This window comes from Chlorocebus sabaeus, chromosome 16 (genome assembly GCF_047675955.1).
Source record: "Chlorocebus sabaeus isolate Y175 chromosome 16, mChlSab1.0.hap1, whole genome shotgun sequence".
Taxonomy (NCBI): domain Eukaryota; kingdom Metazoa; phylum Chordata; class Mammalia; order Primates; family Cercopithecidae; genus Chlorocebus; species Chlorocebus sabaeus.
In genome coordinates, this window is record NC_132919.1 from 2,715,362 (window position 1) to 3,292,077 (window position 576,716).

At 46.2% G+C, this 576,716-nt stretch overlaps 14 protein-coding genes, 1 long non-coding RNA gene and 1 pseudogene across 24 annotated transcripts; 8 read left to right on the forward strand and 8 right to left on the reverse strand.

Moving 5' to 3' along the window:
* Nucleotides 1–576: 576 nt before the first annotated feature.
* On the forward strand, nt 577–278,044 carry RAP1GAP2 (RAP1 GTPase activating protein 2). Of its 9 annotated transcripts, none has more exons than XR_012088722.1 (25): nt 577–818; nt 33,332–33,367; nt 144,340–144,424; nt 199,010–199,045; nt 203,428–203,472; nt 204,200–204,232; nt 204,631–204,843; nt 206,645–206,748; nt 222,097–222,175; nt 222,984–223,037; nt 226,781–226,864; nt 233,389–233,489; nt 237,349–237,478; nt 240,441–240,596; nt 246,405–246,476; nt 246,989–247,075; nt 248,687–248,821; nt 258,898–259,035; nt 261,387–261,505; nt 266,939–267,052; nt 267,301–267,415; nt 267,886–268,007; nt 272,231–272,307; nt 272,754–272,792; nt 273,715–278,044. XR_012088722.1 is itself a non-coding variant. In XM_073004583.1 (25 exons), the coding sequence occupies exons 1-24, from the start codon at nt 592–594 to the stop codon at nt 272,760–272,762; spliced, it is 2,376 nt and encodes a 791-aa protein (XP_072860684.1). In that variant the 5' UTR covers nt 577–591; the 3' UTR covers nt 272,763–272,792; nt 273,715–278,044. The 9 variants fall into 9 exon arrangements, 8 of the variants coding, with proteins under 8 accessions (XP_072860684.1, XP_072860686.1, XP_072860688.1 ...); XM_073004583.1 differs by having other exon boundaries at nt 267,881–268,007; XM_073004587.1 differs by lacking the exon at nt 577–818 and adding an exon at nt 8,032–8,090 and having other exon boundaries at nt 267,881–268,007.
* Nucleotides 160,165–176,496, reverse strand: LOC140708590 (uncharacterized). Of its 2 annotated transcripts, none has more exons than XR_012088720.1 (3): nt 165,816–176,496; nt 163,966–164,047; nt 160,165–162,675 (listed from the first exon to the last, which is right to left on the reverse strand). It is a non-coding gene; the product is annotated as an uncharacterized lncRNA (long non-coding RNA). The 2 variants fall into 2 exon arrangements; XR_012088721.1 differs by having other exon boundaries at nt 160,165–164,047; nt 165,816–167,193; nt 168,572–176,490.
* Nucleotides 278,045–297,425: 19,381 nt separating the features above from the next.
* Nucleotides 297,426–298,416, reverse strand: LOC103242144 (olfactory receptor 1D5-like). The gene is given in 2 exon segments (XM_073005526.1): nt 297,426–297,747; nt 297,749–298,416. Coding segments are annotated over 2 exon segments (990 nt in total).
* Nucleotides 298,417–304,420: 6,004 nt separating this feature from the next.
* LOC103242143 (olfactory receptor 1A1) lies at nt 304,421–305,359 on the reverse strand. The gene has a single exon (XM_008009846.3). The coding sequence runs from the start codon at nt 305,357–305,359 to the stop codon at nt 304,421–304,423; it is 939 nt and encodes a 312-aa protein (XP_008008037.3).
* Nucleotides 305,360–323,586: 18,227 nt separating this feature from the next.
* Nucleotides 323,587–324,556, reverse strand: LOC103242142 (olfactory receptor 1A2). Its single transcript, XM_008009845.3, has one exon. The coding sequence runs from the start codon at nt 324,530–324,532 to the stop codon at nt 323,603–323,605; it is 930 nt and encodes a 309-aa protein (XP_008008036.1). The 5' UTR covers nt 324,533–324,556; the 3' UTR covers nt 323,587–323,602.
* Nucleotides 324,557–356,663: 32,107 nt separating this feature from the next.
* LOC119620254 (olfactory receptor 1P1) lies at nt 356,664–357,836 on the forward strand. Its single transcript, XM_037987478.2, has one exon. The coding sequence runs from the start codon at nt 356,838–356,840 to the stop codon at nt 357,834–357,836; it is 999 nt and encodes a 332-aa protein (XP_037843406.2). The 5' UTR covers nt 356,664–356,837.
* Nucleotides 357,837–379,653: 21,817 nt separating this feature from the next.
* LOC103242145 (olfactory receptor 1E3) lies at nt 379,654–380,678 on the reverse strand. The gene is given in 4 exon segments (XM_037987883.2): nt 379,654–379,841; nt 379,844–380,469; nt 380,471–380,567; nt 380,570–380,678. Coding segments are annotated over 4 exon segments (1,020 nt in total).
* A 20,978-nt stretch (nt 380,679–401,656) lies between these two features.
* On the forward strand, nt 401,657–402,611 carry LOC103242147 (olfactory receptor 1D2). The gene has a single exon (XM_008009849.3). The coding sequence runs from the start codon at nt 401,673–401,675 to the stop codon at nt 402,609–402,611; it is 939 nt and encodes a 312-aa protein (XP_008008040.3). The 5' UTR covers nt 401,657–401,672.
* A 29,968-nt stretch (nt 402,612–432,579) lies between these two features.
* Nucleotides 432,580–433,533, forward strand: LOC103242146 (olfactory receptor 1D5). Its single transcript, XM_008009848.3, has one exon. It carries the CDS (start codon nt 432,595–432,597, stop codon nt 433,531–433,533), a length of 939 nt encoding a protein of 312 aa, XP_008008039.3. The 5' UTR covers nt 432,580–432,594.
* A 14,855-nt stretch (nt 433,534–448,388) lies between these two features.
* Nucleotides 448,389–449,354, forward strand: LOC103242148 (olfactory receptor 1D2). Its single transcript, XM_008009850.3, has one exon. The coding sequence runs from the start codon at nt 448,392–448,394 to the stop codon at nt 449,352–449,354; it is 963 nt and encodes a 320-aa protein (XP_008008041.3). The 5' UTR covers nt 448,389–448,391.
* Nucleotides 449,355–457,030: 7,676 nt separating this feature from the next.
* LOC119620334 (olfactory receptor 3A2) lies at nt 457,031–458,291 on the reverse strand. The gene has a single exon (XM_037987882.2). The coding sequence runs from the start codon at nt 458,110–458,112 to the stop codon at nt 457,165–457,167; it is 948 nt and encodes a 315-aa protein (XP_037843810.1). The 5' UTR covers nt 458,113–458,291; the 3' UTR covers nt 457,031–457,164.
* Nucleotides 458,292–470,436: 12,145 nt separating this feature from the next.
* LOC103242547 (olfactory receptor 3A1) lies at nt 470,437–472,474 on the reverse strand. Its single transcript, XM_037987477.2, has one exon. The coding sequence runs from the start codon at nt 471,991–471,993 to the stop codon at nt 471,046–471,048; it is 948 nt and encodes a 315-aa protein (XP_037843405.2). The 5' UTR covers nt 471,994–472,474; the 3' UTR covers nt 470,437–471,045.
* Nucleotides 472,475–515,527: 43,053 nt separating this feature from the next.
* On the forward strand, nt 515,528–516,539 carry OR1R1 (olfactory receptor family 1 subfamily R member 1). Its single transcript, XM_008009851.3, has one exon. The coding sequence runs from the start codon at nt 515,528–515,530 to the stop codon at nt 516,470–516,472; it is 945 nt and encodes a 314-aa protein (XP_008008042.2). The 3' UTR covers nt 516,473–516,539.
* A 7,044-nt stretch (nt 516,540–523,583) lies between these two features.
* On the forward strand, nt 523,584–525,947 carry LOC103242150 (UV excision repair protein RAD23 homolog B pseudogene; annotated as a pseudogene).
* Nucleotides 525,948–540,423: 14,476 nt separating this feature from the next.
* On the reverse strand, nt 540,424–541,738 carry LOC103242151 (olfactory receptor 1E1). Its single transcript, XM_008009852.3, has one exon. It carries the CDS (start codon nt 541,736–541,738, stop codon nt 540,791–540,793), a length of 948 nt encoding a protein of 315 aa, XP_008008043.3. The 3' UTR covers nt 540,424–540,790.
* A 24,187-nt stretch (nt 541,739–565,925) lies between these two features.
* Nucleotides 565,926–566,931, forward strand: OR3A3 (olfactory receptor family 3 subfamily A member 3). The gene has a single exon (XM_008009853.3). The coding sequence runs from the start codon at nt 565,944–565,946 to the stop codon at nt 566,889–566,891; it is 948 nt and encodes a 315-aa protein (XP_008008044.3). The 5' UTR covers nt 565,926–565,943; the 3' UTR covers nt 566,892–566,931.
* Nucleotides 566,932–576,716: the final 9,785 nt, after the last annotated feature.

A 576,716-nucleotide genomic window follows, 5' to 3' on the forward strand; every position in this document is an offset into this window, starting at 1 on the left:
GGCTTAAAGGGCGGACCCTTGTCGAATGCCTGAATTCCCTGCGTGCCCTCTGCTTGCATACCTCCAGTGACGGGGAACTTACCCCTTCCCAGTGACTTCTTTCAGCTTCAGACAATTAACTTTTAGAAAGCTTTTCCATCTACTGCCAGGCGCAGTGATTCATACCTGTAATCCCAGCACTTTGGGAGGCCAAGGCTGGCGGATCACTTGAGGTCAGGAATTTGAGACCAGCCTGCCAACACGGTGAAACCCTGTTTCTACTAAAAATACAAAAATTAGCTGGGCGTGGTGGCGGGCGCCTGTAATCCCAGCTGCTCTGGAGGCTGAGGCAGGATAATTGCCTGAACCCGGGAGGCGGAGCTCGCAGTGAGCCGAGATCGCGTCACTGCACTCCAGCCTGGGCGACAGAACGACACTCCACCTCAAAACAACAACAACAACAACAACAAAAAAAAAACGAAAGAAAGAAAAAAGAAAAGAAAACTTTTCCATTTATTGAGTTGAAATCTGATCTTTCTAGCTGCCTCCTCTTCAGGGAATCTTAATGGTGGCCCTCTGGAAACAAGGCTTTCTGACAGATGAGCAGGAGGGATGTTTGGAAACGGGTATCCCTCAGCAGTTCTCCGGCTAGCAGGGCTGACTCTCCCAAGGAGCTCTGCAGAGCTGGGTCACCTCCTCACTCTCTCCTGTCCCGCCCACAGGTACGTGCAGGAAGGGCGGTTCCGAATCGAGGAGAGGACGCTGACAGCCTTCCAGTGGCTCTACAGCCCGCAGCAGCATCGCATCCTCAGCCGGGCCGACCTCGAGTCTCCCTCCAGGTAAACGGTCTTCTGCCTTCACCCTCACATTCTTTGGCCTCGGTCCGGGCCCCTCAGCAGGTACTCACGAAGCGAGTTCCACGCCGGTCCACAAATCCACCATGCGGAACTTTGCCCTCAGTGATGGGGAGGCTTTCTAGGAAAGAGTTTATCAGCCTGGATGCTTGTCACACCTCGAATGCACTGAGCAACTCGCTGCCTCTGCTTTCTCCTCTGTCAAATGGATAGGATCATACTTTCCCTGCCTTCTCTTGGGAGATGATAAGTCTCCAGTGACATATGACTGCAGAGATTTACAAAGCCTGGAGATCGGTCGGGCTCAGTGGCTCATGCCTGTAATCCCAGCACTTTGGGAGGCGAAGGCAGGTGGATCCCTTGAGGTCAGGAGTTCAAGACCAGCCTGTCCAACATGGTGAAAACTCATCTCTACTAAAAATACAAAAATTAGCTGAGCGTGGTGGCACATGCCTGTAATCCCATCTACTTGGGAGGCTGAGACAGGAGAATCTCTTGAACCCTGGAGGCAGAGGTTGCAGTGAGGCAAGATTGCGCCACTGCACTCCAGCCTGGGCAACAGTGGGAGACTCTGTCTCAAAAAACAAACAAACAAACAAAACAAAGCAAAAGACCAAAGACTGCAGATCCCTGGTTCCTCCCTCGCTGGAGGGAGAGTGGCAGGTAAATTTGCTGGGCACCCCCTGCTTTGACCTGGAGTCAGCCTTGCCTTCTTTGTCCGCCTCCTTAGACATGCCAGAGATTCCAGCTGGGATCCTGAGTCTGGGTGGGGGGCTGGGAAGTGAGGGCTTTTCCTGACCCAGATCCTTGCTCTAAGGCCCCTGCCCACTCTTCCCCTAGCACTGGACACGTGTGGCCACCATCGGCACTCACAACAGAGGCGTCCTGGTAACCCTTCTGCAGCCACAGCCCTTCCAAAGGCCTCTGTCACACCTGACCCTGGGCGTTTCTTTCCACTTTCCCCATCAAAGCCGTTTTTTTGTTGGTTTTGTTTTGTTTTTTAGATGGAGTTTCACTCTTGTCGCTCAGGCTGGAGTACAATGGTGCGATCTTGGCTCACTGCAACCTCTACCTCCTGGAGGCGATTCTCCTGCCTCAGCCTCCCGAGGAGCTGGGATGACAGATGCCGCCACCATGCCTGACTAATTTTTGTATTTTGGCCGGGCGCAGTGGCTCAAGCCTGTAATCCCAGCACTTTGGGAGGCCGAGACGGGCGGATCACGAGGTCAGGAGATCAAGACCATCCTGGCTAACACAGTGAAACCCCGTCTCTACTGAAAAATACAAAAAACTAGCCGGGCGAGGTGGCAGGCGTCTGTAGTTCCAGCTACTCGGGAGGCTGAGGCAGGAGAATGGCGTGAACCCGGGAGGCGGAGCTTGCAGTGAGCTGAGATCCGGCCACTGCACTCCAGCCTGGGTGACAGAGCGAGACTCCGTCTCAAAAAAATAAAAAAATAAAAAAATAAAAATAATTTTTGTATTTTTAGTAGAGTCAGGGTTTCACCATCTTGGCCAGGCTGGCCTCGAACTCCTGATCTCAGGTGATCCACCCACCTTGGCCTCCCAAAGTGCTGGGATTATAGGCGTGAGCCACTGCACCCAGCCATATAAGTTAGATTTCATATATGGGAAGGCTACATGCCAGAGAACTTGAAGAAGAGTCTGCCAGATAGTCACTGAGATAAGTGACTGAATTCATTTTTGTGATAGAATATTAATTTTTTTTTAAGAGATAGATTCTCACTGTGTTGCCCATGCTGGCCTTGAACCCCTGGGCTCAAGTGATCCTCCTGACTCAGCCACAATAGTTTTCTTTTTTTTGAGGTGGAGTTTCACTCTTGTTGCCCAAGCTGGAGTGCAGTGGCACGATTTCGGCTCACTGCAGCCTCCACCTCCAGGGTTCAAGCGATTCTCCTCCCTCAGCCTCCTGAGTAGCTGGGATTACAGGCATGAGGCACCACGCCCAGCTAATTTTTTGTATTTTTAGTAGAGATGGGGTTTTGCCATGTTGGTCAGGCTGGTCTCGAACTCCTGACCTCAGATGGTCCACCCACCTCTGCCTACCAAAGTGCTGGGATTACAGGCATGAACACAATAGTTTTTAATTATTTTATTTAATTTATTTTGAGACAGGGTCTCACTCTGTCACACAGAGCTGGACTGCAATGGGGTGATCACGGCTCACTACAGCCTCAAACTCTGGGGCTCAAGTAATCCTCGTGTTCAGCCTTCTGAGTAGCTGGGACTACAGGCATGCACCACCTTGTATGGCTAATTTATTTCATTTTTTTCTTATTTTTGTAGAGATGGGGTCTTCCTATGTTGCCCAGGCTGGTCAACTCCTAGGTTCAAGCCATTCTCCTGCCTCTGCCTCCCAAAGTGCTGGGATTACAGACGTGAGCCACTGTGCCCAGCCAATAGTTATTTTTTTAGTTCCCGTTATGTGTCATGCAAATACTTGGCAGGAATAAATTGATTTAATCTTCATAGCAATGCTATGATCTAGGTACTATTGTTGTCCTCGTTTTTCACATGAGGAAACTGAGGCACAGAGCTTAAGTCGCAGCTAGTGAGTGGCAGTTCCCCCAACTACTATGCACACTGCCTCTCAGAGAATGAGGTTTGTACTTGAAGTGGGGGGAAAGGAGTGGTAATTTCTTTTTCTTTTCCTTTTCTTTTTTTTTTTTTTTTTGAGATGGAGTTTTGCTCTTGTTGCCCAGGCTGGAGTGCAATGGCATGATCTCAGCTCACCACAACCTCCATTTCCCAGGTTCAAGAGATTCTCCTGCCTCAGCCTCCCGAGTAGCTGGGATTACAGGCATGTGCCACCACACCCAGCTAATTTTGTATTTTTAGTAGAGACAGGGTTTCCCCATGTTGGCTGGGCAGGTCTCGAACTCCTGACCTCATGATCTGCCCACTTCAGCCTCTCAAAGTGCTCAGATTACAGGCGTGAGCCACTGTGCCCAGCCTCTTTACAAAGAGCAAGAAGGTGGTGTCCGGAAACTACAGATGGGTGGACTCAGCTTCGGTCCTAGTCAAGTTCCAGAGTCAGTTATTAAAGAGGAGGTTTGGGGGCACTTAGAAAAGGAAGACGTGGATGATCAACATCGGTGAGTGGGTTCCTTAAGAACTCACCCTACTAGGGGAAGCTTTTTGCTTTTCTTTTTTTTCAAGATGGAGTCTTGCTCTGTCGCTCAGGCTGGAGTGCGTGGCACGATCTTGGCTCACTGCAAGCTCTGCCTCCCGGGTTCATGCCATTCTCCTGTCTCAGCCTCCCAAGTAGCTGGGACTACAGGTGCCCACCGCCACACCTGGCTATTTTTTGTGTTTTTAGTAGAGACGGGATTTCACCGTGTTAGCCAGGATGGTCTCGATCTCCTGACCTGGTGATCCGCCCGCCTCGGCCTCCCAAAGTGTTGGGATTACAGGCGTGAGCCACCGCGCCCGGCCAGCTTTTTGCTTTTCTGATTAGTTTTCTAGACTCAAAATTAGACCTAGGGGTGGAGCAGGAGATTGTGGCAAGCAATTGTTCTTTCTTCCTGTGGTCAGGGCCTTGCAGATGACACGGAGCCACGTGGGCAGGGGGATGGGACAGCTAAGGAGGTTGGTGATTGGGCTGCCATCAGCTGAGTTCTACTCAGTGTATGTATTCATTTATTTATTTGTTTATTTATTTATTTTGAGACCGAGTCTCACTCTGTCACCCAGGCTGGAGTGCAGTGGCGCGATCTTGGCTCACTACAAGTTCCGCTCCCCCCCACCCCCCCCGCCGGGTTCACGCCATTCTCCTGCCTCAGCCTCCTGAGTAGCTGGGACTACAGGTGCCCGCTGCCACGCCCGGCTAATTTTTTGTAGTTTTAGTAGAGACGGGGTTTCAACGTGTTAGCCAGGACGGTCTGGATCTCCTGACCTCGTGATCTGCCTGCCTCAGCCTCCCAAAGTGCTGGGATTACAGGCGTGAGCCACCGCGCCTGGCTACTCAGTGTGTTTAAAGGTGATTTGGTGAGGAAGGGCGTGGCCAGTGTGCTGGCGACATTGCTGATGGCAGGAACCTGGGTACCATTCCAGCAGGCAAGATGGCAGAATTGGGACCCAAAGTGCCGTGGAAGCTGAATTCTAGATCCAAGTCCAGTAGATACTATTCATTCATTCATTCATTTTAGCAAGGAACCTCACAGTAGATAGTATTTATTTATTTATTTATTTATTTATTTATTTATTTATTTATTCTTTTTTGAGACAGTTTCACTCCTGCTGCTCAGGCTGGAGTGCAATAGTGCCATTTCGGCTCACTGCAACCTCCACCTCCTGGGTTCAAGCAATTCTCCTGCCTCAGCCTCCTCTGTAGCTGGCATTACAGGTGCCCGCAATGATGCCCAGCTAATTTTTGTAGTTTTAGTAGAGACGGGGGTTTCACCATGTTGGCTAGGCTGGTCTCAAACTCCTGCCCTCAGGTGATCTGCCTGCCTCGACCTGCCAAAGTGCTGGGATTACAGGCATGAACCACCGCGCCTGGCCCGGTAGTAGACATAATTTAATAGGGGTAAAGGATAAATGTATTTTGGTTTCTAATCCTGTCTGCACCTGGGCAGCAGAGTGAAGGAATCAGAATTGTCTGAAGGGTTGCCATGGAGTAGAAGCTTGCGTAAGGCCCCATGTGTTAGGTGTGTACCAAAGGAAATGCTTATATTTTGAGGCTGCAAGAGCTCAGGGCAGCATCCAGAGCGAGGGAAGGGAAGGTCCTGCTGTTCTGAGGCCAAGGCTCTATGAGGAATGCTCCTTTGGTTGTTCATTTATTTGGTGGGCATGGATTGAACACCGTTCCTCTGCCAGACATTGTGCCAGGTGTTTCCCTTGAACAACTGAGCAGTAGTATTTCTGGGTGATGGAATGGGCTGCTGATAGGACTAAGGGCTGGTCACCCCTGCTATCCTTTCTTTTTTCTTTTCTTTTCTTTTTTTTTTTTTTTGACATGTAGTCTTGCTCCATTACCCAGGCTGGAGTGCAGTGGTATGATCTGGGCTCTCTGCAACCTCCGTCTCCTAGTTCAAGTGATTCTCCTGCCTCAGCCTCCCGAGTAGCTGGGACTACAGGTGCCTGCCACCGTGCCCAGCTAATTTTTGTATTTTTAGTAGAGACGGGGTTTCACCATGTTGGCCAGGCTGGTCTTGAATTCCTGACCTCAGGTGATCCACCTGCCTTAGCCTCCCAAAGTACTGAGATTACAGGCGTGAGCCACCGCACCTGGCCAGCCACCATGCCTGGCCTCCCTGCTATTTACTTTTTTTTCCCCCAAGACGGAGTCTTGCTCTGTCGCCCAGGCTGGAGTGCAGTGACACGATCTCAGCTCACTGAAACCTCTGCCTCCCGGATTCGAGCAATTCTCCTGCCTCAGCCTCCTGAGTAGCTGGGATTACAGGTATGCGCCAATACGCCCTGCTAATGTTTTTTTTGTATTTTTAGTAGAGACGGGGCCTTGCCTGGCCTCCCTGCTATCCTTTCTTTCTCCCACAACTATCCATTGTGATCCTCCTCTGGGTCAGGCCCTCAAGGAAGACCAGGGTACTGCCTTCATGGGCCACACATCCTAGTGGGAGAGACAGACAATAAACATGTAAATGCAGAGACAAGAGAATTTCCCAACATGACTGGCGTGCTGAAAAACTCACGCAGGGCATCGAGATAATGAGCGGCCAGTGGGTGTGTGGAGACTCTGGAAGAGGTGGAAGACCTCTCCAAGAAAGTGACATTTGAACTGAGTTCTGAAGGGCACAGGGGCGACCATACAAAGAAGCTGCTGGTGAGAGGTGCTGAGTGGGTGGTGGGGAGGGGGCACAGGGCGTGGGGTGGAAGAGTCCTTCTGCAGGGGGAGCAGCAAGTGAAAGGCTGTTCTAGAAGCAGAAGGCCATTGTAGCCAGAGCAGAGTCATGACCAACAGGGTCACGAGGCCACGACCCACAGACAGAAGCGAAGATTTCCATGCAATTAAAGGAATGGCTTTCTAGCACTTAGAGCTGCCTGAGGATGGCGTGGGCTCCCCGGAGGAAGAGAACTTCCCATCACTGGGAGTGTGCAAGCCATAGTCAAAGGCCGCTCTCCGTGGAGGTTATGGAGGATGAGACTCAAGCATCCCAAAGGTTGGCTAGAGGACCCTTCGGTCCTTCATCCCCTTCACCTTCAGGAGCATCCTTGGTTTGGCGGAAGCTGGGGGGATGTCTGTGGAGTGCATGGATGAAAGTTCCAGGCCGAGCGCGGTGGCTCACGCCTGTCATCCCACCACTTTGGGAGGCCGAGGCGGGCGGATCACCTGAGGCCAGGAGTTCGAGACCAGCCTGGCCAACATGGCGAAACCCCGTCTCTACTAAAAATACAAAAAGTAGCCGGGTATGGTGGCGGGTGCCTGTAGTCCCGGCTACTGGGCAGGCTGAGGCACGAGAATCGCTTGAACCCGGGAGGTGGAGGTTGCAGTGAGCCGAGATCGCGCCACTGCACTCCAGCATGGGGGACAGAGAAAGACTCTGTCTCAAAAAAATCCAGTCTCCAGATCCCAGGCAGCGGGGAGTTTCAGGGGTCTGAGCAGCCCTGGAGACTCGCAGCATAGCACTCTGTACCCCGTCCCGGGTCCCGCGCAACGCAGAGCTAGAGGGAGCCCCAGAGTATCTTCCTCAGTAGATCAGGAGTCCCCAGGCCTCACCGCACCTCCGTTCCCCATTGCCCCCATTGCATCTTCCAGGAACCCCTGGAGGGCAGGCTGCTCCGGGTCCTCTGGGCGCACCTGCCCCGCCCCGCGCCTTTGTTCCGGAGGAGCCGCCTTGGGCAGCCCCCAGGGCACTCAGGACCCGCTGTACCCTCCGCCACCGCCTCCCGGTGCCCGCCCCTCCGCCCCCTCTCCGCGGCTGCGCCAGACGATCCGCAGCGGCACAGGGACCAGGGCGCGCCCCGGGTGGCGGAGGCGCGGCGACGGCGGGAGCTGGAGGACCCCTGACCCTGGATCGGCGCGGGCTCCGGCTGCGCGTGCGCGGCGGTGGCGGCGGGGGGCGCCAGGTGTGCAGGCGGCGGCGGCTGCGGAGGGCGCGGCTTTGTGCGCTGGGGCCGGGCCGGGGTGCGCGCGTGCGCGGCGGGGCTGCTGTGAGGGACCCCGCCGCCCCGGAGGAAGAGGAGGAGGGGGCTGGGCCGAGGGTGGGGGCGACCGCGGGGACCGAGGTGCCCTTCGCTCCGGGTCCGGAGGCAGCCGCGCGCCAGGCGGCGCAGAAGGTCAGTGGTCCCCGGGGCTGGGATTCCGCAGCCAGCCTGGATCGGGACGTGCGTCCTGGTGTGACTGACGGGGACTCGGAGCGTGTGTGGAGTGTGAACGCGTGTGTTTGCAGACAGACACCGGCACGTATGGACAGCGCGAGCTGGTGCTGCGATCCCACGGAGCCATCCCGCATCACGGGCTGTGCTGGGGAGGTGGGGTGACCGTCCTCAGAAACCCCCGCGGGTGGGGCGCTGCATACACGTCCACCTATAGGGTATGTGTGCGTGCGTGAGGACTGCAGCCCCTGTCAGAGTCTGGCGAGAGAAGCTGACCGGCAAGGAGGTCAGAGATGGGCTGTTTACAGGTGGCGGTAGAAGGAAAACAGCCAGGAACCCCAGGAGGACCCTGGAGCTAGGCTGGGCTTGCTGAAACCCCCCCATCCCATCCTCGCTCCAGCCTGTGCCTGTTGCAGGGAGAGCAGCTAGGGTGGTGGGGTGCCGGCTGAGAGGCCTTGAGGGATCTTTGGGAGTGGGGCCTGATTCCAGCCTGATCCTCATTTCCAGAGGCCTGGATGGGTGTGGGGGTGCCGGCCCTGGCTGGGGAGTCTAGGGCAGGCGTGTGTTCAGGAGACCTCAGGGGTCCCTGTAGACTGTCCTCTGGCTTTGCCGGCACCAGGTGTTGTGTGTCTGGACCTGGGAGCTGGCTGAGGAATCCCCTTCCTTCCTCTCATTTGTTTTCTATAGCTGCCCCTACATCCTTGTTAACAACCCTGAAGGGCACTTATATGCCAGTGGGGTTTGCTGGGATGTGCCCTGTTGAGCGGCTCTTATCAGAGAAGCCTCCATGGGGAATGAGAGAGTTGTCCTGAGCCAGGTACCAGGGCTCTCGGGTTCTTTCCCTGTTTTGTGACCCTGGGGCCATCCCTCAAGCCCTATAGGCCTCAGTTTCCCATGGCGCTCTGCCCTCCCCCTTCTTCCTGTTGCAGGGTGGGGAGTAAACAGCTCGCACAGCTGCCTGGGGCCGGCAGGCTGGGAGGCAGGGAGTGACTCAGGGCCTGTGAGGTCTTGGGCAGTAATATTTCAGGGGAAAGTCCTGGCACATCCTTTTGACTTGGGCAGGAGTTGGGCGAGGCTCTGCCCTCACCTCCAAACTGTGGTGCTGGGTTTTCTGAGTCCTGCGGTGGGGTGGGGTGGGTGTCTGTTGGATCTGGCTGCTGAGGCTTCAGGAAGCTGCCTCTGGTCCCTCCTTCCTTCCCAGATGTCAAGGAGTTGGAGAGGGATGGGGCTGGGGGGCCTGGCCGCCGGGTGGGATGTCCGGGCTGGAGCTGAAGAACTACAGCAGCCACTCTTGGTCCCTGTGTTTGATGTTACTGGGCAGAGACAGATTCTAAGCTCAGGTAGGACCGGGGCAGGTCTAAGTGGGACTGCTCAGCTCAGCATGTTGAGGGGATTTGGTGGGAGGTGGCCTCAGCTCCAGAGAAGAGGACCCTGCTGTGGAGGCGGGCTCGCAGCCCTCCTCACCCTCTTTCCCATGACCCTGTCTGATCAACTTTGGCTGAGCCACCATGGCTCAGAATGACTTGAGCCTTGAGGGAAAGGGACCCTGGCATGGATGGGGGTGGTGGCAGGGTCACATAGTGGTTAAGCATGAAGGCCCTGGTGTCACTCAGACCTGGGTGTGAGTCCCAGCTCCACCACCTACTGCTGTGGCTGCACCTGCATTTCCCTCCATGGGAGCCTGAGAGAAAGGCTTGCAGGCTGTGGCTTATTTGGGAAGTGATCTCAGGAAACGAGGGCGAGGACAGCGGGTTTGAAGGAGAGGAAGGGGAAGCAACTATTTGATTATTCCCACCACTCTCCTGGGCGGTGTCCCGAGGAGCCTTACAGACAGAACTGCTCTGCTGGGGAGAGAAACAGGGAAGCATTTACCCATTAGCTCCGTCCCCTGCCGGACAAAGGTGGCTCCGTGGACTTTCACTCCCGTGTGGACTTCCAGATTGCACATGTGTGGGGCCCAAGTGGTTTCCTGTGGGTATTCCACATGGCAGCTTCCAAGAAGGTCCAGCATGGCCTGACGTGAAGCACTGTCACATTGCACCTGTAAGATGCTGCTTGGAGCCTGCAGGGACCTGGTCATGGCAGAAGTGTTTGGAGTGAGAGGTGGGGCCAAAAGGGCTGGAAGCAGCAAACTGAGGCCGAGACGGGCGGATCACGAGGTCAGGAGATCGAGACCATCCTGGCTAACACGGTGAAACCCCATCTCTACTAAAAAATACAAAAAACTAGCTGGGCAAGGTGGCAGGCGCCTGTAGTCCCAGCTACTTGGGAGGCTGAGGCAGGAGAACGGCGTGAACCCAGGAGGCAGAGCTTGCAGTGAGCTGAGATCCGGCCACTGCACTCCAGCCTGGGCGACAGAGCGAGACTCCGTCTCAAAAAAAAAAAAAACTGAGGTATCTAACACCGTGTGACCTTGGGCAAATTACCTGACTTCTCTGAGCCTTGGTTTCCTTAGCTGGGTGTTTTAAGTGTTAATGAGGCATGTATTGAATTTGTGAACATGTGATGGGCCCATAGCAGGGGCTTCACCGGGGGTATTTCTCTATGGCCAGGAAGACCACACACCCAGGGTGGCTCAGATAGTCATTCATTCAAGTGGAGGTGGGCCCGCATAAGATAACCTCTAAAGACTCCTCCCGGTCATGGGACCTGGGGCTCCGGGGCTAGGCTGCTGACCTGGTCAGTTCCTCTAGGACTGTGACCCAGTTTCCCAGACCTCCTGAATGCTTCCATTTCACAGCCTGTGAATTGGAGTCAGCGATGTCCTGCTCATGGGCTGGCCACTCAGAGGTACCTCTTCCTGGGCTCTGCCCCAGGAGGACAAAGAAACCAGCACTGGGCAGAGGAGAGCCAGGGGCGTGGGGGGCTCAGAAGCAGGTGCTTGAAGGAGGAGTGGAGGGAGGGTGGATGCTGGCATTTCTGGCATTGGGAGCTGGCATATGGTCAGGGGCATGGGTCTGGGCCATAGTCAGTGGGGGAGGACAAGGCAAGGGGCTGGGGGAGTGCAGGAAAGGAAGGTGAGCGGGTTGACAGAAGGTGGCCAAGAAGGATGGAAGAGACGGACAGAGAGTAGGTTGGGCAGCCTTGGGGTGTGGGGATTCACAGCGTCTGGGGTGGTGATGACCAAATGGGAGGGTGATGGGGTGGCATGAACGAAGGGAGGGCAGTAGGTGAGGTCTAGTTGGGGCTTCCTAGGGTGTAAGCTGGGGCAGGCTGCATAGTTCGTGGTACAGCATCCACAAGCCTCCTCATTCTTTTTTTTTTTTTTTTTTTTTGGAGATGGAGTTTCGCTCTTGTTGTCCAGAATGGAGTGTAGCGGTGCAATCTCAGCTCACCGCAACCTCCACCTCCTGGGTTCAAGTGATTCTCCTGTCTCAGCCGCCCTAGCTGGAATTACAGGCATGTGCCACCACGTCCTGCTAGTTTTTTTTTTTTTTTTTTTTTTTTTTTTTTGAGACGGAGTCTCGCTCTGTCGCCCAGGCTGGAGTGCAGTGGCCGGATCTCAGCTCACTGCAAGCTCTGCCTCCTGGGTTCACACCGTTCTCCTGCCTCAGCCTCCCAAGTAGCTGGGACTACAGGCGCCTGCCACCTTGCCCAGCTAGTTTTTTGTATTTTTTAGTAGAGATGGGGTTTCACCGTGTTAGCCAGGATGGTCTCGATCTCCTGACCTCGTGATCCGCCCGTCTCGGCCTCCCAAAGCGCTGGGATTACAGGCTTGAGCCACCGCGCCCGGCCTGTCCTGCTAATTTTTGTATTTTTAGTAGAGACGGGGTTTCTCCATGTTGGTCAGGCTGGTCTCGAATTCCTAACTTCAGGTGATTCACCTACCCCGGCCTCCCAAAGTGCTGGGATTACAGGCATGAACCACCACCCCTGGCCAAAGCCTCCTCATTCTTTTTTCCATGATGTCCACCTGCCCCTCCCAGGCCACCACCCCCTTTGACAGGGGAGGAGCTGTCTGCAAACGCTTAGTTCCTGTTATGAGCGGCGATTGGAGAAGGTCCGGAGGTGCCTTTGCCAAGGCCTGTTGCCATGGTGCCATGGTGGGCCTTGTCTCCCTACCGTCTCCCATCTCTGAGCAATGTGGCACCCCCTCCGGGAGAGGTCACAGAGTGGGGAAGGTGTCCAGCTGTCTCTTTGCTCATGCATGGCCAGCTCAGGCTGGCCTTACAAAGGTCACTGCGTTCATCCCTCTGCCTGCAGGCAAGGTCACACCCAGCCTACGCTGGGAGATGCAGCAGCCGCTGTCTTCATTACAGTCATTTAAAGTCTACTCCGATCTCTGCAATTTGTTTTTAATAAGTTTAATGAAAAATAAAGCAATGATACCAGCCTATTCTTCTGCTCCCCTTTTAAAGAGGGCATCTCATGGATGATCCTCTTCTTGTCCATACCTCTTTCAGTGCTTTCGTGCCTGTCCAGTAGGAAGTTCTTTCTCATGTCTGATGTCAGCCTGACATGCTGTACTGTTTTTGGGTGTTTTGCGTTTTTGATTTTCTATTTGTTGCAACCGTTCAGGGCTTCCAGATGGTTCTAAGAGGATTCCTGTCTACCTGCTCATGATGTGGAGCAGGTACAGGGGCACCCAAGGCAGGTGTGATGCCAAGGCACGAATCGTGCTTTGGGGGAACTGGCCTGAGACAAGGCTGTGCCGAGCCCCTGGCCCCGCCCATGCTCTGGTTCTGGACTCTTGCGGCTTGTTGTCAGCGCTAGCTCATTCGTTCATAGTCCTTTCCCTAGTTCAGATCCAGGATTACTGGCCTTCTTGGACCGTGCTGGGCCTGCTGGTTTGGCTCTGCCAGGTCTGGGTCAGCAGATGGCAGCAGGCATGGGCACCTGGGGGACCCTGGCACAGTCAGGGCCCTGCCGATTAGATGGCTGGTGGTGAGCAAGAGCCGGAGGGGAGGGACAGGGAGTGACAGGCAGTCGGGAACACTGAGGTGTGCCTGTGCACGTGGACACACCTGTGCTTGGCGTGCACGTGTGGGCCTGGAGGGCTTGTTGCTGGACTGCTGTGTCTGGACATCTCTGGGTGGCTGTATGTGGTTCTTCTGAGCACGTCTCTGTGTGTGCACGTCTCTGTGTGAGCACGTCTCTGTGTGAGCACGTCTGTGTGTGGCACGTCTCTGTGTGTGCACGTCTCTGTGTGGCACGTCTGTGTGTGAGCACGTCTGTGTGTGTGCACGTCTGTGTGTGTGCACGTCTCTGTGTGAGCACGTCTCTGTGTGTGGCACATCTCTGTGTGGCGTGTCTCTGTGTGGCGTGTCTCTGTGTGTGTGCACGTCTCTGTGTGGCGCGTCTCTGTGTGTGCACGTCTCTGTGTGGCGCGTCTCTGTGTGTGCACGTCTCTGTGTGTGCACGTCTCTGTGTGTGCACGTCTCTGTGTGTGAGCACGTCTCTGTGTGCACGTCTCTGTGTGGCGCGTCTGTGTGTGAGCACGTCTGTGTGTGTGCACGTCTGTGTGTGTGCACGTCTCTGTGTGAGCACGTCTCTGTGTGTGGCACATCTCTGTGTGGCATGTCTCTGTGCACGTCTCTGTGTGGCGCGTCTCTGTGTGTGGCACGTCTCTGTGTGGTGTGTCTCTGTGTGTGCACGTCTCTGTGTGGCGCGTCTCTGTGTGGCGCGTCTCTGTGTGTGCGCGTCTCTGTGTGGCACGTCTCTGTGTGGCGCGTCTCTGTGTGGCGCGTCTCTGTGTGTGCACGTCTCTGTGTGGCGCGTCTCTGTGTGTGCACGTCTCTGTGCACGTCTCTGTGTGTGCACGTCTCTGTGTGTGCACGTCTCTGTGTGGCGCGTCTCTGTGTGTGCACGTCTCTGTGTGTGAGCACGTCTCTGTGTGTGTGCACGTCTCTGTGTGTGAGCACGTCTCTGTGTGTGTGCACGTCTGTGTGTGTGCACGTCTCTGTGTGAGCACGTCTCTGTGTGTGGCATGTCTCTGTGTGGCGTGTCTCTGTGCACGTCTCTGTGTGGCGCGTCTCTGTGTGTGTGCACGTCTCTGTGTGGCGCGTCTCTGTATGTGCACGTCTCTGTGTGTGCACGTCTCTGTGTGTGAGCACGTCTCTGTGTGTGCACGTCTCTGTGTGGCACGTCTGTGTGTGAGCACGTCTGTGTGTGTGCACGTCTCTGTGTGTGCACGTCTCTGTGTGGCGCGTCTCTGTGTGTGCACGTCTCTGTGTGTGTGCACGTCTCTGTGTGTGCACGTCTCTGTGTGTGTGCACGTCTCTGTGTGTGCACGTCTCTGTGTGGCGCGTCTCTGTGTGGCACGTCTCTGTGTGTGCACGTCTCTGTGTGTGTGCACGTCTCTGTGTGTGCACGTCTCTGTGTGGCGCGTCTCTGTGTGGCGCGTCTCTGTGTGTGCACGTCTCTGTGTGTGTGCACGTCTCTGTGTGTGCACGTCTCTGTGTGGCGCGTCTCTGTGTGTGCGCGTCTCTGTGTGGCGCGTCTCTGTGTGTGCACGTCTCTGTGTGGCGCGTCTCTGTGTGTGCACGTCTCTGTGTGTGCACGTCTCTGTGTGTGTGCACGTTTCTGTGTGTGCACGTCTCTGTGTGGCGCGTCTCTGTGTGTGAGCACGTCTCTGTGTGTGTGCACGTCTCTGTGTGTGAGCACGTCTCTGTGTGTGTGCACGTCTCTGTGTGGCATGTCTCTGTGCACATCTCTGTGTGTGTGCACGTCTCTGTGAGCACGTCTCTGTGTGTGTGCACGTCTCTGTGTGGCGCGTCTCTGTGTGCACGTCTCTGTGTGTGTGCAGGTCTCTGTGTGTGCACGTCTCTGTGTGGCGCGTCTCTGTGCACGTCTCTATGTGGCACGTCTCTGTGTGGGCATTGTTGCGTGCTCTGGGTTGTTCATGGGTACTTTTCTCCGGATACGTGTGCCGGCCACCTACTGGGTGTCTCCAGGGTTCTCGAGAGTGTGCCCATCTGGATGGCAGGTTTCCCTGAGGGTTTCCTGCCCCCACGGAAGATCCCTTGAGTCTTCTGCCATGCCCCGTCCCACCCTCTCTCCAGGCTTCCTTATCCCGTTCCTCCCTCTGTCTGAGGAAGTTGCTTCTCCCCCTCCGGCTGTGTGGGCGTCCACTGCCTTCTGGGCAGGCCCCGAAGAGGGACGGCAAGTCCAGCCTCCAGCCCCATCCTCCCGAGCTCTGAGCTGAGGAGATGAGTCAGAGAGGGCTGCAGGGGGTGGGCAGACATGACCTGTGTGTCAGCACGCTGCAGGGAAGTGGGTGCTCCTGCCGGCCTCCACCTGATCCACCCTCAGTGGCATGTGCACCAGTGCACCTGTGATGAGGCTCCCTTACCGGGCTATTCATACTCTCTTCCCCGGTAGCCTTGGTTGGCACAGTTTCTGATGGGGAGCAGAGTGGTCACTGGGGCTCCGGGCATCCAATGGGGGCCTTGGCCTTACCGTAATTCATCTCACCATAATCACTGGTGCTAATGGAGCTCTTCCTGCACCAGCCCTGGACTACACACTGCACCTGTAATCAGCTCTTTGCTCCTCAGAACAACCCCATCCCAGGGAATACTAGGTCCTGTTAGGTGGGTTTGAAAACATCCCTGGCCAGGCGTGGTGGCTCACGCCTGTAATCCCAGCACTCTGGGAGGCTGAGGTGGGTGGATCATCTGAGGTCAGGAGTTCAAGACCAGACTGGCCAAAGTGGTGAAACCCCGTCTCTACTAAAAATACAAAAAATTAGCCAGGCAGCGTGGCGGGCACCTGTAATCCCAGCTACTTTCGAAGCTGAGGCAGGAGAATTGCTTGAACCTGGGAGGCGGAGGATGCAGTGAGCCAAGATCACGCCACTGCACTCCAGCCTGGGCGACAGAGTAAGACTCCATCTCAAAACAAATAAACAAACCACCCCCATTTTATGAGGAAGTTTTCCCATTTTATGAGGAAGTTTCCCTGTTTTATGAGGAAGTTTCCCTATTTTATGAAGCCGTTTTCCCATTTTATGAGGAAGTTTCCCCATTTTATGAGGAAGTTTTCCCATTTTATGGGAAATTTCCCCATTTTATGAGGAAGTAGAGGTTCAGAGAGCCTGGGTTACTTCCACAAGATCACACAGCTAATAAGTGATGGAGCCGGGTTCTGAACCCAGACCCGTTCTTCTGCTGTTCCCTCCGCTCTTCACAAAGCTGTGAAGTTGTGTCCATCTCGTTTGGCAGTCTCCCTCTCCGAGAGGCCATCCCAGATCACCCCCTCTACACAGGGCTCTCGAGCCATCTGGTCCCACCCTAGTGTAAATACCTGCATAAAGGTAGCCCTCATTTATCCTCTACTTCCTAACCCCCTCTTCCCACCTAGAGCGGGGATCTGTCTGTCTTGCTCATTAAAATATTGTTTTTTTTTTTGAGACAGAGTCTTGCTCTGTCACCCAGGCTGGAGTGCAGTGGCCGGATCTCAGCTCACTGCAAACTCCGCCTCCCGGGTTTACACCATTCTCCTGCCTCAGCCTCCTGAGTAGCTGGGACTACACGCGCCCGCCACCGCGCCCGGCTAGTTTTTTTTTTTTTTTGTATTTTTTAGTAGAGACGGGGTTTCACCGGGTTAGCCAGGATGGTCTCGATCTCCTGACCTCGTGATCCGCCCGTCTCGGCCTCCCAAAGTGCTGGGATGACAGGCTTGAGCCACCGCACCCGACCTAAAATATTCTTAGAACTGGCAGACAGCTTGGAACATAGTAGGGATGCAATAAACATTTGATGAATGAATGAATGAATGAATGAAGAGAGGGCTGACTCCAGACCTAAGCTTGAAATCCCTCCTCTGTTGTGTCTCTTACACAGCAGGGACTGTTGCAGAGTGGCAGGAGCATAGGCTCTGGAGCCAGCTTGCTTGGTTCAAATTCTGGCCCTGGCAGTGTTCCGGTTATCTAATGCTGCTTAATAAACCACCCAAAGCTTATGGCTTAAAACACTGGTGACACTGATTTTGCCCATCGATCTGCAACATGGGCAGGGTTCAGTGGGGATCATGCTTCTCCACTCAGCATTGTCTGGAGTGGTTCAAGGTCTAGGGGCTGAAGCCATCTGAAAGCTCAGTTGTTCATGCGTCTGGCGTTTCTTGCTGGCTGTTGGCTTTGGGTCAGTTCTTCTGCACACAGGCCTCTCTGTGTGCTGTCTCCACATGCTAGATTGGGCTTCCTCCCAGCATGGTGGCTGAGCTAAGGGACAAGCATGTCCAGAAAGAGAACCAGGTGGAAGCTATTTCACTTTTAATTTAATTTAATTAATTTATTTATTGAGATGGAGTCTTGCTGTGTTGCCCAGGGTGGAGTATAGTGGCGCGATTTTGGCTCACTGTAACCTCCGCCTCCTGGGTTCAAGCGATTCTCTTGCCTCAGCCTCCCAAGTGGCTGAGACTACAGGTCCATGCCACCACGCCTGGCTAATTTTTTGTATTTTTAGTAGAGACGAGGGTTTCACTGTGTTAGCCAGGATGGTCTTGAACTGCTGACCTTATGATCTGTCCTCGGCCTCCCAAAGTGCTGGAATTACAGGCGTGAGCCACTGCGCCTGGCCTACTTTTATTTATTTAGAGACGGAGTCTCGCTCTGTCACCCAGGCTGGAGTACAATGGCTCGATCTCAGCTCACTGTGACCTCCACCTCCCAGACTCAAGCGATTCTCCTGCCTCAGCCTCCCAAGTAGTGTCATGCCTGCCATGACACTTGGCTAATTTTTGTATTTTTAGTAGAGACAGGGTCTCGCCATGTTAGCCAGGCTGGTCTTGAACTCCTGACCTCAAGTGATCCGCCTGACTCGGCGTCCCAAAGTGCTGGGATTACAGGCGAGAGCCACTGCGCCCGGCCAGCAGTTTGTTCTTTTAGCAGCAGCTACGCTTTTGCCCACTGATCCCCTGGCCACAGGTGAGGCTGGGTCTGTCCAAACGACAGGGTCTGTCCCCAAATTCCTGCCCACTCTCATGTAATCCAGAAGGCATCTTACTGTGCAGAGCCCTGCTGAGGGTGGGGCCTGTAATGAGGAGAGAAGGGGGAACTTGAATGGAAAAGACCTTTTCTGTCCCAGTTTATTATCTCATTCCAGGTCAGCCCTGCTCCCTTCAAGGGGCCTGGGACACGTGTTGCTGATGGAGATACTATGAGGCTGGGGCTTGGGCAGAATTGCTCTGGGCCTGGGGCTGGGGTGAACCCCAGCAGACCCCCATCTTTATCCAGGGAAAAATCAGGATGCTGAGGCCTGAACACGCTGTGTTTGAGCTGAGGGAGCTCTCCGCTTCTCCCTGTCCCTGCTGCCTGCTTCCACCTGAGTCACTGTTCGTCTCCTGAGGCGTCATCCCCCTGCCTCACTTGCTAGCCTCGGGGAGGAATCTCAGGGTTTGCTTCTTGTGGCCCGGGTTAGGACTGCTTCTGAGCCGAGCGTTGGCAGGGGGCCCAGGAAGAATCTGGGGTTTGCTCGAGCCCAGCCTGGCAGCATCTCCCATCTAACACAGCCCTCGTTTAGGGCCTGCTCTGCTGTGAGCCTTCCCTGAAGGAATGGCAGAAGGGCTCAAAGGGGGGCTCTGGGTTTGACTTCTGCTATCACTTTCCAGCCCTGTGACCTTGAACAAGTCTCTTAACCTCTCTGAGGCTCCAGTTACTTACCAGGAGGGAGACTGTGGTATGGTAAAGATGAAAGGAAGTGGCCGGGCGCAGTGGCTCAAGCCTGTAATCCCAGCACTTTGGGAGGCCGAGACGGGCGGATCACGAGGTCAGGAGATCGAGACCATCCTGGCTAACCCGGTGAAACCCCGTCTCTACTAAAAAGTACAAAAAATCTAGCTGGGTGAGGTGGCGGGCGCCTGTAGTCCCAGCTACTCGGGAGGCTGAGGCAGGAGAATGGCGTAAACCCGGGGGGCGGAGCTTGCAGTGAGCCGAGATCCGGCCACTGCACTCCAGCCTGGGCGACAGAGCGAGACTCTGTCTCAAAAAAAAAAAAAAAAAAAAAAAGGTGAAAGGAAGTAAAAAGTATGACATCTTCTTTTTTTTTTTTTTTGAGACAGAGTGTTGCTCTTGTCACCCAGGCTGGAGTGCAATGGTGAGATCTCGGCTCACCGCAACCTCTGCCTCCTGGGTTCAAGCGATTCTCCTGCCTCAGCCTCCTGAGTAGCTGGGACTACAGGCACACACCACCACGCCGGGCGAATTTTGTATTTTTAGGAGAGACGGGGTTTCTCCATGTTGGTCAGGCTGGTCTCGAACTCCCGACCTCAGGTGATCCGCCGGCCTCGGCCTCCCAAAGTGCTGGGATTACAGGCGTGAGCCACCGCGCCCGGCCTGAAGTTATTCTTCACAGATGAAAAACCTGAGGCAGAGGGAGTTTCAGTGGTTTCCCCACAGCGACATTTAACGTCAGAACTGGGGCAGGAATCCGTGTGTTCTGACACCAGGTGGTGGTTGGTTGTCTTTGGCAACAAGGAGGATTTCCCCCTCCCTTCAACCCCTTCTGCCAGAGGGCAACATGACTGACATCCCAGAAGTAAGCCCAGGAAGACGCTCCCTTTCCTCCGCGCACCACCCAAGCCTGCCTGCAGAGGGCGCGAACGCACCTTCTGGCCGGTCCTGTGTGGTGCCAGCTGCCCTGCCTTAGTAGGGAAGGGCGGGAGTGACCCAGCTGCGTGGGTGTGGGCAAAGGGTTGCTTGTGTGATCTCCTTTAGTGAGAAGCTCCTTCAGACAGCCCCCACGGTCCACGCCTTTCTTTTCTTTTTCTTTTTTTAAAATTTTTATTTTTTTTTAATGTTTCGAGACGGAGTCTCCCTCTGTCGCCCAGGCTGGAGTGCGGTGGCGTGATCTTGGCTCACTGCAACCTCTGCTTCCTGGATTCAAGCGATTCTCCTGCTCCAGCCTCCCAAGTAGCTGGGATTACAGGCGTGCTCCACCACGCCCGGCTAATTTTTGTATTTTTAGTAGAGATGGGGTGTCACCATGTTGGTCAGGCTGGTCTCAAACTCCTGACCTCAGGTGATCTGCCCACCTCGGCCTCCCAAGGTGCTGGGATTACAGGCCCGAGCCACTGCGCCCAGACTTTTTTTTTTTTTTTTTGAGATAGAGTCTCGCTCTGTCCCCAGGCTGGCGTGCAGGGGCGCAATCTGTGCTCACTGCAACCTCCGCTTCCCGGGTTCAAGCGATTCTCCTGCCCCCGCCTCCCAAATAGATGGGATTATAGGTGCATGCCACCATACCTGGCTAGTTTTTGTAGCTTTTAGTAGAGACAGGATTTCACCATATTGGTCAGGTTCGTCTCGAACTCCTGATCTCAAGTGATCCACCCGCCACGGCCTCCAAAGTGCTGGGATTACAGGTGTGAGCCACCATGCCCAGCTTTGTTTTTTTGTTTTGTTTTTGAGACAGAGTCTTGCTTTTTGGCCACACTGGAGTGCAGTGGTGCTTACTGCAGCCCCAGTCTTCAGGGCTCAAGCGATCCTTCCACATCAGCTTCCCACGTAGCTGGGACTGCAGGCGCACGGCACCATGCCTGGCTAATTAAATTTTTTTTTTTGTACAGATGGGGTCTTACTATGTTGCCGGGACTGGTCTCAAACTCCTGGGCTCAAGCAATCCTCCTGCCTCAGCCTCCCAGAGTGCTAGGATGACAGGTGTGTGCCACTGCACGCTGTGCCTGTTTTTTTTTAACTTGAATTTTTAGGATATCTTCATATTTTTACATATATTAATGGCTACCTCATTATTTTCAGTGGCTAGATAGTATTCCAGTATATGCTCATTCTGCAATGTAGTTAATCTTCAGCTGATGATCGTTTAGATTATTTTTTGAATTTGCTATTATAGTGATATGATTAACATCTGTATGCATAGATTATGTCAACTGGTATGAGTTTCTTTTTTTTTCTGAGACTGAGTCTCGCTCTGTCACCCAGGCTGGAGTGCAGTGGCATGATCTCGGCTCACTGCAAGCTCCGCCTCCCAGGTTCACGCCATTCTCCTGCCTCAGCCTCCCAAGTAGCTGGGACTACAGGTGCCCGCCACCACGCCCGGCTGTTTTTTTTGTGTTTTTAGTAGAGAAAGGGTTTCACTGTGTTCGCCAGGATGGTCTCGATCTCCTAACCTCGTGATCCGCCTGCCTCGGGCTCCCAGAGTGCTGGGATGACAGGCGTGAGCCACCACGCCCGACCTTTCTATCATCCTTTATCGTCATGTGGTTTACGAAGGAAGCAGAGGCCCGTCTAAGTTTCCCCTTGAATGAATAGTAGGCTGAAGTCTCAAAAGAGTAGGTGACCTGCCCCCAGTGACTTAGAGGTGGAGCTGGGATGACAGCTGAGCTCCAGGGGGTCAGTACTGGGGCTGGATGGGTACTACTGTCTGGATGGGGGAGGATCTGGGTCTGACCACCTAGTACCTGCTTCACTCGGTACATCTGTTTCCTGAGCTTCCTGTAACTGCCTCATCCCCGTGCCTGGGAAGCAGCTTGTCTCATCTTTCTTTTTCTTTTTTTGAGATATATATATATTTTTTTATTATACTTTAAGTTCTAGGGTATATGTGCATAACGTGCAGGTTTGTTACATATGTATACTTGTGCCATGTTGCTGTGCTGCACCCATCAACTCGTCAGCACCCATCAACTCGTCATTTACATCAGGTATAACTCCCAATGCCATCCCTCCCCCCTCCCCCCTCCCCATGATAGGCCCCGGTGTGTGATGTTCCCCTTCCCGAGTCCAGGTGATCTCATTGTTCAGTTCCCACCTATGAGTGAGAACATGCGGTGTTTGGTTTTCTGTTCTTGCGATAGTTTGCTGAGAATGATGGTTTCCAGCTGCATCCATATCCCTACAAAGGACACGAACTCATCCTTTTTTATGGCTGCATAGTATTCCATGGTGTATATGTGCCACATTTTCTTAATCCAGTCTGTCACTGATGGACATTTGGGTTGATTCCAAGTCTTTGCTATTGTGAACAGTGCCGCAATAAACATACGTGTGCATGTGTCTTTATAGCAGCATGATTTATAATCCTTTGGGTATATACCCAGTAATGGGATGGCTGGGTCATATGGTACTTCTAGTTCTAGATCCTTGAGGAATCGCCATACTGTTTTCCATAATGGTTGAACTAGTCAGCTCCCGTCGGTGGCTCTGAGGTCTGAGCTGCCCAAGCAGAGGAAGCCACATTGTCCCTTCCTCCTGTCCTGCCCCGAGGACCAGGGGACACAGTGGAGGGGCTGCTGCTGACAGGAGCCTGGTCTTTCGCCTCCTCCAAGCCCAACCAGCTTTCTTGGCTCTACCTGCCTCAAAAGCCCATAGAGGCCGGACGTGGCGGCTCACGCCTGTAATCCCAGCACTTTGGGAGGCTGAGGTGGGCGGATCTTTTGAGGTCATGAGTTCGAGACCACCCAGGCCAACATGGCAAAACCCTGTCTCCCCTAAAAATACAAAAATTAGCCAGGTATGGTGGCGGGTGCCTATAATCCCAGCTACTCTGGAGGCTGAAGCAGGAGAATCACTTGAACCTGGGAGGTGGAGGTTGCAGTGAGTTGAGCTGGTACCACTGCACTCCGGCCTAGGGGACAGAGCGAGACTCTGTCTAAAAAAGAAGAAGAAGAAGAAAAAAAGCCCATTGAACTGGGTGGGTTCCCTGGAGCTCTGCCCGGGGGTTGGGACTCTGGCTGGGACTTAGCCCCAGGCTGGTCCCCGAGGAACATCCACAGCCCTTGTGAACTGTGACCCACAGCAGGCTCTGGGAAGCGCTGTGAGCCTGAGAGAGAAGGAGCCCGTCCAGCCAGACACTGGGGGTTCCTGGGTACTTGCTCTTTCCGTCTTCATTATTCTCTCCCCAGTGATGAGCTGAGTTTTGCTTTAGGACCTTAGTTTTCCCGTCTGTAACATGAGCACTGACGCACTGTGCACTTCTGTGGATCCAGAATTAATGGGGCTGATAATCAGCAAGCTGGGTTAATTGGGTTGGATCCCTTCACTTCCCTGCGCCCCAGTGTCCCTATCTGTAAAATGGGATAACAAGGCACCCTCTCAGAGGGCGTCGTGAGGCTGGAAAGTTCAGCGCTTTGGTCCACGCTGGCCCACAGGAGGCTCGCAGACGCCGGTGCTGCCTTGACTCTCTTGTACCCACAGCTCATCCTCCTCTCCCCGCTGGCTGCCGAGTCCGCTGAGCTCTGGGAGGAAGCTGGGCTGCGCTTGACGGGGCCAGGAGGGCTGGGCCTGCCTCACAGAGTGCTTCCCTTTTCGCTTTCTTTTTTTTTTTTTTGAGACGGAGTCTCACTGTCACTCAGACTGGAGTGCAATATCACGGTCTTAGCTCCCTGAAATCTCCACCTCATAGGTTCAAAAGATTCTCTTGCCTCAGCCTCCCGAGGAGCTGGAATTACAGGTGCCCACCACCATGACCAGCTAATTTTTGTAGTTTTAGTAGAGACGGGGTTTCACCATGTTGGCCAGGCTGGTCTTGAACTCCTCAACCTCAGGTGATCCGCTCGCCTCGGCTTCCCGAAGTGCTGGGATTACAGGCGTGAGACACTGCGCCTGGCCGCTTCCCTTGTCTCTTGACTCACAGTCCCTCCCAGGGAGCCCACGGTCCACTCGCTGTGCACCACACATGGAAGAGGAACCACGGGGTCAGAGCAGGGGGGTCAGGAAGCTGCGCCGGACTGAAGCAGGGGCAGAATCGCCCTCGACAGTAGTGGTAGCAGCTCCCGTGACGGCACTGGAGCCCCGTGCTGAGTGTTTCTGTTTGCTGATAGCCTTGTGAAGGTGGTGGCAGCCTCCCCAAATTATAGAAGAGAAAACCGAGGCCGAGAGAGGTTAGGTAACTTGCCCGAGGTCACTGAGCCCCAAGAAAGAAGAGGAAGGCCCTAGGAAGAGGCTCTCACACCCTGCAGGCCTCATGACGTGCCATGAGCCATCTGGAGAAGTCCCTTCCCCATTTCCCGCCCTCAGTCTGGGGGCGCATGGGCCCCTGGATCCGCCTAGTTTCTCTAAGGTTCCTGGATCCCAGTGGCATCGAGGAAGTCCAGGCTGCTGTGAGTTCTGCACCCTGGTCTGCTGAGGCAGCCAGGCCAGTCCTGATCCTTGGCCGGGTGTCTGAATCGTGAGTGTTGTTTGTGGCTGTTGGGGACACACCCCTGGGTGGGGAAAACCAGCCTCAGGGTGGCAGCAGCGGAGGCCTCGACACGTGCCCCTTTCCTCGTCTCCAGGCTGCTGTTCAGATGTCGGGGCCTGGGCTGGAGTCTGTCCCAGCTCCGGGAACACTTGGTCCAGGTGTTCATACCTGGCTGTCTCCATAGACTGGGAGGCCCCAGATAAGAGCATCTGTCAGCGTTGTCTTCCCCTAGAATGCGTGCGGCAGGCAGCTTTCACATGTGGTTAGTGTGGGTGGTGGGGTGTGCCCAAGTGTGATGTTACTATCACCCCGCTTCTCTCTCATGCATGAAAGCACATCAACGTACACTCCAAAGATGGCCCTGTCGTAACTCCCTCTAATTGATTTTTTTAAAAAGTAAGTAATTTGCAACAGGATTTTTTTTTTTTAGACGGAGTCTCGTTCTTGTTGCCCAGGCTGGAGTGCAGTGGCGTGATCTTGGCTCACTGCAACCTCCGCCTCCCGGGTTCACGCCATTCTCCTGCCTCAGCCTCCCGAGTAGCTGGGATTATAGGCATGTACCACGATGCCTGGCTAATTTTTGTACTTTTAGTAAAGACAGGGTTTCACCGTGTTGGCCAGGCTGGTCTCGAACTCCTGACCTCAGGTGATCCACCTGCCTCGGCTTCCCAAAGTGTTGGGGTTACAGGCATGAGCCACCGCGCCCGGCCGAAAGATCGAGTCTCAAGGGTATCATCTGAGCTCCAGGATCCAGGAGCTCGAGGAGTTCGAGACCAGCCTGGCCAACATGGTGAAATCCTGTCTCTACTAAAAATACAAAAATTAGCTGGGCGTGGTAGTGGGCTCCTGTAAACCCAGATATGTGGGAGGCTGAGGCAGGGGAATCACCTGAACCAGGGAGGTGGAAGTTGCAGTGAGCCAAGATTGTGTCACTGCACTCCAGCCTGGGTGACAGAGCAAGACTCTTCTCAAAAAAAACAAAAAAACAAAAAAACAAAAAAGACATTATCTTTCTCCTCTTTCCCTTTCTCTGTCAGTTCTCTTCTCCGCCTTCCTGTAAGTCGGTTTCATTTTCCCTGCAATCTCCACAGTCCCAGGCTTTCATCTCGTGCTTTAGCAGGGGAAGCCTCTTGGGATGGTGTCTTGTTGGGTTAACTTAGGTCTCCTGAACCAGTCCCCGTAGCCAGGAGCGAATACCTTGGCTGGCCAGGCCTGGTCAGGTGCCCACTCCTGACCCCGGAGGTGGATTGAGTGCAGAGGGTTCTTCTCAGAGGGAGGCCGGATGGAGGCAGGGCAGGCAGGACCCAAGGTCTCCATGGTACCTGCTGAGCGCTTCCTGGGTGCGGGTGGGTGCCACTGGGGTGAGAGGCACTTGTGGCGCTCTGCAGTGGCCATCCAGTGGGAAGCCACCCCAGAGCATGAACCGCACAGCCCTAACTTTCCTGGGGCAGAGGTGAGGGTTGGGGGAAGCCTCCGGGCTCCTGCTGGGGACTAGCTGCCTCGGAAGTAGAGAGTCAGTCCCCAGACCTGCACTGGCCCAGGACCCTGGAGCTGCTCCCCCAGTTCACCCAGGGCTTGAGGCCCCTGGTGTCCCCTGCTATGAAGGAGTCAAGAAAATAGAAATCCTCGTGCCATTGGCCCACAAGCTGGGGTTGGCCCCTGGCACCTCAGCATGGAATCTAGGACCTTCAGAGTGGCAGCAGGTGCCAGAGAGGGAACTTCAGGGAGGGTTGGCCAGAGACAGAGGCCAATGGCCCAGCTAGGGCCGTTTTTTCCCCTTTCTCTCTCTTTCTTTCTTTCTTTCTTTCTTTCTTTCTTTCTTTCTTTCTTTCTTTCTTTCTTTCTTTCTTTCCTTTCTTTCTTTCTTTCTTTCTTTCTTTCTTTCTTTCTTTCTTTCTTTCTTTCTTTCTTTCTTTCTTTCTTTCTTTCTTTCTTTCTTTCTTTCTTTCTTTCTTTTTTTGAGATGATGTTTCACTCTTTGTTGCCCAGGTTGGAGTGCAGTGGCATGATCTTGGCTCACTGCAACCGCCGCCTCCCAGGTTCAAACGATTCTCCTGTCTCAGCCTCCCGAGTAGCTGGGATTACAGACGCCCACCATCATGCCTGGCTAGTTTTTGTATTTTTAGTAGAGATGGGGTTTCACCACATTAGCCAGGCTGGTCTCGAACTCCCAACCTGAGGTGATCCACCCACCTCGGCCTCCCAGAGTGCTGGGATTACAGGCGTGAGCCACCACACCTGGCCTTTCTTTTTCTTTTTTTTTTTTTTTTGAGACTTTTTTCTGCCTTCCTCCACTGCTTCGGGAGTAGGGTGGGACCTGGGGCCCTATCTGTGTCCACTCACCCCAGTGTCCGTTGTAGTGTACATACCACATCCCTTTGAGGGGCTGCCATTAGTAAGTGGCTGCTGGCCACTGACTCTGTGTGTGTGTGTGGGAGAGGCCCCTGAGGGAGGTGGCCAGGCGTGGTCAGCACCAGTGCATGCAGAGAGGAGCACTAGCCCTGTGGTGTGCAGACTGGCTGGCATGCAGGACACGCTAGCCCTGTGGCATGAGGACCAGCACCTGAGCATGCAGAGATGAGGACGAGCTCTACGGTTCAGCTGGGAAGACAAGTCAACCCACACGCGGTTCCTGCCCACCCACCCCACACTACTAGCACGAAGCCACCCCACACTGCCAGCGCGAACCCACCCCACACTGCCAGCGCGAACCCACCCCACACTGCCAGCGCGAACCCACCCCACACTGCCAGCGCGAAGCCACCCCGCACTGCCAGCGCGAACCCACCCCGCACTGCCAGCGCGAACCCACCCCGCACTGCCAGCGCGAACCCACCCCGCACTGCCAGCGCGAACCCACCCCGCACTGCCAGCGCGAAGCATGCCATTGCTCTGACCTCTGTCTAGACACTCGGGGTGTGCGGTTCCCGCCCATCCACCCCACACTGCCAGCGCGAAGCATGCCACTGCTCTGACCTCTGCCTAGACACTCGGGGTGGGGGGCGGCTGACAGGTACAGCTCTGTGCCCGTGTGTGTGTGCATGCGAATGCCCCTTGCAGTGTGATGTGGTCAAGTATGTGGGTGTGTCCCTGCGAGCACATGTGTATGCATTCGTGTCTGTGCACGTGTCCAGTGGGGCTTTTTCAGTATATGAGAAGTGTGCGCAGGTGTCTCTGTTGATGCCTGTGTGAAGTGGCGTGTGAGTGTGCATTTGTGCACAGAAGCGTGTGTGCAGCACTGTGTTCAGGTGTGTGCAGGTGTCTGATGATATGTATGTCTGCGTGCGTGTATATGTGTGTACCTGGGTATCCTGAGTATGTGTGTGCAGGTATCTAATGATATGTATGTCTGCGTGCGTGTATATGTGTGTACCTGGGTATCCTGAGTGTGTGTGCAGGTGTCTAATGATATGTATGTCTGCGTGCGTGTATATGTGTGTACCTGGGTATCCTGAGTGTGTGTGCAGGTGTCTGATGATAGGTATGTCTGCGTGCGTGTATGTGTGTGTACCTGGGGATCCTGAGTGTGTGTGCAGGTGTCTAATGATATGTATGTCTGCGTGCGTGTATATGTGTGTGCCTGGGTATCCTGAGTGTGTGTGCAGGTGTCTGATGATAGGTATGTCTGCGTGCGTGTATATCAGGTGTCTAATGATATGTATGTCTGTGTGCGTGTATATGTGTGTACCTGGGGATCCTGAGTATGTGTGTGCAGGTGTCTAATGATAGGTATGTCTGCGTGCATGTATATGTGTGTACCTGGGTATCCTGAGTGTGTGTGCAGGTGTCTGATGATAGGTATGTCTGCGTGCGTGTATATGTGTGTACCTGGGGATCCTGAGTGTGTGTGCAGGTGTCTGATGATAGGTATGTCTGCGTGCGTGTATATGTGTGTACCAGGGTATCCTGAGTGTGTGTGCAGGTGTCTGATGATAGGTATGTCTGCGTGCGTGTATATCAGGTGTCTAATGATATGTATGTCTGCGTGCGTGTATATGTGTGTACCTGGGTATCCTGAGTGTGTGTGCAGGTGTCTGATGATAGGTATGTCTGCGTGCGTGTATATGTGTGTACCTGGGTATCCTGAGTGTGTGTGCAGGTGTCTGATGATAGGTATGTCTGCGTGCGTGTATATGTGTGTACCTGGGTATCCTGAGTGTGTGTGCAGGTGTCTGATGATAGGTATGTCTGCGTGCGTGTATATGTGTGTACCTGGGTATCCTGAGTGTGTGTGTGTCCATGTGTGCATCCCACGTGCCCCTGTGCCCACGCATGTGCATGTATACTTACATTCACGTGTGCTAGTGGAATGACATGCGTGTGGCTGGTTCCTCTGGCATGTGCCAAGCCATGGTGGGGCAGGCAGGTGAAGGTCCCTGTCTCAGGCAGCCCTTGGGAGTGGGTGTGAAGGGTCTCAGTGCTCAGGCGCCCCTGAGGCTTCCAGCTGAATCTTTCTGTCCCTCCCAGGCATGGCTGTGGGAATCCCTGGGGCGCCTTTGGGTTCCAGGAAGCTGGGGCTGTGTGGGCCGGGCTGCTAACTGGGGCTGTGGAGCAATCTGCCAGCCGAGCCCCTTCCGGAGCTGTGGGTTCCTCTGGGTGTGGGGAAGCTGCCCTCCACAACCTCCTCGGCCTATCTTGGTGCCTCCTGGAGTGCAGGACACACCTCCCAGCTCTGCAGCCTCACCCACAGGAAGCTCGGGTTGGGGGCAGGCGAAGAGGGAGGTGCCACGCTGGGCTCCCCGCCCTGCGCCGGCACTGACCCCGCTGTACCACGGCCCTCTTGCGGACAGCCCTGGGGACATCGCTGGGACATTGTTGGGAACCCGGGGTCTGCAGCCACAGCCATGTTTGGCCGGAAGCGCAGTGTCTCCTTTGGGGGCTTCGGATGGTGGGTGACAGGTGGGAGGGTGGTTGAACGATGGGAGAGAACTTAGAAGTGAAGTCTTGTTAAGTGCAGTGGCGGCCGTGGGCTGTGCCTGAGAGCTGGGTCTGCTGACGCCCTGGCAGGTCGAGATGCAAGATCCTGGTGGGGACATCAGAGACCGTAAGCCTTCCCCACTGTCCCTGGGCACAGTCTGCTGGCGAATCCTGGAGGTCTGCGCCAGCTGCCCATGGGGAGGTGGATGGCATGAGTGTGTGTGACTGCAGTTGAATGTGTGTGTGTGTGTGTGTGTGTCCGCAGGTTCCCGTGTGTGTGTGTGCATGTTTGGGATTATGTGTAAGTGTGTGTGTGTGCGTTTGAGCCTGTGTGTGCAGGCGTGTGTGTGTGGCTGTGACTGCCAGTCCGTGTGACGGTGTGTGAGGTGTGTGCCTGTCTGCACCTCTGGCCTTCTGTATCTGTGTGTCTGTGTGTGTGACGCTCCTGTCTGTGCTGTCGGTGTGGCCTTGTGGCGGGGGGATCTGTGACCTGCTGGACCTCTGGGCTGCCTGCTCTCTTGGGGGTGGGTTGTGAGAGGAGATCTCTCACCTGCACCCCGGGCAGCCCACTCTGTCTGTGTCCTAGCCTGAGCAGCTGTGTCTGTCCCCAGCCTTCTGCCTGGCCCTCTGGCCACTCTTGCCTCTAAGCTTCCGTCTGGGATGAGGGATGTGCTCTCTCCTCCCCCGGGGGCAGAAGGTAGGCACACGAAGGCCAAAGGCTTGTCTCTGGTTCCGAGTGTTGGCAGCTTCTCTGCAGCTGGGGAACAGAGTCTGGTGGTTTTCACGATCGGTTTCCTTTCAGTGCCTGGGCTGGGGGCGTTGTCAGACTGGGAGAGGCCCCTGAGGGAGGTAGCCAGGGGGTGTCCCCGTGTGGAAAATGGTGGACTAATGGGGGTGGCACGAAGGGCAAGGGGGAGAGGGGCTGTGTTCCTCGGTAATTTTTCGCTTCCGTGTGTGGCTTATTTCCCTCTTCCTCCTCTTCAAAAGCACTTTGCCATCCATCCTCTGGCAGGGAGGGACCGTGGGCGCTCCACGTTTGGCAGATGCGATGGTGCGGACGAGCAGATGGCATGGCACTGCCTGTGTCTGCTCTCGGGCCCTCCCTGACGCCTGGGTCAGGAGCTGCCGCCCTGAGGGTAGGTGCCAGCGTCTGGGAGGCAGCAGAGGACTTGGCTTATGGTTGGGAGGGGTGTGTGTGTCTTGGCTGTGAGCCTTGCAGGGCAGGGCCCAGCAATGAGATTGTGCCCTCCAAGGCCCGCCTTTCTCTGGGAGGTGTGGAGCAGATGGGAGGCTGGCCATCAGAAAGCTCCCTGTGCACAGGTCCCGGTCTCAGCCTAGCTTCATTCCATAGGAAGCCCTCTGTGTTGAGACCCACAGCTTCAGAGCACAAGGCAAAGCCAGGCCTGAGGCTTGAATCTGGGCAGGTGAGGGGGAAGACAGGAGCATGGCTGCCCAGGGCTGCCTTCGAGGCAGAGCCAAAGGTGGAGAAAGGGCCCTAGGATGTCCCAGAGGCCCCCGTGTGCTGACTCAGTGTCTGCTGGGCTGTGGGCTCCAGGAGGGCAGGCCCTGCCCCATTGCATTCACGCGGAAGCCTGGCACGTCACGCAGGCTCAGTGGATGCTTGTGGGCTCATGGAGGTCTTTCGCACACAGCAGGTGTCTGCTTGGGGCCCCTTGAGGTTGAGGGGATGGTGGGGCCTTCCGGGCTTGGAAGGTTAGGGCAGCAAGAAAGGGGGCGAGACTGGGGTTTGGGCCTCCTCATCTGGGATGGCTGTCAGCTGGGAGGGGATGTCACAGATTCCTGGAGCCCTGGTCCCTCCAGACAGTGAACAGAATCTCTGGGGCTGGTGTTTTCCAAGCTCCACTGGATGCAGAGTGGATAACCTCCGGCAGCAGGGGCAGACAAGGTGATGAGGGTGGGTGGGATGGGAGAGGGAGGAGCGCCCAGGAGCTTTGGCTTCCTGAAAGGGACACAGCCTCACAGTCGCTCTTCATCTCCAGTCTCAGCCTCTCCAAAACCACAGCCCCGCCCTGCTGAGAGCACACCCTGGTGTGGGAACCCCGGTGGGCTGGCCGCTGTGTGGGCGTGGTTCGGACCGGGGCTCCTGTGACCACGGTGCCTGTAGGCGTGCGGTGGGCAGGGCTGACCCCACAGCGGTCAGAGGTGCACGCACCAGGAGCCCCGGTTCCAGCACTGACTCCGCCTTGACCACTGAAGAACTTGAATGGGACACTTCCTCTCTCTGGGTCTCAGTTTCCCCATGTGTCAGTGGGGGATTTCTGCCTTACCCACAGCACAGGGCTGTTGTAAGAATTAAGAGATTCCAGCCCGGTGCGGTGGCTCAAGCCTGTAATCCCAGCACTCTGGGAGGCTGAGACGGGTGGATCACGAGGTTAGGAGATCGAGACCATCCTGGCTAATCCAGTGAAACCCTGTCTCTACTAAAAAAAAAGAAAAAAAAGGGCCGGGCGCGGTGGCTCAAGCCTGTAATCCCAGCACTTTGGGAGGCCGAGACGGGCGGATCACGAGGTCAGGAGATCGAGACCATCCTGGCGAACACGGTGAAACCCCGTCTCTACTAAAAATACAAAAAATTAGCCGGGCGAGGTGGCGGGTGCCTGTAGTCCCAGCTACTCGGGAGGCTGAGGCAGGAGAATGGCGTAAACCCGGGAGGCGGAGCTTGCAGTGAGCTGAGATCCGGCCACTGCACTCCAGCCTGGGAGACAGAGCGAGACTCCGTCTCAAAAAAATAAATAAATAAATAAAAAAAAAAAAAAAAAAAAAAAAAAGACTTAAGAGATTCCTTGAGAAAATGTACAGCCTGAGTCCCTCCTGTGAGGGGCCATCGGGAGACTCTGGGTTGCACGCGTTACAGCAGAGTGCGGGGCTCTGAGTCCCCCTCAGATCCGGGGGCCTGTGCGTCGAATGGGGGAAGAGGAGGGTCTGCATCCCCGAGCGGGTGAGGATTCCAGGGTGAGACCCTCAGGGACCAGTAGTGGAAGCCGTAAGGAAGGGACTCAGGAGGACGTGTGGGGAAGAAACGGGGAGAGACGTGGCCCAGGCCCCTCAGGGTGCTGCTTGCTTTGCCGTTGGAGCTGAGGTCCGAAGGCGCTGGGAGTTTACTCAGAGTGAAAGGAACCCGCCCCCGGCTCCAGGCCTCAGGGTGACTTGTGAGCTGGCCCAGCTCCGTGTCCTCTCCTCTTCCCTGGTGCTGTGCGTGTGGGAAGCCTGAGGCAGAGCTGAGCGGGCCACACAAGGATGCTGGGAAGAGCCTCCAGGGTTTCCAGCATCCTGGAGCCAGTGGCAATGTTAGTGAAGCTGATAGTGATGGCAACACTGATGATAGCGTTGGTGACATGTGGCGACATGGACAGTGATGGCGACACGAATCGTGATGTGACAGGCAGCATTGGTGCTGGTGGCGGTGCTGGTGGCAGCGGAGGTCATGACCCTCCCACAGGAGGAGATGCTGACAGTGGGAACACTGCCCACCTTTCTGCCTCTGGAGAGGGAGGAGGGGCCTCTCCTTGCCAGCCATAAGGGCTGGCATATGCAGGGGGTAAAAATAGAAACTCAGTGGCGCTGCCTCCCCTTCCAGCGAGGGCGGGCGCAGGCTGGGGGCGGAGGAGCTGGCTGTGAGGGCGGTCTGTAGCAAACGTGATCTTCCCCGCTCTGAACCCCTGTGCCCGATGCAACCCACCAGGGTCTGCCCCAGGCGCGAGTTCTGCCTCCCTGGATGGACTGGTAGCTCCTGGGGCAGGAGGATCCCTGGTGCTGGGCGTGCTTGCATCTTCCCAAAGCAGACGCCTGGGAAATATGGATGTCCACCCGACGTCCCTGTTGACATCCGTGCTGACCCACGAAGCGGGGTTGCCAGGTCCTCTTGTGAGGGAGGGGCTGCACACAAAGTGCTTGCGATCCCTGGGCCTGATGTGAGATACCTGAATTCAGACTGGGCCAGTGATTTTACCTTTCTGAGCCTCGGTTTCCTCATCTCTGAACTGGGGAGGATAATAATCTGTTATAGGGTGGTGTATGGCCCCAGCCCTCCCAGCACTCCTCTGCTAGCGGAGAACTGGCCCCTTTAGCCAGTGCCCGACAGAGCCCTGCTGTCTGGTGGTTGGGGCTGCCCCGGGGACTCCTCCCGAGCAGATGCTGTGTGGGAGTCATCAGCCTCAGCACTGACTGGAGCCCTTGCTTTTCTCTTGGCAGGATCGACAAGACCATGCTGGCAAGTCTGAAGGTCAAGTAAGTAGCAATTTCCTGTTCTGTAAAGGTCAGAGATGACGCGGATCGGAGCGCCGCTGGGCCCTCGTTCCCCCAGGTTGTGGGAGACACAAGAGGGGCTGTCGTGTTTGTCCGAGTCCAGTCCGAGTCCGTGGTGCCTCCGGATCGGAGGAGGCTGGACAAACTCTTATTCTGGGGGTGTTCAGGGAGAGGTCGAGGTGGGAATGGAATCACCAGGGGCCAGAATGGTGGGAGTGTGTGTAGCAGGTGTAGCATTCGGGCCCATTATCTTTCTTTTTCTCTTTTCCTTTTTTTTTTTTTGTTTTTTGACGTCGTCTCAGCTCTGTCCAGGCTGGAGTGCAGTGGCACAATCTCTGCTCACTGCAACCTCCGCCTCCCGGGTTCAAGTGATTCTCCTGCCTCAGTCTCCCAAGTAGCTGGGATTACAGGCGTGCGCCACCACACCCGGCTATTTTTTGTATTTTTAGTAGAGACGGAGTTTCACCATGTTGGCCAGGCTGGTCTCGATCTCTTGACCTCATGGTCCGCCCACCTAGGCCTCCCAAAGTGCTGGGATTATAGGCGTGAGCCACCGTGCCCACCCAGGCCTATTATCTTCCTATCACTTTAATTTTTAGAAAGATAATTTTATTGGGCTGGGCGTGTAATCCCAGCACTTTGGGAGGCTGAGGTGGGTGGATCACCAGAGGTCAGGAGTTCCAGACCAGCCTGGCCAACATGGTGAAACCCCATCTCTACTAAAAATACAAAAATTAGCAGGGCATGGTGGCACACGCCTGTAATCCCAGCTACTTGGGAGGCTGAGGCAGGAGAATCACTTGAACCCAGGAGGCGGAGGTTGCAGTGAGCTGAGATCGCGCCACTGCACTTCAACCTGGGTGACAGAGTAAGACTCTGTCTCAAAAAAAAAAAAAGAAAGAAAGATAATTATATTTTTTATCACTTTAATTTTTATGTGAAGTCCCAATCCTGTCAGTGACTTTCTGACATTCCCCACTTACTAGGACCTGACTAAACACCCCAGGGTGTGTGTGTGTGTGTGTGTGTGTGTGTGTGTGTGTGTGTGTGGTGTCAGCTGCTCATCAAGTCATTTGTTGCCAGGTATGTCAGCCTGGGCAGCCTGGCCCAGGGGCTTTCTGAGGCTTCCAGGCCAGATTTAGAGTCTGGGAATTGCCTGCCTCGATTTGCTGTGTGTCTCTTGGTTCGTCTGCTGAGATCCTAAGCAGGCACAGCCCTCTCCCAGAACCTCTGACCTCTCCTCCCTCACCACCTTCATTCCTTTTTCCTCTGTGTTTCTGGCCAGACCATTTTGTCTGCATCCTGATCCCCTTTTTCCTTTGAGACTTAACCGAAGCGTAGCCTGCTTCCAGCGGCACCCCTCCCGTGGGGCAGTGAGTCCTGACTCACCAACTGCTCCAGCGGAGTGAATTGAAAAGGAGGGAAATTCTAGGAGGGAAAAAGCATTGGCCTCTAGCTCAAAATATTCTCCCGGCACATGGGAATTCACTGTTGCATGGAAAATTCCTCCAATGAGTCGCCCTCCTTCCGGGGCAGCTCCTCTGGGTTGTCACTCCCCCGTCTCGGCAGAAGGTTTTTCCTGCCTGGTCTCCCTCTGTCATGCCATTCAGTTGCCGGCACTGGTTGTCCATCCCCTGGATGCAGGTCCCTGGGCAAAGTATGGGCAGTCTTGAGGGTTGGCATAGAAGAGGGTCAAAATAAGAGGCTTCCCACTGTTTGGTTTTGCTCAGAAAGATGAGGCTGGGCAGTGAGCAGGGCCGGGATGGAGGACAGACTGTTCCTGCCCTTCAAGGGCTTTCGCTTTCTCTGTTGAGCTGATGCCAGGAAGGTCAGACACGGTGGTTCACGCCTGTAATCTCAGCACTTTGAGAGGCTGAAGCGGGTGGATCGCCTGGGGTCAGGAGTTCGGGACCAGCCTGGCCAACATGGTGAAACCCTCTCTCTACTAAAAATAGAAAAAATTAGCTGGGTGTGGTGGCGGGCGCCTGTAATCCCAGCTACTTGGGAGACTGAGGCAGGAGAATCGCTTGAACGCAGGAGGTGGAGGTTGTAGTGAGCCGAGATCATGCCACAGCCTGGGAGACAAGCGTGGAACGCCATCTCAAAAAAAAAAAAAAAAGGTCTAGAGCAGATGCCAGGAGTGTCATGGAGTAGTCCCGAAAGACTGCCTGGAGGAGGTGGCCTCTAAAGTAGCTCTTAGAGATGAGGCAGTATAGTGGGATCCCCATGCCTGTGCTGGCTTGGCATGGTGTGTGCATCAGTGCAGACACCATTCAATCTGGAGCTGTCAGGGTGAGTCACCCAGGGCAAGATGCTTCCCTTCTCTGGACTTTAGTTTCCATATCTTTTGTCCAGTGGGCACAGTAATGTCTGGTTTTCCTAGAGCTTTCTAGAGCACATTTGTATACTAAGTGAGATGCAGAGCTACTAAGGGGTGTAGAATGGTAAGAGTGTTCTTTTGGTGCTGTTTTGGGACATGTAGTTCAATTTCACAATCATTTATCGAGGGAGGGCCTGTTTGTAAATATAATATTTGTAACCTGGAAGTGCACCAGTCACAGGGTAGAGTGAAAAGCTGGGGGCGTGGGTCAGGGTTGAGATTGGGACTCCAGTGGGGTCTTTGAGTGATTATCTGGGAAGGTGATATTGGGATGATGGCTTGGGACAGTGTGTAACACTGTGTTCCGAGTTTTATTGGTTAAGATTCCTTTGATTGCAAGAAACAAAAACCCAGTGTCATCTGGTTAAGCAAAAGATGGAATTTATGGGAAAGAAACCAGGGTGCCCCAGGGAACTGAAGGGGAGGAAGCAAAGCCAGAGCTCCGGAGTGGTTGAACCAGGAACTGGAAACCCATTGCCATGAAAATGCCAGCGAGCTTCTTTGCAGACACTGATAAGCTGATCCTGAGATTCACATAGAAGTTCAACGATAATCTTGAAAAAGAAGAAGAAAGTTGGTGGACTCATTCTTCCTGATTTCAAAACATATTGCGGCCGGGCGCGGTGCTCCACACCTGTAGTCCCAGCACTTTTGGAGGCCAAGGCGGGCGGATCATTTGAGGTCAGGAGTTTCCAACCAGCCTGACCAACCTGGTGAAATCCCGTCTTACTGAAAACGCAAAAATTAGCCAGGCATGGTGGTGTGCGCCTGTAGTCCCAGCTACTTGGGAGGCTGAGGCAGGAGAATCACCTGAACCCAGGAGGTGGAGGTTGCTGTGAGCTGAGATCACACTATTACACTGCAGCCTGGGTGACAGAGCGAGACTCTGTCTCAAAATAAAACAAAACAAAACAAAAAACAAAAGTATTGCAAAGCTATGGTTATGCTGGGTGCGGTGGCTCACGCCTGTAATCCCAGCACTTTGGGAGGCCGAGGCAGGCAGATCACAAGGTCAGGAGATTGAGACCACGGTGAAACCCCGTCTCTACTAAAAATACAAAAAAAAAAAAAAACTAGCTGGGTGAGGTGGCGGGTGCCTGTAGTCCCAGCTACTCGGGAGGCTGAGGCAGGAGAATGGCGTGAACCGGGAGGCGGAGCTTGCAGTGAGCCAAGATCGTGCCACTGCACTCCAGCCTGGGCGACAGAGCGAGACTCCGTCTCAAAATAAATAAATAAATAAAAAGCTACGGTTATTAAGGCAGTGTGGTACGGACATAAAGATGCACAGACAGATGGATCCAGTAGAATTCAGAGTTCAGAAATAAGCCCTTGCATTTATGGCCAATTGATGAGGCAGCCAAATGCCCACCGTTGGGGCTCCTGAGTCACCAAGATGCCTCCTCTGTCTGCCTCTGCTGGGTGAGGCATCTCTCCTTCTACAGCAGCTCACTGCATTCCCCGCCACGTAGCAGATACTTCCTGGGCTGCAGCCCATGCTTCCTGGTTGCCTTGGCTCCCTCCCCAAGGACCTCGTGTCCTTGATGCCTCCCCAGGTGTCCCTGAGGCATGCAGCTCTGACGACGGGGGTCTGGCCTCACCATTATGAAGCATTGACTGTGTGCGAAGGCTTCATTGCACTGTTTTCCTGAGGTTTTGCACCCACCTCATGAAGCAGGTACCATTCCTATCTGCATTTTACAGAGGAGAAAGTGGAGACCCAGAGAGTTTAGGAAACTCGTTCCAGGTCTTCAGGGAGGAAGTCACGGAGTTGGGGTTTGAATCTGGGTCTGTGCTTTGTGGGCGGAGCTGAGTGGTTCTCACACCTGCCTCCCGCCCTACTTTCCCATTTTCTTTCCCTGATGTTCTCGAGAGCTGTGTATATAGAATCCGCGGCCGCACAATGCACCTCCGCCTCCACAACACCGTGGGTGAGAAGGCCCCTGATTTGCTGGGGCCCATCCCCTTGCTGGAGGCCTGGATTGAATGGGGTCTGTGGTGCCTGGGTGAGTTGGACACTCAGAAGCAAGGATTTACTTAACTGCAGTGCAGGGGTACAGGGGCTATGGAGCCACGCCGGAACACTGGAGGGGAGGTGGCAACAGTACCGTGCAGGAGAAGGAGGCTTGCGTGTGGGATATCGCCCCCGGCTAACACATGGGCAAATTGTTAGCCTCTCTGGGTCAGTGTCCCTGTCTGTAAAGTGGGAGGGGTGGATTAGCGTCCAGCCTGCTCTCTTCCAGCCTTGACATTCTAGGAGTTTGCATTCATGCCTTGGGTCCTTTTGCATTTTTCTCAGGACCTTGGTGATGGTGGGGGCTCGCTGCTGAGTGAGTGAACGCATGGCTGTGTGAATGGAAGTCTGAGAGCAGGGGCTCTGCGCATTTCATCTCTGACTCCTTAGGGCCTACACGGTGCCTGGCACAAAGCAGGTTTTCAGTCTGTATTTGCTGAATGAATCCACGATGGGTCATCGTGGTTGGCCCATCACATGCAGATGGAAGGATGGAGAGAAAGACACAGGCTGAGCGTGGGGGGATCCCTCTTCTCCAGTCTGCTCTGGGGGCCCGCGGGGCGTGAGGTCCCTGTTGGCCAGGTGCCTGGGGTTTTCTTGTGGAGCTCCTTGAAGGAGCAGCCAGAGGGGGAGGATCTGAGCCGGGAGCCTCCGAGACACTCCTCTTGTCCTTTATTTCTTTTTTGAGATGGCGTCTTGGTCTGTTGCCCAGGCTGGAGGGCAGTGGCGCAATGTCGGCTCACTGCAACCTCCGTCTCCCGGGTTCAAGCGATTCACCCATCTCAGCTTCCTGAGTAGCTAGGATTACAGGCGTGCACCACCATGCCCAGCTTTTTTTTTTTTTTTTTTTTTTTTTTTGTATTTTTAGTAGAGATGGGGTTTCACCATGTTGGCCAGGCTGGTCTTGAAATCCCGACCTCAGGTGATCCACCCACCTCAGCCTCCCAAAGTGTTGGGATTACAGGCGTGAGCCACTGCACTTGGCCAAAACCTCTGCTCTTTTTTGCGGTCCCCTGCACTCCCTCCAGAGAGACCCCTGCATCTTTGCTAAAGAAAGAGATGCGTGGAAGAGTGTGTGTGTGTGTCTGTCTGTCTGTCTGCTGCATGGGCTCCAGCTACCTGAGGTGACCATCACACACAGGGGCTGGCTGTGGTGGTCTGGAGTGAGCATGTGGATGGTTCAGGGTAACCCGTCTCCACTGCTGGGGCACACTCTCATGCATGCTCCTGAGGGGTGGGGAAGTCTAAAATCCATTGCCTTGTAGGAAAAAAGTCCAGCTTTTAAGTGGGTGGCTCCAGCCCTTGCTCCCTAGACGTGGCACCTCTGGAAAGCGACAAAGCCCGTGATGGGACCTGGGTGCGGCTGTGCTCTCTGATTTCTTCCTTAGGAAAAGGATGCGGAGGGCCTGGAGGAGCTCCTGCCTGGCTGGTAGCATGTCAGTTCTACCGTGGTTTGACCAGAAGGTACCACACAGCCACCACTATTCTAAGTTTCAGATTTAACCAGCTAAGAATGGAAAATCCTGCTAGAAAGGAAGGGGCCGTGAAGGGCAGGAGCTCAGTGTGTCTCTGGGCAGCTGTCCTCGGTCCCTGGAGACTCCAGTGTCAGCTGCTGGAGATGCTGTCCATGAGAGCAGGGGCTTGCCACAGCCAGGAAGCTTGATTTCTTCTCTGCTGCAACCCGTTTATTATTATTATTATTAAGAGGGAGTCTCGCTGTGTCGCCCAGGCTGCAACCTCCATCTCCTGGGTTCAAGCGATTCTCCTGCCTCAGCCTCCCAAGTAGCTGGGATTACAGGCGCGTGCCACCATGCCCGGCTAATTTTTGTATTTTTCTTAGTAGAGACAGGGTTTTGCCATGTTGCCCAGGCTGGTCTCAAACTCGTGACCTCAGATGATCCACTTGCCTCGGCCTCCCAAAGTGCTGGGATTACAGGTGTGAACCACCGTGTCTGGTCTATTATTATTATTATTATTATTTTTGAGACAGTCTCACTTTCTCTCAGGCTGGAGTGCAGTGGCATGATCTTGGCTCACCGTGGCACCTCTTCCTCCTGGGTTCAAGTGATCCTCCTGCTTCAGTCTTCTGAGTAGCTGGGACTACAGGTGTGCACCACCACACCTAGCTAATTTTTTCGTATTTTTAGTAGAGATGGGGTTTTGCCATGTTGGTCAGGCTGGTCTCAAACTCCTAGCCTCAAGTGATCCACCTGCCTCAGCCTCCCAAAGTGCTGGGATTACAGGCGTGAGCCACCGCGCCTGGTCTGCCACAACCCTTTTAAACTCAGGCTTCCCTCCCCATTCTGTGAGAATTACGCACGAGGCGGGGCACAGTGGCTCATGCCTGTAATCCTAGCACTTTCAGAGGCCAAGGCAGGAGGATTGCTTGAGCCCAGGAGTTGGAGACCAGCCTGGGCAACATGGCGAAACCCCGTTTCTACTAAAAAATACATGCACCACCACGCCTGGCTAATTTTTGTCTTTTTAGTAGAGATGGGGTTTCACCATGTTGGCCAGGCTGGTCTCAAACTCCTGACCTCAGGTGATCCACCTGCCTCGGCCCCTCAAAGCACTGGGATTACAGGCTTGAGCCACCGCTTCTGGCCGTTGATTCTGATTTAATGACTCTTTTCATTCACCAGTTGAGGCCGCAACTACTAATTCATTTCTCCACCTTTGGCCACCGAGTCAAGAATCCTTGAGGCACCACGACGATGTTCTAGAACCTTCTGGGGCCCACTCATCTTAGTCTGCTCTTCTCCTACGCACCTAGGGCATCTGCTGAGAGTTTGCTGGGGTTGTCAAGGACAGGGGGAGCTTGAGGTTTTTGGGGGTAGACAGCTGAGTCAGTTCAGCCTACATTTACCGGGCACCTACCCTCTGCAGGGAGACAGACAGTTGCCATGGCACGGGACAAGGCTGCAATGCCCACAGAAAGGATGGAGGGGGGCCTCCTGGAGATGTGATGATGCCTGAGCTGTCTCCAGGGGTGTGTAAGGTCAGCAGCGAGCAGAGAATGCACTCCAGGCAGCCCGACGCTCACGAAGGCAGTGGGGTGTGAAGCAGCTCCAGCAGGCGGGACCTGGGAGCAGTTACTATTACCAGACAGGAGCGAGGGTGGGAGTGCAGGGGCCTGGGGAAAGGCGGGCCACGTCTAGGAGGGTGGGTGAGCTGTGCTGGAAGCTGGGCTGGATCAAAGGGCTTTGGGCCAGGGGAATGCTGTGGTGAGCTCAAGTCTGAGGGCCCCTTTGGCTGACTGGAGGGTTAGAGAGGAGGCAGGGAGGCTAGGAGGGGATGAGACAGCCACATAAAGAGGTCCCCGGAGGTTCTCCGCTGACCTGCGCCCTGGGGTGGAGCCTCGGGAAGTTCGTGCCGTTTGTGGCGGGGAGGATCCTGGCCATTCCCGTTCGGAGGTGGTAACCTGGGGATCCAGTCTGTGAGATGGAGGCCTGTTAACAGGAACCTCTCTCGCTTTGCTGAGTTTTTTTCCTTTCGCCCAAAAAATCCCATTGTTCTCACCCTTCTGTTGTGTCCAAGAGCCTGATCTTTCCTGGTGGTGTGACAAGGACCCTGTTTTGAGCTGAACTCAGGAGACAGTCCTATAATAGTATGGGGCTGGAGGGAGTGGCCTTCCCTGCCTGGAGCTGGTTTGGAAGGTGTGGGTGAAGGTGAGAGAAGGGTCAGGTGAGGACGCTCAGAAGGCTTCCTGTGAACGCTGGGCGGATGCTGGTCCCATTCGTGAAGACAGAGAACTAGGGAGTTTGGGCAGTTTGGGCCCAAACTGGGAGGAGGGAGTAAGGCTCTGAATGTAAAATCTTCCCTCCACTTTCCACTCTCCTGTTCAGTCTGTCTGAGACCCACCTTATACCTCCTGCCCCGCGGAAGGGGGCAGAGGAGAGAGTAGCATCCCGAGGGCCGTGGGGCTGGTCTGCGGCCCGGGAAGCAGCTGCACGGCGTCCCCTCGCTGGCCCGGCTTGGCTCCTGGGTGCCTTTGGCAGGTGAGTTCTGGGTGACCACTGGCTGGTGTGGCCGCCCTTGTGACTGACAGCTGGTCACACCACAGAACCCACTGTTAGATGCGCTCCAGGTGGATCGAGGAGAACGTGCCCATTTCTGTCTTGAGTGGCAGACTGTGGTTCGTTGATTTCTTCAGGATGGGCCCTGTGCCTGAGGACAGTGTGGGTGTGTGGGTGTGTGGGTGTGTGTGTGGGTGTGTGTGGGCGTGTGTGGGTGTGTGTGGGTGTGTGTGCACGCTCGCCCGTGCAGGTGGGCATGAGCGTTGAGGGCCCATGTGGGTGCCTCTGTGGTGCCTTTTTTGGCTGTAGCGAGTTCCTATGGTAACCATGAACATGCCTGTTTTGGGATCTGGAGTCTCGGGGCGTGAGTGGCTGCAGAGAGAAGCAAGGAAGGCGAGCACTTCGCCGGCGGTTGGCTGTGGCTTGATTTCATTGCCAAGCACTGGGGCTGCTCCTGGAGGTACCATTTGCCAGGCAGCAAGGTCTGCAGACTCCAGGACCCATGTGCTCCTGGCCCTCCTCCTGGCCAGTCCCTGCCATGCCCAGGAAGCCCTGGTGAGTCCCTGTTCTGGTTTCTCATTGGACAAACAGCTCTCTGGACTTGGCCAGGTCTTGTGGGGATCTGCTGCTGGGCAGGCAGGCAGGGAGCCGCCCGGCAGCCCTGGCCAGTAGGTACTAGGAATCTTCTGAGATGGGTGTGGGGCAGTGGGCAGGAGGGGCTTTGCTTGTTCATGGAGCCCATGAGCGTGTTTTCCATGTGGCTGGTGGAGCGGCAGGGTTCTTGTGGATCCCACGGACAGGGCTAACCGTGTTAGTGCGAGGGTAAGGGCAAGGATGCCAGAGAGGAAAATGTGGATGGGTGGCCTGTGGCCTGCCAGCCGAGACCCAACCATCCTCAGAGGGCCCCCCTCACCCCATTCAGCTCCCTGGGTCCTCATGAACCCCCAGAGGCCTCTGGCCATACACTTGGCTTCCTACTGGTCTCCCCAGGCCCAGAGGCCTGCTGGCCTGGCCTGGATGGGGAGGCTCACGGTCCTGTGGAGGAGGCCACAGGGCTCTGCCTGGCTCGCTGGGAGCTGGATTTGGCCAAGGCCGGGGAAGAATTGCTCCCACTGGGAAAGACTCGTGCCTTCCCAGATTGTGCAGCCCTGGTGCTTCTTGTCTACACACTGCAGACCCCTGGGTGTGTCAGGACACCCCTCTCCAGCCACCATGGGAGAGGCTCCTGATGGACAGGGGCCCAAGCAGCACTCAGGGGCCATAGAGAGACAACGCTGGTGTTGTGGCACCTGCTATCTCCTCCCGCTGACTTCTCTGAGGCAGGTAGCAGGGAGTTGGGGATGCGAGTGTCAATAGGGGCTGTCAGTGGCCCCTCTGGCTTGTGCTGGGACCCCCCTTTCTGCCCTAAGGGTTCCTTCCTCTGCCTCTGAGAAGGTTCTGGGTAAGACTGTGTTGGGAGCGGGCGCCGTGTGTGCAGCAGGAGTTGCTGGAGCTGGACAGGGGGCTGAGGCCCTGGTGAAGGGCGAGGGGAGCACATGTGGACCTTGTGAGCTTTGTCTGGACCACCCCGGCCTTCCCTCTCTGGGAGGCAAAGTCCAGAACCTAATCCCTGATGACCTTCCCTGGGGGCGTTGGGAGAGGGAGAGGAGAGCCTTCAGGAGAGACCCCCAGATCTCTGGTCCTTGAATCTTAGGGCTTAAGATTAAAAAAGTCAAATTAGGGCCAGGCGCGGGGGCTCACGCCTGTCATTCCAGCACTTTGGGAGGCTGAGGCGGGCGGATCACGAGGTCAGGAGATTGAGACCATTGTGGCTAACACGGTGAAACCCCATCTCTACTAAAAATACAAAAAATTAGCTGGGCGTGGTGGCAGGCACCTGTAGTCCCAGCTACTCTGGAGGCTGAGGCAGGAGAATGGCGTGAACCCGGGAGGCGGAGCTTGCAGTGAGCCGAGATTGCGCCACTGCACTCCAGCCTGGGTGACAGAGCAAGACGCCATCTCAAAAAAAAAAAAAAAAAAGAAGAGTCAAATTAGTCTTTATGCAAATCTCTTGTGTCCCTAAAACTAGTCACCCAGGCTGAGCTTGGTTACCTCTGGGGACAGTGAGCTCATGACTTTGTATGGATGCCTATTTTATTGCAGTACAACTTTGCTTGCTCAAAGCTGACCGCTGTTTTCATCTGGAATCTCTGTAACTGCATTGCTTGGTCCAGTCTTGACCCTTGGCCCGCACGTCCCCACCTACCCCCATTCAACAAGGTTCACCCCTCTTTCCCCTAAGAGCCCTGCAGACACTGGAAGGCTGCCTTTTCACCCTGAGTCTACTCTTCCCTCCCCTTGGCTGGTCACCCCGGCCTCTTCGCCTATATTTGGGATTCCTCACCTGCCTGGGCTGATCTTTGTCGGAAGGGTTCAGGTTTTGCAGGCAGCCCGCAGGAGCCCCATGGACACGAGGATGGACAGCTGGAGGCGATGAGCCTCACCCTTCTGATTTGCAGACCAGTAAGCTGAGACCCTGGGCAGGGGTGCTGCCCGCTGGCGATAGGACAACACAGAGGTGGTCAGGGAAGGGCTGGGACGTGAGGGGCAGCTCTCGGTGCCTGAGATGTGCTGGCCCCTGGTTCTTTTCCTGCTTCTCCAGCAGCTCCATCTTTGCTGCTTTCTGACTTGGGCCCTCAGCTTTTGGGCACTGCAAGAATGCTGGCCCGTCTTAGCGGAACTTCCATTTTATAACAGTAGCTGGAAATCTTTTTTGTTTGTTTGTTTGTTTTTGTTTTTTTGAGACGGAGTCTCGCTCTGTCACCCAGGCTGGAGTGTAATGGCACGATCTCAGCTCATTTTCAACCTCCGCCTCCCAGGTTCAAGCGATTCTCCTGCCTCAGACTCCGAGTAGCTGGGATTATAGGCACGCACCACCACGCCAGGCTAACTTTTTGTTTTTTGTTTTGTTTTTTTTTTTTTGAGACGGAGTCTCGCTCTGTCGCCCAGGCTGGAGTGCAGTGTCTGGATCTCAGCTCACTGCAAGCTCCGCCTCCCAGGTTTACGCCATTCTCCTGCCTCAGCCTCCTGAGTAGCTGGGACAACAGGCACCTGCCACCTCGCCCGGCTAGTTTTTTGTATTTTTTAGTAGAGACGGGGTTTCACCGGGTTAGCCAGGATGGTCTCGATCTCCTGACCTCATGATCCGCCCATCTCGGCCTCCCAAAGTGCTGGGATTACAGGCTTGAGCTACCGCGTCCGGCCAACTTTTTGTATTTTTAGTAGAGACGGGGTTTCACCATGTTGAGCAGGCTGGTCCCGAACTCCTGACCTCAGGTGATCCGTCCACCTCGGCCTCCTAAAGTGCTGGAATTACAGGCGTGAGCCACCACACCTGGCCTAATTTTTGTATTTTTACTAGAGACGAGGTTTCGCCATGTTGGCCAGGCTGGTCTCGAACTCCCAACCTCAGGTGATCTACCCGGCTCAGCCTCCCAAAGTGCTGGGATTACAGGCGTCTGGCCAAAAATCTGGAGTTTTAGACAAAATCTTGACAACTAACTGCAGACTTTAAAGAACAGAGCTGGCTGTGGCCTACCCTGCAGACCAGAGTCAGCTGAACCCTCCACTCTGGTCATCTCGTTAGGTCTCAGCTCTTGTTTCTTTGTGGCTGACTCCCAAATCCCTCTCCCCAGGTCACCCCCAAGAACGGTGCTCTTGCCCGGACCTCAGTGGCTGGCCAGTCATTTCGGCTGTGTTCCCAGACTGGACTGACTCTCAATTAACCTTTTCTGTCTTTCAGATCCAGTTCTTTCTGTCACTGGGTTGAGAAGCCTCTGAGTCATGGGGGGTGGTTCCTCCCGTCTCCCGGTTCAGGCCCATTATCTGCTGCCCAGACAGTGACAAAGGCTTTCGAATTAACGTCCTCCTCCGGTCTCTGCCAGCCGTGACTAACTCATCATCCCTCAAGCTGGCTTGAGCTCTGCCTTCCCTGTTCCTAGGCCCTGGCCCGAAGGCAGACCTTGGTAGTGCTGACTCTGAGGGGCTTCTTCTGCCAGGATGCTGGTGTAGAGACCCCCAGCCCTCAGCTGGTGGGGGACTATCTTTGGGTCACAGCAAATAGTTTGTTCCTTCCTTCCCTCCCCCAGGACAGTGGTTCTCAAACTTTTCTGCACTTTGGTCTCACCTGGAGGTGCTTTTAAACATTCTGATGCTGGCTGGGCACGGTGGCTCACACCTGTAATCCCAGCATTTTGGGAGCCCAAAATGGGAGGATCACCTGCGGTCAGGAGTTCGAGACCAGCCTGGCCAATATAATGAAACCACGCCTCTACTAAAAATACAATAACTAGCCAGGCGTGATGGTGGCTCCCTGTAATCCCAGCTACTCAGGAGGCTGAGGCAGGAGAATCGCTTGAACCCAGGAGGTGGAGGTTGCAGTGAGCCGAGATCGCGCCATCGCACTCCAGCCTGGGCAACAAGAGTGAAACTCCATCCAAAAAAAAAAAAAATTCTGATGCCCAGGTTGTACCCAGTTCCAATTAAATCTGAATGTGGCGGGGTGGGAGCCAGCATCAGTTCTTTTTTTTTTTTTTTTGAGACGGAGTCTCGCTCAGTCACCCAGGCTGGAATGCAGTGGCATGATCTCGGCTCACTGCAACCTCAGCCTCCTTGGTTCAAGCGATTCTCCTGCCTCAGCCTCCCGAGTAGCTGGGATTACAGGTGCCTGCCGCCATGCTCAGCAAAATTTTTGTATCTTTAGTAGAGACGGGGTTTCACCATGTTGGCCAGGCTGGTCTCGAACTCCTGACCTTGTGCGCCCAGCTGTACTTTTAAAAGATCCCCCGTTCATTCCAGTAGGCAGCCAAACCTGGGAAGCACTTCCCCAAGGGATACACAAGTGTGGTGACCATCAGTGGTTGGGCAATGACTCAGGTCAGGCTGCATGTTCAAAGGGCTTCTGGCGGGCGTGAGCCCCTCTGGGCCAAGGCTTCTGGTAACACTTGAGGCTGGATGGCTCTTTGTTTTGCGGTGCCATCCTGTGTGTGGTAGGGTGTTGAGCAGCCTCTCTAGCCTCTATCCATAAGATGCCCGTGACCCACCCCTTGCTGTGATAATGAAAATGTCTGCAGGCCAGGTACAGTGGCTCACACCTATAATCCTGGCACTTTGGGAGGCCCAGGCAGGTGGATCACCTGAGGTCAGGAGTTCGTCGAGACCAGCCTGGCCAGCGTGGTGAAACTCTGTCTCTACTGAAAAAGTACAAAAAATTAGCTGGGCATGGTGGCACGTGCTTGTAATCCTAATTACTCGAGATGCTGAGGCAGGAGAATCACTTAAACCCGGGAGGTGAAGGTTGCAGTGAGCCGAGATCACACCATTGCACTTTAGCCTGGGCAACAGAGTGACACTCCATCTCAAAAAAAAAAAAAAAAAAAAGTCTCCAGACGTTGCTTTATTTCTGGGGCAGTGGTATAAAATCTCCCCGACTCCGGAGAAAACCGCTGCTCGAGGCCTAGTAGGTTCACCTTGACAGCATTCTCAAATATTCACAGAAGATAAGGAGAGAAGGACACCAAATGCGGACCCCACCATACTGGTTCATTTGTGGGCTTTGCAGTCAGGCAGCCTCATTTAAATCCTGACTCCACCAACTGGGTGGTCTTGGGCAAGTTACTTAACTTCTCTGTGCCTCCGTCAGTTCCGGTTTTGTTTTCTCACAATGGTGCCTCCTCTTGACCTTCAGCTCCAGCCCGAGGGTGGAACTTGCCGTGTGTAGCCGGGCACTTTCACCTGTGCCTGTGCTGCTCTGCCCACAGGGAACATGCCTTTACTGCCCCTTTCCTGTCAGCATCAGGGTCCACATCCTGCCCGTCCTTCCAGGACCAGCTTCAATGCAGCTTCCTCCATGCACAGCCCCTTCCTCATCGGCATGGAAGGCTCTCTTCCTTGTGCCCCTGGAGCAGCCAGAACCTCAGGTCACATGTAGCTCCTCTTGTGCCGCAGGGGTCTGGTGGTTTTTGTCCGAGTCCCTCTCCACTTGGGGTCTGAGACCATGGGAACCTCTGGGGTGCCCAGCTGGGGCTCTGTCACTGTTTGTTACCCAGGTGAGGTGGCTGTCCCCTCCCTACCTTGGGTTGAGCTGTGAACCAGCAGGTTACTGCAGTGTGGTACCGCCCCCCCCCCCAACCCCAACACCCAGCTCATTCTGAGAGGGTGGAGTGGGCGGAAATCCGTGCCTGGCAGACCACAAAGCCACATAACTGACTTTTGGAGCCCTGCCCTGGGGCGTCTGGGGGAGGGTTGACGGCAGCCATTGCCCCTTTCTTCGGTGCTTTGCCGCCAGCGGATGCCCTGTGGAATTGAGGAACTTTGTTCTACGAGCTCGAGCTCGGGAACAGGACTCAGGAGGGACAGCCCCTGTCCCACCCTGCCCTGCCCTGTTCAACCCTGTCAGGCAGCTGAACGTAGGCTGGACCCATGGCTGCCCCCCCGGGCCGCAGTGCAGACTCACCTAGGGGACCGCGTTAAAATGCAGCTTCCGGGGCCGCACCCTGGGGCCTGGGGATTCTGCCTCATCGGGCCTGGGTGGGGCCCAGGAAGCCTGTGTGTTGCCAGCACTGAGGTGGTGGTGATGAGGCAGCTGACTTTGCAGCTGCGTGGGAACCAGTGCCATTTAAAGCACTTTCCCCGCCACAGTGCAGCTCCAGCGGTTAGGTTCATGTACTCCGGGTGACCTGGGGCAAGCCGCGCAACCTCTCTGTGCCCCAGTTTCTGTGTCTGAGGACAATCATCGTACCTGCACATGGATGCGCTTGTTGTGAGGCTTAAATGAGATGATCCAGGTGAAACGGGAACAGAGTGCCTGGTACACAGTGCTCAACACATGTTACCTGCCTTCACATCTCTGATATTATTATTATTATTATTACTTTTTTTTTTGAGACAGTCTTGCTCTGTCACCTAGACTGGATTGCAGTGGCATAATCTCAGTTCACTGCAACCTCCACCTACCGGGTTCAAGAGATTTTCCTGTCTTAGCCTCTTGAGTAGCTGGGATTACAGGCGCGTGCCACCACGCCCGGCTAATTTTTGTATTTTCAGTAGAGACGCGGTTTCAACACGTTGGCCAGGCTGGTCTCGAACTCCTGACCTCAGGGGATCTCTGCCCGCCTTGGCCTGCCAAAATGCTGGGATTACAGGCGTGAGCCACCGCGCCCAGCCCCATTTCTGGTATTAACAACCGTCCTGGGCTGTGTGGTCACACACATGTAACCGTGTGATATGCCCCCATGCCTGCAGGCGTACCGACGCAGGCAAACTGAGCGCTGTGCACCAGGACCCAGGCCTGCCTGCTGAGGACAGATACGTGCATCCCTGTGGGTACATGCGTTGACACAGTCACTGGCTGGACACGGTCAGAAGGGCAGACGTGTGTGTACACAAGGCCCAGATGAACGGGCTTTTATTTGATTCACACTCTGACCTTATTCCTCCAGTTAGCAGCACCTGGGCTGAGCTCTGGGAACCCATGGTGCCCCTTGTTTCCATAGCAACCATAATGTAAAACTAGGCAGGGGAGGGAAGAGACAGAAGAGGCCTGAGCCGGCTCCAGGGGCGTCCTGCCTGCTGGGGACCTTGTCTCTATATCCCTGACCATATGGAGGTCTGGGTGGTGTTTTTTTTTTCCCCCTTAGGATAATGACATGGCAAACCTCTGAGTACTCATGACCCAGAATTGACACTTGTTAACATTTTGTCTCATTTTCATCCAACCCTTTTATTTATTTATTTAATTTCGAGCCAGAGTCTCACTCTGTCGCCCAGGCTGAAGTGCAGTGGCGTGATCTCGGCTCACTGCAACCTCCGCCTCCCGGGTTCGAGTGATTCTCCTGCCTCAGCCTCCTGAATAGCTGGGGTTACAGGCACCTGCCACCACACCTAATTTTTATATTTTTAGTAGAGACAGGATTCACCATGTTGATGTTGACCAGGCTGCTCTTGAACTCCCAACCTCAAGTAATCCACCCACCTCGGCCTCCCAAAATGCTGGGATTACATCAAAGCCTTTTTAAAAAATCGTGTATGACCGGGTGCGGTGGCTCATGCCTGTAATCTCAGCACTTTGGGAGGCCGAGGCGGGTGGATCACTTGAGGTTGGGAGTTCAAGACCAGCCTGACCAACGTGGAGACACCCCTTCTCACTAAAAATACAAAATTAGCCAGGCGTGGTGGCGCATGCCTGTAATCACAGCCTCTAGGGAGGCTGAGGCGGGAGAATCGCTTGAATCTAGGAAGTGGAGGTTGCGGTGAGCCGAGATCGCGCCATTGCACTCCAGCCTGGGCAACAAGAGTGAAACTCCATCTCAAAAAAAAAAATTATATTAAAATATACATATTGTAAAACTTACCATTTAAACCGTTTTAAGTGGACCATTGTGTGACATTAAGTACATTTACAATGCTGTGCGACGATCACCATTATCTAGAAGTTTTTCATCATCCCAAACTGAAACTTTGTATACATTAAATAATAACTCCCTATTCCCTTATCTCCCCGGCCCCGGCAGCCACCATTCTGCTTTCTGTTTCTATGAATTTGACGGCTCTGTGAACTGTGTACAGGTGACCTCACGCAATATTTATCCTTCTGTGTCTGGCTTATTTCACTTCCCATAATGTCTTCAAGGTCCATCCATGTTGTAGTGTGTATCAGAATTTCCTTTTTTTTTTTTTTTTTTTTTTTTTTGAGATGGGATCTTGCTCTCTTACCCAGGCTGGAGTGCAGTGGTGTGATCTTGGCTCACTGCAGCCTCCATTTCCCAGGCTCAAGCGATTCTCGTGCCTCAGTCTCCTACGTAGCTGGAATTACAGGTGTGCACCACCACACATGGCTAATTTCTGTATTTTTAGTAGAGATAGAGATGGGGTTAAGCCATGTTGGCCAGGCTGGTCTCAAACTCCTGGCCTCAAGTGATCCACCTGCCTTGGCCTCCCAAAGTTTTGGGATTACAGGTGTGAACCACTATATCCGACCTCAGCCCACATTTTTTTTTTTTCTTTTTTTTTGAGACAGAGTCTTGCTCTGTCACCCAGGCTGGAGTGCAGTGGCCAGATCTCGGCTCACTGCAAGCTCTGCCTCCCAGGTTCACGCCATTCTCCTGCCTCAGCCTCCGGAGTAGCTGGGACTACAGGCGCCCGCCACCTCGCCCGGCTAGTTTTTTGTATTTTTAGTAGAGACGGGGTTCCACCGTGTTAGCCAGGATGGTCTCGATCTCTTGACCTCGTGATCCACCCGCCTCGGCCTCCCAAAGTGCTGGGATTCTCAGCCCACATTTTTAATGCTTTCACATTCATATGCAGGTATCTAGAAACACTTAACAGTTTTTTTGCGTGCATTAAAAATGGACATACCTGACGTCCTTTTGAATTTGCGTGAGGTGGTGTTCTGGGCCTAGATTACCTGGGTTCAGATCTTGGCTCTGACACGTAGCAGATGTGAGACCTCGGGCAGTTCCCTTCATCTCTCCATGCCTCCCTTTTCTAATGTTTAAAATTGGACTAATATCAAAGCCTGAAACCTACTGCAAGGGTTATTTTGGAGATTAAGTAAGTTTATATATGTCTAGTGCTTAGAACAGAGAGGGGATGCAGTGGGCATAGGATGTATTACCATTATCATTCCATATGTGTGTCCGTCCACATGGTTGTGGAATCTATTTTTTTTTTTTTTTTTTTTTTGAGACTGAGTCTCACTCTGCCGGAGTGCAGTGTCAGGATCTTGGCTCACTGCAACCTCTGCCTCCTGGGTACAAACGATTCTCTTGCATCAGCCTTCCAAGTAGCTGGGATCACAGGAGCATGCCACCACTGCTTTTTTTTTTTTTTTTCTTTTTTTTTGAGACGGAGTGTTGCTCTGTCACCCAGGCTGGAGTGCAGTGGTACAATCTCGGCTCATTGCAGCCTCTGCCTCCAGGGTTCCAGCTACTCTCCTGCCTCAGCATCCTGGGTAGCTGGGATTACAGGCATGTACCACCATGCCTGGCTAATTTTTGTTTTTAGTAGAGACAGGGTTTCACCATGTTGACCAGGCTGGTCTTGAACTCATGACCTCAGATGATCCACTCCTGCCTTGGCCTCCCAAAGTGCTGGGATTACAGGCATGAGCCTCAGCGCCTGGCAATAGACCTAGATTCTTCTCTCTTTCTCCCCTGCCCTTTTTTTTTTTTGAGACAGGATCTCACTCTGTTGCCCAAGGTATCGTGATCCTGGCTGACTGTAGCCTCAACACCCCCAGGGCTCAAGTGATGCTCCAACCTCAGCCTTCCAAGTGGTTGGGACTACAGGCACGCACCACCATGCCTGGTTAAGTTTTTAAGAAATTTTTGTAGAGATGAGGTTTCACCATCTTGCTGGTCTCAAACTTCTGGGCTCAAGTGATTCTCCCACCTTTGCCTCCCAAAGTGTGCTGGGATTACAGGTGGGAGCCACCACTTCTGACCTAGTTTCTTCTTTTTGTTGCCTTGCATATTAATTGGTACACGTAGATCACATTTTTTGTATGCCCTATTGATCCCCTCTTGCTGGACACCGAGGTCGTATCCATTTTCTGATATTGCAAGCAATGCTGTGGGCAGCGGCTTTCGCCTTGCCTGGCCCTCTGTGCGTTCGTGTGAGGTCGTGAGGGGTATGTAGAGGTGGGGCTGCCGGGTTGCAGCTCTACTGGATGCTGCCAGATTGCCCTCAAGAGAGGACTTAGGCCGGGCGCGGTGGCTCACGCCTGTAATCCCAGCACTTTGGGAGGCCGAGGCGGGCAGATCACTTGAGGTCAGGAGTTCGAGACCAGCCTGGCCAACATGGAGAAACCCTGTCTCTACTAAAAATACAAAAATTAGCTGAGCATGGTGGCGGGCGCCTGTAATCCAGCTACTAGGGAGGCTGAGAATCGCTTGAAGATGGGAGGCAGAAGCTGCGGTGAGCTGAGATTGCATCACTGCACTCCAGCCTGGGCAGCAATGAGAGACACCATCTTAAAAAAAAAAAAAAAAAAAGAGGACTTAGTATTTTCACTCCTGCCAATTCTATGAGAGTCCCACTCCCCATGTCCTCACTGATATTTAATTTTCATGTTGATTTGAGTGACAGGAACATGTTTTATTTTATTTTATTTTATTTTATTTTATTTTATTTTATTTTATTTTGAGACGGAGTCTTACTGTCACCCAGGGTGGAGTGCAGTGGCACGATCTCGGCTCACTAAAATCTCCGCCTCCCGGGTTCAAGCAATTCTGCTGCCTCAGCCTCTCAAGTAGCTGGGACTACAGGTGCCCGCCACCATGCCCGGCTAATCTTTTTTTTTCTTTTTTTTTTTGAGACGGAGTCTCGCTCTGCCGCCCAGGCTGGAGTGCAGTGGCCGGATCTCAGCTCACTGCAAGCTCCGCCTCCCGGGTTCACGCCATTCTCCTGCCTCAGCCTCCCGAGTAGCTGGGACTACAGGCGCCCGCCACCTCGCCTGGCTAGTTTTTTGTATTTTTTTTTTAGTAAAGACAGGGTTTCACCGTGTCAGCCAGGCTGGTCTTGAACTCCTGACCTCGTGATCTGCCTGCCTTGGCCTCCCGAAGTGCTGGGATTACAGGCGTGAGCCACCGCGTCCGGCCTATTATTTTATTCTTTATTATACACACATGAACGGATCTCTGAATAAGTGCATGGAAACCCTCATGGCCCCACCATGAGATCGTTGTGTCTGAGCCTCCCTTGAGTCTCTCTCCGCAGGCCCAGGGATGTGCTTCTCCTCACCCTTTTTCTGCATTGTATCACAAGCATTTCCACATATTGCTACATTCTTTTTTCCCCTCTTTAAAAATAGCACTTTTCCTGATTATAAAAATAGTACATGTTCACTGTAGAACAGTTAGAGAGTATGTCCAAATATTGAGATTAAAAAATAAAAATATGATCGATCACCCAAAATGTTATCATTCTGATGTATTTCTTTACACCTTTATTTATTTATTTATTTTTTGAAATGGAGAGTCTCGCTCTGTCACTCAGGCTGGAGTGCAGTGGCGCGCTCACAGTTCACTGCAACCTCCACCTCCTAGGCTCGAGCGATCCTCCCACCTCAGCCTCCGGAGTAGCTGGGACTACACGCATTTGCCACCATGCCTGGCTAATTTTTTTTTTTTTTTTTTTTGTAGAGATGGGGTTTTACCATGTTGCCCAGGCTGGTTTTGAACTCCTGGTCTCAAGTGATCCATCCGCCTTGGCCTCCCAAAGTGCTGGGATTACAGGTGTGAGCCCTGCCCCGCCAAGTGTGGCATTTTGAATTTAAATGAATTAAGTAGAATTAAAAATGCACCTCTTCGGTTGCAGTAGCTACATTTCAAGGGCTCCGAAGCCACACATGCCTGGTGGCTACCATAGGGAACAACGCGGATACAGAACATTACGGAACATTTTCATCATCCCAGGAAGTTCTACTGAACAGCGCTGGTTGAGAATGAGGTCCAGACTTCCCTGGAAGACTTCCAAGGGCTGGACAAGCCGAGAGATTCTATGTTGTCTATGATGGATTACGTGTTTCAGAAACGTCCCTGGACCCCGAGGCCAGAAGGCATCTGAACCGCGTAAAGCCAGTGCCACCAGGTGGCGCTGAGGAGGAGGCAGCGGCAAGCTGGTGTCTCGGGCGGTGAGGATCTCAGATGCAGCTCCTGCCTCCTTGGGCAGACAGAGCCGAGAGAACTGTCACCTCCGGGGTTGCCCAGTCCCATGGTCAGCACCCAGTTCAAGCCCTGGTGTCTCTTGCATTCACGCACACACACACAGAGGTACACGCATTGAGATGTGACCACGCAGGATCACCCAGCTTCACACCCACAGCCTCATTCACGCTCAGAAACAGTCCCCCAAAAGGCACAAACACAGTCTTTGCCAATCGCCATTATAACAGCAACAAAAATAGCTGTTAGGCCGGGCGTGGTGGTTCACGCCTGTAATCGTAGCACTTTGCGAGGCTGAGGCTAGAGGATCACTTGAGCCCAGGAGTTTAACACCAGCCTGGGCAACATGGTGAAACCTTGTTTCCAAAGAAAATTAAAAAAAAATTAACCAGGTGTTGCGGTATGTGCCTGTAGTCCCAGCTACTTGAGAGTCAGGCGGAGGATTGCTTGAGCCCGGGAGTGGGAAGCTGCAGTGAGCTATGATCACACCAACATACTCCAGCCTGGAGGACAGTAAGACCCTGTCTTTAAAAAAAAAAAGGCCAGGCATGGTGGTTCATGCCTGTAAGCCCAAGTGCTTTGAGAGGCCGAGGCAGCTGGATCACTTCAGGTCAGGAGTTCTAGACCAGCCTGGCCAACATGGTGAAATCTTGTCTTTACTAAAAATACAAAAAGTAGCCGGCTGTGGTGGTGCACATCTGTAATTTCAGCTACTCAGGGAGTGCTGCTTCCTTGGGGTGAGGCACAGCCCTGCGGTGAGTCTCTTGGTAAAGTGAAAAATGCTGTAAATGGGTGGCTGAGATGGGTGCAGAGGATTGGGGTATCATGGGGATGGACGGTGGCGTGGGGCTGGCTTCCGGATACCTGAACCCTGACATTTTCTCTGTTGACATTGGCACCCAGGATGTCCAGATGCTGTTTTTGAAGCCCTATCGGCCAGGGAGTCGATGGGCGCCCCCTTTGACTGGGAGGGCTGTGTCCTGGTGTCCCGTGGAGTTTTGGTCTCCCACCCCGGGGCCCGAGGGCCTCAGAATGAACTGGAACCCAACCTTTGTCAGGGGAGCCCCAGCAACGTCTGCACGACATACACCCCCAAACAGCGTGGGTTCAGAGATTTGTAAGTGTTTGAGAAAGAAAAACTGTTAGGATTGTCATTTGGTTGAAAAGCCGTTTTGCCTTTATCTTTCTCTGGGCGCCTGACCACCCGTTCTTAGCCCACCCCGAGTATTGAGCATCCACTGTCGTCTCTGCAGTGGAGGTGGTCCTGGATGCGTGGCGTAACGTGGGCCCTCTGGGCCCTCTCGAGAAGCATGCCACTCACTACTCTCCGGGTGGGCCATCAGGACCCACAGCTCACACATGCATCCAGTCACGGTCAGAAGAGGTGGCTGCATTCCTGAGTCAAGGTCAAAAGAGGCAACCACGTAACCAGTGAGTGGCCCTGAGTGGCCAATAACCAATGAGGCAGCTGGAAACGGTGCAGAGCAGTTGTGGAGCAATTACTAAGCAAGCAGAATGGGAAGCAACAGGACTAAATAATCAATAGCACATGGGGCCAGGCGTGGGGGCTCATGCCTGTAGTCCCAGCACTTTGGAAGGCTGAAGCAGATGGATCACTTGAGGTCAGGCGTTCGAGACCAGCCTGGCCAACATGGTGAAACCCCTTCTCTACTGAAAATACAAAAATTAGCTGGGTGTGGTGGCGGGTGTCTGTAATCCCAGCTACTCGGGAGGTTGAGGCGGGAGAATCACTTGAACCTGGGAGGCAGAGGTTGCAGTGAGCCGAGATTGCACCATTGCATTCCAGCCTGGGTGACAGAGCTAGACTCCATCTCAAAAAAAAAAAAAAAAAAAAAAAAAATAGCATATGGGTCACAAATTCTGTTGACTGAGTAGAAGCAGAGGCTCGGCCAGAGAGGGGAAGGAGGTGGTGGCTGCAGATGCCTGTGGTGGTTCCAAAGGAAACACCTGGTGTCTTTGAGGGATGCCTCTGTACAATGTCCAATTTTACCCCAAAACTTATGCTGCCTCCCCCCACCACTTCCTCTTTTAGGAGACAAGGTGTTGCTCTGTCCCCCAGGCTGGAGTGCAGTGGTATTGGGGCTCACTGCAGCCTTAAACTCATGGCACAAGCAATCTTTCTGCCGTAGCTGGGATGGCAGGCGTGTGCCACCACACCTGGCTAATTTTTAAAACGTTTCTTATAGAGATGGGGTCTTGCTATGTTGCCCAGGCTGGTCTTGAACTCCTGGCCTCAAGTGATCCTCCCACCTTGGCCTTCTAAATTGCTGGCATTACGGGTGTGAGCCGCCACACCCAGTCCCATCTTCTCTTTCAAACACAGGCTTAGCAGCAGCAGGGTTGTTTTTGGCTCATGATTTGGGCAAGAGGAGGGAGAAGGGAAGAGGAGAAGCTTTGCTGTGGGAACTGGGTCAGAACTGGAATAGAGGAAGCAAGAACACGAGTGTTCACGCCTTTACTGAGCTGTTGACAGCACCGAGGCCAGAGGCAGGAGAAATGAAGCCGTTTGTTTATCTCATGAATCTTCATCGAGCTCCTATTTGAAGCCAGCCGCCTCTGTTTTGGGAGCCGGGGATCCCTTTGTTGAATCCTGGCTCTGCCACTCACTGCTGGGGTTACCTTGGGCAAGCGTCTGAACCTCTCTGAGCTTGTTTTCCCATCCAGAAAGTGAAGATGACGAGCGTCCCTGCCTCACAGGGATGTTTGAGGATTAAATGAGCGAACACAGGAAAAGCACTCAGCGTGGTGCTTGGCGCAGAGTTAGTGCTCCTGACTGAAGCTGTTACCGAAGACAGAGCGTTTAGGTGTGAAGAGGGTCTGGTGCCCGCATCCAGGGAACTCACAGTCTCCGGAGGAGACAGACATTTAACAGTCATCTGCAAAGCATGAGGCAGTGCCAGTAGAGATATGGGAATAAGTGTGAACTCTTCTGGTGGAATGAGGGAGGGCTTCTCGAAGGAGTCAGAGCTGGAAGGTTGAAAAGGAATCCCTAGGAAGAAAGGGTTGCAGGGGGGATTTTTTTTTTTTTTTTTTTTGAGATGGAGTCTCGCTCTGTCGCCCAGGATGGAGTGCAGTGGTGCCATCTCGGCTGTCTGCAACCTCCCCCTCCCAGGTTCAAACCATTCTGCTGCCTCAGCCTCCTGAGTAGCTGGGACTATAGGTGCCCACCACCACACCTGGCATTTTTTTTTTTTTTTTTTGTATTTTTAGTAGAGACAGGGTTTCACCATGTTAGCCAGGATGGTCTCGATCTCCTGACCTTGTGATCCGCCCACCTTGGCCTCCCCAAGTGCTGGAATTGCAGGCATGAGCCACTGCATCCGACCTGCAGCGGCATTTCACACTGAGGAAACAGTAAGGGCAAAGGCAGGGGGTGGGTGGGGAAGTGTGTAGAGCTGTTTGAGAAGCAGTGAGCCAGGCTCTCGAAATGGATGGAGGGACATGGCAGGAAACAGCCAGAGGCGAGGGTGGGGTCCACTCAGGGAGGCTCTGAGTGTGGTGCCAGCGAGATGAGGGGAGCCCGGGAAGAGCGGGATGGGGAACCGCCTATCTCCTTGGTGACTTGGGAAGGCAGCCTTGGGAGTCTTGGGGAGGGATTGGGGAGGGGAGGAAGCACTTGCTTTACTACTGAGGAGGGTGGGGCCTGAACGTGCTCGTGGCTGGGGTTGGAGGGGAGGACCAGGCTAGGGTCCTGAGAAGGTGAATCCGGAGCCCAGAGCCCAGGCGTCTAGCCCACGTGCAGCGTGAAAGGAGGATTCCCCACCGGGCGTGGTGGCTCACGCCTGGAATCCCAACACTTTGGGAGGCTGAGGCAGGCGGATCACGAGGTCAAGAGATCGAGACCATCCTGGCCAACATGGCAAAACCCTGTCTCTACTAAAAATATAAAAATTAGCCGGGTGAGGTGGCGGGTGCCTGTAGTCCCAGCTACTCTTGAGGCTGAGGCGGGAGAATCGCTTGAATCTGGGAGGGGGAGCTTGCAGTGAGCCGAGATGACACCACTGCACTCCAGCGTGGGTGACAGAGCGAGACTCCGTTTCAGAAAGAAAGGAAGGAAGGAAGGAAGAAAAAAGGAGGAGTCCCGTGGAAATGGGGGTTTCACATCTGGGGGATTTGCAAAGTAGTCATGTGAGTGAGGCAGGAGGGAAGCCCAGTGGCAGAGAAGATGCTGCCTTCGGCCTGGAGCGTGGTGGGTTTGAGGAGCTTGTGGATCGTCCCAGGGCTGTTTGTGGCTGGGCTTTTGAGCTCAGGAGAGCTCAGGTGAGTGGACACCGACTTGCACATCCAACAGCTCTCATTCCCAAAGCCTGTTCTGTGTGTGAGTCCTATAAAAGCGGACAGTTCAGACCCTGTTGGGTTTTGTGGCACTTTCTAGTCAGGGAGGCAGACGAGAACAGAATGAAGAACCCAGATGGTTTCAGACAGTGCCTCATCCTGCGAAGGAAATAGAACGTGAGGCGATGAGGGTGGGGCTCGGGGCTGGGGGACGGGGGCTACCCTGGGTATGTGGTCAGGAAGAGCCTCCCCATAGAAGGGACATTTGAGGCCGGGCGCGGTGCCTCATGCCCGTAATCCCAGCACTTTGGGAGGCCGAGGCGGGCGGATCACGAGGTCAAGAGATTGAGACCATCCTGGCCAACAAGGTGAAACCCCATCTCTACTAAATATACAAAAATTAGCCGGGTGTGGTGGCGCGTGCACCTGTAATCCCAGCTACTTGGGAGGTTGAGGCAGGAGAATCGCTTGAACCTGGGAGGCAGAGGTTTCAGTGAGCCGCGATTGTGCCATTGCACTCCAGCCTGGGCAACAGAGTGAGACTTCGTCTCAAAACAAATGGAATACTGCGATTTCCTAGCAATGCCCAGTGACTTACCCTACATTCAGTGAAACTTGAAAAAAAAAAAAAAAAAAAAAAAAGAAGTGACATTTGAAAGGAGACCTGAAGGAAGAAAAGGAACCAGTGTGAAGCTGTCTGGGGAAGAACATTCCAGGCGGTGGGAACAGGCTTGGTAGATGAGGAAGGAGGTCCCTGAAGAGCAGGCGGGAAGAGCGGGTGGATGGAAACAGACAGTTTCCCCGTCCGCCAGCAGGTGGCACTGTTGGCCCAGGACTGCCCGGGCACGGCTGGGAGAGCAGGTGGAGCCGCAGGTGCCTTGACCTCGGATTTGTGATTCTGGCTGTGGGCTCATCACAGGCTCTGCCTCCACTCTCTGGGGAGATAAGTCCTGGTCAGGCACAGAAGAGCAGTTGTAATGGTTTCCTGGCTGTTCTGCTTCCCCGCTGGGTCTTGCTTTCAGTGTTTCTTTGCTTGCTCCCTCTCAAGAGGTGACTTTCCTCCCTGTTTCTGGATATCTGTGTCTTTGCTCTCTCCTTTTGCTTTTCTTTCTGCTCCCTCAGTCTCTGCTCCTCCCTCTCTCATTGCTCGCTGGCGGGGCTGATTCTTGTCTCAAAGATTAATTACTTGCTTTTTTTTTTTTTTGGAGGTGGGGAACCTTGCTCTGTCACCCAGGCTGGAGTACAGTGGCACGATCTGGGCTCACTGCAATCTCCGCCTCCCGGGTTCAAGCGGATTCTCCTGCCTCAGCTTTCTGAGTAGCTGGGACTACAGGCACCTGCCACCATGTCCGGCTAATTTTTGTATTTTTAGTAGAGACGGGGTTTCACCACGTTGGCCAGGCTGGTCTCAAACTCCTGACCTCACGTGATCCAACCTGCCTTAGCCTTCCAAAGTGCTGGGATTACAGGCCTGAGCTACTATGCCCAGCCAATTACTTGCTTTCCTGCTGTAGCTCAGATGGAGCGGGTGGTGAGTTAGGATCAGGAAGGTGCTGTTTCTCATCCCAGTGCCTACCCTTCCTTCCCGTGGCTTCACATCTCCATAAAAGGCTGGGTCTGGGGTCATGACCCCATCGGCAGAAAATGTTCCCAGTGACCCTTCTCTCCGGGAGCCCTTGGACCCGCCTCCCAGTGCCACGCCCTGCTCACCTCCAGCACCTCTGGCAAAGCAGCCCTGTCTTCATGTCATCTCTGACATTTGCAATCAGGAATCTAACTGAGAAAGGAGAACCGGATGGCAAAGCAGATGGCATAGAACAGCCGCACAAGTGCTCCGTGCAGGACTTGTTATGAAAGAGTCATTTTTGTCAACAGAAGTAAGCTTCTGCCCTGTACTCCGTGCTCTGTGAGTTACTCCTCAGGGGAGACTAAACTGGCCAGAGCCTGGTGTTGGCCTCCCGGCTGTCAGATGTCAGAGTCAGGGCTGCAGGTTGAGGAGTTCTTGGCTTTGGTCTGTGAGTACCACAGTGGTTAAGAGCTTGGTCTCTCTCTCTCTCAATTTTTTTTTTTTTTTTTTAAGAGATGAAATCTTGCTATGTTGCCCAGGCTAGTCTCTAGTCTCGAATTCCTGGCCTCAAGAGATCTTTCTTCCTCAGCCTCCCGAGAGGCTGAGATTACAGTTGTGAGCCACTGTGCCTGGCAATCTCTTTATTTTACTTTACGTTTTTCCTGTAAACTTAAACTTTACGGTATTTTATTTTATTGTGGTGAGAACACATAACATGAACTCTACCCACTTAACAGATTTTTAAGTGTGCAATACATTATTGTTGAGTGTAATTAAGAGTTTACTCTCTTAGAGCCTCCCGCTGGGTGGGAAGTCTAGCACCTTACAATGGGACCCTGTAATCCCAGCACTTTGGGAGGCCGAGGCAGGCGGATCACTTGAGGTCAGGAGTTCAAGACCAGCCTGGCCAACATGGAGAAACCCCGTCTCTACTAAAAGTACAAAAAAATTAGCTGGGTGTGGTGGCACACGCCTGTAATTCCAGCTACTCGGGAGGCTAAGGAAGGAGAATCGCTTGAACCCAGGAGGTGGAGGTTGCGATGAGCCGAGATCATGCCACTGCACTCCAGCCTGGGCGACAGAGCAAAACTCTGTCTCAAAAAATTAAAAAAGATGGTCGGGCACGGTGGCTCACGCCTGTAATCCCAGCACTTTGGGAGGTCGAGGTGGGCAGATCACGAGGTCAAGAGATCGAGACCATCCTGGACAACATGGTGAAACCCCATCTCTACTAAAAATACAAAAATTAGCTGGGTATGGTGCTGCATGCCTGTAGTCCCAGCTACTCAGGAGGCTGAGGCAGGAGAATCGTTTGAATTCAGGAGGTGGAGGTTGCAGTGAGCTGTGATCATGCTGCTGCACTCCAGCCTTGGCGACAGAGCAAGACTCCATCTCAAAAAAAAAAAAAAAATTAAAATAAATAAATAAATAAATAAATAAATAAAGATTTTGAACAGTAAATGTATTTACGTGGTTGGTTCTAAAACCAAAATGATATAAAAATATATATGGTAGAAAGATTTGCTTTTACTCCAGTCCACCCTGTCCCTACATTCTGAAATTCACTTTGAGGCTTTTTCCAGTGCTTCTTTATTCACATGTAAGATGAACATATACTTTTCTTATCTCTCTTCTCTTTTCTTTTGTGTTTTCTTTTCTTTTTTCTCTTCCCCCTTCCTCTCCCTTCCTTCCTTCCTTCCCTCCCTCCCTCCCCTCCCCTCCCCTTCCCTCCCTCCCTCCCTCCCTCCCTCCCTCCTTCTTTTCTTTTCTTTTCTTTTCTTTTCTTTTCTTTTCTTTTCTTTTCTTTCTTTTCTTTTCTTTTCTTTTCTTTTCTTTTCTTTTCTTTTCTTTTCTTTTCTTTTCTTTTCTTTTCTTTTCTTTTCTTTTCTTTTCTTTTCTTTTCTTTTCTTTTCTTTTCTTTTCTTTTCTTTTCTTTTCTTTTCTTTTCTTTTCTTTTCTTTTCTTTTCTTTCTTTCCTCGACAGACTCTTGCTCTGTTGCTCAGGCTGGAGTGCAGTGGCACGGTCCTGCTCACTGTAACCTCCGCCTCCTGGGTTCCAGCGATTCTCCTACCTCAGCCTCCCGAGTAGCTGGGATTAAAGGCACCCGCCACCACGCCTGGCTGATTTTTGTATTTTTAGTAGAAATGGGGTTTCACCACATTGGCCAGGCTGGTCTTGAACTCCGGACCTCAGGTGATCTGCCTGCCTTGGCCTCCCAAAATGCTGAGATTATAGGCTGAGCCACCACGCCCGGCCTCTTATTTCTTTTTCTTAAATAAAAGGTAACATCCTACAAAACACTGTTTTTACATGTTGCCTTTTCCTCTAGAGAATTCCTATCTGACCGCTGAGAGCTGCTGCTGCTACCTCTGCTGCACTTCTTTTAAAAATAACTGTGTAGTATTTAACTGTGTGGATTTAATTTTAGAGACTGATGATTCCTTTAAGAAATTTAATTTTGTATAACATAAGTAATATAAGAATATATTTTCAGTTGTGCATGGTGGCTCATGCCTATAATCCCAGGACCATAGGAGGCCCACGTGTGTGGATTGCTTGAGCCTAGGAGTTTGAGACCAGCCTGGGCAACATGACAAAACCTCATCTCTGCTAAAAATAAAAAAAAATTAGGTGTGGTGGTGCACACCTGTAATCCCAGCTACTGGGGAGGCTGAGGTGGGAGGATCCCTTGAGCCCAGGAGGTTGAGGCTGTTGTGAACTGTGATCACGCCACTGCACTCCAGACCCTGTCTCAAAAAACAACAACAACAAAAACAAGCCAGGCGTGGTGGCTCACGCTTGTAATCCCAGCACTTTGGGAGGCCGAGGTGGGCAGATCACGGGGTCAGGAGTTCGAGACCAGCCTGCCCAACATGGCGAAACCCCGTCTCTTCTAAAAATAGAAAAATTAGATGGGCTTGGTGGTGGATGCCTGTAATCCCAGATACTCGGGAGGCTGAGGCAGGAGAATCGCTTGAACCCGGGAGGCGGAGGTTGCAATGAGCTGAGATCTCGCCATTGTACTCCAGCCTGGGTGACAGAGTGAGACTCTGTCTCCAAAAAAAGAAAACTCCAAAAAACCCAAATCATTTTCCTTAAAACAATCAGAACATTAAAGATAAAGTCTCCTATGGCCAGCAGTGACATTCCCTTTCTCTTCTTCCCTGAGTAGCCACTGTTCAGAGTTCGTTACATATTTTTCTAGATATTTAAACAGGGCTGGGTGCAGTGGCTGGCCAGGTGCATTGACTCACTCCTGTAATCCCAGCACTTTGGGAGCCCGAGGCGGGTGGACTTGAGGTCAGGAATTCGAGTCCAGCCTGGCCAACATGGTGAAACCCTGTCTCTACTAAAAACACAAAAAGTAGCCAGGCATGGTGGCACGTACCTGTAATCCCAGCTACTCTGGAGGCTGAGGTAGGAGAATTGCTGGAACCCGGGAGGGGGAGGTTGCAATGAGCCGAGATCGCACCACTGCACTCTAGCCTGGGTCACAGAGCAAGACTGTGTCTCAAAAAGAAAAAAAAAAACGAAAACAAAAACAAACCAGTATTTTTACATGCACCTTAAGTAACCATCGATGTCGATACATACAGAGTTAGCTCATCCCTTCTAATCACAATTTAGGGTCCAGCTTACAAATATACCACACCCTGCTTATCTGTTTCTCCTGTAAATGGTTGTTCTTGATTTTTTTTTTTTTTTTGAGATGGAGTCTTGCTCTGTCTCCCAGGCTGGAGTGCAGTGGTGCAATCTCAGTTCACTGCAACCTCTGCCTCCTGGGTTCAAGTGATTCTCCTGCCTCAGCCTCCCGAGTAGCTGGGATTACAGGCACACACCACCATGCCTGGCTAATTTTTGTATTTTTTGTAGAGACAGGGTTTCACCATGTTGGCCAGGCTGGTCTTGAACTCCTGACCTCAGGTTATCCACCCACCTTGGCCTCCCAAAGTGTTGGGGTTACAGGCCTGAGCCACCGCGCCTGGTCTGTTCTTGACGTTTTCACTCTTATGAAAAGTGCCACAGTGGACATCATCATACTTGACTGTCTACACATGAAAGCATTTCTCTAGACTTGAGTAGATCCTAGAGGTGAGGTTGCTGGGTGATAGGGTAGGTGACTTTTTATTTCATCATACTGCAAATTGCCTGCCAGTTTCTAGGCCCACCGCTAGTAGGAGTGTACATGTTGCTTGTCTGTTGGGGGAAGATCCTGTCTCCTTGCTGTGGTTGCATTCCCTGATTTCCAGCCCTCTGAGCTGCTCCGGCCGTGTCCTGCGTGCTGCGCTCTCCGCCCAGAGAAGCACTGTCCTCTGTAAGTCAGGTGGACTCTCCGCCTCTGAAGTTCCTGCACCCGCCTGGGGTCTTTGCAGGATGGTCTTTTGCTGAGAATAACCTCCATCTTCTCCTTTTCAAAAGCCCCAGGGATCCACAGGACTTTACTGACCAGAGAAGTGGCTGGAGAGTTGGCTGTGGGATTGGCCACCCTGACCCCCCAAGGCGCATCTTAAGAGCCCGGCTTTAGATTTTCGTCCTATCCCAGTTCTTAAGATGCAGGTTCTGGCCGGGTGCGGTGGCTTACGCCTGTAATCCCAGCACTTTGGGAGGCTGAGGCCGGCCGATCACGAGGTCAGGAGATTGAGACCATCCTGGCTAACACTGTGAAACCCTGTCTCTACTAAAAAACACAAAAAATTAGCTGAGCGTGGTGGCGGGCGCCTGTAATCCCAGCTGCTCGGGAGGCTGAGGCAGGAGAATGGCGTGAACCCGGGAGGCGGAGCTTGCAGTGAGCCGAGATCGCAACGCTGCACTCCAGCCTGGGAGACAGAGCGAGACTCTGTCTCAAAAAAATAAAAAAATGCAGGTTCTGCCCTGAGGGCTCTGGGGGAAGCCACAGCTTAAAGCCCAAATGCATTTCCCTTGCTGATGGAGCTGAGCCAGCCAATTCTTCTTGGGCTAGTTCAAGGGTTTTGTCTGCCAATCTCAAACCCAGGATCAAGTTCTAAGAACTGGGTCTCTTGAGAGGCCTAGAATCTGGCAGTTGGGTGGGAAGAGGATTGACCTTGGAGACAGTTTCTGTCACCTACACCCACCTCCTGAGAAGTGACTTTAAGAGAGAAAGGACCATCGTGGTCGAGGTGGTGGCTCACACCCGTAATCCCAGCACTTTGGGAAGCTGGGGTGGGCAGATGGCTTGAGCCCAGCAGTTTAAGACCAACTTGGGCAACCTGGCAAAACCCCATCTCTACAAAAAATACAAAAATTAGCTGGGCATGGTGGCAGGTGCTTGTAGTCTCAGCTACTCAGGAGGCTGAAGTGGGAGGGTTGCTTGAGCCCAGGAGGTTGAGGCTGTAGGGAGCTGTGTGATCTCGTCACTGTACTCCAGCCTGGGTGACAGAGCGAGACCCTGTCTCAAAAAAGAGAAAGAACCATCTCATCTGGGCCTCTGCCTCAGTTCCTACCCCATTCACTATACCACCGAATCCTTCACCATCCATCTGACCTTTATTTAAATTAAAATAAATAAATAAATTATTTTTTTATTTTTATTTTTTTTGAGACAGAGTCTCGCTCTGTCGCCCAGGCTAGTGTGCGGTGGCGCGATCTCAGCTCACTGCAAGCTCCGCCTCCCGGGTTCACGCCATTCTCCTGCCTCAGCCTCCCAAGTGGCTGGGACCACAGGTACCCGCCACCATGCCCAGCTAATTTTTTTGTATTTTTAGTAAAGGTTTCACCGTGTTAGCCAGAATAGTCTCGATCTCCTGACTTTGTGATCTGCCTGCCTCAGCCTCCCAAAGTGCTGGAATTACAGGTGTGAGCCACCGCGCTCGGCCATTAATTAATTTTTTTGAGATGGAGTCTCGCTCTGTCACCCAGGCTGGAGTGCATTGACGCAATCTCGCCTCACTGCAAACTCCACCTCACGGGTTTGAGTGATTCTCCTGCTTCAGCCTCCCGAGTAGCTGGGACTACAGGCACGCGCCACCACACCCTGCTAATTATTTATATTTTTAGTAGAGATGGGGTTTTACCATGTTGGCCAGGATGGTCTTGAACTCCTGACTCAGGTGATCCACCCGACTTGGCCTCCAAATGTGCTGGGATTACAGGCATAGGCCACTGTGCCCGGCCCCTGCTGACGTTTAAACTGATAGTCATGTTTGAGCTCCCACCATACGGCTGAGGAGACAGACTAGGAAAGGGACGTACCAATGGTGAAAAGACAGATCTGGGCTGGAAGCTGCTTTTGCTGCCTTCTGTCCCGGTGCCCTGTGCACACCTGTCTGCTGTGCCCCGCAGTGCATGTGTGCCTGTGTGTACCTACATCATCATTGCATGTGTGTACATATATGTACAGATTTGAGGGTACGCAATGACAAGAGTGTGGTGCTTTTTTTTCTTTTCCAAGTTTTTATTTTGAAAATAACCAACCTGGGCCAGGTGCGGTGGCTCACTCCTGTAATCCCGGCACTTTGGGAGGCCGAGGTGGGCGGATCACCTGAGGTCAGGAGTTTGACACCAGCCTGGGCAACATGGTGAAACCCCGTCTCTACGAAAAATACAAAAAATCTAACTGGACGTGGTGGCAGGTGCCTATAAGCGCAGATACTCTGGAGGCTGAGGCAGGAGAATCGCTTGAACCCGGGAGGTGGAGGTTGCAGTGAGCCGAGGTCGCGTCACTACACTCCAGACTGGGCGACAAGAGCGAAACTCTATCTCAAAAAAAAAAAAAAAAAAAAAAAAAAAGAAAGAAAAAAAGAGGAAATGATCAACCTGCACAAAAATAGAAGACATTGAACACCTGTAGTCATCGAGAGTCACCGCTTTTCACATTTGCCCCAAGTATTCTCTCTCTCCCTCCCTCTCTCTCCCTCTCTCTTTCCTCTATAACAACAGTAAGGTGGAGAAGGTAAACTGTAGACGCCGTGACGCTTCACACCTAAATCCTTCAGCAGTGTTGACCCCAAATAATGTCATTCTCTGACATAACTGCAAGATTATTTCATATAAGAACATTTAAATTAATTTAATAATATAATCTATTATACAGTCCATATCTAAATGTCTCCAGTTGTCCCTTAATTGGAGTATGGACTGTATGTTAGGTCACATTATTAACTTATTATTTTTTCTTTTTTGAGAAGGGAGTTTTGCTCTGTGGCCGAGGCTGGAGTGCAATGGCGTCATCTTGGCTCACTGCAACCTCCGCCTGCCGGGTTCCAGCGATTCTCCTGCCTCAACCTCCCAAGTAGCAGGGATTACAGGCGCCTGTCACCACGCCTGGCTAATTTTTTTGTATTTTTAGTAGAGACGGGATTTCACCATCTTGGCCAGGCTGGTCTTGAACTCCTGACCTCAGGTGATCTGCCTGCCTCAGCCTCCCACAGTGCTGGGATTACAGGCGTGAGCCACCATGAAATTACTGGTGATGGTCACTCATTATACGTGGTGGTCACATCTCTTGTCTGTTTAAATACAGAACAGAGCTGGGTGTGGTGACCTGTACCTCCAGCTATTCAGGAGGCTGAGCCCAGGAGTTTGTGGCTGCAGTGAGCTATGATCGCACCACAGCACTCCAGCCTGGGTGACAGAGTGTGACCCTGTCTCTGAATAAATATAGAATAGGAGACTTGGCAAAGTTGTTTGGTAGAATGTCCCACATTTTGGATTCGTCTGAAAGCTTCCTTTTTTTTTTTTCCCAACATTTTCCTGGAATAGTCCTTGATTTTACGGAAGAAAGATGAAATGAGTAGCTGTGTGCTGACAGTGAAGAGGAAGGGAAACATTCCTGTTTTATCCGGGGGTGGGGGGCGGATTTGTGCCAGCCCTGCCTTCTCCTTGCGTGTGGTTGAGAGGGCTGTGCGCAGACCGCCCCCAGCCGGCCACTGGTGGGGTGTGTTGGTGCATCTGGGCGTGTTTGGTGTTAGGAGATAGGTCCAGGGGCTTCTCCCGGGAAGGTGTCCCCATGTCCCCTTTGGGGGGTGCTCCCTGTGGGAGAATGAGTGGTGTCTCCCTTGCCTGAAGCTGTTATTTTGTTCCCTCCTGTGTTTCCTTGCCTGTTGGGTAGAGGTCTACTATGTTCACTAACTGGGTTACTAGGGACAGAAACCTCACTCAAACTGGCTTAAGAAAAAAGAAAAAAAGGGTAACCAAAAGGAAAAACAAAGTCCATTAAAACTTTTGTAACTGGTAAGTTTAAGAATGCTGTCTTTGGCTGGGCACAGTGGCTCACACCTGTAATCCCAGGACTCGGGGAGGCCGAGGCAGGCAGATCACCTGAGGTCAGGAGTTCGAGAACATCCTGGGCAACATGGTGAAACCCTCTCTCTCCTAAAAACACAAAAATTAGCTGGGCATGATGGCAGGTACCTGCAATCCCAGTTCCTCAAGAGGCTGAGGTATGAGAATTGCTTGAACCTGGGGGACAGAGATTTCAGTGACAAGATCATGTCACTGCACTCCAGCCTGGGTGACAGAGTGAGACTCAGTCTCAAAAAAACAAAAACAAAACACTGGCTTCAGGACCAGCTAGATCCAGGCAGGTGAGACAGCATCATCAGACCATCTATTTGTCCCTATATCTTGGGTCTACTTTCTGCATTCATTTCATTCACAGGCACCTCTCCCCACATGTTATAAGGCAGTCACGGCAGCTCTAGTCTGAGCTTTGGAAACCTCAGTGGTATGATTCAGCTGCTTCCTTCTGTAGTACCTGTAAAAATTTGGTGTTCACTCTCTTTGGACCGACCAGGTGTATGCCCGTTCCTGAAGCAATCGTAGTAGATTGGCGAATAGAATACATGAATTGAGGCCAGTAACAGTGGCTCACACCTGTCATCCCAGCACTTTGGGAGGCCGAGGTGGGCAGATCATGAGGTCAGGAGATCGAGACCATCCTGGCTAACATGGTGAAACCCCGTCTCTACTAAAAATACAAAAAATTAGCCGGGCGTGGTGGCGGGCGCCTGTAGTCCCAGATACTTGGGAGGCCGAGGGAGGAGAATGGCGTGAACCCGGGAGGCGGCGCTTGCAGTGAGCTGAGATCGCGCCACTGTACTATATGGATTGAGGCCAGTAACGGTGGTTCACACCTGTCATCCCAGCACTTTGGAAGGCCAAGACAGGAGGATTGCTTGAGACCAAGACCAGTGTGGGCAACAAAGTGAGACCTTGTCACTACAAAAAAATTAAAAACTGAGCGTGGTGGTGCACATCTGTAGTCCTAGCCACCCAGGAGGCTGGGGCTGGAGGATCCCTTATGCCCAGGAGGTTGAGGCTGCGGTAAGCTATGATTGCACCACTGCACTCCAGCCTGGGTGACAGAGCAAGACTCTGTCTCTGAAAAAAAAAAAAAAAAAAGCATGAAGTTGAATTTGGATTGGCCAAGCCTGCATCATGTATGTCCCTAACCCACAGCTCAGACTGGGTAGGCTGAGAAAGGGACAGCCCCATATAAACCACAAAAGCCAACAGTGGTGTCAGAGTGCTCTCCAGGGGAGAACATCAAGGTACTATCAGCCAGAGGAAGGCGCCTGGGCACGGAGCAGGCAGAAAGGCAGATTTCGCTTCGTCTGGTGACGGGCGTCGGGAGTCTCTGGCCGAGTCAGCTCCTCGTTTCCTGGGGCTCCATTCCTCTTCATTTTGGATTTTGCGGAAGTCGGTGTCCACAGGACCATCTGTGTCTGGGTCTCAGCCCTGTTTCTTTTTTTTTTTTTTTGAGACGGAGTCTCGCTCTGTCGCCCAGGCTGGAGTACAGTAGTGCCATCTCAGCTCAGTGCAAGCTCCACCTCCCGGGTTCACACCATTCTCCTGCCTCAGCCTCCTGAGTAGCTGGGACTACAGGCGCCCACTAACATGCCTGGCTATTTTTTTGTATTTTTAGCAGAGATGGGGTTTCACCGTGTTAACCAGGATGGTCTCGATTTCCTGACCTTGTGATCTGCCCGCCTCGGCCTCCCAAAGTGCTGGGATTACAGGGGTGAGCCGCCGTGGCTGGTCTTAGTCCTGCTTCTTAGTAGCTATGTGATCCTGGACAGAAGAATTAGCCTTTCTAGGTCTCAGTTTACTCACCTGGAAAGGAAGATGATGTTCGCGTTTTTTCTTTTTTCTTTTTTTGAGACAGAATCTCACCTTGTCACCCAGGTTGGAGTGCAGTGGCACGATCTTGGCTCACTGCAACCTCCGTCTCCCGGGTTCAAGCGATTCTCCTGCCTCAGCCTCCTGAGTAACTGGGATTACAGGCGCCCACCACCACGTCTGGCTAATTTTTTGTATTTTTAGTAGAGGTGGGGTTTCACCACGTTGACCAGGCTGGTCTTGAACTCCTGACCTTGTGATCCGCCTGCCTTGGCCTCCCAAGGTGCTGGGATTATAGGCGTGAGCCACGGTGCCAGCCTCGTGTTCCTTCTTGATGGGGCTGAGAGGATCCAGTGGAGTAGTAAGTGTGGAAGTGTATGCAGCTGTGACACGCCGAACCCAGGCGGTGGTGCGTGCTGCCCTGCAAGGTGATTCTTCTGCTCCAGGGTGAGCAGGGCCTGTCCTTGGACTTGCGCTTTGGACAGTTGGGATGGTGACCTGCACTGGGTTGTTGACCCCTCGGGATGTGTGGGGTCATTCTTCCACAGATGCACATAGCATGGGGCAGAACACTGTCCCACAGAGGGACTGCGGGAGCCCTCTGCGCACTCTCCGAGCTCCAGATGAGGAAGGGAGGAGGGCAGAAGTGGATGAACTGGCACAGTGATTCCCAAAGTGTAAGCGGGGGAGATGCCATTAGGTGGTAAGAGGATGGGACACGGCCTTCCCTCACACTGATCCCCAGAGAGAAAGCTGTTTATTCCCTTTGCAGCTCTCTCTCCGTGCCGCTCACCCCCTCATGGAGAATGTCTCAGTTAGGGGCTAATATGTCTTTAATACCTTTCTGACATTTGCTAACCTTTCTTATTAACACAGAGAGTGGGTCTCAAGCCTCAGGCCTTGGACAGGCAACAGTGTTTAGCCAGACTGTGATAACATTATTCAATTTTCATTATATTTACTTTTTTTCTGGTAGACTTTATTTTTTAAGGTTTAAAAATTATAGAAAAGGTCAGGTGTGATGGCTCAGGCCTGTAATCCCAGCACTTTGGGAGGCCAAGGCAGGTGGATCACTTGAGGTCAGGAGTTTGAGACCACCCTGGCCGACATGGCGAAATCCCATCTCTACTAAAAATACAAAAATTAGCGGGGCGTGGTGGCACATGCCTGTAATCCCAGCTGCTTGGGAGGCTGAGGCAAGATAATCACTTGAACCTAGGAGGCAGAGGTTGAGTGAACCAGTGAGCCAAGATCATGCCACTGCACTCCAGCCTGGGCAACAGAGTGAGACTCCATCTTAATAATAATAATTAAAAAAAATAAAAAATAAATAAAATTACAGAAAAATTAAGAGTGCAGAGAGTCCCCATATGTTCTATAATCCAGTTCCCTATAACGTACATTAGTATGATCCATTTGCTATAATTAACATTAGTATGGTTCATTTGCTAAAATTAATGAACCTAGACTGATGTATTATCATTAATAACTGAAATGCATGGTTTATTCAGATTTTAGAGTTTTTCCCTAATGTCCTTTTCTGTTCCAGGAACCACATTACATTTAGTTTTCACAGCTCCTTAGACTCCTCTCGGCTGTGACTGTTTCTCAGACTTCACTTGTTTTTGGCAGCCTTGACAGCTTTGTGGCATGCTTGTCACTCAATTTAGATTTGTCTGATATTTTTCTCATTAGACTGCGTATAGGTTTTTGAAAGGACGATTACCCAGGTATAGAACCATTTTTCTTCCTTTCTTTTTTTTTTGAGATGGAGTTTTGCTCTTGTTGCCCAAGCTGGAATGCAATAGCGTGATCTTGGCTCAGTGCAACCTCTGCCTCCCGGGTTCAAGCGATTCTCCTGCCTCAGCCTCTGGAATAGCTGGGATTACAGGCATGCGCCACTACACCCAGCTATTTTTGTATTTTTAGTAGAAACAGGGTTTCACCATGTTGGTCAAGCTGGTCTCGAACTCCCAACCTCAGGTGATGCGCCCACCTCGGCCTCCCAAAGTGCTGGGATGACAGGCGTGAGCCACTGCGCCCGGCAGAACCATTTTCATCACATCCTAACAATGTGACTGACCACTGTTGATGTTGGTCTTGGTCACCTGGCTGAGATGGTGTTTTTCGTCAGATTTCTCCATTGTAAAGTTATTCTTCATTTTTAAATTTTGATTGATTGATTGACTGAGATGGAGTCTCACTCTGTCGCCCAGGCTGGAGTGCAGTGGCACGATCTCGGTTCACTGCAAGCCCCACCTCCTGGGTTCAAGTGATTCTCCTGCCTTAGCCTCCCAAGTAGCTGGGATTACAGGTGCCCACCATAACACCCAGCTAATTTTTGTAGTTTTAGTACAGATGGGGTTTCATCACATTGGCCAGGTTGGTCTCGAACTCCTGACCTCAAGTGATTTGCCTGCCTCGGCCTCCCAAAGCGTTTGGGATTACAGGTGTGAGCCATAGCGCCCGGCTGTAATTCTTTATTTTCTTCCATCCATACTATTCTGTTCACATCTAAGGAGTAGGGTATTATATTTTCTTTCTTTGTTTTTTCTTTTCTTTTTTTTTTTAAGAGAGAGTGTCTTGCTGTGTTTCCCAGGCTGGGCTCAAACTCCTGGGCTCGAGTGATCCTCCTGCCTTAGCCTCCTGAGTAGTTGGGACTACAGGCATGAGCCATCATGTCTGGCTTATATTTACTTTACCTTCTATTTATGAGAAATGATTATATCCATTTATGATGTGAACATAAACTCTTGGCTGGGCACCGTGGCTCACGCCTGTAATCCCAGCACTTTGGGAGGTGGAAGTGAGTGGATTGCTTGAGGCCAGGAGTTAGAAACCAGCCTGGCCAATATGGTGAAACCCTGGCTCTACAAAAAATACAAAAATTAGCTGGGTATGGTGGCCAGGGCCTGTAGTCCCAGCTACTCAGGAGGCTGAGGTAGGAGGATTGCTTGAGCCTGGGAGGTGGAGGCTGCAGCGAGCCGTGATCATGCTGCTGCACTCCAGCCTGGGTGACAGGGTGAGACCCTGTTGAAAAAATGAAAAAGACTGGGTGTGGTGGCTCACACTTGTAATCCCAGCTGCTTGGGAAACTGATCCAGGAGAATCGCTTGAACCTGGGAGTTGGAGGTTGCAGTGGGCTGAGATCGCACCTTTGCACACTAGCCCCAGCAAGAAGAGCTAAACTCTGTCTCAAAAAAGCAAACAAACAAACACAATAAAAAACATGAAGTCTTTATAATATTTAATTAAAAAAATGAAGTCTTTGCAATATTTAATTTAAAAATTAAGTCCATTTAAAGAAAAATATGAAATAGAAAAATTACAGGAGATATGAGGACTTTTTTTTTTTTTTTTGAGACAGAGTCTGGCTCTGTTGCCCAGGCTGGAGTGTGGTGGTGCGATCTAGGCCCACTGCAAGCTCCGCCTCCCAGGTTCTGTCTCAGCCTCCCGAGTAGCTGGGACTACAGTTGTCCGCCACCTCTCCTAGCTAATTTTTTTTGTATTTTTGGTAGAGACGGAGTTTCATGGTGTTAGCTAGGATGGTCTTGATCGTCTGACCTCTTGATCCGCCCACCTCGGCCTGGCAAAGTGTTGGGATTACAGGCATGAGCCACTGCGCCCTTCAGATATGGGGACATTTTAAAAAGCAGGAAAGTCACCCTGGAATGGTAGATGTCAGAGAAATGCTAAAGGCAGGAAGATGTTGAGAGTATGGGCTGGGAAAATGGCTGGGGCTCAGTGTCACTTCCTGGCCTGTTCCCCAAATCTCCTTAAGACAAGGAACAGGAAGTGACTGATGTGGCCTCTGAGAAGTCTCAGGTACAGCCAGGCTACCCCAGGGATGGGTGTGATGACTCCCTGGGGCCACGGCTTTTCCTCTTTCCCTTCTCTCCGGCTCCTCCTGACCCCGCAGCATTGCCGGCAGTTTCTGGCGGGCAGGTGAGGAGGCCTGGGTCAGGGAGGCTGTGGCAGCTGCCTGTGCAGCCAGCCCTGTGTAGTGCAAGCCTCAACTCTCTCTAGAGCTCAGGGTCTGGAAGGCGGTGCTGGGTGTCGGGTCCTTCTGCCCACGTTATCTAGTTTCCTCCACAACCTGGGGGAGTATTGGGATCCTTCTCGTTCTCATCACTCAGGGGAAGAGACCTGTCCAGGTCACCAGCTGCTCAGGGCCCAGGCTTGGGTAATAGGTGAAGAGTTGACCTCCCACCCTTGGATGTGAAACAAGTTACATTCCTTTATTTTTCTAAAAAGTCTTTTAAAAATATAGGCTAGCCGGGTGTGTGGTGGCTCATGCCTATTATCTCAGCACTGTAAGAGGTCGAGGCAGGCAGATCACCTGAGGTCAGGAGTTCGAGACCAGCCTGGCCAACATGGTGAAGCCCCATCTCTACTAAAAGTACAAAAATTAGCTGGGCGTGGTGGCAGGTGCCTATAATCCCAGCTACTTGGGAGGCTGAGGCAGGAGAATCCCTTGAACCTGGCAGGCGGAGGTTTCAGTGAGCCACGATTGCACCATTGCACTCCAGCCTGGGCAACAAGAGTGAAACTCCATCTCAAAAATAAATAAATAAATAAATAAATAAATAAATAAATAAATAAATAAATAAATTAAACGTAGTGGCTCACACCTATAACTCTAGTGCTTCGGGAGGCTGAGAAGGATCGCTTGAGGCCAGGAGTTCAAGACCAACCTGGGTAATAAAGTGAGACCCTCTCTCTCCAAAGAAAAAAAAAAAAATTAGCTGGGCATGATGGTACGTGCCTCTGGTCCCAGCTATTCCAGAGGCTTAAAGCAGCAGGATTGCTTGAGCCCAGGAGGTCGAGGCTGCAGTGAGCTGTGATCGTGCCACTGCACTCCAACCCGGGTGACAGAGTGAGACTATGTCTCAATATAAATAAATAAAAATACGACTTTGTCCACTGTCTAGGGTTGGCATGAAATGCAGTATTTTTAGAGACCTCCCTTCCCCAGAGTTATCTAAAAGCCAGGGGTGCTCTAAGAGAGACCTTCAAGTTGAGCCGCTGCTTTGACATCTTTCCTTGGCTGGTGGTGTGAGGCTCTGGACGTGAGCACCCTTTAGATGCCCATCTGAGTTTATCCCTCCAATGTCAGGGCCGAGGATGGGTCTCCATCCCTGGGACCTCGCTGCCCTCCCCTCCCCTCCCCTCCAGCCAATCCAATTCTATCAAGTCAAAAGCCTGGAAAAGTTTTTCTAGGGCAGAAGAAGCTTAGACTCCAGAACATAGAATGCTCCTTCTTTTCTCTCTCTTCCTCCCTTCCTTCGTTCCTCTTCTTTTCTTCCCATGGTATTTATTGCGGGCTAGTGTAGAGCAGACGCCATCCTGAGTGTGGGGTGGGGCGATGACTAAGGTGTGCGCAGTGTCTGCCTCCATGGAGTATACATTCCACCGGGGGCCGGGGGGGCAGACAGAGAAAAAACAAGCACACAGACAAACCAGCAACAACAGAAAACCCAAAACCTCAACCTGAAATAATAATCCTGAAGGAAACAAGCCAGCGGCTAGGTGCAGAATCACCGAGGGCGTGCCCCGCACGTGAGAGGTCAAGGAAGGCCTCTCTGGAAGGCAACATTCTTTTGGGACAGGTCTACGGTGGAGATACCACTCAGTTAATTCCCCCCCCCACCCACTATTTTTTTTTTTAATCGGAGTCTTGCTCTGTCACCAGGCTGGAGTGCAGTGGCGTGATCTCGGCTCACTGCAACCTCCACCTCCCGGGTTCAAGCGATTCTCCTGCCTCAGCCTCTTGAGTAGCTGGGATTACAGGTGCGCGCCACCATGACTGGCTACTTTTTTGTATTTTTAGTAGAGACAGGGTTTCACCATGTTATCCAGGCTGGTCTCGAACTCCTGACCTCAAGCAATCCGCCCACCTTGGCCTCCCAAAGTGCTGGGATTACAGGCGTGAGCCACCGTGCCCGGCCCAATTTTCCCATTTGATGGTTCAGTTACGGTGCATCATTAATAAAGTCTCCTTCCTCCTGCTATCTTGCAGGGTGGGGCGGGGTGCGGCTGAGATGGTTTCCGTCCCAGTTCTCCAAGAAAGGCAAGAGCTTCGCCTTCCCAGAGTCATGCTGAGTATACTTCTTATTGCTGACATGGGGCCACATGAAGGTCACTACTGGCCTTGCCTGGGGACGGTGTTGGAACATCTTTCCCCCTGTGTCCCTTGCAATATAAGGTGAGATGGACGGTGTTCATAGCACAGATGCTCTCAGCCCAACTCACTAGAACCTTGAAACTGATCCAGTGTATTCAAAAGGAGGACATGATTGGCACACTTCAATCCTTTCGTTATCAGCTGTGATCCATCGTTTGTGATTCATCATTTGTGACCCGCATAGCCCCTGATTCTGCCTTGTGGGTACAGTGAGCAAGGGATTGGGGTTGGGGGTGGAGGAAATGGACAGAAGCAAAGAGTTTGGAGCCTTGGGTAAAAGGAAGATGGCCAGCGCAGTTTCTGAAGCTGCTTTGGGACTTACAGGGTTCAGATAGCGGGAACTGAATTTTTTCCCCTAAGAGTAGACAGGAAATTGCTTAATGAAAGAGCTTTGATTACAACAGGAGTGGTGGAGGGTAGACAGCTGGAAGGATTTCCTTATGGACGTGGGGTGGAAAAGCCCCAGAAAGCAGGCCTGGTGGAAAGCTTGCATGTTGCAGACCTGCAGTTCCTCAGCAGGTTTGCAGCTCAGCTCCCGGCTGGGTGAAGCTCAGGTAGTCTGTGAGTTTGTGTCAACACTGAAGGAAGATGAGCTTTGTGTTTACCTTTTAGGCTAAAAGGACTTAATGTTGGGGTGGGAAGGATCATTAACACATCAGTGAGTCAGAGTCCAGAAGGAAACTATTGTCCTTCCTTCTGTCACGAAGGAAGCCGTTGTCCACTAAGCCAAGCCGGAAAGGCTTTGATTACACCCACAAAGAGGGGCATTTTCCCCTGGAAAGGAACAGCCAACCCAGAGTTCTCTTCAGGGACTGACAGAGGAGAAAGAGATGAATTCAAACAACAGGGAAATAAATTAGAATTTATTAGGAATCGGGTAAAAGGGTTCCCAACCTGTTAATTTTCTTTTTTTTTTTTATTTTTATTTTTTTGAGACGGAGTCTCGCTCTGGCTGGAGTGCAGTGGCCAGATCTCAGCTCACTGCAAGCTCCGCCTCCCGGGTTCACGCCATTCTCCTGCCTCAGCCTCCCGAGTAGCTGGGACTACAGGCGCCCGCCACCTCGCCCGGCTAATTTTTTGTATTTTTTAGTAGAGACGGGGTTTCACCAGGTTAGCCAGGATGGTCTTGCTCTCCTGACCTCATGATCCGCCCGTCTCGGCCTCCCAAAGTGCTGGGATTACAGGTGTGAGCCACTGCGCCCGGCCCCAACCTGTGAATTTTCTAGTTAGCTAGGCATGTGAGCTGGTAACCAACCCCTGGCAGTTTCCGCAGTCCACAGGGTGGTCCACAGGAGGTTGAATGAAGGAGAAGTCAGTGTCCCTGCCTTGTCTGGTCCTGGCCTGCACACTGTGCCTGGTACCCCCAATCTCTGCACATGTACGGCACTGGCTATGTAAGTCCTAGCCCAGAGGCACCCAGCAATGCCTCAGTCTTTTTTTTTTTTTTGAGACGGAGTCTCACTTTGTCACCCAGGCTGGAGTGCAGCGGCATGATCTCGAAGCTGACTGCAACCTCTGCCTCCCGGGTTCAAGCAATTCTCCTGCCTCAGTCTCCCGAGTAGCTGGGATTACAGGTGCCCGCCACCATGCTCAGCTAATTTTTGTATTTTTAGTAGAGATGGGATTTCACCATGTTGGCCAGTCTGGTCTTGAACTCCTGACCTCAAGTGATCTGCCCGCCTTGACCTCCCAAAGTGCTGGGATTCCAGGCATGAGCCACTACACCCGGCCTAGTCTTTCTAAAAAGTCTTGCAAACAGCAAATAGACACAAGTCAGGAGGAAACATGGAGAGCCAGAGAGAGGTTCTACAGATGGGATCGAAAAGCCTCAGGTGCTCGTTCTCATTTTTGTCAGGCTGGGTTATCTGGTTTCCCAGTGAGCTGCAGGACACTGACTCCCATAGCACAGTGAACAAGGCCACTTACAGATGACTTTCACGGTGCTTTCACATTTATCTCTTTTCATTTTATTTACAAAATTAATTAATACATAGTTCTTTATTTACAAACTTAATACATAGTCCTTTTTTTTTTTTTTTTTTTTTGAGATGGAATCTCGCCCAGGCTGGAGTGCAGTGGCACAATCTTAGCTGACTGCAACCTCCGCCTCCGGGTTCAAGCGATTCTCCTGCTTCGGCCTCCCAAGTAGCTGGGATTATAGGCATGAGCCCCCGCTTCTAACCGAAATGCACAAATCTTCATTATACATTTTGGACAAATGGATCCTTCTTCCATCCTGATATAGAACATTTCAGAAAAATCTCCCACATCCAGAGGCAGCCATTGTTCTAATGCTTTTGTATCTTAGATTGTTATAAAACTTCTTATCAGCCGGGTGCCGTGGCTTACGCCTATAATCCCAGCACTTTGGGAGGCTGAGGCAGGCAGATCATGAGGTCAGGAGTTCAAGACCAGCCTGACCAACATGGTGAAACCCCATCTCTACTCAAAATACAAAAATTAGCTGGGTGTGGTGGTGGGTGCCTGTAATCCCAGCTACTCTGGAGGCTGAGGCGGGAGAATCACTTGAACCCCAGAAGTGGAGGTTTTGGTGAGCCAAGATCGCACCACTGCACTCTAGCCTGGGTGACAGAGTGAGGCTCCATCTCAAAAAAAAAAAAATAAATAAAATAAAATTAAAAAATAAATAAAATTCCTTAGCCGGTGTGGTGACTCACGCCTGTAATTCCAGCACTTTGGGAGGCTGAGGTGGGTGAATTCCGAGGTCAGGAATTCGAGACCAGCTGGACCAACGTGGTGAAAGTGAGTCTGTACTAAAAATACAAAAAATTGGCTGAGTGCAGTGGCTCACGCCCATAATCCCAGCACTTTGGGGGGCCGAGACGGGCAGATCACGAGGTCAGGAGATCGAGACCATCCTGGTTAACATGGTGAAACCCCGTCTCTACTGAAAATACAAAAAAAAAAAAAAAAAAAAAAAAATTAGCCGGGCGAGGTGGCAGGCACCTGTAGTCCCAGCTACTCAGGAGGCTGAGGCAGGAGAATGGTGTGAACCCAGGAGGCAGAGCTTGCAGTGAGCCGAGATGGCACCACTGCATTCCAGCCTGGGTGACTGAGTGAGACTCCATCTCAAAAAAAATAAATAAATAAATAAATAAATAAAAATAAAATAAAAACACAAAAAATTAGCCAGGCGTGGTAGGGGGAGCCTGTAATCCCAGCTACTCGGGAGGCTGAGACTGGAGAATTACTTGAACCCGGGAGGCAGAGGTTGTAGTGAGCCGAGATTGTGCCACTGCACTCCAGCCTGGGCAACAGTGCGAGATTCTATCTCAATTAAAAAAAAAAAAAAAAAGAAGTTATCCTCAATGGAATCACGTTGTAAGCGTCTTAAGCATGTTTTGGTATCTGGCTTCTTTCACTTAGATCTTGTTTTTGAGGTGCTTCCATGTTGTCACATGTGTCCATATTTTGTTCGTCTTTATTGTTGAGTGGTATTCCACCGTGTGGATGTACCACAGCTTGTTGATGGACACACGGGCTGCTTTCAGACTTTGGTTATTTGTTTTGTTTTGTGTTTTTGAGATGGAGTCTCACTCTGTCATTGAGGCTGGAGTGCAGTGTTTCAGTCTCGACTCACTGAAACCTCCGCCTCCCAGGTTCAAGTGATTCTCCTGCCTCAGCCTCCCGAGTAGCTGGGACTACAGGCGTGAGCCACCACGTCCGGCCAACTTTGGCTATTTTGAATAAAATGGTGATGAACATTTTCATGCAAGTCTTTGTACAGAGCGCGCATGCTCACTGAATCCTTGCAGTAGCTGATAGGATGGCACTATTGTTATTCCCATTTTACAGATGAAGACACTGAGGCACAGAGGGGGTGCATTCCTAGTCCAAGGCTGCATACATAGTAAAAACTGGGGGTAGCTTTGTCTGACTGCAATGTGGTTTCTTTTTTTTTTTTTTTTTTTTAATTTTGAGACAGAGTCCGGCTCTGTCGCCCAGGCTGGAGTGCAGTGGCGCGATCTCGGCTCACTGCAAGCTCCGCCTCCTGGGTTCACACCATTCTCCTGCCTCAGCCTCCCGAGTAGCTGGGACTACAGGCACCGCCACCATGCCCGGCTAATTTTTTGTATTTTTAGTAGAGACGGGGTTTCACCGTGTTAGCCAGGATGGTCTCGATCTCCTGACCTCGTGATCTGCCCGCCTCGGCCTCCCAAAGTGCTGGGATTATAGGCGTGAGCCACTGCGCCCGGCCCCCATGTGTGTTTTTATTCCCTCACTGTAGTGTCTTTGCACCACAGCTGTTTGGGGCCATTAAGCGTAGGGACAAATGGACATCTCCCCTCAATGGCCTGTCAGTTCCTAACTGCATTTGAGCTCATGATAGTAGTTGGTATTGATAATAACGGATTTGAGTCACCACAAAGAGGTTCCATCAAATCTGCCTTTATTTTTATCTATTTATTTTTGAGATGGAGTCTCGCTCTGTTGCTTACACTGGAGTGCAGTGGTGCGATCTTGGCTCACAGCAACTTCCGCCATCCCGGTTCAAGCAATTCTCCTGCCTCAGCCTCCCGAGTAGCTGGGATTACAGGCGCCCGCCACTTTGCCCGGCTAATTTTTGTATTTTGAGTAGAGATGGGGTTTCACCATGTTGGCCAGATTGGTCTTGAACTCCTGACCTCGTGATCCACCCGCCTCAGCCTCCCAACGTGCTGGGATTACAGGCGTGGGCCACCACGCCCGGTGTCAAACCTGTCTTTAAAGGACAACAGCATGTTGAGGCGTTTGAGGGAAATCTCTAGCTAGGGTCATTACAGTCATAGCAAGCTAGCCAGCAAGGAAGCAAACAAAAAGTTTTGCTACCCAAAGCCCTAGTCGCCTGGAAATCTCACATAGTTGTAATTCGTCATCTCCCGGAGAAGCCAGGCACAGAAGGCGTTACTGGATATATAAAATAGTATATAAATAATACATGTATAAGCAACCACTCTGTTCTCTGGAGAGCCAAACAGAATAGGGTTTTGGAGAGTCTGCTGGTTCTCTCTTTGAAAGACGTTGCTAAGCAATGTTGCTAATATTATGGAAAGACAGCTTCGCTCCCGGCTTTTCCACTCAGCCCCAGAAACCCTAGAGTTGGAAGTGGCTTCGGGAGTAGCAGCAGCTGAGGAGGTTTGGTAATCAGTGAGGCTGGGGGACCTTGGGTTGGAGAGGGACTGTGCTGTAGGCCTCCCAGCCCTCAGCCTCATCAGCTCCTGATTCTCTGGACTGACTCCTGGGCAGCCTCTATTGCAAAATAACACCTCTTCCTGTTCATCAGAAATTTCACACACAGAAGGATCCTTTTGAATGTTTTCACTGTGGGAAAAATTGTTACAGTCATGCAGCTTAGCAAAAAATTCAAAAATCCATAAATGAACTTCAAAAAAGGAAGTATTTTAAATAACTTCAGTAACCCAAGCGATATATGAAGAACTTCTTTCTTCCTCCCTCTACCCACTCTCCGTAATCCCTGAACAGGAAGTTGGCGGGGTTCTGATCGACATCAGGCACTGCAGGCTCCACCTTTGTGGCTCTGGGTACCCAAGCGCAGGGTGCCTGCCACTGAGTGGGATCTGTGGGTTTCCTCAGCGTGGTTTCCTTTCCTTGGAGCTTGGAAATGCCACACAAGTCACGGAGATCCGTTTCCAAAACCTGAGCCAGTTTAGATCCTCTGCTTCATATGACGTCTGTGGCCGCAGGAAAGCTGGGCTGAGCTGAGGTTTCCCAGGCTTGTCTTTGAGGCCTAGGACCCTATTGTGGTGGGATGGACTTCTTGGGGGCTGGTCGTGGGCTCTGGGACGGGATTTTAGAAGCTGGGAGGAGAGTCAGTATGTTGGCAAACAGTTTTCCTGCATCTCTCTTTTCCTTCCTTTTCTTCTTCTTTTTAATTGGTTATTTATTTATTTACGAGACAGAGTCTTGCTGTGTCGCCCAGGCTGGAGTGCAGTGGCTGGATCTCAGCTCACTGCAACCTCCGCCTCCTGGGCTCAAACAATTCTCCTGCCTCAGCCTCCCGAGTAACTGGTATTCCAAGTGCCCGCCGCCATGCCTGGCTGATTTTTGTATTTTTAGTAGAGACAGGGTTTCACCATGTTGGCCAGGCTGGTCTCGAACTTCTGACCTCAAGTGATTCGCCTGCCACGGCCTCCCAGAGTGCTGGGATTACAGGCGTGAGCCACCGCACCCGGCGCATCTCTCTCTTTTCAAAAATAGACACTGCTTCCTGACCTCAGATGACTGCAATCCTTCCCTTCCCCACGCCTTCCTGCCTCCCTCTTCCCCCTCCTCTGTCTTCCTCCAAAGGGGGCATCCCAGAGACGCAATTTGTGCTGTGGCCCAGCAGGGGGCGCTGATGTACCTGCCAAGAATGGAGGGTTCTTAGCAGCACAGGTGTGAGCGTTCAGCTGTGTGCGAGGGAGCCTCTGAGTGATATCCCAGAGCAGGTGTGTGATGTGTATACCCTGAAAGGCAGAAGAGAGCGGGGGTGCTGCCCCGTCCTGTCCAAGGCTCTGTTTATAACCCTTGCATTGTTGCAAAGGTTGTGTGGTCCATGGAATGGCTGGGACCCTGCCCGTGGAGGGGAGGGGCAAGGCGTTTGAAGACACCTGGTTTTCATCAAAGGCCCCACCCTCCTTGCTCCATTGACCCCATTGCCCCCACCCACCCCCAATCCCAGCCCAGAACGGCAGCAGTCATTCTGCCCAGCAGTGGGGCTCTGGGAGTTGGAGGCTGGGCAGGGCGAGGAGGTGGCATCTGCTGCAGGCTAACTCTGACCAGGGGCACGGGGATCGGCACTGATTCCCGCTTTCTCATGGATATGTCTCCTGGAGCCCGTCCCCAGGCACAGAAGGCCCTTTTCTTCAGGGCCAGGCATGCGTGTCTGTCTGCCTCAACCCACTGACCCCTTAGGAACGGGCTGTGCAGCTGTCTGCGCTCTGTTCATGATTAACTTCGCTGTCTTCCGCCCCAGGCCTGATTCCCACCCAGGCCTCAGCCTTTGGAGTTGCCCTGGACTGGAAGAGGGACCTGGGCTGGCAGCTGCCTGGCACTTTGTTCTCTGGGACTGTGAGCTTTGGAGGCTGGAACAGGCCGTGGAGGTCCTGTGAGCTGGGATGCCTTGGGGCATAATTTGGGTGAGGTAGGACCTAGAGGAAGACCCCTTCTGCCGTCAGAGACTTCTGCCGTCCTCATTTCCTGTGGTCTGCATGTATCCAGCTTTCTCAGCCCATCCCAAAGTGCCTCATGAATGTGGCCTTAGAACATAGTAATGTCAAAATTCTTCCCTGTTCGTTCTCTTTCGAACTCTGATTTCTTCAAGGATGGTGCCTGGGTTTGGCGCAGGTGTGTCACTAACACCTACACCACCTGCTTTTTTTTTTTTTTTTTTTTTGGAGACCGAGTCTCGCTCTGGAGCCCAGGCTAGAGTGCAGTGGTGCCATCTCGGCTCACTGCAAGCTCCGCCTCCCGGGTTCACATCTTTCTCCTGCCTCGGCCTCCCAAGTAGCTGGAACTACAGGCTCCTGCCACCATGCCCGGCTAAGTTTTTGTATTTTTTGGTAGAGACGGGGTCTCACCGTGTTCGCCAGGATGGTCTCGATCTCCTGACCTTGTGATCCGCCCGCCTCGGCCTCCCAAAGTGCTGGGATTCCAGGCGTGAGCCGCCGCGCCCGGCCGCCTGCTTTTTTAAGGAAGGTGCTTCAAGCTTAGAGTCTTTGTCAGGCAACAGTATTGAGGTAGAACTTAATACATTTATATTTGTTTTCATGGTAGGAAGGGCAAGTGATAATGGATTTTCATTTAGGGTTGCAAGAACGTTTTCTTTTAAAATTAAGTAAAGGCCGGGCACGGTGGCTCACACCTGTAATCCCAACCCTTGGGAGGCCAAGGCGGATGGATCACCTGAGGTCAGGAGTTCGAGATCAGGCTGGCCAACATGGTGAAACCCAGTCTCTCCTAAAAATACAAAATGAGCCCAGCATGGTGGCGCATGCCTGTAATCCCAGCTACTCCGGAGGCTGAGGCAGGAGAATCGCTTGAACCCAGGAGGTGGAGGTTGCAGTGAGCCGAGACTGTGCTATTGCACTCCAGCCTGGGTGACAAGAGCAATACAACGTCTCAAAAAAAAAAAAAAAAAAAAAAAATTAAGTAAAAAAGTAAGTTGATGTAATGAAAGCAAAATAATAAACAGCAGAGCAGCATGACATTAAGACAAAGAATTGTGAAGGAGGTGGCGTGTGGCCCAATTGTGGGAAGCTTTGGCTGGGCTAACTGCACACACTCACTGGAAATGGTCTTGTTTTGTGGTTTGGTGTGTGTTAACCCTGTTTGTTTCGGGCAGGGATGGTCTTCCATTTTTCTTTCTTGCCCTAGTCTCTTGCATAAAGCTGGACATACTGCACATGTTTAATAAATGCTGGTGGAACGGGTAAGCCTAGCATTGATAGTTGTTCCAGTCTCTGCTATTGATGGGTTTTCTTGTGCTTTGGGGTTCCCTCTGTGGGGTGTGGGTGTGATGGGCTGTGGGGGCTGGAGTCGGAGTTAAGGAGGGGAATTGCTGTCTGTGCACCAAAGGTGGCAAGCTTGTAGGGCAGGGACAGAAGAATGGAACCTCTTACTGCCTGGAAATTCTACCTCTTAGAGACTCAAGAGTCAGGGTCTGAGAGGCTATGGTTTTTTGGGGGACAGCCTTGTGTTTGCAGCCACACTGGGGTTGTGGAAGAGCTGGGAACCCCAGAATGAGAGAATGAATAATAGAACCTGCTTGGTGGATTTTGTGCCTTCATCATCCCAATTCCCTGTTGTTGTTGTTTGGAGAGATGGGGTCTCACTATGTTGCCCAGGCTGGTCTAGAACTCCTGGTCTCAACTCAAGGGATCCACCTGCCTCGGCCTTCCAAAGTGCTGGGATTACAGGTGTGAGCCTCCCTGTTACCCACGGTGCACTTGACCTGAACTAGCTCCCACACTCTCACCTGCTGGGAAGGAGGGCCAGGCCTTCTGTTGAGGTGCAGCCTTCTGTGTATGGATAAAATACACCCTACGCTAAGATAGACCTAAGCCAGCACCCTCATCCCCTTCCCTGCCATCTAGCTGAAGCAGTCCATCAGCTAACCTGTGGGTGCTCCGGTGCTGTGTGCTACAGCGTGGCGGGAGAGGGGGGAAGAGAAAGCTCTGGGCTGCATGCCGCTGGGAGCTCTTCCCTCTTCTCTACCAAGGACATTCATGTTATTCTTTTTCCAGACCAATTCTTAAGTCACTACTGGCATAGTACTTGCAGCCCGCCTAACCGCCAATCCCAGGAGTGGGGCCCGGGTCATTCAAATCTCTAGCTATAAAAAGAAGTCCATGGTTATCTATATCTCTGATCCCCCACAACCCCGGCAGTGAGGGGGTGGGGGGGGGCAAGGCCAGTGGTAACGGCCGCTTCATAAATAGACCATTTTACAACCACCCTGCAGCTCCCTCCTCTCCACCCCAACTCCAGTGCCAGCAGGAAGCTGTGGGCATTCAAGAGGCCCTGGCTGAAGCCTCAGGTCTTCAAATTCGTTTGCAGTCCCTCTCCCCTCTCCACCCAGCAGGGTCCCCTCCCTGCCTGGATTTTCTGTGTCTGCTTGAACACCAGAGTGTAAAACAAACAAACAAACAAGGCAAATTGCCTCGGGGTGGGGGGGACCTCTTTGGCTCCAAAGATGGACTAATTGGCTTGCTTTAATTCCCTCCAGCCCCCTGCCCGCTTCCTTTTCCCTAGGAGGGCAAAGCGGTGAGTGACGCTGCGGGGCGGGAGGGGGCTGGGACGCTGGACAGCACGTGGAAGTGGATGAGGGGGCTTGTGCGCGAGACCGTGCGCGGATAGTAGGGACCAGGCCACAGCCCTTTCCCCAGGAGCCGGCGCGACCTTCCGCCCTTCCTTTCCGAAGGAGAGGAGGCTGGCGCGCGGCTGGCAGGGGCGGGAGGGACCACGTGGGGAGTGCGCAGCGCCCAGGCCCGGGTGGGCGCGGGGAGCGCGGAGTGGGATGCGCCCGGCCCGCCAGGAGGAAGCGGGGTCGCCGTGAAGTCGGTTATTGACCCGGTGTGGAGTCAAACTCCCAGGGCCGGGAGAGCCAGTGTTCGCGGGGAGCCACCCTGCACCCCCGCTCGGCGATCCTTGCGCCGGCTCTGGGGGGAGGCGGGGGCAGAATTCCGCCTCATTCCGCCCCATCCATACGCTCCCACCCGGGGACCCGGGCCCGGGAGCTGCGATCCGGGGCGGGCGCCGGGCTCAGGTGCCCCCCGTAAGCGCGGGGCGGCCGGGAGGGGACGGGGACTGCGCGCGGGCAGTTTCGTTTGGACCGACGAGGACGCGCGTTTCCTCTCGGTGCCTGTTTTCTCGCCCTCTGTTTTAAAGGCAGTGACAGCATCGGGGAAGTATCCGGGGCCGGGCCGGGGAGGGCGGCAGCCGCCTCTGCCTGGGGAGGGAGCTTCGGGCCGCCGGCGGGAGTGCGGGCGGGGACCAGAAGGAGCGGGCGAGGGGAGGCAGGGCCGGGGCCGGGGAGGGCGCCTGGGAGCCGGGCAGGGGGGTCCCGGGAGCGCTGTCCGCCTCCTCCTGTGCTTCGCCCGCTCCCTGTGCCCCGCGTCCTCCACCATCCGGGCGGCCGAGGCCGGGGCGCGGGAGGCGGGGCCGGGGCGGGTCCCGGCGCGGGCGGCGCGTCTGAGCGGGAGCCGGGAGCCGCCGGCCCGGGCCGCGCCCGGAGCGAGCCTCGGAAATGCCCGCGCCGGGGGAGCGGACGGCGGCTGCCCCGCGGGCCCCGAGGAGACGCTGAAGGTCGCCGGGAGGGAGGGGGGAGCGCGTGGTCACCTGACCCCCGGGGCGCACCTAGGCGGGGCGGGGCCCATGCGAGGCGGAGGCCGGGGGCCGGGGCGCGGGCGCTGGGGCCGGGTGCGGAGCGCGCGGAGCCGGGGCTGCGGGGACGCGGGCGGGCGAGGTCGGGCACCGCGGGAGGCCTCGCCATGTCCCAGCCCGCGGGGAGGAGGCATTGCCGGAAGGCGGGGATCCGCGCCGCCGTGGTGCTCATCGGACTCCTGCACAAATCCCGGAGGCAGAATAAAGAGAAAAGGTAAACCCCGGCGGGGCCGCCGGCCCCTTCCCTCCGCTCTCCTGCTACAGTCCGGTTTTCTTTGGGGTGGACTTTTCGGATGGGTGTTTGGCTCGGTGTTGGTTTGCAAAAAGCTTCCTCTCCAGGTACCACCGCGGGGAGCGAGTTCGGAGCTTCGCCCCAGATCCTGGCTGGTGCGAGGAGCCTGGGCAGGACCTTGCCGGAATCGGAGGACGGCTGGGAGGGCGCATCGGGGTGGATCCCTGACGGAGGGACCCCAAGTCCGTCGCCCCCAGACCCTGCCTTTGCAGACCGCGGCCCCCTTCCCCAAGCCTGCAGCCGCGGATGCCATTGATCCAGCCCGGGCGGCTCCATGCGCCGGTGTTGCCATTTGCTTCTCTGCAACTTGGCTGAGCCCGCGAGGTGCCTGCCTGGCCGAGATCCGCTTGCTCTGCGCTCGGTGCCGGCAGGCGAGGAGCAAGTTTGGAGGTGGCTCACTCCTCACCCACCCCCTCGCCCCACCGCCGTGGGGTGGCTTTGCCTCTTCGCTCTCTGGTGTTTGTTCTTTCGTTTACTCCTGGATGTCGAAAGTAGTTTTCTTTAGCTATTTCAGAGACATTCTGGACCACCTGTGTGGTGAAAGGTGTGGGGCTTGGGGTGGGCAAAGGAGGTTCAGGGGAAGCGTTCTGGGCTGCAACCCCAGCTGCAGGTCTGACATCCACCAGACCCCACGGAGCTACCAGGCAGGTCGTTGGCACAAAGCCTCCCTGTTCTGCTAGGGTGCATGGCAGAGCCTCCAGCAATGGGGGGAGGGGAGTGTGAAAGCTGACTGCCCACAGAAGTGTTGCCGGGATTTTGTGTAGCTTCCAGTGACCCTGCTGGATCCTAGTTACCAAATGAGTTTTGGAGTGGTTAATACCGCACCCTATAAGACACGGGCAGTGGAGCCAGGGACACCTGGGGGTGACCAGCAGCCCCTGGACATGCCCACAGGCTGAACGTACTTGGGTGGTGGGGAATAGGGGGGGACTTGGAGAAGCTGGCATGGATTGCCCTTGTGGTGGGTTGTGTCCCATTCCTCTCGTCCCCCCTTCCTATAATGTAGTGTAACAAGATGTTGCCCATTGCACAGAATGAATTTCCCGTGAAATGACATAAGGTGGTTCAGCATGAAATAACATTGAGTCAGCTAGTGAGAAAGTTCTTCCCTTTTCAGTTCTCTGCGAATCCTGTGATTTCTCTGAGGGGAAGTTTCAGGTGGGTGCTAGTCTGCCTGTAACACCTTTTAAACACTTGCTAATCTTCCTTTTGTAGCTAAGAGAGAGCAGACCTCCGGCTCAGGTCCTCTGAGTGGGGAGCAGTTGCCTGGCTAGAACTGAGGTTGTTTTTCTTTTTGTTTCATTTATTTTTAGGATTATCTCCTGGTTAATGGCCAGTAGTACCGATTTTTTTCCATTTGTGGTAGTGATATAAAGCATCATTTTAAATTAAACATATGAAGTCACAGGAATGAATCTAATTAATTAATTAATTAATTTTTGAGGAGGCATCTCACTCTGTTAGCCCAAGCTAGATTGCAGTGGCACCACCTTGGCTCACTGTAACCTCCACCTCTGGGGCTCAAGCAATTCTCGGGCCTCAGCCTCCCGAGTAGCTGGGACTACAGGCGCCTACCACCATGCCCAGCTAATTTTTTGTATTTTAGTAGAGATGTGGGTTTCACCATGTTGCCCAGGGTGGTCTCAAACTCCTGAGCTCAGGTGATCCACCTGCCTCAGCCTCCCGAAGTGCTGGGATTACAGGTGTGAGCCACCATGCCCAGCTGAAATGAATCTATTTAATAGAAATAATAGTAATAATAGTACAAGTGTTATCAAATAGAGTGGAAATCCTGCAAGTGGTCTAGGAATGGCTGATTCCAGGGACGTGTGTGTCTACCAGAGGAAGCTGCCTTGGGAACTCAGGAGTGCAATGTTCCAGGGCCTGAGTCCCTCTTCCTCTGGACTTGAATTCCCTTCTGTGCTCTGCCCTTCAGCATTTTATCTGTACAGTGGTGGTGAGCAGGTCAACTCTCTAAAGCCAGACGGATGTATGGGACGGCTGGTCTGAGACAGCCTGGGCCTGCTTCGAGGGCTGGAATGGAAAATGGGCTCGATAGAAAGGCAGACGCATGGGACCAGTTCCTGATTTTGAGTAGAGAATGGGTGGTGGTCCGGAGGGTGGAGAGGAAAAGGCCCCTGCACAGACAGCAAGAAGTTCTCTTCCTGGCTCATCTGTTGACTATGGTGTGATGGTAGATTTCATCTCTGTGAGCCTCAGTTTCTGCCTCCCTACAAAGGACTGTGAGACTCAAGTCAGATCATGTGTGTGGAAATAGGACAGAAAGGTACGAAGTGCTACGTGAGGGTAAATGGGGTTTGATCAGAACTGTTCCTCCTCTTCTCTCCTTGAGCCTGTGCTTCTGCTGACCAAGGTCAGAGGTCTGGTGGTGACAGCCACACCAGCAGCAGTCAAGACCAGCCATGCGTGGGCCAAGGGGGCAGCCTGGTGGGTATGAGCATGGGCAGAACGAGTCTGTGAGTGGTGGGGGGGTGCAGTGAGGCCCAGGGAAGGACCTTGATAGGGACAGGGAGGGATTGGCTGGGGCCCGTGGAGTCCTTTCTTTTTTCCTGAGTGCACCGTGCTCTTGCCTGCAATGCAGGCAGACATCGGTGGCCTTCCCAGCCCTGGGCTTCATCTCATTCTTCTGTCGCTCCAACCATCCTGATGGCTTTGGCCGTGGACTTAACCTACCCAAGGAGGAAGAGTGATTGGTTTCATCATGACACTAAGTGACCTCTGTTTCCCTTGCTGTATCTGGAGTTTCTTTGTCTTTAAGCATCTGAAATCAGTGCAGCGAACACTATTGACCCTTGCTCTGCAGGCGCTGGTGGCCATGGGAGGCCTGGAGCAGGCTGCAGCTGCCGGCCTCTCTTAAGCACTCCCCAAACTCCATGCTGGGCATTAAATTTGATGAGTTCTTTCTTCCACCCCCTCTCATCACAGGATGGGGTCAGGCTCAGGCCCCTTCTTCTCCCAGAAGCCTTGATCCATCCATCGATCTTCCCAGCACCTTTAATTGACAGGCTTGTGCAGATAACACTCTTGGCTCTTAGCTTTAAGGGTCGAAATGGTTGTGTGTGGCTTGCAGGGACCACCCAGTGGTCTTTGTCATCCTCCTGCTCTCTCCAGGCCAGTTGGAAATATTGCGTATTAGGGGACAGGGCAGGGAGGTGTACCAGGCAGGGTGGTAATGAGACAGGTGTCCCATACAGTCCCAGAACTAGGAGACTCCCAGGCAGTCTTGGTAGTTCCCAAGAGCTGTGCTCCAAGTTCCAACTTCAATTTCCCTTTTCGAGAAATGGGCGTGGTGCTCATCATCTTGGACCTGACCGTGCTGTACGGGAGCTCTAGGGCAGCCTGGAGGTGATGGCTCTTTCTGCTCATCTTTCAGGGTTTCTAGCACATGGGATCCTGTTAAAACAGCAGCGTTTCTGAGAGGGGATTGCATTTGAGCATGGCTCCTAGGAGACACCTGGATGAAGCCTTCCTCGAGACTGCGGTTTGGAAACCGCTTTGATTTTCAGAACCTGCTTCTTATGGATGTGGGTAGTGGGGCAGCCTGGCTCCCTGAGGGGGACAACAGGCACGTTTGCTGGGAAGGACAGAGGCAGAGAAACACAATCAAAATATATACGTTCTTGGCTGGGCGCGCTGGCTCATGCCTGTAATCCCAGCACTTTGGGAGGCTGGGGCGGGTGGATCACCTGAGGTCAGGAGTTTGAAACTACCCTGGCCAACATGGCAAAAACCCGTCTCTACTAAAAATGCAAAAAGTAGCTGGACATGGTGGCAGGTGCCTGTAATCTCAGCTATTCAGGAGGCTGAGGCAGGAGAACTGCTTGAACCCGGGAGGCTGAGGTTGCAGTGAGCTGAGACTGTGCCACTGCACTCCAGCCTGGGCAACAGAGCGAGACTCTGTCTCAAAAAAAAAAAGTACGTTCTGAAAGATGTGGATAAAGTCAGTGTGGCCTTGGGTGTGACTTTCTGAACCGGAGACAGGTCATTTAGCATAAATGAAAACAAATCCACTTTTTATAGTGGGTAGTTATTTTAGGACAGCTCCCATCATGGAGTTTATGAAGAGGAAGATACGGATTCTCTCATCATTCAGCAAATTCTGGCAGGTTCTCAGGGGACAGCCTCGAATCTAATGAATGTGATCCCTTTGCTGTGGAGTATCATACCTGGTGGGTTATTCCTGGGTAGAAAAAGCCTATCACAATTCTTTTTTAAAAAAATTTTGTTGTGAAAATTCTCAAGCATACACAAAAATAAAGAGAATAGGGTAACATAATGCCTAGTTCCAGCCATTATCAACTGATGGCCCCAATCTCGTTTCATTTATTTACCAATGCACTCCTCCACAAGATTATTTTGAAGTACATCTCAGACATTAGATTTCATTCTTAAATATTTCAATTTATATCTTAAAGATAAGAATTCTTGGCCAGACACGGTGGCTCACACCTGTAATCTCAGCACTTTGGGAGGTCAAAGTGGGAGGATCACCAATGGAGCCCAGGAATTTGAGATCAGCCTGGGCAATATAGTGAGACTCATCCCAACAAAAAAAAAAAAAAAAAAAAAGCCAAGCCAATAGGTGCCATGTGCCTTTGGTCCTAGCTACTCAGGAGGCTGAGGCATGGGAGTTGCTTGAACCCGGGAGGCAGGGGTTGCAGTGAGCCAAGATAGAGCCACTGCACTCCAGCCTGGGCAACAGAGAAATAAAAAAAAGTTAAGAATTCTTTAAAAAACCCGTAACACTACCATTGTTATACCCCTCTAAATTAACAGTGATGTCTTAATACCATATTTAGTCAGTATTTGAATTTCCCCAGTTGTCTCGTAAAAGTTTTCAAAAGTTTTTTTGAAGAAGAATTCAAACAGTACTATGTGATAGGTGATGTGTCTCTTAATCCGTATTTTCCTCCAACTCTTTTTTTTTTTTTTTTTTTTTTGAGACAGGGTCTTGCTTTGTTGCCGAGGCTGGAGTGCAGTGGAATGATCTCAGCTCACTGCAACCTCTGCCTCCTGGTTTTAAGTCATTCTCGGGCCTCAATCTCTCAGGTAGCTGGGATTACAGGTGCCTGTCACTACACCTGGCTAATTTTTGTATTTTTAGTAGAGATGGGGTTTCACCACGTTGGCCAGGGTGGTCTCAAATTCCTGGCCTCAAGTGTTCCACCCACCTTGGCCTCCCAAAGTGCTGGAATTAGGGAGACACGAGCCACCCGGCTCGGCCCCTCCAACTCTTTTAAAAAATGTTTAATTTATTTTAATTGTTTTGGAGATGTGGTCTCACTCTGCTACCCAGGCTGGAGTGCAGTGGTATGATCTCGACTCACTGCAACTTCCTCCTCCTGGGTTCGAGTGATTCTCCCATGTCAGCCTCCCAAGTAGCTGGGACTACAGGTGCCCGTCACCACGCCCAGCTAATTTTTGTACGTTTTGTAGAGATGGGGTTTTGTCATATTGACCAGGCTGGTCTTGAACTCCTGGACTCAAGCGATCTGCCCACCTTAGCCTTCCAATGTGCTGGGATTATAGGTGTGAGCCGCTGTGCCTGGCCCACCCAACGCTTTTTTTTCTTTTTTGGGATAGAGTCTTGCTGTGTCGCCCAGGCTGGAGCACAGTGGCCCAATCTCGGCTCACTGCAAGCTCTGCCTCCGGGTTTGTGCCATTCTCCTGCCTCAACCTCCCAAGTAGCTGGGACTACAGGTTCCTGCCACCATACCTGGCTAATTTTTTGTATTTTTAGTAGAGATGAGGTTTTACTGTGTTAGCCAGGATGATCTCGATCTTCTGACCTCGTGATCCACCCGCCTTGGCCTCCCAAAGTGCTGGGATTACAGGTGTGAGCTACTGCGCCTGGCCCCAACTCTTTTTTCTTACAATTTATTTATTGAAGAAACTGAACTGTGTCTTGTAGAGTTTCCCACAGTCCGGATTTTGTGGATGGCATCTGCTGGTGTTATTTAACATGTTCTGCTGTCCCCTGTGATACCTGTATGTTGGTATTTAGTTCTAGAGGCACTATCAGATTTGTTTTTTGTTGTTTTTTGGTAAGATCGTGCCATTACTAGTGGTGTAGTTGTCTGTTTTTGGGATGTTAGCCATTGTTGATTGATTTGTTTCTAGGGTGTGAACCTGGTGTCGAGAGGATACTTGTGTCCTGCCATTGCAGGCAGCCCCATGAGCTGACTGGACAGGAGGACTGTGCCTGTGGGTTGTCCAGAGTTCTGGCCTTGCAGTCCCAGAGTCCCAGAGCTGGAAGGGGCACGAGACAGGAGCCGATCCACTCCCTGGTCCCAGAACAGATGGCTGCTTGTTCTCTCCTTAAGAGGCAGCTGGGTCCTGCCCTTTCTGGAAGGGCCTGTCTCCTCTTCTGTCTGATGTTTGAATGACACCCAGTGAGCTGCTGTTGCTTTAAAGAACAAACATCTCCCTTTAGCCGGCTTCCCGCTATTCACTTCACCAAAGGTCTGAAGCCTTAGACCGTTCGAGTTGAAGGGACAGAATGTGAGGCGCAAATGAGTTTAATTCCTCCTGAGCCGCTATTTTAATCTCCTGCTTGGTCTCCTGGCTTCTAGTCTCCCTTATCCACTCTCCTTATGGTGGCTTGAGTGGAGTTTAAAACATTCAAATAGAACCAGGTCTCTCTCCTGTGGAAAGCTCTCCGTAGACTTTCCGTTATATTTATTTATTTATTTGAGACAGCATCTTGCTCTGTCACCCAGTCTGGAGTGCAGTGGCGCGATCTTGGCTCACTGCAGCCTCCGCCTCCTGGGTTCAAGCTATTCTCCTGCCTCAGTCTCCCGAGTAGCTGGAATTACAGGCGCCCGCCACCACGCCCAGCTAATTTTTGTATTTTTAGGTAGAGACGGGGTTTCACCATGTTGACCAGGCTGGAGTGCAGTGGCATGATCTCAGCTCACTGCAAGCTCCGCCTCCCGGGTTCACGCCATTCTCCTGCCTCAGCCTCCCGAGTAGCTGGGACTATAGGCGCCTGCCACCTCGCCAGGCTAGTTTTTTGTATTTTTTAGTAGAGACGGGGTTTCACTGTGTTAGCCAGGATGGTCTCGATCTCCTGACCTCATGATCCACCCGTCTCGGCCTCCCAAAGTGCTGGGATTACAGGCTTGAGCCTCCGCGCCCGGCCCGCTAATTTTTTTGTATTTTCATTAGAGATGGGATTTCATCATGTTGGCCAGGCTGGTCTCGAACTCCTGGCCTCAAGTGATCCTCCCGTCTCAGTCTCCTGAAGTGTTGGAATTACAGGCATGAGCCACCGTGCCTGGCTGACTTTCCATTATACTTTAAATGACATCCCAATTCCATAGTCTGGCCCACACCCCCTGCCTGCTTCTCTGACCTCGCCTCCCGCCTTGTCATCCTTTCCTCCCCGTGATCACCCACCGTGCTTCTGCTGCGGAGCCCTCCTTTCCACACCTGGAACATGGCAGGCCTGCTCCTGCCTCAGGCCCTTTGCACCTGCTGTTCACAGTGAGCTCATTGGCTGGTGCTGCCTCATCACCAGACTCTTCACTCATATGACATCTCTTCCAAGAGGCCTCCCCTGACGATCCAATCTAAGCGGCTCCCTCCAGTCATGACTGATTTACCCTGCTTTGTTTCCTCCATGGTACTTCTCGTTTACTGATCGTATCTAGTGTGTGCAATAAATAGTTGATTGGCTGTTCCCTCCCCTAGAATGGGAACTATCTCAGAGCGGTAACTTTGCCTTCTTTACCTCTGGGTCTCCATTGCCTAGAATAGGAGATGCTCAGTAAATATTTGCTGAGTGAATGGATGGAAGCCCAAGAGGCCTCCTGGCTCCCCCAGGTAGAACGTGCCCGTTGCCTATTTCTCTGGGCTCTTTTTCTTTCTTTTTTTTTTTTCGAGACAGAGTCTCGCCCAGGCTGGAGTGCAATAGCATGATCTGGGCTCACTGCAACCTCTGCCTCCCAGGTTCAAGCGATTCTCCTACCTCAGCCTCCCAAGTAGCTGGGATTACTGGTGCCCACCACCATGCCCAGCTAATTTTTGTCTTTTTTTTTTTTTTTTCGAGACGAGTCTCGCTCTGTCGCCCAGGCTGGAGTGCAGTGGTGCGATCTCGGCTCACTGCAAGCTCCGCCTCCCGGGTTCATGCCATTCTTCTGCCTCAGCCTCCGAGTAGCTGGGACTACAGGCGCCCGCCACCACGCCTGGCTAATTTTTTGTATTTTTAGTACAGACGGGGTTTCACCGTGTTAGCCAGGATGGTCTCGATCTCCTGACCTCATGATCCACCCGCCTCGGCCTCCCAAAGTGCTGGGATTACAGGCGTGAGCCACCGTGCCCGGCCAATTTTTTGTATTTTTAGTAGAGACAAGGTTTCACCATGTTGGTCAGGCTGCTCTCGAACTCCTGACCTCAGGTAATCCGCCCGCCTTGGCTTCCTAAATTGCTGGGATTACAGGCGTGAGCCATCGCGCCCAGCTCCCTGGGGCCCTTTTAATACTCAGTGCCCTCTAATGGGCACCCTTTTTTTTTTTGTTTGAGATTGGGGATTGTCTCCATTCCCTCTCCTTTCTTTCCTTCCGGAAGAGATTTTTGTAGAGAATTGCGAATGATCACTTGCCCACGTGTAGCTCTGTTGTCATGCCTCGCCTCTGCATCGCTTTGGGGCCCGTAGACGTGAGGGACCAGGCTCAGCCATGACCATCCTGAAGCTGGGACCAGGAGCCAGGGCTGTTCTTGACTCTGCGTTCCTAGGTCTTGGGTCCTGGAACTGCCGCCTGATTGGCAGAGGCAACCTCCCTTCCTTTATGCCAAAGAGGGGCCAGTGGGCGTCTGAATTAGTGGACAGTCGCCATTAGCCAATATATATATTTTTCTAAATGCATTTTTATCTCTTTGGAGCCTGTGTGGTGCACAGATGGCTGCTTACCAGGATGTTGCCAAATAGAGGGCTTGTCAGGCCTGTTCGGTGAAATCAACGAAAAGCACTTCTGTTCAGACGGGGGCTGCTGAAGGGCCCAGGAAGTCTCTCAGTCATTTTAAGCAGATGAAGCACCCCCATACCCCCCAACTCCCTGCCCCCCAACAAACTCAGCTTCTTTGCCTACTGAATCCATAAAAAGTAAGTGAGGTAGGCAAGATGACTTCAGGTGGACAAGTGCTTTTTATTTTAATAGCTACTTTAAGAAATGAATCCTGGCAAGTGATACTGGTTTTCCATGTATGATAGTTACATAACATTAGAAAACCGGAATTTGGGCTGTGCACAGTGGCTCATGCCTATAATTCCAGCACTTTGGGAGGCCAAGGCAGACAGACACTCAAGGCCAGGAGTTCGAGACCAGCCTGGCCAACATGGTGAAACCCCATCTCTACTAAAAATACAAAAATCAGCCAGGTGTGGTGGCATGCACCTGTAATCCCAGCTACTTGGGAGGCTGAGGCAGGAGAATCTCTTGAACCTGGGAGGTGGAGGTTGCAGTGAGCCGAGATCGCGCCACTGAACTCCAGCCTGGGTGATAAAGCCAGACTCTGTTTCAAAAAAAAAACAAACAACAGAAAGACCTCAAATTTGTTTAAGTAAAGAAGTGTGAGTCCGTTTAAAGAAAAGTGTTAAGAGAAGACACAGTCAGGTGGAACAGGGGTTTGGGAAACATTGGAAAGCTGATGTGAAAATGCCTGAGGGCTGGGGAGTACCACTGGAAGGAGGGGCCGTTTCGCACATGTTAAAATGGGCCAAGCAGCACCAACGACCTGGGGTTGGAGAAGCTTCAGTGGTTGTCACAGCCAACACATTTCGTGGCTTACAGTTTGCCGGGCCCCGTGCTAAGGGCATACGTGCTTATTTGTCTTAATTCTACCAGTTATTGTCTCTGTTTTCCAGGCAAGGAACAGACAGACGCTCAGAGGTTAAAGAGTATGCAAGGGGCAGAATGAAAGGTGGGGGAGCGGAGATTTTAACCTGGGTCTGTTAAGGTCTAGAGACTGCCCTTTTTTTTCTTTTTTTTTGAGACAGTCTTGTTCTGTCACCCAGGCTGGAGTGCAGTGGCACGATCTCGGCTCACTGCAACCTTCACCTCCCGGGTTCAAATGATTCTCTTGCCTCAGCCTCCCGAGTAGCTGGGATTACAGGTGCGTGCCACCACGCCTGGCTAATTTTTGTATTTTTAGTAGAGATGGGGTTTCATCATGTTGGTCAGGCTGGTCTCGAACTCCTGAACTCATGATCCACCCGCCTCGGCCTCCCAAAGTGCTGGGATTACAGGTGTGAGCCACCGCGCCCCACCGAGAGACTGCCCTTAACTGTCATACTATTCATGACCCCAAGATAAGCACTTGTGAAGTGCCTGGCTTGTCATAAGTGCTTAGTACATGCTGCTGTTGCTGCTGCTGCTGTTACTAATGCATTGAAGTGTAACGTATGTCCTGTGAGTGTACAGGTCTTATAAGCCTTGTGTGTTTTCAAATAGGTATCTACCTATATAGCCACTACTCAGATTAAGATATAGAACTTTCCAGAACCCCAGCAGGCTCTCTTAAGCCTCTCCATAGTCCAGTGGCTCACGCCTGTCATTCCAGCACTTTGGGAGGCTGAGGCGGATGGATCACTTGAGGTCAGGAGTTCAAGACCAGCCTGGCCAATGTGGCGAAACCCTGTCTCTGCTAAAAATACAAAAATTAGCCGGGCGTGGTGGCAGGTGCTTGTAATCCCAGCTACTCAGGAGGCTGAGGCAGGAGAATCGCTTGAACTGGGGAGGCGGAGGTTGCAGTGAGCCTGGATCGCGCCGCTGCACTCTCCAGCCTGGGCGACACAGGGAGACTCTGTCTCAAAAAAGAAAACAAAAACAAAAACAAAAAGAAAGTAAAGTCAGGCCCATCACTTTAGGGATTCCACTAAGAGTGTCTGGTGGGTGCCCTTTATACTCATGGCAGAAGGAAGAGCGTGGCTGGTATTTCATAAGCTGAGATTTCTGAGTGTGGGGGTCCTGGTTGAACCCTGAAGAGGGTCTCAAAGAATCCAAGCTCATTTCTAGGGGTGAGTACACTTGGTTTAACCTTCCTTTCTCCTTCCAGGCAGACTGGTGGGAACCTGGAACCGACACGGTGTTTATTCAGTGCCCTTGGAGTCAGGGTGGATTGAAAAATTGTCACTTGCTTTTAAGCTTATCAGTTATGAACACTGTGTTTCATGAAGGCTGAGCTCCAGCCAAGTCCTTCCCGGAGTCCTCCAGGGGTGGGCAGCCTGGCTTGGAGCTGGGGACGCCTCTGGAGACATGTCGGCCCCATGTGTGTCCTGAGACGGCTGACCTTGCCTCATGGTTAGTCCATTTCTCCAAAGGCAGGAGTTGCAGGCACGGTAGGGGGGAGGGGCTGTGGGTGAGAGCCGCTCCCTCCCTTCTCTCCCCCTCCTCTGCTTTTTTCTCTTTCTTTACTGTAAAGATCTTTATCAGCCACACTGAATGCTGTGTGGCAGGATCAGGGCCGTATGATGATACCTGTTGTCAGAAAGGCTTACTCTGGGGGGTAAAGCAACTTGTAACAACCCTACAAGGGAGGCATCTCTCTTGTCTTTGGTTGATGAATGGGGCTTAGTTAAGAGTCTAGTAAGAGTGGAGGCAGGGCTGGGCGCGGTGGCTCACACCTGTAATCCCAGCAACTTGGGAGGCCGAGGCAGGCGGATCACCTGAGGTCGGGAGTTCGAGACCAGCCTGGCCAACACGGTGAAACCCTGTCTGTATTAAAAATACAAAAATTAGCCAGGCGTGGTGGTGGGTGCCTGTCATCCCAGCTACTCAGGAGGCTGAGGCAGGAGAATCGCTTGAACCTGGGAGGCGGAGGTTGCAGTGAGCCAAGTTTGTGCCAATGCACTCCAGCCTGGACAACAAGAGTGAAACTCTGTCTCAAAAAAAAAAAAAAAAAAATGTGGAGGCGCGAGCCCCCTGGTTCCTCACCATCATGTCCTGTATGCGGCACCGCGCCGTCCTGACTGCGAAGAGTGCAGACCGCAGCAGCCTTCCCACCTGGGAGCTTGCAGTCTGAGGCAGAGGTGGGCAGCAGGCCCCTGCAGACTCCTCATATGGTTAGGAAGCCTGTCCCCTGGACCAGACAGAGTCCTAGGTGCTGAGGACGCAGCCGTGGGCAGCACAGAAGCAAAGCCCTGTCTGGCTGGAGCATCCATGCTTGATGGGTGTTGTTGCGCCCACATACTTTGTTTTTTCCTTTGGAGCTGATATTTTAAAATTGGAAGGTTCCACATTGTGAATCTGTTTTTCAGTCTTGAGAAATCAGAAGCTCTGGGAACACTGGCTGGACTGGCCTTCCCTTATTACACTTCAACTTCTAGCTACCTGTTCAGTACAGGGCTGGTAGCCTGCTGCTCACTGCAGCCCATCTACACCTGGCCGCACCTGTGCTACCCGCCCCTCCCCTGAAGGACGGGTCGTCAGGAGGTCTGGGTGTAACCCTGTGAACACAGAGGCTGGGGGTTGCATCCCAGCCCTGCGCGTCCTTTGGGCCTTCTTGGTCTTGGGCAGATCCATTGCGATGAGAAAGAAGGGGTCCCGGCAGCCTAGCGGGGTGCCCTGTGGGAGCTGGGCTGCAGAATGGCCACTGTAGATTTGCCTTCAGGTATTCTTCCTTCCTTCCCCTCCTGAATTACCTCCAAACAAAATGACAGACGTTATGGGAGGCTGCGCATCGCAGTACAGAAACTCAGGAATAACGTGAGAAGGGACAGAGACAGGAACACTCGTGGTTCCCCGTTCTGGGCCTGCACCTGGCTGGTACTTACGCTTCACTTACCTCATTTCATTCTCTGCATGACACTGATGATCATTATCTTCATTCTTCATAGAGGAGAAAGCTGAGGTTCAAAAGGGATGGTGTCTCCAATGTCATCCAACTTGTATAACAGAGCTGGGATTCCAATCTGCCCAGTGCCAAATTCTATGCTTTTTCTACCACCACCAATTACGTGGTGACCCCGGCCGAGGTTCTGAACTGCCCCCGTGCTACAATCCAATGAAGTGGATTGAAATGCAGCTCGGAGAGACCAGGTGTCCTGGTCAAGACTCCAAAACGTTAAGAACTCTGGCACCCTAGAACATTCTGGTTGTTTTTAAAGGAAGGGACCAGATGGGTCTCTGGAACAGCTGGGCTTCTTTTACATGCTTAGCCTGAGCTAAGGGGAGGGTGGAGCCGCGAGCAGGGAAAGGTCTGTCCTGTCAGGCGTCAGATAAGCTGAAAGGTCTCCTGGCTACCGGCCTCGCTAATGAGAACAAAATTCTCACTTCTCAACGTGAACAGGAAGGTCCCGGCTGCAGCCTGGGTTACCTGTGCCATCTGTATTTTAATAGAACGTTTATTTTAATAAGATCTTTAATCTGAGATGCACGGGCAGAAACAATGTGTAAATCCAGAGGTCACTGAAACAGGCCATCTGCAAATGAGGTCTGCAAATGTGCCAGGAAGGGCTTTTGAGAGTGACAGCCATAAAGGCCGCTTATGGATGGCCAGAAGGTCCCCCAAGGCACGGCCACATGAAGGCAGGACGCAGCCGTGGTGCAAGTGATGGGAACCGAGATGCCTGGCTTCCACATCGCAGCTCCTCTGACCTCCAGCCCACTTCTGGAAAGGGCTGCCAGCCCTCTTGGCGGCACCTGCCCCCTCTTTCCCCTCCACGAATGCAAATGCAGGCCACAGTCCCTCCTTAAGTGGGTTGTGTCCCAAATTCATTCACTCGTTCAGTTCACCTCCATCAATATGCGGTGCTCTCCCTGCCTCCAGCAGGGAGAGATCAACCATGGAATGTGAATCCAAGACAGAAGGGGGAGGTGTGGAGAAGGGGTGCAGGGAGCCCTGGAGGTCAGAAGAAAGGGGGAGCCGCCCAAGGAAGGCTGCCTGGAGTTGTTGGCATTTGAGGTGGGCCTTGGAGACTGGACAGGATGTCTGAAGGGAGAGATGGAGTGTGAAGCACATCCCAGGTAAAGGAGACAGTGGAAGCAAAGGGGCCGAGATAGAAAAAAAGGGGCCGCTCAGATCCCACCTTGGCTGTGGTGTGGATTTCCTGCTGGGCTGTTAGGGTGGCCTGGGGCCGTTGCGTGTTTGGTGTTGAATGCTGGGGAAAGAAGGGCCGTGGGAGGCTTCCCTGCTCCCTGCCTCCCCTAGACTCAGGGCAGTTGGTACCCCAGTTAGTATACAAAAGCAGAGTCAGTCAGTATTACATGTGAAACAATTCTGTAACATTTGTGTTATTGTGATTTTTATTAAGAAGTTTGGGGCCAGAGGGTCTTTGTGTTGGTGGGCCAGTAGGTAATACCCCCAAATATTGATTTATTTTTTGAGGTGGACTCTCCCTCTGTCGCCCAGGCTGGAGCACAGTGGTGGGATCTCGGCTCACCGCAATCTCCGTCTCCTGGGCTCAAGTGATTCTCCTGCCTCAGCCTCCCGAGTAGCTGGGATTATAGGTGTCCGCCACCATGCCTGGCTAATTTTTGTAATTTTAGTAGAGACAGGGTTTCACCATGTTGGCCAGGCTGGTGTCGAACTCCTGACCTCAAGCAATCTGCCCGCCTCAGCCTCCCAAAGTGCTGGGATTACAGGCATGAGCCACTGCGCCCGGCCTATTTTATTTTCGAGACAGAGTCTCCCTCTGTGGCCCAGGCTGGAGTGCAGTGGTGCAATCTCAACTCACTGCAACTTCCACCTCTCAGGTTCAAGTGATTCTCCTGCCTCAGCCTCCCAATTAGCTGGGATTACAGGTGCCCACTGTCATGCCCAGCTAATTTTTGTATTTGTAGTAGAGACAGGATTTTACCATGTTGGCCAAGCTGGTCTCGAACTCCTGACCTCAAGCGATCTGCCCGCCTCGGCCTCCCAGAGTGTTGGGATTACAGGCGTGAGCCACCACGCCTGGCCTCTGATCGGTCATTTGGCTGACTTAGTCAAGAAACTTTTGGTTGGAAGTGACAGGCTCCAGTTCAAATTAATGTAAAGAAAAAAAGAAGTTTTGGGGTTTGGTAACTGGAAGGTTCAAGAGGGATGGATTCAGACCTGGCTGGATCCAGGGCTCCAGTGGTGTCCATGGACACTGGTTCTTTTACCCCGTCTCTAGACTGTGCTTTCCTTTGGGTTGCCTTCGTCCTCAGGTAGCTTATCCACAAAGATGGATGATGGCTGCCGCGGGCTGACCTTCTACCCGCTTAGCAATACCAACAGGAAGAGCAAATCTGTTTCCCAATCATTTCAGCAGATGTCCCAGGGATGGCTCACCCTGGACAGAGAGTGAGTCACATATGCATCCCTGAACTTTGGCCAGAGGGGTGGGATACACTGATTCGTGAAGTCTAGGTCTTACGCCTACCCCCGGTTCCGGGGATACAGGGACTTGGCTGGGAGTATAGGAGGGATGGGTCACCTAAGGAAACCTGGCGTGTGGCTCTCAGAGGCTCAGGGGATGGAAGCTGGGCAGTAAAAATGACAACAGCTGTCCACTCTGCTGGCCTTAGTGGCTTCGTGGATGCTGATCTTGGCACAGTCTTGTCAACTTGGCTGGTGGCTGCAGCTGCTGGTACCCTCCCAGGCGCAGGGAGGCTTCCTTCTGCCTTGGCTGGATGACGTGTGCTTTCTTCTGCTTCTTCACGGATACAGCTCGTGGGATCCCCCAGCCTTTGGTAATAAACACACTTCCTGGGCCGTCTTTTCTCTGAGTCCGTTCTGAACATCAAAGCAGTCAGCCTGCGACCGTGCTGGACCTGGTCTGAGAGGACAGCCTGGCTTTGCTCGGGGTTGACCCTCAGCTCTGGGATTGGATAATGCATCCCCGTCCTGTTTTGCTGATGCTTTGTGGCGCCCAACTGCCCTCTCACCCCAGCAGGTCGGGATTCCTTGAATACAGATTGCCCTTCCTTCCAGACATCTGGCCAGTGGAAGCTTTTGGTTACAAGGCCCTGGCTGAGAGAAGGGCTGGCTCTCTGCTATCCATCCCCCTGGTGGAGGGCCAGGCCCAGAGGAAGTCTCAGAGGTCTTAGAGATAAGGACCTCTAGATAGCAAAGATATGGCTACAGAAGGTCAGAGGAGCGGCCTCAGGAAAAACCCAGGGGGATATATGATCGTGAATGTACATGGTGTCAAAAACGCAGGGCCCTCGGTTTTCCCATGTGTGAAATGCAACTAAGACTAATGAAAGTCTTGTTTGTGTGTAGGCAAAAATTTTACCTAGTAATTCCTCTACTAGGTGCAATTTTTTTTTTTTTTTTTTTTTTTGAAATGGCGTCTTGCTCTATCATCCAGGCTGGAGTGCAGTGGCAAGATCTTAGCTCACTGCAACCTCCACCTCCCAGGTTCAAGTGATTCTCCTGCCTCAGCCTCCCGAGTAGCTGGGATTACAAGCGTATGCCATCACACCTGACTAATTTTTGCATTTTTAGTAGAGATGGGGTTTCACCATGTTGGCCAAGCTGGTCTCGAACTCCTGACCTCAGGTGATCCGCCCACCTTGGCCTCCCAAAATTCTGGGATTACAGGTGTGAGCCACTGTGCCCGGCCAGAACAGATAGTGTTTGATTCTACTTTGTCTCTGTCCGTTTGAGCTGCTATCACAAAATACCACAGACTGGGTGGCTTAAACCAACATTTACTTCTCACAGTTCTGAAGGCTGGAAAGTCCAAGTTCAAGATACTGGCAGATGGGATGTCTCATGAGGGCTCAAATCCTGCATCACAGACAACCGTCTTCTCGCCGTGTTCTCACATAGCGAAGGGGCAAGGGAGCTCTCGGAGGCCTCTTTTCCAAGGCACTGATTCCATTCATGAGGGCTCTGCCCTTCCTGACCCAATCACCTCCCTAAGGCCTCTTTTCCTAATACCACGACAGTATGAGTGAGGATTTCAACACAGAAATTTTAAGGGGTCCACAAATAGAGTCTATAGTCTATCTACTCACATAGCGTACGTACAGTATGCTTATCTGAGGCACCTAGAACAGGCAGATTCACAGGGCAGAAAGTAGAACAGAGGTTGCCGGGTGTTGGAGGAAAAGGGAATTTTTGTTGAATGGGTACGAAGTTCCTGTTCGGGATGATGATGAAGTTCTGGAAATGGACAGTGGTGTTTGTTGTACCACGATGTAAATGCCACTGAATTGCAAACTTAAAAATGGTTAAAATGATGAAACCTAACCAAACTTTATTCAAAACCTCGATAGGTACAATAGAAAAAGCGTTTCTCTGGTTGACGATGGTGTGGGCTGGCGGGTGGCTCTCGCCTGGTCTCCGTAAATTCTCAGCTGAGTTGGGAACCAGAGTGCCCTGGGGACTCCAGGGAAGCAGCAGCCCTGTCTTCCCCAACAGTCCACATTCGGAAGTTGAAGTTCCCTCAGGGCTCTGTCCTGCCCAAGCTCACACCCCCACTGAGGGTCACGTGTTGTTGGGGAAGGTCAGGCCCCTGGAGCAGGTGCGGGCAGTGCTGGGCAGTGCCGGGCCACCTCCTGCAAGCTCCCCTCTCACCCTGACATTTCCCTTTCCTGCAATCTCAGGCTCACGGCCAGCCGTCGGCCAGCACCCTATGGCGCTCTTCCAGGAGGCTGATCTGGTGAGCAGGGACATAAAGGGGCTCAGCAAGTGACCCAGCGGGAAGATGGCTCTGGGCCATGTGAGTGGAGGGCTTGAGTTTAGTGACCACGATGTGGATGCCCTCTGTGACCTGCTGGCCTGCTTTGAGATGGGCAGCAGCTACCCCAGGGTGTGTTGACCTGCAGAGTAGGCCTCAGGAGTGTGAGTCTGTGCGGTCCCTGACCCCGGCACAGCCTCAGAACCTTCCTCTGAGTGCACTTTGCGCCACTTCTTGACAATCTGTTTGTTTTTTTTTTTTTTTTTGGAGACGGAGCCTCGCACTATCACCTGGGCTGGAGCGCAGTGGCGCAATCTTGGCTCACTGCAAACTCCCTTCCAAGTTGAAGTGATTCTCTTGCCTCAGCCTCCCAAGTAGCTGGGATTACAGGCGCCCGCCACCACAGCCGGCTAATTTGTTTGTATTTTTAGTAGAGGCGGGGTTTCACTGTGTTGGCCAGGCTGGTCTCAAACTCCTGACCTCATGATCTGCCTGCCTCGTCCTCCTAAAGTGCTGGGATTACAGGCATGAGCCACTCCGCCCGGCCTGACAATCTGGTTTTTAAAAGAAATGTTTATTATGTTATAAAAATCCTTGTTCCCTGCAGAAAATTTGGAAAACACAGAAAAGCACAAGGATTAAAATAATCACCTGCAACCCCCAGAAGGGAGACTGTAGAGATATTAACGTTTAATATGTTTCCTTGTGGTCTTTTTTTTTCTATGCCAAAGCACGCCCTCTCACGTCATATACTTACATCTGCATCTACATCTGTTTCTCTGTATTGTAACAAAATCAGGATTATATTTTAGGTACAGGGTATTCGTCAAGACCCTTGGTGGCAAGTGACAGAAGCCCATCTTGAGTTAGCCAAACAAAATAAGGGGATTTATTGGCTGGGGTAAGCCATCTGTGGAAAGGGTTGGGCCTCAGGAACAGCTGGATCCAGGGCCATTGGCAGAACTCCTGTCTCTTGTCTCTGTGTCTCTTTGTGTTGGCTTCATTCTGTTGGGCCATCTGTCCTCATGATGTTGGATCCATGGTTATAGACCTTTGTGGGCTAAACATTTCATTTTTTTATTATTATTATTATTATTTTTGAGATGGGGTCTCACTCTGTCGCCCAGGCTGGAGTGGAGTGGCTTTATCTCGGCTCACTGTAAGCTCTGCCTCCCAGGTTCACACCATTCTCCCACCTCAGCCTCCTGAGTAGCTGGGACTACAGGCGCTCACCACCACGCCCGGCTAATTTTTTGTATTTTTAGTAGAGATGGGGTTTCATCATGTTAGCCAGGATGGTCTCGATCTCCTGACCTTGTGATCCACCCCCCTCAGTCTCCCAAAGTGCTGGGATTACAGGCGTGAGCCACCACGCCCAGCCTATTATTATTATTTTTTTGAGACAGAGTTTCACTCTTGTCGCCCAGGCTGGAGTGAAGTGGCACGATCTTGGCTTACTGCAACCTCCGCCTCCTGGGTTCAAGTGATTCCCCTGCCTGTGCCTCCCGTGTAGCTGGAATTCCAGGCATGCGCCACCACACCTGGCTAATTTTTGTATTTTTAGTAGAGATGGGGTTTCACCACGTTGGCCAGGCTGGTCTCAAACTCCTGACCTCAGGTGATCCCCCCAGCTCAGCCTCCTGAAGTACTGGGATTACAGGCGTGAGCCACCCTGCCCAGCCAAGGTCTAAATTTTTTTTTTTTTTTTTTTTTGAGATGGAGTCTCGCTCTGCCACCCAGGCTGGAGTGCAGTGGCCGGATCTTGGCTCACTGCAAGCTCCACCTCTCGGGTTTACGCCATTCTCCTGCCTCAGCCTCCTGAGTAGCTGGGACTACAGGCGCCCGCCATATCGCCCGGCTAGTTTTTTTTTGCATTTTTTAGTAGAGATGGGGTTTCACTGTGTTAGCCAGGATGGTCTCGATCTCCTGACCTTGTGATCTGCCCGTCTCCTGAATTTCCCCCAGAGAAGAAGGAAGGAAAGCTCCGGGGAGGAGTTCTGATTGGCCTGGATTGTGTGTCCGTCTCAGTCTCTTTATGCAGGGGTGGGAGCGGGGAGCCATGATTGGTCCAAGGAGAGTCAGGGGCGCACTCTGATCAGAGTGGTGGTGTGTTACAAGAGTCCTTTCCAGTGGGAGAGGGGCAGTTCCCTAAAGTAGAGGTGGAAGTGGGGAGTTTGATTACAGAGGAGGGAGAGGCAGCAGCGGGTAGGGCCGGCAAACACCATAGACAAGAACTGCTTTGGGGTTGGTGCCAGCCACAGGGGTGCGAGCGCGGTGTGTTGGGTGAGCACGTGGGCCCTCACCTTCATGCTGATTTAATTGGGGTTCAATTGGTACCATCCCATGGGCAGCACAGTTTGGTAATAGCTGTCTCCATTATACATGCCTATCCTCTTTGACCCAGTGAGCCACCTCTGGGGATCTATCAAATGTGCATCTTGGCCGGGCGCAGTGGCTCACGCCTGTAATCCCAGCACTTTGGGAGGCCGAGGCGGGCGGATCACGAGGTCAGGAGATCGAGACCATCCTGGCTAACACGGTGAAACCCCGTCTCTACTAAAAATACAAAAAATTAGCCGGGCGAGGTGGCGGGTGCCTGTAGTCCCAGCTACTCGGGAGGCTGAGGCAGGAGAATGGCGTAAACCTGGGAGGCGGAGCTTGCAGTGAGCCAAGATCGGGCCACTGCACTCCAACCTGGGTGATAGAGCGAGACTCCGTCTCAAAAAAAAAAAAAAAAAAAAAAAAAAGTGTATCTTTCCACATAGGTGGGATGATGTAGAATGAGGTCATTCACTGCAATAGTATTTGAAATAGCAAAACACTGAAAACAACCAAATCCCTATTCATTGTGAACTGGCTGCCTAAATTATTTCACATTCATGCCATGGACTAACTACTTAAAATAGGATGACGAGGCCGGGCGCGGTGGCTCACGCCTGTAATCCCAGCACTTTCAGAGGCTGAGGTGGGTTAATCACCTGAGGCCAGCAGTTCAGGACCAGCGTAGCCAACATGGCAAAACCCTGTCTCTACTAAAAACATACAAAAATGAGCCGGGTGTGGTGATGCACGCCTGTAGTCCCAGCTACTTGGGAGGCTGAGGCAGGAGAATCGCTTGAACCCAGAAGGTGGAGGTTGCAGTAAGCTGAGATTGCACCATTGCACTCCAGCTTCGGTGACAGAATGAGACTCTGTCTCAAAAAAAAAAAAAAAAAGAACGGTGAAGCTGTCTGTGTAACTGCATCAACCTAAAATGAGTGACAGAAAGACCAGTTCTCCAAAACAAAGAGTTTCTTTGGGAATAGCAAGGGATTGCAATCTGAGGGGTCCATGCTGTGGCGGACCATAGGCATGTCCGAGGGGATTGGGACAAGGAGAAGCTTTTAGAGGAAAAAGAAGGTCATATCAGCTGTTTTGAAACAAAGACCATTGGTTACGGAGGCTTATCTCAGGAGGGGGCTTTTGTTCTTGGTGGTATTGGCTGCTGCTAGGAGAGGGTCTTCACACAAGTGGCTTAACTGGAAAGTTCCAGCAGGGACAGCCCTTCCCGGCAGTTTCTGTTACCCGCAGGCATATGTGAAGGCCTTTTCTTCATGGCTTCCTTTTGTTAGGGTTTGACATAAGCCACTCCATTTTTGATACAACTTTCACAATTGATGGAAAGTTCTCCCTAGTTTTTTTTTTTTTTTTAAAGACAGTGTCTTGTTCTGTTACCCAGGCTGGAGTGCAATGGTGTAAACACTGCAGCTTTGACCTCCTGGGCTCAAGGGATCCTCCTGCCTCAGCCTCGTGTATAGCTGGGACCACAGGGGCACGCTACAATGCCTGGCAAAGTTTTTGTAGAGACTGGATCCCACTTTTTTGCCCAGGCTGGTCTTGAACTCCTGGGCTCAAGCGATCCTCCCACCTCAGCCTCCCAAAAGTGGGACTCTAATAAAGATACAAAAATTAGCTGGGTGTGGTGGTGGGTGCCTGTAATTTCAACTGCTCAGGAGGCTGAGGCATGAGAATCGCTTGAACCTGAGGGGCAGAGGTTGTAGTGAGCCAAGATTGCGCCATTGCACTCCAGCCTAGGGGACAGAGTGAGACTCTGTCTCAAAAAAAAAAAAAAAGGAAAATAGTACTTCATCTTTGTGTTGTGTTGGCTTGTATGTGCACAAAGATGCTGCAGAAGGCCGGGTGCCGTGGCTTATGTCTGTAATCCCAGCACTTTGGGAGGCTCAGGCAGCCGGATTGCTTGAGCTCAGGAGTTTGAGACCAGCCTGGGCAACATGGTAAGATCCCACCTCTACCAAAAATACAAAAAAAAAAAAAAAAAAAAAAAAAATTAATTGGGTGTGGTGGAGCGTGCCTGTGGTTCCAGCTACTTAGGAGGCTGAGGTGGGAGGATCACCTGAGCCCGGGAGGTGGAGTTTGCAGTGAGCTAAGATTTCACCACCACTCCACTCCAGCCAGGGTAATGGAATGAGACCTCGTCTCAAAAATAAATAAAATAAAACAAAATAAAATAAAGTAGCAGAAAGATGTGTAAATATCATTTCACAGGCTGAATAAGTGGACAGATGGGGACGAGGATAAGACAAAGTAGGTCTTCTAATAATTTTGGCTTTTGAGCCGTGCTAATGTATTCCTCATTCAAAACCCACCAGTTTCCTTTTGGGGTGATGAAAAAGTTATGGAATTAGTGGTGGTGGTTACATAACATTGTGAATGTATTTAATGCTACTGAATCGTACACTTTAAAGTGAAGTGGTTAAGATGGTAGATTTTATGTTATGTGTGTTTACCATAAATTTCATTATTTATTAAAAATTTTTAATTATTTTTAAAAATTAAATATTTAAATTTAAATTTAAATTAAATATTTAAAAATTAAATATTAAAAATTATTTTTTAAAAATTTAAATTATTTTTTATTAGCTGGGTGTGGTGGGCGCCTATAGTCCCAGCTACTCAGGAGGCTGAGGCAGGAGAATGGCGTGAACCCGGGAGGCGGAGCTTGCAGTGAGCCCAGATCACACCACTGCACTCCAGCCTGGGCGACAGAGTGAGACTCCATCTCAAAGGAAAAAAAAAAAAAAAGAAAAGGAAAAAATTTTTTTTGGAGATAGGGTCTTCCTTTGTTGCCCAGGGTGAACTCCTGGGCTCAAGCCTCCTGAGTATCTGGGACTACAAGCATTCACCACTGTGCCTGGCTACCATGACTTTTAAAAAGCAAAACATCAGGAGTTTGAGACCAGCCTGGCCAGCATGGAGAAACCCTGTTTCTACTAAAAATACGAAAATTAGCGAGGCCTGGCGGCACACGCCTGTAATCTCAGCTGCTCGGGAGGCTGAGACAGGAGAATTGCTTGAACTCAGGAGGCAGAGGTTGCAGTGAGCGAAGGTCACGCCACTGCACTACAGCATGGAAGACAGAGCAAGACTCTGTCTCAAAAAAAAAAAAAATTTTTTTTAAAGCGAAAGAGATTAACAGACCAAAAAAAAAAAAAAAAAAAAAAAAAATGAAGAAACTGAAAAAACAAGGTGTGAGCACTGGAGTAATTACTGCCTGGGTGCAAATCCTGGCTTCCTCATTTTCTTTTCTTTTTTTTTTTTTTTGAGACAGGGTCTCACTGTGTTGCCCAGGCTGGAGTGCAGTGGCACATTCTTGGCTCACTGTAAGCTCCGCCTCCCAGGTTCAAGCGATCCTCCTGCCTCAGCCTCCCGAGTAGCTGGGACTACAGGCGTGAGCCACCACGCCTGGCTAATTTTGTATATTTAGTAGAGATGGGATTTCACCATGTTGGCCAGACTGGTCTCGAACTCCTGACCTCAGGTGATCTGCCGGCCTCGGCCTCCCAAAGTGCTGGGATTACAGGCATGGGCTACCGCACCCGGCTCAGCGTTCTCATTTTCTTGCCCTGTGACTGTGGACAAGTTACCTGATTTCACAAAGAATCAGTTTACTCATTTGTAAAGTGTGGATCATAAAAGAGTCTGCATCGTGCAGATTAAATAAGAGACAGAAGATTGAGCTCCGTGCCTGGGGAACAATGGGTACACCCTCCCTCTGCCAACTGGACATTTGCATTTAAATGGAGACTCTTGAAGACTAAAAACACTCTAGACTCCAAGAGAGGAATGGTTGGAATTTCAGAAAAATTCATAGCTCTTTTCTGGGGTAAGGTCTGGGTCTTTTCCTGCGGAGAATTAAGCTCTTAGGTCCTCCTCACCTGAAGCTCCGCGCTGACCGATGCATTGGAACCTTGTAAAAGTCAAGGCTGAGATGTCCTATCTACAAAGAGTCTTTCTAGCACCCTTATTTTGAGCAGGTATTCAGTGTATGTGCATAAGAATGACGTGGAGGGGAAAGGGGAAAGAGGTGGAAAAGGGGGAGGGAGAAAGGACCCATCAAGGTCAACAGCCTGAACCAGCTAGAGGCCTCAGCCTGGGGCTGGATCCTGGAGGAAATGAGATGGTAGGTGCTACCTCACCCATGAAAACAAAGGAGCAGCCACCCAGCCAAGAAAACCCCCAAACCCTTGCAACCCCCACGTTTGCTCTCTGCTCTCCTGTATAGCAGAAGTTCTTGAAGTTCTGACTGTGTTTCTCACCAATGCCCAGCAGCCGCTCTGGTTCTCGACCCATTGGTCACCCTGTGCCCTCAGTTCAGCATCCCTCACACAGCCTCATATTCACTTCTCGAAAGGCTGTCTCCTTTTTCTCAGGACTGTCAACCTAGAGAAAGAAATAGAGGGAAAATTAATATAGAGAGTTTGCTTGGGCCAAGGTTGAGGACAGCTGCCAGGGACACTTGAAAGTTACCTTGGGGACGGTGCCCTTCAACCTTCATTACAAGCAGGTTTTTTTTTGTTTTGTTTTTTGAGATGGAGTCTGGCTCTTGTCGCTCAGGCTGGAGTGCAATGGCACGATCTCAGTTCACTGCAACCTCCGCCTCTCAGGTTCAAGCGATTCTCCTGCCTAAGTCTCCGGAGTAGCTGGGATTACAGGCGTGCTGCACCACGCCTGGTGAATTTTTGTGTTTTTAATAGAGACGGAATTTTGCCATGTTGGCCAGGCTGGTCTCGAACTCCTGACCTCAGGTGATCCGCCTGCCTCGGCCTCCCAAGAGCGGGGATTATAGGCGTGACTCAACACGTCCGGCCACCAGCAGGTTTTTAAAGGCAAAGGGGACAAGGAGTGGGGTGATACAAAGTTGTTGGATGGGCCATTCTCACTGGTTACAGAGGAAACATTGGCGAGTGACTGGCTGTGCATTGTTGAGCTCTAGGGTCTGAGTGATGGCGTCCGTTGTATGACTACGTGGTATCAGTTAGTTTAGAGCTCATGTAGCAAGTGACTTCAAGAAGTGATTACTTAGCTCATGGGGGTAACAGGAGGGACTGCTGTTGCTCTTCAGTGCCTTTCTGGGCCTGACCATGAATGGAGGATTGCATTTCTCAGATTCAACGTTGCCTTTTTTTCTCATGGCAGTGACGGCTTACCCTCCTGGTTTCCCTCCATCTTGCCATCTGTCTGTCTCATCCTCCTCCTCTGCTGGCCTTCCGTGTGCTGTCGTGCCTGGGCCCCTTCCTCTTCTCTGTCTCCTTTGGTGATCTCCACTTGGATGTCTGATAGGTTTTCCAAGCTGAATGTGTCCCAAGTGGAACTTAAGGTCTTCATACTGGTCCCACCAAAGTCATCCTTCCCCAGCTTGACTTCTCTACATTGTTTTTTGTTTGTTTGTTTTTGTTTTTGTTATTTTTTTTTGAGACGCAGTCTCGCTCTGTCGCCCAGCCTGGAGTGCAGTGGTGTGATCTTGGCTCACTGCAAGCTCCGCCTGAACTGCAAGGTTCACGCCATTCTCCTGCCTCAGCCTCCTGAGTAGCTGGGACTACAGGCACCCGCCACCACGCCCGGCTAATTTTTTTTGTATTTTTAGTAGATACTGGGTTTCACCGTGTTAGCCAGGATGGTCTCAATCTCCTGACCTTGTGATCCGCCCGCCTCGGCCTCCCAAAGTGCAGGGATTACCGGCGTGAGCCACCGCGCCTGGCTACGTTGTTTTTATAGATGAAAAGAGTCGAACTCTGTAAAATATTCGAAGAGATTTATTCTGAGCCAAATAAGAGTGACCAATGGCCTGTAGTGTAGGCCCAGGAGATCCCAAGAACAAGTACCCAAGGTGGTTGGTCTCCAGGTTGTTTTATACATTTTAGGAGACGTGAGACCTCAGTCCATCTATGTAAGAGGTACATTGATTTGGTCTAGAAAGGCAGGATGACTGGAATCGAGGGTTTCGGAGGGTCCTAGGTGGATTCAAAGATTTCCGATTGGCAGTTCATTGAGTAGGTTGATCTAAAGACCTGGAATCCACAGAAAGGAATGTCAGGGTTAAGATAAGCGGCTGTGGAGACCAAGGTTTCATCATGCGGGTGACGCCTCCAGGTAGCAGGTTTCCGAGAGAGGAGATTGCAGATGTTTCTTACAGACGTGGAGTCTGTTCTGTGAGTCTTTAGGTCCCTGTGCTCATGTTGTTGCTGGTCAGCTGGAGCTGAATTCCAAAGGCGAGGAGAGCATCACCAGACATGTCTGACCACCCCTTCCCATCATGGCCTGAACCAGTTTTTCAGGCTCACTTTGGAATGCTCTTGGCTGAGGGGAGGGTTCATCAGTTGGCTGGGGGCCTTAGAATGTTATTTTTGGTTTACTACTTCTTTTTTTTTTGAGACGGAGTTTCGCTCTGTCGCCAGGCTGGGGTGCAATGGCGCCATCTTGGCTCACCACAACCTCCGCCTTCTGGGTTCAAGCGATTCTCCTGCCTCAGCCTCTCGAGTAGGTGGGATTATAGGTGTGCGCCACCACGCCCGGCTAATTTTTGTATTTTTGGTAGAGATGGGGTTTCTCCATGTTGGTCAGGCTGGTCTCGAACTCCTGACCTCAGGTGATCCACTCACCGTGGCCTCCCAAAGTGTTGGGATTACAGGCGTGAGCCACCGCGCCTGGCCAATTTTTGTATTTTTAGTAGAGATGGGGTTTCTCTGTGTTGGTCAGGCTGGTCTCGAACTCCTGACTTCAGGTGGTCTGCCCACATTGGCCTCCCAAAGTGTTGGGATTACAGGCGTGAGCCACTGTGTCCAGGCTTGGTTTATATTCTTATTCTCCATGTCCATTTGTCAGCATACTCTGTTGCTGCCTCCATGATGCATCCAGATTCGGACCACGTCTCCTATCTCCACCACAATCATTTGAGGCCAGTCCGTCATCAGCTCTCACCTGGGTTATTGAGCAGCTTTTCAGCCGGCCTCCCTGCGGCCATGTTTTCCCCCTTACAGTCTGTCCTCAGTAAGGCAGCCAGAGTGATCCTGTGAAACTATGGGACGTATCACATCTCTGCTCTGCTCACAAATCTCCCTGCCTGGCCGGGTGCGGTGGCTCACACCTGTAATCCCAGCACTTTGGGAGGCCAAGGCGGGTGGATCACCTGAGGTCAGGAGTTGAAGACCAGCCTGACTAACATGGTGAAACCCCATCTCAACAACAACAACAACAAAATACAAAACATTAGCTGGGTGTGGTGGTGCATGCCTGTAATCCCAGCTACTCAGGAGGCTGAGGCAGGAGGATCGTTTGAACCCGGGAGGTGGAGGTTGCAGTGAACTGAGATTGTGCCGCTGTACTTCAGCCTGGGCGACAGAATTAAATGAATGCTTGAAATTTGGTTTTAGTGAATGAATGCTTGAAATTTGGTTTTAGTGAATGAATGCTTGAAATTTGGTTCTCATGGTGAGGGTGACAGGAAGCCATTTCAAGGCCTTAGATAGGGGGCTTGTAGGATCAGGCTGACATTCTGGAGGGTCCCTCTAGCTCCTGGGGGAGACAGTTTGGGAGTGGGACCAGAGTGGGATCGTGAAGATTGGCTGGGAAGATGTCAGTGGCTTGGAGATGATGGTGGAGGGGGATTGAGGGGTTGATGGAGCTGAGAGATGCGTAGGAGGCAGAGTGAAAAGCTTTTTGTTAGAGCCGTGCTCAATACACTTTCATGGGGACACGCGGCACCTGGCATCCTGTGGAAATGCAGATATATAGAGGTGGGTCTGGGTTGGGTCCTGGAGTCTGCTTTCGGGTGACATTACACTGCCGACCGGGGACACGCTTTGAGTAGCAAGGGGTTGGGTGTCAGGGATAAGGGAAGGGGAGTCGGGAACACTTTGTGCCTTTAATTGTGAGAGAACCCAGGAGGAGGAGCAGGTTGGGGGAAAGATGGGTTCGAGGTGCCTGCGAGACCCCACGGGGGGATGTGACATCTGGAGCTCAGCCTGGGCTGGCAGTGGAAAATGAGGAGTTGTCCTTGGGTTGGTGGGTGCAGCCTTGGTGTGGGTGAGGCTGAGTGGGAGAGGGTGCAGGGAGGGTGGTCAGGCTGCGGAAGCCCCTCTCTGTAAGCCATGTCGCTGACTTGAAAGGTGCATCGCCCAGGCAAGGGCGTTGGTTAGGTAGTCTAACCACCACCCCTTCCGACCATGGCTTGGGTGGTCTAACCAATACCCTTGATTTGGGGCAGGGGTTTCCCTCGCTGGCTTCTGCTGGTTCATCAGATTAACTAAGGAAGGGAGCAGGAGCCTCTCCCCCAAGGAGGCGGCAGCCTGTGGGCCCATGAGGGAAGCCAGCCAGCCCTGGCTGTCAAGGAGGAGGCGGAGCAGCATCTCTGCTTCTGGTGCAGCTGTCCAGCGGGCCTGTCTTGAAGCATTTGGGTGTCCCTGCTGCTCAGGAGCCCCAGAGTGGACTCAGGCAAACCTGGGCCCCAGAGCCCACTTAGCCACTTGGTAGCTGCGTGAGCACGGGCAAGGTGCTGCAGCTCTCTGGGTCCCGGTTTTCTCATCCGTGGGATGGGGTAATAATAGTGCCCTCCACGTGGCAGTTGTGACGATTAGTGAGATGGGGTGTGTAACATGCTGAGCCCAGAGGCCGGCACTGACCAGTGCCCAGCGAGGTTCTAACAGTTGTCTCTGGAGGGTGTGGCACGGTCAGGATGGACACTGGCTTTGCCTCCTCCTTTCTGCCCTACCCACTGCATACACCTGGCTTGGCCCCACCTCCAAGCCCTTCTGTTTTTTTTTTTTTTTTTGAGACGGAGTCTTGCTCTTGTCCTCCAGGGTGGAGTGCAATGGTGCAATCTCAGCTCACTGCAACCTCTGCCTCCCAGGTTCAAGCGATTCTACTACCTCAGCTTCTTGACTAGCTGTGATTATGGGCGCCCACCACCACAACTGGCTAATTTTTGTGAATTTAGTAGAGATGGGGTTTCACCATGTTGGCCAGTCTGGTTTCGAACTACTGACATCAAGTGATCCACCCTCCTTGGCCTCCCCAAGTGTTGGAATTACAGGTGTGAGCCACCGTGCCCAGCCACACAGCCCTTCTTACATTGAAAGTCCCTTGGCTGGGCGTGGCGGCTCACGCCTATAATCGCAGCACTTCGAGAGGCCAAGGCGGGCAGATCACGAGGTCAGGAGTTCAAGACCAGCCTGGCTAACATGGTGAAACCCCGTCTCTACTAAAAATACAAAAAATAAGCTGGGCATGGTGGCGGACATATGTAATCCCAGCTACTCAGGTGGCTGAGGCAGGAGAATCATTTGAACCCGGGAGGCAGAGATTGCAGTCAGCTGAGATCGCACCATGGCACTCCAGCCTGGGCGACAGGGCGAGACTCCATCTCAGGGAAAAAAAAAAAAAAAAAAATCCCTGCTTCCTGTTGGGTCCCCCTCCTTGCCTTGAGCCCTCTCCCTCCATTCAGATCTGTCCCTGCTGATGTCTCCTGCTCATCTCTTGTCCATTCCTTTTTTCCTCCTGAGCCCTACTGTAATGCTTGGAGAGTTCGGGGGGCTGGGGGGTGGGATCTTCTGCTGTCTGTTCGTGTCTCCCGAGAGACCACAGGGTCCTTCAGGCTGGGTGGGTGCTGAATATCCAAGGGGGACCGGGTAGGCCTGATTTCCTGCCCTCCTGGAGCTCACTGTCCAGCGGGAAGGACAGGCGCCGGACTGGTTGTGATGACTGAGGGGCTGGGAGCAGGGTGCCTTAGCAGCAGAGAGCATGGGGCCTGATGGATGACATCGGAAGGAAGGGACATTCAGGCAGAGACCTGGAGGATGATCAGGATACAGGAAGATGAAGGCTTGGGTGGGATGGGAGTGTGGGTGAGAGGAGAAGAGTCTAGACAGAGGGAGTAGAGTGAGTGGGAGGGCTCATCACAGGAACCCACAGGCTGTGTAGACTGGTTGGGGCAGGTGCGGAGAGGAAGTGAGAGGGGCGGGAGATGAGGCTGGGTGGGGCCGTTGGGACAAGGGAGTGCGGAAAGTTGGATTTGAGCTACGTGGTCAGGGGAGCCATGGAAGGAGGATTGAATAATCTACCTCACATTTATTTTTTACCTTTTTTTTTTTTTTTTAATATTGTGGTAAAATACACATCACACACAATGTATCACTTGAGTCATTTTAAAGTATACAGTTCAGTGGCATCAAGTACTGTTCAAAGTGTTTTGTGATCCTCACTACCATTCTCTAGACGGTGTTCATCATCCAAATGGAAACTGTATCCATTAGCCGTCACTCCCTCCCCCGCCTCCCCATCCCTAAGCAACCACCATCTACTTTCTGTCTCTATGGATTTGCCTATTCTGAGCATTTCATAATGCAGGGTGGGTATGTCTTATCTGACATGCTTGGGACCAGGTGTTTCGGATTTTATATATATTTTTTGGATTTTGCTGTATTTCCATTGTACTTACTGGTTCAGCATCTCTACTCTGAAAATTCAAAGTCTGAAATGTGCCGAGGTCAGGCGTAGTGGCTCACGACTGGAATCCCAGCACTTTGGGAGGCTGAGGTGGGTGGATCATTTGTGGTCAGGAGTTAGAGACCAGCCTGGCCAACATGGTGAAGCCTCATCTCTACTAAAAATACAAAAATTAGCTGGGCGTGGTGGCGCACACCTGTAATCCCAGCTTCTCGGGAGGCTGAGGCAGGAGGATTGCTTGAATTCGGGAGGTGGAGGTTGCAGTGAGCAGAGATGGTGCCATGGAACTCCAGCCTGGGGGACAGAGTGAGACTCTGCCTCAAAAAAAAAGAAAGAAAGAAATGTGCCAATGAGCATTTCCTTTGAACACCATGTTGGCACTGAAAAAGTTTAGGATTTGGAGCATTTTGGAGTTGGGATGCTCAACGTGTAAACGGAATCACACAATAGGTGGTGTTCTGTGTCCGGCTTCTTCCACTTAGCCTGCTTTCATCCATGTTGTAGCACGTATCAGTAAGAGCACTTCATTCCTTTTCAGGGCTGAATAATGTTCCTTTGTATTGGCGTGCCACGTTTTGTTTACCCACTCATTCATTCATGGACCTTTGTGTTTCTTTCACCTTCGATCATTGTGAATAGTGTTGCTATGAACACTTGTGTACATGTTTTTGTTTGGAAATGTGTTTTGGAGTGGAATTGCTGGGTCGTATGGTAATTCTATGTGTAACTTTTTTTTTTTTTTTTTTTTTTGAGACAGAGTCTTGCTCTGTACCCCAGGCTGGAGTGCAGTGGCACGATCTTGGCTTACTGTGACCTCTGCATCCCAATTCAAGTGATTCTTCTACTTCAGCCTCCCGAGTAGCTGGGACTACAGGGCGCCCGTCACCACGCCTGGCTAAGTTTTTGTATTTTTAGTAGAGATGGGGTTTCACCGTGTTAGCCAGGATGGTCTCAATCTCCTGACCTCGTGATCCACTTGCCTCGGCCTCCCAAAGTGCTGGGATTACAGGCGTGAGCCACTGTGTCTGGGCCCTTTTTTTTTTTTCCTTCAATTTTGAGATGGAGTCTCACTGCGTTGCCCAGGCTAGAGTGCAGTGGTGCATTCTTAGCTCACTGCAGCCTCCTCCTCCCGGGTTCAAGCGATTCTCCTGCCTCAGCCTCCTGAGTAGCTGGGATTACAGGTGCCCGCCACCACGCCCAGCTAATTTTGTTTTGTTTTGTTTTTTGTTTTGGGATAGAGTCTCACTCTTGTCCCCCAGGCTGGAGTGCCGTGGCGCCATCTCAACTCACTGCAACCTTCACCTCCCAGGTTCAAGTGATTCTCCTGCCTCAGCTTCCCAAGTAGCTGGGATTAGAGGCGCGTGCCACCATGCCCGGCTAACTGTTGCATTTTTGGTAGAGATGAGATTTCACCACGTTGGCCAGGATGGTTGATCTGCTTCTCATTTCAGCGTGGTCCCTGTGTCTCCTTCCTGGAGAATGGCTTGATGGAGTCCAGTGGATGGAGGTGGGCTGGGATGCGGGTGCCATTGTCTAGGTGAGAGATGATGCTTTGGGGTGGAGCGATGGAACAGTTAGGGAGGTGGTGAGGACTTTGTGATACCCTGGAGGCCATGGGTGGGGGAAGTAGGGACTCAAACGTGACTGATTCGTGTCGTATCCCCGGCGGCTAGTGCTATGCTGGCACACCGTGGGTGCTTTACAGATACTCGCGGAATGAATGACAGATCCCTAAGAAGAAATGGGAACCTGGAAGTTCTTGGTGCTCTTCCTGGAGGCCCCTCCTCTGAGGGCCCCTGGATGGTTTTGGACTCGGGCAGCCCCTCTTCTGAGGGGGGCTGCGGGGTCACCTTGGTCGGGGTTATGTGAAGGTGGGGTGGGCAGCAGAGCAGCTTCCAGGGACCACCTCTTTCTTCTCTGTGTTCAAGCTCCACAGCCCCCCGGGGAGACCACGTGGGCGGTGCTGGGGCGCTGGAGAGGATGGTCTTTTGGCAGGGGGGCATTCGGGGGCTGCACTGTCAGCGCTGAGGGGGCAACGAAGCCTTTCCTGAGCTCCCCAAGGCTGCTGGGAAAGCAATTCCTGTCTGCAGGTTGGTGTCCGAGCCCAGGGACACTCCTCCATTCTTGGCATTTCTCTCAGGGTTCTGGGAGGGCCCAGAAAGGCCTCGCCCAGCCTTTGTGGTTCCCATTCCTCTGGCTTCCACTCCACGTGCTGCCCTGCCCTCGGTGCCTTCCCTAGCCGGGCAGCCTTTTCACAGATGGATTTTGGCCTTGGTGGAGAGGGAAGCACCTTCGATCTAAAAGCTGCAAAAGCTTCTCTCTCCACCCTTCTGTCTTTCCTCTCTCCCTCATTTTCTCTTCTCCTGTTTCTTTTTTTTTTTTTTTTCTCGCCTGTTTTCTGTAAATCTGTAAAACAAACACACTTTTAAAAATGTCACTTGTCTCTTCTATCTGCAGCCTAGAGTGGGATAAAGCTGTTACCTCCCTTGGGAGTTGGCTTTTGAGCTCTGGGCATGAGTCAGCCCTGTTCCTGATGGCCACAGGACGATTGGCAGAGAATCCCAGGGCAGCTACCTTGTGGCCTGGGGCCTCGCCAGCCGGGGCTCCAAGGCTGTGACCCAGATAGGGAGGTGGGTGGCCCTTTCTCCTACTCCCTGCTCACCTTCTGGTCCAGGGAGGGACCCAGAAAGGACAGGCAGGGGCCTAGGAGACTTTAGCCAACCTTTGAGCAACAGCAAAAACTCTAGACAGGCCCCTGTGGTGACCCACATCAGTGTGAACTGCGGGCTCCTGTCAGCCTCCACGTCTGCCTCGTCTCTCTCCAGGGAGAGCAGGTGTGTCCTTTGTGGGCCAGTCGGGAATCTCTTGTTCAGCCCTGTTGGAGGTGTGGGGGATGCACGGGGCACAGGGTGTGGTCTCCGGAAACTTCTAGTGTGCACTGCAAGCGAGAAGCCCCCTCCTATGCCAGGACCCTGACTGGGCAGGGAACACTAAGTGTACTGAATTTTAGGCTTTGCTATGGGGCTGAGAGGACGCTCGCTGTGGGGTGTGGAGGGGCTGCAGTGGTCTCTTCATTCATCCTTCTTCATTCACTCCTTCACTGTGTGTGTGAATGGGCAAGACAGGTCGGACACAGCTCTTGGAGTCAGAGTTCTTGAGTGGCTTTTTTTTTTTGAGACGGAGTCTCACTCTGTTGCCCAGGCTGGAGTACAGTGGTGCAATCTCGGCTCACTGCAATCTTCGCCTCCTGGGTTCAAGCGATTCTCCTGCCTCAGCCTCCCAAGTAGCTGGGACTACAGGCGTGCACCACTATGCCTGGCTAATATTTGTATTTTTAGTGGAAACGGGGTTTCACCACGTTGCCCAGGCTGGTCTCAAACTCCTGACCTCAGGTGATCCGCCCGCCTCCGCCTCCCAAAGTGCTGGGATTACAGGCGTGAGCCGCCACGCCCAGCCTAGCGTTCTTGAGTTTGAATTCTGTTTCTTCCACTGACTAGCTGTGTTCCCGTTAGCAAGTCATTCAGCCTTTCCCAAACCTCAGCCGACTCATCTATATATAAGATGAAAACATCACTCCTTGTCCTGATCATCCTCACAGAATTGTGCTTGGCAGAGGAGGAAATCATAAGCGTCATGGCAAATTGTGACACAAATGTAAAGTCTTTGTGTGAACAGATATTTTTGGAGGGCCTACAGGGTGGGAATGCTGCCCTTGACCCTGTGGACCACAGGGAGATGGTCAAGATAATCGCTGGTCCCGGAGCTGTTACGGCCTGGCGGGCAAAATAGACACATTTCTTTACCTTTTTTTTTTTTTTGAGACAGAGTCTCACTCTGTTGCCCAGGCTGGAGTGCGGTGGCGCAACCTCGGCTCACTGCAACCTCCGCCTCCCAGGTTCAAGTCATTCTTCTGCCTCAGCCTCCCCAATAACTGGGATTACAGGCGCCCGTCACCACACCCGGCGAATTTTTTGTTTTTTTAGTAGAGACGGGGTTTCACCATCTTGGCCAGGCTGGTCTCGAGCTCCTGACCTCATGATCCGCCCGCCTCTGCCTTCCAAAGTGCTGGGATTACAGGCGTGAGCCACCGCCCCCGGCAGATAGACATTTCTTGGTGGATCTGGCTGGAAGGTTCTCAACATGCTTTCTCATTGGGCACTGACTCAACAGAGCCCCTAAGCACCTCAGTGCATTCAACACATAGTCCCTGCATGTCCACAGGAGCCAGGCAGTGTTCTGAGGCTAGACCGGCGGGCTTGGAGTATGTTGGAGGTGAGCAATGGTGAGGCCCGGCAGCGCCACCAAGACTCGTAGCTGCGACCGGCTCCTCCAGCAGGAAGAGCCTCTGTGTTCTCTCTCCTTAGCAGCTCCTCGCATCCCACCATGTACACTAAATTCCGAGTCTAGGGGCTGAAGCAGTGCCTTTTTACTTGGGTGATTTTCTAGCTGGCCTGGGAGTGGCCTCTTCCTGTCACCATTTGGTTACGCAAACTGGGGCAGGGAAAGGATCCGGGAAGGGCAGACAGAGATCCTGACGAGGGCCCCGGAATTCTCAGTGGTTCCAGCTGCCCGGCGAGGCCAATCTCATGCCTCCTGGGGAGAATATGGCCGTGTCTGTGGATAGACCCTTCCAGCATTATTGACAATGATGCATCATCTTGTCACTTAGGTGACCAGGGCAGCTGGAAATGATTCGGCAGGAAGGCCGAAATGACGGCCTTTTCTTGGCCCTGATTCCCTGTGGCAGGTGCCGGGTCTGCCCCCTGGGGCCTCTGCTCTGGGTTGAGATGTCGCATGAGAAGAGCAGAAGGCAGATGTGGCAGGGCCTTCCCCACACCCCACCCACTTTACTAGATGCCTCTGGACTCTGTATTTTTTTCCCAATGAATATGTATTTATATATATGTGTGTCTATCTCTATCTATCTATCTATTTTTTTTTTTTTTTTTGAGCTGGAGTCTCGCTCTGTCCCCCAGGCTGGAGTGCAGTGGTGTGATCTCAGCTCACTGCAACCTCCGCCTCCCAGATTTAAGCGATTCTCCTGCCTCAGCCTCTCGAGTGGCTGGGACTACAGGTGCATGCCACCACGCCCAGCTACTTTTTTTATTTTTAGTAGAGATGAGGTTTCACCATGTTGGTCTCGAACTTCTGACCTCAGGTGATCCCCCTTCCCTGGCCTCCCAAAGTGCTGGGATTACAGGTGTGAGCCACCGTGCCCGGCCATATGGATTAATATTTACAATAAAAATTTAAAAATCAGAAAACAGAATGATAGTGGTGCCCTTTGTAACAATCCAAGAATGGGTTATTGGTATTTAACGGGGTACTTTTGTAGGCATTTAGCGAAGAAAAAATAACTTTCTCTTAGAAAAACGTAATGCCTGTCTCAGGCGCTTTCCCACGCAGCATTGCTTGTGGACTTCAGGTTTGTCTAGGTGGGTGTTTGCACGGCCCTTGAACTACCCATTCGAGGTATACAAAAACTACTGGCTAATTTTTGTATTTTTAGTAGACAAAGGGTTTCACCACGTTGGCCAGGCTGGTCTCAAACTCCTGACCTCAGGTGATCCTCCTGCCTCGGCCTCCCAAAGTGCTGGGATTACAGGTGTGAACCACTGCGCCCGGCCTAACTATTATCTCTGCTATCTATGTCCAGACATGGAGCCCAAGGCCGAGAGCAGAATCAATCTCCAGGAAATAACAGGAGCTCGGTCATAGACCAAATCTGCTGGGGAGCAGACGGCGTGATGAATGAGCCCAGTGGCTCAGTACGCCGGAGCTGCGGGGAGGGGTGAGTGGGACCGAGGCCGAGGCCTGCAAAGCAGCAGCACCACACGCATGTCATCCAGAGATCGCCCCTCGGGGTCCCTTAGAATCCCAGCTCTGCCACTTACTTGCTGTAGGACCTTCCAGAAATCACTTGCCCTCTCTGAGGCTCAGTTTCTTCATCTGTAAAATGGGAGAAAAATTCTGTATCTACCACATAGGGGTGTTGAAAAGATTGCATGAAATAATGTATGTAAAGAGTTTAGCATAGTGCTAATATCAGCTGATATGATGATGATGATGAATTTTTTTTTTTTTTGAGACAGAGTCTTGCTCTGTTGCTCAGGCTGGAGTGCGGTGGCTTATTGCACTCCATCTCCTGGGTCCAAGCGATTCTAGTGCCTCAGCCTCCTGAGTAGCTGGGACTCCAGGCATGCACCAACACGCTCAGCTAATGTTTGTATTTGTAGTATAGAGATAGGGTTTCCCCATATTGCCCAGGCTGATCTTGAATTCCTGGCCTCAAGGGATCTGCCTGCCTTGGCTTCCCAAAGTGCTACTGTTACAGGCGTGAGCCACCGCACCTGGCTGATGATGAAGAATACTTTTCACTTTTTTTTTTTTTTTGAGATAGAGTTTTACTCTTGTTGCCCAAGCTGGAGTGCAATGGCGTGATCTTGGCTCACTACAACCTCCACCTCCTGGGTTCAAGCGATTTTCCTGCCTCAGCCCTCCGAGTAGCTGGGATTACAGGTGCCTGCCTCCACGCCCGGCTAATTTTTTATATTTTTAGTAGAAACGGGTTTCACCATGTGAGCCAGGCTGGTCTTGAACTCCTGACCTAAGGTGATCTACCTGCCTCGGCCTCCCAAAGTGTTGGGATTACAGACGGAAGCCATTGCACTTGGCTTTGTTTTTTGAAATGGAGTCTCGCTCTGTTACCCAGGTTGGAGTGCATTGGTGCGATCTTGGCTCACTGCAACCTATGCCTCCTGGATTCAAGCAGTTCTCCTGCCTCAGCCTCCCGAGTACCTGGGACTGCAGGTGCATACCACCACGCTGGGTAATTTTTGTATTTTTAGTAGAGAAAGGGTTTCACCATGTTGGCCAGGCTGGTCTCAAACTCCTGACCTCAGGTGATCCTCCTGCCTCGGCCTCCCAAAGTGCTGGGATTACAGGTGTGAACCACTGCGCCTGGCCTATTATCTCTGCTATCTATGTCCAGACATGGAGCCCAAGGCCAGGAGCAGAATCAATCCCCAGGAAATAACAGGAGCTTAGTAACAGACCAAATTGGTGGGGAAGTGGTTAACTCTGTCTCAGACTTTTTAAAAATTTTGCTTTTTATCATGATCATGATTTCTTTTCTTTCTTTTTTTTTTTTGAGACAGTCTTGCTCTGTTGCCCAGGCTGGAATGCAGTGGCCCGATCTCAGCTCACTGCAAGTTCCGCCTCCTGGGTTCACGCCATTCCCCTGCCTCAGCCTCCCGAGTAGCTGGGACTACAGGTGCCCGCCACCACACCCGGCTAATTTTTTGTATTTTTAGTAGAGACAGGGTTTCACCGTGTTAGCCAGGATGGTCTCGATCCCTGGACCTGGTGATTCACCCGCCTCGGCCTCCCAAAGTGCTGGGATTACAGGCGTGAGCCACTGCGCCCAGCCCATGATCATGATTTCTAATTGACACATAATTATACCTATTTTGGGGGTACAGTGTGATATTTTGATATATGTATACAATGTGTAATGATCAAATCAAGGTAATTAGCATGTCTGTTACCTCAAACGTTGATCATTTCTTTGTATTGGAAACGTTCAAAATCTGCTTTTCTGGCTATTTGAAAATATACAATAAATTGTTAATTATGGTCACTCTACAATGCTACAGAATACTAGAAATGATTCTTCCTATCTGTAGTTTTGTATCTTTGCCAACCTCTCTCTAACCCCTCTCCTGCCCTTGTCAGTCTCTGCCGGCCACTATTCTGCTTTCTACTTCTATGAGATCAACGTTTTTAGCTTCTGTGTTTGAATGAGAACCTGCAGTATGAGTCTTTCTGTGCCTGGCTTATTTCACTTCACATGATGTCCTCCAGTTTTATCCACATCACCACGAATGACGGGATTTCGTTCTTTATTTATGGCTGGCTAGTACCGTGCATATATACCACCTTTTCTCTTTTTTTCGGAGACAGAGGCTTGCTCTGTCACCAGGCTGGAGTGTAGTGGTGCGATCTCAGCTTGCTGCAACCTCTGCCTTCCGGGTTCAAGTGATTCTCCTGCCTCCACCTCCCAAGTAGTTGGGACTACAGGTGCACACTGCCATACCCAGCGATTTTTTTTTTTTTTTTTTTTTTTTTTTTGTATTTTAGTAGAGATGGGGTTTCACCATGTTGCCCAGGCTGGTCTTGAACTCCTGAGCTCAGACAATCCACCTGCCTCGACTTCCCAGAGTGCTAGGATTACAGGCGTGAGCCACCGCGCCTGGCCCATACCACCTTTTCTTTATACATTCATCCGTTGGTGGACTTAGGTTCATCCCACACCTGGGCTGTCGTAAGCAGTAAACACGGGAGCGTAGAGGCTCTTCAACGGACTGATTGCCTTTCCCTTGGATGTGTGCCCTGCAGTAGGATCGCCAGGTCACGTGGTGGTTCTGTTTCTACTGTTTTGAGGACCCTCCGTGCTGTTTTCCACAGTGGCTGTGCTCACTTACGTTCCCACCAGTCGTGTCTCAGGCTCTTGAGCAGGGACATGAGGTCAGCCAAACCACTGATGGACCAAATTGCAGTGGCAATGAGCCGGGTGCCAGCTCAGCCGAGTCCTCCACCTCTTGGGGTCTAGGAGCTCCCCATGTGTGACACGTTTTTCAGTTTATTCGGTGCCAGGCCCTGTGCTGGGGCAGGCCAGTGGTCAGGGTGCGTGTTAGAGCCCAGCCAGAGGCCTCTGTTCTCTCTGGGTCAGAGGTAGGCTTGGCCGGGGGAGTGAGTTTTGCTCATCACGTGGATGATCTTGATCAGCCAGTGGAGCTCCCAGCGGCTGAGCCCTCTTTCTGAACTTCAGAGCCATGACATCCTGCAAGGGCCACGGCCAGATTCCGGTACGCCCCTGGAGGCTCTCGCAGGCATCTTGTCCTTTCTTTTCTGATGTCCCAGAGAAAGAGGCCAGCACTAGGAGGAGGCAGGAGGTTTGATCGATCTGCACTGCGTTTTTTGTTTTTTGTTTTTTGTTTTGTGTTTTTTTGTTTTTTTTTTGAGACGGAGTCTCACTCTGTCTCCCAGACTGGAGTGCAGTGGCACGATCTCAGCTCACTGCAACCTCTGCATCCCGGGTTCAAGCGATTCTCCTGTCTCAGCCTCCGGAGTAGCTGGGACTACAGGCACGCACCACCAATGTGTGGCTAATTTGTGTGTGTGTGTGTGTGTGTATATATGTGTATATATATATACACACACTTTTTTTTTTTTTTTTTTTTTTTTTGTGTGTGGAGACGGAGTTTCCCCATGTTGGCCAGGCTGGTCTTGAACTCCTGACCTCAAGTGATCTACCTGCCTCGGCCTCCCAAAGTGCTGGGATTACAGGTGTGAGCCACTGCGCCCGGCCTGTGCTGGGTTCTGTAGGCTGGGTTAGAGCGTGTTGTTGAAATGAGATCCCAGTCCTGGTCCCTGGGAGTCACGTCACCGATGCTTGATTGCATGGTCATGGGTAGAACCCCTTGTTCTGGACACTCATCTTCCAGTAATGTACCATGGTCACAAGCAAGAAAGGGGAGGAACGAGGATGGGTCGGGGGCCCTGTCTCAGTGCTGGAAAACAGCTCCATGCATTTGTCTTTCTAATGAGTGAGACTTTCATAGGGAGAGAATAACATTATTATAGTAATTGAATAGACCAGGCAGATTTACCCTGAAATGCTGTAGTCTGTCCCCACTGAAACCGTTATTTAGTTTGAACCAATGATGGAAGCTCCTAATCCATTATGTCACCAAGTAATCTTATTCAGAAGAGTTAAGACTTAAGACGCGGAGTCTTAGAGCAGAGTGTAGCAGTGGCTTAGCTGGGAGGCCGGTTGGCTCTGTGAGAGGGAAACTCGCAGCGCTTGCAGTCTGCTGGGGGATTTCTTAGCATGGATGGTTTAACATGCCCGTGTGCTGGGCACTGCGAGACGGGCTCCTTCTCTTCTTGGGCTTACCGGGAGTTCAGCCAACCCATGGGACCCCTTATTACACAGTGTATCCTCCCAGTAGCACCAGTTTTTGGTCCAATTCAACAGTCAATGTTTACTTTTTATGACTGTGTAAACGTTATTTATTGTTATGTGAAAGGGCACCATCATTATGTTTTCTTTCTTACATAACTTTTCATGTTTCTTGGAGTTAATGATTAACTTCTGTTTCTGCTGTTAGTATTGTTTTGTAGGGACCTAGCATTCTTTTTCTTTTTCTTTTTTTTTAAATTTTTGACATAGGGTCTCACTCTGTCACCCAGGCTGGAGTGCAGTGGCACAATCACGGCTCACTACAGTCTTGACCTCCTGGGTTCAAGCGATCCTTCTACCTCAGCTTCCCAAATAGCTGGCATCACGGGTGCTTTCCACCGTGCCTGGCTAATTTTTGTGGAGAGACGTGGTCTCACTATATCGCCCAAGCTGGTCTCAAACTCCTGAGCTCAACCAATCCTCTCTCCTTGGCCTCCCAAAGTACTGTAATTACAGGTGAGAGCCACTGTACCTGGCTTGTTTTTCTACTTTTATTTTTTCTACCACAATTACTTTAATAGATAGCCCCTCCCTCCCCTCCCTCATCTCCACCAAGCTTGCATCCATCAGATATCCTGTCAATTCCATTCTTTCCCCCAGGAGATCTTACTTCCAGAGCCCCCTATCGTCTAGTGATAGTAGCCTCCCAAGAAAGGATGCAAGGGAGTGAATTTTTTTGAGCTCTTTCGTATTTCAAAATGTCTTTATTGGTTGATAGTTTGCCTGGGTATAAAATTTTAGGTTGAAAATAATTTTCTTTAAGAATTTTGAAAGTTATTACATCATTGCCTACTAGATTCTAGAGTTACTGTTGAAAAGTCTGATGATATGCAGATTCATATTTCTTTTCTTTTTTTTTTTTTGAGACAGAGTTTCGCTCTTGTCTCCCAGGCTGGAGTGTAATGGTGTGATCTCAGCTCACTGCAACTTCTGCCTCCTGGGTTCAAGTGATTCTCCTACCTCAGCCTCCCAAGTAGCTGGGATTACAGGCATGTGTTACCATGCCTGGCTAATTTTTGTATTTTTAGTAGAGATGGGGTTTCTTCATGTTGGCCAGGCTGGTCTCGAACTCCTGACCTCAGGTGATCTGCCCACCTCGACCTCCCAAAGTGTTGGGATGACAGGCGTGAGCCACCACGTGTGGCCCAGATTCTTATTTCTCTGTATATGGTATGTATTTGTATTTTCTCTCTGGAGTCACTGAGAATTTTTCATTTGCCCAGGTGTTCTGAAATTTCCTGACAGTGTTTGGGATGGATCTTGTGTCTTCACTGTGCCGTGTACTTGGTGGACCCAGAGACTCAGGACCTTCAGTTCTGGAAGATGTTCTTTTACTATTTCCCTGCTAATCTTTCTGTTATGGTGAAACAGCAGCCATTTTATGGTGCTCGAGTTCTGCGGGTGAGGAATTCAGCTAGGGCGTGTTGGAGATGATGGCTTGTCTCTGCTTTCGCAATGTCTGGGACCTCATCTTGGGTGGCTCAGATGGCTGGAGATGACTGCGACAGTCAGCTGGGGCCATATGTCAGGAGCTGCGCTGTGTTCTCATAGCATCTGCTGGAGCTGAGATGCCCAAGGTGGTTTCTTCATGTGCATGGACGGGGATGTTTGGAACGTCTGGGCTTCTCTCTCCATGCAGCCTCTCCCTGTTCCCAGCCACAGCACTGACGGTCTCAGTCAGGCCTTTCACGTGCGGGCTTGCTTTCTCTGGAGCAAATGTTCCTAGAGGTTGAGTTGGAAGCTGCAAGAGCTCCTGTGACTCATTCCTGAAAGTGAGGTAATGTTATGTCTGTCTCATTCTGTTGGTCAAGACTGAGTCACAGGGCCAGCCCAGGTTCAAGAGGGGAGCGCACAAAGCCATCAGTACCAAGAGATGCCAGCTTTGGGTACCAACTGCCAGCTCCCCTCCCCTTTCTCTTTCTGGGAACTTTCTTGGTCAGCTATTTGATCTTTTTTCTCTTCCCTCTTTTGTTTTCTGTATCTTTATGTTTTTGTTCTACTTTTTGGGAGATTTCCTCAACTTAGTCTTTTCATCATATTTCTTTCTTCCTTTTTCTTTCTTTCTTTTTTTCTTTTTTCTTTTTTTTGATGAGACGGAGTCTCGCTCTGTCGCCCAGGCTGGAGTGCAGTGGCCGGATCTCAGCTCGCTGCAAGCTCCGCCTCCCGGGTTCCCGCCATTCTTCTGCCTCAGCCTCCTGAGTAGCTGGGGCTACAGGTGCCCACCACCTCGCCTGGCTAGGTTTTTGTATTTTTTAGTAGAGACGGGGTTTCACTGTGTTAGCCGGGATGGTCTCGATCTCCTGACCTCGTGATCCGCCCGTCTCGACCTCCCAAAGTGCTGGGATTACAGGCTTGAGCCACCGTGCCCGGCCTCTTTTTTTTTTTTTTTTTTTTTTTTTGAGATGGAGTTTTGCTCTTGTTCCCCAGGCTAGAGTGCAATGGTGTAATCTCTGCTCACTGCAACCTCTGACTCCCAGGTTTAAGTGATTCTCCTGCCTCAGCCTCCCAAGTAGCTGGGATTACAGGCACCCATCACCAGGCTCGGCTAGTATTTTATTTTTTATTTTTAGTAAACACAGGGTTTCTGCATGTTGGCCAGGCTGGTCTCAAACTCCTGACCTCAGGTGATCTGCCTGCCTCAGTCTCCCAAAGTGCTAGGATTACAGGCATGAGCCACCACACCCGGCCTCCTTACTGTTATTTTAATGGGCCTCAGAAGAAGTGGGATAATAAATGTGTGTGGTCAGTCTGACAGGTTCATCCTGGAAGTCTCAACAGACTTCAGAATATCTCTATTTATATCTCCTAGAGGAAGTGAGGGTACATACGGATCACTGCTTAAACATGATTTTTTATTGTGATAAATGTTATACATCCACACTGAATGTAATCGTAAGATGAAGATGCCTGTCCTCGCCGTCCAGGTGAAGGGCGCTTTCGGGTTGGGAAAATGCTGATACCCCACACCTTGTGACTCCTGGGTTTTGCGAATGGGTTCTGAAGCTGCCTGAGGCTATGACCTTGTGCGCTGGCTGCCTCTGCTCTGACCGTGGCGTAGGCCAGGCAGTGCCAGGCAGAGCTGCTGACCGAGGGAGGGAAACTGCTCTGTCGGCAGTTTCTGAGTGACGGCGTGCGTTTGAAGGGCTGGGTGTGCAGGCACCTGGCTTGGTGATTTCTTCAGCGCAGGGGAAGCGGAGCCTGTGGTGTAAGAGGGGACTTGCCTGCCACCCCCTGCTTGGCATGTGTTCTTTCCTGGGCGTCCCCCTCCCAGCCCATCCCAGCAGGCTGCAGTCTTACGTCTCCTTCCCTGCCCCTTGGAGGGCTCCTGTTTATTTTTACTTCATGAAAGCCGGTGGGGCACAGTGGCTCATGCTTGTAATCCCAGCACTTTGGGAGGCTGAGGTGGGCAGATCACCTGAGGTCAAGGGTTTGAGACCAGCCTGGCCAACATGGCGAAACCCTGTCTCAACTAAAAATACAAAAAATGAAAATAAAAAATAAAAATTAGGCAGGGCGTGGTGGCCCATGCCTGCAATCCCAGCACTTTGGGAGGCCGAGGCAGGCGGATCACCTGAGGTCAAGGGTTTGAGACCAGCCTGGCCAACATGGCAAAACCCTATCTCTACTAAAAATACAAAAATTAGGCCGGGCGCGGTAGCTCACGCCTGTAATCCCAGCACATTTGGAGGCTGAGGTGGTGGATCACGAGATCAGGAGATCAAGACCATCCTGGCTAACATGGCGAAACTCCGTCTCTACTAAAAATACCAAAAATTAGCTGGACGTGGTGGCGTGCACCTGTAATCCCAGCTACTTGGGAGGCTGAGGCAGGAGAATGGTGTGAACCCAGGAGGCGGAGCTTGCAGTGAGCGGAGATTGCACCACTGCACTCCAGCCTGGGGGACAGAGTGAGACTCCGTCTCAAGGAAAAAAAAAAAAAAAAAAATTAGCCAGGCATGGTGGTAGGCACCTGTAATCCCAGCAACTAGGGAGGCTGAGACAGGAGAATCACTTGAACCCAGGAGGTGGAGCTTGCAGTGAGCTGAGATCACGCCACTGCACTCCAGCCTGAGCAACAGAGCAAGACTCCGTCTCAACACCACCACCACTAACAACAACAAAAGCCCAGGCCGGGCGCGGTGGCTCACGCCTGTAATCCCAGCACTTTGGGAGCTAAGGCGGGCGTATCACGAGGTCAGGAGATTGAGACCATCCTGGCTAACATGGTGAAACCCCGTTTCTACTAAAAAAATACAAAAAAAATTAGCCGGGTGTGGTGGCGGGTACCTGTAGTCCCAGCTACTCAGGAGGCTGAGGCAGGAGAATGGTGTGAACCCCGGAGGCGGAGGTTGCAGTGAGCCGAGATCGGACCACTGCCCTCCAGCCTGGGTGACAGTGTGAGACTCCGTCTCGAAAACCAACCAACCAACCAACCAACCAACCCCAAAAGCCCTACCTGCTGTCCCTGAGGGCCTCCACCCCTCCCATGGCCTCAGCTTCCACCTCTGTTCTTGTTGCACCTGTCTTTCTGCTTAGGTTTCAGTGCTGTTCTGATCCCATTTGGGTGTCCCAGGGGCGCCCGACTTGCCGCGTGTCCAGAAGAGAGCCTTATCATCTGCGTCTCACAAAGCCAACTCTCTTCCTCTGTGTCATGGCTGAAGCGTCCGTCATTCCATTTTCTGAAACCCAGGTCACTTGGTGTGTTTAGCTCTCAGCCCCTCCTTTACTTTCTGTCACCAAATTCTCTTAATTTTGCTCCCGAAATGCCTTATGACTGACCGTTTCGTGTCATTTCTGTGGCTGTGAGCGCAGTGGAGGGCAGCGCCCCTCGGCCCCTTTTCAGTTTCCCCCCGACCCCTCCCTTCCAGCCACTCCGTTCTCTCTCTGCTGCTTGCAGAGTCCTCCAGCAAAGCCTCGGGCCCCTTGGCTTCCTCCCTTTGCCCCCGAGAGACAGTTTGGCGTGTGGCGCCTTTTCCCAGCGTCACTGTCCGCACAGCGCCGGCACTGTGTGTCCTGTGTGTGTGTCACCTGTCTCAGGCCCATAACGTTTTCCTTCAACTGGCTCAGCTGTTAAAAATTCAATGGACTTGTTTCAGAAGGCACCTTTATGTCACTACCATAAAAGGAAAATCAGGGTGGCCTGCCACAAAGAGCATCTCTGTCAAAGCTCCGTAAGTGACTGTCATAGTGAAGACCATGCCAGGTGCCCTCGGAGGCCATCAGGGATGCACGCGTCTGCTCTGGGAAGCCGTGGGCCATGGGAGCTCCTCTCCAGCGGGCCCCTTCTCCTCCTCAGAGGGAGTGTAGCACGTGATTAAGGCCACAGACCCTGGAGCCAGGCGTGTGTCCAAGCCTCGCTCCGCTCCTTTCCAGCAACATGACCTTGGCCCGGTTAACCTCTGAGCCTCATTTTCCCTGTCTGTAAAAGGGGTTAATACTATTTCCTTCAGTGGACTGTGGTATTCAATGAGATAGTGTACGTGGATCACTTCATGCAGTGCCCTAACCCTTGAGGCCTGTTTGCTGGCATTAGGCCTCCCCTGCCACTTTTTTTTTTTTTTTTTAGATGTAGTCTCGCTCTGTTGTCAGACTGGAGTGCAGTGGCACGATCTTGGCTCACCGCAACCTCTGCCTCCCGGGTTCAAGCGATTCTCCTGCCTCAGCCTCCTGAGTAGCTGGGATTATACGGGCCCCCGCCACCATGTCTGGCTAATTTTTTGTATTTTTAGTAGATACGGGGTTTCGCCATGTTGGCCAGGCTGGTCTCAAACTGCTGACCTCTAGTGATCCACCTGCCTTGGCCTCCCAAAGTGCTGGGATTACACCTGTGAGCCACTGTGCTGGCCTGCCCTCCCCTTTTGCCAGCCTGCTGTGCCCTCAAATGGTGTGACGTGTCTCCTGGCATCAGCGACACTGGTGATCTCTCTGTTGTGCTGGTCACCTTCCTGTGTGTTCTGCCTGTGTGCCCTTCCCTTCCCCGTTTCTCCCGTAGGTCACTGCTGGACTCTTCCCTGGGCCTAGCCATTGCCTCCTGTGCGATCCCGTAGCTGGTCTCCCAAGGACAGCCAGCCCTCTCCTCCCTGTGACCTCATGGCACTTGATTCTGCATCTCTCGTTTTACCCCCATGACCCCACAATTCATGTTTGGCACCTGGGTCTCTCACGTGGCTGTGCCGTGCCTGCAGGATGGTTTTTTGCATTTTGCCCGGATCATTTTCTCAGATGCTTGTGAATCTCACAGATGTCGCCTCCCATGCTGAGACACCACCCTTAGTCCCCGAGAACTCAGACTTAAAACACACAAGAAGAAGACGTTGGCCAGTGTCCCCTCCTCGCTCCCCGCTGTGGTACTTGGGCTGGGTGGAGCTGGCTTTCCCGTTGCAGTGGGGAGGAGCACTGGAGTGGGAGTCAGAGATCTCAGGGTCGAGGTCCAGCTCTCGTGTTTTCTGACTCTGACCCCAGGCTCACATGGAACTCGGAATCTCTGCTGGCTTGGGAGTGAACCATAAAGCATGCGTCAGTTCTAAAAGCTGCTTGTCTGGTGAAGGCTTATTTTCCCAGTGTGAGGATTTGCCTATGTGGGTACATGGGTCCATCACTCTGAGACTTGTGCACAAGGAGGCCCAGACGCCCCCAAACAGAGGGCTGTGGAGGGGCTGTAGAGGTTCTGCGGGTGGTCTGCCCATAGGGTCCTGTTCCTCCTGGCTCCTACCCTTTCTCCTAGTCCTGGTTCAGTTTAGGACTTCAGGTCCTCTAGGGCAGGACAGCGCTGTCCTCATCCATTGCACCTGGAGAGCAGCAGGCGTGTGTTCTGAAGCTGCAGCCAGAGTCTGACCCAGGTCTCCCTTTGTGCCCACATGCAGCCACGTGGTCCTGTGCAGGGTGTAGCCTGCAGCAGAGGCTCCAGCTGGCACATCGCCCACACAGCCTGGGCTTCCTGCTCTCTGTCTGCTCCGTGCAGGGGACCAGTAGCCCCCTTTGACCCTCTCCCCTTTCTGTCCCCTCACTTGAGGGCCCTGACACTTTATAAACGGGTGTCCAGTTCAGGTGCGCTGGCTCATGCCTATAATCCCAGCGCTTTGGGAGGCTGAGGCGGGTAGATCGCCTGAGGTCAGGAGTTCAAGACCAGCCTGGCCAACATAGTGAAACCCTGTCTCTACTAAAAATACAAAAAATTAGCTGGGCATGGTGGCAGGCGCCTGTAATCCCAGCTACTTGTGAGACTGAGGCAGGAGAATTGCTGGAACCCAGGAGGCGGAGGCTACAGTGAGCCAAGATTGTGCCATGGCACTCCAACCTGGGCTACAAGAGCAAACCCTGTCTCAAAAACAAAAATAAACAGAAAAACGGGTGTCCAGAAGCTAGTTGTGCTTCCTGACATGTTCCTCCTAGAGACTTTTTTTTTTTTTTTGAGATGGAGTCTCGCACTGTTGCCCAGGCTGGAATGGGCAGCGATCTTGGCTCACGGCAGCCTCTGCTTCCCGGGATCAAGTGATTTCTGACTAAATTTTGTATTTTTAGTAGAGTCGGGGTTTCACCATGTTGGCCAGGCTGGTCTCGAACTACTAACCTCAGGTGATCCGCCCGCCTCGGCCTCCCAAAGTGCTGGGATTATAGGCGTGAGCTACCGTGCCCGGCCCCTCCTGGAGACTTGCTGCTCACTTCTCTCAAATGTGGCCTGAGGTGAGTTGGAAATGGGGCCTCTTCCTTGGAGAAGAGAAGAGAGGCTTGCTGTGAGGTTTGGGCGGCTCCCTCGGCTCTCCAGGCTCCACGTGCTTGTTTGCACGATGAGGCTGTCGGTGGTATCTGGTGCTTTCTCCCACGGCTACTGCTCTCTGCTTCCGTGAACCCTGGGATTGAATTAGGGGTGGGGATTGCCATTTTTGCATTTTCTGCAGAGTCCTTTGTTGTTTTTTTTTTTTTTTTGAGACGGAGTCTTGCTCTGTCGCCCGGGCTGGAGTGCAGTGGCCGGATCTCAGCTCACTGCAAGCTCCGCCTCCCGGGTTTACGCCATTCTCCTGCCTCAGCCTCCCAAGTAGCTGGGACTACAGGCGCCCGCCACTTCGTCTGGCTAGTTTTTTGTGTTTTTAGTAGAGACGGGGTTTCACCGTGTTAGCCAGGATGGTCTCGATCTCCTGACCTCATGATCCGCCCATCTCGGCCTCCCAAAGTGCTGGGATTACAGGCTTGAGCCACCGCGCCCGGCCCTTTGTTTTTTTTTTTTGAGACAGGGTCCCGCTCTGTCACCCGGGCTGGAGTGCAGTGACGTGATCATGACTCACTATAGCCTTGCCCTCCTAGGCTCAAGTGATCCTCCCACCTCAGCCTCCTGAATAGCTGGGACTACAGGCACGCACACACCGGGCTAATTTTTAAATTTTTTATAAAAATGGGGGTTCACCATGTTGCCCAGGCTGGTCTCGAACTCATGGGCTCAAGCAATCCTCCTACCTCGGCCTCCCAAAGTGCTGGGATTACAGGCGTGAGCCACCTTGCCCAGCCATCTGGGGAGCTTTGAATCACCAAAGGTCTAGAGTTGGTGCCCTGAATCTCTGGAAACCTGTCAGAGTGTGTGCTGGGATGGGCTGTGACCCCAAGGTCAGCCATGCCAGGTGCAAACAGGTGCGCAACACCTGCTCCTTCTCAAGCTACCCATTCACTCCGCCTGTGGGAGCCTTTTGTTCCTGAATCCAATGTCCTCTTCCCTCCCCCACACTCTGCCAGGTCTGCTGGGCTCATGCCCTTTCTCCCTTCCACATTGGCCCCAGCACAGGCATGAGGGTCATCAGTACTGTCATCGCCATGTCTGTCGCCTTGGGGCTTGGAATTGAGCCATGTGCATACACCCGGGGCCTGGCGGTTCCCACACAGCTGCTGGGCTCCCATGTCCCTGCCTCCCAGCTTAGCATCCACAGTATGTGGGGCAGCGAGTGCCCAGATCTGAAGACGTCCCTGCCGCTGTCCACCTCTGCCTTCTGATCAGCTTTCTGCCTTGGCTCCTCCTCTTCCGTACCCATTCTTCCAGTTGATTTGAGCCCTGGCCACAAGGCGACCAGCTATTGTGTTTTTGCTGCGTACCAGGCACTGTGCTAAGTGCTTTCTGGGCCTTATTGATAACACCCCATGAGGTAGATAGTAGTCACACCGTTTTACAGATGAGGAAGCTGAGGCACAGAGAGGTGAGATAACCTGACCATGTAGTGAACCGGAGTGGTGCTGGAGTATTGATTAGCAGGAGTATTGATTAGCAATTGCATCCATTCCCCTCTCCCTGCAGCCCCTGGCAACCACTCATCACCGTTCTGTGGATTTGCCTGTTCTGTGGATTTCATGGAACTGGAGTCACACAGCATGTGGCCTTTTGTGCCTGGCTTCTGTCACTCAGTACCGTGCTTCCTAGGCACATCCGTGTTGTAGCATGTATCAGTTCTTCATTCCTTTTCTTTCTATTGTCTTTATAGTCATAAGCTATCATTGTTTGTTTTTATTTTTATTTTTAAATTTAATTAATTAATTTATTTTTTTGAGATGGAGTCTCACTCTGTCGCCCAGGCTGGAGTGCAGTGGCGCCATCTCGGCTCACTGCAAGCTCCGCCTCCCGGGTTCATGCCATTCTCCTGCCTCAGCCTCCCGAGTAGCTGGGACTACAGGCGCCCGCCACCACATATGGCTAATTTTTTTTGTATTTTTTTAGTAGAGACGGGGTTTCACCGTGTTAGCCAGGATGGTCTCGATCTCCTGACCTCGTGATCCGCCCGCCTTGGCCTCCCAAAGTGCTGGGATTACAGGCGTGAGCCACCGCACCCGGCCTACTTCATTTCTTTTTATGGGTGAGCAATATTCCACAGTATGGAACAACCGAATTTTATTTATCTGTTCGTTGGCGGACGGACACTCGGATTGCTTCCCCATCTTGGCCATTATGAATCACGTTTCTTGTTCCTTTTGGTTTGGTTTTCCCGAGAAGCTCTTTGCAGCCCAGCTGTCTGTATTCCTCTAGCTTGGCTATTTGGAAAGCAAGAGAAAGCGTAGCTGAGCGTGGGTGGATGGCTGGGAGCGCGCGTGGGGAGGGATGCAGGAAAGGGGAGTTTCAGGCTTTGGGAGAACCCTGTGTGGAGGGGACCTTACTCCTGTCCCCAGAGCCATCTGCTGCTAGCTGAGTGTTTTTCCTGTGGTTGATTATTAACCAATGGTTACGATCCTGAGAGTTGATCCCCAGGCTAGAACTGGTACTCATCTGAGATGCCAGGAATGTTTTCCAAGGCGTTTAAACAGCTCTGGACCCTTGCTTCTGTCTCCTCTTGGAGACCACATCAACATTTTATGAGTTATAATAATAAGAATCATCATCATCATAGTCTACATTTATATAGGACTTCATGTTTTATTTCACAGCTGTTATTTTTTTTAATCAACTAATTTTTTTGAAACGGAGTTTCGCTCTTGTCGCCCAGGCTGGAGTGCAGTGGCGCGATCTCAGCTTACTGCAACCTCCGCCTCCCGGGTTCAAGCGATTCTCCTGCCTCAGCCTCTCAAGTAGCTGGGATTACAGGTGTGTGCCACCACGCCTGGCTAATTTTTGTATTTTTAGTAGAGACGGGGTTTCACCATGTTGGACAGGCTGGTCTCGAACTCCTGACCTCAGGTGATCCACCCGCCTCAGCCTCCCAAAGTGCTGGGATTACGGGCGTGAGCCACCTCACCCGGCCACAGCTGCTATTTTAAACTCCTTGGTACATTATTACCCCTATCTTTGCAGATGAAGGAAGCAAGACACAACGAGGTAACTTAACCAAGGCCTCACAGCTGGGTAGCAGGCAGAGCCAAACTTGAACCCAGGAGTCCCTTGATTCCGAGTGTAGGATGCTCTCCACAGTGATGTGTGAGACATGACGATTGCAGTGACCTCAAGATGGTGTGAGGCAGAACCCTCTGAGGGTGGAGGCGAGGAGCCTGCAGGCCTGGGTGCTGTCACAGGGGCTCCCCTAGGGGTCTGTCCAGCTCCGTCTGGGTGAATCATGGCTTTGACTTCTCAGTTTCCACTACAGGCCCCTTTGACCATTTCCTCCAGAGATTTGCATTTGGCCAAAGCTGTCTAGGATGCGTCCTGGTCTCCCTGAGCCGCCCCGTGTGCCCCTGTGTCTCAGAGCAGGGAACCTCAGTGCCATATGAGAATGGGCAGCACCTCCAGGACCCCCGCAGGTGGCAGAGGCTCTCTGACCCGCCTCTCCAGCCTGCCCTTGCCACCCTTCTCTTTGAACTGAGTACATAATTTTCCTCTTCTCTTCCTCTGGCTTCTCTCCATCCTCTTTTTCCCTTCTCTGCTTTCCAAGCTGTCCCCATCTCCAACCCCTCCTCTCATGGGTCCTTGTGAGTGCCTGGGTGGGTCTGGGACCCCGCGTCGTTAGAGTTGCATGCAACTGTGGGGCCGGGTTGCTTGAGGGGTGCAGCTTTCAATCTCAGTGCCTTGACACGTGGCGAGATGGGTCCCTGTGGGTCACAGGGAAGTTGTCACCTTGGCTAAGGATTTACCTTGTGCATCTAATGAGAACACATTCAAGGTTATCCCTTGATAAAATCACATCCCTTTCACCTCCTCATGTGTGATATGTTTGCCTGAGTGGGAGAAAAAGGGATAGAATTGCATCAAGCACTGTGTCACTTAACACTCTCTCATCTCAGTGCCAGCTGGTGGCTGGGCTGGGCTGTGCCTGGCCAGCCTTGGGAGGGTGGCTCACGTGGAAATGTTGTTGTCCTGGGAAAGGACAAGGCTGAGAAGAGTTGATCAGAGCAGGGCTGGTGAGGCAGGAGCAGGATTTCATCTTCATTGTTTTTGGCTCTCTAGGTCAAGGCTAGAACCTGGGGCCTGGGTGCTGCATTCATTTCCTAGGGCTGCCATTACCAAGGACCTCAGATGGCTTAAAGCCACATTTTTTATTTCAGTTCTGGAAGCCAGAAGTCCAAAATCAAGGTGTCAGCAGGGCCACGCTCCCTCTGCGGGCCTTAGGGAAGAATCCTTCCTCGCTTCTTCTAGCCTCTGGCAGGGTTGGCAAGCCTCGGCATGCGTTGGTTTGCAGCCGCATTGCTCCTGTGTCTGCCTTCGTTGTCATGAGGTGTTCTCACTGCGCGTTTCTTCACATTAGTGCCTTCCCTTCTTTTTTTTTTTTTTTTTTGAGACAGAGTCTTGCTCTGTCACCCGAGCTGGAGTGTAGTGGTGCGATCTCGGCTCACTGCAGCCTCCACCACCTGGGTTCAAGCGATTCTCTAGCCTTAGCCTCCTGAGTAGCTGGGACTACAGGCACCCGCCACCACACCCGACTAATTTTTGTATTTTTAGTAGAGACGGGGTTTCACCATGTTGGCCAGGCTGGTCTCGAACTCCTGACCTCAAGTGATCCACCCGCCTCGGCCTCCCAAAGTGCTGGGATTACAGGTGTGAGCCACAGCGCCTGGCCAGCCTTCCCTGCTTATAAGGACACTGGTCCTATTGAATTAAGGACCATCCTATTGACCTCATCTTGACGTGATTATATGTGTAAAGACCCGATTTTCAATAAGGTTCTATTCATAGATACTGGGGGTTAGAACTTCAGTATATCTTTTTTGGGGGACACACGGTGACCCATAACAGGCAGTTAGCTCTTAAACAAGAGGGAGGGCTGGAGCCAGGAGTGAGGATGGTACAATGTGGCCCTTGTCCCCCATAGATACCACTCGAAGCCATCTGTATACCAAGGCAGGGTGGGTCCTACCTTTGACCTAGAGCGCGTGTGTAGTTCTGATTTTTAAAATTTTAATTTTAATTTAATTAATTTAATTTTATTTTATTGAGACAGAGGGTTGCTCTGTTGCCCAGGCTGGAGTGTAGTGGTGCAATCTTGGCTCATTGCAACCTCCGCCTCCTGGGATCAAGCGATTCTCCTGCCTCAGCCTCCCGAGTAGCTTGGATGACAGGCACGTGCCACCATGCCCGGCTAATTTTTGTATTTTTAGTAGAGACGGGGTTTTGCCACGTTGAACAGGCTGGTCTCGAACTCCTGACCTCAAGTGATCTGCCCCCCCCCCCTCAGCCTCCCAAAATGGTGGGATTACAGGCATGAGCCACTGCTCTGGGCCCAGTTCAGATGTTTTTGAGGGTGACAGTCGTGCCTTCTGCCCACCCTGGTACCCCCTCTGGAGTCGTGGACACAGCACTGGAGCTTGCATGAGGCTGGTCACCCATCTCCGGTGCTCATGTCTGCTCTAGCGCCGTCCAAGTTCCCAGGCATCATTCGGGAAATCCTTCTGGTCAGAAGCTGCCTTGTATTCCTACTTGAGAGTCCGCCTCGCTTCCTAGAGAGTGGCCCCAGGAGCTTAGCCAGCATCCAGGGGGAAAGGGCTGGTGCAGGGGAGAGGGGCTCAGCTCAGGGAATGTTGGTTGCTGTACCCCTTTGACCGGGACTCAGGGCCTTGGACAATAATCTGGTGCCATGGGTGTGGACATCTTGTGCCTGATGGGGAGAAATAGACAGCATGACTGTGTGTATCAGCGTCCCATGACCGGTGATGTTAAAACCAGGTCTGTCCTCCTCTGGACTGTGTATGCCTGGAGAGCCAGGGCTGCTGTCCATCAAGGTGCGTGTGAGCCATCTCCAGAGGTCCTCTGCTAAGCCCAGAGTAGCCCTATAGCATCTGGTGGGGGCTTGCTTTACTTCCCCTACCTGCGTGCTTTTCCTTGCCAGGCTCCCAGCCTCACAGGGGAGCAGCCTTCATCCTCACCATGGACCTTGAGAGGACCCAAGGGTGATGCCTTCTTGCTTGATCATTCTTCCTTTCCCCCATCATGGCTCTCAAAGACCAGGCCCATTGAGGAGGAGCTGTGGCTGTTTGGGAGCGGGCTAGGTGGAGGAGGGGGTGAGCTTGTGCTGGACCCAGCTCTGTTGTGTGCACGGGCAGGTGAGTGTCCGGCAGAGCAGCCAGGCTGGAGCCTACGGTGGTAACGTCCAAGGCCGTACATGGAGGGAGGCTGGCAGCTCTAGCTGAGAGGTAACGGGAGCTGGTTCCTGCCTCTGTGTGCGTGTGAGTGTGTGCACACACCTAGGTGCTGTCTTGGCCCTGATGGTTTCTTGAGCCAGTGACAGCCCTGGATCAGGCGGGAGGGTCTCTCCTCTCCAGCTGTCAAAGCTTATATCAACAAGGTCCAGGAAGAAAGAAAGAGGAAGGGAGATGGGGAGCAGAAGACAGGGATTGCCAGGTTCAGGTTAATGGGGTGGAAGGGATCCTCCGCCAAGCCAGGTAGTCCCCAGGCCCTTCATCTGGCTCCCTCGTTGACCACAGGGAGGGGTCGTCAACCGCAGGGGCAGGCAGGGGTACACACGGCCCTGTGGACCTAGCGTGGAAGTGTTCTCAGCCTGGTCCTGCCCCGTGGGCCACGGGGAGCCAGGCAGGATGGGGTCTGGGCCTGGAAAGCCGGAGGGCTGGGCTCGTAGAGGGGGTGGGTTTCCGTCATGAAGGTGCGGGGTTGGAACTGTCGCTTCGCGGGCAGGACTTGGGCTGAGAAGAGGCGCAGAAGGATTCTCCGGAGGTGGCAGTGGGGGTGCTTTGGTCATTTACGCAGGACCTGGGGGTTGGGCTGACTCTCGGCTGCTTCAGAGCGGGGCTCTCTAGAGGAGGAAACACTTGTAAAGTTGGGGGCTTTGACGGCTCAGCCCGGCCCTCTTCGGCTTTTAATAGGGTTCTCCCAGCCCCTTCGTCCCCTCCTGGGTACAACCAGGGCTTGTTCAGGACACTGGAGTCCCTCACCCGGGGATTCCCCAGGCTCTGCCCAGCTGGCCCTGTTGTGCAGCCGTGGTCCGAAGGCTGATCCCATGCCAAACAGCGTGCCTGCTGATGGGGCCGCAGACAGCACTCCCCGGTCACCAGCGAGGGCCAGATGGAAAGTGGGGAGTGTGTGAGCGCGGCAAACTCGTCGCAGTCATGTTGCCATGGTGACACAACTCTGTTTAGCTGCCTGTCCACCGTCCTAGCCCACACGGACTAAATTAAGTTTTACCTGCAGTTGCACGGCAGGCAGCCCTGTCTCCCGAGGACAGCTTTTTGACCAGGGCCTGTGTGTGCGTGTGTGTGTGTGTGTGTGTGTGTGTGTGTGTAGAGGGGCTCAAGAGAGAATGAATCACTGTTTCTCCCGCCCTCTTCTCCCACCCAGCCCCACGCCTGGGTCTCTTTAGCCCCGTGGTTCTCAGACTTCACCATGCAGCAGAATCACCTGGAGAACTCGTTGGAGCGTAGGTTCCCGGGCTCATCACTGGAGAGTCTGGTGTGCACCAGAGAATGTGCATATCTTTTAAGTTCCCAGGTGCCGCTGGTGGTCTAGGGACCATACTTAGAGTAGCACTACTTTAGATTTTGGTGCCTGGGAGTAAAGAAAATGCTCCTGGCTGGGCGCGGTGGCTCACGCCTGTTATCCCAGCACTTTGGGAGGCCGAGGCGGGCGGATCACGAGGTCACGAGATCGAGACCATCGTGGCTAACACGGTGAAACCCCATCTCTACTAAAAATACGAAAAATTAGCCTGGCGTGGTGACGGGCACTTGTAGTCCCAGCTACTCGGGAGGCTGAGGCAGGAGAATGGCGTAAACCCGGGAGGCGGAGCTTGCAGTGAGCTGAGATCCGGCCACTGCACTCCAGCCTGGGCGACACAGCGAGACTCCATCTAAAAAAATAGAAAAGAAAATGCTCCCAACTCTGGTTTCTGCTTTTTTTTTTGGAAACGGAGTTTCATTCTTGTTGTCCAGACTGGAGTGCAGTGGCGCAATCTCGACTCACTGCACCCTCCGCCTCCTAGGTTCAAGTGATTCACCTGCCTCAGCCTCCCAAGTAGCTGGGACTACAGGCGTGCACCACCACGCCCAGGTAATTTTTGTATTTTTAGTAGACACGGGGTTTCTCCATGTTGGTCAGGCTGGTCTCAAACTCCTGACCTCAGGTGATCTACCTGCCTCGGCCTCCCCAAGTGCTGGGATTACAGGCATGAGCCACCCAGCCCAGCCTGCATTGTATGTTAAACTGTGTCCCAGAGCCTAGTCAGTCTTGGAGGAGGGAAGGGAAGGCACAGGCAGGTCCTCACTCACCTCTTTTGGCCTCTTCACAGGAAGCAGGAGCTGGCCAACAGCTCGGATGTGACCCTTCCAGACCGGCCGCTCTCCCCTCCTCTCACGGCTCCTCCCACCATGAAGGTAAGAGGCTTTGATTCAGGGAGGCAGGGAGGGGAGCGTGTGGGGAAGTCGTGAGGCCTTGCTGTGGCTTCGGCTCCAGGCCCAGCAGCGTCCGTCGCAGTGGGGCTGTGGAGTGTCCCGACCCCTCGGAGGAGGCGACGTCCAGTTAAGCTCCAGTGAAGCACCAGTGAGGGGGAAGTGTGACAGGAGACTCAGGGTGTCTGTGTCAGGGGGCGGTGAGGACATTGACTGGGGTTGAAATGGGGTTGGCGGGACTTTTGGTAGTTGGTAGTGGAGTTTGGGAACAAGGGGCCCAGCCAGGAGGAAGTCGGGGGACAGAAGGCAGCTGCCCCGAAGGACTGCCCGGGGCTGGGCTGTGGTCGGCACCCTCCTGGGACTTGAAGGGTGCCTGCATGCTGGTCTGCCGGCCTCTGGCTGGCCCTTCTGAGCTGGGCCTGTTCACGCCAGAACCCGTGGAAGGGTTGGCTGGAGGTTCGGGTTGGGGCGGCAGTTATTTTCCTATCAGCACTTCCTTCGTGAGCCGTTTTCCTGGGGAGACCACAGTCCAGGCCGCCAGGCCCAGGACCTTCTCACTCCTGGATGGGAGCCGAGGGTGCAGTGCCCTCCAGCCACCATGACCTTCCCCCATCTCTTTTCAGTTTGACGCCTTGGTGGGATGGCCACACAGGCCTGAGCTGGTCCTCAGAGAAGACTTTTGGCTCAGCCAGTGTTTCTGTATAGGCTGTCAGGCATGCTCTCCCTCCCTGCCTCCCTCCCTCCCTCGCACTCTGTGGGGTGAGTGAGGACTAGCGCTGAAGAAGTCACCTGCCCCTTGAGTCATCTGAGGGGACATCTAGGCCAGCTCCTCTCTCTATCCGGGGGCTGTGCTCTGAGTGGCTCACAGGGGATCATCAGGCATCCCCTCCTCACTGCTCTGCATCACCCCTCCTCTTCCCTAAACCTAATCTCTTGCAAGATGACAACCCATAGGAAGCAGATAAAACCCATCCATCTTCCTGTTGTTGTTCTGCATCTGATGCCCATCACACACAGAGCCACGCGGTATGCCTCGAGCAGCCTACGTGTTGAGGGGCAGCCAGAGCCTGCCCTGGGGGGGTTAAGTGGTCAGCGGTGGGTGGGGGGCAGGACAGGATACAGTACCCAGGGGGCAGTGGAAGCTAGACCACCTTCACCAGCCTAGTGCCTGCCCCAGCACCCAGCTCAGTGTTGGTATCTGAGCCAGGTGCCAGCCTGGCCCTTTGCACAGGGTAATGCTAAGAAGCCTGTTACCATACCAAGTGTCCCCTTGGTCTACAAAGGTGGCTGTGGGATGCTTGTCTCTGTCCTCAAGGATGGCAAGAGTTTGCAGGGAGAACTCTGACAGTCTCGTAGGGGGAGTCCCTGAATTCTCTTGGCCGACTTCACTTACTCATGCACTAATTTAATTCATTTAATACCCAGTATTTATTTGAATTTTGTATTAGTTAGGACTCTTGGTTGTAAGTGACAGAAACATAACTCACTCTGGCTTAGGCATAAAAGGGAATTTTTTGCCTTTGCAATTGCAAGCATAGATGGCAGGCATGACTGCATCCACGAGATCATTCTCATTCCTTCTCTCTTCTGTGTTGGTTTCATTCTCTGTCAGGCTGCCTTTGTGGCGGCCAGATGGTGACAGCAGCGCCTACCTGCGAAGTAAGTCCAGTGCAATGAAAAGTACTTTTTTTTCCCCCAGTAGTTCTAACAAAGTCCCAGGGAAGAAGCTCATTGGCTGGCTTAGGTCACGTGTTTGTCCCTGAACCAATCACTGTGACCAGAGAGATGAAAGGCTCTGATTGGCCAGACCTGGGTCTCATGACCACCCGCCTAAACCATAAGAACTGAGAATGGCAGGGGTGGGTCCTAGAGGAAAATGGCAGTGTTGTCAAAAGAAGAAGGGGAAAGGGATGTGGGGCAGGCAAGACCCACAGCTTTCTGCCACAGGTGCTCATGCTCAGCCAGGCCCAGTGCTGGGTTCTGGGGACCTTGTAGTAAACCAGACGTTGTGGTCCCTGCTCTCCTAGACCTTGTAGTCTAGCTAGGGAGCCAAAAATGGAAAAATAATGTCAGGAATGAGGGCTGGACAGTTAAACATGGTGAATATTCTGAAGGAGAAGCACAGCATAGCTCAGGGGGAACGTAAGGTTAGGAGGTGGGGGGACTGTAACCTAGTCTCGGAGAGGCTCAGGTAGGGCTTTTTGTGAGGAAATGATGTTTAGGCTGAGCCCTGAAAATTGGATACGTGCTAGTTAGGCTAAGGTGGAGTCCGAGTGGAGGAGAGTGTCCTAGATTCTTGCTATTCAAAGTGAGGCCAAGGGACCAGCAACACCTGCATTATTTACGAGCCCCTTGGAAATGCAGAATCTCAGGTTCCACCCCAGACCACCGAATCAGAGTCAGCTTTTTATTTTTTTATTTTTATTTTTTGAGATGGAGACTTGCTCTGTCACTGGGCCAGAGTGCAGTGGCGTGATCTCGGCTCACTGCAACCTCTGGCTCCTGGGTTCAAGCGATTCTCCTGCCTCAGCCTCCCGAGTAGCTGGGACTACAGGCACACACCACCACACCTGGCTAATTTTTGTATTTTTAGTAGAGACGGGGTTTCACCCTGTTGGCCAGGATGGTCTCGATCTCTTGACCTTGTGATCCGCCTCCCTCGGCCTTCCAAAGTGCTGGGATTACAGGCGTGAGCCACCACGCCTGGCCCAGAGTCAGCGTTTTACCGTCATTTCACAGTGATTTGTATACACACAGCAGCTTGAGAAGCACTGCTGTGGACCTCTGCACATGCCCTCAGGCATTCGAGAGAGAGAGAAGGCGGCACCAAGAGAGAGAAGGCGGCACCAAGAGGAACTGGAAGCAGATCAGACTGGCTGGTGAAGCCAGAGTTAGCGTTGGAGAGGCTGGGCATGTAGGCAGGGACCAGATCAAGCAGATGCTTGGACATTTTGCTGAAGATTTTAGAGTTTATTCCTAGTTAAGAGCACTGGAGTCATTGATGATATTACCCAGAGGATTGAGATGAGACTTTTGGAAAATCACCCAGCATCATATGGCGAATGCGTGGCAGGGAACAGAGTGGAGAGGGGATGAGCCGAGGCCGTTGCAGGATCTAGGGGAGAGGACGGAAGGCTGGCTTGGAGGGGCTGGGGGGTGGTTGGGAAGTGGTTGGAGCTCAGATTTTGCAGGTGGTAAATTGATGAGATAGGAGATTTGGGGAGAAGGAGGCGGCGAGAATGGCTCCCAGGTTTGTAAACACTAGAGACGTGGGACAACCATTCTCTGAGATAAACGTTGTTGCAGGAGGGAGGGTTAGGATTCAATTCTTCTTCTTTTAGATTAAAAACAATTTTTTTAGGGACAGGGTCGTGCTCTGTCACTCAGCCTGGAGGATAGTGGTTCATTCCTAGGTCACTGCAACCTCCCGCTCCTGGGCTCAAGGGATCCTCCCATCTTAGCCTCCTGAATAGCTGGGAATATAGGCACGTGCCACCGAGCCCAGCTAATTTAAACATTTTCTGTAGAGATGAGGTCTTGCTGTGTTGCCCAGGCTGGTCTCAGATTCCTGGGTTCAAGCCATCCTCCCACCGTGACCTCCCGAAGTGCTGGGATTACAGGTGCGAGCCACCGCCCCTTGTCGAGGGGTCACCTCTCAGTTGGATATGCCTGAAGCTCAGAAGAACATTCTGGGCTGGAGGTAAAATTCTGGGAGCCCTTCTCCTAGAGAAGGGAGTGGAAGCTTTGGGATGAGGGAGCTCTCCAGGGAGAGGATGGCGCGAGAAGAGAGGTTCCTGGGGCAGCACCTCGAGGGAACCCCCCAGGTAGAGGCTGGTGCTGGGGTCTCTGCAGAGGAGGCTGGGCCAAGACGTGGAGGGAGGAGCATTTCATGGCGGGGGGACTGGCAGCGGTGTCAGCTGCTGCTGAGAGGCCAAGTGTGGTGCAGAGTGCGCCGTGGCCACTGGGCCCCGTGGCCTGGCAGTTGCTGGGGATGTAACTCAGACCAGCGCTGGGAGGGGTTGGGTGAACAGCAGACGGCCGTGTGTTGAGGAATGGATGGAGATGGTGAGAGTCAGAGGGTGTAGACGGTACTTGTGAGGTGGGGAGCCTGGAGTGCGAGGAAATGTGGAACGGAGGGAGCGAGGCAGGGGTGCTCAGGAATCTGGACCACAGCAGGGATTATTTTTAACACATTCTTTCTAAAAATGATTTACGGGCATCCACCGGGTGCCTGCTCCTGCTGGGCTCTCCCATGACAGGCTGTCGGGAGGGGCCTCAGGCAGGCCCGGAGCAGAGCAGCCTCAGGGAAAACTCAGCAGCTGCAGTCAGGAGATGTCCCTCCCTCCTCCTCCCCTGTGTTCTGTCCTTCTCCTCTCTGAGCTCAGCTCAGGAATTTCCCAGCCTGTGACTTTACTGCCCAGACCCCAAGCAAGGTCAGAGCTGGGAACAGAGGAAGAGGCAAGGGATTGTCCTGGGAACTCACACTGGGTGGGGTTCCTTCTGTGGTTGGGATTGGGGGTCAGTGTGTGTCGTGTGCCTGGCCTGAGGGGTCTCTTTGTGACTGTCATTTGGGTTCGTTCTGTGGCTCAGACAGCCTGTGGCCGCAGTTAGGAGTCTGTCTATGGTGAGGATGCTTTTTCCCTTTGTGCGAAAGCTAACCGCCCGTAAGGGATTTAAAACCACAATCCTCACCTTCCACCAACCAGCTCACCACAGGAGTGTCCCATCACAAAAGTGATGGCATTGATGAAATAATATTGCGACTTCTGCTTGCAGGCTGTCCGATTCTTTCCCTAACTTGAGTTCCCTGAGCACAGCGACTGTGTCCTATGCTTCGGGGCCCCCAGGCCCTGGCTTAGGGTGGGGACCTGGGACTTGTTTATGGTTGCTGACTGTAAGGGACATCTCGGTCAGGGGAGCTTGTTCTGCTCCTGACCCTCCACTCCTCTGGTTCTGGCTGGATCTTATCTCCCAGCAGACCTGGGCTCCACCTGCCACATCCGTGTTCTAGGGGCAGGGTGAGGTGAGGCCAGGCCTCTGCTTGATTGACACCTCCCAGGTTATTGTAGCACACTGAGGCCAGAGACGCCCTGGGTGGAGGGTGGCCTCTCTCTGAGGGTCCCTGGCCCTGAGGGTTCGTGAATCAGTTCTCTGTTCTTTGAACCTCGGGCAGTGGGAGAAGGCTTCACCTGGTTCTCTTGGCGGTGCAGGCTCAGGGAGGGTGTGGCAGGGGTACCCCTTTGGTTGATTAGCTCGGGAGTCACAGAAGTTTGGGAATGGACAGTCCGATTCCTTCATAGGTAAACGGGAAGCCCCGAGGTAGGAAATGACTCTCCCAAGGCAGCACCAAAGACAGCTGTGTTCCTCCTCTAGTCAATAGAATAAGTTACATTCTTTATTTTTAGTTTTATTTTTATTATTATTATTTCTGAGTCAGAGTCCCGCTCTATTGCCCAGGCTAGAGTGTAGTGGCCGGATCTCAGCTCACTGCAAGCTCCGCCTCCCGGGTTCACGCCATTCTCCTGCCTCAGCCTCCCGAGTAGCTGGGACCACAGGTGCCGCCACCTCGCCCAGCTAATTTTTTGTGTTTTTAGTAGAGACGGGGTTTCACCGGGTTAGCCAGGATGGTCTCGATCTCCTGACCTCGTGATCCGCCTGCCTCGGCCTCCCAAAGTGCTGGAATTACAGGTGTGAGCCACCGCGCTGGCCTATTTTTTTTTTTGAGATGAAGTCTCTGTCGCCCAGGCTGAATGGAGTGCAGTGACGCGATTTCGACTCACTGCAACCTCCGCCTCCCGGGCTCAAGCAGTTCTCCTGCCTCAGCCTCCCGAGTAGCTGGGATTACAGGCGTGCACCACCACGCCCCGCTAATTTTTGCACTTTTAGTAGAGACAGGGTTTTGCCATGTTGGCCAGGCTGGTCTTGAACTCCTGACCTCAAGTGATCCGCCAACCTCGGCCTCCCAAAGTGCTGAGATGACAGGCGTGAGCCACCGCACTTGGCCCAGGATAAGTTAAATTCTAAGTTCCAAACTAGTTTTGGTCAAGTGCCCGGCTCATCTCACGCTTGTGGGCCCAGGGACGGCCTCTCGTGGCTCTCCCACTGGGAAGGGCTGGCTGGAGCAGTAGCTGGCTTCCAGCCTGAGCGTCTCCCCCGCACTCACCCTAGACCCCCACCCTCACTGGCGTGCCTGCTGCTACCCATCCTGCACGCACCCTCCCCCACCTCTTTGCTGTTTGTTTTTCAACGGGATTTTTTTTTTTTTTTTTTTTTTTGCTAATGTGAAGCTGATAAAAAGCAACCAAAGAGATGCTGACCAGATGGGCTGAATGAGATCCCAGTTCCCAGCCAGAGCTCAAACTGGCTGGTGCCGGATGGGCTGGGAGAGGGGCTTGGGGCAGAGTCTGTGGGAATGCCGTGGGTGGTTTCCAGGCCCACATTTTTTTCTTAGGAAGCTGGTTTTCGTGCTCAGTGGGTCAGCAGGCATTTAGGGAGGGCCATTTGTGTGCCCAGAAGTGTGCTGAGTCCTTTGGGGTCACATCAGAGCTGCAGTCCTCTATCCTCAGAGGCCTGCCGTCTACAGGGGCCCTAACTGAGTGGGAGAAACCAGGTGGCTCTGCAGGTGACAAGGCTCAGATGTGAAATGTGGCTTCTCAGTGGGGAGGAGAGGAGGGGAAACGCTATGTGGGGAGGTGGGATAGGGTGGGGTGGGGTGGGGTGGGGCAGCCAGAAGGGGACCTAATGGCAAGCATGGGGGTCGGGGTGACCCCCTGGGATCATAGACAGTAAAACTGTCCCAGGCCCTGTGAAGTAAAAGGGTTGATTCTCCTGATTCTCTCGGCGCTCACGGGAAGGACACAGGGCATTTCATTGAAGTCCACTCTGCTGGGACTTGACCTGACCTTGTCCCTGGAGCCGCACCAGGCCCTGAGCTGGCTCGGTCAGCTGGGAGGTGGCCCTTGCTCAGCCTTCCACACCCTTCTTTGTGCAAGTCTGAGGCCAGCCGCTCTCAGACCTTCTGCTTTCCGGAAGAGGATCGTGGAGGCTTGAAGTTCCCACTGCAGGGGCCAGCAGAAAGTCTCGTTCCTCCCTTGGTCCTTGGCGTGTGACTCTCCACGGCCAGCGAATGCCCCCATCGCCTCCATGCTAGGTAAGGCGGGTGTGCAAGCTTCCTATGCCAGGGAAGAGAATGGAGATCAGAGGAGCCTCCTCCTTGCCCCTCGCTGTCCCTCTGGGCAGAGCTGGGCTGGGCCTCCCTTTCCAGCTCATGGATTGCCCACCAGCCACCCTCTCTTCCTGGGGTTGGGGGGTGGCGTGGGGGGCTTCTGTTCCAGCTTGTAGCACGGCCCCCAGCCTGATTTCATCTCTCTTGTTTGTTCCCGGTTCCTGTCTCCTGTCTTCTGTTAGGCTGTGCGAGGAGACTATCCCCCAGTCAGGGTTGAGTGACAGTGTCAGCCCTCCCTACATCCACCAACTTTGGATGGATGAAGGAGGAGGCATTTGTGGGAGGGTTGACGGGAGCCTTTTTGGGCCGGGGCAGGAAGGGCTGAAGGACATCAGCAAGGAGGTTTGGTTTTTTGTTTGTGTGTTTTTTGAGACAAAGTCTCGCTCTTGTCCCCCAGGCTGGAGTGCGATGCTCCCGAGTAGCTGGGATTATAGGCGTGAGTCCCCACGCCCGGCTAATTTTTGTATTTTTAGTAGAGACGAGGTTTTGCCATGTTGGCCAGGCTGGTCTCGAACTCCTGACCTCAGGTGATCCACCCGCCTCAACCTCTCAAAGTGCTGGGATTACAGGCGTGAGCCACCGCGCCTGGCCAGAAGGTTTGGTTTTTCCCTCTTGAAGAAACTTGGAGGCCAGGTGCTGTGGCTCACGCCTGTAATCCCAGCACTTTGGGAGGCCAAGGCAGGTGGGTCACCTGAGGTCAGGAATTTGAGACCAACCTGACCAACATGGCAAAACCCCATCTCTACTAAAAACACAAAAGATTAGTCAGACGTGGTGGCGAGTGCCTGTAATCCTAGCTACTCGGGAGGCTGGGGCAGGAGAATGGCATGAATCTGGGAGGAGGAGCTTGCAAGTGAGCCAAGATCACGCCACTGCACCTCACCCTGGGTAAGAGAGCAACACTCCATCTCAAAAAAAAAAAAAAAAAAAAAAAAAAAAAGAAAGCCCTGTACAGGGACAGGAGAAGACAGATACTTATTTCCACATTCCTCCTGCTGGAGGGAGGCCCTTGCTGAAACTCTGTGGGTCCTGGGAGAGTCACCTCTGGTCTCTACATCGACTGCGTTTCTGTTGCCGCTCCGGACATGGTTGGGACACAAGGCCATCTCCTCAGGAGCCACTGCCCATTGTTCCCTTGAGTCCATCCAGAGCCAAGGGAAGTTCATGTCTGATTTAAGGCAGGCATGAGGACGGGCTTATTTGGCTACTGAGGGTGAGGATGCTAACTAGGAGGCTTTAAGAACATGGAGATGTTGGCTGGGCGTGGTGGCACATGCCTGAAATCCCAGCATTTTGGAAGGCTGAGGCAGGAGGATCACTTGAGGCCAGGAGTTTGAGACCAGCCTGGGCAACACCTGGGTGAGACTCCATTTCTACAAAAAATTAAAAAATTAGCTGGGCCTGGTGGTTCATGCCTGTAGCCCCAGTTACTCTGGAGGCCAAGGTGGGAAGATGGATCGAGCCCAGGAGATGGAGCTTGCAGTGAGTTAGGATTGCGCCATTGCACTCTAGCCTGGGTGACAGAGCAAAACCCTGTTTCAAAAAAAAGAAAAAGAGGCCGGGCACAGTGGCTCATGCCTGTAATCCCAGCACTTTGGGAAGCCGAGGCAGGTGGATCACGAGGTCAGGAGATCGAGACCATCCTGGCTAACACGGTGAAAACCCGTCTCTACTAAAAATACAAAAAAACTAGCCAGGCGTGGTGGCGGCGCCTGCAGTCCCAGCTACTTTGGAGGCTGAGGCAGGAGAATGGCGTGAACCCGGGAGGCGGAGCTTGCAGTGAGCAGAGATCCGGCCACTGCACTCCAGCCTGGGCGACAGAGCGAGACTGTCTCAAAAAAAAAAAAAAAAGAGAAAAAGAAAAAAGAACATGAAGATGTCTGTCTGTGCACCTATGTACCTGCACGCGTCTCCCTCCTCACCTGTGCACACCTGAACATGTGCCTGTTTTCCCTGATTCTGTTCATGTTTTAAGGCCAACTCACTTACGCTTCTGGAAGATTACTGTAGGTGTCTCTGGAATTTTAAAAATTTGCAGACGTGGAAATGCGTAAGTCTTAACTGTATTGTATACTTTGGCTAATGATACACCCACGGGGCCCATACCTTGATCAAGAAACAGGACATTTCTGCCACCTCTGAAAGCTCCCATGTCCTGACCCAGTCAGTCATAACTGACCCCTTGAGGACCAAACAGTGTTCTGATTTTTTTCAAAAATGAGTTTTGTCTGTTCTAGAACTTAATTTTTTTTTTTTTTGAAATGAGGTCTTGCTCTGTTGCCCAGGCCAGAGCGCAGTGATGTGATCTCTGCTCACTGCAACCTCTGTCTCCTGGGTTCAAGCGGTTCTCCTGCCTCGGCCTCCCCAGTAGCTGGGATTATAGGTGCCCGCCACCACTCCCGGCTAAGTTTTTTGTATTTTTAATAGAGACGGGGTTTTACCGTGTTGGCCAGGATGGTCTTGAACTCCCAACCTCAAGTGATCCGCCTTCCTCAGCCTCCCAAAGTGCTGGGATTACAGGTGAGAGCCACCGTGCCTGGCTGGTGGCTGTTTATATGAAACAGCTATACTATTTGCCAGATGGTCAGGCCATGTTGTATCCTCACCAGCAATGTCATTGGCGGTCTGGCTGCTCCACATCCTCACCAACATTTGCCATTGTTGGTTTTCACAGTTTTAGCCACTTGAACGGTGTCTCATTGTGGTTTTAATCCACATTTTCTCGTGAATAATGATGTTGAATATTTTTCATATTGACTATTTATTGACTATTCTTATAGTTCTTTTTGCCCTTCCTCCCCCCTTTAAAATTCAGTAGTCTTCTTGTAGGTGTTCTTTACATATTCTAGTTGAGTTCATTTCTTTTCTTCTTCTTCTTTTTTTTTTTTTTTGAGATGGAGCCTAGCTCTGTTGCCCAGGCTAGAGTGCAGTGGTGCGATCTCGGCTCCCTACAACCTTCACCTCCCGGGTTCAAATGATTCTCCTGCCTCAGCCCCCCAAGTAGCTGGGATTACAGGTGCCCGCCACCACACCTGGCTAATTTTTAAATTTTTAGTAAAGATGGGGTTTCACCTTGTTGGCCAGGCTGGTCTTGAACTCCTGACCTCGTGATCCGCCCACCTCAGCCTCCCAAAGTGCTGGGATTATAGGTGTGAGCCACTGCACCCAGCTTTCTTCTTTTTAAAAATAGAGATGGGGTCTCACTCTGTCGCCCAGGCTGGTCTCAAGCTCGTGACCTCAAGTGATCCTCCTGCCTGGACTCCCAATTTGTTGGGATTACAGGCTTAAGCCACCATTCCTGACCCATTTCTTTTTTTTCTTGTTTTTAGTTTTTGGATATAGGGTCTCACTTCGTTACCCAGGCTAGAGTGCAGTGGTACGAACATGGCTCATTGCAGCCCCAACCTCCTGGGCTCAAGCCATCCTCCCACCTCAGCCCCCCAAGTAGCTGGGACTACAGGCTTGTGCTGCCATGTCCGACTAAGTTTTGAATTTTTTTGTGGAGAGAGAGAGGGTTTCACCCTGTTACCCAGGCTGGTCTTGAACTCCTGAGCTCCAGCGATCCGCCCACCTCGGCTTTCCAAAGTACTGGGATTACGGACGTGAGCCAACGCGCCTGGCCCATTTCTTTTCTTAACAGTGTCTTTAATGAGCAGAAGTTTTAATTTTGATGATGTCTAATTATGGACTCTTTTCCTTTTATGTCTGTAGCTTTGCGTGTCCTAAGAAATCTTTGCTTACCCCAGCTCACAAAGATTTCCTTCCATGTATTCGAGCTTTATTTTTATTTATTTATTTTTTTGGGACGGAGTCTTGCTCTGTCACGAGGCTGGAGTGCAGTGGCGCCATCTCGGCTCACTGCAACCTGTGCTTCCTGGGTTCAAGTGATTCTCCTGCCTCAACTTCCCGAGTAGCTGGGACTACAGGTGCCCGCCACCACACCTGGCTAATTTTTTTTGTATTTTTAGTAGAGACGGGGTTTCACCATGTTGGCCAGGCTGGTCTCGATCTCCTGACCTCGTGATCCGCCCGCCTCGGCCTCCTGCAGTCCTGGGATTATAGGCATGAGCCACAGCGCCCGGCTAGAAGCTTTATTATTTTAGCTCTAGGTCTAAGATAAACTTGTTTTAATTTAATTATGTATGACAGTATGTTGGGGTCTAGGTTCATTTATTGCCGTGTGGATATTCTGTTGTTCCGGTACTGTGTGTTGAAAAGACTTTCCTTTCCTTGTTTGATTGCTTTGGTGCCTTAGTCAAATCTCTGCCAGGAAGTGCACACGTGTGTTTGTTTAGTGTCTCTCCCACCATGGTGTTTCTCTGCACCAGGGGTGGAAAATACGTGACGTCCGCGCCATCAGTCCATCGTTCGGCTCCATGGCAGATATTGGTAATTGATCACGGTCATCTTTCCCAAGAGCTTAGACGTCGTCTCAGAATCCTGTTCAACAAAGCACTGTAGGCAGCCACTGGCAGTCATTTGAAGTTATCATTTGAGATAAATTACTTCTGGCGTCTCTGATTGAAATCGTCACAAGAGGTTGAGTTATTTGCTGAAGGTCCCACAGCTGGTGAGTGGCAGAGCCAGCATGTGGGCTCAGGTTTGTCTATGTGGCTCTGAAGCCTGTGCTGTCGTCCCCACCTCTACACACTGCTTTGCACGAATCATTTGAACAGGTCACTTCATCTCCCTGACCTCCAGTCTCTTCACTTGTATAATAGGGATGGTGGCCACCAGGAGGAGTGGGTGTGAGCAGTAATGAGGTCATCACAAAGTCGCTAGTGGAGCGTCAGACAAGTAGGTGCTCAGTGATGGATTGTGACTATGGCGATGATGACAATGATGGTCTGTGACGATAGCGATGATGACGATGGTCTGTGACGATGGCGATGATGACAATGATGGTCTGTGACGATAGCGATGATGACAACGGTCTGTGACGATGGCGATGATGACAGTGATGGTCTGTGACGATGGCGATGATGACAGTGATGGTCTGTGACGATGGCGATGATGACAATGATAGCAATGATGATCTAGGTTCAGTTGTTGCCCTTGAGAAACACACAGTCAGGGCTACTCTCTAGGGAACCCAGAGTAGCTGGCTCATCAGAGTCCCTTGCCTCTTCCTATGTATCCTCGGGTCCCTGGCCTTCCAAGCTGGAGGCCCCAAAGTAGAGCCACACTTCCTCAAGTTTGCTAATAGAGCACAAGCCACTGGCTTTGGCCTAGGCGTCTAGGCCAGCTGAGCTGTGCTCCTTCTCTCTTTGTGGGAGGAACAGCTGGCTGGGTTCCCAGAATTCTCTTTCTGGGAACCTTCTTGCCCTCTCCATTGATTTTCCAGCCCATCTTTCTTTCCTTTGGATTGGCCAAGTGATCCCCCCTGCCACAGGAGCGATTAAAACAGCTCCTTTGACCTGGTCCTGGGTCCCGCTGAGGTTCTTCTTAAGAACTTGAAGCAATAGAGAGTTGTAGCTAAGAATACAGTTTCTGCAGCCAGTCTGCCTGGGGTTAAAGCTTCCCCAGTTCTTTTTTTTTGAGACAGAGATCCCTCTTCTTGCCCAGGCTGGAGGGCAGTGGCACAATCTCGGCTCACTGCAACCTCTGCCTCCCGGGTTCAAGCGATTCTCCTGCCTCAGCCTCCCGAGCAGCTGGGATTACAGGCATGCGCCACTATGCCTGGCTAATTTTATATTTTTAGTAGAGGTGGGGTTTCTCCATGTTGGTCAGGCTGGTCTCGAACTCCTGACCTCAGGTGATCCACCCACCTTGGGCTCCCAAAGTGCTGGAATTATAAGTGTGAGCCACCGTGCCCAGCCATTTTTGGTATTTTTAGTAGAGACGGGGTTTCACCATGTTGGCCAGGCTGGTCTCGAACTCCAGACCTCAGGTGATCCTCCCGCCTCAGCCTCCCAAAGTGCTGGGATTACAGGCGTGAGCCACTGTGCCTGGCCCCCACCCCTGCCTTTTTTTTTTTTTTTTTTTTTTGAGACGGAGCCTTGCTCTGTCGCCCAGGCTGGAGTGCAGTGGCAGGATCTCAGCTCACTGCAAGCTCCGCCTCCTGGGTTCACGCCATTCTCCTGCCTCAGCCTCCTGAGTAGCTGGGACTACAGGCGCCCGCCACCTCGCCCGGCTGGTTTTTTTCTATTTTTTTAGTAGAGACGGGGTTTCACCATGTTAGCCAGGATGGTCTCGATCTCCTGACCTCGTGATCCACCCGTCTCGGCCTCCCAAAGTGCTGGGATTACAGGCTTGAGCCACCACGCCCGGCCCAACACCCCTGCTTTTTTAAATTCATTTTTATTTTGAGATGGAGTCTTGCTCTGTTGCCCAGGCTGGAGTACAATGGCATGATCTCGGCTCACTGCAACCTCCGCTTCCTGGATTCAAGCAATTCTCCTGCCTCAGCCTGCCAAGTAGCTGAGATTACAAGCACGCGCCACCACGCCCAGCTAATTTTTGTATTTTCAGTACAGATGGCGTTTAACCATGTTGACCAGGCTGGTCTCGAACTCCGACCTCAGGTGATCTACTTGCCTTGGCCTCCCGGAAGTGCTGGGATTACAGGCATAAGCCAGTGCACCTGGCCAAAGTTTACCCACTTTTTAGCTATATAACCTCGGTGCATCTCAGTTTCCTCTTTTGTAGAATAGGGATGTATTAGTCCTGTCTCGCATTGCTCTAAAGTAATACCTGAGACTGGATAATTTATAAAGAAAGGAGGTTTGGCCAGGTGTGGTGGCTCACACCTGTAATTCCAGCAATTTGGAAGGCTGAGGTGGGCGGATCATGAGGTCAAGAGTTCGAGACCAGCCTGGCCAATATGGTGAAACCCTGTTTCTACTAAAAATATAAAAATTAGTCAGGCATGGTGGCGGGCGCTTGTAATCCCAGCTACTCGGGAGGCTGAGGCAGGAGAATCACTTGAACCCGGGAGGTGGAGGTTGCAGTGAGTTGAGATCGTGCCATTGTACTCCAGCCTGGGCAATAGAGGGAGACTCGATCTAAAAAAAAAAAAAAAAAAAAAAAAAAAAAGGCAGTTTAACGGGCTCACAGTTCTGTAGGCTGTACCGGAAGTGTGATGCTGGCATCTGCTTGGCTGCTGGGGTGCCTCAGGAAACTTTTATTCATGACTGAAGGCGAAGCGGGAGGAGGCATGTCACGGGACCAGAACGGGAGCAAGGGAGCGAGGGAGGGTGCCGCACACTTTTAAACCAGATCTCATGAGAATTCACTCACAATGTCGAGGACAGCACCAGGAAGGGGATGGTGCTAAACCGTTCATGAGAAATCCACTCTGTGGGTCCAGTCAGCTCCCAGCAGGCCCCAGCTCCCGCACTGAGGGTTACAGTCTCACGTGAGATTTGGGCGGGGACACAAACGCAGACTATATCAAGGATAGTAAGAGTACCTGCCCTGTGTGGCTCTAGTGAAGATTAATTGAGGTGATATGCCTTTATCGCTTAGAACAGCGGTATGCAGTAAGTGCTACGTAAATATCAGTCATTATGATTCCTCCAAAAAACTGTGTTTCTGAAATGTGTGGAGAATAGCAATGCTTAGAGAGACCATCTGGGGGGAAGTACACCAGGTTTTCTGTGAATATCGTTTGTCAGGGTGCCCTGATTTCTGCCCTGCCAGGTGCCCGCAGCTGAGGGGCCTGTCTGTGGAATGAACAAGGATTGACATTTTGTGTGGGTGGCCCTACAGGAGCCTTGTGTATCAGACTCAAAACCCTGCCTGATAAATGTGGATGCCCTTGAGGGTCTTGGAAAAAGGCTAAAAACCAGGATCCAGCCCAGCATCTGAGCCAGACCTGGAGGAAGGAACATGTTTCTGAGTTGTGCTTCCAACTCTTGCCTTCTGAATCTCACCTAAACAGGGGTCCCCGGGGAGGGGAAGGGAGCAGAAAGAACCTGCAGGGTCGCCATCTTCATAAAGGTTTTTGGGACTGAGTCGAGACATGGGTAATTCGGGGTTGTGGAGAGGCCCGAAGCTGGCCTTGGAATATGTTTCATGAGCAGTTGTTTCTTTCCTTTCTCATTAGAAGTTTCTTTTTTTTTTTTTTTGAGACGGAGTCTTGCTTTGTATCCCGGGCTGGACTGCAGTGGCCGGGGCTCAGCTCACTGCAAGCTCTGCCTCCCGGGTTTACGCCATTCTCCTGCCTCAGCCTCCGGAGTAGCTGGGACTACAGGCGCCCGCCACCATGCCCGGCTAGTTTTTTGTATTTTTAGTAGAGACGGGGTTTCACCGTGTTAGCCAGGATGGTCTTGATCTCCTGACCTCGTGATCCGCCCGTCTCGGCCTCCCAAAGTGCTGGGATTACAGGCTTGAGCCACCGCGCCCGGCCAGAAGTTTCTTTCCTAAATCCTTTTGCCTGCAGCTGATATTAAAATGAATCTGTATCTCGGGGATAGATGCCGACCTTGTGGGGAGCACGAGAAAGTGGGGGGCAGGGCCTAAAAGCCATGGGGGGCCAGGCGGGGTACAGCTGCCCTTTCAGCCTGAGTGGCCCATGGTCTGGGAGTCTGGGCTGATGGTAAACGTGACCGGCTGCCAGGCCCTCCTTCCTTCCCTCTCTCTGTTTTCCTTTTCTCTTTTTTAATTTTTTTTTTATTTTTTGCGATGGAGTCTTGCTGTGTTGCCCAGGCTAGAGTGCAGTGGCACGATCTCGGCTCACTGCTACCTCCGCCTCCTGGGTTCAAGCCATTCTCCTACCTCAGCTTCCCAAGTAGCTGGGATTATAGGCACCCGCCACCACACCCGGCTAATTTTTATATTTTTAGTAGAGATGGGATTTTGCCATGTTGGCCAGGCTGGTCTCGAACTCTTGACCTCAGGTGATCCACTCGCCTCGGCCTCCCAAAGTGCTGGGATTACAGGCGTGAGCCACCACGTCTGGCCTCCTTTTTTCTTTTTGTTTGAGACAGGTTCTCTGTCACCCAGACTGGAGTGCAGTGGTTCGATCAGGGCTCACTGCAGCCTTGACCTTCTGGGCCCAAGCAGTCCTCCTACCTCAGCCTCCCAGGGAGCTGGGACCACAGGTGTGCACCACCACGCCCTGCTAGGCTTAAACAGATATGTATTTTTTAATTTGTAGAGGCGGGGTCTCCCTGTGTTCCCAGGCTGTCCTGTCCCTTTTCCTTGTGCTCTTCGCCTCTTTCTGCCTGTTGGTGAGGGCTCGGCTCTGGCTCACTTCGCTGGCGTTCAGAAGACTTATAGAGCACTTGGCATTCAGGGTGTCGCCCAGGGGATGCTCCCAGCGCCCCCCGCCCCGCCGCAGGCATCCCACCTGCCGTTGGAGGCCTGACCAGCCACCCCACCCCAGAACTTAGTCCCTGGGTCTGTGACGTCCCTGCCTGTTTTCAGGTCCTGCCTCCCCCACGGGATGGTGCTGGGTCTGGGTCTTGCCTCTTCCTGGGATTTAGAAACCAGCCGTGTGACATCGTGCAGTTCAGTCATCTTCTGTGAACCTCGGTTTCTTCATTTATAGAGCGGAGCTCACCCTGTAGGGTGACTGCAAGGATTACAGGAGGAAGCAGGCGGACAAGGGCTCCGTAAGGTGCCAGGCTTCCTGCAGGTGTCGAATATCAGCACATAATGGACACTAGTGGTTGTTATCATGGTCAATATGCCAAACACGCGTAGGGTGGTTCCGTTGATAATCCCGCTCTTCTTCTCTGCCAGCCACCATAGACTCTTCTCCACTGAGACTGGCTCAGCAGCGGGATGCCGCCAGATTCTGTGTTCTGACATCCACCCCCACCTGCTACCCCCATCCCTGAGTGTCATTTACCTGACACTCAAGCCTGCTGTGTCTGGGGCTTCAGACGCAAGTGGATGGTGGGTTCTGTGTTGCTTCCTGAAGGGATGTACCCTGCGTGGGTTCCTCCTGTGCGTGCCCCTCCTGCTGGCTTTTTGTCCCAGGGGCCCCCAGCAGATCTGTGCTCTTGGCTGAGTGTGGAGATGGAGTTTCAGGCCTTGGGGGTAGATTTGATTCCTAGGGTTGCTAGAGCAAATTGCTATGAACTTGATGGGTTGAAATAAAAGGATAAAAGGAATTTCTTTTCTTTTCTTTCTTTCTTTCTTTTTTTTTTTTTGGGACAGAGTCTCACTCTGTCACCCAGGCTGGAGTGCAGTGGCGTGATCTTGGCTCACGGCACCTTCTGCCTCCTGGGTTCAAGTAATTCTCCTGCCTCAGCCTCCCAAGCAGCTGGGATTACAGACACCAGCCACCACACTCGGCTAATTTTTTGCATTTTTAGTAGAGATGGTGTTTCGCCACGTTGGCCAGGCTGGTCTTGAACTCCTGATCTCAGGTGATCCACCCGCCTCAGCCCCCCAAAGTCCTGGGATTACAGGCATGAGCCACCGTACCCGGCCAGGAATTTATTTTCTCACAGCTCTAGAGGCCAGAAGTCTGGAATTAAGGTGTTAGCAGGGCCGTGCTCCCACCAGAGGCTCCAGGGGAAGCTCTTGCCTGTCTCTTCCAGCGCCTGGTGGCTCCAGGCCCGTCTCTGGCTGGGGGCTCTGCCCTCTGTCTCTGTCTTCTTCATGTGGCTCCCTCCTCTCCTCCCTGGGGGTCTCTCCTCTGTGTGTCTCTTTTAAGACATTTGTCTTTGGATTTAGAGCCCACCCCGGTAATCCAGAATGATCTCGTCTCAAACTCCTTCGTATCTTAAAATTATATCTGTTATCTCAGTCTCTTCTGACTGTCACAACAAAATACTTTAGACTTGGTCATTTACCAACAATAGCCATTTATTTCTCACCATGCTGGAGGCCGGGAAATCCCAGATGGAGGCTCCCGGAGACTCACTGATGAAGGCCCACATTCTGCGTCTAAGATGACACCTTCTTGCAGCGTGCTCGCAGGGAGGAAGGCGGAAGTCGGACGGCAGGGACTCCCTCGTCCCCCAGGCCTTCTATGAGGATGTTAATCCCATTGCCGAGGGTGGAACCTTTATTACCTGGTCTCACTTCCCCAGACCTCGCCTTCTCATACCGTCACCTTGGGAGGGACACGTGCATTCAGACTGCAGCATGGGCGAAGACCCTTTTTCCGCATAAGGTTACACGCTCAGGTTCCTGGATACATACGTATCTTTTTGGAGGCTACCATTACGGGGTCAGGGCTGCCCTCTCCTGGGAGCTCCTGGGGGGAGCTTGGAGAGGCTCTGAGCTCTGCCAGCACCTGCTCCTCTTTGTGTAGTTGAATGTCATTCAGGTGAGACTGCAAGGGTGTGTGTGTGAGGTACAGGGTGTGGGGCTGGGAGGACCCGGTGCAGCTCCAGCTCACACAAATGGGGCAGAGCATGACCTTCCCACCCCTGCTGCTCCAGGACCTGGTACATATGGGGCCCATGGCAGGTGCTTCATAAACACTTAGTAGTTGGTACTTAATAAATACTCACAATAGGGTATCAATGAATCCTCATTGATTGATCCAGCCTTAAGGATGTGGCAATGAACAAAAAAGCGCCCAATATCTTCCTTTCCTTCCCTTTCCCTTTCCCTTTCCCTGACGGAAATTTGCTGATGTTGCCAGGCTGGAGTGCAGTGGCGCAATCTCGGCTCACTGCAACCTCCTCGTCCCGGATTCAAGCGATCCTCCTGCCTCAGCCTCCCGAGCCACTGGGACTACAGGCACGTGCCACCACGCCCAGTTAATTTTTGTATTTTTAGTAGAGACGGGGTTTCACCATGTTGGCTAGGCTGGTCTCGAACTCCTGACTTTGTGATCTGCCCTCCTCGGCATCCCAAAATGCTGGAGTTACAGGCGTGAGCCACCGTACCTGGCCTTTTTTTTTTTTTTTTTTCTGAGGCAGAGTCTCACTCTGTTGCCCAGGTTGGCGTGCAGTGGTGCAATCTTGACTCACTGCAACCTCTGCCTCCCGGGCTCCAGAGATTCTCCTGCCTCAGCTGGAGTGGCTGGGATTACAGACGCACACCACCACGCCTGGCTAATTTTTTTTTTGTATTTTTCATAGAGACTGGGTTTCACCATGTTGCCAGGCTGGTCTCAAACTCCTGACCTCAGGTGATCTACCCACCTCAGCCTCCCAAAGTGCTGGGATGACAGGCATGAGCCAACGTGCCCAGCTGTTTTCTTCGATAATTTTTATAAGACTTTTTTTTGTGTGTGTTCAAATAACCAGCAAATATGAAACACCCCAGACAATTTTAAATAAAATGATATATGCTTATTATAAAGTTAAAGCAATCGTAAAGTACAGAGAAAATTAAAAAAATGAATAATGTCCTCATAATAATCCTACCATCCAGAAGTATCCATTCTTACCATTTGCTAATCGTCCAGACATCTTGGCATTGTACACATAGATAGAGGCACACATAAATGAGATCACACTGTTTGTGCTCCTCTGTAATAAAGAGAGTTAAATTCAATTTTCCTTGCATTAACCAGTGAAAAAGAAATAAACAAGTGGCTCAGAAGGAGTTGCTGAAGTTTAGAGAAATGTTTCCTCTCTGTAAGAGATATTAATTTCTCTAAGAGGGCCGGGCGCGGTGGCTCAAGCCTGTAATCCCAGCACTTTGGGAGGCTGAGACGGGCAGATCACGAGGTCAGGAGATCGAGACCATCCTGGCTAACACGGTGAAACCCCGTCTCTACTAAAAAATACAAAAAACTAGCCGGGCGAAGTGGTGGGCGCCTGTAGTCCCAGCTACTTGGGAGGCTGAGGCAGGAGAATGGCGTGAACCTGGGAGGCGGAGCTTGCAGTGAGCTGAGATCCGGTCACTGCACTCCAGCCTGGGCGACAGAGCGAGACTCCGTCTCAAAAAAAAAAAAAAAAATTTCTCTAGGAGTTCTCTGACAGTGAGGAAAAAGATTATGATAAAAAGAACCAAGCCTTTGGGGTAGAGATACTAATTTTAAAAGATAATTTCAACTTTAAACACAGAGTTTGGCTCCCCGCTTTCAATATGAGAGTCAGATGATTTTAGAGGAAAGAGGGTGCAGCCTGGGAACTTTGAGAATGCTCCATTTTTATTTTTATTTTTATTTTTATTTTTATTTTTATTTGAGATGGAGCCTCCCTCTGTCTCCCAGGCTGGAGTGCAGTGGCGCCATCTCGGCTCACTGCAAGCTCTGCCTCCCGGGTTCACGCCATTCTCCTGCCTCAACTTCCCAAGTAGCTGGGACTACAGGCACCCGCCACCACGTCTGGCTAATTTTTTTGTATTTTCAGTAAAGACGGGGTTTCGCCGTGTTAGCCAGGATGGTCTCGATCTCCTGACCTCATGATCCGCCCGTCTCAGCCTCCCAAAGTGCTGGGATTCCAGGCGTGAGCCACCGCGCCCGGCCGAGAGTGCTTTTGAGGGGAGCTGCTGTTCTTAGAAGAGCAGGCTGAGTAACAAGGTCTGCACCTCCAGACGCCTGGAGGGAGTGTTCCGAGCTGTGGCTCAGTTACACATGGGAATGAAGCAGAGCACATCTCCGGAGTGAATGCGGCTCAGTTACATGAGCGAATAGGGTTTGTTAGCAAGTGACACGGCTGAGCTGATTGGATCTGGCCGCAGGACTGAGAAATTTCTGAAGTGTCAGATGTTAATAGGATGGCTGGGGCTGGTTGTCTCTACACGGGAAGCCAGAAGTGGGGGTGGATGGCTGGGTGCCGTCATCTGCTGTAGAGGAGGAATTTGGGAGAAAGGAAATTGGAGGTGGGGAGGGGAAAAGAGGGAAGGAGGGAAGGAGGGTAGAAGATGGAGAAGAGAGGCCAGTGGCATTGGAGGTGGAGGGGGAAAGAGGAATGAGATGGGGCTGGTGGAGGAGTTGGGTTTGCTTCATCGAGGATCACACATTGGTGGGGTGGGCTGAGTTTGTTTTCAAATATGTTTTGTTTGGCCAATGTGATGTTAAAAAAATATTTCAATACTCTTTAGGGGGAATGTCCCCTCCCCAGTCCTGTTTAGTCTTGGAGCCTATATCCTCTCTGGCCCCTGAAGGCGTCTGGGTTTGAGACCTTCGCCAGATGACCTGTGGCTCTTTCTAGAGCTCTTTCCTCCCAGGGGGTAGTCCTGGTGGGTGGCCCAGGCTCAGAGGAGACCAGAATTGCATCTCATGTCAGAGATGCCATGGGGATCAGGAGAACTCTGAGAATGAGGTTAGATCCCCAGTGGCGCCCTAACCTCATCCTGCTGTGGATTCCAGATGTGGTTCGGGACTGTATGTGAGTGCCCCTTGGCGGTGGTCAGTTCTGTGGTCCGGAGAGCTGGGCTGTGGGAGACAGGAGGCAGGAGCTGTGGTTCTTGTCTGCTTGGCCTCATGCTTGGTGACTCTTGGTTGAACCGGGAAGATGTGATCTCTGTTCTTTGAAGGCGTAACGGCTGTGAGGAGGCAAGAACCACAGAAACCCTCCTCCGAAAGTGATGCAAGATAAGCCATTTGCACACTGCTATAAAGAAATACTTCATAGCAATATAGATATAAGAAATACCAGAGACTGGGTAATTTATAAAGAAAGAGGTTTAATTGACTCACGGTTCTGTATGGCTGGGGGAGGCCTCAGGAAACTTACAATCATGAAGGAGAAGCAAGTGCCTTCTTCACAAGGCGGCAGGAAAGAGAAGAGGGAAGGAGGAGCTTCCAGACACCTAAACCCATCAGTTCTCATGAGAACTCACTCACTGTCATGAGAACAGCCTGGGGAAGACCGCCCCCATGATCCAATCCTCCGCACGTGGGGATTACAGTTGGAGATGAGGTTTGGGTGGGGACACAGAGCCACACCAGTGCCAGGGTAAGCTGAAAAGGTCAGGAATTCCTTGGATGGTGCTCTCCCTGCCGTTTCTCTAAGAGGAGGTTGATTCTGGGGTTCGGAAGGTATTTCCAGGCCACAGAGCTCAGAGTGAGTTCTTCAAACACCAGCATGGAAAAGCAGAAAGCAGAGGCCAGCAGCCCTGGTCAGATCTGGGGAGCAGGAAGGTGGGTCCGCAAAGCCTGGGGAGGGTCCAGTCAGCGTGGGGCCGGCCCAGGTTAGGAACCTGGTCAGGCCGGGCGTGGTGGCTCATGCCTGTAATCCCAGCACTTTGGGAGACTGAGGCAGGTGGATCACCTGAGGTCAGGAGTTTGAAACCAACCTGGCCAACAGGGTGAAAGCCCCGTTGCTACTAAAAATACAAAAATTAGCCAGGCATGGTGACGGTTGTCAGTAATCCCAGCTACGCGGCAGAGTGAGGCAGGAGAATTGCTTGAACCTGGGAGGCAGAGGTTGCAGTGAGCCGAGATCGTGCCTGGGCAACAGAGCAAACCTCTGTCTCAAAAAAAAAAAAAAAAAAAAAAAAAGGATCCTGGTCAGAGCAGAGCAAGGCTGAGCCCCAGGGATAACTGAGCTTAGTGTTATTCATAGAGGCAGGAGCCAGGAAGCCCAGGCCTCCTGGCCCATTGGTCCAGCCTGACTTGGCGTGGACAGCCCTACCTGCACGGGCAGTGCCCTCATCCTCTTCACACGGCATGGTCTCTACAACCCATTTGGCAGCCTTTCTCCTTGCTGCGTGAGTCCTGGACCTGGTGGAAGTCAGGAGTGTACACTTGGTTTCTTGAGGAGCAGCTCAGAGCTTCAAGGCAGTTACAACGATAAAACTCAGCACACACTGTGAATCTGCACCCCAGAGCATTGCGGTTTTGAGGATGGGAGTCAGGCGAGCAGTTCAGAGGCGCAGTGCCAGAGTGTCACAGTTCCTCCTTCCCCCACAGCCAGCTTGTCCTTGCGTCTGTCAGGAGGTTTCTGTTAGTTTCTTATGGCTGCTGTCACAAATGGCCACACACTTAGTGGCTTAAGACAACACATATCTATCACCTTACAGTTCTGAGGTGAGAAGTATGGAATGGGTGTCACTGGCATCAAATCAAGATATTGCCAGGGGTGGGCGCTGTGGCTCACGCCTGCAATCCCAGCACTTTGGGAGGCCAAGGCAGGCGGATCACCTGAGGTCAAGAGTTTGAGACCAGCCTGGCCAACACGGTGAAACCCTGTCTCTGCTAAAAATACAAAAATTAACTGGGCGTGGTGGTGCCTGCCTGTAGTCCCAGCTACTTGGGAGGTTGAGTTAGGAGAATCTCTTGAACCCAGGAGGTGGAGGTTGCAGTGAGCTGAGATCGTACCATTACACTCCAGCCTGGGTGACAGAGCGAGACTCTGTCTCTTAAAAACAACAACAAAAAGACATTGCCAGGGCTGCATTCCCTCTGTAGGCTCCAGGGGACAATCTATCCTCTTGTCTTGTCAGCTCCTAGAAGGCCACCTGTATTCTGGCCCCATACCTCTGTTTTCAAGGCTGGCCACGCTGGAGCACGTCTTTCTCACACCGCCGTCTCTCTGATACCCTCTCTTCTGCCTCCTCATTACAAAGACTCTTTCGATTACACTGGGCGGACCTGGATCATCCAGGCCCCTCTTCCCATCCCAGGGGCAGCTGACTGGCAGCCTTAATTCTAGCCGCAACCTGAACTCCCCCTTGCCACGTAACCTCACACATTCCCAGGTTTCGGGGATTGGGACAAGGGCACCTCCGGGTGAGTGTTGGGGGGCATTATTTGGCCTAACACAAGGACCCACCTTCATGGACTTTGTTTAGACCTGGGTACTCGTCTGTGAAACGGGCATCTCTGCCTGCTTCCTAGAGGAAATGCTAGCCGGCCCACCGCATAGCTGGCCTTCCCTCTGTGGGATTCCGTGGTTCGGGACTAATTCTTCACCTGCCTGATCTCGTTGTTCTGCGAGCCCGTGACTGATGATATGGTATCAGATATCCTTGCCCTGATCCCACGACCATAGGACTTGAAGGGCGGGGATGGCATATGTGTCTTAGCATTTCCACAGAGAGAAGAGGGACACAGCACACATGTTGCCAGCCTAGAGGACCTACGACCTTGGTTTCGTTACCTTGAGTCCTCTGCTCGCTGATCCCCCAGCCACGGGTGCAAAAGCCACCACTCACTCCCTGAGAGGGGAAGAAGAAAAGACACACGTTAAACTTTGCCCAGCTGTGATTTGGACCTGCCCGATTTTACTTGAAAGAAGGTGCCATTGTCTGCTTCCCATTCACACGTTGCCACCTTCCTCCCATCTAACCCGAATCTTTCCTGTTGCAATTTCAGCCCGCTGGCTCTCTGTGCGGCCGGCGGGGAAATAGCAAAGCCGGCTCCCACATTGATAATGACACCTAATCCTGCAATCTGCTTCCATCCGGTTCTAATCACGCCCCTGCTTTCATTCCCAGGAGCAGGGGCACCCTCTGTTTCGTCCTGACAAAGTGGACTGTCCATGGTTGACAGCCTGCGGGTCTGGGGTCGCCTGGAGGTGAGGGTGGGAAGGTGTGGGAGGGGAGGGAGGCACTGCCTTCTGCTCAGACGAGCAGCGTGTAGATAACCCTCGCCAGGTGACCTGCCTGGCACGGAAAGTCCCCCCTCCTGGTCCCCCAGGTCAGATAGCGTTGCCTGGCTACGGGGCAGTCAGTGAGGCTCCGGCAGGACGAGTAAACAGGCACACATGTTTAAAATTCAATATCACTGGCGGGCAAACACTCCAGCAGCGCCTTCCAGCCCACCGATAATCTCTAATTCTCCTCGCTCGATGCGTGCGGGGGCCTTGCACCAAGACCCAGATGGTCTCTTCTGGGAATTGGTCATCAGCTGTTGTGAGGGATGGGGAGTGGGGGGGCCCATTATAGCCTCAGCCTTATGCAGACTATCATCCCGATCGCTCTGGGCAGGCTCCCGAGAGACTCTGGGGCTGGTCTGGATTCACTGGCTGGATGGAGCTTCCAGGGTGGGGAGCTGCCTGGGTTCAGTGGCTCACACCTGTAATCCCAGCACTTTGGGAAGCTGAGGCAGGAGAATTGTTTGAAGCCAGGAGTTTGAGACCAGCCTGGGCAACAGAGCAAGACCCCGTCTCTAAAAAACAAAAACTAACTGGGCATGGAGGTGCACACCTGTAGTCCCAACTACTTGGGAGGCTGAGGTGGCAGGATCCTTGGAACCCAGGCATTTGAGACTGCAGTGAACCATGATGGCGCCACTGTACTCCAGCCTGGGCGACAGAGTGAGACTCCATCTCAAGCAGGAAAAAAAAAGGGCAGGGGAAGCTCATGCAGATTTCTGTCTGCCTTGGGCTGCAAAGAGGCTGTGGAAGGGGCAGGGCCTGCGGAGGGTGTGCCTGGGCACCTGGCACAGGCGATGAATGAGGGCTGGAATCTGGCAATCCACTGGCCCCGCCAGGTATCTGTGATGGGCGGCATTTATTAAGAGGAAGGGGCGCCCCATCTGGAGGGTGGGAGAAGGTAGGCCAGCCTCCTCTTTGCTGGAGGTGCCACATGGCTTCCTGGGGCATCTCCCGGGGCACTTGGTGAGCTGGTTCCTAGTAAAGTCATTCCTGATAGGGATCGTTTGGCATCAACACGGGGAGCAGGTGAGGGTGACTGTTTTCCGTACATGTGCCTCATGCTTGCCCTCTTCCATTGCTTAGGCTTCCTCCCCTTCCCTGGCTTTTATGTTCAAGGCCAGGTTATGCCCCTGGTAGCAAAGACCCCAGGACTGCCCTGCCCCACGAAGGCAGTGGGCTCCTTCCTGGGTACACTGTTTTCCAGAGGCAGCCCCGATCCAGGCTGCCTGATAGTTCCAGGAGACGACGGTCCTGAGGGTGTGTGCCCAGCCTGAGCCTTGTAGGTTCAACCCAGATCACCAGTGCACCCCCCTTCTCCAGTAGACATGGCCTGTCCTTCAGGCCTGAGGGGACAGGGCCAGATGAGCAGACTCGTCACTCCCAGGGCCCCCTGCTCACCCTTCCCTCTGAGTAGCTGTGTGGCCAAAGGACCTCCTAGTTTAGTACCTTGGGGTCACAGTGTGTCACCTGCCATGTGTAGCACAGAAAGGCTCCTGGAAGGGTGTCTGGGACTGTAAGAGGCCAGGACTCTCTTCGCGATGGATCTACCTTGCAGTCAAATGCTTCAGCCTCATCCGTCGCTGGCTGGGAGATGACCGGGAGCCGGATTGCCCCAGCTGTGGGTCTAGACCTTCCCACAATGGCTCACCAGGCCCTCTTGTGGCCAATACCATCAGTACCAGATGGGAGCCTGTGGCTGGGGCTGGGGGTCTGGGGAGGGGTGACAAGTCCACCAGCTGCTCACTGTGCTAGCTGGGTAGACCCAGAGGGTCAGGCGGCCAGGAACTCGGACCCTGCCCCGTATCCACTGCCAGCCTCAGTGCTCAGGTGCCCTGGAGACCTCATTAGACCAGGCCTGAGTGGGGCTGTGGCAGCTTCCTCACCCGGAGTGGGAGCTTCTGCTACTTGCCCTGCATTTCCTGCGTCGCAGGCTCATCCAGTGTTTCGGTCTTGCCTGGCCTGCAGCTTCAGCCCGAGGTCTGCAAGGCAGCACCAGCTCTCGGAGCCAGGTGGGAATGCCACTTCAAACACACGCACAGAGGCATCGATCTCTTTTGGTAGAAAAGCAGTTGGATTGTAAGAAAAAGACTGAGGTCTCTAACATATCCTCCTTTACTCTGTGTGCCTCTTGTGCTGCCTGTGTGCTTGAGTGGGGGACCACGGGACAGGCAAATTAGAAACTGCACAAAACCAAAACAAAAGGAAAAGAAAACCAAATCGAAACAAAGAAATAAAATATAAAACAAAACAGAAGAGCTGGGCGCGGTGGCTCACGCCTGTAATGCCAGCACTTTGGGAGGCTGACGCGGGCAGATCACTTGAGGTCAGGAGTTTGAGACCAGCCTGGCCCACGTGGTGAAACTTCATCTTTACCAAACGTACCAAAAAACTAGCCAGGCCTGGCACGCCCTGTAATCTCAGCTACTTGGGAGGCTGAGGCAGGAGAATTGCTTGAACCTGGGAGGCAGAGGCTGCAGTGAGCTGAGATCACGCCCTTGCACTCTGGCCTGGGTGACAGAGTGAGACTCCGTCTCCAAAAAAAAAAAAAAAAAAAAAGGAAGAGAAACCACAACAGATGATAACTCTTCGTGGCAGGAGGGTGTGTACAGCTGAGCCATGGTCCCCGCCTTTTGGACTGATAAACCTGGCTGAGGACTAGGTGTGTATGTTTGCCAGGAGTGAGTGTTTCTTGAGTGTGTGTGTGTGTCCGGTGAACGTGACTGTGAATGTTTTGGGTAGTTCTGTGTCGTATCAGGTGTTTCGGACATCTGTTTGGGGGTGAGTATTGTGGGACACCACGTTGGTGTGAATGTATCTGCAGTTGAGTGATTCCCCCAGCCAGGACAGCGGGGCTGGGAAGGACAGCCCAGTGCCCTACCCCAACCTCGTTAGGGCCTCCGTTTGCCCCAGCACCCCCGTCATCAGCCCCAGCTGGCAAAAGGGGGTGGGGCAATCGTGTTATTTAACATATGGCTCATAGGGAAGAGAGCTGTTTCGTATTAAAGCCCCCACGTAGTTGTTCATGTATAATTAGGCTGTAGGAGCCTGGGGACTGACTGACTGTTGGAATCACTCGGGACCGAAGCACTTATTTAAGTAATCATGAAGTGGAAGATGGGAAAGGAACAGCACATGCAATTTGCAGACGTCCCCTCTTCCTGCAGGTCAGCCTGCAATGAAACTCCCAGCAAGTGAGGAGGCTGGGGCCTTGCTCAGCCTTCCTCTTCCCTCTGGTGAGGGGAAGGGTGGGTTGGGGTCTTTGAAGGGATGCTGGGGCTGAGTTGGGGTTATGGAGATGGTATCTCTCAGGCACATCAGAAGCACAAGCCCCCCAAATTTCCAGCTTCTCATGACTCCTTTTCTGACACCGCCCTTTACTCAGTGCAATCCAGCAGCACAAAGATATATAATGATATATTCAGTTCTCAGTCCAGCACGTTTGATGAACACCTGCTCTGCACTAGGCCAGGGACGGCTCCGGCGAAGTCCCAGTAATCCATTGTCCCAGGTGGAGGAGGATGTTAACGGGAAGAGCCCAGATAATTGAAATTCTGGTTTAGCTCATCTGTAAATCTGCTTTAGCTGCTGCTGATGTGGGTATGGGGGATGGGACACTGTTTTCCTCCTTTGCGCTGAAGTGGAGGCTGCCTGGCTGGGGGTCTCCAGGAAGGAGGTGCTGGAGCGGCCAAGTTCTGGAGCAGTGAAGGCTGCTAGTGGTGACGGGGCACCCCATGGTCTCTCTGGGGGACAACTGCAGTCCCAGTGGAGGAGGAAGGAGAGTGGCCAACTGCACACCCCATAACAAGTGTGGGACCTGGAGCACAGGGAGAGGAGAGGGAGGAAGGGTAGTCGGTGTGTGGTGTGTGTCTTGGCATATGATGCCTCTCACTTCGGAAATTCTGTGAGGTTGCATCCTTTTTATTATTTATTATTTATTTATATATTTTTTTGAAACAGAGTCTTACTCTGTCACCCAGGCTGGAGTACAGTGGTGCGATCTCGGCTCGCTGCAAGCCCCACCTCCTGGGTTCACGCCATTCTCCTACCTCAGCCTCCCGAGTAGCTGGGACTACAGGTGCCCGCCACCACGCCCAGCTAGTTTTTTTTTTTTTTTTGCATTTTTAGTAGAGACGGGGTTTCACCGTGTTAGCCAGGATGGTCTTGATCTCCTGACCTCGTGATCCGCCTGCCTCAGCCTCCCAAAGTGCTGGGATTACAGGCGTGAGCCACCGCGCCCGGTGTATTTTTTATTTTTTTTTGTAAATACAACGAGAGCAGCAGGGTTGCAACTTTTGATTCAGTCTGATTTGCACAGCCCTGGGAGTGAGTTGGACAGTGAGAATAGATAGAGAATCTTTGTTCTGGAGATGCGTGAAGTGAGCTGTGGGTCCTAGCCAAGTTACTGGCAGGACTAGGCCACCCTCCTCCGTGCCTGCTGAGTTCATGGTCCCCTGAGATGTTGCTGGACTCTGTCCAGAGGGGTGGGGGAGATGGAAGGGGAGCTCAGGCAGGAGACAGCGTTTGAGATAAAGAGTCAGGCGTTCGAGACCAGCCTGACCAACACGGTGAAACTCCGTCTCTACTAAAAATACAGCAAAATTAGCCGGGTGCAGTGGTGGGCACCTGTAGTCCCAGCTACTGGGGAGGCTGAGGCAGGAGAATGGCGAAAACCCGGGAGGCGGAGCTTGCAGTGAGCTGAGATCACGCCACTGCACTCCAGCCTGGGCGACAGAGCAAGACTCCGTCTCAAAAAAAAAAAAAAAAAAAAAAAAAGGAGAACAGGGACCGCCGGCAGGGTGCGGGTTCCACATCTGCTCTGTGATGTGTTCCCTCTGGATGGGCAAACCCAGAAGCTTCTTCAGCCCCTTTCCTCCTCCAGGCACAGGTTGAGGCTGGAATTGAGGGATCTAGAGTGCCGGGTTCTCAACACTTGCTTGACGGAGGGGAGGAGGCCCAGTGTCCCCACGTGCAGGGCAGCATGGCTGTGGCTTCCCTCCTCCACCAGCCAGTCAGACAGTGGGCAGGAGAGGGCGGGAAGAGAGAAGGGCGAGTGGAAGGAAATGGACTTGTGTAGGCGGGTGAGCAAGTTGGAAAGTGCCTGGTGTAGAGAGGAACCTTGCGTGGGGGGCAGAGACCACTGTGGAGTGAGGGAGGGGGCCAGCCGTGCCTCTGACACAGCCAGACAGCTGCCTGCCAGGGCCAGTTAGGAGAGGGTACAAGCTGCAGAGCCCACGGCACTTTGCATTTTCCAGGGACAAGGAAGCTTGGAGGGAAGCAGAGATTTTCCATGAGGCCAACACCTCCCTTTTCTCCCACCCTCTCAGCCTGGGGGCTCTTTATTCCCATTCTTCAGAGAGAGACACGGCTGCGGGGGAGACTGATGCCAAACCAGACCCCTGCTCGCTTTCCTGCCTCTAGGCCTTTGCCTGGGCTGTTGCCCCTCCTAGAATGCCTAACCCTCTGGTTGACCCTGTTACAGAGCTGGCAAGGTCAGTCTTGAATAACCTGATGAGATTTCCAGAGCTGCTTTTTTCCAGTTCCCCCACCAAGAGGCTTAGACCTGAAGCTGAGCCTCACTTTGGGGGAAAGACTGGGAAGTTTCAGGTTGAGGACCGGAACAGGACCAGGAGCTTGGCCAGCTGACGCTGCAAAGCCTGCCTCGGAGAGTCTCTGTGACGTAGGAACCTTGCGCCTTAACCAGCGCTGGCAGCTTGGAAGCAGGAGCTCCAGTTGTTTCCTGGAAAATGGGGCCGATTACCCCAAGGCAGCCACATTCTTACAGATCCTCTTGCAAATACCCACAGGGTCACCTGACTTTGCTCGTAGCCATGGATGGCATCCGTCATCCATGCCTCGTCTTTATGCTGTTTATACTTTAGGTTGGTTCAGTACTTGACTGTTTACAAAGCACTTTTTTTTTTTTTTTTTTGAGACAGAGTCTCGCTCTGTCACCCAGGCTGGAGTGCGATGGTGCGATCTCGGCTCACTGCAACCTCCGCCTCCTGGGTTTGAGCGATTCTCCTGCCTCAGGCTTCTGAGTAGCGGGGACTACAGGCATGCGCCACCACGCTTGGCTAATTTTTGTATTTTTGGTAGAGATAGGGTTTCACCATGTTGACCAGGCTGGTCCTGAACTCCTGACCTTAGATGATCCGCCCACCTCGGCCTCCCAAAGTGCTGGGGCGTGAGCCACCGCACCTGGCCTTATAAAGCACTTTCTTGAACTCTTCTGGTTCTTGCAGAAGAGAAGAATGATTTCCCCATTGTGCAGAAGAGAAAATGAAATACTCCTTTTAGCCAGCGGGTAAGACACAAACCTGAGTCTTGAGATTTCAAATCCAGTGTTCTTTCCATTACCCCAAGACATAATTACTGAGTACAAATAATTACTGAGTGTCTACTACTGTATTTCATTGCTTCTGAGACACTTTCTTCCTTCTCATTTAACAACTCTGAAATCAGGAGGCATGTCATAAGCAAAAGCACACCATAATGTGTAATTGGAAACATTTTTGCTTTCTTAGTGGAGCACAAAATAATGTGTACCTGACCGTGGATGTCCTTTAAGAGTTGATTAAATCTGGTGTGTGCACAACTGTGGTGTGTGTAAATATGGCTTCTGCCTGCAAGGTGTGCAGTGTAGAGGAAAGATCAGTCTTAGCTATTCGTGTGAAACAGAATATGACGCCTACCAAAACCAGCTCAAGTGCCACGGGAATTCCGGCTGAGGGGCTTCAGAAAAGCTTTAGGGAAGACGGGTGGGATTTGGTGTCTCAGCATCCTGTTCCATCTGTATCAACCAGCTGATTTAGACAACAGACCCGAGCCCTGCCAGTGTGGAGGCTCCAAACTTGGACCCTGGAGGCTGACTACGGGTTTGCATTGCCTGTTGTTCTAGATGTTTAACTCTCAGCCGCGGTTTTCTCAATGACAGAGTGGCTGTAATGATAGTGCTTGCCTCACAGGTGGTTGTGAGGATCAGATAAGAGAACATAGTCAGGCCGGGCGCAGTGGCTCACACCTGTAATCCCAGCACTTTGGGAGGCCATGGCAGGTGAATCACCTGAGATCAGGAGTTCAAGACCAGCCTGACCAACATGGTGAAACCCTGTCTCTACTAAATACAAAAAATTAGCTGGGTGTGGTGGCAGGTGCCTGTAATCGCACCTACTTGGGAGGCTGAGGCAGGAGAATTGCTTGAACCTGGTAGGTGGAGGTTGCAGTGAGCTGAGATTGTGCCATTGCACTCCAACCTGGGCAACAAGAGTGAAACTCTGTCTCTCTCTCTCACACACACACACACACACACAAAAGAACGTGCTGGCCGGGCGTGGTGGCTCAAGCCTGTAATCCCAGCACTTTGGGAGGCCAAGACAGGTGGATCACGAGGTCAGGAGATCGAGACCATCCTGGCTAACACGGTGAAACCCTGTCTCTACTAAAAAATACAAAAAACTAGCCGGGCGAGGTGGCGGGCGCCTGTAGTCCCAGCTACTCGGGAGGCTGAGGCAGGAGAATGGCATGGACCCGGGAGGCGGAGCTTGTAAGTGAGCTGAGATCCGGCCATTGCACTCCAGTCTGGGCGACAAAGCGAGACTCTGTCTCAACAACAACAACAACAACAACAAAAAGAACATCCCACATCTTTAGTCAAGGGTCTGACAGATAGAGTGAGAGCTCAATAAATGTCACCCCCCTGCCCCCATCCTGAAATTGATTCTGTAAATCCAGTACATGCAGAGCCGACAGACATTTGTTGGTCGGTCGCTGGTGCAATGTCAAGCACGTTCACATTTGTGGTCTCATTTGATCTCTGGAAGTGCCGGAGGGTGGGGATCATCACTCCAGTGTCACAAAGGAGGCAAGTGAGGCACGAGGCCTCACAGCTGGCCGGTGGCCGGGCTGGGATTCGGAGGCTGGTCTGTCTGATTCTCGGTGCCGTGCTCTCTTCACCGGACTGCAGCTGCTGACGAAAAACCACAAGCAAGGAAGGAAAGGCGGCCGATCTGGCGGGCTTGGTCCAGCCGGGGTATTTTATAAATGAATGATCACGGCTGGGCATCCTTAATTGTGGGGTTTCTGGTTTCGAGAGAAGAGAGGTCTCATTCAGAGGTTCAGGAGGAACATGACAGCGGGGAAATGTGTGCAGACCGCCATCTCCTCTCCCTGTCTCCACCTCCCGTGGCTGGTGGCCAGTTTTGCCTCCTAGGTACTATTTGTCTCGCTGGCCTTCATGCCTTGTTCTTTGCTTGGTTGCCTCTGGGACTCCCTCTCTTGGCTCGGGCCCTCCCCTGGCCATGGAGAGGATGTCAGCGTGTGGCCACACTGCTCTCTGCTCATGACCCTGCCAGGGGCTGTGGGCCTCCTCCGCCAGCCAGATTCTCCTTTGTGCCCTCTGAGGTTAACACAGACAAACGCACTCACCTTCTTCCTCCCTCTTCCTCTCCTTCCTCCCTGCCTCGAACGTCTTTTCACTCAGAACACTTGGCTCTGCTGTGAACAGGCTGTGCCACCTTCAGCAGGCCAGGTAACCTCTCTGAGCTTTAGTTACCCTCCCCCGGTGCGCAGAAATGGATGATGGCGAGGGTCAAATGGGAGGTGGTAGGAATGGGTCCTGGGCTGTGATATTGTGTCTCGCTCTATTACTGTGTACCCTTAGAGGCAGACCTGACTTCCTTTTTACCTCCACGGCTTTATCTCCAAAACGGAGGGAATAACTCTGGGAAGTCCTCCTGGACGCCCTTCCTTGCAGGACCCCCTTCCTTGCAGGACCCCCTTCCTTGCAGGACCCCTTCCTTGCAGGACCCCTTCCTTGCAGGACCCCCTTCCTTGCAGGACCCCCTTCCTTGCAGGACCCCTTCCTTGCAGGACCCCCTTCCTTGCAGGACCCCTTCCTTGCAGGACCCCCTTCCTTGCAGGACCCCCTTCCTTGCAGGACCCCTTCCTTGCAGGACCCCCTTCCTTGCAGGACCCCTTCCTTGCAGGACCCCCTTCCTTGCAGGACCCCCTTCCTTGCAGGACCCCTTCCTTGCAGGACCCCCTTCCTTGCAGGACCCCTTTGTTTGCAGGACCCCCTTCCTTGCAGGAGAGCCGTTGCCCACTCCTCTGTGCGCCCAGGCAGGCGTGGGCTTTACCCGTGCTCCTTGCTCCTTGTTTTCTGGATTGTAATTATTTGCTTCTATGATGGTCATAGTCACCAGACTGAAGTCAGTTCCTTTATTCGGTTATTCATTCAGCAAGCGTTTACTGAGCACCTGTGTGCCAGGTGCTGGGATTACAGATGAAACGGGGGAAACAGACAATTAAACAAGAAGTTTTAAGGCTGAGAGAGAAGTGATTGGATAGGGCATGTGTAGGGCGGGAGTACCACCTTGGGACAGGGAGGAGGGTGGAGACCAAGAGGGCTTCCTGGAGGAGGTGACTTCCACGTTAAGACCTAAAGGACAAGTAGGAGTCTAGCAAATAAAGTGGAGTGGGAAGGAGGAGAGGGACCGAGGGTGATCGTCCTTGGGTCTCCAGCTCTAGCCAGTGCCTGGCCCGGAGGAGATCAGTAAGTTAGTTCTCCATCTCTCTTCTTCCTTGCTCCTTCTGTATGCATTCCTGCAAAGAGGCAGGAGCTTGGAGCCTTGGTTTTCTGGGCCCTGGGATGCTGTGGCCAAGGGGGTTGCAGAAGTGTTCTGGATATGGCTTGTCCTTCCAGCTTGGGGCATGCCACGTGGGTTCCTGAGGCTGGGGCTGCAGGAATGGGCATGGCAGGGTGTGCTGGGGGACACTGCGGAATGACTCACTGGCTCTGAGTAGGAGTGGAGATGAGCCAGGCCAGCAGCACGTGCAGGAGGGAGCTGGAAGGATGTAGAGGATGCACCAGCCTTATCCTGGGTCCCTTTTTCCAGGAAAGGAGAGAAGGGCTCAGTAGGGACAGCGAGGCTCATGAACTCGACAATATCGCTTCTCCAAGATGGTCTTTTATGTGAGAATTTTGAGTTGGCAGGAACATTGCCAGGCCTGTCTGCAGCTAGGGGTCCTTCTAGCACATGGAGCTTCCAAAGGAGGGAGGTGGCCCAGTTCGCACCCTAGAGCTATGCTCCCCTCCTCCCTTATCCCGTGACCTCCAGCATCATTTCAAGCCCCCGGGGATGGACCCGTGCCAAGGTCTTCTCTGCCTGGCCTCGATTAAGCCGTGTCTTCCCCCAGCCCCTGGAGACATTTCCTGGCCTCTGTTCTCCCTTGGAAGGCTGTGAGGTTCTGGAGCTGGAGCGAGCACAGGATAAGGCTGTGCTGGAGACAGGAGACAGGCTTTGTGTCTGGCGGCAGGCTGGGCAGGAGCAGGGAGCGAGCACGGAGCCAGGCCTGGGAGGAAGGAACGATGATCGTCACAAGTGCCATCGACAGAGGACATTTTGTGTCTCATCTTGCTCTGGACACAGCACGTACGTCGTGTCCTATTCTGTGGCCACTTTGCAGAGTGGGTTATATTTCTCCCATTTTATAGACATAGAAACTGAGGCTCCGAGGCTGAGTGACCAGCCCACACAGTTTGTTGGCAGCAGAGCCACGAGTCAGTAGCTTGTCTGTCCCACACTAGGTCTGGGGCTGTTTCTCCCACACCACACTGCCTTGTTTTGAGGGTTTAAAACATTCATTCCTTTCCTTCCAAAGCTGGAACAGAACTGAGGGCCCTGGATGGGTATGGAGTGTGACATGTTATTAGCGTTGGAAAGAGACTGTGAGACCCAGGGGAGCCCTGGGCTGAGCTGGGGCTGGCTCCTCCTTCCCCACAGCACCAGGTGCCTCTGGGCCCTGAGCTCATGGTGTATCTCCCCCAGCCATTTGCTATATTTATTTTTAATTTTTTTTTTGGTAAGATAATTACAGGGCATGAGCACTGCTATCTTTATTTAAACCATGTTATTATTATTTTTAAAACAGAGTAACACACACACAAAACCTACACAAAACATCTTGGATAAAAAAAAATAAATATCTGGCTGGGTGCAGTGGCTCATGCCTGTCATCCCAGCACTTTGGGAGGCCGAGGCGGGTGGATCACCTGAGGTCAGGAGTTCGAGGTCAGCCTGGCCAACATGGTGAAACCCCATGTCTACTAAAAATACAAAAACTAGCCGGGTATAGTGATGGGCACCTGTAATCCCAGCCACTCGGGAGGCTGAGGCAGGAGAATCTCTTGAACCTGGGCGGCAGAGGTTGCAGTGAGATCATGCCATTGTATTCCAGCCTGGGCAACAAGAGTGAAACTGCATCTCAAAAAAAAAAAAAAAAAAAAAGCAGGCTGTTCCTCAAAGAAAACAGTTCCCTATGCCTCTGCACACCCCTTTCCAGTCCTCCAAGCCACCACTTATTCTTATTCTTTTTTTTTTTTTTTTGAGACAGAATCCTGCTCTGTCGCCCAGGCTGGAGTGCAGCGGCACAATCTCGGCTCACTGCAACCTCTCCCTCCGGGGATCCAGTGATCCTCTGCCTCAGTCTCCTGAGTAGCTGGGATGACAGGCGCCCGCCACCACACCCAGCTAATTTTTGTATTTTTAGTAGAGACGGGGTTTCACCATGTTGGCCAGGATGCTCTCGAACTCCTGACCTGAGGTGATCTGCCTACCTCATCCTCCCAAAGTGCTGGGATGACAGGCGTGAGCCACCTTGCCTTTTAGCTCTTTCTTCACACCTGTTAGGTTCTGTGAGGTGCGTGGGAATGCCTCTAAAGATGCAGGCGCTGGTCTCTCTTTTACTTGTTTTTATTTTTCTTGCACAGAGAGGGCTTCCCAGTTCAAAGAAGGGAAGATTGAGGCCCCCATCAAGTGGAGCCTGCTGGAGTCTCCTTTTTTTTTTTTTTTTGAGGCGGAGTCTCGCTCTGTCGCCCAGGCTGGAGTGCAGTGGCAGGATCTTGGCTCACTGCAACCTCCGCCTCCTGGGTTCACACCATTCTCTTGCCTCAGCCTCCCGAGTAGCTGGGACTACAGGCGCCCGCCACCACGCCTGGCTAATTTTTTTTTGTATTTTTAGTAGAGACAGGGATTCACCGTGTTATCCAGGATGGTCTCAGTCTCCTGACCTCGTGATCCACCCGCCTCGGCCTCCCAAAGTGCTAGGATTACAGGCATGTGCCACCGCGCCCGGCTGACCTGCTGGAGTCTCCTAACACACTAGACCCGGGGTCTTCTTCAGGCCTGACACTGTTGCTGGTTTCCTGTGTCCCAGTCCTGCCTTCCGTCTGACCTCGCAGACCAGCGGTGTTGAGAACTCAGGGCAGACCAGCGGTGTTGAGATCTCAGGGCAGGGATGGAGGGAGGAGGCCTCTCACCCCTTTACCTTCCTAGGCCCCAGTGGGCATCCACTCATCACCTGCTGGCATGGGGCCTTGCCCTTGGAAGGGACCCCTTTGCCCTTATGACATAAGACGTGTGGCAGCTCCAGCAGCCCTGGGTTCCCCAGAAGAACACCCGCGGCAGAGGACAGGTCAAAGGTCAGCGCTAGTCAGTGTGGACTAACAGCTTCGGGCGGACACCCAAGTCCTGTAGTTCCTTGTTTGATCTGAAGGAAGTTGTCCGGCGTCAGCAGCAGCTGCTGCCGTGGTGGTAGTAGCAGCTGCAGTGGTGCTAAGGCAGCAGGACCCCGACTCTCAGGACACAGGCCCTGGCGGAAGATGGATTTCTTAAAGTACATTTTCGTGAGTGTCCCTGGGCTGTGGAGGGATGTCCGTCCAGGCCCTGCTGCCTGGAGGGGGTGGGAAACAGAGCCTCTCCTGTTGTCACCTGGCAGGGAGCCCCGAGTAGCTGTTTGCCTGCCATGGGTCATGGAAGCACCCTTCGCTCAGGGGAAGGAGGAACGGAGACCAGGGACAGGGGGGCCTCTGGGTGGGGGATGTGAGGGCAGGGGACAGACTCAGCACCCGGGCCTTTCCTCCCTGGCTTGGAGATTCGAGGTGGGTCCTGGCAGGGGGCTGGAGAGAACTCACTTCTGTGCTCCTCTGGGAAGCCTTCTCGGCTCCCTGCCAGGCCCCGAGGGGACCACGGCCAGCCAAAGGCTGTGCCCCGGTGGGAGTTCCCAGGGCGAGAGAGGGAGGGACGCCTCAGCTGGCCTTCCGCCTGGCCTGGACGCTTGGAGCTGGCCAGGCTGCGGGTCCCGCCCTCTCTTCTTTGGGCTGTGGTTCTGGGGATCCTGTGTCCTGTCACAGAGCCTCAGAGTGTGGTTAGTGTGAGGCCCAGCGAGGAGAGTGTGGGTCGTGGTCCTCTGCCGCCAGGCCACACTGTCCCTGCAGGCTCTGCAGGCCCCTGTTCCAGCGTTGGCAGGCCCTGTGTGCCTCCTCCTGGTGAACATGGGGGACCCAGGCGGACTTGGCCGGGTGGGGACTGTGAGGCTCTTCCTCATTCCCCTGCCTGCTGCCAGCCCGGGTCTGGCTGTTTTCTTGCCTTTCTTCTCCCTCCTTGGCCATGTCATGTTTTTCTCTAGGGGAAAAAGATCTTTTTCTCGAGGGTGAAAATTCAGGGATGAGTGTGAGGAGTGACAGGACACTTGTTTGTAAGGTTGGACCAAGGAGTTCCCCAGTCTCAGGCTGCACCACCATGGGCTCCAGGATGCCGTGAGGGGACCAGGGACCTTGTGACCAGACAGAAATGGCCCAACCTCTCTGGACCCTGGCAGGGTATAGGTAGTGGCATAGTAGAGAGTTTTAAGCTGGGAACTGATCTCATCTGATTGATCTTTCAAAAGACCACGTGGGCCGGGAACGGTGACTGAGGCCTGTAATCCCAGCACTTTGGGAGGCCGAAGCGGGTGGATCACTTGAGGTCAGGAGTCTGAGACCAGCCTGGCCAACATGGCGAAACCCCGTCTCCACTAAAAATACAAAAATTAGCTGGATGGGGTGACGCGCACCTGTAATCCCAGCTACTCGGGAAGCTGAGGCAGGAGAATCGCTTGAACCCAGGAGGTGGAAGCAGAGGCTGTGGTGAGCTGAAGGCGTGCCGTTGCACTCCAGCCTGGGCAACAGAGTGAGACTCCATCTAAGAAATAAATTAAAAAATAAAGGAAAATAAAAAACAACAACAGAAACAAATTTTTAAAAGGCCATGTGGCTGTTCTGTGGGGAACCGATTTGAGAGGGGGGTTGGAAGGAGGCAGGAGCCCGAGGCGCTGTCCGGTTGAGGCGCCGTGAGATGAGGGAGGCAGTGGAGGTGACGACAGCTGGTGAGATTTGGGATGCCTTGTGACGGTGGACTTGCCAGGAGGATTGGACGTGGGGGATGAGGGATCAAGAAATCAGTGATGATTCTTGGGTTTTTTTTTTTTTTTTTTGAGACAGAGTTTTTGCTCTTGTCGCGCAGCCTGGAGTGCAGTGGCGCGATCTCGGCTCACTGCAACCTCCTCACTGCAACCTCTGCCTCCCAGGTTCAAGTGATTCTCCTGCCTCAGCCCCCAGAGTAGCTGGGATTACAGGCACCCGCCACCACGCCCAGCTAATTTTTGTATTATTAGTAGAGACGGAATTTTACCATGTTGGTCAGGCTGGTTTTGAACTCCTGACCTCAGGTGATCTGCCCGCCTCGGCCTCCCAAAGGGCTGGGATTACAGGTGTGAGCCACCGTGCCCGGCCGACTCTTTGGGCTTTGTCCTGAGTGTCACCGAGATGGCTTTAGAGGGTAAGAATGAATGAGAGTTCCTGCTTTGGACTCTAAGTTGGGAAGTTTGAGGTGCCTGTCAGACGTGCATGTGAGACGCTGAGTTGGCAAACCTTGCTGGATCTGAATTTGAATCAGGATTCATTTTGGGCAAGTTACTTAACCACTCTAAGTCTCCAACCCTCCCGCCCTCCCTCCCCGAGTACGTGTAAGGCGTATGGAGTGGCGTCTGTAAACTGCCTGATCCAGTGCCTCGTGCCGGCCTGGCACATCACCAGTGCCCACCAGAGGATGCCTTGGGACTTCCTAAAGCACGGCGTCGTATCCTCTCATCTTCCAGCTCAGCAACATTCAGTGGCTTCCGTCGCTTGAAACTTGTGTTTGGGGCTGAAACTTGGGGGCTGATTTGGCTCATAGAATGATTGCGTTTGGTCCACGGAGAGATTTTTAAAATTTTGTGTCATCCAGGTACAAAAATTGGGAGACTTACACAAAAATCTGGCTTATCTTGGATTTCTGGCTTATCTTGAACACTTCAGCAACACTGAGCTTGCATTTCTGCTTGACAGCTTAGTGAGAGATAAGTAAATAGTGGCTGCCTCCCAGGTTCAAGCGGTTCTCCTGCCTCATCCTCCCGAGTAGCCGGGATCACAGGCGCCCGCCACCCATGCCTGGCTAATTTTTATGTTTTTAGTAGAGATGGGGTTTCACCATGTCGGTCAGGGTGGTCTCGAACTCCTGACCTCAAGTGATCTGCCCACCTTGGCCACCCAAAGTGCTGGGATTACAGGCATGAACCACTACACCTGGCCTAGTTCCAAAATATTTTTATCATCCCCAAATAAGTACCCTTTTAAGCAGTTACTCCCCACTTTCTCTTCCCCCTAAGCCCCTGGCAATCACGAATCTGTTTTCTGTCTTTATAGATTTACTCATCCTAGCTATTTTATAGAGATAGAATTACTATACTTCTTCACAGCAAAGGAAACAATCAACAGGGTGAAAAGGCAGCCTACAGAACGGGAGGAAATACTTGCAAACCGTATATCAGATAAGGGGTCAATTTTTAAAATGTATAAGGAACTCCTACAGCTCCATAATAAAAAAGCCTCACCTGATTTAAGAAGGACACTAAAGGGGCAGGTGCAGTGGCTCAAGCCTGTAATCCCAGCACTTTGGGAGGTTGAAGCAGGCAGATCATCTGAGGTCGGGAGTTCAAGACCAGCCTGGCCAACATGGTGAAGCCCCGTCTCTATTAAAAATACAAAAATTAACTGGGCGTAGTTGTGGGCACCTGTAATCTCAGCTGCTTGGGAGGCTGAGGCAGGAGAATTGCTTGAACCCGGGAGGCAGATGAGGCAGTGAGCCGAGATGGTACCACTGCACTCCAGCCTGGGTGACAGAGCAAGACTCTGTCTCCAAAAAACAAAAACAAAACAAAACAAAAAACGTGTACTAAAGACTTGAATAGACACTTCTCCAAAGAAGACATACGAGTAGTCAACAGGTATATGAGAGGGTCATTAATCATCAGGGAAATGCAAATCAAAACCACAGTGATATATCACCTCACACCTGTTAGGATGGCTAATATCAAAGCCACAGAAGAGGCCGGTTGCGGTAGCTCACGCCTGTAATCCCACCACTTTGGGAGGCCGAGGCGGGCGGATCATGAGGTCAGGAGATCGAGACCAGTCTGGCCAACATGGTGAAACCTGTCTCTATTAAAACACAAAAAATTAGCCAGGTGTGGTGGTGCATGCACCTGTAATCCCAGCTACTCAGGAGGCTGAGGCAGGAGAATTGCTTGAACCCAGGAGATGGAGGTTGCAATGAGCCCAGATTGCACCACTGCACTCTAGCCTGGCGACAGAGCCAGACTCCGTCTGAAAACAAAACAAAACCAAAAAAAAAAAAAAAAAAAAAAAAAACCAAACCACAAAAGATAACAACCATTGGTGAGGATGTGGAGAAATTGGAACTCTTGTAACACTGTTAGTAGAAATGTAAATTGGTGCAGTCGCTATGTGAAACAGCACAGAGATTGCTCAAAAAATTAAAAACATTAAAAGAAGAACTACCAACTTCATTCTTTGCATGTGGATATCCAGTTGTGGTGCAGCTCCATTTGTTGAAAAGACCATTCTTTCCCTAGGATTGGTCTTGGCAATCCTGTCAAAAACAGTTGGCCATAGATGTGTGGGTTTATCCCTGTTCTCTTAATTCTACTGTGTTGGTTCAAATGCCTGTTTTTAGGCCAGGACCACACGGTTTTGATCACTGTAACTTTATAGTAAGTATTGAAATTGGGAAATAGGAGTTCTCCACCTTTGACCTTCCTCTTTAAGAAGATTTTGAGTATTCTGGATGGAATTTCCTTCCATCAAATGTAGGATCATCTTTTCAATTTCTTCAAAAAATCCAGCTAGGATTCTGATAGAGATTGCGTTAGATAGGTAGATCACTTTGAATGGTACTACCTTCTTAGCAGTATTAGATCTTCCAGTTGCTGAACATGGGATGTCATTCCATTTATTTATGTCTTCTTTAATTTCTTTCAGCCGTGTTTTCTAGTGTTTAGTGTGCCAGCATTTGGTTAAATTTGTTCTTAGGTATTTTATTATTTTTAATGCTATTTTATTTGATTGTATTATTATTTTTTGAGACAGAGTCTCGCTCTGTCGCCCAGGTTGGAGTGCAGTGGCACGATCTCCGCTCACTGCAAGCTCCGCCTCCCGGGTTCACACCGTTCTCCTGCCTCAGCCTCCAGAGTAGCTGGGACTACAGGCGCCCGCCACCACGCCCGGCTAATTTTTTGTATTTTTAGTAGAGATGGGGTTTCACCGTGTTAGCCAGGATGGTCTCGGTCTCCTGACCTCGTGATCCGCCCGCCTCGGCCTCCCAAAGTGCTGGAATTACAGGCGTGAGCCACCACGCCTGGCCTAATGCTATTTTAAAATGGAATAGTCTTCTTAATTTTCTTTCAGATTGTTTATTTTTATTTATTATTTTTGTTATTTTTATTGTTTATCTTTTCTGATTGTTTCTTTCTGATTGTTCATTGCTGGTATATAGAAACACAACTGATTTTTGTACTTTGTAATTTTGCAGACTTCCTTTATCAGCTCTAGTAGGTTTTGTGTGTGTGTGTGTGTGTGTGCAATCTGTGAGGTTTTTTTATGTAGGAACATCTTATCTGAAAATAGAGATAGTTTTACTGTTTCCTTTCCATGGTAGATACCTTTTATTTCTTTGTTCTGGCGAGTACTTTTAGTACGCCGAATGGTAGTGGTGACAGTGAGTTTCCTTGTTTTGTTGGTACTTCATCTTGAGGGGAAAGCTTTTCGTTTTTCATCATGGAGTATGATGTTAGCTATTTCTTTTTAATGCCTTTTATGTCAAAGAAGTTCCCTTTTCTTCCTAGTTTTCTGAGTGTTTAGCTCATGAAAGGATATTAGCCTTTGTCAAGTGCTTTTTCTGTATCAGTTGAGATAATCATGTTTTTTTTCTTCTTCATCCTGTTAATGTGATATATTACATTGATTTTCATCTTTTTTGAGATGGAGTCTTGCTCTGTTGCCCAGGCTGGAGTGCAGTGGCGCAATCTTGGCTCACTGAAACCTCCGCCTCCTGGGTTCAAGTGATTCTCCTGCCTCAGCCTCCCGAGTAGCTGGGATTACAGGCATGCGCCACCACGCCCAGCTAACTTTTGAATTTTAGTAGAGATGGGGTTTCACCATGTTGGCCAGGCTGGTCTTGAACTCCTGACCTCAGGTGATCCTCCTGCCTCTGCCTCCCAAAGTGCTGGGATGACAGGTGTGAGCCACCGTGCCCAGCCCTGTTACATTGGTTTTCTTGTGTTGAACCAAGCTTGCATTCCTAGGATAAATCCCACTGTCATGGAATATAACAGTATGTCGTCAGATTTGGTTTGCTGGTATTTTGTTGAGGATTTCTGACTCTATCCATAACGATATTGGCCTGTCGTTTTCTGTGGTTCCTTTGTGTCACTTCGATAACGCTGGCCTCTTAGGATGAGTTAGGAAGTGTTTCCTCGTCTTCTATTTTTGGAAGAGTGTGAGAAGGACTGGTGTTCATTCTTCTTTAAGTGTTTGGTCGGCTTCACTATGAAGCCATCTGGCCCTGGACCGTTCTTTGTTGGGAGGTTTTTAATTACTACGGATTCCATCTCTTCCCTTCTCCCGTCGCTGTTTAGGTTTTGCTTGCCTCGTGCCTGAAGTCATTTGCATCTTCTAGTCCTTTCTTAGAATTCAAATATGAGTCTTCCTAATTTAAGATGTCCTATAAAAACCCAACCATCTTCCCACCCTTCCCCACCTTGCCACGTCTCTGCTCTGGCATCTCTGCTCAGAGACGGTCCCTCCCACCCAGTACCAGCGTTCCACATGGTTAACCCCATAGGTCAGTGGTTCTCAAAGGCTGTTCACTGGGGAACTTGTTAGACACGCACGTTCTCTGGCCAAGGATCAGAAGCTCTAGGGGTGGGACCTAGGAAACTTTTTTTTTTGAGACAGAGTTTCACTCCTTCGCCCAGGCTGGAGTGCAGTGGCGTGATCTTAGCTCACTGCAACCTCTACCCGCTCTGGGTTCAAGCGAATGTCCTGCCTCAGCCCCCCAAGTAGCTGGGATTATAGGCGCCTGCCACCACACCCGGCTAATTTTTGTGTTTTTAGTAGAGACAGAGTTTCTCCATGTTGGTCAGGCTGGTCTCGAACTCCCGACCCCAGGTGATCCGCCCAGCTTGGCCTCCCAAAGTGCTGGGATTACAGGCGTGAACCACCGTGCCCGGACAGCAACTGTGTTTTAACTAGTCCCCGGGTGATTCTGTGGTATTACCACGGCCATGCATAAGAGAGAGCCATCGCAGGCTCCTGGCCCCAGTGACACAGTGAAATGGCACCTCTGAAACGCTCTGGCAGCAGAGGAGCCATGAGTGGCAGGAGTTGGTGGAAAAGGGAGACCAGAGAAGGGAAAGAGGAGCAAGCAGGTGGCTTGGCGGGGGTAGTGGGGGAAGACTTGGTTGGAACAGGACCTGATTCTGGAGGACAGTTCATTATTGGGGGTACCCACTGGGCATAGGGTTGGCCATCCAGGGTGAGGGATGCTGTCTGTGGCTGGAGCACAGACAGCTCTTAATAGCAGTAACACCGGCCCATCCAGCCCTGACTCTAGCCATCCCGAGAAGCCCGCCCTGGCCACTCCCAGGCCAAGCCTCGGCCTCCACTGCCTGCTTCGTTGCATCTTGCTTAGCAGAATACTTAGTCATTCATCTAGCAAATGTTTATTGGGCATCTACTGTGTGCTAGGCAGTTCTATTAATAGCACAGGGAGAGGGCGAGGATCACAGCAAACAAAGAGCTCTGCCTCGAGGACCTTCTGTTCTGCAGCCAGCCTGGTGGCCGGTTGGTTCTCATCCTGCTTGCCCTGCGGATGGGGACTGCTGGGCCAGCGGTGGAGCTGGGTAGTGTGGCGTGCTCGGTGCTCAGACAACGTGGGACACATCCCATCCCTCGCCCAGGGCGTGCCTAGTTCCCCTAGCTTTCCAGAAATGGTGTAGAGAACTCTCCAGACATCCTTTTCCTTGGTCATGTCTTCCCTCTCCGTCGGGGTGAGAAATTCACTCGGACCTGTTTTCTTCTGCCCCCAGCACTTTCTGGCCCGCATCTCCCCCTGATTTTCCTGGGACCCACGGAGATGCAAAACCCCTTCTCCTCCATCCTTGTCTTCCGGTAATGTTTTTCGTTTGCCGGTGACGTGGCCTTGCCCCCTCTGTGTGTCCTGGATTGGGGTGGGCGGGGGCGATGAGGCAATTGTGAGGGCTCATTGAGCGACCTGTGTGCCAGGCTCTGCACACGCTGGCCTGTGTGGTCCTGCCACAGCCCCGTGAGTTAGCAGTCTTGTTTTCAGCACCACGCAAAGGCGCAAGCGCTCAGACAGCGTCGTTCTATGAGCATGGGTGTGCGGTGCCTCCCAGGAGCAGGGTTTTTAGCAAGGCTGCTGACGTATAAACACACTCCCACCTCCAGAAGCAGGGAGAGGAGCCCAGGGCCAGGGCAGGTAGCCCAGCAGGGACCCAGCATGCTGCAGGTGGGGCCTGTGAGTGTCACTTCTCCAGCTAGGGTCACAGAAGAGACAGAGGCAAGAGTGTTGCAGGGGCGGGGGTCTCACGAGCTCGGGTGCAGCAAGAGGGAAGGAACAGGTGGCTGCCTGTCTGCAGGAGAAGCCGTGCCCGTGTGTAGAGCTGCTGTGGACCAGGGGGAGGCAGGGAGGGCACAGGGTGGTGAGATGGAGAGAGGGGGTCCTGGACTCACATGAGCATCATCTTTTCCCGTCACTTCTGCCGCTTTGCTGCCTGGGCAGTGGGCTGGCACCAGAACTGGCAAGTAGGGGCATTGGGAAAGATTCCTCAACATTTCCCAAGCCTAAATTGCTTCTTGTGGTTCTTGTTCACGTCTGCCCCTGCTACCCGGGACCTCCTCCAGCATCCTCCTCCCCAAGGACTCTCTCTGTCTTTCTGAAGGAAGACCAGGCTGTTTCTGTATCGGGAGGCTGCGGGGACAGGGGTGGAACCCGGGGCCCAGGCAGAGTTCCTCGGCTGAGTGCTGGCTCTGCGTGGTTATCTATTGACTGGCTGTGAACGCAGAGTCCATGCGGAAATGCTGGCCGCTGCTCTGATTTGGGTGGCAAGAGCTGCTGCTGCTAATACATTAGACAGCTGCATGGACGCTGCTATGGATGAGGAGACCCAATGACATGCCTCTGTGAAAATCCAGTGGCTGGCTTCCTGGTGAGGTAGATCCCTTCCGAAGGCTGCCCCGGGCAGGACTTTAGTCTCTGGGGCAATGCCAGTGAGTCAGTGAGCATTAACTGAGTGCCTGCTGTGTGCCCTGAGCATTAGCTGAGTGCCTGCTGTGTGCCCTGAGCATTAGCTGAGTGCCTGCTGTGTGCCCTGAGCATTAACTGAGTGCCTGCTGTGTGCCCTGAGCATTAGCTGAGTGCCTGCTGTGTGCCCTGAGCATTAGCTGAGTGCCTGCTGTGTGCCCTGAGCATTAGCTGAGTGCCTGCTGTGTGCCCTGAGCATTAACTGAGTGTCTGCTGTGTGCCCTTGGCTGTACGCAGCCATCTCAGGGTGTGTGGACAAGGGTGTGTCCGAAAGCCTGAGCTGCTGTTCCCGGCTGGCCTGAGTCATGCTACTTCTAGGTGGAAAAGGAGACTCACTCCCTGCCAACTGTCCCATTGGAAGGTGCAGCAAGTCACTGAGAAGTGGGGCCAGCCCAGCCAAGGCCATGCTGCCACTGGCTGATTTCAGCTGCTGGGTACTGTCCATGCAGGGATCATCCACCCAGCACATTGCTCATGGCTGAGGCTGAATCATAGCCCTTCTCACCACCTGTGCCAGCCCCAGGCCGTGGGGCATCTTCATTCAGACCCATTTCTTTTCTTTTCTTCTTCTTCTTCTTTTTTTTTTTTTTTGAGATGGAGTCTTGCTCTGTCACCCAGGCTGGAGTGCAGTGGCGCGATCTTGCCTCACTGCAACCTCCGCCTCCTGAGTTCCAGCGATTCTGCTGCCTCAGCCTCCCGAGTAGCTGAGATCACAGGCCCGTGCCACCACGCCTGGCTAATTTTTGTATATTTTTGTTTTTCTTTTTGAGATGGAGTCTTGCTTGCTCTGTCACCCAGACTGGAGTGCTGTGGTGCGATCTCAGCTTGCTGCAACCTCTGCCTCCCGAGTTCAAGCAGTTCTGTCTCAGCTTCCCGAGTAGCTAGGACTACAGGTGCGTGCCATCATGCCCAGCTAATTTTTGTATTTTTAGTAGAGACAGGGTTTCGCCATACTGGTCAGGCTGCTCCTGAACTCCTGACCTCAGGTAATCCACCTGCCTTGACCTCCCTTAGTGCTGGGATTATAGGCATGAACCACCATGCCCAGCCGTAATTTTTGTATTTTTGATAGAGGCACAGTTTCACCATTTGGCCAGGCTGGTCTCAACCTCCCGGCCTCAGGTGATCCTCCTGCCTTGGCCTCCCAAGGTGTTGGGATTACAGGTGTGAGCCAACGTGCCCAGCCAGGCTCATTTCTAACAGTCATCTGAACACACTGTCTCTGGGAAGACCGATGAAATCGAGAAACACCATCTTGAAGCTGCTAGACCACCTCCAACAGGACAAAGCATCCTTCCAGAGGGAGCTTTCCAATAGCTCCTTCTCAGAGCTGCTATTTACTGGGCATTCACGCAGACCAGGCCCTGGCTGGGCACTTCTTACACCTGTTCTCACCTCATCTGCCTAAGAGCGCTAAAGTCAGGGACTATTTGATTCAATTTTTTTTTTTTTTTTTTGAGAAAGGATCTTGCTCTGTCACTCAAGCTGAAGTGCAATGGCGCGATCTCAGCTCACTGCAACCTCCGCCTCTGATGCTCAAGCAATTCTCCTGCTTCAGCCTCCCGAATAGCTGGGATGACAGGCGCCCACCACCACGCCCAGCTAAGTTTTCTGTGTTTAGTAGAGACAGGGTTTCACCATGTTGGCCAGGCTGGTCTTGAACTTCTGACCTCAAATGATCTGCCTGCCTCGGCCACCCCAAGTGTCGGGATTACAGGCGTGAGCCACCACGCCCGGCCTGCTTCAATTTTCAGGTGAGGAACTTAAGAGAGGAATGAAGAGAAGTTAACATGCCTCATGCACCACAGCTGGGCAGTAGCAGCTTGCCTGCTCCACAGACCTGGGCTTCGACCACCAGGCTCTGCTGCCTCCTGTGTGTTTCTGCTGCACCTAAACCTAAATTGCTCTGCACCGCCTCGCAGCCGAAGCCTGAGTTCTGGTGTTCAGCGTCTCTCAGGCCCAGGCCTCAGCTTTGCTTTCCCGCCTGATCTTCAGGATGTCTGACCCAGAGGCCTCCAGCCAGCTGGGCTGATCCACCAACTCTTCACTGACTGTGTGCCAAACAGATTCTCTTTTCTGCCTTTGCCAATACAGTTCCTGCTGCCACACCCTCCTTACCCGCTTCTCTTGATCCTCTAAGGTCTGTCTGGGATCTCATGTCTTGCAAAAAGCCTTCATTGACATTTTGGTTTTAAGATGTGTCCACACCCCGTCTCTACTAAAAAATACAAAAAACTAGCCGGGCGTGGTGGCGGGCGCCTGTAGTCTCAGCTACTCGGGAGGCTGAGGCAGGAGAATGGCGTGAACCTGGGAGGTGGAGCTTGTAGTGAGCAGAGATCCGGCCATTGCACTCCAGCCTGGGCGACAGAGCGAGACTCCATCTCAAAAAAAAAAAAAGATATGTCCACAGATTCTTTGATGCTTCTCTCTTCAAGAGGTGGAACTTGTTGGGTTCGGTGGTTCACGCCTGTAATCCCAGCACTTTGGGAGGCTGAGGCAGGAGGATCGCTTGAGCTCAGGAGTTCAAAACCAGCCTGGGCAACATGATGAAACCCTGTTTCTACTAAAAATACAAAAATCGGCTGGGTGTGGTGGCGGGTGCTTGTAGTCCCCGCTACTTGGGAGGCTGGGGTGTGAGGATCGCTTGAGCCCAGGAGGTCGAGGCTGCAGTGAGCTGTGATTATGCCACCGCACTCCAGCCTGGGTGACAGAGTGAGACCCTGTCTCAAAAACAAACCAAAATAAAAAGACGTGGAACCTAGGCCGGGCGCAGTGGCTCACGCCTGTAATCCCAGCACTTGGGGAGGCCGAGGCAGGCGGATCATCTGAGGTCAGGAGTTCAAGACCAGCCTGGCCAACATGGTAAGACCCTGTCTCTACTAAACATACAAAAATTAACGGGGCATGGTGGTAGGCGCCTGTAGTCCCAGGTACTTGGGAGGCTGAGGCAGGAGCATCGCTTGAACCCAGGAGGCGGAGGTTGCAATGAGCTGAGATCGTGCCATCGCACGCCAGCCTGGGTGACAGAGTGAGACTCCGTCTCAGAAAAAAAATAATAAATAAATAAAATAAATACTGAAAAGCAAAAAAGGAAAAATCATCTGTACCTTCAGCCTCATTTTGTTGTGTATCCTTCAGGATATTTTTCACCGTGGGGGTGATACACGCCCTCAGATGCAGTCCTGTACCTCTATACACAAACACATTATGTTTAATGGAAACAGTGGGATCATCTTGTTCGAAACCCTGTTTTTCTCACTTAGCAATGCATTGTGAATCTTTGCAGTAGCATCATGAACACAACTCCTCTTGTGGTAGTTTCTCATATAAGTGTACTCCTGCGCCTTATTTACTTCTCCTCTCACAGCTGGGTACTTTCCCCATCGCTCACACTTTTTGGCCCATAAACAGTGCTGGGACAAACATCCTTGCATGTGTGTTCTTGTGGCATGGCCCGGATATTGTTCTAGGGTAAATTCCTTAGAGTGGGTTTATCGGACCAAAGGACGTGGATATTTTAAAAGTTTTGGACACGTGATGCCTTTAGGAAAGCTGTATCCGGTACGCACTCACCCACGGCTTCTGCAGCCTGGGCCCGCAGACTGGACGCTGTGGCTGTACCGTTTCTCTTTCCGGCCAGCAATATGTTCCTACCACATACCCTTGCCAACACTGGTCGATCTGATAGTGAAAGATGTTATCTTACTGTGATCTTCATTTCTTTCATAACTAGAGCGGTTGGGCTTGTTTCCACATGTTCATTGGTCATTTTGTGTGTGTTCTTTAATCATTTGTTCATGTCCTTTGCACATTTTTCTGTTTTTGTTTTTGTTTCTCTTTTTCTTTTTTTCTTTTGAGACAGTCTCGCTCTGTCACTCAAGCTGGAGTGCAGTGGAGGGATCTCGGCTCACTGCAGCCTCCGCCTCTTGGGTTCAAGCGATTCTCATGCCTCAGCCTCACGAGTAGCTGGGATTACAGGTGTGCGCCCCCACGCCCAGCTAATTTTTGTATTTTTAGTAGAGATGGGGTTTCACTAGGCTCAAGTAATCCACCCGCCTCAGCCTCCCAAAGTGCTGAGATTACAGGTGTGCGTCACCACGCCCAGCTAAATTTTGTATTTTTAGTAGAGACAGGGTTTCACTATGTTGGCCAGGCTGGTCTCAAACTCCTGGGCTCAAGTAATCCGCCTGCCTCAGCCTCCCAAAGTGCTGGGATTACAGGCGTGAGCCACCGCACCAGACCCCTCATTTACTGATGTAATGGCTTTTGGATAATTTGAGGTATAGTCTTCCAGATCATTTTCTATGAATTTATATGCATACGTAATAGGTAGCATTACGGTGTCTTTTTTTTTTTTTATGAGATGTGTCACCCAGGGTACAGTGTCATGATCATAGCTCACTGCAGCCTTGAACTTCTGGGCTCTAGTGACCCTCCTGCCTCAGCCTCCTATGTTAGGAGTTAGAATTACAGGTATGAACCACCGTGCCTGGCCATTTTTATAAAATTGGGATTGTATTCAATGTATTGTCTCTGATTTCCTCCACCCCTCAACTTAATATATCTTGGAGAGTGTCATATGTAAGCAACATAAATCTGTTACTGTCTTTTTGAATGATTGCATAGGTTTTTTGAACAGCTTTATGGAGATATAATTTGCATATCATAAAATCACCCATTTAAAGTGTACAATTTGGCTGGGTGTGGTGGCTCACGCCTGTCATCTCAGCACTTTGGGAGGCCAAGGCGGGCAGATCACTTAAGATCAGGAGTTCGAGATCAGCCTGGCCAACGTGGTGAAACCCAGTCTCTACCAAAAATACAAAAATTAGCCAGGCATGGGGGCGCACGCCTGTAATCCCATCTAGTTGGGAGGCTGAGGCAGGAGAATCGCTTGAACCCGGGAGGTGTAGGTTGCAATGAGCCGAGATCACGCCATTACACTCCAGCCTGGGCGAAAAGAGCAAAACTCCATCTCAAAAAATAAAAAATAAAATAAAGTGTACAATTCAGTGGTTTTTGGTGGTATTCATGGAGCTGTGCAACCACCATCATACTCAGTTTTAGAATCTTTTTATTGCTTTGAAATGAAATCCGTACCTTTTAGCTATCACCTTCCAATCCCCCATCCTCCTCAGCCTAAGCAATCCCTAATCTACTTTCTGTCTCTATGAGGTTGCATACTCTGGACATTTGATAAAAATGGAATCATGGTCTTTTATCTCAACCTTTTGTCTTTTTTTTTTTTAAGACGGAGTCTCGCTCTGTCACCCAGGCTGGAGTTCAGTGGCGTGATCTCGGCTTACTCCAAGCTCCGCCTCCTGGGTTCATGCCATTCTCCTGCCTCAGCCTCCAGAGTAGCTGGAACTACAGGCGCCCACCACCACGCCCGGCTAATTTTTTTGTATTTTTAGTAGAGACGGGGTTTTACCGTGTTAGCCAGGATGGTCTCGATCTCCTGACCTTGTGATCCGCCCACCTCGGCCTCCCAAAGTGCTGGGATTACAGGCGTGAGCCACCGCACCTGGCCCTATCTCTACCTTTTTTCATTTGGTGTAATGCATTCAAAGGTCAGCACTGTTGCGGCATATATCAGTATGTTATTTTTCATGGCTGAATATTATTCCATCGTGGGGATATAGCATATTTTGTTTATTCGTCAGTTGATGGACATTTGGGTTGTACCCACCGTTTGGCAAGAGTGGATACTGCAGTTATGAATGTTTGTGTTCAAGTATTTGCTTAAGTACCTGCTTCCGATTCTTTTGTGTATGTTCCTAGGGATCGAATTGCTGGGTCATGTGGTCATAATTCCATGCTGAACTTTTTAAGGAATTGTGAAATTATCTTCCACAATGGCTGTACTGTTTGACATTCCTACCAGCAACAGATGAGGGATCTGATTTCTCCACGTCCTTGCTCATACCTGTAATATTCTGGTTTTTGATCATAGCTGCGTTAGTGGTATGAGTGGTATCTTGTGGTTTTGATTTGTATTTCCTGATGACTAATGGCTTGAGTGTCTTTTCATGTACGTATTTTTCCTTTGTATGTCTTCTCTGGGGATATGTGTATTTAGATCCTTTGCCCATTTTTAAATAGAATTGTCTTTTTCTTACAACAATTTTCTTCAATTGTCTTGAGTTGTAAGAGTTGGTTTTTGTAGAGACCCGTCCTTGATCAGATATATTATTTGCAAATATTTTCCGCCATTCTGTGGGCTTTCTTTTGACTTTCTTGAGAGTAAGAATGAGGAATTCATATTCACTTTTCTGTAAACGTTTGGTAGAATTTACAAACGAAGCCACCTGGGTCTGGGCTTTTCTTTGTGCGTCGTTTTTTTTAATCGTTCATTTGATCTTTTTATTTGTTACATGTCTTTAGATTTTCTGTTTCTTACTGAGTCAGTTGTGATAGGTTGTGTTTTTCTAGGAATTTGTTCATTTCATTGACGTTACCTAATTTACTGACCTATAGTTTATACTGCTTGTATTTTATTCTGTGAATGTTGCTTCTTTTAACCAATTTTCTGCAGATGTTTACGTTGTTTTTATTTTTTACTGTTAGAAACAATGCTGCAGTGAACATTTGAGCCTGTCTTTGTGTACATTGCAAGTGTGTTAGAGGATGGATTGTTAGACGTGGAATCGCGGGTCAGGGGTCTGTGTATTTAACATGTTGATTGTTTCTGTTCCATTATCCTCCTCCTGTTCATCTTTCTATCCTTATTGATTGGTATAAGCTCTTTACATCTGGTAATCCTGGTCTCCTAAGCCTGGAGATGGTAAGAATGCCCCGCGTGGGTGGTGCACGTGCACCTGAGCAGGTTGGAAGAGGAGGTTTGCATCCGGCTGTTTGGCAGCTCCCTTCTGGTCGAGGGAGTTGGATGTGGGTGCCCTAAGCCCACCTCTGTGCATTCATACACGGGGTTTCTAGATGCCAGATCCTGAGCTGCTGGTAGGTCAGATGCTTTTTGCCTCTGACACGCTGGCTTTGACCTGACAGAGGTTGTTTAGAGTCCACAGCAGGCCTGGCTCTCTCCAGGGACTTCACTAGGCTCCTTCCCAGGGCGGTTCTGGGAATTCTGGGAGCAATGGGAGCTCCAGGCAGTTCTGGCCCACGGGTGCCTGCAGAGGTAGGGAGAGTGCTTGGAGGCCCCACCCCTGCCCGAAGAAGAACCAAGGACACACACACACCGTGTTCCTCATCCCTGCTTTCTTTTCTCTCGTTTTCACTGGGGACTGCCTGTTCTGGGCACTCATTAGCTTCCCGGTGCAGACGTGGGCAGTGACGTTAGTCTGAGGAAGGGTAGCTGTTTTCAGGGGATGGGAAGTGGGGTGGCTTCTGCGTGTTTTGTTGGGGTAGAGCTGCCAGCCCCTCACGCTTCCATTCCACTTCCCTTTTCTCCTTTTTGTTTTTCCCGGATACCCAAGGGTGGCACCAAAGTAGGTTAAAGGTTTGGACAAGTGCAATTGGGATTTTAAAAATAACCCATCTAGGCTGGGCGTGGTAGCTCACGCCTGTAATCCCAGCACTTTGGGAGGCTTAGGTGGCTGGATCACCCGAGGTCAGGAGTTCGAGACCAGCCTGGCCAACATGGTGAAACCACGTCTGTACTAAAAATACAAAAATTAGCTGGGTGTGGTGGCGGGCGCCTGTAATCCCAGCTACTCTGGAGGCTGAGGCAGGATAATCGCTTGAACCCGGGAGGCGGAGGTTGCAGTGAGCTGAGATTGCGCCATTGCGCTCCAGCCTGGGTGACAGAGCGAGACTGTCTCAAAAAAAAAAAAAAAAAAAAAAAAAAAGGAAAAAAATAGCCCCTCTAGGCCCCTGGAGGCCTCGGTTCAGGCTTTGCTTTATCAGTTTTAGGGTCCTAAAGTGGTGTGTTGCGGGCAGGGGACCGGGCAGGCAGAGGCAGAGGTGGCACGGCAGGCCCTCCCTCCACCTTCCCCGGCTGCTCTGGCCACAGCGGCTCTGCTTTGACTGGTTGGTTTTCTGTATCAGGAACGCTGCTTGTGTTGGACCCCTCGGCCCCATTTTTGGGTTGAAAACATCCTAAACATGGCTCCTGCCAGAGGCTGAATCCCGAGGATGACAGGCGTTTGCGGAATTTGGCTTTTCCCAGGGCCCCGCAGTCCTCTTTCCTTGAGAGGCCGAGTGTCTGCTCCCCCGGCACCATTCATTTGCCAGCCCAGGCATGCCTTCGCCTCTCTCTCGTTGTATGGGGTGTTCGGCCCTCTAGCCCTGCAAAGGCAAAATCAAATTATCTTCTTTGTTGATCCAAGTGAATTTGGTTCCTGGAGAAGCCCCAGGCACAGCTTCCTGATAGTTGGTGAGGAAGAGGCTTTTGCGGTGGACCTCCTGGCTGATCCCTGCCTTTCTGTCCCCTGCTTTTGTCTTTCAGTCGTCGGAGTTCTTTGAGATGCTGGAGAAAATGCAGGTGAGTACGTACCCCCATCGCGGTGGGGAAGAAGCCCGGACCCAGACGTGGGTGGCGTAGGGACCAGGCAGAACCCACGGGCAGAAACCCAGTGCCCTGGAGGGGGGGCAGAGAAGAGACAATCACATCCCCTTAGCCCTGGCAACCCGAGGCCATTTTACTCTTGAGCACTTTGGGAAGACTCCTGTGGAGGGACAGGGAGGATAAAAAGCAGAACTTCCTCATCAGGGCAGCTGGGGAGGCCATAAGCCCTGTAGATATGGAGGAGGGTTTGAAGGGTCCATTGTTCCTGGAATGAGCCAGAAAGAAGGCCTGAAAGAACGAGCTGCTTCTTGGGGGAGTCACCTCGCATGGGGAGGCAGAGGGGTGGGGTGGGAGGCCGGCCTGAGTTCAAATCCTGCACCGGACACTTACTAGCACCAGTTCCTTGCCCGTCCTAAGCCTCCATAAATAAATAAGAAGGAAAGCACCCACTTACATGGTGGTTGGGGTGAAACAAGATAATCGGTGTAAGTACTTGGTAGACACTATATAAAAGTCGGTGTGTGGTGTGGGTTTGGGGGTTCTTTGCTATTCCTCACCAGGGTCAGGGCTCCCAGGTAAGAGCCACTGCCCTGCAGAGTACGTGCAGAGGCCCAGAAGGGTTCATGGACATGGGCGGGAAGAGTGGGACGACGACGCTGATAATCCATCTGTAGCTCAAGCACTTCGCTGGGCTCAGAGTTTGACAGGCATCATTTCTTCCTGCTGAGGCCTTCAGAAGTAGGTGGGTTGTTATTATCCCCACAGGACAAGTGGGAAAATTGAGGCACAGCACGATTAAAGGCAGCACTCAAAAGGTGCGTGGTTCGTAAGTGGCTTCAGAGCCAGGGAGTCCAGCCATCATGTCATGGTACTTTTGACCCTAGGCAGGTGCTCCAGGCTCAAGGGAGGAAGATTCTGTAATAATGGTCTGGAAGTCCTAGGAGGAGGGGCAAATATAGCCCCCACGGCAGTCCTGAGATGCTGGGAAGCAGCCAGGTCTCCCTGAGGCTGGGATGGGAGGGGAGGGAGGGGAAGTATTGTTAGTGGCCGTGTCACCCAGAGGAAGTTATTAAAATCGTCCTCCTCGCCCAGCCGTGTGTAGACGACAGACTCATCTATGCATTTAGGGAACTTATGAGCTTGCGGACGCAAGGCTGGCACGCGCCTGAGTGATGAGGGGTGGGGGATGGTAGATAATTAAGTGCCCAATTGCTTGGAGCAAAGCTGGGATTTTCACCTCTAGTCAGTGGGATCCTGGCCCTCTGGGAAGCTGGCAGGGGGTTCGCAGCGCACGCAGCCTTGTCTCCGGTGTCTCCTCAGATCCTCTCTTCCTTCTCCCCCAGCCGGAGTCCCCTTCCCACAACTTTCCCCCACACAGGGTCTCTCTGAGCACAGCATCCAGCCCCACTTAACCAGCCTCAGAGCGTCCTGTTGTGTAGAGGCTGCCGGGCTTGTCTTTTTATCTAGACTGGGCGCTTTCTAGGGTAGGGCTCTTGTTTTATTCTCCCTCTGTCTGCAATGGCTGATCCCCCTGGGCGGGGTGTCTGTGCCATTTCAGTTGAGACTGTTGAAGCCAAATTTCTGGGTGTTTCAGTCTGTACCCTGTGCCCCCTGGGCCCAGCCTCAGAGGATTCACTGTTAGTAAGAAGCTCACGTATGGGGCGCTGATGGCCATGGAGTGCCCGCGTGGGCCTTGAGCCTGGGCTCCATCTCTCTTCATCTTGCATGTGTGGAAACTGAACCTCAGAGCAGTGAAGTGCCCGGGTCACTTTGCTAGTTGTGAAGAGCTGAAACTGGAACCCAGGATACCCGATTCCTAGCCCAAGAGTCTAGGAATTGTGAGAAGGCAGAAGCTTTGGACTTCTTCAGTCCTGGGTTCAGGTTCTAACCCTGACTCTTTCTAGCTGAGTATCCTTGGTCAAGTTGGTTTCCCTCTCTGAGCCTTCATTTCTTCATTGAGGGGAGAAGGGGACATAAAGATAATACCTATTGTGGCCGGGCATGGTGGCACACGCCTGTAGTCCCAGCTATTCGGGAGGCTGAGGCAGGAGAATCTCTTGAACCCGGGAGGCGGAGGTTGCAGTGAGCGGAGATTGCGCCTCTGCGTTCAGCCTGGATGACAGAGCGAGACTCTGTCTCAGAAAAAAAAAAAAAAAAAAGAAGACAGTACCTCCAGCAAAGGCAGCACATGGAGGAGAGAGGGCCCAGTGTTGGACAGTGGCTCTGCGGTAGGTTATTAGGGGAGGGAGTGGTGTGGCAGAGGGGACGGGAGGAGGTTTGCTCTCCTGCCCTCGGGGCTGTTCCCAGACAGGGATGACTAATGCAGGCCAAACAGAACAGACGTCTGCCCTCACTGCCCCCGCCCGCCATCCACCCAGTGTGCCAACTGGGACAGGGTCTGGAGGGCCACCCAGGTGGCTTTCTCTGTGTGTGTGAGAGGAGCGCCTGTCCAGTGGGAAGGGCCCTCGCACGCCCTCCTGAACAATGCTGCGTGGCGACTCAGCCCAGGGAAGTCCGGAGAGGCAGCCTCTCAAGCCACCCAGTTAACAGGAGCCCTGCTGTCCGCAGAGTGTGGGGCACCTCATGCACTTGGTGAACCGGTGACCCGGCTTCAAATCTAGGCCCTGCCCCTCACTGGCTGTGCGACCTTAGGCAAGCAGCCTCGTTCTGGGGCCCCGGCGTCCTTGCTGGCGGAAAGGTGCTGTGAGTTTCAAAGGAGACCACAGAGAGAGCTCGCTTGGGAAGGCTGAAATCCCCGTGCGTTAGTGTTGTGATCAGGCAGAAGCTGCTTCTGGACTCCTGCTTCAGAGGGGAACTGTTTCTTCTAGTTTGTGCTCCGTCTCGTGCTGTCACCCGATTTTCTCAGACAGTCTTGGAATCACCACGTGTTCCCCTCCTGCACAACACAGTTAAGTCAGAACTCAATGATAGAACCGGGACTGGGGCCAGGTGCAGTGACTCACGCCTGTAACCCCAGCACTTTGGGAGGCCAAGGCGGGTGGATCACCTGAGGTTGGGAGTTCAAGACCAGCCTGGCCAAAATGGAGAAACCCCGTCTGTACTAAAAATGCAAACAATTAGCCGGGCATGGTGGCGCCTGCCTGTAATCCCAGCTACTTGGAAGGCTGAGGCAGGAGAATTGCTTGAACCTGGGAGTTGGAGGTTTTCTTTGAGCTGAAATCGTACCACTGCCCTCCAGCCTGGGTGACAGAGAGAGACTCTGTCTCAAAAACAAACAAACAAAAAGAACTGTTGGATAGGGCACTGCTCCCCAGAAGTGAATTCTTCAGATACCTGTAGATAAATTCCCTTAGTCGAGTCCCAGGCATCATATCTGATCCTTGCAGTCATCCTTGCATTAGTGGGATGAAAGGTGAGTGTCTAATCCTCATTTTACAGATGACACTGGGGGCTCCAAGAGGCTATGCTTTGTCGAGGGTCACAAATAGTAAGCTTGCAGCAGAGTGAGGGCCAGCACCAGGCCTCCTGCCTGTCCCCTGAAGGCCTGTTGGCATGGGGTCTAGAACGCTGGCTCTGACACCAGCAGGTATGATTTCCCGTGTTTCCCTTCCCTTACTGGCTCTGTGATCCTAAGACATATTTTTTTTTTTTAATTTGAGATGGAGTTTTGCTCTTGTTGCCCAGGCTGAAGTGCAATGGCGCAATCTTGTCTCACTGCAACCTCTGCCTCCCGGGTTCAAGCAATTCTCCTGCCTCAGCTTCCTGAGTAGCTGAGATTACAGGCATGCACCACCATGCCTGGCTAATTTTGTATTTTTAGTAGAGATGGGGTTTCTCCACGTTGGTCAGGCTGGTCTTGAACTCCTGATCTCAGGTGATCTGCCCGCCTTGGCCTCCCAAAGTGCTGGGATTACAGGCGTGAGCCACCGCGCCCGACAAGACAGATATTTAAGCTTTGAATGATAATATGGCCTCCTTCATAATGACCCACAGCACTTATTATGTACCAGTCAGTGTTCCAAGTGCTCAACCCATTGTTCACCTTTAACCTTCACCACCATAGTCGATACCACCATCGTTCCCATTTTACAGATGAGAACACTGAGTCACAGAGAGGTTTCTGTGACTTGCCAAGGTCATCAGGCTGATAGGTGGCAGTGCTGGGATTTGAACCGCAGTGATCTGTCTCAAGTCTGTGCTGTTAGCTCAGCGGTGCTGCTGCCTCACTCAGGTGCTGGGAGGCCCGCCCGTGGCCAGGTGTGATGTGTGCAGGCCCAGCCCGGGCCAGCTGTTGTGCTGCTCTTGTTACTAACCCCCTGTGAAGCCAGGTGCTCTTGATCTGGCCCTTTCTTCTGACCTTTGCTTTTCTGTGGATCCTGTTTTCCTTGTTTCTATAGGGGATCAAGCTTGAAGAACAGAAGCCAGGACCCCAGAAGAACAAGGTGGGCTGGGTGGGGGAGGGGTGGCCCGATGGCCCTGGTGAGGGGCCAGGGTGAGAGGAAGGCAGGAGGAGCTGCCAGGGTGCTGGGGTCTCGTGTCTCACACCTGTCTAACTCTGACTCGCACCACGGGCCGCTTCATGACTGCCTTGTTAGACCAGTGCACGGTGGGCAGCCGAGGGGTCCTGGCCTGATGCCTCAGGGCAGCTTCAGAGCAGGCTGGGGGTGGAGGCCTCGGTGGGACCTCAGGCTTGGCTGTTTGGCCCGGCTCTTCCCGACCCCGTGCAGTGTGTAAGGGTGTCAGGCTCTGCCCCGGGTTCCAGTGGGCAGTCAGCTCTCAGCTTCAGGTTCCATTTCCCAGCCCAGGGGTGCCGCTTCTCACTTGGAGGCCAGTCCCCCTGCCTGGAAAGGGGTCCTGGGGGAGACTAGAGGTCGTTTTCTGGAATGAGCATTCTAGGATGAGAAGCTGGTATGATGCGGGGTGAGAAGTTCAGCGCCTTCGGATACTGCGTCGTCAGCTGGCAGGGTTTATGTTCCGGTTCTGTCAGTTTGGAGAAGAACGGGGTGGGGGGGATGTCAGATCCCAGAGCTGATTCTGAGCTGTTCTTCCATCGAATGTTCCTCCCTCAAAGCCCCCACAATGTACCCCCCTTGTGAGACCTGGAAACAGTGGTCAGACTTTATGGGCGCTGTCGGGACTAACGGTGGCACTATCTGGTTTGTCTTATAGGATGACTATATCCCGTACCCCAGCATCGACGAGGTAGGCGCCCTCCCCCGCTCCCACCCGCTCTGCAGCCTGCTCTGGGTCCCTTCCCTGGGGAAATGATGGTGATGGGTTGTGCCCAACCCCCCATGGGAGAGCACCTTGGGTCTGGGACCTCTCTTCCTGTCTTTGCCTTTGTATCCTCAGCTTCTCCATATGTTAAGTTGGGGGTGCTCATCTAGGCCTTGCAGCCCTGGGGCTACAGGGTTGGCGAATGAAGCTGGAGATGTTGTGGGGCTTGGAGGAGGGGTTCAGGTCACTGCCTTTGGCCTCAAGTACCAGTGGGTACCAGGCCCTACTCCTGGGAGCAGTGCAGAGGGGTCACCGCCACCAGCCCCTCCCTCCCCTGCGGTCCCAGGGCCAGCTGCAGCGCAGGACCCTCCCTCTGCCTTCAGGTTGTGGAGAAGGGAGGCCCATACCCTCAGGTCATCCTGCCGCAGTTTGGGGGCTACTGGATCGAGGACCCGGAGAATGTGGGCACCCCAACATCGCTGGGGAGCAGCATCTGTGAGGAGGAGGAAGAGGACAACCTCAGCCCCAACACATTTGGCTACAAGCTCGAGTGCAAGGGTGAAGCCAGGGCCTACCGGAGGCACTTCCTAGGGAAGGTGAGGCTGGGGGAGAGGAGCTGGTGGGGGATGGGGGCAGAGGCTGGGGACCCTGGGAGAGAGGAGGTACCAGGGGTCGGGGGAGAGGCTGGGGGAGGCTGTGGGAGGGTGGGGAGAGGGGCTGGGGACCCTGGGAGAGAGGAGGTACCAGGGGTCGGGGGAGAGGGGGAGAGGCTGGGGGAGGGTGGGGGAGGGGCTGGGGGAGGCTGTGGGAGGGTCGGGGGAGGGGCTGGGGACCCTGGGAGAGAGGAGGTACCAGGGGTCGGGGGAGAGGCTGGGGGAGGCTGGGGGAGAGGAGCTGCTGGGGGTTGGGGGCAGAGGCTGGGGACCCTGGGAGAGAGGAGGTACCAGGGGTCGGGGGAGAGGGGGAGAGGCTGGGGGAGGCTGGCAGAGAGGAGCTGCTGGGGGTTGGAGGGGAGGCTGGAGGAGAAAGGAGCTGGCGGGGATTGGGGGAGAGGCTAGGGACCCTGGGAGAGAGGAGCTGCTGGGGGTGAAGGGGAGAGGCTAGGGGAGGCTGGGAGAGAAAGGAACTGGCAGGGATGGAAAGGGTTGGGGCCCTGGGGGAGCGGAGCTGTGGGGGGGCGGGCTGGGGAGGGACTGGCGGCCCTGGGAGAGAGGAGCTGCCTGGGGTGGGTGGAGGGCACAGTGGCCCACAGTACTCTATCCAGTGCCCCCCTTTTCCTTTGCCTCTTACCTCCTTCCCAGTCTGTCCTTTCGTTGCTGCCTGCTGCTGTCTTAGTTGGAGAGGTCTGACTGGCTCTGTCCTGGGATAGGGGACACGGGGCAGGGGAGCCATGCAACAGTCAGGGAGGCCCAGTGCCGTGAGTCCTTGTGGGGACCACTCCCTGCAAATGTTTCAGGAGGCGATGGAATGGGTAGTGTTTGGGGTGAAGGATGGATGGTGGAGTTTGACTGTTCAAGGAAAAATACGTTCTCACACCTCAGAAGTCTCTGTTTCCATCTAAATCACGCAAATCTCTCCCGTCCTCGTTTCGTCAGGTCCTCTGAGTACTTGTACTGCATAGTGTCTGCGAGCCTCTGATAGCTTAAAAGTGACAAAATTACTTTTAAAAAAATATATTCTGCCCTTCGGACTTACCAGATTCTTGATGTACTGAGGGCAGATTCCGGAAATCTGTAGCCTGAGGCCGCTTTGCAGAGTCTCACATGACGGGAGGCTGCATCAGAGCCCGGGGGTCTTGTTAGCGTGCAGATTCCAGGGCCCCACTCTGATCCAGCAGGTCTGGGGAGCTGTGTTTTTCGCCCGTGTTCCCCTAGCCAGGGAGTGACCCACTGGCCCAGGACACCTCCCAGCTTCCCTGGCTGGAGGTACCAGGGTTCCTTCTTGCTGTCTTGCCCCAAATAGTCTGAACTGGTGAGGGCCGCCCCCTGGGAATGAGAACTCAGTGTCTTGTGGTCAAGAACTTGCCCTTCAGAGTCAAGACCGATGTGCGTTTGAGCCCCGGATCTGACCCTTACTCGTCGTGTGACCCTGGGCAGTGATTTAACCTCCCGGACCATTGGTTTTCCGATCTGTGAAACGGAGACGATGTTCTCTCCCGAATAAAGTTGTGGTCAGGAGTGAAGGAGACAGGGGGTATCCAGCCCCTAGCACCATGCCTGGCGCCTCCTGAGGATTCGGCCGGCGGTACCTGTTAATGTCGTCATTGTCGTCAGTAGCATCCTTCTCTTTTTTGTTGCTGCGGGGCTTCGCGCTCCTGGTGAAGGAGGTGGTTTGCGGGGAGCATATCTGGAAGGTTTCTTCTTCCTTCCTGCTCACACTCACAGTTTCTCTTTTCAGGATCATCTCAACTTCTACTGTACTGGCAGCAGCCTGGGGAACTTGATCCTGTCCGTCAAGTGCGAGGAAGCAGAGGGGATCGAGTACCTCCGGATCATCCTCAGGTAGCGCTGCTGTGCTGCGTGAGGCCACTCCTCTTCCAGGCAGGGTGGTGTGGGGGCTGGGATGGGACTCAGAAATACCAGACTGACCAGTCTGGTCTGGGTGCGCTGGCGGACACAGGCCTGCTGGAATCCTGGGGCTATGTCTGAAGTTGCCTAGCAGGGAGACCCACATGCTCCACCAGCTGACAGAGGGGCATCCAGGTCTCCAGGTCACCCGGACTGTACCCCTCCCGGCCCCCCTTTCTTACACGTCCATGGCTTAGAGGAAGACGGGAAGAAAAGTAGGGATGGTTCAGTGTGACTCATCCTGCTGAGACGCAGCTCCGAGTCCTGGGAGAGGGTTCACCACAGTGCTGCCTGGGGTATAGTCTCGCCAGGAAAGATAGTGTTTGTTGTGTGGGCTGGGTTCCCTGAGATGCAGTGATGTTCACAACAGGAACACTGATTGACGGCGGAAGCCAGGGCACCTCTCTCTGGATTGTGACCTTCTCAAGGGCAGGAACTGGAACTGGTTTCTGTTTGGCTTAGCTAACATGTTTTGTAAAACCTCCTCTGTGCCAGGAACTGTGATAGGTGTTAGAGATACCATGATGGCTGAGACTTGGTCCCTGTTCTCTGAAAGGCGTATGGTTTCACGAATGTAATGTGTGTCACGGGTATGATTTTAGCAATATGCACAGGTTGCTATGGGGGCACAGAGGAGTCTGTGTCTTATTTATCTCTGTCCCTGGTGGGGTGGTGCTCAGCAGAATACTGTGAACCTGTCAAGCTCTCAATCCTTATTTGTGGAGTCTAATTGAAAATTCATAAAGGTATTTGGAAAAGAGCAATCAGATTTTTTTTCCTGCCCAAATTTTGAGATAAATATGGGAGGGAATAAGGACATACAACCCCACTTTGGGAAAGGCGGGGGTCCATGGTTTGAGGATGTTGTCGGCACCCATCCATCGAATCTTAGTTTGTTTCTTATCAAGAAAGGAAGCAATTTTCTCTACGGAGGTTCATTTGGCTGGAAATCATATTTGTAAGGCATGGAAGAGTCAATTAAATAGCAAGAGCCAATTTTCTGAGAGGTTAATACCTGGATCTCCATCTCCAAATAGGATTTTCAGCTAGGTGAACCTCTGTGAAGAAAATTGCTACCTTAATAAAATTCAGACCAAGATTGGGTAGGATTTTTGAATAAGATGACAGCGGAATACAAAGATCTAACCCCCTCTTTCTAATAGTGTATCCTACATTAGGACTGGAAATGCTGCTTTGGGGCTGGAAGCTAGAGAAAGATGCCAGGCACACAACACATACTTTGACGGGTTTTCTTTTTTGTTTTGTAATCTATGGGAAAGTTAGGACTAAAAGTAGGTGAATATTGAGAGTTGAACCCCAGTTTCCCTTCCTTAGAAAGCAGTATCATGGCCAGGCACGGTGGCTTACGCCTGTAATCCCAGCACTTGGGGAGGCCGAGGTGGGCGGATCACGAGGTCACGAGATCGAGACCATCCTGGCTAAGATGGTGAAACCCCCTCTGTACTAAAAATACAAAAACAAACAAACAAAAAAAACAAAACAAAACTAGCCAGAGGTGGTAGCACGTACCTGTAGTCTCAGCTACTCAGGAGGCTGAGGCAGGAGAATCACCTGAACCTGGGAGGCAGAGGTTGCAGTGGGCCAGGATCATGCCAGTCGAGCCTGGGCAACAGAGTGAGACCCTGTCTCAACAACAACAACAACAACAAAAAAAAAAAAAAAAAAAAGAGAAGAGGAAAGCAGTGTTGTATGGGAATATATGCAGTTGGAGATTCTAGAAGAATCCTGTCCTCTTTAGGAGTGAGAGTGAGCCCTAGAACAGCCAGGGATCTTTCCACATAGAATTATGTTGTGGGTCAACAGCATTTGAAATCAATGCCCCAGGAAGCCCAAGGGCAAGCTCAAATGTGGCTCTCCCAGATAGAAAGCTAGTGGGTAGGGTGGTGATGAGAAGCCGTATACCAGCTAAGAAGATGGGCAGTCACATCATGTACTTGGAGTGATTGCCAGGCCAAATTGGAAACCAGACATAAAAAATTGGCTCCACGGTTTAGCAGCTTTGCCAGACACAAAGAAGAAATTATCCAGAAATGAAATTCCCCTGCTGGCAGTGACTACTGTCCAAACTTCTTCCTCATTCCCCATAGACTTCTGGATTTTTTAATTGATGTACCAAATTTATAATAAGCAGCACTCCAGTCTATGATCTAAGTATTCTAACAGCATGTGTGTGCCATGAGAGTAGCTAAGAAGAATCTACCCACAGTTTGGAGACAACAAGCCTGTGTGGATTTCTTCTATTTCACGTTTGGATATAAAGAAGAAGAAATTTTATGGGTTTGTAAAAGAAGAGATTCTACATCTAAAAAAGCATAAACTAGTTAGAGAATAACAGAGTTTTGAAAAGTATTTACTTTTACAGAAAGCCAGGTAAATTTGAGATATTTATTAACTTTGAATTTTCCACAAACCTCTAGAAAAAAAACACACTAAGAAAGGAAAGATAGAGTGAGCATCAGAATGGGAGAAAACAATTGCTGGTTAAGTTAGGGAGATAATAAAAGAAAACTAAAAATGATCAAAAAGAATTTTAAATAGTATATGAAGCAGTAAAAAGGAGAATCTACTTTGTAGAAAATCCAGTTATTAATATGGGGAACAAGTTTAAGAAACTCTCACATAATTCAAAGGAAACACAACAACTTTAAAATAATGAGTGAGATTATGATGAATATGGAGGGTAGTGAGTAGGAATTACACATGGATAATTGATGTTGTTAAGCTGATTGAAGACTTAAATCTGAAAATCAAAATGACTCACCCATTAACAGACAAAGTCAATGAAAGGAAATTAATTGCTGGATGTACTTTGATGAAAATTTAGTATTTCATAGATATAAAGTTACTAGTAGAATGGAAGCATTCCAAATAGTAAAAGAAGGCAAAGAAAATACACATGTAGAAAAAGAAAATAAAGGAATAATAAATATGATAGAAGTGTGAGTACATATGTAATGATAATAAATATAAATGAGTTAAATTCCACTGTTAAACAACAAAGATTCTCAATTTGGGCCATCTCTCCAAAAAACCTACACATACTGATCCATATTTTATTAAAGAAAGTCAGAATATTTGAAAATTGTTAAGAAAAAAATTAGAAAAGCCAAATACAAAAAGAAAGCAGGAGTGGCAATATTAATATAGAAAAGTAGAATTCAAGGCAAAAAAAGCAATCAGTGTGATAAAGAGGGCTATTATGCATCTTTTCATAAAAGGTAAAATCAATAATGAAGATATTTTATATTGTCAATAGTATATATTATAACATAGTGTATGTATATGTACTTATGTAATGATGGAAAAATTCACAGAATACAATTGTAATGGTAGATTTTTAAAACAGATCACTTGACATATCAATACTAGAGTTAGAAATGATATTTATTCATCTTACTAATGTCAATTATATACATATTTTTCTATATATATATATATATATCTGTTTCTGTATCTATCAGACTTTGATCCTTTTGATCCTCTAACAGATGTTGCTTCTTTTCAATTGCCTTTGGAACGCTTACACAAATTGACTGCATAGTAGATCAGTAGTTTTCTGTGGACCTGCTACATCAGAATCATTTTGGATCTTTAAAACAAAGTAAAACAAAGCAAAAACAAACAAACAAACTCAAGAAACAAAAACCAAAACCTAGACTTCCAGGCTCCAACTCAACCATTTGAAACACACACACTAAATAAATAAATAAATAAGATACGTAAATATGTGTGTGTGTGTGTGTGTGTGTTTTTTTTTTTTTTTTGAGATGGAGTCTCTCTGTGTTGCCCAGGATGGAGTGCAGTGGCGCAATCTTGGCTTTTTGCAACCTCTGCCTCCCCGTTCAAGCGATTGTCCTGCCTCTGCCTCCCAAGTAACTGGGACTACAGGTGCATGGCACCACGGCTGGCTAATTTTTTTGTGTTTTCAGTAGAGACGGAATTTCACCATGTTTGCCAGGCTTGTCCCGAACTCCTGACCTCAGGTGATCCGCCCGCCTCTGCCTCCCAAAGTGCTGGGATTACAGGCGTGAGTCACTGCATGTGGCCTAAATATATATATTCTTATTTCTTTCCTTATTTCCATAGGATTCTATAGAATTCTGTAACTTGCTTCTCTTAACAATATATCTTAGAGATTTTTCCATATTAGCATATAGAGAATGTCTTAATGTATTTTACTGCTGCATACTATTCCATTGCATGGATGTGAAATAATTTATTTAATACATCCCCTGGGCCAGGCATGGTGGCTCACACCTGTAAGTAATCTCAGCACTTTGGGAGGCCGAGGCAGATGGATCATCTGAGGTCAGGAGTTCAAGACCAGCCTGGCTAACATGGCAAAACCCTATCTGTACTAAAAATTGAAAAATTAGCTGGGCGTGGTTATGTGTACCTATAACCCTAGCTACTTGGGAGGCTGAGGCAGGAGAATCACTTGAACCCAGGAGATGGAGATTGTAGTGAGCTGAGATGGCACCACTACACTCCAGCCTGGGCGACAGAGCAAGACTCTGTCTCAAAAAAATAAAAAAATAAAAATACCTCCCTTGTTAATGACCATTGCCAATATTTTGGTAAAACGGTAATGATTAAATGCATAACCTTGTGCAGACGTCAGTTTTTATGGATTATCATGGTTTCTCAGATGAGATAGCTAGGTTAAAACATAACTGCATTTGTATTTTGATAGATAATGTTAAATTACCCTTTGTAGGGGCTATATAAATTCGAACTTTCACCAGCAAGGTATCAAAGTGCTTTTTATTCCAAAGCCTCTTCAGTAGAATGTTATTGTCAAACACTTGGATTTTTGCCAATCTGATAGATGAGAATAGTATTTAGTGTTGCTTAAATTGATAATCTTGATATGAATCATGCTGGACATTGCTTCATATATTTAAGAACCGCTTCTATTTATTTGCTGTGAACTGACTGTTTATAAGCTTTGCTTCTTTTTAAATTGGGCTGTTATTTAAGATTCTATTTTTTAAAATCTTGGCTAGGCACACTGGCTCACGCCTATAATCCTAGCACTTTGGGAGGCTGAGGTGGGAGGATCACTTCAACCCAGGAGTTCAAGACCAACTTGGGCAACATAGGGAGATCCCATCTCTTAAAAAAAAAAAAAAATTAGCTGGGTGAAGTGGCACACACCTGCAGTCCCAGCTACTCAGGAGGCTGAGGCAGGAGGATTGCTTGAGCCTGGGAGGTAGAGGCTACAATGAGCCGTGATTGTGCCACTGCACTACAGCCTGGCACATTCAGGACAATCAAAACAAGACCCTATTTTTAAATAAATAAATAAATTAAATCAATCAATCAATCAACCTATGTAACTAACTTACTTGTAGGTAATTATTGATAGCAGCTATATTTAGGAACGTTTGAACCATGGAGTAAACCTAAATACATTTCAAAGAACAAATTCTCTGCTGGATGTATTCACCTTCAATTTGATGACAAAACTAGCAATGAATAACAAAATAATGATTTTAACAACCCACTAAACCACTCAGAAGTAAATAGTCCCAATACTTTCCTAAGGAGCCTTTTTTTTTTTTTTGAGACGGAGTCTGGCTCTATCGCCCGGGCTGGAGTGCAGTGGCCGGATCTCAGCTCACTGCAAGCTCCGCCTCCCGGGTTCACACCATTCTCCTGCCTCAGCCTCCCGAGTAGCTGGGACTACAGGCGCCCGCCACCACGCCCGGCTAATATTTTTGTCTTTTTTAGTAGAGACGGGGTTTCACTGTGTTAGTCAGGATAGTTTCGATGTCTTGACCTCGTGGTCCACCCGCCCCAGCCTCCCAAAATGCTGGGATTACAGGCGTGAGCCACCGCGCCCGGCCTCTTAAGTAGCTTTTAGGCCAAACGGAATAGAAGCTGCAGTTACAGAATATTTATAAAGTAATGACATTTATAAGATTATACTTAAAACCTTTGGGTTGTATTCAAAGCAATCCTTAGAAGAAAATTCATTACCTTAAATGGTTTCCTATTAAATAAGAAAAAAACTACCGGGCTTGTTGGCTCAGGCTTGTAATCCAAGCATTTTGGGAGGGTCACTTGAGTCCAAGAGTTCGAGACCAGCCTGGACAATAGAATGGACCTCATCTTTACAAAAATAAAAATAATAATAACACAGTAAAATAAAAATAAGAGTGGTACTCACGAGTTGCTATTATTGTTAGCATCTTCTCCATGTCTCATTTTCCTCCTCTGTGAAACGATGATAGGAGCATGTGCCTTGAAATTATTGAGTGCTTACGTGTCCTGGTGAGTGAGGACCTGACATGTTGCAGCTGCTCAGTAATGGTGGCTATTATTATTATTATTACCAATATTGTTACCTAAAGAAAGCCAGAGGAAGGAATTCACAAAGATTAAAGCAGAAATAAATAAACTAGAAATAAAAAGAATTTGAGACTTGATACACTTAGGTTTCTTTTGGAAGAAGCAATAAGATAGGTAACTAGCTAGTCAAATATAGATGAGAAGAGAAAATAAGAATATACAAAATTAGTCATAAAAAGATGCATGACCACAGATGTGGAGATTAAATGATTACTAATGGATGCTGTGTTCAACTCATGCTATTAAATTGCTTCTGTTTCTAATTTTATTTGAAATTTTATTTGAAACAGATGCCTTTCTAGGAAAGGTTGCCAGAGGTAACTTAAGATGAAGTAAAAAAAGAAACCTGAACAAACCAGTAACTGGGGAAGAAATTGAAAAAGTTCTCAAAGAATTATCTCTTCAAATGTTTCTAGATCTAGATGGCCTTGCAGGAAGTTGTGTTAAACTTTAAAGGAACAGATTTTATGTTATTTAAACTGTTCAAGAGAAAAGAAAAAAAGAAAAATATGGAAAGCTTCCCAATTAATTTAATAATGCTTAAAAGATCTTTATGGGCCGGGTGCAGTGGCTCACGCCTGTAATCCCAGCACTTTGGGAGGCCAAGGTGAGCAGATCACCTGAGGTTAGGAGTTCATGACCAGCCTGGCCAACATGGTGAAACCCTGTCTCTACTAATAATACAAAAAAATTAGCTGGACTTTGTGGTGTACACCTGTAATCGCAGTGTGCCGAGATTGTGCCATTGCATTCCAGTCTGGGCAATAAGAGTGAAACTCCTTCTCAAAAAAAAAAAAAAAAAAAAAAAAAAAAAGATCTTTTTGAAAAAAATCAGTCAAATGAGATACAAAAACAAAGAGGTAGGGGCCAATATTCCTTATGAATATAGAAATCAATGTTCTAAGTAAAGTATCAGTCTCAGAAACTCAAATCTGAGTAGACTATGAAGAATAATTCACTATAGCCAAGAAAGAGTTATTTTACGAATGCAGGATAGTTAATATTAGGAAATTCATTCAGGGTTTGTTTACCCAAGGCTTCATACATGCCAGACTTTGTCTAGTTGTAGACATACTGTGAGGAATGAGTTCTTGTTACTTGCCCATAGAAGGCATTCAGTCTAAATGCACTGCATTTTAGAGATTCTTGTTTCTGTTCTCGGTCTTACCCATCTTCTTCTTAGGGACATGGATCACTATAGGCTAGTGAGAGTGATGTGAGGCGTAGGTGGTGAGGGAGAACTGAAGGGAATGTGGAGGGTATGTCTGAGTGTGTGTAGGGTTGATAAATGATGCTAGAGAAGTAAGAAAAGGCTAGATCCTATACCGATGATGTTTAGGAGCTCGGATTTTATCCTAAGAGTCATAGGAGAGGTACTGAAGGGAGAAGGTCATGATCAGATTTGCACAGTAGAATGATCACCCTGGCATCGGGCACGGTGGCTCACACTTGTCATCCCAGCACTTTGGGAGGCCGAGGCAGGTGGATCATGAGGTCAGGAGTTCGAGACCAGCCTGGCCAACACGGTGAAACCCTGTCTCTACTAAAAATACAAAAATTAGCCAGGCATGGTGGCGGGCGCCTGTAATCCCAGCTACTCAGGAGGCTGAGGCAGGAGAATTGCTTGAACCCGGGAGGAGGAGGTTGCAGTGAGCCGAGATAGCGCCACTGCACTCCAGCCTGGGCAACAGAGTGAGACTCCATCTCCCAAAAAAAGAAAATAAAAGAGAATGACCACTCTGGCTAGAATAAGAAGAATGGCATAGAGGAAAGGCAAGGCCAGAAGCAGGAAGGTGAGTCAGGAGGCTGCTGTGATGAGCCAGGTGATGATCACAGGTGATGATGCAGACCACCAAGACTGCCTGATGCAAAGGCTTGCTAGAGCTGTGCTAAGCACCAGCCATGATGGAGACTGAACCAAGGTGGTCTGCACTGTGAGTACAGGAAAGGAGGTGGAAAATTTCAAAACACCTGGGAAAAACCCAGGAAGACATTCAAAAACGCCAACAAGTGGGAGATGAATTTACTGCAGATGAAATTCAAATAATGGTCCACTTTCAAAATGACTTAAATATATTTAAGATCTTAATAAGATAAAGAACGAATAGCATCCGTAAAATGGTTCATAAATTGTGATGCAGAGAAATGAATCAAGATCTCATGGTTGTAAAAGTAAAACAGGCCGGGCGCTATGGCTCACGCCTGTAATCCCAGCACTTTCGGTGGCCAAGGCAGGTGGATCACCTGAGTTCAGGAGTTCGAGACCAGGCTGGACAGCATGGCGAAAGCCTGTCTCTACTAAATATATAAAAACTAGCCAGGTGTGGTGGCGGATGCCTGTAATCCCAGCTACACAGGAGGCTGAGGCAGGAGAATCACTTGAACCTGGGAGGTGGAGGTTGCAGTGAGCCGAGATCACACCGCTGCACTCCAGCCTCGGCGACAAGAGCAAGACTCCATCTCAACAAACAAAAGGAAGGCTGTAAAATTGTTGGAACTCAAGAAATAATTGCAGAAATAAACTTAACACATGGGATAAAATCTAGTCTGTTTAAATAATGAATTTATGAATCGGAAGATAGACCCAAGGAATTCCTGCAGAACTCAGCACAGATCGAGAGATGAAGTGTATGAAAAAGAAGATATGTGGATAATAGACTGGGACGCCCCAGGATTTGTCTCAAAGACATTCCAAAAGCAAAGAATAGACTAGTGAACAAATATCCAAAAAAGTATTAGCTGAGAATGTTTCAGAATTGAAGAAAGCGCACACCATGCTGCTGAAAGTGATTTAAAAACAAAACATTACTTCTAGACATGTTGAAGGGAAACATCAGAGATAAAAGATTTTAAAAATTTAAGAAAAATTTAAAAAGCTGTCTGAGGATACAGGGAAGATAATCTATGATCTAATGAGAACTAGGCTGAGAATAGATTTCTCCTTATCCATGATAGTTGTTAAAGACAATGGGGCAATATCTTTCAAGTGTTTAAAAAAAGAAAGAAGGAAAATAACCCTCAACCTAAAATTCTATACCTAGAAAAGCCAAAGACGAAGTAAAACTGCTTTCAGACATAAAAAAATGAAGGGAGTGTCCCACTCGGGCTCTTTCTGAAAGAATTACTAAAGGATATACTTCAGTCAGAAGAAAAGAAAAACCAGAAAAGATTTAATTAGAAAGTGACAAGAAATAGGTAAAGTATGTTGATAAATTTAATTACTGACGGTAAAAAGTGGGTTTTTTTTTTGCATGTTTAAAAGGAGGTTTGAACTAAATTTATAAACAGAAGTAGCAAGGACAATGGGAAGGAAAAAATGTTCAGTGGATAAAAGCATACTCTGTTGTTTCTTATTTATGCCCCTCAGGAGAGAGAATACTATCTTAGAGTTTGATGAAAAAAATATAAATAGATGTATTGGAAGATAGAGAAATACAGTCTATAGCAAATTAGTAGGAGATAAAAAGAGGATTAACAAAAAGAAAGCAAAAAAAAAAAAAAAAATCAATTGTAGGTAGGAAAGGAAGAGAAAAAAAGGAAAGAAAACACAGGTAATAGAAAATACAAAATGATGGTTTAGAAATAATTTCAGGCCAGTCATGGTGGCTCACGCCTGTAATCCCAGCACTTTGGGAAGCCAAGGTGGGCAAATCACCTGAGAACAGGAGTTTGAGACTAGGTGGCTCAAGGGCCAGGCGCGGTGGCTCAAGCCTGTAATCCCAGCACTTTGGGAGGCCGAGACGGGTGGATCACGAGGTCAGGAGATTGAGACTAGCCTGGCCAACATGGTGAAACCCCGTTTCTACTACAAATACAAAAAATTAGCTGGGCATGGTGGCATGTGCCTGTAATCCCAGCTACTCTGGAGGCTGAGGCAGGAGAATTGCTTGAACCTGGGAGGTGGAGATTTCTATGAGCCGAAATCATGCCACTCTATTCCAGCCTGGGTGATAGAGCAAGACTCCATCTCAAAAAAAAAAAAAAAAGTTTCAAATATGATAGTAATTGCAATAAGTATAAATAGATTAAATTAGCCTATTACAATACCAGCCTATCAGATTGAATTAAAAATATAGCTATATTCTACTTATAAGAGACATACCTAAAGAAAAATGGTGTGGACAGATTTAAAATAAAGGGATGGAAAAAGATATGCTGAAAAATACTATGAAAGTTGGCGTAGCAATAGTAATATCAGACAAAATAGATTTTCAGGACAAAAAGACTAGGGATGATGTACTCGTTTGTAAGGTGGAATACTTCTTCCCCACTCCTGATGTTTCCTGTGGCATAGAGGGAATACTTCCGTGTAACACCCGGGCTGTCTTCGCCCTCTTTGATGGGCGTGTTTGGGAGCAGGAACTCACATGTGTAGCTGTGTTCCTTCCCCCTTTTCCTCTTGGACCGAGCTGCCCTGAGGGTGGTCTGTGCAGTAAGTCTCACCCAGCAGCCTCATGGGAGGGTCTTGCCCCTGACCAGCACTGCCTGTGACTGGGTGGGTAAGTTGGGCTGATTCTGGTATTTAGTTAGACCCGTTTCATCTTCACTCTAAGCTGTGTGCTCCCACGTGGTAGTGATTTTGACTCCGAACACCTTCCTGTGTTGTTTCTTTGCTTTTGAATTGGTTCAGAAACTGGGCAGGGAAAGAGTCGTCTTTCTAGGTCCCCCAGAGGCCTTGGCTTATGTGATAATAAAGAGGGCACGTTCTGTTCTTCATCACCCGGATGTTCTGTGAACATGCTCTGTCCACCCAGAATAGCTAACAGTCATGAACTTGTACTTAATAACATGATCTTGAATTTTAAAAAGCAAAACGGAGAGAAATAGAAGAAGAAGTAGACAGATACTCAGGTATAGTGGGAGATTTTGACAACGTTGCTGAGAAACCAGTGGATCGAGCTGGCAAAAAATTGTGAGGTTATGGAAGACTTGAACGATACAGTTAACAAATTTGATCTTGGCTAACATGTATTCCTGCTCTTAACAAAAGAAAAAATACAGTTTTTCAAGCTCATGTGGAGTGGGAAAAAGTAAAAGTCCATGTATTAAAGTCAACACATTTCAAATAATATCATTTAGATTATGTTCCTTGAATATAAGACAAATTATCAATAATTAAAATACTGGAGAGGAAAAAATCTCATATTTGGAAAGTTAAAAACTTTAAAAACATAACTAATGGACTAAAGAGGAGATCACAAAAGAACTGACAAAATATTTAGAACTACATGACAGTGAAAATACTATGTATCAAATTGTGTGGGCTGCAGTTAAAGTGGTATTTAGAGAGAGATGTATAGTTCTAAAAGCACTTTAAAAAAAGATTAAATGAGTAAGTATGTAGGTCAGGAAGTTGGAAAAAGAGTAGTAGAAAAACTCTGAAGAAAATAGAAGGAAGGAAGTAAAAAAGACGAGAACAGACTAGTGAAGTAGGAAGCAAAAAAAAAAAGGATAGAGATAGTAAAAGAAAAAACCCGAAAGGTATCTCTTTGAAAAGACGAATAAGATTGATAAACCTCCAGCTAAAACTGATAAGGGAAAACAAGGAAAAGATACAAACAGGCTGGGCACAGTGGCTCACGCCTGTAATCCCAACACTTTGGGAGGCTGAGGCAGGTAGACCATATGAAGTCAGGAGTTTGAGGCCAGCCTGGCCAGCATGGTGAAACCCCATCTGTTTCTACTAAAAATACAACAGAATTAGTCAGGCACCTGTAATCCCAGCTACTCGGGAGGCCGAGGCAGGAGAATCACTTGAACCTGGGAGGCGGAGGTTGCAGTGAGCTGAGATGGCGCCGTTGCACTCTAGCCTGGGCGACAAGATTGAAACTCCATCTCGAAAAAAAAAAAAAAGAAAGAAAGAAAAGATACAAATAGTATTGCAGCAGTAAAGGTGAGGACAATTACAAACAGAGATGAAGTCTTCAGAGAATACCAAAAACAACTTTGTACCAATGTGCTTAATGCTTTTATATAAAAATATAAATTACCAAAACTGACTCAATAAGGAGTAGAAAACCTAAACATTTACCACTGAACAATTTGAATTAGTACCCAAAAGTATCCTCCTATAAAAACAGCAGGCCTAGAGATGTCACAGACTAGTTTTAGCAAACTTTTAAGCAATGAGAAAATTTCATTTAAACTATTTAAAAGGATCAGGCTGGGCGTGGTGGCTCACGTCTGTAATCCCAGCACTTTGGGAGGCCGAGGTGGGTGGATCACTTGAAGTCAGGAGCTCGAGACCAGCCTGGCCAACATGGGGAAACCTCGTCTCTATTAAAAATATAAAAATTAGCTGGACGTAGTGGTGCATGCCTGTAATCCCAGCTACTCAGGAGGCTGAGGCAGGAGAATTGCTCGAACCCGGGAGGTGGAGGCTGCAGTGAGCCGAGATGCACCACTGCGCTCCAGCCTGGGCAACAGAGCGAGACTCCGTCTTAAAAAAAAAAAAAGGATGAGAAGCTACCTAGCAATTTTATAAGACTGCAATAACACCTTGATGTCAAAACCTGGAAAGGAAAACACAAGAAAATAAAAAATAGGCCGGTGTTGCTTTTGAACAGAGCTGTGAAAATCTAAATAAAATATGGTAGTCTCCTCATATTCGTGGGGGAAATATTCCAAGACCCCCAGTGGATGCCCGAAATATCATATAGTCCCAAACCTGATTGCCATCAACAGAAACACCTCTGTTTATATCTTTCGCCCACACATGTCATCCTTTTTTCATCTTAACTAAGCATTTATGCACTGTGGCCATAACTTTTGCAGTTTGAGGTGCAACAGCAAAACTAGCAATAATTTTCTTTTTCCTTCTTCACAATTTCATCCGTACCATGGATCTCAGCAACCTTAGCATAGAATTTTCTTTCCTAATTAAGAACTTTCACCTTTCGACTTAAAGGAGGCACTTAACAGTTTCTCTTTGTCATATCCGAAGTGCCAGCATCACTCATGGGCCTTGCACTTTGGGGCCATTATTAGTATGATAAGGGTGAGGGTGACTTGAACACAGGCAGTGAGATACTGCAACGGTCCATCCGATCACTGAGATGGCCGCTAAGTGACCGATGGGTAGGGAGCGTGTAGGGCGTGGATACGCTGGACAAAGGGAGAATTCACGTCCCAGGTGGATGCACTGGGATGGCGGAAGATTTCATCATGCTGTTCAGGACAGCACAAAATTGAAAACTTATGAATTATTTCTGGAATTTTCCCTTTAATATTTTTTTGGCCGTGGTCGACCACAGGTTACTGAAGCTGGGGGAAGCAAAACCGTGGATAAGGGGGACTGCTGTATTAATAAATGGAATTCAGCCGGGTACCATGGCTCACCCCTGTAATCCCAGCACTTTGGGAGGCAGAGGCGGGTGGATCACCTGAGGTCAGGAATTCGAGACCAACCTGGCCAACATAGTGAAACCCTGTCTCTACTAAAAATATAAAAAATTAGCCAGGCATGGTGACGGGCACCAGTAATCCCAGCTACTTGGGAGCCTAAGGCAGGAGAATCTCTTGAAACCGGGAGGCGGAGGTTGCAGTGAGCCAAGATCGTGCCATTGCACTCCAGCCTGGGCAACAAGAGCGAAACTCTGTCTCAAATAATAAATAAATAAAAATAAAAAATAAAAAAATTCAGGATATTAAAAATAATATGTCAGAAGTAAGTGGACTTTTACCCATTGAATCAAAAAATGGCTCAACAGAAATGTAATTCACCAGGTCAACAGATTAAAAACCATATGGTTATCTCCTCAGATGCAGAAAAGCATTCAGTAAAATCCAGCATTTTCATAATGTGCTAAATGAATCAGGGGATCAGGCTAAATTTAGACTCTCGTGGTGAATCCCGTTATGAAGCAGATTTCATCCCACTTAGATTTTGAGTAAACCCAGATTTTGAAATACTAGGTTTTCTTTTCATAAAGGTTTAATTTCATGACAGAACCCAAATATATCCAGAAGCTGTGCTCAGTTCTTTGGGAGAACGCAAAAACCTACAAACAAACCAAAAAATAATGGCGACCTTATTTGCATTTCCCGTATTTCAGTAGCAGACAGATGTATCAGGCATGTTTTTTTTTTTGTTTTTTTGAGACAGTCTTGCTCTGTTGCCTAGGCTGGAGTGCAATGGCATGATCTTGGCTCACTGCAACCCCCGCTTCCCGGGTTCAAGTGATTCTCCTGCCTCAGCCTCCCAAGTAGCTGGGATTACAGGCACCCACCACCACGCCCAGCTAATTTTTGTATTTTTAGTAGAGACGGGGTTTCACCACATTGGCCTGGCTGGTCTCGAACTCCTGACCTCGTGATCCACCCTCTTTGGCCTCCCAAAGTGCTTGGATTCCAGGCGTGAGCCACTGCCCCCAGCCAGGCGTGTTCTTTACATAGCTGCCTCCCCAGCCATACCTAAGTAGGATTCCGTTTTCGCACCATGCGAGTGTGGTGCCCAGTGTGTGGTTGGCCCACCTGAGGCCAATCTGGCCTCAGAGAGTCCTGAAGCTAGTGTCCCATGTGCTGCAATCTCAGCCACCTTCCTCATTGACCGTTTCTTTTCTTTTCTTCTTTTTTTTGAGATGGAGTCTCACTCTTGTTGCTCAGGCTGGAGTGCAGTGGTGCAATCTCGACTCACTGCAACCTCTGTCTCCCGGGTTCAAGCGATTCTCCTGCCTCAGTCTCCCAAGTAGCTGGGATTTACAGGCATCCGCCACCACGCCTGGCTAATTTTTTTTGTATTTTTAGTGGAGATGGGGTTTCACCACATTGGACAGGCTGGTCTCAAACTCTTGACCTCAAGTGATCCGCCCTCCTTGGCCTCCCAAAGTACTGAGATGACAGGCCCGATCCCCCGCGCCCTCACTGACTGTTTCTTAGGGATATCCTTTTCTCTCCCGTCTTGTGCAGGTCCAAACTGAAGACGGTGCATGAGCGGATCCCCTTGGCTGGACTGAGCAAGCTTCCCAGTGTCCCTCAGATTGCAAAGGTGAGAAACCAACCAACCTGTGAGAGAAGGCAGCTTCCTCTCTCAGCCCAGGGCTGGCCTCTGGAGTGGGGTGCAGGCGTATCCTGGGTAGGCTCAGCCCTTAGGGAAGGGGTGGCCGCTTTACTCTTTGGCTCTTGACCGCACTGATGGGGGTCCGGGAGGGCTGTGGGCAGATGCCTCTGCCTTTCCTACATCCTCCATAGCTCATCCTTGTTGTGGAGGCTGCTTAGAAACAGTATCCTCCATGAACAGCTAGTTTGGGAGGTGAGAGAAGTAGAAAGACGGGGCCGGATGTGCTGAGCGCTGTAGGACGTCCGTGGAGGGGTGGGGGCGGTGTGGCCAGGGGAGCCTTCACAGCAGAGGAGAGGCCTGAGTTGGGCTGAAGGATGATCCAGATTGAGCACCCCCTTGAGTGAGGAGCCTGCGAACCTGGGAACTGAGTTAGCAAAGTGGGGTAAGCGAGATAGCTGGGTTGGTTGGACCCTCACTCTGGGAGCAGGAATGTCACAGAATTGTGCTGGATACGTTTGGTGGCAGTCGTGGGCTGGATAGTTTTTGGCCTTGTCTTCAGGCCGGAACGGAGACGAGCCTCAGGCTTTGTCTAATCCCTTCCCACACTTTATCAGCAAACCCCGGAAAGGGTAGTCGACTTGCTTGGGCACGTGTTAGTGAGCAGCAGTCAGAATGCCAGCCCAGGCCTCCTGACCCACGTGCCTCGCCCTCCCATGCTGCGTTGTCCTGGTGGGCGGAGGAGCCCAGATGTCCCTACAGATGTCATCCCTGACCTCCCTGTTCTTCTCCCTTTCAGGCTTTCTGTGATGATGCAGTGGGACTGAGATTCAACCCTGTCCTGTACCCCAAGGTGAGGACCTTCATGCCTCCCAGCACAGGGGCCCTGCCACTCGGCGAGGATTTGCAGACCTGTGGCTTTTTGGGGGAGTTCTCTGCATCGTAGTGGGGTTTCATGGGGTCTCCATGATAAGCTTCCATGTCTCCCTCTCTCCCTGCCCACCCCTTCACAAGCTGGTCCACTGGGAACCCATCCTCAGCCATGCCCGGGTCTCTGGCCCAGTTGAGTTGGTCCCCAGGCTGCTGTGAAGGTGACAGAGGGTAGCAGTGTTGTAGCTTCTCCAGCACACCTCAGTGGTACCTCCCTGAGGCCAGTGCTGCAGGGGGACGTGACTCTGTCGCTGGCGGCTGGGCAGATCCAGTCTGCTGTCCCAGAGGGGCGGGAGGTACAGCAGGCAGACGCTCACAAAGGAGAGAAAGGCCAGACAGCTGCCCCCCGCATTGCCCGTGTTACTGGTTACTGCAGCTCTCAGGCCGTATGAGCCTCTGCTGCCTTCATTTATAAACTGGCTGGTTTTCTGATACCAGTTTCCTTTGCTTGGGTCTGATATTGACCCCAGTTCTCATATGGGAATGTGAGTGGGAAGAGAAGCAATAGTAATAAACCCACTGAAGAATAATTGTGGCATGAGAGGACTTACGTCCCCCACGGACAGTGAATTGCTTGAAATTGGCCACAGGAAAAGACCCCGTGCATCGGCTGCCTCTTCATGGGCCGGCAGGCTCTGGAGAGGGAAAACGGAAGCAGAGCCGTGCTTCTGAGCTTCTGCCGTGGGTCACGCTACAGCAGCTGAGGCCTGCTGGGGCCGGCTCTGTCTATCCTCTGAGTCCCAACTCTGACAACCAGGACCCATGAGATGAAACGTCTGGTGAGGAAGAGAGGCCCTGTCCCAGCGGAGACATCCAGAATCCCCTGGAACAAACACCTTTTTTTTTTTTTTTTTTTTTTTTGAGACAGAGCCTTGCTCTGTCACCCAGGCTGGAGTGCAGTGGCGTAATCTCGGCTCACTGCAACCTCCACCTCCCGGGTTCAAGTGATTCTCCTGCCTCAGCCTCCCAAGTAGCTGGGACTGGAGGCGCCTGCCACCATGCCCGGCTAATTTTTGTATTTTTAGTAGAGACGGGTATTTCACCACGTTGGCCAGGATGGTCTCGAACTGACCTCAGGTGATCTACCCTCCTCAGCCTCCCAAAGTGCTGGGATGACAGGCGTGCGCCACCGCGCCCGGCTGGAACAAACGGTTTCAGTGTTCATGATTGGCATGTCACTCTCAGAAGCAGCCATGTATCCATCTGCAGTGGCTGAGCAATGGCGGAGTCCTCTCCTGCACAGAGCCTTTCGTCTTCCACGTGCCTCTGTTTCGCTATTTTAGCATCTGTTGATACCGGGAGCATGCTACACTTCATTGAACATTTTCTCTCATTGAGACTGACCTCCCCTTTATAATGACAACGGATTGAGTGGGGTTTAACCAAACATTAAAACCCCATCATAAAGGTCTAAGTTAACTACAGGTTTGGCAATTTTGGTTGTCAACTCATAGCCACCGAGAGAGCCAATGGTGTTTATTTAAAAGCCCAGTTCTCTCTATCGCTTGGAAAGCCTCGGGCCTTGGTAGTAATGGAAGAACAGCTGTATTTTCATGTTTTCTATATTTGAAGGACCGCTGAGTCCAGCTGGGATGTACATCTGGCTGAGATGCGCACATGTGTGTGTTTTTAAAATTTGCAGAGTTTAGAACATCCTTTGGAAGTTCTCCATGGCCTGGTGCCTCTCCCTGGCAGGGCAGCTGTTCCTCCCCTGTGACTCACCCAGGCAGGAGTGGAGGGAGGCTCCAGTGCCCTCGCCGGGGGAGCTGCGAAGCGTCCGTTTCCCCAAACAGCTGACAGCTGAGAGCCTCCCAGAGATAACACAGTGTGTGGCAACTTCACACAGGCCACAGATTCCAGCCAATAAGTTGTTCCTGGTTTGTTCTTCCTCTCGCATAACGTGTGGTTGAATCCCTCCTTTTTTTTTTTTTTTCAAACGTCACATTTCATGTTGTCACCACTGTACTTCAAATCTACATTGTGCAAAGTGACCAGAAAGCACACCACGGTGATGGACCAAACTCTGAGATGGAACCTTTCACCCCAGTGCCTTCCTGGGCTCTTTTGATACTAAACATGTTTCTCATTCAAGTGAATTGAAATGCGTTAGTTGGGTTGATTCTCGGGAGCCTCATAAAAAAGCAAAACAAAACAAAAACAAAGATATTGCGCCATCTTTGTTTAGTAATGTAATGTTTGTGTCTTTCGTAGCAAATAATTACTTCATTGAAGTTAAAACTTCCAAACGTAACTTATTAATAGTCTTCAAATTCAGCTCAGATCACTCACGTTGAAAGTACTCTGCTAAACACAGATAACTTAAAATAACTTTAACAGTTAATTGTCCATAACACCCACCAAGGTTGTTTTCCTAGACCAGTTTTAAGACGATCCATTAGTATTCCTTGCACAGGTGAAAAATGATACTCAATTTTCTTGTCTTTTTATTTTGAATGTAAAAGTTGGAAGGGACCTTCAAGTTTCAAGTGTCCACACTGAGAATCCCTCCTTTCTATTGCTGAGAATATCCCAGCAGCTCCCAAATCTTTTCTTCCCCAGTAAGCTGGTTCAGCTCTGATATTTCTGGAGAGTCATATAGATGTTGATGATGATGGTGATGCTAGCTGCTCTGTGCTCAGTTCTTTCTTGTTGAATCTTCATAACCACACATCTGCATTTAACAGAAGAGGAAACCGAGCTCCAGAGAAGCAGCTCACTCAAAGCTACATAGGTAAAAACAGTAGATTCAAAGCTGAAGTTTAGGCTGGGCGTGGTGGCTCACGCCTGTAACCTCAGCACTTTGGGAGGCCGAGGTGGGTGGATCACGAGGTCAGGAGTTCGAGACCAGCCTGGCCAACATGGTGAAACCCCTGTCTCTACTAAAAATACAAAAATCAGCCGGCGTGATGGTGGGGGCCTGTAATCCCAGCTACTCAGGAGGCTGAGGCAGGAGACTCGCTTGAACCCGGGAGGCGGAGGTTGCAGTGAGCCGAGACCAAGCCACTGAACTCCAGCCTGGGGGACAGAGCGAGACTCCGCCTCAAAAAGAAACAAACAAAAAAACCCCAAAATAACTGGAGTTTAATTTTTCTGATCTCAGTCATCACCTCTGTGATGTGTGATGGAAAATGAGATAGGGCAGGAGTCAGGTTTTAAACATGTCTTCTTTGCCTATTGTATTGGGGTATGTTCCTCCTTAGCGTGGTCTCCTCAGAGACCTCTCATTTCATGTGGAGGGGATTGTGGTCGGGAGCGGTGACTTGCTGAGAATCGCGCTGCTGGTTGGAGGTGGAATTAGGCCTACAGTTGTCCTTGCTGACCAGTTTCGGGGTTCTGGCTTCACTTTGTACACCACAGATTCAACACGGGGGTCAAATAAACTGCTGGACACGTGTGCCCCCGAGCTTTGGCTGGCACATCTGGGCGGGAGTGGAATGAGTGATACAGCGGTTTGGTTCCTACTGGAGAAGCCCAAGTTCTAGAAGCTAGCTGACTCTGGAGCTGCCGCCTGACTGTCTCCTTACTATTTCTTTCCCTCCGTGCATGTGGAGGTTTCATACCCGGGGACACATTCTCTACCCAAATGGGTGCTTCTCCTTCCATGTGCTTTCTCTCTTGCTTCCGAATTGAACCAATGTTGATTTTTTTTCTTGCCGCATTTTCCAGGCCTCCCAGATGATCGTGTCCTATGATGAGCATGAAGTCAACAACACATTCAAATTCGGAGTCATTTATCAAAAAGCCAGGCAGGTAAGCAACACCGTCCATACCGGTGACCGTATCCCGTGGTTTCTCACTTAGGACTCTTTTTATCCCCACCCTGAACGCGGGAGCCCTGACCCGCGTTCTTAAGCATTTGGAATACAACGGTCCCATTTAAGGTATGAATTAGACTGGAGGTGGCAGAACTTTCCAGCAAGGCTGCTTCTTACCAAAAGGCCTGCACGTCCTTAAACAGTGATGTCGTTTTTTTCATATAGCAAATTCTCATTCTTCCCGGCTGCCTCGGCTTATATGTATTTGTGGGCTGCTGGTTATGAGAAAAACCAGACTAGGTTGAGGGAATGGAGGAGCATAGGCTGCTCTCTCCTTGCCCACATTTCTCCCCAGTGGGAACGAACTTTTTCTGCCCGAACTTGAGTGATGTGATGGATGGGTGGGTGCGTCTCTTCACGACTCTGTTCCGGGACGTCATGTTGGCAGCTTGAAGTCAACCGTGGTAGAAGTATTTACTCTATGGAAACTGGCAAACACCAGGGTTTCTATCTTCCTCCTTTGGAGAGCCAGTGACTCGAAATTTGCCAGCACACCACTGCTCAGCGTGCTATAGTGCTTCCGTCTTTGGTAGCACTCACACGTTGCTTTGGAGTTAACTGGCCAGAATCATGTTTCTCAAAGTGTGTTCCGTGAATGCTGGTCTGATGGTGTACTCCGTGAGCAAATGACCTGGGGAGGTGTTGTCACTTGTGTGGGAACCTTTTAAAGGCTTTAAGAACCCCCAAGGTAAAGGACAATTTATAATTTTGTTGAACTTAGTGGTTTCCGTCCTTACACAAACTTCCCGTCTTCCCTACCTCTTTCCTACCACGAACATTTATTAACATCCCAAGTAGAGGGGTTAACCGAACACACGGTTAACCAAACACACTTTCCTCTTTGAGAGGAAAGTTCCATGCCCATTTCATCTTTGTATCATCTAAGAGCCTCGCATATAAATACACCTTCATATAAATACACTCCATTGTTATGTGAATTAATGAATGAATAAAAATGTCGGCCCTAGTAATGGCAGGTTAATAGTATCTTCTGATGTTATCTGTATTTTTTTTTTGCATGATGGTATCTTTCTTGGTTAGACAACACCTGATGTTCTCATTTAGAGATATTGGACCTTAAGAGACACGCGTTTGCTTAAAAATATTCTAATTAGATGAAGAGTTTAGGATCTGCAAGACTAACGCTGATGAATCTTATAATTTAAGGGAGATTATTCAGGTAGCTACTGTAATCATTTTCACATATTACATTTTTATTTTATATAGCTTTGCTAATAAAACCCCCTAATGAAAGTTCTTTGCTTGTGAAATTTACCAAAGCAGAGCTTGTAAGGTGATTATAATCCAATGTTCCAGCAAAGTTATAATTACTGAACATGAGCCATCCATCTCCGAGAGGGAGTCTGTGTATTGTTTATGTGCCTGATGCTGCTGTGGGGGAAAAAGCCAAGAAGATAATTTTTTTTTTTTAAAGAACCTAGGCAGATTGTTGTTTTGCACACCTGCCGCTGGGGGACATTTAATAAGAACATTTGTTGCCTCCAAGCCCTATGCTGGTCTCTGGATAGAAATGAGCTTCACCTAACTCTTGTGTTTGCTGTGCACTGTGCCGTGCACCCTGGGGGATACGGCGATGACTAAGACCCCTCCCTGAGTGCGTGGTCAATCTCAAGGCCAGTATCAAAGTAATGGCAAGGCTACTCTCAGGCTGGATGTGAATCCTGCAAGAGAAGTGCGTGTCCCAGAGCACACACGCTGGATTGTTTTTCTAGTGAGAGATGTAGGTTGCCTGGAGGCAGCTGCTCTTCCACACTCTGGCCTCATGACCTGGGGCAAGTAGGACATGCGGCTAGAGTTGTGACGCCTTCACGGCATGCTATAGATCAAGGATTGGCAAACTTGTTTGGGTAAAGGGCCAGAGAGTAAATATTTTAGATTTCATGGGCCTTGGAGTCTCTGTGACAGCCGCTCACCTTTGCCTTGCTGGTGCAGAAGTAGCAATAGACAATAGATAAATGAGCTGACCTGTCTGTGTTCCAATAAAACTTTATCGATAAACACAGGCAGCAGGCCAGACTCGGCCCCTGGGCTGCAGTTAGTTGACCCCTTCTAGAGTGCAGAGTTTCCCAGCCTTCAGACATTCACAGACCGTATCCGGGATCCGTATCATAGCATTTGTTTCACCCTATGCCACTGTTAAGATCTTTATCACACCTATACTGTTAACTGAATATTTTCTTCAAAAAGTTTTTTTGAAACTTCCGTGCATTTATTTTTTCTTTTTCTTTTTATTTTTTTGAGATGGAGTTTTGCTCTCGTTGCCTAAACTGGAGTGCAATGGCGCGATCTTGGCTCACTGCAACCTCCACCTCCCGGGTTCAAGCAATTCTTCTGCCTCAGTCCCCCTAGTAGCTCAGTATTACAGGCAGCGACCACCACACCTGGATAATTTTGTATTTGTAGTAGAGACGGGGTTTCACCATGTTGGTCAGGCTGGTCTCGAACTCCTGACCTCAGGTGATCCACCCACCTCGGCCTCCCAAAGTGCTGGGATTACAGGTGTGAGCCACCGTGCCCAGCCACGTGCATTTATTTTTAAAGGAAATTTTATATCACTCCTCTAACTGGAAAACCAGTATCATTTATCATGAAATGAAGGTAATTCTAAAAGAAATACTATAAAAAGCAAAATAAAATTATTGAACTCTACCAGATTCTGTTACCTGTTGAAGGCATGGGGCCTGAGGTCTGCTTTTTGTTGTTGTTATTGTTACAATTACCTTCTGAAGACATTCTGTTGAAGTGATTGGGTAGGCTAGAGTGTTTTTGTATCATCTGCAGCTCTTCACGGCAGCCTGTGCATGTTTGCAGAGCCTTCAACTGTTTGCAGATCCTGCCACTGTGGGTAGAGCCTGTTGATCAGGCCGAGTTTGAAGCCTGTTCCTGTTTGCAGAGCTCACTACTGTTTTCAGCTTTGTTTTTTACAAAATTGGGCGTGGTGGTGGGCACCTATAGTCCCAGCTACTTGGGAGTCTAAGGCAGGAGAATCGCTTGAACCTGGGAGGCAGAGGTTGCAGTGAGCCGAGATTGTGCCATCGCACTCCAGCCAGAGCAACAAGAGCGAAACTCCATCTCAAAAAAAAAAAAAAATTACTAACCTTTTTATCTTTAGGTATTTGTAGATTCACATAGAGTTGTAAAAAATAATACAGTGAGATCTAATGTACCCTTTACCAGTAGATAATGTTTACACAAAGTAATGTCTTACAAAATGATGGCACAATACCGCAACCAGAATGTGGACATCAGTCTCCCAGCTCCGGTCCGTAACCCCTGACAACCGCTCATCTGTTCTCCAATTTCTAAAACATTGTCATTTCAAAAATGATATATAAATGGAGTCATATAGTATATAACCATTTGACGTTGGCTTTTTTCCAGTCAGCAAGATGAATCCAGGTTCTTGGGTGTATCAATACTGTGTTCTTTTTCATTGCCGAGCAGTATTCCATGGTATTATAACTGTACCACAGTTCGTGTGTAACCACCCACTGAAAGCCATTTTTGGCTATTATGAATAAAGTTGCTGTGAACATCTGTATGTAGGTTTTTGTGTGAACATAAGTTTTCATTTCTCTGGGATAAATGCTTAGGAATACAGCTGCTGCGTTGTATGGTAATTATGTGTTTAGTTTTGTAAGAAACCGCCAGCTGGGCGAAGTGGCTCACACCTGTAATCCCAGCACTTTGGGAGGCCGAGGCGGGTGGATCACGAGGGCGGGAGATTGAGACCATCCTGGCTAACACGGTGAAACCCCGTCTCTCCTAAAAATACAAAAAAAAAAAATCAGCCAGGCGTGGTGGCGGGCGCCTGTAGTCCCAGCTACTCGGGAGGCTGAGGCAGGAGAATCGCTTGAACACAGGAGGCGGAGGTTGCAGTGAGCCGAGATTGCGCCACTGCACTCCAGCCTGGGTGACAGAGTGAGACTCTGTCTCAAAAAGACTCCATCTCAAAAAAAAAAGAAACTGCCAAACTGTTTTCAAGAGTGGTTCTTCTCACCAACAATGATCCAGTTTCTCTATAACCTTGCCAGCATTTGGTGTTGTGACTATTTTTTATTTTAGCCATTCTGATAGTTGTGTATCGATATCACCTTATGGTTTTAATTTGCATTTCTCGAATGGCTAATGATGTTGGACATCTTTTCATGTGCTTATTTGCCATCTGTATATCCTCTCAGGGGAAATGCCTGTTCATGTCTTTTTTATTTTTTTGAGACAGGGTCTCACTCTGTCACCCAGGCTGGAGTGCAGTGGTGTGATCTCGGCTCACTACAACCTCTGCCTCCCAGGTTCCAGTGATCCTCCCACCTCAGCCTCCCAGGTAGCTGGGACTGCAGGCACGTGCCACCATGCCCAGCTGATTTTTGCATTTTTAGTAGAGACGAAGTTTCGCCATGTCGGCCAGGCTGGTTTCGAACTCCAGACCTCAAGTGATCCGCCTGCCTTGGCCTCCCATAGTGCTGGAATTACAGGCATGAGCCACCGCCCCTGGCCGTTTTCATGTCTTTTGACCATTTTCTAATTGGATTTTTTTTTAACTGTTGAGTTAAAAATATTTTTTAAAATAACAGCTTTATTGAGCACATCAGCATAATTCTCATACCATATAATTCATAGTTATGTAATTTATATCTCAATAAAGTATACAATTCAGTGGTTTGTAGTGTAACCACAGAATTGTGCACCTGTCCTCACTACAGAACATTTTCATCACCCCCAAAAGAAACCCCACACTCACCAGCAGTCACTCCCCATCCCCCTTTCCTTTAGCTCCTGCCAACCCTAATCTAATTTCTGTCTCTATGGATTTGCCTATTCTAGACCTTTTGTAAATGGAATCATAATATGTGGCCTTTTGTGTCTGGTTTCTTTCACTCAGCGTAATGTTTTCAGGGTTTATCCAGGTCATAGTATGTATCAGCACGTTCTTTGTTTATGGCCAGATAATATTCCATTGTGTGGATAGCCCACATTTTGTCTATCTATTCATCGGAAGGACATTTGGGTTCTTTCTCCTTTAGGGCTATTACGAATAGTGCTGCTATTGATATTCATGTATACATCTTCTGTGGACATGGACGTGTTTTCATTTCTCTTTGGTATATACCTGAGAGTGAAGTTGCCGGATCCTATGGTGACTCTGTGTTTAGCCTTCGGTATATGCCTGGATCCTATGGTGACTCTGTGTTTTGCCTTCGGTATATGCCTGGATCCTATGCTGACTCTGTGTTTCGCCTTCGGTATATGCCTGGATCCTATGGTGACTCTGTGTTTAACCTTCGGTATATGCCTGGATCCTATGGTGACTCTGTGTTTAACCTTCGGTATATGCCTGGATCCTATGGTGACTCTGTGTTTAGCCTTCGGTATATGCCCAGGAGTGAAGTTGCTGGATCCTATGGTGATTCTGTGTTTCGCCTTCGGTATATGCCTGGATCCTATAGTGACTCTGTGTTTTGCCTTCGGTATATGCCTGGATCCTACGGTGACTCTGTGTTTCGCCTTCGGTATATGCCTGGATCCTATAGTGACTCTGTGGTTAGCCTTTGGTATATGCTCGGGAGTGAAGTTGCGGATCCTATGGTGACTCTGTGGTTAGCCTTCGGTATATGCCCGGGAGTGAAGTTGCCGAGTCATATGGTGACTCTACGTTTAGCCTTCGGTATATGCCCGGGAGTGAAGTCGCTGGATCCTATGGTGACTCTGTGTTTAGCCTTCGGTGTATGCCTGGGATAGAAGTTGCCGAGTCATATGGTGACTCTGCATTTAGCCTTTTGAGGAACTGCCGGACTGCTTTCCACAGTGGCTGTGTCATTTTCCATTTTCAGCAGCAGCGTGTGATGGTTCTGGTTTCTCCACACCCTCACCAACACTTGTTATTACCTTTTATTGCCTTTATTTTTCATCGTGGCCACCCTAGTAGGTGGGAAGTGGTATATCATTGTGGTTTTGATTACTTTAGAGTTTTGAGAGTTCTTTATATTTTCCTTTCTTTTTTTTTGAGACAGGGTCTCACTCTGTCACCCAGACTGGAGTGCAATGGCATGATCTTGGCTCACTGCAACCTCTGCTTCCCAGGCTCAAGCAATTCTCCTGTCTCAGTCTGCTGAGTAGCTGGGATTATAGGCACCCATCACCACGCCCAGTTACTTTTTGTATTTTTAGTAGAGACGGGGTTTCACCATGTTGGCCAGGCTGGTCTCGAATTCCTGACCTCAAGTGATCCACCCACCTCGGTCTCCCAAAGTGCTGGGAGTGAGTCTCCACCAGTCTCTCCTCCCTCTGCCCCAGTCCCACCGAGGGCAGCTACGGTGGATGTGCTGGGAGATAGGGAGAGAGGAAGAAAGGGACCAGGTGTCTGGGCAACCATATTCCTTCCTTTAGCATCACAAAGGATTTTTCTAATTCCTACCCTTATTCCTGTTTCTCTTTCAGACCCTGGAGGAGGAGCTATTTGGGAACAATGAGGAGAGCCCAGCTTTTAAGGAGTTCTTGGACCTGCTGGGGGACACGATCACACTGCAGGATTTCAAAGGGTGGGTTTTAGCCAAGTGACGGCTCCAGTTCCATCAACAAGGGCACTAGAGGAAGGGCAAGGGGCAGACAGCTCAGTCCTCAGGGAGCACATGTGAGAGTTAAAAACACACAAGAAATGAGGGATGGCTTTCCAGGATCTGATCGCTCCCTGCATTCCTAAGGAATCAGGGGTCCAAGGAGTGATCCAGTGTGGCAGACTTCCCTGAAGGCATTCACGTTTGGCCCCATGCTTGCCTTCCTACTTGCCTTCCTACTTGCCTTCCTACTTACCTTCCTACTTGCCTTCCTACTTGCCTTCCTACTTGCCTTCCTACTTGCCTTCCTACTTGCCTTCCTACTTGCCTTCCTACTTGCCTTCCTACTTACCTTTGGCCCAGACCGAGAATGGGAGGAATCCACCTTCCCTGTCACTCACCTGCTCGGTGTGTGGGAAAGGGAGCCCCCTGCAGTTTTGGGGGGAAATGACCTGTTTTGTTTTATTTTTTATTTTTTTATTTTTGGAGACAGAGTCTTGCTTTGTCTATGCTTTTTTTTTTCCCCTTTGAGACGGAGTCTCACTCTGTCACCCAGGCTGGAGTGCAGTGGCACGATCTCGGCTCACTGCAACCTTCGCCTCCCGGGTTCATGCCATTCTCCTGCCTCAGCCTCCCGAGTAGCTGGGACTACAGGCGCCGCCACCACACCTGGCTAATTTTTTTGTATTTTTAGTAGAGACGGGGTTTCACCGTGTTAACCAGGATGGTCTCGATCTCCTGACCTTGTGATCTGCCTGCTTTGGCCTCCCAAAGTGCTGGGATTACAGATGTGAGCCACTGTGCCTGGCCTGCCTTTTTTTTTGAGACAGAGTCATGCTCTATCGCCAGGCTGGAGTGCAGTGGTGTGATCTCGGCTCACTGCAACCTTTGTCTCCTGGGTCCAAGTTATTCTTCTGCATCAGCCTCCCAAGTAGCTGGGATTACAGGCGCCCGCCACTACGCCCGGCTAATTTTTGTGTTTTAGTAGAGACAGGGTTTCACCATGTTGGTCAGGATGGTCTTGATCTTCTAACCTCGTAATCTACCCGCCTCGGCCTCCCAAAGTGCTGGGATTACAGGCGTGAGCCATTGCGCCTGCCCCAGTCTACGCTTTTTTAAGTGGATAGTAAGATAGAACACTGGGGCCATTGCTTGGAAAACTCTGACCCTTAATTTTCCTTGGCCAAGGCCACATTTGGGATGAGTCCAGACCTGGCCAGCCTATTTTGTCCTTGGTGGCTGGCACATGGCTCCGGGTCCCAGAATGCCTCACTCCAGCAGCCAGATTGACATGAGCTCCTCACATCGGGTGTGAAAATACCTAACCCAGAGCCTGGCACGCAGCAGAGGTTCACTAATCGCTTTCTTCCTCTGCTTCCTTCTCTATCCTTCTTCCTCCTTTTTCCTTTCCTCTCTTCCTCCATCTTCTCCCTCCCTCAAGGTCATCTTGGCTGTCTGGAGTCAGTCACACCCCGGATAAAACCCCCGCTCCACCACTTATGAGCTCTGTGACTTTGGATAAGTGACATGACCTCTACAAGCTTCGGTTTCCTCACTGTAAAAAGGGAGATAAAGGGCCAGGCGCAGTGGCTCACGCCTGTAATCCCAGCACTTTGGGAGGCTGAGGCGGGTGGATCACGAGGTCAGGAGTTCAAGACCAGCCTGGCCAATATGGGGAAACCCCGTCTCTACTAAAAATACAACACACACACACACACACACACACACACACTAGCCGGGTGTGGTAGCGTGCACCTGTAGTCCCAGCTACTCTGGAGGCTGAGGCAGGAGAATCTCTTGAACCTAAAAGGCGGAGGTTGCAGTGAGCCAAGATTGCGCCACTGCACTCCAGCCTAGGTGACAGAGAGAGACTCCGTCTCAAAAAAAAAAAAAAAAAAAAAAGGGAGATAAAGATAGTGTCAGCCCTACATGGTTTTGGGGGGAATTAAGATAAGATAATGCTCACCAAACACTTAAGCAAGTGCCATGCAGTGGTAGTCGTTACTGTTATTGTTCTTATTTTGCTATCTTTCATTGACTTTGAGATGCTATCATTATAAGACACATCCTGTGACAAAATGTGAAAAAATGACCAGGGATGGTGGGTCACACCTGTAATCCCAGCACTTTGGGAGGCCGAGACAGGTGGATCACCTGAGCCCAGCAGTTTGGGACTAGCCTGGGCAATATGATGAGACCCTGTCACTACAAAAATATGAAAAATTATAAAAATTAGGGCCAGGCACAGTGGCTCACGCCTGTAATCCCAGCACTCTGAGAGGCCAAGGTGGGCGGATCACGAGGTCGGGAGATCGAGACCATCCTGGCTAACACGGTGAAACCCCGTCTCTACTAAAAATACAAAAAATTAGCCGGGCGAGGTGGCGGGCGCCTGTAGTCCCAGCTACTCGGGAGGCTGAGGCAGGAGAATGGTGTGAACCCGGGAGGTGGAGCTTGCGGTGAGCCGAGATCCGGCCACTGCACTCCAGCCTGGGCGACAGAGCGAGATTCTGTCTCAAAAAAACCACAAAAAACAAAAAATTAGCCGACTGTTGTGGTGTGCTCCTGTGGTCCTGGCTATTTGGGAGGCTGAGGTGGGGAGGATCACATGAGCCCAGGAGGTTGAGGCTGCAGTGAACCGTGATTATACCATTGCACTCCAACGTGGATGATAGAGTGAACACTCGACTCAAACCAAAACAAAACATGGTCCTTAGAATAGGTGAAATACAGTATATTAAAGCCCAGAAGGTCCTCAGAGATATGAAATTCTATCCCTTTATTTTATGGAGGCCTAGAGAGACTAAATGAATTGTCCACAATCATGTGCTGATTTAGTGGCAGAAGCAGGTCTAGAACCCGGAGCTCCTGACCCCTTGTCCAGCATCCTTTCTGCCATGCCAGGCTGGACACATTTTCTGGCTTGAATTGTAGTGTTGGGGGTGCTGAGGTTCCAGGTCCATATTATTTCGTTTTCTTTCTTTTTTTTTTTTCCAAGACGGAGTGCCACAAGGCATGTGCCACCATGTGTGGCTAACTTCTGTATTTTTTTTTTTTTTTTTTTTTTTTTTTTGAGACGGAGTCCCGCTCTGTCGCCCGCGCTGGAGTGCAATGGCCAGATCTCAGCTCACTGCAAACTCCGCCTCCCGGGTTTATGCCTTTCTCCTGCCTCAGCCTCCTGAGTAGCTGGGACTACAGGCGCCCGCCACCTTGCCCGGCTAGTTTTTTGTATTTTTTAGTAGAGACGGAGTTTCACTGTGTTAGCCAGGATGGTCTCGATCTCCTGACCTCATGATCCGCCCGTCTCAGCCTCCCAAAGTGCTGGGATTACAGGCTTAAGCCACCACGCCCGGCCCTAACTTTTGTATTTTTAGTAGAGATGGGGTTTCACCATGTTGGCCAGGCTGGTCTCGAACTGCTGACCTCAGGTGATCTGCCCGCCTCATCCTCCCAAAGTGCTGGCATGACAGGCGTGAGCCACTGGGCCTGGCCAGCTTTGTCTTTAAATAATGGATTTGCGGGTAGAGTGCCCAGGCTGATATACCTGGAAGAACAGACCTACCTGCTTTTCCCACATCACAGCTTGCCCTGCCCTCAGCTTTCCTGTCTTATCATGATAGAGTGAACCCCTGACTTAAGCCAAAACAAAACGTGGGGCTTAGGATAGGTGAAATACAGTATATGAAAACCCAGAAAGTTCTCCGAGATATGAAATTCTATCCCTTTATTTTATGGAGGCCTGGAGAGACTAAGCTCTGCTGCGTGTACTTAGGGGAGCTTGCATTAAGCTGCCTACTTTGCCTCATTGTCTTTTCTCCCCATCTCCTGCCTTGTTTTGTTACAGTTTCCGAGGAGGCCTGGATGTGACCCACGGACAGACGGGGGTGGAATCAGTGTACACGACATTCCGGGACAGGGAGATCATGTTTCATGTTTCCACAAAGCTGCCATTTACCGAGGGAGACGCCCAGCAGGTAACCTGGTTTGGGAGGGCTATGGGAGCCCAGGGCGTGCGAGGTGAAGGCCCGCTTCTGGTGTGACCTGCTAAGGGACTACGGCCCTCCCCATTTTCGTTCCCATAGCCGGCCAGTCGACGAGCTGCATAGCAGCGTCATAGTCCGTTCTGCTGCGTTTCTGGCCGAGGCTGCGTCTCAACGGTCTGTTCTGTTGCGTTTCTGGCTGAGGCCGTGCCTCAGTGGTCCGTTCTGTTGTGTCTCTGGCTGAGGCCGCGTCTCAGCCGTCCGTTCTGTTGCATTTCTGGCCGAGGCTGTGCCTCAGTGGCCCTGGGCAGGAGGCAGTGCAGGGCTTGTGGTTCTCCCACGTTGACTGATGGGAAAACTGCAGCCCACAGTGGTGACAAGACTTCCTTGAGGTTTCTCTGTTTATTAGGGGCAGAGCACAGAGCAGAGCCTGGGGGCCCTGGTCATAGACGGTGGTGGTAAGGTGTGCATGGTGGGGTTTGCAGATGGGGGCATGAAACCAGCTGTGCCACTTTGGGGCATGTGACTCTGGGCAAGCCAGTTAACTTTCTCATCTGTAAAATGGGGGTAACACCACCCACGATAGAGGGTTATTGTGGGGATTACATACATTTCTGACTAGGGTTCATACGATGCCCAACTCGTGGCCAGCTTCCCATGGAACAGCTGTTCACTGTCCAGCCCCTGGTCATTTTGTCCCCCTTCCTGCCGCAGTGACAGAAGGCTGGTTATTGTGTGAGATTCCCTCCCCACCCTCAGCTTTCCTCATCTCACAGGCTCCTCTCACCACACCTGCGGGAATTCAGCCTTGGCCTCCACCAGGGAGACCTGGATGAGACCCCTGTCCCCACGGCTTTCTGGGTGTGCCCCCCTTTGCTGCTCTGACAGCCATGTATCCCTGGGGAGAGCTGCAGCTGGTCCCCGGCTATTGCAAGCCCAGTTCCCCGAGCCTGCCTTCTGCCCCTTTTCAGTCTGGGAAAGTAAGAAATGCAGGTGGGCCTTTGCCCAAACTCTGACCTGTGTGTCTCTGAGCAGGAACTGGGGAGGGAGCACAGAGGGAAAATTGTAAACACAGTGCCTGGCTTCTTAGGAAAGAAGGAAATTGGCAAACGAGATTATGAGTTGGCTCTAAAATAGCTACTGAATGTTCCAGAAACAAATGGAAGCAGAATTCCTTTTGTATCCAAAGTGGGTTTTCATTCAATCTCTCACCTCCAGCCTCTCTGTTCCCTCATGGCCCCTCTCACCTGCTGCCCAGCCTGGGCCTGAGGTCTGTTCTCTCTGGGCCTTCTCGGTCTTGTGTATGTTTCTTGGGAAATACACGTTGGCACAGGGCTCGGCTCTTGGCAGGGACTGAGTAAATATTAGCTTTCTCTTCCTGAGAAATGGGAAGATGTGCGTGGAATAAGTGAGGTAAATTGTGTAAAAGCGCCCAGCACCGTGCTTAATGTATAACAGTGTTCAGGGAATGAGAAACTCAATGTGAAGGGACTGCATGCAGTAGGTGCTTAATAAAAGAACAAATGCATAGGCAGGCACCTAGCCTGGACTTGACGTACAGGAGAGGGTTTGTGTGTGTGTGTGTGTGTGAGAAGGGGTCTCACTCTGTCACCCAGGCTGGAGTACAGTGGTGCGATCATAGCTCACTGCAGCCTCGAACTTCAGGACAGGGTTAACATTTCATATCATGCATGAACAGCCCGACGTGGTTCCAGGGATACACCAGTTGCTTGGTGGCCGAGGTCACACCCAGAAGCACCTGGCCCTGCTTGGGATATGGAGTTATGGTTGGGAATCCTCCTTCCATCCCACCTGCGCCAAGCTAGGTCATCAGTGCTGTCATGATCTGCCACCTCATCACTCTCATTCACACCTTCAAGATTCCCTGACCTTCAAGATGTCTCCTCCTCCAGGAAGCCCTCTCAGGTTGCTGTTGGGCCCTGTGATTTCCCCTCCCCTCTATCTTCAAGATGTCTCCTCCTCCAGGAAGCCCTCTCAGGTTGCTGTTGGGCCCTGTGATTTCCCCTCCCCTCTATCTTCAAGATGTCTCCTCCTCCAGGAAGCCCTCTCAGGTTGCTGTCGGGCCCAGTGATTTCCCCTCCCGTCTGTCTCCAGAGCTGTCAGGCCTTTCGTGCACAGCAGCTGATTTAGCCCTTGCTGGCGGCCGACTTTGTTAGTTTTCTCAGGTGGCTTCTCCTGTGTTTGTATTTCTCCCAGATAAAGGACAGGCTTTACCAGGGCAAGACCCAGTCTTGCCTTTTAAATATTTTCGCCGAGTCCTGAGTCAGGGATCTACATGCTGTAGAGGTCAGTAAGATGCTCGCTAGTCTCCACCTAATGACTTGGCCATCTTCTCCATTTTTTTTTTTCCCTTTTTGGTGGCTTGTAAAGATTGAAAGAAGGTCAGGCACAGTGACTTACGCCTATAATCCCAGCACTTTGGAGGCTGAGGTGGGCTGGTCAGGAGTTTAAGACCAGCCTGGCCAACATGGTAAAACCTTGTCTCTATCAAAAAATACAGAAATTAGTGGGCGTAGTGGCACGCACCTGTAATCCCAGCTACTCGGGAGGCTAAGGTGGGAGAATCACTTGAACCCGGGAGGCGGAGGTTGCAGTGAGCCAAGATCGCGCCACTGCACTCCAGCCTGGGCAACAGAGTGAGACCCTGTCTCAAAAAAAAAAAAAGATTGAAAGAAGAACCCCCCTAGTTTTCGCCAAATAGGAAAGCAACTCAGAAGATACACAAAGCACGAAGCGTGTTCCATGCACTCCTCCCGTTGCTGCCCGGCATCAGTACTGCATTTTCATTCTTAAATTTCCAAAACAACCACCACGAGCTCTTCTTACTCAGAATTCTGGTGTCCTGTGTGCAAATGAAAGTGAACCCACTCTTTCCCCAAAACATCTTTCATGATGTTCCTAACTGGCTTATAACCTCTCAACACTTTTTATTTAGCTCCAGAGAAAGAGACACATTGGAAATGACATTGTGGCCATCATCTTCCAAGAGGAAAACACGCCGTTTGTCCCAGACATGATAGCCTCCAATTTCTTACATGCCTACATCGTTGTACAGGTCGAGACCCCAGGCACAGAGACCCCATCCTACAAGGTAAGGAGAACGCCTTGTGGGAGGAAGCGGTGGGCCTTGACACCTTATCCTGTGTGGATCCTATGATATCAGAAGGCACTAGTCCTCAGCAGTCAGAGATTCTCCATGAGGTCTCAGATTTCTGGGGTTTGGAGCTAGATTCTGGGTGGGGAGGACCTTCGAAAGCCACCTGATCCCCCTTGCTGCCTCCAGGCTCGGTGGCATCTTACTTGAGGGTTGAGGAGCTCTGAGTGTTGTATTTGGAATCTGGTAATGCCATTTGCTCGAGTAAGGCAGAGCTAGAATAAAGAAACAGCGTGGAAAGGACGAGCAGGAAAGGGTAGCAATAGAAGGGTGGTAACCAAGGAAAGAAAGAAAAAAAGTGTTTATGATGAGGGTGGAGAGGAGGGGCCTGGTAGACCCTGGCCACTGGGTGAGCCCCCGGCCTGGCTGTTTTGGACAAAGGTTGGATCTTCATTTAAAGAACTCCAGGGAGGCAGATACGCAAGCACCTGGGTCTGAACCTCCCAAGCAGCCACGGGTCTGTCAGATGGCTCGAAATCCTCGCCAGTGCAGACAGCGAGACAGAGCTGCTCATTGCCCCCGCAGTCCCCTGCTCCCTCATGGCTGGGTGGCTGACCGTCCCCTCCTCTGCTCCACCAGAAAGAATCTCGACCTCTTGGGCACAGTCTCTTGGAATCGCAGTGCTGTGGCAGGCACAGACTCAAGGGCGATAGACTGAGGCAGGGCTTTCAAGGTGAGGGTTAGTCAGTCTCTGACTCCCTGCAGATAAGTGCAAAATGCTGAATTTGTGCCCTTCCTTGGACTCCTGAAAAGAGAGGCCATACCTTAAATTCTCAAAGGGCTCCCTGCTCCACGAAATATCAGGAACCGCTGTTCTAAGGGAGAGGAAAGATGAGCCTGTGATTGCTAATGGGAAACCGTGAAACCTGACAATGTTTCCCATCAAATAATTTCAGCCCATACTGATTCCTGGGGTTCAAGATGCCACCGCACTTCCACTCAGATAAGTGCAAAATTCACGTCACCTTTTAAAACCAAATGTGAATCGTCAGAAGAAAATAAAAAGAGGCGGGGCACGGTGGCGTACGCCTGTAATTCTAGTGCTTTGAGAGGCAGAGGCAGGAGGATTGTTTGAGGCCAGAAGTTCAAGACCAGCCTGGGCAACATAGCAAGACCCTGTCTATACAAACAAAACAAAACAAGCAACAGAAACCGAATAGCAACTCCATCCTGTTGAGGTTGATTCCTTTATTCCCAGGCTCATGCATCCCTGCCATTGAGCAGTTTTAGCTGAAGTTGGAGAAAACATGGTGTGGGCTTTGCTTCGCTTCACTTCGCTTCGCTTCGCTTCTCTTCTCTTCGCTTCGCTTCGCTTCGCTTCGCTTCGCTTCTCTTCTCTTCTCTTCTCTTCTCTTCTCCCCTTCCCTCCCCTCCCCTCCCCTCCCCTCCCCTCCCCTTTCCTTTCCTTTTTGAGACAGAGTCTTGCTCTGTTGCTCAGGCTGTTGCCCAGGCTGGAGTGCAGTGGCACAGGCTTGGCTCACTGCAACCTCTGCCTTCCAGGTTCAAGTGATTCTCCTGCCTCAGCCTCCCAAGTAGCTGGGATTGCAGGCATGCGCCACCACGCCCAGCTAATTTTTTGTATTTTTAGGAGAGACGGGTTTTCTCTATGTTGGCCAGGCTGGTCTTGAACTCCTGACCCCAAGTGATCCGCCTGCCTCTGCCTCCCAAAGTACTGGGATTACAGGCATGAGCCACTGTGCCCAGCCCATTTCTTGAAGGCTAGAGGATCACCTGCTTTGACTGAAATGGGCATTCAATTCAAACAGCTGCTTGATTCATGTGTTGGTCGAAGCAAGTTGACTCACTCAGCGCCTACTGTGCGCCAAGCACCAGGCTGGCATGGGGCTCGTGGAGGTAACAGAATCAGCCTCAGTGCCTTCCTGATGCCAGAGAAGGGACAGAGGAAGCAGGGAGTGCAGGTCAGCCACTGGGCAGCTGAACTAGTCAACTGCTTCTTTTAATAGACAGTTGAAGAGGAAGAACTACTGAGAAGGATCCTTGAAATGAAGCCATGTGATAGGAGGGCTCCCAGACCCTCTGGCAGAATGAGGCCTCCTGTAGACGTTCAGCATTTGCTTCTCTTTCCCAATAGGAAATGCATCTCAGCTAACCAGCTTCTCCACTCTCCCGAGACCTTAGCCGAGTGGTACACCCATACAGAGAAAAATCGGAGATCCCAAAAAGTGCCATCCCACCTCCAGCTTTGGTGCTAGAAGTCTTTATCCACTCTTCTTCTTCTTTTTTTTTTTTTTTTTTTTTGAGACAGAGTCTTGCTCTGTCACCCAGGCTAGAGTACAGTGGTGTGATCTTGGCTCGCTGCAACCTCTGCCTCCCGGGTTCAAGCAATTCTTCTCCGTCAGCCTCCTGAGTAGCTGGGATTACAGGAGCCCACCACCATACATGGCTAATTTTTGTATTTTTGGTAGAGACGGGGTTTCACCATGTTGGCCAGACCAGCCTCGAACTCCTGCCCTTGTGATCCACCGGCCTCAGCCTCCCGAAGTGCTGGCATTGCAGGCGTGAACCATTGTGCCCAGCTGTCTTTACCCACTCTTCTAAGCCACGAAGCACAGCATCGTACTCAGAGGGGTGATGAGAAGCAAAGAGGCAGGGCTCCTAGGAGGAGCAGGCTGTGGTACCTTGATTGTGCCCTCCACCTGCCAGGCAGACACTGAGGCTGGAAGGCAAGCTGTGTGAATGGGGCCAGGGAGAGGGGACCAGCCTTCCAAGGTACTCCCCAAAGCGTTGTCCATCCACACTTCTGGCAGCACCCCAGGTAATTAACAGACTGTGAGGAGGACCTGGTTAGATCCCCCAGCGGGCCTGGGGGAAACAGGACCTTAGCTGGCCCCTGCAGGCTCGGGCTATGGCAAAGACGGCTGAGATTTCCTCCCGGACTGAGCCAGCCCCCGGAGGCCTCCACTGGGGAGGAAGAGCTAAAGAAAGAAGAGTAAAGGAGGGACAGGGCTGGGTGTGTGCAGGAAGGGGATCCTCTTCTGTCCACGGAGGGGCTGGGCAGCCTGGGGTTCTGGTCCTGGCCCTGCCTCTGCTTCGTGACCTTGTTCCTTCCCTCTCTGGGCCTCCAGTTTTGTCTGTGTGAAATGAGGAAGTTGGAGTAGACACCCGCGGGCTGTTAGCCTGATACCCTTCGGGAGGGAAGGAGGGGTGCTTGAGTGTGTGTGTGAGTGTGTGTGTGTGTGTGTGTGTGCACACGCGTGCTTGAGAGAGTGTGTGTGTGTGCGCACACGCGTGCGCATGCTTGAGTGTGTGTGTGTGTGTGTGTGTGTGTGTGTGGTGGGTTGCAAGGTGCTTTGGGGGAACTCTGTCTATTTCAGGAGCCCTTTACTGGGTGCAGGTCAGCAGGGGAAGTGAAAAGGCCACTGGCTGACAGTGGTTACCCCTTACCAGCTGCTTGGTCATGCCAGGCACCGTGCTGGGTCCTTAGACACACAGTCTTGAATCCTGACAAGCCCCTGGTGAGACAGGACCTCTCGTTGCCGGAGGAAATGGAAGCTGAGAGCTGAACCCACTTAAGGTCTGAGGCCGCAGAGCCAGGGAGCTGTGGAGCTGAGGTTCCTGTCTGGGTCTGCCTGCAGTCTTGCTCATTGAGCCATCAGAGCAGGCGAGACATTGGCTTCGTGGACTCGGGTGTGCACGGAGCATCACACTGGAGTTTTCAGAAATGAGTGTAGTCTTCATCCTACCAGCTTGGAAGGAAAGTCCAGCTCAGCCATCACCAGGACTACCCCCTTTCCCTCCCTGCAAATCCCTGGCTCCCACTCCAGAAGTCCTCAAAGGTGTCAGGAATCTCAGGTGAAGCCGACCGCTGGGGAGGGCCTCTTTGTAGCCCCCTCCCCGTTTCCCGTCACGACTTGTCTGTTGCTTGGACAGCGCTCTGTGCGCCACCGCGGCTCCCAGGGCACCCTTGGGTGTGGGGACTCTGTCAGGTTTTAAGCTTTCTGAGGTTCCCAGTGCATCCTCATGACTCACACCAAGCTCCCTCCTCCTTCCAGCCAGGCAGGTCCCTTCCCCAGAGTCACCTGCACCTGCCTCTCTCCCTCCAAGCCCTCGCTGGAGGCCCTCGCTGCATTTAGAAAACAGGAAGGTGGGGTTGTGTTTGGGCAACTTCTGCTTTCAGCCCAGTGACCCGGATGTCCCCAAGAGAGAGGAACAACAAAGGCCTGGCCGCCTGGTTGGAATGAGGTCAGGAGAGGCGCACAATGAGGATGGAAGGTGAAAGCACGTCACAAGGAAGGCCCCGGTCCCCTACGTGGCCCACAGGGCTCTGCTGTGGAACTGTCCCGCTGGAGGGTTGGACAGATTTGAGAATGTGTCTGAAGCCACTTACACAGTCAGCACAGACCACTCTAATGCAGGCTGGAAGATGACGGGGAGTAGGGGTGGGAAGGGGAGAGCTGGGGCTGCCCTCTGGCCTCTGTCCCAGGTGCCCGCAGTCTGCAGCCTCCCCGTCGCCTTCCCACACCCCCACCCCTGATTCTGGCTCTGTGACTGAATTCTTGACCTGGGCCGCCGGTGCCTGGTGGGTGGTGGTAGGGAACTGGGTTCAGCTGCTGGAGCCCAGCCAGAAATCACGTCAGCCGAACACGCACCATTTCCTGACTCCGGGCACTGCAATTCTGGCCGGGCAGACAGCCTCGAGCTTGGGAAGAGAAAGCCCGTATTGACCAGCTCTCTCCTGCTCTGTTTCCCCTCTGGACTCTGGCAGGGCCTTTCCTTGGCTCGGTGCCCAGCTGCCTGCTCAGCCACCCTGGCAGCCTCTCTGCATCTGCCCCACTTCACAGGCTGGGGAGGCTGGCAGCACGCCAGGGCCGGGCTCACGTCAGCGGCCGCACGGGGAAGGGAGGGCATCTCCCGAGAGCCCCACAGCCTCGTGGGCTGAGGACAGGTGAAACCAGGGCACCTCCGTGCAGAGGGAAGGCAGGGTGCGGGGCCCGTCCCACGCCTGGGAGACCCCCATGGAGAGAACCTGGATGCCGTCACTCGAAAGCTCAGGCTCGCTCAGGCTGCCAGAGGCGCGCACCCCGCCCTCAGTTCCTAGCCTGGGCCCCGGACTGGCTGACCCTGTGTGTGGGGCCAGGGCTCCCAAACACGGGTCCACTGGCTGCACGAGAGCTTCCAGGGGACCCTGCCTTTCCGATTTGGCAGGTTTAGGCCAGAACCCATGAACCCAGTATTTATTTTTAAACACCTGAAGCAATTTTGAAGCAATTCTGATTTATGGCCGAGCTGAGGAGTCAGGCTTGGGAGGAGAACCCCAGAGACGGGTCGGGAGAAGTCTGGATGCTCTGTTCCTCTGCGGCTAATCACCTGTGGGACTTGGGGGCTTCTCTGTGTGTCTCTGGGCCTCTGTTTCCTCATCAGGGAAAAGCGGTTCTCCCTGTGCCTTCTCAGTAGGATTAGCATCACTGTCAAATGAGGCCGTGAGATACCATCTCCCGGGCACTTGTGTGGCATTATAAATAGGGTCCTAGCCCCGTCCAGTCATCTTGCTTCTGGCCTCCAGGAACGCAGATGAGAGGCTGCAGCTGGCCCCGCACCGTCCGGCCCCACTTCTAGGAACAGGCTCGGGGCCTGCACCGGCGGTGCCCACAGGAGTATTTTGTTTGTGTTCTGGGAAGGGGAGGAGGGAGAAAGGGAGTAGCTTTGCTGTGAGGAGTGTGGCCCCCGTAGGGGCAGTGCCCGGCCCTTCCCTCCAGGTCCACACCATGACTCTGTTTCACGCAGGTCTCTGTCACTGCGCGGGAAGATGTGCCCACCTTTGGTCCACCTCTGCCCAGCCCCCCCGTTTTCCAGAAGGTAGGACACTCTTCCTTCTGCTCCTCTTGCACCCACAATGCCAGGTCTCAGTGCTTGAGTAGCAGTGGTTGGGATGGAGCCGAATTCAGGCTCAGAACGTTAGGGAGATCCTTTTGCAGGTTTGGGGGGAACCTCCTTTCTTGGGGTCTCTCCCCACCTCTTTTATGCTGCCAGTCTGGCCCAGCATAGGACCACTTGTCTGGGCGTTTGACCCTGGGGTTGCCTTTCTGCTGAAAGAAGGGTTTCTATGTCAGGCCCCGGTCAAGGAACCTTGGGCAAGAATGAGCTCCAGTCGTGGAAGCGCCGCTGTGGCTTCCCAGGACCAGGGAAGTGGGTTTCCCTGTGGGGATATTCGCAGGTGGGCTTGGCCTGGGCTAGAAATGATCCACTGTCAGAAGGGACCTTTCAGGGGTTCTCCCCACGCCCCCAGCTCTGCTGCCTGTCACCGTGGCTGAAGATCTTCCGGCAACAGCCGAGAATGACAGACCTGAGGGCCGTCTTGTCTGTTCCAGGGCCCGGAGTTCAGGGAGTTTCTGCTCACCAAGCTCACCAATGCCGAGAACGCCTGCTGCAAGTCGGACAAGTTTGCAAAGCTGGAGGTGAGAGTGTGGGTTCTGAAGGTCTCCCTCCCGCCCGCTGGGCCGCCTGTTAGCCAGCCTCATCCAGGGCTCCTCCATCTTTTTTTTTGAGACAGAGTCTCGCTTTGTCGCCCAGGCTGGAGTGCAGTGGCATGATCTCGGGACTCACTGCAACCTCTGCCTCCTAGGTTCCAGCAATTCTCTTGCCTCAGCCTCCTTAGTAGCTGGGATTACAGGCATGCGCCACCACACCCGGCTAATTTTTTTATCTTTAGTAGAGATGGGGTTTCTATATGTTGGCCAGGCTGGTCTTGAACTCCTAACCTCAGGTGATCCGCCCACCTCGGCCTCCCAGAGTGCCAGGATTACAGGCATAAGCCACTGCGCCCGGCCAATCGGTCATTTTTAAAGCACCTACTGTGTGTCAGGCCCTGTTCTGTTCTCTGGGATATGGGGATAAGTGAGACAGTTTCTATCCTTGGAGAGGACAGTGGGGGAAGAGCGGGGGGATCATTACCAAATAGACAGTTATAGTACAGTGTGCCAGCACTAGGCTGGGATGGAGGTCAGCACAGCTCAGATAGTGACTGCTTCTGCCTGTGGGGGACGGAGGGTGTGTTCAGGGAAGGCTTCCTGGAGGAGGTGGCTGATGAGCAGCTGAATCTTGATATCGGATGAACCTTCTGCCAGGAGGAAAGAGTGGGGAAGGGAGGGCCAACCTGGCATGGGAAACAGCATAAGCAAAGGCCAGGAAGAACCAGAGCGTAACGTCAGGAGGGTTTGCTGTGGCCGAAGGACCCACGTGGGCTGGAATGGTGGAGACTCAGCTGGAGATGTTGGTTGACTCAGATCCAGAAGGGCTTTGAGCTCGGGGAGGCGGGCTACTGGTAGAGTGCTTACGCAGGAGAGTGAGGGGCTCGGTGTGTGTGCCAGAGGGATTGCTCTCACAGTGGTGTCATTGAGAACAACAGGGACAGGGACAGGTTGCAGGGCAGGAGGTACAGGAAGGCGGGCAGTTAGAAGTTCTTTACAGGAATCCAGGAGAGATGACGAAGGCTTGTACGGTGTGGGAGGAAATAGTTTAGGGTCAAAGTTGGGAAGACTTGGTGGACTCCTGGTTGTAAGTGTTGGGGGACGTGGGATTGATTGTAGGGTGACTCTCGGGCCTGCAGCCTGGGCTCTTTGATGACACCGTGGCCGAGTTGTGTCTGCGAAGGCTGGGTTGCTGAAAGGGCCGGTCCTCGTCTGTGTGAATGGCGGCCCCGGGCGTCCGTGTGCGTGGCTCTGGACGAACGTCTGCATGGAGAGGAGCAGTGGGGAGTTGGGTGTGTGGATGTGGAACTGGGGCAGAGGGCCGGGCTGGGATCCTCCACCACCAGGGTGGAGCTGTGGCAGTGGTGGGATGACCCAGGGAGAAGGGCAGGGGGAGTACAGCAGGAGGCCAGGCGCACAGCTTTCGTCTTAGCTGCAGCATTTGTGAGCATGAAACTCAGCCCAGCTGTAGGTCCACACCGTTGCTGGGCCGGGCTGGGCAAAATGCCAGCGCCCAGGTCACGTATTTGTAGCTCACAGGAGAGGGCACATCTCGGCTCTCAGAGCCCGCTTCTCCATCCCCACCCTCTTCCCTTCTAGGACCGGACCAGGGCTGCCCTCCTGGACAACCTTCATGATGAGCTCCACGCCCACACACAGGCCATGCTGGGACTGGGCCCAGAGGAGGACAAGTTTGAGAATGGAGGCCACGGGGGGTTCCTGGAGTCTTTTAAGGTATGAGCGCCAAAGTGACTGATGGTTGCTGTGGGGTTGGGATTGGGGAAGAAAGGAAGTGGTCCAAGGTCCATGGGATCCTGACCTCAGAGCCCAAGGGCCAGCTAGAGGGGTGACAGGAAACGCAGGGGCATCCCAGGTGTTTGCAAAGGCGGGGGGCATTAGGAAGTGTGTGAGGCCGGAGCAGCCAACAGTTTCTTCAGCAGCCTCCCCTTCCTTCCTTGATCTCAGTCATCTCCTCCGGGCCCAGGAGTCTGATAAGCAGGGACAGGTGAAGAGGTAGCAGTCAGAGAGGAGCCAGAGCAAGCCAGGAACATCGGCGCTTTCACCTGCCTCCTCCTGGGTCGGGGAGCCCAGGGCAGAATGGCAGGAGCGAGGACCGCAGCCCTTACGGGTTTTCGTAGCTGCTGTGGGCGCCGCATTGATTCTTCCTAGCTGGCCAGCCGAGCATTGGAAGACCTGCCTGGGCGGGGGCTGTGGAACTATAGGCAAGTCCCTTGGGCCGTTACCAAGGGAGAAACTAACTAGAACAAGCTGTTAAAGGAAGCGGTGAGCTCCCCGTCCCTGGAGGTATTCAAGTGGAGCTTGGACAGCCCCCGAGCTGGTGTGCGGTAGAGAAGGTTTTTCGTCTTACGCTTGCTGAGTGCTCGTTGGTTCACACAGCACGTAGATCCAGCATCTGGCTTGAGTCTGGCTGTCAGCCTGTGCAGGTGGTGGAACGGGTCTCGTGTTCACGAACACACACGGGGACAGGATGAGGGATGCCACAGTCCTGCTCGGGTCCTCACACCGACGCAGAGGTAGAGCCTCATTTCAGACGCAGGTCTTCTGATTCTCAGGCCGGCGTTCTGCTGGACTGCCTGTTAGGGATTTGGAAGGCTCCCATCTGGGGGCATTTTGTGTAGGGCTTTATGGGGAATGATGTGTGGGGCCAAGGCGACACCCACCTCTATTAAAACCCCAGCTCTGTGGGATCCGGGGCAGTCTTTAAAGCCTCTTAAGGTGCAGCTTTCTTGTCAACGACATAAAGATAAGAAGCAGGACCCCTGTCAGAGCCATCATGAGAGTTCATTGATATCTTGCCTGGAAAATCCAGATTGCCTGGAATACAGTAAATGCTCAAAAATGTTAGCTGTTATTACGGTTATATAAAGTGAAAAGCCTCGCATACATTATCCCACCCGGAGACTCACAACTGCCCTCAGTGTCCTGGGAGGAAGGCTGTTATTTGGTGTGTAATGATTTCGGCATAATAATTCATACTCAGTTTTAATAATTATGGGCATAGTACTCCGTGTGAGGAAACCACGCCTCAAAGAGACAGAATCATTTGTGGGAGCAGGTCGAGTTGAATCCAGGTCAGCCGGGTTCTAAATCCTGTGCTTTTAACGGCTATGTGACACCACCTCCCACTTTCTGACTTTGTTAAGATTCCACCCACACTAGGCTGGGGCCCGGGCAGGCCTGGGGTCAGTCCCCCACTGCCCGGCTGGACCACAGAGAGCAGGGCACGGCTCCTCCGGCCCTGGTTGGGGCCAGCTGCCGAGATTCCTCTTGGGGTTGGGAAAAGGAGCTAAGCTGCTTGTCCAGGCTGGTGGGAGATTCCTGGGGCACCTGTTTGAGTTCTGAGGGACAGTGGGAGCCAGGGTGAAACAGGAGAAACTGGGAGGTCAAGACGGAAGAGGGATGCGGAAGAAGAGGAACAGAGGAAGAGAGAGGACAACCCAGTGAGAGAGTGGAGAGTGTGAGATGCGGTAAATGGGAAAACGGGCTTGGGTCTGGGGCAGGCAGGAAGCTGGGACCACATCAAACCTTCCACAGGCTCTAGACTCTTCCTTCCAGAGGCTCCACCACACTCCATAGCCCACGTATCAAAATGTTCCGCATCCCTCAGTAAATGTAATTTATATAGAACTATAAGAGTTGAGGCCGGGCGCGGTGGCTTACGCCTGTAATCCCAACACTTTGGGAGGTCGAGGCGGGTGGATCACGAGGTCAGGAGATCGAGACCATCCTGGCCAACACGGTGAAACCCTGTCCCTACTAAAAATACAAAAATTAGCTGGGTGTGGTCGTGGGCGCCTGTAGTCCTAGCTACTGAGGGGCTGAGGCAGGAGAATCACTTGAACCCAGGAGACAGAGGTTGCAGTGAGCTGAGATCGTGCCATTGCACTCCAGCCTGGGTGACAGAGCAAGACTCTGTCCAAAAAAAACAAAAAACAAAAAAACAAAAATTATCTGGGTGTGGTGGCGGGCGCCTGTAATCCCAGCTACTCAGGAGGCTGATGCAGGAGAGTCGCTTGAACCCAGGAGGTGGAGCTTGCAGTGAGCCGAGATCGCGCCACTGCACTCCAGCCTGGCGACAGAGCGAGACTCTGTTTCAAAAAAAAAAAAAAAAAAAAGGGTTGAGCTGCAGTTGGTGAGCCAACATAATGTTGTATCTTATAGACATTTAATGAAGCACTTGTTTTGAGTTCTGCAGGTTTCTTGTAGGAAGTTAACGATTGGTTTTTCAGGTTTCAAGTATTTCTATATCCTGGAGATACTTGTAGGCTGTGGACACTCTGCCCATGTTGTCCAGTGGAGGAGGTGGTCCAGCGGCTAAATACGGGTGACAGGTGTAAGGAGAGTGGCCTGAGGCCGCTCTGTCCAGTCCCCCGCCTCTGGCAGGAGTTGCAGTTGATCTGTGTTTGACTCCAGGGGGTCTGATGTATTCCTAGAGGAGCTTATAAGAGAGGAAACGCTTTAAGACTTTATGACGACTCATCTTTGATCCAGTGATCCAGGGAATTCTTTTCAACTAAATCCCTGCAACTGTAGGTTGAAGACAAGCCTGCTTCTAGATTCTGCTCTCACACCCACCTGAGGTAGCACCGTGGGGCGCAGGAGAGACTGGGACAGTCACATGGAGTAAGCTTCGGGGCCCTGACGGTCGTGACCACATTTATTTTTTTTATTATTATCTTTTTTGAGACAGGGTCTTGCTCTGCCACCCAGGCTGGATTGCAATGGTGCGATCTCGGCTCACTGCAACCTCCGCCTCCTGGGTTCAAGTGATTGTCTTGCCTCAGCCTCCTGAGTAGCTGGAATTACAGGCGCCGCCACCACACCTGGCTAATTTTTGCATTTTTAGTAGAGATGGAGTTTCACCATCTTGGCCAGGCTAGTCTCGAACTCCTGACCTCGGGTGATCCGCCCACCTCAGCCTCCCAAAGTGCTAGGGTTACAGGTGTGAGCCACCGCGCCCGGCCATTTGTGACCAGCTTTTTTCCCTCCCAGCTGGGGAACACGAGTTCTCGTTCCCTGTCCCGTTCATCATTGCCGTCACATCTCCCAAGCGTGGAGGCCTGAGCTGGGGGCAGGCCAGGCTCAGCCGGATGGAGCTCTGGGGCCTGGGGTGGATTCTGATGTTTAGGCCACACCTGTGGTCAGGCCTGTGTGTCTGGCCCAGCTCAGGAAACCATCTCTAGTTTTGGTATTTTTTTTCCTGGGCACCTTGGGCAGTGCTGTTGTATCAACAGGACATTGCTTAGGGAGTTCACCCCCACCTTCCTGGGATCGCTCTTGAAAGAAGTGATATCTGAAATGATTCTAGAGAGAAGAGTTACATGCCTTTGTCTCTTCCTGTCAAAGTTTTTTTTTCTTTTTCTTTTTTTTGAGACGGAGTTTTGCTCTTATTGCCCAGGCCCAGGCTGGAGTGCATTGGTGCAATCTCAACTCACTGCAACCTCTGCCTCCCAGGTTCAAGTGATTCTCCTGCCTCAGCCTCCCAAGTAGCTGGGATTACAGGTGCCCACCACCATGCCCGGCTCATTTTTTGTATTTTTAGTAGAGACACCATCTTGGTGAGCCTGGTCTTGAACTCCTGACGCCAGGTGATCCCCCCATCTTGGCCTCCCAAAGTGCTGGGATTACAGGTATGAGCCACCGCACCCGGCCTCCTTCATGTCAAAGCTTTCGTCTCCCAGGCTGATGGGAACATCACTGAGAATCCCCAGGGCTGAAAGCCATCTCAGCCGTCCATCCTTGCTCCTAGTGAGGCTGTTCGTCCCCCACATCGGCACTGACTCTTGGTCTTTCTCCTGAGCAGCAGATGTGCCATTGCCCTGTGCTGTGCCGCCTGGCACCTCACCCCACTTAGAGCAGTTCCTCACAGCTCGCTTCTGTCCTCCTGGCTGTAATGGGAGCCTTTCTCCCATGAGACACAGAACAGTTGGCTTTTGGACATCTAGACCTACTTTTCAAACTGAACTGCTTGGAGATATTCTCAGGAATCTGCTGGTTCTACAAACACTTCTAAAGTTTGCATTTTCATTTAGACTTAAAAAAAAAACTTCCAATTATAAAGACTAAACGTTTGGTCGGGCGCAGTGGCTCACGCCTGTAATCCCAGCACTTTGGGAGGCCGAGGTGGGTGGATCACCTGAGGTCAGGAGTTCGGGACCAGCCTGGCCAACATGGTGAAACCCCGTCTCTCCTAAAGATACAAACGTTAGATGGGCATAGTGGTGCACACCTGTGCTCCCAGCTACTTGGGAGGCCGAGGCAGGAGAATCACTTGAACCTGGGAGGCGAAGGTTGCAGTGAGCCAAGATGGCACCACTGCACAACAGAGCCAGACTCTGTCTCAAAACAAACAAACAAACAAACAAACAAACAAACAAACAAACAGACAAACAAAAAGACTAAATGTTTGCAATGATCACTCCGAATTAAAAGATGTTCCTGTAGGATAAAGAGGTAAGGCCTGAAGCCTGCACTGCAAAGGCAGCCCATGGGACCATGGAGTTGGGGGTCTGTGAGTAGATTCTCGGGAGTTTTGCAAGAACAGCTTTCACGATGAAGGAACTGTCTGTTACTTGCGTTTGAAAGATGCTGATCTCCAGACCATTCTCAAATGCCATTCTCAGTCACCGCCAGCTGTTGATGAGGTTGTTACTGGTCCGTAATGCAATGAAAAGTGATGATACTTGCTGTGCTGACGTGATACGGACGTGGAGCACATGCAGGCCACATTTTGAGAAATGCTGAGCTCGCCCAGCCCTCCGCCGACCTCATTGCACAGAGGTGGAGCAGAGGACCAGAGAGGAGAAGGCTGCTGGGCTGGCGGCTGTGACGGACCCGGACCGATCATTTCTCCCAGCCTTTGAGGGACTGTGATAGTTGATGCATTGGTCTGACCTGACCCCTAGTGGCAGGAGAGGCCGCAGCTATCCCTGGCCGTCTTCGTGGCCCTGCCGTACCTGCAGGGAGGTACCTGGAGGCGGGTCCCCCTAGCGGTGCCAGTGATGGCGGGTGGAGCCCAGCAGGGCCCCCACGTAGAATCCTTGGTCTTTGATGTCTTTGCCCCCTCCTTTTCCTCCTGGCAGGGGGTTGTGATGTCAAGATGGCCCCACTGTCTTGGGGGTCCACGAGAAAGCTCAGGCCTTGTGCTTGTCCCTGCTCCACTCCTGGGTTGGAGCCACGGTCTCTTGGAGCAGAGTTGGCATCTGCAGGCATTTGCCCCGCTAGAGGGACAGAGGGCCCAGTGCTGACTCCTCACACTTACCTCGCTGAGTCTGGTGGCTACACCAGGGCTAATTGAGGAGCCAGTGTCCTCCCTGACGCCAGCCTTTGAGTTTGTTTTTTTTTTAAATGGGAACCGTGAAACTTCTTGGTTTCTTATTGTCCTTTGGTCATTCACCAGTTGAATTGTATTTTCAACCTAGACCACTTTTTAATATACAGGGACCCTTTTATCTGGAGCCCAGGGTCCTGGGTTTGGATCCTGGCTCCATCTCTTACCTGCTGTGTGGCCTTGGGCAATAATTTACCCTTCAAAACCTTTTCTGTTCATTGCCTGTCCTCTCTGCATCTCAGAATTGTAGAAATTCAATAGATCTTGTATGTGACGCTCATGAGACCAGATAGTATTACACAGCAGTTACCGTGTCCCACATGGACTCCTTTCTGGGAAGGAGACAGGGAGGAATATAATCCCATGTCACTCAACGACGGGAAATACGTTCTGAGAAACACGCCACTCGGTGTTTGGTCGTTGTGTGAACAGCAGGGTGTACACAGACCTGGGCGGTCTAGCCTCTGACACACGTCGGCTATAGAGCCTGTGGCTGCCAGCACAGACCTGGGCGGTCTAGCCTCCAACACACGTCGGCTATAGAGCCTGTGGCTGCCAGGCCACAAAGCTGCCCAGCAGGTTCCTGTACTGAATATTGTAGGCAGTTGTAGCACAAAGGCATTTGTGTATCTATTTACATCTAAATACAGAAAAGCTACAGTGAAAGTACAGTATTAGAATCTTAATGGGACCAGTGTCGTCTGTGCGGTCTGTTGACTACAGCATCATTGTGTGGTGCTTGACTGTATGTCGGAATGTAAATGATTAGTTTGAAATGCCATTATTGATGATGGTGTTGACAACACACAAGGCCACCGAGAGAATGTAAAGATGATGACTTATTTATTTATTTATTTTTGAGACAGAGTCTCATTCTGTCACCCAGGCTAGAGTGCAGTGGCGCGATCTCGGCTCACTGCAACCTCTGCCTCCCGGCTTCAAATGATCCTTCTGCCTCAGCCTCCCGAGTAGCTGGGATTACAGGTGCCCACCACCATGACCAGCTAATTTTTGTATTTTTTGGTAGAGATGGGGTTTCACCGTGTTGGCCGGGCTGGTCTCGAACTCCTGACTTCAGGTGACCCACCTGCCTCAGCTTCCCAAAGTGCTGGGATTACAGGTGTGAGCCACTGCCCCTGGCTGAGATGCTGAGATTTATGGAGTGCTAACTAACTCAAGGAACCTGGCTGTGGCCAGGCATGGTGGCTCACACCTGTAATCAATCAGCACTTTGGGAGGCCAAGGCAGGAGATTACTGGAGCCCAGGAGTTTGAGGCCAGCCTGGGCAACACAGGAAGAACCTGTCTCATCTATCTATCTATCTATCTATCTATCTATCTATCTATCTATCTATCTATCTATCTATCATCTATCTATCTTAAAAAAGGAAGCTCGCCGCTCCTCCAGGGACACCTCAGTGTGCCACCACACCTGTCCTGCCCTCAGTTGTTCAAAGGGCACATGGCTTTATGCTGCTTGCGTGATGGGGTGAATAGAACGTGCTGACTGTTTTAATCATGCAGCAGGAAAACCATTGCTACGTGGCCCTGTTCTGTGGTGTAGAGCGGGAGTGAGAGATGATGTCCCTCCAGGGACATCTTTGACTCAGATAAGAGAGGCCCTATCAAATCAGGGATATGAGGCTGGTGGGCTACACACTTCAGTGTCAGTAGCTCCTCTGGGGGGCTGTCCGGTTTACAAATGGCCCTCCTGAGTCTGCGTCCCTTGTCAGGAGAGAAAAGCAGGCAGGATGGGGTTCTTTGCTTTTTCCAAGCTTGGAGAAATCCTGACCTCGAGAGAACCCAGGGGAACCTGTGGTTTGGGTTAGGAGCAGCAGTTCTGCTGTTTTCTTGGGACCACTTTGCTGTAGACCCAGCTCTTCCTAAGATGCCTCAAGGCCGGGCGCGGTGGCTCATGCTTGTAATCCCAGCACTTTGGGAGGCTGAGGCAGGTGGATCACGAGGTCAGGAGTTTGAGACCAGCCTGGCCAACACAGTGAAACCCCATCTCTACTAAAAATACAAAAATTAGCCAGGCGTAGTGGCGGGCGCCTGTAATTCCAGCTACTCGGGAGGCTGAGGCAGGAGAATCGCTTGAACCCGGGAGGCGGAGGTTGCAGTGAGCCGAGATCGCACTACTGTGCTTCAGCCTGGGTGACAAAGCGAGACTCTGTCTCAAAAAAAAAAAAAAAAAGATGGCTCAAAAGGGGAAAGGGAGGTTGTTTGTCCACATGAGACCATGTGTGGGTTACACATGGGGTGTGTGAGCCCACACATTTGTACAGGTGTGCACAGGTGTGAATCCAGAGGGGAAGGGAGCAGGGCCCACGCCTTTAATCCTTCCACGTCAGCTTTCTGAAGCTGGAGTTCTGAGAGCAGCCTCCCTCGACTAGCTCACACTATGATAAAGAAAATCCATGAGCTTGTGTCCAAGGAAGCCTGAGTGACTCGTAACTCAGTGGGCGTCAAGATTCCTTTTGTCTTTCCCCTCTGCCCTCCCTAGCTTGTCAGCTTTGCCCTTCAGGCATGGCCCCTTGTGGCCCTAAGAGCTCTGTCGTGGTTTTAGCTGCTGACATGTTAAATCTCTTCTGGGAATCATTGAGAAAACCTTTCCCCAACGACCCCAGTGGATATTCCTCCTCTGCCCCTGGCAAGAGGATAGGCTGACCGACTGCCTTAGGCAGATCATGACTCAATCCTGCGTCCCATGGAGGAGGAGGACACGTTTGGCTAGAATGCGTCTCTGCCAGTGGGGAGCTCAGGAAGCAGAGGGGTTGGTACTTATATGTAAGCAACAGATAATATTCATGTCCAGGAGTCTTTGCCCTAGTGGAAGCCTAGACAACTGATTAATCCAGAAGGAGCACCCCACAGGCTCTGGGTCTTTCAGCACTGCCCAATGTGAGGAATATGTCTTGGGCCTTCCTCAGAGGCAGGGACCGTGTCCTACACGTCTTGACTTTCCTGCTGCGGGTCTCCCAGTTCCTGGCACAGTGCTGGGCACATCAGAAGCCTGCAACAGGTGCTTGTTAACCGTAAGAGTAGCCACACTTACTGGATCGTTACGATGTGCTGGGTCCTCTCCTCAGAGCCCTGTGTGTATTCTCACAACTGCTCCGTGGTGTAGACATCAATATCTGTTTCACTGATAAATCTCAGAGAAGCTGGGTCACCCGCCCGGGGATACTCAGCTAATGGGTGCTGGAGTAGAGAGCCCAGAAGCCCGGATACAAATCCAGGCAGTGAAACCCTAAAGCCCCCGTGCTTTTGACAGCTGAGTTGCCTTCCTGCCTGGCCAGATCCAGTGACTGACTCGATGATCAGAGGGTTACCGGAGAGAACCTCCTCTTCCTAGAACTCTCACATCATCTTTAAAGGCCTTTGGAGCCAGAGAGAGCATCATCCAGGGGGCAGCCAGAATCCTCTGGGACTTCCTTTGTCAGGAAATCCTCCCTGAGGTCGAACCGAGCTCTGCTTCACCACACCACTCTGAGGGCGGTTGCGCCTTCCCAGGGCCATCCCTCCCGTGGCTCAGTGATCTTGGTTTTTAGCTGTTCTCACTTTCACGTGTACTTTGACAAAGCCTTGACTGCTCTAGTGGTCCTTTCCTGGGTTCTTCACTATTGGCCAGTGTGCCCCTTGTTCCTGGGTGGCCTGAGCAGCTCTGTGCCCCCCGAGACACTGCCCTTCTGCCAGGCTGAGGGTACATCTCTTTCAGCAGCTGCATCAGACCGTGGGCCGTAGCGAAGGTGGGCCTGAAGCCCCCTGTCTGTCAGCGGCTGCATGGGACCGTGGGCTGTAACAAAGACGGGCCTGAAGCCCCTGCAAGTGGGAGGGGCGGCTCAATGCATGGCTTGTGCACGGATGAGTGAGACCCTCACATGCTTTCACCAACGGCCAGCATATTCCAAGTTGCACAGAGCACACTTAGGAATATAATCCAGTGTATATTACAGATGGAGGCTGTTTTCTGGAAAAGAGTCAGCTTGTGGTCAGGCACCTGAGTGTGCTGAATCCCCACCACGATGCTGGGTGTGAAACACAAAATTCCCATTTTACAGATGAGGAACCTGTAGCTTAGAGAGGTTAGTGACTAGGTCAGTGTCGTACAGGTTTGGTAAACTCCAAGCCTGATTTTCCTTACCTGTAAGATGAAGATAACAACCTTTGTCCACTTTGCAGGGGAGCTGGGGCACCGACCCCTCAGATTCCCTCCAGCCGCGGCTATGCCTTGCCTCCACCCCTGCCCAGAGTGCGGGGCAGAATATGGAGGCATCCTCTGTCAGCTGGAGTAAATATCGTATGGGCCTCTGTGACCATGTGTGTGTGTGTGTGTGTGTGCGCGCGCGCACACGTGCACACACACTTGCTGAGGGCTGTGTCTACAGACCCCACGAAGAGGGCAGAGTCATCCAGAAAGCCCAGGTGCTGATTCTCGGGCCCTTGTTCTCTCCCCATAGAGGGCCATCCGCGTACGCAGCCACTCCATGGAGACCATGGTGGGCGGCCAGAAGAAGTCGCATAGCGGGGGCATCCCCGGCAGCCTCAGCGGGGGCATCTCCCACAACAGCATGGAGGTCACCAAGACCACCTTCTCGGTGAGTGCTGGCAGGCCCTGGGGCAGAAGTGGGTGCCAGGGAGGCACCCCCAGACCTATGGAGGAAGAGTGCCCCCACCCAGGCTTGGGCAGGTGACTTGATCAGGGCAAGCTGGATGATGGAGGGAAACTGAGGCTGCTTGGGGATGACCCTGACCCCTGACCTCTGAAAATGGTCCTTTGGAGCCTCCATCCTAGACAGCACCTGGGGTTGGCCCAGATGGCGCTAGAAGCCATCCTGTCCTATTCTCTTGAGTTTCCTTGACAGCTAGACCTCCTCCTCAGGCCAGCCCTGCAGTATCGTCCCGGGTGTGTTTCGCTGCCCAGGGCCTTGGGACCCATGCCTGTGAGAGGGGTGTCCTTGCTTTGTTATGATTAATGGCAGCAGGAGCCATCCCAGCTTACTGTGCACCAGGCACTGAGCTGAGTAACCTGTAGACACAGTCTCATCTGCTTCCCATAGCAGCGGCCCGAGGTGGGTGCCGATGTGTTCTCCTGTTCCCGTTTGAGGAAAAGGAGGCCTGCTGGGGTTAAGTAACTTGCTAGAGGCCACTCAGCTAAGCTTAAGAGCTGGGATTTGAGGCCGGGCACGGTGGCTCACGCCTGTGAGCCTTTGGGAGGCCGAGGTGGGTGGATTACAAGGTCAGGAGTTCAAGACCAGCCTGGCCAACATGGTGAAACCCCATCTCTACTAAAAATACAAAAATTAGCAGGGTGTGGTGGTGGGCGCCTGTAATCCCAGCTACTCGGGAGGCTGAGGCAAGAGAATCACTTGAATCTGGGAGGTGGAAATTGCAGTGAGCTGAGATCGCGCCACTGTACTCCAGCCTGGGTGACAGCGAGACTCTGTCTCAACAAAACAAAACACAAAATCAACTGGAATTTGAATGCAAATCTGCTGGAACCAAAGTCTATGCTCTTCATCACCATGTGTACAGTTCCCAAGGAAAGGGTCCTGCAGGCCTGTGAGTGTGGGCCTGATTGACTCGCACCAGGGGCTGGGGAGGAGAGGGAATCACATAGTTGAGCCTTTCATAAAGCAAAGTGGGCTGGGCACGGTGGCTCACACCTGAAATCCCAGCACTTTCAGAGGCTGGGTCCCTTGAGTCCAGGAATTCGAGACCAGCCTGGGGAACAAAGTGAGACCCCATCTCCAAAAAAATGCAAACATTTTCCGAGTATGGTGGCACACACCTGTAGTCTTAGCTGCTTGGGAGGCTGAGGTGAGAGCCTCACCTGTGCCTGGGGAGGTCGAGGCTCGAGTGAGCCATAACTGGGCCACCGCACTCCAGCCTGGGTGTCAGAGTGAGACCCTGTCTCAAAATTTAAGAACTAAAGCAAAGTGGCTTTGGATTTGTATAGACTAGGATTTTCCTTTCTTTTTCTTCAAAATAGCAGAACCTACTCACCATGGTACTAATTATGAGTATTATAAATGGCCTCGTATAATTAATTTAATTGACTAAATATTTTCCTAGCTATTATCCTGTTCCCCCCTGAAGGTGCATGGTGTGAGCAGAGCAGGGCCTTATCTCCATCCTGTGGATGAGGAGACTCAGGTCGGGTCTCACCACTCTCCTGAGGTTCCGTCACATGTGCATGGCTGGAGCTGGGCCCTGAGTTGGAGGCTTGGTGGCCTCTAAAGATTGGTTCCGGGCTCCCGTCTGCCCTCCTGAAACTCCTACCACTCATTGTCCACTGTGAGGCCGGGCAGCTGTCCAAAGCAGAAGGTGTCTCGGCTGCCCCCCGTTGCCTGTTGGCGCCTGTGGCCCCGGCTGGGCAGCTCTCAGCCTGTCTTGTTATTGGATCACCTGCGTAGCTCCATTTGTTTGTGAGGAATGAAGGAGAGTCAGGAGTCCTCACCCTGCCAGTGATTTGCTGGATGACCTTGATGAAATCTCACTCTCTGGTCTTCAGCTTCCTCGCCGGTAAAATGAGAGGTTGAACCAGGTCCCTCCAGGGCCTCCCTGGCTTTGTGCTTCTCAGTCTGTGTCCCCCCGGAATTGTTCTGACCTTCTCAATATGGTGGGCCTGGCCCTGTGTTCCTCCACCAGAATTGTTCCGACCTTCTCAATATGGTGGGCCTGGCCCTGTGTCCTCCAACAGTTGTGGTCTTTGGTGGATCATGACCTGGGACCACAAGGTTTGACTTAACAGAGGGAAAGAGGCTGTGACTGGCCTGAGTCTCCGGGTCTCAGCTCCAATTACATAGATCTCAACCTTCCTGGCTGTCTTGCTATGTTCTGGGGTCTCTTCCAGACCAGGAGCCATTTGTAGACCAGGGAGGGGGATGAGGGGATAGGAGAACGGTGTTTGGGCTGGGGGCATTCATTTTGGTGATTTCATCGGCAGCCTCCAGTGGTGGCGGCAACGGCGAAGAACCAGTCACGGAGTCCCATCAAGCGACGGTCGGGACTCTTCCCCCGCCTGCACACGGGCTCAGAAGGCCAGGGAGACAGCCGGGCACGATGGTAACTGTTGGGAAACCCCTACCCCAGCCTGACTTGTGGGGTCTGTCAACCCCTTCCACTGCTACAGCTGTTCAGTGCCCAACCTTGCAGGGAGGAGCTTTGCTCAGCTTTGGGAGATGGCCCTGCCTTCAGGCACCTGTGTGTCCCCTGTCACTCACTCAGCTCTTTATCCAGAGAGGCTGACTTGGCCAGTCTTTGTATGGGACTTTCCAAAGTTAATCTTGCAGCATTTTGACCCAGGCTAGAAACATTGCTTGAGTTCTTATTTCTTTGCCTCCTTTTTCAACACTCACTCAAATGGCCTGTCTTGTGGGAGCCTTGCCTGATTCTGCCAGGCAGAGTTAATTGCATCTTCCTTTGGGCTTCTAAAACATTCTGTGCTTTTTTCTTCTTAAGCAACTCATATATTACATTACATTGAACCTGTTCTTGGTAATTGTCTTTCTGATTCTTTTAAAAGAATGAACACACAGTACTTGTACATATTTTTGGGGTACATGTGATATTTTGATAAAATGCATAATGGTCAAATCAAGGTAATAGAAATATCCATCATCTCAAACATTTATCTTTTGAGTTAGGAACATTCAAATTATTTTCTAGCTATTTTGGACTATGTAATACATTATTATCAACTATACTCACTGTATTGTACTATTTTGCACACTAGATCTTATTTCTTCTAACTGTATTTTTGTACCCCTTAACCAACCTCTCTTCATCCTGCCCTCCCCTGCCCCTTCCCAACCTCTGGTGACACCTGTCAACTTTATCCATGAGAATCACTTTTTTAGCTCCTACATATGAGGGAGAACATGCGATATTTGTCTTTTTTTTTTTTTTTTTGCCTGAGACAGAGTCTCTGTTGCCCAGGCTGGAGTGCAGTGGTACCATCTCGGCTCACTGCAACCTCTGCCTCCTGGGTTCAAGCAATTCTCCTGTCTCAGCCTCCCTGAGTAGCTGGAACTACAGGCGCATGCAACCACGCTGGCTAATTTTTGTAATTTTGGTAGAGGCGGGGTTTCACAATGTTGGCCAGGCTGGTCTTCAACTGCTGACCTCAAGTGATCCACCTGCCTTGGCCTCCCAAAGTGTTGGGATTACAGGCGTGAGCCACCATGCCTGGCCATGGTATTTGTCTTTTTGTGTCTGGCTTTCACTTAATATAATGACCTCCAGTTCCACCCATGTTGCTGCAAATGACAGGATTACATCTTTTCCATGGGTGAATAATATCCATTGTGTATATACAAAACATTTTCTTTATCTACTTATCTGTTGATGGACACTGAGGTTGATTCTGTACCTTGGCTGTTGTAAGTAATGCTGCAATAAACATGGGAGTGCAGACATCTCTTCCATATACTGATTTCCTTTCTTTTGGATATATTTACCCTGCAGTGGGATTGCTAGATCATATGGTAGCTCTAGTTTTAGTGTTTTGAGGGACCTCCATACTGTCGTCCATAGTGGCTATGCTAATTTACATTCCCACCAACACTGTGGGAGCATTTCCCTTTCTCTGCATCCTCACCAGCATTCGCAGTTGCCTGTCTTTTTGATAAAAGCCATTTTAACTGGGGTGAGTTGATAGCTTATTGTGGTTCCTGTGGTGGGGGCAGATGTCACAGACTCTAAATGATTAAAGACAAATAATAACAGATGTCAGGATATGGAGAAATGGGAACCTTGTTCATTGCTGGTGGGAATGTAAAATAATGCAACTACTTTGGAAGACAGTCTGGCAGTTCCTTAGAAGGTTAAACATAGAGTTATCACATGGCCAAGCAATTCCGCTCCTCGGTATATACCCAAGAGAGTTGAGAATGGTTGTCTGTGAAAAAAAGTTTGCGTTTCCTTGATAATTAGTGATGTTGAATGTTTTTCGATACACTTGCTTGCTATTTGCATGTCTTCTTTTGAGAAATTTCTATTCATGTTCCTTGCCCTTTAAAAAATCATGTTATTTGTGTTTTTGCTATTGATTTTTTTGAGTTCCTCATATATTCAGGTTATTAATCCTTGTTGGATGGATAGTTTGCAGATATTTCCTCCCATTCTGCAGATTGGCTCTTTACTTGGTTGATTGTTTCCTTTGCTGTGCAGAAGCTTTTTAACTTGATGTAATCCCATTTGTCTATTTTTGCTTTTGTTGTCTGTGCTTTTGAGGTGTCATCTAAAAAGTTTTTGCCCAGACAGACCAACGTCCTAAAGCATTTCCCCAATGTTTTCTTCTAGGAGTTTCTTTGTTTCATGCCTTAGATTTAATCCATTTTGATTTGATTTTTATGTATGGTGAGAGAAAAGGGTCTGGTTTTATTCTTTTGCATATGGTTATCCAGTTTTACCAGCACCACTTACTGAAGAGACTGTCCTTTCCCGATGTATATTCTCAGCACCTTTGTTGAAAATGAAATGATCATGTGGTTTTTGTTCTGTATGGTTAATGCGATGTATCACATTTGTTGATTTGTGGATGTTGAACCATCCTTGCATCCCTGGAACGAATCCCATGGTGAACTGATCATGGTGAATGATCTTTTCAATGCATTGATGAATTCTTTTTGATAATATTTTGTTGAGGATTTTTGCATCTGTGTTTATCAGGAATATTGACCTTTTTGTTGTATCCTTGTCTGGTTGTGATGTCTTTGTGATTCTTTAATTGGTGAGCCTATTTGTTCTTTATTTTAGCAACCAACATTTCTTGAGTGGCTGCCATGTGCTGGGCACAGTGCTGAGTGCTCAGACAAGTGCTACAAAACATATAAGCCTGACCTCCAGAAGTTCACAGTCTTGTAAGGGAAAGGGCAGCATTTGATTGACTTCCAAATTCCCAAGTTGTCTGCCTATGCCCTGGGTGGTGGCACCATGTTCTGAAGTAGGGCTTGCAGGACAAGAGACAGGGTTATGGAGAAGGATGAAAAGCTCTGTTTGGAACCTGTGCATGGGAGTTTTTGTGAACCAACAGTAGAGATGTCCAGGGAGTGGTCAGAGTTATAGGTTTCTTTAAATTTTATTTTACTTTTTTAAAATTATTATACTTTAAGTTCTGGGATACATGAGCAGAACGTGCAGGTTTGTTACATAGGTATACATGTGCCATGGTGGTTTGCTGTACCCATCAACCAGTCATCTAGGTTTTAAGCCCTCTACGCATTAGGTATTTGTCCTAATGCTCTCCCTCCCCTACCCCCAACTCCCCGACAGGCCCTGGTGTGTGATGTTTCCCTCCCTGTGTCCATGTGTTCTCACTGTTCAACTCCCACTTATGAGTGAGAACATGCGGTGTTTGGTTTTCTGTTCCTGTGTTAGTTTGCTGAGGATGATGGTTTTCAGCTTCATCTATGTCCCTGCAAAGGACATGAACTCATTCATTTTTATGGCTGCATAGTATTCCATGGTATATGAGAGGCCTTAACTAGAGAAAGAGAGTTGGGAGCCAATAGGGTAGAGGTACTGATTAACGATGGCTTAATTAATACGACCACCAGAGAGGCTGAGTAGAATACCACATTTAAGGGCAGAAGGGAAGGTGGTGAAGCTGACTGGGAAGGAAAGATGAGAGAAGAGGAGGAGGGGATGGAGTCTCTGAAGCCAGAGGAGGAGAAATTCCAGGAAGGAAGGACATCTGTGTCAGACACACAGAGAAGTCCAGCACAGTGAGCCAAACCCCTGGACAGATTGACAGGAGGTTATTAGCAACCTCATCAAAAGTGCATTGAGACACTTCACACCTCTAGGATAGCTTTAATCAAAACGACAAGTAATAACAGAAGTCAGAGAGGATATGGAGAGATGGAAACCCTTGTTCATTGCTGGTGGGAATGTAAAATAGTGCAACTACTTTGGAAAACAGTCTGGCAGTTCCTTAGAAGGTTAAACATAGAGTTACCATATGACCAAGCAATTCCGCTCCTAGGTGTATACCCAAGAGAGTTGAGAACAGTGGACCATGAAAAAAAGATGTCCACTAGTACAACTAGACACAGATACTCATGGCAGCACTACTCGTCATAGCTTAAAGTGGAAACAGCCCAAATGTCCATCATCTGATGAATGGATAAACAAAACACTATCTATCCACAAAATGGAATATTATTGCAGTAAAAAGGAATAAAGTCCTGATACAAGCTACAACATAGACACACCTTGAAAACATTATGTTTTAACATTTCAATTTCAATGTTAACATTTCAATGTTAAGTTTAAGAAGCCAGACAAAAAGACCATAACATGTTATATGATTCTATTTACATGAATGTCCAGAAGAGTTCAATCTACAGTGATGACTTAGGGATTGGGTGGGAGTTATGGGGAGAGGACTAAGGAGTGATTACAAATGGGTCCAGTATTTCCTTTAGGGGACCAAAAGGGTTCTAAAATCAGATGGTGGTGATAGTTGCACAACTCTGAATATACTAAAAGCCATTGCATTGTATGTATACTTTAAATAGGTGAATTCTGTGGTATGTAGATTCTGTCTCAACAACACTATTATTTAAAAAGTTCTTTGATGGTGGTTCATGCCTGTAATCTCAACAATCTGGGAGGCTGAGGTGGGCAGATCACTTGAGGTCAGGCGTTTGAGACCAGTTTGGCCAATGCAGTGAAACCCCATCTCTATTAAAAATACAAAAAATTAGCTGGGCATGGTGGTACGCACCTGTAATCCCAGCTACTTGGGAGGCCGAGGCAGGAGAATCACTTGAACCCGGAAGGCGGAGGTTGCAGTGAGCCATGATCGCACCACTGCACTCCAGCCTGGGCGATAGAGTGAGACTTGGTCTCAAAAAAAAGTGCATTGAGGACACGGCCATCCTGTCCCCAACAGCCAGCACAGGGGGCACTGTGGGGACTGTCCATGGTCTTCGTTAGACTGCAGGAGAAGGATATTCTTGACTGAGAGTGCCCCTTGCTTCCCAGCTCCCAGGGCAGCCTCCTCATGTGGGTCCAGGAGCTCGTATTCTAGTCTATATGAAGGGCGGCTCCCCGGAACCTCCCAGGAGTCCATGTGTATTGGGTGGTTCCTGCAGTGGGGGCGGATGTCATAGACTCCACCATATTCCCCGCTCCATTCCCCATGGGGCCCTCTCTTGACCCTTAACTCTGCCAGGTGTGATGGCCAGCTTGGGTGAGAGAGATCTGGGCTAGAGGCTGTCAAGCCAGGACTCCTGCTTGGTAGCTCTGGACTTCACTGTGAACCTAGAACAGTCCCTGTTGTACGGACCAGGAAACCCTGTAGTGTCTGCCGTCTCTGGGGGGCTCAGGTGGGAAAGGATGTCCTGGCGGTGATGCTTGGTGGGGGCGCTCTGACCCACAGCCCCCCACTGTGCTGAGAGCTGGCTGGCAGAGGGGTCTGCCTGGGGCCGGGGATGGGGTGGGAGTTGAGGGCTGTCTCCATGGCCTCACTCCTCATTTCCATTCCCTCAGTGACAGCACATCCAGCACACCCAAGACCCCGGATGGTGGACACTCCTCTCAGGAGATAAAGTCTGAGACCTCATCCAATCCCAGCTCTCCGGAAATCTGCCCCAACAAGGAGAAGTAAGAGAGTGAGGGTGAGGGAAGGGCTGGCTTCGGCCACGTGGAGCCCTGGAACACGCTCTCTGCCTCCTGGCCAGCTGAGAGTGACCATCTCCTCCTGCCTCTGGAACTCTCCAGAACACAAAGGCCGACGGGTGGGGGCGTGGGGAGCCGCCAGAGGATAGGCTCAGATCGGTCCCGGGGAGGACCCTGGGCGTGGAGGGCTCTCGCCTGTGACCCACGCTGGCCTCGCTTCCTGTTCCCTGCAGGCCCTTCATGAAGTTGAAGGAGAACGGCCGCGCCATCTCCCGCTCCTCCTCCAGCACCAGCAGCGTCAGCAGCACCGCAGGGGAGGGCGAGGCCATGGAGGAGGGCGACAGTGGGGTAGGTGTGCTCCGTCCACCCTCGGGCAGGCACTCTGGGGCATCAGCCAGCCACCCTCCTCGGGTTAGAACAGCACTGTGGAGTGAAGCCCACTTCGGTCTTTGCAGAGGAAAGGGGAAGAATGGAAACGAGAGGCGGGCTCTTCAGCCATGATCACCCCCTGGGCGCCGTGGGTGAGGGGACATCTCTCTTGGAGTGACATAGCAGCAGCAGAGGGAAGGGGCCAGAGCCGATGGCGCCCCTGCCTTGGGGTTACTGGCTGGAGCGGTGAGTGGCCAGTGCTCCAGGGGGCTGGGTCAAAGGTCCTTCTTGGAGCAGGAGAGCTTGGAACCAGGGCCGAAGTCAGCAGGAAAGAAAGAGCAGGCCCAAGTGAGGAGTGGGAGGCAGCGGCTGTCCTGGGCTTGTGGGGGCTGTCTCAGGCCTGTGTGGGCGCGGCTGCCGAGCTCACCCGGCCTCTCTCCTCAGAGCAGCCAGCCGTCCACAACGTCACCCTTCAAGCAGGAGGTGTTTGTCTACAGCCCGTCCCCGAGCAGCGAGAGCCCCAGCCTGGGGGCAGCGGCCACCCCGATCATCATGGGCAGGAGTCCCACAGGTCAGTGGCGTCTGGTGGTGTGTGCGACGTCACCAGGAGGGCAGGCCGTGCCCTGTCCACTGTTGGCAGGGCCCCAGCCATGCCGCACTGGCCAGTTTCTGCTCCTCCCCCCACTGTGAGGCCCTTCGTGCTATGAGCCTGCCTCATCTGTTCATTGTTTTGTTGTTTTTTTTTTTTGAGACGGAGTCTCGCTCTGTCGCCCGGGCTGGAGTGCAGCGGTGCAATCTCGGCTCACTGCAAGCTTCGCCTCCCGGGTTCATGCCATTCTCCTGCCTCAGCCTCCCGAGTAGCTGGGACTACAGGTGCCCGCCACCATACCCGGCTAGTTTTTTTTTTTTCTGTATTTTTAGTAGAGACGGGGTTTCACCGTGTTAACCAGGATGGTCTCTATCTCCTGACCTCGTGATCCACCCGTCTTGGCCTCCCAAAGTGCTGGGATTACAGGCATGAGCCACCGCGCCCAGCCTGTTCATCAGTTTTAAGAGGCCCAAGTTCCTAACGTCTCCTTACACGGAGAGTTGTGAAACTGAGGCAGAGAGCTGAAGGCCTTGCAGGAGATTCCACAGTGGAGGAGTCGGGATTGGCGGTGAGAAAGCTGAGGAGTTTCCGCTGGCCCCTCTCCCCACCTGCCAGCGCTCCAGGGCCCCTGTGTCATGTCCAGGGTCTTGATCATACAAGAGGGGGAAGGGGTGCAGGGGGAGGGAACAACACGTGGAGAGGCCCAGAGGAGAGGAGAGAGCGGGTATTCTGAAACTGCTGGCTTCACAGGGCCAGGCATGAGAGAGGCTGGAGCGTTGACAGGCCGGGTCAGCCCCGGAACCCTGGTGAGGGTTTTGTTCTGCTAGCAGCTGCTGTTGGAGTGTTGGAAGATTCTTAAATAGGGAAAGCACCGTCTGGAGTTGAGAAAGACCATTTTGGTTGCTCCAGCTGCTGAGTGTAGAATGGATTGGTGGGGAGTATGAACAGACTGGGGGAGGGGAGGGGAGGGGAGGGGTGGCGGAAGCACCTGGGTCCAGGAGAGCTCGAGGAGGTAAAATGTATGGGGTCAGTAGCAGGGGTTCAGAGAGAGCAGGAGTCCGGGCGTTTTGGGGTTCTGTGATCTCTGCAGTTGGGCAGAGTAGGGGAGCCAGCTGTGGGGAGAGGGTGGGGGCCAGCACCTGAGGGCCGTTCAGGTGGACCCATGCGGTGGACACTGCTGGGCGGGTGCTGCGGGTCTCTGCCCTCGTGAGGGCAGCATGGGACTCTGAGCCTGGGTCCAAATCCTGGGTCTGCTGCTCACTAGACGTGTCATTGGGCAAGTCACTGAGCCTTTCTGTGCCTCAGTTTCTCCAAGCAGAAAATGAAGGGAGACGAAGAGTCGCATCTGCCTCAGAGGATCGGTTGTACGAAAATGAAAGGAGCTCATGCTTGTACGAGGCCTGGAACTGTTAACCTCGGTGTTGGTTAAAGAATGGGCATGAGACAATAGTGTACTCAGCAGTTCTGAGCTAGGGGCAGTCTTGCTCCCCCGTGGACGTCTGGCAATGTCTGGCGACATTTTTGATTTTCACAATTTCGGAGGGGAGCTACTGGCACCTAGTGGGCAGAGGTCATGGAAGCCGATAAGCAATGTACAGGACAGCCCCCCCAACCGCCTCAGACAAAGAATTCTCTGACCCCAAATGTCATTTGGTTGAGGAACTCTAGTCTCAATGGTAGAAACCCAGGAAGGGTCAATGGGCCGTCAGGGTGGCTGAAGCCAGAATGATCCTGGGGTTTGCACAGCAAAGGGATGTTGCAAAGGGAACCTGCAGTGTCAGAGATAAAGGGAAGATCGTGATTCCACGGTCAGTGACCCTTTGCATGCGTGTTTCTCAGTGAGTGGAAGAGTTCATGTGCCTTCTTTCATTCAGCCCCCGGGGGTTGGGCAGCTGCAGAGCTGGGTTCAAATCCTGGTTGTGGCATTGACAGGTCTATCTCTCTGAGCCTCAGTTTCCTCATCTGTAAAAGGGGGTAGAAATATACATTCCCTGATTTTATTATTTTTTATTTGAGATGGAGTCTCGCTCTGTCACCCAGGCTGGAGTGCAGTGGTACGATCTCAGCTCACTACAACCTCCGCCCCCCCAGGTTCAAGTGATTCACCTGCCTCAGCCTTCTGAGTAGCTGGAATTACAGGCACACGCCACCACACCCAGCTAATTTTTGTATTTTTAGTAGAGACATGGTTTCACCATGTTGGCCAGGCTGGTCTTGAACTCCTGACCTCGTGATTTGCCCGCCTCGGTCTCCCAAAGTGCTGGGATTACAGGCGTGAGCCACTGCGCCCGGCCTGATTTTTTTTTTTTTTTTTTAAATAAGACTTAAATATTGAAAGAATGAATGAAAGAATCTGTAACAAAGCCTGGCTGTCACTTGGTGTTAAATAAATACCAAAGTAAGGAACGTCTTGAGTAAAGGAATTAGAGAGTCTCTGCAGGTTACTGAGGGTCACCGAGGGCAGAAGGGACCTGGAGTGGGTCTGGTGACTCTTGGCTGGTGCTTCTCACACCACACAGGGATGCTGCCTCTTACACCCCTTTTCTGCACACAGTATTTAACCCCAATGGGCTGCTTTTCACCCCCAGCCCACAAAAGATGTGCTTGGTACCCACAGGATCAGTGTGGGCTTGGGGAGATCTGGGAACCTGTTTGATGCTGTTCGGCTGAGGCTGGGGAGAGGCAGGGAGTAAGGGGGAGAGGTGGCCTGACATGTAGTCTCCATAATCTCAGATATCTGATCATGGTCATTTCCTACCTGGGCTTCCTGGGGCCCAGAAGAGGATTGACAGGTTACACAGAGGTGTCATATCCCTGGGTGGAACTCCTTGATTCGAAGCACCGCGAGCCAGCCAGCAGCTTCCAGGAAGACTGCACTAAGCTGTAGATACCCTCGGCCAGGGGAGAACCACAGAGTCAAGTGGCCCTCCTGCCAGCGGGGCACAGCGGGGCACAGCGGGGCACAGCGGGGAATGTTGACACTGGGCTCTGCCACCACTCACACACATGGAATTTTATTACACGATGGATGTCAAACCCAGTGTACAAATAAGAGATAGATAATATTCTTTACTATAAATCCCATATGTCCAGCTGATTCTCACAGAATATGCTTTTATATTATATGAACATGTCCTATTATATATACATATGTGTATATAATATATAGTATATATTATATATCTACACACATATATATATATTTTTTCTTCTTTTTTGATACAGAAGTCACACTCTGTCACCCAGGTTGGAGTGCAATGGCACAATCTCAGCTCACTGCAACCTCCGCCTCCTGGATTCAGGCAATTCTCCTGCCTCAGCCTTCGGAGTAGCTGAGATTAAAGGCATGGGCCACCACCCCCGGCTAATTTTTGTATTTTTAGTAGAGACGAGGTTTCTCCTTGTTGGCCAGGCTGGTCTCGAACTCCTGACCTCAGGTGATCCGCCCGCCTTGGCCTCCCAAAGTGCTGGGGTTACAGGTGTGAGCCACCGTGCCCGGCCATGAGTATTTTATATTAAGAGAACTTCATTCATTCGTCAGTAACATGAATAATTTCTTTGCTGTATCTGAGAAAAGTTTTCAAAACCCGGAAAGATACTTACTTAGTTTTCTTTTGTGCTATTCACAGTGTAATGGCTGCAGATGCAACATGTTTTGAAGTTTAATGTACATTACTTTTTTTCTATTAGTTCCTTAAGTCTAGACAACAAAACAATAAAGCCATGATTTGTAGCAGGTGCCAATTCCTGTGGTGTAAATACGCTTGTCGTGGCTGATCTCAAGCTACGGATTTGACGTCCTCAAACATGGAATTGGGAAGAAGATACACTGTAGCCACCATCTTTAGGGTGTTTCTACCACGTGGATACAATAGATGTAAGAGCACAGATAATCGTAAAACAGAAAAACAAGTAGGAAGTGACGCATTTCAAGTATTCATTACCTCTGTTGAATATAATGTATTGAACTGTAAGCTTATATATAATTCAGCCTTTAAAAATGGCCTGAGTTGAACAACCAGCTCACCACAATTCTATAATCTAGGAGTTGGCTCTCCTGGGTCGGCACAGGTCAGCTGGAGTGCCTAGTTCTGGTGAAGGGCAGGAGGCCCCCTTCCCCTGGCCTCCCTGGCCAGTCCCCACACGCAGCCCCAGTGGCCTCCACAGCTCCACCCTCCTTTCACGGCCATTCTTCTTTTCCTTAGATGCCAAAAGCAGAAACTCCCCAAGATCGAACCTGAAATTCCGCTTTGACAAGCTCAGCCACGCCAGCTCTGGTGCGGTAAGGACGCAGCGAACGCCTCCCACACCCCACACTCCACTTTCCTGCAGAGGCCAGAGGAAGAGGGCTCAGACATCCCAGAGGGGGCTCCCCGAAGGAGGCAGGGGAAGCTCTGGGGAGGTCTGGCTCCAGCAGGTGCAGGCCGTGGCTCGGGGTTCCAGCCACCTTTGCCACAACTCCTGAGTTAGAGCTACACCTCTGGATGCGGCCAGGCCCAGATGTGAGATGGGAAGGGCTGGTTCCTGGGGTCCCGAGTCCCTTCCTGAGCTTGCCAGACTGTTGAGAGCTCCAGGCCCAGATGTGAGGTGGGAAGTGCTGGTTCCTGGGGTCCCGAGTCCCTTCCTGAGCTCGCCAGACTGTTGAGAGCTGCATGCACAGAGCCACCGTGGAAGGGGCGCGTGCTGTCTGGTTATTTTAAACTCCAGTATGGATTTTTGTTGAAACAGGGTCACTAGTCTGAAAGCGGAGTCCTTCGCCTGTCCCAGGTGGGTTGAGTGAATGTTTGTCCTGCTGTGGCCGTGAGGGGGGACGCGTGTTTCTTTTACATCGGGGTACGAGCGGCCTTGTAACGTCAGAATGGCCAGAGAGCTGCCGCCAGCTGGGGAGGTCCAAAGAGTTGCCTCGCCCCTGAAGACCTGCCACAGGAAGGGAGGGGCAGATGGCCTGTGTGCACATGGAAAGGGGGTTCCCAGTAACACTGGACCAGACGTACTAGATAGGCCTCCCTCCCACTGATGGCGTCTGGTTCCCACAGGCTGAAGGGGAGTTGCCCAAGCCCGATTCTGACCCAGGAGGGAGGAGTTCCTGAGTGCTGCCTTGCTCCCCTGCCCTCAGGCAGCTGTTCCCTCCTTGTGTCTTTGGCGGAAGCCCTCGGCTGAGGTGTGTCCTCCCTCCCTGCTGGGGGATGCCCCTGGCAGTCAGCACTGTGAGGGACCACCCCAGGAGGCCTCTGCCCCTGCCTGCTTTGAGGGGCCACGCGGTTTCAGCAGAGCGGCCCTGGGTCTAGCTTGCCCCCATCAAGGCCTGGATTTCCGCTGGGGAAGTCACCAGAGACCCCTCTGAGCCCCCAGCCCTCTCCTGGAGCCAAGGGGAGGGTACGACCGAACCCACTTTATGTTCAACCTGATTTATGAAAAGCGGAAGACAAATGAGCATGTGGACCTTCACCCCCGGCTCCCATCGTGCACTCCAGACACCACTGCCCACCAAAGCCATGGCTACGCGCAGCTTCTCGGGCCACGCAAGGTGGAGCACCCTTACGTCGGGTGCCCTCCTGCTCCTAAGTGTATCCAGTGAGCTGTAGCCATGGCAGGCTTGTTCCCCACCCCTTCCTCCCGGCGTCCGCATCGTCCCCTCCTTCCTGTACGGAATGTTCGCTCATCGCCTCCTTCCTCCTTGTCTCCTCAGGGAAGCCCCTCTTCTGTCCTGGAAAAGGCTCCTGTTCCAGCAGTTTGGGAGTGCCGCCGATGACCCTGACGGTCCCAGCCCCGCCACACCCCGGCCACCTGCCCACAGACGTGCTGTCGGTCCGGGTGTCCCAGTCTGGCCACAGCCCTGCCTCCACCCTCATCTACATCCCCTCCCAGCACCTCCCATCTCTGGGCGAGGCCTTCTTCCTCAGGTTCCTCCCGCTCCTGACCTCCCAGTGTGATGTCCTGGTCCTTTATCATCCTGTTCAGCCTGGAGAAGAAAAGAGAGTTGGGCAAAGGGGGATCTCGGGGGAGCTCAGCAGTGACTGGGGAGCTGGTCTGCCTCAGAGACGGAGTTGGGGGCGGGAGCAGAGCCTCGGTGAGGGTCTTGGCCATGGGGCAGTGCCTTCCTGGATGTGGTAGGCTTTACTACCGGGAATGCACTTGGTGGTGGAGGCATCATGTTCCCAGGAGCCAAGATTCGTAGCATCCTTGAGGCCATCCTGATAAAATTAGGCGCTGTTGCCCCCGTATCCCTGGAGTTCTAAACAGCGTATCTGCTTCCGTGCTGAGCATCTTTCCCATCGGCTGACGTAGACCCAGGGCTGCCCCGCCCCTGTGCCAGTGTACTGTGAGCGGGGCTCCAGCCAGTTCAAGCTCAGAGACAGAGCTGGATGGGCCGGGACACTTCCTGGACTGTGGCAGGAACTCTGGGTTCCACCCAGTTTCTCCTGATTATGGCTGCTGTGGGGGGGGAGCCAGTCCTGAGGCAATCGCTTCCCTTTGCGGAGGTATTTTTCCCACAAAGGGGTGGGAAGCCAGTAGTGAGAAGGAATTCAGGGAGAGCGAAGGAGCCAGTGCTGGGATGCTGCTGTGCTGGTTGAGGAAAACCTCAGGGCCTGAGGGCCAGGCCGGAGCCCAGGTCTCTGCTGACAGTGGAGGTTCAAGAAAGACACAGTTACCTCCCCTCCCCACATACGCGAGGGGAGAGGTGAGGTGGGGGATGACTTTCGGGTTCTGATCAGGCCCCTGGGTGGGGAAGGGGCACGGCTGCCCTCAGCAGCTTATGCCCCTGGAGTCTTGGGGGGCCCAGCCTGGCCCTGGGGCCTCGTCCAGCTACTGTGCCCTTTGGCAGCTGCGTCTGGGACTCAACCCCGCCAATCCTGTTCCCCTCTCCAGCTGCAGGTCTGTAGGCAGCTGTCACATCTGAAGGGTTCCTGCAACCCAGGCCCCATCTGGGTGTGGTTCAGACCCTGTGGCCCACCTGCCACTCCCACCCTCAGCAGAGCCCCCTTGCTGGGACAGCCAGCTCACCTCCAAGGACAGCCGCTCCTGGCTTCTCCCCCTTCCGAGTCTGCAGCACCGTGGGCTTCTGCTGATGGGCCTGGGCTGGGGTTAAGGTGGGCATCCTCCAGGTAAAATGAGCCTGAAGAGCAGCTTTCAGTGCAGACAGGGCTGCGCAGTGACATTGGCTGGGCACCTGCCCCATGACCGACGACAAGGATTTCCAGCCGAATGCTTTATTCTTGTAGGGATCTGGACCTATGCCCAAGATATAAATACTACATTTTTTTTTTTTTTAACTGACATTGTGAAATTTTCCCCATAGCTTCTGCCATTCGAGCAACCTTGTGATCCTTCCTCCCCGCCACGTGTGTGGGAATGATTGAATCCTGTTTGCAGGCTGGAGAGGAGCTCTCCCTTCACTAGCACTTTCCCCAAAGTACTAGTCTAGTAAAATTTATTCTTGTTAGAAGGTCAATAAAATATCTATCTGTTTAGCTTTTATGAAAAGTCACCATAGCAGCCCTTACTGCTGGAACGAGGCCCGTACATTCTGGCCGTGTTTTGTTGGCTGGACTTCTAGAGGCACTGGAAAGGTCAAACTGCATTTCTTTAAGAACAGAGGCAGGGCTCTGGCTTGCCTCTCTGGGAAGCCAGCATTACAGTTGCTTGGTGGATGGGCCATGTCACATTGCCATCTGGGGTCCTCTGGGGTTTCCTGGTTGTCACCACACTGTCTCATTTGGGAATCCCATACCTGCCTGTCCCCACTGTGCTGGCTGACCCTTGCCGCCTGCTGCCTCCTCGGAGGGCTTTGTCCCTGTCTCTGAGCTGGTAGGCAGGATGGCTGGGTGGCCCTCAGAGAAGCACAGACCTGAGATGGGGTCTCCACCCCTGGTTTGCTATTGGACTGCTCTGAACAGGATCCCAAATGCCTCTTCCCTCCGGCCACGCCCCACTGTCTCTAGAAGCTCCATCCTGTGGCTTCCAGAGTGTGCACTTCCAGCCCACCCAGGGTGCCAGTGCCGAGAGGGAGGAGGAGAACAGCGATGGCCCAGCCTGCCCTCGCTCGTCTAGACCATGCGGCAGGCAGCTCGCGTTCCTGGAGGGCTGTTCCCCACCCCCCACGCTGTCCCTACATCTGCTCTGATCTAAAACGTCTCCTTTTATGCTGCGCCCAGTCTTGGGGCTCAAAGATTTGCTCAAGCCTCATTGGCCCTTGTGACTAGGCTCATCTAGATGGTGCTCCTGCTGGTGTTTGAGGCGTTTCCACTGTGATCTCCACGAGGGGGTGTTTTCTGGGACACATCTCTGGCTCTGGGAACTGCCTGACTCACTGAAGAAACTACTTTTCAGGCACCGTGGGGCCACCCATATACCTCCAGCTCAGTTGATGCTTAAAAACAGGTGCAGAAAAGCTCGCGATGGGTCTTAACGAGAGTGTCTGTCTATGCCAATTAATGTCAAAATGCCGTTTCTTGAAAAAGATTCAGTGATTCAGCTTTGTCAGCATCATCTCAACACCCAAGCCTGCTGGTTCCTTTTAGCATCTCATCCAACCATGTCATCGTCCAGATGAGAAATCTTAGACTTGCTTGAGGTCACACAGCTGGCTGGTGGCAAAGCTGGGATTAGAACCCTCAACCCAGAGTCCCTTCCTCTGCACCACCTACATGGTTGGTTGAAAAGTGGCTGCATTCCCTGGGGCCCTGGGTTTTGGGGAAACCAGTTAGCTGCTGCCTTGGCACTGGCTTGGAGGTGAGCAGTCAAGGATGCTGGTGAGGCCTCAGTTTCTGCTCTTTTTCATCAGAAGGGAGAGTCTCTTGGATTTTTCAGTGAAGACCCTTGGGCTTTGGATGCAGCTTGAATCAAGAAAACGAGGAGGGAAAGGGATTCGGTGAACTGTTCCTCAGTGGGATCGGTTCTTCAGCTCCAGCGTGTAATGGGGGTGGAAGCCGGGGAAAAAGATGCTGTTCACCAACCCTTATGCTGTTTCCTTAATTTAGGAAGAAAAGCTTCCTTTTTCCTAAATTAAGAGGAAAAGTGGTCAAAGAAAAACTCTTCATTTCTCCCTGATTCTTAAACGAAGGTGGTTAATAGAAACCCAGGCTCCCGTGACAAGGCAGGACAAGAACCTTTTTTACTTTCCTCCCCTGACCCTTTAAGGTGCCAACTCAAACACTACCTTTCTTATTGCTTTCGAAGTCAGTAGAGACAGATCTGTTTTGAGCAGTCGGGGTTTCGAGTCGATCTCATGGCTACAGGCGGCCAGCAGGGACCAGGCCAGTCAGCCATGCTCAGGACCCCTCGGCTCCTCCCCCAGCCTCTAGCTACCCCTTATCGAGGCAAGGGGAGGCCAGTAAAGTTTGCCAAGGCTGATCCTGCAGCCTGATGGGGCTGGCTGGGGTGTTCTTTTACCAAGCTCTGTTTTACCGCCAGCCCCTTGTCCACCCCGATCCCACGTCTCCCTCCCTTCAGCTGGACTGTGTGCCCCTTTGGGACGGGGAAGACAAGCCCCACTAGGGCCAAGGGCAGCAGGGCCCTGCCGAGTGAGAGGCTGTGTGGCAGCGGCTCTGTCCTGTGCCTTACCAGCCCTGGGGAGGGGGGCATTTGGCTGGAAGACTGGAATTTAATTGCCATCGTCTTTGATTTTGTGACATTTCTGCTTGGCAGCGTGAACCCCCCTTCCTGCCCCTTAGCATGCGTGCAGCTCTCTCTTGTCTTGGGTGTTACCCTTGGGCACTCCAGCTCGGGGACTGCTGGCGTGTGAGTGTGCAGATTCCCCTGTGTGGTCGAACCTAAGAACTGTGGCTTGGAAGTGATGCTCCACGTGACGATTTTCCTTTCTTTCCTCTTAGTGAGGAGGTGATTCGTAGACCCCAACTGCCTATGTAATGTAAATAATGTACATTTAATTTATTGCTATGGTAGCACATTGTATTTGTTAATGTACAAAACAAATTCTAAAAGGTTGACAAATGTATATTTTGTTGCTTAAATGTGTCTTTGCAGAAATTGACAATAAATAACATATTTTGTGTCCATCAGTGTTCAGACTTCTTTGCATGGGACCCTGGGCCTGGGGGTCACTTTTCAGTTCACTGGAAGTTGCATATTCTCTGGCCAATAGATATGTTACTTTAGCCTGAAACGTATTTTTAAACATGTACATTAACTGTTGATGTTTAAAACACTGACGACAATTAGAAAAGTGGCCGGGTAGCTCCTACCTATAATCCTAACATTTTGGGAGGCTGAGGCAGGAGGATCTCTTGAGCCTAAGGATTTGAGACCAGCCTGGGCAACATAGTGAGGGCCAATGTGTACCCCCCCAAAAAAACCCACCAAAACCCAAAAAAACGCTAAAAAATTAGCTGGGCAGGTGGCGGGTACCTGTGGTCCCAGGAATTTAGGAGGCTGAGACGGGAGGATCACTTGAGCCTGCGAAGTCGAGGCTGCAGTGATCTGTGAATGCACCAGTGCACACCAGCCTGGGCGACAGAGTGAAGCTGTGTTTCAAAACAACAGCAGCAACAAAAAGGCCGGGCGCGGTGGCTCACGCCTGTAATCTCAGCACTTTGGGAGGCTGAGGTGGGCAGATCACCTGAGCTCAGGAGTTCGAGACCAGCTTGGGCAACACGGTGAAACCCCATCTCTACTAAAATGCAAAAAATTAGCAGGTATGGTGGTGCGTGCCTGTAATCTCAGCTACTTGGGAGGCTGGAGCAGGAGAATTGCTTGAACCCAGGAGGCAGAGGGTGCAGTGAGCCCAGATAGGGCCACTGCACTCCAGCCTGGGTGATGGAGTGACACTCCGTCTCAAAAAAAAAAAGAAAAAAGTTCAGGAAGGCCACCAGGGAGTCCTCTAGCCAAAGCCATCACCTGAGGAGCCCTGCATAGCCCAAGAAAGAGTCTTAAATTACCCTCCCTGTCAGACTTGGTCATCGAGTGGGAGCAGCCTGTAGGAAGGCTGGCTTGGCTGTAGTTCTAGTCCAACTCAAAGCTCGAGTACTGCTGGGTTGGTGGCGTAAGTCCCAGTCTAAGTCTGAGCACCTGAGGACCAGGGGCACTGACCCCCGAGGGCAGAAGGTGGATCTCCTCATGGCTCGAGCGGAGAGAGCTAATTTGCCTTTCCTCCACTTTTTTGTGTCAGGCCCTCATCAGACTGGATGATGCTCAACCACAGTGGTGAGGGTAGGTCTCATTTACTCTGTCCACTGGTTCAAGGGCTCATCTCTTCTGGAAGCCCCTCAGACACATGCAGAAATGTTTTGCTTGCTATCTGGACATCCCTTAGCCCAGTCAAGTGGACGTGGAAAATTCACCACTGCAAAAGTCAAATGTCCTCCCTCCTTCGCGGAGCCTGTCCCCCTCTTACATTTCCTGGGGGAATGAGGTGTTGATTTTATAGCTGGTTCTGGTGAGATGGTGCTGCTCTGCAGGCCTGGTGGGGCTCCATGGCTGGTTCCAGTGACCTCAGTGGTCTTCTCGATTTGAAATGGGAAAATTTGTTGAGTCCACCCAAACCCTCAACCACGGAATGGTACACCTGGTGACTATGGCACTCGCTGTTTATGAAAACCAGAGTTAAGTTCCAGAGAGGAAGACTGAGACATCATGTTGACACCTTAGGGCAAGGATCCTGGGAAGGAGACATTAGATCGCTATTTCTTCAGGCAGCAGTGATACCTGTTGCAGTAGCTGCAGACGGCCACCCTCAACTTCAGACAATCCCCTGCCCTGCAGAACAGATACTGCTCCCGCCTGGAGAGAGACCTTCTTTTCTGGCAGTTCAGCTTTCGGGTGCATAGAAATTACCTGGAGGTACTGTCAAAATGCAGATTTCAGGCACTACTGCAGAGATTAATGGGTCTGCGTGGGGCCCGATTCCGCTGCAGCATTCCTTTTACTTTGGGAACCACTAATCCAGTTTGCAGTCTCTATATAATCCTGTCTCCTATGATGGTGATCTCAAGCCCAGTGAGACAGGGGACCCGAGAGACAACCATCCCCTATGTAAGGGAATCTTTTTATCCTCATCACAATCTGGAAGAGCATCTTCCCAGCAAGACATAGGATCTTGCAGGAAAAGGAAAGGGAATCACTGGAAAGAACCAAATAGAGAAATGTACATAAAATATGAAATTTTCTGGGAATAGTTTAAGGCTAAAATGTATTACGGTTATGGGAATGACACGGTCATCCTGTCATAAGAAACCCTGGGAGGAAAGATGAGCATCATGCAGGAAACAGAAAAAATTTGGTGAAAAGAAAAAATCAGATCCGAAAGAACTAAAAATTAAGTTAAAAATGAAAACAGAGATAAAACCTCTTTCCCCAAACCGATACAAATGATCAGATGTGACGTGAGACTGCGGAAATCTACCAGCAACCCAGGAACAAAATGTAGCTGCTGGAAAGAGCCATTGCGAACACGCGTGCATGAGAAGTGTCCCTGTCGCTGATGTGTTAAAGCCAAAATCATCTAGTAGTTACAGCAGATAAGCTAAAGAGGCCGGGCACAGCAGCTCATGCCTGTAATCCCAGCACTTTGGGAGGCCGAGGCGGGTGGATCACAAAGTCAGGAGTTCAAGACCAGCCTGGCTATCATGGTGAAACTCCATCTCTACTAAAGATACAAAAAATTAGCTGGGCGTGGTGGTGGGCGCCTGTAATCTCAGCTCCTCGGGAGGCTGAGGCAGGAGAATTGCTTGAACCCAGGAGGCGGAGCTTGCAGTGAGCTGAGATCACGCCACTGCACTCCAGCCTGTGTGACAGAGCAAGACTCTGTCTCAAAAATAAGTAAATAAATAAACAACAAAAAGAATGAGTTGATGAGTTGACTCCATCAAGTGAAATAATAACACAAAACAGCTTCTATCAAAGAACTAATAAAAACAAGCTGCAACATAACCAGCTCCACATAAAAATGTACAAATGAATGATTACAAATGAATGATTACACACACACCAGTGAGACTGTTCTAGGAAAGGCACAGACGCTTCATAAGAAAGATGGTAGAACGCTTGCTCAAATTATTGGGCCAAATGAATTTTACGGATCCTCCTGCAAGACATTCCATTAAAAAATTAAATATGAGACCAGCAAGGAAGTCTTTATGGCCTTGTTCTAAAATGCCGATTGCTGGGTTTTATAAGAACTTATCACTAGTAAGAAATACGAGGAAAAATCCAGGGAACATGGACGATGGGGTCCAGATGAAATCCACCTATGCCACCGAAAGTGCAATAGTGAATATAATGGAGAGGATTTTACCTTTTTTAGTTACAGAATTTTCCACTAAGAGTGTTTCTAAAAACTAGGAAGGATAAAACTCCAGCAGAGACAACTGTAACCTATTACAAGGACTCAGCAATGATAACATTATCTAAGATTTTAATTTAGTGACTTTTTATTGCCAGCTAGTATTAACTACCATGACTTTGTTGCAGGGGTTGAACCCAGCTCAAACTACTGTAAGCCAAAAAGGGGAGCATCTGTTAAAAAGATACAGGAGTGCCTCCTGGAATCAAAGGACAGGGTTGCATCTGTACCACATGAAGGACAGCAAAGGTTGCCAGCCCTCAGGATGTCTCTTGCCTCTGCTTTCTGTTATTGTTTTTTTTTTCCCCTGTGCTTTTTGTTTTTCTCTGGGCTTCTCTGTATTTATTTTCTTTCTATTGGTTGTTGGCATTGTCTTTATGGATTTGGGATGACTTTTTGTTTAGCTTTATTCTTTCCTGGAGGACCAGCTGAGCCGATCTCAGCACCAAATTTCCCCTTCACTGTCTGGACTGTGAAAATGGATCTGGGCCCTTCAATATGTTTCCTTTGTCAGCTGGCATCATGTTACACTTTGTCAGTAGAGGGTGCCAGAGAGACACTGCAGGAGGGACAGAGTTTCATCTCCTGGTTCTCCAGTGCTTGCTTGGCAACCTCTTAGTGCCCACTTGGCTCTTGTAGCACATGCTGCATCTGGGGGTCCGGTTCCTGCAGGGTGGGCACCTCTGCCAGCACCAGGTTCTTTCAGGGCACACAGCCTCTCCAGCGCCCATTCCCAGCAGGACGTGACAGATGGCAGCACCCAGTGGCTAGCTGCTTCTCCTGCCAGCAAACCCTTCCTGTCAGCTGGTCCCCACCAAAGTGCCCTGGTGGTCTTGCAGCAGAGTACCTCCAGTGAGACAGAGGGTGGGTTTCCAGTATGTTTCCCTGGTGTGGAACCACAGTGACTTTTCCACCCAGTGACCCAAGGCCATCCAGGGCTGGATCATAGTCCTGGCGGTGGGGGCGGGCAGCTCTTCCTTGGGTGCTCTATCTCAGCCTTAGGGGTGGAGGCTGCTCCTTATTCCCGCTATTCCTGTATTTGTTAGCGTTGTCTTCGCTTATTAGTAGCCAATCCCTCGGTACTCCAGTCCCCCACTATAGTTAAGAATTTTTTATATGAAACTTTCCTATTCAAGTTACTGCATGGTTTCTCTCTCCTGATTGGACCCAGACTAACAGAGCAGCTTTCGCAGTTTCTCTGGCGAGAGCCTTTCTGTAACACATGAGTCCACATCTCCCTCATTTAGGAGGGAGTCCAGGGCCAGTGTCTGGTTCTACTTCTGAGTTCCATGAGGGAGACTCTGATCAGCCCAAGAGGGTCAGGTGATGACCTCCTACTCCGATCAACTCCACCCAATGGGCTGGACTTGTGGGTGCCACAGATAGCCCCGTGGGTGACAGGGGGCAGTTAAAGGGTTCTTGTGAGCTGGCTCATTCCCAGTAGGTGTTTACTACAGAACCCTGTTTATTAAATTCAAAAGGGGTGTACAGAAACCTGGGTTATGCTGATAACCTCAAAATACCTGACCATTTCATGAACATGGGAAGAGTAGCAGTCACGCAAAAGCAAAACCGACATTGCAAAAGCTTCTACTGACTTCTGTTTCCTGCTGACTTTTAAAACAACATTTATACAATTTTGTCAGTTGTACTTCAATACAACCGAAAAAAAAAAATTAAATGGTACAGCACAAGAACTTGTAAGAACATTTTTCTATGCACCAGAGCATTTTTGTTGAATTTTTTTTTTAATTTCAATAGCTTTTGGGGTACAAGTGGTTTTTGGTTACATGGATGAACGGCATAGTCACGAAGGCTGAGATTTTAGTGCATCCATCACCCAGGCAGCGAACATTGTACCAAATATGTAGTATTTTCCCCCTTACCCCCTCTCTCACCCTCCCACTTCTTAGTCTACATAGCTCATTATACCACTCTGTATGCCTTTGCGTACCCATAGCTTAGCTCCCACTTATAAGTGAGAATATTTGGTATTTGGTATTCCATTCCTGAATTATTTCATTTAGAATAATGGCTTTCAGCTCCATCCAAGTTGCTGCACAAGACATATTTTGTCCTTTTTATATGGCTGAGTAGTATTCCATGGTTATGTATATGACATTTTCTTTTCTTTTTTTTTTTTTTTAATTATCCTTTAAGTTCTGGGGTTCATGTGCAGAACGTGCAGGTTTGTTACATAGGTATACACATGCCATGGTGGTTTGTTGCACCCACCAACCTGTACATTAGGTATTTCTTCTAATGCTATCCCTCAGACCTGGTCCTGTTGAATATACATATGCAGATAAAAAGCTGAACTGACATTCATCAGAATGGGAACAGTGAGAGCTCTAGCTAAACAGTAATTATATACATATAAATTTTTTTTCTTCGAGATAGAGTGTTGCTGTGTCACCCAGGCTGGAGTACAGTGGCATGATCTCGGCTCACTGCAACCTCCGCCCCCTGGGTTCAAGTGATCCTCCTGCCTCAGCCTCCAGAGTAGATGGGATTACAGGCGCCCACCACCACACCCAGCTAATTTTTGTATTTTTGATAGAGATGGGGTTTCGCCATGTTGCCCAGGCTGCTCTTAAACACCTGACCTCAAGCAATTCACCTGCCTTGGCTTCCCAAAGTGCTGGGATTACAAGCATGAGTCACCATGCCTGGCCAGAATAATAAAATTTTTACTGAATTTATTCTCAGTTATTTTTTCCTTTTTTGCTGCTATTACACACAGAATACTTTTACCATTATATTTTCTGCCTGGTTGTTTGTGTACGGAAATAGAATTAATTTTTGTATATTGATTTTGCACCCAGCCAACTCATTCTATCCTCTTATTGTTCCTAACAATTTTAATGAACTCTGTGTTTCAAAGTACAGAATCATATCATCTACACATGAAAAATTTGCCTTCGTTTTTCCAGCGAATGGGGTCTTCTTTTCTCAACATCTTTGATGCTGGCATGTAGGACCTCTATAGTCCTCTTTTTCTTTATTTTTTTTCTGTATACCCCCAGACAACACGTTCCACATACAAATATATTTTTTTTCCACAGACCCTACTGAATTTTCTAGTTTTTAATGTTTCTTGATTTTCAAGTATAAATCATTTCACCTGAAATAATAATCTTTTGTTTTCCTCCTGCCCCCAGTTTTAACCGCCTTGCCCCCTTGGAAGTCTTATATCTTGCCTGGACGCTCCAAAACATTACATAAAAACGGTGAGAGCAGGGGCATTCGCATCCATCTTGACTTTCATAGGGATGCGTCTGGCGTTTCAAACACTGTGAGGTTCACTGTGGTTTTCTGAGTTGTTAAATTGAGGTTTGCTTAATTCCTGTTTACTAAAAATTTCATTTTCTTTTTTTTTTTTAAATTAGTAATCAATGTTACATTTTGTCAGTCCTTTGGTTGTCTAACGGTGTGATAAGGCCATTGCCATTGCACCTTGTTCTATTAACGGAATTTCGAATCCTAGCATCCGATGCTTTCTCAGATGAAGAGCACGGGCGGTAGGAAAGAAGGACGATTTCAGGAAGGGTGGAAGGCCCAGGACGATTTCGCTCCCCCGTGGATGCGGAGGGTGGGCAGGGCCATCCTTTCTCCTGAAATTGGGGAGAACTACGAAGGGGTGGAACAGCGATGAAATGAGTTCCGAAGATGCAGGGATCTCGAACACCTCCCTGCCTGGCTGCCACTGGATGGCGCGCGCAACCTGCGGAACCACAGGGCGATATCCGGCTGCGGGCTGCGAAGGCGGAATTGGAGCATGGACCTCTCCAGGCTTTTCATTCGCTGGTTCTGCAGGTGTCCCGCCTTTTCCATCTCCTCATTGTCTGTCGGCCCCGGGCGTGCTTCTGCGCTCAGCACCCCCGGGGAGTGGAAATGGGTCTGCAACAGACGGTGAGGTCCGGCTTTGGGGGGAACTCCCATTGGTCAGTCAAACAGGAGTCCCACCCTCCGGGGCTTCCCATTGGCTGTTCTCTTGATCGCCACTTTCAGTCTCCCAGCGGCTGGGGATCTGGGTGACCCCGGAAGTGAGTTCTCGGGGTGGAGGGGTGCAGTCTGCTGCTGGAAGCTCGTTTCTCTTTCCACCGCTGTGTGCCTCGGGCTCGCGGTCAACGGGGCTGGATGAGGTTCAGAACCCTCCAGAGCGGCAGCTGGCCCTGGGGTGGGTTGGGCTCAACAGCCCTCAGTGGAAGATGGCGGGAAGCGGTGTGTTTCTTGCACTGGAGACCTGGGTCTTGCACTGGAGACCTGGATCTTGCACTGGAGACCAGCTGCGGGCTGAATGGGAGGCTGGGGTGGAGCCCTGGCTGGGGGTATGGCCGGGGCGGAGACCACGCTGGGCGGGTGGGAGGCAGCCCCAGCCGGGATCTTCAAGTACCGGACCTTCAAGGGCTTCTTGCACCCGCATCCCACAGTAAACAGAATTCGTAGGTGACCGTCTGGAAGACTTGAGTTTCTGTTGACAAGTTGATGTGCCAGTTTTCGTATGCATTGAAAGAAATATTTAGTAACTTGAACTTTGAGCTTTTAACCTTTTGGAGCTAGTAATACTTCTTTTTTTTTCTTTCAGGATTCAAGCATTTTATGATTCCTTTTAAAGTTTGTAGGCCTGAGGCACAGGTGCCTGTAGCGGCTGGTGCATAAAACTGTTTTTATCTCCCAACCATCTCAACGCACACACACACTCCAGGTGGTTCTGAAATCTCTGGGTTCTGACTCATGCGAAACAGACCAGTGGCTACTTATACACCCGGAGAGGCCGCCCAGCCTCGCTGTGGAGGCCCAGACCTGGGTCCTCTTGAATACACATACGCGGATAAAAGACTGAGGTGACACACATCAGAATGGGAACGGGGAGGGCTCTAGATAAACAATAAAAGTGAATGTAGAATTTGTTTTAGAAGCCAGCCCAGGACTGGGACTGGATACTGAGGCAGTGAGTGGTCTAGTCACAAGGGCTTGCACCAGGAGGCAGGGGGCAGGGGGCCGTTGGCAGGGCCACATTGGCAACCTGGCAAAGGCGGCTCCAGCCGCGTCTCTTGCTCCACATTTGGGTCACTGTTCTGTTGCTCTGAACTGTGAACCACAAAGTTAACACAGAGCCTTATTGCTCTGTCCAGGTAATTTGATAATGCCTATTCTATGATCTCACATGGAGACATAAACAGGCTCAGGCTGCTGGACCAGAAAATCTGTGGAGGAAACGATGAACATCTGAAAGGATACACATCCAAACTGTTAACAGTGGTTACCCCTGTGATATCAAAGTAGACACGAGAAGTGGACGGGTGCAGACTTATTTATTTAGACAGAGTCTCGCTCTCGTCCAGGCTGGAGTGCAGTGGTGTGATCTCAGCTCACTGCAATCTCTGCCTTCCGGGTTCAAGCAGTTTACCTGCCTCAGCCTCCTGAGTAGCTGGAATTACAGGCAGCTCCCCACCACTCCCGACTAATTTTTGTATTTTTAGCAGAGATGGGGTTTCCCATGTTGGCCAGGCTGGTCTCGAACTCCTGACCTCGGGTGATCCGCCTGCCTCAGCCTCCCAAAGCACTGGGATTACAGGCGTGAGCCACCGCTCCTGGCCTTATTTTTTTTGTTTAATTTTACTGTTGACAGTATGTTTTTTAAAAACTAATAACATATACATGAAAAAATATAAGCCATGTAAATGAATAATTAGTGATAAGTCAGTCTCCTACTCTAGCGGGCAAGAGTCACCTTCAGTCCCTGTTCCCATTTCCAGGGGGAGCTTCTAAGTGTCTTGAGTGTCCTTCACAACAATAGTCTATGCAAATAGGCATTTATGGATACACTTCTTTCTTGTAACTCTGCATATTTGCATTGTTTGTTTTTGCAGGCAAGCCGATTAGAAAGCCAAGTAAAAAAACATGTCAATGAGTACTTAATACGGGTTAAGTAGGATGGGGTTTTGATTTTTTTTCACCTTCAAATGGCATCTTAAGTACCACTGCTGGGGGTCCTCAAAATATGCACTTCTAATCATTTTCTTAAGAGCTGAGATCTGGTCTCTCTCTCTCTCTCTCTCTCTCTCTCTCTCTCTCTCTCTCTCTCTGTGTGTGTGTGTGTGTGTGTGTGTGTGAGAGAGAGAGAGATTGATTCTTAGGCTAAGAAGATGGTTTTGGCCCATAGCTGCGAGGGTTGCATGCCTGATGGTGGAGGAATTACAGGCCAGGCAGTGTGTCCTGTGGCTTTGGAATGAATGAGAAAGGCTCAGGCTCCACTGAAAATGACACGTTGTCTCACTCCACGGGCTCTGCTGAACCAGAGGGTGCGCGTGCCTTTTTTCTTCAGCTGCTCTCAAAGCAAAGCTAGCTGTGCTTCCGCGGCAGCCCTTTCCTTGTATTGCGTTTCACCTGGGCTGTTTGTGTGACTACAGTGTATGGACTACAGTTTGATACGGCCTCTGAAGGCTCACAGTCAGGAAGTAGCCACATCTTATGTCAGTTGACTGTGGCCTCAGTCCTCTTATCCATCTGTTCATTCAACAAGTATTTATCAAGCATTTACTATGTATGAAACGTTGACCCAGATTCTGGGAAACGGTGAACGAAACCAGAATGTCTAATCAGGTGCCTGCTGGCTGGGAAGCCGCGAGGGTACATGCTGAGAGGTTCTGGGTTTCAATGTTTGATACTTTGATTTTCCTTCCGAAAGCACGGTCTCGGCTTACCTCCCTGCATTTTACCTCCTAAATTCCCCTCTGATCCTTCCCCTCCTTTATGCTTCTGTTACTGCCTCTTCAGATCCTTCTCCTCACTTGGGCCAATCTAGCAGCCTCCAGACTGATGTCCCTGACTCCCCCCTTCAGCCCTGTTTCACGTCCATTGTTGGGAATGCACTTAACACAAAGCTGGGTGTGTCATTTCCATGCCTGAGACTTTTCATGGCTCTCTATTGTCTGTTGCATAAAATCCAAGCTCCTTCACTAGCCGTAGGAGACGCTCAATGACATTGCTCACACTGTCTGTGGACACATGGAGATGATCTTCAAGAACAGTTCTCCCTTCAAGGGCAGACTTGCTGTCCAGCTGTGAGGAGCGTGGTCAGCACACAGCCTTCAGCTGTCAGCTCCTTTAGGGTTTACCGTAGCTACAGAGAGCCTCCTTCCCCAAGGCAGTCCCTTTTCCTGGATAGCCCACAGCCGGTGATTGAGGCAGGGGTATAAAGACTCTCCATTTTAACCTGATATGTGTCCATTCCAAAAGTCATGCGTTGAAACTTCACAGCCAGTGCGATAGTATTATGAGGTGGGGCCTTTAAGAGGCGATTGGGCCACGAGGCTCCTCCCACGTGAATGGGATTAAGACCCTTTATACAAGAGGCCTCAGGTGGTGTTTGGCTTTCTTGCTCTTTCACCTTCCCCGTGTGAAGCTGCGGTGTTCTTGCCCCCCGAGAGGCTGCGGACACAGGATGCCGTCTCGGAAGCAGAGACCAGGTCCTCACTAGCTGGCAGCTTGGTTTGGATTTCCCAGCCTCCAGAACTGTGAGAAATCATTTTCTGTTTTTAATATACTACCAGTTTCAGGCATTTTGTTATAGAAGCAGAAAATGTGCTGAGACAATCGGCTTTCTGGGAGGCCAGCCTGCAATTTGACTTCCCCCTCTGCCCAGTCAAGCTTCCTCCCTTGTTCCTTCACAGGTGTTGCTCCCTAGTGAACACCTGTGACTCCAAACTCCTTCTCATACTTGCTTCTGGAGCCTCAGCCCGTGACACTGCCTGGATAGCGTCATTGCCGCCTCTCTCTTTATACCAGACTCCCTGTCACTCCCCGCACACACCCTGTTCCAAATCCCTGTGCTTTCATGTGTGCTATTCCCCTGGCCTCAACTTTTCTTCTCAATTTTTTTTCTGGTCAACAAAACTTGTGTGTTTCCTGTCCTTTCAAACCCAGCTCAGGGAACATCTCCTGCCTGGCTCCTTGTTGCTGGGCTTGGCTGGCTTCTTTGTTCTCTCCCACCTCCCTTTGCTTACCGAGTACCGCTGTAGTCAGTGGGTGCAGTATTGGACACAGAAGTGACGGATTCCGGAGCAGAAAGGGACGCGGGACTTCCTAACATGGTGGTTAATTGTGGTTCTGTAGCAGGAGCTGTGATGAACACGGGAGAACAGATACGCCTTCAACACACCGACTTCATTTCCTTCGGGTGCATACTTAGAACTGGGATTACTGAAACATATGGTAGTTCCGTTTTTTAAAAAAAAATAATTTATTTTTTTTGAGGCAAATTAGTGCAGCCTTTTGCCCAGGCTGGAGTGCAGTGGCACAGTCACAGCTCGCTGCAGCCTTGCCCTCCTGGGCTCAAGAGATCCTCTTTCCTTAACCTCCCCAGTAGCTAGGACTACAGGTGTGTGCCACTATGCCCGGCTAGCTTTTAACATTTTGTGTTTTCAGAGACGGGGTATCACCATGTTGCCCAGGCTGGTGTCAAACTCCTGGCTGTAAGTGATCCTCCTGCCTCAGCCTCCCAAAGTGTTGGGATTACAGGCACGAGCGACTGTGCCCGGCGGTGGTTCTCTTTTTAGTTTTTAAAGAACCTCCATACCATTTTCCGTAATTGCCATACTAATTTTCATTCCCACCAACAATGCTTTAAAGTTACCTTTTCTCCACATCCTCCAGTACTCATCATTCATCTTTTTGGTGAACGCCATTCTAACAAGCATGAGATCATATCATATCTCATGATTTTGATGTACATTTTTCTTTTCTTCTTCTTCTTCTTCTTTTTTTTTTTTTGAGATGGAGTCTTGCTCTGTCGCACAAGCTGGAGTGCAGCGGCGTGATCTCGGCTCACTGCAACTTCCGCCTCCTGGGTTCAAGCGATTCTCCTGCCTCAGCCTCCCGAGTAGCTGGGATTACGGGCACACGCCAACACGCCAGCTAATTTTTGTATTTTTAGTGGAGACAGGGTTTCACCATCTTGGCCATGCTGGTCTCGAACTCCTGGCCTCAGGTGATCCACCTGCCTCAGCCTCCCAAAATGCTGGGATTATAGGCGTGAGCACCGTGCCTGGCCTGATGTATATTTTTCTAATGATTAATGATACTGAGTATATTTTCATGTACCTATTGGCCATTTGTATGTCATCTAAAGAAACATCTGTTTATATTCTCTGCCCATTTTAAAATCAGATTGATTTCTTGCTGTGGAGCTGTTTGGATTTCTTATATAGCTTGGACATTGACCCCTTATCAGATGCATGGTTTGCAAATATTTTCTCCCATTCTATGAGTTACCTCTTCCCATTCTATGGGTTATCTCTGCACTTTGCAGTGCAGAGACTTTTTAGTTTGATGCCATTCCACTTGTCTATTTTTGCTTTTGTTGCCTGTGCTTTTGAGTTACTATTCAAAAATCCTTGTCTGGACCAGTGCCACATGAAGTGTTTCCCTTATGTTTTCTTCTATGTTTTTTTTTGTTTTGTTTTGTTTTTATCATTTTATGTCTTACATTTAAGTCTTTAATCCATTTGGAGTTGATTTTTTCTATATGGTGAGAGAGAGGGGTCTAGCTTCATTTTTCTGCATTTGGAAAACCAGTTTTCCCAGTACTAATTATTGAAGAGAGTGTTCTTTTCCCAATGTGTGTTCTTGGCATCTTTGTAAAAAATCAGCTGTAAGTGCATGGATTTATTTCTGTATTCTTTATTCTGTTCCATTGGTCTATGTATTTTTATTGCAGTGTCATGCTGTTTTTGTTATTATGACTTTGTAGTATATTTTGAATTTCAGGTAGTGTGATGCCACTAGCTTTGTTCTTTCTGGTCCAAATTCCTTTGGCTATTTGGGGTCTTTTGCGGTTCCATTCACATTTTATGACTGTTTTTCTATATCTGTAAAGAAGTCACTGGTATTTTGATAGGGATTTTTTTTTTTTTTTTTTTTTTTTTTGCATTTGTAGATTGTTTTGAGTAGCATGGACATTTTAGTAATGGTAATTCTTTGAATCCATAAACAGAGAATATTTTCTCATTTACTATTCTCTTTTCAATTTTTTCTTCAATGTTTTATAGTTTTTATTTTGGAGATCTTTCATCTCTTTGGTTAAATGTACTCCAAGGGATCTTTTGGTTTTGGTAGCTATTGTAAATGGTATGGCTTCTCCATTTTTTTTCAGATAGTTCACTATTCGTGTATAGATGTTTCTGTTTTTATGCCAGTACCATAGTATTTTGATTAAAATTGTTTTATAATATGTTAATATGTTTTGAAATCAGAGTGTGATGCCTTCAGCTCTGTTATTTTTGTTGAAGTATATTTTTGCCTTTTGGGGTCTTTTGTGGTTTTATACACATTTGTTTTTGTTTATTAAAAATTTTATTAAAAATTTTTCCATATGGGGGGTACATGTGCAGGTTTGTTTAATGTGTGTATTGCACCCAGTCAGAGAGCATAGTACCAAATAGGTAGTTTTTCAATCCATGCCTCCCTCTCCTCCTCCCCCTCATTAGTCTGCAGTTTCTTTTGTTCTCCGGTTTATGTCCACGTGTGTTCAATGTTTAGCTCTCACTTATAAGTGAAAACATGTAGCATTTGGTTTTCTGTTCCTGAGTTAGTTTGCTTAGGATTATGGCCTCCAGCTCCATCCATGTTGTTGGAAAGGACATGACTTCATTCTTTTTTATGACTGCATAATATTCCACGGTGTATACAGACATTTTCTTTATCTGGCCAACCACACTGATGACACCAAAGTTGAATCCATGTCTTGGCTATTGTGAATAGCATTGTGATGGACATATGCATACATACGTCATTATGGTGGAATGATTTCTATACCCAGTAATGGAAAAACTGAGTCGAATGGTAGTTCTGAGTTCTTTGAGAAATCTCCAAACTGCTCTTCACAGTTGCTGAACTAATTTACATTCCCACCATCAGCATGTAAGCCTTCCCTCTCTTTTCTCCACAGCCTTGTCAGCATCTGCTTTTTTTGGACTTTTTATTAATAGCCATGTTGACTGGTGTGAGATGGTATCTCACAAAATGGTGGTTTTGATTTGCATTTCTCTGATTAGTGATGTTGAGCAATGTTTTCCTATGTTTATTGTCCAATCGTGTCCCTTCCCTTGAGACGTGTCTTTTCCTTTGCCCATCTTTTAAATGGAGTTATTTTTTTGCTTGTTGATTTAAGTTCCTTACAAATTCTGGATATTAGACATTTGTCAGATGCAGAGTTTGTAAATATTTTCTCCCGTTCTGCAGGTCGTCTGTTTACTCTTTTGATAGTTTCTTTTGCTGTGCAGATGCTCTTTAGTTAATCAGGTCCCACTTTTCAATAGTTTGACTTATTTTTTCCTATTTGGAGGCCTTTTATTTCTCTTGCCTGATCGCTCTGGCTACGCCTTCCAGTACTGTGTGGAATAGGAGTGGTGAGAGTGGGCCTCCTTGTTTTGTTCCAGTTCTCAAGGGGAATGGCTCCAGCTTTTGCCCATTCAGTATGATGTTGGCTGTGGGTTTGTCATAGATGGCTCTTACTATTTGGAGGTATGTTCCTTGGATGTCTACTCTGTTGAGGAGTTTTATCATGAAGGGATGCTGGACTTTACTAAAACCTTTTTCTGTTTCTATTGAGATGATCATATAGTTTTTGCTTTTAATTCTGTTTATGCGATAAATCACATTGATCGATTTGTGTATGTTGAACCAGGCTTGCATCCCAGGAATTAAGGTTGGGCAAGTCCAGATGGCCATTTTACAGGTACTTGCTGACATGCCGTTTCCTCTCAACCTGGGGAAGACTAATGAAAGCTACTGGCTTGTGTGGGGATGGTGGCTCAGGATTTGAGCCTGAAAGGCCAACAGACAGTGTTTCCTGCAGCATGATGTTGACTAGTTTTTTCTGGTGTGGCACCTCTACTGGCCAGAATACTGAGCAATTCCCATGATCCCTGTGCTGGCTACTGTAAGTCCTACCTTCATTCTTTGTTTCTAACTGACCCCAGGTGGTCTGACTTTGCTGGCACTCTGTTTCCCTGGGGATGAGACAAGAGTGAGCTTGTCTCATCCTACAAAGGATCCCAGAATGGTGGGGAAACTGAGTATTGGCCTCCAGTTCACTTTTCTTATTGTAGAAACTGTGGGTCTAGGGACATTCTCTGTGTGTGGTGCGGCGTTGACTTTGGGGAGGGTGAAATGGTCAGAGAACCATTTCTGTTACTCTTTGGTCATGGCTTTTCTCAATTGTGTGGCCCAGGGTGGTGTCTCAGCCTCAATCCCAATTCCTGGAATATTCAAGATGTTTTTCTAAAAATGTTAAGTTCCAGGATACACGTGCAGGATGTGCAGGTTTGTTACGTAGGTAAACGTGTGCCATGTGTTTTGCTGCACCTGTCAACCCATCACGGAGGTACTAAGCCCTGCATGCATGAGCTATTTCTCCCAATTCTCTCCCTCCACTGCCCCCAGCCCCCCAACAGGCCCCAGTGTGTGTCGTTCCCCTCCCTGTGTGCTTGTGTTAGGATGGTATTCCTGATTGTGGGTGCTTCTAGTGGGTTTCTGTGTGGGGGAGTGAAGTGGAGAACTCCCATTCTGCCATCCTGCTTATGTCACTCTCTTGCTGACTGTTGTTTAAATAAAGACTCTGTGATTCGGATATTCTGTGTGTTTGGAGGGGAAGGAAGTATTGTTATGGACTGAATGTTTGTGTCCCTGCCAAATCCATATGTTGAAGCTCTAATCCCCCATGTGATGGTACCTTTGGGAGGTTATTAGGTTTAGAGGAGCTCATGATGGTGAGCCCCATAATGGGATTAGTGCTCTTACAAGAAGAGGAGGAGACCACTGCTTTTCCTTTCTCTCCTTGCATACACAAAGAAGAGGTCATGTGAGCACACAGCAAGATGGTGGCTGCCTACAAGCTAGGAAGAAGTCTTAGCAGAACCCAACCATGCTGGCATCCTGATAGTGACTCCTAGCTTCCACAACTGTGAGAAAATAAATCTGTTGTTTGAGCCACCTAGTGTATGGTATTTTGTTATAATAGCCCTAATTGACTAAGACAGATGTGTTTTCCACGTCTAATCATTCATCCAATTTCAGACCCAATGGCAAACCAAACCTCCAGATCCTTTAAAAACTAAAAAAGTAATTATGAATAATTTCAAACATGCAATAAGAACATAATTTTAGACACATATATGCCATTCACAAAACTAAAAATATTAACTTGTTACCTGATCATGTCACTTCTTTCTGTAAAAAAGATTTAAAATGTTAGAGATAACACTAAAGCATTATCCCCATTCCTTTCCCTCATTTTGTCCTCTTTTTCAAAGGAACTGATTTCCTGAGTTTGAGAAGAATTTTCAAGTATGTTTGTACTTTAGGAGAACAGTTCTCAAACTTTTGGTTTCAGGACGCATTTACCTGCTTAAAAATTTCGGGACCAAAAGAGCTGTGAGCTGTGTTTATGTGGATTGTATCTCTTGATATTCTCATGTTAGACATTTAAAATATTTACTAATTCATTCATAAAACAATGCTACCATTATATGTTTTTATAGTAGGATTTTAAATAGAAATCAGTATATATATTTAAAACAATTTATTGAAGAATAGCATAGTTTTACATTTTTTCAAATCTTTTTAATGTCTGGCTTAATAGAAGAGAGCTAGATTCTTGTATCAGCTTTTGCATTTATTTGTAGTGATGTTATTTTGGTTGACATGTATGAAGAAAATCCAGCCTTATACAGATATGTAATTGCAAAAGGGAGGATTATGTTAATAACCTTTTCAATTAATATTATTTGATACTACATCAAAACGTGATAAGTAGTAGTTTCTTAAAGGTTACTAGCAATGCAGAATCTGGTAACATATCAATAGACATTTTATTCCCTATGTCATTAAAATTCATTGGCTTCTTTTGAATTGGTCTTTTAATTCACGTGTAACTTTTTAAAGTTGATCTTTTATCCACGTGTAATTTTTCACATAATGCATTAGTCATTTGAAAAATATTGACTGAGTTATGCAGATCTTCCAAATGTTGACACATTTAATATGTATATGAAATATATATCCATCACCATGAGGGATGAATTTTCCAAAGGGGTGATATTTGCTTGATAGAGCAAATATTTATTACTAGCAACAAATACTGTCAGTTTTTCTTACAATAACAGGCTCACTTCATGTATTTTGTGACAACATTTGGCAAGTACCAGTTCTGAATAACTATAGTTTATCAGTTATTCTAACAAATACAGATAATGTTCCATGTTCCGCAACCATGTGGCTGGTTGCGCCCAAATTCAATCAATCACTCAGGTACTTCCTCACAAGACAACCGTTGTACTTTGAGATGCAGAAATGCTCTATGTGGACTTGCCATTTTATTATACAAAATATTAAAAGAACATACACTAAAAGGTATGATTTAATAAAATAATTTTACTGCTTTATCAAGGACAACATTTGTTTAGAATTTTATCTTTCTCTGCATCTATTGACATGTTGATTTTTTCTTTTTGTCAATATAATAAATAACATGGATTTAAAAGTATCAAATTATCTTTACATACCTTTAATATATCCTAGGGGGTCCTTATGCAGTATTATTATTTTTAAATTTTCTGTTGGATTCAATTTACTAGGATTTTCTTTGTGATACTTGTATATATTAAGTGAAATTAGCTCCTGCACTTTTCTTTCTTGTACTCTTTATCTGCTTTGATATCAGGTGATAATTATGACATAAAACTATTTGGGAAGTTTCATTTCTTTTTCTGTTCTTTGCAGAGATTTTTTTAAAAAAAGCTGGATCCATAACTTGCTAAAATTTGCTTATAAATCGATTTGTATTTGTGATATATGTACACATTCATATATATGAATATTTAAAATGATTGCTTAAATTCTAGTTATAGGACTATTTAATTTTTCCATTTCTTCTTGAGTCAGCTTTGACAAGTCACATTTTTTTCAAGGATATATTTATTTTGTCAAAGTGTTCAAAATTGTTGGCATGTAGATGTTGGTATTGTCTCTTCATCATCCTAATCTTGATGTTATCTTTAGTTTTTACCCCCATTCTTCCCACTGTAGTGTTTACTTGTATGTTTTCTTTCCTTAATCAATATCCCAGAGGTTTATTCACTTCATTTTTTTAAAGAAAGAACCAATCTTTGGCTTTTAAAATTCTCTTTGTTATATTTTTGTTTTATATTTTATTGAGTGCTATTCCCAATTTATTTATTAAAATATCTCCTTTTCTGTATGTTCTCCAGGATAACTAAATTGTTCATTTGTTCCAGAATCCCCCCCTTCTACTGGCCCTACTACGACTGCTATTTATGAATATGCGCTGATGTTTGGGAGTTTTGTTTTGAGGGGTGGATGGAATTCTTGCATGAAGGAGAGAAGGAAGGTGAGCAACTACAGAAATAAAAGCTAGGATGGTCTTTCCAAGGGCAAGGCCTGACTTCCTACAGAGAAAAGGAATGCAGGGAAAAGGCAAGAGAGTGTTGCTTGAGGCCCAAAAGAAAAAACCAACCCAGAGCACAAGAGGAATTTTGTTGGCATTTCTACATGAACCATATGGGTTGTGTCCAGAGTGACTATATGTCAACATTGAAGTGGTGCATGTTGTACCTGTTAGAGTGTCAAGAAAGGGGAAGCCTCACCCAGGGCATCTGTGGTAGGGGTGGTGCAAAGTGTCTTCTCCAAAGAGCTTGAAGGTAGCAGGCTCCTTAGAGAAGCCAGACCTCTGGGTCATAAGTGAATGGGTGCTAGAGAACATGAGAGACTGCCTGAGGCTATAACTGGGTATATATAGATAAGCCTAGGACTGTGGGCCTATGATCAAGCAGGTTTAAATATTTGACTCTGTAAAATCCTGGTAGTAGTGTTAGCATGACACTATTTATTGCCAAGGCTGGTGAGGTCTTAGAGGCACTGGGATACACATTATGTCTTTTCTTCACCACAGGCAGATATGCTCATTCTGAGCTGCAGCTGTACCCTAATGACTGTTGCATATCCCACAGCACAATGCCTTACGTGGGTGAAGGAGATTTCCGGTCTCCACTTCGATCCCCTTTCCAAAGTTACCTTCATTTAAGCCTCTGAAAGGGTCTCCCTAGGAGTCTTCCCAGAGCCCCATGCATGTCTTTGTTCCTTAGGCTGTAGATGAAAGGGTTTATCATAGGTGTCACCACAGCATACATCACTGTGGCTACTGAGTCCTTCGTGGAGTAGGTGTGGAGGGGCTGCAGGTATACCATAGCAAGTGTCCCATAAAAGAGGGAGAACACACCCAAATGCGAGGCACAGGTAGAGAAGGTTTTGTATTTCTTAGAGGCTGAGGGTATCTGAAGGATGGTTCTGACGATACGTACATAGGATATGGTTGTGAACCCTAAGGGGGTGAGGAAGAAAGCAGCCAGTAGCAACCAGCACTGTGTGAATGATGTGGGTGTTGGAACATACCAGCCGCAGCAGGACGTACATCTCACAGAAGAGGCAGTGGATCTTTCAGGACCCACAGAAGGTCACCCTGGTCATGAGGAGGGTGAGGAGGAGGCCATAGAGAACAGACAGCCCCCAACATAAGCAGAGGAGCAAGACACAGAGTCCAGGGCTCATGGCTGTGACATAGTGGAGGGGGTGGCAAATGGCCACATAGCGGTCATACGCCATCATGTCCAGAATGAGGTTGTCCAGGGTCACCAAGGAGACCAGGAAGTAGAGCTGCGTCAGACACCCTGCATAGGCGATGGCTTTGTTCTGGGACTGGAGGTTCACCAGCATCTTGGGGATTGTGTTGGTGACAAAGAAGAGGTCAGTGAAGGAGAGGTTGGCCAGGAAGAAGTACATGGGGGTGTGCAGGTGGGAATCAGAGCTGATGGCCAGGATGATGAGCGCATTTCCCACCACCGTGACCAGGTACATGGACAGGAACATCCAAAACAGGATCCGCTGCTGCTCAGGACTCTCTGACATCCCCAGGAGTAGGAACTGTGAGTTCTCACTCTGGTTATCTCCATCCATTCCCCCAACCTTCTGCAACATTAACACCAACAAATGTTTATTAAGTGCCCTCATTTGAATAAGGACACGAAGATAAGCAAAATCAACTCTTTTCTTAGCATTAAAATATCTTGGACTAAATTTTAAAAATAGTAAAAGCAACAGGTCATTATAGGCACAAAAACAGAATTTGGAAGGTACGCAACTTAATTATTCCAGCAACTTCTACCCTTACATGCTGAATATTATAAAAACAATGTCTAAGCCTTATATTTAATCTTGCCATCTTCCAGTAGTCTTGAAGTGTTTAAAGTTTAGTGTTATGATTTTATATAGGGTTTTAAGTGGTATTTAACACAGGTATACGCATTACAAGAAATGATTATTGTCCAATTGGAGGAAGTGGAGAAATAAAATATTGGAAAGAAGAAAGAAGAATTATTATTACTTGCTGATATAATGATCTCTGGGAAATCTAAGAAAATCAGTGGAAACATCATTAGAACAAAAAAGATGTTTGCGATTAGTCAGTGAAGTGACCCACCACAAAATGAACAGGCCCTCAGCTTTCACGGTCCCCATAAGCCATGTAGTGTAGTGCTAAAGACCATCCTGCGGGAACTCTTTTTTTTTTTTTTTTCCCTTTAGGAAGTTCTTTTTAATAAACAAGTGGTAATTAAAAGATTTAACAAATGCATGACATTAATTTCAAATTTAACAAGATAGCCTTTCAAAGGAATATATTCCCCTACCCAACCCCAAAAGCATTTATGTCCTGATGACCACAAGGAATAACTGAGCTGAAGAAAAAACTTGTCTTTGTCAGGGAGATAAAATTCTTCTACCACGTTTTTACCTTCCATTCCTTAGCACTGTGTCTGTGGCTCTTCCTAATATCACTTTCCCCAGGAGTGAAGACTCTCTTAGAATTAAATTGGAACATTTTCACTGTAGAACCTGTAACAAGTTCATCTTTTTGGAATGGCAGTCAGATAGCTGGAGGTAAAGTCTTACGTGCCGGATCTTCTACTTTGATACCTTTGCTATACTATATTTCTAAAATATCCATGTACTTGGCTGACTTCTTAAACACTGAGCAAAATTTATCCTCTTCTTGATGGCTCAGAATTCTTGTTATGGGGCATGATTTACTATTATGTATTAAAATGTACATTAATGGGCACTAATCTGAGTAATAATTCAGGAACTTGCATTAAAAAGAGTTACTCATGTCAGCTTACCATTTGCCCTGGTCTTTCAAAAAAGGAATGAGACTTACTCAACCATATAGTCCCTTAGGAAGAACCTTTCAGTTAACTTGATTAGCACATAGGTCATCAAAAGTCTTTTCCTAAATAATTTTATTTGCCTTTCAGAAAACCATCTCTGTTTATTGTTCTTGCTGTGATTACTCTTAATTCACCAGCATCATTCATAATGTTATAAAATTGTTTAGACCTAATGTCACATATAACTAAAGGCATTAGCTTTCATACAGTCTGTTAAGTTAGAAAGCCCTCATCCAAGATTCCATCCTTTTCCCCCAAATAAGAAAAGCTTTTTTTCTCTGAGATAGTAAATTTAACTTATCACATTAAACTGCCAATTTAGGAATTCATACGCTCATCTTCTCTCACCTGAATTCTTTGTTTTTGTGTGTGTGTGTGTGTGTGTTTTTTTTTTCCTTCCACCTGTTCTTGTATTCCTTATAACCCATCGGTTCTCAAACTCTTTGTTCTTTTTTTTTTCCTTTTTTTTCTTTTTTATTATTATTACATTTTAAGTTCTAGGGCACATGTGCACAACGTGCAGGTTTGTTACATATGTATACATGTGCCATGTTGGTGTGCTACACCCATTAACTCATCATTTACATTAGGTATATCTCCTAATGCTATCCCTCCCCCCATCTCCCCACAATAGGACCCAGTGTGTGATGTTCCCCTTCCTATGTCCAAGTGATCTCATTGTTCATTTCCCACCTATGAGTGAAAACATGGAGTATTTGGTTTTCTGTTCTTGCGATAGGTTGCTGAGAATGATGGTTTCCAGCTGCATCCATGTCCCTACAAAGGACACAAACTCATCCTTTTTTATGGCTGCATAGTATTCCATGGTGTATATGTGCCACATTTTCTTAATCCAGTCTGTCACTGATGGACATTTGGGTTGATTCCAAGTCTTTGCTATTGTGAACAGTGCCACAATAAACATATGTGTGCATGTGTCTTTATAGCAGCATGACTTATAATCCTTTAGGTATATCCTCAGTAATGGGATGGCTGGGTCAAATGGTATTTCTAGTTCTAGATCCTTGAGGAATCACCACACTGTTTTCCACAATGGTTGAACTAGTTTACAGTCCCACCAACAGTGTAAAAGTGTTCCTATTTCTCCACATCCTCTCCAGTACCTGTTGTTTCCTGACTTTTTAATGATTGCCATTCTAACTGGTGTGAGATGGTATCTCATTATGGTTTTGATTTGCATTTCTCTGATGGTGAGTGATGATGAGCATCTTTTCATGTGTCTGTTGGTTGTATGAACATCTTCTTTTCAGAAGTGTCTGTTCATATCCTTTGCCCACTTTTTGATGGGGTTGTTTTTTTCTTGTAAATTTGATTGGGTTCTTTATAGGTTCTAGATATTAGCCCTTTGTCAGATGAGTAGATTGCAAAAATTTTCTGCCATTCTGTAGGTTGCCTATTCACTCTGATGGTAGTTTATTTTGCTGTGCAGAAGCTCTTTAGTTTAATTAGATCCCATTTGTCAATTTTGGCTTTTGTTGCCATTGCTTTTGGTGTTTTAAACATGAAGTCCTTGCCCATGCCTATGTCCTGAATGGTATTACCTAGGTTTTCTTCTAGGGTTTTTATGGTTTTAGGTCTAACATTTAAGTCTGTAATCCATCTTGAATTAATTTTCGTATAAGGAGTAAGGAAAGGATTCAGTTTCAGCCTTCTACTTATGGCTAGCCAATTTTCCTAGCACCATTTATTAAATAGGGAATCCTTTCCCCATTTCTTGTTTATATCAGGTTTGTCAAAGATCAGATGGCTGTAGATTTGTGGTATTATTTCTGAGAGACCAATGTTCTGTTCCACTGGTCGATATCTGTTTTGGTACCAGTACCATGCTGTTTTGGTTACTGTAGCCTTGTAGTATAGTTTGAAGTCAGGTAGTGTGATGCCTCCAGCTTTGTTTTTTTGTCTTAGGATTGTCTTGGCAATGTGGGCTCTTTTTTGGTTCCATATGAACTTTAAAGCAGTTTTTTCCAATTCTGTGAAGAAAGTCATTGGTAGCTTAATGGGGATGGCATTGAATCTAGAAATTACCTTGGGCAGTATGGCCATTTTCACAACATTGATTCTTCCTATCCATGAGCATGGTATGTTCTTCCATTTGTTTGTGTCCTCTTTGATTTCACTGAGCAGTGGTTTGTAGTTCTCCTTGAAGAGGTCATTTACATCCCTTATAAGTTGGATACCTAGGTATTTTATTCTCTTTGACGCTATTGTAAATGGGAGTTCATTCATGATTTGGCTCTCTGTTTGTCTATTACTGGTGTATAAGAATGCTTGTGATTTTTGCACATTGATTTTGTATCCTGAGACTTTGCTGAAGTTGCTTATCAGCTTAAGGAGATTTTGGGCTGAGACAATGGGGTTTTCTAAATATACAATCATGTCATCTGCAACAGGGACAATTTGACTTCTTCTTTTCCTAACTGAATACCTTTATTTCTTTCTCTTGCCTGATTGCCCTAGCCAGAACTTCCAACACTATGTTGAATAGGAGCGGTGAGAGAGGGCATCCCTGTCTTGTGCCAGTTTTCAAAGGGAATGCTTCCAGTTTTTGCCCATTCAGTATGATATTGGCTGTGGGTTTGTCATAAATAGCTCTTATTATTTTGAGATACATTCCATCAATACCGAATTTATTAAGAGTTTTTAGCATGAAGGGCTGTTGAATTTTGTCAAAGGCCTTTTCTGCAGCTATTGAGATAATCATGTGGTTTTTGTCTTTGGTTCTTTTTATATGCTGGATTACGTTCATTGATTTGTGTATGTTGAGCCAGCCTTGCATCCCAGAGATGAAGCCCACTTGATCATGGTGGATAAGCTTTTTGATGTGCTGCTGGATTCGGTTTGCCAGTATTTTATTGAGGATTTTTGCATCGATGTTCATCAAGGATATTGGTCTAAAATTCTCTTTTATTGTTGTATCTCTGCCAGGCTTTGGTATCAGGATGATGTTGGCCTTGTAAAGTGAGGTAGGGAGGATTCCCTCTTTTTCTATTGATTGGAATAGTTTCAGAAGGAATGGTACCAACTCCTTGTACCTCTGGTAGAATTCGGCTGTGAATCCATCTGCTCCTGGACTCTTTTTGGTTGGTAGGCTATTAATTCTTGCCTCAATTTCAGAGCCTGCTATTAGTCTGTTCAGGGATTCAACTTCTTCCTGGTTTAGACTTGAGAGAGTGTAAGTGTCCAGGAAATTATCCATTTCTTCTAGGTTTTCTAGTTTATTTGCGTAGAGGTGTTTATAGTATTCTCTGATGGTAGTTTGTATTTCTGTGGGGTCAGTGGTGATATCCCCTTTATCATTTTTTATTGTGTCTATTTGATTCTTCTCTCTTTTCTTCTTTATTAGTCTTGTTAGTGGCCTATCAATTTTGTTGGTCTTTTCAAAAAACCAGCTCCTGGATTCATTGATTTTTTTGGAGGGTTTTCTGTGTATTTATCTCCTTCAGTTCTGCTCTGATCTTAGTTATTTCTTGCCTTCTGCTAGCTTTTGAATGTGTTTGCTCTTGCTTCTCTAGTTCTTTTAATTGTGATGTTAGGGTGTCAATTTTAGATCTTTCCTGCTTTCTCTTGTGGGCATTTAGTGCTATAAATTTCCCTCTACACACTGCTTTAAATGTGTCCCAGAGATTCTGGTATGTTGTATCTTTGTTCTCACTGGTTTTAAAGAACATCTTTATTTGTGCCTTCATTTCGTTATGTACTGAGTAGTCATTCAGGAGCAGGTTGTTCAGTTTCCATGTAGTTGAGTAGTTTTGATTGAGTTTCTTAGTCCTGAGTTCTAGTTTGATTGCACTGTGGTCTGAGAGACAGTTTGTTATAATTTCTGTTCTTTTACATTTGCTGAGGAGTGCTTTACTTCCAACTGTGTGGTCAATTTTGGAATAAGTGAGATATGGTGCTGAGAAGAGAAGTGTTTTCTAATTCTGTGAAGAATGTCAATGGTAGTTTGATGGGAATAGCATTGAGTCTATAAATTACTTTGAGCAGAATGGCCATTTTCATGATATTGATTCTTCATATAAATGAGGATGGAATGTTTTTCCATTTGTGTCATCTCTTATTTCCTTGAGCAGTGGTTTTTAGTTTTCCTTGAAGAGTTACTTCACGTCCCTTGTAAGCTGTATTCCTAGGTATTTTATTCTTTTTGTAGCAATTGTGAATGGGAGTTTTCTTGAAAGGTTTTAAGGATGAGAAAATAATGTCTGGTTCGATTATCTCTAATTATAATATTACATTTCAGGGATTAATATCTTATTCATTCCACTTCCACCAATATTCATTGGATGCACTTTATCTGACCAAGATTGTGAAGGTACAGTGATGTGTAAGGACAACTCCTGCCCTCAGAGGCTTGCAAGCCTAATAAGGGTGATTAAACTTAATAGTCAAATCAAAATGGACACATGAATAGTGATTTATAATCTTGAAAGCATGAGTTACTGTAATCAACACACCATGTGACGCACGTAGGGCACTTGTTATTCCTGACATGTAGATGTGAAAGCTGAGGCTCAGATCTTCCCAACTTGACTCCGCTTGTCAGGACATATGCCCGGTATCCCTGTGCTACTGCTCTGCCAAAAAGAGCAGCAATGAGTTGAAAGTGGTAATTTCAATAATCACTTATTATTAAGTCATTAAAATGTTATAAGAGTTCTGAGAAAAGGAATTGCAGGCTGGAAAGATCAGAGACGGCCTCTTGTAGGAGGATGACGTCAGAACTGGATTTCTAACGTACCCTTATTGATGACTACACTATCCAGTGTAGGCCCTCACATTGGTTGCAAGGAGATTCTCTTGTTGAAGAGTTTCCGCAGGGCCGCCTTCATGTCCCGATTTCTCAGACTGTAGATGAAAGGATTTAACATTGGGGTCACTGCCATGTACATTACAGTGATCACTGCATCTTTTAGGCTATAATTGGTCAAAGGGCGGAAGTACATGCCCATGACTGTACCATAATACAAAGAGACAACCGTGAGGTGAGAACCACAGGTGGAGAAGGCCTTGAGCACGCCCTTGGTGGAAGGAACCTGGAAGACTGTGGAAAAGACCTGAACATAGGAGACAATGATGCATAGCAATGGCACAGAGAAAACGCCGACCCCTACGTACATCATCTTCACATTAAAGTGGATGTCAGAACAGGACAACTTCAGTAAGGGGGTAATGTCACAGTAGAAGCTGGCCACTTCCTGGTTGCCACAGAAGGACAGACTAGCTGTGAGCAGAGTGTGGGGGAGGCCATTGGCATTTCCAATCGCCCAAGACCCAACAACTAGCAGGACACAAGACCGTTGACTCATAATTGTTGTGTAGTGAAGTGGGCGGCTGATGGCCACAGCTCGATCATATGCCATTGCAGCCAAAATATAGCTGTCTGTGTTACCCAAGGCTATCATGAAATACATCTGCATTAGGCATCCCCCAAAAGAGATGGATTTGCTGCCCAAGAGATGGTTGGCCAGCATCTTAGGGATGGTTACAGATGAGAAGAAGATGTCAACCAAGGAGAGGTTGGCAAGGAAAAAGTACATGGGGTTGTGAAGGCGAACATCAGAGCAAATGGCTAGGATGATGAGCAGGTTTCCAATCAATGTGATGGGGTAAATGAACAGGAAGAGGATATAGAAGAAATCTTCCTGTTCCTGCTGACCAGTAACTCCCAGGAGGATGAATTCAAGTGTAGAGGACTGGTTATTTTCCCTCATGGTTTCTTCAACATGAAAGGGGAGAGGAATATTATTATATTAGCATAGTTACTATGTGTAGTGATAATCCTTCTCCATCACTTCTGACTTAAGTGATGCAGCTGTCTATACATCTGAGTTTATTAAATTATAGAGATATACAATATTTTGGGGAAACATCCCTGTTGGTCAATAGAACTAATAGTCATTCACCCTTTGGCAGTCATGTCTAAAAAGTGAGCAATCTCTGAATCAGAAGTGCCCATCCTTCCTGTTCCAAGCATCACCACTAAATGCCTAGAAATTAATCATACAACAAATAATTAAGTGTCATGTCCCATGGTCTAGTCACTTTGTTAGACCTCATGGAGAAGTCATAAAGATGTGACACATATAGTTTATTCATCTATTTATTCAAGACATCATCTATGTTCTCAATGGACCTTACAACTTAATGGAGAAGCCAAAATCATTTTATTACACATGATAAGGAAAAGACAGCATTTTGAAGTCTTTGACAAAATACTCCAGTGCAAAGGGTTTGCTGGTGGAAGGGCCAGCCCAGAAATTAGGAATTTTTCCATTGAAATAACTCAGAGGGATCCCAGAACCCAGGAGGTAGCAGGTATCTACACTGCATTGGAAGATGGTAAATCACAGGGACTACTGCATTTAGATCCTACTAAAACAGTCTGGAGAATTTTCTCCCCAGGTTTCTCGTTTTCAAAGTAAATTTTCACCATTTCCTTTAAAAGAAAGAAAGGGAAAAACTGTTTGTTTGTATTTGTCTCTTTGGAAAACCCTCAAATATATACAATCACAATGCCTTTCTTCTCAGTCTTCTCTTCCTGTTCTTAGTTATTTCTTTGGGTGACTCAAGCAACTCCTTAGTTGCTTCAACCACTGCAGAGTAAACTGTCAGGTCTACATCTATAGGTGTGAACTTTTCCCTCTGTATTTACACTTCACTCATCCTGACAACTTGACCAAACTGTACACACTGCACATCTAACCTAAGATGAGGGCAAGATTTTATGGGAAGGAAAACCATATCTTGTTTATTTTTACCTCCTTCAGATAGATTATTATGATTTTTTTTTTTTTTTTTTTGAGATGGAGTCTCACTCTGTTGCCCAGGCCAGAGTGCAGTGGTGTGATCTCGGCTCACTGCAACCTCCGCCTCCCAGGTTCAAGCAATTCTCCTGCCTCAGCCTCCTGAGTAGCTGGGATTACAGGCATGTGCCACTATGCCCACCTAGTTTTTTTTGTGTGTGTGTGTGTGTTTTTAGTAGAGATGGGGGTTTCATCACATTGGCCAGGCTGGTCTCAAACTCCTGACCTCAGGTGATCTGCCCGCCTCCGCCTCCGAAAGTGCTGGAATTACAAGCGTGAGCCATCATGCCTAGCTGAGTATTTTCTATTGTATGTATCACTAAGTGTTTTCTCTTAATATTTTTTGAGTCAAATCCAGGTGTATTTCTTGCACTCCCCATATGTGGGATGCTCACAAGCTTAATGACTCAGTTTATCTCTCACCACTACATTTAATCTTGTTGATTCTTCATTGAAAATAATTATTACATAACTCAGCCTTTCTACTAAATGTCCTAGTGCTTCAGCTCCATCATTGTTTTCTATATGAAGTATTGCAATGCTAACTCAACCGCTTGACTCCAGGTTTCCTCCTCTTTGATCCATCTTGTACCCTAAGACTTAATTACAGCAGCAACGATCAGCTGCTTAGTCAAATTCCTGTTGTTCTCTTCTTCCCGAACATGCAATTAGACTACATTTCCCAGACTCCCTTGCACACATGAGGTGTGCTCGTGTGACTGAGTTCTAGCCATTCCACACATGTGTCCCAGTTCTGGGCTCCTCCACACCTTCTTACCCTTGTGCCTATTGGATGCAAATAGAGAGGAGGCTGAATGGGATGATGGAGACACATGGTGGAATGAACCTGTATCCCTGGTACTCTCCATTCAGGAGAACCTCTCCCAAACAAAAACATTTATTGTAACCGTTACGTAGGAGAGAAATAAACCTTTGCTTTGTTTAAGCCATTTTACATTTTGTGATCAACTTGTGACAGTTGTCCAGGATATCATATGGCATTTACTAATTTTTCTAAAGAGACCTTGACTCAAAAATATATTAAATCTATAATTAATTCAATCTTCACTTCTCAGCATCTCTTGTAGTATGTGTTTGAATAATATGCTAGGTATGAGGGATGGAGGCCTAATCATCTTTGTCATTTCTAATTGATATAGGAGGTAGAAAGAAATTATTTAGGCAGATAGTGAAAGTAAGAGTCTTTGGCAGAGCTTCCCTTTCAACAAAAAGCAGCCCAATACATTATTTTTTTCTAACAAAGAGCAGCCTGAGAAATCGAGCTGCAGACAAAGAAAAGCAAACTGGAAGCTTGCACAGGGGAAGGCTGGCAGCTGTGCCAATAGGAAAGGGCTACCTGGGGGCCAGACATATCCAACATGGAGGCTCCATCTTCCTTTATTTGTTGTCACGTGTACAATAAGGGAATGGGCAACATGGTGCAGGCCAGACAGAGAACCTACCTGCATAATTAAAGATTAGGGTGGGGGCTACCAGAAATTTGTGCCGTATGCAGATGGCACATCTAGTCCTAACCAGTTTTTCACACCTTATGCAAATGGCACACCTGGTCCAGCCAATCTTTCCTGCTCCATGTAAATCAGACTCTGCCTCCTCACCAGGCATCTAAACCCCCACCTGCATTTCACTGCAGATCCGGCAGCCCATTTCTCCAGGACCCCTCTCTCCAGCAGAGAGCTATCCTCTTTGACCTATTAAACTTCTGCTCTTAACCTCACTCTGTGTGTGTCCATGTCCTTGATTTCCTTGGCTGTGAGGCAACGAACCTCAGGTATTACCCCAGACAAGGAGGCCTTTTCATAATTGTGATGTACTTTCTCATCTCTGCACCTGAAGAAGTTTGATTTTCTCTATTGAGATGCCCTCCCCCTTCTTCAAACAGAATCATAATATCTCAGGTATTATGTTTCTAATCAATCAGTTTCAAATCAATACTGTTTCAAATCAATCAGTATATCTGGAGAGCCAGAGAGCATGGTTAGCTTACATGGTCTGGATATGTGAGTTCAGAGGTGGAGCTCTTGGCATCACGGCAGACTAAGCTGATGTTGACAGTTCCCATTCCTGTTAAAATACATTGAAATTACAGAAAAATATCAAAGTAAAAGCAAAAAACCCAAACACATAACCATACCTAAGAGAAAGAAGTAGGAATACCTTAGTATGAGAAACAAGAATAAAACTCAGAACAAGAAACATGAGCCATAGAGGATGCTGTGGAGGCCCCTTGGGGTCTCCATTCAGACATTAGCTAGTTCTTAAGGGCTGGGTATAAGGTGTTTATGCCTCTTGATACAGATGTGACGACAGAACCATACGAAGCAGGGAGACTAATTTGAGACTCTGTTAAAAAACACTGGGAGTGTTGTCCTATTTGTGAAAAGAGCACTAGAAAGAAGTTTGCCATATCAGAATTGAAAAGAACAAAAAGATAAGAATTCACAGAAAACAGTATTGTCTTCAAAGAAAGCCCAAGGGAAGCTCTAGATATTTCAGCAAGTTTGTTTGTTATAAACAAATATTTCAAAAATCAATACTGTTCTTGTACTTAAGAAACACCAAATTAGAAAATGCAATTCATTTTTATTTTTTCCCAGAGACCCTTTTTCCAGTGCAAGAAAATATAGTTTTAACAAAGATTTATTAAAAAAACAAAATAGACACAGAAAATTTTAAGGAATCTAGAAATAATTCTAATAAGAGATCCAAAATTGATTTAAAAAATTAATAAACGTTAGTGAAGCACAAAAAAAGAATATTTAAAAGGTGGTGAGGTAAATTATGGTAATGGAAGCCTTAATGTTGTAAAAATGTCAGTCTTCTTCCAATTAATCTCTAAATTTAATGCAACCCCAAACTAAATACAAGTTTCTTTTAAGCATGAGTTTAGCCAACTGATCCAAAAATTCATGTCAGAGGCCGGGCACAGGGGCTCACATCTGTAATCTGAGCACTTTGGGAGACAGAGGTGGGCAGATCACCTGAGGTCAGGCGTTTGAGACCAGCCTGGCCAGTATGGCGAAACCCCATCTCTACTAAAAGTACAAAAATTAGCTGGGTGTGGTGGTGCATGCCTGTAATCCCAGCTACTTGGGAGGCTGAGGCAAGAGAATTGCTTGAAACTGGGGAGGTGGGGAGCGGAGGTTGTGGTGAGCTGAGATTGTACCATTGCACTCCAGCCTGGGGGAAAGAGCAAAACTCTGACTAAAAAAAAAAAAAAGGTTCATTTAGGAGAATAAAGAGAAGAGAGAAGACAATTTGAGGAAAGAAAATGAGGAAGAAGAAATTATCTCATTAGATATAAAAAAGGTTTACTGTGATAATTCAAACACTAGAGTGATACTGACTTAGAGACTGACAAACGAAATCAGTGTTTGGTCTAATAGACTAGGGAGGCCAGACACAGGTTCAGCATTTCTTAGAAGGTGGTGTATGACCTGAGGTAGTTTAGAAGCAGGAAGGAAAAGATGAACTCACTATGTAGCCCAGAGCCATTGGACAGTTGGTTATCTATATATGAGAATACAGAAAAATAATTCCTAAAGGATTGTGAAAAGCAAAATTCAAAAAATTTAGTGGAAAATAAAGGGAAAATTTGTATCTGCTATCAAGATAGGAATTGATTTCCTACAAACTCCACAAGAAAAGGACCAACAGGCCAGGCGCAACGGCTCACACCTGTAATCCCAGCACTTTGGGAGGCCGAGATGGGTGGATCACCCGAGGCCAGGAGTTGGAGACCAGCCTGGACAACACAACATGGTGAAACCCCATCTCTGCTAAAAATATAAAAATTAGCTGGGTGTGATGGTGGGTGCCTGTGAGCCCAGCTACTTGGGAGGCTGAGGCACGAGAATCACTTGAACCTGGGAGGCAGAAGTTGCAGTGAGCTGAGATCACACCACTGCACTCTAGCCTGGGCAACAAGAGTAAAACCCCATCTCAAAACAAAAACAACAACAACAAAAAGGACCAACAATATGGCTGAAGATAATGGTCCAAAGACTTGAATAGGCCAGTCATAGGAAATTGGCATGGCCCAATAAGCAAAAGACCTTTAACTAAATTAAAAATACAATTAAATTTAACCTCTTTCATCTTGGAGTGTGTAAAGTGTAAAACTCTGACAATTCCAAGTGTTGGGAAAAATGAATACAGTAGTATTATATTACATTCAGAAAACAGTGAGCCGATATCCAGGAAAATTGAAATTCACACGTCTCTGACCCAGCCATTCTGCTTTCTGCTCAGCCTCTAGAGAAACTGTAGCACATGGGTGGAAGAAGATGCATGCAAGACAATTTCAGCTACTCAGGAGGCTGATGTGGGAGAATTGCTTGAGCCCAGGAGTTCAAGGCCAGCCTGGGCAACAGTGTGAGACCCCATCTCAAAAAAAAAAAAAAAAAAAAAGGAAAAAAGAAGACGGGCACATGTGCACTGTCATATGGGAAACTTAGAAATGGTCTACCCATGGAGGCATGGATAAGTAAATTGTGCTATTTTCTTAGTAATGACTCCTGTGCAATAGTGAAAATGAATAAATGCATGGGGTAAACTAGGGAAGAAAAGCAATGTGATGATAAAAAGCAAGTTGCTGGAAGATATAGCATGTCACAAAATATATGTAAATTTTAACACATAAAATACATTGGTATGTGGTAAAAGTGTAAATTCTGAATAGGAAGATACTATCAACAATAGAATAGTGGTTATCTCTGCAGTGAAAAGCAGAAAAATAAGATTTTGGATGGGAACAAAGAGAATTTCAAGTGTATCTGTAATATTGATTTGTTTAGAGACAAGGTCTCACTCACTCTGTTGCCCGGGCTGGAGGGCAGTAGTATGATCATGGCTCACTGCAGCCTTGAACTCCTGGTCTCAAGCGATCCTCCTGAATCTGCCTCTCAAGTGGGACTACAGGTGTGTGCCACCACTCCCAGCTAATTTTTTAAAAATTCGTCTTGTAGATCTCCATGATGTGTTTATTTCACATGGCATCCCTGTATCAAAACATCTCATGTACCCCCATAAAGATATGGTAAAAATTGAATTGTACTATGTACCCACAAACATTTTTTAAAAATAATAAAAATAATTTAAAAATTGTTTTTGTAAAAACAGGGTCTTGCTGTGTTGCCTAGGTTGGTCTAAAACTCCTGGCCTGAAGTGATCCTCCCACTTCAGCCTCCCAAAGTGTTGAAATTCCCTGCATGAGCCACTGCACCTGGTCTGTAATATTTATTTTATATTATTCTAAGTGAAGTCACTCAGGAATGGAAAACCAAACATCGTATGTTCTCACTGATATGTGGGAGATAAGCTATGAGGATGCAAAGGCATAAGGATGATACAATGGACTTTGGGGACTCGGGGGAAGAGTGCGAGGGGGGCGAGGGACAAAAGGCAACATATATGGTGCAGTGTATACTGCTTAGGTGATGGGTGCACCAGGATCTCACAGATCACCACTAAAGAACTTACTCAGGTAACCAAATGCCACCTGTACTCCAGTAACTAAAGGAAAAATAAAATAATTTTAAAAATTAAAAAGAAACAGTTGGAGCAAATACCTAATGTTCCATTTGTAAAATCAAGATTATGAGCTTCTGTTGTTATTTCACATGTTCCGTGATGATTTGGTCCAGAGGATAGTGATGGAGCTGGGTGGTTCAAGTTCATGTTTCATTGAAGGTAGGAGATAGAATGTTCCTTGTAAGGAGGTTGAGAATAAATGGAGGTTTATTTATACTGGAAGAGGGACTCAGGGGCCATATACCAGACTAGAAGAAAGAGGAAAAAAGATCCTCTACCACCAAGAAGAGAAGCCAGAGGTGCCTGAACACGCATGCTGGAGACATAGCTAGGGCCTTGAGTTCACTGGGATGAAGTCAGTCTTGAACATTGCGGCGCCTTTAATACCCACTTTCCTGGAAAGCATCATCCTCTGAGATGTCAGTCATGTGAATGTGATGGTACTGAGAACAGTTTATGCAGGGACACAGGAGGAAAGTGTTTGCCTTGTCATCTGGTAGCAGTGTGAACCGCCAATACGCATCTCTTAGTACTTTGAGACTTCCACGACAGTTCAGCTCATCAGTGCTTTGGTAATGAAATACTGTGTTTTCTAACAGGCCCATTAGCATGACCAAGGTGGTTTTGCAGGTCTCTAAGACAATGCACTTTTGGCAGGTGCTCTCACTCTCTCTTACACACACACACGCACACATGCGCACACACACTATATTATTATAGGAGGTAGAGCTAAAGAGTGAGAAAACCAGATCAGAATTATCTTTTCCTGATGCTGTTTTCATGGACAACAGCCCAAGGAGAAACATTATCAGAAGGGGAGGGTCCTCTTCCTCCTCTTTGTCTCTCTTTCTCTCTCTCTCTGTCTCTCTCTCTCTCTTTCTTTTGTCCGTCTGATCCTCAGAACTTGGATACTGGAGCCAGGCCAAGATTTAAGTTCTAATTTTGCCAGTGTCTCTCTGTGTGTTACTTTGGGCAGTTCAATTTGCCATCTTTTTACATTTGATAAAATGACATTATAATTCAACTTACCTCTTAGACAAGCAGCCCGCAGTTGCTGGCTATCTACCCATTGATGTTGCTGTGATAGTCTCTTCCAGTGTCTAAGTCTCTACCTGTGGAGTGTGTTCAGATGCTGTTAAAAAGGGTCCTGGCCCTGTGGCCTTCACTTCTCTTCCACAAAAAGGAAGTTTGCAGTCAGCTGGTCTAGCACCTGCTAACATCCCTTTTGAGGGCAGCCATGCTGGAGAAGCAGTGGCAGGATGGGGAACAGTCCTCTGTTCCTGAGGTGGAGGACACAGGAATGGGATGGTTTAGAAGGAGGAGCCCCCAGTTTCCCAACAGGGGAGCAGAAGGGACAAGAGGAGCTGCCCCGGATGGACTTGAGGACAAGGAGCCAAGTTTCCTCCTCAAGGAAGCAGGGCAGGTCATAGCATAGAGAAAACTGGGCATCAGTCAAGGTTATCAAGTCTCTGGAAAGGTGATTCCTCCAGGACTTCATCCAAGCCAAAGTGAGAGTAATTGTTGAAGCTTATTTACATACTCCTTCAACTGTGTCCTGAGAGGACACAGTGGCTCACAAGAGTCATCATTTCCAGGAGGAACAATGGACTGGAGGCTTTCCAGAGAGAGTGTCTCCAGGGTCCAAGCCCTGGGGTGAGCTATTCCAACCTCGCTGTTGGAATGCGACCCCCCTTTCCTTTGCACAAACGCAGGAGTGCCCCTTGGGAGCTACAGGGATTGTGGTGCAATTAAGTTTCCTGTCTGGTGTTTAGAGTGCAAAGAAGAGTTATATTTTATCTTTTCTCTAGAATTGATCTCAAGGACGGTTAGGGTGGAAGTTATACTTGTCTTTAACATGCAGATAGTAGGCCTCCTATTTTTTTTTTTTTTTTTTGATTTGTAGAGTGGAAGGGGCCTAGTGTTATCTAGTCTATTTCACATATGTGACACCCTTAGAGTAGCCCCGACTAATGGTCATTATCCTATGAGTTGGCATCTCCGGTGGCGAGAGGTTACTGCCTTTCTGGAGAGGACCCTGAGAGGATGATGGGTTCTGGATGGGTTTGATTCTGGCTCTGCCACTAACTAGTTGTAACTGACCTCAGACATTTGTATATTTAATGCATTTACTCATATCTAAAATGGAATAACAACAATAGCAACAACAATGTCTTCATTAAGTTGCTGTAAGGATCAAATGAACCTGGAAGCTCTTAGAGCCTGGCACATAGTCAGCACTTAGTAAATGTTAACTGTTATTCCTTCCTCTATGCTTTGCTACTTCGACACGTCTACCTATAATACTGCCTGTTTTACTACTAGTCTTGTCATTGTTGTATTATACAACTCTACAGAATCTATCAGAGAATGCACTTGATAGAGGCTGAACCATGTGCAGAATTGCATGTTCTTGCAGACACGTTCCTGCCTGCGCCTTCCTGTTTGCTCTGTCTTTACCTGCCCTATACTGAGACCACGTTTCGGTTTCCTGGACAGGGACTCTCAGGCACAGATGAGATGACGTTCCAGGTAGATACTTTCTTCTTAGTAATCACATTTTGCTCCCTGTGTCCTCCTCAGAACTTCTTACTGATTCCATGCTTTGTTTACTGGGTACCTATTAGGGGCCAAAATTGCACAATGGCATAGAGTTATGAAGGAAATGATGTTTTTACCCCTTTATTTCTTCTAAAAAATGGGATACATGTGCAGAACGTGCAGGTGTTTTATGTAGGCTTATGTGTGTCTTGGTGGTTTGCCTTTTTAAGAACGTTGATTTTAAGTTCAGGGATACATGTGCAGAACGTGCAGGTTTGTTCCACAGGTAATCGTGTATCATGGGGGTTTGTTGTACCGATTATTTCATCGCCCAGGTATTAAGCCTAGTATCCATTAGTTATTTTTCCTGATTCTCTCCCTCCTCCCATCCTCCACCATTTAATAGGCCCCAGTGTGTCTTGTTTCCCTCTATGTGTCCATCTGTTCTCACCATTTAGCTCCCACTTTTAAGGAGGAATATGCAGTATTTGGTTTTCTGTTTTTGTGTAGTTTGCTGAGGATAATGGCCTCCAAGCTCTATCCATGTCCCTGCAAAGGACATGATCTTGTTCTTTTTATGGCTGCATAGTATTCCATGGTGTCTGTGTGCCACATTTTCTTTATCCAGTCTATCATCGACGGGCACTTGGGTTGATTCCTGTCTTCGCTATTGCGAATGGTGCTGCGATGAACATACACATGCATGTGTCTTTATAATAGAACAATTTCTGTTTCTTTGGGTATATACCCAGTAATGGGGAGTGCTGAGAGTCTCGCTCTGTCACCCAGACTGGAGTGCAGTGGCACGATCTCGGCTCACTGCAACCTCTGCCTCGCAGGTTCAAGTGGTTCTCCTGCCTCAGCCTCCCGAGTAGCTGGGATTACAGGCACCCGCCACCAGGCCCAGCTAATTTTTTGTATTTTTAGTAGAGACGGGGTTTCACCGTGTTGGTCAGGCTGATCTCGAACTCCTGACTTCAGGTGATCCACCCACCTCGGCCTCCCAAAGTGCTGGGATTACAGGTGTGAGCCACCGTGCCCGGCACCAACCCCTTTCTTCTACATTTTTTTTCCAGTCAGCACACACACACAACATTTATTGATTAAGTTTGCCTTCCTATATGGGCATGACTTGTGGCACACCAAAACAATTACAATAGCAAGATCAAAGATCACTGATCACAGATCATCGTAACAGATATAACAGCAATAAAAAAGATGGAATATGGTGATAAGTACCAAAATGTGATACAGAGACTCAAAGTGAGCACATGCGATTGGAAAAATGGCACCAATAGTCTTGCTCGATGCAGGGTTGCCACAAACCTTCAGTTTGTTAGAAAACAGAAACCCAAAACCAAAAACACAATATATGTGAAGAGCAATAACGTTCAGTAAAATAAAACAAAGGATTCCTGTGATTAATAGTAAACATCAAAGGTTGACCCACAAATGTCTTTTTAATCTGCAGCGTGTCTCATACTATCCACTGCTGGTCTGATAAGGAGGAAGCCTGTGGTGTAAGAAGGTTATTGAGAATTTTCTCTCCATTTTTATACCATATACAAATACTAGCTCAAGATGGTTGGGGAGCTGATTAGCTTGACAAATGCAGCTGAATGGTAGTGGCTACTTGGGATGTTACGTTGAAAATTATTTTGAAGTCAGGTCAGGAGTCAGCAGGAAAAAGACCCCAGTTAAGTAAAACTTTCTGCCGGGGGATGTGAAGGAGCCTCAGGTCAGACATTTGTTATCCTGAGCAAGATATTAATTATGAAAACATTCTCAGCCTAGACTTCATATTCAATTGTTCAAAGTCCATTTCTAAAAAACGAAGAAAAAATTCCCTGCCGTGACATACCATGCACTACTTAGGAGCAGATTTCTTGTATATAATGTTGTTGTTTATTTTTTGGTCTCCAACTGCTGTTCTACAAATCTCCCACTTTGTAGTAATTTGGGTAAGAATATACTGTATGGCTTCCTTTGCTTGTTCTTTCCAGGGAACGTATCCTGTTGTAATAGAAGAAGTCATATGCACATTCATTCTGTTAAGAAGGAAAATACAGTCCTCTGATATAAATGAAGACTGAGAGACTCTCCATCATGATTTTCTTTTACGGTCGCAACTATCTTTCATTGTAGGTTGCTTTCTGGAATTTTCTAACCCTAGGATTTCCTACGGTTACTTGCTGGCTTATGCTATTTCAGACATACTTTTGGGGGGTAAATATGCATTTCCTGCAAAATATATAAGACAAAGAAATGGCATTAGTTAAAAAAAATCTTGTGTAGCAATATGTCTCAATAAAACAGTGGAGAAATTAGAAAAAAAAAAAAAAAAAGATGGTTTAAAGACTTAAAGGCAAAACCCAAAACTAGAAAATCCTGGAAGACAACCCAGGCAATACCATTCAAGACATAGGCATGGGCAAAGATTTCATGACAGATACACCAAAAGCAATGGCAACAAAAGCAAAAATTGACAACTGGGATCTAATTAAACTAAAGAGCTTCTGCACAGCAGAAGAAACTATCAACGGAGGAAAGTTTAAGACAACCTACAGAACGGGAGAAAAATGTTGCAAACTATGCGTCCAACAAAGGCCTAATATCCAGCATCTGTAAGGAACTTAGACAAGAAAAAAAGAAAAACCAACAACCTCATAAAAAGTGGGCAAAAGACATGAACAGACACTTCTCAGAAGACACACATGTGGCCAACGAGCATATAAAAAACTCAACATCACTGATTCTTAGAGAAATGCAAATCCAAACCACAATGAGAAATACCATCTCACAGCAGTTAAAATGGCTATTAATAAAACGTCAACAAATCACGGATGCTGGCGAGGTTGTGGAGAAAAAGATCTTTTAAAATCTAAGTATTTATCACTATAAATTTTCCTTTAAGTACTGCTTTCATTGCCTCCTATAAGTTTAGGTATGCTGTATTTTCATTTTTGTTTGTCTCAAGATCTTTTCACTTTTCTTCTTTTTTATTTGACCCATCGGTGGTTCAAATGTTTGCTGTTAAATTTCCACATATTTTTGATTTTCAGGTTTTCTTTCTATGATTACTTTCTAGTTTGTTTCCATTGTAGTTGGTAAAGATACTTGGTGTGATTTTAATCTCCTTAAAGGTATTAAGACTTCTTTTGTGACCAAACGTGTGATTTATCCTGGTGAACGTCTGTGTGGGCTGGAGAGGAATAAACATGAGATTTATCCTGGTGAACATCTGTGTGGGCTGGAGAGGAATATGTATTTTGCTGTGGTTAGGTGGAAAGTCTGTGTATGTCTCAAGGTTCATTTGGTCTACAGTGTTATTCAAGTCCATTGTTTCCTGTTGATTTTCCATCTCGTTTCCCTATTCATTAATCAAAGTGGGATATTACCACCTCTCACTATTATCGTATTGTTGCCTATTTCTCCCTTCAGTTCTGTCATTGTTTTATATATTAGGGTACTCCAATACTGGGTGCATATATATTTAAAATTATTATATTTTCCTAGTGGATTGATCCTTTTATCATTATATAATGTCCTTCTTTGTTTCTGTGATAGTTTTGACGTAAAGTCTGTCTCACCCAATATAAAGACTGTATTTTTCCATCTCTTTACTTTAGCTTATATAGGTCCTTAAATCTAAAGTGAGTTTCTTCTAGACAGAAGACACTTGGGTCTTGTTTTATTTTCTTAATCCTTTTAGGCACTATATGTCTTTTGACCCAGGGAGTTTAATGCATTTACATTTAAAGTAACTTTTGGTAAGTAAGAACTTACTATTGTTTGTTTGTTTGTTTTTCTATTGTAGTTCTTCTGTCTGTCTTTTCCTTTCTTACTGGCTTCTTTTTTTGAAAAAAAGTTTAAAAATTGACAGATAAAATTGTACATTTTTATTGTGTATAAGATAACGTTTTGAAATACATGCACATATCTTGGAATGACTAAGTCTAGCTAATGAAAATATGTCTTACGTCACAAAGTTATTATTTTGTGGTGAAAATACTTAAAATCTACTTCGTTGGCATTTTTCAAGAATATAATGTATTGTTAACTGTACTCATGTTGTGCAATAGATCTCTTGAACTTATTTCTTTTATTTAACTAAAATTATGTATCCTTTAACCAACATCTCTCTGACACCTTTGTTTTGTTTTGATGATTTGTTTAGTGTTGTGCTTTGATTCCTTTCTCTTTTTGTAAAACTTCTATAGGTTTTTTTTTTGTGATTTTTTGGGATTTATATGTATCTTCTGGTTATGACCACCAATTTTAATCTGATAATCGCATACGAAACCTCTGTATTTTGTTTCCTCTCTCACATTTTGTTATTGTTTTCATTCTTCACATATATTCATACTGTGTATCTTTTAATATATTTATATTCTAATACTTTTCTCCTTTAACTTTTATATTACTTTTAAAAGTGATTTATCCACCCCCATTATAGTTTGCAGTAATGTCAGTAATGTATATTTGTCTTCATATTTATCTTTACCAACAAGTTTCTTTCTTTTACAAAATTTTTTGTTTTGTAAATTAAAAAAAAATTTTTTTAGAGACAGGATCTCACTCTGTCACCCAGGCTGTAGTACAGTGGCATGAGCATAGCTCATTGTAGCCTTGAACTCCCAGGCTCAAGTAATCCTCCTGCCTTAGCCTCGTAAGTAACTAGGAATACAGGTATGTGACACCATGCCTGGCTTTTTTTTCTTTTTTCTTTTTTTTCTTTTTTTTTTTTTTTACAAATTTTTGGTAGAGATGGGGGTCTTGCTATGTTGACCGGGTGATCTCAAATTCCTGGCCTCAAGCAATTCTCACACCTCAGCCTCCCAAAGCACTGGGATTGCAGCTGTAAGCCACCACACCCAGTGGACTTTCTTACGCTATGGTGAAGTTGACTGACATTTGGTTCCGACTTGAAGAACTCCCTTCAGTGTTTCTGGTAATGCAGGTGCAGCAGTGATGAAGGTTTTCATTTTTGTTTGTCTGGGAAAGTCTTTATCTCCTCTTCATTTTTGCTAAAAACTCACTGATAGTCTTATGAAACTTCCCTTGTGTATGACAAGTCGCTTTTTTCTTACTGCTTTCAAAATTGCCTCTTTAAATTTTGACAGTTTGATTATATTGTCTCTCAGTGTGGATTTTTAATTTTTGGTGCATCTTCTCTGGTATCCTTTGGCTTCCTGGATGTGAATATCCATTTCCTTCTGCAGATTTGGGAAGTGTTCAGCCATTATTTCTTTGAATAAGCTTTCTGGTCTTTTCTCTTCTCCTTCAGGGACTCCATAATGCAAATATTTGTCTGCTTGATGGTATCCCATAGAGCTTTCTTCACTCATTTCTATTTTTTTTCTCCCTTTACTAAATTATTTCCAGTGACCTGTCTTTGAATTCACTGACCCTTCAGTTGATCCAGTCTGCTGTTGAACCCTTCTGGCAAATTTTTCCTTTCAAGTATTATGGTTTTCAGCAACATGATTCTTGCTTGGCACTTTAAAAATATATTTTTTTATCTGGCTGGGCGCGGTGGCTCAAGCCTGTAATCCCAGCACTTTGGGAGGCCGAGGTGGGCAGATCACGAGGTCAGGAGATCGAGACCATCCTGGCTAACACGGTGAAACCCCGTCTCTACTAAAAAATACAAAAAAAAAACTAGCCGGGCGAGGCGTAGGCGCCTGTAGTCCCAGCTACTCGGGAGGCTGAGGCAGGAGAATGGTGTGAACCCGGGAGGCGGAGGTTGCAGTGAGCTGAGATTGCACCACTGCACTCCAGCCTGGGCCACAGAGCGAGACTCCGACTCAAAAAAAAAAAAAAAAAAAAAAAAAAATATATATATATATATATATAATTTGTTTGTTAAAATTATCACTTTGTTCATGCATTGTTCTCTTCTCCTCAGTGGATATCTTGATGATCGTTATTTTGGTTCTCTATCAGGTAAATCACATTACTCTGTTTCATTACAATTGGTTTCTGGATATTTATCTTACTCCTTTCTTTGGTACTTTTGTTGTTGTTGTTGTTTTTTGAGACGGAGTCTCGCTCTGCCGCCCAGGCTGGAGTGCAGTGGCCGGATCTCAGCTCACTGCAGCCTCCACCTCCCGGGTTTACGCCATTCTCCTGCCTCAGCCTCCCGAGTAGCTGGGACTACAGGCGCCCGCCACCCCGCCCGGCTAGTTTTTTTGTATTTTTAGTAGATACGGGAATTCACTGTGTTAGCCAGGATGGTCTCGATCTCCTGACCTTGTGATCCTCCCACCTCAGCCTCCCAAAGTGCTGGGATTACAGGCTTGAGCCACCGCGCCCGGCCGCTTTGGTACAATTTAGCCTGGTTCTTCTTTTTTATTTTTTGACTGTGTTGATGTCTGTGCATTAGACAAAGCAGGAACCTCTCATAGTCTTCATGGGCTGCTTTTCATCCACTTTGTGTTAAACCACGGGGTGGGGAATCTATGGCATCCACCAACCCACACCACCCTCTTTCTTTTTCTGGCTGCTAGATTGTCCCATCAGAGCTCCAAGACAGGTAAGAGAAACACCAGCCCTCTAAAGAGTCTTCCAGACACACTGGGGCACTGGATACACAAGCCAACTTCCTCCCTTTAGTGGCAGAAGCTGGGAGCTCCAGGGTCTCTTCCTAATTATATGGCACTGTGCTTGGTTAGGGAATTTGTTGACAGGATGTTCTGAGTCTCTTAAGTGGCTTTTTGGTAAGTCTAGTTTAACATTTGCCTGAGATATGGGAGCCTTTCAATTAGTTTTGGGATTCCTCACAAGGAAAATTTACCCATGAATTGTTTCTAAATTGATGTATTTGTGGGTGAGGGGAAGGTCGGCAACGTCCTACTCTGCCACCTTGTTCTTAATTTTAGTTTTTCTTAAATTTTTTCTCATAGTACCCTTATTCACTATTTCCACTAAAGACATTTTTTTTTTCCTTTTAGTCGCTCAACCTCAAAATCTTAAAGACATACCTTTACTTACTATTATCATAAAAATACTATATCCTAGTTTTTCTATTTCCATGTTAGCACTCTATCTCACTGTTTGTCTATGTCTCCACTGTCTCATCCTAAGATTGTTTTAGGGGCTGCCTAATTTCACTACTGGTCTAACCACTACCTGCTCCTCCCTTATTGCCCTCTTACTAATCATCGATTCAAGACAGACTCTCATCCTCTCGTTACTGCCTCGTGAAGAGTTTTTATTTAATCAGTCTACCTATCTATACACCCGTCTATCATACTATCATGAATACCCAGTGACTCATCACCCAACCTGAAAATTAAGACTTTAGTAGCCACTGAAATCTAACCATAGGCTGCCCCATTTCCATTCCCTTAGTCTCTCCCCTTGAATTTTCTCGCATCCTATGCTCCTCATTTTCGTTTGTTTTTAGTGCACTTTAATGGCATTTATGTATATTCCAGGAAAGCACATTTTTAGTTGCTTCAGTTGTTCACAACCATATAAAAAGCATTACTAATATTTTGGGATTTACGTTTTTCAAACTTAATACTGTGTTGCTAAGATTTAACCAAATTGTAGCATGGCTCTGTGGGCCATTCAGAAAAAGGGATTTCTCTACTGGGTGGAGTGATTGACCCCAGGTACCAAAGACAATGTGTTTCTGCTACCCAGTGAGAGGCAGAAACGCATGATTACAATTGTGTCTGGGGTGCTTCTTAGTCTTTCCATACCCAATAGCAAAGGTGAATATAAACTGCACCAACCAAAAACATTGGGCCTCAGATCCCCAGAAATGAAAATTTGGCTTAGCTGACCAGATGAGGGCCAAGTGCCAGCTTTTTGGCACCTGTGTTCTGAGACCTGAGCATCAAATGTGCGGTCATCCCTCCTTGGAGCGCCTAGGTTTTGGTAACATCACATTTACCCTTTTATTTCCCTAGTTCTGCCTGAGGTGTCGTCTTCATGCAGTTAGTAATCTGTGGGTGGCATCAGCATCTGCCGTCTCACCATTTAGTCTCTTTCAGGAGACACTTATGTAGCCAATTCTCTGTGTCAAACCTTCTTAGTATAAACATACCAAGTGTGGTTTCTGTTTCCTGCATGGATCTTAACTTACCTTAACAGACATACCAGCTCTATAATACACGAGTGAACACTACGTAGTTTGATTATGTTTATTCATTATCAGATTATATTTCAGAAACTAATATTTTTATACATTTTCCTGCTTTCCACCATTGATTTCCACCAATATTTTATATGATCAAAATACTAAAATCGTAAGTGATATGTTAACACAGCTTCTGCCACCAGAGTACAAGTATAGTAGGGGTGGCTAGGGATAAAAGTCCAGTAAAGATTGCATTATAGAATAGTAATTTGTAGCCTTCAAAGCATGAGCCATTTTGACATACACACGTTGTGTCAGAGAGTCTGGCAGATATTATTTTTCCTAATGTGTAGAGGTGGAAGCTGAGACTCAGACTTTTTCAACTTTACTCTGCTAGTAAATTTCTGCTAGCTGGGACATGAACCTGATATTCCTAGACTGTCACTCTGTTTAAATTAAAAAAAAAAAAAAGGCAGGAGTTTGTACAGAGTGATAATTTCAATAAAATATCACATCTGTTACAAGATTTCTGGTAGAGGAATTTCTGGCTTGAAAGAACAAAAGGAGCTTTCTTGAAGGGCAATGACATTGAAGCTGGATTTCTTTTTTTTTTTTTTTTTTTGGAGACGGAGTCTGGCTCTGTGGCCCAGGCTGGAGTGCAGTGGCGGGATCTCGGCTCACTGCAAGCTCCGCCTCCCGGGTTCACACCATTCTCCTGCCTCAGCCTCCTGAGTAGCTGGGACTACAGGTGTCCACCACCACGTCCGGCTAGTTTTTGTATTTTTTTAATAGAGACGGGGTTTCACCATGTTGGCCAGGATGGTCTCGATCTCCTGACCTTGTGATCTGCCCGTCTCGGCCTCCCGAAGTGCTGGGATTACAGGCGTGAGCCACCATGCCCGGCCTAGGGCTGGATTTCTAAATGTTTCCCAATTGGTCATTCCAGTATCCAATGTATAATCTCACAGTGGCTATGAGGAGATTCTCTTGCTGAAGAGTTTCCGCAGGGCTGCCTGCACGTCCCGATTTCTCAGACTATAGATGAATGGATTTAATGCTGGGGTCACTGCCACATACATCACAGTGATCACTGCATCTTTTGGGCTGTAACTGGTCAGAGGGCGCAAATACATGCCCATCGTTGTACCATAATATAAAAAAACAACCGTGAGGTGGGAGGCACAGGTGGAGAAGGCTTTAGATAGACTCTTGGTGGAGGGAACTTGGAAGACTGTGGAAAAGACCTGAACATAGGAGACAATGATACATAGCAATGGCACAGAGAAAACGCCAACTGCTACGTACATCATCTTCACATTAAAGCGGGTGTCAGAACAGGACAACTTCAGCAAAGGCATAACGTCACAGTAAAAATTGGCCACTTCCTGGTTGCCACAGAAGGACAAACTAGCTGTGAGGAGAGTGTGGGGGAGGGCACTGGCGTTTCCAACCACCCAAGACCCAACAACTAGCAGGACACAAGACCGTGGACTCATAATTGTTGTGTAGTGAAGTGGGCGGCTGATGGCCACAGCTCGATCATATGCCATTGCAGCCAAGGTATAGCTGTCTGCATTCGCCAAGGCTATCATGAAATACATCTGCGTTAGGCATCCCCCAAAGGAGATGGACGTGCTGCCCAAGAGATGGTTGGCCAGTATCTTAGGGATGCTTACAGATGAGGAGAATATGTCAACCAAGGAGAGGTTGACAAGGAAAAAATACATGGGGTTGTGAAGGCGAATGTCAGCGTGAATGGCCAAGATGATGAGCAGGTTTCCAGTCAGTGAGATGGGGTAAATGCACAAAAAAATCACAAAGAAGACATTATTCTGTTCTTGCTGACCGGTAACTCCCAGGAGAATAAAATCCAGATGAGAGGATTGATTTTCTTTCTTCATGGCTTCTTCAGCATGAAAAGGGAGAGGAACCCAGAATTACTTATGCAGTTAGTGTGTGTTACGGGTCCTCCTTATCTATCATTTAAAATTTTTTAAATTTTAATTTACAAATTCACCTGCTGTCAAACTTATCCACTGCTGTTGATTAGCTATGGCTCTACCTGGTTTTTACATTCATAAACAGAGCCAGCACTTTTGGGTAAAATCTCAATGGTCAATGGGACTAACTGTCATTCACCTCCTGGACACTCATGTCTAAGAAGTCAGCAATCGGTGAAGTAAAGATGGTTATCCTTCCAAATTTAGCACCGCAACCTTAATATCTATAATCATATAACAACCTAATTTCATGTTTCATGTCTTAGATTTTTTTTGACTGTGCAGAGAAATAACAAATATGTGAAAATACAGTTATTCATCCACTTATTTAACATATAAGACATAGCATCTGTTCTCAAGGACCTTATAATTTACTAGGCAAGGCAGACTCACACAATAATTTTATTATGCATGGTAAGGAAACGTAAGCCTCTTGGAGTCTTTGTAAAAAAAAAAAAAAAAAAAAACTCCAGTGCAAAGGATGTGTCATACAAGGAGTGCAGTGAACGATTTAAAGTTGTTCCTCCAACCAGTCTTGGGGTGAGCCCAGAGCCCAGAAAGTAAGAGGTATCTACACTGCCATCAGATTCTAAAGCAGAAAAACAACTGGCATTAGGTCCTAGAAAAACAAGCTCAGTGAACTTACCCCACAGGTGTTCGATTCTCAAAGCAGATCTTCCCTATCTTTTTGACAGGTTTTCTCTCTTTTCAAAACCCTTAACTATACCTGATCACAGTGCTTTTTCCATTGGCCTTTGCCTTGGTTCATTTTGTGTTGCTCTAACAGAATACTTGAGACTGGGTAATATATAAGAAAAGAGGTGTAATTATCTCATGGATCTGTAGGCTGGGACGTTCAAAAGCGTGGCCCCGGCTTCTGGCAAGGGCTTTCGTGCTGCATCCATCATAACCTGTGGGAGGTCAGAAGGGAAGTGGATAAGGGAAGAAAGAAAACCCGAGAAGTGTACTGGCTTTATCACAACCCACTCTTGCAGGAACATTCTCTTGAAGACTAATCCAGTCTTGAGAGAATGAGAACTCACTTACTACCATGAGAACAGCATCAGACCACTCATGAGGGATCCACCCCCATGACTCAAACACTTACCACTGGGCTCCACCTCCCAACACCTCCCACACTGGGGATCACATTTCAACATGAGTTTTGGTGAGGACAAACTCAGTCCATAGCAGTCTTCTCTTCCTCCTCTTCCTTATTTCTTTTTGTAATAATCCAAGTCCACAGTGGATTCAACTATTCTTTACTAAACTATCGTGTCTATATCTGTGGTCTCGATCTCTTTTTCCCCTATTTCCCTATTCAGTCATCCTGCTGACATGTCTGACCAAACCCCACACGCTGCACTTTCAACCTAAGTAGTTTGCAAGATGTTTTTGAAGAGGAAAATCAGAACTTGTTTATGTCTTCCAAATTGATTTTTGTACAACATTTATTTTGTGCACCAATTAATTTGCACCCAATTGTTGAGTTGAACCCAGGTTTATTTCATGGTTCCCCGCATGTGGGATTCTCACAGAAATACTCATCCAGTTTATCTGCTACCTGTACATCTGACCTGATTGAATCTTCACCTGAAAAAATTCTTATATCACTCAACTTTTCTCTTACCCTCACTAGTTTAGCTTAGACCATCATCATTTTCAACTTCAATATTGTAGTAGTCCCTTAACTGCTTCACTACAGTTCTTTCTTCTTTGATCCATCTTGCATTTTGAGATCATACTAATTGTTGCAGAGACTATAAGCTGCTCACCTAAATCTGTGTTGCTATCTTCTTCTTGGACACTCAATTAGACTGCATTTCTCTGCCTCCCTTGCGAGGAGGTGTGGTAAGGTAACTGCGTTCTACTCATCGGTTATAGTTCTCGGCTTCTCTGTACCCTTTCTCTCCTTGTGCCAACTGAATGCAAATGGTGAAGAGGCTGAATGTGATGATGGAGTTGTGTGGTGAAATGAGCCTGTGTCCCCAGTTCTCTCCATCCAGGAGAGCCACTCTCGACCAAGAAGACCCACTATGACTGTTAGACAAAAATACATTCTTATTTGTTTAAACAATTACTCTTATTTGTTTTAAACAGTTCCTTCCTTCCTTCCTTCCTTCCTTCCTTCCTTCCTTCCTTCCTTCCTTCCTTCCTTCCTTCCTTCCTTCCTTCCTTCCCTCCCTCCCTCCCTCCCTCCCTCCCTCCCTCCTTCCCTCCTTCCCTCCTTCCTTCTTTTCTTTCTTTCTCTCTCTCTCTCTCTTTTCTCACTCTGTCACCAGGGTGCACTGGCGTGATCTCAGCTCACGGCAACCTCCACCTCCCGGGTTCAAGCAGTTCTCCTGCCTCAGCCTCCCGAGTAGCTGTGACTACAGGCCCCTGCCACCACGCCTGGCTAATTGTTGTATTTTTAGTAGAGATGGGGTTTCACCATATTGGCCAGGTTGGTCTCGGACTCCAGTCCTTGTGATCCGCCTGCCTCGGTCTCCCAAAGTTCTGAGATTACAGGCATGAGCCGCTGTGCCCTGCCTAAACATTTTCTGATGTATTTGTTACTGTAGTCCAACATATCCTAAGGAACTCAATAATTTTTTTCTTAAAAGACTTATGCTCAATAGTTAATCTGATCTATAGTTAATTCAATCATCAGTTCCTGGTGTCGCATATAGTATACATGTGAATTACATGCTAAGCCCTGGGCATGCAGGTCTAATTATCTTATCCCCAAACATGATGTACTCTTTCATCTTTGCACCAAAGTCAGTTGGCTTTCTGTCTTGAAGTGCCCTTTCTCATCGTCACATAGAATCGTAATACCTCAGGTTTCAAAGGACTCAGTAATTTTGGAGGGCTCAGAGATATTAGCTCATATGATACAGAGGTGTAAGATTTCAGACAGAGGAGAACTCTGGGCAACATGGCATAGCAAACTCATGTTGACAGGTCCTATTTCTATTAAAACATAAACGTTCTAGATAAATTATAAAATTTAAAAAAACGTAGCTAAGCCTAAGAGAAAACTCAGAGTAGGGGTTTTAGGCTATAACTGATGCTGTAGTGGTCCTTTGGGATTTTGAACCAGGAATTTGGCTCTCAGGGATGGAATCTGTGCTTTTATTTCCTTTTTGGTACAGGAGATGCCATCACAGGTCTGCAGAAGCAGGAAGCTTAACTTGAGTCTGCTTAAAATACTTAAAATACTGTCCTATATTTGAAAGGATCATTGTAAGAAAATTTTGCCCCATGAGAATTGGAAAGGAAATAGAGAACGTTCACAGAAAATGTGGTTGTTTACAAATAAAATCAAAGAGAATCAATAGATACACTAAGAGATTTCAGAAAGCTTGTTAAATATAAATCTTTTAAAATAATCAAGGCTGTTTCTATATTTAGGTAAAAATAACTTAGAAAATATAATTTGAAAAAAATCCCTATTCAGAAAGCAACAGAAATTTTAGGGAATCTAGAATAATTCTAACAAAAGAAGCCCAAGACTGTTAATCAAATATTACAAACCTTTGCTTAAGGAGAAAAAAAGAATATCTAAAAACGTGAAGATTAAAGCCCTGGTGAGGGAAAAACTCAATGTGGTAAAAATGTCAATTCTTCCCCAGTTAATCTATAAATTTGGTGCAATCTAATCAACATACCACAAGTTTATTTTAAACATGGAACTTGCCAAACTATCCTAAAATTGATGTAAACAAAGAGCCAAGAAGTCTAAGTCCATTTGAGGAAAAGCATGAGGAGAAAAAAATTACTTTTTCAGGTATTAAAATGAATTACTATGTTCTCAGAAATAAGTTCTAGTATTTGATAGTACAGTAGGGAAATTAGAGTTAACAATAATGTATTATTTCAAAAGAGCTAGAAGAGAAGAGTATGATGTTCCCAACACAAATGCCAAAGGTTCTAGATGATGGATATCTCAGTTCCCCAGAAAGAGCATTACACGTGGTATACAGGTATCAAAATATCACAGGTACCCCCCAAATATGTATGACTATTATATTATCAATTAAATGGGAACGAGTTAAAAATGAAAAATATAAAGTATATATATTCCTTAAAAATGAATTACTGTGGTAGTTCAAGCATTTGAGTAGTTCTGGTGTAGGGACTGAAAATTAAATCTATGTAACAGACTGGAGAGCTCAGAACAGACCAAGCATTGCACCAAGCGATTTATTAGACACTGGTGTGTGACATGAGTTGGTTTATAATACTGTAGGCAGAGAAAGGATGGACTGGCTTTAGCTAAGAGTGCTGGAACAATGGGATACCCATTTATTTAAAAAATGCAGAAAAATAATTCCCAAGGGATTAATTGTAAGCGCAAAGCTTCCAAATTTTAGAAGAAAAAAGAGAAAATATATTTGTGATAGAATTTATTTCTTAGGCCACATAAAACATGAAAGAGAATATTGTAAAATTTGACTACATTGAAAATGGAAAACATTTGGTAAAAAGCATACCATAAGGAGGGGGGAAGATGAACCGTGAACTGAAAGAGGTATTTGCTGAACGCATAATGAAAATGGAATTCACATTCAGAATATGTAAGAGTCCTATACACCAATAAGAATAATTTTTAAAATTTTTGTAGAGACAGGATCATGCTGTGTTCCCCAAGCTGATCTTGACCTCCTGGTCTCAAGTGACCCTCCCACCCCAGCCTCTCAAAGAGTTAGGACTACAGGTATGAGCCACCACGCCTGACCTCATTTTATAAAAAATAATGTGATTGAAGAAAGTAAGTTACTGGAAGATATATACTATATCACATAGTATGTGTACATTTTAATGGATAAAGTAATACATGTGCATGTAGTCAAAGTATAAATCCTGACTGGGAGTGTACTACCAACTCTAGAATTGCAGTTGTGTCTGGATGTAAATGGGAAAAAATTAGATTTGGGATGGAAACAGAAGGAATCTCGAAAGTATCTGTAGTATTTATTTATTTAAAACACTTGGAGTAATTAAAACCACATTCTTATATTTGTTAAATCTAGATAATAAATTGTTATATTATTCTCTTTGTTTTTCTGATGTTTTAATCATAGTATTATAATAAACAAATTTAATAATTTAAGGTAAAGATTTCACATATTGGATAATAATTGGATCCATAGTGTGTCCATGGCACTGGGAAAAGGTTGAGAATAAATGGGGAGGAAAAAATGTATTTACATGCTCAGCCAGGCTTATTAATAGAGATATTTGCTTACTGACCCCAAAATTATGTTTAGAAAATGCAAGTGATGGTGTCTGTCTCTTTAAAACAATTCTTTGTTTCCTCATCACCTAATGGATGAGGTCTCAGTTTCTTATGGTGCCTTACAGTCCTGGAAGGAGGGGTCTTGATTCAGACCTCAGGCGAGGATTCTCAGATCTCGCACAGGACGGAATTCCAGGTGAATCGGAGAGTGCAGTCAGAAGTGGTAGTGTCTAGTGAGCTACTCTGTTACAGGGTAGGGCGTCCTCAGAAACTAAGCAGAGGAATGCATAGGCTTTGTGATAAGTCGTTTTTATATAGGGGTCTTGTTTATGTCAAGACTAAACTAAGCTGTAACAATGTGCGGGTTGGCTGATGGTACGACAAAAGTTATTATTTTATTGATTTAAAGAGAACTATCTTTGATATTCTGCTGTGTGAGTACATCAAAGCATAATTTTTTTTACCACTCACATTTATTAAAATGAAAACTTCCTCATATTTTGAGCAAAAGTGTGGGTGTATTCTCATACATTGTGATGACAGTATAATTAGAGATTTAGAGGACATTCTTTTTGGTATCCATTTTCAAAACTTCTTTTCAATGTGTATTGTACAGAACACTAAAAACTGTTCTGAGACATACATAGAGTGATAAGGTTTGGCTTCCAATTTTCTTGAAAGCATGTATGGTTATAGGTAATGGGACAGCTGGACTTTTTGCTGTTGTAGGAGTGTGTCCTTGCAGGTATCCTTAGGCTGTTTACTTACCTATAAATGTCTTACGACCATGGGTGGTGATTGGCAAGGAATATGCCTTGTTAGTTTCAAGATGGAGCTGTACTTAAAATGGCGTTACTTTGTGTCTCCCAGGCCCCTGCTTCCCTAGCATTATCATTGAGAAAAACTCAGGGACAAAGTGTTCACTAATGACGGTAATTTTAGATAGAAATATGTTATTTTTTTATATATATATATTCAGTAATGAGGGTAATTTTAGATAGACATATGTTATATATATTTAAATATATTTAAATTTATATGTATAAATATATATTTTTATATATTTAAATTTTTATATATAAATACATATATTTAAATTTATATCTTATATAAAAATTTAATATACAAATATATATTTATATATATTATATATTATATATATTTATATATTATATAATTATATATTACATATAAATATATATTTATACATTATATAATTATATATTATAAATATATAAATATATATAAATTTATATTATACATTTATATTATATAATTTATATTATACATTTAAATACATATAAATATATATTTATATGTATTTAAATATATATATATTTGTTTTGAGACTGAGTCTCACTCTGTTGCCCAGGCTGGAGTACAGTGGCATGATCTCAGCTCACTGCAACCTCCCCCTCCCGGGTTCAAGCAATTCTCCTGCCTCAGCCTCTCAAGTAGCTGAGACTACAGGTGCACACCACCACACCCAGCTAATTTTTTCTATTTTTAGTAGAGACAGGGTTTCACCGTGTTGGCCAGGATGGTCTTGATCTCTTGACCTCATGATCTGCCTGCCACAGCCTCCCAAAGTGCTGGGATTACAGGCGCGAGCCACCACACGTGGCCAGAAATGCGTTACACATCTTTATCAGGAGCCAAGGATACAGGGAAGGGAGCAGAAAGAATTCAGTCAGGAAAAGAAATTTGGGGTTAAATTATGAAGGGTTTTGACCAATACAAGGAATTTGTACTTTCTTCATTAGGTCCCTTTAGGTTTAATGTAAACATGGGTATTGGGCCCATACATCAGATACCTGATCAATAGGGCAACATTTTGGAGTGACAGTCTGGTGCAAGGACAACCAGAAGCCAATAAAATAAAATAAAAAATTAAAGAATGTAAGCGAAATAGCACCAGAAAAGGAGAAGAGGTTGATATAATTAATCACGGTGGGCTCTAAAGCAACCCAGCACCAGAGGAAAGTTTACTGAGCACATGGGCTCGATGACAGACATCTGCAGGGCTGGATGTTAATGACAGAGCAGGAGCACCCTCATCTCAGACAAACCCCACCACTTTAAGTTTCAGCTCCCTTTCTTGCCTCATGCATTTCAAAGAAATCACTTCTCTTCTAACAACAAGCAGCCAAAAAGAGCAGACAGTGAAACACAGATTAGACAGCTTGGGCACAGAGGGAGGTGGGGGGAAAGTCTCTTGGGTAACTGTCAAACTTCACCCTCATACAATGGGCCCCAGTAAAACAGTGGGCCTTAATAAGCATATTCCTTTCCCTTCAGGTGCACTAAAACAGGGAAGCTAAAAGCCTCGGGGAGGGGGTATGCCTGCAGCTGCAGGAAGATGTATGGGAACAGATACACAGCTCTCACTCCCACATAAGCACAACAAAGAGACACAGAAGCAGTCCAAGCCTCTGATAGACTCTCCTGCCCTGAATCCTTAATTTTTTTAAAAAACTTGGCCAGAAGCCCCTCTCTGGTTTATTTTCAAAATAAACCTGTCTGACTGTCGAGCTGCTTTTCATGTTTCTTTCCTCTTTCTTTAATTCTTACAGTTAGAATGTCATCATCATAATAGAAAGATGATTTTTTCCTGCAACCCTGGAGAAAGAGGTAAAAGACTCTTAAAGACCTGGGGGAGAAGCCAGGAGGTGCATCAACATGAATGCTATAGCAGAATGAGAGCCTTGAGAGTCCTGGAATGAAGTCAGAATCCCAAGCAGTGCTGGGCCACTAAACTCCCCCTTCCTGGAGAGTATTTCTGCTCTAAGATATCCATCACGAGAGTGTAACACTGCTGAGGACAGTTTCGCTTAGACAGAAGAGGCCTAGTGCTTCCCTTTGTCATCAGGGATAGCAGACAAGGCCAAAGAGTTGGCCTGTGAATGCTTTGAGACTCACTCACAGTTCAGCTTATCAGTGCTTTGATAACAAAGTAATGTAATTTTCTGTAGTTTGCATGCTGCTTTGAAGGTGGGAATGGAAGGTGTCTTGACACCTCCTCTCTAGGACATACATGTGCTATTGTATGTGTACACTGACATGCATACATGTCTACGAATATACAATAAAACTTCAGGAGGTGAAGAGAGTTCAGGACAGAGATAACTAAATCAGAAGCACTCCTTCCCTATCCTGTTTTCATGCACAAGAGCCCAAGGAAAAGCATTATCAAAAGGAAAGGGTCCTCTGGCTTTTCCTGTCCCTCTCTCTCTGTCTCTCTCTCTGCCTTTTTCCCATTTGATCTTGAAAACTTGGGTATTGGCCTTGGGCCAATGTTTGAGTCTTAGTTTTGCCACTACCTATCTGCATGACTTTAGGCAATTCAATTCATCATTTTTTTTAACTGGTAAAATGATGTAGTAATTCTACTTACCTAGTGGGGGTTTTGTGAGGGTTGATGGAGATGATCCATGTGGGATAGCTGTTGATACTTTACCTCTTGATGTTGCTGTCATGAAGACTTTCCAACATCCACAGCCCCTACCTGTTCAAAAGTGTCCTGGGCCTGGCCTTCCTCTTCCACACATAGGGAGTTTACAGCCAACTGGTCTGGCACTCCTTTTTGGGGGCAGGTATGCTGAAGAGCAGGTGTGTGGTCTTCTGTTGCTGAAGCAGAGGAGACAGGACCGGAATGGTTTAGAAAGAGTAACCCCAAGTTCCCTAACGGTGGAAAAGAAGGAGTAGAAGGTGGGCGTCCTGGAAGGTTGATGATGAGGAATCTAGTTTCCCTCTCAAGGAATCAGGGCAGGTCATAACACAGAGAAAATTGGAAATTATCCACTAGGCTATATAGTCTCCTGAAACATGACTCCCTTGGGTCTTCATTCAGGCCAAAGCCAGAATAATTGTTGAGACTCATTACACACTCCTACAACTTTTCCCTGAGGAGACACAGTGGCTGTTAAGAGTGATAGTTCCTAGAGTTCTTTTCCAGAGGAAAGGATGGGCAAGAGGATATCCTGGAGAGTGTGTCTCCAGGGTCCAAGCTATTCCATCCTGCTTATTGGAATGCGGACCCCTCTTCTCTGCTGTCCAGCACAAACTTGGAACCATGCCTTGGGAGCTACAAGGAATAGGGTACAATTGAGTGGTTGGTCTTTCTTCTAGCTCATGCTCAATCCTTTCTGGTGTTTAGCATGCAAAGAATAATTTATTTTCTCTTTTCTCTAGGATTTGACTTGAGAAGGGTTAGAGTAAGAGTTATACTTTTAAAATCAAGCATATTAAAGGTAGGCATTTTAATTTTTTAGAGTTTCACAGATGAAACTAGTCCACTTCACGTACCTATCACTTTTATAATAGCTTTGATCAATGGTCATGATACTATGACTTAACACCTCCACTGGCAGGGAAGTCACTATGTTTTTGTGTACGGCAATGGTGAACACTCTGAGCCCTGGCTAGTTTTCAATCCTGGCTCTGCACATATCAGCTGAAACTGACCATGGACAGTTATTAACTTATATATTTATCTGTAAAATGAAATAATAATAATATAAAGTTATTATGAGCACCAAATTAATTAATACCTGAAAAGATTTTAAAGCTGAGCCTGGCCCATAGTTAGCACTTAGTACACATTAGCTATTATTTACTAACACCTGAACTAGTTACATCATTGTTGGACAACTCTCTAAAATCTTCTAGGAGATTCTGCAAATGCTGGATGTTGAAACACATTTTGTTGAATTGCGTTTTCTTCTAGATATGTTTCAGGTCACACCATCCCATTTGCTCTGTTTTTACTTGCACTGTGTTCTGCTCATGCTCCAGTTTCTAAGACATAGGTTCCCAAAACACAGATATGATGACATCCCACAATAAATGTTTTCTTCCTGATAACATTTCGCTACTGAGGTCCTTCTCAGAATATCTTACTACTTCCAGGTTTTGTTGACTGGGTACTCAATAGGCACAAGGAATTGCACACAGGTATAGAAAAGAACTATAAAGAAAATAATGTCTTAACTTTCAAACATTTGCACATATTTTCTGTGGGCTGTGACAGCAGATTTCATTAACTTATGAAGGAAATCACTATGTTCCACTTATCCCCCAAAGAGAAAAACCTGCAGATAAGAGAGGGAGACAGAGTACATTTGTTTGTTGGCAAATTCCAGGGTTGGTTAAATCCCTTCTTTTTTACAGACATTTTGTATAAAAGGAATGATCAATGAAATATATTTGCAGAATAAAAAACAGCAATCAACATTTTAGATACTTGGCACAAAATTTTTTCCTTGAACACAACTTAAGAATGAAATAAGTTTTTAAAAAAATATTTTTCTTGATCTTAAGACATTAAAACTGAGAGACTGTATAAAAAAAGAGAAAAAAACTCAATGAAAATAAAGTTGACCAGGAAACAGCAAACAGAAACAAATAAGGGACAGAAAAAGATTTTAATTGGCATTTTAGCCAAATTGTTATTTCAGAAAATAAATTAATAACATGTAGAACTGACTTCAGAAGTCTTTCCTTAAAGAAGAGTACAAAGATAAAGAGTTTAAAACAATAAGGAAACAAAATGAAAAACATTGGAGAAAATGTGGATCTCTCACTTAGGAGTAATAGTTTCACAGAAAGAAAGCAGAACAAATAGAACAAAAGCAACAATTAAAGTTACAGGCCAGGCACGGTGGCTCACACCTGTAATCCTGGCACTTTTGGAGGCCAATGCTGGCAAATCACCTGAGGTCAGGAGTTCGAGACCAGCCTGGCCAACATGGTGAAACTCCGTCTCTTTTAAAAATACAAAAATTAGCCAGATGTGGTGGCACATACCTGTAATTCCAGCTACTCGGGAGGCTGAGGCAGGAGAATCACCTGAACCCGGGAGGCAGAAGTTTCACTGAGCCAAGATCACGCCATTGCACTCCAGCCTGGGCGACAAGAATAAAACTCTTTCTCAGAAAAAAAATTTTTTTTTTCATGTTCTTAAGACATTAAAACTGAGAGACAGTATAAAAAAAAGAAACAAACTTAATGAAAATAAAGTCATTGAAAATATGATGTCATAGAGTGAGCGGTAAACTCATATTTTAGTTAAAGAAGTCCACGGGAGTCAGACATTGCTTTTATCTTTAAGCAGAAAGAGAAAAATGGGTGAAATTCCAAGGTTCTAGCAACTAAAAAAACAAAAAACAAAGCAGGTACTATGAATATAGTTCCAGAAATCAGAGGTGCAAACTTGAAATCATTTAGTCAATTAGCTAATTAATTGAGGCCATCAGGTTAACATGCCTCAAAGACACATGAGATTAAAGATCACATTCCATAAGATATAAAAACAATCTTTGAAAATTCAAGTGTCTTGAAAAAAACTTCTATTCAAGGATATATTTATTTTGAACTAAAAACCAAATGGGATGCTTACAGATGAAAAATTTCATATGAGCCTTTATACTGGAAAAAGAGATAATTTTGTGCTTTTTTTTCAGTTTAAGATCTTGTCAGAGTAGTATCTCTGAACTGGATTTTCAGTTCAGGTTGCTGTCAACCCTCTGCAGCTACAAAGAATTAGCTATCCTTATTTTTATTTTCCATTGTCATTTTTGTTCACAGGGAAAGCATATTGGCTCTCCAGAGAAATGGTAATATATACACACACATCTCTGAAATAGAACCAATTTTATTTACATAATATATAAAATTGTATCTACTTATATAAAATACATGGTATAATATATAGAGAAAAGGAACCAATTATATATCTGCTTATTCATTTATTGTAAGGAATTAGCATACTGTTCATCACTGAAGAGTCTGAGTTAGGCAAGAAAATAAAGACCTAAGCCTCTGGTAAGAGAATATGATGAAATCTTGATCCTTGTACTGTTTGGAAAGAAAGATGATGTAAGTGTAAACGTCTCTCCAAGCCGAAGTCAGGATATTCCAAAGATAGTCCGTGGGGTATCACCAGACGAAGGGTACAGAAAATAGGTGATATGGGAGTGAAGCCACAGAAGGATCCCTGCAGGCTGGTGTGGCCAGGGCCGGCTTCACAAACAAGGGGTCCCGGAGTGATTCAGAGCCAGCCCCAGAGGACCACCTGGTGAAAGAAGAGTTTCCCTTCACACAGAGACAATCTCAGGATGAGCCTTTTAGGATGGCTGTGTATTTCACACTGTCATCCCAGCTGGGAGTCTCAGAAAGTTGGGCACTCTAAAAAAAAGGTGGTGGGAGGTAGGGGGGGTTGTGCTTTAACTGAGAAATATGTTTCTAGGAGACTGGTCCTTGACATTAAAGGGTTACAGGTTTGGTGGGAATGATCTCTTGCTTGGCATCAAGGCAAGCCTACCGTTGACCCGTTCCTCCATGTTGCAGAGAGTACAGGGTCCTAGACTTCTTGTAATATAGGGTCAGTGGCTAGCACTCACCCAGCCACACACTTACGAATCCAGGGAAACTAGCTTTTTGTTTCTTTACTTCCCTGTGCCCCGGTTTTCTAGTTTTAGAATGAAAAGGTTGAATTATACATCTTCCAGTGTTCATGTCTTCACTGACTCGAGCATCCAATATTTCTTGAACATCTCTTGTGCCATGAGTTATTGTAGGTACTGAGGAATCACACGCAGAACAAAACATACAGGGATCCAGACTTATTGAAGCTTTCATGTGGTGATAGACGTAATCAAATAAATATCGGAAATTCTAGTGGTGTTAAAATACAGGGGTATTAGAAATATCAGAATACCCAGGAAGGTGCAGAAAGCCCTCTTCGGGGTGTTCATGTTGTGACCTAAGGGATGAATATAAGTTAAAGGAAGAGATAGCGGGTGGACGGTGGCAGAGGAGAGAATGTTTCAGGGAGAAGAAAGAGTATGCAAGAACCTCCAGACATGACGTCTAGGGGTGGGGTTGAGGGGAGCCTGTGTTTTCAAGGCACTGATGGAAGGAAGTCAGGAGACACACAAAAAGATCTCTGGGACCATCAGTGGGAGAGACCCCAATCAGAATGAACAATAGCTGGCTAGGAGGAAGCTATTGGGGTGCAAATGTAAGCTCTTGATGGCCATTCTTCTTTCCTGAGCGCACCGTACTGAAGCATAGCATTTGGAGTCAAAAGAATCACGATCAGATCCAGATTCTGCTACTTATCAGGGTGTGACTTTGGGGCAACTCACTCAGTCTCATTTATTTATTTTTGATACATTATAATTGCATACATTTATGGGAAGCGTGATATTTTGATACATGCATACTATCTATAATGGTCAAATCAGGGTATTTGGGATAGCCATCATCTCAAACATTTATCATATTTTTATGTTGAGAGCATTCCAGATCTTCTCTTCTACGTATTTTGAAATATAGAAAAAGTTATTAACTAAAGCCACCCTGCTAAGCTATCAAACACCACAATTTATTCTTTCTAACTATATTTTTGTACCCATTACCAAACTCTCTTCATTCGCTCCTTCTCTCTACCTTTTCTAGCCTGTTATCATTCTACTCTTTACCTTCCTGAGATCAATTTTTTTAGCTCCCACACACGAGTGAGAACATGCAATATTTGTCATTTTGAACTTGGCTTATTTCCTTTAATATGATGTCCCTCAGGTTCATCCATGTTGCTGCCAATGACCGAATTTCATTCTTTTTTATGGCTGAATAATATTCCATTGTGTATTTACCACATTTTCTTTATCCAGTTATCCAGTGATGGACACTTCAGGTGATTCCCTATCTTGGCTATTGTGAATAATGCTACAATAAGCATAGCAGAGCAGATAGATCTTCCATATACTTCTATATAGTCCTTTCTTTTGGACATGTATTCAGCAGTGAGACTGCCAGATCATATGGTAGATTTATTTTTAGTTTTTTGTCACTTAGCCTCTTTGAGCCTCAGTTTCCTTATATAGCACAGGTTGATAGCAACATCTACCTTCAGTGACTTTTTTTTTTTTTTTTTTTTTGAGATAGAGTCTTGCTTCATGGCCCAGGCTGGAGTGCAGTGGCCGGATCTCAGCTCACTGCAAGCTCCGCCTCCCAGGTTCACACCATTCTCCTGCCTCAGCCTCCCGAGTAGCTGGGACTACAGGCGCCCGCCACCTTGCCCGGCTAGTTTTTTGTATTTTTAGTAGAGACGGCGTTTCACTGTGTTAGCCAGGATGGTCTCGATCTCCTGACTTTGTGATCTGCCCGTCTCAGCCTCCCAAAGTGCTGGGATTACAGGCTTGAGCCTTCAGTGACTCTTGAAGGGATTTAGGAAGTTCTCAGCAGCCTCAGCAGGGAGGCTTTGGCAGGAACATGCTGTGCTCAGTTTTACTTTACCAGGAATGCTCCTTTACTTGAGGTGGGTGAGGTTCTTGCTCTGAGTCTGTACTCTGAGGTCTGACAGAGCCAGTCATCCTGTCCAGTGCCTGAGTCCTTAGTCCTGTGGAGGGAACATGGCCCTTAGAGGTCACTGGCATCCTGGTGTTTCTGTCTACCCCCTGAGACTCAAGCCCTCCTATCCTGGCTGTTTATACTGTTGTTCATCACCCCCCTCACCTGTCTTCTCCTGTCTGGTGCCGGCTGCATGTAGAGCACAGCCCATTCTGTGTAGCTCCTTTCCTCCTGGACCACCTCTGGATGGACTCACCCCAGACCCTGAGCTTCCTTGGAATCCCCACCACTGACAGGAGTCTGTCACTTTCAGGACAACTTGCTTGTAACTCCTCAAAGTTTTCCCTTACTTCTAACTCCTCTTCTCCCTTTTGCTAAAAGAATGAGCATTGGAATTAGAGGTGCTGTGGAAGGCAATCTAGTTCATTTTTCTTGTTTTCCGTTTTGTTTTGAGATGGAGTCTTGCCCTTGTCGCCCAGGCTGGAGTGCAGTAGTGTGATCTCGGCTCACTGCAACCTTCGCCTCCCGTGTTCAAGGGATTCTCCTGCCTCAGCCTCCCGAGTAGCTGGGATTACAGGCGCCTGCCACCACGCTTGGCTAATTTTTGTATTTTTTAGTAGAGATGGGGTTTCACCACGTTGGCCAGGCTGGTCTCCAACTCCTGACCTCAGGTGATCCGCCACCTCCCAAAGTGCTGGAAGAGGCTGTTTTGCCTGTTTAGGGCTTACAGTGATGGAGAGCCCCCGACAGTAGAACAACCCACCCCACTTTGGATTGGGTTCCCATTTTACCTTGTGATGCTCTAGCCTGGGCACTTCTTAGTACTAACTAGTTGGGGCTCACTGGTCATTCAGGAGCATATTGTTTAATTTCCATATATTTATATATTTTCCAAAATTTCTCTCATTGATTTCTAGTTTTATTCCATTGTGGTCAGAGAAGATACTTGATATTATTTCAATTTTTTGAATGTGTTAAGACTTGTTTTGTGGCCTAACATATGGTTTATCCTTGAGAATGATCCATGTGCTAAGGAGAGGAATGTGAATTCAGCAGCCATTGGAGCAAATATTCTATAAATATTGATTAGATCCATTTTGGTCTATAATGCAGATTAAGTCCGATGTTTCTATTTTGACTTTCTGTCTGGAAGATCTGTCTAATGTTAGTGGGCTGTTGAAGTCTCCAGTATTATCGTATTGGGGTTTATCTCTCTCTTTAGCTCTAAAAATGTTGCTTTATATGTCTGGGTGCTCCGATGCTGGGTGCATACATATTTATAATTGTTATATCCTTTTGCTGAATTGATCCCTTTATCATTATATAGTGACCTTCTTTGTCTCTTTTTATAGTTTTTTGTCTTGAAATTTATTTTGTCTGATATAAATATACCCACTCCTGCTCTTTTCCCATCCCTTTGAGTCTCTGTGTACCTTTATAGATGAAGCATGTTTCTTGTAGGCAACAGATCCCTGGGTCCTGCTTTTTTAATTCATTAAGCCACTCTATGTTTTTGACTGGATAGTTTAGTCCATTTATATTCAATGTTGTTATTGATGAGTAAGGACTTACTGCTGCCATTTTATTATTTGTTTTATAGTTGTTGTGTGGTCTTTTCTTCTTATTTTCCTTCCTTTCTATCTTTTCCTTCTGTTTTTGTTTTGTTTTGTTTTGTTTTGTTTTTTTTGAGATGGCGTCTCTGTCGCCAGGCTAGAGTGCAGTAGTGCAATCTCGGCTCACTGCAATCTCCATTTCCCAGGTTCAAGTGATTCTCCTGCCTCAGTCTCCCAAGTAGCTGGGATTATAGTTGCCCGCCACCATGCCTGGCTAACTTTTGTGTTTTTAGTAGAGACGGAGTTTTACCATGTTGGCCAGGATGGTCTTGATCTCCTGACCTCGTGATCTGCCCACCTCGGCCTCCAAAAGGGCTAGGATTACAGGCATGAGCCACTGCGCCTAGCCCTCCTTCCTTTTTTTATAATTTCAGTGAAGGTGATTTCCTTTGGTATTATGTTTTAATTTCTTGCTTTTTATTTTTTGTGTATCCATTGCACGTTTTTGGATTTGAAGTTATCATGAGGCTTGCAAATAATGTGTTATAACCTATTATTTTAAACGGATGACAACTTAACATGATTGCATAAACAAGCAAGCAAAAAGAAAATGAAGAAAAACTTTACACTTTAACTTCGTCCCTCCACCTCACTTTCTAATTTTTTGATGTTTCTGTTTATATCTTATTGTACTATCTGTGTCTCATAAAGTTGTTTTAGTAATTATTTTTGATTGGTTCATCTTTCTTTCTAATTAAGATTAGAATAGTTTTACACACCACAATTAATATTCTATGTACTTACCATTAGCACTGAGTTTTGTGCCTTCAGCCAGTTTCTTATTGCTCATTAACATCTTTGTCTTTCAGATCGGAGACCACCCTTTAGGATTTCTTGCAGAACAGGTCTAGTGTTAATGAAATCCCTCAGCCAGCTGTTGTTTCTCTAGGAAGGTTTTTACTTCTCCTTAGTATTCGAAGGATATTTTCACCAGATATACTCTTCTAGGTAAACTCTGTTCTTCCCTTCAGCACTTTAAATATGTCATGCTACTCTCTCCTACCCTTTTCTCCACTGAAAAGTCTGCCGTCAGATATATTGGAGCTTCATTGTACGTTATTTTTTTCTTTTCTCTTGCTCCTTTTGGGATTCTTTCTTTGATCTTTGGGAGTTGGATTATTAAATGACTTGAGATTAGTCTACTTTGGGTTAAGTCTGCTTGCTGTTCTATAACCTTCTTGTACTTGGATATTGATATCTTTCTCTAGGTTTAGGATATTCTCTGCTATTATCCCTTTGAATAAACTTTGTATCCTTATCTCTTTACCTCCTCTTTAAGGCCAATCACTCTTAGATTTGCCTTTTTGAGACTATTTTCTAGATCCTGTAGGTATGCTTCATATTCCTTTTTATTCTTTTATTTTTCCTCCTTTGATTGTGTATTTTCAAATACCCTGTCTTCCAGCTTACTAATTCTTTCTCCTGCTTGATCATTTTTGCTATTAAGAAACTCTGATGTATTCTTTTGCATGTCAATTGCATTTTTCAGCTTCAGAATTGCTACTTGATTCTTTTTATCTATTTGAATCTTTGTTAAATTTATCTGATAGTATTCTGAGTTCCTTCTCAGTGTTATCTTGAATTTCTTTGAACTATTTTTTTTTTTTTTGAGACGGAGTCTCGCTCTGTCGCCCAGGCTGGAGTGCAGTGGCCGGATCTCAGCTCACTGCAAGCTCCACCTCCCAGGTTTATGCCATTCTCCTGCCTCAGCCTCCTGAGTAGCTGGGACTACAGGCGCCTGCCACCTCACCCAGCTAGTTTTTTGTATTTTTGAGTAGAGACGGGGTTTCACTGTGTTCGCCAGGATGGTCTGGATCTCCTGACCTCGTGATCCACCCGTCTCGGCCTCCCAAAGTGCTGGGATTACAGGCTTGAGCCACCGCGGCCGGCCCAAAACAACTATTTTGAATTCTCTCTCTGAAAGTTCACATATCTCTGTTTCTCCAGGAGTTGTTCCTGGTGACTTATTTAGTTCATCTGGTGAGGTCATATTTTCCTGGATTGTCTTGATGCTTGTGGATGTTTTTCAGTGGCTGAGGATTGAAGGGTTAGATAATTATTATGGTCTTGCCAGTCTGGTTTGTACCAGGCTTGTCTTCTTCCCTTTGGACCACCAAGTCACCCCTTCCTCCCTGCATCAATGCCTGGTTTGAATTTTGTCTGATATTTTCTCATACGTAGATTCAGGTTAAGAAGCTGTGGACAGAAGCATGACAGAAATGCAATGTCCTTCTCAGTGTGGTCTATGAGAAGGTACATCATTTATCCGAATATTGGCGATGCTGTTGTTGACCACTTGGGGAAAGATGATGTATACTGGTCTGTCTACTGAAGCGATACAGTTTTTACTTTGTAATGAATAAATATCCCGGGACAATTGTTATTGTGTCTGCCAAATATTTTTTTTTTCTGATTCAATCATGCCTTATATATTTATTAGTTGAAATTATATCTGAGGAATTTTTTATTGTTTATTCATCTGTTCATTTATTCATTTATTAATCCATTTGCAGCAGTATGATATACTTATTTTATCTATGAGTTATAATTCATTCCTATCTTTATATTGTTGCTTGATTTTTCCACTTTGTCTCTGGGAACCCCTCGAGTTGGCTTCTCTGTCTTTGGGTTTTCATCAATTTTGGAACACGTTCCTCCTTTCTGGCAGAACAAATGTTCCAGACTCATCTTTTATTTTCTCTGCCCCGAAGTGGAATTATACGTTTCTCCAAAAGGTCTTTATTTCTCTTGTAAGAGAATGCTATTTCAAAGCTGAGGTCTGGTAATTAATAGATGTGCTCATTGCTATCGAGTGGTCATTGCTTCGAGGTCCTCCCAACGGACAGAGCTAAGCTATATGCATATAACACAAATATGCACACCTCCTTCTCCTCTGTCTCTCTCCAGAACCATGCGCTTATAACCATACTTCCAATTCCAGGGCAACATCCCAGGGTTCATTCCAGCCCTTCCCCTTTCCATATTTGTTTGTTTGTTTTGAGATGGAGTCTCACTCTGTCACCCAGGCTGGAGTACAGTGTCACGATCTCGACTCACTTCTGTCCCCATCTCCCAGGTTCAAGTGATTCTCCTGCTTCAGCCTCCTGAGTAGCTGGGATTACAGGTGCCTGCCACTACACCCGGCTAATTTTTGTATTTTTAATAGAGATGGGGTTTCACCATATTGGTGAGGCTGGTCTCGAACTCCTGACCTCAAATGATCTACTGTCTCAGCTTCCCAAAGTGCTGAGATTACAGACATGAGCCACCATGTCCGGCCACCCCTTTCCATATTTGTAACTCCCTTCTGCAACATTAAGCAACTTGGCTCTTATTATGTTATCCATATTATATTTATTTATTTGCTAAATCTTAGAATATACATAATTTTCATACTACTGTTAAAAATTATAACAAGAGGATAATATATTTTTTTACAGTTAAAGTTTTCTTTATCCTGAACATATATAGTCAAATTACTATGTTCAAGAGTTACCTGGTTTAGATCTCCTTCCTTTTTTTCAGTGTGGTTTGTTATTAATTTGAAATAGTTAGATTTATTTGTTTCTAGTTGTATTTTTTTTTGGTTGGTTTTCTTCTATCTTTGATTTCATATACATATCTGTTTGTATGGCTGTATCAACATCTATACCTATAGCTCCATCTATCTGCCTATATGGTATGTTTTATGATTTTGTAACACATTCCCCTCCCGCTCCCACTGTCTTTCAAATGAGTAACATGACCACACTGAAAGGGGGCAGGGATAATTAACCTAGGTAATTCTTTTTCTTTTTTTCTTTTTGAAACAGAGTCTTGCTCTGTTACCCAGGCTGGAGTGCAATGGTGCGATCTCAGCTCACTGCAATCCCCTCCACCTCCTGGGTTCAAGCGATTCTCCTGCCTCAGCCTCCCGAGTAGCTGGGATTACAGGCGCCTGCCACCACACCTAGCTAATTTTTGTATTTTTAGTAGAGATGAGGTTTCACCATGTTGGCCAGTCTGGTCTTGAACTCTTGACCTTGTGATCTGCCTGCCTCAGCCTCCCAAAGTGCTGGGATTACAGGCGTGAACCACCTTGCCAGGCCGGGTTAGTAATTCTAAGACAACTGTAAATATATTCTAAAATTGAACTTTTCTTTTCCAGTCTTTTTCTGGAGGAAGAGCAATAAAGTTCGTGGCCACAGAGATGCTGGTGGGATGGACGCGGTTTGGGATCTGAGCTCTGATCACAATCGCAGCAGCTGCACCCAGAGGACCAGTGCTGCATCCCCACTCTGGGGAAGGCAATGGCTGTGCACCTTGGAGCTTATGTTTGCTGGGGATCTGCAGGTGGAGCTGGAGGTATGTCCAGAGCCCGCGGTTTTCTAACATCTGCTGCCCCTTGTTCCCAAACTTCTACCTGCTAGAGGCCCCCAAAGCACCGTGTCTCTCTCTAGGTATCTCCCCATTTCCTGACCAAGTTTAGAACGACCTTCTCATAAAGACTCCAAGAAAAAACCCACGCTGAAATGAGAATGGCCATGGCTTCACACTTTCTCTATGGTCTCGAGAGATGATTCCCTTCAGGCAAGACATCTTAATTTTAGCAGAGGCCTTTTGCGACTTAATTAAAGGAGTATCATTGCAAATACCACAGATTTTTTTTTTTTTTTTGATAGATTGGTTAGCTCTCTAGTTCCACCCAAGAAACAGGCAGATAATGACTTCTCATGGAAGAAATCCCAGTAAATCCCAGTACTGCTGGACCACATCCTTCCCCCTTCCAAGAAACTGCTCCTGAGGGGATGCACAGGGCATGGGAAATGACAAAGCTCCAGTTTCCCAAGGGACACCCCAGGGAGCTCACACAGAGCCTACCTGGAAAATAAATAAATAGGACAAGTCCGCTATAGCCCAGGGCTGGAGAACCTAGGATTCTTCCAGAGGTCTTCAGGTTAATGAACAGCAATCTCCCATCTGCCATCCTGTTGCAATTGGGGTGCAGCAAAGTTCTGCTGCCACAGAGAGGAAGGGGAACCTGGCCATGTTCATCGCACCACAGAAGGACAGCCTCTCAGTTCTCAGGCAGCTTTTTAATGTTTATTTCCGATGATGTAGAGGACAGAAGAGGCAACCGGTCATTGTGATGGTGGCTGACGTGGACACAGGCCGGAAGGTAAGCCTCCCAGCTGGGCTGGGACACAAATCCCGGGAGAGCCTCTGTTCAACACAGAAATTGTGCTGAGAGAATATGAAAGTACCTAAGACATGTTCTCCATCTCCAAGAGTCAAAGTCAAGTAGGGAATAAAGACCTAATGATTTGATAACAAAAATATAATGAAATCTTGACACTTGCACTTTTGGGGAGGAAGGACTATGTAAGTCTAAAAGTCTTTTCAACCCAAAGACAAGAGATTCCTGAGGCAGTTTATGGAGTCAGCAAATGAAATCTTGACACTTGTAGCACTTTGGGAGGCCAAAGTGGGTGGATCACGAGGTCAGGAGTTCAAGACCAGCCTGGCCAAGATGATGAAACCCCATCTCTACTAAAAATACAAAAATTAGCCGGGTGTGGTGGCGGGTACCTGCAATCCCAGCTACTAGGGAGGCTGAGGCAGGGAATTGCTTGAACCCGGGAGGAGGAGGTTGCAGTGAGCTGAGATCGCACCACTGCACTCCAGCCTGGGCAACAGAGTGAGACTCTGTCTCAAAAAAAAAAAAAAAAGAAAAAAAGAAAAAAAAATCTTGACACTTGCACTTTTGGGGAAGAAGGACTGAGAGAGCGGATACACATCTGATTTATGGGTCTGTTGGACATCAGCTGGCCAGATGGAAAAGCTATTGGGGTCCAAATATACGCTGTGCATGGCCACTCTTCTTTCCAAAGCATGCCATACCAGTGCATGACATTTGGAATCAAAAGAGTAACGATCCAATCCAGATTCTGCTACTTATCAGGGTGTGACTTTGGAGTAACTCACTCAGCCTCAGTGTGCTCCTTTCACGCAGGATGATAGCAAGATCTGTCTCCAGTGACTCTAGAGGGAATTTAGGACATTCTTGGGTCAGGGCTCCTGGATACAATGCAAGGTTCTGGACTGGATTCCTATTTTAACAAACCAGACAAAAAGGATAGTTTTAGGGAAACTGGAAAAATTTCAATATGGCCCAGTAATAATAAGAAATCATCATTAATTGAGTTGGTGTGAAAGCACTATTTGGGGCAAGTGGAAGAAGGTTTTGGTTGTTGTTGTTTTAAGAGACATAGGCTGAATACTTAGGGGTGTAATGCCACAATAATTACAATTTACTTTAAAATATTTCAACATAAAAATGTAAATTTAAAAAGCCTACATAGGGTGCAGATAATATTAATATGAACACTCCAGAGGTGATCATCCATTTTGTAGAGTAAAAACTTAAGATTTCCTTGAAAGTTTCACAGGAAAGCAACAAGAGATAAAAATGATGAGAAAAAAATGAATAAAGATTGGTAGGCTAAATAATGGCTTCTCAAATATGTCCACATCCAAATACCTGGAACCTGAGTTCCTTTACCTGGTATGTGTCCTGCTGCAACAAATTGTCGCAAACTCGGTGGCCTAAAACCACAGAAATTCACTTTCTCACAGTTCTGGAGGCGAGAAGTCCAAAATCAAGGTGTCAGTAGGGCCACATTCCCTCCAAGGCTCCAGGGCAGGATCCTTCCCTGTCTCTCCAAGCTTCAGGTGGCCGCAGGGGATCCTTGGTTGCATCACCCTACCTTCTGCCTGATAGTTACAGGGAATAGAGAACTAAAATCCAATGCAACAATTTGAGAAACTCCAAAGGAAAATATTAGAGCCCTTTGTTCTGAACTAGAAGGAGACTTGCAATTGTAAATCTAAATGGCTCTCAGAATTCTGCAAATAATTATTGAAGAACAGTGACTTACAAATGTACATATCCTGGAACTTTTAAATTTCAAAGATAAATATTCACCGAAATCTGTTGAGTACGAATCAGCATTTGTTGAGAGTTTACTGTCCAGGATGCTTTCCAAAGTTTTTTACGTGTTTTATTCAACCTTCACAATACACTAAAAGGAAGAAACTATTATCTCAATTTATAGGTGAGGAAGTTGATGTTTAGAGAAAATACTTAAAATTTTCACATAAGCTGGGCACGGTGGCCTTTGCCTGTAGTCCCAGCTACACAAGAGGTTGAGGCAGGAGAATCGCTTGAGCACAGAAGTTGGAGGCTAAAGTGAGCTATGATTGTACCACTGCACTCCAGCCTAGGTGACAGGGCAAGACCCTATCTCTAATCACTTAAAAATTATTTAAAGTTCATATAATTTTTAAGTGGTAGAATCAAGACTCAAGCCCATTTCTCTCAAACTCTAAAACTTGGACTCTTGAGCTCTTGTGTTTGACCACAGCAAGTTGATTCCTTCTCATTTTCTAGGTGAACTGGAAGCTCTCTACTCTCAAAGCGTATCTCTGGCAAGAGGCGAGAACAGGTGACGTTTCCTTTACTAACAGTATGACATTCACTCTTTTAACAAATATTAACTGAGTATAAACTATATGCCTGTAAGTATCTGGGGGTAGAAATTATTGCACATAAAAGCCTGGATACAAGGGATGGATGGATAGATAGACACAAGGGAATATATATATGTGTGTGTGTGTGTGTGTGTGTGTGTATGTATATGAGCACTAAGTGGCTCAGAGTGGCTGGAATAGAGGAAGGGAGGGTAAGGCAGCGTTTGCATAGATAGAGGAAATCATGCGTTGTTAAAATCATGTTTTAAAGAATACTTGACACAGGTCAATGCATTATACTTGTCAATACATTTAAAATATTTCAGCATGAAAATGTAAGTTTTAAAAACCTACATAGGGTACCGATAATATTAATATCAATACTACAGAAGCAATCATCTATTTTGTAGGGTAAAAACTTAAGACTTTGTCAAAAGTTTCATATGAAAGCAAAAAGAGATAAAAATTATGAGAAAAAATGAATAAAGACTGGTAGCTTAATAACACAGGTAAATGCATTATAATTGTAAATGTGTGTGACTAATATTTTACACAGGTAAAATATACTGAAAAGTGTTTTAAAAACACATCCTGATGGTATTAAGAAGTACCCAGAACTTCCAATGTCACAGGGTAAAAAGGAAGCATCTTCAAAGTGCAGTAGGTTGCTCTGCTGAGGGGGAGCTCCCCATGGCTGTAGGTCCCTAAGCAGGCAAAACACCTCTCCAGGGTGCTGGCAAGAGGATTCTTGAATTGACAGAAAAGATGAACTAGGTGGTCTTTCACAGCACCTTTAATTCCAATGCTAATTCTTTTAACAAAAGGGAGAAACGAGAGAGATTATAAGTAAGAGAATACCTTGAGGAGTTACAGGTAAGTTGTCACAAGTAAAAGACAGACTCCCATCAGTGGTGGGGAAGTCAGGGAAGCTCAGTCACAGGTCAGGTTCATCTAGATACAGTGCAGGGGAGAGAAGAGTATGGAATCGGCTGTGCTCTACATGCAGCCAGCAACAGACAGGAGCAGAGAGAGGTGAGTGGGGATGAGGAATTGTGTGAACAGCTGGGAGAGGAGGGCTTGGATCCCATGGGTTGGACAGAAACACCAGGCTGCCAGTGATCTCTGAAGGCCATGTCTTCTCCACTGGAGCAAAGACTCAGGCACTGGGGCAGATGCCTGGCTCTACCAGACCCAAGAATGCAGGCTCAGAGCCAGACCCTCATCCACCCCAGGGAAAGGAGCATTCCCGGTACAGTAAAACTGAGCACAGCATGTTCCTGCCAAAGCTTCCCTGCTGAGGCTGGGATGGGTTTCCCGGGAGGATGATGTTAGAGGGAAGGGAACTTGTCCAACTAGTTATGATTCCTCTTATAGACTTTTAGTCTATAACCATGGGTGATTATGTTTCTCCTGTATTTAACCAGCCTTGCATTCCTGGAATCAATCCCACATGATGAAGATGTAGTGTTGTTTTTTTTTTCTCCACATCCTTGATAACGCATGTTATTACCTGACTGACTGACTCCAGCCATCCTAGAGGGTGGGAAGTGGTATCTCATTGTTTTTTTTTTTTTTTTCAGATGAAACAATTTTATTTCACATTTGTCTTTAAAACCACAAGGACACTATTTTCTTCATATAAAAAGGTAAGTACAGATACCTATGCTTTCTAGGAAATGATCATGTAGACCCTCACAAAGAAAAATGCATCCTATTATATCGCTTCAGCCAGGTTGCTTGGAAAAAACTCACGTCGGAACTGATTCCTTAAACATACCATTGTTAGTTGTCTTTTTCATTATTGAGTTGTATTTGTGTTTTTCTACATTCCAGATAGAAATCCCTTATCTGCTTATGGAATAGGAGAAAATGAAATTTTCTGCTAGGTGAGAAGTGAGCTGTTCCATAAGCTGTCTTCTCACTTTCTTAATAGTGTCTTTTGAAGCACAAATGTTCTAAATTTTGATGATGTGCAATTTGTCTGCTTTTCATTTTGTTGTGTGCTTTTGGTGTTATATTTAACAAACTATTGCCTTATCCAAGTTCACAATGATTTATGCCTGTATTTCCTCTTACAACTTTTATAACTCTAGCTCTTACATAGGTTTTTAATCCATTTTGAGTTAATTTTGTATATAATCTGAGGTACAAGTTCCAATTCATCCTTTTGCAAGAGTCCCAAAAGTGTTTATTGAAGACCAAAGAACTGGTTTTTTTTAACTTTGTGTTCTGGTTTCTAACTCAATTTTTGCTTTAAATATTTTTCTCCTTCCTTTCAATTCAATTTTGTTAGATGCTTAATTCATGTTTTATTCTTTATTATCATTCATATAAGTATTTAAGGCAGTGAATATTTTGATTATGGTGTTAACAATATTCTATAGATTCTGATATGTGGTATTATTATTACTGCTATTGTTTTCTAAAAATTCTGGAATTTAGATCTTTATATCTCCTTTGGACCCTAGAGTTATTTAATGAAGATATTCAAACATTTTTTCCAGGTTAAAAGGCCATTTTTATTTTTTGGTTTTGTAATTAATTTCTATTTATGTAATTTTTATTGCATTGTTTTTGTCAGAGATCATTAATTGAATTATTGCTACTTTTTGGAATTCATTTGAGGTTTGAATTCATTGTGGCTCTACAAACTGTCTTTAAAAAATGTTCTATAGGAACTTGAAAGTAAAGTGTATTCATTACCATTATTAAAACATACTCATACACACAAATGTACACATTATTTTGATATTTTCTATCCTTCCTTTAATCACTTGATCTGCCTTGGACTGACAAAACCTTTTCTTCTTATTTTTTATTTTATTTTAATTTTTTGAGACGGAGTCTCGCTGTGTCGCCCAGGCTGGAGTGCAGTGGCTGGATCTCCGCTCACTGCAAGCTCTGCCTCCCGGGTTCATGCCATTCTCCTGCCTCAGCCTCCCGAGTAGCTGGGACTACAGGCGCTGCCACCTCGCCTGGCTAGTTTTTTATATTTTTAGTAGAGATGAGGTTTCCCCATGTTAGCCAGGATGGTCTCGATCTCCTGACCTTGTGATCCGCCCATCTCGGCCTCCCAAAGTGCTGGGATTACAGGCTTGAGCCACCGCGCCCGGCCAACCTTCTCTTTTTATTAACGTGTTTGTTTCTTTGCAGATCTTTTATAGTTTCTACTTTGAGAAAATTTGTTTTATGTGGTACCCAGATATTATAGATCTTTTTTATTATACTTTAAGTTCTGGGATACATGTGCAGAACGTGCAGGTTTGTTACCTAGGTATACACGTTCCACAGTGGTTTGCTGCACCCATCAACCCATCACCTACATTAGGTATTTCTCTTAATGCTATCCCTCCCCTAAGCCCCAACCCCCCAACAGGCCCTGGTATGTGATGTTCCCCACCCTGTGTCCAAGTGTTCTCCTTGTTCAACTCCCACTTATGAATGAGAACATGCAGGGTTTGGTTTTCTGTTGCTGTGTTAGTTTGCTGAGAATAATGGTTTCCAGCTTCATCCATGTCCCTGCAAAAGACATGAATTCATCCTTTTTTATGGCTACATAGTATTCCATGGTGTACGTGTGCCACATTTTCTTTATCCAGTCTATCATTGATGGGCATTTGGGTTGGTTCCAAGCCTTTGCTATTGTGAATAGTGCCACGATAAACATACGTGTGTGTGTGTCTTTATAGTAGAATGATTTATAATCCTTTGGCTATATACCCAGTAATGGGATTGCTGGGTCAAATGGTATTTCTGGTTCTAGATCCTGGAGGAATCGCCACACTGTCTTCTACAATGGTTGAACTAAGCCAAACTAAGCTTCATAAATTTTATAGATTTTTAAAAACAATTTTGACTGTACGTTTAATTTTTATAAAGTAGCCTGCATATTGTTTAATTTTGTCCTCCTGAATTCTGTTTTTCTGATATAAGGATCATGCTATTTTGGTCACATTAGCCTCCTATGCCTTTGCCTATCATTTCATTTTCAATCATTCTGAAATACTTTATTTTAGCAATTTCTCTTATACACAGAATAGAGTTGGGTTTTGCTTTGAGAGTCAATTTAAAGCATGTTTCTTTTAAAAGGTTCATTAAGCTGATTTACATTTATTAACTGATGTGTTGGCCTAGGTGTGCCATATGACTTTATGTTTAATATGTAGTCTGCCATTCTCTTTCTGATCATAGGAAGTTTACATAATGCTAATATCTTAATACTTTTAGTCTCTTCTTTCTTTAGACAGTATCTTTTATTCCTTACTATATACAATGAAATTAACTTGTAAACCTTATTCTCCCTTTTCCACCATTCAATATTACTATTTTTTCAAGAATATTCTTTCTTTATCCTCTTAAGACAAGCTTAAGCTTCTATTTGACTTATTTGCTTAATATGATATTCCTTTTCTCCTAAGTGTCCCTAAGAGATAATCAGAAATAGACTTCCTACTTTCTTCCTTTTCCCATTGATTGGTTAGTTATTTGCATATTATTAGCATATATTGCATTTAGGTATTATCCTGTCACTTTTTTATTATTATTATTATACTTTAAGTTCTAGGGTACATGTGCATAACATGCAGGTTTGTTACATATGTATACTTGTACCATGTTGGTGTGCTGCACCCATCAACTCGTCATTTACATCAGGTATAACTCCCAATGCAATCCCTCCCCTCCCCCCTCCCCATGATAGGCCCCGGTGTGTGATGTTCCCCTTCCCGAGTCCAAGTGATCTCATTGTTCAGTTCCCACCTATGAGTGAGAACATGCGGTGTTTGGTTTTCTGTTCTTGCAATAGTTTGTGAGAATGATGGTTTCCAGCTGCATCCATGTCCCCACAAAGGACACAAACTCATCCTTTTTTATGGCTGCATAGTATTCCATGGTGTATATGTGCCATATTTTCTTAATCCAGTCTGTCACTGATGGACATTTGGGTTGATTCCAAGTCTTTGCTATTGTGAATAGTGCCGCAATAAACATACGTGTGCATGTGTCTTTATAGCAGCATGATTTATAATCCTTTGGGTATATACCCAGTAATGGGACGGCTGGGTCATATGGTACTTCTAGTTCTAGATCCTTGAGGAATCGCCATACTGTTTTTCATAATGGTTGAACTAGTATCCTGTCACCTTTAGCCCCACATTCTGATCCTAGTTTAGTTCTACAGTAAATCAATATTCAGTGCTTTTCACTTGTATTTTTGCTAAGCTTATTCCAATATTTTCTTGATTATATGAACTTCATCTTCTAATAGAAACCCCAGAAAGAGCCATGGGAACAATAATCCCTGAGTTTCTTTATGTTCAAACTCTGTGCTTATCGCCCTTATACAAGTACAGATTAGTTGCCATAAAATTCCTGGCTCATCTTTATATTTCTGAGTTTCTTGTAAGTGTTCTTTTATTACTTTCTGGTATAGAAAGTTGCTATGAAGACTGATGCCAACTTGATTTTTTTTCGGTGGAGGAGGAGGAACTGGTTACCTAAAGGATTCTTTGTTTATTTTGAAGGTCTAACAACTTTACTAAGATACTTTTTGGAATTTACTAAGATATATGCCTTTTCAATATGTAGACTAAAATCTTCTTTCATTTCTGGGAAGTTCATTTAAATTTTAAATCTTCTATTCTGAAGTTTACTTTTTTCTTTGGGATTCTGCTTATAATATAATCTTCTTGGTCAGTCTTCTATACCAATTTCTTTCTCTCTAACTCTTTTACCCCATTCTTTATTTTTGTTTCTTTTGCCTTTCTGATTTCTAGCCTTTATGTTCTTTATAATAATTTCTGTATTGTTCATTTAAAAAAAATCTCTGTAACTTAGTCTTCATCAAATAAGTGACTGTTGCTTCAATTTCTATCCAGACTTCTCTCAGTTCCTATTTCACATCTTCTTGTGGTCCGGGTATATTTTCTCTGAGTTTATTTATTTCCTATTTGTAGTATTCTTTCACAATTAGTTTTATGACTTTGAAAATTCTTGAAGATATATTGTATTGGAATTTTTCTCAATAGAGACAATTTCCTAGCGAGTTCTCTTATAAAAAGCTTGACTTTTCAGGGGTTCCTTTTTCATATTTCTCTATAGGTCCAGCAATTTAGTCATTAGTTATGATTCACGTTTGAACAATTTGCCTTTTTTCCGTACCAGAGATTTAGCAAGATTAGGGTAACTTGCCCAGATTCTCCATCTGAGGACTCCTTCCATTGCTACAATGATGAAGATTGCTTTATCGCCTGCCTCACCTTTCCTCTTCACCTTTGTTCGGCATGACTTTTTGCCCTGTTTCTTCAGATCTATACATAACAACTCTCCCTCAGGGTTATGTCCTCTCTTGACTGTCAGCTGAGGATTTGTAGATTCTGATACTCCCCATTACCCCCTGCCCTACTCACCTGCTTTGCTGCGTGGCCTTTACTTTCCGCATTGATGGGGCTGATTCATGGTGTTTTCTTCCACTCATTTCCAAGGTGTTGTGGTTTTTTTTTTTTTTTTTTTAATATGAGATGTTTCTGGCTCTCAGTTTCAATGAAAGTATACATATCGGAGCTTATATTCCCCCTCCTTGTCGCTTTGCATGGTTCTCAGTGGAGACAAAAGAAAATTCGGATCTAGACAATCACTCTTTAGTCTCAAATACATAATTCAGATATAAATGGTTCCATGCACCCTTTTCTTAATGTAGTTCCCTTTGCACCCTTTTTATTCTTTCTTCAGATATGTACGTGTTGAAAAGGATACCAAAAGCTTCTGAAAGTTTTATCTGTGACTTGATCAAATTATGTTTTAGAACTTCCCGCTTTCACAGACTCCTCAAGGCGATCACCACCGGTCCACAGTTAACACTTCACTCCATTCAGCCCAAGGGTTTACACAGAGATAAAACATACAGAATGCCCTCCTTCTCTTGGTATAGATAGTCAAGGTGCATGTACAGAGAGTGAGAAGACTGATAAATGTTTGCAGACTTGAACTGAATTAAATTGACCCAAACTCCTGTTTGACTCTGTGTTTTAAAATTCTCAGCCTTGAGAAGAATAAATTCAGGAAGGGAAGGTAAGACCTAAGAAAGGAGAAAAGTAGAAACTCTAATCATTTAACATTAATTTTTCTGTAGTCAAGACACTACTACAGCTACTGTGTGGAAGACATAGCATGTTACAGAATCTACCGTTAATACGGGGGCACAAAAATGTTCAAGTGCTGATGAAAAAAATGTGTCGTCAAAATCTTGTGGAAGCTTGGTGCAGGAACAACCTTTTTCTTAGAGAAGGACCGTGAAATGTTAAGTAGTAGGGGGCATTTGTGTGGAAATGTGTGGACTTTTACCAGTCAGAGATGGAGAGAAAAGTCATCCCCCACGCAGTGGTCGTAATCATTAGGGACCTTTACTCCCTGTTGCCTAGTTTGTTCTTCCTTCTTTCATTCCCTTTCCCTGCTTCTGTGGCCCAGGCTGGCATGAGTGTGGTGATCTCGGCTCACTACCAACCTCTGCCTCCCTGGTTCATGTGATTCTCCTGCCTCAGCCTCCTGAGTGGCTGGGATTACAGGCGCCCTCTACCACACCCAGCTAATTTTTTTGTATTTTTAGTAGAGACGGGGTTTCACTGTGTTGCCCAGGCTATTCTCGAAATGCCTGACCTCAAGAGATCTGCCCACCCAGGCCTCCCAAACTGCTGGTATTTCAGGCCTGAGCCACCGCACCCGGCCTATTGCTGATATTTCTATCCATATGAAGGCCTCTTCATCAGAACAGCCCTGGCTGCTTCTCCAGTCGTACCCTGGAGTGAGTTACCTGATTGCTGAGTTTTGGCCTTCAGCTTCTCTTTTAGGACACATCCTGTTCTATTCTGTTTGAGATTCTGGAGACTATGATTTTTTTCTTTGGAGTTTCACTGACACCTCAAAAAGTAATCTGTACATAGTGGGTCTTTACTAAATAGTTGATTGTTGAATTGGTTTCCAGAAAAAATAGATAATATGAAATTGCATCTTTAGAGAATATTGAGTTTTGGGCTTGATGAATCAGAACAGAGTGGTTTGAAAGCAGGTGAATGGCTGGGAAACTCTGAATCCAACTCATATAAGATTTTAATAGAGGCAGTTATGTCTAGCCCATTAGATTGAGATTCCCTGAGGTTAAGGGTTACCACTGTCTTACTTACCTAGCACTGTGCCAGGTCCAGAGTCAGTAATTAAGATGCTTTTATTCATTCATTTTACAGATATTACCTCCTCTCAGAGTACAGCTAAAGAAAAGGAAAGTCCAGCTAAAGAAATTTGGGATGAAAAAGAGTGTAGAAAAACAAATGAGAAACGTATTTTAATTACCTCACATTGTATCTCCCACACTTTCCAGCATAGTGTATTTCAGTAAAAATTTACAGTGCACATAGTAGATGGCCAATAAAAGTACACTGTCTTTCTTTCTTCTTCCTTAAAGCTCAGAGAATAGCATGCTCACCAATCTAAAGTAAAACATTTTTACAGAACTGTAATGGGGCTCACTCAAGGTGTTTTTCCTCTGACTTCTGAGCTCCTGGAAGGAGGGAATCAGACTAGTACCTTTGAGTTCCTCCTCTGGGGACTCTCAGACCAGGCACAGCAGCAACACATCCTCTTCCTGTTGTTTCTGTGGATGTACGCGGTCACTGTGGCTGGGAACCTCCTCATTGTCCTGGCCATTGGCACTGACACACACCTCCACACCCCCATGTACTTCTTCCTTGCCAGCTTGTCGTGCACAGACATCTTTTTCACCTCCACCACCGTGCCCAAGGCCCTGGTGAACATCCAGACCCAGAGCAGGTCCATTTCCTATGCAGGGTGCTTGGCACAGCTCTACTTCTTCTTGACTTTTGGGGACATGGACATCTTTCTCCTGGCTGTAATGGCCTATGACCGCTATGTGGCCATTTGCCACCCACTCCACTATATGATGATCATGAGTCTCCACCGCTGTGCCGTCCTGGTGGCCGCCTGCTGGACCCTCACGAGTCTTGTCGCTATGACTCACACCTTCCTCATATCCCAGCTTTCCTTCTGCTCTAAGATCATTCCTGACTTCTTCTGTGATTTGGGACCGCTGATGAAGGTGTCTTGCTTTGACACCCAGGTCAATGAGCTTGTGCTCCTTTTCCTAGGGGGAACAGTCATTTTAATCCCTTTTATGCTCATCCTGGTCTCTTATATCCGCATTGTTTCAGCCGTCCTCAGGGCGCCCTCTGTCCAGGGAAGGCGCAAGGCCTTCTCTACCTGCGGCTCTCACCTCGTTGTTGTTGCTCTGTTCTTCGGGACGGTGATCAGGGCGTATCTGTGCCCTTCATCCTCTTCCTCCAGCTCAGTAGAGGAGGATACAGCGGCTGCTGTCATGTACACAGTGGTGACTCCCCTGCTAAACCCCTTTATTTATAGCCTGCGGAACAAGGACATGAAGGCTGCAGTGGTTAGACTTCTCAAGGGCAGAGTCTCCTTCTCACAGGGCCAGGGCCAGTGACTTCTGCTGAGAAACTGAAGGTGTTCTCCTTCCCCTCCAGTGAGGGGCTTGACAGAAATTTCTACCTCAAAGTGTCTCATTTCTGAATTCCACATATCCCTTATCAGCACTCCCCTCCCCGAGTGCCCACTGCAAGTTTGGTATTATAAAGGGAAATCAATGTTTTGCTTTGTGCTTAATCTGTTAAGAGCTCCTTATTTGCTCATTTAACTTATTAATAATTTTTCATAAGGAGGCATGACTTTTGCAATGCTTTTAATTCTAAAAGCCTGTGTAGCCTTTTATATGCTAGTTTATTAAAACTTAATGAGGTCATGGAAAGTGGGCTAATGACAATATTTAGCAATAAAGTCAATCAGATGGCAAAGACTTTACAAATTTAAGTGAACAAGTGTGTGTTTTCCTACAAAAATAGGAAATTATACAAATACTTATTGTCTCAAGGTTATGAATAAAAAATATTTGCAGCTATTAAAACAAAGCTGTCAACGATACAGGAGTGATCTATGTTCTCTTAGTAAAAAGATTTACAAACAATTTGTAATGAGATGATATAATAAATGTAAGTTATATATTATGGTAACTAGTGTGTAGTTATTTCTTTTTTTTTTTGAGATGGAGTCTCACTCTTATTGCCCAGGCTGGAGTGCAATGGAACGATCTCAGCTCACTGCAACCTCTGCCTTCCAGGTTCAAGCGATTCTCCTGCCTCAGCCTCCCAAGTAGCTGAGATTATAGGTGCCTGCCACCACGCCTGGCTATTTTTTATATTTTTAGTAGAGACAGGGTTTTACCATGTTGGCCAGGCTGGTCTTGAACTCCTGACCTGTGGTGATCCACCCACTTCGACCTCCCAAAGTGCTGGGATTACAGGTGTGAGCCGCCACGCCCGGCCATGTGTGTTATTTCTAGCTTCTTCCTTATCTGCTTAAGTCGTGGCTGACTGTGTGTGTATCTGCCTATAGCCAATGCAGGTCTGGGTCAAAAACTGGGATGCCAGCCATCTTGAGAATTTGACAGAGAGTTGTGGACCACACATATTTTTGCTTCCTTGTGCTGAGTAGCACACCCCACCTTCCCACAAGAGGGGTAAGGCTGTCAGTGGTAGTGACTTGGTCCAGGAGGCAGAGGATGTCTTCAGAAAGGAGGAGACTGTCGAGAGAAACTGAGGAGGTACATGAGATTCGTGTTCAGTGCAATCCATGCCTGTGCTACTCAGATGCATTTGCAGTTCCCCATTGTATCCAGCTCTCAACCTATGATTTGGAGCCTCTATGTGTTGTTGTTAAAATGAATTCAGCCTCATTCCTTCTCAAACAGGGTGGGTATATGCCCCATAACTCAGAATTCCCTTTAAGTTGGTGGCCAGTTAGGAGATGGTAAGATTGCATGAAAGTGTAATCAAAACAAGATACAGACCATACTACTGTTGGTTGTCCCAAAGCTGTAATTGCAGATAATTAGCTTGACTCTCTACTACCTATTTTAGATTTCCCTCATCTACGCTATCACTTTGGCAGGTCTATGTTGATGCCTGGTAGAATGAATTAGACCTTCAACTATTAGAGGTTTTTGTTATTCTGCTTTTTTGTGTGTGTGTTTTGACTAAAATGCTTAATAGCATTTATTACCATCTATGGAATTAATATGAAAGTTCATGGCATAAGCCATAAATCTTCATGGTAATCAATATCAATTATCTCAGTAAAACAAATGACTCATATCTTTTTCTGTTGGTCTACTACATGAAGAGCATGAAATGGTCAGGGGCAGTTGGTTTTATTTTAGTGGATTAATTAAAGAGATGTAAGGCTTCCACACTTCACTCGAACTGGTAAAATGATGAAAACAGTAAAATGTGATAAATTATGTATGTATGTTTAATGTAATACAGCAGCCGCTAAAAAACTATACAAAGGGATATACTCAAAAACACAATAGATAAATCAAATGTTAAAGCAACTCACAAGAAGGCAGGAAAAAGAAAACAAATAGAAACAAAAAATAAAATGGCAAATTTAAATATGAACATATCATTAATTATATTACATGTAAATGGTCTAAATGCACCAATTAAAAGACAGAAGTTGGCAGAGTGGATTCGAAATAAACATTACCCAACTCTATGTTGTCCACAAGCTCACCTCAAATATTACAGCTTAGGTTGAAAGGAAAAGAATGGAGAAAGAAATATAAACATTAATGAAAAGAAAGAGATGTGGCTATATATATTTCACATAAGTGGATTTCAGAGTAAAGAAAATTACCAGTGACAGAGAGGGATATTATAATAAAGGATTCAATCCACCAAGAAGACATAGCAATCCTGAAAACGTATTCATCATACAGTTGAAATGCAAAATATGTGAGAAAAAAACTGAAAACTGAAGGAGACATAGATGAATGTTCACAATTATAGTTGAAGACTTCAAAACCCCTCTCTCAACAATGATAGAATAACTAGAAGATCAGTAAGGATATGGGATAACTCTACAACAGCAGTAACCAACAGTATCTATTTGACATTTATAGACCACCCCCTTCAATAACAGCAGAACTAACATTATTTTCAAGTGCCCCCTGAATATATACCATGATAGATCATATACTAGGGTATAAGACAAACTCCAACAAATTTAGAACAATTGAAATCATACATCATACGGAGTGTGTTCTCTGACCACAATGCAATCAGCCTAGAAATCAATAACAAGAAGAAAACCTCCAGACACTCAAAAACTAAACAACACATTTATTAATAATCCACAGGGAAGTCACAAGTATAATTTTTTAAAAAATCAAGCTGAATTAAAATGAAAATATATCAGAATTTGTGGAACGAAGCTAGAACAGTGATAAGAAGAAAATATATAGCACTGAATACATACATTAGAAAAGAGAAAAGTCTCAAATCAAGAATCTAAGTTCCTATTTAAGAAGCCTAGAAAAGAGCAAAATAAATTCAAAGCAAACAGAAGGAAGTAATAATGATAGGATCAAAAATCAATGAAATTGAACATAAAAAACAATAGAGAAAAATCAATGAAGTGAAGACCCGGTTCTTTGTAAAGATGAATAACAAATCTCTAGCAAGACTGACAAAGAAAAAACAGAAAAGACAATATAAGAACTGAAATAAGGTATATCACTACAGACCCTGCAGACATACAAGAGATAGGAGGATACTATTAGGAATTCTAAACACACAATTTTGACAATGAAGATAAAGTGAACGAATTCCTCAAAAAATACAAACTACCACAACTCATCCAATGTGAAATAGATCATTTGAGTAGACTTACAGCTCTTAAGGTAATTGAAATAATAATTTCATAACACCTCAAAAGAAATATATAGGTCCAGATGGTTTCACTGGAAAACTCCATCAAAAAGAGGAATTAACACAAATTCTACATAATCTCTTCCAAAAACAGAAAAGGAGAGAAGAGATTACCCTGATGCCAAAACCAGATGAAGAGTACAGACACAGAGAACTACAGACCAATATCCTTATGAATATAAATGCAAAAATTCATAATATCAAATTCAGCAATATATAAAATAAATTAAATACCATGATCAAGTGGGGTTTATTCCAGGTATGCATGGTTGGTTCAATAGTTGAAAGCCAGTCAATCCAATCCAGCATACTAACAGCCTAAAGAAGAATTACATGATCCTACTAATTGATACAGTAAATGGATTTGACAACACTTAACACCCTTTTCATACATTTTTTAAAATAAACAAAACTTCAGAAGGAGAGGAATGAAGAGGAATTTCCTCAACTTGATAAAAAGCATCTACAAAAAACCTATGACTAACATTTATACTGTAGGTTATGAGGAAAGACTAAATTTTTACACATGAAAATTGGAGACAGATCAAGAATGTTCACTGTCATTACTCTTATTCAATAAAAAACTGGAAGTTATGTCCAGTGCAATAAGAGAAGGAAATAAATGGCATACATGCAGAAATAAATGAAATTGTCATCATTTTCAGATGACATGATTCAGAGGACATAGAAAATTCCAAGAAATGTCTTTAAAAATCTAAAAACAAAAACAAAATATAAAAAATGCTTATGTGAGTTCAGAAAGGTCACAAAATGCATGATAAACATACAAAAATCAGCTGTATATCTATACAGTAGCGATAAGCATGCAGACACCAAACGTAAAAATACAAAAGCATTGACAATCACTCAGGAAAATAAAACAGATGTAAATGTTAAAACAAAAATCTTAAAAACACATATACACGACTTTTTTTTTTTTTTTTTTTTTTGAGACAGAGTCTTGCTCTGTTCCCCAGGCTGAAGGGCAATGGCGGGATCTCAGCTCACAGCAACCTCTGCCCCCTGGGTTCAAGCAATTCTCCTGCCTCAGTCTCCCAAGTAGCTGGGACTACAGGTGCGCACCACCGTGCCCAGCTGATTTTTGACATGTATGGGATTTTTACGTTGAAAACTACAAAACACTGCTGAAAGAAATCAAGAAGACCTAGATAAATGGAGAGACAGAATATGTTCATGAATTGTGAAATTTAACCTAGTCAAGTTGCCAATTCTCCTCAAATTGAGATTTAGGTTTAATTCAATTCCTATCAAAATTCCAGCAGGATTTTTTAAGATATAAATAGGATTATTCTAAAATGTATAAGAAAATACAGAGGGGAGGGGCCACAATGGCTGACTAGAAACAGCTGCAGTCAGAGGCTCCCACTTAGAAGAACGAAAATGGCAGCTGAGGTATCCAGGTTCTCTCACTGGGACTGACTAGGCAGTTGGCATAACCCATGGGGCGTGAGGAAAAGCAGGGTGGTGCGATGGCCCACCTGGGAGCCACACAGGGCAAGAGAAGCTCCCACCCCCAGCCAAGGGAGGTGGGGAGTGATGGTGCTACCCTGCCCAGGGAACCACACTTTTCCCCCGGATCCATGCAACCCACAGATCAGGAGATTCCCTTTGGGAGTCCAAGCACAGAGCTGTGCAGACTCTCAGCGGCCACTCAGCTGGAGATTGCCTAAGACTATCGAGTTTCGGGGGGAGGGGGGGCTGCCGTCATCAGGGCAGCTGGTGGCTGCCTAAGACTGAGCTCCCTCTCGGCGCGGTGGCTCAAGCCTGTAATCCCAGCACTTTGGGAGGCCGAGGTGGGTGGATGACCTGAGGTCAGGAGTTCAAGACCAGCCTGGCCAACATGGTGAAACCCTGTCTCTACCAAAATACAAAAAAAAAAAAAAAAAAAAAAAAGCCAGGCATGATGGTGGGTGCCTGTAATCCCAGCTACTCAGGAGGCTGAGGCAGGAGAGTCATCTGAATCAGTGAGGTGGAGGTTGCAGTGAGCCAAGATCATGCCACTGCACTCCAGCCTGGGCGACACCGCAAGACTCTGTCTCAAAAAAAAAAAAACAAAACAAAACACACACACACACAAACAACAAAAAACAAAAACAAGGCTGAGCTCCCAGGGGAGGGGTGGCAGCCATCACTGCGGCTCCAGTCGGCCGTTTTTCCCCCGCCAGTACGGGGGAAACTGGACAGTTTGGATCCAGGATGAATTTCCTACAGCACAGCACAGTGGCTGTGGCGGATCATGGCCAGACTGCCTCTTTAGGCTGGACCCTGACCCATTCCTCCTCGTAGCTTGGCTCCCTGCAGGAATTTCACCAACTCCAGGCAAGGGTTTAGGGACAAAACTGATCTCCCTGGAACTGAGCCCCTGGGTGGAGGGGGGCCCATGGTCTCCGCAGATCAGCAGACTTCCTCTTTCCCCCTGCTGGCTCTGAGGAATCTGGGCAGTCCAGATGAGTGCGTTCCACCAATTGCAGCATAGCCCCTCAGCCAAGGGGCTGCCAGAGTGCTTTGTTAAGCAGGTCCCAGATCAAGTGCCTCGTGACTGGGTGAAAACCCTCAACAGGGGTCGCTAGACACCTTATACTATAGCATTCCCGCTGGCATCAGGTCAGTGCCCCTCTGGGACAGAGATCCCAGAGGAAGGAGCAGGAAGCCATTTTTGCTGTTCTGCAGCTTCCTCTGGTAAAACCTCCAGGTGTAGGAGGGACCCAGGAAATGGGATCTGGAGTGAACCACAGCAAACGGCAACAGCGCTGTGAAAGAGGGACCTGACTATTAAAAGAAAAACAACCGGAAAGCAAAAACCACCACAACAAAAAAGTCCCCACAAAAACCCCATCCAAAGGTCAGCAACCTCAAAGATTGAAGCTAGATAAACTCATGAAGATGAGAAATAATCAATGAAAAAATACTGAAAACTCAAAAAAGCCAGAGTGCCTCTTTTTCCTCCAAATGATGGTGACACCTCTCCAGCAAGGGCACAGAACTGGGCGAAAGCTGAGATGGATGAATTGACAGAAGTAAGCTTCAGAAGGTGGGCAATAATGAACTTCACTAAGCTAAAGGAGCATGTTCTAACCCAATGCAAAGAAGCTAAGAACCATGATAAAACATCACAGGAACTGTTAACCAGAAAAACAAGTTTAGAGAGGAACGTCACTGAGACCTGATGGAGCTGAAAAACACAACATGAGAACTTCACAACACAACTACAGTATCAACAACATGAGAACTTCACAATGCAACCACAAGTACCAATAACCAAACAGACCAAGCAGAGAAAAGAATTTGAGCTGGAAGACTACCTTGAAATAAGACAGACAGACAAGATTGGAGGAAAAAGAATGAAAAGGAACAAACAAAACCTCCAAGAAATGTGGGACTATGTAAAAAGATTGAACCTATGATTGAAACGAGTATCTGCAAGAGATGGGGAGAATGGAAACAAGTTGCAAAACACACTTCAGGGTATTATCCAGGAGAACTTCCCCAAGCTAGCAAGACAGGCCAACATTCAAATTCAGGAAATATGGAGAATATCATAGGATACTTCACGAGAAGATTAACCCCAGGACACATGATCATCAGATTCTCCAAGGTCAAAATGAGAGAAAAAATGTTAACAGCAGCTAGAGAGAAAAGTCAGGTCACCTACAAAGGGAAGCCCATCAGACTGACAGTGGATCTCTCAGCAGAAACCTTACAAGTCAGAAGAGAGTGGGGGTCAATATTCAACATTCTTAAAGAAAAAGTTTTCAACCCAGAATTTCATATCCAGCCAAACTAAGCTTCCTAAGCAAAGGAGAAATAAAATCCTTTACAGACAAGCAAATGCTGAGAGATTTTGTCACTACCAGGCCTGCCTTACAAGAGCTCCTGATGGAAGCACTAAATATGGAAAGGAAAAACCCGTACCAGCCACTGCAAAAAACACACCAAAATATAAAGACCAATGACACTATGAAGAAACTGCATCAACCAGTGTGCAAAATAACCAGCTAGCATCAGGACAGGATCACATTCACACATAACAATATTAACTTTAAATGTAAATGAGCTAAAAGACACAGAGTGGCAAATTGCATAGAGTCAAAACCCATTGGTGTGCTGTATTCAGGAGACCCATCTAACGTGCAAAAACACATATAAGCTCAAAAAAAAGGGATAGAGGAAAATTTGCCAAGCAAATGGAAAGCAAAAAAAGCAGGGGTTGCAATCCTAGTCTCTGACAAAACGGACTTTAAACCAACAAACATCAAAAAAGACAAAGAAGGGTATTATGTAATTGTAAAGGGATGAATACAACAACAAGAGCTAATGATTCTAAATATATATATGCACCCAATACAGGAGCACTGAGATTCATAAAACAGGTTCTTAGAGACCTACAAAGGCATTTGAAGTCTCCCACGATTATTGTGTGGGAGTCTAACACCCCGCTGTCGGTATTAGCTAATCGAGACAGAAAATTAACAAGGATATTCAGGACTTGAACTCAGTCCTAGATCAAGTGGACCGAATAGACATCTATAGAACTCTCCACCCCAAATCAACAGAATATATTTTATTCTCAGTGCCACAGGGCACTTATTCTAAAATCGACCACATAATTGGAAGTAAAACACTCCTCAGCAAATGCAAAATAAATGAAATCATAACAGTCTGTCAGACCACAGTGTAATCAAATTAGAACTGAGGATTAAGAAACTCACTCAAAACCACACAACTACATAGAAATTGAGCAACCTGCTCCTGAATGACCCCTGGGTAAATAACAAAACTAACGCTGAAATTAGAAGTTATCTGAAACCAATGAAAACAAACAATGTACCAGAATCTCTGGGACACAGCTAAAACAGTGTTAAAAGGGAAATTTATAGCATTAAATGCCCACATCAGAAGGCTGGAAAGATCTCAGGTCAACACTCTAACATCACAATTAAAAGAATTAGAGAAGCAAGAGCAAACAAATCCAAAAGCTAGCAGAAGACAAGAAATAACTTTAAGATCAGAGTGGAACTGAAGGAGGAAGATACATGAAAAACCCTTCAAAAAAATCAATGAATCCAGGAGCTTTTTTTTTTTTAAGTTAACAAAATAGATAGACCACTAGCTAGACTAGAGAAGAATCAAATAGACTAAATAAAAAAATGATATAAGGGATATCACCACTGACCCCCCCAGAAATACAAACTACAAAGAATGCTATAAACACCTCTACACAAATAAACTAGAAAATCTAGAAGAAATGGATAAATTTGTGAACGCATGCACCCTCCCAAGACTAAATCAGGAAGAAGTAGAATCCCTGAATAGACCAATAACAACTACCAAAATTGAGGCAGTAATGAATAGCCTACCAACCCAAAACTGCCCAGGACCAGATAGATTCACAGCCAAATTCTACCAGAGGAACAAAGAGGAGCTGCTACCATTCCTTCTGAAACTATTCCAAACAATTGAAAAGGAGGGACTCCTCCCTAACTCATTTTATGAGGCCAGCATCACCCTGATACCAAAACCTGGCAGAGACACAACAAAAAAAGAAAACTTCAGACCAGCATCCCTGATGAACCATGATTCAAAAATCCTCAATAAAATACTGGCAAACTGAATCCAGCAGCACATCAAAAAACTTATCCACCACAATCAAGTCAGCTTCATCCCTGGGATGCAAGACTGGTTCAATAAATGTAATCCATCAGATAAACAGAACCAATGACAAAAACCACATGCTTATCTTAATAGATGCAGAAAAGGGCTTCAATAAAATTCAACATCCCATCATGTTAAAAACTCCCAATAAACTAGATTTTATCTCAAAATAATAAGAGCCATCTATGACAAATCCATAGCCAACATCATACTGAATGGGCAAAAGCTGGAAGCAATCCCTTTGAAAACTGGCACAAGACAAGGATGCCCTCTCTCGCCACTCCTATTCAACACAGTATTGGAAGTTCTGGCCAGGACAATCAGGCAAGAGAAAGAAATAAGGGGTATTCAAATAGGAAGAGAATCTGTTTGCAGATGACGTGATTCTATATTTAGAAAACCCCATAGTCTCAGCCCAAAAACTCCTTAAGCTGATAAGCAGCTTCAGCAAAATCTCAGGATACAAAATCAATGTGAAAAAATCACAGGCATTCCTATACACCAACAATAGACAAACCAAGAGCGAAATCATGAATGAGTTCCCATTCACAATTGCTACAAAGAGAATAAAATACCTAGGAATACAGCTTACAAGGGATGTGAAGGACCTCTTCAAGGGGAACTAAAAACCACTGTTCAAGGAACTAAGATGACACAAAAAATGGAAAAACAATCCATTCTCATTTATAGGAAGAATAAATAACATGAAAATGGCCATACTTCCCAAAGTAATTTATAGGTTCAATGCTATTCCCATCAAACTACTATCGACATTCTTCACAGAATTAGAAAGCACTTCTTTAAATTTCATATGGAACCAAAAAAAGCGCCCGTATAGCCAACACAATCCTAAGCAAAACAAAAACAAAAACAAAGCTGGAGGCATCATGCAACTTGACTTCAAACTATACTACAAGGCTACTGTAACCAAAACAGCATGGTACTGGTACCAAAACAGACATGTAGCCCAATGGAACAGAGACGTCAGAAATAATACCATTTATCTACAACCATCTGATCTTTGATGAACCTGACAAAAACAAGCAATGGGGAAAGGATTCCCTATTTAATAAATGGTATTGGGAAAACTGGCTAGCCATATGCAGAAAAATGAAACTGGACCCCCTTCTTACACCTTGTACAAAAATTAAGTCAAGATGGATTAAAGACTTAAGACCTAAGCCCATAAAAACTCTAGAAGGAAACCTAGGCAATACCATCCAGGACATAGGTATGGGCAAAGCCTTCATGACTAAAACACCAAAAGCAATGGCAACAAAAGCTAAAATTGACAAGTGGGATCTAATTAAAGAGCTTCTGCACAGCAAAAGAAACTATCATCAGAGTAAACAGACAACCTACAGAATGAGAGAAAATTTTTGCAATCTATGCATCTGACAAAGGGCTAATATCCAGAACCTACAAAGAATGTAAATTTAGGAAAAAAACAACCCCATCAAAAAGTGGGCAAAGGATATGAACAGACACTTCTCAAAAGAAGATATTTATGCAGCCAACAAACATGAAAAAAAAAAAAACTCATCATCACTGGTTATTAGAGAAATGCAAATCAAAACCACAAGGAGATACCATCTCACACCAGTTAGAATGGCGATCATCAAACAGGAAACAACAGATGCTGGAGAGGATGTATAGAAATAAGAATGCTTTTACACTGTTGGTAGGAGTGTAAATTAGCTCAACCATTGTGGAAGACAGTGTGGCAACTCCTCAAGGATCTAGAACCAGAAATACCATTTGACCCAGCAATCCCATTACTGGGTATATACCCAAAGGATTATAAATCATTCTACTATAAAGACACATGCACACGTATGTTTACTGCGGCACTGTTCACAATAGCAAAGACTTGGAACCAACCCAAATACCCATCAGTGATAGACTGGATAAAGAAAATGTGGCACATACACACCATGGAATACTATGCAGCCATGAAAAGGATGAGTTCCTTTCCTTTGCAGGGACATGGATGAAGCTGGAAACAATTATTCTCAGCAAACTAACACAAAAACAGAAAACCAAACACTGCATGTTCTCACTCATAAGTGGGAGTTGAACCATGAGAACCCATGGACACAGGGAAGGGAACATCACACACTGGGGCCTGTCAGGGGATGGAGGGCTATTGGAGGGATAGCATTAGGAGAAATACCTAATGTAGATGATGGGTTGATGGGTGCAGCAAACTACCATGGCATGTGTATACCTATGTAACAAACCTGCATGTTCTGCACATGTGCCCCAGAACTTAAAGTATAATAAAAAAAGAAACTGACCTGGGGAAATAGTTTTGTGCTTACTTCATAGTTTAAACTAGACTATATATAAAGATAATACAACTCCTCCTAAAATCTTACTAAGACAGTCATTAATGAATAACAAAATAAAAACAAAAGCAAAGGAAAGAATGACCACAGGATTGAAGATGAGACAAAATTCAAGAGGGGAGATGGAGGAACAGAACTAGGGTTATCACATAGTTAGTTGTAGGTTATTACTACAGTCTTAATATTCAGATTAAGTGGTGAGTCCAGGGGTGTTTATGAAATTATGATGGTTGCATAGATACATAGTTAAAAGCTCTGGATGAAACAATGAAGAGAGTTTCTCTTTAATCAAGAATGGATAGATAAGAGAGCAGTAAGGGAGGAGAGGACAGTGATGAGACCAAGAGTTTAATTAAATTAGACATCTCTTAAAGCAATCTAGGGAAGAGACAGTGAAGATACATAATGAATACAAGACTAATTTTGCTGTTATGGATAAAGTCAGTAAGGTCTAATGGAATTAGGTGTTTATTGTCCATAGTGAAATAGTAAGTACCAAAGAGGATAGATACTATATAAGAAGGTATCCTTCTTTGCATCTATGATCTAGATGCAACTGTAGTGTGGAAATAGAAACCATAGAATGAATTACTATGATAGCAATAAGAAGATGTCCACAAGATTTTGAGTTTGAATCACACACAAAAAAGGTGCCCTTAATGACAGTAGTGAACAAAAGAGCAATTTAAGAAAAAAATAGTTCCATTTTGGGTGTGTTTTTAGAGTTCCTGTGACTGTTGTGGATGTATTGAATTAAATAGTAGAATGAAGATATAAAGTTTTGGAGCAAAATGAACAGAACATGGATCAGAGGGGAGCTGATAAGTCAAGTTTTCAACAAAGAATTCATTGCAGAATGAGTGAACTTCAAGAAAGGGAGCCAGGATGGAGAATGAGGGTTCTAGTTGGGGAAGGAAGACACTTGTATAGTCAAGACTCGATGTCCCTCCAGGTCAAACAATGTGCCTCTCTCCCTTTTCTATCAGCCAAGGGACATAGCGCAGTGTATTGTCCTGCACTATTAACTGAGCACTCAAATACTTCTTTTAGAAAAAAAAGTGAAACAAGGAAGAAAGTCATAAGTGCTACAAAAGAAGTTAAAAATGTGCCATGTAGGTTCAGAGACAGTAACCATTGCATTACATATGAAATGTACGTATGTATGTGGGTGTGTGCCTTTATATATCACATATATTATTGTCCCTTTTCATTTTCAACATAGTCCTGTGGCACAGATGGCAGTAGCCCTCCTTCCAGATGAAGAAGTCACATCTCTAAAAGATGAAGTGACTTAGCCCATGTCTTTCTTTTTTTTTTTTTTTTTTTTTTTTGAGACGGAGTCTCGCTCTGTCACCCAGGCTGGAGTGCAGTGGCCGGATCTCAGCTCACTGCAAGCTCCGCCTCCCAGGTTCACGCCATTCTCCTGCCTCAGCCTCCCGAGTAGCTGGGACTACAGGTGACCGCCACCACGCTCAGCTTTTTGTATTTTTAGTAGATACGGGGTTTCACTATGTTAGTCAGGAGGGTCTCGAACTCCTGACCTCAGGTGATCCACCCACCTCGGCCTCCCAAAGTGCTGGGATTACAGGCGTGAGCCGCCACGCCCGGCCGCCCATGGCTTTCCGTTAGAAAAATGCAGATCTTGTATTTGAGCCTAGTTCTCCTGCTGAATGCTCTTCCTCTGACTCCACAGCCGGCCTACGGAGGGAACGTAGAATAATGAGGAGAGACACCGAAGCGAGTCAGGATGTGTGCACCAGCAGGAAACACGGCTGGAACGTTAACAAGCAGAGGGGACGCTCCAGCCATGGTAATAATCCTTTTTATAATTCCTATTTATTTATTGCTTTTTAAGTTATTCCCCTTTCTCTTCCGTTTGCATTTGCTGTTGTAGGATTTCAACTGACATGCTTAGCTTCTCACAGTCCATTTACAGTTAATATCATACCGCCTCATGTAAAATGCAGAAACTCTGTATCTGCATAATCTCACTTACCGCTCCAACTGCCTTTTGCTAGATGCTATATATATAACATCTACCTACATTACAAAGCAACCAAACCAATGCCATAATTTTTCGTTTTGTTTTTTTTTTAACATTTTTCAAAATGTTGTGGGTACATAGCAGGTGCGTATATTTATGGGGTACATGAGATATTTTGATACAGGCATACAGTATGTAATACATGAGGGTAAGTGTTGTATCCATCACTTCAAGTATTTATCCTCTGTGTTACAAACAATCCGATTATACTCTTAGTTATTTTTAAATGTACAATAGAATTGACTATAGTGATGCTGTTGTACTATCAAATATGAGACCTTATTCATTCTTTAAAAGATAAAGGGGGTCCTTGCAAATGTTCACCTGGTCAAACTGAGACCACATGAATTGGATTTGGGCTCCCTTTATGTTCTGCCTCTCCAGGTCTCAAGAAAAGAAGTGAGATAGGAAGAAGGACTAACACAGATGATTTTTCCTACTCCAAGACCTGCATTGCTCTCTTCCCAACTTCTGTTCATCCAGCTGCACTGTAGCCGTTCCACTCTGATGAATGGATTGAACATCAAATACCACACATGCTAAGCCGTGTCATGTGTCTGGAAGACAGAATGTGGATTTCATGTACTTCTACTTTCTTCTGAAACAAGCAGCTTATTCCTTTCCTTTTGCCAAAGGTAGAAAAAAAAATAAACTAGATTTTTTTTAGCATAAAGTTAGGTGGTGGTTCTTTTGTTCAATCCAATAGAATAATATATTTAAACCATTATATTGCTGATTTAAAATTATATCATAAGTACACCTCTGGAACATACAAGACATTGGCCACTGTCCCAAAGAGATATCACGAATAACCCATATGCCCAAGTTGTCCATATTCTATGCTTCTTTATTCTCTAGGTTCCCTGAATAGATGAGCTGGGTTAGGGAGACTCATGGGGCCATTTCTATAGGAGGAAAATAGAGACTCCCTTTTCTGGTGTCATTTCACTTTCCACCTGCCCCATGGATCTGCTGATGCCACATCTGCAAGAATGCTATTCAGATTTCTGGCACCTGCCATGCTTAGGAATGCTCAGCTTCTTATCTCTGCTCTCTCCAGCCCAGAGGAGATAAAAATAGGGCAAGTGAGGCTGCACCAACATAGTCTAAGTCTCGCTTCTTGGGTTCTCATGTCTGGAAGAAGAAAAGATGGCATATGCGTATTTTCCTGCACTAACACAGGCACATACACACGCTTGCCCACACACAGCATTAAGACAGTAGAAGGATGTGGCTCCAAACATACAAGTGTCTCTGCTATTTATGGAATCTTTATTAAAGAGAGGCTGCATCATAGTGCATTTTCCACTGTTTTATACATTTTTTTTTTTTTAGACAGAGTCTTGCTCTGTTGCCCAGGCTGGAGTGCAGTGGCGCAATCTCGGCTCACGACAAGCTCCGCCTCCCGGGTTCATGCCATTCTCCTGCCTCAGCCTCCTGAGTAGCTGGGACTATAGGCACCCACCACCACGCCAGGCTAATTTTTTGTATTTTTAGTAGAGACGGGGTTTCACCGTGTTAGCCAGGATGGTCTTGCTCTCCTGACCTTGTGATCTGCCCACCTCAGCCTCCCAAAGTGCTGGGATTACAGGCATGAGCTACTGCGCCCGACCCATTTTATACATTTTAAGAGTCCTTGGTTTGCTTTTGGGGTAATACTTCCTAATTCATTTATTTTTCAATAAGTAGTACATTCACATATTCAAACTCCAAAATGTGCTAAACGGTACACATGGAAATCGTTTTTCTCTCTTGTCTCTCATCCATGTTCCATACCTCTAACAAGTCATCACTGTTACTGGTTTCCTGTTTATTCTTCCAGAATTTGTAAATAAACATACTAGCTAAAAACATTCATATGACTTTCGAGTCCACAGTAGTTTACAGCATCCGGCCTTTTTCATGGTCCCGCAGGCCTCTGTCTGAACTACCCCGAAAAGCTCCAGAAAACAAAACAAAACAAAACATCCACTCTTGGCTGCTGAATTTGAAACACCAAAATTCTTCTGAAACTCCAGAGTGTGATGGGCCGGTTCCCAGCGCCTTATCCTCTCTCGGACCCGATCACCACAGGGATACAGCGCTGGATTCCTATCCTCTTGGGTCTGGGGCATCTCATTGTTCAACTTCCATTTATGGTGAGAACATGTGGGTTTGGTTTTCTTCAACATCCTATTTGTAGGGGAAGTGGAACCGAACCTGGGCTGTTGCATTCGGCTCTTCCCTGTCTCAGGATGTTGCAGTCCCAGCATATTCTACAGTTATTCTGGAAAACCGTAAGCAAGAAAAGGGGGAAGACTGGTTGGTTCAAGGCCACCCGGAGAACTGTGCTGTATCAGCCCTTGTTAAAATGAAAGCTGAGCAGCAGCAGATAAAGTGAATTCACTCCTCGGAACTGCGAATAAGGAATGACCTACTGCCTGCTCTGTGAACCGGGAAGGGACGCCGGGCTTCAGTTACACTTTTGGGGAGATTGTGGCATTTAATGAGGAATTACCTACCTAGTGGGATTCATTTCCAAGAAAGATTGCAATCTACCCTTCAAATAATGCATACTAGTACTTAACAGTCAAAATCTGCCTACCTAATTTAAAATACAAAGGTTTTTACATCATCCCATATTCTCTCCTAGTTCATTGACAGACATGCATATTTCACTGTTCAACATGCATCAATACTTTTAGTTCTACTTTTTAACTTATTTGTTACTCTTTCAGACGGATTTTTTGTATAAGAATGTCCATGTAACAACACAGTTTATGTTTGTCATATTATAGTATTTGAGGTGTACCTATATAAATTTTTTTTTTTTTTTTTTTTTGAGACAGAATCTCACTCTGTCGCCCAGGCTGGAGTGCAGTGGTGCGATCTCGGCTCACTGCAACCTCCACCTCCCGGGTTGAAGCAATTCTCCTGTCTCAGCCTCCTGAGTAGCTGGGACTATAGGTGCACACCACCACACCTGGCTTTTTTTTTTTTTTTTTGTATTTTTAGTAGAGACGGTGTTTCACCATGTTGGACAGGCTGGTCTCATACTCCTGACCTCAGGTGATCCACCTGCCTTGGCCTCCCAAAGTGCTGGGATTACAGGCGTGAGCCAGTGCACCCTGCCTGACTATACACTCTTACACCATAGTTTGATCAAAGATTACTGTCACGTTTATGAATTAAATCAAATTTTTGAATATACAAATATCATTTTTATAAGCATATTTTTGTGTGATTTGCTCTCCTAGCCTACATTCTTAAAAAAATATATCCAGCAATAATTACAGGTAGTTTTAAAGTTAATTTTAATTTCTTTAATTTGTCAAATTGCTATGAAAATGTAAAAGATCGTCTAGAAAGAAAATCAATAAGGAAACAATGGACTTTAATTACACTTTAAACCAAATGCACCTAACAAACACATACAGAACATTTAATCCAACATCAAGGGAATCCACGTAATTCTCAAGTGCACACAGACCATTCCCCAGGATAGATTATTTTGTACGTTAGACTACAAAAAAGTCTTAACAAAATTAAGACTATTGAAGTCAATCAAGTATCTCTTCTGACCACCATAGTATGAAACCAGAAATTGATAACAGGAGAAATCCTAAAAAATTCACCAATATGCAGAAATTGAATAACATACTCCTAAACAACCAACGGGTCACTGAAGAAGTCAAAAAGGAAATAGAGACAAATGAAAATGGAACTACAACATGCAAAAACTTATAAGTACTTTTCTGCATGGTATAAGAAGGAATTGTGTAGTAACAAATGTCTATATCAATTAACAAAACTCAAACAGTCTAGCTGACTAAGCTCAAGTTAGCCAAAGACAGGAAATAACAAAGATCAGAGCAGAAATAAAATAGAGACAAGAAACAATGAAAAACGATGAAACCGAAAGTTGTTTTATTGAATAAACAAAGCCAACAAAGCCTTTCCTAGACTAGGAAAAAAGAAAGAAGATTCAAATAAATAAAATGGGAGGTGAAATGGGAGACATGACAAATGATACCACAGAAATACAAAGGACCGTAAGACACTAGTATGAAAAGGTATACGCAAACAAAATGGATAATCTAGAAGTGGACAAATTTCTAGACACACACAACCTACCAAGACTGAATAATGTATCATGAAGAAACAAATTCAGAACAGACCAATAACAAGTAAGGAGCGTGATTCAGTAATAAAAAGTCTCCCATCAAAAAGAAGCCAGGACTCGATGGCAACACCACTGATTTCTACCAAACATTTAAAGAACAAATACCAATCCTTCTCACGCTTTTCCAAAAAATCAAAGTGGAGGCAATGCTTTCAAACTTATTTTACCCAGCCAGCATTACCCTGCTCCAAAACCAGACAAGGACAGTACAAGAAAAGAAAATTACAAGCCAATATCTCTGATGAACAAAGATGCAAAAATCCTCAACCTAATACCAGTAAACCAAACTAAACAACACATTAAAAAATTATTCACCTTGATCAAGGCAGGATTTACCCCGAGTAGCAAATCCTGGCACAACATATGTAAATCAATAAATGAGATAAAAATGAACAGAATGAGGGTCAAAAACCATATAATCATCTCAATAGGTGCAGAAAAGTCATTTGACAAAATTCAACATTCTTTTGTGGCACAAAACAAACACAACTCTCAAACCTTTAGGTATAAAGGGAATGTATCTCAACACAATAGAAGCAATAATAACCCTCCATATTTGCAGATTCCACATTCATAGATTCAACCAACCATGGGTCAAAAATACAGAATTTGTGGGATGTGGAACCCACATATACAAAGTGCTGGCTTTTTGTATCCACTGGTACCACAGACTAACTGCAGGACTCGAGCATCCACAAATTCGGGGATGTGTAGGGGGTCCTGGAACCAATCCCCCAAGTAAACTGAGGGATGACTGTCTCTGACAAACCCACAGCTAACATCATATTCAACAGTGAAAAGTTGAAAGCTTTTCCTGTAAGATCAGGGACAAAACAAGGATGCCCACCCTTACCACTCCCTTTCAACACAGTACTGGAAATTCTATCCAGAGCAATTAGGCAAGAGAAAGAAATAAAAGGCATCCTAATATGGAAAGAAATAAAATTGTTTCTGTTTGCTGGCAACATGATCTTATATATAGATGACCCTAAAGACTCCACACCAAGAAATTATTATAACTGATAAAAAAATTCAATAAAGTTGCAGGATTCAAAATTAACATACAAAAAATCAGTAGTGTTTTCATATACTAATAATAAACTATATGAAAATGAAATTAAGAAAGTGCTCTGATTTACAATAGCAAACAAAAATAAAATACTTAGGTAAAAATTTAACCAAGAAAGTGAAAGACCTGTATGATAAACACTGTTGAATGAAATTGAAGAAAACACAGTAGAAAGATATTCTGTGTTCTTGGATTAGAATAATTAATATTATTAAATGCCCATACTACCCAAAATGATCTACAGATTCTGTGCAATTCTTATCAAAATTACAATGTCCTTTTTCACAGTAATAGAAAATAATTCTAAAATTCATACAGAACCACAAAATACCCCAAATAGCCAAAATAATATTGAGCAAAAAGAACAAAGCTGGAGGCATCACACTCTCTGATTTCAAAATATATAATAAAACACTTATTATCAGAACAGCATGGTACATGCACAAAAATGGACATATCAACCAATGGAACAGGACAGAGTGTGCAGATATAAATCCATACATTTATGGTGAATTGATTTTTTTACAATGGTGTCAAGACCACCATTGTAAGGAAAGGATGGTCTATTCAATAAATGGTGCTAGGGAAACTGGGTATCTACATGCAGAAGAATGAAATTCAACCCTTATTTTAAATATAAACAAAAACCAACACAAAATTCATTTAAAAATGTAAGACCTAAAACTAAAACTACTAGAAGAAAACATAGGCGAACATCTCCATTACTTTGGTCTGGGCAATGATTTTTTTTTTTTAATATGTCCTCTAAAGCACAGGCAAAAAAAGCAAAAATAGGCAAACAGGATTGCATCACACTGTAAAGCATCTCCAGGAAATAATACTAATAATTGAAACCTAGATGACAGGTTGATAGGTGCAGCAAACCACCATAGCACATGTATACTTGTGTAACAGATCTGCACGTTTTGCTCATGTATCCCAGGACTTAAAGTAAAATTTGTTTAAAACATTACACAATAAAAATATCAGAAGTCTACCTACATTTCCAGAAAGTGGCCCTAAATATAACAATGATTTTGCAAAGATTTGATCCATGTTCACAGGGTGAGCATTTTTCAACAACTCTTATCTGTTGTTAAACCAACAAGATCTAAATATCCCTCCTACTTAGTGGAGACAAGACTCAGTTCTCTACTAAACAATCTGTGAAGGAACAAAGGACTTCATATTGGCATCAGAGTGCAGAAGAAAAAACGTTTTGTGGAGATCGAGACCATCCTGGCTAACACGGTGAAACCCCGTCTCTACTAAAAAATACAAAAAACTAGCCGGGCGCGGTTGTGGGCGCCTGTAGTCCCAGCTACTTGGGAGGCTGAGGCAGGAGAATGGCGTGAACCCGGGAGTCGGAGCCTGCAGTGAGCTGAGATCCGGCCACTGCACTCCAGCCTGGGCGACAGAGCAAGACTCCGTCTCAAAAAAAAAAAAAAAAAAAGAAAAAAGGAAAAAGAAAAAACGTTTTGTTCCCAAATCAAAGGAATGACAAACTACAAATATATACTTATTATTTTTCATTTAGACTTTGTTCAACATCAAATTTAAAATACTATCTCCAATAGCATATGTTTGTGTTATGATAGAGGCATAATCCACATAATAAAACAAAATTTTTGATCATCTTTCTGCAACTGATTTTTCTCAAATCTGGCCAGCTTTACAGTGATCTATGTGACCTGCTTGGCCCCATGAAAATGCGGGTTTACAAACTCTGCTCTCCACTTTCTGGTTGTATCTGAAGCAAATCATAATTCAAGCTCACAATGAGAACTAGGAGGAAGATATGAAGGAAACTGTCATTATTAACTAAAAAGTGACTGGAACGGAATAAAACAGAGAGGAGTTAAGACTCTACAGCCCCAAGACACAGCATAGTCATGATCTCTAAACTCAAACTCCCTGGGTTCAAATCTTAACTATATCACTGACATTTTATGTGATATTGGACAGTAAATTAATTTTTTTTTTTTTTTTGAGACAAAGTCTCACTCTGTTGCCCAGGTTGGAGTGCAGGGGCATGATCTTGGCTCACTGTAACCTCTGCCTCCCAGGTTCAAGCGATTCTCCTGCCTCAGCCTCTCGAGTAGCTGGGATTACAGGTGCGTGCCACCATGCCTGGCTAATTTTTGTATTTTTAGTAGAGGCGGGATTTTGCTATGTTGGCCAGGCTGGTCTTGAACTCCTGACCTCAGGTGACCCACCCACTTCAGCTTCCCAACGTGCTGGGATTACAGGCATGAACCACCGTGCCCGGCCTCTGTCTCTTTATTCATAAACTTGAGATAATCATGGAACCAACTTCATAGTGTTGGTATGTGAGTAGGCTGTGAAAGTGCCTTACACAGAGAAAATCACCCAATAAGGGTTTACTGTTTATTATCTCTTTTACAGACAGGTTGTTCTGATCGAGGTCTGGAAAATGATGTAAAAATCAAAGGATAGAATGATGTGAGGATATGTATGCAGAGAAGGAAATAAGAAATGCTTTTATTCGACAGCAAAGGGTAAGGTATTGGGAGTCCAGATAGGAGCACATGTGCTCTGTAAGACACAGAATGTTGGGGTTTTTCCTTTCTTCATTTGAGAATGTCATTGAAAATTCTTGAGCTGGATAAAAACAAAGATTACAGTGCTGTTTAAGAAGTTAATTCTCAAGGCCGAACGCGGTGGCTCACGCCTGTAATCCAGTACTTTGTGGAGGCTGAGACGGGTGGATTCCTGGAGATCAGGGGTTCGAGACCAGCCAGGCCAACATGTGAAACCCCGTCTCTACAAAAATACAAAAATAAGCAGGGCATGATGGTGCGTGCCTGCACTGCCAGCTACTTGGGAGGCTGAGGTGGGAGAATTGCTTGAACCCGAAGTGGAGGTTGCAGTGAGCTGAGATCGTTCCACTGCACTCCAGCCTGGGAGACAGAGTGGGACTCTGTCTCAAAAAAAAAAAAGAGTTAATTACCAACTAATATGGATAATAGGTGTTGGCACAAAGATATTTAAAGTTTATTTTCAAGCTTCAATTCCACCTGGGAAGGGAGGAAGAAGCATACTTAGCACCTGGCTGCCTGCCCCCAACTTCACCTCAAACACAGCTCTGTTGTCATATTTTTCATATGCCTTTAGCATAGAGTTTTGTTTAAACAAAAGGTTTAGTGATCTTAAAAAATCTTTAAGCCACTGATTTAGAGTGGTATTTCATTGTCAACATTACTACACCTACTAAATTCAATAATGGTAAAATCCCAAATATTACTATTTTCAAGAAAAAGAAATTTTCTTTGTGCTGAAGACTCTGCCCAGGGCAGGGCTCCCCTCATATCTCTGTCCTCAGGCTGCAGATGAAGGGGTTCCGCATGGGGTCACCACAGTGAACACCACAGCCATGACAGTGCCCTTCCCAGAGCTATGATTCGTCGATGGGCACAAATAGAGACCAATCGTTGTCCCATAGAAGAGAGACACCACAGACAGGAGGGAGCCACAGGTGGAGAAAGCCTTCTGGATGCCCCCAGCAGAAGGGGCCCTGAGGATGGTGGAGACAATTCTTGCACAGGACATGATGAGGAGTAGGAATGGGATGACAAGGATGAGGCCTCCCCTGAAAAATATCACCAACCCATTGACTTGCATGTTGGAGCAGGCCAGCTTCAACAACAGAGATGTATCACAGAAAAAGTGAGGAATCACATTGTCAGCACAGAAGGACAGCCTGGTCATGAGCAAGGTGCAATGTGTGGCATGGGCAGTGGTCAGCAGCCAGGAGAGTGCCAGCAGAGCAAGGCAACACTTGGGGCTCATGACAGTGGTGTCGTGCAGAGGAAAGCAAATAGCCACATAGCGGTGATAAGCCATGACGACAAGGAGGAAGCTCTCCAGAACTCCAAAAAACAGATGAAAGTACATCTGGGCCAGACAGCCCACATACGGGATGGATGGGTCTTGGTTCTGCATGTTCTGCAGCAATCTGGGCACTGTGACCGAGGAGGTCAGAGAAGGACAAGTTGCTGAGAAACAAATACATAGGCGTGTGGAGCTGGGAGTCCAGTTGAATGAGGGCAATGACGAGGAGGTTCCCCAGGAGGGGGTAAGATACATGGCCTAGAACAGGGCATAGAACAGATTCTGCTGCTCGGGTTGGATGGGCAGGCCCAGGAGCAGGAACTCTGAGATCATGGTTTGGTTCTTCTTTGTCATTCTGTGACTCTATTATCCTTAAGAAGAATGTAATGCACCTTAACACCTACAGGTAACCAATAAACATATCTCTATAATGTGTGGCCTATTTTCAAAGAGACCATGAATGAGAATTTAGGCACAGGTGGCAGACTGGCCTCTGAACCCCATCATCTATTGAAATTGCCCAGTGGAAGCCAGTGATGACTCTACATTCCCATCTCTAAATCCAATAACCTATCACATTTAACACTAATGATCACTTCCTACTTCATGATACCCTCCCCTCACTTGGCCAGGTGACACTCTCCCTCCCTACCTTGCAATACTTCACACTCTCCTTGGACAATTGCTCCTGTTTCATTATTTTTGAGTATTGGTGCTTCTCAGAGTACTGTCCTTACACATTTCCCAAATATGCCAGTGAGTCCCAAATGTACTTCTTCAACCCACACCATTCCTCTGAGCTACAGACCTGGATGTTTAGCTCCCTGATGACCATCTTATTTGCATGTTTCATGGACATCCCAAGCCTCATCTTTCTGATACTAAGTCTGCTGTCTTCCCTGCCCCAGGTGTGTTCCACTCCAGTATTCTCTCGCTGCCTATGCCATCTACGGGGTCCCCAAGCCAGAAACCTGACAGTCATCCTTGACTCCTGCCTGCCCCTGATTCAATTACCACATCTGATCAATTCCTCCTTCTAAACATCCCTCCTTACACTCACTGCGTGCACCCCACAGCCACCTTTCAGGTCAGCTACTTTTCTCACCTGCACCACTGACGCAGATGTGGTCTCCAAACATCTACTTTTGCTCTCTTTAAATCTACTGACTTGAGGCCGGGCGTGGTGGTTCACTCCCATAATCCCAGTACTTTGGGAGGTTAAGGTGGGTGGATCGCCTGAGGTCAGGAGTTTGAGACCAGCCTGACCAACATGGGGAAACCCTGTCTCTACTAAAAAAAAATACAAAAAAATTAGCTGGGTGTGGTGGTGGGCACCTGTAATCCTGGCTACTCGGGAGGCTGAGGCAGGACAATCACTTGAACCCAGGAAGCGGAGGTTGCAGTGAGCCGAGATCGTGCCACTGCACTCCAGCCTGGGTGACACAGCGAGACTCCATCTCAAAAAAATAAAAATAAAAATAAAAATAATCTATTGACTTTATCCTGAATCATCCTTTTTGTAACTCAAACCTGCTCATGTCACCATCTAATTTAAGAGTTTTTCATTTCTGTTAACATAATGTCCAAAGGAGTTAAAATGAACCATAAGACCCTGTTTTACTGGGTGAACTCTCTCCTGCTTACTTCTCTCTCTCTCTCTACTCCACGAACAATACTGGATTTCTCCCAGTATCTCAAAAGCATCTGCTCTCACCCACCATGATATATCACAGTACCATTGCCTTGAACATGCTGTCTCAACCCCATTCCATCCCTTCTCCTGGAAACTCATCCTTTAGATCATTAACTATGGGATCATTTTTTCTTTGCTAGACTTTAATAATTGAGACAATATCTATCTTGTTCACCGATGAACCTCAACATCTACAGCAATATGTGCCACAATATATATATTTGTGCTACCTAAGAGACTACTGTATTATTTCAACAGAAACCAAAACCACTGGAGATTAGAACATCTGCTGCCACCAGGCCTTTCCAAATCAAGAATTCCTTCTTATAAATCCTTTGTTTTGATTTCTAGGTAACTGCACTGTAGGTTTGCCAGCTTCATTCTAAAATATTACCCCATCCACAGCTACCCTGTAACATGGCTTAATGCCAGCCTACTCAGTCAACAAGGCTATGATTTCTTTTTCTTGCGATTCAGCCTACCCAATATCAAGATACTGATGTGGGCAGAAATGAGACTGATGTGGAAGTTTAAAGATCATGGGAAGGCCAGGCGCGGTGGCTCACACCTGTAATCCCAGCACTTTGGGAGGCCGAGGTCGCCTGAGGACAGGAGTTCGAGACCAGCCTGACCAATATGATGAAAGCCCATCTCTACTAAAAATACAAAAATCAGCCAGGTGTGGTGGAGGGCACCTGTAATCCCAGCTACTCGGGAGGCTGAGGCAGGAGAATCACTTAAACCCAGGAAGTAGAGGTTGCAGTGAGCTGAGATTGCGCCACTGCACTCCAGCCTGGGCAACAAGAGCAAGACACTGTCTAAAAAAAAAAAAAAAAAAGTTCATGGGAAAAGGATTAAGTACATTTCCAGTCTCTCAGACCTAGCTCCTGGTCTCCTCCAGATTCCTCTCTCACACTGCAATCCTGAGGAGTTTTCAGAACTTCTACAAACCCTGAAGATACAGAAGGGACCCTCGTTACAGGATATTTAACAGGATCATGGGGGGTTAACCCAGCCAGATTAATGTGTACGGGAAAAGAAAAGATATGGTGCTGTGATTTACTGATGAGAAGAATCTATCTTTGATTCTCTGGGAATTTCCATCCTGGGAACTAAGTTGGTACCATCTCTTTTTAAAATGTGTGATTATGGACCCCCTATCAGTCAGATATCACAAATGCTGCCGTTGAGATGAGGCATATGGGCTTTGGCTGCTCTTTTCATTTCTCTGCATCTTAACATCTTCAGCTGTAAAATAGGAATACTGACTTAACCCTGCTGACGGCACAAAGCAGCGATAAAGTTGAAATCTCTTCTGAAAATTCCTTCCTTACATGACTCCATTATGTAACACAGTTGACCCTTGTACAACACAGGGATTAAGGGCACCAACCTCTGTGCTGTCGAAAATACACAAATACATTCTGACTGCCCCAAAACTTAACTACTAATAGCCTGCAGTTGACCGGAATCCTTACAGATAACATAAACAGTCGATTAACACACATTTAGTATGTTATATTCTTACAATAAAGTAAGCTAGAGAAAAGATGTTACTGAGAAAATCATAAGGAAGATGAAATATATTTACTAATCATGAAGTAGAAATGGTTCATCATAAAGCTCTTCATCCCTGTTGTCTTCATGTTGAGTAGGCTGAGAAGGGGGGTTAGTCTTGCTACTCAGGGTGGCAGAGGCAGAAGAAAATCTAAGTGGACCCACACAGTTCAAACCTGTGTTGTTCATGGGGCAACTATACTTATGAATACTATTTTAAATAAAGAAATTGAATCTGGTAAACAACAATCTAGATTATTTCTAGAATGTTCAACAGGAATTTGGATTTTACAGTGCCTAAAGAACAGTCCCACATAGTCACACCATAGAATGCTAGTAATCAGAACCCTAAGGTTGGAAGGACCCACAGGGACACAGCTTCCAGCCTAACTTACCAGGTATGTCTGAAAGGAATCCCGAGGCCTTGACCTGGGAGCCTTCGCTCTTTTCTGCACGTTTGATACATGGAGATGCAGCCTCTGTCGTCATCATCTAAGTCCACCCCGTCCCTTCACACATCTCCCAGTCTATGTTTCCCAGGTTCTAGACACAGTAGGTCCCAGTGGACCCCAGGCCCTGGTGAAACTTATTAACAACAAGCAAAGTAATTGCCCATGATCCCCTGGGACCAATCTCCTAGGAGGTCTAGAGCAGGCACTACTTTATAGCTGCCCATCCTGGGGTAGGAGAACAGGCAGAAGAGGAAGCAAGATCATCCCCCAAGTCCCACCAGGGATGCTGTTCAGACCACAGCAGTCCACAGGATCTTTTCCTTGTCTGCATATTTCTTTATTTTATTTTATTTTTTGAGATGAAGTCTGGCTCTGTCGTCCAGGCTGGAGTGCAGCAGCATGATCTCAACTCACTTCAACCTCCGTCTCCTGGGTTCAAGTGATTCTCCTGCCTCAGCCTCACAAGTAGCTGGGATTACAGGTGCCCGCCACTGCTTTTTTTTTTTTTTTTTTTTTTTTTTTGAGGCTGAGTCTCGCTCTATTGCCCAGGCTGGAGTGCAGTGGCACAGTCTCTGCTCACTGCAACCTCCACCTCCCAGGTTCAAGCCATTCTCCTTCCTTAGCCTCGCAAGTAGCTGGGACTACAGGCACCCACCTCACGCGTGGCTAATTTTTGTAGTTTTAGTAGAGATGGGGTTTCACCATGTTGGTCAGCCTGATCTTGAACTCCTGCCCACGTGATCCACCTGCCTTGGTCTCCCAAAGTGCTGGGATTACAGGTGTAGGCCACTGCACCCGGCTAATTTTTGTATTTTTAGTAGAGATGGGATTTCACCATGTTGGCCAGGGTGGTCTTGAACTCCTGACCTCAGGTGGTTCCCCCACCTTGGCCTCCCAAAGTGCTGGGATTACAGGTGTGAGCCACCATGCCCGGCCCAAATATTTCATTCTTTTAATTCCTAAAATATTTGCTTTCTAAAATCTAATGAATTGCTCTGTGTTGTCCAATTATTACTTCAAAAATGTTATCCTAAAATGAAGAAAGAAAAGTTCTTTATTGATCAACTAATTCAATCATCCAGTCCCATCATGTATGTCTGCTATATTTAGGAAAACCCATTTTGAGTTATTTCCACACATCCCTCATCCCTGAATGTTGAAATCTAATCCCAGTCTCTAAACACAATACAACTGCTACCTCCACACAATTACATCCCAATTTCTCCCGGCCATATATGACAACTTTATCTTGGGTCTTTATGGGTTAAGAGGGTGTAAAAAGATAAATGGAGAAAAAGTGGAGTTCTGAGAAAAGTAACTACATTTGCAAAGACTCAAGAGGTCAAGACAACATGGCATACTCAAGAAACTAAAGGACGTTCTGTGTCCAGACGCGTGCTGTGTGAAGGAGAGAACTCAAGGGGAGAAAGAGCGCCAGGCAATGTCCTGCTCCTACAAGGCCTTGTGAGATGCGGTCGGCAGCACCACCTTCATCCCAAGAGGAAAGTCTCTAACTGGTTTCAGGCAGGGCAATTAGATGCTTAGATTTAATTGGAGAAATGTAAATCTGATTAAAGTGAGGAGAGTAAACTAGCATTAATCAATCAGCAAGGCAGATTAATCATTTACAAGGTTATTTCAGTAACTCAAGGTGAGAGATGATGCTAATCTGCATTAAGGTAGTGGAAACAGGGCCTGAATTACACATACTGGAGAAATATGGATGCCTGTAAATATTCTTCACTGATCTTCATTTCAACATGAGAAAATAAAACAAAACTTTAATTCATGTGGTGAAATAAGGGGGAACTATCAAGGGATCATAGCTGCCAAAGAATATCTTCTTGTATAAGTAGTGTGATTTATACCCTCTTTTGTCCACTAAATGTTTTAACCAAACTAAGATTTCCTGATGTCTTTTTTTTTTTTTTTTTGAGGCAGAGTCTTGCTTGGTCACTCAGGCTGTAGTGCAGAAGTGCAATCTCGGCTCATTGCAACCTCTGTCTACTGGATTCAATGAACTCTCATGCTTCAGCCACTCAAGTAGCTGGGATTACAGGCACACATTACCAGGTCCGGCTAATTTTTGTATTTTTGTACAGACGGGGTTTCACCATGTTGGCCAGGCTGGTCTCAAACTCCTGACCTCCAGTGATCCACCCACCTCGACCTCCCATAGTGCTGGGATTATAGGCGTGAGCCACCAAGCCAGAGACACAAGTCTCTTCAAAAATAAAAGAGGCAGACCTCTGCTTCCACATAGGATAGAGTGGGTTCCAGCAAGCTACAATGATCCTGCTGCAACAATTAGAATTTTAAAAAGGTAAAAATTTAATTCATAATTTAAAGGTATCAAATAGTTGCGGAAGCAACAAAAACAACATAACCTAAAATTTCAGAGAGAGGATGACCATTCTAAGATGAGCTTACTCCAACTAGCTGTTCTTTCCCTTGGGAAAAGTAGTTGCTGAATCTGGGCATGGACTGAGGTAGAGGATCTGTGCTGGGAACATGAAAGCGTTGAAGCACGTAGCACTCACCCAAGACCAGAATAACAACTTTGAAGCATGAGGGGCCTCAAACCCATGTACTGTTCTCCCCATGAGACATTTGCTGACTCTGATAGAAGGCTGGAAATCCAGGCAGATGCTACTAAAACAGAGAAAAAAAAAAATCTCCTGCCGACTTTCAGGACTGAGGAAGAAAACACACTGTTAGAAGAAGCCTTTTTCGAACACGTATCAGGTCTCTCCCTCAAGGTACTTGCCAAATGTTGAATTTGCATGGAGGCAAATTCCAAAGAACTAAGCTAAAAACCTCTGAAAAAAATTTCTCACTACTTTTCAGGGCTAAGGAGATGAAGATGCATGAAAATCCCAAGGAGGAAACAACCTAGGAATGGGAGTAAACTTAACTTTCCTAAAGTTACAAGCCAATCCTAAGCCCAAACCAATTCTTGATTGAATTGAGGTGGTCAACCCACTCACCGTATCTGCATAAAAGAGGAAAAGAAGAACCATTTCCGGTAGAGAAAACACCACTTGAAGCCACTATACCCCTAGTATCCAGAATCCCAGCACATATTAAAAAATTACTACATACAGGCAAGAGGCAAAATTACATGCCTAGTAATTAAGACCAAAAAAATAAAGATTGAAAGATGATTCTGATCTTAGAGGTGGCAGACAAGGAATTTCAAATAACAATTGGTATGTGAAATAGATAAAAAGATGAGTAATTTTTAATAACAAATGGCATAAATAAAAAGCACAATGGACATTCTGGAAGTGAAGAATAAGGTGTCTGAAATTAAGAACTCAGTGGATGAATTTACCAAGTAGGGCATAGCAAGATACACAATCAATAAACTACGAGACAAGTCAATATAAAATACCTAAACTGAAGCACAAAAAAAAAAATAAAGGAAAAAACCCCAGATGCAGCCGTAAGAGATATATGGAACATGCACAGAAAGCCTAATTACATATCACTGGAGTCCCAGAAGGACAGGAGAAAGAGAATGGAACAGGATCAGTGTTTGAGAAGATAATTAACCAAGAATGTTTCAAACCAAAAAAAGACATAACACTACAGGTTGAAGGAGCTCAGCAAATCCCAGGCAGTATAAACTGAAAGACAACCAAACATAGGCATATTGGTGAAAACTACCGAAAACCAATTATCAACAAAAACCTGAAAGCTGTTGGGGAACAGGGTCTCAATAACTTCAAAGAACATGTCTTAATCCATTCAGGCTGCTATAACAAAATAGTATAGACTGAGTGACATACATAGCAGAAATTTATTTCTCACAGTTCTGTCTGGAGGCTGGGAAGTTCAAGATCCATTTGCCAGAAGATCCAGTATCTGGTGGGTACCCACTTCCTGATTCACAGATGGCCATCTTTTTGCTGTGTCCTCACATGGCAGAGGGGGACAAGGGAGCTCTCTGGGGTCTCTTTTAAAAGGACACTAATTCCAGTCAGGTGCAGTGGCTCATGCCTGTGATCCTAGCACTTTGGGAGGCCGAGGCAGGAGGATCACTTGAGGCCAGGAGTTCAAGACCAGCCTGGCCAACATAGTGAAACCCAGTCTCTACTAAAAATACAAACATTAGCCAGGCATGGTGGCGCATGCCTATAATTCCAGCTACTTAGGAGGCTTAGGCAGGAGAATTGCCTGAACTCGGGATGCAGAGGTTGCAGTGAGTCAAGATCACGCCACTCACTGCACTCCAGCCTGGGCAACAGAGTGAGACTCCATCTCAAAAGAAAAAAAAAAAAAGAAAAAGGAAATACTAAAGAAGAAGAACAAGCAAACCATATATCAATCATATTAGAATATATGATAATTAATATGTAGAGTATTGATATAAGAATAGGCCACTGACAAATAAAAGAGATTAAGATTCCAGAAACAGATTCATATGTATAGTCACCAGACTAATGATAAAGATTTCCACTGCAATGACGCGGGGAAAGGACGGTTTTCTCAGTAAATGGCACTGGATCCGTTGAAGATCCACACTTTAGGAAGAAAAATGTATGTTGACCTCTACCTCACCGAATATAAACATCAATTCCACATTGATAGCAGATCTAAATGTGAAAGGTAAAACAGTAAATCTTTCAGGTGAAATCATAGAGAACACGGCAAAGATTTAGCGAAGATTTCTTAAGATATAGACAGCACTAATTATTTAAAAACTGATAAATTAAAACTCTTCTATTTCTCTAATGGCACCATCAATTGAATAAAAGCCAACCCACAAAGGGGGGTAAGATAATCTTATTAAAACATCTGACAAAAGACTCGGAGCCAGAAAAGATGAAGAACTACAAATCAACATTAAAAATAAAACGGATAACCCAACAGAAAAAAAATAGCAGAATACTTGAGTAGGTGACTTACAAAGATAATATGCTTTTGGATAATAACTCTATGAAAAGTGCCTAACTTCATTAGTCATCAGAGAAATGGAAATGGAAATCAGCAATTCCACTGTTGGGCATATATTCAAAAGAAAGGAGATTCAATATATCGAGGAGATATCTACCCTTCCACGCTTACTGCATCACTATTCACAATGGCCAAAATATGGAATCAACCCAAGTGCCCATCAAAGGATGAATGAAGAAAGAAAATGTGGCTTATACAAGCAGTGGAATATTATCCAGCCTGAAAAAAAAAAATGAAATCCTGTCCTTTGCAGCAACACAGATGAAACTAGAAGTCATTATGTTCAGTGAAATAAGTCAAGCACAGAAACAAATATTATTTGTTCTCACTCAATATGTGAAAGTTTAAAGAGTGGATCCCATGATGATAAACGAGCAGACTGGTGGTCACCAGAGGCCAGGAAGGGTAGGGGGAGGGGGATGAAGAAAGGTTGATTAATAGGTACAAAATACAGTTTGATAGAAGCAGTAAGACTGAATATAGTTTACATCATCTACTGTATCTTTCAAAATAGCAAAAGGGGAATAAGTCAAATGTTTCTAGCATAAATAAAAGACAAATATTTAAGGTGACATATATCCCAATTATGCTGATGTGATCTTCACAAATTTTATGAAGGTATTAAATTATCACATGTACCTCTATTATGTATCTTTTTTAAAATAAATTCAACAATGGTGATATATCACTATACGCACCACAACAGCTAAAATGAAAAGGATGAAAAATACCAAATCATGTTAAGGTGTTGAGCAACTAGAACTCTCCTACACTACTGGAGGTAGGGAAAATTGATACAAGTCCAGTATTGTGGAAAAGTGTTTAGCACTAGCTACAAAAACTACACATAGGCCTGCCATGTGACTTATAAATTCCACTCTTAAGTACATATGCCTAAGAGATATGTGTAGCTACATGACTCAAAGCCAAAAACCGGAAACCACTAATGCCCATACATGGATGTTTCGTGGTCTCTTCACACAACAGAACACCATACGGCAATGAGCATGAACAATCTACAACCACATACAACCGTGTGGATGAATCTCACATATACAATGAGTGAAAAATGCCAACACAAGAGAGTACAAACTGTATACTTCCATTTAAATAAAGTATGAAAATAGATAAAGCTAACTTTATGGTATTAGCAGTTAGGGTAGTGAGTACCCATGCAGGAACAGTGACTAGAAAGGAATACGGTGATTTCTGGAGGGTCAGTAATGTGTTTATCATCTGAGTGCTGGTTACTCATGACTGGCCTGTTTGTAAACATTCCTGATAAAGTTTTCAGGCTTCATTTTATTTCCTAAAATAACACAGCATCATTATTTTTCCATCTATGTCTAATAACTATATTATCTAGAGTCCCTGTATGCCTCCCCTGTGTTGGTTCTTGCTATTGGAATCTTCCTTGTGTGTCTTTTTATCTTTGGGTTTATGTTGGATATTGTGCTTGAAAAATTATTAACAGAAGTAATTATGTTATTTCAGTTCTAAGGTGACATTATGTTCCTCCAAAAAGGATTTTTTGAATTGCTTTTGCTTAGTACTTTGGGTCACAGACATCTGGAATCATTCTAGTTGAAGTTTGGTACTTTAAATTTGCCAGACCTCTCCCTAATCAAAGCCAACAGGCAATACATGTAGAGTCTGCTTTATTTTTGGGTGTTACTTTGGCTTACTGTTATATGTATTTTTATCTTTTATTATTGTTATTATTTCAAATGGAGTCTCACTCTATTGCCCAAGCTGGACTGCAGTGGCACCATCTCGGCTCACTGCAACCTCCACCTCCCAGGTTCAAGCGATCCTCCTGCCTCAGTTTCCCAAGCAGCTGGGACAACAGGTGCATGCCAATATGCCCGGCTACTTTTTGTATTTTTAGAGACAGGGTTTCACCATGTTGGCCAAGCTTGTCTGGAACTCCTGAGCTCAGGTGATCTGCCCATCTCGGCCTCCCAAAGTGCTGGGATTTCAGGCGTGAGCCACCGCGCCCGGCCTTCCTAGGGTATATTTTAAGATTGCTGCACAGTAAGGAGCTGGTTTGCTTCCTGTAAACAAGACTCATTTCCCAAGACTTTCACCTCTAGAGAATAACATTGCAGCAATTATCCATGTTCATCTCGAGACGCTATATCTGGTGATTGCATCCCCGAGTTCTCTCCAAAACAGAGAAGCAGACCTGATGTACTCCCTGTTCAGCCTGTTTCTTCATGAATCTAGGATCCAAGACTCAGTTCTCAGATCCCACAAGTCTCATCAGGGCATCAATAGCCTGAAGTCCTGTCTTCTCTTTTACAGAAACTGAAGACCCAGGCAACAAGTTCTCTGCTCTGTAACTTTAGCCCATAGGATGAGTCTCCAAGACCTATTGAGAAAATAATGCAGTCTGGTCCTTTATGACCTGACTGTGTTTTCATCCTGTAGAGCAGGAACGTGGAGGAAGCTGAACCAGTGAACTCTGAGAGCAGCACAGAGCAGTAGGTAAGTTCTGTGTGTCTCAGCCTCATGCTTTTTCTCCCTCTTCTCTCTTCTCCATTTTCTCTCTCACATAAACATACTCACATACTTTGGGAACTCATGTAATCTCACCCCTTAGTCTTTAAAGGTAACAGAACAATCCCTTGAATCTTAGAAGCACTCTACAGTTGTCAAGTTAATTTTCACATTCTCTGTCGCGTGTAATTCTCACAACCTGCGAGAATGGCTACCTAGGTGAGAAGAGGGGATTTAGGCAGGTCGTGGGCCCTACTCAAGGTCATACAGCTAGGAGGTAACAGAAGAGGTACAAAGCCCAGTGTTTCCACTGGAAGCTTGAAGCCCTTTTCCATATTGCCCCTACAATCTCCCTACTCACACCCCAGCAATACATCAGAGGGGTCTGTGTCTCTGCAACCATCTGACCACACCAGTGTTCAGAACCCACTGACTCGTACAAACTCAGAGCAGTGTTTCCCAAAGTACAGCATCAGAACTACTGCAAAATTGCTAAAAAGAACTTGATTTTCAGAACAGAAACAGGACTTCAAGAGAGACTCAGAAAATCAGCTGATCAGGTGATCGCGATGTACACAAGTGCAGGGGATGCTTGCCTTGGGGGTTAGAAAGCAGAGGTATCTGGCCAGACGCGATGGCTCATGCCTGTAATCCCAGATACTTAGGAGGCTGAGGCAGGAGAATGGCTTGAACCCAGGAGGTTTAGACTGCCGTGAGCCAAGACCGTGCCACTGCACTCCAGCCTGGCAAAGAGTGAGACTCCATCTCAAAAACAAACAAACAAAAAACAAAACAACAAGCAAACAAGCAGAGGTATCAATAATTTCTCAATTTCTCTGGGAGTCCTCTGGCTTTCCTCAGTCTTATCACCTTCCCTCTACCCTCCCTCCCATCAGCAGATGCCCCATAGACCTCTGAACGGTAAGAACCAGACTGTGGAAGGAAGTCCTTCGTGATGCAGGAAGCCTGTAATACTGTGTGCCCTTATCTTCTCTCCCCTGCAGTTGCCCCATGAAGCCTGACACCATAAGTCACCACCCTAACATCCTGGACCATTCCCGACAGACCCAGAGTCCGGTCAGGCTGCTCCTGTCTGAGTGGGGAGCAGAACCAGGATAGAGGCAAGATTGGGAACCTGCTGCTCTTTGTACTGAGAGCAGGGATCTCTACTAGAAAGGGGTGGGAAAGAGAAGTTGGAGGAATGAAGAATAGGAGTCCCTTTGCCGCCCCCATCACAGGCCCCTTCCGTTTACAATTAGGCTTTACATTTGGAGAGCTGCTTCTACCGACAGAATTTCAGCTCTTTCTCCTGACCCCGGGGGAGGTGGGCATTATCGCTGTCCTCCATTGCATGGTAGAATAATTAGATTGTGAAATTTGGAGGCAGAACGGGGGCTCAAACCCCGATGTGTCAGTTCTAATTGAGTGAATGTGAGAAACTCATTAACCTTCCAAATCTCAGCCACCTCATTTATAAAGCAGGATAACAGAAACAAATAGCTTGTAGACTAAATAAAAGATGTATACATAGCACTGTATGTATGTATGTGTGTGTCTGATAAAATTGCACTTTGTTCAAAAAATGCTTGAATTTGTTACCCTGGGGTTTGAACCCAAACTTCAGACTCAAAATCTCCTTCTACTATGCCACCTACCATGGATATCTGGGAGTTTAACTTGCTACCTTGAAGTAAGGAATTCACTCATTTGATGAATGCTAGGACTGCCCTATACCTTTACCCTACCCCAAATCTGGCACTCCAAATTAATAGTCTAAATTACTCACAGTTCCCACAGCTCCATTTGCTTATTCTGCTGTAACTTCAAATTAACCATGTTTCAGATTGAATTTGCAAAACAGGCTCCATCCTTCCCCAGCACACTGGCTGGTTTTCCAAAACACTGCATTAATATGTACAGTAATATGTACAGTAATCATAATATGTACAGTAATAACTGCACGTATTTTGGGGGTATATGTGATATTTTGATACATGAATATAAGTGTAATGATCAGATCAGGGTATTTAGGACATTCGTCACCTCAGACCTTTATTATTTCATTGTGCTGGGAGCATTCTCTTTGTAGCCGCTGTGGATGGGGGTTCTTTCATGATCTGGCTCTCTGCTTGTCTATTGTTGGTATAAAGGAATGCTTATAATTTTTGCACATTGATTTTGTACCCTGGGATTTTGCTGAAGTTGCTCATCAGCTTAAGGAGTTTTTGGGCGGAAATGATGGGGTTTTCTAAATATAGAATCGTGTCATCAGCAAACAGACAATTTGACTTCCTCTCTTCCTATTTGAAGAATACCCTTTATTTATTTCTCTTGCCCGATTGCCCTGGCCAGAAATTCCAACACTATGTTGAATAGGAGTGGTGAGACAGGGCATCCTTGTCTTATACTGGTTTTCAAAAGGAATGCTTGCAGCTTTTGCTCACTGAATATGGATTAAGTTTTTTTTTTTTTTTTTTTTTTTTTTGAGACAGAGTCTTGCTCTGTTGCCCAGGCTGGAGTGCAGTGGTGCGATCTCCGCTCCTGCAAACTCCACCGCCTCCTGGGTTCATGCCATTCTCCTGCCTCAGCCTCCCTAGAAGCTGGGACTACTGGCGCCTGCCACCATGCCCGGCTAATTTTTTTTGTATTTTCAGTAGAGATGGGGTTTCACCGTGTTCGCCAGGATGGTCTCGATCTCCTGACCTCATGATCCGCCCGTCTCGGCCTCCCCAAGTGCTGGGATTACAGGCGTGAGCCACTGCGCCGGGCCGGATTAAGTTTCTTAATCCTGAGTTCTAATTTGATAGCACTGTGGTCTGAGAGACTGTTATTGTTTCAATTCTTTTTCATTTGCTGAAGAGTGTTTTACTTCCAATTATGTGGTTAATTTTAGAATAAGTGCCATGTGGTACTGAGACCAATGTATATTCTGTTGGTTTGAAGTGGAGAGTTCTGTAGATGTCTATTAGGTCCCCTTGATCCAAAGCTGAGTTCAAGTCCTGAATATCTTTGTTAATTTTCTGTCTCATTGATCTAATATTCACAGTGGGGTGTTAAAGTCTCCCACTTTAAAGACATAAAGTCTATGTGTCTTTGTAGGTCTCTAGGAACTTGTTTTATGAATCTGGGTGCTCCTGTATTGGGTGCATATATATTTAGGATAGCTAGCTCTTCTTGTTGCATTGATCTCTGTACCATTATATAATGCCCTTGTCATTTTTGATCTTTGTTAGTTTAAAGTCTATTTTGTCAGAGACTAGGATTGCAACCTCTGCTTTATTTTTTATTGTTTGCTTTCCTCCCTCTATCCCTTTATTTTGAGCCTGTGTGTGTGTTTGCACGGGAGATGGGTCTCCTGAATACAGTACTGTGATGGGTCTTGACTCTTTATCCAATTTATCACTGTGTGTCTTTTAATTGGGGCATTTAGCCCATTTACATTTAAGGTTAATACTGTTATGTGTGAATTTGATCCTGTCATCATGATGCTAGCTGGTTATTTTGCACACTGGTTGATGCAGTTTCTTCATAGTGTCATTGGTCTTTATATTTTGGTGTGTTTTTGCAGTGGCTAGTACCGGTTTTTCCTTTCCATATTTAGTGCTTCCTTCAGGAGCTCTTGCAAGACAGGCCTGGTGGTGATGAAATCCCTTAGCATTTGCTTGTCTGTAAAGGATTTTATTTCTCTTTTGCTTATGAAGCTTAGTTGAGCTGGATATGAAATTCTGGGTTGAAAATTCTTTTCTTCCAGAATGTTGAATATTGGCCCCCACTCTCTTCTGGCTTGTAGAGTTTCTGCAGAGACATCTGCTGTTAGTCTGATGGGCATCCCTTTCTAGGTGACCCGACCTTTCTCTCTGGCTGCTCTTAATGTGTTTTCCTTCATTTCAACCCTGGAGAATCTGATGGTTATGTGTCTTCAGGTTGATCTTCTCATGGAGTATCTTAGTGGTGTTCTCTGTATTTCCTGAATTTTCATGTTGGCCTGTCCTGCTAGACTGCTGAAGGTCTCCTGGATAATACCCTGAGGTGTGTTTTCAAGCTTGTTTTCATTCTCCCCATCTCATTCAGGTACTCCAAACAATCATAGGTTCAGTCTTTTTATGTAGTCCCAACTTTCTTCTAGGCTTTGTTGATTCCTTTTCATTTTTTTTTTTCTAATCTTGTCTGCATGCCTTATTTCAGCCAGGTGGTCTTTAAACTGATATCCTTTCTTCCACTTGGTTGATTCAGCTATTGATACTTGTGTATGCTTCACGAAGTTCCCATGCTGTGTTTTTCAGCTCCATCAGGTCACTTATGCTCCTCCTTAAACGGGTTATTTGAGTTAGCAGCTCCTCTAACCTTTTATCAAAGTTCTTAGCTTCTTTGCATTAGAACAAACTAGAACATTTAGCAGATATGGATAAATTCCTGGAAGAACCTTCTTGGAAGTATATAATCCTCCACAATATGGAAATGAAATAACATATGGAAATGAAACATGCTCCTTTAGCTTGGAGGAGTTTATTATCCATCTTCTGAAGCCTACTTCTGTCAATTTGTCCATCTCATCCCTCCATCCAGTTCTGCTTCCTTGCTGGAGAGGAACTGCAATTATTTGGAGAAGCAGCAGCACTCTGGCCTTTTGGGTTTTCAGCATTTGTTGTTGTTGTTGTTGTTGTTGACTCTTTCTCATATTCATGAGTTTGTCTAGTTTTGATCTTTGAGGCTGTTGCGCCTTCTATGGGGTTTTCGTGAGGACTTTCTGTTGTTGATGCTGTTGTTGTGGTTTTCCATTTGTTTGTTTTTCTTTTCATGGTCAGGTCCCTCTTCTTTAGGTCTGGGGACTCATTTCAGGCCCTACTCATCTGGTTCACTCCCGTCCCTGGAGATGTCACTCAAGGAGGCTGGAGAACCGCAAACATGGGTGCCTGCTCCTTCTTCTGGAATCTCTGACCTCAAGGGGTAGCAATGTGATACAGTAGGATCGCTCCCATATAGCGTGTCTGACAAGTTGGAGGGCCTCACCCAGTTGGGTGGTACAGGGAAAAGAATCTGTTTAACGAAGCACTTTGACGGTCCCTTGATGGAGGGGGCGTGCCTCACTGGGGGAAACCCACTCTGTCTGGCCTGACCAGATTCCTCAGAACTACCAGGAGGAAAGGCCAAGTCTGCTGGTCTACAGAGACTGTAGCCACTCCTTCCCCTAGGGGCTTGGGCCCAGGGAGATCAGGGTTCTGTCCCTGAGCCACTGGCTGGAGTTGTAGTTCCTGCATTGAGGCCCCACCCAGTGAGGAAGAATGGGTCAGGGTCAGGCCTGAAGAGGTGCTTTGGCCACAGTCTGCCATAGCTGGTCTGTTGGCCTGTGGGGGACACTTCTTGGGACCAAGTCAACCAGTCTCCCAGGCTCCAGCAGGGGAAAAGTGTGGCCTGGAGCAATAGAGGTGGCTGCTGCCCTTCCCCCACCCAGGGAGCTTAGTTTGCTAGGCAGTTATCAGTCTCAGTGTTGGGTGCTGTCCCTCCAGCAAGGAGTTCAAACAGCTTAGACAGCAGGCAGCTGCAGCTGTGGTGCTAGCTGCCTCTCCCCCAAGGAACTTGGCAGGCTTAAGCAGACTCTAGCTGAGAGGCTGTTGAGAATCTGCATAGCTCTGGGGTTGGTACCCTATGCCTCAGTGGTGTGGATTCACGAGTGGAATCTTCTGATCTGTGGGTTGCACAGTTCTATGGAAAACGCATGATTTCCCTGGCTGGGTAGCATGCTCACTCAACTCACCACCTCCCTTGGCTTGGGGGTGGGGACTCATATTTAGAGCTTTCTCAGCACATGATCATACCATTGGCAAACAGCATTGATTTGACTTTCTCTTTTCTAATTTTCTTTCTTTTTCTTGTCTTATTGCTCTTATCTCATCTTTGTCTTGTTCTGTTTTCTCAGTGGGAATGCTTTCAAGTTTTTTTTCAAGTCCAGTGTAAAATGGACACCACAGAAATAGAAAAGATCATCCAAGACTACTGTGAACACCTTTATGCACACAAACTAGAACATTTAGCAGATATGGATAAATTCCTGAAGAACCTTCTTGGAAATATATAATCCTCCACAATATGGAAATGAAATAACATATGGAAATGAAACATGTTTTCAATTTTTCCTGCTATTCATTGCTAATTTTATTCTACTGCAGTTGGAAAACATACTTTGTATTTTTTCTAGCCTTTCAATGTCATTGGGGTTTGTTTTATGGCCTAGTATATGGTCTATCATAGAGAATGTTCCAATGACATTTGAAAATAATTTTCTTCTTTTGTTGCTGGGCAGAGTGTTATATAGACACCTATTAGGTGCAGTTAATTTATACTGTTGATCAAGTGTCTTTTTGCTTGTTGATATTCTGTCTAGTTGTTCTATCCACTATAGAAAGTGGTGTGTTGAATTCTCCAAATACTGTTGTTGAATTATACATTTCTGACTTCATTTCTATCAGTTCCCTTCATGTATTTGGGTGCATATATGTTTATAATTGTTGTATCTTCTTCATAGATTGACCCACTTGTCATTATAAAATGTCTCACTTTATCTCTAGTCAGACTTTTTGAGTTAAACTCTTAAGAGATGGAGTCTTGCTATACTGCTCAGGCTGGTCTTGAACTCTTGACCTCAAGCAGTTCTCCTACCTCAGCCTCCCAAAGTAATGAGATTAACAGGCATGGGCCACCAGGTCAGCATAAACTCTATTTTAATCTTTAAAAGCCATTTCATATTTTCAGGCTAAAGTATAGCCATTCCGTTTTTCTTGTAGTTCCTGATTGCATATCTTTTCCCATCCTCTTACTTTCAACCTTGCTGTATCTTTGAATCAAGTAGGTTTTCTGTAGAATGCATATGAATGAATCATGTTTTTATCCACTCTGACAGTCTCTGCCTTTTGATTGAATTGTTTTATGCATTCACAATTAATGTTATGACTGATATAGTTAGATTTATATCTCCCATTTTACTTTGTGTTTTCTATGTGTCCCATGTCCTTTTGTTCCTCTATTTTCCTTTACCACTTTGTTTTCCATTAAGCGAGTATTTTCTCATGTTGCATTTTCATTTCTTTAATAATTTTTCACTCTATTTTTGAAGGTATTTTTTAGTGGTTGCTCTATAGTCTACCACATACATCTTAACTTATCAGAATCAGCTTTAGATTTATACCAACTTAAGTCCAACGATATATAGAAAAATGATTTCTATACAATTCTATTAGTTTCTTCCTTTTGTAGTAGTGTTGTTACAGATGTAACATCTATTAATCCTAATAATCCATTGTTATAATTACTACTCTACCTTCTGTAGTCATTTCCTTAGTCCAATTCAACTTTGCCTCCACCCAGTTCCTTTATGCTATAATTAACAAACATATTTCTATATGCTATAGCCTCAACAATACATCATATGCATATTATCTTACATAATTGGTGTTTAAATAAGTTATAAGAAAAAACAAGATATGCATTTATACTGTCATATTTAATAGATATATGTAAAATATTATAGATATATAGAGATTATATCTATATATATTTACATATTTACATACATTTATAATATCACATTTTCGTACTTTACCACTGTTCTTTCCTTTTTGTGCGTGTGGATTCAAATTATCATCTGAGGTAACTTACTTTCAACCTAAAGAAATTTCTTTAGTAGTTTTTGTAAGATAGGTCTGCTGGCAAAAAATTTTCTTTGTTTTTGTTCACCTGAGATAATCTTTATTAAAAAAAATACTCATTTTTTAAAAGATAGTTTTGCTGAATATTAGACTCTTACTTGATGGATATTTTCTTCAACCATTTTGAATATGTTATCCAACTGTCTTAGAGCCTCCTTTGTCTCTGTTGAGAAGTCTGTTGTTCATATTAGACTTCTCTTGCAGGTAAAAAATCTTTTTCACTTGCTGATTTCAAGATTTTCTCCTTGTCTTTGCCTTTCAGCCTTTTTACTATGATGTGTCTATTTGTGAAGCTCTTTGTATTTATTCTGTCTAAAGTTTGAGTTTCCTATATGTGTAGTTTTTAAAACAAATTTACGAAGTTGAAATTTCAGCCATTCTTTCTTTGAAAACGTTTTTCTGATTTTTCTCTCTCCTCTCCTTCAGCACTTACCTTCCATGTGTGTTGGTGTGTTTAATGGTGCTCCACACTTTTCTGAGTCTCTGTTCATTTTTCTTCACTTTTTCTCTTCCTCTGTTTTTCAGCTTGCTTAATTGATATCAATCTATCTTAAAGATTGCTATTTTTTCTGCTAGTTCAAAACTACTATTCAGCCCCACTAATAAAATTTTCATTTCAGTTATTGTACATTTGGACTGCTGCGGGACTTCCATTTGGCTCTTTTTTATACATTCTTTTTATTGAGATTCCCCATCTGTCATGACATTCTCACAGTACCTTCCTTTACTTCTCTAATCATGCTTTCTCTTAGTTTTGTGAAAATATTTTCAATGGCTGCTTTGAGGTCTTTTCAATGAAGGCTGACATCACATTGTTCTCACAGGTAGTTTCTGTTGCCTGATTTTTTCCTCAAATGTGGATCATACTTTCTTTTCATGGTTCATACATTTTGTTGGAATATGGACATTTTAGATAATTTATTGTAACAATTCAGGGTACTAGTCTCCCCTAATGGGGCTGGTTATTGGTATTTACTTATTTGCTTAGTTCCCACAATCACTGAGAACTGTCAGTAGTATTCGAAGATTTTATTCTTTCCCTGACCGCATTCAGCTGTTTTATATATACTATTTTTAAAATATTTTACATATACATATTTCTTTTTTCTGTTTTGATTTTTTAAACATTTTATTCCATACACATTAGGCTTTCAAAGAAAATGTTTTAAATGTGTTTGATAAGATACAAAATATTGTTCAAACTAGTCCTCCAAAATTAATTGCAGTTATCTCAATGTGCCATTTCTTGAATACTGCAGACTTTACTTGCTAATATAGAGTGTGGCCATGCAGAACTTACCAGCTAATATACAGTGCACCCGTATTAATCTACCAAATTCCACGTTTTTGTGTCTATCTGTGAAGTTTCTACTGATCTGTTCATTCCAACATTGCTATCATATTGCTTTAGAATTATTAATATTTGATAGTGCATCACCCTGTTACTCTTTTATTCAACGTTTTTCTAGCTTACCTACATGCTTATCTTTAGATGAAATTTAGACCAGTTTCCTTTCTCAAAAACCCTGTTATAATTTTGATATCCAGTAAACTTTCTATTAATTCAAAAGAATATATAGTTTGGTGACATTTCTCTTCATATTGGAAACCTTGATATGTTTGTCAATCTATTTAATTTTTAATTTATGCCTCACTGGAGAATTTGAAGGTTTTGCCTGATTCTTGTTAACATCTCAGTGCCATGATTTATTTGTTGATAGTGGGGATGAGATAGTTTTGCATTGTACTTTAACATTTTTCCTGATTCTCGTTAAATACAACAACAAGAGGCAACATTTCTGAGTGCTAATTGCATACCTGCTCCTTGTGTTAGGCACTTTATTACTTAATTTTGCCCCACGTCATAAAACTCATGTTTCACATATAGAAACTGTGTCTTAAAGAACTCTGGTACTCTACCTGAGGTTTCACAGCAAGTAAGTGGCAGTGCTTACTATCTTTCCTTACTAGTAAGGAAACTTATTATCTTACTAGCTGGGAAAGACTTGATTTCAAGAATTCTGAACTCTAATAGTATTCTGGTTGATAGTCCCACTTTTTCCAGATAGATCATCGTATCAACAAATAATCATTGTTCCTACTCCTTTCAAATATTTTTATTTTCTTCCTTTTATTTTTGAACTACTTCTTTACTGCAGATATCTATATTAAATATTATTTTAACACATACACATATAAGATAACATACTAATCACTAAACACTTCAAGAATAGCGTAAGATGACAGGATTGAAAATAGGAATTACACATTATTCCTTTGAGTATACCAGCTTTGAAGTTACTGAAGTGATTACATCACATAAAAACTTTTTTTTCTACTTTCTTATTTTCAAAAACTATAAAATTGGGTTTAAGATATTCTTAATTCTAAGAAAATTGTTGATTTTGCTTATCTTCATATTTTTATTCAATTAAGGGCATTTGGTAAACATCTGTTGGTGTTAATGTTGCAGAGAGTTGGGGAAATGGAGGGAGCCAACCAGACTGAAGCTTCAGAGTTCCTTCTCCTGGGGATGTCAGAGAGTCCTAAGCAGCAGCAGATCCTGTTTTGGATGTTCCTGTGCATGTACCTGGTCACGGTGGTGGGAAATGCGCTCATCATCCTGGCCATCAGCTCTGATTCCCGCCTGCACACCCCCATGTACTTCTTCCTGGCCAACCTCTCCTTCACTGACCTCTTCTTTGTCACCAACACAATCCCCAAGATGCTGGTGAACCTCCAGTCCCAGAACAAAGCCATCTCCTATGCAGGGTGTCTGACGCAGCTCTACTTCCTGGTCTCCTTGGTGGCCCTGGACAACCTCATCCTGGCTGTGATGGCGTATGACCGCTATGTGGCCATCTGCTGCCCCCTCCACTACACCACAGCCATGAGCCCTAAGCTCTGTATCTTACTCCTTTCCTTGTGTTGGGTCTTATCTGTGCTCTATGGCCTCATACACACCTTCCTCATGACCACGGTGACCTTCTGTGGGTCACGAAAAATCCACTACATCTTCTGTGAGATGTATGTATTGCTGAAGCTGGCATGTTCCAACACTCAGATTAATCACACAGTGCTGATTGCCACAGGCTGCTTTATCTTCCTCATTCCCTTTGGATTCATGATCATTTCCTATGTGTTGATTGTCAGAGCCATCCTCAGAATACCCTCAGTCTCTAAGAAATACAAAGCCTTCTCCACTTGTGCCTCCCATTTGGATGTAGTCTTCCTCTTCTATGGGACACTTTGTATGGTATACCTGAAGCCCCTCCATACCTACTCTGTGAAGGACTCAGTAGCCACAGTGATGTATGCTGTGGTGACACCCATGATGAACCCCTTCATCTACAGCTTGAGGAACAAGGACATGCATGGGGCTCTGGGAAGACTCCTAGATAAACATTTTCAGAGGCTGACATGAGGGCAATTTGGAAAGACAGCATTAAAGTGGAGACTGGGAATATCCTTCATCCTATATAAGGGATTGTCCTATGTGCTACACAGCAGTGGTTGGGACATAGCTCTAGTTCAGAGAGTGCGTGTGTGTGTGTGTGTGTGTGTGTGTGTGTGTATATGTGTGTGTATATATATATATATATGGTGATAAAAAAGACTTATTTGTAATGTTGTGTCCCCCAGGTCTCATCAGCCTTGGCCGTAAACAAGGTCACATTAACACCAACACTAGAATGTTGCAGGGTCAAATTCTTCAATGTACTTGACTATAGGGACACATTCTTGGCCTTATCTGACTATATCTAGTTTAAACCTAGAGGTGTCTCTCACCTAGCACACATCCAAAGTACAGAAAGTAAATAGTAGCTGATAAGAAACTTAGTGACTTGGTTGTGGTGGTTTGAAAGAGATTGCAATCATATATAGTTGAATCAGCTGAGTCAGCACGTGACATAGACCTTGACAGGTGGAGTTCAATTCATTTGACATTCATACAGTCATTCATCAACTTATTCTATTCATAATGACCGTCTACAGAGGCCTCAAACTGAGTTACAAACATAAGGTCATAATCTACTAGGGGAAGTACATAAATTTACATTAAACATAAATGGACCTAACTCATCAATTAAAAGGTAATGTTCAACATATTGATTAAAAAATAAAATATAGATAGATGCATTTAAAGAGACACACTGAAAGCACAGGAATATACAAAGCTTGAAATTAAAAAGCAAAACAGATGTATTTGGAGAATACAATATTTTAAGTGAAATATTGCTGCAATGACATCAGGTAATAGAGACTTCAAAACAGAGGTGAAAGGAGTGATGTCAACAAGATGGTAGAATAGACAGTTACATCTCTCATCTACCAACATACAGACTAATTTATCAACCATCCACAGATGAAAATACCTTTGTGAGAGCTCCAGAATTCAACTCAAAGTTTACAACACCCTGGTAATGTACAGAAGTAGAAAAAAATGCTCTATTGAACATCGTAGAAAAATCTCTGTCACATTACCTGAACCACTCCTCACCCAAGCCAGCACAGAGTAGTAGGAGAGAGGTCCCCTCATCTCATGAGTTCTTCCATAAGTAAAAAAGAAAATAAAACATATTTACAACTTCCCCTGCCTTTCAGGATGCTAACCAAGAGGACCACTTCTGTCATGCCTCACCAAGAATACTGAGGGAATCTACATGGCCAGACCCCTCTGAGTAGCTAAGAACAGGAAAAAAATAAGAAAATGGTTGGGAGCTCTTATTAGTCAGTGTGTGTATTTCAACAACTCGGACTTGCACCCTATAGCAGGCCTGTGCATGGTGCTCAGAAGCTGGCCCATCCAACCACATCCCCAAGCACCAGGTCTGCCTGCCCATAGACCCTGTCAACTGGCCAACCCAGAATATCTGGCTAAGCTGACTGGTGAAGAAGAGTTCCTATCAAATTGGACTTTCCCTATCAAAACCAGCCTATAAAGACTAAAAGAGATGACTGCTTCTTCAAATGTGCAAACACAAATGTGAAGCTACAGAAAACACAAGGAATCAAGGAAACAGCAACACCAAGGGAACAAAATAAAGCTTCAGTAACCATCAAAGAAATGGAGAACTATGAACTGCCTGACAAAGAATTCAAGTCATCATTTGAAGAAACTTGGTGACCCACAAAAAACACAGTTAAACTACTAAACAAAATCAGGAAATCAATATATAAAAAAGATGTTAATTTCAACAAACAGAAACCACAAAAAAGAAATAGTAATTCTGAAGCTGAATAATACAATGACTAAACTGTAAAAAACTCAAAAGAGAGCTTCAGCAGCAGATTTGAAGAAACAGAAGAATTAGCTACTCAAAAACAGGTCATCTGAAATTTTTTAGTAAGAGAAACAAATGGAAAAAGAGTGAAGAAAGCCTATGGGACTTATGGGACCCATAAAACAAATACACACATTATGGAAGTATCAGAAGGAGAAGTGAAAGAAAAGGAGGCAGAAAACTTATTTTTTTAAAAATGGCTATTCACAGAAGCCACCACAGGCAGGAAGACAAGACACCTGAAAGTGCTGCTTGCTTTCTCAGCGGGAAGACTTGCAGCCTGGAACAAGTTCAGCCCTGCTCACCGGCTGCCTGGAAATGAATTCAGCACTGTTAGGGGTAGGGCACACTGGGAGTGAGACTGGCCATTTGGACTGCATGGAAGCTGGGTGAGGCCTATCACTGCTGGCTTTCTACCACTTCCCTAGCAACCTGTGTGACACAGCAGAGGCAGCCATAATTCCCCGGGGAACATAACCTCATTGGCTTGAGAACCACACCCCCATCCATCACAGTGGCCACAGCAAGCTCAACCCAAGGACAGTCTGAGCTCAGACATGCCTAACCCTGCCCCAACCTGATGGTCTTTCTTTACCCACCCTGGTAGCCAAAGACAAAGGACATAATCTCTTGGGAGCTCTGTGATCCCACTCACCACCTGAGAAATTGGAATGCTCATCCAGGTAACCTTAGGGCAAGTTTGTGTCCCCCCTATACTACCACAGCTGGTGCACTCTTGAAAGGACCACCTCCTGGCTGGAGGCCAACTAGCACACTAAACAAAATTTCAACCAAGGACAATAGACTCTTAGATAAACACTTGGACCACGAGAGTCCACTTTACTCCACTGCTACCTCTACTGGACCATGTGCTGTTATCCATGCCTGAGGGACTGAAGACAGATCACATCACAGGATTTTTCACAGACACCCTCCCAGCACCAGCTCAGAGCCCAGTAGCTCTGTTGGGTGGCTAGACTGGAAGAGAAATAACAATCATTGCAGTTTGGCTCTCAGGAAGCCCCATCCTTAGGGGAAGGGGTATAGTACCATATTAAGGGGGGATCCCGTGGACAAAAAGAAGCTGATAAGCAGTTTTTGAGCCCCAGATCTTCCTTCTGACATAGTCTAACCAAATGAGAAGCAACCAGAAAAACAAATCTGGTAATATAACAAAACAAAGTTCTTTAACACCCCAAAAGATCAAACTAGCTCACCAGCAATGGATCCAAGCCAAGAAGAAATCTCTGAATTGCCAGAAAAAGAATTCAGAAAGTTGAGTATTAAGCTAATCAAGGAGGTGCCAGAGAAAGATGAAATCCAACTTAAAGAAAAAAAAAAGATACGGGATATGAAGGATATGAAAGGAAAAATCTTCAGTGAAATAGATAGCATAAATGAAAAACAATCACAACTTCTGGAAATGAAAGACACATTTAGAGAGATGGAAAATGCACTGGAACATCCCAGCAATAGAAGCAAACAAGTAGAAGAAAGAACTTCAGACTCAAAGACAAGGCTTTCACATTAGCCCAATTCATCGAAGACAAAGAAAAAAGAATTTAAAAAATGAACAAAGCCTCCAAGAAGTTTGTGATTATGTTAAATGGCCAAACCTAAGAAGAACTGGTGTTCCCAAGGAAGAAGAGGAATCTAAGTTTCGAAAACACAGTTGAGGGAATAATTGAGGAAAGCTTCCCCGGCCTTGCAAGAGATTTAGACATCCAGATACAAGAAGCTGAAAGAACTCCTGGGAAATTCATCACAAAAAGATCATCACCTAGGCACATAGTCATCAGGTTATCTAAAGTCAAGATGAAGGAAAGAATCTTAAGAGCTGTGAGGCAAAAGCATCAGGTAACCTATAAAGAAAAACCTATCAGGTTAATGGCAGATTTCTCAGCAGAAACCCTACAAGCTAGAAGGGATTAGGGTCCTATCTTTAGCCTCCTTAAACAAAACAATTACTACCCAAGAGTTTTGTATCCCATGAAACTAAGCTTCATAAATGAAGGAGAGATACAGTCTTTTCAGACAAACAAATGCTAAGAGAATTTGGCACTACCAAGCCAGCACTACAAGAACTTGTAAAAGGAGCTCTAATTTTTTTTTTTTTTAAATGACTGGCTCTGTCACCCAGGCTGGAGTGCAGTGGCATAATCTCGGCTCACTGCAAGCTCCACCTCCTAGGTTCATGCCATTCTCCTGCCTCAGCCTCTCAGCCTCCTGAGTAGCTGGGACTACAGGCACCCGCCACTATGCCTGGCTAATTTTTTGTATTTTTAGTAGGGACGGGGTTTCACCATGTTAGCCAGAATGGTCTCGATCTCCTGACCTCGCGATCCGCCCACCTCGGCCTCCCAAAGTGCTAGGATTACAGGCATGAAGGAGCTCTAAATCTTGAATCAAATCCTTGACATACACCAAAATAGAACCTCCTTCAGGCATAAATCTCACAGGACCTATAAAATAACACCATAATGGAAAAAAACCCAAGCTAGTCAGTCAACAACTACCATGACAAATAGAATAGTACCTCATATCTCAATACTAATGTTGAATGTAAATGGCCTAAATCCTTCACTTAAAAGACACAGAATGGCAGAATGGTTAAGAATTCACCAACCTAGTACCTGCTGTCCACAAGAGACTCACCTAACACCTAAGGACTCACATAACATAAACTTAAGGAGTAGAAAAAGGTATTCCATGCAGATGATCACCAAAAGCAAGCAAGAGTGGCTATTCTTATATCAGACAAAACAGATATTAAAGCAACAACAGTTATAAAAGACAGACAGGGACACTACATAATGATAACAGGACTAGCACAAAAGGAAAACATCACAATCTTGAATATATATGCACCCAACACTGGAACTGCCAAATTTATAAAACGTTTACGACTAGACCTAAGAAATGAGATAGACAACAACACAAAAATAGTGAGGGACTTCAATACTCTGCTAGCCAATAGGGGAACAACACAGTGGTAGGGGCTACCTGTGTCAGGAATAAGAACTCCTACCCTTCCCCTGTCCAGGTACACTCTCACCATTGTTCCATCTGCGAGGAGCAAGCTTTCTGCAGAAAAAAAAATTGCCTTGCTGAGAAAATTAAATTTATGTTAGAGTGCTATTTCTTTTGTTTTTTTTTGTTTTTTTATTTATTTATTTATTTATTATTATTATACTTTAAGTTGTAGGGTACATGTGCACAACGTGCAGGTTTGTTACATATATATACTTGTGCCATGTTGGTGTGCTGCACCCATCAACTCGTCATTTACATCAGGTATAACTCCCAATGCAATCCCTCCCCCCTCCCCCCTCCCCATGATAGGCCCCGGTGTGTGATGTTCCCCTTCCCGAGTCCAAGTGATCTCATTGTTCAGTTCCCACCTATGAGTGAGAACATGCGGTGTTTGGTTTTCTGTTCTTGTGATAGTTTGCTAAGAATGATGGTTTCCAGCTGCATCCATGTCCCTACAAAGGACACAAACTCATCCTTTTTTATGGCTGCATAGTATTCCATGGTGTATATGTGCCACATTTTCTTAATCCAATCTGTCACTGATGGACATTTGGGTTGATTCCAAGTCTTTGCTATTGTGAATAGTGCTGCAATAAACATACGTGTGCATGTGTCTTTATAGCAGCATAATTTATAATCCTTTGGGTATATACCCAGTAATGGGATGGCTGGGTCATATGGTACATCTAGTTCTAGATCCTTGAGGAATCGCCATACTGTTTTCCATAATGGTTGAACTAGTTTACAATCCGACCAACAGTGTAAAAGTGTTCCTATTTCTCCACATCCTCTCCAGCACCTGTTGTTTCCTGACTTTTGAATGATCGCCATTCTAACTGGTGTGAGATGGTATCTCATTGTGGTTTTGATTTGCATTTCTCTGATGGCCAGTGATGATGAGCATTTTTTCATGTGTCTGTTGGCTGTATGAATGTCTTCTTTTGAGAAATGTCTGTTCATATCCTTTGCCCACTTTTTGATGGGGTTGTTTTTTTCTTGTAAATTTGTTTGAGTTCTTTGTAGGTTCTGGATATTAGCCCTTTGTCAGATGAGTAGATTGCAAAAATTTTCTCCCATTCTGTAGGTTGCCTGTTCACTCTGATGGTTGTTTCTTTTGCTGTGCAGAAGCTCTTTAGTTTAATGAGATCCCATTTGTCAATTTTGGCTTTTGCTGCCGTTGCTTTTGGTGTTTTAGACATGAAGTCTTTGCCCATGCCTATGTCCTGAATGGTACTACCTAGGTTTTCCTCTGGGATTTTTATGGTATTAGGTCTAACATTTAAGTCTCTAATCCATCTTGAATTAATTTTCGTATAAGGAGTAAGGAAAGGATCCAGTTTCAGCTTTCTACTTATGGCTAGCCAATTTTCCCAGCACCATTTATTAAATAGGGAATCCTTTCCCCATTTCTTGTTTTTGTCAGGTTTGTCAAAGATCAGATGGCTGTAGATGTGTGGTATTATTTCTGAGGACTCTGTTCTGTGCCATTGGTCTATATCTCTGTTTTGGTACCAGTACCATGCTGTTTTGGTTACTGTAGCCTTGTAGTATAGTTTGAAGTCAGGTAGCGTGATGCCTCCAGCTTTGTTCTTTTGACTTAGGATTGTCTTGGAGATGCGGGCTCTTTTTTGGTTCCATATGAACTTTAAAGCAGTTTTTTCCAATTCTGTGAAGAAGCTCATTGGTAGCTTGATGGGGATGGCATTGAATCTATAAATTACCTTGGGCAGTATGGCCATTTTCACGATATTGATTCTTCCTATCCATGAGCATGGTATGTTCTTCCATTTGTTTGTGTCCTCTTTGATTTCACTGAGCAGTGGTTTGTAGTTCTCCTTGAAGAGGTCCTTTACATCCCTTGTAAGTTGGATTCCTAGGTATTTTATTCTCTTTGAAGCAATTGTGAATGGAAGTTCATTCCTGATTTGGCTGTTTGTCTGTTACTGGTGTATAAGAATGCTTGTGATTTTTGCACATTAATTTTGTATCCTGAGACTTTGCTGAAGTTGCTTATCAGCTTAAGGAGATTTTGGGCTGAGACAATGGGGTTTTCTAAATATACAATCATGTCATCTGCAAACAGGGACAATTTGACTTCTTCTTTTCCTAACTGAATCCCCTTGATTTCTTTCTCTTGCCTGATTGCCCTAGCCAGAACTTCCAACACTATGTTGAATAGGAGTGGTGAGAGAGGGCATCCCTGTCTTGTGCCAGTTTTCAAAGGGAATTTTTCCAGTTTTTGCCCATTCAGTATGATATTGGCTGTGGGTTTGTCATAAATAGCTCTTATTATTTTGAGGTACGTTCCATCAATACCGAATTTATTGAGCGTTTTTAGCATGAAGGGCTGTTGAATTTTGTCAAAAGCCTTTTCTGCATCTATTGAGATAATGATGTGGTTCTTGTCTTTGGTTCTGTTTATATGCTGGATTATGTTTATTGATTTGCGAATGTTGAACCAGCCTTGCATCCCAGGGATGAAGCCCACTTGATCATGGTGGATAAGCTTTTTGATGTGTTGCTGAATCCGGTTTGCCAGTATTTTATTGAGGATTTTTGCATCGATGTTCATCAGGGATATTGGTCTAAAATTCTCTTTTTTTGTTGTGTCTCTGCCAGGCTTTGGTATCAGGATGATGTTGGCCTCATAAAATGAGTTAGGGAGGATTCCCTCTTTTTCTATTGATTGGAATAGTTTCAGAAGGAATGGTACCAACTCCTCCTTGTACCTCTGGTAGAATTCAGCTGTGAATCCATCTGGTCCTGGACTTTTTTTGGTTGGTAGGCTATTAATTATTGCCTCAATTTCAGAGCCTGCTATTGGTCTATTCAGGGATTCAACTTCTTCCTGGTTTAGTCTTGGAAGAGTGTAAGTGTCCAGGAAATTATCCATTTCTTCTAGATTTTCCAGTTTATTTGCGTAGAGGTGTTTATAGTATTCTCTGATGGTAGTTTGTATTTCTGTGGGGTCGGTGGTGATATCCCCTTTATCATTTTTAATTGCGTCGATTTGATTCTTCTCTCTTTTCTTCTTTATTAGTCTTGCTAGTGGTCTGTCAATTTTGTTGATCTTTTCAAAAAACCAACTCCTGGATTCATTGATTTTTTGGAGGGTTTTTTGTGTCTCTATCTCCTTCAGTTCTGCTCTGATCTTAGTTATTTCTTGCCTTCTGCTAGCTTTCGAATGTGTTTGCTCTTGCTTCTCTAGTTCTTTTAATTGCGATGTTAGAGTGTCAATTTTAGATCTTTCCTGCTTTCTCTTGTGGGCATTTAGTGCTATAAATTTCCCTCTACACACTGCTTTAAATGTGTCCCAGAGATTCTGGTATGTTGTATCTTTGTTCTCATTGGTTTCAAAGAACATCTTTATTTCTGCCTTCATTTCGTTATGTACCCAGTAGTCATTCAGGAGCAGGTTGTTCAGTTTCCATGTAGTTGAGCGATTTTGATTGAGTTTCTTAGTCCTGAGTTCTAGTTTGATTGCACTGTGGTCTGAGAGACAGTTTGTTATAATTTCTGTTCTTGTACATTTGCTGAGGAGTGCTTTACTTCCAATTACGTGGTCAATTTTGGAGTAAGTACGATGTGGTGCTGAGAAGAATGTATATTCTGTTGATTTGGGGTGGAGAGTTCTATAGATGTCTATTAGGTCTGCTTGCTGCAGAGATGTGTTCAATTCCTGGATATCCTTGTTAACTTTCTGTCTCGTTGATCTGTCTAATGTTGACAGTGGAGTGTTGAAGTCTCCCATTATTATTGTATGGGAGTCTAAGTCTCTTTGTAAGTCTCTAAGGACTTGCTTTATGAATCTGGGTGCTCCTGTATTGGGTGCATATATATTTAGGATAGTTAGCTCTTCCTGTTGAATTGATCCCTTTACCATTATGTAATGGCCTTCTTTGTCTCTTTTGATCTTTGATGGTTTAAAGTCTGTTTTATCAGAGACTAGTATTGCAACCCCCGCTTTTTTTTGTTCTCCATTTGCTTGGTAAATCTTCCTCCATCCCTTTATTTTGAGCCTATGTATGTCTCTGCGTGTGAGATGGGTCTCCTGAATACAGCAGACTGATGGGTCTTGACTCTTTATCCAGTTTGCCAGTCTGTGTCTTTTAATTGGAGCATTTAGTCCATTTACATTTAAGGTTAAGATTGTTATGTGTGAACTTGATCCTGCCATTATGATATTAACTGGTTATTTTGCTTGTTAGTTGATGCAGTTTCTTCCTAGCCTTGATGGTCTTTACATTTTGGCATGTTTTTGCAATGGCTGGTACCGGTTGCTCCTTTCCATGTTTAGTGCTTCCTTCAGGGTCTCTTGTAAGGCAGGCCTAGTGGTGACAAAATCTCTAAGCATTTGCTTATCTGTAAAGGATTTCATTTCTCCTTCACTTATGAAACTTAGTTTGGCTGGATATAAAATTCTGGGTTTAAAATTCTTTTCTTTAAGAATGTTGAATATTGGCCCCCACTCTCTTCTGGCTTGAAGAGTTTCTGCCGAGAGATCTGCTGTTAGTCTGATGGGCTTCCCTTTGTGGGTAACCCAACCTTTCTCTCTGGCTGCCCTTAAGATTTTTTCCTTCATTTCAACTTTGGTGAATCTGGCAATTATGTGTCTTGGAGTTGCTCTTCTCGAGGAGTATCTTTGTGGCGTTCTCTGTATTTCCTGGATCTGAATGTTGGCCTGCCCTACTAGGTTGGGGAAGTTCTCCTGGATGATATCCTGAAGAGTGTTTTCCAACTTGGTTCCATTTTCCCCCTCACTTTCAGGCACCCCAATCAGACGTAGATTTGGTCTTTTTACATAATCCCATACTTCTTGCAGGCTTTGTTCATTTCTTTTTCTTCTTTTTTCTTTTGGTTTCTCTTCTTGCTTCATTTCATTCATTTGATCCTCAATCGCTGATATTCTTTCTTCCAGTTGATCGAGTCGGTTACTGAAGCTTGTGCATTTGTCACGTATTTCTCGTGTCATGGTTTTCGTCTCTTTCATTTCGTTTATGAGCTTCTCTGCATTAATTACTCTAGCCATCAATTCTTCCACTTTTTTTTTCAAGATTTTTAGTTTCTTTGCGCTGGGTACGTAATTCCTCCTTTAGCTCTGAGAAATTTGATGGACTGAAGCCTTCTTCTCTCATCTCGTCGAAGTCATTCTCCGTCCAGCTTTGATCCGTTGCTGGCGATGAGCTGCGCTCCTTTGCCGGGGGAGATGCGCTCTTATTTTTTGAATTTCCAGCTTTTCTGCCCTGCTTTTTCCCCATCTTTGTGGTTTTATCTGCCTCTGGTCTTTGATGATGGTGATGTACTGATGGGGTTTTGGTGTAGGTGTCCTTCCTGTTTGATAGTTTTCCTTCTAACAGTCAGGACCCTCAGCTGTAGGTCTGTTGGAGATTGCCTGAGGTCCACTCCAGACCCTGTTTGCCTGGGTATCAGCAGCAGAGGTTGCAGAAGATAGAATATTTCTGAACAGCGAGTGTACCTGTCTGATTCTTGCTTTGGAAGCTTCCTCTCAGGGGTGTACTCCACCCTGTGAGGTGTGGGGTGTCAGACTGCCCCTAGTGGGGGATGTCTCCCAGTTAGGCTACTCAGGGGTCAGGGACCCACTTGAGCAGGGAGTCTGTCCCTTCTCAGATCTCAACCTCTGTGTTGGGAGATCCACTGCTCTCTTCAAAGCTGTCAGACAGAGTCGTTTGCGTCTGCAGAGCTTTCTGTTGTTATTGTTTACTGTGCCCTGTCCCCAGAGGTGGAGTCTACAGAGACAGGCAGGTTTCCTTGAGCTGCTGTGAGCTTCACCCAGTTCGAGCTTCCCAGCAGCTTTGTTTACCTACTTAAGCCTCAGCAATGGCGGGCGCCCCTCCCCCAGCCTCGCTGCTGCCTTGCCGGTAGATCACAGACTGCTGTGCTAGCAATGAGGGAGGCTCCGTGGGTGTGGGACCCTCCCGGCCAGGTGTGGGATATGATCTCCTGGTGTGCCTGTTTGCTTAAAGGGCAGTATTGGGGTGGGAGTTACCCGATTTTCCAGGTGTTGTGTGTCTCAGTTCCCCTGGCTAGGAAAAGGGATTCCCTTCCCCCTTGCGCTTTCCAGGTGAGGCAATGCCTCGCCCTGCTTCAGCTCTCGCTGGTCGGGCTGCAGCAGCTGACCAGCACCGATCGTCTGGCACTCCCCAGTGAGATGAACCCAGTACCTCAGTTGAAAATGCAGAAATCACCGGTCTTCTGTGTAGCTCGCGCTGGGAGTTGGAGACTGGAGCTGTTCCTATTCGGCCATCTTGCTCCGCCCCCTAGAGTGCTATTTCTTTGCGGCACCAGGGAACAAGTATTTTGCATTTCTAACATGTCAAGTACTCTCTCAGACCACACTGGAATAAAACTGGAAATAAACTCCTAAAGGAACCCTCAAAAGCATGCAAATACATGGAAATTAAATAACCTGTTCCTGATTGTTGGGTCAACAGTGAAAACAAGATGAAAACTTAAAAATTATTTGGACTGAATAATAGGGACACAACCTATCAAAACCTCTGGGATACACCAGAGTAGTAGGAAGAGAAAAGTTAATAGGATTAAATTCCTACATTAAGAAGTTTAAAAGAGCACAAATAGACAACCTAAGGTCACATCTCACAGAACTAGAGAAACAAGAAGAAACCAAACCCACACCCAGCCAAAGAAGAGAAATAACAAAGATCAGAGGAAAACTGAAGGAAATTGAAACAACAAAAAATAAAAAATGAAAGTGAAACAAGAAGCTGGTTCTTTGACAAAAAAAAATTGATAGACCGTTAGCAAGATTAAGAAAATAAGAGAAGATTCAAATAAGTGCAATTAGAAAAAAATGGGAGATATTACAACTGATACCACAGAACTACAAAACATCATTCAAGGCTACTATAAATACCTTGATGCATACGAGCTAAAAAACCTAGAGGAGAAGGATAAATTCCTGAAAATATACAACCTCCCTAAATTAAACTAGAAAGATATAGAAATTCTGAACAGACCAATAACAAGCAGTGAGATTGAAATGGTAATGAAAAAAATGCCAACAAAATAAAGTCCAGGACAAGAAAGATTCACAGTTAAATTGGTACCAATCCTATTGATACTATTCCACAGGATAGAGAAAGAGGGAATCTCCCCTAAATCATTCTACGAAGCCAGTATCACCCTAATACCAAAACAAGGAAAGGGCATACAAAAGAAAACTACAAACTAATATCTGTGATGAAAATAGGCGTGAAAATCCTCAACAAAATATTAGCTAACCGAATCTAATGGTATGTAAAAAACATTTGACAAAAATCCAACATTGATTTATGATTAAGCCCTCAACAAAACTGGCATGGAAGGGACATACATTAAGGTAATAAAAGCCATCTATGACAAACCCACAGCCAATATTATACTGAACAGAGAAAAGCTGAAAGCATTCCCCCTTGAGAACTGGAACAAGACAAGAATGCTCACTGTCACCATTTCTATACAACATCGTACTGGAAGTCTTAGAGCAATCAGACAAGAGAAAGAAATAAAGGTTATCCAAAACAGTAAAGAGGAAGTCAGACTGTTGCTGAATTCACAATAAATGAATTCATCATTTATCAGTTCTGGAAAATTAACGTACACAAATCAGTAGCACTACTATACATCAATAGCGACCAAGCTGAGAATCAAATCAAGAACTCAACTCTTTTTACAATACCTGGAAAAAATTAAAATACTTAGGAATACACCTAACAAAGGAGGTGAAAGACCTCTACAAGAAAAACTCCAAAACACTGTTGAAAGAAATCATAGAAGGCACAAACAAATGGAAACACATCCCATGCTCATGGGTTGGTAGAATCAATATGGTGAAAATGACCATACTGCCAGAAGCAATCTACCAATTCAATGCAATTCCCATCAAAATACCACCATTATTCTTCACACAACTAGAAAAGAACTATCCTAAAATTCATACAGAACCATAAAAGAGCCCACATAGCCAAAGCAAGACAAAGCAAAGAGAACAAATCTGGAGGCATTACATTACCCGACTTCAAACTACACTATAAGGCCATAGTCCCTAAAACAGTATGGTATTGGTATGAAAATAGGCACATAGACCAATGGAACAGAATAGAGAACCCAGAAATATGCCCAAATACTTACAGTCAACTGATCTTTGACAAAGCAAACAAAAACATAAAGTGGGAAAAGGACACCCTATTCAACAAATGATGCTGGAATAATTGACAAGCCACATGTAGAAGAATGAAACTGGATCCTCCTCTCTCATCTTATACCAAAATCAACTCAAAATGGATCAAGGACCTAAATCTAAGACCTGAAATCATAAAAATTTCTAGAAGACAACATTGGAAAAAGCCTTCTAGACATTGGTTTAGGCAAAGAGTGAATGCCCAAGAACCCAAAACCAAATGCAACAAAAACAAGGATAAATCGATGGGACTTAAACTAAAAAGCTTCTGCATAGCAAAAGAAATAATCAGTAAACTGACAACCCACAGAGTGGGAGAAAATCTTTTTGTAAACTATGCATTTGACAAAGGACTAATATCTAGAATCTATGGGGAACTCAAATTAAGAAGAAAAAAAAATTCCATCAAAAAGTGGGCTAAGCCATGAACAGAAAATTCTCAAAAGAGGATAAACAAATGGCCAAACATATGAAAAAATACTTAACATCACTAATTATCAGGGAAATGCAAATTAAAACCATAATATGATACCACCCTACTCCTGCAAGAATGGCCTTAATCAAAAAATAAAAAAATAATAGATGTTGGCATGGATGTGGTCAAGGGGGAACACTTTTACATGGCTGGTGGGAATGTAAACTAGTACAACCACTATGGAAAACAGTGTGGATAGCAGTATGTCATACCAAAGGTATGTCTGCCATTTGACAAGGAAAAGCAGTCATATACAGAAAAGATATTTGAACAAACAAGTTTATAACTGCACAACTCGCAATTGCAAAATATGGAACCAGTCCAAATATCCATCAGTGAATGGATAAAGAAAATGTGATATACATATATATACACACACAGCCCATTGTATCATTCTTATGCCTTAATGTGTATATATACACACACACTTATGTATATATGTATATATGTATATATACACATATATGTATATATGTGTGTGTGTATATATACACACACACACACATCACAGAATACTCCTCAGCCATAAAAAGGAATGAAATAGTGGAATTTGCAACAAGGTAGATGGAATTGGTGACTATTATTCTAAATGAAGTAACTCAGGAATGGAAAACCAAACATCGTATGTTCTCACTTATAAATGGGAGCTAAGCGATGAGGACATAAAGGCACAAGAATGATACAATGGACTTTGGGGACTCAGGGGAAAGAGTGGAAGGAGGTGAGGGATAAAGGACTACACATTGGGTACAGCATACAGAGATGGATGCACCAAAATCTCAGAAATTACTACTAAGGAACATCCTTGTAACCAAATACCACCTGTTCTCCAAAAACCTATTGAAATAAAAAATAGGAAGAAAAATATGGTGGTGTCAGCAGAATGGCAGAATAAAATGTCCTAGCCTTCTCTCCCTGCAACAGAAAGTTCCACGAGCAGCTATCCACAGACAAGTATATCTTGGTGAAAACCCCCAAACCTTGAGAATAAGCCTGCAATACCTGTGTGTATTACAGAAACAAGTAAGAACTGCATTTGAAGAGTAAGAGAAATTGTCTCACTTTAATCACATTGCCCCTTGCCCTTCCTCAACATGGCACGGTGCCATAAACAGAGAATTTCCTGGGCCCACAGTTTTCTACAGTGGGAAAAGGGAGCTGAAGATGAACATCTAGCTTCCCTAGCATTCTGAGACATCTCTCAGGATGCCCACTCCAGTCTCACCTCACAAAGATCACAGTGGGCAATGACATGGCTAACTGCCTGTGGTCACATAGAAACAAGGAAAGGAGGTATTGCTCACAGCAACTAGTGCTCACATTTTGATGGTGCTCTGTGCTATGGCCTGCAGAGGCATCCAGTCAAAGGTACCAGCTCAGCTCATCCTCAAAGCCTCCCTCAAGACCCCACCCACTGAGGGAGACACCAAACACAGCAACTCTTGGCAAAGCACAAAGCCAGACTTCAACCACCCAGAAATTCAAACAGCATCTCCATTCAGTCTCAAAGCTCATCCAAGACCCCACCCAGAGAGGGTTTTGCCCAACAGAATGCCTTTCAGTAAACAATGGGCTAAACTTTCACCACCCAAAAATTCAAATAGCAGTTCAGGTCAGCCTCAAAACCCACCCCAAGGCTCTGCCCTGGCAGGGAGGCAAGCCTCAACCATGCAGCTCTCTCAGCACAGCAGCTGATCCTGGTCATCCTGAAGAGCAATTCCGACTAACATGGGGTCCAACAGCCTGGCCCAATTGCAGAACTCAAAGAGAGGTCCTGCCTGGCCAGTGAATATATCCCTGGATGCAAGGTTGATTTGACATGCACAAATCAGTCAATATAACATACCACACTAACAGAATGAAGGATAAGAACTACAAGATTATCTCCATAAATGTAGTTGACAAAATTCAAAACCATTTCATGATGAAAACTCTCAACTAATTAGGTACAGAAGTCACCTACCTCAACACAATAAAGGTCATATGTGAAAAGCCCACAGCGAGAATCATACTCGATGAAGAATAACTGAAAGCTTCTCCTCTAAGATTTGGAAGAAAGCAAGGATGCTCTGTTGGCACTTCTCTTCAACATAATACTGGAAGTCCTAGTCAGATCGATTAGGAAACAAACAAACAAACAAAGACATCAACTAACACAGGAACAGAGAGCCAAGCACCGCATGTTCTCACTCATAAGTGGGAGTTGAACAATGAGAACACATGGACACAGGGAGGGGAACTTCACACACTGGGGCCTGTGTGTCAGTGGTGGGGAGGCTGGGGGAGGGAGAGCATTAGGAGAAATACCTAATGTAGATGACCGGTTGATGGGTACAGCAAACCACCATGGCACATGTATACCTATGTAACAAACCTGCACGTTCTGCACATGTATCCCAGAACTTAAAGTGTAACAAAAAAAAGATTAAAAGACATGAAAATCAGAACAAAATAAGTAAAATTATTTATAATCTTATATGTAGAAACCCCTAAAGATGCCACACACACACACAAAAAATTAGAATGAATTAACAAATTCAGTAAAGTTGCAGGATATAAAATCAATGTACAAAAATCAGAGACATGTAGACCCTATACACGCGCGCGCGCACACACACACACACACAAAAGATATTACTCAGTCATAAAAAAGAAGGAAATCCTGCCATTTGTGGTATGGATGAACCTGGAGAACATTACACTAAGCAAAATAAGCCACACAAAGAAAGACAAAAACTGCAGGTTATCACCTATGTGGAATCTTAAGAAGTATAGCTCAGAGATGGAGAATAGAAGGATCCTTACCAGAGGCTGGGAAGGATAGTAGTGGAGGGAGATGGCTAATGGATACAAAAAATCATCAGAATATGAATAAGGCCCAGTATATGATAACACGACAGGGTGACTATAGTCAATAATAATTTAATCATACATTGTAAAATAACTAAAAAGGTATAATTGGATTGTCTGTAACACAAAGGATAAATACTTGAGGGGACGGATACCCCATCTTCCATGGTGTGATTAGGATACATCACATGCCTGTATCAAAACTTCTTATGTACCCCATAAGTATATACACCTACGATGAACTCACAAAAATTAAAAATTAAAGTTTTTTTTAATGGATAGCTCACAGAAGCAGACTAAAAGAGTGGTTACCAGAGGTCAGGAGATGGAGGAATTAGGGAAGCACTGGTGAAAGTTTACAGACTTTCAGTTATGAGCAAGCAAGTTCTGGAGAGCTAATATATAGCACGGTAACTATAGTTTGTTGTTGGTGGTGGTGGTGTTTTAGAGGCAAGGTCACCCAAGCTGGAGTGCAGTGGCATGATCATAGTTCACTGTAGCCCCCAACTCCTGGGTTAAAGCAATTCTCCCACCTCAGCCTCCCAAGTAGCTAAGACTACAGGCACACATCACCAGGCCTGACTCATTCTTCATTAATTTCTCTAGAGATGGGGTCTCACTATGTTGCCTAGGCTGGTCTTGAACTGCTGGCCTCAAGTAATCCTCCCACCCTGGCCTCCTAAAGTGCTAAGATTACAGGCCTGAGCCACCGCACCCAGTCTATAGCCAACAATACTATGTTACATTCTCAAACTTTGCAAAGAGAACAGATCTAGTGTATTCTCACACCAAAATCAGAGTAACTATGTGAAATGATGGATATGCTGATTAGCTTGATTGTAGTGCTCATTTACAACAGATACATGCTACATATATCAAAACAGCACTATATAAACCTTAAATAATTTTTATTTGTTAGTTATACCTCCATAAAGATGTGAAAAAACTATTTACACAGCCACACAGTAGGGTAAGGATGGTCTTTTCAATAAATGGCATTGGGTCAGTTTGTGGGATAAAAATATATCTTGACCTACACCTCACCTAATATAAAAACCCGTTTTAGATAAACAGTAAATCTAAATGTGGATGGTAAAATAACACATCTTTTAGAGGAAAATATAAAAAAGAACATTGGCAAAGATTTATTTGAAAGGATGCAAAACCTAGCAATTCTGAAATGAGAATTGATAAACTGGACTACATTAAAATTAAAATCTCTGTTTCTCAAAAGCCACCATTAATTGCATAAAAGCCAACCCACAAACTTGACACAGATAGTCTTACTACTAGGTTGGGGCAAAAGTAATGACGGTTTTTGCCATTAAAAGCAATGGTGCAACCATTAAAATCAGTGGCAAAAAACCATTAAAATCAATGGCAAAAATCCACAATTGCTTTTGCCCCAACCTAATACAAGCATTTGCAAAGACTCACAAAACATGTAAAGAACGACAAACCAGCATAAAAAGATAACCTAAGAGAAAAATAAGCAAAATGGTTGAATGGGTACTTTACACAAGAAGATATATGGTAGATAGATACATGACAGAGATAGATGACAGATAAACAGCCATATAAAAACTACTTAACTGCATTACTCAACATGAAAATGCAAATTATAACCATAAACAATACCACTACACACACACACACACCAAAATATCTTCAGATACCAACTTATGTTAAAACTTGGAGCACCCAGAACCCTCATACACTGCTCGGGGAAATTAAAATTGATATATGTGTTTGGAAAACTGTTTAGCCCTATTGAATACACCTAAGTCTGCCCCAGGTTGCAGAAATTCAAAGCCAGATATGTATTTCCAACAGAAATGTGCATCTACCCTATTCAGAACAAGCTCAACTGGCTACTAATGTCTATCAGTGGTTAAATGGATTTATTAAATGGTACCTTCACACAATACAATGTTATACAGCAATACATATGAGCAGTAATATGCAACGACATACAACAGTGAGGCAGAATCACACATCTATAATGTTGAGTTAAAGAAGCAGATACGAAAGAGAACAAACTGTATGACGTAATATAAATAAAGTACAAAACTGAATAAAACTAATTTACACTATTAGGAGTCAGGATACTGATTACCCGTGCAGGAACAGTGACTACAGAGGAAAATGAGGTGGCTTCTGGAGAGCCAGTAATGTGTTTTCATCTGAGTGCTAGTTACTCATTACGACTGTTCCATTTGTAAAAGTCGCTGACAACATTTTCAGGCTTCATTTTATTTTCTAAAACACCATAAGCATGACTGTTTTTTTAATCTGTGTCTAACAGTTATATTATCTGGAGTCCCTATATGTCTCCCATCTGTTGGTTCTTGGTATTGAAATCTTCCATCCTTGTGTGTTTTATCTTCAGATGTATGGTGGATATTGTGCTTGAAAAAGTATTAAGAGAAATAATTGGAGCTCTATGGTGGCATTGTTCCTCCAAATAGGATTTTTTTTCAATTGCGTTTGCTTAGAACTTGGGGTCCCTAGAAGTCTAGATCATCCTAATCGAAGTTTAGTACTTCAGATTTTCCAGACCTCTGATAAGTCAAAGCCAGGCTGCAATGTGTATGAGGCCTGCTTCATCTCTGGCTGACTCCTAGTGTGTGTTTTAGGATTGCTGTGCAGTAAGGAGCTGGTTTACTTCTTGTAAATGAGAACTCATCTCCCAAGGTCCTTGCCTCTAGATATTAACATTGGAGCAATTATCCATGTTCATCTCAAGAGGCTACCTTGGGCGTGTATCCCCAGGGCCTCTCCAAAACTGGTAAGTAGGTCTGATATAGTCCCTGTTTAGTCCTTTCCATCATGAACCTGGGATCCAAACATCAGTTCTCAAATCCCCCCAGGCTCATCAGGGCATAAAGAACCTCAAATTCTGTCTCCTCTTTTGCAGAGACTGAAGATGCAGGCAACAAGTTCTCTGCTCTCTACATTTAGCAGATAGGACAGGTCACCAAGTTCTGTTCAGGAAATAATGCATTATAGTCTCTTATGCCCTTACTGAATTTTCAGCCTGTAGAGCAGGAACGTGGAGGCAGCCAAACCAGTGAACTCTGAGAGCAGCACAGAGCGGTGGGTAAGGCCCGTACGCCTCAGGCTCATGCTCCTTCTCCCTCTTCTCTCTTATCTTCTTCTCCATTTTCTCTCCCATATTTGTGGGATAAAAATATATCTTGACCTGTACCTGACCTGATACAAAAATCAGTTTTAGATTGATAGTAAATCTAAATGTGAAGAGTAAAACAACAAATCTTTTAGCAGAAAATATAGAAAAGGACATTGACAAAGATTTAGCAAAGATTTCTTTTAAAGGATGCAAAAAGCAAACATACTCACATACTTTGGGACATCTTCATAATCTAACCGCTAAGGGTTTAAGGTAAGATAATAATTCTTCAATCTTTTTGGTACTCTGCACTTTTCAAGGGCTCACTGGCACACGCCCTGCTGCCTGTGATTCTCACAACCTACAAGAACGCTCACATGGGTGACATGAGGTGGCTCGAGGAGACTGAGTGCCCGACTCAAAGTCAAAACAGCTGGGGAGCAACAGAGGCGGCACAAAGGCCAGTGTTCCAACAGCAAGCTCGCAGCATTTTTCTATCACACAGCCACACTCACTGTCCTCTCCCCCAAGCCACACTACGTAGGAGTTTGTGTCTCTATGGCCTTCTGACCACACGAGCGTTCAGAACCCGCTGACTCTTACAGGCTGAGAGCAGTGTTTTCAAAGTATAGGATCAGAATAACTCGGTGCTCGCTAAAAGGAACTTGGTCCTCAGAACAGAACCAGTACTTCAGAGAAGGGGCAGGAAAATCAGCTTTGTGTCTTGAAGCATCGCAGGTGATCCCAGTGCTCACTGCAGTGTGGGAGATGATCGCTTTAGGGCAAGCCAGCAGAGGTGTCCACTCCTCTGGGCAGCCTTGGCTTTCTGAGGTCCCATCACCTCCCTCCTATCTTCTCTCCTGTGGGGAAGATGTTCCACCCAGAAGGCGGGAAGGAAGAAGTTTCTTCGGGGTCTGAGAAGGTGGAAGCCATTTCTCTCCATGGCAAAAACAGAGGTGGTGGGCGAGTGTGCTCAGGATTGGGGTCCCTGCAGGGAATCACCACAGTGCTTCTTTTCATGCTCAGGTCATGTAGGGGATCTTGGGGTGATCTCAGGGATGAGCCCATCAGCTCCCTCTTTCTCATTTTAACCGTTTTCTAAGAGGCAAGCAGAGCTTTGGTCATGGGCTCATCTCTGCCGTCAAATCACTCTGACTTTGGGCAGATCTCTTCGGATCAAGGCTGCACGTAAGTACTGCAGTGTGGGAAATAAACGGGATCGTTTGTGGTTAGATCCACAGGACAACTAGCAGACAAGAGATGTGGGAAGCTGCAGATACAAAAAGTCTCCGGAGCATGTGCTCAGGGTTACTCCCAGTTTTGCTTAAATGCCAGAGGGCCACTCTGTCATTAATCTGTCATTTGGAACCTTATTGCTAAAAGAGGCTTTAACCAGCACTTACTTCCAACTAAATGCTCGGATTGGCTCTGAAATGACCACTCACCCCACGGCATCGTGCAGCCTGTTCCAATCCCTTCGTGATAGGGAGTTCACCTCCTTCCCAGTGCCCTTCGCTGGCCCAGCACTTCAGTCATCTGGGTGACAGCCTGGCTCCTATTTCTCTCTCTCTCTCTCTTTGCCCCCTGGTTTCTGACCAAGGCAGTGCATATCCCTTCATATGGGAAGCCCATTATAACATGACCCTCATCTCTCCCCCGTGCAGTTGCACCAAGTGGCCCGACACGAGTAAGTCCCAACCCTGACATCCCGGACCCCTCCCTGGAGATCCCAGGGTGGACTGAGGGGTCCCAGGGTGCCTGGGTGGGGAGCAGAACCAGGTCCAGGGTGGAGAACAGTTTCCTGCTGGAGTGGGGTGGGAGATAGAAGCTTGAGGAAATGGTTAAATAGGACTCTCTTTGCCATCCCCATAACAGCACCTCCCATTTAAAATCAGCTTTAAAGCTAGAGAACTCCTTCCACATTCAGGATTTCAGCTCTTAACGCTGCACCAGGTAGACATGGTTTCTCTCCTTTAACACATGGTCGAGCAGTTGGGGCATCAGCTTTGAGTCAGGAAAGAGGGTTAAATACTGACTCTATTCCTTTACAAGCTGAGCAACTGTAAAAAGAGTATTGATCTTCTAATTCTCAGTGGAATTATATCTCACAGAGCCAAACAGTGCTGTGTGGGGACTAAATAAAAGACCTTAATGTAGATAAGGCACGTAAGCACATTACCTGTCCAAGTGCTCAGAAATGGGGAGTTATTTGCTGGGGGGAAAAAATGATATATGTGTTAATCTAGGATTTGAATGCACACTTCTGACTCAAACTTTTCTTTCTCATTTATCTCATATACTGTTCTTTCAGTATACTACTGACCCTAGATATCTGCAAATTCAACTCTGTAAATTGAGATTTAAAAATCCATTCACGGCTGGGCACAGTGGCTCATGCCTGTAATCCCAGCACTTTGGGAGGCCAAGGCGGGTGGGTCACCTGAGGTGAGGAGTTTGAGACCAGCCTGGCCAACATGGCGAAACCCCATCTCTACTAAGAACACAAAAATTAGCCGGGCGTGGTGGCGGCCGCCTGTAGTCCCAGCTACTCGGGAGGCTGAGGCAGGTGAATTGTTTGAACCTGGGAGGCGGAGGTTGCAGTGAGCCGAGATCGTGCCACTGAACTCCAGCCTGGGTGACAGAGTGAGACTCCATCTCAAAAAAAAAAAAAAAAATTTTTTTTTTTTGCTAAATGCTTGCCTGCCCCATCCTACCTCCACCAAACCTGGCAGCTCCAACTTCCTTTAACCTTCTAGGTTGCTCACAGTTCCTACATCCACATTTGCTTACCCAGCTGCTACTTCAAATTTATCATGTTCAAGATTGAATTTGCAGAACGCGCTCCAAATTCCCCTGGTGTCAGCTAGTTCTCTAAGCAACCACATGTCCATCAATACATGGGCTCCTGGGCTCCCGGCTCTTGACCGTTCATTCATCTCAAATGCATGAAATGTCTACTATTCTATACAGTTTAGTTCAGCCCTCTTTTACTGGTCTCTACATTATGCCTGGCAGTGTGCAAGATCCGGAGGACACAGGAATACAGAGTACGGTCCCTACTCTAGAGACTCTCTCAGTCTTGCAGAGAATGGATAGTTAAGCAAAATGTGGAAAGGGTCAATCCTGAAAGAATGCAAAGACCAGAAATAGTGCAGAAACTAGAGTGGTTACCTCTGGGGTGGGAGAAGACGTCACCAGGAGGAGATGCTTAAGTAGGTACTAGAGCAGGTCTTACCAGGCTGACGAGAACCGAAGGAAAAACATTCAGGCTGGAAGAGCAGAAGGAAGAAAGCATATTGGGTGAAAAGGAACAATCAGTGTGAAGGACAAAGACAAAATATGTTATGTATTCTAGAACCATACAAACTGCAAAGGCACTGCTAGAGTAGAGAGTGGAGGTCAGACAAGCAGGTGAGTGCATTGGGGCTGAAGCATCCTGGGCCTTGACCGCCTGGCCATAAACTTGAGCTATTTTGGGGGAAATGGGGAACCTCAGCTACTGTATGGCAGTAGGTAAGGCAGAGGTAAGCGCTTTACCTCGGCTTTCCTGGTATGTTCCTGCGGTAGTTCTTAGAGCAAAAGCTCACGGTATGAGTCTCCACAGCCTGCTCTGTCTGCCCAAGAGGGAGCTGCAAGTTACTCCTGCCTCCTATCCACCGTTTTTCCTACACTCCCCACATACCATAGTTTTGGAAAAAGTTGTATCCTCACTTTCATTGATCTATCTTCTGTTTCTGTTGCTTCTTTGATCCATTGGTTATTTTGGAGGATGGTGTTTGATTACCACAAATATGTGAGTTTTCTCCATTTTTTCTTCTTTCCATTGCAAATTTCACTCCTTTGTAACTGAAGTACATACTTTGTGTTATTTCTATCTGTTGAGTATCACTGAGGTTTGTTTTATGGCCTTGCATATGGTCTGTCTGGGGGAACGCTCCAAGGACGGCTGAAAAGAACCTTGTTCTATTTTGGGGTGGAGTTTTCTAGAGCTATCTGTTAGGGATACTTCATTTGCAATGTTCAAGTCCTCTATTTCCTTGTTGATCTTTTACTTAGTTTTCCCGTTCATTATTGAAAGCGGGATATTTGGTTATTCAACTACTATTGTTATCTATGTCTCCCCTTGTTTCTGTCAGCTTTTGCTTCAAGCATTTTGATATCTGTCTATAATTATTATACATTTCTGATGAACTAAATCTCTTATTATGGAATGGATATTTTTTATCTCTAGTAACTTGTTTATTTAAAGTCTATTTTTCCTATTTTTTTTTTATTTAAAGGCTAATGTATAACCACTCCACCTCCTAGTGGTACATGTTTGCATGATCTATATATTCCCATTTTTTAAGGTCAACCTATTTGTACTTTTGAATCTAAAGTTTGTCTCCTGGGCCGGGCACGGTGGCTCACGCCTGTAATCCCAGCACTTTGGGAGGCCGAGGCAAGGGGATCACCTGAGGTCAGGAGTTTGAGACCAGCCTCACCAACATGGTGAAACCCCATCTCTACTAAAAATACACAACTTGGCCAGGCATCTTGGTGCACACCTGTAATCCCAGCTACTCAGGATGCTGGGGCAGGAGAAACATTTGAACTCTGGAAGCAGAGGTTACAGTGAGCTGAGATCACACCACTGCACTCCAGCCTGGGCAACAGAGTGAGACAATGTCTCAAGAAAAACGAAATAAGTGTGTCTCCTGTAGACAGCACGTGCAGGCATACTATGTTATGTCACACTTGCCTTTACTGCGCTTTTTCTTTTTTTTTTTTTTTTTTTTTTTTTTTTTGAGACGGAGTCTTGCTCTGTCACCCGGGCTGGAGTGCAGTGGCCGAATGTCAGCTCACTGCAAGCTCCGCCTCCCGGGTTTACGCCATTCTCTTGCCTCAGCCTCCCGAGTAGCTGGGACTACAGGTGCCCGCCACCTCGCCCGGCTAATTTTTTGTATTTTTAGTAGAGACGGGGTTTCACCGTGTTAGCCAGGATGGTCTCGATCTCCTGACCTTGTGATCCGCCCATCTCGGCCTCCCAAAGTAGGTCCTGCATTGTTGTTGTTGTTTGTTTGGTTTGTTTTTAATGTTTCTGACAACCCTGCATGCAGCAAGCCTGTCGGTGCCATTTTTCCAGCAGCATGTACTCATTTCACATCTCTGTGTCACATTTGGGTAATTCTCACAACAGTTCAACTTTGTCATTATGATTACATCTGTTATGCTCGTCTGTGGCCAGTGATCTTTGACATAGCCATTGTCATTATTTGGGGGTGCCATGGACCGCACCCACATACGAAGTTGAACGGAATCAATAAATGTCGTGTGTGTCCTGACTGCTCTGCTCATCAGCCATTCCTCCGTCTCTCTCCCTTTCCTCAGGCCTCCTTATTCTCAGACATATCAATATTGAAATTAGGCCAGTTAGTAACCCTACAAAGGCCTCTAGGTATACACGTGAAAGGAGAGTCACACGTCTCTCACTTTAAATCAAAAGCCAGAAATGATTACGCCGGTTGAGAAAGACAAGCAAGAGCAGAGACAGGCCAACAGCCAGACCTCTTGCACAAAACAGTTCGCCAAACTGTCAATGCAAAGGAAAAGTTCTTGAAGGAAATTAGACAGTGCTACTCCAGTGAACACTCAAATGACAAAGAGAGTGAAACAGCCTTCTAGCTGATATGGAGAAAGTTTTAGTGGTCTGGATAGAAGATCAAACCTGCAACAACATTCCCTTAGGCCAAGGACTAATACAGAATCAGTACCTAATTCTCTTCAATTCTGCAGAGGCTGAGACAAGCAAGAAAGCAGCAGCAGAAAATTTGAAGCTAGCAAAAGTTGGTTCATAAGGTTAAAGGAGAGCAACCCTCTCCATAACATAAAAGTGCAAGATGAAGCAGAAAGTGATGACGTAGGAGCTGCAACGAGTTATCCAGAAGATCTCGATAACTGATGATGGTGAGTACACTCGACAACCGATTTTCAATGTAAACAAATCCGCTTTCTACTGGAAAAAGATGCCATCTAGGACTTTCATAGCTAGAGAGGAGAAGTCAATGCCTGGCTTCAAAGTTTCAAAGACAGGCTGATTCTCTTGTCATGGGCGAATACAGCCGGTGACTAAGTGGAAGCCAACGTTCGTTGACCATTTCAAAACTCTTAGGACCCTTAAGAATTTGGCTGAATCTATTCTGCTTGTGCTCTATAAATGCAGCAACGAAGCCTGAATGACAGCACATCTGTTTATAACACGGTTTACTGAATATCTGAAGCCACTGTTGAGACCCACTACTCAGAAACTAATATTCCTTTCAAAATATGACTGCTCGTGGTCACCCAAGCTCTCCGATGGAGACGTGCAAGAAGGTTGATGCTGTTTTCATGCCTCTAGCACAATATCCATTCTGCAGCCCAGGGATCAAGGAGTCATTTTTACTTTCAAGATTTTTTATTATATAAGAAACACATTTTATAAGGCTACAGCTGCCACAGATAGTGATTCCTCTGATGGATCTGGGCAAAGTGAAGGGAAAACTTGGAAAGGATTTACCATTCTAGACGCCATGAAGAAATTCATGATTCATGGGAGGAGGTCAAAATATCAACATTAATAGGAGCTGGGAAGAAGTTGATGCCAGTGCTCATGGATGAATTTGAGGAGTTCGAGACTTCGCTGGGAGGAAGAGTTTTGTAACTGCAGGTATGGTGGAAAGAGGAGAGGAACAGAATTAGAAGTGGAGCCTGAAGGTGTGACTGAAGAGCTACAAAGTTCACAATGAAACTTGGACAGAAGAGTAGTTGCTTCTTACGGGTGAGCAAAGAAAGCAGTGTCTTCAGATGAACGTTACTCCTGGTGAAGATGCTGCCAACATAGTTGAAATCACAGCAAAGAATGCAGCACACGACACGAACTTATTTGATAAGGTGGTGGCAGAGTTTGAGACGATGGCCTCCAATTTTGAAAGAAACACTACTGTAGGTAAAATGTTGTCAGACAGCATCACATGCTATGGAGAAATGTTTCCTAAAGGGAAGAGTCAACTGATGTGTCCAACTTTATTGTTCTTATTGAAGAAATTGCCAAAGCCACCCCACACTTCAGCAACCACCACGCTGGTAAGTCTGCAGCTGTCAGCCTCAAGGGGAAACCTTCCGCCAGCAGAAGGATCATGACTTGCTGAAGGGTCAGGCGATTGCTATCATTTCTCAGCAATAAGGTATTTTAAATTAAGGAATGTATATTTTTAGACATAATGCTCCTGCACACTTAACAGACTACAGTTTACTATAAACGTAACATATATGCACTGGGAAACCAACACATTGTGTGATGCACTTTATTGCAATATTTGTTGTATTGAGGTGGTCTGGAATCAAACTCACAGTATCTCCAAGGTACGCCTGTAGCTGGGTTGTGTTTTTTAAAAAATATTAAGATTTAAAAACTATCATGCAGCTCACGCTTGTAATCCCAACACTTTGGGAGCTCGAGGCAGGCGGATCACTTGAGGTCAGGAGTTCAAGACCCTCCTGGCCAACATGGTGAAACTCCTTCTCCACTAAAAGTACAAAAATTAGTGGGGCATGGTGGTGGGCACCTATAGTCCCAGCTACTCAGGAGGTTGAGGCTGGAGAATCACTTACACCTGGAAGGCAGAGGTTGCAATGAGCTGAGATTGTGCCACTGCAGTCTGGCCTGGGCAACAGCAAGGGACTCCGTCTCAAAAAAAAAAAAAACAACTCCCAGGTTCAGGTGATCCTCCTACCTCAGCCTCCCAAGTAGCTGGGACCACGGGCATCTGCCACCACACCCAGTTAATTTTCTGTTTTTGGTAGAGATGCGGTTTTGCCATGTTGCCCAGACCCGGTCTGGAACTCCTGGGTCCAAACAATATGCCCACCTTGGCCTCGCAAAGTGCTGGGATTACAGGCATGGGCCACGGCACCCTGCTGAAGCTATTTTTATTTAGAAGAAGAATTCCAAGGCCAGGCACAGTGGCTCATGACTGTAATCAAACCACTTTGGAAAGCCAAGGCAGAAGGATCGCTGGAAGCCAGGAGCTGGAGACCAGCCTGGGTAACATAGCGAGACCCTGTTTCAAAAAAAAAAAAAAAAAAAAAAAAAATTCAATTAGCCAGCCATGGTGACACAAGCCTGTGGTCCCAGCCACTCAGGAGGCTGAGGTGGGAGGATGGCTTGAGCCCAGGAGTTCAAGGCTACAGTGAGCTGTGATGGCACTGTTGTACTCCAGGCTGGGCAACAGAGTGAGACCCAATCTCTAAATAAATAAATGTATACAAAAAGAATTCTACAAAATATTTTTACAATTTCTCTTGTAAGCTATTAAAGAAATTGCAGGACATTTTAAATGTTAGACTTGACAATAAGTGAATACAAGTTTAGTATGGACTCTGACGCAAGCCAAATCGTACTAAAAAGGTAAGAAGGGTGGCACATACCAAAAGTGACCATAGACAAACCTCATTAATAATTGTGACTACAAAAGTCTAAATAAAATATTAGCAAATTGATTCAGTGGTTCATACTGGGTATACAAGTATGCTTCCATATCAAGCAGGCTATCCACAAAATATATCTTGAATGACACTGAAAAACCATTTGATTAAAAATGCAACAGCCATACCTGATTTTTAAAATATGGTTGATAAAATACAAAGAAAAACAATAGTTGCTAAATATACATAGCCACTTCTGCTTTACAGTTCATTACTGGCCATGGCACAACATCCTATCTCACCAATATCCTCTTTGCCCCCAGACATACTGGCCTATATTTACTTCCTTAAACACAAGAACGACCTTTCCCTGCTCAGGGCCTCTGCTCAGGGCAGCTGCTTTTCTGCAAGGCTCTTTGCCCATCGTGTTACAAGACTGGCTTTTTGTAGTCCTTCAAAGACATTAGCCATGGTTGCCTATCTCTACATGCTGGAATTTGATACAATTTATATTATCTCCTTTATAAGTTTTCACATTTTGAATGTTTTATTCCATATATATTCGGTTTTCAAAAGGAAAAAAATTAATCTTTAATATATTTTGATAAAATATACTAGTATGTTTGGTTTTAGTATGTTTGATAAAAGACAAAACACTGATGTAACTTTTCCCGACAACATAAGTAGACAGTTATCCTAATACCATTTATTGCATAATGCAACCTCTGCCTGCTGAATTAAAGTACTACCATAACAATTCGCTACATTCCACAGGAACTTGGCTGTTTCTTATGTTTCTAGGCAGTTCTGATCTGTTCATTCCAGCACCAGTACCCCTACTATTGCAGAGTTCTTAATATTTCACAGAGCAAGTGTCTCCTTGTCTTCAACATTTTCCTAGCTTCTTTTCATTCCTATTTTTAGAGGAAATGTAAACTAGCTTTTGTCCCTTTAAAACCCTGTTAGAATTTTATCTTTCGAATAGGTTAAATTTTAGAATAACTCAGAATATGCACCTTTGCAACATCTCATCTTTTTATCTAGAATCTTGGTTGTATCTGTCCATTTAACAAATTTTTACTTTATGCCTCCATAGAGAATTTGAAGACCATACCTGATTCTTATTCGTATCTTAATGCATAGATTGTTCGCTGATAATGTGTTTCATATTATACTTTAACCTTAGTATTCTTATCATTCATATATAATAACAGGTACTATTTATTCAGTGCTCTCCGCATGTCAGCTCTTTCTGTTAAGCACTTCATTCCTTAATTTCCTCCTCACCCCAACCCATTTTTCACATTAAAAAAACCTGAGTCTTAAAGAACGCAAGTGACCTTCCTGAGGCATTACATCCAGGAAGAGGGAGTGCTTGGACTCAAATTTAAGAGTTCCCACAGGACGGTGTTTAGCGCTGCACTACATGGCTTATGGGGACCATCAAAGCTGAGGGCCTGTTCATATTGTGGTGGGTCACTTCACTGACTAATCACAAACATCTTTTTTTTCTAATGATGTTTCGACTGATTTTCTTAGATTTCCCAGACAGATTATATCAGCAAGTAATAATAGCTCTTCTTTCTCCTTTCCAATATTTTATTTCTCCACTTCCTCCAATTGGACAATAATTTATTGTAATGTGTATACCTGTGTTAAACACCACTTAAAACCCTATGTAAAATCATAACACTAAACTTTAAACACTTCAAGACGATTGGAAGACGGCAGGATTTAAAATATGACTTAGACATTGTTTTTATAATATTCAGTACGTCAGGTTAGAAGTTGCTGGAATAAATAAGTTGCATACTTTCCATATTCTATTTCTGTGCCTATAATGACCTGTTGCTTTTATTATTTTTAAAGTTTAGTCCAAGATATTTTAATGCTAAGAAAAGAGTTGATTTTGCTTATCTTTGTGTCCTTATTCAAATGAGGGCACTTAATAAACATTTGTTGGTGTTAATGTTGCAGAAGGTTGGGGGAATGGATGGAGATAACCAGAGTGAGAACTCACAGCTCCTTCTCCTGGGGATGTCAGAGAGTCCTGAGCAGCAGCGGATCCTGTTTTGGATGTTCCTGTCCATGTACCTGGTCACGGTGGTGGGAAATGCGCTCATCATCCTGGCCATTAGCTCTGATTCCCACCTGCACACCCTCATGTACTTCTTCCTGGTCAACCTCTCCTTCACTGACCTCTTCTTTGTCACCAACACAATCCCCAAGATGCTGGTGAACCTCCAGTCCCAGAACAAAGCCATCTCCTATGCAGGGTGTCTGACGCAGCTCTACTTCCTGGTCTCCTTGGTGACCCTGGACAACCTCATTCTGGCCATGATGGCGTATGACTGCTATGTGGCCATCTGCCACCCCCTCCACTGTGTCACTGCCATGAGCCCTGGACTCTGTGTTTTGCTCCTCTGCTTGTGTTGGGGGCTGTCTGTTCTCTATGGCCTCCTCCTCACCCTCCTCATGACCAGGGTGTCCTTCTGTGGGTCCCGAAAGATCCACTACCTCTTCTGTGAGATGTACGTCCTGCTGCGGCTGGTATGTTCCAGCACCCACATCATTCACACAGTGCTGATTGCCACTGGCTGCTTCATCTTCATCACCCCCTTAGGGTTCATGACCACATCCTATATACATATTGTCAGAACCATCCTTCAAATACCCTCAGCCTCTAAGAAATACAAAACCTTCTCTACCTGTGCCTCACATTTGGGTGTGGTCTCCCTCTTTTATGGGACACTTGCTATGGTATACCTGCAGCCCCTCCACACCTATTCCATCAAGGACTCAGTAGCCACAGTGATGTATGCTGTGGTGACACCTATGATGAACCCTTTCATCTACAGCCTGAGGAACAAGGACATGCATGGGGCTCTGGGAAGACTCCTAGGGAGACCCTTTCAGAGGCCCAAATGAAGGTAATTTTGAAAAGGGGATTGAAGACTGGAATTATCCTTCACCAGACATCAGGCATTATGTTGTGGGATATACAACAGTCATTAGGGTACAAATCCAGCTCAGAATGAGCTGAGCATATCTATCTGTGGTAAAGAAAAGACAATGTGTATCCCAGTGCCTCCCAGACCTCACCAGCCTTGGCAATAAATAATCTGTCATGCTAACACTACTACCAGGATTTTACAGGGTCAAATATTTAAACCCGCTTGATCATAGGCCCACAGTCCTAGGCTTATCTATATATACCCAGTCATAGCTTAGGGAGGGCTCTAATGTTCTCTAGCACCCATTCACTTATGACCCAGCAGTTTGGCTTCTCTAAGGAGCCTGCTATCTTCAAGCTCTTTGGAGAAGACACTTTGCACCACCCCTACCACAGATGCCCTGGGTGAGGCTTCCCCTTTCTTGACACTCTAACAGGTACAACATGCACCACTTCAATGTTGACATATAGTCACTCTGGACACAACCCATATGGTTCCTGCAGAAATGCCAACAAAATTCCTGTTGTGGTCCGGGTTGATTTTATCTTTGGGGCCTCAGAGCAATACTCTCTTGCCTTTTCCCTGCATTCCTTTTCTCTGTAGGAAGTCAGACCTTGCCCTTGGAAAGACCATCCTAGCTTTTATTTCTGTAGTTCCTCACCTTCCTTCTCTTCACGCAAGAGTTCCATCCATCCCTCAAAACAAAACTCTCAAACGTCAATGCATATTCATAAATAGCAGTGGTAGTAGGGTCAGTAGAAGGGGAGGATTCTGGAACAAATGAACAATTTAGTGATCCCAGAGAACACAGAGGAAAGGAGATATTTTAATAAATAAATTAGGAATCAAACTCAATAAAATATAAAACAAAAATACAATGAAGAGAATTTTAAAAGCCAAAGATTGGTTCTTTTAAAATAAAATGAAGTGAATAAACCTCTGGGATATTGAGCAAGGAAAGAAAAGACACAAGTAAAGACTACAGTGGGAAGAATGGGGGTAAAAACTAAAGATAACATCAAGATTAGGATGATGAAGAAGGAATATCATCAACATCTACATGCCAATAATTTTGAACATTGACAAAATAAATAAATCCTTGAAAAACATCTGACTTGTCAAAGCTGACTCAAGAAGAAATGGAAAAAATAAATAGTCCTATAACTAGAATTTAAACAATCATTTTAAATATTCACATATATATGAATATGCACACATATCACAAATATAAATCCATCTACAAGCAACTTTTAGGAAGTTATGGATCATCCAATTCTTAAGAAAAAAAATGTGCAGAGAATAGAAAAACTTCCCAAGTAGCTTTATGTCATAATTATCACCTGATATTAAAGCATAAGAAGAGTACAAGAAAGAAAAGTGCAGGAGCTAATTTCACTTAAAAATATAAATACAGGTATCCCAAAGAAAATACTAGTAAATTGAATCCAACAGAGAATTTAAAATAATACTGCATAAGGACCCATTAGGATATATCAAAGATATGTAAAGATAATTTGATACTTTTTAATCCATAAGTGTTTACTATCTTGACAAATTAAGAAAAAAATCAACATGTCAATAGATGCAGAGAAAGATAAAATTCTAAACAAATGTTGTCCTTGATAAAGCACTAAATTTTATTAAATCACATCTTTTCATGTATGTCTTTTCAACATTTTGTATAATATAATGGCTAGTACCATAGAGCACTTCTGCATCTCAAAGTACAATGGTTGTCTCATGAGAAAGTACTTGAATGATTGTTTGAATTTGGGCTCAACCAGCCATTTCAGGGAACATTATTTTTATTTGTTAGAATGACTGATAAACTATAGTTATTCAGAATTAGTATCTGGCAGATGTTGCCACAAAATAAATGAAGTGAGTCTGTCACTGTAAGAAAAACTGACAGTATTTGTTGCCAGTAATAAATATTTGGTCTACCCAGCAAATATCACCCCTTTGGAAAATTTGTCCATTATGGTGATGGATATATATTTCATATATACATGAAATGTGTCAATTTTTGGAAGATCTGCATAATTCAGTGAGCCAGTATTTTTCAAATGACCAATGCATTATGTGAAAAAGTTACACATAAATAAAAGATCAATTTAAAATGCAAAAGAAGCCAATGGATTTTAATGACATAGGGGATAAAATATCTATTGATGTGTTCTCAGATTCTGCATTGCTGCTAACCATTAAGAAATGACTACTTATCATGTTTTGATGTAGTATCAAATAATATTAATTGAAAAGTTTATTAACATAATCCTCCCTTTTGCAATTACATATCTGTATAAGGCTGGATTTTCTTCCTACATGTCAACCAAAATAACATATCACTACAAATAAATGCAGAAGCTGATACGAGATTCTAGATCTCTTCTATTAAGCCAGACATTAAAAAGATTTGAAAAAATGTAAAACCATGCTATTCTTCAATAATTATTTTAAAATGTAGTTATTTCTATTTAAAATCCTACTAAAAAACATGTCATGGTATTATTGTTTTGTGAGTGAATTAGTAAATATTTTAAATGTCTAATATGAGAATATTGATAGATATAACCCACATAAACACAGCTCATAGCTCTTTTGGTCCTGAAAATTTTAAGCAGGTAAATGCATCCTGAAACCAAAAGTTTGAAAACTATTCTCCTAAAGTACAAACATACTTGAAAATTGTTCCCAAATTCAGGAAACCAGTTCCTTTGAAAAGGAGAATAAAATGAGGGAAAGGAATGGGGATAATGCTTTAGTGTTATCTATAACATTTTAAATCTTTTATGGAGAAAGAAGTGATATGATCAGGTAACAAATTAATATTTTTAATTTTGTGGATGGTATATATCTCTCTAAAATTATTTTCTTATTGTATGCTTGAAATTATTCATAATTACTTTTTTAGTTTTTAAAGAATCTGAACGTTTGGTCTGCCATTGGGTTTGAAATTAGATGAATGATTAGATGTGGAAAACACATTTGTCTTAGTCAATTAGGGCTGCTATAACACAATACCATACACTGGGTGGCTCAAACAACAGATTTATTTTCTCACAGTTGTGGAAGCTAGGAGTCACTATCAGGATGCCAGCATGGTTGGGTTTTGGTAAGACTTCTTCCTAGCTTGTAGGCAGCCACCATCTTGCTGTGTGCTCACATGACCTCTTCTTTGTGTATGCAAGGAGAGAAAGGAAAAGCAGTGGTCTCCTCCTCTTCTTGTAAGAGCACTAATCCCATTATGGGGCTCACCATCATGAGCTCCTCTAAACCTAATAACCTCCCAAAGGTACCATCACATGGGGGATTAGAGCTTCAACATATGGATTTGGCAGGGACACAAACATTCAGTCCATAACAATACTTCCTTCCCCTCCAAACACACAGAATATCTGAATCACAGAGTCTTTATTTAAACAACAGTCAGCAAGAGAGTGACATAAGCAGGATGGCAGAATGGGAGTTCTCCATTTCACTCCCCCACACAGAATCCAACTAGAAGCACCCACAATCAGGAATACCATCCTAACACAAGCACACAGGGAGGGGAACGACACACACTGGGGCCTGTTGCGGGGTGGGGGCAGTGGAGGGAGAGAATTGGGAGAAATAGCTCATGCATGCAGGGCTCAGTACCTCCGTGATGGGTTGACAGGTGCAGCAAAACACATGGCACACGTTTACCTACGTAACAAACCTGCACATCCTGCACGTGTATCCTGGAACTTAACATTTTTAGAAAAACATCTTGAATATTCCAGGAATTGGGATTGAGGCTGAGACACCACCCTGGGCCACACAATTGAGAAAAGCCATGACCAAAGAGTAACAGAAATGGTTCTCTGACCATTTCACCCTCCCCAAAGTCAACGCCGCACCACACACAGAGAATGTCCCTAGACCCACAGTTTCTACAATAAGAAAAGTGAACTGGAGGCCAATACTCAGTTTCCCCACCATTCTGGGATCCTTTGTAGGGGGAGACAAGCTCACTCTTGTCTCATCCCCAGGGAAACAGAGTGCAGCAAAGGCAGACCACCTGGGGTCAGTTAGAAACAAAGAATGAAGGTAGGACTTACAGTAGCCAGCACAGGGATCATGGGAATTGCTCAGTATTCTGGCCAGTAGAGGTGCCACACCAGAAAAAACTAGTCAACATCATGCTGCAGGAAACACTATCTGTTGGCCTTTCAGGCTCAAATCCTGACCCACCTTCCCCACACAAGCCAGTAGCTTTCATTAGTCTTCCCCAGGTTGAGAGGAAACGGCATGTCAGCAAGTACCTGTAAAATGGCCATCTGGACTTGCCCAACCTTAATTCCTGGGATGCAAGCCTGGGTCAACATACAAAAAGCGATCAATGTGATTTATCATATAAACAGAATTAAAAACAAAAACTGTATGATCATCTCAATAGAAACAGAAAAAGGTTTTGGTAAAGTCCAGCATCCCTTCATGATAAAACTCCTCAACAGAGCAGGCATCCAAATAGTAAGAGCCATCTATGACAAACCCACAGCCAACATCATACTGAATGGGCAAAAGCTGGAGCCATTCCCCTTGAGAACTGGAACAAAACAAGGAGGCCCACTCTCACCACTCCTATTCCACACAGTACTGGAAGGCCTAGCCAGAGCGATCAGGCAAGAGAAATAAAAGGCCTCCAAATAGGAAAAAATAAGTCAAACTATTGAAAAGTGGGACCTGATTAACTAAAGAGCATCTGCACAGCAAAAGAAACTATCAAGAGAGTAAACAGACGACCTGCAGAACGGGAGAAAATATTTACAAACTCTGCATCTCACAAATGTCTAATATCCAGAATTTGTAAGGAACTTAAATCAACAAGCAAAAAATAACCCCATTTAAAAAATGGGCAAAGGAAAAGACACGTCTCAAGGGAAGGGACACGATTGGACAATAAACATAGGAAAACATTGCTCAACATCGCTAATCAGAGAAATGCAAATCAAAACCACAATGAGATACCATCTCACACCAGTCAACATGGCTATTAACAAAAAGTCCAAAAAAAGCAGATGCTGACAAGGCTGTGGAGAAAAGAGAGGGAAGGCTTATATGCTGATGGTGGGAATGTAAATTAGTTCAGCAACTGTGAAGAGCAGTTTGGAGATTTCTCAAAGAACTGAGAACTACCATTCGACCCAGTTTTTCCATTACTGGGTATATAAATCATTCCACCATAATGACGTATGTATGCATATGTCCATCACAATGCTATTCACAATAGCAAAGACATGGATTCAACTTTGGTGCCCATCAGTGGTTGACTGGATAAAGAAAATGCCTATATACACCGTGGAATATTATGCAGTCATAAAAAAGAATGAAGTCATGTCCTTTCCAACAACATGGATGGAGCTGGAGGCCATAATCCTAAGCAAACTAACTCTGAAACAGAAAACCAAATATTTTCACTTATAAGTGGGAGCTAAACATTGAACACACGTGGACATAAACACGCGAACAAAAGAAACTGCAGACTAATGGTGGCAAGGAGGGGAGGGAGGCATAGGTTGAAAAACTACCTATTTGGTACTATGCTCTCTGGCTGGGTGCAATATACACATTAAACAAACCTACACATGTACCCCCCATATTGAAAAAATTTTAAAATAAAACTTTTAATAAACAAAAGCAAATTAGTGTAAAACCACAGAAGACCCCAATAGCCAAAAATAAACTTCAGCAAAAAGAATAGAGCTGAAGGCATCACACTCTGATTTCAAAACATATTAACATATTATAAAACAACTTTAATCAAAATACTATGCTACTGGCATAAAAACAGAAACATCTCATCTATATATAAATAGTGAACTATCTGAAAAAAAATGGAGAAACCATACCATTCACAACAGCTACCAAAACCAAAAGGTCCCTTGGAGTATACTTAAACAAAGAGATGAAAGATCTCTAAAATAAAAACTATAAAACATGGAAGAAAAAATTGAAAAGAGAATAGTAAATGTGAAAATATTCCCTGTTCATGGATTGAAAGAATTACCATTATGAAAATGTTCATGTTACTCAAAGCAATCTAGAAATGCAAAAAATACATATCAAAATACCAATGACGTTCTTTATAGATCTATGAACCAGTGTTTCTTTAGATGACATACAAATGGCCAATAGGTACATGAAAATATGCTCAGCATCATTAATCATTAGAAAAATGTACATCAAAATCACCATATCATCTCATGCTTGTTAGAATATCGTTCGCCATAAAGATGAATGAGTATTGGAGGATGTGGAGAAAAGGTAACTTTTAAGCATTGTTGGTGGGAATGAAAATTAGTATGGCAATTACGGAAAATGGTATGGAGGTTCTTTAAAAACTAAAAAGAGAACCACTGCTGGGCACAGTCCCTCGTGCCTGTAATCCCAACACTTTGGGAGGCTGAGGCAGGAGGATCACTTACAGCCAGGAGTTTGACACCAGCCTGGGCAACATGGTGATACCCCGTCTCCACAAACACAAAATGTTAAAAGCTAGCCGGGCATAGTGGCACACACCTGTAGTCCTAGCTACTGGGGAGGTTAAGGAAAGAGGATCTCTTGAGCCCAGGAGGGCAAGGCTGCAGTGAGCTGTGACTGTGCTACTGCACTCCAGCCTGGGCAAAAGAGTGAGATCTTGCCTCTAAAAAAATTAATTACTTTTTAAAATGAAGCTACCATATGTTTCAGTAATCCCAGTTCTAGGTATGCACCCGAAGGATATCAAGTCGGTGTGTTGAAGGCGTATCTGTTCTCCTGTGTTCATCGCAGCTCCTGCTACAGAACCACAATTAACCACCGTGTCAGGTAGTCCCGCGTCCCTTTCTGCTCCGGAATCTGTCACTTCTGTGTCCAATATTGCACCCACTGACTACAGCGGTACTCCGTAAGCAAAGGGAGGTGGGAGAGAACAAAGAAGCCAGCCAAGCCCAGCAACAAGGAGCCAGGCAGGAGATCTTCCCTGAGCTGGGTTTGAAAGGACAGGAAACACACAAGTTTTGTTGACCAGAAAAAAAATTGAGAAGAAAAGTTGAGGCCAGGGGAATAGCACACATGAAAGCACAGGGATTTGGAACAGGGTGTGTGCGGGGAGTGACAGGGAGTCTGGTATAAAGAGAGAGGCGGCAATGACGCTATCCAGGCAGTGTCACGGGCTGAGGCTCCAGAAGCAAGTATGAGGAGTTTGGAGTCACAGGTGTTCACTAGGGAGCAACACCTGTGAAGGAACAAGGGAGGAAGCTTGACTGGGCAGAGGAGGAAGTCAAATTGCAGGCTGGCCTCCCAGAAAGCCGATTGTCTCAGCACATTTTCTGCTTCTATAACAAAATGCCTGAAACTGGTAGTATATTAAAAACAGAAAATGATTTCTCACAGTTCTGGAGGCTGGGAAATCCAAACCAAGCTGCCAGCTAGTGAGGACCTGGTCTCTCTGCTTCCGAGACGGCATCCTGTGTCCGCAGCCTCTCGGGGGGCAAGAACACCGCAGCTTCACACGGGGAAGGTGAAAGAGCAAGAAAGCCAAACACCACCTGAGGCCTCTTGTATAAAGGGTCTTAATCCCATTCACGTGGGAGGAGCCTCGTGGCCCAATCGCCTCTTAAAGGCCCCACCTCATAATACTATCGCACTGGCTGTGAAGTTTCAACGCATGACTTTTGGAATGGACACATATCAGGTTAAAATGGAGAGTCTTTATACCCCTGCCTCAATCACCGGCTGTGGGCTATCCAGGAAAAGGGACTGCCTTGGGGAAGGAGGCTCTCTGTAGCTACGGTAAACCCTAAAGGAGCTGACAGCTGAAGGCTGTGTGCTGACCACGCTCCTCACAGCTGGACAGCAAGTCTGCCCTTGAAGGGAGAACTGTTCTTGAAGATCATCTCCATGTGTCCACAGTGTGAGCAATGTCATTGAGCGTCTCCTACGGCTAGTGAAGGAGCTTGGATTTTATGCAACAGACAATAGAGAGCCATGAAAAGTCTCAGGCAAGGAAATGACACACCCAGCTTTGTGTTAAGTGCATTCCCAACAATGGACGTGAAACAGGGCTGAAGGGGGGAGTCAGGGACATCAGTCTGGAGGCTGCCAGATTGGCCCAAGTGAGGAGAAGGACCTGAAGAGGCAGTAACAGAAGCATAAAGGAGGGGAAGGATCAGAGGGGAATTTAGGAGGTAAAATGCAGGGAGGTAAGCCGAGACCGTGCTTTCGGAAGGAAAATCAAAGTATCAAACATTGAAACGCAGAACCTCTCAGCATGTACCCTCGCGGCTTCCCAGCCAGCAGGCACCTGATTAGACATTCTGGTTTCGTTCACCGTTTCCCAGAATCTGGGTCAACGTTTCATACATAGTAAATGCTTGATAAATACTTGTTGAATGAACAGATGGGTAAGAGGACTGAGGCCACAGTCAACTGACATAAGATGTGGCTACTTCCTGACTGTGAGCCTTCAGAGGCCGTATCAAACTGTAGTCCATACACTGTAGTCACACAAACACCCCAGGTGAAACGCAGTACAAGGAAAGGGCTGCCGCGGAAGCACAGCTAGCTTTGCTTTGAGAGCAGCTGAAGGAGGAAGGCACGCGCACCCTCTGGTTCAGCAGAGCCCGTGGAGTGAGACAACGTGTCATTTTCAGTGAAGCCTGGGCCTTTCTCATTCATTCCAAGGCCACAGGACACACTGCCTGGCCTGTAATTCCTCCACCATCAGGCATGCAACCCTCGCAGCTATGGGCCAAAACCATCTTCTTAGCCTGAGAATCAATCAATCAATCAATCTGTCTCTCTCGCACGCACGCGCCACACACACACACACACACACAGAGAATCCAGATCTCAGCTCTTGAGAGAATGACTAGAAGTGCATATTTTGAGGACCCCCCAGCAGTGGTGCCTAAGATGCCATTTGACTGAAAAAAAAAAAAAATTCAAAACCCTATCCTACTTAACCCATATTATTATTAAGTAGTCATCGACACATTTTTAAAATTAGCTTTCTAATCGGCTTGCCTGCAAAAACAATGCAAATATGCAGAGGCCTTTGCTCATAGATATTGAGATTAAGGCAATTACCCATGTTTATCTGAAGAAACCATCTTGGGATTGTCTCCCTGAGGCCTCCCCCAAGCTGATAAATAATCCCGACACAGTTCTGACTCGGCCCCTTCCTTCCTGACCTAGGCTCAGGCATCAGCTCGCAGGTCCCCCGGCCTCGCTGGGGCACCGTCATGCATTGTGTCTCCTCTCTTCTGGGGACCAAGGGTCCAGGCGCCAGTTCCCCTGCTTTTCATGTGTACCCAGCTCCAGCCTTGAGTCCCACAACCAGACTTAGGGCCCTGTGTGTCCTGACTGTGAACGTTCACTGGATGGAGGAGAAAAGTGGAGGCAACAGAACCTGTGAATTCTGAGAGCAGCACGGACACTGGTAAGGTCTAGATGCTCAGGCTTAGGCCTTCTTTTCTTTTCCTTTTTTCTTTTCTCTCTCTCCTTCCTTCCTTCCTTCCTTCCTTCTCTCTTTCTCTCAGGACTTTTTTTCTTTTTTCTTTCTCATTCTTTCTCTCTTTCCTTCCTTCCTTCTTCCCTTCCCCTTGCTTCCTTCCTTCCTTCCTCCCTTCCCTTCTCCTTCCTTCCTTTCTCTCTCTCTCCCTTTCCTTCCTTTCCCTTCCCTGCCCTGCCCTGCCCTTCCCTCCCCTCCTCCATTTTCCCTCCCACAAACACCCTTGCATACTTTAAAAACTCTTTGTTTAATCTAACCTCTTAGTGTTGAAAGGGAATCGAAGAATCCCTGCAATTATTTTAGTGCTCGTTTGCAAAGTGCTGTCACACGCCCTGTTGCATGTGATTCTCGCGACCTGCAAGAAAGTCTGTGCATGCGAGGAGGCGGCTCAGGGATGTTGCATGCCCTGCCCGAGGTCACGCAGTCAGGAAACGACAGAGGAGGTACCAAGCGCAGTGTCCTGACACCAGGCATGGAGTCCTTTTCCATGCAGCCCCCACGCTCTCTCCCCTCTCTCCCCAGCCACGCTCGCTGCAAGGGGCTTTGTCTCTCTAAGGCCATCTGACCACACAAGTGTTCAGAACCACTGACTCTTAAAGGCTCAGAGCAGTGTTTCCCAAAGTGTAGGATCCACATCACCGGGTGCTTCCTAAAAAGACTTGGTTCTCAGAGCAGAATTCAAAACAGAGGGCCAGAAAACGGACTTTTCGTTTTGAGGCATCACAGGTGATTCTGATGCACAGGGTCAGAAGACCTCTGCCTTGAGGGCTAGAAAGCAGTGGCACTGATTCCTCTGGAGCTCTCTGGCTTTCCCTGTCACCTGTCAGAGAAGAGTCCCAGAGGGCCCTGAACTCCAGGCACCAGGCCTGGTAGGGAGCGGACTTGAGTGATAGAATAGGGGAATCAAAATCTGGGCTCCATCACTTACTAGTCAAGCAATTTCAGGAAACTTACTTACTTTCCAAGCCTCAGTTCCTCATCTATAAAATGGGACAATAGGACCAAGTAGGGTTGTTGTGTGAACAAAAGATCTTTATATAAAGTATTTAACACATGTCTGACCAAATGCTGAGTAAAAGGTGGTGGTTTGCTAAAAAAAACAGTTGTATGTGTTAAACTTGGGTTCAAACCCAAACTTCTGACTTGAAATTTCCTGATATACCGGTGGCACTGAGTATCTGAGAACTGGATTTGGTGAACTGGAGTAATGTATCCACTCATTTCCTACACGCAGGGCCTGCCTCATCCTCTACCCTTTGCCTGGAGCTCCAAATCACTTCTGGGTTACTCACAGTTCCCACATCTACATTTATTTATTCTTTGGTTACTTCAAATTAATAATGTTCCCGATTGAATTTGCAGAACAGGCTCTACACTTTCCTGGCACACTGGCTGGTTTTTCAAACAGCTGCATTTCTCTCTGTATTGTCTCCTATTTTCTTAGGCTCTTGGGCTCATGACGATTCTTTATTGTTCTCAGTTGCACGGAGTGTCAAATAGTCTATGCAGTTCAGTTCAGCCCTTACGTATGGACGCCTACACGACGACTGGTACCGGCTGAGGTCCTGAGGATGCAGTAATGAAAATGATGTTTTCCCTGCTGTAGAGGCGCTCACACTGTCGTGCGAAAACAGACATTTAGGAAAAACACGAGATGGAGAAAAGAATGTAAAGACCAAGACGTAATGCAGAACCTGCCATTGTGAGCTCGGGTGGGAGGAGGTGCCTGGCTGGGAGCAATAATGGGTTTTTCCAGGCTGACAATGGAAGATCAGAGTGGAGAAAGTGCAATTGGTGAAAAGGAAGAGGGAGGCCAAGGTTGGAAGGAAAAGTGTTTCTTCTATTCCAGAAGTGCAAGGCCAGGGAGTGGCAGAGGCCACTGGGGATAAAGCAGCCTGGAGCACTCACCAACCGGCCACAAAGTTGGGCTGCTCTGGAGGACATGGGAAAGCTCAGCTACTACAGGGAAGATACGTGATCTGCTTTGTAAGTTCGAAAGCACACCCGATGCAGACGGGTGCTGAGCCCTTTATGTTCTTGCCTTCATCCTCACAGTGACACTGAAGAGTCCGTAGCATTAGCATCCAGTGTGGGTGACCTGCATGTTTTTTATATTATCATAGAAGAACAATAAACTGGATTTTTAATTTAATAATTACTATGAACATCTTTCCATATATAAATTTAAAAATTAGCATCATTATTTATGATCATTTCAGAGTGTTCCATTAATTTGATGGATCATGTAATTTTAAAGCAGACTTCCTGAGATATAAGTAATGCCATAAAATTCAGCCATTTAAAGTGTACAATGGAATTATTGTTTGTTTGTTTTTTGTTGTTGTTATTTGAGATAAAGTTTCACTCTTGTTGCCCAGGCTGGAGTGCAGTGTGGCACAATCTCCAGGTTGGAGTGCAGTGGTGCAGTCTCAGCTCACTGCAACCTCCGCCCCCCGTGTTCAAGCAATTCTCCTGCCTCGGCCTCCTGAGTAGCTGGGACTACAGGTGCCCCTCACCACGCCAGGCCAATGTTTTGTATTTTTAGTAGAGACGGGGTTTCACCATGTTGGCCAGGCTGCTCTCAAACTCCTGACCTCAGGTGATCCATCTGCCTTTGCTTCCCAAAGTGCTGGGATTACAGGCGTGAGACACCGCACCTGGCTGGAATGGTTTTAACGTACTCATGCACTTTTGCAACTATCACCACAGTCGAATTCTGGAGCATTTTCATCACTCGTGAAAGAATCTTGTACCCTTTCGCAGTCGCTCCTTTGTCTCCCCTCTCCCCAGCTCCTGGTAACCACTAGTCTACCTTCTATCTCTATGGATTTGCTTATTCTGTAATCTTTCAAAGAAAATCTCGAATGTTGAATGTTTATGTTATTTCTACACTTTTTTCCTACTATTAACAGGTTCTGAGAAGCATCTAATACCTACGTTTTTACATTCTGTCTGATTATATTAAAATAAATTTCTAGAATTGGAATACGCTGAAACAAAAGCATGTCCTTTTTTGTTAGTTTCCCAAGTCACAAAATGACATTGTTGAGTATACGTTTTTCTCCTTTTTTGTGGAAAAATACTTAGTAATTGATGCTGAAAAAAAATAGTTGTCAAGGATAACAGTGTGTGTGCGTGTGTGAAAATGAGTTTTTGAGCATATTGTTAGGATCTTCAAGAAATACAAAATTAAATTTATGAAAGACTAGACGACCAGACACAGGGAGTCTGCTACCCGCTTCAGTATCCAGCACCGTGATGATTCCCCGCATAAAAGCAAAAAGTGTGCGATCTCAAGTATCTTCAGTAATTGTCAGTATAACTTATTACTGCCCTTGCTTCTTTGAGAGATACTTTTTCCAATCATTGTGATTTAGCTTCAAAAAGTCTATTTCCTTGCAGTATTTTTTGCCATAGTTATTGCATTTTCTTTGGCAAAATAAACGCAGGTGTGATAATGCAAAGTGAGTAAGATTGCCCCCCCCCCCCCCACACACACACACACACAAAGAGGCTGTGGACCAATCTTACTTATAAATATAACTACAAAGCCACATAAAACTTTACGGAGTCAATTTTAATAGTTTATACCAGGAACACAAGTATGGCTCCATGTTGGGAACGCTGTTAACTGTGATAATCACTTAAAAAGCATCTCCTTAAACATGCAGCAGCCCTACTTGATTATTAAAATGCTACTGGTAAAATGCAAGCAGAAGGAGAGTTGCTAAATATACATGCCCTCTTCTGCTTAAAGTCCTTTAAGGCTCTTTATTGCGTTTGAAACAAAATTTTAGGCTGGGCACGGTGGCTCACGCCTGTAATCTCAGCACTTTGGGAGCCCAAGGCAGGCGGATCATGAGGTCAGGACTTTGAGACCAGCCTGACCAACAAGGTGAAACCCCGTCTCTAGTAAAAATATAAAAATAAGCCAGCCGTGGTGGCGTGCACCTGTAATCCCAGTTACTTGGGAGGCTGAGGCAGGAGAATCGCTTGAACCTGGGAGGCGGAGGTTGCAGTGAGCTGAGATCGTGCCACTGCACTCCAGCCTGACGACAAGAGTGAAATTTGGTTATAAATAAAATAAAATAAAATAAAATAAAATAAAATAAAATAAAATAAAATAAAATAATAAAATAAAATAAAAATATAAAAGTACTACCATAACAATATACTAAATCCACATGTACTGGCTGTTTCTGAAGTTCCATCCATTTCCACTCATCTGCTCACTCTAGCATCAGTACCAGGTTTTTTTAGAGTCTGGATATTTGGCAGAGCACGTTTCCTTCATTACTCTGTTTCAATCTTTTCCCAGCTTATTTTCATGCTTACTTTTAGGTGAAATTTAGGTTAGCTTTTGTTTCCCCCAAATCCCACGATCTTGACTGTGAGAGGTGAAGCTTCAGGTTAATGCAAGTGAGTATGCCTTACTTTTGGTAATTTTATCCATTTATTAAATATATATCTTATGTCTCTCTGGAGAATCTGCAGGTCCTGCCCAATTCTTGTTAATGTTGTAATACTTAGATAATGGAAATGGGATTGCTTTGTATTGTATTTTACTAATTGTTTACATAGATGTAATATATGGAATAATGGGCAATATTTGAATACTTTATTACTTAAGTTTATCCTTGCCACCTCCAGGTTGTGCATGAAGGATCCCAGTTCTTGAAGAGTTCAAGTAACCTGTCTGAGGTTTCACAGCTAGTCGGTGGTAGTACTCAGATTTGCATTCTGAGGGCACAGGTTTTATGGCTACACCAAATGGCTTACTGGGGGCACCATTAGTTTGTGGTCTATTCATTTTGTGTTTGGTAACTTTACTGATATCTCTTTTTATTTCTAGTGACATTTCATTGATTGAGGGTTCCCAGATAGACTACCATTGAAGCAAATAATAATTTTTCCCTCTCCTTTCCAATATGTTCCCCTTTGTCTAGTTGTACAATATCTATCACTTATAATGTATACATCTGTTTTAAAATCACTTAAAACCTATACAATGTCATAACATAACATACTCATCTTTAAATATTTCAAGAGTATAGTAAGATGATAGGATTTAAAATAAGTCATAGATATTATTCCTGTAATATTGAGTATGCCAGATTTGAAGTTGCTGGAATAATTAAGTTGCACAGAGATTTTCCACGTTCTGTTTTTGTGCCTGTTATGATTTTGTTGCCTATCTAAACTGGTTATAAAATTTAGTCTAAGATATTTTTAATGCTAAGAAAATAGTTGATTTTGTTTACCTTCATGTCATTCTACAATTGAGGGCAACTTGTAAACATTTGTTGGTGTTAATGTTGCAGAGAGTTGGGGAAATGGATGGAGGCAACCAGAGTAAAGGTTCAGAGTTCCTTCTCCTGGGGATGTCAGAGAGTCCTGAGCAGCAGCGGATCCTGTTTTGGATGTTCCTGTCCATGTACCTGGTCACAGTGGTGGGAAATGCGCTCATCATCCTGGCCATCAGCTCTGATTCCCGCCTGCACACCCCCATGTACTTCTTCCTGGCCAACCTCTCCTTCACTGACCTCTTCTTTGTCACCAACACAATCCCCAAGATGCTGGTGAACCTCCAGTCCCAGAACAAAGCCATCTCCTATGCAGGGTGTCTGATGCAGCTCTACTTCCTGGTCTCCTTGGTGGCCCTGGACAACCTCATTTTGGCCATGATGGCATATGACCGCTATGTGGCCATCTGCCACCCCCTCCACTATGTCACAGCCATGAGCCCTGGACTCTGTATCTTGCTCCTCTCCTTGTGTTGGGTGTTCTCTGTCCTCTATGGCCTCATCCATACCCTCCTCATGACCAGGGTGACCTTCTGTGGGTCCCGAAAGATCCACCACCTCTTCTGTGAGATGTACGTCCTGCTGAGGCTGGCATGTTCCAACATCCATGTCAACCACACAGTATTGGTTGCCACGGGCTGCTTCATCTTCCTCATCCCCTTAGGTTTCATGATCACGTCCTACGCCCGCATTGTCAGAGCCATCCTCCGAATACCCTCAGCCACTGGGAAGTACAAAGCCTTCTCCACTTGTGCCTCCCATTTGGCTGTGGTCTCCCTTTTCTATGGGACTCTGGGTATGGTATACCTGCAGCCCCTCCAAACCTACTCCATGAAGGACTCAGTAGCCACAGTGATGTATGCGGTGGTGACACCCATGATGAACCCCTTCATCTACAGCCTGAGGAACAAGGACATGCATGGGGCTCTGGGAAGACTTCTCCAAGGAAAAGCCTTCCAGAAGTTGACATGAGGGGTAATTTTGGGCATTGAAGTGGAGACGGAAAACTTCCTCCACTGTGAGGAAGGCCTGTCGGGGAGATAGGAGTGATTAGAACATAGGTCCAGCTCAGAATGAGTTTATGGCTTTGTGGTGAAGCAAAGACACCTCTGTCGAACCCAACTGCAGCTGCACCAGACCCATCTGTTTCAACTTTTATGTAACAAGGTTGTGAGTTGTTTTTCAGTGGCCATGGGTCCTTAGGTCGTGTGACCTGAGCATGCTCGGATGAACCAAGCTTGAAACCACAGGAGAAACTAAGTGCCGGGACTGAAGCTTTTTTCTTTCTTTCCTTTTTTTTTTTTTTTTTTTTTTTTGAGACAGAATGTGACTCTGTTGCCCAGGCTGGAGTGCAGTGGCATGATCTCAGCTCACTACAGCCTCCTCCTCCTGGGCTCAAGCAATTCTCCTGCCTCAGCCTCCCGAGTAGCTGGGACTACAGGCATCGGCCACCACGCCTGGCTAATATTTTTTGTATTTTAGTAGAGACGGGGTTTCACCATGTTGACCAGGACAGTCTCTATCTCCTAACCTCGTGATCCGCCCGCCTTGGCCTCCCAGAATACTGGGATTGCAGACGTGAGCCACCGGGCCCAGTCATAATATTTGTACTTTTAGTAGAGACAGGGTTTCGCCATGTTGGACAGGCAGGTCTCAAACTCCTGACCTCAGGTGATCCACCTGCCTCAGCGTCCCAAAGTGCTGGTGAGAGGTGAAGTCAGCTGGATTTCCTGAGTCCAGTGGGGACTCCGAGAACTTTTCTGTCTAGCAAGAGGATTGTAAAATGCACTAATCAGCACTCTGTAGCTAGCAAGGGGATTGTAAAATGCACCAATCAGCGATTTGTAGCTAGCAAAGGGATTTTAAAATGCACCAATTAGCGCTCGGTAAAATGCACCCATCAGTGCTCTGTAAAATGCACCAATCAGCAGGATCCTAAAAGTAGCCAATCACAGGGAGGATGGAAAAAAGGGCATCCTGATAGGACAGAAATGGAACATGGGGGGTAAATATAAGGGAATAAAAACTGGCCACTCCCCCAGTCAGCAGCAGCAACCTGCTCGGGTCTCCTTGCATGCTGTGGAAGCTTTGTCCTTTCACTCTTCACAGTAAATCTTGCTGCTGCTCACTCTTTGGGTCCATGCCATCTTTAAGAGCTGTAACACTCACCGTGAAGGTCTGCAGCTCCATTCTTGAAGTCAGTGAGACCACAAACCCACTGGAAGGAACCAACTCTGGACACACTGGGATTACAGATGTGAGCATTTAATAATTTAATACCTGCCTCTGGTTTTGCCTCCCAGATTCTCAACTTCAGGAGCAGCAGCTCCACTCTTACTGCTTTCACTAACTTCATTTCCCTAACACTATATTGCCATTGTTTTAATACATTCTTCTTTATCCTATGGGAACAATTGTCTCTTATTATTGTTTTCATTTGAATGGCTCTGATGTAATAAGGTTGATCTTTTTCCGGGTATTTGTTAACAATTTGCATTCTTTCATTAATCACTCATGCATTTTTTCTTTTTTTTTTGGTTGTGAATTGTTCAGTTTCCAGTACCATGGAATCTCTAGGTATGTCTCTCCTTCAGAAGTAACCATGACCCTGAATTCTGTGTTTTGTCATTTTCTTCCTTCACTCCAACACTGGGGAGTACAGTTCAGCATGAGATTTGGGTAGGGACACAGAGCCAAACCATATCAGTGTCCATTCACCTACAGATGGACATTTGGGTTGTGGGGCAGGCAGCCTCTCAAATGTCTCCCAGTGATTGCTGCCTCCTGGTATTCAAGTCTGTGTATAGTCCCCTGTCTTGAGTGTGGGTGAAATCCAGGGACTTGCTTCTAACAAATAGAACACAGTAAAACTGATGACATCTGAGATTAAGTTATAAAAGACTATGACTTCCATCTCCTCTCTTTCTGGCTGTCTTCTCTTGATTCTTCTGTGGAAGGAAGCAGACGAGTTTTGAGAGGCCTTAGCAGCAAGGAACTGAAGGCGGCCTCCAGCCAACAGCCAGCGAAGCACTGAGGTCTCCAGTCCAACAACCAGCAAAATGTTGCAACTTACCAGTGACCATGTGAATGAGCAGGGAAGCTTATCCTTCCCTGGTCAAGCCTTCAGACAGCTGCACCACTGGCCAATACTATCAAGGTGGCCTCATGAGAGAATCCAGACCCAGTATCTCTGAGGCAAATTTGGCATCCTAATTGAGATGTGCTATAAGTTTAAAATACACATACCAGAGTTCAAAGACTATGAAATATAAAAATGTAACTTTGGGAGGCCGAGACGGGCGGATCACGAGGTCAGGAGATTGAGACCATCCTGGCCAACATGGTGAAACCCCGTCTCTACTAAAAATACAAAAAAAAAAATTAGCCGGGCGCAGTGGTGGGCGCCTGTAATCCCAGCTACTCGGGAGGCTGAGGCAGGAGAATGGCGTGAACCTGGGAGGCGGAGCCTTGCAGTGAGCTGAGATCTGGCCACTGCACTCTAGCCTGGGCGACAGAGCGAGACTCTGTCTCAAAAAAAAAAAAGAAATATAAAAATGTAAAATCTCTCACAATTTTTTATTTTTTAAATATTTTTCTTTTTTCACTACAACTATGACAGATGAAAAATTTTAAATACTAACATGAAGTGGTAATATTTTAGATTATTGAATTAAATAAAACACATCATTAAAACTAATTTCATCTGCTTCTTTTTACTTTTATTAAAGTGGCTCTTGAAAAATTTAAATCACATATGTGGTTCATATGAAATTTCTATTGGATAGCACTGCTCTGGATGATAGCTTCTTCTTCCAGAAATGACTTGAGTCTGGCAGGCAGAAAGGACAGGAGTAAATCTCTTTTATCCAACCCATGATGGAGTTAGTTGCTTAAAGCCGAGTTTCATTCTTCATGAGGCTTGGCCTATTTCTGATGATGCCTTACTCCTAGAATGTACAGCATGCTGAAAGTCCCAGTTCAAAGCTGAGAGTGTTTATTGTACTTTTCCCTTTGGCAGGACCTTACCTGCAAGTTTTCTCTCTCCAGCCCCATAAGCCGCTAAAACTCTGCTCACTTCTTAGCCTCTCAGCTACACTCTCTGCTATCTCAGTCCCTGTGCTGGAGTCAGCAAATGCCTTTGAGGGGAAGCAGTTCAATCATTAGCAGTCTGTTTTGGGGATTCCTTTCTCTTCTGGGTTTTGGCCCAAGTCAGACTTGGTAGCTCTTTTTCGTCTGTCAGTCTTTTGGTAGCAAGGTCATTTCTTTGCTTGATGAGGAGCAACAGTCTAGAGTGATCCTTTTGAACCAGAGTTCCCTGAGGGAATTAACTGAACGTCCTAAAACGTACACTCTGTCATGTACTAACTTCTGTCCTATGCATCTAGAATGTTGCCAGCTATGTATCCTTGGGGGAAATTTAGAAAATAGTCAAGTCATTTGTGTAGGGCTTAATTATCTCATGGAAACTGAGTTGAGAAATGCGAGTGTCAAGATCTTGTTAAGGTAACTTAGGTCACACGGCCATCAGAACCATCACACTGTGGCCAGGCCAGTAGATATTCTGACACCCCCACTCTGGAGCCTTGGCTGGAACCGCACCCCTGGAGCCACCTGGATGCCAAACGGAAATTGGCAGCTGTTAGAAAGGGAGAAACAGAAGTCGGACAGACCATAAATGTTCACCACCAGCAGTTATCCATAAAATAAAACGTAGAGTCCCGGTTTACACTCCAACATGTAAAGAGCTTAGAAGTCATCAGTCCCATTCCCACAAGAAAAACTGGAACAAATTCAAAAGCAACAACTCTTGTTAGATTCCTCAGAGAACTAGAGTCACAGGGCAAACTGCTGCTCCAAAAACGGGAGAGAGGTGGCTCACGGCTTAACTAGATTAGAAGCCCAGGAGCAGAAGCCCCCTGCTGGGGCCAGTACAGGTACACACACCGAGACTGCGACTGACAAGCTGGAGAACTGGTGTGAACTCGCTTGGGAATTAGAAACTCTGGGTTGAGGTGTGGGGAATCTCAAGAGGACCCTCACAGTTTCCTGACTTTTACTTCCAGGAACACCACCAGATTCTTACTGTGAAGCTTGTAGAAGAATCCTTTTATGCTTCTGGCAGGGGGAGGAGAAAAGCAACCCCTGTCAGACCCCCAAACAGGAATTCTGAAATATGCTCAGAGTATATTTCCTTAATAATGGCTGGCTCTCAAGGCAGATGATTTTACCAGAGCCTAACCCACTGTAGGTTTTTGTTTTGTTTTTGGAGACAGTTTTGCTCTTGTCACCTAGGATGGAGTGCAGTGGCGCAATCTCGGCTCACTGCAACCTCCACCTCCCGGGTTCAAGCGATTCTCCTGCCTCAGCCTCTGGAGTAGCTGGGATGACAGGCATGCGCCACCACGCCCAGCTAATTTTTTGTATTATTAGTACAATAGAGATGGGGTTTCATCATGCTGGCCAGGCTGGTCTTGAACTCCTGACCTCAGGAGATCCACCTGCCTCGGACCCCCAAAGTGCTGGGATTACAAGTAAAACCCCACGATAGGTTTTACCAGAGCCTAATTGACAAAGTGGGGGAAGAAAAATATCCAGCTCCCTCTAACCTTCAACATGGAGGAAGGGAAATACCCAACTCTAAACGTCCTGTCTTATTTAGGGGAGAGGAGAAAGCTGAGTAGCACTTGTGAAAGTAACAGTGCAGGGGTACTGACTCATCGTGAGACCTGAGTGAGACCAAGACCTAATCACAGGATTACAGAATGCTTTCCTTGCCCCTGCATCTCACCACCACATCAGCAGGGCTCCTATGTAATAACAGGATTACAATGGAAAGAACTGCAAGGCTCCAACCCTATTTAAAAAGGAATATCTAGAGAAACCCAAAGACAATAGGGAGAGAAAACAAGGACACTAGAGAAAATTTTACCCACTGATATCTATGGCTACAGCAAACAGTAAACACAGCCTAACTTCTGGCCATATAAACACAACACTTCCCACTAAAGGCCTATTTATCACAGTTCCCTTTACCCATTCATGATGTCCAGCATTCAACAAAAATTACAAGGCATGCTAAAAGGCAAAACACACAGTCTGAAGAGACAAAGCAAGTACGAGAACCAGAACCAGATATGACAGAGATTTTGGAACTATCAGCTTGGGAATTTAAAATAACTGTGATTAATATGCAAAGGGATCTAATGGAAAAAAGTGTACAATATGTAAGATGGTTAACGTAAGCAGAGAGATGGAAACTTTAAGAATCAAAAGGAAATGCTAGAAATCCAAAACACCATAACAAAAATGAAGAATGCCTTTGATGCGTGCATAGCGTGAATGTTTGTGCCCCCGTCATGTGTTGAAATCTAATCTCTAATGTGATGGTATTTGGGGGTAAGGCCTTGGGGAAACGATTAGGTCATGAGAGCAGAGCCCTCATGGATGGGATTAGTGCTTTACAAAATGAGCCCCAGAGAGCTCCTTTGTCCTTTGCACCATGTACAGATGCAATGAGAAAACAGCCACCTATGACTCAGGAAGTGGGCTCTCATTAGATACCAGGTCTATTGGCAGCACCTTGATATTGGACTTTCCAGCCTCCAGAACTGTGAGAAATAAATTTATCTTGTTTATAAGCCACCCAGTCTATGTATTCTGTTATAGCAGCCCAAGTAGACTAAGACAATGGCCTCATCAGTAGACTAGAGGTGCCTGAGGAAAAAAAAAAAAATCTGTGAACTTGAAGATATGTCAATAGAAACTTCTCAAACTGAAAAGCAAACAGCAAAAAAAATTTAAAAACTAAAAGAGAATATCCAAAAACTGTGGGACAATTATGAAAGATGTAACTTATACATAATGGTAGCCCCAGAAGGAGAAGAGAGAGAGAGAGGGACAGAATAAATATTTGAAGTAAGAGCATCTGAGAATTTTCCAACATTAATAACAGACATCAAATCACAGATCTAGGAAACTCAGAGAACAACAAAATAGGATAAATATCAAATAATCTACATGTAGAAATATCATATTTAAACTTCAGAAAATGAAAGTAAAGAAAGAAAAACTTGAAAGAAGGCAGGGGATGAAAAACTAACTTTACCTACAGAGGAAAACAAGGATAATCTTGGATGCTGGTCAAAGGGCAAGAAGTTTCAGTTAGGCAGAAGGAATAAGCTCTGGAGTTCTACCGTACAGCAAGACAACTACAGTTAATAATAACGTATGATGTCCTTGAAATGTGCTAAGAATAGATTTTTAAATGTTCTCACCACACATACACACGAAACTGTAACTATGAGGTGATGAACATGTAAATCAGCTCGACTGTGGTAATCATTTCACAATATATACATTTATCAAACCATGCCTTATAGCATAGGTACAATTTTTTTATTTCTTAATCATACTTCAATAAACCTAGAAAAAATTCAATGAAAATACTATAATTGTTCAACTTTCAGACTGTAAATTTGAAGATGCTATTTATCATAGCCCTTGATGGCAGGGATGTGGGTAAACAGACACTATCATAATCCAGTGAATTTGTAAGCTGGTGCAAAAGTTTTGAAAATTAAGAGAGATGTGTGTATGCATATCTCAAAATGTGTATTTGCACATCATTTAATCTGATAAAGTTATTCATAAGAATTAATTGCAGGGAAACACTTCTAGAGATTTAGAAAGACAGCACCATAAGAATATTCATCACAACCCTGTTGTTGTAAAACAATTGAAAATAACCCAAATTATATAAATAGAGGTTTGATGAAATAAATTGTGGCTTATATGTTTAATGGTATACTGTGCCACCATTATACCAGCTCCATCTCCCAGGTTCAGACCATTCTCCTGCCTCAGCCTCCCGAGTAGCTGGGACTACAGGCGCCCGCCACCATGCCCGGCTATTTTTGTATTTTTAATAGAGATAGGGTTTCACCGTGTTAGCCAGGGTGGTCTCGATCTCCTGACCTCGTGATCCGCCTGTCTCAGCCTCCCAAAGTGCTGGGATTACAGGCATGAGCCACCGCGCCCAGTCAACATCCAGCAGGATTCTTATGTGGCAGTGGAGAGAAGAAAATGAAGGTGAAAGGCAAACAAATGAATGAAATAATCCATCGCACTAGGCCCATGGTTTTGGTTTTCTAAAAAACTTAACAAGTTTTTAACAAAACAACAATAAAACAAAACAAAACAAAGAAACAAAAAAACTTCCCCTATTCTGAACTGCAGGGAATCTCACGTCCTAACCAGAAGGAAATATTGCAGAAATACTCTTGGTCACTTAGGCTGTGACTGACCGACTGGACATTCTTTGTAGGACGTTTGTTACTTTCCAGGCACACGGAACTACAAGGCTTTAACTCTACCCAGAAAGTAGGCACAGCCAAAAACAGGGTAAAACTTGCCCACAGGGCTTGCCTGGTAGAACCTGACTTCACATTAACATCTTTGTTCATCTCTACAGAAATGATCATCATGCGGTATATATGATGCTTACTTATTTTGTCTACTTTTATAGCATGTGAGTTGCACGAGTGCAGAGACTTCTGTCCATTTTGTTCACCAATGCCTTGGAAGACTGTCCAGATCATAGAGGTAATCTAATAAGTATTTGTTGAATGAATAAATTATGTAGCGTTTCCTAGTAGGACAAATACGTAACACCGATCTTCAAGCATCAGGAGATAGGAGAAATAGTTCTGGCTGAATTTTTCCTGTTTACTGGGAAATTTTTCTCAGTCCAGAAAAGGCAGGAAAGGAAGGACCCCATCACCTCTCAGGTCAGTGATCTCCTCCCCAAAAATATTCGCCACAGAGCACCCTGAACATCAGGGTTTCTGAGGCTGTAGATAAGAGGGTTCAGCATAGGGTTGATAACAGTGTTGAAAACTCCAACCTCTTTATCCTTGTCCGAAGCCTCCTCTGAACCCAGTCTCATGTAGTTGAAGATACCTGTTCCATAGAAAAGACAAACCACAGTGAGGTGGGATCCACAGGTGGAGAAGGCCTTCTTCCGGCCCTCCACTGAACGGATTCGTAGAACTGCAGCTGCCACGTGGCTGTAGGAGGTGATGATGAGAACCAAAGGTGCACCTGCCATGATGAAACCCACAGCAAAGAGCAGCAGCTCATTGAATTGCGTGCTGGAGCAGGAAAGCCGGAAAAGCTGTGGGAGGTCACAGTAGAAGTGATTGACCTCGTTAGGGCCACAGAAGTTGAGTGTGGACATGGCCACAGTGTGGGTCACTGCGTTGGTGAAAGCACAAGCCCAGGACGCAGCCACCAACATCCTCTGGACTGTCTGACTCATGCGGGTGCTGTAGGTGAGGGGCCGGCAGATGGCCAGGAATCGGTCATAGGCCATGGCGGTCAGCAGGAAGCAGTCCATCCCAGCCAGAAGGTGGAAGAAGAAGAGCTGGGAGAGGCAGGCATCATAGGAAATGGTGCACTTGTGGGACAAGAGACGACCCAACATTGCAGGCACAGTGACAGTGATACATCCGACATCCAGCACTGATAGGTTCCCCAGGAAGAAGTACATGGGGGTGTGGAGTTTGGGCTCCACCAAGACGGCTGCCAGGATGCTGAGGTTGCCCCCAATTGTGACCAGATAGGCAAAGAGAAAGAGCACAAAGACCACAGACTGCATCTCTTCTGTTTGCACCAGGCCCAGCAGAATGAACTCAGCAACAGCGGTCCTGTTGGTCCCAGCTTCTGGCTCCATGAGTTCCTATAAGGACGTGTCCCAGCAGGGGAGGTATCAGTTCACTCAGTTCACATTAACGTTTTAAACCATTTATGTTCAAAGCCCCATGGCGAGTCCCCAGGCCATCCCTCACTCGTTGACCTCCTCCATCACCTCAATGCCTTCACTTTGCTCTTGGTTGAGATGCCCAGGGCCACTACTACCTTGTCCCTCTCATCCTCTGCTAGCTGAAAAGCTCAGAATACTTGGAACAACATGAGAACTACAGTTAATAAAATAAATTGCATTCAGGATTGTTGCTGAGTAGATTACAGCTGTCCTCACCACAGGGGGGAAATGGGTAACTGTGAGATGACTAATATGTTAATTTGTTTCACTACAGTAACCATTCTCATAACATCATGTTCTATACCTTAAATATAAACAAAAACTTTCTTTTTCTTTTAAAAAACACACAAGGCTTCCTCTATGAATACAGTTAGATTTAGATGAAATTTTCCTATTGCTCTCTGAGGGATTGTCCCAAACTAATAAGCAGGTTTCAAAATAGAAATCCAGAGAAACTAGAATGCATTTAAAACATAACCTAGGCTGGGGGCGGTGGCTCATGCCTGTAATCCCAGCAGTTTGGGAGGCCAAGGCGGGTGTATCATCTGAGATCAGGAGTTTGAGACCAGCCTGTCCAACATGGTGAAACCACGTCTCTACTTCAAAAATTAGCTGGGTGTGGTGGCGCGTGCCTGTAATTCCAGCTACTCAGGAGGCTGGGGCAGGAGAATAGCTTGAACTCGGGAGGTGGAGGCTGCAGTGAGCCGAGATTGCACCATTGAACTCCAGCCTGGGTGACAGAGCGAGGCTCTGTCTCAAAAAAAACAAAACGAAACAGAAACACGTAGGTTTAAAGGCTTCTAGACATAATAAAGGCCAAGCAAAGCTGTGGCAAGAATCAGCGAGAAGGTATCCATGATTGTGGATGTCAGAAAGACTAGTTGAGTACATTTCTCCAAGGTGAAGGACCGCACTCTGAAGCATCAATTCAACATTCCTTGTTCAATACATTGTTACAGTTATTGTTACTTAAGCCCCTACACTGGACTTTGACTAACGACCTACTGTGAAATAATGTTTTCTGTGTGTATCCTCTGCTGCTCCTCCCTAAAACCAAAGTTGTGATCACAGCCTGTGGGTCGGCTGCTGCCAGGCGCAATTAGATTCTGCATTGCACAGCCACTGTTCTTCCACTTGTCCTTGACTTATGCACGGTAGATTGACCAAGGGCTCTAATGATACGTCCTGAAATAGAGAAGGCATGTACTTGGAAAACCAGGTTGAAGTTGTCTTTCAGATTTTATATCCAACCCCAGATCAAAAAACATCAATGTCTCTATTGCACATGGAATAAGCCAGGCCAGAGGTTCTTTAAAAGCAATATTACTCCCTTGCATAGAATAGTCCGGAATCAGAGGACGGGAAGCAGCTGGAGGGGAACAGTGATGACTGCCTGAGCTGGGGCAGTGAATGCTTAGGGAGGTTGCAGAAATCAAATACACTGTAGCAGCAGTATGACTGATACGACTGCCTGGGGATACACGGTCACCAAAATGATTTTTAAATCCTTTGTTCATAAAAGTGGGAACTGAGTGCACAGGTTGGTGGCATGGTCTTAACTGGTCTCAACCAAGATCTGAAAAGCAGAGGAGGCAGGACTGCATGAGAAGCCATCCGGGCAGGCTGACTGTGCAGTGTTTAGGTGAGACTTTAAAAGCAAGAAGCCGGCATTATCAGCAGTTCCTCAGCCGCTGGTAAGCACTGACTAGGGACATCAAGGGAAAATGTACTCACAATCATGGAACAAGTGTCTTACAGCCAGTCTGAACCTTGGCTGCACATTAGATTTACGTGGGAGCTCTAAAAACTCCTGTCATCCAGAATTTACCCACAGGTCAATTAAATCAGAATCTCTCAAGATAATACCCAGGCATCAGGATTTTGTTTTGTTTTGTTTTGTTTTTGAGATGGAGTCTCGCTCTGTCGCCAGGCTGGAGTGCAGTGGCACAATCTTGGCTCACTGCAACCTCTGCCTCCTGGGTTCAAGAGATTCTCCTGCCTCAGCCTCCTCAGTAGCTGGAACTACAGGCAGGCACCACCACGCCTAGCTAATTTTTTTGTATTTTTAGTAGAGATGGGGTTTCACCATGTTGGCCAGGATAGTCTCGATCTCTTGACCTTGTGATCCATCCATCTCAGCCTCCCAAAGTGCCGGGATTACAGGCATGAGCCAGCGTGCCCAGCAGCATCAGGATTTTTTTAAGCACCCACCTGATCACTGCTGTCTTAGCATTTAACTGAGTGGATACTTCCAACGACTAGCTCTTTTTTGCCACTCCCTCAAATTAAGAGTTTTGTTTTGTTTTCTCTCATTTTACTTTTACTGATAACCCTGAAGGGAGAGGAGGAAATACTTTAAAAGATGACACACAGAAAAGTTACAAAAATGTAAGATATCTTGCAAAGGTTTGGTGGTATTTCCAGCCTTAATTCCCGACTCTGTTAAATTAGATACTCAGTCCCCCATGCTTACTGGAATCACCTGGAATGCTTTAAGAAGAACATAATGATGCTCAGGCCTTTCACCAATAATTTTGATTTAATTGGTTGAATTGGTGGTACCTGGGGACGGGTGGGCCTCAGCGCCTCCCAGGTGGTTCTAATTCCCAGCCAGGACAGAGAACTCTGCCAGATCTGCAGCCTGGGAGGCATGACGATGGCTTCCTGCTTCCCTCTTCATTGTTTTTCTTCATACAGGACACGAAGGCCACCAGCCCTTTCAGGTCACACAGCCACTTCCACAAAGACTCCTCCACCTAGGCTTAGAGTCAAGGTAACCTCAGCCGGGCGCAGAGGCTCATGCCTGTAATCCCAGCACTCTGGGAGGCTGAGGTGGGTGGATCACGAGGTCAGGAGATTGAGACCATCCTGGCTAACACGGTGAAACCCCGTCTCTACTAAAACTACGAAAAATTAGCTGGGTGAGGTGGTGGGCACCTGTAGTCCCAGCTACTTGGGAGGCTGAGGCAGGAGAATCACTTGAATCTGGGAGGCAGAGGTTGCAGTGAGCTGAGATTGTGCCACTGCACTCCAGCCTGGGCGACTCCATCTGAGACTCTGTCTCAAAAAAAAAAAAAAAAAAAAGAGTCAAGGTAGTCTCTACAGACTGACCTGCAGCTTCATGTGGATAGCATGCATCTCACTGGAGCCTCTAGAGCAAGGGCATGTCTCCAATGTGAGGCTATCTCAGTGACCAGCCTTCCAAATGAGGTCTCCACTGTGCGCCCTCAGGCCATGGGAAGCTGCAGAGGGGATGCCACATGGATGAGAACGTGGATGCGGTGATCTCCAAGAGGTCCTTAGAGTTCTAAGATCACATGACTTGGAGGAGGGCAGAAATCATCCTCTGGCCTGATTATCAATGATAGAGTTGGTAAAAGATAATGCTTTGCAAATCAACAAATCAAAGGGTGATGGCTCTTCATATTCTATTAAAGGATAGTTGACTACCTTCCTTTTTCCTGTCAGGTCCATTTTAACACAAGCATTGGATTGCAACCCTGTGGTTTTCCAGCTCCTTGCTCATGCTGTTTTCCCCACCTGCAATGGTTTCCCTCCAATGGCACCTGCCCAGATATTTCACAACTTGACTCAAATGCTGACTGATGAATTAATTCTTCCTTGAAACTTCCCCATCTAAAAAGAATCTCTCGGCTGGGCGCGGTGGCTCACACCTGTAATTCCAGCACTTTAGGAGGCCGAGGCAGGCGGATCACAAGGTCAGGAGATCGAGACTATCCTGGCTAACACGGTGAAACCCCATCTCTACCAAAAAATACAAAAAAAAAGAAAAAAAAAAATTAGCCCGGGGAGCTGGTGAGCGCCTGTAGTCCCAGCTACCGGGGAGGCTGGGGCAGGAGCATGGCGTGAACCCGGGAGGCGGAGCTTGCAGTGAGCAGAGATCACACCACTGCACCTCCAGCCTGGGTGGCAGAGCGAGACTCTGTCTCAAAAAACAAACTCTCCTCCCCTCCCCTCCCCTCTCCTCTCTCTCCTCACCCCCCAAACTGTCAATATACACCATTTCTTGGAATTTATGACTTTACATTTTAGGTGAGTCACTTCTTTATAGAGTCTGTCTCTATAAATGACTTAAGGACAGAATATATGTTTGATTCATTTTCAATAGCAATGGTCATAACACTTTACACATAGTTATCCAATATTTCATATTTCTTTTTTTTGAGACAGAGTGTTGCTCTTTTTGCCCAGACTGGAGTGCAGTGGTGTGACCTCGGCTCACTGCAACCTCTGCCTCCTAGGTTCAAGCAATTCTCCTATCCCAACCTCCTGAGTAGCTGGGATTACAGGCATGCATCACCACACCCAGCTTATTTTGTATTTTTAGTAGAGACGGGGTTTCTCCATGATGGTCAGGCTGGTCTCGAACTCCTGACCTCAGGTGATCCGCCCGCCTCGGCCTCCCAAAGTGCTGGGATTACAGGCGTAAGTCACTGTGCCTGGCTGGTACCCAATATTTCTTAAATAAATAAATGGATGGTTAAAATGTATACGATTTCATCGGTATGAGGTAGAGTTATCAAGGAAGACTTTCTGGACACACTGGAATTTGTCCTGGCCTAGTATGCTTTAGGGGAGGTACAGGTTAAGTGCAGGGTGCAAGGTTGTGGCAGGGACTCCTTTGTGTTAATGGGACAAGCAGGTCATGGACCAATCCACCTGCTTCTTTTTACTTAAACCTCCCAAAACAATACGGCCCTTAGGAGGGGCCACACCTTCCAGACAAGTCAGTCATGGTTGGGGTAGAAGAACCACTAAACAGCTGTTGCCAACCCTCAGACAGCTGCAGATGCAATTGCTTAAAACCAGGGGGATTCTGGGATGACCTCAGGTCACCCTGAGACACCCCGAGGGTCTGACAGGGTCCCCACGAGGCCCACTGGGGAGTCCTCCTGCACGACCACCCTCGAGGCTCCCCTTACGAGCTGTGACAGCCCCTGCTCTGGAACTCCAGCCCATCCCTCATGTGCCCAACATGACAAGGCTCAAGGCCTTCGCTGGAGTGAGGGTTCCTGGCTGCCTGATGCAGTGGGTGCCCGCAGTGAACTGGTCTGAGCGTCTCCCCACACTCACGCTAACAGGCTTCATCTGCGAGAGGAGAGCACGGAGGAAAAAACCACAAAACAACCCAGGACCTCCGGGCTACAGTCCCAGATCCTCCCCGAAACGGCTTTCCCTTTCAGGGCACCCATCGCACCAGGTTTATTAAGCTGATGACAACAGAAGCCCCTTCTCTATTCTGCAGGGGCAGAGGAAGGACTCGTGCGAATACTCACCCTGGAACGGGCACAGAAGCCACTGAGGTTCCCTCAGGAAAGAAGGGGGGGAGCTGCGCAGACCCTGTTATCCTCCCGGAGAGCCAGTGAGGGGCTATGTCTGAGAAACGAGAGGACTCGGGCTGCTGTCCTCTCTGTCCAGGGCTGTCTTCACCACAGCACTGTCCTCTGGGGCGCTCAGAAACGGGCCCTCCTAGGAGAGAGAAGGCTGGGGAGACAGACATGGAAAAGGAGACACCTCAGGCCCTTCATACTCATGGCGACGATGCCTCACACCTTCTGGTGTTCAGACTTTCTCACAAGGAAGGCTTTGCCTCGAGCCCCGGCTCTGTGGGCAGGATGATAGGGCAGATGATGTCCGCTCTGCCTAATGGTGGGTCACTGAGGCCTGCAGGACTTGTCCATGTCCTCAAAGTCCCCCAGGAAGGGAGAGGTGCAGCTGGGGGCTCTATATGGGTTTTCTAAGGAGAAATTTTCTTTCCCAGATGTCAACCAGGGCATGTGAGCAGAGACAAGCCCAAAGCAGGCCCCAGAAGGGAGGTAAGAGGGGAAAGCTTGCTTCAAAGCCGGCTTCCCGTTGAGCCCTCAGTAGAGTGGCGCTTTCTCTCCTGGGGTCTTGTTAGTGGGGGCCACTGGGACTGTGTCTTGGGGATCCTATAATGATTCTAGAGGGGTGGAAGACGAGTCCTAGGATGCTAGAAGGACCCCTGGGAGGCTGCCTACCAACGTGATTTTCTTTTTTTTTTTTTTTTTTTTTTGAGACGGAGTCTTGCTCTGTCGCCCAGGCTGGAGTGAGTGGCGCGATCTCGGCTCACTGCAAGCTCCACCTCCCGGGTTCATGCCATTCTCCTGCCTCAGCCTCCCGAGTAGCTGGGACTACAGGCGCCCGCCACCTCGCCCAGCTAATTTTTTGCATTTTTAGTAGAGACGGGGTTTCATTGTGTTATCCAGGCTGTTCTCGATCTCCTGACCTCGTGATCCGCCCGCCTCCACCTCCCAAAGTGCTGGGATTACAGGCGTGAGCCACCGCGCCCAGCCACCAACGTGATTTTCTAAGCCAGGCCCTGAGTAATTGAGAGCTCTGGTGAAGGTCGCAGGTTAATGAACAGAGGCTGTGGGAAGGTGTAGACGTGTGGTCCTCTGACTCCCCTTCCCACTAACACACACTCGCCAACATTCCCTCGCCTAAGAGAGAGGGATCTTCCCCCACCCGGGAGTGCTGGTGCAGTAGAAAAAGCAGAATAGACAAACCTGCTCTTCTGATTATTAGTGGTTTGACTTTGTACAAGCTGCGAAGTCAGTTTTGGGGTCTCAGTTTCCTCATCTGTAAAATGAGATATCCTTCCTCACAGAGCACTGCTGTGAACATTACATACATTAAGTTGCTAACAGACGTTCAACAATTTATATACATATGAATTGATAACATGTATGAGTATCTGTGGCTGGGTACGGTGACTTAAACTTGTAATCTTAGCACTGGGAGACTGAGGTGGGATCACTTTATCCCAGTTCAAAACCAGCCTGGGTAACATGGCAAAACTCCATCTCTACAAAAAATACAAAAATTCGTCAGGCACAGCGGTGCGCGCCTGTACTCCCAGCTACTCTGGAGGCTGAAATGAAAGGACTGCTTGAGCCCAGGAGGTGGAGGCTGCAGTGAGCTGTGATCGCACCACTGCACTGCAGCCTGGGCTATGGAGTGAGAGTCCATCTCAAAAAAACCAAAACAAAAACCAGACAAACAGAAACCATTTATGAGCGTTTGTCATGTACATGGTAACGTTCTAAGAACTTAACAAGCCTAGAGTCTATCAGTCTTCACAATTCTATGAAGTAGATATTTTTTAATATACTTTAAATTCTGGGGTACATGTGCAGAACGTGCAGGTTTGTTACATAGGTATACACATGCCATGGTGGTTTGCTGCACCCATCAACCTGTCATCTACATTAGGTATTTCTCTTAATGTTATCTCTCCCCTAGACCCCCACCCCACAACAGGCCCTGGTGTGTGATCTTCCCCTCCCTGTGCCCATGTGTTCTCATTGTTCAACTCCCACTTATGAGTGAGAACATGCAGTGTTTGGTTTTCTGTCCTTGTGTTAGTTGCTGAGAATGATGGTTTCTAGCTTCATCCATGTCCCTGCAAAGGAAAGGAACTCATCCTTTTTAATGGCTGCATAGTATTCCATGGTGTATATGTGCCACATTTTCTTTATCCAGTCTGTCACTGATGGGCATTTGGGTTGGCTCCAAGTCTTTGCTATTGTGAACAGTGCCACAAGAAACATACGTGTGCATGTGTCTTTATAGTAGAATGATTTATAATCCTTTGGGTATATACCCAGTAATGGGATCACTGGGTCAAAAGGTATTTCTAGTTCTAGATCCTTGAGGAATCACCACATTGTCTTCCACAATGGTTGAACTAATTTACACTCCCACCAATAGTGTAAAAGTGTTCCTGTTTCTCCACATCTTCTCCAGCATCTGTTGTTTCCTGACTTTCTAATGATCACCATTCTAACCAGCATGAGATGGTATCTCCTCGTGGTTTTGATTTGCATTTCTCTAATGACCAGTGATGATGAGCTTTTTTTTTTTTCGTATGTTTGTTGGCCGCATAAATGTCTTCTTTTGAGAAGTGTCTGTTCATATCCTTTGCCTACTTTTTGATGGGGTTGGTTTTTTTCTTGTAAATTTGTTTATTTGTAGATTTTGGATATTAGCTCTTTGTCAGATGGACAGATTGCAAAACTTTTCTCCCATTCTGTAGGTTGCCTGTTCACTCTAATGAGAGTTTATTTTGCTGTGCAGAAGCTCTTTAATTAGATCCCATTTGTCAATTTTGGCTTTTGTTGCCATTGCTTTTGGTGTTTTAGACATGAAGTCTTTGCCCAGGCCTATGTCCTGGATGGTATTGCCTAGGTTTTCTTCTAGGATTTTCATGGTTTTAGGTCTTACATTTAAGTCTTTAATCCATCTTGTGATAGGTAGAAGAATGGGCCCCAAAGATATCCCACCTAAACCCTGGAATCTACTTTATATGGTAAAGGAGACTTTAAAGTTTGAGATCTCGGGATGGGGACATCACTCACATAATGTACATTGTACTCATTAAGTAATTTCTCATCATCCACCCCCCCTCCCACCTCCCACCCCCCCACATTTCTGATACGTGCATAGAGTGCAGAGTGGTCAAGTCAGGGCGTTTAGGCTTCCCATCACTCAAATAATGGACACTGTACCCATTAAGTAATTTATTCTCATCATCCACCCCCTCCCATTTCTGATTTTCCATTGTCTATCCTTCCCCTCTGCATCCATGTGTACACAGTATTGTGTCTATTTCTCTGCTGAGAATTTCATTCCTTGAAACCATGTTTGCTTTAATTTTTTACCTAATTTGGGGTAATTATAACAGCCATTTAAAATTTCTGCCTGTGAGTGTCAACATCTAGTTGATTTCAGAGTCGGACTTGCTGGATTTTCTTTTCTCTGGAGAATGTGTTGCACTTTCTCGATTCTTCATATGTTAATTCTGGACTGTATCCTGGATATTACGAATACTCTGTTCTGCTGGAGATTCTCGATTAGATTATTTACCATGTGTCATTTCCCATGTTTGATAGGTAATTCTCTTGGCGAGGCTTGAACTGCAAACTTGCTTCGTGGGTGGCAGCATTTGTCTCAGTTAAAATATTTTTACTTTTGCTGAATTTATGTTTTTCTATTATATATATAATATCAATATACTGTATATGTAATCGAACTTATATTTTATTGTGCTGAGACAATTACTAGGAAAAAATGAGAACATATACAACAATAAGCTCTAAGTATATTAAATATTTGACTTAAAAACAAATGTAAAAATACTAGAAAAACATCAGACACATATTTATACAGCATTTAGATGAAAAAGCTCTTTTTCCTAAGCATGACATAAAACAAAGACGATAAAGTTCATAAAATATAAAATTAATTTGGACAGCAGTTATTCTAAACAAAGTTAAAGACAAATGGGAAATTAGGAAATATGTTAGCAACATGTATGGCAAAGAATTACCGTTTTAAAACAGAAAGCGTTTCTACCAATCATTTACAAAAAGATAAACTATCACCAAAAGGGCAAAAAAAAAAAAAAAAAGACAAAAAAAAAGAAGAAATTTGCAAAGAAGAAATACAAATAACAAATAAATACAGTTATGTGCAGTATAATGATGTTTTGGTCAATAAAGCCTGCATATATGGCAGTGGTCAGAGCAATAGGCTATTAGCAGGCTATTTCACATAGCCCCGGTGTTTACTAGGCCATACCTAGTACACTCTTACACAGGTGGAAGCGATGTTCGCACAACACCATCCCTAACAATGCATTTCTCAGAATGTATCCCCGTCATTAAGTAACACATGACTGTACATAAAAATGTATTCAACCACACCCATAATCAAAGAAATTCAAATTAAAAATAATACAATATTTCATCTAACTTTCAAACATAAAAAGATATAGATACAAAAAACATCCAGTGAGGTCAAAGATGTGAAGTGGCAAGCATTCACATACACTGTCCATCTGGATGTAAAATGCTGTACATTTGTTGGCAAATACAAAGGCAGAATACTTACTGAACTTTAACTTTGCATTTCTATTTCCTATGGTGAACATGTTCTTCTACACAAACACACAAACCATGTTCATGAACTTAGCCACTGGAAATAATTCCAGATATTCAGACAGATATATAAATTCTAATCTCAGTATTATTGGCAGTTGCAAAAACAGGAACTAAATTACGTCAATAGGGGTGTGGTTAAATAGATTATAATTTTATATAAATGGAATATTATGCAGCCTTTAAAATGAGTAAGAGATTTTTAGACTGACATGTAAGAATTATACTATGTAATATAGATAGAGACAAGTAAGATTACAACACAGTATGGTTTTGAATTTGTGTGTGTGTGTGTGTGTGTATGTTCATTTGTCTGGAAAGCTAAACATGAAACTATTAATGGTAGTTACTTTAAAAGATGAGATTAATGTGGGGATGGTGCAGAAGGCTGGTGATGTTCTGTACTGTTTGGACATTTACAACATGATGCATTACATGTATAATAGAATTTTTAAGTAGCAAGGAGATTTCCAGTTTGGAATATAAAAGGGGAGAAAAATTCCAAAAGAAATGGAATCTCCCAAATTGATAAAGAAGCTGTATGATCCTGGAGGGTGAACGGGGACCTGGGAATCATGTCCTTGGCCATTCTCCATGATGTTGGACCCAGTTGCTCCAGTCTACCCTAGTGGCAAGGCCAAGACAGAAATCTTTCCTTGAGGCTGGAAGTAAATAGCCAGCTGGACGAAATGCCAGAGGCACCAGATCTTTGGAGATAAACAGCAGGCTCAGTTTTGCTGCAGGTGTTACATGTAGCAAAAGAAGTGATGGTGGAAGGTGTGGTAGCTTTCTCAGGGTAAACAGATCCAGTCTTTCTATTCATTCAAACTAAGAGACTCAGAGAACATTCGCAGTGGAAGAACCTTAATATAACCTAGTGCTTTCGGTCAAGAACAGGCCCAAAGGAACTCATCAACTTATTCAAGGTCAAGTGCATTGTGAATGAGAGAAGGGATGAGATGGGAACCATATCCCAGGTCTTCCCCAACAGTCTTCTTGACCCTTGAAGGAGACTCACTCTTTGTGTCCCTGAAGTTTGTCTGATGACACAGTAAGAATCAGAAAATGACATCTTTTTCCTATGTCTACTGACACTGTCAGCCAGCATGACTCAAAAGGTAGGGAGTGTAAGTTGGGCAGTTTGTCACAAATGTTGATGACATTTTAGATATGCAGCTGGAGAAAATACCCAGCACTCTTTTATTCTGTGTTTTCTCATCTAGTAAACCTTCTTCCTGACATCCTAGGAGCACCTCTGTTTAGAGAAAGAGAAGACGAGTCCTTGTTGCACTTTTTTTGTACATTTAGCATAACTTAAAATATCAATCACTTCCTTCTTAGTAGAGAAGATGGACTACAACGATGGCATCAGGGCTACTGGAATTGGTGGTTGCTGGACAACACAGAATGGGAAGCCCACATCTCTCATGTGTGACCCACTTATTTCATTCACCCACTTTCTTCCTCTGATCTTTTAACAGTCTCAAAGCATCTTACCCAATTCCTCCATTCTTTCACATTCCCCATTCTGTGTACCCCATCTGCTCCTCTCTAATACGGCCATGCTTCCCTTTCAACCCCTCCACTTGCAATTCTCTCCCCGTTCTCCCTACTCCTCATCTTTCCACTTCGTTTTCCCACCAACTGTCCTCCTCCAACCTTGTTTTGCTTCCCTCTTTTGTGTCTGTTCTATTTATCTCTATCTTACCGCGTCTGTTCAATCCCTCACCCCCATAAAATATTACGGAGAAGCCAAGTCACAGGTGCCAGTCAGAGGACAGTTTTAGGGAGAGGCATTGGGAACCAGCAGTGGCACAGGAGAGTTGCTAGGGGTGGGCAATGAGTCCTAAATGCGAGGCTGAAAAGAAGATACAGCGAGATCATGGCTGGTTTAACATCGAGCACGTTGAGACAATGCTCTGGGTCACAGCCACACTCCCCTACTGAGAAGGGACATTCAGGGCGACTCCTCACCATACAACTTGCATTTATAGTCATGGATTATCTCAGCAAGGAGGTTTGCAGACTAAGAGTGAGAGTTTTGGAGAAATTTTCATATTGAGGAGTCCTGGGTTTTTTGAAATACGTAAATAATGCTCAGATTATAAATTCTTATCTTTTCTAGATTATAAATTCTTACCTTCTCAAAAAATTTGAAACACATGGGGAAAAAAGATGAGCAAAATTCATTTTTGTATCATAAGATACACAATATGTATTAATGGAGTTTTAGCGTTTAGAAACAAGTCTGCGGGCTGCACACAGGCATCAGGTGCTCCAGAATTACTAGCGAATACGTAACCATACAGCTTCCCCTCTGTCCCCTGTCTGTGCTATGGGGTCCTTGTTTAAAGGGAATAGAAAGAGCTACTTTTTTGTTTTTGTTTCTTTTTTATTTTTGCTTATAGAGTTCTGATGGGAGAAATCAAACAATTCTAATCTCTAGACCTATGTTTTATAAACAGATCAAGCATACCTGAACTTGAGGGAAAAATATGACTTCTCGGAAGAAGTTTTCTGGGGGACTTCTGGCAACTCGGGCTGTAACCGACCAAAGAGTCGTTCCCTCTGGGACATGAACCACAAGCATTCACAGCTTCCTAGGTTTCACCTCTAGCCAGCAAGGAGAGAACACAGTGCCTGAAGTTGAATTTGTCTAAGGGGCTGGTTTGGCAGATCCTATACACTCATTGCTTATAACTGGGCAGGGCTGCTTTAAGAAATGGAAACTATTATTCCCTACAAAAAGTCCTTCTTATGCCCATGGAAACAGAAACAAGTCTGAACCATTTTTTTCCCTAGTTTCTGGCTCTAGAAGATTTTTCCGTTAGTACAAAAGATGCAGGGAGAAAAGGTCAATTGATCAAGCCAGTAACCGCCTCCCCGTGAGCATCCTCCAGAGGGCGCTCTGCACATCAGGATTTCTGAGGCTGTAGATGATGGGGTTCAGCATGGGATTGATGACAGTGTTGAAAATTCCAACAGCTTTATCCTTGTCTGAAAGCTTGGTTGAACCTAGTCGCATATAGTTAAAGATACCTGAACCATAGAATATGACCACCACAGTGAGGTGGGAGCCACACGTGGAGAAGGCTTTCTTCCTGCCCTCTGCAGAGCGAATTCGCAGGACTGCGGCGGCCACGTGGATATAGGAGATGACAATGAGAGCCATGGGGGTGCCTGCCATTATAAAACCCACAGCAAAAAGCAGCAGCTCATTGAGTTGGGTGCTGGAGCAGGAGAGCTGGAAGAGCTGTGGGAGGTCACAGTAGAAGTGATTGATCACATTGGGGCCACAGAAGTTGAGCATGGACATGGCCACAGTGTGGGTCAGTGCATTGGTGAAGGCACAAGCCCAGGATGCAGCCACCAACATCCTCTGGACTGTCTGACTCATGCGGGTGCTGTAGGTGAGGGGCCTGCAGATGGCCAGGAATCGGTCATAGGCCATGGCGGTCAGCAAGAAGCAGTCCACCCCAACGAACAGATGGAAGAAGAAGAGTTGGGTAAGGCAGGCCCCATAGGGAACTGCACGCTTGTGGGACAGGAGACGACTCAATACTGAGGGAACAGTGACGCTGATGCACCCAACATCCAGCACTGATAGGTTCCCCAGGAAGAAGTACATGGGGGTGTGGAGTTTGGGCTCCACCAAGACGGCTGCCAGGATGCTGAGGTTGCCCCCAACCGTGACCAGGTAGGCAAAGAGGAAGAGCACAAAGACAACTGGCTGCAGCCCTGGCGCCTCCACCAAGCCCAGCAGGATGAACTCAGCAATGGCTGTTCCATTGGCCCCAGATTCTGGCTGCATGAGTTCCTGCAAAGAAACATCCAAGGAGGAAAATAATCACTCCTCCCAATAATTTATTTATTCAGAAAAAAGAAACAGACCTCCTTCTACTTGCCCAGCCCTCTGCTACATTCCCTCTGTACAAGTAAGGAATTTGGTGCTCCTCAGGCCACACTACACTTGTTTACTCTTTCACTACATTTACCTTTATTTGCAGGTGTAAGCACAGGTAACATTACCACTCTGGACCTCCCTCCTCCAACCCGACCCCCGGCTGCAAGAACCTATTTGTAAAGATTGTGCAAGATAAACCCTTGGGAAAAATAAGCAAAAAGTGTACTTCTGGTTTGAACACGGCCGAGTAAATCCAAAACGTTCTTTTCTTAGAATTTCTCTCTTTCCAAAACAAGCAGAAAAAGAAACATACAGATTCTATCTTCAAAGAAACTAGTAAATGTCCACAACCCCAATCCATAAACTAGATTGGAAGAATTCAAGAATAGTAAAGATCAAATAGGAGAATGACAAGAAGCAGAGGAAATCCATGACTGTAGAAGAGTTAAATGAGTATAATTCTCTTTAAAAAAAAAAAAAAAAAAGTTGGGTGGAGGGAGGTAATCAATAAAAAACAAAACCAAAGCTCTTGTTTGCAATAATGGGTATACGGTGTAAAGTATGGCACCATAATCCTCTGTGATCCTGAACTGAACTCAAGAAGCAGAGAAAAGGCTAAATGAAGACTTAGGTACACAGGCTATAGACAAAGCATAAAACTGGAGGCAAAAGATAGAAAAAAATACATCAGTTCTCACAGTTGTAGTTACCTGTCTGTATTCATTACATACAAGTAAAAGCTGAAATAATTTACCTCCAATTCTGAATCACAAGGTAGGTTACTGCTAGTCTGAATCATGTCTTAGCCTTGCAAGATACAAGTATCTTGTGAATATATAGTTTGGCAAAAACTCATTTCATTTAAGGATTAAAACAAACTTGCATAGCATATAAACAAGGATTTTACCAGAAAAAAGAGGTAAAGAAACAAGACAGACAAATGGATGATAAAATTCACTCCATCAAAGAATGTAGCCATTAAATATATGAAAATTGTTACCTAGCAAAGACATGGAACCAACCCAAATGCCCATCAATGACATACTGGATAAAGAAAATGTGGTACATGTACACCATGGAATACTATGAAACCATGAAAAAGAATGAGATCATGTCTTTTGCAGGGACATGGATGAAGCTGGAAGCCATTATCCTCAGCAAACTAATGCAGGAACAGGAAACCAAACACTGCATGTTCTCACTTATAAGTGGGAGCTGAACAATGAGAATACATGGACACAGGGAGGGAAACAACACACACTGGGGCCTGTCACAGGAGGGTGGCCGGAGGGAGAGCATTAGGGAAAAGAGCTAATGCATTCTGGGCTTAATATTTAGGTGATGGGTTGATAGGTGCAGCAAACCACCATGGCACATGTTTACCTGTGTAACAAAGCTGCATGTCCTGCACACGTACCCTGGAACTTAAAAAAATAAAATAATAATAAAAAAGAAAATTGTTACCAAACATTTCAGCCTCTCCAAAAATTAAAAAAAAAAAAAAAAAAAAAAAAACTTAAGGAGGCATTTTCTGATATAAAATAAGAAAACAGAGTAAAAATATAAGAGCTGAGGGAAGAGATTTCAAGAAAGATAAGAAATGTGAGCTGGAAGAAGAAAGAAAAGATGTTAAAGAAATGTAAAATCACTATACCAAAAAAATATATATATTAGAAACAATACAATGAAAAACAATTAGACAGATGCAGGAACAGTATTTTAAAAGATGACAAGATTAAATGAGAAAAGAGAGAAAATGACAGATATGAGAAGAGACAAAGGAGATCCAATCTATGTACAATAGAATCACCAAAGGAGGAAATCAAAAAAGCGAAAAAGAACAATTATTTAAAACTCAATTTTAATTAAAAAATTACAGAAACACTTGAATTTACAATTAAAAAGTGCACACCTTGTCCCAGGAAACATTCATACAGAATGCCAACACTGTTACATACCACTGGAATATCACTGAATATCAATGATTAAAAAAATGGATAGCCTAGTCAAAAACAAACAAACAAAATCCAGTCAATTCTAAAGGAAAGAAATTAAGATAGTATATCACTTCTCCATAGTAGCAGTCAAAGCTGGAATGTAATGAAAAACATGTCTGCAACCTCTGGGGAAAGAAAATATGATCCAAAATTGTTAAAACTATCTAGACCATTATTCAAATATAATATTCATATATAAAGTCAAGTTGACAATCTGAGAATTCAAGGAAAGTTACAAACATTAGCCATTGTTGAAAAAAGCAGACTTCTGAGTTTTGTTTTGTTTTTTAACAGAAGCTTTTTTAAGAAACAGACTTCAGTCAACAAAAAGAAAAATGGGAACTCTGCAGTCTATAAACTGATGGTTAATCTTAAATATATTTAACTGTAGGTCTAAGACTAAAACATTTGTGGAAATTGTAAGTATGAAATAAAATGTAAATGTTTTTAAAATCTCAAAAGGTAAAATGTTTATAATTAGCAAGAAAGGAGACAGGAAGTATGTGTTGACTTCCTCATCTTCTATAGCTGAATGTTAAAAGATATTATTTAAACCTGATAAATTACATAATAAATGTATAAGTACACAAACCAGTATAAAAGAAAGATTAATATAACATAATTAAATAAATTACATGGTATAGGAGAAAGAGAAAAGGGAAAAGAAACAGGAATACACTAATTTCATTGTGCTTATACCAGGGAATTAGTAGACACTGACTAGAAACAGAGTGTTAGAACTCTACACAAAGTTACAGTTATAAAAGTAACCCTAGAAAAAAATCTCTTAAAACATGAGAGGAAGCATGCATACAAAACAAAGACAAATGTAGCCCTTACAGTGAAAGGGTATTTCAAAACAATAAAAGCAAACTGTATAGCATAAAATAATAGAATAAAATTAATACCAAACACACTTATAATGATAAAGTTGAGTGGGCCAAGCTCATCTAGTAAAAGAAAATAATTTCAGGTTGGATCTAAAAAATGTAACTGTACGCTGATGCCAAAATATATAACCAAAACAAAGTTAATTAGAAAGGGTGAAAGGTAAAGGAATACCAGCCAGATGTAAACAAAAATAAAGCAGGGATCATAATCTTAATATAAAATGTGTTTGAATTAAAAATGTCAGTAAATGAGGAAAAGAAGAGCATTTTATAAGGGGTGCAAGAAGATGTAATAGGTACAAAAACGAATGTCTCAAGTATATAGCATTGATACGTAAAGCAAAAAGCATAGGATGTTCAAAGAGAAATAGTCAGAAACAGGTTAACAGTGGATTTCAGTGACTTTCCAGTCCATATAAATTTAAGCTGGCAGAATAAAGCAAGGCGATAAAAAACCTCAATACTTTTCAAGAGGTAGAACCAACTGACATTGCACACCTTCCTTAAGTGCCAATGAAACATTCACTGCCCAGAAAGAGCATATATAAAACCAGAAATTCAGCAAACTTCAAAAGAACAAATAATAGAAACAATAATATATGATCAGAGCCCAACTGAAACAAACATGATTTTAAAAATAAAATCCAGTCTGTCCTTGATGGACATTTGGGTTGGTTCCAAGTCTTTGCTATTGTGAATAGTGCCGCAATAAACATATGTGTGCATGTGTCTTTATAGCAGCATGATTTATAATCCTTTGGGTATACACCCAGTAATGGGATCACTGGGACAAATGGTATTTCTAGTTCTAGATCCTTGAGGAATCGCCACACTGTCTTCCACAATGGTTGAACTAGTTTACAGTCCCACCAACAGTGTAAAAGTATTCCTATTTCTCCACATCCTCTCCAGCACCTGTTGTTTCCTGACTTTTTTTTTTTTTTTTTTTTTGAGATGGAGTCTTGCTCCGTCGCCCAGGCTGGAGTGCAGTGGCCGGATCTCAGCTCACTGCAAGCTCCGCCTCCCGGGTCTACTCCATTCTCCTGCCTCAGCCTCCCGAGTAGCTGGGACTACAGGTGCCCACCACTTCTCCCAGCTAGTTTTTTGTATTTTTTTAGTAGAGACAGGGTTTCACCGTGTTAGCCAGGCTGGTCTCGATCTCCTGACCTCGTGATCCGCCCATCTCGGCCTCCCAAAGTGTTGGGATTACAGGTTTGAGCCACGGCGCCCGGCCTGTTTCCTGACATTTTAATGATCGCCATTCTAACTGGTGTGAGATGGCATCTTATTGTGGTTTTGATTTGCATTTCTCTGATGGCTAGTGATGATGAGCTTTTTTTCATGTGTCTGTTGGCTGCACAAAAGTCTTCTTTTGAGAAGTGTCTGTTCATATCCTTTGCCCACTTTTTGTTGGGGTTGTTTTTTTCTTGTAATGTTTGGTTAAGAAAATGCAGCACATATACACCATGGAATACTATGCAGCCATAAAAAAGGATGAGTTCATGTCCTTTGTAGGGACATAGATGCAGTTGGAAACCATCATTCTCAGCAAACTATCGCAAGAACAGAAAACCAAACATCGCATGTTCTCACTCATAGGTGGGAACTGAACAATGAGAACACTTGGACACAGGAAGGGGAACATCACACACTGGGGCCTGTTGTGGGTGGGGGGAGGGGGGAGGGATAGCATTAGGAGATTTACCTAATGGAAATGATGAGTTAATGGGTGCAGCACACCAACATGGCACATGTATACATATGGAACAAACCTGCACGTTGTGCACATGTACCCTAGAATATAAAGTATAATAAATTTAAAAATAAATAAATAAAATAAAATCCAATATTTAAAGATATCCTTAAGAAACAGTTGGACTAAACAGAGAATGAAAACAAAAACTAAAGAATATCTGAAGGAGAAGAAAAAGGAGATAATGAAAGCAGCACATTTTAAAAACTGGATTAAATCAGTGTTCAGAAAAGAATTCACAGCCTTAAATGAGTATACCAACAACAAAAAAAGAATTAAACGATCCAATCGAGACATTGGAAAAGGAACCATAAGAACAGCAATAATAAAAGCAAAATTTGAGTAGAAATACAGAGCTAATAAACAAGTTCAAGAAATCTTTTATGGGTAGGAAAAAGGGTATATAAACTTGTTAAATTTGTATTAATTCAATCAATAAAAAGAAAGAAAATACAACTGTATAAAACAATAATTTATAAAGGAAAATAATCACAGTTACATTAAAAGATTAAAAACTACTTACAAAGTCAATTTACCCCAATATATTTTTTTGAAAAATTGGACATAATTGGTAAAATATGATTAAAAAGTCACGTGAAAACTTGCTCAAGCTGAAAAAACTGAAACAAGCTAATTACTATGGGAAAAAGATACAGAGAAAGTTGTTCAAAAAGGGACTCCATTCCATTACACGACCACCAACATTCCCCCATCCCCACCAAAAAGTGGAAAAATTGTGTTAAAATTTCAAGGAATCAATTTTTCCAATGTTACTTGACTGTACTGGGATACTGAAGAAGGAAAGCTTTTCAAATTACGTTTATAGAAGGGGCATAACATCTATTCCCCAAATCAACAAAAACAGTACCCCTAAAAAAGGAATAAAAAGGCCGGGTGCAGTGGCTCACGCCTGTAATCCCAGCACTCAGGAGGGCTGAGGCAGGCAGATAATGAGGTCAGGAGTTCGAGACCAGCCTGGCCAACATAGTGAAACCCCATCTCTACTAAAACTACAAAAATTAGCCGGGCATGGTTGCGGGCGCCTGTGTTCCCAGTTACTTGGGAGGCAGAGGCAGGAGAATCACTTGAACTCGGGAGGCAGAGGTTGCAGTGAGCTGAGATCATGCCACTACACTCTAGCCCAGAGATAGTGCAAGGCTCCGGCTCAAAAACAAAAAAAAAGGAATAACAAGAGAAAATAAAGAATATTGGTCAATCTTATTTATTAATATTAATGCAAAATACTGAATGAAATATTAGGGCACAGTAGCTGGAAATATGAGACAAAAATCATTCACCATCACCAGCTGGGTTTATTCCAGGAATGCAAAGATATCTTAAAATTATTTAAAATGTTAGTATATTTAATTACATTAATAGATGAAAAGAAAAAACTATTCTCTCTGTAGATTTGAAAAGGTGTTGGATAAAACATTTATCCATTATTTATGTTTTAACTTATTTAAAAATAGAAATCAATGGAGATGTACTTAACGTGAATCATAGAGCTATAGAGCTACTTCAATTTCAAAGGCACCATAATAACTTTTCGAAAACATAAGAAGTATTCCTGTTAGTGACAAGAGAAAGAAAATCTAATTACTTCTGTTATTTAATATATTTCAGGAAATATTGGCCAAGGCAATTATACAATAAAAGGAAATCTGGGATATAAAAATTGGAAAGGAAGACGCAAATTATAATTATTTTCAAATAATATGATTGTATACTTGGAAAACCAAGAATCAGATAAGAAAAACTATTACAATCAGTAAAACAGCTCAGCAAGGCTGTTGGATTAAAAATTAATGTACACATGTTAATAGCTTATGTATATAAAAACAAGAATGCTTTAAAAAATCAGAAGATAAAATGGAATAAAAAATGCTTACAATAATAACAGAGATAAACTTCCCAGGGAATAAAAAATGCTTACAATAATAACAAAGAGATAAACTTCCCAGAGATTAGGCTCAACAAAGAATGTGAAACAAATTCATAAAGAAAACTTTAGTATACGCCAAAAAATACAAAATAAGATTTGAGTAGGTGGAAAAAAACATATTATATACTTAGACTGGAAGATCCTGTAACAGTAGGATGTCATTTATCCCTAAAGAATCAACAGATTATAGCAATTTCCAATAACAAATGCCAATAGAATATTTTAAAAATAAATATTTTGCTCGTTCGAAAGTCTGCAAAGAAAAACAAGCAAGAGTTGTGGGAAATTAGTGAAGAGGGACTATGTCTTCCAGCATTTTTTTGAGACAGAGTCTTACTCTGTCACCCAGGCTGGGGTGCAGTGGTGTCATTTCAACTCACTGCAGCCTCCACCTCCCGAGTTCAAGTGATTCTCCTGTCTCAGCCTCCCGAGTAGCTGGGATTACAGGCGTGTGCCACCACATTTGGCTAATTTTGTATTTTAGTAGAGACGGGGTTTCACCATGTTGGTCAGGCTGGTCTCAAACTCCTGACCTCGGTGATCCAGCTGCCTCAGCCTCCCAAAGTGCTGGGATGACAGGCATAAGCCACTGTGCCCAGCCCCAACTTTTAAAATATATTTATTATAAAGCCCCAGCAATGTAAACACTTTGATACTAGCTCAAGACCAGCAAACCAGAACAACGGAATGAATGAAAAGTCCAGGAACAGGCCTAAAATAATACAGGAGCCTAGTACATCATATAAATAGCACCTTACATGAATGGGAGATGTATTATTCAATAAATGCTATTGGGGTAGTATCGCTATCTGGAAAAGGTAAGCTGTACTCATGCCTCATATATTCTGCAAAAATAAATTCTAAATAGATCAAAGATTTAAATGTAAAAATTAAAGCATAAAGTTATTAGGAAAGAAATGAAGAATTTTAATAACGCAAGAATGACTAAGAATATAGCAAATACAAATAAAACATCAAAATTGATTAATCTAATTTAAAATTCTGGCAGTTAATCTAAGCTGGAACTATATTTCCCAAATCCCATTCCCTATGAAGTTCCAGGTTAGGCTTGGCCACCAAGGGAATCTGCATGATAGCTGTAAGGAATAAGTGAAGCTGTTATGCTCTCTGCAGGGTTCCAGTCTATCCCTGCTTTTTCTTGCTCTGTTTAGAGCTTGCCCTCCTGACTGCCACGCTGCTCAACAACAGCAACCGGATGCTTTGCTGTAAACTCACAGAAATGGTAGCCACGAAGAGCCAATAACTAACCTTCAGCTTTCCACATCCACCGCCTTCGCCATTCCACCAGCTGGACTTACCTGCCTTCCTGGGAGCTCTTCCTCCTGCACCCGCACCAGAGCTGGTTAGTGATTTTTCTCCGCTGCTTTTCAGATTGTTATTTTCCCAACTCCTTTTGCTTCAAAAGTAGTTTAAAGTTTAATTCCTACAGTAAATTTCAAAATATTGTGTTGCTTTTTCTTGGATTGAATTCCAATTAATATACTTAACTGATATAAGCATAATCAAAAGACAACAAACTCGGAAAAAAAATAGTTGCAACTGACACCAGAGACAATGGACCCATATTCCTAATATGTAAACAGCTACCTCTCATATATATAAAGGCCAACAACTCAATAGAAAAGTGGTAGAATGATTTAACATTTCACAGATAAAATATACAAATATCTCTTAAAACAAGAAAAGAAGATTAAATTCACTAGAGGAATGCAAATCAAACTATAACACAATACCATTTTTCTCCTATCAGATTGAAAAAGACCAAATGCTTTCTGATAAGTAAGGTTTAACTCTGCAGGCTGGCCTTCTGCAAGATGCTATACAAATTATCTATACCAGAGGTCTTAAGTGACTGAGCCTGATCCAGTGTTAAAGTACGGCTCAGGCCATAGGTTCTGCCATGTTGCAGAGCTGCAGCTCCGGGCTTAGATGCAGCCCCCTGATGATGCCGGGTAGGGGCTGGTGTTAAACATATTTCCCCAATCATGCAGCCCAAAGACAGTAGGGTGATGTCCCAGAATGTGATGGGCATGGAGGACCTGTATTCTTGATACCACTCCTGTCCCCGTAAGTTTTCTCTCAATAAATGCTGTCCCAACATGTTTGGCGAACATATCATCCAACCATTCTCTCTTATTTGACGAGATGTGGGAAAACATGCCCCCTCAGAGGTCATCAGTGGAATATAAGTTGCTATCACTTTATCATATATTTGGCAATATATGATAAATTACAAACGTGTTTTTCCTTTTACCTGGTAATTCCACTTGTAGGGATTTATTCAATAGATAAATGACCACATATAAGAAATTACATATTATGAGGGTGTAGCAGGATGAGCCGCAGACAAAACTCCTCAGACACCGAGTTTAAGGGATTTATTCGGCCGGGGGCATCGGCAAGACTCCTGTCTCAAGAGCCGAGCTCCCTGAGGGAGCAATTCCTGTCCCTTTCAGGGCTCACAACTCTAAGGGGGTGCGTGTGAGAAGGTCGTGATCAATTGAGCAAGCAGCGGGTACGTGACTGGGGGCTGCATGCACTGGTAATTAGAACGGAACAGAACAGGACAGGGATTTTCACGGTGCATTTCTATACAATGTCTGTAATCTATAGATAACAGAACCAGTTAGGTCAAGGGTCGATCTTTAACTACCAGGCCCAGGGTGCGGCGCCGGGCTGTCTGCCTGTGGATTTCATTTCTGCCTTTTAGTTTTTACTTTTTCTTTCTTTGGAGGCAGAAATTGGGCATAAGACAGTATGAAGGGTGGTCTCCTCCCTTAAGGTTATTTGTTGCAGAATTGTTTGTAATAACAAATAATTATAAATAACCTAACTATTCATCAGTCAGAAGTCTGGTTAAATTATTTATGGTACATCCTTAAAAAGGAATACAATGCAGCTATAGAAAAAAAGAAAAGTAGCTTTGTCTATGCTGATTTGAAAGACCTCAAAGCTACATTATTAAAAGTAAAATACAACCTATAGAATGAATATAGCATGCTTTGATTTGCATTAGAAAGGAGGGAAAGTCACGCACATACATATATGTATACACATGATCCAGCAATCTAATCTCTGGGTGTATATCCAAGGGATTGAAGTCAGTAAGCCGAACAGACACTGCACTTCCATGTTCATTGCAGCATTATTCATAAAAATTAAGATACAGAAGCAACCGAGGTTTCCATCATCAGATGAATGGATAAAGAAAATGTGACATATAGATATACAATGGAATACTGTTCAGCCTTAAAAAAGCAGGAAATTCTGTCATTTGGACAGCACGGATAAACCTGGAGGACATTATAGTAAGTGAAATAAGTCAGGCACAGAAAGACAAATACCACATGACCTCATGTGTATGTGGAATGTAAAAAAGTCAAACTCATAGAAATAGAGAGTAGAATAGTGGTGATCAGAGGCCAGAGAAGGAGGATAGATGGGGAAAAGGGAGATGTCAAATGGTACAAAGTTTCAGACAGGAGGAGTAAGCTTTAGTGATCAAGTGTACAGAATGGTGACTGTAATAAATATTAATGCATTATATATTTCAAAATTGCAAAGTAATATATTTTAAATGTTTTCCCACAAAAAAGTAGGTGATAATAATGGATTTGTTAGCTTGATTTGATCATTCCACAGTATAAACATATACAAAAAATCACATTGTACTCCATAAATAAATAAAATTATTTTCAATTAAAAATAAAATGAAATGAATAATTATACTAGTAACAATCTCCAGCTCATAAAGCTGTTGAGAAAAACTTTGTTTAAACTTTAATGACTAGAATGTTCTCATGCTATATAAAATTTCCTGTAGCTTGAGAAAGATATAAAAATCCCAATACTTTTTATGAAGTCAACATATATCTGATGCTAAAATCTAAAAATTTTAGGAAGAAAAAATATCACTAGAGAACAACACTAGTTATGACTATGAAAACAAAATGCCCATATAACTACAGAAAATGTTAACAATTAGAATATTTTTAAAAAATAACCCACCATTATTAACTTACAGCTCTTGTAAGAAATTAGGGATAATTTAATACATCACTGTATTTATATAATATATCAAATCAATTAAACCATACATTTTATAGGTCACAATCCATTCTTTTAAAAAAAACCTCACAGTTGTAGTTATCTAGGAATAGAAGGATACTATAATATCCTTCCAAATGGAGAATAACAGATTATCTTATGAAAGTCAGGCACAAGAGAGGGATTCTCACCAATATGTCTGTTTTTTATACCTGTCCTAGAATCACTAGCAAAATTAATGTCAAGGAATAGAAAAATAAAGTTTGTATGTTGGAAAGAAAGAGAAAAGGGCTATTCATCTGTAAGAAAAGAGCTATTAAAATAAAAGTGGCAAGATGAAAAGCAAATATACAAATATTTCTTTATATATCAGTACATAATGATGAAAACACGATAAAAAGTACTTCAAAAACACTTTTTTTTTTTGAGATGGAGTCTCTCTCTGTTGGTAAGCTAGAGTGCAGTGGCACAATCTCGGCTCACTGCAACCTCCACCTTCTGGGTTCAAGCAATTCTCCTGCCTCAGCCTCCTGAGTAGCTGGGACTACAGATGCGTGCCACCACACCCAGCTAATTTTTGTATTTTTAGTAGAGATGGAGTTTCACCATGTTCACTAGGATGGTCTTGATCTCTTGACCTCATGATCCACCCACCTCGGCCTCCCAAAGTGCTGGGATTACAGGCAAAAGCCACCGCGCCCGGCCCAAAAACACATTTTTAAAGTGAAATTCTTATGATATAAGGTTATATGATTAAAGCAGGATGCAGAATTATACAATATAATTTTATATTAACAAATGCGCGCACATGCGTGCGTGCGTGCACACACACACACACACACGACTAGAATGAAATGCCAAGCATTTATTAGTAGTTTGAGTAGTAATACAGGTGGTTTTAATTTTCTTCCTTCTACTCCTCTCTACTTTCCAAATTGTCTATCATTAATACTGAGGTATTCATCTCATAAGACGTACAGAAACAACATGAGTCACATAAAGCACATGTTACAGGCAGGATTTTAACCCAGGGAGTCAGCCTCCAGAGCCTCTGCCCTTAACCACCACACATAATACCACCCTAGGTAACCCAAGGCATCTCAAGAATCATAAAGCCATGCCCTTCTCCTTCAATTCCCTCTGAATCTATTTGTGACCACTCCTAAGACTCAAAAACCCACTCCCACAGTCTCTCCAGCTGTGCCCCTGTAGATCCCAAAGTCTTGCCTGGCAGTCTGCAGTAGCTCGAGTCCAAGCCAGTGCCTTGGGTGGGCCATGGCCACAGTCACCAGCTGCCCTGATTTCCCTTTTTTTAAACTCATGATTGCAAATGCTGTGATTTCCTACATTTCCACCTTTGCTTATGCTGTTTTCTTTATACAGAGTGTCCTTCCGGTGTCACATCGTTAAAGCCTTTAAGACTCCGGTCTAATGCTACCTTCCCCAGAAATACTTCCCTGATCTATGCCCGTATTAAAGTGGTATTTATGTCATCGGCTTTCCCAATGTACTTTAATTATATTCTACATGGCACTTACCACTGTACTTCCTAGCACAATCATGTAGCTATGTAGCCTGGTTCCCCCAGTCCAATTTAAGGACAAGATTCATGTCTGATTCATCTTTAGGAACCATACGCATAAATCCATTTTATGTATGCACTGTTTCATAAATAAATGCATGATTGCTCTAGTTAACAAATAGGATTTCTGACAAATAGGATTTCTGATGCCATTACTATTGGCATCGTTGTGGCCAACAGCAATGAGGAAAGGATTTCTGGACAAGCTGGAATTTGCGCTAGACTTTGAAGGACTGATAAAATTCAGAAGATGTTAAAAAGTCGAGGGAAAGGCACAAGGTTACTGCTGTAGGAATGATTCCTCTTTTTGTCTAGATGGGATGTGCAGTTCTTGCAGCAATCCACACACTGACATACATCTTTTTATATAAACTTCACAAACTTTTTTACAATCAGAAGAAATATTCCTTACAAACAAGTAAGTCATGGCCAGAATGGTATGCTCCCCTAGTAGCTGCTGTCTAGACCTCAACCAGCAAGGGATAAAGTTTATGTAAGATCTCCCAAATCCGGGGTTGTCCACCATACTATCCGTCCAGGATGTCTGTGGCTGATGGGATCACAACAGTGATCGCTGACGAGGAGGCCCTTCTAGATTACCACTCCCGGGCCCGTATGAGTCCCAGACTTCCTTCACTATGCTGTGACCCCTTCCTGCTCCGAAGCTCCAACGCGTTCTTCACGCACCAGGGCTGATCTTGAGGGTCTGATCAGGCTGTCCTGTAAGGATTGGGTTCTGGGTGAAGAAGTCGAACACTGAGTCTCCTTCTACTCATCCCTAATAGAATCTGAAAACAGCCTGTAGTCCCAGCTACTTGGGAGGTTGAGGCAGGAGAATCACTTGAACCCGGGAGGCACAGGTTGCAGTGAGCTAAGATTGCACCACTGCACTCCAGCCTGGGAGAGACAGCAAGACTCTGTCTCAAAAAAACACAGACAAAACAAAAGAAAAGGAGCCTCAACTCCTGGGTTATAGTCTTAGCTCTTCCACTCACTTGACAAGTCATCCAGAGCAAGTCTCTTATTTCAGCTTTTGAGACTTTGATGACCACATCTGTAAAACCAGGAGGTTTGGCCCACTGAGTAAGAGCTAAAGTCTCTTCCCTGTTACCAGGGATCAGAGGGAGGGTTATGACAGAGCTCACCTTGTTACAGCACAGAGGCCAGCCAGGTTTTCTGGAAAGAGATGTGGAGGGGGAAAGAGGCCACAAAAACTCAGTCAGTGCCTCCAAAAGCAAATAAGGGGCCATATATAAAGGAAATGAGATAGAGAGAGGCTGAGACCATCTCTGCCATGGTGATCTTCCACTACAGTATTATACTTCGGGGATCCCAAAATGAGTCCCAAGAAAGGAGAGGAGAATGTGGGGAGAGCCAAGGACGGGAAAATAATACACGCCTAATAAGCCCTGCAGGGATGAAGCGGTGGGGCTTCATACCTCCGTGGTGATTTAGAATTTCTCCAATGTTGTCATCTCCATTCCCCATATTAATCTACGGGGATCGCTAGGGGAGATATTATAACAACTCCATTTAACAGACAGGGACATAGAGGAGCTGCCCACTTTCCCAGAGTTACCAGGGAACTAGAGGTGGGGCTAGGACTGAAAATGGGTCTCCACATTGAGGGTTTTTTCTCTCCCAGATGCCAGGATTGCTTTGGCTATTCACGCTTTTTTTTGTTTCTGTACGAATTTTAGAATTTTTTTCTAATTCTGTGAAGAATGGCATGGATAATTTGATAGAATAGAGTTGAGTCTGTAAACTGCTTTGGGTAGCATGGCCTTCTTCTTTTGAGACATGGTCTCACTCTGTCACCCAGGCTGGAATGCAGTGGTGCTATCATGGCTTACCACAGCCTCAATCTCTTGGGATCAAGTGATCCCCAAACAGGACCTGGGTGCGGCCAACTCCTAAACCTGAAGAGGAGGATGAAACTTGCCTTGGATCTGGACAACATAGGGAGACCCCATCTCTACAAAAAATACAAAAATTAGCCAGACATAGTGGCAAGAGCCTGTAGTCCCAGCTACTTGGGAGGCTGAGGCAGGACAAAGGTGTGAACCTGGGAGGCGGAGCTTGCAGTGAGCCAAGATCGCGCCACTGCACTCAAGCCGGGGTGACAGAGCGAGACTCCGTCTCAAAAAAGAGACACAAAAAACCCTCCAAAAAATCAATGAATCCAGGAGCTGGTTTTTTGAAAAGATCAACAAAATTGATACACTGCTAACAAGACTAATAAAGAAGAAAAGAGAGAAGAATCAAAAGATGTAATAAAAAATGATGAAGGGGATATCACCACCGACGCCACAGAAATACAAACTACCATCAGAGAATACTATAAACATCTCTAAGCAAATAAAATAGAAAACCTAGAAGAAATGGATAATTTCCTGTACACTTATACTCTCCCAAGACTACACCAGGAAGAAGTTGAATCCCTGAATAGACCAATAGCAGGCTCTGAAATTGAGGCAATAATTAATAGCCTATCAACCAAAAAAAGTCCAGGACCAGATGGATTCACAGCCGAATTCTACCAGAGGTACAAGGAGGAGTTGGTACCATTCCTTCTGAAACTATTCCAATCAATAGAAAAACAGGGAATCCTCCCTAACTCATTTTATGAGGCCAACATCATCCTGATACCAAAGCCTGGCAGAGATACAACAAAAACAGAGAATTTTAGACCAATATCCCTGATGAACATCAATGCAAAAATCCTCAATAAAATACTGGCAAACCGAATCCAGCAGCACATCAAAAAGCTTATCCACCATGATCAAGTGGGCTTCATCCCTGGGATGCAAGGCTGGTTCAACATATGCAAATCAATAAATGTAATCCAGCATATAAGCAGAACCAAAGACAAAAACCACATGATTATCTCAATAGATGCAGAAAAGGCCTTTGACAAAATTCAACAGCCCTTCATGCTAAAAATTCTCAATAAATTTGGTATTGATGGAACGTATCTCAAAATAATAAGAACTATTTATGACAAACCCACAGCCAATATCATACTGAATGGGCAAAAACTGGAAGCATTCCCTTTGAAAACTTGCACAAGACAGGGATACCCTCTCTCACCACTCCTATTCAACATAGTGTTGGAAGTTCTGGCTAGGGCAATCAGACAAGAGAAAGAAATAAAGGGTATTCAGCTAGGAAAAGAAGAAGTCAAATTGTCCCTGTTTGCGGATGACATGACTATATATTTAGAAAACCCCACTGTCTCAGCCCAAAATCCCCTTAAGCTGATAAGCAACTTCAGCAAAGTCTCACGATACAAAATCAATGTGCAAAAATCAGAAGCATTCTTATACACCAGTAACAGACAAACAGAGAGCCAAATCAGGAATGAACTCCCATTCACAGTAGCTTCAAAGAGAATAAAATACCTAGGAATCCAACTTACAAGGGATCTAAAGGACTTCTTCAAGGAGAACTACAAACCACTGCTCAGTGAAATAAAAGAAGACACAAACAAATGGAAGAACATACCACGCTCATGGATAGGAAGAATCAATATTGTGAAAATGGCCATACTGCCCAAGGTAATTTACAGATTCAATGCCATCCCCATTAAGCTACCAATGACTTTCTTCACAGAATTGGAAAAAAACTGCTTTAAAGTTCATATGGAACCAAAAAAGACCCGCATTGCCAAGACAATCCTAAGCCAAAAGAACAAAGCTGGAGGCATCACGCTACCTGACTTCAAACTCTACTACAAGGCTACAGTAACCAAAACAGCATAGTACTGCTACCAAAACAGAGATATAGACCAATGGAACAGAACAGAGCCCTCAGAAATAATACCACACATCTACAGCCATCTGATCTTTGACAAACCTGACAAAAACAAGAAATGGGGAAAGGATTCCCTATTTAATAAATGGTGCTGGGAAAATTGGCTAGCCATACATAGAAAGCTGAAACTGGATCCTTTCCTTACTCCTTATACGAAAATTAATTCAAGATGGATTAGAGACTTAAATGTTAGGCCTAAAACCATAAAAACCCTAGAAGAAAACCTACATAATACCATTCAGGACATAGGCATGGGCAAGGACTTCACGTGTAAAACACCAAAAGCAACGGCAACAAAAGCCAAAATTGACAAATGGGATCTAATTAAACTAAAGAGCTTCTGCATAGCAAAAGACAAATTTTTTAAAGAGAAATTTTCTTCTGACAAAATAAAGACAATCATTGAATTTGACATAACAGGGAAAAGCTTTCCTGACTTTGTGCATGAACTGCAATACCATTTCTCCTCAAAACAAAAAAAATTTTAAAAAGGCCGGACGCAGTGGCTCACGCCTGTAATCCCAGCACTTTGGGAGGCCAAGGAGGGTGGATCATGAGGTCAGGAGATCAAGACCATCCTGGTTAACATGGTGAAACCCCGTCTCTACTAAAAAATACAAAAAAATTAGCCAGGCATGGTGGCGGGCGCCTGTAGTGCCAGGTACTCAGGAGGCTGAGGCAGGAGAATGGCATGAACCTGGGAGGCGGAGCTTGCAGTCAGCCGAGATCGTGCCACTGCACTCCAGCCTGGGTGACAGAGCGAGACTCTGTCTCAAAAAAAAAAAAAAAAAAAAAAAAACAAAAAACCCAAAACTAAAACCAAAGAAGTAACTCCTTCTTGCAAAAAATTAGAAATAGAGCATTTAATTAGCAAAATCTGAGCATAACACTACAGGTTGGGAAATCCTATAATATCTAAAGACTTGGGAGAGCATTACAGAGAGGAGTGTAATAATAAATGAGTGATCACAAGTTGTGTCAAAGTGTTTGTCTTTCCTTTATTCATCTCCTAAAGTGAAGGGTTTTTAACTCTGCTATGCAAATATAAGTAATTCATGTTCTATGTAAATAATTTAAGTAAAAAGCATATATTTGTTTAAAAAGAAGAATGAAGGTATTGACAAGAGAAGTTGTATACCACATATTCCTAATGTAGAAAGTGATGGTGATGTAAACATGTGTGTGGGCTGAAAATCCTGGAGGAAAACCCGTAAGCGGCACATGGTGATTCCCTCTGTGGAAGGGAATGGGACTGGGCAGGGCAGTGGAAAATGGGGAATGACTTTCGGTTTTTACTCCATTTACTCTGGTATTATTCAAAGTTTTTCACTGAGTTCTGTAATTTTAAAAAAACATATTTTTAAAATTTCCACTTTTACTTTAGATACAGGAGATGTATGTGCAGATTTGTTACTTGGTAATACTGCACAATGCTGAGGTCTGGAGTCCGGATTCCATCACCTTGCTCATGAGCATAGTACCCAATAGGCAGTTTTTTAATCCACACCTCCTCCCTCCTCTCTTTAGTAGTTCACAGGGTCTCTTGTTCCCATATTTTTGTCCATGTGTACTCAATGCTTAGCTGTTACAATTAGAACATGTGGTATTTTATTTTCTGTTTCTGCATTAATTTGCTGAGGATAATGACCTCCAACTGCATCCATGTTGTGGCAAAGGACATTATTTCCTTCCTTTTTATGGCTGCATAGTATTCCATGGTATATATGTGCCATATTTTCCTTATCCAATTCACCATTGATGGGTACCTGGGTTGATTCCAAGTCTTTGCTATTGTGAATAGCTCAGTAGTGAGCATGTAAGTGCTTGTGTCTGTGTGGTGGAATGACTTATTTTCCTTCGGGTATGTACCCAGTAATGGGACTGCTGGGTCAAATAGCAGCTCTGTTTCAAGTTCGTTGAGAAATCTCCAGACTGCTTTCCACAGTGGCTGCACAAAGTTACATTCCCACCAACAACATAGAAGCGTTCTCTTTTCTCTGCAGCCTTACCAGTATCTGTTGCTTGCCGACTTTTTAATAGTAGCCATTCTGACTGGTGTGAAGTGGTGTCTCATTGGGATTTTGATTTGCATTCCTCTGATGATTAGTGATGCTGAGCACTTTTTCATGGGTTTGTTGGCCACTTGTACGTCTTCTTTTGAGAAGTGTCTGTTCATGTCCTTTGCCCATTTTTTAATGAGATTATTTGATTTTTGCTTGTTGATGTTCCCTATAGGTTCTGGATATCAGGCCTTTGTCAGATGCACAGTCTGTGAATATTTTCTCCCAATCCATAGGTTGTCTGTTTATTCTGCTGATGGTTTATTTTGCTATGCAGCTCTTTAATTAGGTCCCACTTGTCAATAACTCACTAAATAAATAAAACCTTTAAAGTGCTAATGGTGAAAATGTAGGGGGGGGGGGGGTGGTAGTAAGGTGAGTCCACTACAGTGTTTTCTCTCCAGCCTTCAGAGTGTCCCCTGTCATCCTCACCTTTGAGGAAACTAGGGAGTTGGCCCATCTATCCAACACAAGCCCACCCTGTTCACTTGACCAAGATCCAGAAGCAGTCATCTTGTCCATCTCTCCTCATCTATGTGAAAAACCAAACCAAACAGCTTTTATGCTTAAGAGAATAGCCCTGGTGGACCTTCTTACCTCTTTCCATCTCCTGTCCCTGCAGACTGACATTTCACCCTCCACTCCACACCAACCCTCATCCTGCACCACCATCAACAACCCAACAACCTGTCCCCCCAGCACCCACTTCCCTGTTGTATACTTTTGAATCTTTATATGGAATTCCAGTCAAAGGTGGTGACTAATCTTGGTTGGGATGAATGTGGGATCTATGCAGATGTAAGTCCACGGATTCCTGACACTAAAAGAAACTTCTAGCAATATTTTTGCCCAGCCATCCTAACTGATCGCTCATATTCAAAGAAACATGTTTCAGACATTGTGAGTTCTCAACACATCTGTGAACTATTGAGTACATCCACGATCCATCTGTCAAGCTCAGCAGATGTCGTTTTATACACCATGGGCATCTACATATGTCTACTTGGAGAGGATCTCACAAACATCCCAACAATACCTCCTTCTCCCACGTCCATCCTACTATCTGTGTCCAGCCCAGAGAAAAGCTCTACTAGGACTCAGCAGAATTTTAACAGTAGTATATTTTATCTTATTATTTTATTAGCACATATTTGCAAAGCAACTTTAACATCTATGTTCTCATTTGAATTTTTCGGTAGCACAGTTGAATGTAACTCACGGTGACAACCAGGGCCAGGATCAGAAAATAGGAAGGCCAGCTTTTATTATCCTCACTTTACAGATGACAGGTTAGGTGACTTGCAAGAGGCCACAGAGTTAGGCCCAGTAACTTTGCCTCCCTCCCAGCATCCAGTTAATCACCAAAGAATTCAAAACCAAACAGAGTGATCATGACTGTGGGTGCAATGGGTCTCAGAAATGCAAAGGACAGTACAGTTGAATGAAGATCAAAGTTTTAATTCAGTCTCTGCTATTTTTAGCCTACAGATCTGTTCAAGTCTTGATTCTTTATCTGCAAAATCAGTCAGTTCCAAGTATCTCAGGCTTTTTTCATTCACCTACTACATAATAAATACTCAAGCCCATAGAGGATGCCAAAGACTGCAGGGATTAAGAGACTATGAGCTATTAAATGTACAGGCAATAAGGTTGAGTACAGGTGCATAACCCCAGAAACTCTTCATGCACAGTGGATCTGATGGGCAGAAGCTCATTCTTGGGCTTCAGCAACTGGAGAGATGCCAGAACTGGAGGTGGTAACAGCCAGGAAGAGACGTGAAGGCCTGAGAAGTGGCAATAAGTGAAACAGAAAGAAGTGAGCTTTAGAAAGAGTCTTGGAACATCAGCCAGAAAATATTTAACCTCTTTTTTAGAGTATGTTTGTAAAATCTTGGAAGGTAAAGATATCAGGGATCTGAAAGGGTTGCTTTTATTTGGTATTTACAGGTAGTTGTCCAGGCCAGAAAATAAGGACAAATAAATACAAATCCAGCATCTTCCGCATGGCAGGCGGCAAGCTGGGAAGCTCATGCAGCTTGTTGCATTAAGTCAACTTTGGTCAAGTGAACACAGCACTGGAGTGAGAAGTTGGGAGGCCTGGGTTCTGGGCCAACACTGCTCTTTGCTAGCTGTGTGACAGGGTAGATCATTTCCTCTCTGTGGGCCCCAGTTTTCCCATCCACAAACTAGGAATGGGAATTACACCATGCACTTCAAGTGATTATTCTGGGGACTAAATGGTTTGAGGTACAGAATTACTGAGTCAACAAGTATAACATAGAACATGTTAAAATTTCATTGGGTTTTGAGTTGAAGGAGTTATCCTATCTCTAGAGTTCTGCTTTCTCTCTAATAAAAGCCAGAGTAGGACTTTATCTCCCCAGGCCCAAAACTCTACGCCTCCTGGCCAGTGCTATGCCCTTTGTACCACACTAGCCATCACTTTCCATGAATGAACCAGTGAAGAATTCAGGCCTGTAGAAGCCGCAGTGTCCCCCTGCTCTCTCCACACTGGGAGAGAGCATGATTAATCTCCTGGGATCCACACCACTTCAGTTTATTTTGGCGTTTTAGTTAAGCAGCAACTCATTGATAAACTTTGCTAACTTCCCCAGTTCAACAGGGCCTCGGGAGACATCCATCCAGCAAGTGTTCAAAGAAAGGTTCCCACAGAGACAGCCAGGGCTAGGATTGGGGAGTTAAGTGCTTACAAGTTCCACAAACAGAATCCCCTAATTAGCTCCCAAATGAGAGTACAGGATAATGCAGCACAGGCGCTGAAGGAAGACGGGATTTCCTGATTGTCTTCTGTGTCTCTGCTAATAAGGCCAGAGGGAAGGGACGCACAGAAAGAGATTTACTTTCTTTTTGGTCCTTAGTCTGAAAGAAACTGGGACCTCAGAGAGTGGAGGAGGTCAATTAGTGATGGGGGAGTTCAGTACTTTCATCAGCAAGACTCATTAGCCAAGTTGTGACTAGCAGGAAGATGAGTTCAAAAGGAGAATGCCTGGGCATGAGTCAACCTCCCTGCAAATGCTAGCCTCCCCTTTAATTGCTTGTTGTTTGCTTATCGATACTGCATTCCTCCAGCCTCCTTCACACCCCAGAACCTTCCTGTTCTTCCACTCTTCTTCCTACCCAGCACAGCCTGCTTACTTTTTAGTTCCATGTGAATAAATGCATCTGTTTCATTGTTTGCAAAGGCTACATCATTTGACAACTGCATTATCAACCCTCTATCTTCACCCTTTAGGTTGTTTCCAGTTTTTCACTATTAAGAACCATAATTTGATGTGTTCTTTCCACAGCTATTTCCCTAAATGGACCACATGTATATTTTCAACACTTTTATGAATATTGACAAACCAACTAGACAGATTGTACTACCAACTCAGTGCGAGAGGGCCACTTTCCTAACCCTAACCAACCCTAACTACTGCCATTTTTGAACATCCTTACAATGTGATCAGAGACTCTCTATTTCCTATTGTTGTTTTACTTTGCATTATTTTTATCGTGAGGTTGATATTTTCTTCTTATGTGAATGTACGTATTAAGTTTTTGTCATAGATGCTGCAAATATTTTCCTTATTAAATTTGTCTTACTCATGCTAATGTTTTTGAGGTACAGACTTTTACGCAGTCAAACATAGGAACATTTTAGTTTATGACTTCTGTCTTTGCTGTTACACTTGAAACTACTTCCCCATCTCAAGTTTATATTGTCATCTATATATTTTTTTTACTATTTCTATGATTTTATATCTTATGTTTTATACTTTAATACTCAAAATTCATTTTAGTACATGTTGTGATAAAGGGGTACAACTTTATTTTAACTCTACAGCTTGTGTCCAAAGATCCTTCCAATTTTTTTGAGACAGGGTCTCGCTCTGTCACCCAGGCTGGAGTGCAGTGGTGCAATCTCGGCTCACTGCAACCTCCACCTCCCAGGTTCAAGCAATTCTCCTGCCTTAGCTTCCCAAGTAGCTGGGACTACAGGCGGGTACCATCACACCTGGCTAATTTTTTTGTTGTTGTTGTTTTTGTTTTTGTTTTTGTTTTTTGAGACGGAGTCTCGCTCTGTCACCCAGGCTGGAGTGCAGTGGCCGGATCTCAGCTCACTGCAAGCTCCGCCTCCCGGGTTTATGCCATTCTCCTGCCTCAGCCTCCCGAGTAGCTGGGACTACAGGCGCCCACCACCACGCCCGGCTAGTTTTTTGTGTTTTTTAGTAGAGACAGGGTTTCACCGTGTTACACCTGGCTAATTTTTATATTTTTAGTAGCGATGGTGTTTCACCATGTTGGCCAGGCTGGTCTTGAACTCCTGACCTCAGGTGATCCACCCACCTCGGCCTCCCAAAGTGCTGGGATTACAGGAGTGAGCCACCCCACCCCATCCCTTCTAAATGTTTTAAGTATCTCTTTTTATCAAATTTTAAATGTGTGTGTGTGTGTACATATATTGGGGAGTTAAGTGCTATATACACACATATATATACACACACACACACTTGTATTTTCTTTTGAACTTTATATTCTATTACAGCAGTCTATGTTAGTATACCACAATGTCTCAATAACTGTAGCTTTATTTATTTTTTCTGATCAAGCCTCTTTTTAAAAATTGAGGTATCACATCTCAGCCTTTCGGCTAAGATCAAATGTAAAAGTTGAGGTAAGATACACATGTAAAATTTACCATTTTTACTACTTTTTTTCTCTTCAATTTTCACTTTAAGTTCCGGGGTACATGTGCAGGATGTGCAGGTTTATTACATAGGTAGATGTGTGCCACGGTGGTTTGCTGCACAGATCAACCCATCACCTAGGTATTAAGCCCAGCATCCATTAGCTGTTCTTCCTGATGCTCTCCCTTCCCCTACTCCCCCTGAAGGCTCTGGTGTGTGCTAGGAATTTCCCCAATGTGTTCAGGGGCTCTCATAGTTCATCTCCCGCTTATAAGTGAGAACATGAGTTGTTTGGTTTTCTATGCCTGTGTTAGTTTGCTAAGGATAATGGCTTCCAGCTCCATCCATGTTCCTGCAAAGGACAGGATCTCATTCCTTTTATGCCTGCATAGTATATCATGGTGTATATGTACCACATTTTCTTTATCCAGTCTGCCATTGATGTGCATCCAGGTTGATTCCATGTCTTTGCTATTATGAATAGTGCTGCAATGAACATATTTGTGCATGTATCTTTATAACAGAATGATTTATATTCATTTGGGTATATACCCAGTAAAGGGATTGCTGGGTCAAGTGTAAAACCCAAAACTATAAACCCATAGAAGAAAATCTAGGCAATACCATTCAGAACACAGGCATCAGCAAAGATTGTTGCAGGAAGTCAAGAACCCCAAATGGAGGGACCGGCTGGAGCCATGGCAGAGGAACATAAATTGTGAGGATTTAATTTAAATATGGACATTTATCAGTTCCCCAAATTAATACTTTTATAATTTCTTACGCCTGTCTTTACAGCAATCTCCAAACATAAGTTGTGAAGATTTCATGGACATTCATCAGTTCCCAAATAATACTCTTACAATTTCTTATGCCTGTCTTTATTAATTCTGTTATCTTCATAAGCTGAAAATGTACATCACATCAGGATCACTATTGTACAAATTGATTGTAAAACGTGTGTTTGAACAATATGAAATCAGTGCACCTTGAAAAGAACAGAATAACAGTGATTTTAGGGAACAAGGGAAGACAACCATAAGGTCTGACTGCCTGCAAGGTCGGGCAGAATACAGCCATATTTTTCTTCTTGCAGAGAGCCCATAAATGGACATGCAAATAGGAGAGATATCGCTAAATTCTTCTCCTAGCAAGGAATATTAATTAAGACCCTAGGAAAAGAATTGCATTCCTGGGGGGAGGTCTATAAATGGCCACTCTGGGAGTGTCTGTCTTATGCAGTTGAGATAAAGACTGAAATACGCCCTGGTCTCCTGCAGTACCCTCAGGCTTACTAGGATTGGGAAATTCCAGCCTGGTAAATTTTGGTCAGACTGGTTCTCTGCTCTTGAACCCTGTTTTCTGTTAAGATGTTTATCAAAACAATATGTGCACAGCTGAACATAGACTCCCATCAGTAATTCTAATTTTGCCTTTGCTTTGTGATCTTTGCTTTGCCCTTTGCCTTGTGATCTTTATTGGCCTCAGAAGCATGTGATCTTTGTGACCTACTCCCTGTTCATACACCTCCTCCCCTTGTGAAATTCTTAATAAAAACTTGCTGGTTTTGTGGCTCAGGTGGACATCACAGACCTACTGATATGTGATGTCATCCCCAGAGGCCCAGCTGTAAAATTCCTCTCTTTGTACTCTTTCTCTTTATTTCTCAGACTAGCCAACACTTAGGGAAAATAGAACCTGTGTTGAAATACTGGGGGCGGGTTCCCCCAATAAAATATTTTATGACAAAAATGCCAAAAGCAATTGCAACAAAAGAAAAAATTGACAAATGGGAGACAATTAAACTAAAGAGCTTCTGCATAGCAAGATAAACTATCATCAGAGTGAATAGACAACCTACAGAATGGGAAAAAATTTTGCTGTCTATCCATCTGAAAAAGGTCTAATATCCAGAGCCTACAAGGAACTTAACAAATCTACCAAAAAAAAAAAAAAAAAAAAAAAACCCAAACAAACAACCCCATTCAAAAGTGGGCAAAGGACATGAACAGACACTTCTCAAAATAAGAATCCATGCCACCAAAAACATATGAAAAAAAGCTCAACATCACTGATCATTAGAGAAATGTAAACCAAAACCACAATATGATATCATCTTAAGCCAGTCAGAATGGCGATTACTAAAAAGTCAAGAAACAACAGATGCTGGCGAGGTTGCAGAGAAAAAGGAATGCATTTACATTGTTAGTGGGAGTGTAAATTAGTTCAACCATTGTGGAAGACAGTGTGGCGATTCCTCACAGATCTAGAAGCAGAAATACCATCTTTACTATTGTTAAGTGTACAATTCAGTGGTAACACTTATATTCTTTTGTTTTCTCTTCATCCCCTCTCTTCCACCTACCCTCCCTGGCCTCTGGTAACCACTATTCTACTATCGTCATGAAAGACACTATTATTAGCTTCCATATATGAGTGAGAACATGCAACATTTGTCTTTCTTTGCTTGGCTAATTTCACCTTACATAATGACCCCCAATTCCACCCATGTTGCTGCAAATGACAGAATTTCGTTCTTCTACACGACTGAATAATATTCCACTGTAGATTTACAATACATATTCATGTCTCATTCTGCAAAGTGCCCTCATTATTCTCTTCCCTCCCAAATGTTTTTGACTGCTCTCACATGTTTTCTCTTCCAGACTGACTATAGAATTATTTTTGCTGATTTAGTTTTTCTACCATTGGGATTTTAAGCAGAACTGGGTTAAATTTACAGATTGATTCCAGAAGAACTAACAGCTTTACAATATTACATCTTTCCATATAGAGGCATACAATCATCTACCCATTTATTCAAGTGTTATTTCTAGAGAAGAGTGTCACAGGCTTTTAAAAATTAGAGTTTCTGCCTTTTTAATAAGTTTATTTCTGAATATGTAATACATTTTTTAACTATTCTAAAGTGAATATTTTAATATGAAATGAATATTTTAGGGCTCTTATACATATTGCTAAACTCTCTACTAATAGGAAGGTGACAGTTTGTCTCCATTAGAAATGACTTGTGTCCATCTCACTGTAACCTCACAAGTATTAATTAGTTTTATTCATTGCTAATTTGAGAGGTAAAAATATAACTTTACTTTGCCTTTTCTGCTTATGAGTGAAGCTATTTTCTCTTATCTGTTAAATATGTTTTCATTTATCTCTTTGTAAATTGCCTTTATGTTCTTGGCTTATTTATCCACCAATATCTCAGTATTTTCATATGCATTTTTTAGATCTTTACATGGTAAAAATATTAACCTTTTCATATTTTCTGCAAATATTTCTCCAAGCTTGTTTTTTGCCTTTTAACTTGCATAACTTTTCCATAAGTTTTAAAAAATGTTTATGTAGTCAAATCTGTTGATATTTCTTTGTGCCGCCTTCTTTTGCTTGTATGCCTAGAATATTAATCTAGCCTTTATTTTGATACATTTTATAATATATGTATCCAAGAGGGATTTTTCCAATGAATAATCAATTACCTCAACACTATGCATTAAGTATTTTATTCCCTGCCCCACCTCCACTGATTTGTGATATTTAATTTATGCATATATTAAATTATTATCAGTTCAAAAATGTGTTTCTGGTCTGCATCTTCCATTCCATCAATTTTCTATTCCTAAATCAGTATGGCTCATACTGTTACACAATAACAATCACCCGAACATATTTCCAGTCATTTAGAGACCAGCAAGAGTCTACACTTTACATACATTATCTCATTTAACTCTTAGAACAAAAGTCCCATGAGGCAAATGTTAGAATTTTCATTTTATAGATGAAAAAAGTCCCAGGAAGAAAAATTCTGACAGAGAACATATTCCAGCTTTGTCTTCATTTTTTTCCGAGTTTGTTTAAGAGTATACCACCTGGCTTCTCTCAATCCCAATTTTTCTTACTTAGTGCCCATGCAAACCTCCTACCATCTCCTAATTTGGATTCAGGGTCAGATCAGCCAAACAGCTGACAAGATGCCAACACATAACAAGTGCTAAAATGTCACTGCATCATTTCCACTCTGATTTACTCATGCAACTCCTTTCACAACTGGCAAATGCAAACTCACAGACCATTCCTGCCGGAACACACAGAGCCCTCCAGTGGAAGTTTCAGAAACTCTCCTTGCCAATGCTGGCTGTCTTCATTCAACGTTTTGTGGCATGCCTGTGGAAATAATGACAGGCCACCAGCCCTGACATCAGCCAAGCATTCATTAGTCATCCAAAAACAACAGGTGATGTAGGCTAAAATTCTAAAACTGAACAATTCACAGTATCATGCTTTTTAGTGATAACAATTCATTTCTTTCCTATTGTCTACATTTTAAATATTTTAATCTGTACCTTGAAAAGTTATCTGGTTTGAAAAATCACAAAAGAAAACTGAAGAGAAGATAAATGGAAAGTGTTTTGCTGATATGAATGCCAAGAAAACAATAATTTTCATACATATTTTGACAAAATTTTAGAACTATATTCATATAAACTTCCTCTATCCGTAAGAAGTGTAACTAATGATAGATACAAATAGTGGAAAAAACATTAAATAAAAGAATTTCAAATAAACTTAGATATTATGTTCAGTGTACCTACTAAATCCATTAATGGTAGCCAACGAAGAGAGATGTGCAATTATTATTCATTGAAAATCTACTTCATGCTCTACAATAAATATTTGAATAAATGTACAAAGAGTATCAATTTGAAGATGTATCCAAATCTTACACTGTCGGGATGCCAGACACCATAATTTAGCTACACTCATACCTGAGATGTCCTCTTAAGTCTTTCCCCTCTAGACCAGACAGACTTCTCCACAAAATCAAGAAACTGGGTATCATTTTTTTAAAAAACTTCCCCAGAACCCAGTACACAAGATCACCATTAATGTTTTCTGAGTAAACAAACGCCGCATCCCTCCTCACTCCTACCTAACCTCAATTCACCTCCTCTTCAGAAAGACCAGTTCCTCCACCCCTTTGACTGTGTTCTCCATCTTATGGAAGATAATTGTACAGACAACAAAAGATTCATCCTAGGTGACCTATGCACATGGGTTCCAATATCTGCATCTAATTTCATGCCTCTTTCTGCTTCCAAACCCCAAATGGACATTTAGGTCCCAGGAAGCAACGCCCACACTTCCTTATATGAAATTTTTTTAAACTTTATTTTAGTAAAATATGCATAACATAAAATGTATCATTTAACCATTTTAAGTGTACAGTTCACTACCATTAAGTACATTCATTTTTTTGTGCAACCTCACCACTATCCTTCTCCGGAACTTTTTCATCTGCACTTTTTTTTTTTTTATACTTTACGTTGTAGGGTACATGTGCACAATTTTGTTACATATGTATACATGTGCTGTGTTGGTTTTCTGCACACATTAACTAGTCATTTATATTAGGTATTTCTCCTAATGCTATTTCTCCCCCATCCCCCCACACTACACCAGACCCCAGTGTGTTATGTTCCCCGCCCTGTGTCCATGTGTTCTCATTGTTCAATTCCCACATGAGTGAGAACATGCAGTGTTCGGTTTTCTGTCCTTGCAATAGTTTGCTCAGAATGATGGCTTCCAGATTCATCCATGTCCCTACAAAGGACATGAACTCATTTTTTTTTTACAGTTGCATAGTATTCCATGGTATATATGTGCCACATTTTCTTTTTTATTATTATTATTATACTTTATGTTCTAGGGTACATGTGCACAACATGCAGGTTCGTTACATACGTATACATGTGCCATGTTGGTGTGCTGCACACATTAACTCGTCATTTACATTAGGTATATCTCCTAATACTATCCCTCCCCCCTCATCCCAAAACAGGCCCCAGTGTGTGATGTTCCCCTTCCTGTGTCCAAGTGTTCCCATTGTTCAATTCCCATCTATGAGTGAGAACATGCAGTGTTTGGTTTTCTGTTCTTGCAATAGTTGGCTGAGAATGATGGTTTCCAGCTGCATCCATGTCCCTACAAAGGACATGAACTCATCCTTTTTTATGACTGCACAGTATTCCATGGTGTATATGTGCCACATTTTCTTAATCCAGTCTGTCATTGATGGACATTTGGGTTGGTTCCAAGTCTTTGCTATTGTTAACAGTGCCGCAATAAACATACATGTGCATGTGTCTTTATAATAGCATGACTTATAATCCTTTGGATATATACCCAGTGATGGGATTGCTGGGTCAAATGGTATTTCTAGTTCTAGATCCTTGAGGAATCACGACACTGTCTTCCACAATGGTTGAACTAGTTTACACTCCCACCAACAGTGTACAAGTGTTCCTATTTCTCCCCATCCTCTCCAGCACCTGTTGTTTCCTGACTTTTTAATGATCGCCATTCTAACCGGTGTGAGATGGTATCTCATTGTGGTTTTGATTTGCATTTCTCTGATGACCAGTGATGATGAGCATTTTTTCCTGTGTCTGTTGGCTGCATAAATGTCTTCTTTTGAAAAGTGTCTGTTCATATGCTTTGCCCACTTTTTGATGGGGTTGATTTTTTTTCTTGTAAATTTGTTTTAAGTTCTTTGTAGATTCTGGATATTAGCTCTTTGTCAGATGGGTAGACAGCAAAAATTTTCTCCCATTCTGTAGGTTGCCTGTTCACTCTGATGGTAGTTTCTTTTGCTGGGCAGAAGCTCTTAAGTTTAATTAGATCCCATTTGTCTATTTTGGCTTTTGTTACCATTGCTTTTGGTGTTTCAGTCATGAAGTCCTTGCCCACGCCTATGTCCTGAATGGTATTGTCTAGGTTTTCTTCTAGGGCTTTTATGGTTTTAGGCCTAACATTTAAGTCTTCAATCCATCCTGAATTAATTTTTGTATAAGGTGTAAGGAAGGGATCCAGTTTCAGCTTTCTATGTATGGCTAGCCAGTTTTCCCAGCACCATTTATTAAATAGGAAATCCTTTCCCCATTTCTTGTTTTTGTCAGGTTTATCAAAGATCAGATGGTTGTAGATGTGTGATTTCTGGGTCTCTGTTCTGTTCCATTGGTCTACATCTCTGTTTTAGTACCAGTACCATGCTGTTTTGGTTACTGTAGCCTTGTAGTATAGTTTGAAGTCAGGTAGCATGATGCTTCCTGCTTTGTTCCTTTTGCTTAGGATTGTCTTGGCAATGCAGGCTCCTTTTTGGTTCCATATGAACTTTAAAGTAGTTTTTTCCAATTCTGTGAAGAAAGTCATTGGTAGCTTAATGGGGATGGCATTGAATCTATAAATTACCTTGGGTAGTATAGCCATTTTCACAATATTGATTATTCCTATCCATGAGCATGGTATGTTCTTCCATTTGTTTGTGTCCTCTTTTATTTCGTTGAGCAGTGGTTTGTAGTTCTCCTTGAAGAGGTCCTTTACATCCCTTGTAAGTTGGATTCCTAGGTATTTTATTCTCTTTGTAGCAATTGTGAATGGGAGTTCACTCATGATTTGGCTCTCTGTCTGTTATTGTTGTATAAGAATGCTTGTGATTTTTGCACACTGATTTTGTATCCTGAGACTTTGCTGAAGTTGCTTATCAGCTTAAGGAGATTTGGAGCTGAGATGAAGGGGTTTTCTAAATATACAATCATGTCATCTGCAAACAGGGACAATTTGAGTTCCTCGTTTCCTAATTGAATACGCTTTATTTCTTTCTCTTGCCTCATTGCCCTGGCAAAGAACTTCTAACACTCTGTTCAATAGGAGTGGTGAGAGAGGGCATCCCTGTCTTGTGCCAGTTTTCAAAGGGAATGCTTCCAGATTTTGCCCATTCAATATGATATTGGCTGTGGGTTTGTCATAAATAGCTCTTATTATTTTGAGATATGTTCCATCAATACCTAGTTTATTGAGAATTTTTAGCATGAAAGGATGTTGAATTTTGTCAAAGAACTTTTCTGCATCTATTGAGATAATCATGTGGTTTTTGTCTTTGGTTCTGTTTATGTGATGGATTACATTTGATTTGTGTATGCTGAACCAGCCTTGCATCCCAGGGATGAAGCCAACTTGATCATGGTTGATAAGCTTTTTGATGTGCTGCTGGATTCAGTTTGCCAGTATTTTATTGAGGATTTTTGCATCGATGTTCATCAGGGATATTGGTCTAAAATTCTCTTTTTTTGTGTCTCTGCCAGGCTTTGGTATCAGCATGATGCTGGCCTCATAAAATTAGTCAGGGAGGATTCCCTCTTTTTCTATTGATTGGAATAGTTTCAGAAGGAATGGTACCAGCTCCTCTTTGTACCTCTGGTAGAATTCGGCTGTGAATCCGTCTGGTCCTGGACTTTTTTTGGTTGGTAGGCTATTAATTATTGCCTTAATTTCAGAGCCTGTTATTGGTCTATTCAGAGATTCAACTTCTTCCTGGTTTAGTCTTGGGAAGGTGTATGTGTCCAGGAATCTACCCATTTCTTCTAGATTTTCTAGTTTATTTGCATAGAGGTGTTTATAGTATTCTCTGATGGTAGTCTGTATTTCTGTGGGATTGGTGGTGATATCCCCTTTATCATTTTTTTATTGCGTCTATTTGATTCTTCTCTCTTCTTCTTTATTAGTCTTGCTAGCAGTCTATCAATTTTGTTGATCTTTTCAAAAAAACAGCTCCTGGATTCTGATTTTTGAAGGGTTTTTTGTGTCTCTATCTCCTTCAGTTCTGCTCTGATCTTAGTTATTTCTTGCCTTCTGCTAGTTTTTGAATTTGTTTGCTCTTGCTTCTCTAGTTCTTTTAATTGTGATGTTAGAGTGTCGATTTTAGATCTTTCCTGCTTTATCTTGTGGGCATTTAGTACTATAAATTTCCCTCTACACACTGCTTTAAATGTGTCCTAGAGATTCTGGTACATTGTGTCTTTGTTCTCATTGGTTTCAAAGAACATCTTTATTTCTGCCATAATTTCATGATTTACCCAGTAGTCATTCAGGAGCAGGATTTTGTGATTAACCAGTAGTCATTCAGGAGCAGGTTGTTCAGTTTCCATGTAGTTGCGTGGTTTTGAATCAGTTTCTCAATCCTGAGTTCTAATTTGATTGCACTGTGGTCTGAGAGACAGTTTGTTGTAATTTCTGTTCTTTTACATTTGCTGAGGAGTGCTTTACTTCCAACTATGTGGTCAATTTTGGAATAAGTGCAATGTGGTGCTGAGAAGAATGTATATTCTGTTGATTTGGAGTGGAGAATTCTGTAGATGTCTATTAGGTCTGCCTGGTGCAGGGCTGAGTTCAGGTCCTGAATATCCTTGTTAACCTTCTGTCTAATGTTGACAGTGGAGTGTTAAAGTCTCCCATTATTATCGTGTGGGAGTCTAAGTCTCTTTGTATGTCCCTCAGGACTTGCTGTATGAATCTGGGTGCTCCTGTATTAGGTGCATATATATTTAGGATAGTTAGCTCTTCTTGTTGAATTGACCCCTTTACCATTATGTAATGGCCTTCTTTATCTCTTTTGATCTTTGTTGGTTTAAAGTCTGTTTTATCAGAGACTAGAATTGCAACCCCTGCTTTTTTGTTTTTTTTCTTTCCATTTGATGGCAGATCTTCTTCCATCCCTTTATTTTGAACCTGTGTGTGTCTCTGCAAGTGAGATGGGTCTCCTGAATACAGCACACTGATGGGTCTTGACTCTTTATCCAATCTGCCAGTCTATGGCTTTTAATTGAGGTATTTAGCCCATTTACATTTAAGATTAATAATGTTATGTGTGAATTTGATCCTGTCATTATAATGTTAGCTGGTTATTTTGCCCATTAGTTGATGCAGTTTCTTCCTAGCATCAGTGGTCTTTACAATTTGGCATGTTTTTGCAGTGGCTGGTACCAGTTGTTCCTTTCCATGTTTAGTGCTTCCTTCAGGAGCTCTTGTAGGGAAGACCTGGTGGTGACAAAATCTCTCAGTATTTGCTTGTCTGTAAAGGATTTTATTTCTCCTTCACTTATGAAGCTTAGTTTGGCTAGATATGAAATTCTGAGTTGAAAGTTCTTTTAAGAATGTTGAGGCCGGGCATGGTGGCTCATGCCTGTAATCCCAGCACTTTGGGAGGAAAAGCAGGTGGATCAAGAAGTCAGGAGATTGAGACCATCCTGGCTAGGCTAACATGGTGAAACCTCATCTCTACTAAAAATACAAAAAAAAATTAGCCAAGTGTAGTGGCGAGCACCTGTAGTCCCAGCTACTCGGGAGGCTGATGCAGGAGAATGGCGGGAACCCAGGAAGCGGAGCTTGCAGTGAGCTGAGATCGCGCCACTGCACCTCTAGCCTGGGCGGCAGAGCGAGACTCGATCTCAAAAGAAAAAAAAAAAAAAACAGAATGTTGAATATCAGCCCCCACTCTCTTCTGGCTTGTAGAGTTTCTGCCAAGAGATCTGCTGTTAGTCTGATGGGCTTCCCTTTGTGGATAACCCGACTTTTCTCTCTGGCTCCCCTTAACCTTTTTTCCTTCATTTCAACTTTGGTGAATCTGACACTTACGTGTCTTGGGGTTGCTCTTCTTGAGGAGTATCTATCTTTGTGGCATTCTCTGTATTTCTTGAATTTGAATGTTGGCCTGCCTTGCTAGGTAGGGGAAGTTCTCCTGCATACTACCCTGAGGAGTGTTTTCCAGCTTGGTTCCATTCTCCCCGTCACTTTCAGGCACACCAATCAAACGTAGATTTGGTCTTTTCACATAGTACCATATTTCTTGGAGGCTTTGTTCATTTCTTTCTACTCTTTTTTCTCTAAACTTCTCTTCTCACTTCATTTCATTCATTTGATCTTCAATCACTGATACCCTTTCTTCCACTTGATCAAATCATCTACTGAGGCTTGTGCATGCGTCACGTAGTTCTCGTGTCATGGTTTTCAGCTCCATCAGGTCATTTAAGGTCTTCTCTACACTGTTTATTCTACTTAACCATTTGTCTGATCTTTTTTCAAGGTTTTTAGCTTCCCTGCAATGGGTTCAAACACCCCCGTTTAACTCAGAGAAGTTTGTTATTACCAACTTTCTGAAGCCTACTTCTGTCAACTCATCAAAGTCATTCTCCATCCAGCTATGTTCTATTGCTGGTGAGGAGCTGCAATCCTTTGGAAGAGAAGGGGCACTCCGGTTTTTAGAATTTTCAGCTATTCTGCTCTGATTTCTCCCCATCTTTGTGGTTTTACTTACCTCTGGTCTTTGATGATGGTGACCTACAGATGGGTTTTTGGTGTGGATGTCCTTTTTGTTGATGTTGATGCTATTCCTTTCTGTTTGTTAGTTTTCCTTTTAACAGTCAGGTCCCTCAGCTGTAGGTCTATTGGAGTTTGCTGGATGTCCACTCTAGACCCTGTTTGCCTGGGTATCACCAGTGGAGGTGGCAGAACAGCAAATATTGCAGAACAGCAAATATTGCTGCCTGATCCTTCCTCTGGAAGCTTCATCTAAGGGGGGCACCTGGCTGTATGAGGTGTCAGTCAGTCCCTACTGGGAGGTGTCTCCAAGTTAGGCTATGTGGGGGTCAGGGACCCACTTGAGGAGGCAGTCTGTCCATTCTCAGAGCTCAAACACCATGCTGGGAGAACCACTGCTCTCTTCAGAGCTGTCAGACAGGGACGTTTAAATCTACAGAAGTTTCTGCTGCCTTTTGTTCAGCTATGCCCTGCCCCAAGAGGTGGAGTCTACAGACGCAGGTGGCCCTCACTGAGCTGTGGTGGGTTCCACCCAGTTAGAGCTTCCAGGCCGCTTTGTTTACTTACTCTAGCCTCAGCAATGGTGGATGCCCCTCCCCCAGCCAGGTTTGCCACCTTGCAGTTCAATCTCAGACTGCTGCACGAGCAGTGAGCAAGTGGCGTGGGCATGGCACTGAGCCATGCACAGGACATAATCTCCTGGTGTGCCGTTTGCTAAGACCATTGGAAAAGTGCAGTATTTAGGTGGCAGTGTCCTGATATTCCCGGTACAGTCTGTCACGGCTTCCCTTGGTTTGGAAAGGGAAATCCCCTGACCCCTTGTACTCCTGGGTGAGGTGATGCCCCGCCCTGCTTTGGCTCATCCTCAGTGGGCTGTACCCACTGTCCAACCAGTTCCAATGAGATGAACCAGGTACCTCAGGTGGAAATGCAGAAATCACCCGTCTTCTGCGTCGATCATGCTGGAAGCTGCAGACCGGAGCTGTTCCTATTTGGCCATCTTCGAACGGACCTACTTATATGAAATTCTAATGCAAACACAATAAGAAATTGACTCATTGGCCAACATAAACTCAGTATGCCCCATCCGATAACTCATTTTGGAGAGTGCTGAGGTTTTAATGTGCTGTGTCTTGCTTTCACTTACTGCCATGCATCCATTTTGGGAAACAGAAAGAAACTAGAAACGGTGACTTCTTTCCAACTTTCAAAAGCATTTCATGAAGAAAACTATGCCACAAATTGAATAATTCATGGTCTGGGTGGGAAGTGGGGAAAAGAACAAATTTGGAGGGAGTACACCCAGGAGTTATCAACACTGTACTGGACAGGAGTGTTCATTAGATGAAAGCTTGCTTAGTGTCATATTGCCCTATTCCCATTTTTACCAGTAGTCCAGTTTTCATCAAGCCTCCACCCCTCCCTGACATAGCCCACATGCTTTGGCAGAAGGTAACTCCATCTCCCCCAGCCCCTTTGCCTCATTATTTGTTCAAGTAACCTAGACTCAAGCCATCCAACACTTGAAACACTTTCCCATCACCATGGGCAACCTATGTCATCAAAGAAGCAGAAGGAGGGGTTTGTGATTTGACTTTGTCTAGGAATTTTTTCTCATTTTAATCCATGACTTACAATACATCTTAGTGTCATTCGCCTTGTTTCTATTTTTCCACTCAGTGATATACAGGAGTACCGTGTTGCCACATCAGTGCATACGCAGCGGGATATTCGGCTGCATGGCACTGCCCTCCTTTATGCAGCATGTATATAAATGAGCCAAAGATGATGTCTGTGTATTGACCCCTAAGTGGCCTATTTCTTCACTGTAGGCTGAGACTTGTGAGCTGAAAAGTCTGTGGGCCCCAAATTCAAATTTTTACTCATCTAATTATTTTTAAATAAAAGTACCCTGAAGAACATTTTCAGCTATTTAGAGGCTTCCTGCTTTGCGTGTCCTGTAAAAACTCACTCAGCATCTGCCAGCCACAGATAAGACAGCCTTGTGGTTGTAAGACTCCAGGCCACTACTGTCCCTTGGAGCCTCTGACCCGGAGACTCCCCACCATACAGCTAGACAATATCTTCTAGACACAAAAGTCCCTCTCTAACTCCCTTCTCTTCTGGGAGTTCTCTTGCCCTCCTCTAGGAAAAGGATTTCTTTGCCTGCAAACCTGACCACTTCCCTTAATAAAGTGTGTATGCACTACTGCTACTTATAGTCATATCCTTTTCCTTGACCATTCCTCAAATCCCTCAAACCCCCTACATAACCACACGCTGATATCACTTTGAGGAACTACGTCTTCAATCCTCCTTCAGTTTATGAGCTTTGGGTGGGGCTGCACACCAGATCTGGCTCAGCAGTATACCAAATCCTCCAGTTACAGCTTTAGGGAAGGGTATCTGACCCAAGTTGACCCAACTAGCGTGAATCCCAGACCTCATGCTGAGCCATCTGGAGGGAATGTTCCCTGTTTCCCAAGAGGCTATAATGGGAAGAGCAGTAGCAGCCACCTTGCCTATGAGGTTTGGAGGATCAAACAAAGTCTCTAGGACTCACTTTTGCTCCATCTTTTACAACTGCCTTTCTCTGTGTTGGCCTCCCAGCCCCTGGCCAGCTCCACAGAGCACGCAGCCCGGCCGCACCTCCCCTGCTGCAGCTGGCATCCCTGCAGCGGCTACTCCAGACGGGCCACCACTATCACTTCTGCATAAACTGTGGTTCCCACGTGCTTCCCACACGCCCAAACCCTCCCACTTTTCTTCTTGGTTTAAATACCACTTCTCCCCGGAAGTTCTCCCTGAACACTCAAGCCACAGGAGCAGTTTTGTTTCAACTCCTAGGGCACTTACTGCCAAACACTGTAACTCACTGTGCCCAAGTCTTCTCTCCCCAGTCTGTTAACTATGAAATGTCCATCCTCAAACTTTATACCCTCAAACATGAAACGATCATCAGTTTATTCCTCTCAATTTACCACGGAGAAAGCTGAGACTCAAAGGGGAGAAATGCCTCACCTGGGGTCAAAAGCCAGTGGGGACTTGAATATCTCACTCATTCCACTTCTCTGATACCCCCTGGAGATCAACGAGGCTGGGACCCCATATTCTGCGTAAATGTTTTCAAGTGAATGAACAGTCAAGCTGGAGAAGTTCATTCCATGGGAAGCGACTATCAGTTCCACAAGAACGAAAAGGCATGCCCACGTGGAGAAAGGAAACATGAGAGAACGAGACTGTCTTCAGGACAGAAATTGGTCCAGCCTGGGAAGTTAGGTCGGCCCCTCCAGCTCCAGGAGGGCTGCTTTGCTGAGGCCAAAAAGGACAGGACAGTCAAAAGGCTTCAGAACAAGGAACAGAAGTCATTTTGCTCCGGCACCAGCTGGACAAGGCTGAGATCCCCGCAACTCCAACCTGAGCAATGGCGTAACAGAGAGCACCAACCCTGAAGTCCACCAAGAGGAGCTCCACATGGGGTGTGAGGCTCAGCTGCCATGATCCCTGAACCTACTGTCCTGGAACAAATCTGCTGGCAATTCCAGCCCTTCCTCTCCTCCCCCAGCTTCTGGGTGAGGTGGGACCTCAGGGCTGAGGCAGGCCGGGAGCTGAGGGAAGGGCACTCCCAGCTCCACTTCACTGCGCACAGTGGAACTAGGAGGAAGAGCTCTTCCCTGAGCAGAGGAATCACATGGTGAGGTCACAGCTGCAGGGGTGACTGTTGTAGCTCAGGGTGGGAAAAACCAGGGAGAAGAGGCCAGGGTCACTAACACACCCCGTCCCTCACGTGCCATCCTGCTTAGAAGGGGGCAGGGGAGTGATGGCATCATCCTCTGAGCACAGTAGACCAGCACAGCCAGTCACCACACTGAGAGGCATCTACCTCAGTTCCAGGTTCCCACACACCTGATGCCCGCTCTCCTACTCAGTTTTCTAGCACAAGAGGGCAGGGGAGGCTGCACTGGCTGAGGACTGAGGAGTCCTCAAGGGGTCAGCAGTTTCAGAGGCCACCATAACTCTCCACGGAGCAGCTGGGTTATCAATTAGTGGGTGGCCCCTCTCCTCCCAGACTACAGGCCACTCCTCCTGCCTTTGGCTGCTGAGGCCAATCTTCCTCTCCAGGGCACACCTGCTGTAACTCCCCCTCTGCCTGAAGCAGATCAGCCTCTGTGGGTGAGCTGTGGAGGCAGAGCTCGTTCATGCTCGCAGACTTGCTGGGAGGAAGCAGAAGAATCGTGGCAGAAAGGGAAGGGGAGTAAACCAAGTGTCTGAGGGACAGCAGTACACGAGAATGACCTTCCAACACGTGGCAGGCAGCACGGGGAAGTGGATGAACCATAGGTGGGTTCGAAGCACAGGATCTGGACGCTGGCTCATCCCCGATCACTGAGTGACTGCAGACACCGTTCTCCAGGTGCTGCTTTTCCTATGACATGGGTGTTGGGTGGAATGATATCTAGGAATCATTGCCAGCTGCCTACTACCAAGATAGAATGGTGAGCTCTTTGACTTTGTCTTACTCATCTTTGAGTGCCTCCCCCACCAGTGCTCAAGTACCTGCCTGGCACGGAGTAGATACAACAGTTAAGATTTTTGAATACATTATTGAAGACAAATGAGTAAGAAGTTGGCAGAGGGAAGTAGAGGAGGAGAAGAGGTCCTTGGAATAGAAAGGGCTCGTCCAGGACTGACTGTGGTTGAAGAGAAAGTTACTGTGCACACCATCAAGAGAAGAATCTGGGCTGGCCAAGAAGAGACTGGATTTAAGGAATTGGATAGAAACCCCCAGGCCTGAGAGCGTGGGGGCCAGTGATGGTTTCCCTGTTTACCACTGTCCACTCTCCACTCTGTTGAGGAAGGCAGACTTGAGGCAAGAGAGCAAGAGGAAGGAGGGAGCTAGTATGTGGATGTTTGCATGTAGACTCACGTGTGTGCCTCAGTGTGTCTGGGGGTATCTGTTGAGGTTTCTATGTCTCTGGCATTTGTTTGGGGGCAGGGCATCTTCGCTGGGTGCTGCGTGTGTATGTGGCATACATGACTCATGTTTTTCTCTAGCGCATAGATGTGTGTAGGTGTCTATGTCTGTAAGGGACTGAGTGCCTGTGTGTGCCCACGTTCATATATTCCTGTCCCAGTGGGTGTGCGTGTGTCTCTGGCACGTCTGTGTGTCTGGACCTATCGGGATACATCCCTGCATGTCTGTGTGCAAGCATGTATCCCGTGTCTTGGGGCATCTGAATGTGTGCTCCAAAAATGATCATTTCAGCATGGGGTTGAAGGCAGTGAAACTGCCTCAAACACAGGGTTTGTTTTTTTTTTTAACTCTCAATCCTAAGCATCCCTGCCTCATTTTGTGATCTTAAATAATCAATCCTTCCTGCTCAATTCAAAGCAGACACCTGCCTTACCTGGGCCTCAGGAAAGGGCTATGTGTCCACAACAGCAGCTCAGCATCCAGGGAGCCCAGCCCTGTGCCACGTGTTTCAACAGGAGCTGACACAAACTCAGTCAACAGATCTCCCTATCGCCTGAAGTCATCAGGAGATGGGGAAGGAAACTGACATTTATGAAGCACCTACTACTTGCAAAGTGTTTATAAGCAAACTGTGAGGATGGTATTTTTATCCTACTTTTGGAGAAAAAAAAATCAAGCTCTAAGAGGTTAAGAAGTTTCCTGGAGTTTCTCTTTTATTTCCTTTGTACGTGGAAAGGAATTCTTTCTAGAAATCCCCCCCACTCCTACCTGCCCACTGAATGCCTTGTCCTTCAAGCTCGCCCTGCTCAAATGCCACCTCCTCTGTGGAGCCTTCCCTGACTTTGCCAGGAAAGTGAGGACAAAACCCTGTGCAGAGCCTGAGGTCAGATGAGGAAAAACAAACATTTGTCTTCAGAAGGCTTATCATGTGGCAGGGAAGATAAGCATCACAGAAAAAACAAAAACAAAAAACAAAAGAAGAAATCCTCACTTTAGACCAGCAAATGAGAGCCAAGTTCCCAATGAGAGGTACAAGAAACAGGAGTGAAGTGTTCGTGTGGGCTGGGGAGTCAAGAAAGGAGGTGGGGTTTCTTGGAGGAAGTGGAGCTGGGCTGGGTACTGGGATAGGGTAGGAAGAGTATTTCAGGTAGGGAGGAGCATACAGGGAAGGCAGGTGAGAAGGTGGGGGCTGTACTGGAAAGCTTCAGGTGGGTGGCTGAGCCACCGGCACTCCATCTAACGAGCAATGGGATATTCGTATGAGTGGAAACAGCTCAGCCCTGCATCTAGTAGGCAAGAGGGAAACTGGCAGGAAAGTAAAGTTGAGTGGGAAAAGCATGGCTCAGGAACTCCCAGAGCCCTTATAGCTGTGGCATTCTCTATATACGGCTTCTGTCTCAGCCCACAGGAAACCCACTGAAGTCTCTGGGCTGAGATGGATGACAACGCATTTGCCTTCAAGACTGGGTACCTCTGGCTGGGAGGGAGACCAGTCAACGATTTCTGCAGACAGTACTGAGTTCTGGCATGCTGCCCTTCAGGTGAGAGAACCCAACATTTCTCTGCTATCTTCTTTTCCTCACATCCTATTTCCCTCCCTGACCCCTCGTCCATCTACTCTGCCTTACAGCACTAAGGAAGAAGGGGCCACATTTTAGCTCTAACCAACCCACAAAACATCTTCCTGTACCTTCACATTCTCTTTCCCCTGCCTGAAATGCCCTTTCCACTTCCAAGCATCGGTATAACTGGTGATCTCCTACTCATTCTCCCAAACCCAGCTCGAATTCCACTTATTCTTTGGAATCTTCTCCAAATCGTCTAGCAGAGGAAACCACCCCCACTTTGTTCATGCAGTTAGTGTAGTGCTTTTTACATTGTGCCTAGATGAAGGTTAAGGACAATGACTGACCTTTCTCTAGCGCCCCAGGGCCCAACACAATGCCGGACTCAGAGCAGGCACTCAATAAAGGGGCATGAATTGTATGGCTGAGCTGTCACACGGCTAGAGCATTGTGTTCAACTCCTGTTAACGTGGACAAAGCAGAGAGTGACCAGAATGGAAAAGGACCTAAAAATATGGTTCTATAAAAAAAGATCTAAGGTACCACGGGTGTTTGGGTTGAAGAAAAGAGCAATAGAATAGATTCCTTTGGCCACTATGTGAAAAGCCACAGAGGAAGCAGGCTTGACATGTGTAGCTCTCAGGCCAAAATTGGAATCATTTGTAGAAGTTACAGGAAAGTGGACTTCAGTTGAGATTAAGAAAAATACTTAATTTAACTACAGTCCTCCAGTGCTGGACTGGCCTATCTCAAGAAGCCATCATGGAAGAGAGAGAAGCCATTAGAAGGAAGAAGGAACTAACATCTATTAGCATCCGTTCTCCGCTACGTGCCTGTACATGTGTTGCCTCTTTAATCTTGACATCAACCATGTAAGAGAGGACTCAATATCCCCATTATAGATGAGGAGACTGAAGAGGACATGAAGTGGGTCCACGTTTCCACAGCCAATCAGGATGAAAATCCAGGTGGCTCTAAAGCTAGTGCTCTTTTCACGGCATCATACGACCTGCCTAAGAGGAGCTGGGGAGGGAGGGTTAGGAGTCAGCTGAGAAGAATCCTGTATCTGAAGAGAATGGATCGGAGGGGTGCCAAGGTCCTGGCTCTCTGATGCTACTACTCTATATTGGGGCAAGTGGCGGGGTTGGAAGGGGCATAGCAGATGATTTCCCTGGGACACCGACCGGGTGACAACAATACAGAAGCAGCAAAATATAAAAAATGTTATACATCTGGTTACCCTAGGAAGCTGACAGGAGTTTGCCCTGGAGTTTGTCCATCACCCTCCCTCCTTCACACTCCCTTCACCTCTGTTTTCACTCATTGCTCTTCCAAAAGCTTCACTCAACAAATATTTGTTGAATAAATATTGCATACAGATCACTGGACAAGACAGTGAGATGCAGCTCCTTCCTGCAAGGAGCTTCCCTGCTAAGACCTGACTTAGTCCATCCTCCAGGATTTCACCAAAGCCTGGAGCTTTCCTGGCAAAGGGTAGGTGTGCTAGATTGGTTGAACACTGCTAGAAACCTTGGAGCAATGGGAGAAAAGAATGTGGTGTTTTAAGGAAGAGATTAAATGGGAGACAAAATGAGTGCATTGTTTCTGAGATAACTGAAGTCACTTGGTTAACTGAGAAATTTAGAAGCGTTTTGTCCAGCTGATTTTGTGCACTGAGGAGAGCAAGGACAAGCCTTTCCCAGCGTCATGTGTGGATGTTTCACTCTCTTCACTCCACACCTCCTCTGCCAACAACCCCACACAATCTCTTCATTCAGTCTGGAACGCCCTCCCTGTCCCACATAACATCATGTCTGTTTGGTGAACCCGATTCATTCTCCAAGACCCAGTTCAAGTCTCACCTATTCATGGAATTCTTCCCAAATTTCTCTAAGAATAATAATTTACTTCCACTTGGTTCATAAAATTAATAAAGTATTAAACATGCTGGAAGCTACTGCAGGTCAAACTGTTCGGGGGCAGAAGCTAAGACTCATTCATCTTCTTGCTCTCTACAGTATCTAATACAAGGGTCAGCAAATTGTCCAAATCCAGACCACCACCTGTTTTGTTAATAAAGTTTTATTGGAACAGTACTGTGGCCATGCATTTACTTTTTGTTGACGGATGCTTTTCCACTGCAACTTCAGAGCTGAGTTGTTGCAACAAGACCATATGGACCACAAACCTAAAATATTAACTATATGATTCTTTACCAAAAAAAAAAAAAAAAACTTGTCAATTCCTGAACAACCATACAATGTGCGGTCAACAAATGAATGCTGAATGTAGTAAAGTGCTTTATGAAAAAATTTCGACTGGTATTCAAATGGCCTGGGTCCGAATTCTGCTCCTAATTGTTTAAACAAATAATGATGATTAAGCAGATAGATGTTAGATAGATTACACAGATGATACATAGATCACATAGATAGTAGAGATAGATGGATAGAGGAGTTTAGATAGATAGAGGAATTTGGATAGATAGATGATAGAGGAGTTTTCAGTGCTTGCTTATTATATGGCAGGCACTGTGCCAAGTATTATAAACTTATTCACCATATCCAACAACCAATTCCATGGATAGCTACTAGTATTTTCCTCATTAAAGAAGAAGAAAATGAGGTTCAGGGAGGTCGCAACACCTTTGTGGTAGGGCCAGGATTCAAAGCAGGTCTGACCTACAGCAAAGTTTGAGAGTTACCCACTATGCTAGAACACTCTTGAGATTCCGTTTCTTCATAAAATTAAGATTATTGGATGATCAAAATGATTTTCAATCCATTTAGCAAGCAGAAATGTATATATTTATAAACATATATATTAAAATGTATATCTGGAACCTCAACATGCAGGAAGTCTACCCGGAGTTCTAGAATTTCGGCCAGCTGCCTCCTCCCTCCCCTCGGCATTCCCACCTGTCAGTCCTCTCCATGGCTCCGACCAACCTCTCATCTGCCCCCGTGTTCCTCCTCCTCGGCCTGGTGGACGGAACAGACGCCCACCCGCTGCTGTTCCTGCTGTTCCTTGGCATCTATCTGCTCAACGCCCTGAGCAACCTGAGCATGGTGGTGCTGGTGAGGTGCGACGGGGCCCTCCGCTCCCCCATGTATTACTTCTTGGGTCACCTGAGCCTCGTGGACGTCTGCTTTACCACCGTCACGGTCCCCAGGCTGCTGGCCGGCCTGCTCCACCCGGGCCAGGCCATATCCTTCCAGGCGTGCTTTGCCCAGATGTACTTCTTCGTGGCTCTGGGCATCACCGAGAGCTACCTCCTGGCGGCCACGTCCTACGACCGCGCGACGGCGGTGTGCCGGCCCCTGCGCTACGGCGCGCTGGTGACGCCATGGCGCTGCGCCACGCTGGTGCGTGCGTCGTGGGCCGTCGCGCACCTGCACTCGCTGCTGCACACGCTGCTCTTCTCCGCTCTTTCGTACCCGCGCGCCGCCCCCGTGCGACACTTCTTTTGCGACATGGCGGTAATGCTGAGCTTGGCGACCTCGGACACGTCCGCCGCGGAGACCGCCATCTTTTCCGAGGGCCTGGCCGTGGTGTTGGCCCCGCTGCTCCTCGTGTTCCTCTCCTACGCGCGCATCCTGGTCGCGGTGCTCCGCTTGCGCTCGGCCGGCGGCCGCCGCCGCGTCTTCTCCACCTGCGGGGCCCACCTGGTGGCGGTGGCGCTTTTCTTCGGCCCTGTCCTCTCCGTGTATTTCCGGCCGTCGTCTGCTTATTCGGCCCGCTACGACCGCCTGGCTGGTGTGGTCTACGCGGTCATCACGCCGACCTTGAACCCTTTCATCTACAGCCTTCGCAACAAAGAGGTCAAGAGCGCTCTGAAAAGGGTGCTCAGATGGAGGGCTGCACCCCAAGAGGCGTGAGGGCAAATCTGGCTCAATGGCATTTTCATAATAACAGTTACAGAAAAAACCTTGTTTTTTGGCTTTCCAAAGCACTATTAATTTCGATGTACTCTGTCTTATTTGTTGTTAAATAAGAAATTAGACCTGAAAGTAAATATGACAACGTGTTTACTGTAGTGATGGATACATAGTAGGTTAAATTCGTTTCTGTGTTGTCTGAATGTGTGAGATAGATTCTATTTTTAAATTTTGGGTAAATGAAAAGACAGCAAATGAAGGTAGGGAAATAGTTTGTGAAGAGGGAGAAGAAAGAGTGTGACTAGCAGGAACCCAGTGGTTGGACGGGAAGCTTGAGAAGCCAGTGGATGTTTTATTTTATTTTATTTTATTTTATTTTATTTTATTTTATTTTATTTTATTTTATTTTATTTATTTTATTTTATTTTATTTTTTTATTTTTTTGAGATAGTGTCTTGCCCTGGCGCCCACGCTGGAGTGCAGTGGCGCGATCTCAGCTCACTACAACCTCCGCCTCCTGGATTCAAGCGATTCTCCCGCCTCAGTCTCCAAATAGCCAGGATTACAGGCGCCTGCCACCACACCCGGCTAATTTTTTGTATTTTCTTTACTAGAGACGGGGTTTCACTATGTTGACCAGGCTGGTCTCGAACTCTTGGCCTCAAGTGATACCCCTGCCTGGGCCTTCCAAAGTGCTGGGATTACAGGCGTGAGCCTCCGCACCCAGCCCAGGGGAGGATCTTAAAGAGCTGTTGTTGGATGCCCCTGCAGACTCCTGAAGAAACTTCAAGATCCAGTTATTTTTTAAATGGCTTTTAAAAATTTAAATTCTTTTCCTAGATACTATGTCAACCATTTTTATTGTAAAAATTCAGAGTTAAAGATAAAGTTCTCTTTGACTACCACCCAAATCAACCTCCACTGCCATCCCAATTATCAGTTGAATCTCTTGCTCTCGCCTTCACTTTTGCTCTCTCGCTCTGATTTTGAAACATAGTGTCATTCTATTTATATATATTCTGATTTTGAAACATAGTGTCATTCTATTTATATAATTCTGCAGTTTCCTTTTTTTATGAAACAATACATCTAGAAGACCTTGTCTTATTACCACCAATAGAATGCCTTCATTCTTAACTTCATGCTATACAATCCTATACTGTGGATCTTCCACAGTTTAATCAGTCCCTTATTGATAAATATTTATGTTTTTCTAATTTTTCCACTATTGCAAGGTTGTAATGAAAATTCTTGCAATAAAAATAATAAAAGCTGGCCGGGCATGGTGGCTCATGCCTGTAATCCCAGAACTTTGGGAGGCCGAGGCAGGTGGATCACCTGAGGTCAGAAGTTCAAGAGCAGCCTCGCCAACATGGTGAAACCCTGTCTCTACTAAAAATACAAAAATTAGCTGAGTGTGGTGAAGGACACCTGTAATCCCAGCTACTGGGGAGGTTGAGGCAGGAGAATCACTTCAACCTGGGAGGTGGTGGAGTTTGCAGTGAACCGAGATTGCACCACTGCACTCCAGCCTGGGCGACAGAGCGAGAGTCTGTCTCAAAAAAATAATATTTAAAATTTAAAAGCTAACATTTAGTGAGAAACTGTTACATGGCAGGCACTTTTAGAAAGAATATAATCACAAAGGAAGATTTTTTAAATCTTTCTAGAACTTCTCAAGTAAATTTAAAAATCGGAATAAGACTTTTCTAAGCAAAGACAAACTGCAAAAGCTAGCTCAATTATATATACAATGTCTGAATAGACCATTAAAATAAATATTTGAGAAGGGAAAATGAAGACAATATAAACCAAAAAAAATCTCTAATGAAAGTCTTAAGGCCGACAATAAGCATATGAAAACATATTCAACATTATTATTATTCAGGGAAATGCAAATTAAAATCATAATAAGATACTACTACATACCCATCAGAATATCAAATGTTAGAAGCAAAAGATTGAGAATATCAAACGTTAGCAAGGATGTGGAGCAATTGACACCCTCATATATTGCTAGTAAGACTGTAAAAGAACAAAACTGCTTTGCGAACTGTTTGCAGTTCCCAACGTTTTAATATTTACCCAGTCTACAGCACAGAAATTTTGCTCCTGAAGTACCCAAAATAAGTGAAAACAAATGTCCAGCAAAAGATGTGTATTAGAATTTTCAAAGAGGCTTCAGTCATAGTAGCTAAAACTGAACAACCCAAATGCTCATCAGCAGAAGGAGTAAGTCAACTGCGGCATCATCATTTCAATGGTATACAATGCAGCAGAGAAAAAGATTGAACTCTGATGATTCACACGACATGGATACATCTTTCAAACATGATGAGTAAAAGAATCCAAAAATATAAATATATTGTATGATTCCATCTATTCAAAGTTCATGAGCCGGCAAATTCATCTCCGGTGGTAGAAACCAGAGTAGTCATTACCTCTGGATGTGGGTGGGGACTGACGAGGAGAGGGCACAAGGAAAATTTCTGAAGTGACATAAATCCTCTCTGTCTTGATCTGTACAGCAGTCACACGGGTGTCAAATTTAGCAGACTGTACAGTTAAGATTTGTGCACTCTATTTAAATTATATTACAGTGAAAAATCCTCGGGCGAGGAGGCTTTCTGGGTTTTTCAAAATTTCAAGGACCAAATACTCCCCTTTTCAGACTCTCAAGGAATAATCCCCAGGCTCTATGTGATGCATTCCAGAACCTAAAATTAAGTAAAATTAAAATAGCTACCTAATTTGCTGAAGAAGAAAAATACAAGACACGAACAAAATTATAGACGAGTTCTGTCTGTGAAAATGGATATCAAAATGATATCTGAAACACTAATAATAATCCCATCTTTTCATATTTGAAATCACGCTAATATGTTCAATTTAAAAATTTAGGATTACCTCATCAGAGGCAAAAAGGCTTCTTAAAAAATCAATACCAGGTCCTGATCAAAGCTCAGAATAAAATAAAAAGCGACTTCCTTAACAATATGTGTTAGAGTCAGCCAAGGCTGTACCTTATCCTCTCTCTGGATGAGAACATTCTTTAATTCTCTAAATGGCAATACAATGGAAATTCTAGGACCCGTAGACAATCCTATTAAAAGATTTTGCTCTCCCTTTATTCTTTATCAACTATAATACCAGGTATAATGTACACTGCTCCCAGCCAGGATTCTTCAACGCATCAAACAGCTCCCGTGCCTCTGACCTCAGCAGTGGGTTGCTTGCCCTGGACCTACCATCTAAGTCTCTGCTAGCAGCACTGAATGACTGCTGGCAATGGAACAGGTTGTTCTCCTATTTATTTATTTATTTATTTATTTATTTATTTATTTAGAGACAGGGTCTTGTTCTGTCGCCCAGGCTGGAGTGCAATGACGCAATCTCAGCTCACTGCAACCTCCGCCTCTCAGGTTCGAGCGATGCTTCTGTCTCAGCCTCATGAGTAGCTGGAATTACAGGAGTGTACCACCACATTGGGTTAATTTTTATATATTTAGTAGAGACGGGGTTTCACCATGTTGGCCAGGCTGGTCTCGAACTCCTGGCCTCAGGTGATCCACCCGCCTTGGCCTCCCAAATTGCTGGAATTACAGGCATGAGCCACCACACCTGGCCTGTTCTATTTTTAACAGCTTCACTCAGGACAGGTCATAGGGATATCTAAACAGCCTTTCCTTTTATCTTGATTAGGACACTGATAGGATGAATCAGCAAGAAGTATTAATTCTTTTTTCTTTTTCTTTTTTTCTTTTTTTTTTTTTTTTTTTTTTTTTTTTGAGATGGAGTCTCACTCTGTTGCCCAGGCTGGAGTGCAATGGCATGATCTCGGCTCACTGCAACCTCGGCTTCCCGGATTCAAGTGATTCTCCTGCCTCAGCCTGCTGAGTAGCTGGGATTACAGGCATGCGCCACCACACCTAGCTAATTTTTGTATTTTTAGTAGAGACGGGGTTTCACCATGTTGGTCAGGATGGTCTCGATCTCTTGACCTTGTTATCCACCTGCCTCAGCCTCCCAAAGTGCTGGGATTACGGGTGTGAGCCACTGTGTCTGGCCAAGCCAGCATTATTTCTAAACCAAAGAGACTTTGAACAGGGATTTGCAATTACTTCACAGTCTTCTACCTCATAAATATGAAGCCTATTTCTTGGAAGAGGTTTAGAGACAGTGGTATCCTTGCTTCAGCATAATAGTTGGTCAATTCTGACTAAACCACAATGCTAAAAGTGGATGTCTCAGGCCCTAAGAAGGGCATTTTTCTGAGAATTTCCCAAAGTATATAATTTAAAAATTATAAGCAGTCAACATCACATGTAATAGTGACAATTTTAAACTATGAAAAAATTTTGATGGGGGTGGAGTTGGTGAGATGTTGGTCAAAGGGTGCAAAATTTCAGATAATATTCCTCCTATCTAGAAGGAATAAATTTAAAAGATTTATCACAACATGGTGACCGTAGTTAACAATATATTGTATTCTTGAAAAATACTAAGAGAGTAGATGTAAAGTGTTCTCACCACAAAAAAGATAACTATGTGAGGTAATGTATATGTTAATTCGCTAGATTTGGTCATTCTGCAGCATATACATACTTTAAAGTATCATGTTGTGCATGATCAATACATACAATTTTATCTCTCAATTTGAAAAACATAAAATAAATGCATCAGAAAAAATAATTTTGGAAGTAATCAAAATGGAGGACGTTAACCAAAAGCAGCATTGTCCACTAGTAATAAAATGTAAGTCACAAATGTGAGTCACATAAGTAATTTTAAATTTCCAATAAACTCATTTTAAAAGGTAGAAAGAGCCCGGCACACACCTGTAGTCCCAGCTGCTCAGAAGACTGAGGCAAGACGATTGCTTGAGCCCAAGAGTTCAAAGCTATAGTGTGCTATGATCAGGTGTGTGAATAGCCACTGAACTCCAACCTTGGCAACATAGCAAGACACCATCTCTGAAAACATTAAATGGCTTTTTCCTTTTTAGAAGCAGATGAAATGAATGTTAATAACTTTATGTGGTATAAATACACCACGGAATATTACTCAGCCATAGAACAGAATGAAATAATGGCCACAGAAACTTGGCTGGAGCTGGAGGCCATTATTCTAAGTGAAGTAACTCCGGAATGGAAAAACAAATATTGTATGTTCTCACTTATAAGTGGGAGCTAAGCCATGAGGATGCAAAGGCATAAGATTAATAATGGACTCTGGGGGCTCCGGGGCAAAGGATGGGATGGGGGTTGTTAGGAATAAAAAGTTCCTAGTTCCTCTTCAAAATTTCTCTTTGTAAAGAACAATAAGTGTTAAAAATAGTAGTTCCTCTTAAAACTCCCTTCAAGTTTTCCTTGCTTGCTTTTTATGTTACATACCAATGAATCTTTTATTTTACTAATGACTTTTTGTTGTACTCCAGATAGCTGTTGAAAATAGTAAGGAAATGAGTATATCCTATGTCCTCGTACTTTAACCAGGACCTAAATTGTTTGTTCTAGTCACCAGTCTGCCTAGACATTGCCCGGACATGCCCAGACATGTTCCAGCTTGCAGCCTATGCCTCCTCCTTATTTGGAAATGTTATTGTCATCTAGCTTTCCATAAGCAACCCCTCTTCCTTTCCTTGTTCCCCATTGTGCACCTTTACCTATTTAGGAAAGTCTTGCGTTTTTAGCCAATCAGGATCAGTCTAGATTGTGTGGTCCAGCTCCAGCCAATGTCCTCCAGATACGACATAGCAGTAGGGACCCAGTGCATCAGGTATAAGAATCCCTGCTTTCCTTTGTCTGGTGTGCTCTCATTGCAATCTGGCTTGCAAGCAGCACCCTTCTGCAGAAGTAAAATTGCCTTGCTGAGAAATCCTTTGTTCAAGTGCTCGTGTTCTTTGCAACTCCAAGCTTTCATTTCCAACAGGGTGAGGGATAAAAAAACTACATATTGGGTACCATGTACACTGCTTGGGTGACAGGTGCACCAAAATCTCAGAAATCACTAAAGAACCTATCCACGTAACCAAAAGCAACCTATATCTCAAAAACTATTGAAATTTAAAATAATAATTTTTTTAAAAAAATAACATTTTTAAGCCAATATACCAAAAATATCATTTCAACAAATAACCAATATTTAAAATTATTAATGCTATAGTGTACCTCTGTTTTTCTTGCTATCTTCAATATCCAGTATGTTTTTTATACTCACAGCATATCTCCGTTTGAACTAGCCTCTTTCAAGTGCTCAACAGCCACATGTGGCTACTGTGTTACCCAGCACAGATGTCCAGCAGATCTAAGGCACAACTTCTCCATGGACTATTCTGTATCCAGTTAAAATGAAATGTAAACATTTTAAAGGGAGTAGCAGGGCTGAAAAATGGAAACTAATGGGCTGGTGGCTCACGCCCGTAGCGGTGGCTCCCAGCACTTTGGGAAGCCAAGGTGGGCAGGTCACCTGAGGTCAGGAGTTCGAGACCAGCTTGGCCAACATGGCAAAACCCCATCTCTACTAAAAATACAAAAATTAGCTGGGCATGGTGGTGGGTGTCTGTAATCCCAGCTACTTGGGAGGCTGAGGCATGAGAATCATTTGAACCCAGGAGGTGGAGGTTGCAGTGAGCCAAGATTGTGCCATTGCACTCCAGCGTGGGCAACAGAGCGGGAAAAACAGACTTTTTCATCTCAAAAAGAAAAGAAAAGAAAAGAAAAAAGAAAAGAAAAGAAACTAGTGCCATTAGCATGCCAAGTTTTGAGAAATTTCTGGATCACGTGAAGCCAATGCGAATCAGATTGAGGAAAAGTTAATCAGGGTAATTGGCTCTCACACAACACAAGCAAAGGAGAGGCCTAGAAAACAAATGGCCCATTTTCCCCAGAAGCGCTAGAATACCCTCCAATCCAGAAAACAAAAATAGATGGTGTGGCCTGGGCCCTGGCTGGAGAAGAGGCCACTGGGCTGAGTGAATGTGACAAACCCCCACCTCCGCTGCCTTCCTTCGAAGAACACAAGAAGTGTGGGTGACCCCGAGGCCCCGCCGGGCCCCAGACCCCACCCAGCAGCCCCACAGCCAAGCTGGCAGCAGCACTAGACAGGTCACCCTGAAGACCCTCCAGCAGTGAACCTTCTGGATAGACATCAACCCCGAGGAGACGGTGAAAGCACTGAAAGAGAAGACTGAATCTGAAAAAGGGAAAGATGCCTTTCCTGTAGCAGGTCAAAATTAATTTAGGCAGGCACAATGCTCAGTGATGATACTGCTCTCAGAGAATATAAAATTGATCCGAAAAACTTTGTGGTGGTTATGGTGACAAAACCCAGAGTGGTGTCAACACCAGCACCAGCTAAAACTCGGCAATCTACACCTGCCACCGCTATGCATTACTTACTTCCGCCGCTGTACACTACTTCCTCCACTGTGCACTACTTCCTCCGCTGTGCACTACTTCCTCTGCTGTGCACTATTTCCTCCGCTGTGCTGTGCACAACTTCCTCTGGTGTGCATTACTACTGCACTGTGCACTACTTTCTCCACCGTGCGGTACTTGCCCCGCCGTGCAGTGCTTCCTCCACCATGCACCACTCCCTGCGCTGTGCACCGCTCCCTGCGCTGTGCACCACTTCCTCGGCTGTCCATTATTTCTCCACTGTGCATTATCTTCTCCACAGCAACAACTGTGGCTCAGGTTCCACCCTGTCCCTGCTTTGGTTCCCAGTTCCACACCTGCGCCCATCACTCCAGCATCAGCGAGAGCATCTTCTGAACCTGCACCTGCTAATGCAACTAAACAAGAGAAAGCTGCAGAAAAGCCAGCAGAGAGGCCAGTGGCCGCTAGCCCAACATCCACTGACGGGACTTTGGAAGATTCTTCTCATCAAACCCTTCTGAAGATGCGACATGTGCACCTGTGACAGGTCAGTCTTAGGAGAATATGGTAACTGCAATCATGTCAATGGGCTATGAAGGAGAGCAAGTAATTGCAGCCCTGAGAGCCAGCTTCAACAACCCTGACAGAGCAGTGGAGAATCCCTGAAGATGGAGAAAGTCAGACTATGGTTGACCCCCCTCAAGCAGCTAGTACTGGGACTCCTTAGTCTTCATCAAGGGCTGCAGTTGCAGCAACTATGACAGCTACGACTACACCCCCCTGGAATTTTTACAGAATCAGCCTCAGTTTCAGGACATCTCCTGGAATTTTTACAGAATCAGCCTTAGTTTCAACAGATGAGACAAATTATTCAACAGAATCCTTCCCTGCCTCCAGCATGACTACAACAGATAGGTCCAGAAAATCCTCAGTTACTGCAGTAAAATAGCCAACACCAGGAGCACTGTATTCAGATGTTAAAGGAACCAGTTCATGAAGCTGGTGTTCAGCACTTTGGGAGGCTGAGGCCGGCAGATCACTTGAGGTCAGGAGTTCGAGACCGGCCTGGCCAACACGGTGAAACCCCGTCTCTACTAAAAAAAAAAATACAAAAATTAGCCAACAGCAGAAGCATTGTATTCAGATGTTAAACGAACCAGTTCAAGAAGCTGGTGTTCACTTCTACACTGCTGGTGGTAATGTAAACTAGTACAGCTGCTATGGAAAACAGTGTGGAGATTCCTTCAAGAACTAAAAGTAGACCTACCATTTGATCCAGCAATCCCACTCCTGGGTATCTTACCCAGAGGAAAAGAAGTCATTATTCAAAAAAGATACTTGCAGGCACGTGTTTATAGCAGCACAATTCACAATCGCAAAATCGTGGAATTTTGCACAGCCGTAAAAAGGAATGAATTAGTATTTGCAGTGACTGGATGAGATCGGAGGCTATGATTCTAAGGGAAATAACTCAGGGATGAAAAACCAAACATCGTATGTTCTCACTCATAAGCAGGAGCTAACCTATGAGGACGCAGAGGCTTAAGAATGATACTATGGAATTTGGGGACTCAGGGGGAGGTCGGGGGGATGAGGGATAAAAGACTACAAATAAGGTGCAGTGTATACTGCTCGGGTGATGAGTGCACCAAAATCGCACCAAAATCTCACAAATCACCACTGAAGAACTTACTCATGTAACCAAGTACCACCTGTACCCCAATACCTTATGGAAAAACTAAAATAATAAAAAATTTAAAAAATAAAATTCCTTTCATTAAAAACGAAGAAGTCAATGTTCCAGGAGGAAGTGGTGGCAGTGGCAGCGGACAAATTGCAGAACCTGCCAGAGTCACATGAACTACATTCAGGCAATGCCTCGGGAAAAAGAAGCTAGAGAAAGGTTCAGGGCGTTAGGATTTCCTGAAGGATTTGTGATACAAGCATATTTTGCTTGTGAGAAGAATGAGAGTTTGGCGGCCAGTTTTCTTCTACAGTAGAACTTTGATGAAGACCGAAAGGGACTTTTCTGTATCTCACACTTCACACCAGGCTGTTACACTCACTTGTCCACTGGATTGTCTGGGATGAGTTAGGCTCATATCCACAATACTTGGTATAAGGAGGCAGATTGTTGAGGGTGGGGAAGGACGGATGTAGGATATCGGGCAGGGATAAATACACTGCATGTCTCTTCAGTTAGCAGATGCCGCAACTCCGCGCAGGGTGTAAAATATTATACAACCAAACATCAGTTTTTGCAGGTCTTGATTTCTTCCTTAAAACAGCAGGTAATTTTTCCTAGGTTTCAGTCTTTTTAGTACCAGACCCAGAAACGTAGTGTAATGCCCTGCTTTATATTTCCTTGACTTAACATTGGTTTCAGAAAGAATCTTAGCTATCTGGAATTTACAGTCTCTGTTTCATGGCAACACTGGATAATGGCTTTGTGAAATTTAAAAAAAAAAAATTGTAGCAACTCTGAACAGAAATGCCAAATTATTGACAGTTAATTGCTGTCACTTCAAAAATGAGTATAAAGTTAATGTGTGAGGAAGCCTATTCTTCCATGTTAACTACTTGGGGTGGGAGGGGAGAAAGGGAACTTTTTCTTAAAATAAAAATAATGACTGCTATTTTAAAATTTCTCGATCATTGAATGTGAGATCCTTCTAACATGATTTGAGAAGCTGTATGAGTATAGGCAGGGTTATTTTTCTGTTTACATTTTTTTTTGTTTGTTTTGGAGGAAAATTGGTAGGTGTCTAATTACTGTTTACTTCATTCTTATGTTGCAGTAAAAGTTTTTTTGATTTTTCGTTTTTTTTGAGACAGAGTCTTGCTCTGTCCCCAGGCTGGAGTGCAGTGGTGCAATCTCGGCTCATTGCAACCTCCACCTCCCAGGTTCAAGTGATTCTCCTGCCTCAGCCTCCCGAGTAGCTGGTACTACAGGTGAGCACCACCATGCCCAGCTAGTTTTTGTATTTTCAGTAGAGACGGGGTTTCGCCATGTTGGCCAGGATGGTCTTGATCTCTTGACCTCATGATCTACCGCCTTGGCCTCCCAAAGTGCTGGGATTACAGGCGTGAGCCACGGCACCTGGCCAGTAAGTGTTTTAAAACAACCATTGCATGCTTGCTTTTGATGTATCCCTTTGTGAAATTAGCACTTTTGGGGCCAATGGAGAAATGCAGCACTCACTATCCCTGTCACCTTCCCTTCCCCAATGGAATATGTTTATCAGAAAGTCAGGAGTCAAACTGCTACCTTTAAAAACAAACAAACAAACAAACAAACAAACAAAAACCCAAAATGCTGATTCAGTTCAAAACTAATGCAAATGTTTCAAAACTGTATTTCTGATATTTGTAAATGTGTTTCTTTATGAGATAAGAATGTATTACCATTAAAGTCATTAGTATAATATTGCTTTCAAAAAGAGATGGTAGGCCAGGCATGGTGGCTCACGCCTGTAATCCCAGCACTTTGGGAGGTCGAGGCAGGAGGATCACCTGAGGTCAGGAGTTTGAGACCAGCCTGGCCAATATGGTAAAACCCCATCTCTGCTAAAAATACAAAAATTAGCAGGTCGTGGTGGCATGTGCCTGTAGTCCCAACTACTTGGGAGGTTAAGACAGGAGAATTGGTTGAACCCAGGAGGCAGAGGTTGCAATGAACCAAGATCTCACCACTGCACTCCAGCCTGGGCGATAGAGAGATTTACTACTGTCATCATTAAATTCTATGAAGCGAATGTAACGTTTTTCCAAGTACCCTTACCCTGATCTATCCCCAACCCAGTGAACCCGGCACTTTAGTGCTAATAAAGATGGGGTGGAGGAGCACTATGGGATGGAAGAAGCTACTAACCCAGAGGGACAAATTTGAACCAAAACAGCAGGAATTTCCTCTCAAGGTATGAATTGAATCTATGCCTAAAGGCATCAATATTAAAACAGCTCAGTGGAAGGTGAGGAAAACGAGCTTCATGGAAAGGAACTCCCAGGATGATCTTTTATACTCTTTGTACCTAGCCCCTAAGCAAAATATTCAGGATCCCAGAGAAGTCAAACCCCATCATCTACTGGCCTGTCACCCTGGAAAATTGCTGAACTTTTCCAACTTCACACTCCATCTTCAGTGACTCTTACACACCTTGTAGAATTCTGGGTTTTGAATGATTGATATTTGCAAAGTACTCTACAAATGTACACTTAATTAGTTGCTATTAACAGCTCTGATGATACCCAATTACCTTTAGAGATAGGAGTCACTGTTGACAGTGGAAAACAATGAGGATGACAACTTCTAAATCATCCTGCAATCATTGCTCTACAGAATACTAACATCTGTAAAGGGGGATTTTAGAGTGACTGCCCCTTATAAACTCCCTCCCAGCTTCCCCTGCTCATCTGGGTGTGGTTCTGCAGCCTGCTTCCTGTTTCCCACATCCACATTGTGCATTTCCAGCTCCCTGTCATTGTCTTCCGACTCCTTTCTTCGACAGTGTTGTGGCCCCTGGGATCCCTGGGTCCCAGAGAAACGTATTAGTAACAAACCAACAAATGCAGTACTTGCTCCCCCTTTACCCCTGCACGTTTCTGAGCCACGTATCTGAATAAGCTATGCTCAGAGACAGAATTCTGGGTTCACCCCAAATGTGACATTCCCAAGAACACTTTCTCTGACATACACTAATATCCCCTTTCTCTATCTTATGCAGTATATGGCAAATTAAAACAGTTATCAGAATCAAATATTGTGGTACTTAATTGCCACTGCCTTATGTTGTTCAGTGATCACTTCCCTATATAGAGACCTTCTTTCCTTGGCTGGACTTTAAGCTCCATGATAGTGGGTAATGTGTTGATTGACTCACATAGGAATTACTTTATCATTAGTTCACTAGAGCATTCTTTAGAAAAATATTTGCTAGGTAATTACATGTGCAAGGGACTGAGTCATGTGCTTTGGGAAAAAGAATGGCCAAGATAGGCATGGTTCCTGGTCTCAGGAAGCTTACGGTCTAGCTGGCAAAGATGACTACCAAACAAGCTACTAGTAAGTGTCACAAATGTTATCAGAGGAGAAATAAAGGACACAATAAGAGCACATATCAAAGACAACTAACCTTATTCAGAGGGTCAGAGAAGACATTTTTAAAATAATGTTTAAGCAGAACTTAAGGAGTTTTACAAGAAAAGGGAATGAAAGTATCTAGAGAGAAGAAATGGCATATAAAAAAGCCCTGAGGTAAGAGAGAGCCTGGAGGTTCCTACAGAGCAAAGGAAGTTCAGCGTGGCTAAGGTGTAGTGGGTGTGCTGGGAGGAAGGCAGAAAATGAGGATGGAGTGGGGAGTTCAGTGATAAAGCTGGAAAGGAGGCAGCCATGTCTTGAAGGGCCATGTAAGTCAAAGTAAGATGCTGGCATTTTACATAGACAGCAATGAGAAATCATTGAGACATTTTAAGTGGATAAGACATGTTACCAAGTTTGCATTTTTGGAAAGATCTCCATGGCTGTTGTATGAAGAATAGATAGAAGGCATTCAAGACCACAGGTAGGGGGCCAGTTGGAAGGGTTCTGCAGATATCTGGAGGAATGTTAAAGTGACAGTGGCCTAAATTTCAATAGTGGCAGTGGAGATAAAGAAGGGAACAGGTTTAGAAATAATTAGGAGTTAACATTCAGAACTTGGGGATGGTCTAGATAGAGGGAGTGAAGAAAAGAAGTCAAGCATGCTTGTATTGGTACGGTTCCATCTGACTGTATATATTTCCATCATTGTATTGTATTCCAGTTTACTCATTCTCTATTTCAAACTCTTTAATAATAAACTGCACTGGAATAAATATTCTCTTATACACCTTGCACATAACTCTAGCCAATTTCTACCAATTCCCAGAAGTGAAATTTCTGTGTCATAAGATGCTATGAAATCAAATCCAATAGCATAATAAAAGAATAATATACTGCAACTAAATGGCATTTATTCCAGGAATGCAAGGGTGGCTCAATATGAAAATCAATTAATGTAATACACCACATTAATGAAACAAATGGAAAAAAAAAAACCCTCTTGTTTATCTCAACTGATACAGAGAAAGCATTAGACAAATCCAATACCCTTTCATGATAAAAACACATAGCACTTTAGAAATAGAAGATAGGAATAGAAGAGGAATTTCTTCAAAATGGTAAAGGGCTTCTATGGAAAACCCAACGCTAACTTCATACTTAATGAGGAAAGACTGAAAACATTTCCCTTAAGATCAAGAACAAGACAAGGATGCCCACTTTCACCACTGCTATTCAACATAGTATTGGAAGTTCTAGCCAGAGCAATTAGGCAAGAAAAAATTAACAGACATCCAAATTGAAAAGGAAGAAGTAAAAGTATGTCTATTCACAGAGGTCATGATCTCATATATTGAAAATCTCACATAATGAAACACTATTAAAGCCAGTAAATTAATTCAACAAAGTTGTAGAGTACAAAATCAACAACAGAAAATTAGTTGAATTTCTATACACTGGTAATGAGCAACATGAAAATGAGATTAAGAAAATAATTCCATTTACAATAGCATCTAAATGAATAAAATACACATAAACTAACCAAGGAGGTACAAACTTGTACATTGAAAACTATAAAACATTACTGAAAGCAATTTAAATCTTAAATGAATAAAAATAAATATCCTGTTTATGGCTTGGAAGATTTAATATTCTTACGATAACAATACTACCCAAAGTGACTTATGGATTCAATGCAATCCCTATCAAAATCCCAACGGTCTTTTCTGCAGAAATGAAAAGGCTGATCCAAAAATGCATATGAAAATTCAAGGGACTTTGAACAACCAAAACAATCTTGAAAAAAAAGAGCAAAGTTGGAGGGCTCACTTCCTAATTCCGAAACATACTACAAAGCTACAGTAATCAAAACTGACATAAGGATACACATATAGGTCAATGGAATAGAATTGAGAATCCAAAAATAAACTCAAGCATCTATGGTCAATTGATTTTTCTACAAAGCTGCCAAGATCATTCAACAGGGAAAGAATAGTCTTTTCAACAAATGATGCTGGGACAATTGGATGTCCACATGCAGAGAATAAAATTGGACCCTTACTTCACACTAGGTACAAAAATTAACTCGAAATGAATCAAAGACTTAAATATAAGGACTAAAACTACAAAATTCTTAGGAGAAAATGTAAGGGTAAGTCTTCATGACTTTGGATTTGGCAGTGGTTCCTTGGATATGACACCAAAAGCATAAACAATAGAAGAAATAGATGAATTTAACATTTTTATACATCAGGAGACACCATCAGTCAAAAGACAACCCACAAATGCGAGAAAATATTTGCGAATCATATATCTGGTATGTAGAATGTATTTTTACAAACTGTTACAATTTAACAACAAAAAAGCAAACAACCCAGTTTTTTAAATGAGCAGAGGACTTCAACACACATTTCTCTGAAGAAGATGTACAAATGGCCAAGTACATGAAAGGATGCTCCATACCATTAGCCACCAACTAGGGACATTAAAATATTTAAGGAAGGCTTTTAAAATAGCTAATCAACCACTAGCATGGGTATAATTTTTTAAATGAGGAATAACAAGTGTTGGTGAGAATGTGGAGAAACTGGAGCCCTGGTACATCATTGCTACTGGGAAAGTAAAATGATACAGCTGCTATGGAAAGCTATTTTGGCAAATCTTCAAAGAGTTCAAATAGAATTACCTAGTTAAAATAGCTAGGACAATATGACCTAGCAATTCCACACCTAGGTATATACCTAAAAAAAATAGTACTCAAATAAATGTTTTACATGAATGCTTACAGAAACATTCTTCATAATAGCCCCAAAGTAGAAATAGCTATCAGCTGATGATTAGATAAATAAAATGTGGCATATTCATACCATGAAATATTATTCGGCAATAAAAATAATAAAGTGCTGATACATATTGATGCATACCACAGTATGGATGAACCTTGACGATATTGTGCTAATTGAAGAAGGCAGTCATAAAGGCCACTTATTGTATGCTTCTATTTATATAAAATATCAAGCATAGGCAAATTCATAGAAATATAAAGTAGATTAGAAATTTCCTAGGCATGAATGAGTGGACAGAAGGGCTGGGGAAGAATGAGGAGTGCTATTAATGAGCACAGGATTTCTTTGTGGGTAATAGAAAGGTTTTAGAATTTGGTTTTGTATATACAGAGAGTATGCACAAAGCTTGTTTTGTATATTCACAGAGTAGCCAAAGCACACTACAATAACATCATAGTGATGTACAAGAATATCCTTTTGAGGAGATTCGAAACTCTAAATTATATAGCGATGAAGGGTTTTGATGTCTGAACTTTATCTCAAGTGGCTCAGCCATTAAAAAAGAATAAAAAGAAAGAAATGTTTTTGTATATACAGACAGTATGCACAAAGCTTGTTTTGTATATTCAGAGTAGCCAAAGCATGCTACAATAACATTGTAGTTATGTACAAGAATACTCTTTTGAGGAGATTTGAAACTCTAAATTACATAGTGATGAAGGTCTTGATGTCTGAACATTATCTCAAGTGGCTCAGACATTAAAAAAGAATTTTAAAAAATAGGATTGGGGAGAGCATAAATAAGAAAGAGAGGGAGGGAGGAACAGAGAGAAATTGACATGTGCTACAAATATGAGCAGGTGGAATGTGGCCTGATTTGAGAAACTTATGGAGTGTGAGAAAGGGAAACTAATTTGACATTAAGCTTGCAACTTTTGCTTTGAAGGTCACAGGTTTAATGATGTAGGATTTTATTTTTTAATCTATGAGTTCAATCATATGTCTTGCTTCTGAAGTGGCAATATTTACATAATTATAATATTATAAATTTTGTTTTCCATTTTTATTTGTAAAAACAGATTTCTCATTTTGTTTCTATTGATTGTGGCATATAAACTTCAAACTTGCTAAAAAGTATTGGTCTTACTACAGTACAGAATAGGGAAAAAAATAAACAACAGTGTTTCAGATATAATAGCAGAAAACTGTCTAGAAATGAAAGTGCAGACTTGAAAATCAAAAGGAAATTTCTGTGCTATAAAAAATTGTAATGAAAGTCAGCAAATATAAAAATATAGCCTGATGAAGAAATAATCCTACCTGCATCAGTGGGGGGAAAGATGACCATATAAGAAGTAGAGGAAAGAGAGAATATCAGCCTTACTTCAGATTTTTTCACAGCTATTTTGGAAAATGAGTTATAGATGAGCAAACAGATGTCCACAAATTTTATACCTAGCCAAGTCATCCCTTCAGGTATATAAATACATAAGCAAAAGAACAATCTAAATATGTGAAAATTCAATAAATATAACATGGATGTACTAGTCCTTGAAAAATGACTTGATGCACTCTAACCCACCAAGGAATTAGTCAAAATTTAAAACTCGAGAATTTAAAAGTCATAATATTAAAAATGGTATGTAAAATTTTATTTAAAAATAATAAAGAAAAATATGTGTTATGGTAATAAATGCAGATAACATGCTTTATCTTTTAACAACAAAGTTGAATTTAAGGCAAACAGCATTACAGAGACCAAAATTCACTGCTATAATAAAGGAGATAAAAAGATTGTTTTAGGGTAAGGCCAGGTTGGAAAAGACAATACAGGTATAAAAAATATATCACGAAAAAATGGTATGACAGAGATAGAATGATTTTAACATTTTAGTAAGAATAAATTAAGGAGATGTATGGATCAATAGAACAGAATAGAATCCAGAAACAGAACCAACCATCTTGAGTTAATTTTTGTATATGGTGTAAGGAAGGGGTCCAGTTTTAATCTGCATTTGGCTAGCCCGTTATCCCAGCACCATTTATGGAATAGGGAATCATTTCCCCATTGCTTGTTTTTGTCAGCTTTGTTGAAGATCAGATAGTTGTAGGTATGTGATCTTATTTCTGGGTTCTGTATTCTCTTCCATTGGTCTATGTGCCTGTTTTTGTACCAGTACCATGCTGTTTTGGTTACTGTACCCTTGTTGTATAGTTTGAAGTGATACCTCCAGCTTTGCTCTTTTTGCTTAAGATTGCCTTGACCATTCAGGCTCTTTTTTGGCTCCACATGAATTTTAAAATAGTTTTCTCTAGTTCTGTGAAGAATGTCAATGTTTGGTTTAGTTTATAGGAAAAACACTGAATCTATAAATTGCTTTGGGCAGTATGGCCATTTTCATAATATTCATTCTTCCTATCCATGAACATGGAACGTTTTTCCACTTGTTTATATCATCTCTGATTTCTCTGAGCAGTGGTTTGTAGTTCTCCTTGTAGAGACCATTCTCCTCCCTAGTTAGCTGTATTCATAGGTATTTTATTCTTTTTGTGGCAGTTGTGAAGGGGAGTGGATTCTTGATTTGGCTCTCTGCTTGACTGTTGTTGGTGTATAGGAGAATGCCTGGACACAGAGAGGAACAACACACACTGGGGCCTATCGGAAGGTAGAGGATGGGAGGAGGGAGAGGATCAGGAAAAATAGCTAATGGGTACTAGGTTTAATATCTTGATGATGAAATAATCTGTACAACAAGCCCCCATGATACAAGTTTACCTGTGTAACAAACCTGCATATGTACCCCTGAACTTAAAAGTTAAAAAAAAAAATAGATCCAACTATATATGGTCAATTGACTTTCTACAAATTACACAGATAATTAAATAGGGAAAAGGATAGCATTTTTCAACAATTCATAGTCTAGAACTGGCTACATCCCCAAAACGATCAAAAAGTGAAAGAATGAATAAATCATGGTATCTTTATACAATGGAATACTACTCAGTAATTTAAAAAAAAAAAAACACTGATCTACACAGTTACATGATGAAATCTACAAAACATTATGCAGAGCTGAAGTAGCCAGATACAAAAGAGTACATACTAAATGATTCCACTTATGTGAAGTTCAAAGCAGGCAAATCTAATTTGTAGTGATAGAAATCAGATACATAAAAATCAGATAGTGGCAGGTAGAGCTTGATTGCAAGGGTTCACATTGAATTATGAAGTGATGGAGTTTTTCTAGGTTTGGACTGGGGTAGAGGTTACATGACATAAAAGCCCCCTATTCCCACATCCTTGCTATTACCATAGAAGGTCAATCATTTCTAAATTTTCCAAGTATGTGGTCATTCAATAATCCCTTATTGTTTTTCAAGGGTTTTTGTATGTTTGTTTTGTTTTGTTTTGCTTTGCTTTGTTTTTGTTTTTGAGACAGAGTCTCACTGTGATGCCCAGGCTGGAGTGCAGTGGCACAATTTTGGCTCACTGCAACCTCCGCCTCCTGGGTTCAAGTGATTTTTCTGCCTCAGCCTTTCGAGTAGCTGGGATTACAGGCACCTGCCACCACGCCCGGCTAATTTTTGTATTTTTAGTAGAGACAGGGTTTCACCATATTGGCCAGGTTGGTCTCGAACTCCTGACCACAAGTGATCTGCCCATCTCAGCCTCCCAAAGTGCTGGGATTACAGGTGTGAGTCACCGTGCCTAGGCTTTTTCAGGTTTTTTTTCCTGGTTAACACTAAAGCTGAACATCTTCTTATATTGTTTATTCTTTATGAATTTTCTGTTAATATTCTTTGTACACTTTTATTCAGTTGTGTTTTATTTTTATTAGATTATAGGAGCTCTTTGTATATTTTAAATTTCAATCTTGTGTTTATTAGACGTGTTATAGCCTGTTACTTCTTTTTCAAATTTCCGTTATCTTTTGTCCCAAAAAACTTTCCTATTTCTATCTGGTCAAATATGTCAACCTTTTTATAGAGCTTCTGAGTTATGCATAAATTATAAATATTATTTTATATTAGAATATTTTTACAGATTGTAATTTAAGTTTAGCTTTTTAAACCATCAAAAATATAATTTTACTTGTACCATAAAAATTTTATTTAATATTTTCCCGTGTCAATTTCCCCAGTAGTACATCCTTTCTCCCATTGATTTTCTTAATCACAGAATAAATCCTTACACACACAGGACTATTTTTAATGTTCTTTTCACTCAATTGATCTTTTTTGTCAATTCCTGAATAAGTAGATACTGTTACTGTTTTAATGATTGGTTTTTTTTTCAAGTATGTATTGATACTTGGTAGATAAATGACCAATTTATGATTCCTATTTTTCAAATATTTCTTATAAATTTCACCTATTTTGTCTTTCGAGAGAACTTGAGAATAAACTTGTCCATCTCCACAGAAATAATTCCATTAGGAATTTTGTTTGGATTGCATTGAATGTATTTGAGTAGAGCTCCTTTTGTAAAAGCACTAAGGTTTCAAAACATATTAAATGGTACAGTTTTAATTAGACTGATTTTATTGCATACAAATTAATCTTTAAAAAACTGTTAAAACTGAGGTACCCTCTCCAGAGTCGTTATATATGTTCATTTCTTATAGTATCTTTTATATCTTTTATTAATTTTTTTTTTTTTTTTTTTTTTTTTTTGAGACGGAGTCTCGCTCTGTCTCCCAGGCTGAACTGCAGTGGCCGGATCTCAGCTCACTGCAAGCTCTGCCTCCTGGGTTTACACCATTCTCCTGCCTCAGCCTCCCGAGTAGCTGGGACTACAGGCGCCCACCACCTCGCCCGGGTAGTTTTTTGTATTTTTTAGTAGAGACGGGGTTTCACTGGGTTAGCCAGGATGGTCTCGATCTCCTGACCTCGTGATCCACCCGTCTCGGCCTCCCAAAGTGCTGGGATTACAGGCTTGAGCCACCGCGCCCGGCCGCCTATGTCTTTTACTAAATTTTTAAAGATTTCTTCCTTAGTTCTTGTACCTACTTTTAATTGCTATTAAGAATTAAATTCATTTTTTATTGATTTTTAAATTGGGTTTTTCTGGTATAAACGAAAGTGATTTAATTTAAAGATCAATCTTTTTTCTTGCCTCTAATACCTCTAATGTATTATGCACTGAGATTTTAGAGTGCATGCATTACAAAAACTGGTGTTACCCTAATGACCATGTGGAGATTAATAAAGTATTTCAGAAAATATTAAATGAAAAAGGCAAAATTCAAAATGGTATATATACACATATAGAAGTGGTTGGTCAGGTAACTGGATGGGAGGAGACATCATAAATACCAATATGGGATCAACGACAAAGAGGAGACGTGGTTGGAACATGAAAAGTTTAATGTTGTGCATATTGAGACTGAACTGCCCATAGAGCCTCAAGAGGAGGTATCTGCTAGGCAGATAAGAAGAACAGTTGGACGTTCTGGAGAAAGGCTGGGTTTCAGCTGGAGCTGTAGAGGTCAGCAGAACGTACAGGAGGATGAAAGTGATGGGCTTGGATCCCATCACTTAGAGGGCACAACTAAGAATACAAATTGAGTGGGGCACAGTGGCTCACGCCTGTAATCCCAGCACTTTGGGAGGTCGAGGTGGGCAGATCACTTGAGGTCAGGAGTTCAAGACCAGCCTGGTCAACATGGTGAAACTTCATCTCTACTAAAAACATAAAAATCAGCTGGGCGTGGGGCAGTGGGGCAGGAGTGGGGGGTGCCTGCGGTCCCAGCTACTCAGGAAGCTCAGGTGGGAGAATCGCTTGAGCCTGGGAAATGGAGGTTGCAGTTAGCTGAGATGATGCCGTTGCACTCTAACCTGGGTGACAGAGCAAGACTCATTTTTTAAAAATAATGATAATAATAAAGAATACAAATTGACCAACGTTGGAAACTTACTCACACCACAAGTGGAGACAAGAGTTTTAAAAAGATTTATAATCCTTTGGGTATATACCCAATAATGGGTTTGCTGGGTCAAATGGTATTTCTGGTTCTAGATCCTTGAGGAATCGCCACACTGTCTTCCACAATGGTTGAACTAATTCACAATCCCATGAATGGCTGTTCCCTTTCTTTCTAAAGTGAGAGAAAATGAGAATAAACTGCAGAATCAGATAGTCTGAAATTTTGCGTAAACTCAACAATTGACACACTGTGTGATGTAAAATGATGCTGAGCTACGTGCTTTTCAGCATGTAACACAGTGCTAGCATCTTCTCTACTTCCTTGGATCTGTCATGAGAGTAAAATACAAATATAAATATGAGGTTCTTTTGTAACATCCAAAATACCAAACAGAAGAGAGACATTCTTTTTTTTTTTTTTTTTTTTTTGAGACGGAGTCTCGCTCTGTCGCCCAGGCTGGAGTACAGTGGCACGATCTTGGCTCACTGCAAGCTCCGCCTCCCAGGTTCACACCATTCTCCTGCCTCTGCCTCCCAAGTAGCTGGTGCTACAGGCGCCTGCCACCACGCCCAGCTAATTTTTTTGTATTTTTAGTAGAGACGGGGTTTCACTGTGTTAGCCAGGATGGTCTCGATCTCATGACCTTGTGATCCTCCCGCCTCGGCCTCCCAAAGGGCTGGGATTACAGGCGTGAGCCATCGCACTGGCCAGAAGAGAGATATTCTTTAAAACTGAGCTTTTTTAAAAATTTACCAGCATCTAGCTTCTTTCCTGGTGAAATAAATTTTAGGGCCTCAGGGTATTAGTTAATTCCTGGTAAAGACAAAATATGCTGTTGTAGTAAAAGTGTTAGAAAACTGTATTGAAGGCCAGGCCAGGTGAGAAAAGACTATACAGATGTGAAAATAAATCAAAAAAGCAGGGGAGAAGAGAAGAGGTAAAATGATGTGAAAATTTGTGCAGGGAGAATATGTTGGAAACACTCAAAGGGCAATTGGGAGGTTGAGCTGTTTGGATCTTATTTAGCACTGACCAAAGATTATAGAGCACTATTTAAAAATTATTCTATCCATGCACTTTGGGAGGTCTAGGTGAGTGGGTGAGAAGGTCAGGAGTTCAAGACCAGCCTGGCCAACATGGTGAAACCCCGTCTCTACTAAAAATACAAAAATTCACCGGACGTGGTGGCACATGCCTGTAATCTCAGCTACTTGGGAGGCTGAGGTAGGAGAATCACTTTAACCCAGGAGACAGAGGTTGCAGTGAGCCAAGATCATGCCATTGTAGTCTAGCCTGGGTGACAGAGCAAGACTCAGTCTCATAAATAAATAAATAATTCCACAAGCCAGGCATGGTGCCTTGTGCCTATAATCCCAGCACTTTGAACTGCTAAGGCAGGAGGATCACTTGAGGACAGGAATTCAAGACCAGCCTGAAAAACATAGGGAGACCTCATCTCTACAAAAAAAAAAAAAAAAAAAAAAAAAAAAAAAAAATCTTAAAAATTAGCTGGGTATAGTGGTGCATGCCTGTAGTCCTCGCTACTTGGGAGACTGAAGCAGAAGAATCCCTTGAGTCCAGAAGGTTGAGGCTACAGTGAGCCATGAATGTGCCACTGCACTCCAGCCTGGGCAACAGAGTGAGACCCTGTCTGAAATAGAAAATAAGAAGAAAACCTAGGTAATACCATTCAGGACATAGGCATGGGCAAGGACTTCATGTCTAAAACACCAAAAGCAATGGCAACAAAAGCCAAAATTGATAAATGGGATCTAATTAAACTAAAGAGCTTCTGCACAGCAAAATAAACTACCATCAGAGTGAACAGGCAACTTACAGAATGGGAGAAAATTTTTGCAATCTACTCATCTGACAAAGGGCTAATATCCAGAACCTATAAAGAACTCAATCAAATTTACAAGAAAAAAACAAACAACCCCATCAAAAAATGGGCAAAGGATATGAACAGACACTTCTCAAAAGAAAACATTCATACAACCAACAGACACATGAAAAAATGCTCATCATCACTCACCATCAGAGAAATGCAAATCAAAACCACAATGAGATACCATCTCATACCAGTTAGAATGGCAATCATTAAAAAATCAGGAAACAACAGGTATTGGAGAGGATGTGGAGAAATAGGAACACTTTTACACTGTTGGTGGGACTGTAAACTAGTTCAACCATTGTGGAAAACAGTGTGGCGATTCCTCAAGGATCTAGAACTAGAAATACCATTTGACCCAGCCAGCCCATTACTGGGTATATACCCAAAGAATTATAAATCATGCTGCTATAAAGACACATGCACATGTATGTTTATTGCGGCACTATTCACAATAGCAAAGACTTGAAATCAACCCAAATGTCCATCAGTGACAGACTGGAATAAGAAAATGTGGCACATATACACCATGGAATACTATGCAGCCATAAAAAAGGATGAGTTTGTGTCCTTTGTAGGGACATGGATGCAGCTGGAAACCATCATTCTCAGCAAAGTATCCCAAGAACAGAAAACCAAACACCACATGTTCTCACTCATAGGTGGGAACTGAACAATGAGATCACTTGGACACAGGAAGGGGAACATCACACACTGGGTCCTATTGTGGGGAGTGGGGAAGGGGGGAGGGATAGCATTAGGAGATATACCTAATGTAAATGACGAGTTAATGGCTACAGCACACCAACACAGCACAAGTATACATATGTAACAAACCTGCACGTTGTGCACATGTACCCTAGAACTTAAAGTATAATAACAATTAATTAATTAATTAAATTTTTTTTAAAAATTAAATTAAAATGATTCTACAATCAAAGCAAAATTCTGAGTAACATAACAAAATCCTGTGATAATTTAAGAATATGGGGCATGAAGACCATTTAAAACAGTCATTCTTAAACTATATTTTTCCAGGATCACCTTGGGAAGACAAACAGGAAGTCTTAGCCAGGTCACCAAGACCCTCTTCCTTAGTTCAACTACTCAGCTGTACTTCATCTCCACTACATATTGAAAAATTATATAAAATGCCATTTCAACAAAAGTATTTATGGTGAGGAAATAATCTAGAATAATATTCCAATATTAATGTCAACATTTTACTGGATAAACTATGTAATAGCTCCAAGTGTTATCAAGAGAGAGATAAGAAAGTTTTCTTTTGTTGAATGATTCTGCCCAGGGCTCCCTTCATGTCTCTGTTCCTCAGGCTGTAGATGAAGGGGTTCAGCATGGGGGTCACCACAGTGTACATCACAGCCATGACAGTCTCCTTTAGAGTAGAACTATTAGTTGATGGGCATAAGTAGAGACCAATAACGGTCCCATAGAACAGTGACACCACAGAGAGGTGGGAGCCACAAGTAGAGAAGGCCTTGCAGATACCCTTAGAAGAAGGGACCTTGAGGATGGAGGAGACAATCCGTACATAGGACCCAAGGATGAGTAGGAATGGGATGACAAGAATCAGCCCTCCCATGATAAATATCACCAATTCATTAATTCGAGTGTCAGAGCAGGCCAGCTTCAGCAGAGCAGACATATCACAGAAAAAGTGGGGGATCACGTTGTCTGCACAAAAACACAACCTGGCCATGAGTAAAGTGTGTAACATGGCATGGAAGGTAGTCAGCACCCAGGACAGCACCACCAGGGCGAGACAGAGCATGGGGCTCATGATGGCCGTGTAGCGCAGGGGGAAGCAGATGGCCACATAGCGGTCATAGGCCATGGCCACAAGAAGGAAGCTCTCCAGGTCTCCAAAAAACAGGAAGAAATACATTTGGGTCAGGCAGTCCGCATAGGGGATGGATGGGTCTTGGTTCTGCATGTTCTGTAACAACTTGGGAATGGTCACGGAAGAGAAGCAGAGGTCAGAGAAGGACAAGTTGCTGAGAAACAAATACATAGGCGTGTGGAGATGGGAGTCCAGTCGAATGAGGACAATGATGAGGAGGTTCCCCAGGAGGGTGGTAAGATACATGGCCAAGAACAGGGCATAGAACAGGTTTTGCTGCTCTGGCTGGATGGTCAGGCCCAGGAGCAGGAACTCTGAGATGCTGGTTTGATTTCGCCCCATCATGCTCTGTCTCCAGTATCTTTAAGAGAATATAATAGGGTCCTTTAAAAATCTGAATTTTAAAATGGAGATATTTGTGTGACACTTGGTCTGTTCGGCGTTTTGCAAAAATTCTTTATTTAACTGACATTACAATAATTATCATCTCTATACCACGAATATCTACAATAAGAATCGCTATAATCAGAAATGACTTATTTAACTTTACCTTTTTTCTCTTCATTTATCTTTAACGTGTAACAATATTCCATCCTTTCTAAAATACTCATCTATTTACTACTGCAACATAAAATGTGTTGGTTTCTCTCTTACCTGCCTGGCCGGTAACTGCAGTTGGCTCCTCCTCTGTCAGTATCTTACATGTTGATATTCCTCAGGGATTTTTCTAAACTTCATTTTTTTATAATTCTGCATAATGCCCAATAAAAACACATCTACTCCAATGGCATTAATTGCCATTTAAAACTCAGGTATAGACTGGGCGCAGTAGCTCACACCTGTAATTCCAGCACTTTGGGAGGCTGAGGCATGTGAATCACCTGAGGCCAGGAGTTCAAGACCAGCCTGGCCAACATGGTGAAACATGGTCTCTACTAAAAATACAAAAATTAGCCTGGTGTGGGGGTGGGCACTTGTAATTCAGCTACTCAGGAGGCTGAGGCAGGAGAATTGCTTGAACCTGGGAGGTGGAGGTTGCAGTGAGCAAGTTCATGCCATTGCACTCCAGTCTGGGTGACAGAGTAAGACTCTGTCAAAAAAAAACAACAAACAAAAAACTCAGGTATTCAGGTGTAGCATTCTCTAGTACACAGAACTTGGTGTCCTGAGTCTCAATGATTATCATCTCTTGCATGGATCACAGGCATCTTCGGCTCAACAGATCCTAAATGCAATTCTAATCTCACCCTGCTCCTCTTCTAACTCCATCCTCCTCCACTCTCTCCTGTTTAGTGAATGGAATCCAGGCTCAAGTCAGAGGCCTGAGGTTTGATTTCATTAATTCATTTCTCTCACAGTCAATATCCAATCTAGCAAGTCCTATAGATTCTGCACTTCATCCTCTTTCTAATTCATCCATTCCTTATCCCAACTACCACTACCCTAGACCAGGTGGAAATCTTACCTGGACTATTGAAACTGCTTCTCAATTCATCTTCCTGCCCCTGTGCTTCAACAACCTTCTCTTCCAACAATCTTCATTTACATTGTGGCATTCTGAGATGAAAATCTGATCATCCCTCTCTCCTGATTAAATATTTCATGGATTATCATTGTTCTTAAGATAAAGGCAAAATTCCTTTCAAGAGCACAAAGGATGTTTCATTACCTGACCCACACCTGCCTTCACAGCCTCATCTGGCCCCACAATGACTCTTGCATCCTCTTTTCAGCAATGCTGGACTTAGAAGTCATAATTTCCTGCCTCTAACCTTTCATGCTTGCTGTTCCTCCTACCTAGCACCTGTCCCCCCATGCCCTATCTTCATCTGGCTCGTTTCACTTATCCTTCAGGTCTATTACATGTAAGTTGCTCAGCTAAACCTTCCCTGTGTCTCCGTAAACCAGGTGAGACCTGCTTCTACGTTTCCGCAGCATCTCATACTCATCCGGTAGCACTCCATGCCTTTGATCCCCTGTTGATAGCTGACTTCCTTACCAGACTGTAAACGCTATGCATGAAAGGCCATGTCATAACCGCAGCAGGGCAGTCATGGCACTTGGTGTGGTGCCTGGATAATGCAGATGTTTTCTAAATAGTTGCTGGCTGTTTCTCAGGCTGGAATGTGCATTCCTCCAATTTAAAAGGTAGCAAATGCCCATTAGAATAACTACTTCTACTAAATCCTCCTGGAATAAGAACTCATTACCTTTACCAATTTAACACTACATTTTGACACTCTGTTGCTGACTTCACCAATGTAATTTTGTGCCTGGGGAAAATATTAGGATATCTCAGATATACTACTCTTTTCACAAATACAAATGACCCAAACCAAACATTCTGGTGCTCAAATCTACTTTATGTCATTGAAATTGGTGTGGGAAAAACAAATATGATAATAATTTTATAAATTTGGGGACAAACAGAAAGAAGAAGGATAATTTCTAACCTCAAGCCCTCCTTTGAGTTTGTCCTCAGGTGTCCATATCCCATGTGATGGTTAATCTTTATTTTTTTTATTTTACTTTAAGTTCTGGGATACATGTGCAGAACTTGCAGATTTGTTACATAGGTATACCTGGGCCATGGTGGTTTGCTGCACCCATCAACCCGACATCTAGGTTTTAAGCCCCACGTGGATTAGGTATTTGTCCCAGTGGTCTCCCTCCCTTTGGCCCCCACCCCCCAACAGGCCCTGGTGTGTCTTGTTCCCCTCCCTGTGTCCATGTGTTCTCACTGTTCAACTCCCACTTATGAGTGAGAACATGAGGTTGTTTGGTTTTCTGTTCCTGTGTTAGTTTGCTGAGAATGATGGTTTCCAGCTTCACCCATGTCCCTGCAAAGGACATTAACTCATTCTTTTTTATGGCTGCATAGTATTCCATGGTATATATGTGCCACACTTTCTTTATCCAGTCTATCACTTGGCTAGTCTCTGGTACCAAGTTTTGGTCAAACACCAGTTCTAGATGTTGTGGTACGGGTATTCTGTAATATGATTGACGTGTAAATCAGTAGACTTTGAGTAAAGCAGACTCCCCCTATTACATGATAAGCGTCATGGAATTAGTTGAAGGCCTTAAGAGAAAAGACTACAGTCTCCTGAAGAAGAAAGAATTATGCCTTCAGACTGCTCAGACTCAAGACTGTAAGTTCAACTCTTCCCTGGGTCTCCAGCCTACTTACCTGCCCTGTGGATTTCAGACTTACCCATGCTCACAATCTTGTAAGCCAATTTCTTAAAAGAATCTCTCTCTCTCTCTCTCTCTCTCTCTCTCTCTGTGTGTGTGTGTGTGTGTGTGTGTGTGTGTGTGTCTTGATAGATATAGATAGGTAGGTAGGTAGATAGATAGATAGATAGATAGATAGATAGATAGATGTAGAGAGAGATAATGATAGATACATGATAGATAAATAGATGGATAGATACATAGAGATAGATAGATGATGATAGGTGACAGATAGATGATAGATAGATAGATAGATAGATAGATAGATAGATAGATAGATAATAGATAATAGATAGATACAGGTAGAGAGATAGATTAGAGAGAGAGAGAGAGAGGTAGATATAGATAGATAGATGATGATAGATGCCAGATGGATAGATGATTGATTGATAGGTAGATAGGTAGATACATAGATAGATAGATAGATAGATAGATAGATAGATAGATAGAGATAGATAGATAGATAGATAGATAGATAGATAGATAGATAGATACAGGTAGAGCGATAGATTGGAGATGATACATAGATTAGATAGATAGATAGATAGATAGATAGATAGATAGATAGATAGATAGACAGACAGACAGACAGACTATGCTTATGGCTCTGACTTCTGGAGAACCATAAAATTATCTGTAAAGCTTCACAGATAATTTTAAAACAAAACAAGGCTTTAGAATGACTGCATTAAAGCACACTGCACAGAGCTGTCATTATACCAAAATGATAGGACCTTGTGAGGATATATTGCACAATAAGAAATATGTGTAAGTGCTATCATTACCAACGACTGTAACTGGAAAACATTAGTTAAAATACTTCTAGAATGTTGGAAAGTCGTGGCAGGCAAAGACATAGAAAAGAGAAAAGTTATTATGACTGAAAAAATATCCTGCAGAACATCATACACCTGGGAAATCAAGACCCTCATGCTGGAAGGACACCAAGAATCAGCTCATTCACCCTTCTGCCCAACTCACCCAACATCTGACGGTAACTCCAGCGTCCTGACCTGAGATCCTGCTCCCTTTCATCCATTACGACATGTAAAGTAACAGTCTCTGTAGTCGTCCCCTGTGTCTGGACCACTCCTTCTCACATCTCCCCTTCTACCCATCCCTGAGCCTCAGTTACCCTGCATCCCAGAGGAATCTAGATTCCGGAGTAACTCATTAAAGACAAAGTAATTACCCTGGACCTCTCTAGAATAAATTTGCTCAGACTCCTGCAGCAGTGACTAATTACTGTACATGTCATCTGTCACTGTATTCAGTCACTGATCGCACCTGACTATTTAGGGATATCACAAGGATGGAGCTCATGGATGGATGCTTAATCACTGCCTCTTAGGAAATGGATAGTAGTCTGGTGTGGCTGCAGCCTATATTTTGGGACGTGAAAAAGAATGGCCATAAAAGACTGTGAATGGTCTCAAATATCTTAGATGTATAACATTTACACAATAAGCTGACACAAAAAGACAATGGTCATTTTTTTTTTTTGATGAAGAAAGCAGTAACTTCATTTGACTGGAGATTTAGATTTTCTGGGTGTATATCTCAAGTGATAAAAAGTGCTATACTGTTGTTACCTTCTATATTTATTTATTTATTTTATTTTTTATTATACTTTAAGTTCTAGGATACGTGTGCACAACGTGCAGGTTTGTTACATAGGTATACATGTGCCATGCTGGTGTGCTGCACACATTAACTCGTCATTTACACTAGGTATATCTCCTAATGCTATCCCTCCCCCCTCCCCCCACCCCACGACAGGCCGTGGTGTGTGATGTTCCCCACCCTGTGTCCAAGTGTTCTCATTGTTCAATTCCCACCTATGAGTGAGAACATGCGATGTTTGGTTTTCTGTTCTTGTGATAGTTTGCTGAGAATGATGGTTTCCAGCTGCATCCATGTCCCTACAAAGCAAGTGAATTGTGGAAGACAGTGTGGCAATTCCTCAAGGATCTAGAACTAGAAATACCATTTGACCCAGCCATCCCATTACTGGGTATATACCCAAAGGATTATAAATCATGCTGCCACAAAGACATGCACATGTATGTTTATTGCGGCACTGTTCACAATAGCAAAGACTTGGAACCAACCCAAATGTCCATCATTGACAGACTGGATTAAGAAAACGTGGCACATATACACCATGGAATACTATGCAGACAATGGTCTTTAAGCAGAGTAACCTCTATGAAAGATACATGCTTTGTAAAGATATCCAGGTGGTAGTCTCTCACTAAAACTCAACTTCCCATAAAAATACCCCAGGATCAGACTTCTGTGACGCAAACATAAGCAGATATATAGAAAGGAGACAAAAAGAAGAAAAAATGAGCTCTCTCAGGTCATGCTCAATTCTTCCTCAGGCCAAAATAGAAAAAGAAAACCAAATTCCCACCCGTTCAGTTACTTTTATCTCCTTATCTCTCTAGGAAAACTTGACAGCACTCATCACCACCATCGTGCTAACCGCTCTCCATCTATGTCAGATTTCCTCCTGATGCCATGTTCTTCCCATCCCTACAATTGCTCACAAGGCCACAGTGGACATTTGTATTTTTTTTCTTCCACTACCCATTCTATGTTCCCCTTTCTTTTGGCCATTATCAGCTGGGTGACATTCTCTACACAGTGGTAACAGTGCGAGCTTTCATCCCTAGGAAATCTGCATCCCATAAACCAAGTTGTTATAGTTTTTATTAACCTTTATTAATGAGCATGGTAATACTAAGTGGCAACCAAATAATTCTCCAGGATTTTAGACATGGCTCTCTCTTCACTTGTGTAGAACAACCAAGTTTTCCCCTGGTAATCAATATCAATCACACTAGGCAGAATGACAACCCTACTGTCTGTATATTGGCTTACATGAGTACCAAAAAATCACTGGGTGGTAGGCTTAACCTCCAATTCAGCGAAGCCATTGTTACATCCCTTGGTAGAAGAACGCATCCCTTGAGATCTATAGGAGACACTTAAACGATGCACTATTTTAGGTTCTCTCAGCCTCGTCTGGTATTTCAGCCACAGCTGAAGGAACCAGTTCTGCAATGGCTTCAGCTAGCTTTAGTGGATGCAACTGAAAGCACCTCACCTCCTTGCTGCCGCAAATCCTCCTTGCCTCCTTCTCTGGGACTTGTACGACCCCACAGATGTCATGGTGAATCGTTAGCACTCACACAAATATGAAGGCCTGTGGTCCACTTTGAACTCATTGTTGTAGAGTGTTAGATGTAAATCGAGGTTCCATTTTATTCCTTTCGTATATGGAAACCCAACTTTTCCAGCAGCATTTGTTGAAGACTCATCTTCACTGAATTGCCTCCCTACCTTTGTCAAAAATCAGTGAATGATACCTGAGTAGATCTATTTCTGAACTCCTTATGGTATTATATACCCTCAATACTGATCTATATTTCTATCCTTTGTCTAACACTACACTTTCCTCATTATTGTAACTTAATAGTTAATTTGGAAACGAGACAATGTTAGTGCTTCTACGTTGTTCTCCTCTTTCAAAATTGATCTTGGGTGTATTTGTCTTTACACATAAATTTTATAATCAGATTGTCAAATCATGCACAAAATTTTCTGTTAGAATTTTTATTAGAATTTTGTTAATGCTCCAGATCAGTTGCTGAAGAGTCAACATCTTAAGAGTGTTAAGTCTTCCAATCTGTAAAAATATTGTATCTACCCATTTCTTTTTATTTTAAGTTCTGGGGTACGTGTACAGGATATGCAAGTTTGTTACATAGGTAAATATGTGCCATGATGGTTTGCTGCACATATCAACCCATCACCTAGGTATTAAGCCCAGCATGCATTAGCTATTTTTCCTGATGCTCTCCCTCTCCTCATCTTACCCCCAATAGGCCCCAATGTATGTTGTTCCCCTCCCTGTGTCCACATGTTTTCATTGTTCAGCTACCACTTACAAGTTAGAACATGCAGTGTTTGGTTTTCTGTTCCTGCGTTAGTTTGCTGAGGATAATGGCTTCCAGCTCCATCCATGTGCCTGCAAATGACGTGATCTCATTTCTTTGTATGGCTGCATAGTATTCCATGGTGTATATGTACCACATTTTCTTTATTCAGTCTATAATTGATGAGCATTTGGGTTGATTCCATGTCTTTGCTGTTGTGAATAGTGATGCAATGAACGTACTCGCATTCGTGTATCTTTATAATAGAATGATTTCTACTCCTTTGAGTATATACCCAGTAATGGGATTGCTGGGTTAAATGGTATTTCTGTTTTTAGGTCTTTGAGGAATTGCCACACTGTCTTCCACAATGGTTGAACTAATTTCATTCCCACCAACAATGTAAAAGCATTCCTTTCACTCTGCAGCCTCGCCAGTATCTGTTGTTTCATGACTTTTTAATAATTGCCATTCTGACTGGCATGAGATGGTATCTCATTGTGGTTTTAATTTGCTTTCTCTAACGATCAGCAATGTTGAACTTTTTTTCATATGTTTGTTGACCACATGTATGTCTTCTTTTGAGAAGTGTCTGTTCATGTCCTTGGCCCACTTTTTAATGGGATTTTTTTCTTGTAAATTTGTTTAAGTTCCTTGTAGACTCTAGACATTAGACTTTTGTCAGAAGGAGAGATTGCAAAAGTTTTCTCCCATTCTATAGGTTGTCTGTTTACTCTGATGATAGTTTCTTTTGCTGTGCAAAAGCTTTTTAATTTAACTAGATCCCATTTGCCATTTTTTGCTTTTGTTGCAATTGCTTTTGACATTTTCATCATGAAAACTTTGCCTGTGCCTATGTCCTAGATTTTCTTCTAGGGTTTTTATAGTTTGGGGTTTAAGACATCTTGAGTTAGTTTTTGTATAAGGTGTAAGGAAGGGATCCAGTTTCAATTTTCTGAATATGGCTGGCCAGTTCTCCCAACACCATTTATTAAATAAGGAATCCTTTCCCCATTGCTTGTTTTTGCCAAAATGTTTGAAAATCAGATGGTTGTAGGTGTGCAGTCTTATTTCTGAGTTCTCTGTTCTGTTCTATCAGTCTGTGTGTCTGTTTTTGTACCAGTACCATGCTGTTTTGGTTGTTGCAGGCTTGTAGTATAGTTTGAGGTTGGGTATCTACCCATTTCTTAAGTCTTTGATTTCCATAACCAGTGTCACAGTTTTCATGTCATAGATCTTACACATATTTTGTAAGAGTTATACTTATTTAATAATATGGTGCTATGTAAAGAGTACTTTTTTCAACTTCTATGTGTTCATTGTTATTTGATATAAATATAATTTTAATATGTTAATATCATGTATATATTTATATACAGAATTAAAACTTTTTAATATGTTGACCTTATACCCTATGGATTTACTAAACTTGATTACTAGTTCTAGAATCCTTTTTTAGATAATTTTGGGGATACTGTATAAACATGAATAGAGATGGTTTAATTTCTTACTTTCCAATATGTATACATTTTAGTTCTTTTTATTGCCCTTTCTCATGGCCTAGTACAATGTTTAAAAAGAGTAGTGAGTTCATTTTTGTCAATCTTCTGCATATGGCTCTCTAGTTATCCCAGCACAATTTATTGAATAGGGAATCCTTTCCCCATTGCTTGTTTTTGTCAGGTTTCTATCTATCAAAGATCAGATAGTTGTAGGTGTGTGGTCTTATTTCTGGGTTCTTTATTCTGTTCCATTGGTCTATGTGTCTGTTTTTGTACCAGTGTCATGCTGTTTTGGTTACTAGAGCCCTGTAGTATAGTTTGAATATAGTTTGAAGTCAGGTAGCGTGATGTCTTCAGCTTTGTTCTTTTTGCTTAGGATTGCCTTGGCTATTCAGGCTGTTTTTTGGCTCTGTATGAATTTTAAAATAGTTTTCTCTAATTCTATGAAGAATTTCAATGGTAGTTTAATAGGAATAACACTGAATCTATACATTGCTTTGGGCAGTAAGGGCATTTTAATGATATTGATTCTTCCTAACCATTAGCATGGAATGTTTTTCCATTTGAGTTGTCTCTGATTTCTTTGAGGAGTGTATTGTATTTATCCTTGTAGAGGTCTTTCACCTAGCTAGTTAGCTGTATTCCTAGGTATATTGTTATTTTTGTGGCAATTGTGAATGGGCATGCATTCCTGATTTAGCTCTCAGTTTGACTGTTGTTGGTGTATAGGAATGCTAGTGATTTTTGCACATTAATTTTGTATCCTGAGACTTTACTGAAGTTGTTTTTCAGATTAAGATGCTTGTGGGCCAAGACTATGGAGTTTTCCAGATACAGGATCATGTCATCTGAAAACAGGAATGATTTAACTTCCTCTATTCTTATTCGAATGCCCTTTACTTCTTTCTCTTGCCTAATTGCCCTGTACAGAACTTCCAATACTATATTGAATAGGAGTGGTGAGAGACAGCATCCTGGTCTTGTGCCAGTCTTCAAAGGGAATGCTTCCAGCTTTTGCCTGTTCAGTACGATGTTGGCTATGGGTTTGTGATAGATGGCTCTTATCATTTTCAGGTATGTTCCTTCAATACCTAGTTTATTGAGAGTTTTTAACATGAAGGGATGTTAAATTTTTTCAAAAGTATTTTCTGCATCTATTGAGTTAATCGTGTAGTTTTTGTCTTTAGTTCTGTTTATGTGATTAATTACATTTATTGATTTATGTTTGTTGAGCCAACCCTGCATCCCAGGGATGAAGCATACTTGATTAAGGTAGATAAGCTTTTTGATGTGCTGCCAGATTCAGTTTGCCAGAATTTGTTGAGGATTTTTGCATCAATGTTCATCAAGGATATTGGCCTGAAATTTTCTTTTTCTGTTGTATCTCTGCCAAGTTTTGGTATCAGGATGATGTTAGCCTCATAAAACAAGTTAGGAAGGAGTCCCTCATCCTCAATTTTTTGGAACAGTGTCAGTAGGAATGATACCAGTTCTTCTTTGTACCTCTGGTAGAATTCAGCTATGAATCCATCAGGTCCAAGGCCTTTTTTTTTTTTTTTCTGGTTGGTAGGCTGTTTATTACTGACTCAATTTCAGAGCTCATTATTGGTCTGTTCAGGGCATCAATTTCTTCCTGTTTGTCTTGGACAGTTTGTCCAGGAATCTATCAATCTCTTCTAAGTTTTCTAGTTTGTTTGCACAGAGGTATTTGAAGAAATTTCTGATGGTTATTTTTATTTCTGTGGGGTCAGTGGTAATATTCCCTTTATCATTTCTAATTGTGTTTATTTGGATCTTCTCTCTTTTCTTCTTTATTAGGCCAGCTAGTGGCCTATCTTATTCATTTTGTAAAAAATCAACTCCTGTTTTTATTGATCTTTTGAATGGTTTTTTTATTTCAATTTCCTTCAGTTCAACTTGGATTTTGGTAATTTCTTGTCTTCTCCCACTTTGGGGGTTGATTCATTCTTGCTTCTCTGATTCTTTCAATTGTGATGGTAGGTTGTTAATTTGAGATCTTTCTAACTTTTAGATGTGGGCATGTAGTGCTATGAATTTTCCTCTTAGCACTGTCTTAGCTGTGTCCCAGAGATTCTGGTATGCTTTAGCTTTTTTTCTGAGACTGAATCTTGCTCTATCGCCCACCCTGGAGTGCAGTGGCACGATCTCGGCTCACTGCAATCTCTGCCTCCTGGGTTCAAGTGATTCTCCTGCCTCAGCCTCCTGAGTAACTGGGAATACAGGTGCACACCACCATGCCTGGCAACTTTTTTGAATTTTTAGTAGAGATGAGGTTTCATGTTGGCCAAGCTGGTCTCGAACTCCTGACCTCTAGTGATCCACCCACCTCAGCCTCCCAAAGTGCTAGGATTTCAGGCATGAGTCACCGCACTTGGCCTGTTGTATTTTTGTTCTCATTAGTTTCAAACAACTTCTTGATTTCTGCCTTGATTTCATTATTTATTCAAAAGTCGTTCAGAAGTATGTTGTTTAATTTCCATGGAGTCACATGGTTTTGAGTGATTTTCTTAGTCTTCTATTTTTATTGCTCTGTGGTCTGAGAGTATGTTTGGTATTATTTTGGTTCTACTGCATTTACTAGGGATTGTTGTATGTCCAATTATGTGGTCAATTTTAGAATATGTGCCACATGGCAATGAGAAGAATCTACATTCTGTTCTTTTGGGGTGAAGAGTTCTGCAGAGATCTATTAGATCGATTTGGTCCAATGTTGAGCTCAGATTCTGAGTATCTGTGTTAATTTTCTGCCTCAATGATCTCCCTAATACTGTCAGTGGGGTATTGAAGTGTCCCACTATTATTATGTGGGCGTCTCTGCCTCTTTGTACATCTTCAAGAACTTGCTTTATGAATCTGGATGCTTCTGTGTTGGTGAATGTATATTTAGTATAGTTAGGTCTTCTTGTTGAATTGAACCCTTTCACATTATGTAATGCCCTTCTTTGTCTTTTTTGATCTTTGTTGGTTTGAAATCTGTTTTGTCTGAAATTAGGATTGCAAGAAAAGGTTTTTATTTTGTTTTTTTGTTTTTTTGAGGCAGAGTCTCGCTCTGTCGCCCAGGCTGGAGTGCAGTGGCCAGATCTCAGCTCACTGCAAGCTCCGCCTCCTGGGTTTACACCATTCTCCTGCCTCAGCCTCCCGGGTAGCTGGGACTACAGGCGCCCACCACCTCACCCGGCTAGTTTTTTGTATTTTTTAGTAGAGACGCAGTTTCATCGTGTTAGCCAGGATGGTCTCGATCTCCTGACCTAGTGATTCGCCCATCTCGGCCTCCCAGAGTGCTGGGATTACAGGCTTGGGTCACCGCGCCCGGCCAAGAAATGTATTCTTTAACGGTTCTGGAAGCCAAAAGACTGGCATCCTAACTTGAAAGTCTTGGGAGGGCCGGTTCTTTCCAGAGGTTCCAGAGGAGAATCTATTGCTTGTCTCCTCTAACATCTAGTAGCTGCTGTCATCCTGCGGCTTGTGACTACATAACTCCCATCTCCACTTCCTTTATCACATTGCCCTCTCCTGTTGCCAAATATCCCTCTGCCTTTCTCTTTTAAGGCATTTATTACTCCATTTAGGCCCCACCCAACTAACATAGGATAATATCCCCATCTCAAGATATCAAACTTGGCTGGGTGCAGTGGCTCATGCCTGTAATCCCAGCACTTTGGGAAGCCAAGGCAGGTGGATCGTTAGGTCAGGAGTTCAAGACCAGCCTGGCCAAGATGGTGAAACCCCGTCTCTATTAAAAATACAAAAATTAGCTGGGTATGGTGGCATGTGCCTGTAATCCCAGCTACTCAGGAGGCTGAGGCAGAGAATTTGCTTGAACCCCGGAGGCAGAGGTTGCAGTGAGCTGAGATCGTGTCACTGCACTCCAGCCTGGGCGACAGAGCGATACTTCGTCTCAAAAATAATTAAATAAATAAATAAATAAATAAACAAACAAACTTTAAAGTCTCCTTTATCATATAAAGTAGATCCCAGGGTATAGGTGGGATCTCTTTGAGGGCCATTTTTCTGCATACCATATTCAGGCAGGGGAATTTTTTGCAGTGAGTAAATTATTTTGTCTTAATCCATAGTGAAGATTTCCTTTCTCAGACTGTGCTAAGACCTGATCCTAACTATTTTGGAGGCACTGGGAGACGTGCAAGAAGTTCTGGAGGAGGACAAGAATCATCTTGTGAGAACTCTTCCTCCTATAGGGTGTTTGTAGGGTCTTCAGGCAAAAGGAGGTTGCTTGTTTCTAGCAAGGGGAAGGGATACTTCTGCCCCGGCGAGTGAATTCAGGGGAGTCTGAGGATTCAAAATTCTCATATTCATCCACTCAAACAAGACTCAAGGTCTTACTCCTTCCCTGCCAGGGTCTGTAATTTAGCATAAGAGACCTACCTAAGCTACATGTGCTGCCTCCTTAGTAGCTCTCGCACCCTTACAGTTAAGTCCCAGGCCTGATTTTCAACACCGTGTGTGTATGGTTGTAGAAGATTAATGTCTCATTAAATGTTGCCATGGAAGTTTTCCGGCTTTTACAAAATAAACCCTAAGTTGATAGTTGACTAACCTGGACCTATCATTCCATTTCTTCCAGGCTTCCAAGGAAGTTAACAAAAGCTATCCCTATTCTTAAAACTCCAGGCGAGACACAGTGGCTCACGCCTGCAATCTCAGCATTTTGGGAGGCCGAGGCTGGAGGATTGCTTGAGCCCAGGAGTTTAAGACTAGTCTGAGCAACATATCAAAAGCCCATCTCTACAAAAAGTAAAAATTAATAAACATACGTGTGCATGTGTCTTTATAGCAGCATGATTTATAATCCTTGGGGCATATACCCAGTTATGGGATGGCTGGGTCAAATGGTATTTCTAGTTCTAGATCCCTGAGGAATCGCCACACTGTCTTCCACAATGGTTGAACTAGTTTACAGTCCCACCAACAGTGTAAAAGTGTTCCTATTTCTCCACATCCTCTCCAGCACCTGTTGTTTCCTGACTTTTTAATGATCGCCATTCTAACCGGTGTGAGATGGTATCTCATTGTGGTTTTGATTTGCATTTCTCTGATGTTTATTGCAGCACTACTCACAATAGCAAAGACTTGGAACCAGCCCAAATGCCCATCAGTGACAGACTATACTATGCAGCCATAAAAAAGGATGAGTTCGTGTCCTTTGTAAGGACATGGATGCAGCTGGAAACCATCATTCTTAGCAAACTATCACAAGAACAGAAAACCAAACACCGCATGTTCTCACTCATAGGTGGGAACTGAACAATGAGAACACTTTGACACAGGAAGGGAACATCACACATCGGGGCCTGTTGTGGGGTTGGGGGAGGGGGGAGGGATAGCATTAGGAAATATGCCTAATGTAAATGACGAGTTAATGGGTGCAGCACACCAACATGGCACATGTATACATATGTAACAAACCTGCACGTTGTGCACATGTACCCTAGAACGTAAAGTATAATTTTAAAAAAATAGAAAAACATAAATAAATAAAATAAAAATTAAAAATAAAATTAAAAAAAAATTTTTTTAACCAGGTGTGGTAGCATGCACCAGTTCTTCAGAAGGCTTAGGTAGGAGGAGCACTTGAGCCTGCAAGTGAGCTATGATTGCACCACTGCTCTTCAGCCTGGATAATAGAGTGAGACTCTATCTCAAAAAAAAAAAAAAAAATCCTAATTCTAATAACTACCATGGTTCTTATAACATTACCATGCTAAAGCTATCACATGACACAGTGTTTCTCCATCTACCTGCACCTCATCCCAAACTACCACATGTGAGTCTTGGTAATTGTGATGCTATCACATGCTAGGGCTTATCACAAACCCCACTTACTCCAACCGTGGTGAATGCTCCAGTTCCAGAATCCCTCCCAAAACCAATTGTCTTAGTTGGGTTCCCACCAAAGCAGAGCCTGAGACAAGATGTGTGTGTGTATGGTTTAAGCGGGAAGTCATCTCAGGGAGCAAGAGTGAAGTTATTTATTGAGGAGCCAGTCTCCAAGAGCAAGACTGATTTATGAAGAGGGTGAGGCAGAGAAAGAAAAATTGTCACTTTACTAACAACACATTACCCAAGTCCCCACTATAAACACTGGAGACTGGACTGAGCCAGAGCAGGCAGAATGTTTCCCAGAATTGCGTGAAGATGGGGGCTGAGGGAACTTTTTTTTTCTTTTTTTTTTTTGAGACGGAATTTTGCTCTTGTTCCCCAGGCTGGAGTGCAGTGGTGCGAGCTCGGCTCAACGCAACCTCCGCCTCCCAGGTTCAAGCGACTCTCCTGCCTCAGTCTCCCAAGTAGCTGGGATTACAGGCATGTGCCACCACGCCCGGCTAATTTTGTATTTTTAGTAGAGACGGTGTTTCTCCATGTTGGTCAGGCTGGTCTCGAACTCCTGACCTTGTGATCCACTCACCTAGGCCTCCCAAAGTGCTGGGATTACAGGCATGAGCCACCACGCCTGGTTCCTGGGATATTTATCCACTGGCCCCATTCCCCATTATCAAGTTGCCCTCTGCATTTCTGAGCTCCACATGTGCTGAGACAGAGTAAGCTTCTCCATTGTTTGTGGCATCAGGGGATCCCAGGGAAGAGGCTACCCTGTCAGCTTGCAATGAAAGCCTGCAGGAACTGTCCCCTCCAACCATGGCTGAAATCAGAAGACAAGTATCTTGTCTCCTTTGTTCTCCAGATGTGCAGCAGAACATCTGATCCGTCTGCTACAATCTACTTTGTAGAAGTGTTGGGAAGACTGATAGACACTCCAGGCTTGTACAGTTCTTAGTAAATTACCATGTAAATAACAAACACTCACAAATGTTCTCAGTCTGTATGTAGATGAATTGTTGAACTTCTATTAGCAGCTTAATGAATCCTACTTCATATAATGTTCAGACAGCAGTGCTCTGTAGGGGAGAATATGCTCATTTTACAGATGAGGAAACTGAGGCTCAAAAACTGACTTTGCAGCTTGTGCAGAGTCAAACCACCAATAATCAGAAGAGCAGGTTTGTCTATTCTGCTTTTTCTACTGCACCAGCATTCCCTGGTGGGAGAAGACCCCTCTCTCTCAGGCGAGGGGATGTTGGCGAGTGTGTGTTAGTGGGAAGGGGAGTCAGAGGAACACACGCCTATACCTTCCTACAGCTTCTGTTCATTAACCTGCGACCTTCACTAGGCCTCTCAATTACTCAGGGCCTGGCTTAGAAAATCACGTTGGTAGGCAGCCTCCCAGGGGTCCTTCTAGCATCCTAGGGCTCGTCTCCCACCACCTCTAGAATCATTATAGGATCCCCAAGACACAGTCCCAGTGGCCCCACTAACAAGGCCCCAAGACAGAAAGCACCACACGACTGAGGGCTCAACGGGAAGCCGGCTTTGAAGCAAGCTTTCCCCTCTTACCTCCCTTCTGGGCCCTGCTTTGGGCTTGTCACTGCTCACATGCCCTGGTTGACATTTGGGAAAGAAAATTTCTCCTTAGAAAACCCATATAGAGCCCCCAGCTGCACCTCTCCCTTCCTGGGGGACTTTGAGGACATGGACAAGTCCTGCAGGCCTCAGTGACCCACCATTAAGCAGAGCGGACATCATCCGCCCTAACATCCTGCCCACAGAGCCGGCGCTCGAGGCAAAGCCTTCCTTGTGAGAAAGTCTGAACACCAGAAGGTGTGAGGCATCGTCGCCATGAGTATGAAGGGCCTGAGGTGTCTCCTTTTCCATGTCTGTCTCCCCAGCCTTCTCTCTCCTAGGAGGGCCCGTTTCTGAGCGCCCCAGAGGACAGCGCTGTGGTGAAGACAGCCCTGGACAGAGAGGACAGCAGCCCGAGTCCTCTCGTTTCTCAGACATAGCCCCTCACTGGCTCTCCGGGAGGATAACGGGGTCTGCGCAGGTCCCCCCTTCTTTCCTGAGGGAACCTCAGTGGCTTCTGTGCCCGTTCCAGGGTGAGTATTCGCACGAGTCCTTCCTCTGCCCCTGCAGGATAGAGAAGGGGCTTCTGTTGCCATCAGCTTAATAAACCTGGTGCGATGGGTGCCCTGAAAGGGAAAGCCGTTTCGGGGAGGATCTGGGACTGTAGCCCGGAGGTCCTGGGTTGTTTTGTGGTTTTTCCCCCCGTGCTCTCCTCTCGCAGATGAAGCCTGTTAGCCTGAGCGTGGGGAGACGCTCAGACCAGTTCACTGCCCGCACCCACTGCATCAGGCAGCCGGGAACCCTCACTCCAGCGGAGGCCTTGAGCCTTGTCATGTTGGGCGCATGAGGGTTGGGCTGGAGTTCCAGAGCAGGGGCTGTCACAGCTCGTAAGGGGAGCCTCGAGGGTGGTCGTGCAGGAGGACTCCCCAGTGGGCCTCGTGGGGACCCTGTCAGACCCTCGGGGTGTCTCAGGGTGACCTGAGGTCATCCCAGAATCCCCCTGGTTTTAAGCAATTGCATCTGCAGCTGTCTGAGGGTTGGCAACAGCTGTTTAGTGGTTCTTCTACCCCAACCATGACTGACTTGTCTGGAAGGTGTGGCCCCTCCTAAGGGCCGTATTGTTTTGGGAGGTTTAAGTAAAAAGAAGCAGGTGGATTGGTCCATGACCTGCTTGTCCCATTAACACAAAGGAGTCCCTGCCACAACCTTGCATCCTGCACTTAACCTGTACCTCCCCTAAGCATACTAGGCCAGGAAAGTCTAGCCCAGATATTAACGTGTCCGGAAAGACTTCCATGACAACTCTAGCTTGTACTGATGCTCTCTTTCTCTGAAATTATATGAACATTGGAACAATTGATCATTCTTTTCACAAATATTAAAGTATTGCGATGGTTATTGCTATTGAAAAGACTGAATCGAACACGTTTTATCCTTGAATTACTTGTAGAGATGTAAGAAAGATATGTTCCATAGAGCAGTGACTCAACTAGAAGGTAAAGCATAGTAAGTTGCATGAAATAACATATGCGGGAGTTGAGGAGAGAAGCAGCAGGAGGGAGGAAAGACAGGGAAAGAGAGAAACACAGAGAGAGACAGGCAGGAGTGAGAGATGCGATGGGAATGTTTCACGGAAAGGTTAGTTCAGCAGGCAGCATCTGGTGTCAAGTCTTCAACTATTCGGGCAGTGGACTTGGAGGAAAACTATCGCAGGCAGAAAAAACAGTATGAGCAAGCGGCTGGGAAACTGCAGGGTTGCAATCGAATGCTTGTGTTAAAATGGGGATAAATGGGGAGTAGCTAACTCTCCTTCAGTAGAACATATGTACAGAGCTGTTACTACCCACTGATTTGCCAATTTGCAAAGCATTTACAAATTCCTAATTTCATCAAGATAATCATACCAGAAGATGATTTCTTCCCACTCCCAAGTCATGTGATCTTAGAATTTTAAGGACCTGGCCGGGCGCTGTGACTCACGCCTGTAATCCCAGCACTTTGGGAGGCCGAGGTGGGTGGATCATGAGGTCAGGAGTTCGAGACCAGCCTGGCCAACATGGTGAAACCCCGTCTCTACTAAAAATACAAAAATTAGCCAGGCGTGGTGGCGGGTGCCTGTAGTCCCAGCTGCTCGGGAGGCTGAGGCAGGAGAATCACTTGAACCCTGGTGAGCCGAGATCATCAAAATCATGCCACTGCACTCCAGCCTGGCAACAGAGCAAGACTCCATCTCAAAAAAAAAAAAAAAGAAAAGAAAAGAACTTTAAGGACCTCTTAGAGATCCCTGTATCCACATTCTCATCCATGTGGCATCCCCTCTGCAGCTTCCCCGTGGCCTGAGCACACACAGTGGAGACCTCATTTGGAAGGCTGGTCATTGAGATAGCCTCACGCTGGAGACATGCCCTTGCTGTAGAGGCTCCAATGAGACGCATGCTAGCCACATGAAACTGCAGGGCAGTCTGTAGTCACTGCCTTGACTGTAAGCCTAGGTGGAGGAATCTTTGTGGAAGTGGCTGTGTGACCTGGAAGGGCTGGTGGCCTTTATGTTCTGTAAGAAGAAAAGCAATGAAGGGAGAAACAAGAAGCCATCATCATGCCTCGTAGGCTGCAAATCTGTCAGAGTTCTCTGTCCTGGCTGGACATTGGAAACAACTGGAAGTTTTAATGACGCACCCATACCCAGGTGCCAACAACTAAACCAATGAAAACGGAGTTCTTGATGAAAGGCCTGGGCATCAGTATTTTCTTCCTAAAGCGTCCCAGGTGATTCCAGTCATCTTGGGAACCGAGAATCTAATGTAACAGAAAGTCAGGAAATGTGGTTGGAAATACTGACCAGCAAACCTTTGCAAGATATCTTAAATTTCCGTAACTTTTCTTGGTATCAACTTTTAAAATATTGACCCTTCTCCCTTCAGGATTATCAGTAATTATAACATAAGCAAGGACTGTGTCTTAATTTGAGGGAGTGACAGGAAAGAGCTAATAATTGGAAGTATCTGTCTAGGTACATTCTGAAACAGCAGTGATCCGGTGGGTGCTTTAAAAAAATCCAGAGGCCTGGGTCTTACCTTCAGAGAATCTGATTTAATTGACCTGGGGGTATCATCTGGGCGTAAGGATTTTTTAAAGCTCCACATATTTCTACTGTGCAGCCAAGGGGAGAGTCACTGCCGTGCTCTCTCACAGAGCATCAGAGAGGAATGAATGTCAGGCGGATTTCCCATCGTCCTCACAAAGAAAGAAAAACACGATGCAGGAGGGTAGGGTGGATTCTCAGAAACGACCTCAGGATTTTAAGAGTCACAAAACCCATCTGACTGTGCTGACAACTGGGGCAGCAATGGGATCAGAGACTACTGGACACATTCTTGGTAACTGGAGAAAAGACTCAAATCACCTCAGAACGTCAGAGAAAAGGCATTTACCGGTGAGCCAGGAGATAGCTCATCACCAGAAATGGAATTTGGTTGACAGGGAGTAAAATAGCCTGGGAGAGCTGCTGTCTACACCCAGAACCCACCCAAGGCTCTTCTGTGGATAGCAACTACCGCAGCGTACAAGGCAAGGGACTTCGAAATTTACAAGTCATAGCCATTGGGAGGGTGGGAATAGTTCGATCATTCATAAAAATGTATATTAATAATCATCATAAGAACAATATAGGTAATATGTTAAAATTTAAACTCTCCAATGAAAAAAAGCTAAAACCCGTTATATTACTACCACTCTTTGAAAACCACTGCAGTAACTCAGAGTTTCCTTCTGTTTATTACATGTGTACATAGTAACAGTGAGATCAAATTTTAAGTGTACAGTTTTGCCTTTCCTTTTACTTACTGAATATGTTACCACAAGAATTTGCTTGATTTTAAAGTCATTTTTGTTAATATGAACTTTTTAAAATTTTTTCTAGTTTATTATGGTATATATAAGAAAACTACATATTTTTGTATATTATTTTTATATTTACATTTTATCTTGAAATTTTCCTATACTTTCATATTTTTAAGAGTTTTCCAGCTGGGCTCAGTGGCTCACACCTGTAATCCCGGCACTTTGGAAGGCCAATGCAGGCGAATCACCTGAGGTCAGGAGTTCGAGACCAGGCTGTCCAACATGGCAAAACCCTGTCTCTACCAAAAATGCAAGAATTAGCCGGACGTGGTGGTGGGTGCCTGTAGTCCCAGCTACTCGGGAGGCTGAGTCAGGAGAATTGCTTGAACCTAGGAGGTAGAGGTTGCGGTGAGCCAAGATCGTGCCATTGCACTCCAGCCTGGGTGACAAAAGCAAAACTCCAACTCAAAAACAACAACAAAACAACAACTTTTTTATTGCTTTCTAATATATGGTCTTTTAATTTCTTGCATTGGCTAAAGCTTCCAGAATAATGTTAAATAATCATGGATAACGAATATACTTGTCTCATTAGTGACTTGACTGAGAATGCTTTTAATGTTTTTCCATTAAACATGATGCTGGCTTTGGAATTTAGTTCGTTTTATTTTATTTTTTATTTACTTATTTTTAAATTATTGTTATTTGAGACTGTCTCACTCTGTCACCCAGGCTGGAGTGGAGGGGCACAATCTTGGCTCTCTACAACCTCCACCTCCTAGGTTCAAGCAATTCTCATGCTTCAGCCTCATACCAAGGAGCTGGGATTACAGGCGCGCACCATCACGCCTGGCTAATTTTTGTATTTTTGATACAGATGTGGTTTCACCATGTTGGCCTGTTGTCAGACTCCTGATCTCAAGTGATCCACTTGCCTCAGCCTCCCAAAGTGCTAGGATTACAGACGTGAGCCACTGCACCCGGCCCTACTTAGTTTTATTTTAACATGTTAGGTAAATAGCTAACTATTCCTATGTTATTATAAGATTTCAAAAACCATAATGAATGTTTAATATAATCAAATGCCTTTTTAGCATCTATGGAAAGGATCACATAATCTCTCTTTACATCTATTAATATCATAACACATATTAATACCTTTCCGAATTTTGAACTAACCTGGCATTCCTGACCAAATCCCAAATACTTATGGTTAATTATTTTGGTAAAATTACTGAAATAAATTTGTTAATCTTTTATGATTTTACATTTTATTTTCTTTAATATAAAATTTTTCTTTTGAGCTAGTTATGCACACTTTGTAAAGAAAAAAAAATGGAAGCTTTCTTCTTTTATATTCTTGAATAGTTTGATTGTCATTACAAACTTCCCTGTGGCATTTTATAGAGATGTTGCTTTTTATTAGTGGCAGTTGGAAGCTAGCTCTTCCTCTACTCTTTCTATAGTAGTCTATTTAGATTTTCTAACTGTTCTAGAATTATTTTAATAAAGCATAACTTCATAGAAAACTTTTATAACTTGGAGTTCAGAAAAATAGAATTTTATAATTTTTATTGAAATATAATAGTTGTACATATTTAGGGAGTACACTGTGATGTGTGTGTGTGTGTGTGTGTGTGTGTATATATATATATATATATATAGTTCCTCCGTGCTCATTTTTTGCCTAAGTTCTGTTATCTCACATTTCATCTCCATCTGGTATCTTGAAACTCTTCCCTGAGGTCTTGTATCTCTGTCTTGTGTTCTTGTTACACAGAAGTGAATGGTTTTTAATATGTTTTAAGTTCACATTTGTTTTTTGTCTTTCGGTTATTCAGCAGCTCTATGCCACCATTTTTCTTCTGAGTATTTGTAATCTAGCATTTGTTTATCCTGGTTTCTCTGCTCTTCCCTCCCCATTTTTTCTTGAGTATCTTTAACTAAATCTTGTGCTGGTTCCCTTTTGAAGTCTAAATGAATTGAAAGGTGTCTGAGCCAGTTTTTCACGAGAGTTTTTTGTTGGGGACAGGTGCATGTCTTGATTCATGGTTGATTTTGAGTACCTTTTGCCTTGACTTCTCTAATGTCAATGCTGACACACAGCTGAGGAACTGCTGACAAGGCAGTTTTCTTGCTTTTACAGTCTCACTTAAACACTACACAATCAGCTTGCCTGGGTGGCTTCTCATTCAGTCCTGCCTCCTCTGCTTCTCAGATCCAAACTGAGACCAAAGAAGACCATGCTACCAACCATTTCCACTTTTATAAACGAGGGATTTTTAAGGATATTTTGGTGACCATCCCCCAAAGCAGTCACATCAACCATACTACTATAGCACTCTGATTTCTGAGATCTGATTTTCTTAACCACTTCTGGCCCTGAATTTCACTACCCCAGTTCAGACAATCATCATGCTTCCCTTTCTGTTAGAGTTATCAGACTCCAACCCCTTGCCATCTTCTGATTTCAGATACAAGGGTATGACATTGCTCTTAAGGAAACTCTAGCCCTACTTGTCTACGGTCAATAAAGACACTGCTATTTTTTTGATCCCGAGTTTGACATAATTCAATATGGCTTTCCAAGTACATGCCTTCTTCATCTGAAGACATAGCCTTAGAGTCATTGGTCAATCTACCATGACTGAAGGAAGGACAAGTAGAAGACCAGTGTCTGTGCAATGTAGAACCCTGACTGCACCTGGCAGGAACCAACCCACAGGCTATGATTACAACTTTGGTTTCAGAGGGGAGTAGCAGACAATGTACACAGAAAAAATAATTTTAAATTGTTAGTCAAAGTCCAGTGTAAGGATTTAAGTAACAATAATAACATTAGCAATTCATTAAATGAGGAGTGTTGAATTGACACTTCATAGTGTGGTCCCTCTCTGTGAAGAAACGTGCTCGGCTGATCTTTCCGACATTCAGAATCGTGGGTATCTTCTCTCTGATTCTTTTTTTTTTTTTTTTTTTTTTTTTTTTGGAGACGGAGTCTTGCTCTGTCACCCAGGCCGGAGTGCAGTGGCTGGATCTCAGCTCACTGCAAGCTCCACCTCCTGGGTTCACACCATCCTCCTGCCTCAGCCTCCCGAGTAGCTGGGACTACAGGCACCCGCCACCTCGCCTGGATAGTTTTTTGTATTTTTTAGTAGAGACGGGGTTTCACCGTGTTAGCCAGGATGGTCTCGATCTCCTGACCTCGTGATCTGCCCGTCTCGGTCTCCCGAAGTGCTGGGATTACAGGCTTGAGCCACCACGCCTGGCCTCTTCTCTCTGATTCTTGCCAGACCTTCACTTGATCATCATTATTTCCAGAAGCCTTGAAACCTAGACAACAGTTTCAATGTTTTCTAGTTTCTCTGAAAATCTCATAACCTTTTCTATTTTGAAGTCTGCTTATTGGTCTCTGATTCTATGACATTGATTTTTTAGATTTCCACATATAAGTAAAATTGTAAAGTATTTGTCTTTCTGTGTCTAGTTTATTTCACTTAGCATAATGTCATCCAGTTTGTACAAAAGGATATATTTTAACATTCTTACCACAAAAATGAGTTGGTGATGGGATGGCTATGTTAATTACCTTGATTTAATCGTTTTATAAAGCATATACCAATCAATATCACACTGTACCCCATAAATATACACAATTATTATTCATCAATTAAAAATAAATTATTAAAATATAATCTGCTTATTAGTTTAGGTTGATCCCTCAGAGAAAAATGGGAAAATTCTATATTTTTTTCTTCTTTTTTTTTTTTGAGATGGAGTCTCTCTCTGTCACCCAGGCTGGAGTGCAGTGACACGATCTTAGCTCACTGCAAGCTCTGCCTCCCAAGTTCACGCCATTCTCCTGCCTCAGCCTCCCGAGTAGCTGGGACTACAGGCGCCCGCCACCATGCCCGGCTAATTTTTTTGTGTTTTTAGTAGAGACGGGGTTTCACTGTGTTAGCCAGGATGGTCTTAATCTCCTGACCTCGTGATCCGCCCACCTCGGACTCCCAAAGTGCTGGGATTACAGGCGTGAGCCACTGTGCCTGGCAAAAATTCTATCTCAATCTCACTATATTCAAAAAGGAAGTCTCTCGCCTTTAAAAAAAAAAAAAAAAAAAAAAAAATTTATTGCGTATATTTAAGGTTCACCACATGAAGTTATGAGATACATGTAGACAGTAAAATGATTAGTATAGTGAAACAAATTCACGTATCCATCATCTCACACAGTTACCCATTTTCCCCTCTCTGGCAAAAGCAACTATAATCTACTCATTTAGCAAAAATCTTGAATACAATACACTTTATTAACTATAATCCTCATGTTGTAAATTAGATCTTTTATCTTAGTTTATTTTCCCATGTATTCTGAGCTTTTCAGCTAGCAGAGGATGAGAGGGACAAGGTGGTGGTGGCCCTGGGCATCTCAACCACGAGCAAGGTAAAGGCATTGAGGTGATGGAGGAGGTCAACGAGTGAGGGACGGCCTGGGGGCTCGCCATGGGGCTTTGAACATAAATGGTTTAAAACGTTAATGTGAACTGAGTGAACTGATACCTCCCCTGCTGGGACATGTCCTTATAGGAACTCATGGAGTCAGAAGCTGGGACCAACAGGACCGCTGTTGCTGAGTTCATTCTGCTGGGCCTGGTGCAAACAGAAAAGATGCAGTCTGTGGTCTTTGTGCTCTTCCTCTTTGCCTATCTGGTCACAATTGGGGGCAACCTCAGCATCCTGGCAGCCATCTTGGTGGAGCCCAAACTCCACACCCCCATGTACTTCTTCCTGGGGAACCTATCAGTGCTGGATGTCGGATGTATCACTGTCACTGTGCCTGCAACGTTGGGTCGTCTCTTGTCCCACAAGTGCACCATTTCCTATGATGCCTGCCTCTCCCAGCTCTTCTTCTTCCACCTTCTGGCTGGGATGGACTGCTTCCTGCTGACCGCCATGGCCTATGACCGATTCCTGGCCATCTACCGGCCCCTCACCTACAGCACCCGCATGAGTCAGACAGTCCAGGGGATGTTGGTGGCTGCGTCCTGGACTTGTGCCTTCACCAACGCAGTGACCCACACTATTGCCTTAACTACCCTCAACTTCTGTGGCCCCAGTGTGATCAATCACTTCTACTGTGACCTTCCACAGCTCTTCCAGCTCTCCTGCTCCAGCACCCAACTCAATGAGCTGCTGCTCTTTGTAGCAGCTGCCTTCATGGCTGTGGTGCCCTTGGTCCTCATCAGCGTGTCCTATGCCCGTGTGGTAGCTGCTGTGCTGCAAATCCGCTCTGCTGAGGGCAGAAAGAAGGCCTTCTCCACATGTGGCTCCCACCTCACTGTGGTGGCCATCTTCTATGGGACAGGTGTCTTCAGCTACATGAGGCTGGGTTCAGTGGAATCTTCAGACAAGGATAAGGGGGTTGGAGTTTTCATGACTGTGATCAACCCCATGCTGAACCCACTTATCTACAGCCTCAGAAATACTGATGTTCAGGGCGCTCTGTGTCAGCTACTTGTGGGGAAGCAATCACTGACCTGAGAGATGACCTCCTTTCCTGCCTTTTCTGGACTGAGGAAAATTTCCCAAGAAGACAGTAACCAACGAACTTTGTTTATAACCATTATTTCTAGCTCTTGATGCCTGAGGAGTGGTGTTATGTGTTTGGCCTACAAGGAAACCCTATATAATGCATTTGTTTATTCATTGGACAAGTATTTATTAAATTACTTCTATGATCCAATCTTCTAGGGCACTGGGGAGCAAAATGGACAAAAGTCTCTGCACTCAAGCAAATCACATGCTATAAAGGTAGGCTAAATAAATAAATAAGCATCATATATAGTATACCACGTGGTGATACACTCTATAGAAAAAAGCTAGTAAGACAGGAAAACATGAAGTTAGCTTCTGCCAACCAAGTCTCTTGGGCAAGTTGCTGACTTGTTTTGGGCTGTGCCCACTTTCTCAGTAGAGTTGAAACCTTGGCAGCACTTTATGCCTGGGCAGCAATGTCCTACAGGAAAGGGCCACTTAATCCCAGCCTAGGTAACCACTGCAAAGTTTCCTTCCAGAGGGATGTGAGACTCCCTCCAGATCAGAGTGTGGAAGGGTATTTTGAACCATGGGCCCAGTGCCAGGAATCGTTTCATTCTGCTGTTCACCTTTCGCCTCCCATAAAATCAGTTCTCTCTCTTTAGTACCACACGAGAATCCCATAGGGTGATCAGGCAACAGGTGGGGTCTAAAGAAGGAAAGAGCTACTAAATAAACACTATGTTCATACATACATGATATACCTTAAGATCAAAAAAGGAATGTTCTATTTCCATCCCCTGTGGTATCTTTCTCTCCTATCTGATAAGTCATCTTCCTGACTCATACGATACTTTTTGAAAGAGGAAGCATTTATGTTCCAATCAGGCCCTTGGAGTTTTGTTGTAGAATACCCAATACAACATTCTCCTCCAAAGTCTTGCTTTTCTATCCCAAACCTTCTAGCCTGAAAATACACATCCATAAATGCAGTCCCTGGGAGTGATACCTCTTTCTAACTTTATATTATTAACACATCAATAGCACTGCAACCCAGAGCACTTCCTCATCTTGATGTCTATCCAGGCTTCAGCCCACTAATTCCTGATTCTCTCCAGCCTTCCTGGGAACACTGTTTACCATGTCTTAGCAACTCCACTGTCCTTTTGCTGTGTCATCCCTAAAACTGTACATGGGTGCACCTGAACCTTGGCTTCTCTGTTATTTCCTCTTGGGGCTGACTGGAAGGATGGGCTGAGATAAGGATGTAAAGAAAATATAGGAGAGTGGGAGGTAGGAAAGAATTGGAGCAGAGCAATGAAGATGAGATGAGTATATTGACAGGGATGGGACAGGATGATGAGCAAAAGTGGTGAGAAGGAAGGATGGAAGTAATGAAGGAAATGACGCAATGAGAGAATGGGAAGAGAGAAGTATGTCTCTTTCCTGTCTCTTTCTCAGTTGTCAAGACACTTTAAGGTCAAAGAACTTGAGCTTCCCTTAAGGGCAAAGTTCTTGTGAATGAAAATCAGGGACACAGGTTGTAATCACATCATTCCTACTCATCCACTGCTCTGTGATCTTAGAAAGTTCCTTACTATCGTTGGGCTTGTGTCCACCTGTACCGTAAAGGACTGGGACAAGGCTTTCTATCCACAGTTCTTCACATTTAATGATCTCTGATCATAATAGTCTGAATGAACTTTTCCCTGGGTCTGAACACATCACAAAACATTTTGAAAGCACTACCACCACCATTTCCACCCCTCCATCTACCCCGTGAGCATCTCACATTTGCCTATGACCCCCAAAGATCCCAGGTCCTGGCATTCTGAACACTAATCCTTTCCTGTGTTCCACCTGTCCTCCAACACTAAGGGTTTCCTGAACAAGTGAGAAAAGTGTATTTCCCTTGGGAATTTCTCTCATTGTGCTCTTGAATGTAAATATACTTATTTTTAAATGTTTCAGAAATATTATACCTGACAGTAGAAACATTCAGGCAGTATTACACTGACAAGTGGGAAATAAACCTCACCAAAAACCTCATCAGAGTTAACTCCTCTTAAGAATTTAGTGAGCGGGTGCGGTGGCTCATGCCTGTAATCCCAGTACTTTGGGAGGCCGAGGCGGGCAGATCACCTGAGGTCAGGAGTTCGAGACCAGCCTGGCCAACATGGTGAAACCCTGTCTCTACTAAAAATACAAAAATTAGCTGAGCGTGGTGGCGGGTGCCTGTAATCCCAGCTACTTGGGAGGCCGAGGCAGGAGGATTGCTTGAACCTGGGAGGCGGAGGTTGTAGTGAGCTGAGATGGCGCCACTGCACTCCAGCCTGGGAGACAATGGCGAAACTCCATCTCAAAAAATAAAATAAAATAAAATAAAATAAAATAAAATAAAATAAAATAAAATAAAAAGAAAGAAAGAAAAGAATATGGTGTTTATTCCCCCAAAGATTTCCTGTATATATGATATGCCTATTTCACATCAATAGAAACATACTGTTCTGTGGTCTGCTTTATGTTTTTCCTAAATGTCATACAGTATAATCTTTTACATGACAAATACTAAAATTTTGCTTTATCTCTTTTAATGATGACACAGTCTATCATTAAACATATAAACTATAATTTATTTAATCAAAACTCCACTGATATAACTTGGGTTGTTTCTAATTGTTTTGCAATAAAAAATAATATTGTGATGAAGATCCTTACAGGGGTATTTTTCAAAATTTATGTAATTATTTTCCCAGGATTAATTCCCATGAATAACTTTATCAGATTAAAGGAAATGCAAACAAATATAAATTTTAAGATACACATGCACAAACATATACACGTCTTAATTTCTAAAACTTTTGGACCAATTTATAGATTTGTCACGTTATGATAGTGTTTGTTTACCCACATCCCTCCCATCAACGGTTGTTATTAAAATTTTTTTCTCGATTTTTATAACCTTAAGGTTGAGAAATTGCAGTATTTTAATTTGAATTTTTAATTTCTTTTTTCATTACTTTTATTTATTTAAGTAGGTGCCATTTATTGAGTACTTACTAGGTGCTAGTAAGTGCTCTATCCACATTACATAAGAGAATTTATTCAATTTCTTAAAGTCATTCTTTGAGCTATCATCCCTATTTTACAGACAAATTGAGGGATAAAAATGAATCCATATTCTCATTTTATATCAACCAAATATCTCAATAATTGCTCATCAGAGCTGATTAACAAATGATAATCAACATGTTCAATATTTGGTATTTCATTTACCTTACAGGGCATTCTTTTTTTTTTAACTTTTATTTTAAGCGCAGGAGTACATGTGCAGGTTTGTTATGTAGGTAAATTTGTATCATGGGGGTTTGTTGTACAGATTATTTCGTCACTCAGGTATTAAGCCTAGTACCCATTAGTTATTTTTCCTGATCCTCCCCCTCCTCCCAGCCTTCACCCTCTGACAGGCACCAGCGCGCATTGTTCCCCTCTATGTGTCCATGTGTTCTCATCATTTAGCTCCCACTTATAAGTGAGAACATGCAGTATTTGGTTTTCTGTTCCTGCGTTAGTTTGCTAAGGATAATGGCCTCCAAGCTCCATCCATGTACCTGCAAAGGGCATGATCTCATTCTTTTTATGGCTGCATAGTATTCCATGGTGTATATGTACCATATTTTCTTTATCCATTCTACCATTGTTGGGCATTTAGGTTTATAGCATGTCTTTGCTTTTGTGAATAGTGTTGCAATGAACATAAGGGTGCATGTGTCTTTATGATAGAACTATTTATATTACATTGGGTATATACCCTGTAATGGGACCGCTAAGTTGAATATTTCTGTTTTTAGGTCTTTAAGGAATTGCCACGCTGTCTTCTACAATGGTTGAACTAATTTATGCTCCCACCAAAAGGGTATAAGCATTCCTTTTACTCCACAACCTCACCAGCATCTGTTATTTTTTGACTTTTTAATGATAGCCATTCTGACTGGAGTGAGAGTATCTCATTGTGGTTTTGATTTTCATTTCTCTAATAATCAGTGATATAAGCTTTTCTTCATATGCCTGTTGGCTGCATGTATGTCTTTTTTTTTGCAAAGTGTCCATTCGTGTTCTTTGCCCACTTTTTAATAGGGTTGTTTGTTTTTTACTTGTAAATCTACTTAAGTTCCTTATGGATTCTGGATATTAGATCTTTGTCAGATGTATAGTTTCCAAAAAGTTCTCCCATTTTGTAGGTTCTCTCTTCGTTACATTGATAGTTCCTTTTGTTGTGCAGAAGCTCTTTAGTTTAATTAGATCCCATTTGTCAATTTTTGCTTTCGTTGCAATTGCTTTTGGCATCTTCATTATGAAATATTTTCCCATTCCTCCGCCCGGAATAGTTTTGTGTAGGTTGTCTTCCAGGGTTTTTATGGTCTCAGGTTTTATATTTAAGTCTTTAATTCATCTTGAGTCGATTTTTGTGTATGGCATAAGGAATGGGTCCAGTTTCAATCTTCTGCATATGGCTAGCCAGTTATCCCAGCACCATTTATTGAATAGGAAATCCTTTCCCCATTGCTTGTTTTTGTCAGCTCTGTAGAAGATCAGATAGTTGTAGGTGTGCAGCCTTATTTCTGAGTTCTCTATTCTGTTCCATTGATCTATGTTTCTGTTCTTGATCCAGTACCATGCTGTTTTGGTTACTATAGCCCTGTAATTTAGTTTGAAATCAGGTAGCATGATGCCTCCAACTTTGTTCTTTTTGCTTAGGATTAGACCTTTTGACTACTGGGGCTCTTGTTTGGTTCCATATGAATTATAAAATAGTTTTTTCTAGTTCTGTGAAGAATGTCATTGGTAGCTTAATAGGAATAGCATTGAGTCTATAAATTGCTTTGAGCAGTATGGCCATTTTAATGATATTTATTCTTCCTACTTATAAGCATGGAATGTTTTTCCATTTGTTTGTGTCATCTCTGATTTCTTTCAGCAGTGTTTTATAGTTATCCTTATAGAGATCTTTCACCTCCCTAGTTAGCTCTATTCCTAGATATTTCTGTGTGTGTGGCAATTATAAATGGGATTGCATTCCTGATTTTGCTTTCAGCTTGACTATTGTTGGTGTATCAAAGTGTTAATGATTTTTGCACATTGATTTCATATCCTGAGCCTTTGCTGAAGTTGTTTATCAACTGAAGAAGCTTTTGGGCTCAGACTATGAGGTTTTCTAGATATAGAATCATGTAATCTACAAAAAGGGATAGTTTGACTTCCTTTCTTCTTATTTGGATGCATTTTATTTCTTTCTCTTGCCTGATTGCTCTGGCTGGTACTTCCAATACTATGTTGAATAGGTGTGGTGAGAGATGGCATCCTTGTCTTGTGTCAGTTTTCAAGAGAAATGCTTTCAGCTTTTGACTATTCAGTATGATGTTGGCTGTGGGTCTGTCATAGATGGCTCTTATTATTTTGAGGTATATTCCTTCAATACCTAGTTTATTGAGAGTTTTTAACATGAAGGAATGTTGAATTTTATCCAAAGCTTTTTCTGCATCTATTGAGAGAATCATGTGGTTTTTTTCTTCAGTTCTCTTTATGAGATGAATCACATTTATGGATTTGAGTATGCTGAACCAACCTTGCATTCCAGGGATTAAGTCTACTTGATCATACTGGATAAGCTTTTTGATGTGCTTCTGGATTTGATTTGCCAGTGTTTTGTTGAGGAGTTTTGCATTGATGTTCAAAGTTATTGGCCTGAAGTTTTCTTTTTTTGTTGTGTCTCTGCCAGGTTTTGGTATGAGGATGATGCTGGACTCATATAATGAGTTAGGGAGGAGTCCCTCCTCATCAATTTTTTGGAATAGTTTTAGCAGGAATGATACCAGCTCTTCTTTGTACACCTGAGAATATACAGAATTCAGCTGTGAATTCATCTGGTCCTGGGCTTTTTTTGGTTGGGAGCCTATTTATTATTCACTTAATTTCAGAGCTTGTTGTTGGTCTGTTCAGGGATTCAATTTCTTCCTGATTCAGTCTTGGGAGGGTGTATATGTTTCAGAAATTTATTTATTTCTTCTAGATCTTTTCATTTATGTGCATAGAGGTGTTCAAAATATTCTCTGATAGTTGTTTGTATTTCTGTGGGGTCAATGGCAATATCCCTCTTGTTGTTTCTGATTGTGTTCTTTTGAATCTCCTCTCTTTTCTTCTTTGTCTAGCTAGCAGTCTTTATTAACTTTTCTCAAAAACCCAGCTCCTGGATTAACTGATTTTTTTAATGTTTTTTTGGTGTCTGAATCTCCTTCAGTTCAGCTCTGGTTTTGGTTATTTCTTGTCTTCTGCTAGCTTTGGGGTTGATGTGGTGTTGTTGGTTTTTTTTGTTTTTTTGTTTTGTTTTGTTTTGTTTGAGACAGAGTCTCGCTCTGTCCCCCAGGCTGGAGTGCAGTGGTGCATCTCGGCTCACTGCAAGCTCCGCCTCCCAGGTTCACGCCATTCTCCTGCCTCAGCCTCCCAAGTAGCTGGGACTACAGGTGCCTGCCACCATGCCCGGCTAATTTTCTGAATTTTTAGTAGAGACAGGGTTTCACCATGTTAGCCAGGATGGTCTTGATCTCCTGACCTTGTGATCCGCCTGCCTCAGCCTCCCAAAGTGCTGGGATTACAGGCATGAGTCACCACGCCCAGCCAGAAGTGTTCTTGCTTCTCTCGTTCTTTCAGTTGTAATATTAGGTTGTTCAAATGAGATTTTTCTAACTTTTTGATATGGGCATTTACTGCTATAAATTTCCCTCTTAGCACTGCCTTAGCAGTGTTCCAGAGATTCTGATATGTTGTATCTTTGTTCTCATTCACTTCAAAGAACTTCATGATTTTTGCCTTAATTTCATTATTTACTCAAAAGTCATTCAGGAGCAGGTTATTCCATTTCCATGTAATTGTATAGTTTTCAGTGAATTTCCTTGTCTTGATTTCTAATTTGATTGTGCCATGGTCTGAGAGATTGTTTGTTATGATTTCAAGTTCTTTTGCATTTGCTGAGGAATATTTTATTTCTGATTATGTGATCAATTTTACAGTATGTGTCATGTGGCAGTGAGAAGAATGTGTATTCTATTGTTATTTCAGTGGAGAGTTCTGCAGATATCTATCAGGTTTGTTTGATCCAGTACTGAGTTCAGGTCCTGAATATCTTTGCTAATTTTCTGTCTCGATGATCTGTCTAATATTGTCAGTGGAGTGTTAAAGTCTCCCACTATTATTGTGTGGGAGTCCACATCTCTTTGAAGGTAACTAAGAACTTGTTTTCAGAATTGAGGTGCTCCTGTGTTGGTTGCATATATATTTAGAATTGTTAGGTCCTTTTGTTGAATTGAACCCTTTACCATTATGTAATGCCCTTCTTTGTCTTTCTTAATCTTTGTTGATTTAAAGTCTGTTTTGTCTAAAACTAGGATTGCAACCTCTGCTTTTTTCTGTTTTCCATTTCCTTGGTAGATTTTTCTCCATCTCTTTCTTTTGAGCCTATGGGTGTTATTGCATGTCAGATGGGTCTCTTGAAGGTAGCATACCCATGGGTCTTGGTTCTTTATCTAGCTTGCCACTCAGTGCCTTTTAGTTGGGGCATTTAGCCCATTTACATTCAAAGTTAGTATTGATATGTATGGATTTGGTTCTCTCATCATAATGTTGGCTGATTAATTTGCAGACTTGTTTGTGTGGTTGCTTTATAGTGTTACTGGTCTGTGTATTTCAGTTTGTTTTTGTAGTGGCTGGTAATGGTTTTTCCTTTCCATATTTAGTGCTTTCTTCAGGAGCTCTTGCAAGGCAGGCCTAGTGGTAATGAATTCCCTTAGCATTTGCTTGTCTGAAAATGATCTTAATTTTCCTTTGCTTATGAAGCTTAGTTTGCCCAGATACGAAATTCTGGGTTGGAATTTCTTTTAAGAATGTTGAATATTGGCCCCCAATCTTTTCTTGTTGGTAGGATTTCTGCTGAGAGGTCTGCTGTCAGTCTGATGGGCTTCCCTTTGTAGGTGAACTGACCTTTCTCTCCAGCTGTCTTCAACATTTTTTCTTTTATTTCCACCTTGGAGAATCTGATGATTCTGTGTCCTGGGAATGGTCTTCTTGTGACATATCTTACTGGGGTTCTCTGCATTTCCTGAATTTTAATGTTGGCCTCTCTAGCTAAGTTGGGGAAGTTCTCGTGCATAATATCCTGAAATATGTTTTCCAAGTTGGTTCCATTCTCCTTGTCTCCTTCAGGGATACCCATGGTCACAGATTTGGTCTCTTTACATAATCTCATGTTTCTCAGAGGTTTTGTTTGCTCCTTTTTATTCTTTTTTCTCTATTCTTGTCTGGCTGTCTTATTTCAGAAAGTCAGTCTTGAAGCTCTGAGATTCTTTCCTCTGCTAGGTTTATTCTGATATTAATACTTGTGATTCCATTATGAAATTCTTGTAATGTGTTTTTCAGCTCTGTCAGGTTGATTACATTCTTTTCTATACTGACTATTTTGTCTTTCGGCTCCTGCATTGTTTTAACATGATTCTTCGCTTCCTTGGATTGGATTTCAATGTAATCCTGTAGCTCAGTGATCTTTACTCCTATCCACATTCTGAATTCTATTTCTGTCACTTCAGCCTGGTTCAGAACCCTTGCTGGAGAGATGGTGTGGTCTTTTGGAGGAAAGAAGACACTGGCTTTTTGAGTTGTGAGGGTTCTTGCACTTGTTCTTTCTCAGCTTTGTGGGCTTATCTATGTTCAGTCTTTGAGTTTGCTGACCTTCGGATGGGTTTTTTTTTTTTCCTTTTATCTTATTTGATGACTTTGAGGGTTTGATTGTGGGATAAGGTGGATTCAGCCAACTGGCTTTGTTTCTGGAAGATTTCAGGGGGCCAGGGCTCACTCCTAACTCCTGAACTGCATGCTCTAACTCTGGAGGACTTGTAATGAGCCTGACTTTGTTCTCTGGGTATTGAGGTTAGGAATCTACTGCGCTGGGTGGACCAAGGTGTTCCCAGATCTCTGGTCACTACACTTCAATGGGTGGTGTCAATGGGTGGTGTCACCTAAAGCATTTTTTAGTGCGGTGACAGCAGGATCCATCTTCTTTCCCACATGCCAGCAGCAGTGGTAGTGACAGCATGGTGAGGTGCATGCTTGTTAGCTATGGCAGGGTGTTAGTGGATGTGGGGTGCCTGCCCCCCCATGGGGGTTCACCACAGGGGCAGAAGTAATGCACCTGAGGGGTGGGGAGGGAGCCCTGCTGGCAACTGTGTGTGTGGTCGTGCTGGTGTTGGTGTTGGCTTCAGGGGAGGGCGCTGGCAGGTGCAGGTCTGTGCGCCTTCTCTGTGCCCTGCAAGTAGAAGTGGTTGCTCAGGGCAGGGGAGGATCTACTGTCTCTGCATCTGGTTTCATTCCCATGGCACTTCCAGCGCAAGGGCACGGATAAAGCAAGGGCAGAGGTGGCTGGTTCTGTGCCTGCTAAGGTTCTGTCTGCAATGGCAGATGGCAAGGGGAAGGGGGATGGACTGCACTCCCACCACAGCATTGGCAGTGTGAGGTGCACACACGCTAGTGTGCTGACAGGGCAAGGAAAGCAAAACCCACCTGCACAGACACTCACCAGCAAAGCAATATGTGCAGCTGCCATGAGCCCAGGGGAAGCTACGGTGTGGAGAGGGAGCGTGCAGGCTGATGTGTGGCTGTGTGGGCTGCCCCATTGGTCAGGCAGAGTCCTCCAGTGCAGAAGCTATGATACAGGCCCCCAGGCCACTGGAGGCTGCCCTGCAAGCAGGCATAGCCAGACTAGGGCCCCAGGAGAGGCCAGCAGAC

Coding starts and splice junctions, on each gene's coding strand:
- RAP1GAP2 (XM_073004583.1), top strand. CDS start 592: ATGTTTGGAAACGGGTATCCCTCAGCAGTTCTCCGGCTAGCAGGGCTG. Junction 204,233..204,630: donor CGTACCCCAGCATCGACGAG/GTAGGCGCCCTC, acceptor CTCTGCCTTCAG/GTTGTGGAGAAGGGAGGCCC. Junction 233,490..237,348: donor ACACTGCAGGATTTCAAAGG/GTGGGTTTTAGC, acceptor GTTTTGTTACAG/TTTCCGAGGAGGCCTGGATG.
- LOC103242146 (XM_008009848.3), top strand. CDS start 432,595: ATGGATGGAGATAACCAGAGTGAGAACTCACAGCTCCTTCTCCTGGGG.
- OR3A3 (XM_008009853.3), top strand. CDS start 565,944: ATGGAGTCAGAAGCTGGGACCAACAGGACCGCTGTTGCTGAGTTCATT.
- LOC103242151 (XM_008009852.3), bottom strand. CDS start 541,738: ATGATGGGGCGAAATCAAACCAGCATCTCAGAGTTCCTGCTCCTGGGC.
- LOC119620334 (XM_037987882.2), bottom strand. CDS start 458,112: ATGGAGCCAGAAGCTGGGACCAACAGGACCGCTGTTGCTGAGTTCATT.
- OR1R1 (XM_008009851.3), top strand. CDS start 515,528: ATGGCTCCGACCAACCTCTCATCTGCCCCCGTGTTCCTCCTCCTCGGC.
- LOC119620254 (XM_037987478.2), top strand. CDS start 356,838: ATGGGGCTCACTCAAGGTGTTTTTCCTCTGACTTCTGAGCTCCTGGAA.
- LOC103242147 (XM_008009849.3), top strand. CDS start 401,673: ATGGAGGGAGCCAACCAGACTGAAGCTTCAGAGTTCCTTCTCCTGGGG.
- LOC103242547 (XM_037987477.2), bottom strand. CDS start 471,993: ATGCAGCCAGAATCTGGGGCCAATGGAACAGCCATTGCTGAGTTCATC.
- LOC103242143 (XM_008009846.3), bottom strand. CDS start 305,359: ATGAGGGAAAATAACCAGTCCTCTACACTTGAATTCATCCTCCTGGGA.
- LOC103242148 (XM_008009850.3), top strand. CDS start 448,392: ATGTTGCAGAGAGTTGGGGAAATGGATGGAGGCAACCAGAGTAAAGGT.
- LOC103242142 (XM_008009845.3), bottom strand. CDS start 324,532: ATGAAGAAAGAAAATCAATCCTCTCATCTGGATTTTATTCTCCTGGGA.